Source organism: Hypanus sabinus, chromosome 10 (genome assembly GCF_030144855.1).
Source record: "Hypanus sabinus isolate sHypSab1 chromosome 10, sHypSab1.hap1, whole genome shotgun sequence".
Classification (NCBI taxonomy): Eukaryota; Metazoa; Chordata; class Chondrichthyes; order Myliobatiformes; family Dasyatidae; genus Hypanus; species Hypanus sabinus.
The window spans coordinates 4,090,489-4,596,111 of record NC_082715.1 but is presented as its reverse complement, the minus strand read 5'-3'; the positions used below and the strand labels follow the sequence as shown (position 1 = coordinate 4,596,111).

At 44.7% G+C, this 505,623-nt stretch overlaps 1 protein-coding gene across 3 annotated transcripts; it reads right to left on the bottom strand.

Annotated features, from left to right (window-relative positions):
* Positions 1-20,578: 20,578 nt before the first annotated feature.
* mms22l (MMS22-like, DNA repair protein) lies at positions 20,579-288,906 on the bottom strand. 3 transcript variants are annotated; one of them, XM_059981367.1, is made up of 25 exons: positions 288,838-288,906; positions 276,168-276,347; positions 257,951-258,076; positions 246,456-246,508; positions 241,800-241,887; positions 235,356-235,533; positions 234,372-234,465; positions 225,741-225,871; positions 222,576-222,689; positions 219,304-219,480; positions 207,222-207,284; positions 192,970-193,089; positions 191,045-191,271; positions 187,207-187,716; positions 85,662-85,888; positions 84,333-84,483; positions 70,022-70,152; positions 55,089-55,231; positions 48,243-48,402; positions 35,733-35,902; positions 33,990-34,201; positions 32,141-32,310; positions 24,366-24,462; positions 23,928-24,095; positions 20,579-20,780 (listed from the first exon to the last, which is right to left on the bottom strand). In XM_059981367.1, the coding sequence occupies exons 2-25, from the start codon at positions 276,341-276,343 to the stop codon at positions 20,699-20,701; spliced, it is 3,768 nt and encodes a 1,255-aa protein (XP_059837350.1). In that variant the 5' UTR covers positions 276,344-276,347; positions 288,838-288,906; the 3' UTR covers positions 20,579-20,698. The 3 variants fall into 3 exon arrangements, with proteins under 3 accessions (XP_059837350.1, XP_059837351.1, XP_059837352.1); XM_059981368.1 differs by having other exon boundaries at positions 85,662-85,852; XM_059981369.1 differs by lacking the exon at positions 187,207-187,716 and having other exon boundaries at positions 85,662-85,852.
* Between the last annotated feature and the right edge of the window lie 216,717 nt (positions 288,907-505,623).

Genomic DNA, 505,623 nt, shown 5'->3' with positions numbered 1-505,623 from the left:
CAAACTCTTTCACATCCAATTCTTTCACAGTATGGGAGCCCCAGTCAATATGTAGAAATTTAAAATCACCTTCGATCACAATCTTACGTTTCTTGCAACAGTCTGCAATCTCTCTACAAATTTGCGCCTCTAAATCCAGCAGACTGTTGGGTGGTCCAACATACAGCCCCATTAACATGGTTATACCTTTCTTATTCCTCAGTTCTACCTATAAAGCCTCACTAGACAAGATCTCCAGTTGGTCCTGACTGAACACTGCCGCGACATTTTCCCTGACTAGTAATGCCACTCCTCCTCTTTTAATCCCTCTCGTTCCGTCATATCTAAAACAATGGAACCCCACTAACGTCATAATTTCATCTGTTGATCCATGCCCTGAGCTCATCTGCCTTTCCTACGATACTTCTTGTATTGAAATATACTCAGCTCAGGACACTAGTTGCACCATGTTCAACCTTTCGATTCCTGACTTTGTCTGAGGTCTGACCAACATCTGCCTCCACAGCCTCTCCACCAACTCTTCTGGCTCTCTGGTTGCCAAACCCCTGCGATTTTAGTTTAAATCCCTGCCTCCCACAGCACTAGCAAAGCTTTCCGCTAGGGTATTAGTCCCCTTCCAGTTTAGGTGCAAATTGTCCCTTCTGTACAGGACCCAACTTCCCTGGAAGTAAGTCCAATGATCCAAAAATCTGAAGACCTCCCTCCTACACCAACTCCTTAGCCACATATTGAACTGTATAATCTTCCTATTTCTGGCCTCACTAGCATGTGACATGGGTAACAAACCTGAGATCATGACCCTGAAGCTCTTGTATTTTAGCTTGGCACCTAACACCTTGTACCCACTTAGTCATCACTCCTACCATGTCATTGGTACCAAAGTGGACCACGACCTCTGGATGTTCACCTTCCCATTTAAGAATGCTATGGACTCAATTTGAAATGTCTCTAATCCTGGCACCTGGGCGGCAACAAACCTTCTGGGTATCTTGTTCTTGTCCACAGAACCTCCATTCTGTTCTGTTAACCAATGAATCCCCTGTCACTACACCTTCCCTTTGAGCCAAACTCAGTGTCAGAGACCTGAAAGCTGCAGCTTTCCTCTGCTAGGTCATCCTGCAACAGCCCCCCCACCACAGTATCCATTTTGAGGGGAATGGCCGTATGGGTACACTGCACCGGCAGCCTAACCCCTTTCACTCTCCTCTCAGTCCTACACCTTGGGTGTGACTACCTCCTTGTATTTCCTGACTATCACCCACTCAGCTCCCAAACGATCCGGAATTCATCCATTTCATGCTCCAACTCCTTAACACGGTCTGTTAGAAGCTGTAGCTGGATGCAATTGTAGTCGTCAGGGTCATTGGAAGTCTTCCTGCCTCCCCGTATTCCACAAGAGGAACGTTCAACAATCCTATCTGGCGTCCCCCTGCTCTAAATGTGCAATAAGAAAATAAGAATAAATAAATAATGAAAAAATATATATCTACGGCCTACGTTGAGCCAAAGCCTCAACTGCCCACTCTAACATTGGCGCACTCACGCAATGACTGCTCTGCTTAAAACTAACTTCTTCTTGTTGGACCTTGCCAAGGGCCTAATTATGCACAATTCAAAGTCTCCTCAGGAACAGTGGCCTGCAAAATGTGCAGTCTGCTCCTGCTCTCTTCTTTAAACTTTCTCTCCCTCTATGCAATTGAACGTTTCCTCAGAAGCTGTGGTGTGCAAAATGTCATTTTGCTTTGATATTGTCCCCCCTTTGCTTCCATACATTAGTGTGGAATGATCATAGCAGTGTAACATAGAGTTTTGTACCCACAGAAATTATGTTATTCTTTAAATGTGCATTTAGCAATCCCAATCCTCCTCCTAATTTCAGCATCAGCCCTACTGTCAGATGTTCTCATGCTCCTTAAGTATTTGAAATACTGTTTGTTTAATTGGAAGGCCGAATACAAAAGTATCGATGCCTTTGAACTTGGATGCTGGAGGAAAGTGTTCAGAGTTCGTTGGACAGCAAGAAGATCCAACAAGTCAATACTTGGAGAAGTATAGCCAGACTGCTCAGTGGGAGGCTTGGTTATGAGACAAAAGCTCAGATATTTTGGTCACATCATGATTCCTTGGAGAAGACTTCCATGTTAGGTAAAACAAAAGGTAAAAGAAGGAGAGGACGACAGAGGCTACGATGGACAGATAATATTGCTCAGACAATGCGTATGAATTTGGGGGATCTTAGAGAGGCAATTTCTAACAAGAAGGTTTGGTGTGCAGGAGTCCACAAGGTCACGAAAAGTTGGACTTGACTTAACAACTGAACAACAACAATTAATTGTTTCATTGCCCACTTTCGGTTTGCATTTCTGTATTTCTATCTTCTTTGTGACAACCATCCGATTGGTCTTCTTGCAGTTGATGGTCAATCCTTTCCTTGCACTTTCTTCAACGAGTTCATTGGAGCTTCTCTTTTAAAATAGCTATCAGCACTGAACCATAAATATGAATGTAAATGGCAAAGTTGATCCTTGATCAAGACTCATATATAATTGATATAAATTCACTTTCTTCTCCTTTGAATTGAATGGACTTGCTCTTCCCAGCACAGGTACTACGGGCATGTCTCCTTCAAGACAGCAGTTCCTTCCAATCTGTTATTTTAAAAGTTGACTGGATACGTTACTGAGTACAAAGCAAGATGGTTACCTAAGTTTATAAGTAATTTCTTTTTGAAATCAGCTTGTTATAAAAAGAGACATTTGAGTTATATCATTTGTTTATTAGTTATATCATAAATGGATCTCTTGTACGATACTGAAAAATGAAGCCTTGTAAGGTTGTCTTAGCTGGGGGTGGTGATAGTGGGGATAAGCTCCCACTACTTATTAAATGCTCCCAATGTGTCTCAAGTAGCCTTTGACAACCAAATCCAGCTCCTGGCCTTCATGAGTGGCTTAGCTGCTAAGCCCAGCAGAACCATTTCTAGTGAGAGGAGAAGGGGGAAAAAGTGGGTTTCTGGAGCCATAAAACCAGTCGCTTCAGGCAGATGGGCCTCGTCAACCGTGTTTAGCAACTCCTTTCGGAGAAGGAAAATTGATTTGAAACCTCTGCTGCCTTGTGGCTCTACCCGCTCACAGGAGTAAAGCCTGAGGTAAACTCTGGAGCTGGAGGCCCTAAAGTAAATTCCCTATATTGGATTTAATGTTGACTGGCAACTCCTGTGGCCTGCAAGTGCCAAACCGTATTGGTCTTTGCTGGTCCTTTGGATCCATCTGCCGTGTGGAGAGGGGAAGCTTGCCACATGGGCATACTACTCTGGCTTGCCTATCACAACAGAGACAGGTAGAGTGCAACATCTATGGTTCACCTGGATGAGTAGAGGGCCCAAATGAAGGTTGAAGACGTAAGACAGCAAATCTGGAAGTTAAATCCTGATAGCCAAAGCCCAGAATCTAGGAGTCTACTCGGGAAGTTGCAGGCCTGAAGTCTGTGATTCCACTGGGGGCGTTTCAGGCCCAATGTCTGTGATTCCACTGGAGGTTTCAGGTCCGATGTCTGTAATTCCACTGGAGAAAGCAGCAGGTCCCATGCCTGTAATTCCACTCGAGAAGTTTTAAGTCTGAAGTCTGTGATTCCACTGGAGGCTTCAGGCTCGATGTCTGTAATTCCACTGGAGAAGTTGTAGGCCCGCTGTCTGTGATTCCATTGGTGAAATTGGAAGCTCTATATCCATGATACTACTGGAGAAGTTGTAGTCATGATATTTGGGAATCCATGAGTCCACTGGAGAAGTTTCAGGCCTAATGTCTGTGATTCCACTGGGGAAGTCGCAGGCCCAATGTCTGCAAGTCCGCTAGTAGGGAAGTTTTTCTTCTTTTTTTCAAATGTAGTTTTGCTACTGTTAGAGCCTGTGATCTACCGTATGATGGTATGTTTGGGGGCTGATTGAGCAATCTGGTGCTTTGCTGTGTCCAAGAGGGTTCTGGGAGGCAAGCGGCTTCTTCAAGGCCAGGAAGCTTGGAGACAGGGTGCGAGTCCTTGATTGACTCCAATTCTTGCCTATCGCATCCATTAAAGCATCAAAGAAGATTGAAATTATCAAGGCCAATGCAGAAAACGAGAGTATATTCCATGCCATCTACCAGCTGCTCAGTTACTGCTCCAAGAGAAGGTGTCTGTATGTGATGCTCTCTCTCTCTCTCCCCCTCCCTCTCTTCCTCTCACTCGTACTCCCAAAGGAAGGTCCCTCCATTCAAATGATCTCTCTGCCTTGATGTTGTCAAAGGGTGGAGGTGGAGCAGCGTTTGATCGATGTGGTTTCTGGATTGGACTGTAGTTCACATTATGATGTGTTTTGGTGTCTGGTTACTCTTTTTCCTGCGGCTATTTTTGGGTAACTTTGAACTGGGGGCAGCCTGCAGTTTGTGAACACTGAGCTGAACGCAATATAGACTCTGTTTTTGTGTTTTATGTTCTGTATTTTCCCTTGTTCGTTTTGGTACTGCTTGCACAGTTTGTTTTTTGCACGGGGGGTGGTTGATGTTTTTTTATAAAATGTGTTCCATAGAACACAAAAATTTACAGCACATTACAGGCCCTTCAGCCCACAATGTCGTGCAGACCATGTAACCTACTCTAGAAGCTGCCGCGAATTTCCCTAGCGCATGCCCCTCTATTTTTTTAAGCTCTATGTACCTATCTAAGAGTCTCTTAAAAGACCCTATCGTATCCACTGTCACTGGCAGTTCATTCAACACACCCACCACTCTGTGTGAAAAACTTACCCCAACATCCCCTCATTACCTATTTTCAAGCACCTTAAAACTGTGCCCCCTCGTGTTAGCCATTTCAGCCCTGGGAAAAAGCCTCCTGGTATCCACAATGTCAATGTCCCTCACCTCTTATTAAATATAGTATTCTTTGTTTCGTGTCTGACTGTGGGGGAGACGATTCTCAGGGTCGTATATTGCTTACATACTTTGATAATAAATTATACTTGAATCTTTTATTGCCAGTATGTGAAATGTACCAGAGCTGATTGTGGTTTGGTGCCAAGTATAAAACACAGGACAATACCATAACAGACAACACAATAGCAACCAACAATTTACAAGACAATAGTGCAAACAATCATGAGCAATCAACCATTAGCAGAACAGTTACATCAATAATCAAACATGAATAAATGCAGAGATATGAACAGAGTCAATAATTATCAACAGAACAATGAGAGCAGGAAAGACCATTTAACAGATGTTGTGCAGGGACAGTCAGGGTCTTACACCTGAGCGAGTACTGTTAAGAAGCTGGATATCTACAGGAATGAAGCTTCGGAGATGACGTGCATGTCTGGTGGTGATGGACTTGACGGCAATTTGGTGAATAGGTGATTGCTGGGGTAAGTAGAGTCAGCAGTAATTCTTCCAGCTCTTTTCCTCTCTCTAGTGATGAACTGGTCCTTTACTGTCAGTAGCCGATGATCTTCTTCACTAAGCTGACCACTCACTGCAACCCAGACTGACCGTGAGAAGACGGCGGGAAATGAAAGGGAGGTAGAGGTGGTCACAACACTCGCAACGATGGCTGATCAGGATGTTAAATTTCCTCAGCTGGCATGGGAAAAACAACCTCTGCTGAGCTTTCCTAGTGATGAGTGTGATGTGCTTGTTCCACCTCAATGTATTGGTAATGGTCATCCCCAGGAATTTGAACTTGAATGTTTTGACCACAGACACAGCCTGACTATTCATTTCCAGGGGGTGGTGGTGGGGCAGGTAGGGGGTTGTCAGCAGAAGTTAATCCTCATTTCCACTGTCTTGAAAGCATTAAGCTCCAAGTTGTTACAAGCACACCATGTTGCAATATGGTCTACCTCTCTATGACAACAGGTCACACCATTATTAGAAATGACACCAACTACAGTCATGACATCTATGAACTTTGGGATTTTTATGGATTTATCTGTGGAGGTATAGAAAGTGAAATATGAGGGGTGAATGAACACAGCCCTGGAGAGAGCCTGTACTAATAGACATTGGATCAGACAAGTCGAAGCCCAGCCTTACCTACCACACCCTTCCAGTCAGGAAGCTCAAAATCCACTGACAGGTACCGTTAGCTGGGTGAGCTTGCTGTGGAGCAACTCCGGGACAATAGTGTTGGATGTGAAGCTAAAATCCACAAGCAAGATCCTCACATATATGTCGTCAGTTATTTTTATTGCACAATTTATCTTCCTTCGTATATTAGTTCTTTGTCAATCTTTATGTATAGTTTTCATAAAGTTTAAATGAGGAAATCTGCAGATGCTCAGTCCGCCAGAAAAAGCAGGATCTCCCAGTGGCCACACATTTTAATTCCACGTCCCATTCCCATTCTGATATGTCTATCAATGGCTTCCTCTACTGTCAAAATGAATCCACACTCAGGTTGGAGGAACAACACCTTATATACTGGCTGGGTAGCCTCCAACCTGATGGCATGAACATTGACTTCTCTAACTTCCGTTAATGCCCCTCCTCCCCTTCTTACCCCATCCCTGATATATTTAGTTTTCTCTCCCCTCCTCCTTTTTTTCTCTCTTTCTGCCCATCACTCTGCCTGTTCTCCATCTCCCTCTGGTGCTCCCCTCCCCCTTTCTTTCTCCCAAGGCCTCCCGTCCCATGATCCTTTCCCTTCTCCCTTTTGCCAATCACCTTTCCAGCTCTCAGCTTCTTGCATTCCACCCCCCCCCCGCCCAACTTTCAAATCTCTTACTATCTTTCCTTTCAGTTAGTCCTGACGAAGGGTCTCAGCCCGAAACGTCGACAGCGCTTCTCCCTATAGATGCTGCCTGGCCTGCTGTGTTCCACCAGCATTTTGTGAGTGTTGCTTTCATAAAGTTTATTCTGTTTCTTTTTTTCCCTGTGAATGTCTGCAGGAAAATGACTCTCAAGGTACTTTGATGATAAATTGCACTTACTTGCTTAGTTAGGTCCAGGAGCCTTCACTGAAAACTGACCTGTCAAGTGCTTTTAGTGTTTTCTGTTTTGTTTACAATTTCCAACACCTGATTTATTTGGTCCAATTGTGTCTACAGATTGCTTTTCAGTTATGTCTGTGGAAGAATGTTGTTGACTCATTCCAGGCCACACTGAAGATTGGTGCAGTCTCTGCAAGTGCTCGGGTGGATATAGACCATGGTATAGGGTACTTCTGCCACTGGCCGGGGGTGGAGTCGAGGCACTCCTTCCCTTCACTAGCCTGCAGTCTGCCTCAAGCTTAGAACCTCCCACCCCCACACCACCCAATCTGGGTCAGGTGAAGCCAGGGGAGCAGGTGGTGGATGGTCGTATGAGCAGCTGGTCCATATCACAAGTCCTGGTTATGTGACCACTGACACCAGGCAGACAATCTCTGATAATGGCTGGGCTCACCTATCTTGTAAAGACACTGCCCAGAAGAGGGCAATGGCAAGCTACCTCTGGAAAAATTTGACCAGGAAGAACAATTATAGTCATGGAAAGACCATGATTGTCGATATCATATGACACGGCACGTAGCAATGACGACGAATGCAACAGCACTGTAAGCATTGACTACGAATGTAACAATAAAAAAATCATTGCACAGTTCCTTCTTGTAAAGATTTTTTAAAGTTTGAATAAAATTTAAGTCGATATGTAAAAAAATACTTTTGAGTTTGTGAACCAGTCTGTGTTTCATTTGTGCTCAGTTTAACCGAGCAACAAAGAACATTTCAAGATGTAATCAGATAACTAATTTTTGATAATGTTAAAATGCAAATGCAAATTTAAGTCATTCAACCAGATAATTATATTTTTTGGCCCCCTGCTGTTTGCTAAAATTTCACAGAATACAAATCTCAGTATAATTAGAATACAAATTTCAGTATAATTATCAGTTTGGTTCAGTTTGCAACATTACCTCATAATCAGTACCTCTTCAGTCGGAATTTACGTGTGGGAAGGATGCCCCTTCAATAACCCCGGCTCTTCATTGTGCTGTAAGCACCTTACTGCCCAGGAGAAGTTAGTTAGGGAGGACAGAAAAATATTCACAGTGTGTTGCACTTTGGGAGGGCAAACCAGGGTGGTCTTACAGAGTGAATGGAAGGGTACTGACAGATGAGGTAGTACAGCGGGATCTGTGAATACAGGTACATAACTCTTTGAAAGTAGATAGATAGAGTCATAAAGAGAGCTTTTGGCATAAAGGACCATAAATCAAAGTGTTGAGTAGAGGAGTTGGGACTTTACATTGAAGCTGCACTAGAAGCTTCATTTGAAGTGTTGGTTGCCAGGACTTGAGGACTGGAGTTCAAGGGAAAGGATGAACAGGTGAGGACCTATTGGGGACCTAAAAGGAACCTGAGAGAATTTTTTTTTCCCCACACAGAATATGGTGGTTTATGGAACGAGTTATCGGGAAAGGTGTGGAGGCAGGTACAATTACAACTTTTCAGGAGCATCTAGACAGGTACATGTAACTAGCTGAACACAGGTAGATTGGAATATCCTGTATGGGCATCTTGGTGACATGGATGTGTGGGGCAGAATGGCCTGTCCAGTTCTCTCTCTTTACTGCCCATCATACCACTGGTGTTTAGGGCAGTAATGAAGGTCCTCCATCTCCGGTGGTGTTCAGGACTTCCCTCCTGATGCCAGTGGCTTCCCCTTGGTTTTCACTACTGTCAGTCATGCAAGTCCTGTGTGGAGACCATTGCACTCGGATGTAGAAAGTTTCTTCATTGTTATTGCTATAACGGTTTTATTAACAGTCAGGATTGTTAGCCCTGAGCAGACCCCCGAACCTAGAGGACTGGTGGACCACTCTTAGTCTGGCCTCTACCCTTTGACCTGTTTGGCATGGATGACCCTACCAAGAACCAAACCCTAAAGCCCTGACTCCAGCCAACATAGTTGACTAGATTACTGAAGCTCGCAATCCTCCAGACTCAACGATAAAGCTGAGGTTCTCTTGGAGGTGTTCAACTCTATAGCCAACATTTCTCTTGCAAACAGCACCACTGCTCATTCACTTGCTGGCTCTTTGTGACATTGGGTAGTTGGATTGGATGCTGTGTGTATTGATTTCTTAGTGCAGACCAAGAGGAGTTAAGGTAGATCTAGGTAAAACAATAACAGAATGCAGAAAAAAGTGTAATAGTTACAGAGAAAGTGCAGTGCAGGCAGACAATAAGGTGCAAAGTCATAATGAGGTAGATTGTGAGGTCAACAGTTCATCTTATCATACTAGGGAATCAACAGTGGGATAGAAGGAGGCCTGGTGAGACGTGCTTCTACCAGATGAAAGGGGGAGAAGAGAGAATGTCCGGGATGTGAGGGGTCTTTGATTATATTGGCTGCTTTACTGAGGCAGTTTCTGAGGGAGCTGGTTCCTGTGATGTGCTGAAATGAATCCACAATGTGACTGCAGTTTCCAGTGGTTATGGGTAGAGGAGTTGCCATACCAAGCATGAAGTATGATGAATAGACAATAGACAGTAGGTGCAGACGTAGACCATTCAGCCCTTCGAGCCTGCACCGCCATTCTGAGATCATGGCTGATCATCTACTATCAACACCCGGTTCCTGTCTTGTCCCCATATTCCTCGATTCCCCTATCCATAAGATACCTATCTAGCTCCTTCTTGAAAGCATCCAGAGAATTGGCCTCCACTGCCTTCTGAGGCAGTGCATTCCAGATCCCCACAACTCTCTGGGAGAAGAAGTTTTTCCTTAACTCTGTCCTAAATGACCTACCCCTTATTCTTAAACCATGCCCTCTGGTACTGGATTCTCCCAGCATCTGGAACATATTTCCTGTCTCTGTCTTGTCCAACCCCTTAATAATCTTATATGTTGCAATCAGATCCCCTCTCAATCTCCTTAATTCCAGCGTGTACAAGCCCAGTCTCTCTAACCTCTCTGCGTAAGACAGTCCGGACATCCCAGGAATTAACCTTGTGAATCTATGCTGCATTTCCTCTAAAGCCAGGATGTCCTTCCTTAACCCTGGAGACCAAAACTGTACACAATACTTCAGGCAACAACACACACAAAATGCTGGTGGAACACAGCAGGCCAGGCAGCATCTATAAGGAGAAGCGCTGTCGACGTTTCGGGCCGAGACCCTTCGTCAGGACAATCCACAATACTCCAGGTGTGGTCTCACCAGGGCCCTGTACAAATACAAGAGGATTTCCTTGCTCTTGTACTCAATTCCATTTGTAATAAAGGCCAACATTCCATTAGCCTTCTTCACTGCCTGCTGCACTTGCTCATTCACCTTCAGTGACTGATGAACAAGGACTCTGAGATCTCTTTGTATTTCTTCCTTACCTAACTCTACACCGTTCAGATAATAATCTGCCTTCCTGTTCTTACTCCCAAAGTAGATAATCTCACACTTATTCACATTAAGCGCCATCTACCAAGTATCTGCCCACTCACCCAGCCTATCCAAGTCACCCTGAATTCTCCTAACATCCTCATCACATGTCACACTGCCACCCAGCTTGGTATCATCAGCAAACTTGCTGATGTTATTCTCAATGCCTTCATCTAAATCGTTGATGTAAATGATAAACAGTTGTGGTCCCAATACCGAGCCCTGTGGCATCCCACTAGTCACCATCTGCCATTCCGAGAAACACCCATTCACCGTTACCCTTTGCTTTCTATCTGCCAACCAGTTTTCTATCCATGTCAATATCTCCCCCCCCCCCAATACCATGAGCTCTGATTTTACCCACCGATCTCCTATGTGGGACCTTATCAAATGCCTTCTGAAAATCGAGGTACACTACATCCACTGGACCTCCCTTGTCTAACTTCCTGGTTACATCCTCGAAAAACTCCAATAGATTAGTCAAGCATGATTTACCCTTGGTAAATCCATGCTGGCTTGGCCCAGTCCTATCACTGCTATCTAGATATGCCACCATTTCATCTTTAATAATGGACTCCAGCATCTTCCCCACTACTGATGTTAGCCTGACAGGATGATAGTTCTCTGTTTTCTCCCTCCCTCCTTTCTTAAAAAGTGGGATAACATTAGCCATTCTCCAATCCTCAGGAACTGATCTTGAATCTAAGGAACATTGGAAAATGATTAGCAATGCATCTGCAATTTCCAGAGCCACCTCCTTTAGTACCCTAGGATGCAGACCATCTGGACCTGGGGATTTGTCAGCCTTCAGTCCCATCAGTCTACTCATCACCATTTCCTTCCTAATGTCAATCTGTTTCATTTCCTTTGTTACCCTATGTCCTTGGCCCATCCATACATCTGGGAGATTGCTTGTGTCTTCCCTAGTGAAGACAGATCTAAAGTACTTATTAAATTCTTCTGCCATTTCTCTGTTTCCCATAACAATTTCACCCAATTCATTCTTCAAAGGCCCAACATTGTTCTTAACTAGCTTCTTTCTCTTCACATACCTAAAAAAGCTTTTGCTATCCTCCTTTATATTCCTGGCTAGCTTGCGTTCGTACCTAATTTTTTCTCCCCGTATTGCGTTTTTAGTTCTGTTGTTCCTTAAAAATTTCCCAATCATCTGTCCTCCCACTCACCTTAGCTCTGTCATACTTCCTTTTTTTTTAATGCTATGCAATCTCTGACTTCTTTTGTCAACCACTGTGGCCCCTTTTCCTCCCTTTGAATCCTTCCTTCTCCGGGGGATGAACTGATTTTGCACCTTATGCATTATTCCCAAGAATACCTGCCATTGCTGTTCCACTGTCTTTTCTGCTAGGATATCCATCCAGTTAACTTTGGCCAGCTCCTCCCTCATGGCTCCATAGTCTCCTTTGTTCAACTGCAGCACTGACACCTCCGATCTGCCCTTATCCTTCTCAAATTGCAGATAAAAATTGCAGGATGCCTTCTGTAGAGCATCGACAGAAATTGACAATGGCTGACAGAGACATGTGAAATTTCTTTAACCTGAAGAAGTAGAGGCATTGGCCATGGCACCTATTTGTTAGGACCACCGCTAGTCAACACAACAGTCCGGTTGAAGAGCTAGTAAGTCCTCCTTTGATCAGGGTTGATGATACATCCTAGCTGTCTACATAAGCCAGGTCAATATAATATGGAGAGCAAGCTGCTATCTATTTAGCAGGCTCCCCCTCTGCATGCAGACAATGAATCCAAAGAATGGCAGACACCAATACAGTTTGGTACGAGCGGCATCGCAGGACTTTCCAGTCAGCATTGAACTCAACGTAGGACTGCCGTAAGGACTCCAGCAGTGTTCACTCACAAAGACCACCCATGAGCGGGTAGAGCCACAAAGCAGTGGAGGTTTGAGATCAGAGTTTTGCTTCTCCTAAGTGAGCTTCCAACCTCAGCTGAAAAGCCCCATCTGCCTGAAGTGACTCATTTTAAGACGTTGGTAACCCACTTTTACCCCTTCTCCTGTCAGTAGAAACTGTTCTGCCGGGCCGAGTAACTAATTCATATGCGAAGACCAGGAGCTGGACTTGGTTGTCAGAGGCTATTTGAGACGCACATCATCGCGAGCATTTAATAGTTAGTGGGTGCTGATGCCCACAACCCACCCTGTCCCCCAATATATAACCAGTATGAAGGGTTATTGATCATATTCAGCAGAAGAGATTTACAATAGTTCATTTTGGTTTTGTGTTTGGTGCTGACATCATGGGCTGAAGGGCTTGATTGTCCTGTCCTATTCCACAGAGATGTGCCTGTCAGCAGAAAGCTTTGTTCCAAGTTCAGATCAGCTCGTTTCAACTTTGCTTTTTTGTGCAAACTGGTGGTACTCAAGGACAGTTAGCTACACTGTCATGGTAATGATCAAGTCCTGTTGGTATGAGTTCTGTGCAAGTCCATTCTTATTTTGCTCATTATTGGTGAAGAGTGCAGCAATGTCCACGTCACAGATCCCTCACCGTTGCTGTGCAAGTTGATAGGATGGTTAAGAAGGCGCATGGTGCCTTCTTAGTCGTGGATTGAGTTCAAGAGCTGTGAGGTGCTGTTGCAGCTCTACAAAAACCCTGGTTGGACCATACTTGAAGTATTGTGTTCAGTTCTGGTCACCTCATTATAGGACAGATGTGGAAAGTTTAGAGAGGGTGCACAGCAGAATTAGCAGGATGTTGCCTGGATTAGAGAGCATATCTTCCGAGGAGAGGTTGATCGAACTCAGTCTTTTGTCTTTGGGGTGAAGGAGGATGAGATGTGACTTGATAGAGGCATAGATAGTGGGGACAGCCAGAGACTTTTTATCCAGGTTGAAATTAGTTGATATGAGAGGAGATAATTTTGAGGAAATTGTGAGAAAGCTTTGGGGGATGTATTGGAAGTAGGATTTTTCCAGAAAGAGGGGCGGGTGTATGGAACACACTGCCAGGGTGGTTGTCGAGCCACATTGGGAGCATTTAAGAATCTCTTGGATAGGCAAGTGGATAATAAAAATATGAAGGGCTGTGTTGGAGGGAAGGGCTAGGTGGGTCTTAGAGTAGGTTAAAGGTCAGGACAAAACCATGGGCTGTAGCACCTGTAATGTTTATTTATTGAGATACAGCGTGGAACAGACCCTTCATTCCACCCAGCAACCCAGATTCTAGCCTCATCGCAGAGCAACTTACAATAACCAATTAACTTACCAACTGGTACATCTTTGGACGTGGGAAGAAACCGGAGCATCCAGAGGAAACCCAAGCTGTCACAGAGAACACATACAAACTCCTCACAGGCAGCGGTGGGAATTGAACCCAGGTGGCAGGTACTGTAAAGCGTTGTGCTAACCATTATGTGCTGCCGTGCTGCTCCTTATGCTACCGTTCTGAGGGGGAGTAATTTTAAAGTGATTGGAGAGAAGTATGGAGGAGGGGATATTATAGGTAGTTTTTTTTACACAGAGATTCTTACAGTAGAAATTAAACTCCACTTTTAAAACGAAACTGTCATAAAATCAAATACGCAGCAGAATGGAGTCACTGACGACTTAAACCATGGACTGACCTGTGTCACAGGGATGCGTGCTCCCTTTATACCCTGTTGAAAAAAAACCATCGCATGACCTCTCACTGGTGGGAAAATTACATCACTCCACCATCACAAGACCAGCAGAGCCTCAATTACATCATGGTCATGTGACAGTCACAGGATGCCCACGGGTACGTAACACTAGACCTTTCAATATTCGGTCAGTTTCAATGAGACCCTCCTCATTCTTTTAAACCTCAGCAAGTACAGGCACAAAAGCATCAAAAGTTCTGAATACATTAACTCTTTCATTCTCAGAACCATTTTCATGAACCTCTTCTCGATCCTAACAGTCACTGGACCCTTGGGCCGACTCTGCTTTCAGAAATCTGGCTGAATCCCGAATCCTGCAGGTACTGAAATAGGCAGCACCATCAGGTTCTCTTTCAGTATTTTACCAGACAAATGCGGTTGGAATGAAGAAGGTATACAGTTTAGGCATTTCAGGTGTATGCTCAGCTTGGGCTGTTTCCCAGGTTGGCGATTCCTAATGATGTGCCCATACCAGGCTGTGGTGTAACCTGTTAGGATGCTTTTCATCTATCGAATGGAACAGAATGAAATGAGATTTCAAATATTTGGTATTTCAAGGCTTGGCCTTCACAGGAGCCCGACGCAACAAATTCCACACTTCAACCGCTCTCTGGTTAAAGTAATTCCTCCTCATCTGTGTTGTAACAGGACACCTCTCTATTCTAAGGCTAAGTCCTCTGGTCTTAGACTCTTCCTTCACAGGAAACTTCCGCTCCACATCCACCCTATCAAGACCATTCACCATTTGATAGGTTTCAATGAGATCAGCCCTCATTCTTCTGAATTCTGGTGAATACTGGCCCAGAGCCATCAAACGTTCTTCATAAGACAAGTCATTCAAACCTGGAATCAGTTTTGTGAACCTTGTTTGAACAGCCTCCAGATTCAGCACATCCTTTCTAAGATAAAGGGCCCAAACCTGCTCACAATACTCCAAGTGAGGCTTCACCAGTGCTTTATAAAGTCTCAACATTATATCCTTGCTTTTATCTTCCAGTCCTCTTGAAATGAACGCTAACGTTGCATTTGGGTTTCTCACTACACACTCAACCTGCAAGTTCAACTTTGGAGAATCCTGCAGAGAAACCTTTGCACCTCCGTTTTCTGTATTTAGAAAATAGTCAATCCTTTCATTTCTTCTACCTGTAACCCTCACAAGGTTTCACTGCTAATGTGATGGTCTTTCTGTAGCAGCAGTGTTTGGGTTATGACTAGAGATAACGGAGATTTTGGGATGTGCACCGTCCAATGAGGGGAGTGCATTTTCTTGTTGTGTACCCGAGGCCAAGGTGATCTGGGTCTTTTGTTCAGTGGAAGCTGGGGAGAGAAGATGCCGGAAAGGAGAGGTCATAGACACCAGAAAGGAGCGGATTTGGGGTGGGGCTGAGAGTTGATGAAGCCCAGGGAAATCGATGGAGGACCAGCGGGAGGGGATACCGTGATCTCCAACTTGTGCACATTGGACTGTTTCATTAAAATGGGCTCTTTTTTTTTGTTTTACTTTACTGACCCTTTAGACAAATGCAGAATTATAAAGCTAAATCATTTAGCATGTGGTGTACTGTCTGTTATTTCATTATACTGATTTGTAACAGGGGAACACATCACACAGCATCCACACCAACAGGAGGCTTTGCACCTCAATCTTCAGACTTACACAGACAACAGAACCCGAGGGGTACATACCAAAGTGTATGTTCATACACTTCTGAACACTGCATTCAATTTGCCATTTCTTTACCTATTCCCCTAATCTCTCTAAATTCTTCTGTAGTCTGTCTACTTCTGAAAACTATCGGCCCCTCCACCTATCTTCATATTATTTGCAAACTTTCAAATTTCATCATCCAAATCATTGATATATAAACATAACAGGAATCGGTTCTGACATAGAAACACCACTAGTCACCAGCAGCCAATCAGAAAAGACCCCCTTTATTCCTCCTCTTTTCCTCCTGCCAATCAGCCACTGTACCCCTACTAGAATCATTCCTGTAATACAAGGGAACATGCTATCTTGGATCTGGTCCTGTGCAATGAGAAAGGTAAAATTAGCAATTCTGTAGTTAGGAATCCTCTTGGAAAGAGTGATCACAGTATGATTGAGTTTCTCATACAACTGGATGATGTAATAGTTCGATCTACAACTGATGTATTATGCCTAAACAAGGAAGACTACAGTGGGATAGGGTAGACTGGGAACGCAGGCTATATGGTGGGACAGTTGAGGAACAGTGGAAGACTGTCAGAGATTTTTCATGGTGCTCAACAGAAGTACATTCCAGTTAAAAACAAGGACAATAAGGGTGGGGAGAGCCAGCCATGGATAACTAAGGAAACAAAGGAAGGCATCAAACTAAAAGCTCGTGCGTACAAAAATGCCAAGAGTAGTGGGAGACTGGAAGGAAAAACTTTAAAAAGCAAAAAAGTCCCACTAAGTGAGCAATAAAGAAAGGGAAATAGATTATGAAAATAAACTAGCTCAAAATGTAAATACAGATAGGAAAATGTTTTTAATTATATAAAGCAAAAAAAGGTGGACAAAGTGAACATAGGTCCCATGGAGGACTAGAAGGGGGAATTGATATTGGATAATGAGGAAAGGGCTGCAGCTTTGAATGGTTATTTTGTGTGGGTCTTCAGGGTGGAGGACACATCTAACATGCCAAAGAGAGATGTTATGGATGTGATGGGTGGCGAGGATCTCAATACACTAGCTATCACTAAAGAGGAAGCGCTGAGTAAACTTGTCCTAAAGATAGATAAGTCCCCTGGTCCTGATGGAATGCATCCCAGGGTACTGAAGGAAACAGCAGAGGTTATAGTTGAGGCTTTGGTGATAATTTATCAAAATTCTCTGGACTTTGGGCAAGTCCCAACAGATTGGAAGAAGGCAAATGTCATGCCACTGTTCAGAAAAGAATGTCAGCAAAAGGCAGGTAACTATAGGCCAGTTAGTTTAACATCTGTAGTTGGGAAGACGTTTGAAGCTATCATTAAAGAAGAAATAGTGAGGCATATGGAAAGAAATGGATTTGGCAAATGCAGGTCTCGTTTGACAAACTTACTGAAGTTCTTTGAGAATATAACAAGTGCAGTGGATAGAGGGGAACAGATGGACGTTATTTACTTGAATTTCCAGAAGGCGTACAATAAGGTGCCACATAAAATACTTATCTGTAAGATAAGGATGCATAGATTTGGGGCTGATGTATTAATATGGATAGAGGACTGGTTAACTAATAGAAAGCAGAGAGCTGGGAAATATGGGTGTTACTCTGGTTGGCAATCAGTGGTGAGTGGTGTGCCACAGGGGTTGGTCTGGGCCCACTACTCTTTATGATATACATTAACAATCTGGAAGAGGGGACCAAGAGTAGTGTATCCAGATCGAAGAAATAGATGATAATTAACAACAGAACCAGCACTGACCCCTGCAGCTCACCAGTAATCACAGATTTCCAGTCAAAGAGGCAACCATTACAACCACTCGCTGTAAATCCAATTACTACCTCACCTTGAAAGCCAAGCAATTGTACCTTCCTGTCCAACCACCTGTGCAGACCTTGCTAAAGTCCATGTAGACAACACCTACTACCTCGCCTTCTTCAACTTTCCTGGTAACCTCCTCTCAAATCTTTATGAGATTGTTTTGACATGACATATCACACAAAGCCATGTTGACTATCCAGGACTATCCCCAATCAGTCTCTGTCTATCCAAATACTTAAATACCTGGTTCCTTAGAATACCTTCCAATAACTTTCCCACAACTGTTGTCAGACTCATTAGTCTATAATTTCCTGACTTACTCTTAGTACCTTTCTTAAAGATGGCGTTTGAGCTGTGTTTATGCAGACATGAATGTAGAGAGTAGACTAGTGAGCTAAGTTGTGTCGGTGTTGATTGTCTACGAGGACGGATGTTACTTCTGATCTGCGCTGTCTGTGGTCTCCCGGTGAGGAAGTCAAAGATCCAAGGAGATAGAAAGATCCAGGTTGTGAAGCTCGACGATTAATACTTTGTAATAGTTTTGCTGGAGTCTCCATGGAAGTGAAGGCTGACCTTGCTCATGAGATTGTTCATCCCACAGAGGTTACCAGAACAGCCTAGAACGACAAATTGGGCATTTGGGGCAGCTTCATAAACCACTTGAATGGGGTTTACTTAAGAGCCTTGTTCATAGTCTGCACAGTGGCATTTAGCCACATATCCAAAATCTTTACTTAGACCATAGAATGTAAGACATAAGAGTAGAATTAGGCCATTTGGCCCATCAAGTCTGCTCTGCCATTCCATTATGGCTGATTTATTATCTATCTCAACCCCATTCTCCTGCCTTCTCACCGACTACCTGAATTGAATTGACTTTATTATTTACATCCTTCATATACATTAGGAGTAAAAATCTTTACGTTATGTCTCTGTCTGAATGTGCAATTTATAGTCATTGATAATAAATAGTATGTACAACAAGACAGTCAATATAACATAGATATACAGTTGTGTCAGTATGAATTAAGCAGTTTGATGGCCTGGTGGAAGAGGCTGTCCCAGAACCTGTTTTATGCTTAGTACCATTTCCCAGATGATAGCAGCTGGAACAGTTTGTGGTTGGGGTGACTCAGGTCCCCAACGATCCTTTGGGCCCTTTTTACACACCTGTCTTTGTAAATTCTCTGAATTAACTTCGGGGTGATTACCTCCCTGTAGCTCCAGTCAAACCTCACAGAGTATGCAAGGAGCTGTAGCTGTATGCACTTTATGCAGATGCAGTTATCAGGGAGACTGGAGTTCTCCCAGAATTCCCACATTTCACATGAAGGGCAGATCACTGATCCTGAACTCATTCTCACTGCACCTGCTATGTACCAATAAACTTGCCAGAATCTTACCTTAGCCTTTGTTTCTTCCCAAGCCTGAAACTAACCACTCTAACACTGTCCTCCTCCACTTAAACTTAACTTCCTGTTATTGGCCTTTGCCAATTGCTTAATAGATCACAATGATTGAAATCTGCCTGAAAGACCCTAAGCTCTTATTAAATCTTGTATCGTCTCACTAACAAGCAACCACTTGTAATGATTGAAACCTGCTGTGAAGTTCAAAAGGCCCCAGGGTTTACTTTGACTTGTGGAGTTGATCTGAATTCAGATCAACTCCAGACCAACAATTCCTTTTCTATTAGGTGTCTCTGCTGGTACAGCCACTGCCTTGCAGTGCCAGGAGCCCAGGTTTAATCATAGCTTTGGGTGCTGTCTGTGTGGAATTTGTATGTTCTCCGTGATCCTGTGCGCCTCCTCCATGCCCTCTCACATCCCAAAGACCATGAGGGTTCGGGATTGGTTACTGTGAATTGACCCTGATGCATCGGTGAGTAGCAAAATCCTGATGGTAATGTGGAAGTGAGGGAGGGGGAGATGGAAGTACAAGTATTGCTATTAATGTAAGATTAATGGAGAGTGGGGACATTTGGCTGAGGAATCTCCTGCTCTTAATAAAGAGACCAGCCCAAGGTCTTCTGCTGCTGTAGCCCATCCACTTCATGGATCGACATGTTGTGCATTCAGAGATGCTCTTCTGCACATCACTGTAGTAACACATGGTTATTTGAGTTACTGTTACCTTTCACCAGTCTGGCCATTCTCTTCTGACTTCTCTTCATTAACAAGGCATTTTTTGCCCACAGAGCTGCCACTCACTGGATGCTTTTTTTTTGCTTTTCACACCATTTTCTGTAAACTCTAGAGACTATTGTGCATGAAAATCCCAGATCAACAGTTTCTGAGATACTCAAACCACCCTGTCTGGCACCAACAATCATTCCACAGTCAAAGTCACTTAGATCACATTTCTTCCCCATTGTGATGTTTGGTCTGAACACCAGCTGAACCTCTTGACTGTGTATGTATGCTTTTATGCATTGAGTTGCTGCCACATAATTGGCTGATTAGATATTTGCATTAACAAGGTGTATAGGTGTTCCTAATAAAACGGCCACTGTGTGTAAATCTCTGTGGTTCTGTGAATGAATTAATGTTATATACAATATCAATGTGTATGCAATTCGATAACATACAGTAGTGAGCAGTTAACATAATGCTATTACAGTATCAATGATCCAGGTTCAATCTCGCCGCTGACTGTAAAGAGTTTGTATTTTCTCCGCGTAACCGCATGGGAGTTTCCTCCCACATTCCAAAGATGTACTGGTTAGTAGGTTAATCCTGAGTACAAAGAATATAAAGGGCAGCACATCAGTGTAGCAGTTAGCATAACACTAACAGAGCATCAGCAAGGTGGGTTCAATTCTCACCACTGCCTAGTAAGCTAATGGTAACTGGCGAGCACAGGCTCCTTGGACCGGACGGGCATGTTGCCCTGCTCTATCTCCAAAGCAACCAATGGCACTGATCAGTCTGAATTATCCAACTTCCATTTATTTCCGTCTACCTCACTTCCTCTTTGTTAGATAAAAAGCCACCTTACCAAGTGGAGTTCTATGACAAAAGTAGATTTCAAAACATTTACTTAAAACCTTTATTTGCCACAATTAACTACAATATATTTATAAAAAGTACCGTACAATTTTTTACAACATGGTATTCAAGTATCACTCAGATACTTGCTGGTACAAACTTCTCTGATGAATTTAGTCGTTACTGTTCTCTAACTTGGCAATTTCAGCTTGTCCTTCCTCCCCGAGCCGGATCAATAGTCTTCTGTAGGACGCTCTGTAAAGAATTCAAGAATATACTTTCAGAAAGAGATGAAAGAACCAGGTGACATATGTACTTAGTGGCCACTTTATTAGGACAACTTCATTAAAGCAAATATCTAATCAGTCAATTATCCAGCAGTAACTCGATGCATAAAACCATGCAGACACAATCAAGAGGTTCAGTTGTTGTTCAGATCAAGTATCAGAATGGGGAAGAAATGTGATCTGAGTGACTTTGACCATGGAATGATTGTTGGTGCCAGACAGGGTGGTTTGAGAATCTCAGAATTTGCTGATCTCCTGGGTTTTCACATACAATTTTCTCTAGAGTTTACATAGAATGGTGTGGAAAACAAGAATACATCCAGTGAGTGGCAATTCTGTAGGCAAAAATGCCTTGTTAATGGTAGAGGTCAGAGGAGAATGGCCAGACTGGTTCAAGCTGACAGGAAGGTGACAGTAACTCAAATGACAACATGTTCCTACGTTGATGTGCAGAAAAGCATCTCTGAATGCACAACCCATTAAACACTGAAGTAGATGAACTGCAGCAGCAGAAAACCACATTGGGTTCCTCAGATACCTAATAAAGTGGCACTGAGCATATTTTTCATAAACGCAAAGGTTCTTGACCCAGAACTTTGAACTGTTTATTCACCTCCATACATACTGCCTAACCTGCTGAGTTCCTTAAGCATTTTATGTGTGTTCACACATTTTTCAAACAGATACATAACATCTGACTGCAATGGTATAGTTCACAAACAAGAGAAAATCTGCAGATGCTGGAAATCCAAGCAATCTACACACAATGCTGGAGGAACTTAGCAGGCCAGGCAGCATCTATGGAAAAAGGTACTGTTGACTTTCAGGCTGAGACGATTCAGCTGGACTGATGAAGGGTCTCGGCCCAAAACGTCGACTGTACTTTTTTCCATAGATGCTGCCTGGCCTGCTGAGTTCCTGCCGCATTTTGTATGTGTTGCGTGGTATAGTTCAGTTTTTTTTAAAGCAGACAATATATTAGATTTAATTACTACAAGCTTTTGTGCTCAAGATTTCAGGCTCCAACTCCACTTTATCATTTAGGGATTGTACAATCACTTTTCAACCAACCGAAAGGCACCTCAAAGGCCTTATATTAGGTTAAGATATATCAGTGAATTATTGATGAATGCTGCATTTGTGTAATATTTAAATACCTTCCTTTACAAATCAATTAACTTGTTTACCTCCAGTTTGTTTCTATTTCTGGAACTGTGGCCTTTTCCCATTTATTAAAAGAAACACCCGTGTTCAATCTGGGGAATTCTTTGCCACAGGTGGGTGTGGAGACCAAGTCTTCATGTATATTTAAGGAAGAGTTAATAAATCCTTGATTGGTCAGGGCATGAAGGGATACAGTGAGAAGGCAGAAGATTGGGGCTGAGAGATTGGATCAGCTATAATGAAATGGCAGAGAATACTCGATAGGTCAAATGGCCTAATTCTGCTCCTATATAATACCATATTTAGTGACCACTGGTGAGCTTCAGGGATCTGTTCTGGGATCCCTTCTCTTCGTGATTTTTATAAATGACCTGGATGAGGAAGTGGAGGGATGGGTCAGTAAATTAGCTGATAATGCAAAGCTTGGAGCTGTTGTGGATAGTGTGGAGGGTTTTCAGAGGTTACAGCAGTACATTGATAGGATATAAAACTGGGCTGAGAAGTGGCAAATGGAGTTCAACCCTGATAAGTGTGGGGGGGGGGGGTTCATCTTGGTAGGTCAAATATAATGGCAGAATATAGTATTAATGGACTCTTAGCAGTGTGGAGGATCAGAGGGATCTTGAGGTCCAAGTCCATAGAACGCTCAAAGCAGCTGTGCAGGTTGACTGTGTGTTTAAGAAGGCATATGGTGCATTGGCTTCTTCAACCGTGGGACTGAGTCTAAGACCCGAGAAGTGATGTTACAGCTATATAGGAATCTGGTCAGACCCCAGTTGGAGTACTGTGCTCAGTTCTGGTCACCTCACTACAGGAAGAATGTGGAAACCATAGAAAGGATGCAGAGGAGATATACAAGGATGTTGCCTGGATTGGGGAGCATGCCTTATGAGAATAGGTTGAGTGAACTTGGCCTTTTCTCCTTGGAGTGATGGAGGATGAGAGGTGACCTGATAGAGGTGTACAAGATGATGAGAGGCATTGATCGTGTGGATAATCAGAGGCTTTTTCCCAGGGCTGAAATGGCTAACATGAGAGGGCACAGTTTCTAAGGTGCTTGGAAGTAGGTACAAAGGAGATGTCAGGGGTAAGTTTTTTATGCAGGAAATGGGCTGCCGGCAACAGTGGTGGAGGAGGATGCAATAGGGTCTTCTAAGAGACTTTTAGATAGGTACATGGAGCTTAGAAAAATAGAGGGCTATGGGTAACCCTAGGTAATTTCTAAGGTAGGGACATGTTCAGCACAACACTGTAGTCTAAAGGGCCTGTCTTGTGCTGTAGGTTTTCTAGGTTTCTATGTTTCTATATGGTCTTAACCAGAATTAGGCCATTTGGCCCATCAGGTCTGCTCCGAAATTTCGTGGCTGATTTATCCTTTTCAACCCAATGCTCCTACCTTCTCCCCATCGACTTGGAGGCTCTGACTAATCAAGAACCTATCAACTTATACTTTAAATATACCCAGTTACTTGACCTGCACAACTGTCTGTGACAATGAATTCCAGATTTACTACCAACTGGCTAAAGTAGTTCCTCCTCACCTCTGTTCTAAATGGATGTCCTCCAATTCTTAGGCTGTGCCAGTGACCCAGATAAATTGCTGCTGCTATGCTTAAGGAGTCTGCACATTCTCCCTGTGACAGTGTGGTTTCCTCCCACTTTCCAAAGACGTATGGGCTAGAAGGTTAATTGGTCACACGGGTGTAATCAGGTGCTGTGGGCTTACTGGGCCAGAAGGGGCTGTTACTAAGCTATAACTCTAAGTAAAACAAAATGGCTGGTGTAAATTATCCTTTAATGCAGATAGCTTTTGGCCATCTACTCTGGCACCTCCCTGTGCAGACCAGAGTAATTGTTGTTTAGTGATGTTCCTGTAAAGTATCTTGCAACTCTTGGGATAAACTGAGAAACAATGCTTCTGAAATGATAGCAGACTAAGAACAGGACCTACCTTTGTAAACTGTTTCTTCCCAGTCCTTGTTTATGTTCTGTGTCCTTCAGAGTTTGACTTAGTGTGGGAATGAGACCGACAACCAAACCTTGATTCAGCACAGCTACCATTTCTAGGATATTGAAGACCTGGTGGTCGTAGATCCCAAAATTCTCCTGAATGAACTGCCTGGAAAAAGTTCCATTCATACAGTTGTAACTTCAGAACAGCAAACAGAAGTTCAAAATTCAAAATAAATTTATTATCTCATTTGTTCCATAAACAACACTGAAATTCCCTTTCTTTCGGGCAGTTTCCGTGCTGTAATTTTTATATGGTTATATTATACCCTCAGCTAATGAGATCACAGGAGCTACAGGTGAAGAAGAGAAGTCACAAATACACAAAATTATAGTGCAGTATTCGATCAAGAAAGGGAAGGACTCAGACAGTACCTACCTTAGAACAGAGGACAAGTGTGGGCAAGCTTGACATGGAGTTAGCAACTGACAATTTTCAATTATACATTCCATGACATCAGTGGCCAACTTCTTCACTAAAGAGAAAAATGGAATTGACAAAGAATAATTATAAAAGAATGAATATTTTTTAAAGGGCAGTTATTTTCATACCCAACTGAATGAAATTCCTTCAAAATGCTTCTAAATGTATTTCTGAGACCCTTCATTCCAAAACATTCACTCTTTATCCCTCTCCGTAGATGTTGCCTAACCTGCTGAGTTCCTCCAGCATTTTGTCTGTATTGCTCTGAATTTCCAGCATTTGCAAAATCTTGAGTTTAAAATCGTCTCCGTCTGCCTGTACAGATGGGTGGACCAGATCTGATGGCATGCCCTAAAGAAAAGTTCTTCCACTGTTTTAGCTGCGAGTGATTCTTAAAGCAGTGTTATTAAAATATATCACCAGGTGTATGTTTTGGTATTTTTGGACATTGCTGCATGGAAATTTGCTGGCATATCTCCAGTTCAAAAACATTTAATTAACTGTGAATCCCACTGCATCCAGCTCAAGGTCATGATTGTGTTCTTTTACTTGTGTCGCAGCAGAGTTGCACTCACTGTTCCCTCTAAGCTGCGAGGGTGCAGGGCTGTGCAGTAACTGCAATGCTCCTGCGCACACAGCCGTTGTTCCTATGCAGCTAGAAAAAGTTTCTGAAACATTGAAGATTTTCTTTGTATTTCATTATTCCCTTCAATTAATAAATGAAATCAGAAGTATGTGATGTTTCAATTTTCATTCTATTTGTTCATAGTTTGCATATTACAAAAATATTTGAAGGGCTGCACTGCTGAAAAAAATATAGAGGGAACAATGAACAACACACACCCAGGAACTCATTTCAACTTTTACTTTTAAAGAAACTGAGACTTGATCGCATCATTTATTATAAAATTCAGTAGAGCAAAACTCAAGAGCTTGAAGACTGAATGATAAAAGCAACATCAGAACAGAAAATCAATTTGACCAAATCTACCACAGAATACTTGCGGACATTAAGTTAAGGCTCACTGACTGTAAGCTATGACAGAACTTTATTTCTCTCTCCCCCAAGTGTTTTGAAATAAGTGTTCGTGATATGGATGCCAATGCACTGTGACACTGTGTATACCCACTCTTTGTGACATTTACCAGGAATCTTGTATACGAAGGGCCCAAAGTGTTGTTGAGGATCCCTACCACCGATCCCACAATCTCTTTGACCCACTACCATCAGGACTAGGACTGCCAGACTGAGAAACAGCTTCTTTCCACAATCTGTGAGACTAATGAAAGCCCAGCCATCAGCGAGGTCTCGACATTAGGTCAGCGAGCTGTTTACTGATCATCTGTGCTGCGCACTACATGCATTTTAAATTATAATTTTATCAACTTATTTGTGGTAATGTTTTGTTTTATCTGTGCTATGTATGATATCTGTTTTGTGGGTGCAGCATGGTCTGGGGGAACATTGTTTCATTTGGTTGTATATAGTCAGATGACAATATAAGCCAGATCAAACAAGCACAAATAATGTCACCTAAAACTGTTTGCACAGAAAGTACATTTAAAAAGACCATAATGGTACTCTGGTCTTGTGATCTTAAGACTTCAAAGTAACTTCATTAATTAACACTCTTTTCTGCATCATGATTTCATGGCATTGCTTGACTATTTAACTTTATGTTCAGTTTGAAGTTTAAAACAATAGGCACTAAACGTGCAGTCCAGTAAAACCAGTTCAGGTAAGGGATAATACCATACACAATGCAGAATCAGATTTATTATCATTGATAGATGGCATGATATTTCTTGTTTCATAGCAGTGCAAGACATGACAAAATTACGATAAGTTACAATAGTAAATCAATAAATAAACCTTGCAAAAGCTACCATGCACCTCATTGATAATTAATTCATTAGGAGTTTGAAGAGATTTGGTATGCCACCAAAGACTATCAAATTCTCCAAATCTACCACAGAGAGCATTCTGACTGGCTGCCTCATTGCTTGGTACGGAGTTGCCACTGCAGAGGATCACAAACTCAGCCAGCTCCATCATGGGCATTAGCCTCCCCACCATCAAGGACATCTTCAAAAGGTGATGCCTGAAGAAAGCAGCATCCATCATTAAGGACCACCATCACCCAGAGCATGTCCCCTTCTCATTAAATAATACTTTATTGACAAATAGTCCTGTTGAAGGGTCTGGCCCGTGTGTGGACTTTTTATTCCTCTCCATTGATGCTGCCTGACCTGCTCAGTTCCTTCAGCATTTTGTGCCAATTAATTAATGTTTTATTTATCAATATCCTATCAATATCACAGATCCCTTTGTTCTACCGCATTCCTCAGTGCCCGACCTTTCACTGTGTAAGATCATAACACCTTAAGACATAGGAGCAGAATTAGGCCATTCAGCCCATTGAGTCTGCACTGCCATTCCATCATGGCTGATTCCAGATCCCACTCAACCCTATACATCTGCTTTCTCACCATAATCCTTTGATGCCCTGACCCATCAGGAAATAATCAACTTCCACCCAAAATATACCTATGGACTTGGCCTCCACCACAGACTACTCTCTGGCTAAAAAAATTCTTTCTTACCTCTGTTCTAAAAGGTCTTCCCTCAATTCTGAGGCTGTGCTCTCCAGTTCTGGATACCCCCACCATAGGAAACATCCTCTCCACAGCCAACTTATCTCGTCCTTTCAACATTCAGTAGGTTTCAATGAGATCCCCCCCACATTCTTCTAAGTTCCAGTAAGTACAGGCCCAAAGCTACCAAACACTCCTCGTATATTAATCCCTTCATTCCCAGAATCATCCTTGTGAACCTCCTCTGGACACCCTCCAATGACAACACATCCTTTCTGAGATATGGGGCCCAAAAATGTTGACAATACTCTAAGTGTGGCCTGACTAATGTTTTATAAAGACTCAACATAAAGACACACCCAGGCTGGTCCTACTGAAGTGCAAAACCTCACACTTGCTTGCCTTAAGCTGACTTATCAGCTTTTTTGAACAATGCTCCTTAACTGTGGAACTCAATACCTAAAACTATAAAGGATACAGACTCTTTTAAAGAGCAGCTCAACACCTATTTATTTAACCTTGCTTTTAACTACCGTCTTTTTGTCTATTATTTTCATGTTTATTTTGTCTTTTATTTTTTCGTTTACACTTTATCCCATTGTAAAGCACTTCGAACAACATTGTATGAAAAATGCTCCATAAATAAGTTATTATTATTATTTTGATCTGTTTAGAATGCGTGAAGGGATTAGCACTGGCTGTCTTGTCTATAGTTAATTCAGATGTTCATGTGGCTTCTGAGAATGCCATGAAGTGACAGATACACAGGCGTCATTTTAAATAGCTCTGCGCCTCAAATGTTATGTTTTAATAATAACTCAGGCGCATTTTTGCCTCCTGAGGATAATGTTTATTTAAGTTAAAACAGAAGCCAGTTGTAACAGAAGTAGGCCAACACACCCCAAATCAGGCGACTTCCCCAGGGTGATGTGGGCCCATCATATTTGTTACTGTACAACAGCTTTCGAGCTTAGAAAGAAATGGGAAAAGGTCAGTTCAGTACCGCTGTGGCTTCTCGAACGTGCACAAAGTAAACATTAATTTGCCAACAGGTGCAATCGCCTGTCACATAAATTGAAAACATTAATTTCTCAACTGGACGTGTTCGATATATCATGGCAGCAGAGAATCGCAGCTTGGGAGATGAAAGAGCAACACAAAATATAAAATCTGACACAAGGCAAGTTTAACCTACAGCTATATGTAACACACCACCTATTAACGAGAGGAGTCGACAGCTCACTGAATCTAATGTAGCTGATCGTGGATTCTTTTCATGGAAACAGTTTCATGGCTGAGATCTGACAAGACAAATTTTGGTTACTTCAAGCCTATTAAAGACAGGAAGCCCCTGAAATTTCCACTGCAGATTTTTTTTGAAATTGGGGAAAAAAGTGCAAAATATTAGGGTCATGACATCAAAAGTTTTTGGGATTTCTAACAAAAATTAGCTTTATTTGTCACATGTACCTTGAAATATAGGGTGGTGGGGTGGAGATCTGTCTTTACCAAAGGAGGTGTAATGCGCCCCTTCCCTTCGCAAACCTGCAGGTCCCCCTTGGGCAAGGTATAGCACCCTCCCCTCCCCTCCCCTCACTCGATCAGTGTCACCTGAAGCCATGGGAGCAGCTGGTGCGTATCACAAGTCCTGGTTATGTGATTGTTGACGCAAGGCAGACAATCTCTGAAGAGTATTGATAATGGCTGGGGTCACCCATCTTGTAAAGACACTGCCCAGAAGGCGATAAACCACCTTCATCAAAAAATTTGCCAAGAACTATCAAGGTCATGGAAAGACCATGATCACTTATGTCATATGACAGGCACATAATGAATGAATGAACATTGAAACATCCAGTAAAAGGTGAGATTTGTGTCAATGACCAACACAATCTGTGGTTATTCTGTGGGCAAGTGTTACCAAGCTTTCAGCACCAAGATAGCATACCCACAGCTCACTAACCCGAACTGTGGGAGATCCCGGAGGAAACCCATGCAGTCATGGGAAAAGCATACAACCTACTTAGATATGGTGGCAGGAATTGAACCCGTGTCACAGGAACTGTAAAGCATTACACTAACTGTTACCCTGCCAAGCTGCCCCAGCTGTATCCACACGGTGCCAAATAAACTAGTCACAAAAAAGCGAGTTTCATTTATTGCATTGTTCTGATCAAACAGCATGCATAGATTCACTGATGACATCACTATTGTTGGCAGAATCTCAGATGGCGAGGAGGCAAACGGGAGTGAGACAGATCAGCTGATTGAGTGTTGTCGCAACAACAACCTCATACACAACGTCAGCAGGACCAGGGAATTTAATGTGGCAGGGGAGGCCGGGGAAACATCAACAGTCCTCACTGAGGCGTCGCAGCATCAAGTTCCTGAGCATCAGCATCTCAAAAGACTTATCCTGGACCCAACATATCGACACAATTACAAAGACAACATGTCAGCGTCTACACTTCATCACAAATTTGATAAGATTTGCTGTGTCACCAAAGATGACTGCAAATTTTAACAGATGTACTGTGGAGAGTATTCTGACAGGTTGTATGCGTTACTGCCTCCTAAGCAGGCTCCAATACACAGGATTGAACGAAGGTGTAGACTCAGCCAGCTCCTTCTCCACTGTTGACAGAATATTTAAATGATGATGCCTGAAGAAGGTGACATCCATTATTAAACATAGAAACCCACAGCACAATACAGGCCCTTCGGCCCACAAAGTTGTGTCAAACATGTCCCTACCTTAGAAATTACTAGCCTTACGCATAGCCCTCTATTTTTCTAAGCTGCATGTACCTATCCAAAAGTCTCTTAAAAGACCCTATCGTATCTGCCTCCACCACCATTGCCGACAGCCCATTCCATGCACTCACCACTCTCCAAGTAAAAAAACCTTACCTCTGACATCTCCTCTGCACCTACTCCCCAGCACATTAAACCTGTGTCCTCTTGTGGCAACCATTTCACATGATCAATGCCTCTCATCATCTTATACACCTTTATCAGGAGAAAAGGCTCACTACACAGAGAAAAGGCTGAGTTCACTCAACCTATTCTCATAAGGCATGCTCCTCAATCCAGGCAACATCCTTGTAAATCTCCTCTGTACCCTTTCTAAGGTTTCCACATTCTTCCTGTAGTGAGGCGACCAGAACTGAGCACAGTACTCCAAGTGGGATCTGACCAGGGTCCTATATAGCTCCAACATTAGATCCTCACCACCCGGGGCTTGCCCTCTACTCATTACAACCAACAGGGACAAGGTACAGGGGCATGTAGACTCATAGTCAATCTCTTCCCCTTTGCAATCAGATCTTGGAATGCTCCATGAACTTTCCCTTGTATACCTCTTTTGCAGCAGTTATTTGAATTTTTTTTGTAACTTACAGTAATAGGACAGTATGGTGGTGTAGTGTTAGCACAGTGTTTTACATTAACAGCGAACTGGGCTCATTTCCCATGGCTGATTGTAAAGAATCTGTACATTCTCCTAGTGCAATGCATCAGTCTCCTCCAGCAGCTCCAGTTTCCTCCCCCAGTCTAATGACATACCAGGAGGTTAATTAATCATTGTGAATTGTCCCATGATTAAGCTAGGATTAAAATTGGGGGATTGCACATTCGTGACTCCTCAGGTAGGGAAACAGTTCATATTCAAATGCAGCAGGACATGGACAATATCCAGGCTTGGGCTAAGTAACATTTGAGCCAAGCAAGTGCCAGGCATTGACCATTGATCATGATCAGCCATGATCACAGTGAATGGTGGTGCTGGCTAGAAGGGCCGAATGGCCGACTCCTGCCCCTACTGTCTATTGCCTATTATGTCCAACAAGAGAGGCTCTAACCATCATCCCCTTGACATTCAGTGGCATCACCATCACGGAATCCCCAGTGGGCAGCCCATGTGATTGGTACCCCTTCCACAAGCATCCAATCCCTCCACCATCGATGAACAGTTGCAGCTGTGTGTACTATCTACAAGATGCACTGCAACAACGCACCAAAGTTCCTAAGGCAGCTCCTCTCAGACCCACGACCACTACCATCTAGAAGGATGAGAACACCAGATACCTGGGAGCACCACCACTTGGAAATCCCCTCCAAGTGACTCACCACCCTCATTTGGAAACATATCACCGGTCCTTCATTGCCGCTGGGTCAAAATCACGGAATTCCCTCCCTAACAGCATTGTAGGTGTACCTACACCTCGGGGATTCCAGCAGTTCAAGAAGGGTGCTCATCACCACCTTCTCAAGGGCAAATAGGGATGGGAAATAAATGCTGGCTTGGCAGGCAATGCCAAATCCCTTAAATAAATGAAAAAGGGCTGAGAGGACCTATTCCACATTATATCCTAATTAATAAGTAAATAAACAAGCAAATAAAGTTTTTCCAATCTTGGCAATTTACTTGCAAATGTTTCATCATCATGTGAGGAGACATCTTCAATGCGCTGTTGAATGTGGTGTGTCCTCTGAATGCTTGGCCTTTAAATACTTTTCAATCAAATGACTGGACATCATTTCATAAAGACAATGTGTGGAGGAAATTTCATCACTGATTGGCAGTGTGGCAAACATTGTGTATGCTGGTCTAGAATTTTGCCTGCATCGGCTCATAAATAGGATTGAGGTCTAGTGTTTGTTGACTGAATTGTTCTCAAAGGACCCTGCCTCTAGGAATTCTCTTGCATGCCGCGAATTCTCTTGTGCCACGACTTTCACTGATGCCCAGTCGAACTTGGTCCCCTCTCAGCCTCCACGGTTAGAGACTCGGGAAAGTTGGTCATGTGGCCTTACAGCCAGTTGATATTCATTGATCCTTGAAAAGTACATTAAGGACAAGCATTCAGAGGACACAGCACAATCAACAACACACTGATGACGTCTCCTCATATGGTGACGAAACACTTGCAAGTAAATTGCCAAGATCGGAAAACAACTCAACCCAACCATCAACCACCTGATCTACACATCTTCTGAATTATTTCCAAAATAATTTTCAAAATTTTGCACTGCATTGCTGCCACAAAGTCTTAAATGCCTTATTAGGAGATAAATAAACAAGCAAACAGAAATTTTATATTTTTCAACCACAAGGAAGTAATGAGGAGACTCACCTTGTGGTTCGTTAACCAACATTAGACATTTCAGCACTGTAGGCAGGAGCAGCTGAGCCTCACTGGCTGTGTCACTGTTTTGGTTTCTTTGTAAAAGATCAAGAAGGAACGACAAGACTGCTGCTAAGCGAGGAGGAGGAGCATGACTTCTGAACTGCATGTAGCTTTCACTGGAGGGAGAGTAATTGGTGAGAATAAGTTCAGAAGCTGCAGAAACCATTCAAATGCACTATAAGTAGCAACACTGTAAACTTGTGTAATCTGTAAATAGTTACATAGAGCAGAATTAGATAGTGACAATGGTGAATATTTATTAAAGCTCCGCTATAGCCTGCAGAACACAAATTGTCAAGGAAAAAAGGTGGTTTATCAAATTAATGTTAATCTTTGAAGCAGATACCTGCATTTCAAAGTTCAAAGTACACTTATTATCAAAGTACATATACGGCACCATATACAACCATGAAACTCATTTACTTGTATGCATTCACAGTAATTACAAAGAAACACAATAAAATCAATGAAAAACCAGCCACAACAAAGATGGACAATCAATATGCAAAAGAGACCAAACTGCAAACACATAAGAGAAAAATAAAATAGAATCGCAATAATAAGTAAATAGGCAATAGATATCGAGAACTAGATGAAGAGTCCTTGAAAGCACATCCATGGGTTGTGGGAACAGTTTAGTGATGGGGCAAGTGAAATTGAGTGATGTTATCCCCTCTGATTCAGAGCCTGATGGTTGAGGGGTAATAACTGTTCCTGAGCCTGTTGCTGGTGGGTCCTGAGGATCCTATATCTACTTCCTGATGGCAGCAGTGAGAAACGAGCATGGTCTATACTTAAAAACAAGAGATTCTGCAGACGCAGGAAATCCGGAGCAACAGACACAAAACGCTAGTCTCAGCCCAAAATTCTGACTGTTAATTCATTATCACAGACGCTGCCTGACCTACTGAGGTCCTCTAGCACTTCGCATACGAAGCTCTACACTTGAAATTCCCATATGTGATATCAGCTGTTTGTCTCGTAAATTTGCATTGAATAATTAAAAACAACTTTCCCAAGGGACAGAATCCTTGGAACAGCAGCTCATGTGCTTTCAAATCCAAAATGAACATCAAAACTAGTTGTGGCAGAAGTATTCTGGTGCATGAAATTTGTGATGCATTTCACAGATTCTATTGATAATAAATGCATTTAGAACCACAGAAAACCTACAGCACAATACAGGCCCTTCGGCTCACAATGCTGTGCCGAACATGTACTTACTTTAGAAATGACCAAGGGTTCCCCGTAGCCCTCTATTTTTCTAAGTTGCATGTATCTGTCTAGGAGTCTCTTAAAAGACCCTGTTGTATCCGCCCCCACCACTGTCGTTGGCAGCCTATTCCACACACTCACCACTCTCTGCATAAAAAACTTACCCCTGACATCTCCTCTGTACTTACTTCCAAGCACCTTAAAACTGTGCCCTCTCGTGTTAGCCATTTCAGCCCTGGGAAAAAGCCTTTGACTGCACACACGATCAATACCTCTCATCATCTTATACCCCTCCCTCTGCTACTTCTCAGCCCAGTTTTGCATCGACAACTGTCCATGGCAATGAATTTCACAGATTCACTGCCCTCTGGCTAAATAAATTCCTTGTCATCTCTGTTCTAAATGGATGCCTTTCAATTCTAAGGCTGTGCCCTGTTCCAGGAATCTATTGAGGCCATCTGTTCTTAGACTCACCACTATAGGAAACATCATCTTCATATCCACTCTTTCAAGGTGTGCAACATTCAATAAGTTTTAAAGAGATCTTCCCATAAGTCCTTGAGGCCCAAGAATCTCTTACCTTATGACCAGAACAACAGCTTTCCGCAGCAACAGTTGTTGAGCTACTGGGGTTGACTCACGAAGTGCTATTAATAACGGGTGACTGACGACACCTGACCCAGTAGTAGACGGTGGAAGGAAGCGATCAAAGTACTTGAGAATTATACTTCGGAGTTGCTGCTTAACATATGCAACCTGAACTGTTGTGTGTCCAACTATAGCTGCTAAACCCTGAAACAGGAAAAAAATGTCACTCAAAATGTCACTAGTTATTGAGGGCATCTCCAAGATCAAAATCAAAGTAAATTTATTATCAAGGCACATGTACAGTATGTTACCATACACTGCATACACTGAGATTTGTTTTCTTGCAGGCATTTATAGGAAAATTAAAAAATACAATAGAATTTATGAGAAACTACAGATAGACAGACTATAAAAACCCAGATTCATTATCACTGACTTGTATAATGTGAAACCGTTCTGCGGCAGAGTACAGTGCAAAGGCATAAAATTGCCATAAATTAGAAAAATGGGCAAATAATGCTAAAAAAGAGAGAGCGTGCAGAGGAGATTCACCAGGATGATGCCTGGATTAGAAAGTATTACTTATAGGTTCAGAGAGGCTGTGCTTTTCTCTTTGGGGTGAAGGAAGATGAGAGGTAACTTGACAGAGGTGTACAAGATGATAAGAGGCATGGATGGTGCAGAAAAGTCTAATACAAGAGGGTGCATAATTTTAAGGTGACTAGAGGAAACTGGAGGTAAGTATTGGGGGAAGGGGAGGGATGTCAGAGATAAGTTTGTTTTACACATATAGTGATGGGTTTTGGAACACATAGTGATGATGGGCAGATACATTAGAAACATTTTGGAGATGGAATGACACATGGATGAAAGGAAAATGGTGGGTTATGTAGGGAGGAAGAGTGAGATTGATTTTGGAGTAGGTTAAAAGGTCAGCACAACCTTATGGGCTAAAGGACCTGATTTCTGCTGTAATGTTCAACAACAAGCAGTGTCTCAAGAAGGCAGCGCCCATCAATCCATCATGACGGAACCTCAGCATCTGGGACATGCCCTCTTCTCATTACTACAGGAGCCAAGAGTCTCTATGATTTAGGAACAGCTTCTTCCTCTCCATTGTCAGTTTTCTAAATGGGTCATGAACCCATCAACACTACCTTACCTCCCTGAATCAGTGAGTGCGTGCTTCAGGCTCTTGTTCCTCCTCCCTAATGGCAGCAATGAGAAGAGGGTATGTCCGGTGCGATGGGGGTCCTTGATGATGGATGATGTTAACTACTTTATTTCATTATTTATTTATTTTTCATACTATTTCACTTTTTTAATCGATGGTAACTTTATGCCTTCACAGTGACTCAAATCAAGAAAGAATGAAGCCAAGGTCAGAGTTGGAAGTCTGGCTGGAGATGAGAACAGAAAATGGGAATTAACATTTGGAAAACAAGCTGTTTAACCAAAGCACCAGTTCCACTTCCCCCAATCCTTGCCCCACACTGAAGAAACACTGGTTCTATTTTTAGGAAAAGGAGGAACACCCCATTGTTTGGACTCTGTCCATCCTGACCTGGCACCACAATTCTGACAAATTCACAGCACAAAGGAGATTCTAAGATTTTTAAAGAAAACCATGAGCACTCAGAATGCCATCAACATAATTAAACGGAATATGAAAAGGGCATCTGTTGAAAAAGCTCTCAGGACATCCTGAAGATAACTGTGGTGTGATGGTCCTTACTTGTAGATATAATGGCAAGTTATCTCGAATGGCAGATAGCAGTGCTGGGGGCAGTTCTGTTCCCTGCTGAAACAGCGTATGTGGCAATAACAGACGATCAATAATCCGGAACAAGAATGGTTGAGACTTTGAAGTGGCCAATATCAGAGCCCAGTGCTTGACAATGCAGCCTGCAAAGAAAAAAATCAAGATTTAAGTTTGCTTTTTTGTTGTTCTTCAGTACACAACTGTAAAGGAGAACAAAACGATTGTTACTGTAGATCCGATGTAGCATAAAAAACACAATAAGCATAAAGTACACAATAAAGACACAATAAATATAAATATAAAAACAATCCTATTAAACACAATATACACGTAACTGTGATATACACAGTCTGACTGTATCTACATAAAATTTCGTTAGGTGATGCGGCTGTAGCGGGATTATTTCATCTCCTTTGAAAATTGCTAAGACATTTCAGAGAATTTTATTAAAGACTATTTATTAACTTATCAGAAATCTGGTTCAGTGACAGTTCTGTACATTGTTTGAACTCCACTTTACAACCTAATTGCATTCTTCGTATTGCCTCTGCTGCTGGTTTGGAACGGTATTACATATTTGGATACCCAGTTTTTTGAACAAGAGTTCTCATTTCAGGTTAGTCGTACAACAATCTCTGATGAGTGAGGATTACTCAGGCTTAGGGTTTCTCAAACAGATACAGTACTGTGCAAACGTCTTTTGCTAGGGTGTAGGGGGCTGGAGATACATCTCTATCAAAGGAGGTGTAAAGTGCTCCTTTCTTCCACTAGTCTGCAGGTCACCCACAGGCATCTACTTGACCCCTGATCACGGTCATGTGAAACTATGGGAGCAGGTGGTGGATGGTCGTAAGAGCAGCCGGTGCGTAGCACAAGTCCTGGTTATGTGACCACTGACGCCAGGCAGACAATCTCTGAAAAGCATCGATCATTGCAGGGGTCATCCATATTGTAAAAAAATCTGTAGAACAATTGCCAAATGAGACCATGATCGCCCACATCATACAACATGGCACAGAATGATAATGATGATATAGCTAGGGAGCCTGAGACTTTTGCACAGTACTGTAGTAAGTTTATGTATTGTGCTGTCCTGCTGCTGTTAAAAAAAAAATCATGACAAGTGTGAGTGATGATAAACCTGATTCTGATATTGGTCTCTATTGAGGACTGAGATTGGGAAGGGGATTGGGAGAGGGGAATCCTGGTTGGGAAAAGGGGATGGGAGAGTGGAGGGAGAGGGAAGCACCAGAGAGACGTTGGTTGGGAATCAGATGATCTTGCCTGGTATCTCAGGTCTGGCTGTGTCTACACCGATGTCAGCTCTCCTGCCCCAGCACTCCCTCTCTGCCACCTGTTGCAAACCTCTCCCACGGCGCTCCACCCTTGTCATTCCCAGCATCCTTTGCTCCTGCCAGATTAACAAACTAGCTCTCTGCTCCGCATTGGCAAATAGGGTATTATGCAAAAGTCTAAGGTACCCTAGCTATATAAATGTGGCTAAGACTTTTGCACTGCAAAAGCCTGCTTGACGTGAGCTGTTCGTGTTCATCACTGGCAACACCACCATGTCTAAACCTCAGAAATAACATCTGGGCAGATGTTGCTTGTCTTTGGATAATACATATCTCCACGCTTCACTATATTTTTGCATTAGCGCACAGAAGATCCAGAAAATAAACAAACAACGTTGAATTAAATGCTCAATATTTAAATCGCATGGCAGACAAAAATCTGTTGCCAAAGGGGATGGCTAAAGGGGTACTCTGCACTGGCTCCTTAATGCCTTTCTCCTTCCTGACTGTCACCCTGTTTCCTTTGTTTTGCACCTTGGGTGTAACTACCTCCCTAATTGTCCTATCTATCACCCCCTCAGCCTCCCAAATGATTTGGAGTTCATCTAGTTCCAGCTCCAACTCCTTAATACTCTTTGTTAGAAGCTACAACTGGATGTAGTGGTCAGGAACACTGGAGGCCTCCAAGCCTTCCCACATCCCACAGAGGAGCGGTCCACTATATTGCCTGGCATCTCTACTGACCTAACTGACCAGACAGAAAGAACAGATGGAAAAAACTTAACCTTGATCTTTTCTTTGCTTTCTCTAGAAACAAAGAAAATCTACAGCACAATACAGGCCCTTTGGTCCACAAGCTGTGCCGAACATGTACTTATCTTAGAACTACTTTAGGCTTACCCATAGCCCTCTATTTTTCTAAGCTCCATGTACCTGTCCATGAGTCTCTTAAAAGACCCTATCATTTCCGCCTCCACCACCGCCACTGGCAGCCCATTGCATGCATTCACCACTCGCTGCGTAAGAAACTTACCCCGCCATCTCCTCTGGACCTACTTTCAAGCACCTTAAAACTATGCCCTCTCATGCTAGCCATTTCAGCCCTGGGAAAAAGCCTCTGACTATCCACATGATCAATGCCTCTCATCATCTTCTACACCTCCATTAGGTCACCTCTCATCCTCCTTCGCTCCAAGGAGAAAAGGCCAACTTCACTCAACCTATTCTCTTATGGCTCCCCAATCCAAGCAACATCCTTGTAAATCTCCTCTGCACCCTTTCTATAGTTTCCACATCATTCCTATAGTAAGGCGACCAGAATTGAGCACAGTAATCCGTGGGGTCTGACCAGATTCCTACATAGCTGTAACATTATGTCTCGGCTCTTAAACTCAATCCCACGTTTGATGAAGACCAATGCACCGTATGCCTTTTTAACCACAGAATCAACCTGCGCAGCAGCTTTGAGTGTCCTATGGACTCGGACCCCAAGATCCCTACGATCCTTCACACTGCCAAGAGTCTTACCATTAATACTATATTCTGCCATCATATTTGACCTACCAAATTGAACCACCTCACACTTAACTGGGTTGAACTCCATCTGCCACTTCTCAGCCTAGTTTTGCATCCTATTGATGCCCTGCTGTAACCTCTGACAACCCTCCACACTATCCACAACACCCCCAACCTTTGCGTCATCAGCAAATTTACTAACCCATCCCTCCACTTCCTCATCCAGGTCATTTATAAAAATCACAAAGAGTAAAAGTCTCAGAACAGATCCCAGAGGCACTTCATACCAGTGACTGACCTCCATGCAGAATATGACCCATCTACAACCACTCTTTGCTTTCTGTGGGCAAGGCAATTCTGTATCCACAAAGCAATGTCCCCTTGGATCCCATGCTTCCTTACTTTCTCTAACTGAACTTTCTCTTACTTTTCTCCTTGCAGCGATGAAGGATGGAAGGTGACCTGACAAAGGTGTACAAGATAATGAGAGGCATTGATTGTCCTCTAACTGAAGCCTTGAAGATCTAAAGACTCAAGATCACCATTCTGAATCTGTCCACTCAGACAATGGACACTGCATTTGCCCTGCCCTCCTTTAATTTGCTTTTGCTAATCAATTCGAAATGCACATTGGTTGCTGGTCAAAGCTCAATTATGCTGCCACGAGATCATATTAAGGTTTGGGGCAGTTAGAGGTCATAATTGAGTTCAGGGACAGGGATGTAGGGGAGTTTGAAGTCAGGTTACTGCTCTGCACTCGTAGGCCAGTGACGATGATGTGTAATGAGCGGACATTTGGAGTCCAAGCCTCCATTCCAGTGACGTGGACATGGTGATGATGGTCAAGTGGAGTCCAGGCCTCCGTTCCAGTGATGTGGACATGGAGATAACGGTCAATTGGAGTTCAGGCATCTGTTCCAGTGATGTGGACATGGAGAGAACGGTTAATTGGAGTTCAGGCATCTGTTCCAGTGATGTGGACATGGAGAGAACGGTTAATTGGAGTTCAGGCATCTGTTCCAGTGATGTGGACATGGAGACAAATCATCTGGAGTCCAGGCCTCTGTTCCAGTGACGTGGACACGGAGACAAAGGATATCCGGACTCCAGGCCTCTGCTTCACGCTCAGTAAGGAAGGACATACGCAGATATTGGGCTGCGCTAGATCAGTCAGTCTGAGGATCAGATGTGCATGTAAATAGGAGTTAGGAGGAGGCATAGGGGCCGGTCAGTTGGTGTGAATGGGTTCAAACCTGGAGTTTGGTATCCCGTCATTGGCTAGTCGGGGTTCGATACTGATGATCCAAGGATCAACTGGAAGTCTGGAACTTGGAACCTGGACACTGGAGTTGGACGACTGCCTTTGTGCGTGAGGGGGTTGGAGAGTATCGGGGAATGTTTTGTCCTGTCCTAAATGTGTTTTCCCGTATCTTGAGTCTAGTTCAAGTCTCACCAGTGAAAACAACTTTTTTGCCTCTGTCTTATTTCCTTCACTATTTTGCAGAATTTCATTAAATCTCCTCTGGTTCCTCTGAATTACAGCAGGTATAGTCCCAAGTGACTCAATCTCTCCTCCTTGGCTAACCTCCTCATTTGTTCATTATCATTCTGAATAGATTGACATGTATTCATCTGCAGTAACCAATTATATATTTTGTGTGTGAAGATTTAATTACTGTGTAATTAAAGAAGTTTAGTTGCTTTCTTCCTGGTGTTACTTGCCACTCAGTTGTGCACTTATGCTGGTCAGATTCAGTTTGCCCTTCCTCGGTAACCATGCCCACTAAGTCGTGTAGCTCAATTCCAATTTTCAATTAAACCTCTAATTGTATGTCAAGGCTTGAAAGGACCAGGAGACGTGAGCATTTACAGTTAAATACTGTCAATGGCCCTCTAACATTGAACAATCTCGCAGTGTGTCAATTACCGTAACTCCAAAGATGTTCATTCGTGCTTCACCAGTAAAATCGATAATACAAAAACATTTCTTAAATCTATTAGTTTAAAAATAACACAATTATCCCGTCAACCTACTTACAAATAAGGGAGAACATATTAAACTGAAAGGAAATGGGTTGGGTCATGCAAAGTCCAAGGTAAATTAGGCCATTTTGCTTTCTTTGTAGAAAGGAAAATTTTCTTTATCTTTGGAAAATATCCTTTTGTTGCACTGGCACTTTAGCCTCCACCAGCCTGACGGAAACCTGAATTGGAAGCTCTCATATTGAGATGGAAGTCTCATCCCGCAACAAAGCGGTGTTAATGATTGAAGATCAAAGTGAAATGTTGTCTTAAGATGACAGTCATTTCATTAGCACAGTGCAGCATCTCCAACAAAGTCATTAATATTAGCTGATATGATCTGTGTACCAAAGTGAAATGATCTCTGTTCAACCATTTACAATAGCCTGCAGTGGCAATTTGTAACTGCAGGAGAATGCTTCTGATTATTCTAAATAGTACCTTCAAACTAATGAATACTTGTTTAGGACAGTAATGGCACCATCACACTCATCTGAACCTTCCTCACAAAGGCAGTTACCCAGTTTCCTGCTAAACTAAGGTGGTTACACCTGCCTATCATCTCCCCTGGTGCCCCTTCTCCTTTCCTTTGCCACTCTCCTATCAGATTCCTTCTTCTTCAGACTTTTACCATTTCTACCTATCACTTCCCAGTTTCTTACTTCATGCCTCCCCCACCCACCTGGTTTCATCTATCACCTCCTAGCTTGTCTTCCTTCCCCTCCCCCACCTTTTTGCTCTGGTATCTTCCCCCTTCCTTTCCAGTCCTGAAGAAGAATCTCAGCCCAAAATGTTGACTGTTTATTATTCACTTCCATAGACTCTGCCTGACCTGCTGAGTTCCTCTCGCATTTTGTGTGTGTTAGCTGTTGGAGAATTCTTGAATCCATTATAAATAATGGGATAATGACTTATTTAGTCCACACAATTCACAGGTTGATAAGGTGGTTAAGAAGGCTTATGGAATGCTTGCTTTTATTAATCGAGGCACTGAATTCTGAAGTCAAGAGGTTATGCTCCAACTTCATAAAATTCTGACTAGGCCACATCTGGAATATTGCCTAACTATAGTCCTGCTGAAGGGTCTCAGCCCAAAATGTCAGCTGTATTCTTTTCCATAGATGCTGCCTGACTTGTTGAGTTCCTCCAGCATTTTGTGTGTGTTGCTTGGGTTTCCAGCATCTGCAGATTTTCTCTTCCTTGTGATTGGTTTACCAGGATGCTGCATGGTTTAGATGTCGAGTGCTATCATGAGAGGATGGATAAACTTGGGTATTTTTCTCTGGTGCGCTGGAGGCTGAGTGGAGATCTGATAGAGGTTTATAAGATAATGAGAGGCATAGATAGAGTAGACTGGGAGTATCTGTTTCCCAAGGTTGAAGTGTCTTATACCAGTGGGCATGAAATGAAGATGAGAGGGGGTGGGTTCAAGGTGATTCGAGGAGTACGTTTTTACTCCGAGTGGTGGATGCCTAGAATACGCTGCCTTGTATGGCCATAGAGGCAAATACATTAGAGGCTTTTAAGAGACGTTTGGTAGGAGGGATTAGTTCTTGGGTGTTTTTGGCTTGCTTTTTAGCTGGTTTGGCACAACAGCATAGACCAAAAGGCCTGTTCCTGGGCTGTACTGTTTTTATTCTATGTTGTTCAAATGGCCAACTAAACTAATCCTTTCTGCCTACACAATGGTTACAGGGAGAAGGCAGGAGACTGGGGTTGAGAGGGAAATGGATCAACCATGATGAAATGACAAAGCAGACTCGATGGGCCAAATGGCCTAGTTCTGCTCCTATATCTTATGGACTTATGGTCAATGTCCATATCATTCCATTTTCCTTAATTTATGTGCCTATTTAAACATCTCTTAAAAATCCCTAATGCATCTGCCTCTACACTACCCTAGGCAGTATGCTCAAGGCACCCACCACTCTGTGTAAGAAGCAATCCCCGCACAGCTCCTTCTCACCTTCAATGCATTTCCTCTGGTATTAGACATATTAACCCTGGGAAAAAGAGAACGTCTGTCTACTCTATCTGGCCACCAATAAACTGATAAACCTCTATCAGATCTCCTCTCAGCTTCCAGCACTCTAGAGAAAACAACCCCAAGTTTGTCTACCTTTTATTATAGCACATGACCTCTAATTCAGGCAACATCCTGGTAAACCTCTTCTGCACCCTCTCCAAAGCCTCAACATCCTTCCTATAGTAGGGTGACCTGTACCGTATTCAATACTCCAGATATGGCCTAACTAGAGCTTTGTAAAGGTGCAACATAACTTCCATAATGTATTATCAAACGTTAAGGTTAAAAGGTGAGTACAATGTCATGGGTCTGAGTGCCTGTATTATGTAAGTTCAAACAGGTACCACACAAAAGTCACTACATAAGTTGAAAGGGTTGTGTGTAAAAATTTAGATCCAAACACAATTGCATTTGACCCACACATCAGTTGTGATATGGTGAGTATCCTAGGGTTAGACCCTAGGACTCACAGACCCTCACTAGGCCCTAGCTGTCTTCTGAGAAATTTCAGTGAATGTCTGTGAGTCTGCTTGGGAAGTCAGGGCTGAGTGTCTGAAAAGCTGCAGGCTGAAAATGGCCTGCCCTAGAGTTAGAGGACTGTGTATGTACATGGGGAGGGAGAAATGGGGCTAGTTTTGCTGTTATCATTGTTGCTAGTATCGTTCTGCTGAACATTGTTGGCATGCTATGTTGGTGCCCAAATGTGTGCTAACACTTGTGGGCTGCCCCAGCAGACTATCAGTGTGTTGGTTGTTATTGCAAAAAGACACATTTCACAAAATGCTGGAGGTACACAGCAGGTCAGGAGAGGAATAAAGAGTTGATGCTTTGGGTTGAGACCTTACCTCAGGATATCCAACATCTGTAGAATCTCTTGTTTATGACCCATTTATATGATAAATAAATCTGAATAAATAAATTTATAACAGAATCTCTTTTGTTTTATAATCCTGCTCAAACTCAGTTGTTCTTCAGCAGGTCTCTTAAATTTAAACAATCTCCCTCAAAAGATAATTGACAGGTCAGCTTTTCTGAATGAAGCTCCTAAACTGTGGAACTTTGTAACTTATGCTCTTTACATAAGCATAAAGAAGAATTACTAACGTTATAACATTTTCCTTAATTTTTAAGAACAGTCTCACTTTGTAAAATATTTTCAACATTTGAACTCTTTAAAATTCTAATGGAAGTCAGGATCAACTTCCTGAATATTCCAGCAAAGTGAGATGATTATTCTGCCTCTTTGTTCACTTGCCCTAAGCTATTAGACAGTGGAATTCATCTCTGTGGTGGGACGGATAAATGCCATGATCTGGTATAGGTTCCAGGGAGTGTTGGAGTGGAGGGAGATTCTTGAACAGGTGCGTCCATCTCAAGTAAGTGGTCCTCATCATAAGCATCAGGCTGCTCTATTTCTCTACCTTCTGTGGACTTCGAAGCTGCACAAGTGCACACCTGTTCCACTTGATTTCACCTTGTGATGTTCTGATCACATATGGACAGAGAGTAGGGCATCACTCCTGGCCTCAGTTGATAAGGTTCTTTCAGTACTTCCGGGTCTGTAAACAACTCTGGGTACTTCTGCCACTGAACTTAATTTAGCGAATCCAACCTTGCAATGAGTTTCAGCTTCTTGGTGGCTGTCATCCCAGCAGTAGTGAGAAGAGATCCTGAACCAAACAGACATCCGCTTTTAACTGTTCCTCATTTCTGCAGATGGAAACATTCCCTTTACACTGAGCCTACTGTATGTTTCCCTAGCCACACTTTTTTTGTTGCCAAAACCAATGTAATGTCTATTTTCTTCACCAGATTTGTGAACAGAAATTCAGGGATGGCTCTGACATCTGTCCCAGTGTCCATTTTCAACATCACTGCCTCATTTTGTAATGGAACCATAATAGCTGTCTAGTGTGAGATTTGCCTACAACTGAAGTCTCTCTGACAATTCGGTGCCTAGTAGCCCAACAACAATCCTGTCTCTAATGAGCTCATCTCTCAGATTTCCACATCCACAGTTGTCTGACAGGGCATACAGTGCTATGATGAAGTCATTTACTTTTTTAGTTGACTCCTGTTTTCTGAAGTTTAAATTTGCCCTCTCATATATGAGGGCATATCCTGCACAGTTTTGTATTCCTTTTCCTGAGCATCTGTGAGTTCTAACCCACCCATGATGTCATCTGCTTTGTCACCCATGCTTACTTGATGTTCTGAAGCCTGAGTGAGATTGCTTGCGACCCTAAATCACTCAAAGCATCTGAGCCTTCTCTCAAAATCCCTAGTTTAGAAAAACGTGGGGGTTTATTAGGTAAGTAGGTGTAGGTACTGCAGGTATTTGCTCCATTTTCCTGTTTGTTTGTTTGTTTAGTATTATATTTATTTGTACAACAAAAGTCTTCTTTACTCTCCCTGAGTCTCACCAACTTCTCTGGTTGTGTCTGTGTCTCTGCACTTCTCCAGGCTAGTGGCTCACAATATTATCCACTTCCGTGTGTAACTAGAAGGCATTGCCTAGCGACCCTGGCCCTTTCTCAGCACAGCCTCATGGTGAATACAATTAGCAACTTACACAGGCAGATCTGTTGATAAGTCTCTTGATATTTTTCATAGAGATATGTGAACAAGAACACTCTTACTGTCAGACTGTTATAGCACAGCATTTTAATATCATCATTCCCACAATCCTGATTAAGAAGTTGCAGAACTTGGGTACCTACCTCTGCAACTGGATCCTCGACTTCCTAACCAGAAGACCACAATCTGTGTGGATTGGTGACAACATATACTCTTCGCTGACGATCATCACTGGTGCATCTCAGGGGTGTGTGCTTAGCCCACTGCTCAACTCTCTATTTATACATGACTGTGTGGCTAGACATAGCTCAAATACCATCTATAAATTTGCTGATGATACAATCATTGTTAGTAGAATCTCAGATGATGACGAGAGGGTGTACAGGAGTGAGATATGCAAAGTAGTAGAGTGGTGCCGCAGCAACAACCTGGTACTCAATGTCAATAAGATGAAAGAGCTGATTGTGGACTTCAGGAAGGGTAAGGCGAAGGAACACATACCAATCCTCATAGAGGGATCAGAAGTGGAGAGAGTGAGCAGTTTCAAGTTCCTGGGTGTCAAGATCTCTGAGGATCTAACCTGGTCCCAACATATTGATGCAGTTATAAAGAAGGCAAGACAGTGGCTATACTTCATTAGAAGTTTGAAGAGATTTGGCATGTTAAAAAATACTCTCAAAAACTTCTACAAGGGGTGATTGATAAGTTAAGGTAGAAGGAAACAATTTTAGAAAACCTAGCACATTTATTTTCCCTACATTTACACACTTAGTCCAGTGGTCGTGGAGCATACAGATCCCTTCTTCGTAGAAGTTGGCGTCTTGGACCTCCAGAAGTGGTCCACAGCGTGGGGTGATTGATAAGTCCGTGGCCGAAGGTAGAAGATGAGTTATTAACTTCAAACTTTCTGCATTTTCAAAGAGTTAAACAGCACGTGCATGTAACAAGAGCTGTATAACTCAACTCCTTCTACCTTAGGCCACGAACTTATCAATATCCCCTGCTGTGGACCACTTCTACAAAGAAGGGATCCGTATGCTCCATGACTGCTGGACTAAGTGTGTACATGCAGGAGGGGACTATGTATAGATGTGTTAGGTTCTCTAAAATTGACTCCTTCTACCTTAGACCACAAACTTATCAATCACCCCTTGTATATTTGTACCGTGGACAGCATTCTGACAGGCTGCATCACGGTCTGGTATGGAGGGGTTACTGCATTCTGACAGGCTGCATCACGGTCTGGTATGGAGGGGTTACTGCATTCTGTCAGGCTGCAACACGGTCTGGTATGGAGGGGTTACTGCATTCTGACAGGCTGCATCACGGTCTGGTATGGAGGGGTTACTGCATTCTGACAGGCTGCATCACTGTCTGGTATGGAGGGGTTACTGCATTCTGACAGGCTGCATCACGGTCTGGTATGGAGGGGTTACTGCATTCTGACAGGCTGCATCACTGTCTGGTATGGAGGGGTTACTGCATTCTGACAGGCTGCATCACGGTCTGGTATGGAGGGGTTACTGCATTCTGACAGGCTGCATCACGGTCTGGTATGGAGGGGTTACTGCATTCTGTCAGGCTGCAACACGGTCTGGTATGGAGGGGTTACTGCATTCTGACAGGCTGCATCACTGTCTGGTATGGAGGGGTTACTGCATTCTGACAGGCTGCATCACTGCCTGGTATGGAGGGGCTACTGCATTCTGACAGGCTGCATCACTGTCAGGTATGGAGGGGTTACTGCATTCTGACAGGCTGCATCACGGTCTGGTATGGAAGGGTTACTGCATTCTGACAGGCTGCATCACGGTCTGGTATGGAGGGGTTACTGCATTCTGACAGGCTGCATCACGGTCTGGTATGAAGGGGTTACTGCATTCTGACAGGCTGCATCACTGCCTGGAATGGAGGGGTTACTGCATTCTGACAGGCTGCATCACTGTCTGGTATGGAGGGGTTACTGCATTCTGACAGGCTGCATCACTGTCTGGTATGGAGGGGCTACTGCATTCTGACAGGCTGCATCACGGTCTGGTATGGAGGGGTTACTGCATTCTGACAGGATGCATCACTGCCTGGTATGGAGGGGCTACTGCACAACCGAAAGAAGTTTCAGAGGGTTGTAAATCTAGTCAGTTCCATCTTGGGTACTAGCCTACAAAGTACCCAGGACATCTTCAGGGAGCAGTGTCTCAGAAAGGCAGTGTCCATTATTAAAGACTTCCAGCACCCAGGGCATGCCCTTTTCTCACTGTTACTATCAGGTAGGAGGTACAGAAGCCTGAAGGCACACACTCAGTGATTCAGGAACAGCTTCTTCCCCTCTGCCATCCAATTCCTAAATGTACATTGAAGCTTTGGACACTACCTCACTTCTTTAATATACATTATTTCTGTTTTTTGCATGTTTTTTAAATCTATTCAATATGCGTATACTGTAATTGATTTACTTCTTTATTTAGTATTATTATTTTTTAATTTCTAGAATTTTATTTTCTCCTCTAGATTATGAATTGCATTGAACTGCTGCTGCTAAGTTAACAAATCTCACATCACATGCCGGTGATAATAAACCTGTGTTTCTGATAAATCCTTTCTTGTTGGGGATCTCACTTGGTCTCTAGCACAAATTCATTGATAATCAGCCACTTCTGACACCAAGCTGCGTTCGAAATTGAGGGATAGTGCAGAGCACACCAGGGCACCAACATGCAAGATATTCAACTGAACTTTATTGATAACACTGCTTGTACAGTATGTGAACTCTTCCCATGTGGAATGGCTAACCGAACAGCATAGGATGAACACTATAAACTACCACAAGATTTAGTTCTCATTACCAGAAATTATTAGCCTCACTGGTAGCTGCCACATTGATCTGCCTTAGGTCCTCATTCCACTCGTCCAATTCCAGTTGCCTTCTTCCACCCTGAGCTGGATTACACTTAAGGGTTCAGGCAAAATATCTTGTTTCTTAAAAGCAAAATAGATAAATCTGAAAGGGCAGTCACACTTAAAGATTAGACGCGCTGTAAAGGCACTTACCGACAGCCCAGTATAACAGCTGCAGGCCCTCACTTGGTCCCTTGTTCACTAAATATGGCTTGGTATACTTCAGAATGTCACCTGCATACTCCAAGGCCTTCGAGGCGAAAGAAGATTTGTCTCCTAGGGTTTGTAATTTACTGTAAGTTTTCCCAACAGCCTGCCGGAAGATTGTGAATAAGTACAAGTCAGAACTAACTACATACCCGGCTCATTGGGCACATTGGCCTTTATAAATCAAAGTATAGAGTACAGGAATTGGGATGTTGTGTTGAAGTTGAATAAGATGTTGGTGAGGCCTAATTTGGAATTTTGTGTGTGGTTCTGGTCACCTTCCTACAGAAAAGATATAAATAAGGTTGAGAGAGTACAGATAAAATTTACAAGGATGTTGCAGGGACTCGCAGACCGGAGTTATAGGGAAAGGTTGAATAGGTTAGGACTTCATTCCCTGGAGTGCAGGAGAATGAACAGAGATTTGATATAGGTAAATGCAAGCAGGCTTCTTTCCACTGAGGTTGAGTGAGACTAGAACTAGAGATCATAATTGAAAGGTGAAAGGTGAAATGCTTAAGGGAATATGAGGGGGAACTTTAAGCTGTTCATCCAAGTGGTGGATGCAGGTTTGATTTTGTCATTTAAGAGAAGTGTGGATAAGTACATGTATGGGAGGGATGTGGAGAGCTATGGTCCCGGATAGGGTCAATGGGAATAGGCAAAATGACAGTTCAGCATGGACGAAATGGGCCGAAAGGTCTTTTCTGTACAGTATTGCTTTGTGAATCTAAACCCAGTTCTTAATGAAACACAGCAGGATGAACTATGACAAGTTGCTTCTACAGATTGTGCTTCATTTAATGAAGAATTCAATTAATGTTATTTTACCTCTTCGACTACAGCAGGAAAAAAGTACAGAATAAGCAATAAACAAAACTGAACAGTAGATGCAAAGTAATGTGGTATCAATAAATAAAGAAACCAGGTACAGCATCTACGATTCCAACCACTGTCACCAAACTCATAGTTCCCTTATCCCACACAGTTCACATCTACCTCCAAATGCATTTCATTTGGCTTTGTATCTGTGCTCAACACGACAACAACAAACTTGAATCTAATCTAATCTACCCAAGATCCACACACCAGACCATCTGGGTAGGCTATTGTCTCTGCCTACTCTTCCCTATTGAACTTGTGTCATCATATCTCGACTGCATTCTATTTCCCTTGACTCAGTCCCTTCCTACCTACATCTGCGACACTTCTCAGGCCCTCGTTCTTCTACATAGAACTTAGAACAGTACAGCACATTACAGACCCTTCGGCCCACAATGTTGTGCCGACCTTCAAACCCTGCCTCCCATATAACCCCCCACCTTAAATTCCTCCATATACCTGTCTAGTAGTCTCTTAAACTTCACTAGTGTACCTGCCTCCACCACTGACTCAGGCAGTGCATTCCACACACCAACCACTCTCTGAGTGAAAAGCCTTCCTCTAATATCCCCCTTGAACTTCTCTCCCCTTACCTTAAAGCCATGTCCTCTTGTACTGAGCAGTGGTGCCCTGGGGAAGAGACGCTGGCTGTCCACTCTGTTATTCCTCTTAATATCTTGTACACCACTATCATGTCTCCTCTCATCCTCCTTCTCTCCAAAGAGTAAAGCCCTAGCTCCTTTAATCTCTGATCATAATCCATACTCTCTAAACCAGGCAGCATCCTGGTAAATCTCCTCTGTACCCTTTCCAATGCTTCCACATCCTTCCTATAGTGAGGCGACCAGAACTAGACAAAGTACTCCAAGTGTGACCTAACCAGAGTTTTATACAGCTGCATCATTATATCGCGGCTCTTAAACTCTATCCCTCGACTTATGAAAGCTAATAAGCTTATAAGCTTTCTTAACTACCCCATCTACCTGTGAGGCAACTTTCAGGGATCTGTGGACATGTACCCCCAGATCCCTCTGCTCCTCCACACTACCAAGTATCCTGCCATTTACTTTGTACTCTGCCTTGGAATTTGTCCTTCCAAAGTGTACCACCTCACACTTCTCCGGGTTGAACTCCATCTGCCACTTCTCAGCCCACTTCCGCATCCTATCAATGTCTCTCTGCAATCTTTGACAATCCTCTACACTATCTACAACACCACCAACCTTTGTGTCGTCTGCAAACTTGCCAACCCACCCTTCTACCCCTACATCAAGATCGTTAATAAAAATCACAAAAAGTAGAGGTCTCAGAACCTTGTGGGATACCACTAGTCACAACCCTCCAATCTGAATGTACTCCCTCCACCACGACCCTCTGCCTTCTGCAGGCAAGCCAATTCTGAATCCACCTGGCCAAACTGCCCTGGATCCCATGTCTTCTGACTTTCTGAACAAGCCTACCGTGTGGAACCTTGTCAAGTGCCTTACTAAAATCCATATAGGTCACATCCACTGCACCACCCTCATCTATATGCCTGGTCACCTCCTCAAAGAACTCTATCAGGCTTGTTAGGCACGATCTGCCCTTCACAAAACCGTGCTGACTGTCCCTGATCAGACTATGATTCTCTAAATGCCCATAGATCCTATCTCTAAGAATCTTTTCCAATAGCTTTCCCACCACAGTCGTAAGGCTCATTGGTCTGTAATTACCTGGACTATCCCTACTACCTTTTTTGAACAAGGGGACAACATTCGCCTCCCTCCAATCCTCCGGTACCATTCCCGTGGACAATGAGGACATAAAGATCCTAGCCAGAGGTTCAGCAATCTCTTCCCTCGCCTCGTGGAGCAGCCTGGGGCATATTCCGTCGGGCCCCGGGGACTTATCTGTCCTAATGTATTTTAACAACTCCAGCACCTCCTCTCCGTTCATATCAACATGCTCCAGAACATCAACCTCACTCATATTGTCCTCACCGTCATCAAGTTCCCTCTCAATGTTGAATACCGAAGAGAAGTATTCATTGAGGACCTCGCTCACTTCCACAGCCTCCAGGCACATCTTCCCACCTTTATCTCTAATCAGTCCTACCTTTACTCCTGTCATCCTTTTGTTCTTTACATAATTGAAGAATGCCTTGGGGTTTTCCTTTACCCTACTCGCCAAGGCCTTCTCATGCCCCCTTCTTGCTCTTCTCAGCCCCTTCTTAAGCTCCTTTCTTGCTACCCTATATTCCTCAATAGACCCATCTGATCCTTGCTTCCTAAACCTCATGTATGCTGCCTTCTACCACCTGACTAGATTTTCCACTTCACTTGTCACCTATGGTTCCTTCACCCTACCATTCTTTATCTTCCTCACCGGGACAAATTTATCCCTAACATCCTGCAAGAGATCCTTAGACATCAACCACATTTCCATAGTACATTTCCCTGAAAAAACATCATCCCAATTCACACCCGCAAGTTCTAGCCTTACAGCCTCATAATTTGCCCTTCCCCAATTAATAATTTTCCTGTCCTCTCTGATTCTATCTTTCTCCATGATAATGCTAAAGGTCAGGGAGTGGTGATCACTGTCCCCCAGATGCTCACCCACTGACAGATCTGTGACCTGACCCGGTTCGTTACCTAATACTAGATCTAGTCTGGCATTTCCCCCAGTTGGCCTGTCAACATACTGTGACAGGAATCCATCCTGGACACACTTAACAAACTCTGCCCCATCTAAACCCTTGGAACTAATCAAGTGCCAATCAATATTAGGGAAGTTAAATTCATCCATGATAATAACCCTGTTATTTTTGCACCTTTCCAAAATCTGCCTCCCAATCTGCTCCTCGGTATCTCTGCTGCTACCAGGGGGCCTATAGAATACCCCAGTAGAGTAACTGCTCCCTTCTTGTTCCTGACTTCCACCCATACTGACTCAAAAGAGGATCCTGCAACATTACACGACCTTTCTGCAGCTGTAATAGTATCCCTGACCAGTAATGCCACCCCTCCTCCCTTCCCCCCCCCCCCCATCCCTGTTAAAGCACTGAAATCCTGGAATATTGAGAATCCATTCCTGCCCTGGTGCCAGCCAAGTCTCTGTAATGGCCACTACATCATAATTCCATGTATGTATCCAAGCTCTCAGTTCATCACCTTTGTTCCTGTTGCTTCTTGCATTTAAGTACACACACTTTAGCCCTTCTACCTTACTACCTTTACACCCTTTATTCTGCAGCTCTTTCCTCAAAGCCTCTCTATGTATTAGATCTGTAACTTTCAATTCCCTGGCCTTGACCACTTCATCTTCATAATGCATGTTCAGTTCCTACCCACTCCTATTTCCATCAAGAAGGTCTCAAAGCTCTCTGCTTCTTCCTTCACAAAAGAACCACCCAAACCCCCTCCACCTCCACCCTCCTCTGTCTGGCAGAACTGGCCCTTACCCCAAACAATTTTTTTCAGTTATCCTACTATCTCCAAACTTAAGGGGTAGCCATCAGCACTCACATAGGCCCACGCTATGCCTGCCTTTTTGTTGGTTATGTAGTACAGTCTACTTTCAAAACTTCCCTGGTAATGCTCCCTAACTCTTCCTATGCTACACTGATGAGCTTGCCGATTTTATCAACTTTTCCTCCAACTTTCATCCTGCCCTAAATTCACTTGGTCCATTTCCAACACCTTCCTCCCCTTTGCTGATTTCTCAGTCTCCATTTCTGGAGACAAACTGTCAACCGACATCTTTGACAAACCTACCGATTCCCAGGGTACCTCTTCTTACACTATCTCCTGTAAAAAGGCTATTCCTTTTTCTCATGGAACCTGATAGGAGAGCTCAACAGACCGTAGAAGAAGGGGAAGGGGAAAGAGAACCAGAGGAAGGTGATGGGCAGGTAAGAAGAGAAGGTGTGAGAGAGAAAGAAAAATGGGGAATGATAAAGGAAAAGGGGCTCATACCACCAGGTTGGAGGCTACTCAGACAGAATATAAGGTGTTGCTCATTTAGCCTGAGGGTGGCCTTATCGTGGCACTCGAGGAGGCCAAGGATTAACATGCTGGAATAGGAATGGAAAGCAGAATTGAAATGGGTGGCCACCATGAAATCCTGCTTGTGGTGGACAGAGCCAACATGCTTGATGAAGTGATCTCCCAATCTACAGTACGACTCACCGATATACAGTACAGGAGGCCACACTGGGAGCACCCGATACAGTGGATGACCCCAAGTGTCGCCTCACCTAGAAGGACTGTTTGGGGCCCAGAATGGTGGTGAGGGAGGAGGTGTAGGAGCAGGTGTGGCACTTGTTCTACTTGCAAGGATAAGTACCAGGAGGGAGATTAGTGGGAAGATAGAAGTGGACAAGGGAGTTGTGCAGGGAGTGATCGTTGTGCAAAGCGGAAACTAGAGGGGAGGGAAAGATGTTCTTGTGGTGCGATCCTGTTGGAGATAGTGGGAATTACAGAGAATTGTGTGTTGAATACGGAGGCTTGTGACATGGTAGGTGAGGACAACAGGAACCCTATCCTTGGTGTAGCAGCAGGAGGATGGGGTGAGGGCAGACATGTGCAAAATGGAAGAGATGCCGATAAGTAGAGTGTTGTTGATGCAGGAAGGAAAGCTCCTTTCTTTGTAGGAGGACATCTCAGTTGTTTTGAAATGAAAAGCCTCATCCTGAGAGCAAATGCAGTGGGGCCAGAGGAATGGCGTTTTTACAAGTGACAGGTTGTGAAGAGGTATAGTCCAGGTGGCTGTGAGAATCAGTGAGTTTTTAAAACATATCAGTATCTCCAGAGATAGAGACAGAGAGATGGAGAAAGGAGAGAGAGGTGTCAGAAATGGACCAAGTAAATTTGCGGGTCGGGTGGAAGTTGGAGGTCATGAAGTGGACAAGCTCAGCATGAGTGCAAGAAGCAGCTCAAATGTGTCATCAATATAGCGTAGGAAGATTTGGGAAGCAATGCTCATATAGGTTTGGAACATAGACTGTTCCACGCTGCCGACAAAAAGGCAAGCAAAGCTGGGACCCATGCGAATGTCCATGGCTACACATTGGGTCTAAAGGAAGTGGGAGGAGCCAAAGGAGAAATTGTTGAGGCGAAGACAAGTTCCACCAGACAGAGGATGGTGGTGGTGAAGGGGAACTGGTTAGGTCTGTTGTCCAGAAAGAAGTGGCGAGCTTTAAGGCTCTCTGATGTGGGATAAGTGACACAGTCTGTATATCCAATTGTTCAGTGTGTTCCCCAGTGGTTACAGTATGCATGATTCTGGAAAGCTCTAGAAGCTTTTCTTGGTATTGCATTATTTGAATAGGGGCTTTCTCATTGGTTAACTCTTATCTATGAATTTAAATTTTTCTTATTTATGTTGTATATAAAGAACTGACTGTATAGAGGCGCCATCTCCTTTTTCCTTTTTCCTCTCTATTCTGCTACTGCTCTCTGCTCCTGCTACTGTTCCACACACACACACCACTCTCTGCATAAACTCTAACAACCACCCCCCCCCCCCATATTTTCCTTCAATCACCTTAAAATTATGCACACAAAATGCTTAATGAACTCCTTGGGTCAGGCACTGTCTATTGAAATGAACAGTTGATATTTCCAGGCTGAAACCCTTCTTCAGGACTGGAAAAGCAGGCAGAAGATGCCAGAATAAAAATGTGGGGGAAGGGAAGATGGCTGGACCGAAGGTGAGAGGTGATGCCTTAAAATTATGCCTCCCTATGTTAGCCATTTTCGTCTTGGGAAAAAGTATCTGGCTATCCACTCAATCTATAATGTCTTATACACCTTGTAGTTCAGCAGCCAAAAAATGTAGGTAAAATTAGTTTACAGATACAGTGTGAACCCATGTGTAAACGACACTTCAGCCCACGTTTGTCTGCTGCTATTTCTGAATGGACTTTACCTTAATGAATGTGAGTAGAGCAGATCTTGGCTCCAGCTTAGTGGCTGTCTGATCAAGTTGAGACTGGTTGAGCAAGTTTTCCATCTCCGGCAGCTTGAATACTATCCTAGTCAATCCTGCCAATTGTTCCATGCTTCCATTTCCTTTTTTTTAAAAAAAAATGGTAATATAATCACTTTAAGGTCAGGTTTAAGAATGAATTAAACAGAACTAAATGTTGCTGATAAATTCAACCGTTATCACATCCACTTAAGATGAGATTAGATTTGTCACAAGTACATTGAAACACAGCCACAAGTGTCACCACACTTCCAGTGCCAACACAGCATGCCAAGGCATACTAACCCTAATTTTGTGCATCTTTGGAATGTGGGAGGAAACCAGAGCACCCAGAGGAAATCCACATGGTCATGGGGAGACTGTACAAACTCCTTACAGACATTAGTAAGAATCAAACCCTGATCAGTGTTTACTGGTGCTACAAAACGATTGCACTAACTGTATGTGATTGCATCACCCCCGAGACTTGGTCTAAAGATTACATTATTGTCATAATTCTAACCAACATGTAATCTGTACTTATTAATCAAATGCTCCAGACATCTACAATATATAGTTAATATGAGGGACTCCAAGATTTGGAGAAAAATGAAAGAAGCTATTTAAAATTATATATTCACTTCAATGATTTTTAAACCTTTGAACGTTTTTTAAACATTTAAGACATTCTTCTCACAAATACACACTCCCTTCTCATTCCTCATAAAGAAAGTTAATTTTATTGACATGATTACGCTTGAACTTTGCAATTTGGATCTGAATGACCTACATCATACTAACAGAACTTTAGAGATCACAGTAATCTTTCAAACAAACCAGGTAAAAGAATCAGTTTTGATTATAAAGTAGTTGAAAGTCTAGATTTTCCTGAATGATTCTTAAGAGTGAATATCTTATTTCTTATTTATAGCATATTTCTTCCCATTAAAATTTAGTTGAGGGAAGTCGCTGGTCTAACATCCTTTGATTAGCCTGGACAGATTTCTGAAAAATCAAAAAATATATATATTATGGTCCTGATAAGTAAGTAAGAGAAAAATGCAGATTTTTACCCATCTGCATCCAGTGTTTCATGTCTTGTTTCAGTAAGACATGATTTTAACTTCACTTCAAGTGAGGTAAAGCTGGGTAAGCTCCTTTAATTAATCTAATTAGATTAGGAGTAGGTAATGGGGCAGCAGTTAGGGCAGTCGAGTGCTCCGTTTGCAGTATGTGGGAAGTCAGGGTGAGCACTATTGTCCCCGATGACTACACCTGCAAAAGTTGCATCCAGCTGCAGCTCCTGACAAACCGTGTTAGGGAACTGGAGCTGGAGCTGGATGAACTTTGGATCATTCGGGAGGCAGAGGCAGAAATAAACAGGAGTTACAGGGAGATGGTCACCCCTAGGAGTCAGGAGACAGGTAGCTGGGTGACTGTCAGGTGAGGGAAGGGGATTAGACAGAATAAGCAGAGCACCCCTGTGGCCGTTCCCATCAATAATAAGTATACCATTTTGGATACTGTTGGTGGGGATGACCTACCAGAGACAAGATTCAGTAGTTGCGTCTCTGGCACCTAGATGGGACCCTCAGCTCAGAAGGGAAGGAGGGAAAAGAGGAGAGCAGCAGTGACAGGGGATTCGATAGATAAGAGGTTCTGTGGAAGAGATCGAGAATCCCGGATGGTTTGTTGCCTCCCTGGTGCCAGGGTCTCCGATATCTCGGATCGAGTTCTCAGTATTCTCAAGAGGGAGGGTGAGCAGCCGGATGTCGTGGTCGATGTAGGGACCAATGATGTGGGTAGGAAGAGTGAGGAGGTCCTGAAAGGTGAGTTTAGAGAGCTAGGTGCCAAGTTAAAGGACAGGACCTCCAGGATAGCAATCTCAGGATTGCCACCAGTGCCACGTGCAGGCAGGTTTAGAGATAGTAAGATAGCACAGATCAACACGTGACTGAAGACATGGTGCAGGAGGTGGGGGGGGGGGGGGGGCTTCAGATTTATAGATAATTGGGCAGTTTTCCAGGGAAGGTGGGACCTGTTCCGGCGGGACGGTTTACATCTGAACTGGAGGGGGACAAATAATCTTGCAGGTAGGTTTGCTAGAGAGGCTCCAGTGGATTTAAACTAGATACAAGGGGGGAGGGGAACCAGAGTGTAGGAACAGGTGTATGGAGAAGGAAGAAAAAGATAGTAAAGTTGTTTGCACTGTTAGAGATAAACAGAGAGGAAGAGGTGGAGAATTTCTTAAATGCATTTATTTTAATGCTAGGTGCTAGGTGAATGAGCTTAGAGCATGGATTGATACCTGGCGCTCCAAACCAGTTCAGAAGCAGGTGAAAACCTGGCCAGCAGGAACCATCTCTGCTCTTCAAGACTGCTTTGAGCACACTGACTGGCACATGTTCAGGGAGGCTGCAACCGATGGCGACTCTACCAGCTTAGGGGAGTACACAGCATCAGTGACCAGCTACATCAGCAAGTGCATTGATGATGTTACTCTGTCCAAGACCATCACTATACGTGCCAACCAGAAGCCATGGATGACCACAGAGGTGCGTGTGCTGCTGAGGTCCCACGACTCTGCCTTCAGAGCAGGTGACAAGGCAGCTCTAACAACAGCAAGGGCCAAGCTGTCCCGGGCCATCAGAGGGGCAAAGCGTGTACACGCCCAGCTAATCCACAGCCACTTCCAGGACAGCGGTGACACGTGGTGCATGTGGAAGGGCATCCAGGACATCACCAATTACAGGACAACATCACCTGACTGTGCAGGTGATGCCTCCTTCCCAAATGTGCTGCATAACTTCTACGCCCAGTTTGAGGCAGAAAATGACTTGGCGGCGAGTAAGTCCACCCCTCCTACAAATGACCAGGGACTGTGTCTCTCCGTGGCCGACGTGAGAAGTACCTTGTGCAGGGTCAACCCATGGAAGGCTGCTGGACCAGACAACATCCCTGGTAGAGTGCTCAGAGGATGTGCAGACCAGCTAGCAGATGTTCTCACTGACATTGTCAACATCTCCCTGAGCAGCACCACCATTCCAACCTGCCTAAATGACTACCGTCCCGTTACACTCACATCCATCATCATGAAGTGTTTCGAGAGGCTCGATATGAGGCATATCAAGACCCTGCTGCCGCCCTCACTGGACCCCTGCAGTTTGTATACCGTCCCAACCACTCAACAGATGACGCCATTGCCACCACCCTCCACCTGGCCCTAACCCACCTGGACAAAAAAGACATATGTTCGGATGCTGTTCATAGACTTTAGTTCAGCATACAACACAATCATCCCTCAGAAACTTATTGGAAAGCTGAGCCTACTGGGCCTGAACACCTCCCTCTGCAACTGGATCCTAGACTTCCTGACTGGGAGACCTCGACTTCAGAAGGGCACAGAGCGACCACTCCCCGCTGAACATCAACGGCTCCTCGGTAGAGATCGTTAAGAACACCAAATTTCTTGGTGTTCACCTGATGGAGAATCTCACCTGCTCCCTCAACACCAGCTCCATAGCAAAGAAAGCCCAACAGCGTCTTTACTTTTTGCAAAGGCTGAGGAAAGTTCATCTCCCACCCCCCGCCATCCCCATCACATTCTACAGGGGTTGTACTGAGAGCATCCTGAGCAGTTGCATCACTGCCTGGTTCCGAAATTGTACCATCTCGGATCACAAGACCCTGCAGTGGATAGTGAGGTCAGCTGAGAAGATCATTGGGGTCTCTCTTCCCGCCATCACGGACATTTACACTACATGCTGCATCCGCAAAGGAAACAGCATTATGAAGGAACCCACGCACACCTCATACAAACTCTACTCCCTCCTGCCGTCTGGAAAAAGGCTCCGAAGCATTCGGGCTCTCACGACCAGACTATATAACAGTTTCTTCCCCCAAGCTATCAGACTCCTCAATACCCGAAGCCTGGACTGACACCTTGCCCTACTGTCCTGTTTATTATTTATTATAATGCCTGCACTGTTTTTGTGCACTTTATGCAGTCCAGTGTAGGTCTGTAGTCTAGTGTAGCTTTCTCTGTGTTTTTTTTTATTACGTAGTTCAGTCTAGTTTTTGTACTGTGTCATGTAAACCATGGTCCTGAAAAACGTCTCATTTTTACTATGCACTGTACCAGCAGTTATGGTCGAAATGACAATAAAAGTTGACGACTTGAAATATGATGTTGTAGCTATTAATGAAACATGGTTGCAGGAGGGGTGTGATTGGCAACTAAATATTCCTGGATTTTGCTGCTTCAGGTGTGATAGAATCAGAAGGACAAGAGGGGGAGGTGTTGCATTGCTTGTCAGAGAAAATATTACAGCGGTGCTCTGGCAGGATAGATTAGAGGGCTTATCTAGGGAGACTATTTGGATGGAATTGAGGAATGGAAAAGGTGTAGTAACACTTATAGGGGTGTATTATGGACCACCTAATGGGGAGCGAATTGGAGGAGCAAATTTGTAAGGAAATAGCAGATATTTGTAATAGGCACAGGGTTGTGATTGTGTGGCATTTTAATTTTCCTCAGATAGACCGGGAAGCCAATACTGTAAAAGGGCTGGATGGTTTGGAGTTTGTAAAATGTGTACAGGATAGTTTTACATAGAGGTACATAGTTTTACATAGTAATACATGGAGGTACTGACTAGAGAAGGGGCAGTGTTGGATCTCCTGTTAGGGAATGAGATAGGTCAGGTGACGGAGGTATGTGTTGGGGAGCACTTCGGGTCTAGTGATCACAATGCCATTAGTTTCAATATAATTATGGAGAAGGATAGGACTGGACCCAGGGTTGAGATTTTTGATTGGAGAAAGGCTAACTTTGAGGAGATGTAAAAAGATTTAGAAGGAGTGGATTGGGACAATTTGTTTTATGGGAAGGATGTAATAGAGAAATAGAGGTCATTTAAAGGTGAAATTTTGAGAGTACAGAATCTTTATGTTCCTGTTAAGTTGAAAGGAAAGGTTAAAAGTTTGAGAGAGCCATGGTATTCAAGGGATATTGGAAACATGGTTCAGAAAAAAAGAGATATCTATAATAAATATGGGCAGCATGGAGTAAATGAGGTGCTCGAGGAATATAAAGAATGTAAAAAGAAACTTAAGAAAGAAATTAGAAAAGCTAAAAGAAGATACGAGGTTGCTTTGGCAAGTAAGGTGAAAATAAATCCAAAGGGTTTCTACAGTTATATTAATAGCAAAAGGATAGTGAGGGATAAAATTGGTCCCTTATAGAATCAGAGTGGACAGCTATGTGTGGAACCAAAAGAGATGGGGGAGATTTTGAATGATTTCTTTTCTTCGGTATTCACTAAGGAGAAGGATATTGAATTGTGTAAGGTAAAGGAAACAAGTAGGGAGGTTATGGAAACTATGATGATTATAGGGGAGGAAGTACTGGCGCTTTTAAGGAATATAAAAGTGGATAAATCTCCGGGTCTTGACAGGATACACCCTCGGACCTTGAGGGAAGTTAGTGTAGAAATAGCAGGGGGTCTGACAGAAATATTTCAAATGTCATTAGAAATGGGGATGGTGCCGGAGGATTGGTATATTGCTCATGTAGTTCCATCGTTTAAAAAGGGTTCTAAGAGTAAACCTAGCAATTATAGGCCTGTAAGTTTGATGTCAGTGGTGGGTAAATTAATGGAAAGTATTCTTAGAGATGGTATATATAATTATCTGGATAGACAGGGTCTGATTAGGAACAGTTAACATGGATTTGTGCGTGGAAGATCATGTTTGACAAATCTTATTGAATTTTTTGAGGAGGTTATTAGGAAAGTTGACGAGGGTAAAGCAGTAGATGTTGTCTATATGAACTTCAGTAAGGCCTTTGACAAGGTTCCACACGGAAGGTTAGATAGGAAGGTTCAATTGTTAGGTATTAATACTGAAGTAGTAAAATGGATTCAACAGTGGCAAGATGGAAGATGCCAGAGAGTAGTGGTGGATAACTGTTTGTCAGGTTGGAGGCAATGACTAGTGGTGCGCCTCAGGGATCTGTACTGGGTCCAATGTTGTTTGTCATATACACTAATGATCTGGATGATGGGGTGGTAAATTGGATTAGTAAGTATGCAGATGATACTAAGGTAGGTGGCGTTGTGGATAATGAAGTAGGTTTTCAAAGTTTGTGGAGATTTAGGCCAGTTAGAAGAGTGGGCTGAAAGATGGCAGATGGAGTTTAATGCTGCTAACTGTGAGGTGCTACATTTTGGTAGGACTAATCAAAATAGGACATACATGGTAAATGGTAGGGCATTGAGGAATGCAGTAGAACAGAGTGATCTAGGAATAATGGTGCATAGATCACTGAAGGTGGAATCTCATGTGGATAGGGTGGTGAAGAAAGCTTTTGGTATGCTGACCTTTATAAATCAGAGCATTGAGTATAGGAGTTGGGATGTAAAATTGTACAAGGCATTGGTAAGGCCAAATTTGGAGTATTGTGTACAGTTCTGGTCACCGAATTATAGGAAAGATGTCAACAAAATAGAGAGAGTACAGAGGAGGTTTACTAGAATGTTACCTGGGTTTCAGCACCTAAGTTACAGGGAAATGTTGAACAAGTTATGCCTTTCTTCTTTGGAGTGTGGAAGGTCGAGGGGGGACTTGATAGAGGTATTTAAAATGATGAGGGGGATAGATAGAGTTGACATGGATAGGCTTTTTCCATTGAGAGTATGGGAGATTCAAACGAGGACATGAGTTGAGAGTTAGGGGGCAAAAAGTTCAGGGGTAACACTAGGGGGAACTTCTTAACTCAGAGAGTGGTAGCTGTGTGGAATGAGCTTCCAGTAGAAGTGGTAGAGGCAGGTTCAATATTGTCATTTAAAAAAAAATTGGATAGGTATATGGACAGGAAAGGAATGGAGGGTTATGGGCTGAGTCTGGGCCAGTGGGACTAGGTGAGTGTAAGTATTGGGCACGGACTAGAAGGGCCGAGATGCCCTGTTTCCGTGCTGTAATTGTTATATGGTTAAAGATTAATACCAGGGCGTGATTTTAAATGTTCAAAGTTCAACATAGATTAATTATCAAATTTTATATATATATATGATACTGAGAATAATTTTCTTGCAGGCATACTCAATAAATCCATGATAGAATAATAACGAATAGAATCAATGAAAGACTGCATCAACTGGGCGTTCAACCAGTGTGTAACAAACTCTGCAAATACAAAAAGAAGGAAGTGATAATAGTAATAATTTATATTTCAACTTTAGCGACCAGGAGCAAACCTCACCATTGTAAAATAACTAGCATCAATTTCACTTGAGCTTGGTGTATACTGGGTGGCTGATTTGCTTTCAGTTTTATAGGAAATTTCTCCCATCCACTCCATAATGTACTGGTTAGGCACAGGAGTACATTCAGCCAGAGACTCATTCCACCGAGATGCAACGCTGAGCGTCATAGGAAGTCATTCCTGCCTGTGGCCATCAAACTTTACAACTCCTCCCTCAGAGTGTCAGACACCCTGAGCCAATAGGCTGCTCCTGGACTTATTTCCACTTGGAATAATTTACTTACTATTATTTAATTGTTTATGGTTTTATAATGCTATATTTCTACACTATTCTTAGTTGGTGCGACAGTAATGAAACCCAATTTCCCTCAGGATCAATAAAGTATGTCTGTCTGTCTGTTATAGTGAAAATTAAATTTGTTTGGATAACATCAGGACAGATATCTGCATTCACCGCAGCTCTGCACTGATTCCACAATCTACAGACTCACTTTCAAGGAGTCTACTTCTCAAAGTTTGAAGTAAATTTATTATTAAATCCCAGATCTGTCACACATACTCCTTTGAGATTTATTTCCTTGCAGGCATTCACAGTACAACAAGGAAATGCAATCAGACAGGAGGAGATTTCACTCGGGTCCACTGACCCAGTATGGAAAGCAGCAACTCACTGCAGTTTGTTTGGAGTTCTGACCAGTGACCAGTCGGTGTTTGGGATTGATTAGCATGAACAAATTAAAGGAAGGCAGGGGCACGCACAGCAGCCATCACTGGAGTAGACAAAGTCAGTGGTGACTTTGAGGCTTCAGTGAAGAAAAGCTTCAGTCAGAGGAAGCAAAAAGCAAAAGCTCCAGGCCAAGTTTTTTCCCTCCCTTCTTTGCATTTGCACAGTTAGGACAGTAGAGATGTTAGGCAGGATAGTGAAATGCTCCTCTTATCGGATGTGTGAAGGCAGGGAGACCTCCAGAATCCCTGACCACTACAACAGCAAGAAGTACATCCAGCAGCAGCTTCTAACAATCTGCTTTAGAGAGTTGGAGCTGGAACTGAATGAACTTCAGATCGCTTGGGAGGCTGAGGAGGTGAAAGATAGGACATTTAGAAATGTAGTTACACACAAGGTGCAGGACACAGGAAACTGGGTGGCAGTCAGAAAGCAGAAAGGGGTTAAGGAGCCAGAGCAGAGTACCCCTGTGGACATCCCCCTCAACAACAGGTGTATCACTTTGGATACTGTTGGGGGGTAGGGGGGGGGAATGACCTGACAGAGGAAAGTCACAGTGGGAGAAAAGGCACACTGTGGTGATTGTAGATTCGTTAGTAAATGGAACAGAAAGGAGAACAAGATTTCTGGATGGTATATTGCCTCCCGGGTGACAGGGTCCAGGACATCTCGCATCAAATCCTCAGCATTCTAAAGTGGGAGGGTGAACAGCCAGATGAGGTTTTGTATAGGGAATTAAGGGAGTTAGGTGCTATGCTAAAAGGCAGGACTTCCAGGATTGTATTCTCAGGATTGCTACCTGTGCCACATGTTGATGAGGAATGGACTGATTAAGAATAGTCAGCATGGCTTTGTGCGTGATAAGTTCTGCCTAACCAATCTTTTTGAGTTTTTCAAGGAAGTTACCAGGAAAGTGGATGACAACAAGGCAATGCATGTGGTCTACATGGACCTTAGCAAGGTATTTGACAAGTCTGTCATGGGAGGTTAGTCAAGAAGGTTCAGTTACTTGGCATTCAAGATGAGGTAGTAAATTTGATTAGACTTCGGCTTTGTGGTTGAAGCCAAAGAGTGGTACTAGATGGCTGCCCCTCTGACTGGAGGCCTGTGACTAGTGGTATGCCACAGGGATCGGTGCTGGGTCCGTTGTCGTTTAGTCATCTACATCAAAGATCTGGATGAAAATGTAAAATGAAAATAACTGGATTAGCGAATTTGCAGATGACACTGGGTGGTGTAGTGGACAGTGAGGAAGGCTATCATAGCTTCGAGAGGGATCTGCGACAGCTGGAAAAATGGTCTGAAAAATGGAAGATAGAATTTAATGCAGACAAGTGTGAGGTTTAGCACTTCGGTAGGACCAACCAGGGTGGATTCTACACAGTGAACAGGAGGGCACTGAGAAGTGTGGTAGAACAAAGGGAGCAGAGAATGCAAGTCCATAATTCATTGAAGGGGGGGCACATGCGTACAAGCTTCTGGCACATTGGCCTTCATAAGTCAACGTATTGAGTACAGAAGATGGGATGTTATGTTGAAGTTGTATGTGATGTTGGTGAGGCCTAATTTGGAGTATTGTGTGCAGTTTTGGTCACCTACCCTTAAGAAAGATGTAAACAAGTTTGAAAGAGTTCAGAGAAAGTTTACGATGTTGCTGGGTTTGGAGGATCTGAGTTATGAAGAAAGATTAAGTATATTAGGACTGTATTCTTTAGAACACAGAAGATTGAGAGGAAATTTGATAGAGGTATGCACAAGCCTGCTTGTATTTACCCTATCCATACCCCTGATAAATAGGGTAAATACAAGCAGGCTTTATCCACTGAGGCTGGGTGGGACTACAACCAAAGATCATGGGTCAAGGGTGAAAGGTCAAACATTTAAGGGGAACATGAAGGGAAACTTCTTCACTCAGAGAGTCGTGAAAGTGTGGAATGAGGTGCCAGCATGCAAGCTCAATTTCAAAGTTTAAGAGAAGGTTGGTAGGTACATGGAAGGTAGGGATATGGAGAGCTAAGATCTAGGTGCAGTTAGTTAGGAGTTGGCAGTTTATATGATTTCTGCATGGACAAGATAGGCTGAAGGGCCTGATACTGTGCTGTACATTTCTATGCCTCTATAAGAAGAGAATCAATGAATCTCAGGGTAGTATAAGGTGACACACTGTATATTAGAACTTTGAAGTTCTGACTGACAATCAATGTGCAAAAACAATAAATAAAGAAATAGCACTGGGATTCTCCGTATATTTATTTAGTTATGATTAATTTTAATTTGCACATTGGTTGTTTGTCAGTCTTTGATAATGTATAGTTTTCATAATTTCTGTAGGATTTCTTTATTTTCTTGTAAATGCCTGCACAACAATGAATTTCAGGGTAGTACATGGTGACATTTAGGAACTTTGATAATAAAAGTAATCAAAACCAAATTAAAATCCACTTTCAGGGCCACAGTCCATGTACCATATCAACTGAAGGAAATCACATTCTATGCTTCCAGTAAGTGGGGGCAGAGAATAAATTGGGTGTCAGCATGTTGTAGACCCAAGCACAGTTGGAGTGGTAATTTTTCAAATGGGATACCCTCCAAAGATGCCGCAGAATAGCCAGGCTTACTACAATTTACAAGGAAACTCATTCATTAACTCCATCTAACATTAGCCACCTTTTGTGTAACTAGACCAGCAACCCGTCAAAACCAATCCCTGAACTGCAAGACCATCCAGACCAACAAGGACTGCTCCCGCTACTCCCTGTACCCGAGGACCATTCCAGTTTGGAACTCCCTGCCGCCACACGTTAAATCTGCCGCTGTCAGTAAAACCTCCAAGTCACTGCTCTTAAACACCACAATTTAAATTACAACTGCATGCATGAGGGACTGCACGTCTATAGCCCAGTAGCGGCAGTTGGTGCAGCACGGACAAGACAAGACAAGACAAAGATGTCACTTCCCTGGTGCTTCAGTCTTTAATGACAATGAAATGAAACTTATTTGTAGCTGAGAACTCTGGTGCATCTCTGTCTCAGTGCAAGTGTCATCGCCGACGAACTGGACTCTGACAACTCAGTCTCGTTCCTCAATCACACTTTATTTACTTGTGCACAAGGAGAGCGGTGTGGCCTCTGCCACCAAACTGCTCCGAAGTTTGAACAAAGAGATGCCACTTTTACACAGAAATTGATTCGTTGTATACAAATATTGATTCATTAGATACGTTGTGCACTTCTAAATCTCATTTGGATATTTCAATACTTATAGCGAATACAGTGTTTCAGTTGTTAATAACTAACTAACTACATGTGGTAAAAGCAATAATTCTTGATAATTAGTAAAATAATTAGGCCAATAGTAAGTAATAGAATCATGTACTTGCATCTTTATCTTGTCTGGATATGCCTGGTGTCCTGGGTTCCCAGTATTGAACAGAAAGGCTATACAAGAGCAAGGCTTTCAAGGACATTGTTCAGCCAGGGTAACTGCACAATGTCTGCACACTCTCTCTGTCAGCTTATCATCTTGACTGTTGTTTTATTGAACTTTCACACAGAGAAAGGCTGCCCGGTGCCCGGGTCCAGGATAATTTATCTAACCTGCAGAGGAATTTGCAGTGGGAAGGGAAAGATCCAGTTGGCATGATCTATGTGTGTACCAATAACATGGGTAGAATGAGGAAAGAGGTTCTGCTGAGGGAATTTGAGCAGCTAGGGGCTAAATTAAACAGCAGTTCCAAACAGGTGGTAATCTCTGGATTACTATCTGAGCCATGTGCAATTGGTATAGGGTCAAGAAGATTAGAGAGTTAAGTTGGTGTGGGAGAAGTGGGTTTGAATTCATGTGAAACTGGCACCAGTATTGGGGAAGGAAGGAGCTGTACCAATGGGATGGCTCCACCTGAACCATGATGGGACCTGGATCCTGGTGAATTATAAAACTAGAGCTGTGGATAGGGCTTTAAGCTAAATAGCAGGGGGAGGGTTTAATAGAATGAATGAGTGAATGAATGATCTTTATGGTCATTATACATAGGTACAACAAAACTCTGTCTGGCTTCCTCTCAGGCAATCAAACAAAGCAGTAGATAAAAACAAAACAGTAATAGAAAAACAGTATTAAATAGGTAAGTAGCAGAAAATAAGTTACAGCAGCACCAGAATATCACAGTAATGCACAAAGTGCCATTAGTGCAAATATTTGAGTCCTTGTGTGTGCTCACAGTTTCAGTCATTGTTCTGTGGGAGTGGTATGATGGAGGCCACAGCTCTGGGGTAGAAGCTGTTCCTCAGTCTATTTGTTCTGGCTTTTAGTGTCCTGAACCTTTTGCTGGACAGAAGCGGGTCAAACCGGGAGTGGCCGGGGTGTGTGGTGTCTCTGGTTATGCTGATTGCTTTCCTCCTGAGTCTGCTGGAATAGATTGTGTCCCGTCCTGGGAGCTCCATCCTGACAATTCGCTGGGCTGCCTTCACCACGCGATGCAGGTCTTGTCGTTCAGTGGCTGTGCAGCTAGCATACCATACTGTGGCGCTGTTGGTCAGGATGGTTTCAATTGTGCTGCTGTGGAAGTTAAGCAACAGCTTTTGTGGGAGCTTGTCCTGTTTCAGCTTTCTGAGGAAGAGGACTCTTTGTTGTGTCTGTTTTACAAACAGCGAGGTGTTGGTGGTCCATGTCAGCGAGGTGTTGGTGGTCCATGTCAGCGAGGTGTTGGTGGTCCACGTCAGCGAGGTGTTGGTGGTCCATGTCAGTGAGGTGTTGGTGGTCCATGTCAGCGAGGTGTTGGTGGTCCATGACAGCGAGGTGTTGGTGGTCTATGTCAGCGAGGGGTTGGTGGTCCATGTCAGCGAGGAGTTGGTGGTCCATGTCAGCGAGGTGTTGGTGGTCCATGTCAGCGAGGTGTTGGTGGTCCACGTCAGCGAGGTGTTGGTGGTCCATGTCAGCGAGGTGATGGTGGTCCATGTCAGCGAGGAGTTGGTGGTCCATGTCAGCGAGGTGTTGGTGGTCCATGACAGCGAGGTGTTGCTGGTCCATGTCAGTGAGGTGTTGGTGGTCCATGTCACCGAGGTGTTGGTGGTCCATGTCAGCTACTTTGACAACGTAACTCCATGGAACTTTAGGTGTTCCACACATTCCACTACCTCTCCGTGTATATGGGGGGGGGGGGAGGGTGTTCTCTGTCCTTTGATCTCCTGAAGTCTATGATCATCTCTTTTGTTTTAGAAGTGTTAAGGACCAGGTCGTTGTCCTTACACCACTCCGTCAGAGGATCCACCTCGAGTCTGTAGGCTGTTTCATCCTCATCCGAGATCAGGCCAACCACTGTGGTATCATCCACAAATTTAATTATGGAATTGGAGGTGTAGATGGGGGTGCAGCCATGTGTGAAGAGTGTGTAGAGCATAGGGCTCAGCACACAGCCCTGTGGGGTGCCTGTTTTTAAGATGAGGGTGGTGGAGGTGTGCTTACCAACTCTGACTTGCTGTGGTCGGTCTGTGAGAAAGTCCATGGCCCATGAGCACAGGGAGGAACCAAGGCCAAGAGTGTTCAGTTTGCTGACTAGTTTATGGGGGATGACGGTGTTAAATACAGAACTGATGTCCACAAATAACATCCTCACATAAGTGTTCGGTTCCTTGAAGTGAGTCAGAGCAATATGGAGGGCTGTTGTGATTGCATCCTCTGTGGACCGGTTTGCCCAGTAGGCAAACTGGTGTTTGCCCAGATCAGGTGGGATTATAGCCTTAATGTGTGAGAGCACAAGTCTCTTAAAGCACTTCATGGCTATGGGTGTCAGTGCTACAGGGTGATAAGTCATTCAGGCACTTCACAGCTGATTTTTTGGGCACTGGGATGATGGTGGAGGTTTTAAGGCATGTTGGAACAGCAGCTTGTTGCAGTGAGGGGTGAAATATACTTGTAGACACCTCAGCAAGCTGGTCAGCACGTGCTTTCGGTACCCAGCCGGGCACTCCGTCTGGGCCAGCTGCCTTCCTCGCATTCACTTTCCTCAGGGTGGATCTCCCCCGATGCTGCTTAAGGACCAGTGTGGACTCATCATCAGGTGGGTTGATGAGTGGAGCAGCCTCCTCCCTCTGAGTATCAAAGAGTTCTTTGTCAAAGAACTGGTTTAGGACATCAGGCAGTGTGGTGTCATCATCTGGTAGCAGATTATTGGTTTTGTAGTCTGTCAGCGCCTTGATGCCTTTCCATATACTGTGGGGGTTGTTTTATCAAACTGATTTTCAATGCGCAATTTGTATTTGCGCTTTGTATCCCTGATGCCCCTGCGGAGATTCCCCCGTGCTTCACCGTAGGCTTGTTTGTCTCCTGACCTGAAGGCTGCGGAGTGCCCTCACATTGCTGTTAATCCACGGCTTTTGATTTGGAAACACCTTAACTGTCTTTTTCTGTGCAAAAACTTAATATATCCTATGGAGAAGTACGGATAAAGTAAAAAGGAGAAGTATAGATAAAGATAAAGAAAAAGCAAAAGATAAAAAAGAGTGGAATAAAGAGTGGATAAAAAAGAGTAAAAATGGAGTGAAGAAAAGACAAGTGCAAAAGAGTAAAGATGACAAGATTTTAAAGACACATTATCTGAATGCCTGTAGTATTCTAAACAAGCTCAGTGAACTTGTGGCTCAAATCCGTATAAAGGGGTATGATTTAGTGGCCATTACAGTAGGTGAAGATGAGTTCATGGCCAGATTAGCCATGATCTTACTGAATGGCAGAGCAGGCTCGACAGGCCTACAGGCCCAGATGGCCTCATCCTGCTCCTATTTCTTATAATTTTAAAGATTCTCCGCTCTGTTCAGAGAACACACACTTTAACCCTGAATTTGCTGAAATTTTCACAAAGGGATCACTTTTCCAGTTAATCCTCTCATGCAACAAGTATACACTTACCACTTGTGTTGGCATGCACTTTATCCACAGGCTGACTCAAATACTGCTGTAAAGTGCACCGAAACCAGGAATGGATTATAAACGTTTGGTAGGAACTGCATCCCTGGCTTCTGAGAGCATCTACCACGGAGCTGTGGGAAGAGAAAACCAAAGAGTAATTAGGCATCTGCAATTATTGCTTCGGTCATGATATGCACAAACTGCTTTGCTCAAAATTAGAACAGTTACTGCATATCTAAAAATATTGGCACATCTGCTCTGATCCCAAATTTTAACATGTTCAACCCATTCCTGTACAGATGTAAGCCAAAAAGGTGGTTTGTTTTTAAAATAATCACATTGTGCATTTTTGGTCTCAGTAAATTAGCAACTAAGTCCACGTACTAGATTGTGTGAGTGGGAGTTGGGTGGGGAGGAAGGAATGGGGAGAGCTGTGCATTGTTATTGCTTTATTATTTGAGTTCTGTGTTGTTCTGCAGTGTATTGTGGCCATGCTATGTGTAGCAACAAATGCAGGCTGCCCCCAGTTCAGTTGTAGGTTGTGTGGGTTACTAACAATCCTTTTCACTATATGTTAATATTTATAAATAAATAAATCTGAATCTCAACTGTAAAACTGCAGTAGGAAATCAGTAAAAAATACTTCTGTGAAAAAAAATGTGCCAACAAAGTTAAAACTAATTATGTTGTGAAAATTTGTTCTTCAATCATAAAAGGAAAGAAGAAAGTACAATTTGAAGAAAGAATCAGAATCAGGTTTATTATCACCAGCATGTGACGTCAAATTTGTTAACTTAGCAACAGCAGTTCAATGCAATACATAATACAGAGAGAATAAAAATAATAATAATAAATAAATAATAAGTAAATCAATTACAGTACACGTATATGGAATAGATTTTAAAAAACGTGCAAAAAAACAGAAATACTGTGTAACCCTTGGGTTTGGCCACCATGCATTTGTCTAGGGGAAGACAGTCTCTGGCCCAGCCAGAAATCTTGTCTGTATCGATGCTACGTGATGTGTTGTCCGATTACAAATCTGTACCGCAAAACATTGGATATGCAATTAAACAATTGAAATTTATAAATCTTAATAAAACTGTAAGGTTAGTAAAAAATATAAAAAGAAAAAGGGCCCATTTTAAAGAAACAGTCTAATGTGCATGTTGGAGCTCATGGTTCCGTCCATTCGTTCTCCACCGACTTCCTCTGAGAGTCACTGACACTCGGACCGTTGCTCCAAATCCACACCAACTCTCTCCACTTGCGTCTTCTCTCTTCATCTCTCCCCGACAAAAGACCGCAAAATCCCTTCTCTCAGACCCACAAGAAAGAATAACATGCCCCTCATTGGCTAGCATACATTTCAAAGCCCCCGTTATCTTTAGTCATAACCCAAACATTACTGTTACAGAGAAACCATTACCTTAACAGTGAAACATTACAGAGAAGCCATTACATTAGCAGTGAAACCTTACAGTGCATTACACTGTGAACTCCCTCCCCCACCAAATTTAGTCATGTCTTTATGATGCTGAGATAATTCGCCAACCCTTCCTGCAAAACACAAAGTCCAATCCAGGTGTAAAAAGTAGTGACATAAACGGTAGGGGTCACACTTTGTTCCCCCGGTGCTACATAGGCCAGCCTATCTGGTGGTTTCCTAATTCTCTGAGATCTCTGCACCCCCTCACCTAACTCGTCAGGTTCAGACACTACTGGGGATACTTCTGGTCTACCTGGCGCGTCCTCCCCCGACCTGTCACTCGGGGCCACCTGCAATACTGACCCCTTTGTCCCATGGCCAAGCCTGGCTTCCTCCACTGCAGGGTTTTGCTGCAACCCAGGCTGTCCACAGATAGCGCCCACCCCCCCCCCCCCCACCACTTCACCTGATTCAATGGGAGAAGGGCTGGAAGTCTCTTTCTCAATTAATGGGGAGTTAGCAAAAGGTAGCATGTAATATACATCCAGATCCTCATCCTGAGAATCAGTATCCCTGTCAGGGATGGGGCCCGGCCTAACCTCGCCTGCTGTGGGCCCTGCAGTCACTCCACATTTCCGCAGAGTCCTCTTACTAGGTGTAGTCTTCAAGTCGGGTTCTCGGTCTACCTGCACCTCTTGTCCCGGGGCAGCAGGTGGTTCTGATGGAGAATCTTGACAGGCCCATTCCCATCCTGTGGTTTCACCCAGGAAACTGGTACATTTGGCATCTGACTCTCCACCACATAGGGCGTAGCCATCCAGCAGTCAGCCAACTTATTTTTCCCAGGTAATCCCCAAATTCCCTATGAGGACCTGGTCTCCTGGCAGGAGTTGGGAGAACCTCACCGTCTGATCATACCTCCTCTTATTTCCTTGACTCTGCTTGGCAACTGCAACCCCAGCTAATTCATAAACCCTTCTCAGCTCTCTTCTCATGTCAGACACATACTTCAGATAAGTCTTCAGTGGTAAATTGCCCTCATCAGTCCCAAAACAAAGGTCAATGGGCAACCCTGCCTTGCACCCAAATATCAGATAGCATGGTGAGTACCCAGTAGCTTCATTTCGAGTACAATTGTAACTGTGAACCCATTGTTCAATATATTGACTCCACCTGCTGTTCTTGCTGATATCCAAGGTCCCCAGCATGTATCCACCTGGGAAGGCCATGATAGATGAAATACTCCTCGCATTACACTTTGGCCACCGTGGGCACCCTCTGTCCTTGGTAGGAAAAGCCTGAGCATATCTGGTGTAGTGGTCCATGATGACTAAGACATTCGCCATGTTGCTAGCATCGGGTTGTATTGACAGGAAATCCATGCACACCAGGTCCAGGGGCACCGCACTCTGCAAGAGGGACAAAGGAGCTGCATGCGTAAGCAGTGTCTTCCACCATATGCATTGAATGCACGATTTGCAGGATTCTTCGACCTCTGATTTCATTTGTGGCCAGTAAAACCAGTCTTTGAGCAATCCATTGGTCTTTTCCACCCCCAGATGTCCAGAATCATCCTGGTGACTCCAACGCAATCCTCTGAAACTACTCTGGCAGAACCAGCTGGCAATGCCGAGGTCAGTCTGGGGGTGACGTGACCCGGTATAAGATCTGGTTCCACAACGGCAACCGAGGCCATTCTCTCAATAATATAGGCACCACTGTCTGTTTCATCTTCTCTGCCTGAAACACGTCTCCTTTTTCGACTGCTGACCAAATGATAAGGATGCCCAGGCTGTATCACTGAGCAGCTGCCGCTTCCCCAGAACTCAATTCCGGCAGCTGATTTGTCTTCACAGCAGTCAGGTTACAGTAAACTTGGTGAATGGCCTCATCAGAAGCTTCCAGTTGATCCACTGCTCGATCCTGCCCCTCCTGTCCCTCTGCCCTCACGGTGGTGGCAAACTGACACATGGTCTTCACCCCTGGGGCAGGAACGCTCTCCCACTCCTCGTCCCTGTCCAGTCCCTCATGCACCCATTGGGACAAAGCATCAGTATCAATGTTCCGGTTCCCCAGTTGGTAATTCAGGCTGAAATTACAGGCAGACAACACCGCCAACCACCGATGGTCTGTGGCATCCAGTTTCACCGAGGTCAGGATATAAGTTAGGGGGTTGTTGTCTGTCCTGACGTCAGCAGTTCCTTCAGCAACTGAGAGGCCTCTTCACATTTTGCATCCCACCTCGGTCTAAAGGGCTCCGATAGGCTAAGATACTCTCCACCTTCCTGTCCTTTTGGGACAGGGTTACCCTCCCTTTCTTCCCCAAGGGAGGGTAACCGCACAGAAGCTGATTCAACGGGTGACTCACTTTTGCTTAGCCTTTCACAAACCCCCGATAGTAACCACAGAACCCGAGGAACGAGCGCAGAGTGTTCACAGCCTGGGGTCTATCTTAGCTGGATCGGTAGCTACTCCATCCCGGAGACTATGTGCCCAACATAGCGAACAGACGTTTGGCAGAACTGGCGCTTGTCCCGGGAAAGTTTTAACCCTTCAGCTCTCAGGCAGCCGAGCACCTTCAGCAGCCTCGCTTCATGTTCTTCCAAGGTGGATCCAAACACTATGAGGTCATCCAGTTACACCAACACCTCAAGCAAGTTCATATCCCCCACCGTCTTCTCAATGACCTGCTGGAAGGTTGCAGAGGCTTCCAATATGCCCTGGGGCATCCTTTCGAACTGGAAGAATCCCAGGGCACATATAAATGCCGTCTTCTCTTTGTCAGCCTCGCTCATCGGGATCTGGTCACATCCACTCCTCAAATCTAACACACTAAACCACTTCGCACTACTCAGACAGGCCAGCGCATCTTCGACCCTCGGGACAGTATACTGATCAGGGATGGTGTGCCTGTTCAGAGCCCTATAGTCCACACACATGCATACCTTCCCATTCTTCTTTCGGGCCACTACTGTTGGGGACACATAGGGGCTTGGGGACACATAGGGGCTTCGGGACTCGGCGATAATCCCAGCTTCCTTCAACTTACACAAATGCTGCCGAACGTCCTCCACCTCCGCAGGGGCCAGTCGCCACGACCTCTCGCTAAACAGGTGTCCTTGGTCACCTGGATAGTGTGACGCGTGCTCTTGAAACAACCCACTTCAAACTCATCAGTGGAAAAGGCACCTTCCAGTTTCAACGTCTTCTCTACCAACCTCCTCTTCCAACCCACAGGAACTGGGGGGTCCCCGAAGTTGAATTACTCAGTAGTCAACTTTCCCCCTTTTTCTGATAGTGTGTCCCTGGCTTGTCTCACAGGGACAAAAGACATTACCGTCACCGGGAACAAGTGCACCAGGGGCATCCCCTGCTTGAAGGCGACCTCCCTCGTCATGGTGTTCCTGACAATCACTGCCATCCTGCTCACCTGTACAACTGAGGGCTTCTGCAATTCAGGCCTCACAGTATCCCAGCAAGAAATCCCGACCCCCTTGTGGTCTTCCGGAGCGTCCGCTAAGGGAGCCTCGCCCTCAGGCACTCTGGTAAACTTGGGGGTCCCCATCACACTCGCTACTTCCCCGGGCCGTACTACCATTGGCTTCAACTGGGTGAACCACACAGTCCCTCGTCTAAATTCAGTAACCGGCCCAATGCAGCCACACACTTCCTCAAAAGCAGCTCGAAACACTGGGTGCATGGACAATGTTCGCAGAAAGCTCTCACCAGGCTTCTCCGTGCAGGCCTCCATGAGCCTCCTCACAAGAGGTGTGCTGGTCTCCACCAGAACTGAAATGCCACCTTCTCAACATGGTCCGGACAAACCAGCACTTATGTGTCAAGGACCTCAGCCACTCCCACATCAGCCTCCGAAAACTCCAGTTTCACTGACAAATAACCATCGTGTGGATAATCACCAGCACTAAGACCCCAGATCTCTAGTGCCCGGAATGGTGTCAATGATAAATGCTTCAGATACTGGTTGTAAAACAAACGGTACAACAACGTGACCAGTGACCCATTGTCAAGTATGGCTTTAGCGTAAATGTCCTCTCTCTGTAGCGACACACTGGAACATGGTCCCACTAAACCTTCAGGAAAAGGGCTTTTCGCTTTCGTGGGTTACTTGGTACATTGCTGGAAACGTGTTCCTCCAGAGACAGCAGGCCATTCCCTCACTAGGTCTCCTGTAAGTTTCCCAAAACCCCTCTCTGCTTAAGTACCCAGGGGCTAACTCACCGAGGGGCTTCCTTCCACACACTCCCGCCTGAAGAGTCCCTCTTCACCACAGTTATAACCAACACCAGCCGCACCCCTTCTCGCGGAACCCCGGCCACCCGCAGCCCTCTACATAGTCCGTACCCTTAAGGGACCCCTCTCTCTACCAGTCCTATCCACACCCGCTGTTAGCACCCAGGACATCTCAGACAGCCCAACTCTGCCACAATCTCCTTTACCATGCCCCGGGTAGGGCTAGCCATGGTCACTTCACCACAAGGGGCTACTACCGACGACTGTTCCCCGCTGATGGAGCCCTTCCGTGCCTCCGATGTGTTCTCCTCTTCCCGTACCTCTAATCAGCTCAGCAAAAGAAGGAGGGGGGTGTGTCTTATGAGACTGTCGGAGACCTCAAGCAATCAGGTACTGGGACTGGGCACCCTTCCTCTGCTTCTGCTTGGAACGGCGCAAGCACTGCTGGACGTGCTATTCTGGTCCGTGATCTACCTCAGCTGCCTGAATGACCCCTCTGTGCTGCAAGCCATTTAGCTGCCTCTCTCGCGAAAAAAAATGTAAGCAGAAAGCTTCTTCCCCTTCTCCTGACACTTGTTCTGAAACCCATTGGGCTCCCTGTGGGGCCAAAGGTACTCTTCAATGCACCCAGGCAGTGTTGGCTAGGGGCTGCCACGATTTCAGAGTTTTCATCACATCAGCACCCAAACCCCTCAAACCTTCAACCAACCTCTGTCACTTTACATCACCGCCACTCATGTAACAACTGAGAGGTCTGCTCTGCCCAGGTCTCATATTCCTCTTCCCCTCGGCATGAACGTTATTCCAGAGAATATTCTTAGCTTCCAGTGGGGATGCTCTGCCTGTGCACTGGACCACTTATTTGCCAGAGAGGTAAGGACTGATGCCAACCCAGAACTCTCACTCTTCACTAGGGGACGGGGACTAATCAGACATTTCAAATCCAACCACTCCTCAGAAACGACAGAACCCTGTCTTTGAAGTCTCTGCTCCAAGCAACGGGAAGCTCGACTTGTGACTCATCCCACTCCGCTACACTCCCCTCCTCCCTGACAGTATGGACAGGCCATGGCCCCACCTCACCTGGGGCACCAAGAAGAGTGGACAGTTCCACTGCTGCTAAGTCAACGCTAGTCTGAACTAAAACAAGGTCTGAGCCCACCATTTTTTCAAACCTCTGTGCTACAACCACAACTTTGCTAACAGCTTTAACAGTACTCAAAAATCGAATTAACAATTCATCCAGGGTACGAATAGCCACCTGACTCAGCACGCATGCTCTAGATACCAGTAACCCCATGGAGGCACATCAACACTCCACATCGGCAGCATCCAGACCAGCACAGACTTAAACACACAACCCACTGGTTCAATGCTCAGGGCAGTCACACTGCATCCAAAGGAATCAATCCCGGAATGATACCCCCAAAATTGTAACCCTCAGGTTTGGCCAGCACGTGTTCGTCTAGGGGAAGATGGCCTCTGACCCAGCCAAAATGAGAAACCTCGTTTGTGTGGATGCTGCATGATGAGTTGCCCGGTTATAAATCCGAACCACGAAATATCCGACAGCACACCGGAGGCGATTAAACGAATGAACTTGATAAATCTTAATCCGACTATCAGGTTAGTAAAGAAAATTTTTTTAAAAGGGCCCATTTTAATGAAACAGTCTAATGTGCTCACTGGAGCTCACAGTTTGTCCATTCATTCCCTGTCCACCTCCTCCATGCATTGCTGACCCTCGGACCTTCGCTCCAAATACAATCTGTACAGGGTCTAGCAACTCTCTCCACTCATGTCTTCTCTATTCATCTCTCGCTGACAAAAGATCACAAAATCCCTTCTCTCAGACCCACAAGAAAAACAACAGCCCTCTCATTGGATGGCGGACATTCCAAAGCCTCCGTTTTCTCTAGTCATAACTCAAACATTGCTTCTACAGCGAAACCATTACCTCAATAGTGAAACATTACAGAGAGGCCATTACATTAGCAATGAAACCTCACAGTGCATTACAATTGTATATTAAAAAAAAGTGGAATACTGTCCAAAGGATCAATGTCCATTTATGAATCGGGTGGAAGAGGGGAAGAAGCTGTTCCTGAATTGCTGAGTGTGTCCCTTAAGGCTTCTGTACCTTCTACCTGACAGTAACAGTCAGACAAGGAATGCCCTGGATGCTGGAGGTCCTTAATAATGGAAGCTGCTTTTCTGAGTCACCGCTCTCTGAAGTTGGAGTGTATGGAAACTGTAATGCTTCAATGAGGAAACTGTGGAGATTCAATGTGGAAACTGGAGATTCAATGTGGAAACTGGAGATTCAATGTGGAAACCGAAGATTCAATGTGAAAACTGGAGATTCAAAGCTGAAACTGTGGAGATTCAATGTGAAAACTGTGGAGATTCAGTGTGGAAACTGGAGATTCAATATGGAAACTGGAGATTCAGTGTAGAAACTATGGAGTTTCAATGTGGAAACTGTGGAGATTCAATGTGGAAACTGGAGATTCAAAGCGGAAACTGAAGATTCAAAACAGAAACTGTGGAGATTCAATGTGGAAACTGTGGTGATTTAATGTGGAAACTGTGGAGATTCAATGCTGAAACTGGAGATTCAATGTGGAAACTATGGGGATTTAATGTGGAAACTGTGAAGATTCAATATGGAAACTGTGGTGATTCCATGTGGAAACTGTGGTGATTCAATGTGGATACTCAAGATTCAACGTGGAAACTGGAGATTCAGTGTGAAAGGCCAGGTGATGCAAATTTCAAAGCTTAATAAATACTCTGACTCCTCAAACTTCGTCCCAACAATCAGCAGCCATGGGATCCTCTAAGCAGCTGCCTAGCACTGTGAAAATTAAAATAAATGATGCCCACAAAGCAGGAGAAGGCTATAAGAAGATAGCAATGCGTTTTCAGGTCGCCGTTTCCTCAGTTCGTAATGTAATTAAGAAATGGCAGTTAACAGGAATGGTGGAGGTCAAGTTGAGGTCTGGAAGACCAAGAAAACTTCCCAAGAGAACTGCTCGTAGGATTACTAGAAAGGCAAATCAAAACCCCCGTTTGACTGCAAAAGACCTTCAGGAAGATTTAGCAGACTCTGGAGTGGTGGTGCACTGTTCTACTGTGCAGTGACACCTGCACAAATATGACCTTCATGGAAGAGTCATCAAAAGAAAACCTTCAGCGTCAGAAGTTTGCAAGGGAACATCTAAACAAGCCTGATGCATTTTGGAAATAAGTCCTGTGGACTGATGAAGTTAAAATAGAACTTTTTGGCTGCAATGAACAAAGCTATGTTTGGAGAAAAAAGGTTGCAGAATTTCATGAAAAGAACATCTCTTCAACTGTTAAGCACAGGGTGGTTCAATCATGCTTTGGGCTTGTGTTGCAGCCAGTGGCATGGGGAAAATTTCACTGGTAGAGGGAAGAATGAATTCAATTAAATACCAGCAAATTCTGGAAGCAAACATCACACCATCTGTAAAAAAGCTGAAGATGAAAAGAGGATGGCTTCTACAACAGATAATGATCCTAAACGCACCTCAAAATCCACAATGGACTACCTCAAGAGGTGCAAGTTGAAGGTTTTGCCATGGCCCTCACAGTCCCCCAACCTAAACATCATCGAAAATCTGTGGATAGACCTCAAAAGAGCAGTGCACGTAAGACGGCCTAAGAATCTCACAGAATTAGAAGCCTTTTGCAAGGAAGAATGGGCGAAAATCCTTCAAACAAGAACTTAAAGACTCTTAGCTGGCTGCAAAAAGTGTTTACAAGCTGTGATACTTGCCAAAGGGGGTGTTACTAAGTACTGACCATGCAGGGTGCCCAAACTTTTGCTTCAGGCCCTTTTCCCTTTTTTGCTATTTTGAAACTGTAAAAGATGAAAATAAAAAAGTAATCCTGCTTAAAGTATTAAAGCAATGTGTCATCTTTAATTTTATGTCTTTTGGAAATCAGGTTGTAGCGGTGTGCTACAAACAGCGCTAAAATTACGACACGGAGTCGGTAACTGCAGTCGAAGGAAAAACTTTATTCGAAAACTTCAGCCTCACTTTTAAGCCTCTGTCAACCGGCCCCCCATGGCGAAGAGGCTCCAAAGCTCTGTGCTCGCAAACCCCCGTAGGCTATCTAATTGTGAGTCGGTTCGCATACGCTAGGAAAAGAGCCGCCACATAACCCCCCCCCAGAACCGGCGATACACCCCCCAATGTCCACAGCCTGGGCCAGAACCTGCTTGGGAGGTCGGCCTCTGCGCCGAGGCGCCGGAAACTCGGCCGGTTGCGCCAGGTCCACATGGGCCGGCTTGAGGCGGTCCACCGTGAAAACCTCCTCCTTCCCCCCAACGTCCAGCACGAACGTGGACCCGTTGTTCCGGAGCACCGTAAACGGCCCCTCGTATGGCCGCTGCAGCGGTGGCCGATGCCCGCCCCTTCGTACAAACACAAACTTACAGTTCCGTAGGTCTTTGGGTACGCAGGTCGGGTGCCGCCCATGCTGTGAAGTGGGTATGGGGGCCAGGTTACCGAGCTTCTCGCGAAGTCTGCCCAGGACTGCAGCGGGTTCTTCCTCTTGCCCCCTCGGGGCTGGTAGGAACTCCCCGGGGACGGCCAGGGGCGCGCCGTATACCAACTCGGCCGACGAGGCGTGCAGGTCGTCCTTGGGCGCTGTGCGGATGCCGAGAAGGACCCAGGGAAGCTCGTCCGCCCAGTTGGCTCCTCGCAGGCGGGCCATGAGGGCCGACTTCAGGTGACGGTGGAAACGCTCCACTAGCCCGTTCGACTGTGGGTGGTAGGCAGTGGTGTGGTGCAGCTGAGTCCCCAAAAGGCTGGCCATAGCTGACCACAGGCTGGAGGTGAACTGGGCGCCTCTGTCGGAGGTAATGTGGGCTGGTACACCAAAGCGGGATATCCAGGTGGCGATCAGGGCTCGGGCGCAAGATTCGGAGGTGGTGTCGGTGAGCGGGACCGCCTCTGGCCATCTTGTGAACCGGTCCACGATAGTCAGGAGGTAACGCGCTCCGCGCGACACTGGCAGGGGGCCCACGATATCCACATGAATGTGGTCGAAACGCCGGTGGGCGGGATGGAACTGCTGCGGTGGGGCTTTGGTGTGCCGCTGAACCTTGGCCGTCTGGCAGTGCATGCACGTCCTGGCCCATTCACTGACCTGTTTGCGGAGTCCGTGCCAAACGAACCTGCTGGAAACCATCCGGACAGTTGTCCGGATGGAGGGATGCGCCAAGTTATGAATGGAGTCGAAAACACGTCGCCGCCAGGCTGCGGGGACGACCGGACGGGGCTGGTTGGTGGCGACGTCACAGAGTAGGGTCCTCTCACCTGGGCCCACGGGGAAGTCCTGGAGCTGCAAACCAGAGACTGCAGTCCTGTAACTCGGAATCTCCTCATCCACCTGCTGTGCCTCTGCCAGTGCCTCAAAGTCTACCCCTTGGGAAAGGGCATGAACGGTAGGGCGAGAGAGCGCATCCGCCACGACATTGTCCTTACCCGAGACGTGCCGGACATCCGTTGTGTATTCAGAGATGTAGGACAGGTGGCGTTGCTGGCGGGATGACCAGGGGTCGGATGCTTTCGTAAACGCAAAGGTAAGCGGTTTGTGGTCCGTGAACGCGGTGAAGGGCCGACCTTCTAGGAAGTACCTGAAATGCCGGATTGCCAGGTAGAGCGCCAACAGTTCCCGGTCAAAAGCACTGTACTTGAGCTCGGGTGGCCGCAGGTGTTTGCTGAAAAACGCCAGGGGTTGCCAGCGACCTGCGATGAGCTGCTCCAGCACCCCACCGACTGCCGTGTTTGATGCGTCCACTGTGAGGGCGGTAGGGGTGTCCATTCTGGGATGTACTAGCATTGCGGCGTCAGCCAAAGCTTCCTTCGTTTGAACGAAAGCGGCGGCGGACTCCTCGTCCCAGGTAATGTTCTTGCTCGGACCCGACATCAGGGCGAACAGGGGGCGCATGATCCGGGCAGCTGAAGGGAGGAAGCGGCGGTAGAAATTGACCATACCTACGAATTCCTGAAGGCCTTTGACCGTGGTGGGTCGGGGGAAGTGGCGGACCGCATCTACCTTAGCGGGCAGAGGGGTTGCCCCGTCTTTAGTAATCCTGTGGCCCAGGAAGTCAATGGTATCAAGTCCGAACTGGCATTTGGCAGGGTTAATTGTAAGACCGTACTCACTCAGTCGGGCGCAGAGTTGACGGAGGTGGGACAGATGCTCCTGACGACTGCCGCTGGCTATGAGGATGTCATCCAAATAGATGAACGCGAAGTCCAGGTCCCGTCCCACCGCGTCCATTAACCGCTGGAACGTCTGTGCGGCATTCTTCAGGCCGAACGGCATGCGGAGGAACTCGAAGAGGCCAAACGGGGTGATGAGAGCCGTCTTGGGGACGTCGTCAGGATGCATCGGGATTTGATGGTACCCTCGGACAAGGTCGACCTTGGAGAAGATCCGGGCGCCGTGCAGGTTTGCCGCAAAGTCCTGAATGTGCGGCACAGGGTAGCGGTCCGGTGTGGTAGCCTCGTTCAGCCTGCGGTAGTCGCCGCACGGTCTCCAGCCCCCCGTCGCTTTGGGCACCATGTGCAGGGGGGAAGCCCAGGGGCTGTCGGACCGCCGGATGATCCCCAATTCCTCCATTCTCTGGAACTCCTCCTTCGCCAGTCGGAGCTTGTCCGGGGGAAGCCGCCGAGCACGGGCATGGAGGGGTGGTCCCTGTGTCGGGATGTGGTGCTGTACGCCGTGCCTGGGCATGGCTGCTGTGAACTGCGGTGCCAGAACCGATGGGAACTCCGCCAGGACCCTGGTGAAGTCGTTGTCGGACAGCGTGATGGAGCCGAGGTGAGGGGCTGGCAACTGGGCCGCGCCCAGGGAGAACGTCTGAAAGGTCTCGGCGTGTACCAGTCTCTTCCTGGGCAGGTCAACCAGCAGGCTGTGAGCTCGCAAAAAATCCGCACCCAGAAGCGGTTGGGCTACGGCGGCCAGTGTGAAGTCCCACGTGAACTGGCTGGGGCCGAACTGTAGCTGCACCTGACGGGTGCCATAGGTCCTTACTGTGCTGCCATTCACGGCCCTCAGGGGGGGACCCGGTGCCCTGCTGCGAGTGTCGTAACTTGTCGGAGGTAAAACGCTGACCTCAGCCCCAGTATCGACCAGAAAGCGGCGTCCCGACCTGCTATCCCACACATACAGGAGGCTATCCCGATGGCCAGCCGCCGTAGCCATCAGCGGCGGCTGGCCCTGGCGTTTCCCGGGAACTTGCAGGGCGGGCGGCAACGGCGGGCTTCTGCGCCCCACCGCTGGTGGTAGAAGCACCAGTGGTCATTGGGCCGGGGGTTAGTGGGCTCTGCGGCCGGGCCTGGACTGGTTTGCTGCCGGGAGCGTGGCTGGGAGATCTGTGCGATGGACGCCCCGCTCACCTTTTTGGCGTTCCACAGCAAGTCCGCCCGGGCTGCCACCTTCCGGGGGTCACTGAAATCCGCGTCGGACAGCAGCAGGCGTATGTCCTCGGGCAGCTGCTCCAGGAATGCCTGCTCAAACATGAGGCCTGTGTGTCCCTCGGCCAGAGACAACATCTCGTTCATTAAAGCCGATGGAGGTCTGTCTCCCAAGCCATCCAGGTGCAGTAAACGGGCAGCCCGCTCACGCCGTGAGAGTCCGAAAGTCCTGAGGAGCAGGGCTTTGAATTCCGTGTACTTGCCGTCTGCCGGGGGCGACTGTACGAACTCCGCGACCTGGGCAGCTGTGTCCTGGTCGAGGGAGCCCACCACGTAGTAGTAGCGGGTGTCTTCTGAGGTGATCCGGCGAACGTGGAATTGGGCTTCGGCTTGCTGGAACCATAGGTCCGGGCGCTGTGTCCAGAAACCCGGCAGTTTCAACGAAACCGCATGAACAGAGGCGGCGTCGGTCATTTCTGGTCCAAAAATCGTTTGGACCGTCGGGGTCACCAATTGTAGCGGTGTGCTACAAACAGCGCTAAAATTACGACACGGAGTCGGTAACTGCAGTCGAAGGAAAAACTTTATTCGAAAACTTCAGCCTCACTTTTAAGCCTCTGTCAACCGGCCCCCCATGGCGAAGAGGCTCCAAAGCTCTGTGCTCGCAAACCCCCGTAGGCTATCTAATTGTGAGTCGGTTCGCATACGCTAGGAAAAGAGCCGCCACAAGGTCATCTTTTACTCGCTTAGCTATTCACAGTACCAGAAATTTTGACCATGTGTGTCCAAACTTTTACATGCCACTGTGTGTATGTATGTATGTATATATATATATTTTTTTTTCAGTTTTTAATATTAACTTGCTTTCTACTTTTTTTTCATTTGCTCAACTTGATTCTTGTTTTGTCCAGTTTTCATTGATTCTATTGTGACTCAATGTATGTACTGTGAATGTCCGCAGAAAATGAATCTCTGATAATAAATTTATTTTGAACTTTGATAAATGGATGTAACATACCTGAGTAGGAAAACTCAGACTGTGATATGCGCTCAAAGTCTTGCATTATACCTGTGAGAACAAGGCGCTTCTCTATTGTTGGAGCCTAGTGCTGACCTTTGGCTTACAATAAAATGAGAGAATACAAAGTCAAGAAAAGATTCAATATTTTACCTGTTTTGAATGAGGTGACTGAGATATCGACACACCAGCTGGGGGTGCACCATATTATCCCAGCCAAATATTTGCATCATGCTTATGAGAGGCTGTGGTTGGAGATCTGAAGGTGCGGTGCTTGGCATATCTACTGCTAAGAGCGAAAAACCTGAAATATAGAATATTCCTGTTTTATTAAAACCTATACAAACAATGTTAATCCTCAGATAAAAAACTTTCCTTTGTGCATTGGTCACAGCGCAGTATCAGGTTTTATAATATAGTCATAGAGCACTACAGCATAAAACAAACACTTTGTCCCATCTAGACCGTACTGAGCTATCAATCTGTGCTGTAATGCCCAATGACTCTACCCAGTTTTTGGCTCAAATGATTTTCACAGAATCATTAGTTATAGTTATTAGTCTTATCGTTAATCATTAGTTATTAGTCTTATTCATCTCCATTGATGCTGACTGAACTGCTGAGTTCTTCCAACATTTTGCATGTGCTCCTCAAGATTTCCAGCATCTGCAGATCTCTTTTTGTCTTTGTATACCACATTTGGAAACATTCTCCTGAACAGTAGGAGCAGAATTCATCTCCCTTTGCTGCGTACTGTGTGCTAAACGGTACAGCACAGTATAGGGCCATTGACCCACAATGTTGTGCCAATCTTTTAATCTACTCCATGATCAATTAAACACTTCCTTCGTACAAAGCCCTCCATTTTTCTATCATCCATGTGCTTTTCAGTCTCTTGGGCATCCTTAATATGTCTGCCTCTGCCAGCACCAATGGCAGTGTGTTTTTCATATCTGTGTAAAAAAAAAATACCTCTAACATCTCTCCACACTTTCTTTTAATCCTTTTAGAATTAAGCCTACTTGTATGAACCATTGCCACCCTGGGAAAAAGTCCTTGGCTGTCATTTGTCTATGCTTATCATCTTTTACACCTCTATCGTCACCTCTCATCCTCCTTCACTCCAAACAGAAAAGCTCAAGCTTGCTCAGCCCAGAGATCATCCCAGTATATGTCCTCTGCACCCTCCTTAAAGCTTCCTATAATGAAAGGACCAGAACTGAACACAATATTCCATCCTTTTTTATAGAGCTGTACCACTAAGGCTGTTGTACTCAATCCCCTGATGAATTAAGGCCAACACACCATACACCATAGCACATCCTAACAACCCGATCAGCCTCAGCAGGAACTTTTGAGGGATCTACGCTCACAGACCCCCGAGATCCCTCTGTTTCTCCACAGTGCTAAGAATCCTGTCATTAACCCCGCACTCGGCCTTATTAGGCAGTTTTCAAAGATCTGTAACGGGGAGGTACTGACCTGCAGCCACGTCAGCTGTCTGTGAAGAAGGTGTCTGTGACAGTCTTTGGCTCTTCACGAAGGGGAAGAAATTCTTCCAGAGAGCACAGGCGATCGCTAGGTGGCGCTCTTTGGCAACTAACGGTGCTGGAAGGCTGTGAGAAGGCAGAGGAACCTGCTGAGTGAGCTGGACCAGGCGCTTGTTCACGCTCCTGAGAAAGGCAGACCAAATAAAGATATTGTGAACCCTGTAAGGAGTGTTCAGAACCAGAATCAGATTATTATCATCGTCTTATATAACATAAAAATACAAGAAAATGAAGGCATGCAATAATAGCATTTCCAGTGGATTAGAATATAAAAGCAAGGATGTAAAGTTGAGACTCAAACTACTGGTGCACTGGTGAGGCCTCACTTGGAGTTCTGTGAGCAGTTCTAGAGCCCTTATCTAAGGAAGGATGTGCTGACACTGGAGAAGGTTCAAAGAAGTTCAAGAAAATGATATTGGGATTGATAGGCATCGCATGAGGAGCATTAGATGGCTCTGGGCCTGTACTCACTGGAATTCACAGAATGAGGGGGTTCGCAGTTAAACCTATCGAATGTTAAAGGAGTGAATGTGGAGAGGATGTTTCCTATGGTTTGGGAGTTGACACGGCCTCAGATGTCAGATGTCCATATATAAGGAGGATTTTCTTCATCCAGATGGTGGTGAATCTCTGGAATTCGTTGTTACAGGCAGCTGTGGAGACCAAGTCATGGGGTATATTTAAGGCAGAGGTTGATATGTTTGATTAGTCAGGGCATGAAGGAATATGGGGAGAAGGCAGGAGACTGAGGCTGAGAGGGAAATGGATCAGCCATGATGAAATGGCAGAGCAGATTCAATGGGCCAAATGATCTACTTCTGCTCCTATATCTCATAGTCTTACGAAATGTGTTGCTTGACGGCTGCAGTACGGTGCAAAGTCATAACGTTGCTATAAATCACACAGAATGCCTTACTTAAAGTTTCTACTGCTATTCTGTGAAGTAGTTTATTTTAGCAGTTCTCTGAAAAAGCAGCATGCCCTACTGGTTTCGGCTAAAGGAGCTCTGTCGTTTAACTTAGGAATACTGTGTCAGCCAATCACGGTGGTGGGGTGGGGAGAAGATTCTAGAGACAGATTTCTGATGGCCAGCAGTCGAGTTTGGGGTATTTTGGCAGGAGATGCAGAGAGGAGAGGATTAGGGAAGACGTTTGACAAATAAGACAAATCTTATTGAATTTTTTGAAGAGGTTACCAGGAAAGTTGACACGGGTAAAGCAGTGGATGGTGTCTATATGGACTTCAGTAAAGCCTTTGACAAGGTTCCGCATGGAAGGTTAGTTAGGAAGGTTCAATCGTTAGGTATTAATATTGAAGTAGTAAAATGGATTCAACAGTGGCTGGATGGGAGATGCCAGAGAGTGATGATGGATAACTGTTCGTCAGGTTGGAGGCCAATGACTAGTGGTGTGCCTTAAGGATCTGTACTGGGTCCAATGTTGTTTGTCATATACATTAACAATCTGGATAATGGGGTGGTAAATTGGATTAGTAAGTATGCAGATGATACTAAGATAGGTGGTGTTGTGGATAATGAAGCAGGTTTTCAAAGCTTGCAGAGAGATTTAGGCCAGTTAGAAGAGTGGGCTGAAAGATGGCAGATGGAGTTTAATGCAGGTAAGTGTGAGGTGCTACATTTTGGTAGGAATAATCCAAATAGGACATACATCGTAAATGGTAGGGCATTGAAGAATGCAGTAGAACAGAGTGATCTAGGAATAATGGTGAATAGTTCCCTGAAGGTGGAATCTCATGTGGATAGGGTGGTGAAGAAAGCTTTTGGTATGTTGGCCTTTATAAATCAGAGCATTGAGTATAGGAGTTGGGATGTAATGTTAAAATTGTACAAGCCATTGGTAAGGCCGAATTTGGAGAATTGTATACAGTTCTGGTCACCAAAATATAGGAAAGATGTCAACAATTTACTAGAATATTACCTGGGTTTCAGCACCTAAGTTACAGGGAAAGGCTGAACAAGTTAGGTCTTTATTCTTTGAAGTGTAGAAGATTGAGGGGGTACTTGATAGAGGTATTTAAAATTATGAGGGGGATAGATAGAGTTGATGTGGATAGGCTTTTTCCATTGAGAGTAGGGGAGATTCAAACAAGGGGACATGAGTTGAAAGTTAGGGGGCAAAAGTTTAAGGGTAACACGAGGGGGAATTTCTTTACTCAGAGAGTGGTAGCTGTGTGGATTGAGCTTCCAGTAGAAGTGGTAGAGGCAGGTTCGGTATTGTCATTTAAAGTAAAATTGGATAGGTATATGGACAGGAAAGGAATGGAGGGTTATGGACTGAGTGTGGGCCAGTGGGACTAGGTGAGAGTAAGCATCGGCACGGACTAGAAGGGCCGAGATGGCCTGTTTCCGTGCTATAATTGTTATATGGTTATATGGTCTGGAGGATTCTATCCGAAGGGGAGACTGATTCATGAGTCAAAGGAGTTCCAGCAGGGAAGTTGTACCTGTGAACGGTGATGAGAATTCACCACTGTGAGTAAACGCTACACCATCCACTACAACATTTACATGCATATTGAGATGGATTTCTCTGTAATGGGCCATTTTGTTTCTTTTTCTTATTTTTTCTATTAACTATTCGATAAAGCTGAAATTGATAAATTTAGTCTCTTTATGATTTTATGCTGTATCTGATCTGTTACCAAAGTGGCCTTCTCACTGCTCAGTTACAAGGCTGTCAGCAGGGTTAGCCAATGAGCCAAGTCTGTACATGAGCCCCGGTGAGAGGGTTACACACAAAATAAATAAACTGTGCAAAAAAAAGAATAATGAAGTAGTGTTCATGGACCTTTCAGATGGGAAGAAACTAATCCTGAATCATTGAGTGTGTGTCTTCAAGCGATTTCTATTCTGGGCTGTCCACAGCACAACTTTGCACTGTGTTGGTTGTTGATGCAAACAAGAGACTTCACTGTATGTTTCAACGTACATGTGGCAAAAAAGCTCATCGTTATTCTTTCATCTCAGAGTTATTACATTTTCTAGTGATTGATTATATGACAGATTATTCATTCCCCACGCAATGGTGAGAACTTGTTATGGTAAAGGAGTAGAAATTAATCTCATGCTGCATTATGAGAAATTCCTTTTTGGAATTGGGCAAAGTGGGTTCTTTTCATTTTGAACATCTATAATTATTGCCTTTGCACTGGAGAAGGTGGAACATTGCCCGCACAGAACAGACATTTCACTCTGTGCAGTACATGTTCATTCCTCCACTCGCTGGGTTTCTAATCAGTTTAACATTCCACTTCACTGTACTCTATTCTTTACAACGCTTCCACCCTTCCCCACGCCTTTCATCACACCCCGCCCACCTTGTTACATATTGAATCCAATACTTGATTCACTCAACAGCTCCTCACACTGAGAAGGACAGGTAGTGACAAGAGACAGTAGAGTTTAACCTGAGGGCCACACTCCACAGATTTAGGAGCAATCATCAAATTTGAGAATAGAAAATTATTCCAACTGGACTGAAAAGAGCTGTGTACTAAAGAGTAAAGAGGTTTTTTTTAATCATGCTTGAAAGAATAAATTGCTTAAATGACCAGAATTAAGTACTTTCAGTGGCATCAATTGGATAAAGTTCAACAAAGGTCTAATATCAAATTCCACTGAACTTAACTATATTTAATTTTTTGAAATGAGAAACATTAATATTAAACAATATGATATATTCTTGATTAATCAGAGCATAAAGGAGAGAAGGCAGGAGTTTGGGGCTGAGAGGAAAGCTGGATCAGGCATGATGAAAAGGCGGAGCAGATTCAATGGGCCCAATTGTCTAATTCTGCTCCTCTATCTTATGGTCTTATAAAATGTAACCACATTAAAATCTCTGAAAGCAGTGAAACTACCCACAAAGCTTCATGGCAACCTTTTCATCGCAGCATAGTGGTTCATGTAACGCTTTACAGCACTGGGTGTGAGATGAAGGCTCAATTCCCACTGTTGTTTACAAGGAGTTTATATCTTCTCCCTGTGCTCTGGTATTTTCCCACATTCCAAAGACATAGGGATTAGGGTTACTAATTGATGGACATGCTATTCTGTTTGGAAGCATAGCATCACTTGCAAGTTACCCCCAGCACAATCTTCGGACTGTGTTGCTCATGGACACAAATGCTGTTTGTTTTGATGTTTCAATATACATGTGACAGTAAGTCAAAGTCAAAGACAATTTGTCCTCAAAGTACACATTGTATATGCCACTATATGCCCTGAGATTCATCGAGAATATAAAGAAATACCCCTTGCCCTTTTCCCAACCATGATTCTCCTCTCCCTGCCCGCTTCCCATTCTCAGTCCACAATAGAGACCCATACCAGAATCAGGTTTATCAACATTCCCATATGTCATGAAATGTGTTTTTTTTCTGTAGCAGCAATGCAGGGCAATAAGTAAAATTACTACCGTACTGTGCAAACCTTAGGCAACCTAGCTATAAATATGTGTCTAAACCTTTTTCACAGTACTATATATAATATGATCTGTAGAGTCCTTGAATGGGAATATGTAGTTTGTGGAATCAGTTCAGAGTTGAGTTGTGTGAAGTCATCCTCACTGGTTCAGGATCCTGATGGTTTAAGGGTAATAACTTTAATAACTAGAAGGGGAATAAAGCCAAAATGTAATCTTCGTACCCAACTCTACCAGTCAATTCTAAACCAGTTCTCAGAGCAAGAGTGGAGCTGCTGAAGAGATTTGGTGTGTCAGGCAATGTCTGTAAAATGAAATGGGTATTTTCCCCTCATTTTTTGTACTCAGGACCCAGTATCTGTAGGCTTGTGTCTAATCTTGCTCAGGACTGTTTTTAATAGTTGCTCACTCCAAGCAAGCAGTACAGGTAAATTTCACTCCATATTCTACAAATAATCATGAATCTAAAAGCTGTATTATGTTTTCCAAAATTATAATGTAAAAATTAACTCAGAGAGTGGAATAATAAATTACTGCTTGTTTTTAAGTTAGTTCCTTTACAGTGTAACACCACTAGCTCTCTATGGCTTGACTGTTTCAGACAAAAATCACCTACAATAATACAAGTTAAATATTGTATAACTAAATATCTGAGTAAAGGAAAGGTTGAATAGATTAGGATTTTATTCCCTGGAGCACAGGACATTGAGGGGAGATTTGATAGAGGTATACAGAATTCTGACGGGCACAGATAGGGTAAACACACACATGCTTTTTCCACTGAGAGAGGTTATGGGCTAAAGGTGAGAAGTTTAAGGGGAACTTCTTCACTCAGAGAGTGGTGAGAGTGTGGAACAAGAGCCACAAAAACTGGGGAACACGTAAAGAGACTGCAACATTTAAGAGAAATTTAAATAGGTTAATGGATGGGATGAGCATGAAGGGTGATGGTGCAGGTGCAGGTCAATGGGAGCAGACAGAATAATAGTTCAGCACAAACTCTTTCGATGCTGTAGTGCTGTATGAGTCTAAATAATGCATCAAATATGATCCATTCTTAACAGTGAGAAAGGAATGCAGTTTTAATCTGAACAGTTTTGCATAACGCATAACAAGAAAAATTACAGGATTTCAAAGCAGTTCAGGAGCTGTTTATTCGTGGAGATACAGAAAAGATGCCATCCACCAATCCCCCATTTTAATCCAAGCTCAATCATGGATAAATTTATAATGACCAATTAACCTATTCACCAGTGTGTCTTTGGATGTGGGGGTGAACGTACAAACAGGGACCTTAACCAAGGAGTCACAAGGAGAACGTACAAACTCCTTACAGTTTGCAGCAGCAGGTCGCCTGTACTGTAAAGCATTGTGCTAACCACTACACTACCATGCCACCCTTCAGCTGCTCAGAATCACAGTCAGGTTTACTATCACTGGCACATGTTGTGTAACTTGTTAACTTTGCGGCAGCAGCACAATGCAATTCAGGATAATTTTTTTAAAACTGAATTACTGCAATTATATATATGTATATTAAATAGTTAGAATAAGTACTGCAAAGACAGAAATTTAAAAAAAAGTAGGGAGGTAGTGTTCATGGGTTCAATGTCCTTTTAAAAATTGAATGGCAGAGGGGAAGAAGCTGTTCCTGAATTGCTGAGTGGCCATAAGAACATAGGAGCAGAATTAGGCCATTTGCTCCATCAAGCCTGCTCCATCATTTAATCATGTCTGATCTTCCTTCCCCTCCTCAGCTCCACTCCCTGTAACCTCTAATGCAGTGGCCGATCAAAAACCCATCATGCTCTGCCTTAAATACACCCAATGACCTGGCCTCCACAGCTGCCTGGAGTAATAAATTCCATAAATTCACCAACCTCTGGCTAAAGAAATTTCTCCACATCTCTGTTTTAAATGGACGCCCCTCTATCTTGAGGCTGTGCCCTCTTGTCCTAGACTCCTCCACCATGGGAAACATCCTATCCACGTCAACTCTTTAGGCCTTTCAACATTCGAAAGGTTTCAATGAGATCCCCCCCCCATCCTTCTAAACTCCAGCGGGTACAGACCCAGAGGTATCAAATGTTCCTCATTTGATAACCCTTTCATTTTCGGAATCATCTTGTGAGCTTCCTCTGGACCCTCTCCAATGCCAGCACATCTTTTCTAAGATGAGGAGCACAAAACTGTTCAGAATACTCAAGGTGAGGCCTCACCAGTGCCTTATAAAGCCTTAGCCTCACATCCCTGCTCTTGTATTCTCGACCTCTTGAAATGAATGCTAACATGGCATTTGCCTTCCTCACCACCGACTCGACCTGCAAATTAACCTTTAGGGTGTTCAGCACAAGGACTCCCAAGTCCCTTTGCATCTCAGATTTTTGGATTTTCTCCCCATTTAGAAAATAGTCTGCACATCTATTTCTACTACCAAAGTTGATGACCGTTCATTTTCTAACATTGTATTTAATTTGCCACTTTCTTACCTATTCTCCTAATCTGTCTAAGTCCTTCTGCATCCTACCTGTTTCCTCAACACTACCTGCCCCACCACCAATCTTTGTTTCATCTGCAAACTCGGCAACAAAGCCATCTATTCCATCATCTAAATCATCGATATACAACATAAAAAGCAGTCCCAGCACTGACCCCTACGGAACACCACTAGTCAGAGGTATCCAACCAGACAAGGATCCTTTCAATCCCACTCACTGTCTCCTACCAATCAGCCAATGTACTAACCACGTTAGTAACTTTCCAAGGGATCTTATCTTGCTCAGCAGCCTCATGTGTGATACCTTGTCAAAGGCCTTTTCAAAGTCCAAATATACAACATCTACTGCACTCCCTTTATCTATCCTATGTGTACTCTCCTCAAAGAATTCCAACAGGTTTGTCAGGCAAGATTTTTCCTTAAGGAAACTATGTTGGCTCTGTCCTATATCACCAAGAACTCTATAACCTCATCCTTAACAATAGACTCCAACATTTACCCAATCACTGGTCAGGCTAACAGGTCTATAATTTCCACTCTGCTGCCTTCCTCCTTTCTTAAAGAGTGGAAAAATGCATTTCTTAAAGACATTTGCTCTGGCACCATGCCAGACTCTAATGATTTTTGAAAGATAATTTCTAATGCCCCCACAATTTCTACCGCTACGTCTTTCAGAGCCCTAGGGTGCAGTTCCTCTGGATTGGGTGACTTACGTACCATTAGGTTCAGGTTTCTGAACCTTCTTCCTGATGGTAACAATGAGAAGAGGGCATGTCCTGGGTGCTAGGCATCCTTAAAGATGGACATAATCTTTCTGTGGCATTTTCTCCTGAAGATGTCTTGGAGACTATGGTGCCTACACCCATGATGGACCTGACTAATTTTACAACTTTCTGCAGCTTATTTCAGTCTTGTGCAGTAGCTCCACCCCAAACCAGACAGCGATGCAGCCAGTCAAAATGCTCTCCGTGGTACATCTGTAGAAGTTTTCGAGTACTCAGGTGATAAACCAAATCTCTTCAACCTCCTAATGAAATATAGCTGCTGTCTTGCCTTCTTTGTAGCTGCATCAATACGTGGCAACCAGGTTAAGTCCTCTGAGATACTGATATCCAGAAGCTTGAAACTGCTCACTCTCTCCACATTGATCCCTCTATGAGGATTGGTGTGTGTACCCTCATCTTACCCTTTTTGAAGTCCACAATCAGCTCCTTGATCTTTCTAACTTTGAGTGCAAGGTTGTTGCTATGACACCACTCCATTAGCTAATATATCTCCCTCCTGTATGCCCTTTCGTCATCATCTGAGATTCTAAGGACGTCAGCAAATTTATCGGTGGCATTTGAACTATGCCTAGCTATTCAGTCATGGGTATAGAGAAAGCAGAGCAGAAGGCTAAGCACATTTTCCTGAGGTACACCTGTGCTGATTGTTAGCAAGGTGGAGATGTTATTTCCAATCTGCACAGATTGTGGTCTTATGGTAGGAAATGGAGCAATTAAGAAATTGCTGCAACAATTTTCAAATGAAATCTATTTCTCTGAATGTGAAACTGATTTGCAATAAATGTTTATCTCATCGGAATCACTTTGAATTATTAAAAATAGAGAGATTCAGAAACACGAGAGATTCTGCAGATGCTTTAAATCTAGATGATTCAGGCTGAGACCCTTCATCAGGAATGGAAAGGAAGGGGGAGGATGCCAGAATAAAAAGGCGGGTAGGGGAGGGGAAGGAGTACAAGCTGCCAGGTGGTAGGTGAGACCAGGTGAGGGGAAGGGTGGGTAAATGGGGGAGCAATGAAGTGAGAAGCCGGGAGGTGAACAAACTGGCTACTCCTATCTTGAACATGTCCAGCTGTATGTTAATCTATTTAATAAAATCATAATATTCAAATCTTAAAAAAATTAAAACACATAGAACTAAAACCCAAAAACAAATTAGGTGGGGGAGGAGAAGCTGCAGAATGGAATCAACTGTTCTATTCTCTAGATAAATTACAGTCATGTCCTGATTAAGATTCCCCGAGATACATTTATTTTGAATAATTTTTTCTGTTAAATGCAGGATTCATTGATATTACACCTGGTCCATTGTGTAGAAGCAAACATTTACTTACAGACCCAGCTGCAGGTATGCAGTCTTCTTTGACTGCATTCTGCTTTCCTGATATACACTGGTATGTGATACCATGTGACAGGAGGTGCACACTTCAGAGAAAACTCTCCCAATTACACCGCACAGTTGTTTCACTAGCAGGGGGTTTACTTAATAATCTGGTTCTTAGTCTTTTGCAAAGCAGTAGTACAGGGATATTTCTGCCATTGCTGGCTGCTTTGATGGTTCTCTAATGCTTTAAGCTGTTGTGCCAGAAGACAATTAAAAGCCTTGCAATTTTAACTGGAGCAATTTTAAAATCTAAAAATTACTGGAAAATGATAGAAAAAGTCAGAAATGAAGATAGGTCAAAAAGAAAGTGGCAGAAAAAATGAAGGTTACAAAGTTCAAAGCAAATTTATTATCAAAGTACATTTATGTCACCATATACAACCCTGAGATTCATTCTCTTGCAGGTATTGACGGGAAACAAAGAAATACCATACAATCAATGAAAAACTACACAGAAACAAAGACTGACAAACAACTAATATGTAAATGAAAAAATGTGCAAATGAAAAACAAACAAATAAATAAATAATAGAGAAGATGAGACGATTGGCTTTATGCCTAGACAATAGAATATAAAACATTACAGCAGAGCGTAGGCTCGTCAGTCCAGAATATTGTGCCAACCTTTAACCTATTCTATGTTCAAACTAACCCTCGCTCCTGCATAACCCTCCATTTTTCTCTCATGCATGTGCTTATCCAAATGCATGCAATGTATCTGCCTTTACTACCATCGCTGAAAAGGAGTTCCACACACCCACTAACTAACTCTGACATACCCCCTCTAATTTCCACCAATCACCTTAAAATTTTAAAATTCCAAACACAACAGGAACCACTGAACACAACAGGAACCACTGGACATTCTGAACACAGCAGGAACTGTTGAACAATCTGAACACAACAGGAACCACTCAACAATCCAAACACAATGGAAATTGCTGAACAATTCGCATACAATGGGAAACACTGAACAATCTGAACACAACTGGAACTGCTGAACAATCTGAACACAATGGGAAACACTGAACAATCTGAACACAACTGGAACTGCTGAACAATCTGAACACAATGGGAAACACTGAACAATCTGAACACAACTGGAACTGCTGAACAATCTGAACACAATGGGAACTGCTTAACAATCTGAACACAACAGGAACTGCTGAACAATCTGAACACAATGGGAACTGCTTAACAATCTGAACACAACAGGAACTGCTGAACAATCTGAACACAATGGGAACTGCTTAACAATCTGAACACAACAGGAACTGCTGAACAATCTGAACACAACAGGAACTGTTGAACAATCTGAACACAATGGGAACTGTTGAACAATCTGAACACAACAGGACTGCTGAACAATCGGAACACAACGGGAACTGTTGAACATAACAATCCAACTTGGATAATCCGTATTTCCTTCTCAGTCATGTCAGAATCAGCATCGGGTTTATTATTATTCGCATTTGTCATGAAATGTGACGTTTTGTGGCAGCAGTACTGTGCAATACATTAAAATATTGGACTGTTTGGAAATCTGATGGTTGATGGGAAGAAGATACACTTATACGTTGAACCTGCCCCTTCAGGATCCTGTTCCCCTTCCCTGATGGGAGCAATGAGACAAGGGCATATCTTGGGTGATGGGGGTCCTTAAGGATGGAAGCTGCCTTTTTAAGATGTCACATTTTGATGATAAGACCTTAAGACACAGGAACAGAATTAGGCCATTTGGCCCATCATGTCAGCTCTGCCATTTGATCATGGCTGATCCATTTTCCTTCTCTACTCCATTCTCCTGCCTTATTCCTATAAAGACAGCATAATAATAAGACAGTGTACATGGGTTCATTGTCCATTCAGAAATAGAACACAGAATAGTACAGCACGGTACAGGCCCTTCAGTCCACAATGTTTTGCGGACACTTAAAATCTGCCTCCCATATAACCCCCCCCCCACCTTAAATTCCTCCATATACCTGTCTAGTAGTCTCTTAAATTTCACTAGTGTATCTGCCTCCACCACTGACTCAGTCAGTGCATTCTACGCATCAACCACTCTCTGGGTAAAAAACCTTCCTCTAATATCCCCCTTGAACTTCCCACCTCTTACCTTAAAGCCATGTCCTCTTGTACTGAGCAGTGGTGCCCTGGGGAAGAGGCACAGGCTGTCCACTCTGTCTATTCCTCTTAATATCTTGTATACCGCTTTCATGTCTCCTCTCATCCTCCTTCTCTCCAAACAGTAAAGCCCTAGCTCTCTTAATCTCTGATCATAATGCATACTCCCTAAACTGGATCTCAAGAGAGAGAATTTGTAGAATGTCTATGAGATGGCTTTTTAGAACAGCTTGTTGTTGAGCCGACTAGGGGATCGGATTGGGTATTGTGTAATGAACCAGAGGTGATTAAAGAGATGGAAGTGAAGGAACCCTTAGGAGGCAGTGATCACAACATGATTGAGTTCACCGTGAAATTTGAGAAAGAGAAGCCGAAATCCGATGTGTCGGTATTTCAGTGGAGTAAAGTAAATTACGGTGACATGAGAGAGGAACTGGCCAAGGTTGACTGGAAAGGGACACTAGCGGGAAGGACAGCAGAGCAGCAGTGGCTGGAGTTTAAGTGAGAAGTGAAGAAGATGCAAGACAGATATATTCCAAAGAAGAAGAAATTTTCTTATGGAAAAAGGATGCAACCGTGGCTGACAAGAGAAGTCAAAGCCAAAGTAAAAGCAAAGCAGAGGCCATACAAGGAAGCAAAAATTAGTGGGAAGACACAGGATTGGGAAGTTTTTACAAGCTAACAAAAGGAAACTAAGAAGATCATTAACAGGGAAAAGATGAACTATGAAAGAAAGATAGCAAATAATATCAAAGAGGATACTATAAGCTTTTTCAAGTATATAAAAAGACTGGTGAGAGTAGATATAGAACCCGTTAGAAAATGACGCTGGAGAAATTGTAATGGGAGATAAGGAGATGGTGGAGGAACTGAACGAGTATTTTGCATCAGTCTTCACTGAGGAAGACATCAGCAGTATACTGGACATTCAAGGCTGTCAGGGAAGAGAAATATGCGCAGTCACAATTACGATAGAGAAAGTACTCAGGAAACTGAATAGTCTAAGGGTAGATAAATCTCCTGGACTAGATGGAATGCACCCTCGTGTTCTGAAGGAAGCAGCTGTGGAGATTGCGGAGGCATTAGCAATGATCTTTCAAAAAACGATAGATTCTGGCTTGGTTCCGGAAGACTGGAAGATATCAACTGTCACTCTGCTATTTAAGAAGGGGGCAAGGAAGCAAAAAGGAAATTATAGACCTGTTAGCTTGACATCGGTGTTTGGGAAGTTGTTGGAGTCGATTATCGAGGATGAGGTTACGGAGTACCTGGAGGCATATGACAAGATAGACAGAACTCAGCATGGGTTCCTTAAAGGAAAATCTTGCCTGACAAACCTAGTGCAATTTTTTGAGGAAATTACAAGTAGGCTAGACAAGGGAGATGCAGTGGATGTTGTGTATTTGGATTTTCAGAAGGCCTTTGACAAGGTGTCGTGCATAAGGCTGCTAAACAAGATAACAGCCCATAGAATTATGGGTAAGTTACATACGTGGATAGAGTGTTGGTTGATTGGCAGGAAACAGAGAGTGGGAATAAAGGGATCCCATTCTGGTTGGCTGCCGGTTACCAGTGGTGTTCCACAGAGGTCCATGTAGGGGCCGCTTCTTTTTACGTTTTATATCAACGATTTGGATTATGGAATAGATGGCTTTGTGGCTAAGTTTGCTGATGATACAAAGATAGGTGGAGGGGCCGGTAGTGCTGAGGAAACAGACAGTCTGCAGAGAGACTTGGATAGATTGGGGGAATGGGCAAAGAAGTGGCAAATGAAATACAATGTTGGAAAGTGTACGGTTATGCACTTTGGTAGAAGAAATAAACTGGCAGACTATTATTTAAATGGGGAGAGAATTCAAAGTTCTGAGATGCAATGGGACTTGGGAGTCCTCATGCAGGATACCCTTAAGGTTAACCTCCAGGTTGGTGGTGAAGAAGGCGAATGCAATGTTGGCATTCATTTCTAGAGGAATAGAGTATAGGAGCAGGGATGTGATGTTGAGGCTCTATAAGGCACTGGTAAGACCTCACTTGGAATACTGTGTGCAGTTTTGGGCTCCTTATTTAAGAACGGATGTGCTGACATCGGAGAGGGTTCAGAGAAGATTCACCAGAATGATTCCGGGAATGAGAGGGTTAACATATGAGGAATGTTTGACTGCTCTTGGCCTGTACTCCTTGGAGTATAGAAGAATGAGGGGGGAACTCATAGAAACATTTCAAATGTTGAAAGGCATGGACAGAGTGGATGTGGCAAAGTTGTTTCCCATGGTGGGGGAGTCTAGTACAAGAGGACATGACTTGAGGATTGCAGGGCGTCCATTCAGAACAGAGATGCGAAAAAAATTTTTTAGCCAGAGGGTGGTGAATCTATGGAATTTGTTGCCACGGGTGGCAGTGGAGGCCAAGTCATTGGGTGTATTTAAGGCAGAGATTGATAGGTATCTGAGTAGTCAGGGCATCAAAGGTTATGGTGAGAAGGCGGGGGAATGGGACTAAAGGGGAGATTGGATCAGCTCATGATGAAATGGCGGAGCAGACTCGATGGGCCGAACGGTCAACTTCTGCTCCTTTGTCTTATTGGTGTAAACCAGGCAGTATGCTGGTAAATCTTCTCTGTACCCTTTCCAATGCTTCAACATCCTTCCTATAGTGACGCAACCAGAACTGGACACAGTACTCCAAGTGTGGCCTAACCAGAGTTTTATAGTGCTCCATCAATACCCGCAACTCTATCCCTCAACTTATGAAAGCTAACACCCCATTAGCTTTCTTAACTACCCTATCTACCTGTGAGGCAACTTTCAGGGATCTGTGGACATGTACCCCCAGATCCCTCTGCTCCTCCACACTACCAAGTATCCTGCCATTTACTTTGTACTCTGCCTTGGAGTTTGTCCTTCCAAAGTGTACCACCTCACACTTCTCCAGTTTGAACTCCATCTGCCACTTCTCAGCCCACGTCTGCATCCTATCAGTGTCTCTCTGCAATCTTCGACAATCCTCTACACTATCCACAACACCTTTGTGTTATCTGCAAACTTGCCATCCCACCCTTCTATCCCCACATCCAGGTCGTTAACAAAAATCACAGAAAGTAGAGGTCCCAGAACCAATCCTTGTGGGACACTACTAGTCACAACGCTTCAATCCCAATGAACTCCCTCTACCATGACCCTCTGCTTTTTGCAGGCAAGCCAATTCTGAATCCACCTGGCCAAATGTTCCTGGATCCCATGCCTTCTGACTTGCTGAATAAGCCTACCTTGTGGAATCTGATGGCAGAAGGGAAGAAGCTGTTCCTGAAATGTTAAGTGTATGTCTTCAGGCTGTACTACCTCCTCCTTGATGGTAGCAATGAGAAGAGGACATGTCCTGGGTGATCAGGGTACCTAATGATGGAGGCATGGCCTTTTGAATGTGTCCTCGATGCTGGGAGGCTGGTGCCTGTGATGGAGCTGGCTGAGCTTACAACCCTTTGCAGCATTTTCCAACCCTATGCGGTGGTGCATCCATACCAGACGGTGATGCAACCAGTCAGAATTCTCTGCACAATACTTGTATACAAACTTGTTAGAGACTTCGGTGACGTACCAGATCTTCTGAAACTCCTAATGAAGTACAGCCATCTGTGTGCCTTCTTTGTAATTGCATCTGCGTGTTGGGTCTTGTGTCGCTTTGCTAGGCAGCAAAAGGTCTTAAGCAGCTGAATTTCATATAGACTACTCCTTGATGAAATCAAGGCAAAACGAAAAATCTTATTGGAGTGGAAGATATGTTCTCCAGGGACTTTTAATAAACTCTTAGATTGGCACTTGGGTGGTAGGAAAATGCTGCAGGTTAAAAGATCAGCGCAACATCCTGGGACAAAGGACCTGTACTTATAAGACCATAGGAGAAGAATTTAGCCATTTGCCCCATCGAGTCTGCTCCACCATTTCATCATGGCTGATCTGATTGCCTCTCAGCCCAATCTCCTCATAACCCTTCAGGCCCTGACTAATCAAGGGCCTATCGACTTCTGCCTTAAATATACCCAATTACTCAGCTTTCACAGCTGTCTGTGTCAACGAATTCCTCTGCCTAGAGAAATTCTTCATCTCTGTTCTAAGGAGATTCTAAGCTGTGCCCTCTGGTCCTAGACTCCCCCACGAAAGAAAACATCATCTCCACATCCACTCTATCTGTGCCTTCTGGTCCTAGACTCCCCCACCAAAGAAAACATCCTCGCCGCATCCACTCAACCTGTGTCCTCTGGTTTTAGACTCTACCACCATAGGAAACATCATCTCCACATCCACTCTATCTGTGCCTTCTGGTCCTAGACTCCCCCACCAAAGAAAACATCCTCTCCGCATCCACTCAACCTGTGTCCTCTGGTTTTAGACTCTCTCACCATAAGAAACATGATCTCCACATCCACTCCATCAAGGCCTTTCAACATTTGATAGGTTTCAATTCTTCTGAATTCCAGTGAGGACAGGCCCAGAGCTATCAAATACTCCTCATTTGATAATCCTTTCATTCTGGCAATCATTTTTGTGATTCTCCTCTGAACCCTCTCCAATGTCTGCACATCCTTTGTTAGATAAACAGTGCTTATTATAACCTACAGAATCCTCGCTGACGCACAAAGGAAGACGTGTTGATAATTTGACCAGGAAACTGCTACTCAGATACCAGACAATATTGTATTATACAGAGATTAATCAAGTATCAATGAAAACACTATTCTCTTGAAATGTTTGCCATTATATGTTCATGAAGCAACAATTAAAACAAATTTCACTCAAGATGCTCTCCGTGGTCACTGGCTGCATGTTGTAACACAGACAAAATCCTGGAGGAACCCTGCAGTTCAAGCAGCATCTATGGCAATGAATAAACAGGTGACGTTTCAGGCCGAAACCCTTCATCAAGACAGGAAAAAAAGATGAGTAATCAGAGTAAGACGCAGGGAGGGTAGGAAGAAGTACAAGGTGGTAGGTGATAGGTGAAACCAGGAGAGGGAGAATGGGTGAAGTAAAGAGCTGGAAAAGGGGGAATCTGATAGGAGAGGTTTAGAAGACCATGGAAGAAAGGGAAGGAAAAGCACCCAGGGGGGTGGGGAGTTTGGGCATATAAGGAGATAAGGTGAGAGAGGGAAATGAGAATGGTGGAATGTGGAAGGGGGAATAGTACCGGAAGTTGGAGAAGTTGATGTTCATGCCAACAGGTTGGAGGCTAGCCAGATGGAATATAAGGTGTTGCTCTTCCTACCCGATTGTGGCTTCATCGCAGCAGTAGAGGAGGCTATGGACTGACATGTCGATAGCTGACCTGTATGCTCGTGGTCTGTTGCTGTAGCCCACCCACTTCAAGGATTTTATGTTGTGTGTTCAGAGATGCTCTTTTGCACACCACTGTTCAGATGTGTGGTTTCTTGAGTTACTGTCGCCTTCCGGTCAACTTGAATCAGTTTGGCCATTCTCCTCTAAACTCTCATTAACAAGTCATCTTTGCCTGCAGAACTTCCCTCATTGGATTTTTTTTTGTTTTTCTCATCATTCTCTGTAAACTCTAGAGACTGTTGCATGTTAAAATCTCAAGAGTTCATCAGTTTCTGAAAAACTCAAACCCATATCCCTCTCATCCATGGGCTACGGTCCAGGTGCACATCGATAGTACTAGGAGCATAATAGTTTATCATGGATTAGATGGGCTAAAGAGCCTGTTTCTGTGCTGTGTTGTCCACTCAGTGTCCACTTTATTAGATACACCTGTACATCTGCTCGTTAATGCAAATACCTAATCAGCCAATCATGTGTCAGCAACTCAATGTATAAAAGCATGCAGACAAGGTCAAGCGGTTCAGTTGTTATTCAGACCAAACATCAGAATGGGGAATAAGTGTGATCTAAATGACTTTGACCATGGAATAATTCTTGGTGCCAGATGGGGTGGCTTGAATATCTTAGGAACTGCTGATCTCCTGCAATTTTCGTGCACAAATGTCTCTCGAGTTTAAAGAAAATAGTGCAAGACACAAAAAGCATCCAGTGAGCAGCAATTCTGTGTGTAAAAACATCTTGTTAATGAGAGAGGTCAGAGGAGAATAGCCAGATTGGTTTCAGCTGACGGAAGGTGTCAGTGAATGCACAACATGTTGAATCTTGAAGTAGATGGGCTACAACAGCAAAAGTCTACAAGCATACACTTAGTAACCACTTTATTCAGTACTGGAGGTTTCAGAATGTTGTTTGGTCTGAACACCAACTGAACCTGTTGATCATGCCTGCATGCTTTATGCATTGAGTTGCTGCCGCACAATTGGTTGCTTAAATATTTGCATTAACAAGGTGTACAGGTGTACATAATAAAGTGGCCACTGACTGTATATTGAGATTATATATATTCAATCTTCATGAACATCAAAATATGCTCATGAGGCACAAAACTAAAAGACTAGTGTAAAAAATAAGAAAAACTTCAGTGACATGAAATTCTTTAAAATGCAATAATAAATATAGAGCTGAAGCTCCTGTGTAGGCTGTTCACCAATCAAAGCCAATGAGTATAAACAGCTCTGTTGTCTGTTATAAGGAAACCACGTCTCTATAAAATACTATATCTCATTCTGAGACGATGGGGCATGAATTCAATAACATACTCAATTTTCTCTCTCTTCAGCAGCAGTGTTTCTGCCACTTAATCTAATATTGAAGTTGCAAGTTTCCAAAGGTTTAATACAGATATCTCTGCAGGGAATCAATGTTTCCTTTGCAAAGGAGGCATTAACAAATCTATCTGTAAGTCTAGGGTAGAATGTATTATACAAGTCGGCTGATAAACTAAATAACATGCTTATTAGAAACAACCTGTTGAAATGTGCCACCATTTCTTCGTTCATTTATCATTTGGTCAAGTCAATTGGGAGTCTGTATTAAAGCTCAAACAGTATTATTGTGTTTGCATTATTAAATTGTTGTCGAGATGCAGCTGAGCTATATGAATACAACATAATATGATTTGGTTCTCAATAGGGCGACCTTCCAAACTGCTAAGAACCACTGAGACTCAATGCACTTGGAAAGAAGTAACGTCCCAGCTTGGAAACTTTCTGCTGCACGTTACTGCTGGGACAGAATTCAATCTGGGCTCTGCAGCCTGAGCACCCCAAGTGGGCACATCTTGGCAGCTGAGCTTCCAGAGAGAAAGCTGCCACCCAACACAGACAAATTGACAAACAAGCCCTTATAATTACAAATCGATTGCTTGCAGTCTTGCTTTTACAACCGCCGTATTTCTGATCAATTGTAGATGACAGCTTACGTTCAGACAGATAATGCCATCGGAACAACCGTCATTGTCTAGACTCACAAGAGTGTTATAAAGAAACACAAACAAATGCTGGAGGAACTCAGCAGGTCAGGCACCATCTAAAGAAAAGAGTAAGCAGTCAACGTTTTGGGCCAAGACCCTTCATTGGGACTTTTGGGCACCACTATAAAGAGAGCACCACTTTAAACAGTGATTCTGTGAAACAGTGAAGTCAGTGAGATTGTGCTGTCATTGGATACCACTGTAAACATCAGGCAGACTGTAAGATTGTGCTGTCTCTGGGTACCACTGTAAATGTCAGGAAGTCAGTGAGATTGTGCTGTCATTGGATACCACTGTAAACATCAGGCAGACTGTAAGATTGTGCTGTCTCTGGGTACCACTGTAAATGTCAGGAAGTCAGTGAGATTGTGCTGTCATTGGATACCACTGTAAACATCAGGCAGACTGTAAGATTGTGCTGTCTCTGGGTACCACTGTAAATGTCAGGAAGTCAGTGAGATTGTGCTGTCATTGGATACCACTGTAAACATCAGGCAGACTGTAAGATTGTGCTGTCTTTGAATACCATTGTAAATGTCAGGAAGTCAGTGAGACCGTGCCGTCTTTGAGTACCATTATAAACATGAAGAAGACGATGAGATTGTGCTGTCTTTGGGTACCACAGTAAATGACAGGAGTGATTCAATAATCTCAAGTACAACTGGTGTGCTGTTTAGAAGAAAACCATATTCCAGATATGTTGGCAAAATTGTCCTTGTCGAGTATCCAATCGCTGACATTCAAGAAACTCAAGTGTTTAATGTCATTTCCAGTACACAAGTGTAATGGGGAACAAAATATTTGTTACCCTGAATCTGATAGTGAAGAAATCACAATAAGACAAAGAATAAAAATACATAAGATATACACAGATTAATTGTATGTTCATAAGGCGACACTAGGCACAGGCGTGTCTGTACATAAGGTGACTCTGATTGGAAATGATAACGAAGTGGTGGTAGGTGGTGTGTGGAGGGTTCTAATTAAACTGGATACAATACAGTACTCCAAATGAGTTTGAAACTGTGACTTTCGCTTTGGCTTGTTAAACTTTGAGTCATAAAGTCCCAGACATCTTATGTCATTTCACATAGCTTGATTGACTTACTCACTTCCTTCAAAAGATTTATGTACGGACCAGAACCTGGAAACAAATAATTCCTTTCAACTCTAATTGAAAAACACCAACTGATAATTCCAATAACATTGAACTCTGGAGAAATCAAACAGAGTGAACAATAGTCAATTAACTTTTAATTTATTAAGCAGTTCCCAAGCAAGTTAGGAGAATCTCAGCCATGTAAATGATATTCATTTATGCTAAACAATACTTCAATTCCAAAATATCTTCCACAGCAGGTAGAGTAACATTCTTATCAGATCAGAACATTGAATATTACAACACAGTACAGGCCCTTCATCCCTTGATGTTTTGATGACATTTTATCTACTTTAAGATTAATCAACCCCTTTGCTTCTACATTACCCTCCACTTTTCTATCTCCCATGTGCCTATCTAAGGATTTCTTAAATGCCTCATACGTACTTGCCTCTCTACCACAATTGGCACTGCATTCCAGGCCAGGTGAGAAGTGAAGCTTGTTGGGTGGGATGAATTAAAAAGCTGGGAGGTGATAGGTGGATAGGCTGTAGACGGAGGAATCGGGAAAGAGGGGAGAATGGGAAGGAGGAGGTGATGGCCAGGTGAGAAGAGAAGGAGTGAGGGGAGCCAGAATGGAGAATGAAAAAAGAGTAGTGGGAGGAGAAGAAATTACTGAATTCCGTCTGGCTACACAGACGGAATACGAGACGTTGCTCCTCCAACCTGAGAGTCTCATCCTGGCAGTAGAGGAGGCCCTGGACTAACATGTCGAAATTGGAATGGGAAGTGGAAATGAAATAGGTGAACACCAGGAAATCCTGTTTTTTCTGGTGGAAGGAGCGAAGGTGCTCAATAAAGCGTTCTCCAAACGGATTTCCACTTTGCCGTTAAATCCTGCATTTCTGCTGCAGCCATAATTAAATAAATACATCTTGGAGTCAAATGCCAGGCTATAACTCATCCCCTTAAATTACTTGAATGATTAAAATCAAGCATATTTTGTGAGGAGATGCCTCAGGAATGAGTGAACCTCAGGCTGCCTGAAATGACTGCTTTGCACCACCTCACTCTTGGGTTATTTGAAAGGGAAAGGGTTAAAGTCTCCAATTACTTGGTCTTTCCACATCAAACATAGCTGGGAGTGAATCGATGGCAGGTGCCTCTCCGTTCCTCTGAAGCTGAGAATGGTTTACACTCAGCACAGCTCGGGCAGAAGCCTTTAACTGGATGAGGTTGAAGGAGGGGATTAATGCCTGCCACTGTGAAGGAGAACGATGATACATGATAAAGAGAGTCTGCTGCAAAAACCCTTGGATGAGAAAAGCCACACTAGTTAGCATTAGGCCTGATAAGCTCGCGAACTACCCATAATCTCATTTAGGCCTGAGCTGATCCCCGTCCTTTCATTCATCACGATCAAAGACATCCGCTGTTTTACAGTATTTCTGCCTGTCGGACACTTCAGTAATTTTCTAGCATTAGACTCCTCAGAGCAAGGTTGCACATAATCTATATTGAGCTGGAACTATTGATTATCTCTGAATTCATTAATCTGGGTATTACCACAGAGCGCGGCTTTCACACTCATGGCCATGCAGCAGGAGACTTTTATTAAACACAACTTGAGAAACACTGAAGAGCCAGGCAAAAAAAACGGTTTCTATACAAATGCTAGTGTGTAATGCTAACACGAGCATTCCTAAATCTTTCCTTAAGGAAATGGTCTTCTTCCTAGCAGTCTAAATAATCTTCTGCTGATTTCATTTCTACTAATAATCATAAGTAAATAAGTCTTTCAAGCGCTCTGTGAATAACCGAGTTCACACTCAGTCTGATTGATTGCTTGTCCATCATATCCGATGATGAGACTTAGAATTCTGCAGTGCTTCGATGATGTGGACTGCATGAAGAAACGTGCATGAGAATTTTTAAAGTGGAAAAGCTGTTGTACTGGGGCAGTTTCACCCTTTTGGCCTCAGAGGGTCTGGGTCCAGTGGTATAGGTAGACATCACAATGGTGGTCTCTCTTGGGTACAGTGGGTGCCTGTGACTTCTGGTTAGCAGAATGCTGTTACCGCTTGGGGCGTTTTGAATGGTCCATGAAAACTAACTCACTATATTGCTCAATTTCAGTACCATTCTGTGCATCCTCCCCGTGGAATACGTGGAATATGTACGTCCTCCCCATGGAATAAGTGGAAAATGGACTTCCTTCCCATGAAATATGGGGGTATTCCCTGGGTGATCCAGTTTCCTACCACAGTCCAGAGATATACACGGTAGGTTAAATGTTGGGTGATTAGGTGAGGTTAGGGTTGTGGGGTTGCTGGGGATAATATTCATGGATGGTTCAGAAAACTGATGGCAGAGGGAAAAGAAGCTATTTGTAGAACCCTGAGTATGTGTCTTCCAGCTCCTGTACTTCCTCCCTGATGGTAGCAATAAGAAGAGGGTTTGTAATGATGGAGACACCACCTTTTGAAGATGCCCACAATGGCGGAGTGGCTAACACTCATGACAGAGCTGGCTGAGTCTATATAACAGCCCCTGTAATTCATTAAACACTCTATCAAAATACCGTAGAATAGTAACCAAAATTCCTACCTGAATTTGCCAGAGCTGAAATTATGTGTGACTTTTAGACAATAGACAATAGACAATAGGTGCAGAAGTAGACCATTCGGCCCCTCGAGTCTGCACCGCCATTCTGAGATCATGGCTGATCATTCACTATCAATACCCAGTCCCTGCCTTGTCCCCATATCCCTTGATTCCCCTATCCATCAGATATCTATCCAGCTCCTTCTTGAAGGCATCCAGAGAATTGGCCTCCACCGTCTTCTGAGGCAGTGCATTCCACACCTCCACAACTCTCTGGGAGAAGAAGCTCTTCCTCAACTCTGTTTTAAATAACTGACCTCTTATTCTCAATCCATGCCCTCTGGTACTGGACTCTCCCAACATCTGGAACATATTTCCTGCCTCAATCCTATTAAATCCTTTAATTATCTTAAACGTTTCAATCAGATCCCCTCTCAATCTCCTCAATTCCAGCGTGCACAAGCCCAATCTCTCCAATCTCTCTGCGTAAGACAGCCCTGCCATCCCAGGAATCAACCTAGTGAATCTACGCTGCACTTCCTCAATTGCCAGAATGTCCTTCCTTAAACCTGGAGACCAAAACTGTACACAATATTCCAGGTGTGGTCTCACCAGGGCCCTGTACAAATGCAAAAGAACATCCTTGCTCTTGTATTCAATTCCCCTTGTAACAAAGGCCAACATTCCATTTGCCCTCTTCACTGCCTGTTGCACTGGCTCATTCACTTTCATTGACTGGTGAACTAGGACTCCTAGGTCTCTTTGCATTTCTCCCTTACCTAACTCGACACCGTTCAGACAATACTCTGCCCTCTTGTTCCAGCTTCCAAAGTGGATAACTTCACATTTATTCACATTGAATGACATCTGCCAAGTATCTGCCCACTCACTCAGCCTATCCAAATCTCCCTGTATTCTCCTAACGTCCTCTTCGCATGTCACACTGCCACCCAGTTTAGTATCGTCAGCAAACTTGCTGATATAGTTTTCAATGCCCTCATCTAAATCATTGACATAAATCGTAAAGAGCTGTGGTCCCAATACAGAGCCCTGTGGTACCCCACTAGTCACCTCCAGCCAGTCTGAGAAACACCCATTCACTGCTACCCTTTGCTTTCTATCTGCCAACCAGTTTTCTATCCATGTTGAAACCCTGCCCCCAATGCCATGAGCTCTGATTTTACTCACCAATCTCCTATGTGGCACCTTATCGAATGCCATCTGAAAATCTAGGTACACAACATCTACTGGCTTACCCTCGTCTAACATCCTTGTTACACCCTCAAAAAACTCCAACAGATTAGTCAAGCATGATTTGCCCTTGGTAAATCCATGCTGGCTCGGCCTAATCCTATTTCTGCCATCTAGATGTGCCACTATTTCGTCCTTAATAATGGACTCAAGCATCTTCCCCACGACTGACGTTAGGCTAACAGGGTGATAGTTCTCTGTTTTCTCCTTCCCTCCCTTCTTGAAAAGTGGGACAACATTAGCCACTCTCCAAGCTTCAGGAACTGATCCTGAATCTAAGGAACATTGGAAAATGATTACCAATGCATCCGCAATTTCCTGAGCCACCTCTTTTACAATCCTCGGATGCAGACCATCTGGACCCGGGGATTTATTAGCCTTCAGTCCTACCAGTCTACTCATCACAGTTTCTTTCCTAATGTCAATCTGTCTCAATTCCTCTGATATCTTATGACCCTGGCCCATCCATACATCTGGGAGATTGCTTGTGTCCTCCCTGGTGAAGACAGATCTAAAGTATGCATTAAATTCTGTTGCCATTTCCCTGTTTCCCATAACAATTTCTCCCAATTCATTCTTCAAGGGGCCAACATTGTTCTTAACTATCTTCTTTCTCTTCACATAGCTAAAAAAGCTTTTGCTATCCCCTTTTATATTCCTGGCTAGACTGAGCTCATACCTGATTTTTTCTCTCCGTATTGCTTTTTTAGTTAAGATCTGCTGTTCCTTAAAACTTTCCCAATCATCTGTATTCCCACTCATCTTAGCCCTGTCATACTTCTTTTTCTTTAATGCTATACAATCTCTGACTTCCTTTGTCAACCACTGTGGCCCCTTCCCCCTCTTTGAATCCTTCCTTCTCATTGGAATGAACTGCTTTTGCATCTTTTGTATTATGCCCAAGAATATCTGCCACTGCTGATCCACTGTCTTTCCTGCCAGGGCATCCGCCCATTTAACTTTGGCCAGCTCATCCCTCATGGCTCCGTAGTCTCCTTTATTTAATTGCAACACTGACACCTCTGATCTGCCCTTATCCCTCTCAAATTGTAGATAAAAACTTATCATGTTATGATCACTACTTCCTAATGGCTCCTTTACTTCAAGATCACTTATCAATTCCTGTTCATTACACATCACCAAGTCCAAAATAGTCTCGTTCCTGGTTGGCTCAAGCACAAGCTGTTCCAAAAATACATCCCTTAGGCACTCCACAAACTCCCTATCCTGGGGTCCAGCACCTACCTGATTCTCCCAGTCCACCTGCATGTTGAAATCTCCCATAACGACTTCATTACCTTTAGCACATGCCAATGTTAACTCCCTAATCAACTTGTACCCAATATCCACGCTACTGTTTGGGGGCCTGTACACGACACCCATTAGGGTCTTTTTACCCTTACTGTTCCTCAGCTCAATCCACACAGACTCTACTTCCCCTGTTCCCAAGTCACCTCTTGCTAAGGACTGAATCTCATTCCTCACCAACAGGGACACCCCACCCCCTCTTCCCATATTTCTGTCTCTACGATAGCACGTATACCCTGGTACAGTCAATTCCCAGGCCTGATCCCCTTGCAGCCATGTCTCCGTTATCCCAACAATATCGTAGTTCCCCATTTTCATCTGAGCTTCAAGCTCATCTGTCTTATTTCTGACACTACGCGCATTCAAGTATAGAATTCTTAGCCCATTCCTCCTCTCTTTGCTTAAAACACTGTCTACTGTACCTAACCCAGCTCCTTGTACTTCCATCGGGCAAATTGCACCCTGAATTTTGATGACCTTCTCAAGATCACCCAAACCTTGTACACATTTAACCCCATGCACCTTCTGACCAACCCTCTGGATCTGGATCCCTGCCCCCTGCACATCTAGTTTAAACCCCCCCGAGCAGCACTGGCAAATACTCCTGCAAGAATGTTAGTACCCCTCTGGTTCAGATGTAGACCATCCCTTCGAAACAGATCCCAATGTCCCTGGAACAAATACCAATTATCCAAAAACCTGAACCCTTCCTTCCTGCACCATGCTCTCAGCCTCGTATTAATGTGCATAATCATTCTATTCTTCGCCTCACTCGCACGTGGCACAGGTAGCAATCCCGAGATTGTCACCCTGGAGGTCCTGCCTTTCAGCTTCACTCCTAACTCCCTGAACTCTCTAAGCAGGACCCCCTCACTCACCTTACCTACATCATTGGTCCCTACATGGACCACTACATCTGGGTTCATGCCCTCACTCTCAAGAATAGCCTGCACCCGATCTGAGATGTCCCGGACCCTGGCACCAGGGAGGCAACATACCATCCAAGACTACCGATCTGCCCCACAAAATCTCCTATCTGCCCCCCTAACTATAGAGTCCCCTAAAACTATTGCTCTCTTCTCTTCCCTCCTCCCCTTTCTAGTTGAGGGTTCAACCTCTGTGCCAGAGGCAGGACCACTACAACTCATTCCTGGTAGGTCATCCCCATCAACAGTATCCAGTACGGTATACTTATTGTTAATGGGAATGGCCGCAGGGGTGCTCTGCTCTCTCTGCCTGCTCCCCCTGCCTCTCTGGACCATCATCCATCTGCCTACTTCTTGGTTTTTTGGTGTGACTACCTCCTGATAACTCCTTTCTATCTCTGCCTCCTATCTATCTATCTATCTATCTATCTATCTATCTATCTATCTATATCTCCTATCTATCTCTTTTGTCTCTGGGGAACTGTTACCTGAGCCACCTCCTCCCTGTGTGACCCGCACCAGGAGCACATCACAATTCTGTTACACTCTAAACCAGGGGTGGGCAAACTTTTTGACTTGTGGGCCACAAAGGGTTCTAAAATTTGACAGGGGGGCCAGACCAGGAGCAGATGGACGGAGTGTTTTGGTAATACACCTCATAAGAGAAAATAAAATATCATGGGATATGTAGAAAACATGTGCTTTAATTTCAATTGAAAATGAACAAATACATTACAACAAAATATCTGTCTTTGAAGTCCCATGGTATTTAGCTATTTATTGAAATGACTTTTAAAACACTGAAAATTAAATGAATAAAATACAGCTTTTTTTAATAGTAACAGTTATTATTTTAAAGCACTGAAAATTCTGTTATCCTTCAAGATATTATCATCATCACTCTCCTCCTGTCTTTATTTCAAAAACGGTAGGAGATGCAGGTCTACTTGTCCTGCTCCTTCTTATTCAATTGTCCCCTGTGCCAAAACTCAACAACGACCAGCACAATGACAGAACAGTGACAGCGCGCCAGTATGCGGAGCGCGTTATTGGATCTGGAGCACATTTTTTATTTTGAGAACGTACGTGCACCTGTGCACTACTCATGTCCATCACTTAACAGAAATGACATGTAACATGTAAGGCTTATTGAAAAAAATATTTTCAAATGCATTTTTTACATAACACAATGAAGAAACTTATTTTTAATTTCAGTAGGAACAGTGTTGTCGGTCTCCCTTTTTAGCCAGCGCATCAAAGTCTGGATTTAGTTTTGTTGTGGCGATTCTCAGGATGGATCTGAGGTGTTGGTCAGTTAACTTGGATCTGTGGCTGGCTTTGTTGATGTTCATGACACTGAACGCCTGTTCACACAAATAGGTCGAGCCGAACAAAGAGTAAAGCGCAAATGTGGAGTAATACGCTGCACCTCAACAAAGGTCAATGTATAGCGGTGTGCTACATGCAGCGCTAAAATTACGACACAGAGTTGGTAACTGCAGTCGAAGAAAAAAACTTTATTCGAAATCCCCAGCCTCACTTTTAAGCCTCCCTCAACCTGCCCCCCCGTGGCGCAGAGGCTCCAAAGCTCTGTGCTCGCAAATCCCCGCAGGCTATCTCCCTTAGCCGGAAAGCTGGCTAATTGTGAGCCGGTTCGGATGTGCCAGGAAATGGGTCGCCACAAATGTATATAGAGTGCGTCATCTACTGGGAAAACGCCAGAATTGCGGGGAAAAAACGTTAACAAGGTTTATTAATATAATTTCATCAAGTTCTGCGGGCCGGATTAAAAAGCTTAACGGGCCGCATATGGCCCATGCCCATGCCTGCTCTAAACATATTACTGTCCACTAAGAGATCCAGGCTAATTAACACAAACTAAATGCATTTGGTCACTGGTTTGTACCTGATCATTAAGAATTCCATCTCTCAGGACATTGTTACCTTCTTCTCATTGCTAACAGTAGGGAGGAGGTACAGGAGCCTGAAGACACTCACTGGATGTTTCAGGAACAGGGTCTTGCCCTCCACCATCAGATTTCTGAAAGGACTGAGAAACCATGTACACTACCACATTAATTTTTTTCTTTTTGCACTTCTGAGAAGACTGACTGCGAAATTCAATGGCCGTCCACCAGATCAGACTGTTGCTATACATTGCTCACACTTAAGATATGGCCCATTTGGCCCATCGAGTCTGCTCCACTATGGCTGATCCATTTTCCCTCTGAGCCCAATGAACCACCCTCCCCCATATCCCTTCATGCCCTGACCAATCAAGAATCTATCAATCTCTGCTTTAAATACACATAAACACTTACCTTCCACAGATTGACCACTCTCTAGCTGAAGAAATTCCCCCTCATCTCCATTCTAAAAGCACGTCCCTCTATTCTGAGTCTGTCCTCTGGTCTTAGACTTTTCCACCATAGGAATCATTCTCCCCACATCCAGTTTTGCAATTTTCTAGTCTTCCGGAACCATTCCTGAATCTAGTGATTCTTGAAAGATTATTGCTAATGGCTTGACAATCTCTTCAGCCACCTCTTTCAGAACCCTGTGGTGTACAGCATCTAGTCAGATGACTTATCTACTGTCAGACCTTTCTGTTTCACAAGAAACTTCTCTTTAGTAATGGCAACTTCACACACTTCATGACCCGACACCTGAAACTTCCGCTCCTTCAAACTTATTCTCAAAGGCAATGTCAAGGTAAGACGCATTATCAAAGTAAGATGCATATGCTACCTGTATATCCCTGACATTCATTTTCCTGCAGGCATTCAGAAAAAAATAAAGAAATACAATAGAATTTGAAAAAAAACCTGCACATAAACAAAGACTGACAAACAATTAACATTGAAAAGATGACGAATTCTACCAGTTAAAAAATAACTGTCATTGCATAAGATCATGCTGAATCTAAATTCAAATAATACATTCTACAAGTATGTGAAGAGCAAGATGTTAGGACATAAGAGAATAGGACCAATCAAGTGTGTCAGTTGGCGAAGTGTGTATGGAACTGGAGGAAATAGCAGAAGTACTTAATGAATACTTTGCTTCAGTATTCACTACAGAAAAGGATCTTGGCAATTGTAGGGATGACTTGCAGTGGACTGAAAATCTTCAGCATATAGACATTAAGAAAGAGGATGTGCTGGAGCTTTTGTAAAGCATCAAGTTGGATAGGTCTCCGGGACTGGACCAGACAGGATGTACCCCAGGCTACTGTGGGAAGCGAGGGACAAGATTGCTGAGCCTCTGGCAATGACCTTTGCATCATCAATGAGGACGGGAAAAGTTCCAGAGGATTGGAGGGTTGCAGATGTTGTTCCCGCAAAGGGAGTAGGCGTATTCCAGGAAATTACAGGCTAGTGAGTCTTACTTCAGTGGTTGGTAAGTTGATGGAGAAGATCCTGAGAGGCAGGATTTATGAACATTTGGAGAGGCATAATATGATTAGGAATAGTCAGCATGGCTTTGTCAAAAGCAGGTCGTGCCTTACGAGTCTGATTGAATTTTTTGAGGATGTGACTAAGCACATTGATGAAGGTAGAGCAGTAGATGTAGTGTATATGGATTTCAGCAAGGCATTTGATAAGGTACACCATGCAAGGCTTATTGAGAAAGTAAGGAGGCATGGGATGCAAGGAGGCATTGCTTTGTGGATCCAGAAATGGCTTGCCCACAAAAGGCAAAGAGTGGTTGTACACAGGTCATATTCTGCATGGAGGCCGGTGACCAGTGGTGTGCCTCGGGGATCTGTACTGGAACCCCTACTCTTTGTGATTTTTATAAATGACCTGGATGAGAAAGTGGAGGGCTGGGTTAGTAAATATGCTGATGACACAAAGGTAGGGTGTGTTGTGGATGGTGTGGAGGGCCGTCAGAGGTTACAACAGGACATTTGATAGGATGGAAAACTGGGCTGAGAAGTGGCAGATGGAGTTCAACCCAGATAAGTGTGAGGTGGTTCATTTTGGTAGGTCAAATATGATGGCAGAATTTAGTATTAATGGTAAGACTCTTGGCGGTGTGGAGGATCAGAGGGATCTTGGGGTTCAAGTCCATAGGACACTCAAAGCTGCTACGCAGGTTGACTCTGTGGTTAAGAAGGTGTAGGGTGTATTGGCCTTCATCAATCATGGGATTGAGTTTTACTTTTACTTTACTTTATTGTCACCAAACAATTGATACTAGAGCGTACAATCATTACAGCAATATTTGATTCTGCACTTCGCACTCCCTAAAGTACAAATCGTAGTAAATAAAATAAAAATTTAAATTATGTCATAGTTAGAAAATAGAAAAGGGAAAGTAAGGTATTGCAAGTCAGGTCTGGATATTTGGAAGGTACGGCCCAGATCCGGGTCAGGATCTGTTCAGCAGTCTTATCACAGTTGGAAAGAAGCTGTTCCCAAATCTGGCCGTACGAATCTTCATGCTCCTGAACCTTCTCCCAGAGGGAAGTGGGACAAAAAGTGTGTTAGCTGGGTGGGTCGTGTCCTTGATTATCCTGGCAGCACTGCTCCGACAGTGCGTGGTGTAAAGTGAGTCCAAGGATGGAAGATTGGTTTGTGTGATGTGCTGGGCTATGTTAACAATCTTCTGCAGCTTCTTCCAGTCTTGGACAGGACAACTTCCATACCAGGTTGTGATGCACCCTAGAAGAATGCTTTCTACAGTGCACCTATAAAAATTAGTGAGGGTTTTAGGGGACAGGCCAAATTTCTTCAGCTTTCTCAGGAAGTAAAGGCACTGGTGGGCCTTCTTGGCAGTGGACTCTGCTTGGTTAGACCAAGTCAGGTCATTTGTGATATTCACCCCGAGGAACTTAAAGATTTTGACCTGTTCCACCTGCGCACAACCGATGTAGATGGGGTTGTGCTGTCTGCTACTCCTTCTGAAGTCAACAACCAATTCCTTCGTCTTGCTGACATTGAGGGATAGGTTATTGCCTTCGCACCATGCCACCAGGTTCTTAAATTCCTCTCTGTACTCAGACTCATCATTACCCAAGATACGGCCTACAATTGTGGTGTCATCAGCAAACTTATATATTGAGTTTGATGGAGACTTGGCTACACAATCATGGGTGTACAGTGAGTACAGCAGGGGGCTGAGTACACAGCCTTGTGGGGCACCGGTGCTCAGAGTGATTGTAGAGGAGAGCTTGTCCCCTATTTTTACAGCCTGGGTCCTGTCTGTGAGGAAGTTGAAGAGCGGAGAGGTAATGTTGCAGCTATAGAGGACCCTGGTCAGACCCCACTTGGAGTATTGTGCTCAGTTCTGGTCGCCCCACTATAGGAAGGATGTGGAAACCGTAAAAAGGGTGCAGAGGAGATTTACAAAGATGTTACCTGGATCGGGGTGCATGCCTTATGAGAATTGGTTGAGTGAACTTGGCCTTTTCTCCTTGGAGTGACAGAGGATGCGAGGTGACTTGATAGAGGTATATAAGATAATGAGAGGCATTGATTGTGTGGATAGAACCATAGAACACTACAGCACAGAAAACAGGCCATTCGGCTCTTCTAGTCTGTGCTGAAACTTTACTCTGCTAGTCCCATTGACCTGCACTCAGTCCATAACCCTCCAGACTTCTCCTATCCATGTATCTATCCAATTTATTCTTAAAACTTAAGAGTGAGCCCGCATTTACCACGTCAGATGGCAGCTCGTTCCACACTCCCACCACTCTCTGAGTGAAGAAGTTCCCCCTAATGTTCCCCCTAAACCTTTCCCCTTTCACCCTAAAGCCTTGTCCTCTCGTATTTATCTCTCCTAGTCTAAGTGGAAAGAGCCTACTCACATTTACTCTGTCTATACCCCTCATAATTTTGTAAACCTCTATCAAGTCCCCCCTCATTCTTCTACACACCAAGGAATAAAGTTCTAACCTGTTCAATCTTTCCCTGTAACTCAACTCCTGAAAACCTGGCAACATCCTAGTAAATCTTCTCTGCACTCTTTCAATCTTACTGACATCCTGCTTTCTTCCCATAAACGTTGATGACCTCATGAGCAGGAACCTACCAACCCCCGCTTTAAATATATCCAGTGACTTGGCCTCTACAACTGTCTTGTGTCAATGAATTCCACAGATTCATTACCCTCTGGTTAAAGAAATTCATCCTCATTCCTGTTCGAAAGAGACGCCGCTCTATACTGAGGCTGTGCTCTCTCGTCTCCACTGTATGGAAACATCCTCCCTACATCCACTCTATCCAGATCTTTAATAAGATGGATCCGGTGCTGGGAATGACTATGTTACTGAGTAACACTGATATCCACAACTTTGCAGCCATCTTGAAATACACTGTGAAAACCTATTGTCAGAAAGAAGATTATTTAAATAGATGCTATTTCCTCCATCTGGTAGTGAAGTAATGGGAAGAATGGGTCACAGGGGATGAGGGAAGGCAAAAGGAATTTGAGAATGAAAATTGAAGGGGACTGTTCCTTTGTAGAGGAATAAAATGGGGATAGGGGCACAACTAGGAGATCACCTAGGTCAGTCAGGTTAATGAAATAAAGTCCAAGAACCTGGAATGCACTCATGATGATATTAAGTTCCTAAAATCCTGCATTGTTTCCGACTTCCTTGGGGTTATATGATACGTCCTTTATATTGAAAGGCAGTTAAGAGGATATTAATCTATTCTAATTATTTAATGCAGTTGATGAATTTGAATACCTTAATTCTTCTAATATTTGCAGAATTAGCGACTTCAATGACATCGGTATTACCATGATATTAAAATGTACCACATTTGAATTATATTTTAATCGCGAAGCAAAAATGCATTAACCGAAAATATTCAAGTTATGAGGAAAAAAATGGAAATAATTTAGGAAAAATTAGAGAGTAATTTAGGTCACCGTTGCCACTAAGAACAAGACTGCTTTGGGAATACACCAGTTAATGGCTATTTATGTGCAAATGAGTACCCTCCAACCCGACAAATTTGCGAAGAACAGGTATTCTTAGTAATGAGTTACTTGAGAGTACAATGCCAAGTAAAAATGTGAAACTAATTTCTCTGAATAATTCTGGATTTTAAAGCAACTGTGGAAAATGTTAGACTTTATCTAACCCACATTTGAAAGACCTTAAGACAAAGGAACAGAATTAGGCCATTCGGCCCATTGAGTCTGCTCCACCATTCCATTATGACTGATTTATCATCCCCCTCAACTCCATTCTCCTGCCTTCTCTCCATAACCTTTGACCCCCTGGTTAATCAATGCCTATCAACTTCTGCCTTAAATACACAATGAATTGCACAGATTCATCACTCTCTGGCTAAAGAAGTTCTTTCTCAACTCTGTTCTAAATGGACATTACTCTGAGGCAGTGCCCTCTGGTACAAGACTCACCCACCATAGGAAACATACTCTCCACATCCACTCGATCTAGGCATTTCAGTATTTGATTGGTTTCAATGAGATTCCCCTCATTCTCCTAAACTCCAGTAAGCACAGACCCAGAGCTCTTGATTTTTATCTCTATTATAAATCAAATTTTACTTATTCCAAAAATAATAGAGAAAATGGTGCACTGAATGTGCTTCAATGAAATGTAAATGAACCTAGTCACAACTACTTAAGGTATAAATGGTTTAGCAGGAACTAGATGGGTCAAAGGGCCTGTTTCTGTGCTGCACTTTTCAATGACTATAACTGTAACAAATACTACATTTGTACAGGGAATCCATAGTCTCAAAGATGGCTACAGAAATGAGTATTCTTTGTACAGTGCTGATAAAGGGTCTTGGTCTAAAGCGTCGACTGTTTATTCCACTCCATAGATGCTACCTACTGCTGAGTTCCTTCAGCGTTTTGTGTGTATTACTCTGGATTTCCAACATCTGCAGAATCTCAGGTCAATAAACTTCATTAATTGCTGACACATCAGCTTGCATTGTTCAAGGTCAAGTTTATTGTCATTGAACCGTACACATGTAAACCGCTGAATGAAACAATGTCCCTCTGCACCAACGTGCACAACACAGTACATATAACTCACACACACAACACATAAACTTTATTAAAAATATATTCCAGAAGATTGACATTTAGCATAAGGTGCATTTATGATACAAATTAAAAAATAAACAGAATAACACCACTGGCATTTCATACGTGATGAGACTTGGGTGGTGGCAAGGAGTTCAGTAGACACATGGCCTGGGGAAGAATCTGCTTCCTATCCTAAATGTCCTTGTCCTAATGCTATGGTACTTCTGTGATGGTAAGGGTTCAAAGAGATTGGAAACTGTTTTGTGAAAATTACACTGAAATACCAAAGAAATGCTTCAGTATTTCAGTTCAGTATTGTTAGCTCAGCAAGCTCTTCACTGGAAAGTTATTCTGTAAGTAACACATTTACATCTCTCACCTACAGACTCACTTTCAAGGATTCTTACAACTCATGTTCTCACTATTACTTATTTACCTTCATTAATTAGCACAGCTTGTCTTCTTTTCCACACTGGCTGGTGTCAGTCTTTGCATGTAGCTTTTCACTGATTCTATTGTATTTCTCTGTTCTACATTGAATGCCCACAAGAAAATGAGTCTCAGAGTCGTGTATGGTGACATATATGCACTTTGGTAATATACTTACTCTGAACTTTCAGCTCCATCAACAAACATCTTACTAATATCTTACATATGCCTGTTATCTTGTACATGCTCAGTGTGCTGTGCTTTTCACCTTGGCCCCGGAGTAATGCTATCTCGTTTGGCTGTATTCATGGTTATTCATATACGTTGAATGACAATTAATCTTAATTTTAATTGAATTGGCCAAAAAACCAGCAGAGCCACTTGTGGGAGCTTGTCATGTCTGAATTACATTATGATTCAAAAGTTCAAAGAATATTTTTTTATTTTTAAGGGCATTCACATTAAACAAAAGGAACTCGAAAGAATCAATGAAAAACCACACAACAACAATTCAACAAGTCAACAAACTGTGCAAATACTCTCCCATCGGTGCTGCCCTCTTCTGTTCGAGCTGTGGAATGACAAGCTGGATTGAGTGCATCTGTCCACTGCCGGGAGACAGTACCATTCATTGGTTGACATCGTTGTTTAGGGTCTTGGACCATATATATGATTTTTTTCCAAGTGAATATGCTTCTTTGCTCTGTATTTTGAATTATGTTACTTGCTATTTCTGAATGTTTGCTTGCTATTTTAAATATTTTGCTCGTTGACGCCAATGGAACGCTGTCTTGTTCAGCTGTATCTATGAATGGTTTGAATGATTCGATATTATCCAAAAAAAGAAAAGCACAAAATAATAACACTAAATAAATAATAAACATTAAGAACGTGAGTTGTAGAGTCCTTGAGAGTGGGTCGATAGATTGTGGAATCAGTTCAGAGTAGAGGCGAGTGAAGTTATACACACTGGTTCTGGAGCCCGATGGTACAAGGATAACTTCTCCTGAGCCTGGCAGTGTGGGTCCTCAGGCTCTTGTGCCCTTTTCCTGATCACAGCAGCAGGAAGACCGCATGGCTTGGATGGCAAGGGTCTTTGATGATGGACGCTGCTTTCCTGCAACCCATTGTAGATGTCCTCACTGGTGGGGAGGCCTTTACTTGTGAGGGACTGGACTGTATCCATTACTTTTTGAAGACTACTTTTATGTGATAATCCCTCAAGCACCAATCATCTTTGAACACCATCCAAGGTCCCTGGATTACCAGTCCATTAACAAAACTAACATACTGCCTTTCCTCTTTAATAAAACATAACTCTGAAAGAAACGCACCACAGAATGGCAAATAAAGAACAAGAGTGTGGTTACAATTTCCATCACCAATAGCCTGACCTGGTCCAACCACACTCGTCAACACCTCGACTTCCTCAGGAGGCTAAGGAAATTTGGCATGTTTCCGTCGACCCATTCCAATTTCTGTTGATGCATCACAGACAGCATTTCATCTGGATGTATGATTGCTTCGCATGGCAAATGCTCTGCACATGACGACAAGAAACTGGGGAAAGTTGTGGATGTGAATCAGCAAGAATATGACAGGAAACAGCAGCCCCACTAAGGACTGCGTATCCTTCTTGTTGCCTCAGGAAAGCAGCCAGCATAACCAAGGACCTCACCCACCCTCTTCTCCTCCTCCCATGGGGCAGCGGTTACAAAAGCCAGAAAGAACGTGCCACCAGGCTCAAGGACAGCTTTGATCCTGCTGTTACCACTCTTGTATGATAAGATGGACTCTAAAGCTTGCAATGGACCTCATTATGATCTTGCACTTTCTCTGTGGCTCTTACACTTTCTTCTGCATTGTCGTTGCTTTACTTATATACCTCAACGCACTGTGTAATGATTCGATCTGTATAGAACATAGAACAGTACAGCACAGTACAGGCCCTTCAGCCCACAATGTTGTGCCGACCCTCAAACCCTCCCTCTCATATAACCACCTACCTTAAATTCCTCCATATACCTGTCTAGTAGTCTCTTTAAACTTCACTAGTGTATCTGCCTCCGCCACTGACTCAGGCAGTGCATTCCACGCACCAACCACTCTCTGAGTGAAAAACCTTCCTCTAATATCCCCCTTGAACTTCCCTCCCCTTACCTTAAAGCCATGTCCTCTTGTACTGAGCAATGGTGCCCTGGGGAAGAGGCGCTGGCTGTCCACTCTGTCTATTCTTCTTAATATCTTGTACACCTCTATCATGTCTCCTCTCATCCTCCTTCTCTCCAAAGAGTAAAGCCCTAGCTCCCTTAATCTCTGATCATAATCCATACTCTCTAAACCAGGCAGCATCCTGGTAAATCTCCTCTGTACCCTTTCCAATGCTTCCACATCCTTCTTATAGTGAGGTGACCAGAACTGGACACAGTACTCCAAATGTGGCCTAACTAGTTTTATAGAGCTGCATCATTACATCACGGCTCTTAAACTCTATCCCTCGACTTATGAAAGCTAACACCTCAGAAGCTTTCTTAACTACCCTATCTACCTGTGAGGCAACTTTCAGGGATCTGTGGACATGTACCCCCAGATCCCTCTGCTCCTCCACACTACCAAGTATCCTGCCATTTACTTTGTACTCTGCCTTGGAGTTTGTCCTTCCAAGGAGTACCACCTCACACTTCTCTGGGTTGAACTCCATCTGCCACTTCTCAGCCCACTTCTGCATCCTATCAATGTCTCTCTGCAATCTTTGACAATCCTCTACACTATCTACAACACCACCAACCTTTGTGTCGTCTGCAAACTTGCCAACCAAACCTTCTAACCCCACATCCAGGTCATTAATAAAAATCACAAAACGTAGAGGTCCCAGAACAGATCCTTGTGGTACACCACTAGTCACAACCCTCCAATCTGAATGTACTCCCTCCACCACGGCCCTCTGCCTTCTGCAGGCAAGCCAATTCTGAATCCACCTGGCCAAACTTCCCTGGATCCCATGCCTTCTGACTTTCTGAATCAGCCTACCGTGTGGAACCTTGTCAAGTGCCTTACTAAAATCCATGTAGATCACATCCACTGCACTACCCTCATCTATATGCCTGGTCACCTCCTCAAAGAACTCTATCAGGCTTGTTAGGCACGATTTGCCCTTCACAAAACCATGCTGACTGTCCCTGATCAGACCATGATTCTCTAAATGCCCATAGATCCTATCTCTAAGAATCTTTTCCAACAGCTTTCCCACCACAGACATAAGACGTATGAAGAGTATGCAAGAGAAGGTCTTCACTGTACCTCAAAACATCTGACAATAATAAACCAATTCCAATACCATTTGTCTCTAAGACTGGTATAGTCACTAAAGATAATTTGACGGTATGTGCAAGGTAGACACATTAACTGGGCAAAAATAACAGACCTTTTGATGATAGGAAGCTATGCAGCACTCAGTGATAGGACAACAGAAGTCAGGGAAGGTGTGTAGCAGGATGGAGATGTTGCAGATGCAGATGCAGATGCTGGACATCCAAAGCAACAAACACAAAATGCTGGAGCAACTCAGCAGGTCAGGCAGCATCTATGGAAATGAATAAACAGTTGATATTTCAGGCCAAGACCCTTCATCAGGACTGGAAATGAAGGGGGAAGCCACCAGAAAGGATGGAGATGTGGCTGATATTAACAGTTGTTTGATCTGAGAATTTCAGAATCAGAATCAAGTTTAATATCACTGGCAAATATTGTAAATAAGGAGTGCAAAAGGATAGCAAACAAATATTGAGGAAGCGTAGATGGACTCATTCAGTAATCTGATGGTGGTGGGGAAGGAGCTGTGGTACCTCAACAAGGGTTAGGGCAAGATGCACATGCACACCTCCGCTTCCCCACCCAAAGTGACAACCACCTACTGCACTCCAAAATTCCACTCTTATGATGAGGCATCAAAATATCCCACAACTTCAGTGGGACAAGCATGGAGAATTGGAGTGTTAACAGACTCAAGGCTACATCCCAATCACTAACTACCTTCACTAAGTGACGTATCATATTCAGAGTCACCCAACCTGTACAAAAAGGACAGGTTAGACTTGAACCCAAAGGTGTCCAATATCCTGAAAGGAAAATCCTGCCTGACTAAATTACTGCAACTTTTTGAGGAAATTACAAGCAGTGTAGACAAAGGAGATGTAGTAGATGTGCTGCACTTGGATTTTCAGAAGGCCTTTGACAAGGTGCCACACATGAGGCTGCTTAGCAAGATGAGAGCCCATGGAATTACAGGGAAGCTACTAGCATGGGTGCAGCATTGGCTGATTGGCAGAAAACCGAGAGTGGGAATAATGGAATCCTATTCTGGTTGACTGCCAGTTACCAGTGGAGTTTCACAGGGGTCGGTGTTGTGACCGCTGCTTTTTACGATGTATGTCAATGATTTGGACTATGAGATTTGTGGCTAAATTTGCCGATGATACAAAGATAGGTGGAGGAGCAGGTAGTGTTGAGGAAACAGAGAGCCTGCAGAGAGACTTAGATAGTTTAGGGGAATGGGCAAAGAAGTGGCAAATGAAATACAATGTTGGAAAGTGTATGGTCATGCACTTTGGTGGAAGAAATAAATGGACAGTCTATTATTTAGATAATAAACAATAGACAATAGACAACAGGTGCAGAAGTAGACCATTCGGCCCTTCGAGCCTGCATCGCCATTTTGAGATCATGGCTGATCATCTACTATCAATACCCGGTTCCTGCCTTGTCCCCATATCCCTTGATTCCCCTATCCATAAGATACCTATCTAGCTCCATGGGGAGAAAAATCAAAGTGCAGAGATGCAAAGGGACTTGGGAGTCCTTGTGCATGATATCCTAAAGGTTAACCTTCAGGTTGAGTCGGTGGTGAAGAAGGCGAATGCAATGTTGGCATTCATTACTACAGATATAGAATATAAGAGCAGGGATGTGATGTTGAGGCTCTATAAGGCATTCGTGAGACCACACTTGCAGTATTGTGTGTTGTTTTGGGCTTCTTATTTTAGAAAGGATATACTGACATTGGAGAGGGTTCAGAGGAGATTCATGAGAATGATTCCAGGAATGAAAGGGTTACTGTATGAGGAATGTCTGGAAGCTCTTGGGCTGTATTCCCTGGAGTTCAGGAGAATGGGGGGGGGGGGGGGGGATCTCATAGAAACATTCTGAATGTTAAAAGACCTGAACAGATTAGATATGACAATGTTATTTCCCATGGTAGCAGAGTCTAGGACAAGAGGGCATGACTTCAGGATTGAAGGACGTCCATTTATAACAGAGATGCGGTGAAAATTACTTTAGTCAGAGGATGGTAAATCTGTGGAATTTGTTGCCACGAGCAGGTGTGGAGTCAAGTCATCGGGTGTATTTAAGGCAGAGATGGATAGGTTCTTGATTAACCAGGGCTTCAAAGGGTATGGGGAGAAGGCAGCGGAGTGGGGATGACTGGAAGAATTGGATCAGCCCATGATTGCATGGTGGAGCAGACTTGATAGGCCGAATGGCCTACTTCTGCTCCTATATCTTATGGTCTTATGGCCTTATGAAAAGGAGAATTGATAGAAATAGCAGGAAATGTGTACAGAATTTAGTATGTCCTTCTTAACAACCTTTGCTTCTGCATTGTTAACTAAACTAACCCATGGAGAGATGATTTTCAAAACAGTTCCTTTAAAAATTGGGTCCACCAGGTAAACAAGAACTCATTATAAAAATGCTCCACCGCAGACCTCTGGTACTTTTAAGTAATTCATTACTCAACTATCTTGCCAATATAGCATTGTCGCCTCATTAAATGATTTTCCAAGAAACAATTATCTGAAAGATAGTCAGTGCCACTGATGAGAAAGCAGATCAAATGAAGGTCAATTTGCTGCTACTTGTTATATTGTGCAGCACAGAGGGACAAGGTGGAAACACAGAATTACTTATGAGCTCTGATAAGTAGAACTGCCAGAAGAAATAGCATTCAATTTATGATTTTCATTAGCCAGAATTTTGTTTTGAATATTGACATAACCGGAATGGACAGTTCAAGATCTGTAAGAACATAACACAAAGAAACAGAATGAGGCTATTCAGCCTATCAAGTCAACTCCACCATTCCATCATGGCTGATTTATTATCCTTCTCAACCCCATTCTCCTGCCTTCTCTCCATAACCTTTGACACCCTTACTAATCAAGAACCCTTCTTTTAGAAGGGTCAAAATCAGGGGGCAGAGGTTTACAGCAATTGATTGGATTAGAGGGAGTTGTTTTTTTTCTGAAACTATGCCTAAATTGTCAGAAAGGGTAATGAAGGCAGAAACCCACCAACATGAATGTGTCCTTGAAAAATCGTAAACTGAAGGGTTACAGATGTGGTGCTAGAAGATGTAATTGGGTTGGGTGATCCTTTCTTGATTGTCATGTATGCAATAGGCTTAACCGTCATTTCCTTGGTATGAACTCTAGCAAAGTTCTATAACATCAGAGACATGGTGTCAACTACGATCCTGGTCTTAATCAATATCAGAGGAAGATTAAATCAAAATAGAGATTACATGGATAAAATAAAGCAGCCAGCATAATCAAAGAGCCCACTCAAACTCGACGTGTTCTCTTCTCCCATTGCGGAGAAATTACAACAGCCTGAGTCCCACCAGGCTCAGGCACAGCTTCTAACCCGTTGTTATCAGAAAGTGATCAGACTCCTGAACGGACCTCTTGTACAATAAGATGATTTTTATAAATGACCTGGATGAAGAAATGTCCTGCTGAAGGGTTTCGGCCCAAAAAGTCAATTGTACTTTTTTCCATAGATGCTGCCTGGCCTGCTGAGTTCCTCCAGCCTTTTGTGTGTGTTGTTGGGTGAAGAAGTAGAAGGCTGGGTTAGTAAGTTTGCTGATGACACAAAGGTTGTGAATAGTCTGGAAGGTTGTCAGAGGTTGCACTGGGATGTCAATAGGATACAGAACTGGGCTGAGAAGTGGCAGATGGACTTCAAACCAAGTAAGTATGAAGTGGTTCGTTTTGGTAGGTCAAATTTGAAGATAGAATATGGGATTAATTTTAAGACTCTTGGCAGTGTGGAGGATCAGCCAGATCTTGGGGTCCATGTCCATAGGACACTCAAAGCTGTTGAATATGTTTACAGTATGGTTAAGAGGGCGTATGGTCTGATGACCTTCATCAACCGTGGTATTGAGTTCAAGAGCCAAGAGGTAGTGAGAGAGGATGAGAGGTGACCTGGTAGAGGTATATAAGATGATGAGAGGCATTGATCATGTGGATAGCCAGAGGATTTTTCCCAGGATTGAAATGGCTAACATGAGGGGGCATAGTTTTAAGGTGCTTAGAAGTAAAAAAAAACACATAGAAACATAGAAAATAAGTGCAGGAGCAGGCCATTTGGCTCTTTGAGCCTGCACCGCCATTCAGTATGATCATGGCTGATCATCCAACTCAGAAACGTGTACCTGCTTTCTCTTCATACCCCCTGATCCCTTTAGCCACAAGGGCCATATCTAACTTCCTCTTAACTATAGCCAATGAACCTACCTCAACTGTTTCCTGTGGCAGAGAATTCCACAGATTCACCACTCTCTGTGTGAAGAAGTAGGTACGAGGAGATGTTAGGGGTAAGTTTTTCCACAAAGGGAGTGGTGAACGCGTGGATTGCACCGCCGGTGGCGGTGGTGGAGGCGAATACGATAGGGTCTTTTAAGAGTCTCTTACATAGGTACAAGGAGCTCAGGAAAATAGAGAACTATGCGGTAAGGAAAATCTAGGCAGTTCTACAGTAGGTTAGATGGTCAGCACAACATTGTAGGCCAAAGGGCCTGTAATGTGTTGTAGATTTCTATGTTCTATGTTCTAAAATGGACTCTTGACCACTTCATTATGATCTTTTACTTTATCATTTACCCGCACTGCATTCTTTTACATAGAACATAGAAAGACAGAAAGCCTACAGCACAATACAGGTCCATCAGCCCACAAAACTGTGCTGAACACGTACTTATCTTAGAAATTACATCGGGTTACCCATAGCCCTCTATTTTTCGAAGCTCCATGTACCTATCCAGGAGTCTCTTAAAAGACCCTATCGTATCTGTCTCAACCACCGTTGCTGGCAGCCCATTCCATGCACTCACCACTCTCTGCATAAAAAACTTACCCTTAACATCTCCTCTGTACCTACTCCCCAGCACCTTAAAACTGTGTCCTCTCATGTTAGCCTTTTCAGCCCTGGGAAAAAGCCTCTGACTATCACCACGATCAATGCCTCTCATCATCTTATACACCTCTATCAGGTCACCTCTCATCCTCCTTCACTCCAAGGAGAAAAGGCCAAGTTCACTCAACCTATTCCCATAAGGCATGCTCCCCAATCCAGGCAACATCCTTGTAAATCTCCTCTGCACCATTTCTATAGTTTCCGCATTCTTCCTGTAGTGAGGCAACCAGAACTGAGCACAGTACTCCAAGTGGGGTCTGACCAGGGTCCTATATAGCTGTACCATTACCACTTGGTAACAGTATACAAGATGAACTTTTGGAATGTACATGTGGTAATAATACAAACGCTGAAACAGGCGTTCAGCTCATCCAGCTCATGCCAAACTATCATTATTCTGCCTACCCTTGGACCACAGCCCTCCACCCATTCACGTACTTATCCAAATTTCTCTTGAAAGTTGCGATAGAAATGCATCAACCACCTATGCTGGCTGCTCATTCTATAACTTGCATCTCAAAAAATGTATATTTTTTTATTTTCAAACAACTCCTCTTGAATGATTTTCACTCTCAAACTATTTGCTTGTGATTATGGAAAAGACACTGAGACAAGGGCAGGGTAGCTAACCACGCGAACCTTAAGCCAGTGCTCCCCAAATTCCACCAGCATGTGGACTTTGCAACGGGAGGGGTGAGTGCGTTGGACCTTGTTTACACAAACATCCCTGACATGTACCGGGCAGAGCCCCGCCCCCACCTCGGTTATTCAGACCACATCTCTGTTATGCTAATCCCAGCATACAGACCGCTCGTCAGGCACTCCAGACCAGTTCGGAAGCAGGTGAAAACCTGGCCAGCAGGAGCCATCTCTGCTCTTCAAGACTGCTTTGAACACACTGACTGGCACATGTTCAGGGAGGCTGCAACTGATGGCGACTCTACCAACTTAGAGGAGTACACAGCATCAGTGACCAGCTACATCAGCAAGTGCATCAACAATGTCACTGTGTCCAAGACCATCACTATACGTGCCAACCAGAAGCCATGGATGACAGCGGAGGTGCGTGCGCTGTTGAGGACCCGCGACTCCGCCTTCAGAGCAAGGGACAAGGCAGCCCTAACAACAGCAAAGGCCAAACTGTCCCAAGGCATCAGAAAGGCAAAGTGTGCACACGCCCAGTGAATCCACAGCCACTTCCAGGACAGTGGCGACACCGCATGTGGAAGGGCATTCAGGCGAGGAAGTCCACCCCTCTTACAAATGACCAGGTGCTGTGTCTCACTGTGGCTGATGTGAGAAGAACCCTGTGCAGGGTCAACCCACGGAAGGCTGCTGGACTAGACAACATCCCTGGTAGAGTGCTCAGAGGATGTGCAGACCAGCTAGCAGATGTTCTCACTGACATCTTCAACATCTCCCTGAGCAGTGCCACTGTTCCAATATGCTTCAAGGCCGCCACCATCGTCCCCGTGCCGAAAAAGTCTTCAGTGTCCTGCCTCAATGACTACTGTCCCGTTGCACTCACATCAATCATCATGAAGTGATTCGACAGGCTCGTCATGAGGCACATCAAGACCCTGCTGCCTCTCACTAGAACCCCTGCTGCTTGTGTACTGTCCCAAGCGTTCAACAGCTGATGCCATTGCCACCACCCTCTACCTGGCCCTAACCCACCTGGACAAAAAAGACACATACATTTGAATGCTGTTCATAGGCTTCAGTTCAACATTCAACACAATCATCCCTCTGAAACTGATTGGAAAGCTGAGCCTACTGGGCCTGAACACCTCCCTCTGCAACTGGATCCTAGACTTCCTGACTGGGAGACCTCAGACAGTCTGGATCAGGAGCAACATCTCCAACACCATCACACTGAGCACGGGGCCCCCCAGGGCTGTGTGCTCAGTACACTGCTGTTCACTCTGCTGACCCACAACTGTGCTGCAACACACAGCTTGAACCACATCATCAAGTTTGCCGATGACATGACTGTGGTGGGTCTGCGTTTGTTATGTTATGATTGCACTTGTCCCTGGGAAACGCTGTCTCTTTCTGCCCTGCAGAGCTGATGTATGGTTGGAATGACAATAAAGTTTTTGAATCTTGAAACTCATCAGCAAGAACGACGAGTCAACTTACAGAGAGGAGGTGCAGCGGCTAACGGACTGGTGCAAAGCCAACAACCTGTCTCTTAATGTGAACAAAAGAGATGGTTGTTGACTTCAGGAGGGCACAGAGCGACCACTCCCCACTGAACATCAACGGCTCCTCGGTAGAGATCGTTAAGAGCACCAGATTTCTTGGTGTTCACTTGATGGAGAATCTCACCTGGTCCCTCAACACCAACTCCATAGCAAAGAAAGCCCAGCAGCGTCTCTACTTTCAGCAAAGGCTGAGGAAAGTCCATCTCCCACCCCTCCCCCCCATCCTCATCACATTCTACAAGGGTTGTATTGAGAGCATCCTGAGCAGCTGCATCACTGCCTGGTTTGGAAATTGCACCATCTCGGATTGCAAGACCCTGCCAGCGGATAGTGAGGTCAGCTGAGAAGATCATCGGGGTCTCTCTTCCCGCCATGACAGACATTTACACTACACGCTGCATCCCCAAAGCAAACAGCATTATGAAGGACACCATACACCCCTCATACAAACTCTTCTCCCTCCTGCCATCTGGGAAAAGGCACTGAAGCATTTGGGCTCTCACGACCAGACTATGTAACAGTTTCTTCCCCCAAGCTATCAGACTCAATACCCAGAGCCTGGACTGACACCAACTTACAGCCCTATTGTCTTGTTTATTATTTATTGTAATCCCTGCACAGTTTTGTGCACTTTATGCAGTCCTGGGTAGGTCTGTAGTCTAGCGTAGTTTCTTTTTCTGTGTTGTTTTTACGTAGTTCAGTGTGGTTTTTGCAGTGTTTCATGTAGCACCATGGTTCTGAAAAACGTTGTCTCATTTTACCAGCAGTTATAGTCAAAATGACAATAAAAAGTGACTTGACTTGATGACTTAAAAATCATGATTTGGTGTGCACAGATACAATGGGTTGCCTAGCCGTTAGCATAATGCTACGACAGCTTGAAGCATCAGAGTTCAGAATTCAATTCCGGTGTCCTCTGAAAGTCCATAATACCATAACATAAAGGAGCAGGATTAGGACATTCCGTCCATCGAGTATCCTCCAGCACTCCCTCACGGCTGATTTATTATCCCTCTCAACCCCAGTCTCCTGCCTTCGCCCTGTATCCCTTCATGCCCTGACCAATCAAGAATCTATTAACCTCTGCCTTAAATATACATAAAGACTTGGCCTCCACAGCTGCCTGTAGTAATGATTTCCACAGATTCACCACTCTCTGGCTAAAGAAATTCTTCTTCATTCCTCATATCGTCCCTGTGGAATGCGTGGATTTCTCCAGGTGTTTCAGTTTCCTCCCACAGTCCAAAAACGTACCGGGTAGGTTAACTGGTCACTGGAAATTGCCCTGTGCTTAGGTTAGGGTTAAATCGCAGTTGTGAGCATTGCTGGGGCAGTGCAACTCAAAGGGCCGGAAGGGCCTACTCTGAGCTGTATCACTAAATAAATAATTGAAAAAGTGAAAGCATCACTGAACAAAGCAAAGCCTCTGCTCAACCTTTCCAATTTGGTCACACAATGTCAGCACTAACCTTTTTCAGATGCAGATTAAATCTACCACTCTCTTTCTACAATATGCTTGTCGAGCACCCTCCAGCAAACCTCTCACTGTATTCATGTGAAAGTTTCTGCCTCCACCAGCCACCCTCTGGGTGGTAGGTCAAGTGCTGTAGGTCCTGTTCACAAGAAACTTCTGAACTAATTTCACACAAGACCTTTACAAATGACAGACAAGATCCTCCATGTCATCAGGTTTGGGCTCCATTTATAGTCAGTATCTCACCACATCAAAGACAATTGCATTGAGGTGAGGAAAGAATTAGTGAGTAAATATAGCTCTCATGATCAATCAAGTACTTTTCATATATTCAAAGTAAATTCATTATGAAATAACATATATGCACTGCATGCTACCTTGAGATTCATTTTCTTACAGAAATTCACAATAAAACAAAGAAATACAATAGTCATTGAAATATTACACAAAAGGACTGAGAAACAACCAATGTGCAAAAGAATACAAACTGTGCAAACAGAAACAAACAAATAATACTGAGAACAAGAGATATCCAGTCCTTTAAAGTGAGTCTATAGTTTGTGGAATCATAAAAACAAAGAAACCCTACAGCACAATACAGGCCGTTCGACCACAATGCTGTGCCAAACATGTACTTACATTAGAAATTACCCAGGGTTATCCATAGCCTTCTATTTTTCTAAGCACTATGTACCTATCCAGGAGTCTCTAAAAAGACCCTATCGTATCCATCTCCACCACTGTCGCTGGCAGCCCATTCCATGCACTCACCACTCTCTGCGTAAAAAACTTACCCCTGATATCTCCTCTGTACCTACTCCCAAGCACCTTAAAACTGTGCCCTCTTCTGTTAGCCATTTCAGCCCTGGGAAAAAGCCTCTGACTATCTACACGATCAATGCCTCTCATCATCTTATACATCTGTATCAGGTCACCTCTCATCCTCCATCGCTCCAAGGAGAAAAGGCCGAGTTCACTCAACCCATTCTCATAAGGCATGCTTCCCAATCCAGGCAACATTCTTGTAAATCTCCTTTGCATCCTTTCTATAGTTTCCACATCCTTCCTGTAGTGAGGTGACTAGAAATGAGCACAGAGGTGGGGTCTGACTAGGTTCCTCTATAGCTGTAAAATTACCTCTCGGCTATTAAACTCAATCCCACTGTTGATGAAGGTCAATGCACCATATACCTTCTAAATCACACAGTCAACCTGCGTAGCAGCTTTGAGTGTTCTATGGACTCGGATCCCAAGATCCCTCTGATCCTCCACACTGCCAAGAGTCTTACCATTAATACTATATTCTGTCATCATATTTGACCTACCAAAATGAACCACTTCACACTTATCTGGGTTGAACTCCACCTGCCACTTCTCAGCCCAGTTTTGCATCCTATCAATGTCGCGCCGTAACCTCTGACAGCCCTCCACACTATCCACAACACCTCCAACCTTTGTGTCATCATCAGATTTACTAACCCATCCCACTTCCTCATCCAGGTCGTTTATAAAAATCTGATGTTAGCCACTCACCTCATCACTGAAGGCTGATGGTTGAAGGGTTAAAAATTTTTCCTTAACCTGGTGGCGTGGGACCACAGTAGCAGAGCAGTTAGCATGTGTCAGAGTTCAGAGTTCAATTCTTATGTCCTCTGTAAGGAGTCTGCACGTCTTCCCCATGGAATGTGTGGGTTTCCTCCCACAATTGGAAGACATACTGGTTAGTAGGTTGACAGATAATTGTAAATCCACCTATGATTAGGCTGGGGTGAAATCTGTGGGTTGCTGGGTGTCATGGCTCTTTGGGCTGAATGCCTGTTCCAGGCAATATCTCAATAAATAGATATAACTGTATATTAACTCCCCCACGAGAGGGCAGCATAGCGAAGGTCCTGTCCGTCACCTAGAACTTGCACTTTTTAAATTTTTGTTTCAGGGATAGCTAGTAAAACGCTGACCTGCCCTGGTGGTTTCAAGCTGCACAGTCAAAACCTATCAGTTTTTAAAAGAGTGGTCACTTCTGCAGTACAATGCATAACATGCCAGCCCTTCCATATTCCTTCAGTAGCCACGTAAAAATTAAAGATAAATTTACGTGGGAAAAGGAGCTGCACGGTAAACAAATGTTCAGAAATATCAATAGTGGTTCAATGACGTGGAAATCAAAATTCCTTCAGAGAGAACACAAAAGGTTTGTGGACTAAACAGGGCATAATTCTTCTGATGTAATCTGTTTCTTCTAAGTCCAACTCTGGGGTGGATAAATTTGCAAATTTTGAAATAACAATTTAAATTCTAGCTTCAAACATATCTTGCAGGTGACAGATCTGAAGAAGGGTCTTGGCCCGAAACATCGACTGCTTATTAATTTCCATAGATTTTGCCGGACCTGCTGAGTTCCTCCAGCATTTTGTCTGTGTTTTACCCTGAATATCCAGCATCTGTGTTTACGCTTTGTGTTTACATTTATGCTTTTTTTAAATTTTACTGCTTATTATTATTTATTTAGAGATACAGTGCAGAACAGGCATTTCCTGCTCCCCGAGCTTCACCCCCCCCCCCCGCAACACACCTACTTAACCCTAGCCTAATCACAGGTCAATTTACAATGACCAATTAACCTACTAACTGGTACATTTTTTGGACACTGGCAGGAAACTGGAGCAGCCAGAGGAAACTCATGCACTCAAGGGAAGAAGGTACAAACTTTCTTACAGAGTGCAGAGATTGAACACGGAACTCCTACATCTTAACTGTAATAGCGTCATGCAAACCACGAGCCAGAATTGCAGTTTTGGCTTTGCAGTTAGAAACCAGCAGGGCAGGTCAGCATTTTACTGGCTGTCCCTGAAATAGCAATTAAAAGAAGTACGAGTTCTAGGTGACTGACAGGACCTTCCCTCTGCCGCTGTCTCATGGGGGAGATAATATACAGCTATCAAGGCTATCACCCGTCTTTGCTTTACTTTACTGCTAGGTATACTCTGGAAGTGCTTGGAGAGTTGCCAGGAGCTTCTGCTGATTAAGTTGTTAGTCATGTCCTAGAATTACAGTTAAAAGCCAAAGCTCGACCACAAAAAGGTCATTTGCTTCTCCCTCTTATTGCAGAGAATCTCTCTTTCTTCCCAGCAATGCCTCTCCATTTTTCACTTACATGGCATTCAACCTTTCGCTATTGTCTTGCATCTGTCCAGCTCAAAGCAATCGCAGGCTTCAATCTCCAAAGAAACCCAAGAAGTAATTGCAACTGCGTCCATCGAGCCTTTATTCGGTCTCCTGGATGGTCTCGGTTTTAATTAACCCCCAAACTGCAGATAAGCTAGAATAATTCCTAATTGGGAAGAAAGGAGAAGTGGAGGGGAGAGAAAAAAAAGAATAGAACAGAGAGCTCTTTCAGAAGAACACTACAGATAACACAAAGCTGGAAAGTAAAGCTGTAGACGGGGTTGAGAAAGTGATATAACATAAGGGGCTCTTGTCCGGTGTGCAATTAAATCGATATCCTGTACTCCGCTAATCTGTTGTTGCAACAGTTGAAACACAAGTGGCCTAAAAACCCATCCAGTTAGGACAAAGAGCGGACTCCCACAGAGGACAAAGGCTCAACACGTTTCACAGGCTGAATACTATTTCTGAGCTTCCAATTCAGTAAATGGGGAATGAACAATTTAATTCTGAAAGTGTTAAAGCCTGGTGTAGATTTTAAAAACGAACAAGGCATATTAACAAAGCAGAATGCACAAAGCCTATTCTCTTTAATCAATCATGATCAATAATAAAGTCCTGCTATTAATTAGCACTGAAAAAATTAAAAATCTGACCTAACTCCATTTCAGCCAAGTTTTTTTTTAAATAACGCCTTTGGTGCTGAAAATACAGATGAAACACTATGTTCTACTGACAACTTATTATTTAATTAAAGTTAATGCAAACTACGGTCGTCTTGTTGCTGTCTTATTCTGAGGAAATGGAGTGTACTTCAATTAAAGCAACTCCTTGGGGTGAATTTTCACTTTCGTCGGCAGGTAGAAAACCTGCTGATCACAAGCTCATTTTTCAGTAGAATATAAATTAGCGTGCAAGCAGGCAGAAAACATTGTAAACAAGAAATTCTGCGGGTGCTGGAAATCCAAAGCACAGACGTATAATATAAATGCATTCTATACTTATAAAAATTAAAATTCCTGCAACAGAAAATAGTACAATATTATAATGAATTTTAAAATGTAAACCATTCCACTTTGGCATCTAGGGATCACTATGGCTTTTTCTTACGGTTGTGGCACTCTGTGGGTTACAGACAATACTTTCAAATGTAGTTTTAAATATACCTCTTTCAAATTACCCCTCAGCAATCCGCAGCACGTAATTTCCCTCTAAACAATGCATTCTGAAATCAACTAAATGGTCTAAAGATTTCATGACTGTCTGAAGGTCTTGGTGGATCAGGAAAGAACGGCATCTTTAAGTTCATCACCATGGCTGGAAGTGAGGCACAAGAGAGGGAGTCCAAGCCTGGCTGAAATGCAGAGATGTGGCCCCCTCTGCCCAGCATTTTGTTCGTAGATGTGCAGTCACTGGAGAACAAAACTGAGGACCTGAGGAAAAGTTTGCTGTATCTGAGAGAAATGAGGCACTGGTGGATTCTATGTCTGAGTGAAACTTGGCTGTCTCCCAGCACACCCAACAGTGATCAAACCAGGAGGTTTCTCAATTTAAAGAATGAACTGAACTACTGATTTGGAAACGGCAAAAGGAGGAGATGTGTGTTTCACAATAAACTCTTGGTGGTTCTCTGATGTGACGGTTTTGTCGAACTTGTGTTTTCCCGACCTGGAACACTTAATGATTAGTCCATTCTATATACCTAGAGAGTTCTCCTCCATTATCCTGACTGCAGTTTACATACCCCCAGTGGCTGACTATAATCAACAGTTTGAGATTCTGCACGATGCCTTCTCCAAGCGAGAAACACTACATCTCGATGCATTTCAAATCACAATCAGAGTCTTCAAACAGGCTTACTTGAAGAAAACCCTGCCCAATTACCACCAACATCTAACTTGTAGCACCAGAGGTCCCAACACTTTAGACCAATGTTACACAAAATCATTCAGTGTCCTCCCCAACCAGAAGCCCTGGATGAACCATGAGATCCATAATTTGCTGAGGGCCAGATCAGAGGCATTCGAGTCTGGTCACCAGGAAAGTTACAAGAGGTTCAGATCTCCTTACAGCTATTTCACAAGTGGCAATTCCAGAGTAAATCTGAATCAATGAAGGATGCTCGATAGTTGTGGCAGGGCTTGAATGCTATCACCTCATAAAATTAAATCAAGCAACGTAGGTAACAACAGGGCTTTGCTTCCAGAGGAGCTGAATGCCTGCTATGCTTACTTTGACCATCAAAGCACAGAGGAGCCATCACAAACTCCCACATTCCCCAATGATCCTAAGAGACTGAACTGTGAGCAGTCTTCAGGAGCGGGATTCCATGAAAGGCATCTGGCCTAGATGGGGTAGATGGGTTCAAATGATCACTGAGATGTTTAACCTCTCACATCGGCAGTGTGAGGCACCTCCTGCTTCAAGCAGGTTTCAGTTGTACCAGTGCCTGAGAAGAATGTAGTAACCTGCCTCAAGGACTATCGTCCAGCAGTACTTACATCCATAGCCATGAAGTGCTTTAAGAGGTTGGTGATGAAACATACCACATGCTGCCTGAGAAGCGACTTGGATTCACTCCAGTTTGCCTACCTTAGCAATAGATCTACAGCAGATGCCAATTCATTGGCTCTTCACTCAACCCTCTGTGTTAAGCTGAGATCCAAAGGAATATCTGGAAAGCTGCAGAGCCACCTTCATGGACGGGCCATCAAAGTTGTTATCTCTGGTCAGGCTTCTGATTCTTCAACCATCAATGCATCTGTACCACAGGGCTCAATACTTGGCCCACTTCTGTCTTCCATCTTTATTGATGACTTGGTTGATGCCTGCAGTAACGAGCTATACCTGTACGCTAATGACTCCACACTATTTGCACCAATTACAGCAGGAGAGAGTAATACAGTGGCAGCAGGCCTGACAGGATAAAAGCCTGGGCAGACAACTGGAACGTCACCTTTGAGCCTATTCAGTGCAAGGCGATGGTGATGTCTAGGAAGAGGAATCCATCTACCCCCGGCCTGTATATCAGGAACTGCAAGCTGGATTTAAAGAAGGAGCTAGTAATCCTTGGTGTTAATATTGACAGCAAGTTGGTGTGGGATAAGCACCTTTCTACTATTTCAAACAAAGCTGGACAAAGGCTTGGAGCTCTGTGGAAAGTAGCATCCAAACTATACAAAGAGGGCAGACCCACGGTTTACAAAGCCCAGGTACGAAGTATCATGGAGTATGCCTGCTTATCATGGATGAATGCCTCACAGTGTCCTCAGCCAGCTTGATTCCAATCAAAGAAAGGCTCTCAGGCTTATAGGTGTAGATGAAGCCACAGCTCGTGAGAAGCTAGCCATCAGTAGCTTACGGCACAGACAACAAGTTGCTGCAGCTACTGTGCTATACAAGATGCACACCAGCCACAGCCCTGCAGACCTTTGCGCCATGCTGCCATCATCTTGTGAGAGATGGCGCACCACACAATCAAGTTTACCTATGCCTGCTCATGCTATTTCTATGCCTGACGTGAGAACCTACACACTGGATAGAAGCTTCCTTCACTGTGTTATCAGAATTTGGAACAGCCTTCCAGATGCTGTGGTTGGAAACATCTGTGACGATGGGATCCAAGCCTTCAAGGGTTGAATGCACAAACACCGATCATCTCTGGGAGGGAAGTCACATACTTCTTCATAAGCTATCATGAAGGGGACCAGGATGGCATTGCTTGGCTGTTGGTAGGTAGGGTGTATTTTAGGGTTGCATATGGTGACATATGTGTACTTTAACAATAAATTAATAATAAATAAATTTATAATAAGTAATAAATAAACTTTGAGGGTATTTTCAAGTGGCAATGACTCAAAATGGCGGCATCTGTCATTAAGAATCCTCATCACCCAGGACATGTCCTCTTCTCATTGCTACCATCGGGGTGGAGGTACAGGAGCCTGAGTGCACACTCAGTGATTCAGCAACAGCCTCTTCCCCTCTGCCATCAGATTCCTAAATAGACAATGAACCCATGAACACTACTGCTTTTCTTTTTCCTTTTTATTTGCCATTTTCACTATATATTTTTGTAAATATTTCCTAATGTAGTTTATTGTTTTTATTATATGTATTGCAATGTACTGCCGCCTCAAAACATTGAATTTCATGACATATGCCAGTGATATTAAACCTGATTCTGATTCTGTTAATATCTTCTGAACTTGCCCCCAGTGGTCAGGCCCTCACAAAACCTGGATCATGGACTGGTACATACATAAAATGGGAATTTTTTTTAAAAAACAACAAACAAGAATGTGAGCTGAATCAGGCAGCAGCTGCAGAGTTAATGCTTCGGTCAGCATCCTGACAAGCTGCATCACTGCATGGCACAGAAACTGCACTGTGGCCGACAGGAAGCCTCGAAACTGGGTAATCAAAATTGCCCAATGCATCACTTGCACCAGTCCACCCACAGTCAAGGACATATGTACAGAAAGGTGCCAGTAACATCATGAAGGCTCCCACCCAACCTGCTCATGGACCGTTTGTCCCACTCACATCAGGGTTACCCATAATCCTCTATTTTTCCAAGCTCCATGTAACTATCCAGGAGTCTCTTAAAAGACCCTATTGTATCTGACTCCACAACCGCTGCCGGCAGCCCATTCCACGAACTCACCATCTCCCACCCCCCATCCTCATCACATTCCACAGGGGTTGTATTGAGAGCATCCTGAGCAGCTGCATCACTGCCTGGTTTGGAAAATGCACCATCTCAGATCGCAAGACGTTGCAGTGGTTAGTGAGGTCAGCTGAGAAGATCATCAGGGTCTCTCTTCCCACCATTACGGACATTTACACTACACGCTGCATCAGCAAAGCAAACAGCATTATGAAGGACCCCACACACCCCTCATACAATCTGTTCTCCCTCCTGCCATCTGGGAAAAGGCTCCGAAGCATTCGGGCTCTCACGACCAGACTATGTAACAGTTTCTTCCCCCAAGCCATCAGACTCCTCAATACCCAGAGCCTGGACTGACACCTTACTGCCCTATTGTCTTGTTTATTATTTATTGTAATGCCTGCACTGTTTTGTGCACTTTATGTAGTCCTGGGTAGGTCTGTAGTCTAGTGTAGTTTTTTTTCTGTGTTGTTTTTTACATAGTTCAGTCTATTTTTTGTACTGTGTCATGTAACACCATGGTACTGAAAAACATCGTCTCATTTTTACTATGTACTGTACCTATGGTCGAAATGACAATAAAAGTGACTTGACTTGACTGTCAGGCTTTGGCTCAATGGAGTCTTTGGCTCGAAAGAGGCATTGGCTCTGGATAAGTTCCTGTGAACGTTCCCTTTTTTTCTCTCTTACTGTACCTAACATAATAATGGCCGCTATATGTTCTTCATGCTGGATGTTAGAACTACATCAACACGAAGTGCATCCGGCTGCAGCTCCTTGAAGACTGTTTTAGGGATCAGGAGCAGCAGCTGGATGACCTTTGGCTTGTACGGGAGAGTGAGGAGATAATTGATCAGAATTACAGGGAAGTAGTCACTCTGAAGTTGCAGGAGATGAGTAGCTGGGTGACTTTCCGGAGAAGGAATGGGACAGTGAATATATTGGCAGTTAGCGCAGAGCACCCCTGTGGCCATTCCCCTCAAAAATAAGTATACCATTTTGGATACTGTTATGAGGGATGACATCCCAGGGGAATGCCATGGAGACAGGTTACTGGCACTGGGCATGGGTCCATGGTGCAGAAGGGAAAGAAGGAGAAGGGAGGAGTGGTAGTGATAGGGGACTCGATAGTGAGGAGAACAGACAGGAGATTCTGAGGATGTAGACGTCAGACTCGAATGATATGTTGCCTCCCAGGTGCCAGGGTCAAAGAGGTCTTGGATTGTGTCCACAGCATTTTGGAGAGGGAGAGAGAGCAGCCAGATGTCTTGGTACATTGGTACCAATGACATAGGAAGGAAAAGCAAATAAATCCTGAAAAGAGAATTTAAAAGAGCAAGGAAGAAAGCTGAGAAGTGGGTAGTATTTTCTGGATTGCTGTCTGTGCCATGCACCAGTGAGGACAGAAGCAGGATAAAGCAGATTAACGTGTGGCTGAGAAGCTGGTGCAGGGGGCAGGGCTTCGGGTTCTAGGATCATTGGGATCTCTTCTGGGGAAGGTATGATCTGTACGAAAGTAATGGGTTACACCTGAACCCAAGGGGGCCAAGCTTGCAGGCAGGTTTGTTCAAGCTGGGGGAAGGTTTAAACTAATTTGGCAGGGCAGTGGGAACTGGAATGAAGGGACTCAGGATAAGACAGATGGTAAAAAAGCAAGGGAGTATAAAAAATAAGGTGTAGGATCTTGTTGCACTATTACAGATTGTCAGATATGATGTTGTGACCATCATTGAATTGTGGCTGAAGGATGGTTGTAGTTAAGAGCTGAATATCCAAAGTTACACGTTGTATTGGAGGAATAGGAAGGTAGACAGAGGGCATGGTGTGACTCTGTTGGTAAAGAATGGCATCAAATCGATAGAAAAATGTGACATAGGATCAGAAGTTATTGTATCTTTGTGGGTTGAGTTAAGAAACTGCAAGGGTGAAAGGACCCTGATGGCAGTTAAATACAGGCCTCCCAATGGTGGCTGGGATTTGGACCACAGATTACATCAGGAAGTAGAAAAGACGTATTAAAAGAGCAAAGTTATGATAGTCATGGGAAATTTCAACATGCAGGTCGATTGGGAAAACCAGGTTGGTAATGGATCTCAAGAGAATGAATTTGTTGAATGCCTATGAAGTGGTTTTATAGAGCAGTTTGTCTGGATTGGATGTTATGGAATGAACTGAAAGTGATTAGGAGTTTTAGGGAAAAGAACCCCTAGGAGGCAGTGACCACAATATGATTGAGTACAATTTGAAATTTGATAGGGAGAATCTAATCTGATATAGCAGGTACATAATGGAGTAAAGGAAATTACATTGGTATGAGAGAGGAGTCGACCAAAGTAAGTCTGCTGGCAGGGATAACAGCAGAGCAGTAATGGCATGAGTCTCTGGGAAAAATGAGGAATGAGGAAGGAAGTGGCAAAATATTCCAAACATGGCTCACAAGGGGAGACAAAGCTAATGTAATAGCAAAAAAGATAGCAGACACAAATGCAAAAATTAGTAAGATAGAGGATTGGTAAGCTTTTAAGACCCTACAGAGAATAACTAAAAAGATCCATTTCTGGTTGGCTGCCAGTGACTAGTGGTGTTTCACAGGGGTCAGTGTTGGGACCGCTTCTTTTTATGCTTTATATCAAAAATTGATTTTGATGATGGAAAAAGATGGCTTTGTTGCAGATGATACTAAGATTGGTGGAGGGGCAGGTAATGTTGAGGAAACAGGTGGGCTGCAGAAGCACTTAAGATGGATTAGGAGAATGAGCAACAAAGTGGCAAATGAAATACAACATTGGAAAATGCATGGTCATTTTGGTAGTAGAAATAAATGTGCAGATTATTTTCTAAACTGGGAGAAAATCCAAAAACATGAGATGCAAAGGGACTTATGCAGAACACCCTTTAGGGTTAAGTTGCAAGTTGAGTCGGTGTTGAGGAAGGCAAATGCCATGTTAGCATTCATTTCAAGAGGTCTAGAACACAAGAGCAGGGATGTGACGCTGAGGCTTTATCAGCCACTGGTGAAGCCTGTGAACAGTTTTGGACTCCTCATCTCAGAAAAGATGTGCTGGCGTTGGACAGGGTTCAGAGGACGTTCACAAGGATGATTCTGAGCATGAAAGAGTTATCATACGAGGAACATTTGATAGCTCTGGGTCAGTAGAATTTAGAAAGATGAGGGGGGAATCTCATTGAAACATTTCAAATGTTGAAAGGCCTAGACAGAGTAGATATGGAAAGGATGTTTCCTATGGTGGGGGTAAAGGACAAGAGGGGTACAGCCTCAGTATAGAGAGGAATCCATTTAAAACAGAGATGAGGTGAAATTTCCTTAGCCAGAGGGTGGAGAATTTGTGGAATTTGCTAACACAGGCAGCTGTGAAGGCCAAGTTGTTGAGTGTATTTAAGGCAGAGACTGACAGGTTCTTGATTGGACATGGCATCAAAGATTACACAGAGTAGGCTGGGGAGTGGGGCTGAGTAGATGAAACATGGATCAGCTCTGATTGAATAGTGGAGTAGACTCGATAGGCCAAATGGCCTATTTTTACTCCTATGTCTCATGGTTTCTTACTGACAATACAGATCAATCCACTACAAAGTACCCAGGACATCTTTAGGGAGCGGTGTCTCAGAAAGGCAGTGTCCTTTATTAAGGACCTCCAGCACCCAGGGCATGCCCTTTTCTCACTGTTACCAGCAGGTAGGAGGTACAGAAGCCTGAAGGCACACACTCAGTGATTCAGGAACAGCTTCTTCCCCTCTGCCATCCAATTCCTAAATGGGCATTGGATCTTCGGACACTACCTCACTTTTTTTTTAATATACAGTATTTCTGTTTTTGCATTTTTTAAAATCTATTCAATATAGGTAATTGATTTACTTATTTATTATTATTATTACTACTTTAATTTTACTTATTATTTTTTTCTCTGCTAGACTATATATTGCATTGAACCGCTGCTACTAAGTTAACAAATTTCATTTCATACGCTGGTGATAATAAACCTGTTTCTGATTCTGATTCTGTTCGTAAAATAAAAGAATGCAGAATAAAAGTGTTACAGTGGCAGGAAAAGTGCAGTGCAAGTAAACATTAAGGTGAAAGATTATAAAGAGGCAAACCACCACTATTTCATCATTTCCTGTCAATCACCTTAGGTAAAGATACTCCTGTCACTTTATGGATATACTGTACAATCAATTTATGCTGAGTTACTCCTGTATTTTGTGTGTGTTTGCTTTGGATTTCCAGCATTGGCAGAATGTCTTGAGTTTATGTATATGTATAAGTGTAAGGTTATCCACTTTGGGAGTAAGAACAGGAAGGCAGATTATTATCTGAACGGTGTAGAGTTAGGTAAGGGAGAAATACAAAGAGATCTAGGAGTCCTTGTTCATCAGTCACTGAAGGTGAATGAGCAAGTGCAGCAGGCAGTGAAGAAGGCTAATGGAATGTTGGCCTTTATTACAAAGGGAATTGAGTACAAGAGCAAGGAAATCCTCTTGCATTTGTACAAAGCCCTGGTGAGATCACACCTGGAGTATTGTGTACAGTTTTGGTCTCCAGGGTTAAGGAAGGACATCCTGGCTGTAGAGGAAGTGCAACGTAGATTCACGAGGTTAATTCCTGGGATGTCCTGACTGTCTTACGCAGAGAGGTTAGAGAGACTGGGATTGTACACGCTGGAATTAAGGAGATTGAGAGGGGATCTGATTGCAACATATAAGATTATTAAGGGGTTGGACAAGACAGAGACAGGAAATATGTTCCAGATGCTGGGAGAATCCAGTACCAGAGGGCATGGTTTGAGAATAAGGGATAGGTCATTTAGGACAGAGTTAAGGAAAAATTTCTTCTCCCAGAGAGTTGTGGGGGTCTGGAATGCACTGCCTCGGAAGGTAGTGGAGGCCAATTCTCTGGATGCTTTCAAGAAGGAGCTAGATAGGTATCTTATGGATAGGGGAATCGAGGGATATGGGGACAAGGCAGGAACCGGGTATTGATAGTAGATGATCAGCCATGATCTCAAAATGGCGGTGCAGGGTCTAAGGGCCAAATGGTCTACTTCTGCACCTATTGTCTATTGTATAAGCTATTTTGTGTATTTATATTTATTGCGCTTATTATTCTGTTATTATCTTATTGTGTTTTTTATGTGCTGCACTGGATCAACAGTAACAATTATTTCACTCTCCTTTACAATTGTGTACTGGAAATGTCATTAAGTATTATTGAATCTTGAATTGTGAGGTGGTCAAGGCTCCATAGTAGGGAACCATTTAATTGTCTCAAAGTTCAAAGCAAATTTCATTATCAGTGTTTCTACACTTCACCATATAAAACACTGAGATTCTTTTCCTGCGGGCATACTCAGCAAATCTATAGAACAGTAACTGTAAACAGGATCAGTAAACAACAAACTGCACAAATGCAAATATAATAGCAGTGTAGAAACCATCCCTGAGCCTTGTGGTATGTACTTATTTATTTAGAGATACAGTGTAGAATAGGCCCAATTTAACCCTTACCAAATCACAGGATAATTTAGAATGACCAATTAGCCTCCTAACCAGGATATCTATGGACTGTGAGAGGAAACCCACACATTCCGTACAAACTCCTTACAGAGTACACTGGAATTGAACACTGAACTCCACTGCCCAAGCGGTAGACGCATTGTGCTAACTGCAATGTTACTGTGGCACCCCTAGTAAAATGAGAAGCAGCTAAATAGAAACATTAACATTATGAGGAAATCTATTTATTTTTAAAATACTTTGAATAATAATTGCCTTCTATGTGTTCACAAAGTACACAATTTTAATTATCAATACGCAATCAGGATGTCATGCAAGAGAAGGTTCCTACTTACAATGACGCATTTACTTTAGATTTTTAATCATTTAGTTCCATGTGGCAACATCCGGATGCCTAACTCATGTCTCCCCAAACAAATCCTTTACTCCCAGTTGAAGGAAGGCCAGTGAGCCCCTGGTGGGCAAAGGAAACGTCTGTGAGCTCGATTTCAATTTTTAAAGTAAGTTTGGATAAGTGCATGGATGGTAGTGATACAGAGGGCTATGGTTCCAGTGTAGTCAATAGGACTAGGATAGGGCTAGATGGGCTGAGGGGCCTGTTTCTCTGCTGTATGACTCTATTTAAGAAAACATCAAGTCTGAAGAAATTCGACATTACATCTAAAAACTGGGAAGACGTTTCACTCAACAAATAGATCTGGAGGAAATCTGTTCAAGAGGGAGCTGAGCGACATGAGAACGACCTCCACTGTGCCACAGAGAACAAGCAGCAGCTGTGAAAGGAGAGACCAAACAACCAAAAGACCCAGACACCACCCACAGCCACCACTTACTCTTCCCCACACTGCACCAGCATATGTAGATCCCAGATCGGTCTCTACAGCCACACAAGGACCCACCGATAGACAACCTCTTAGGAAAACATCGTACTCAACTCAAGTGACTGCACAATTGCTGCCATTAGGTTGGGATAGGAAAGACTGACTGAATTGAAGAAGTTTACTGGAATCATGAACGTTCCCAACAGTTTCAAAATAAGTGGGCAACATGTCTACTGCAACCAAACTCTGACTGGTTGCATCCCACCCTGGTACTAATACCCAAGAATGGAAAAGCCTAAGCAGTGGATTTGACCAAGTCCGTCACAGGAGAAGCCCTCCCCACCATTGGGCACACCTACATGGAGCGCTGCCGCAGGAAAGCAGCATCCATCATCAAGGACCGCCACCATCCAGGCCGCACTCTCTTCTCGCTGCTGCCATCAGGAAGGAGGTACAGGAGCCTCAGGTCCCAAACCACCAGGTTCAGGAACAATTATTACCCCTCAACCATCAGGATCCTGATCCAGTGTGGAGAACTTCACTCACCACAACTCCGAACTGATTCCACAACCGATGGACCACTTTCAAGAATTCAACAACTCATGTTCTAAGTATTATTTATTTAGTGTTTATTATTATTGTTAGTATTTGCTTTTTATTTGCTCAGCTTGTCTTTGTTTGCACATTGGTTATTTGTCAGTCATTGTGTGCAGTTCTTTATTGATTCTGTTGTACTTCCTTGTTCTACTGTGAATGCCCACAAGAAATAAAAATGAATCTCAGGGTAGCATATGGTGAAATATTCAAGATTCAAGAAAGTTTAATGTCATTTCCAATACACAAGTGAAAAAGTGAATGAAATAACTCTTACTCCAGATCTGATGCAGCACAAAGAAACACAATGTGATAACAAATACAATAATTAAAAAACATGATAAATACCTAGTGTAGCGTATATACATAGATTGACTGTATGTCCATGAAGTGACACTAGGAACAGGACTGTCTGTACATAAAAGTGACACTAGGCACAGGACTGTCTGTACATAAGGTGACACTAGGCACAGGACTGTCTGTACAGAAAGTGACACTAGGCACAGGACTGTCTGTACATGAAGTGACACTAGGCACAGGACTGTCTGTACATGAAGTGACACTAGGCACAGGACTGTCTGTACATGAAGTGACACTAGGCACAGGACTGTCTGTACATGAAGTGACACTAGGCACAGGACTGTCTGTACAGAAAGTGACACTAGGCACAGGACTGTCTGTACATGAAGTGACACTAGGCACAGGACTGTCTGTACATGAAGTGACACTAGGAACAGGACTGTCTGTACATAAGGTGACACTAGGCACAGGACTGTCTGTACATGAAGTGACACTAGGCACAGGACTGTCTGTACATAAGGTGACACTAGGCACAGGACTGTCTGTACATGAAGTGACACTAGGCACAGGACTGTCTGTACATAAAGTGACACTAGGCACAGGACTGTCTGTACATGAAGTGACACTAGGAACAGGACTGTCTGTACAGAAAGTGACACTAGGCACAGGACTGTCTGTACAGAAAGTGACACTAGGCACAGGACTGTCTGTACATAAAAGTGACACTAGGCACAGGACTGTCTGTACATAAAGTGACACTAGGAACAGGACTGTCTGTACAGAAAGTGACACTAGGCACAGGACTGTCTGTACATGAAGTGACACTAGGCACAGGACTGTCTGTACATAAGGTGACACTAGGCACAGGACTGTCTGTACATAAAGTGACACTAGGCACAGGACTGTCTGTACATGAAGTGACACTAGGCACAGGACTGTCTGTACATGAAGTGACACTAGGAACAGGACTGTCTGTACAGAAAGTGACACTAGGAACAGGACTGTCTGTACATAAGGTGACACTAGGCACAGGACTGTCTGTACAGAAAGTGACACTAGGCACAGGACTGTCTGTACATGAAGTGACACTAGGCACAGGACTGTCTGTACATGAAGTGACACTAGGCACAGGACTGTCTGTACATGAAGTGACACTAGGCACAGGACTGTCTGTACATAAAAGTGACACTAGGCACAGGACTGTCTGTACATGAAGTGACACTAGGCACAGGACTGTCTGTACATGAAGTGACACTAGGAACAGGACTGTCTGTACAGAAAGTGACACTAGGAACAGGACTGTCTGTACAGAAAGTGACACTAGGCACAGGACTGTCTGTACAGAAAGTGACACTAGGCACAGGACTGTCTGTACATGAAGTGACACTAGGCACAGGACTGTCTGTACATGAAGTGACACTAGGCACAGGACTGTCTGTACATAAAAGTGACACTAGGCACAGGACTGTCTGTACAGAAAGTGACACTAGGCACAGGACTGTCTGTACATAAGGTGACACTAGGCACAGGACTGTCTGTACAGAAAGTGACACTAGGCACAGGACTGTCTGTACATGAAGTGACACTAGGCACAGGACTGTCTGTACATAAGGTGACACTAGGCACAGGACTGTCTGTACATGAAGTGACACTAGGCACAGGACTGTCTGTACATAAAAGTGACACTAGGCACAGGACTGTCTGTACATGAAGTGACACTAGGAACAGGACTGTCTGTACATAAGGTGACACTAGGCACAGGACTGTCTGTACATAAGGTGACACTAGGCACAGGACTGTCTGTACATGAAGTGACACTAGGCACAGGACTGTCTGTACAGAAAGTGACACTAGGCACAGGACTGTCTGTACAGAAAGTGACACTAGGCACAGGACTGTCTGTACATGAAGTGACACTAGGAACAGGACTGTCTGTACAGAAAGTGACACTAGGAACAGGACTGTCTGTACAGAAAGTGACACTAGGCACAGGACTGTCTGTACATAAGGTGACACTAGGCACAGGACTGTCTGTACAGAAAGTGACACTAGGCACAGGACTGTCTGTACATGAAGTGACACTAGGCACAGGACTGTCTGTACAGAAAGTGACACTAGGCACAGGACTGTCTGTACATAAAAGTGACACTAGGCACAGGACTGTCTGTACATAAGGTGACACTAGGCACAGGACTGTCTGTACAGAAAGTGACACTAGGCACAGGACTGTCTGTACATAAGGTGACACTAGGCACAGGACTGTCTGTACAGAAAGTGACACTAGGCACAGGACTGTCTGTACATAAAAGTGACACTAGGCACAGGACTGTCTGTACATGAAGTGACACTAGGCACAGGACTGTCTGTACATAAAAGTGACACTAGGCACAGGACTGTCTGTACAGAAAGTGACACTAGGCACAGGACTGTCTGTACATGAAGTGACACTAGGCACAGGACTGTCTGTACATGAAGTGACACTAGGCACAGGACTGTCTGTACATGAAGTGACACTAGGCACAGGACTGTCTGTACAGAAAGTGACACTAGGCACAGGACTGTCTGTACATAAAAGTGACACTAGGCACAGGACTGTCTGTACATGAAGTGACACTAGGCACAGGACTGTCTGTACATAAAAGTGACACTAGGCACAGGACTGTCTGTACATAAAAGTGACACTAGGCACAGGACTGTCTGTACAGAAAGTGACACTAGGCACAGGACTGTCTGTACATGAAGTGACACTAGGCACAGGACTGTCTGTACATAAAAGTGACACTAGGCACAGGACTGTCTGTACATAAGGTGACACTAGGCACAGGACTGTCTGTACATAAAGTGACACTAGGCACAGGACTGTCTGTACATGAAGTGACACTAGGCACAGGACTGTCTGTACATAAAGTAACACTAGGAACAGGACTGTCTGTACATGAAGTGACACTAGGCACAGGACTGTCTGTACATAAAAGTGACACTAGGCACAGGACTGTCTGTACATGAAGTGACACTAGGCACAGGACTGTCTGTACATAAAGTAACACTAGGCACAGGACTGTCTGTACAGAAAGTGACACTAGGAACAGGACTGTCTGTACATAAGGTGACACTAGGCACAGGACTGTCTGTACATAAGGTGACACTAGGCACAGGACTGTCTGTACATGAAGTGACACTAGGCACAGGACTGTCTGTACATAAAGTAACACTAGGAACAGGACTGTCTGTACAGAAAGTGACACTAGGCACAGGACTGTCTGTACATAAGGTGACACTAGGCACAGGACTGTCTGTACATAAAGTGACACTAGGCACAGGACTGTCTGTACATGAAGTGACACTAGGCACAGGACTGTCTGTACATAAAGTAACACTAGGAACAGGACTGTCTGTACAGAAAGTGACACTAGGCACAGGACTGTCTGTACAGAAAGTGACACTAGGCACAGGACTGTCTGTACATAAGGTGACACTAGGCACAGGACTGTCTGTACATAAAGTGACACTAGGCACAGGACTGTCTATACATGAAGTGACACTAGGCACAGGACTGTCTGTACATAAGGTGACACTAGGCACAGGACTGTCTGTACATGAAGTGACACTAGGAACAGGACTGTCTGTACAGAAAGTGACACTAGGCACAGGACTGTCTGTACATAAGGTGACACTAGGCACAGGACTGTCTGTACATAAAAGTGACACTAGGCACAGGACTGTCTGTACATAAAGTAACACTAGGAACAGGACTGTCTGTACAGAAAGTGACACTAGGCACAGGACTGTCTGTACATAAGGTGACACTAGGCACAGGACTGTCTGTACATAAAGTGACACTAGGCACAGGACTGTCTATACATGAAGTGACACTAGGCACAGGACTGTCTGTACATAAGGTGACACTACAGGAAATGATAAAGTAGTATATATGTACTTCGATAGTAAATTTACTTTGAACTTTTAAAGTCTGCTAAAAGCCCTCTGCATCTCGAACTACTAGCAAAGATCTCCTAAATTCCTTTAAAATACAATTAAAAGAATCTTATGACTAAATTGACCTACATGTTAAAATTCTAAAGAAAACTCACACTTTTCAATTGATTTACTCTGCCACCTGCTAAGTAAAATTAAATGCATGCTAAGTTTTATGTGGTAACAATGATGAGTTTGTTGTCTAAAACAGAGAGATACATTTTTGTTGCTACTTCCACTTTTTAGTTTTATTTTATTTAGAGATACAGCTCCTAGCAGCCTAACAAGCCCACGCTGCCCATCTGTACCCATGTGACCAATTAAGCTACTAAACTGTCTGTCCTTGGACTGTGGGGGAACAGGACAACCGAAGGAAACCCACAACAGTCACCGGGAGAGGGTACAAACTCCTCACAGACAGCAGCCAGTTCTGGGAATTAGGAAGGTGGTGATCAAGAAGTAAATGATATAAGAGGTTACATTAACTAATCAATGTTTGTCATAATGAAACAATGGACAAGCCAGTGGAAAAAAAAGATGATTTTATTCACTTGGAAGAACAAACTACCATGCAAGCTCACAAGTGGCATCACTATCTGGCACGGTGAATGTACTGTGGCGGACAGGAAGACTCTACAATGGGTAGTCAAAACTGCCCAATGCATTACTGGCACCAGCCGACCTGTCATCAAGGGGATTGAAACAGAAAGGTGTCAGAAAAAGGCCAGTGACATCATGAAGGATGCCACCCACCCTGCTCATGGACTGTCTGTCCCACTCCCATCAGGAATGAGGCTACGTAGCATCCACGCAGAATCAGAATCAGTTTTAATATGTCGTGAAATTTGTTAACTTTGTGGCAGCAGTACAATACATGATTATTATAGAGCAAAAACTGAATTACAGTAAGTATATATTACATTAAATAGTTATATTAAATAATAAGTGCAAGAAACAAAAATAAAAAAGTAGTGAGGTAGTATTCGTGGGTTCAATGTTCATTCAGAAATCGGATGGCAAAGGGATAGAAGCTGTCCTTCAATTGTTGAGTGAGTTTCTTCAGGCTCCTACACCAGGACCACCAGACTGAAAACAGTTACTTCCCTCAAGCAGTAAAGCTGATCAACACCTCCACCCACTAACCCACCCCTGCACTCCCAACATTTACATTCCCAACCATTTTTATGGTATGGACCCTATCATTAACAAAGTGGTCTGCAGACCCCGGGTTGGGAAACCCTGCTAAGTATATAGATAAACATATAAATATACTGTTTATTTTATTGGCAGCACGAGTGAATCTGCAGATGCTGGAAATAAATAAAAACACAAAATGCTGGCAGAATTCAGCAGGCCAGACAGCATCTACGGGACGAGGTAGTGACGACGTTTCGGGCCAAAATCCTTCATCAGAAGTTTCTGTTTATTTTATTACTGTATTCTTTATAGTGTCATAGAATACTATCACACAGAAACAGGCCCTTCCGCCCATCTAATTTGTGCTGAACTATTAATCTGCCGAATCCCATTAACCTACACCCAGACCACAGCCCTCCATACTTCTGTGGAATTGGAATTCGTTACCATAGGCAGCTGTGGAGGCTGAGTAATTGGGTATATTTAAGGCAGAGGTTTAGATTCTTGACTGGTCAGGACATGAAGGGATATGGGGAGAAATCAGGAGATTGGGGCTGAGAGGGAAAATTGACCAGCCATAGTGAAATGATATTACAGACACATGGGCCAAATGGCCTAATTCTGCTCCTATATATTATGGTCTTACACCCCTCCCATCCATGTGCCTATCCAAACTTCTTTTAAATGTTGAAATCTACCCTGCATCCACCACTTGAGCTGATACTGTGTTTCTGCGCTGCATCGGAGCTGGCGTAACAATTACTTCTTTCCCCTTTACACTGACAATCTTGAATACAAGCTGACAGTAGGAGGCAGCACAGTCTACTCACAAAACTTCAGAAGTGGCAAATTTAAATTCTTTGGAGTAAAGTTAACAATAAAGCTCTAATCCATTCAAAGCTGACAAGTACTATTATACTCCAGTTCCCATATTCCACTTTCCCTATCAAAGCAACAAGAGATTTTTTTTCCCACACACTTATTTTTTTTGCCAAGAGCATTAGCAGTTCCTTTTTTTTCCTTCTAAACTTCAAGTGCGCAAATGCTGCTTTATTACGCCGGGGTGACATCCAGCCTGAATAGTAGGTCGTTCCCTGCTCACTGCACTCATCAACCGCCCCTTCGCTAAGCAATTCAGATACAATCATCCGCTATTTAGCTGAAGAGTAATGAGAAATGTGAGGACACAGGCTTAAGCCTGACCTGGAGGACACCGCTCATCAAACAGGAAAATGTGATCCAAATCATCTACCTCTTCGCCACTGGCAAGAAATCACGCTCACACACATATATTACTTCTCCCGTTGGGGGGCGGGGAGCAGTGGGAAACAGAGCGAACAACCTGAATTTTTATGATATGAACCATTAATTTGCATGGCTGCAAAACTCCCAGTGCAGTCTGTTCCAGGGGGAAGTCACGTCCTCAGAGGGTAAATGGTGTGAAGGATGAAATTGCTCGAATTCTCTTAATAATTTCAGAAAAATTTAAGTTAAATGTGTGTGAGGATATTTTGTGGAAGCTTCAAAGAAGTAAGATAATCATTGTAACACTACTGGAACGGGAAGTATTATTGAGCACTGAGAGGAACAGTTTCATCATGATGAAGACTTACCAAATTACACACAGTGGACATATTATTAGGTACAGGAGGTATCAAATATAATAAAGTGGCCACCGAGTGTAATTGGACTCAGGCCAGGACTGTGGTTGACGTAGTTTAGTTTTGCATGTAAATTTAAGACCACATTGACAGTATTCCATTCACGGTTGACTCAGAAAGAACTAAGCCATAGGGAGTTTATTGTTTAAATCTGCAAAGTTCTTTGCCTTCACAATGGTCTTAAACCTCAGGTTGGTGCAAAATATTGAATGATGAATATTGGAAAAGACCAGAAATAAATTAAGTGTCCGAAATTATTCAGGGAACAGACAGAATATTTTTGTATGGAAAACTAACACAGAACACTACAACACAATACAGGGCCTTTAGTCCACAATGTTGTACCCATCTGACATAGGAGCAGAATTAGGCCATTTGGCCCATCGAATCTGCTACACCATTCCATCATGGCTGATTTATTACCACTTAACACCATTCTCTTACCTTCTCCCCGTAACCTTTGACATCATTAATGAAAGAACCATCAAGCTCCACCTTCAATATACCCAGTGAATGAGTTAGCCTGCGCAGTTGTCTGTGGCAATGAATTCCACAGATTCCTCACTCACTGGCTAAAGAAATCCCTCCTCATCTAAATGGACGTCCCTCCAGTCTGAGTCTGGCCCTGGTCCAAGACTCTCTTATCCTCACCACATCCATTTTATCAAGGCCTTTCAATATTCGATAGGTTTCAATGAGATCACCCCCCCCCCCCCCCCTCATCTAAAGTCCTGCAAGAACATGCCAGAGACGTCAAATGCTCCTCATATGTTAACCCTTGGATTATTCTTGTGAACTTCTTCTGGACCTCCTCCAATACCAGCACAACTTTTCTCAGATAATCAGAATCAGGTTTATCATCAGCAGCATCTGACGTGAAATCTGTTAACTTAGCAGCAGCATTTCAATGCAATACAAAATATAGAAGAAAAATAAATTAAAAAGTAAACCGATTATAGTATATGTACTGTACATTGAATAGACTGAAAATCGTGCAAACCAGAAATAATATATATTAAAAAACTGAGATAGTGTTCAAGGATCCATTTAAGAATCTGATAGTAGAGGGGAAGAAGCTGTTCCTGAATCGCTGAGTGTGTGTCTTCAGGCTTCTGTTCCTCCTGGTAACAGTGAGAAAAGGGCATGCCCTGGGTGCTGGAGGCCCTTAATAATGGATGCTGTCTTTCTGACACATCGTTCCTTGATGATGTCCTGGGTTCTTTGTTGGCTAGTACCCAAGATGGAGCCGACTAAATTTACGACCCTCTGCAGTTTCTTTTGGTCCTTTGCAGTAGACTCCTCCATACCAGACAGTGATGCAGCCTGTCAGAATGCTCTCCACAGTACAACTATAGGAGTTTTTGTTGACATACCAAATCTCTTCAAATTTCTAATTAAGTATTGTCGCTGTCTTGCTTTCTTTATAGCTGCATCGATATTTTGGGACCAGATTAGATCCGCAGAGAAGATGACACCCAGGAACTTGAAACTGCTCACTCTCTCCACTTCTGATTCCTCTATGGTATGTGTTCCTTCGTCTTACCCTTCCTGAAGTCCACAATCAGCTCCTTCATTTTGCTGATGTTGAATGCAAGGTCTTTGCTGTGAAACTACTCCACTATTTTGTATATCCCACTCTTGTACACTCTCTTGTCTCTATGTGGCGACCCACTTTCTACACAGGTGAACCGGCTCACAAAATGGTGCGCACGTCGGCAGAGAGGCCAGCCCTAAAATGGCACTGGGCCTTCTTCTTCATCAGCAAGGGGAGAAAGCCTGCACGTGGGAAGAGACCTTTGTAATGCACCTCTGACGTCATTTCCGCCCAGAGAGGGCATGAACAGAACTGCGTAAAAACCAGTGCCGCGAAGTTTGAATAAACCAATCTCGAGTGCAACATACAGTTTGCATGTCGTTGTTCAGGCACTGTGTGTAGCACATCGCTACATTGGTGACCCCGAAGGTCCAAATGGGATTTGGACCAAAGATGACCGACTCTTCATCTGTTCAATCAATTTCGCAAAACCTGCCAACTTTCTGGATGCTGTGACCATGCATGTGGTTTGACCAAGCAGAAGCCCAGTTCTAGATTCGGCAGATATCTTCTGATTCCACGTGTTACTATTACGGGGTGAGCTCCCTTGATCAGGAGCCAGACGCCCAGGTTGCGGATTTCATACAGTCACCCCCAGAAGAAGGCAAATTTGAAGCATTCAAAGCGCTGCTCATAGGGACCTTTGGCCTCTCACGTCGTGAGTGAGGTGCCCGCTTGCTGCACCTGGATAGTTTGGGAGACAGACCGCCATCAGCATTAATGAATGAGATGCTGACCTTGGCTGATGGACACAAGCCCTGCCTCATGTTTGACCAGGCGTTCCTAGAGCAACTGCCCGAGGACATACATCTGCTGCTGGCCGACGCAGATTTCAGTGACCCCTGGAAGGTGGTGGCCCAGGCAGACGTGCTGTGGAAAGCCAAGAGGGAGAGCAGGGCATCCGTCAGACAGATTACCAAGCCATGCGCCCAACAGCAGGCCAGACCAAGCCCAGCAGCAGAGCGCACACAACCCAGAGGCAGAAGTGAGGAGGCCAATGAACAGTAGTGTTTCTACCACCAGCAGTGGAGCGCAGAAGCCCGCCGTTGTCGCCCACCCTGCAAGTTCCCGGGAAACGCCAGGGCCAGCTGCCGCTAATGGCTATGGCAGCTGGCCACCAGGTCAGCCTCTTGTACGTCTGGGACAAACATTCGGGACACTGCTTCTTGGTCGACACCAGAGCGGAAATCAGCGTCTTACCCCCGACAGGGTATGACACCCGCAAACAGGGGGCTAGAACCCACCCTGAGGGCCGCAAACGGCAGAACGATACGGACCTACGGCACCCGCACAGTGCAGCTGCAGTTCGGCGCCAGCTGGTTCACGTGGGACTTCACACTGGCCGCCGTGGCCCAACCACACCTGGGGGCGGACTTCTTGTGAGCTCACAGCCTGCTGGTCGACTTGCAAGGGAAAAGACTGGTACATGCCGAGACCTTCTAGACATCCTCCCTGGGTGAAGCCAAGTTGCCGGCCCTACACCTGGACTCCATCATGCTGTCTGACAACAAATTCACCAGAATCCTGGTGGACCTTCCATCGGTTCTGGCAGTACACGGCAGCCATGCCCAGAAACAGAGTACAGCACCACATTCCAACCCAGGGACCACCCCTCCATTCCTGCGCACGAAGTTTCCCCCCAGACAAGCTCTGCCTGGTGAAGGAGGACTTCAAGAGGATGGAGGAATTGGGGATCATACGGCCGTCCGACAGTCCATGGGCCTCCCCCCTGCACATGATGCCCAAAGCAGCCGAGGGCTGGAAACCATGTGGCAACTACCGCAGACTGAACGAGGCTACAACTCCAGACCGCTATCCCGTGCCGCAAACACAGGATTTTGCAGCAAACTTGCATGGGGCAAACATCTTTTCCAAAGTAGACCTTGTCCGGGGATACCATCAAATCACGGTACATCCTGAAGACATCCCCAAAACAGCACTCATCACCCCATACGGCCTGTTCAAATTCCTCCAAATGCCGTTCAGCCTGAAGAATGCCACACAGATGTTCCAGCAGCTAATGGATGCGGTGGGACGCGATCTGGACTTTACGTTCATCTATTTGGACGACATCCTCATAGCCAGCAGTAGTCGTCAGGAGCATCTGTCCCACCTCTGCCAGCTCTACTCCCTCTTGAGTGATTTCGGCCTCACGATCAACCCAGCCAAGTGCTAGTTCGAACTTGATACCATCGACTTCCTGGGCCACAGGATTACCAAAGACGGGGCAACACCTCTGCCCGCCAAGGTAGACGCGATCCGCCACTTCGCCCAGCCCAACAGTCAAAGGCCTGCAGGAGTTTGTTGGTATGGTGAAGTTCTACCACCGTTTCCTCCCTTCAGCAGCCTGTGTCATGCACCCTTTGTTCACCCTGATGTTGGGTAAAGGCAAGGACATTACCTGGGACGAAGAGGCCACGGCCGCTTTAGTTAAAGCCAAGGAAGCCTTGGCAGATGCCGTGATGTTGGTGCACCCCAGAATGGACGTTCCAACACAGCAGTCGGTGGGGTGCTGGAGCAACTCATCAAGGGCTGCTGGCAACCCCTGGCGTTCTTCAGCAGGCACATATGGCCACCCGAACTCAAGTACAGTGCCTTCGACCAGGAGCTGTTGGCACTCTATCTGGCAATCCAGCATTTCAGGTACATCTTAGAAGGCGCGCCGTTCACTGCGTTCACGGACCACAAACCATTGACCTTCGTGTAAACGAAGGTGTCCGATCTCTGGTCAGCCTGCCAGCAGTGACATCTGTTCTACATCTCCGAGTACATGATGGACATCCAGCATGTCTCGGGAAAGGACAACGTCGTGGCAGACGCACTCTCCAGACCAGCTGTCCAGGCCCTGTCCCTGGGGGTGGACTATGCAGCACTGGCGGAGGCGCAGCAGGCAGACGACGAGATGCCCAGCTACAGGACCGCAGTCTCGGGTTTGTAGCTGCAAGACTCCCTCGTAGGCCCAGGTGAGAGGACCCTCTTGTGTGACATGGCTACTGGCAAACCTCGCCCCATCGTCCCGGCAGCCCGGCGGTGGCGAGTTTTCAACTCCATACACGGCTTGGTGCACCCATCTATCAGGACAACCATTCAGATGGTCTCCAGCAAGTTCATGTGGCACGGACTTCGCAAACAGGTCAGTGAATGGGCCAAAATGTGCATGCAGTGCCAAACAGCCAAGGTGCAGTGGCACACTAAAGCCCTGCCACAGCAGTTCGAACCCACCCACTGGAGTTTCAACCACATTCACGTGGATATTGTGGGCCCCCTACCAGTGTCCTGAGGAGCACGGTACCTCCTAACTATGGTGGACTGGTTCACGAGATGGCCAGAGGCGGTCCCGCTCACCGACTCCGCCGGAGATTCCTGCGCCCGAGCGCTGATAGCAACCTGGGTAGCACGCTTCGTGATACCGGCCCACATTACCTCCAACAGAGGCGCCCAGTTCACCTCCAGCCTGTGGTCGGCTGTGGTCAGCCTGTTGGGAACACAGCTACACCACACAACTGTCTACCACCCACAGTCGAACGGACTAGTAGAACGCCTCCAACGTCACTTGAAGTCGGCTCTCATGGCCGGCCTGAAAGGGCCTAATTGGGTGGATGAGCTTCCCTGGGTCCTGCTTGGAATATGCACAGCACCCAAAGAGAATCTGCACACCTCGTCGGCTGAGCTGGTGTACAGCGCACCCCTGGTCGTCCCAGGAGAGTTCATACCAGCCCCAAGGGGGCAAGAGGAAGAACCCGCAGCAGTCCTAGACAGACTACGTGAAAGGCTCGGCAACCTGGCCCCCGTACTGACTTCACAGCATGGACAGATTCCAACCTGCATACCCAAAGACCTGCAGACCTGTAAGTTTGTATTTGTACGAAGGGGTGCACACCGGGCACCACTACAGCGGCCGTACGACGAGCCGTTCAAGGTGATCAGGAACAATGGATCCACGTACGTTCTGGACATTGGGGGGAAAGAGAAGGTTATCACAGTGGACCAACTCAAACCAGCCCATGTGGACTTGGCGCAGCCAGTCGAGGTTCAGGCACCGCAGCACAGAGGCAGACCTCCTAAACAGAGACTGATCCAGGCAGTGGACATTAGGGGGGTGTTTCGCCGGTTCTGGGGGGCGGGGGGGCTTATGTGGTGACCCACTTTCTACGCAGGCGAACTGGCTCACAAAATGGTGCGCGCGTCGGCAGAGAGGCCAGCCCCAAAACGGCGTTGGGCCTTCTTCTTCACCAGCAAGGGGAGAAGCCCACGCGCAGGAAGAGACTTTTGTAATGCACCTCTGACGTCATTTCCACCCGGATAGGGCGGGAACGGAACTGCATAAAAGCCAGTGCCGCGAAGTTTGAATAAACTACTCATGAGTGCAACTTACAGACTGCGTGTCGTTATTTCTAGCTCTGTGTGTAGCACATCGTTACAGTATCATCAGCAAATTTATAGATGGTATTTCAGCTATGCCTAGCCACACAGTCACGGGTATAGAGAGAGTAGAGCAGTGGGCTACGCACAGACCCAAGGTGCACTAGTACTGATCGTCAGCGAGGAGGAGATATTATCACCAATCCGTACAGATTGTGGTCTTCTGGTTAGGAAATCACAGATCCAATGGCAGAGGGAGGTATAGAGACCCAGGTTTTGTAACTTATCAATTAGGATTGTGTAACTAAAGGGACTCAAAACTGCTGACAATGCTCCATGCGCAGTTTCATCAATGCTTTATAAAGTTTTGGCATTACATCCTTGCCTTTGTATTCTAGCCCATTCAAAATAAATGTTAACATTGCATTTTTCTTTCTTACCATTGTCTCAAACTGCAAGTTAACCATATAACCATAACAGCACGGAAACAGGCCATCTCAGCCCTTCTAGTCCATGCCGACGCTTACACTCACCTAGTCCCACTGGCCCGCACTCAGCCCATAACCCTCCAATTCCTTTCCTGTCCATATATCTATCCAATTTTACTTTAAATGACAATACCGAACCTGTCTCTACCACTTCTACTGGAAGCTCGTTCCACACAGCTACGACTCTCTAGAGTAAAGAAATTCTCCCTCGTGTTACCCTTAAACTTTTGCCCCCTAACTCTCAACTCATGTCCTCTTGTTTGAATCTCCCCTGCTCTCAATGGAAAAAGCCTATCCATGTCAACTCTATCTATTCCCCTCATAATTTTAAATACCTCTATCAAGTCCCCCTCAACCTTCTACGCTCCAAAGAATAAAAACCCAACTTATTCGACCTTTCCCTGTAACTTAGGCATTGAAACCCAGGTAACATTCTAGTAAATCTTCTCTGTACTCTCTCTATTTTGATGACATCTTTCCTATAATTCGGTGACCAGAACTGTACACAATACTCCAAATTCGGCCTTACCAATGCCTTGTACAATTCTAACATTACCTCCAAATTCCTATACTCAATGCTCTGATTTATAAAGGCCAGCATACCAAAAGCTTCCTTCACCACCCTATCCCCATGAGATTCCACCTTCAGGGAACTATGCACCATTAGTCCTAGATCACTCTGTTCTACTGCATTCTTCAATGCCCTACCATTTACCATGTATGTCCTACTTGGATTATTCCTACCAAAATGTAGCACCTCACACTTATCAGCATTAAATTCCATCTGCCATCGTTCAGCCCACTCTTCTAACTGGCCTAAATCTCTCTGCAAGCTTTGAAAACCTACTTCATTATCCACTACGCCACCTACCTTAGCATCATCTGCATACTTACTAATCCAATTTGCCACACCATCATCCAGATCATTAATGTATATGACAAACAACATTGGACCCAGTACAGATCCCTGAGGCACACCACTAGTCACCGGCCTCCAACCTGACAAACAGTTATCCACCACTACTCTCTGGCATCTCCCATCCAGCCACTGTTGAATCCATTTTACTACTTCAATATTAATACCTAACAATTGAACCTTCCTAACTAACCTTCCGTGCCGAAATTTGTCAAAGGCCTTACTGAAGTCCATGTAGACAACATCCACTGCTTTACCCTCGTCAACTTTCCTCGTAACCTCTTCAAAAAATTCAATAAGATTTGTCAAACATGACCTTTCACACACAAATCCATGCTGACTATTCCTAATTAGACACTGTCTATCCAAATAATTATATATACCAGCTCTAAGAATACTTTCCATTAATTTACCCTCCACTGATGTCAAACTGACAGGCCTATAATTGCTAGGTTTACTCTTAGAACCCTTTTTAAACAATGGAACATGAGCAATACGCCAGTCCTCCGGCATTATCCCTGTTTCTAATGACATTTGAAATATTTCTGTCAGAGCCCCTGCTATTTCTACACCAACTTCCCTCAAGGTCCTAGGGAAGATCCTGTCAGGATCTGGAGATTTATCCACTTTTATATTCTTTAAAAGTGCCAGTACTCCCTCCTGTTTAATTGCCATAGTTTCCATAACTTCCCTACTTGTTTCCCTTACCTTACACAATTCAATATCCTTCTCCTTAGTGAATACCAAAGAAAAGAAATTGTTCAAAATCTCCTCCATCTCCTTCGGCTCCACACATAGCTGTCCACTCTGATTCTCTAAGGGACTAATTTTATCCCTCATCATCCTTTTTCTATTAATATAACTGTAGAAACCCTTCAGATTTATTTTCACCTTACTTGTCAAAGGAACCTCGTATCTTCTTTTAGCTTTTCTAATTTCTTTCAAGATTCTTTTTACATTCTTTATATTCCTCGAGCACCTCACTTACTCCATGCTGCCTATATTTATTGTAGATCTCCCTCTTTTTCCGAACCAAGTTTCCAATATCCCTTGAAAACCATGGCGCTCTCAAACTTTTAATCTTTCCTTTCAACCTAACAGGACAATAAAGATTCTGCACCCTCAAAATTTCACCTTTAAATGACCTCCATTTCTCTATTACATCCTTCCCATAAAACAAATTGTCCCAATCCACTCCTTCTAAGTCCTTTTGCATCTCCGCAGAGTTAGCCTTTCTCCAATCAAAAATCTCAACCCTGGGTCCAGTCCTATCCTTCTCCATAATTATATTGAAACTAATGTTATTGTGATCACTGGACCCGAAGTGCTCCCCAACACATACGTCTGTCACCTGACCTATCTCATTCCCTAACAGGAGATCCAACACTGCCCCTTCTCTAGTCGGTACCTCTATGTACTGCTGCAAAAAACTATCCTGCACACATTTTACAAACTCCAAACCATCCAGCCCTTTTACAGAACCTTCAGGGAACTCAGTCCAAGGACACCAAGTCCATTTGCACGTCTGTTTAATTTTCTCTTCATTTAGAAAATATTGCATGCCTTTATTCCTTCTATCAAAGTGCATGACCATACACTTCCTGACACCATATTCCATCTGTCACTTCATTGCTCATTCTCCCAATCTATTTCATTCCTTCTGCAGTTAGTCTGCTTCCTCAACATTACCTGCCCCTCCGCCTATCTTCATATCATCTGTAAACTTGGCCACAAAGCCATCAATTTCATAATCCAAATTATTGACATATAACATGAAAAGAAGTGATCCCAACACCGACCCCTACGGTACACCATTCATCACCGGAAGCCAGCCAGAAAAGGCCCCCTGTATTTTCCATCCATTATTTCTGTACTGCTGTGGGCTCTTATAGTACCATAAAACCATAGGATATTGGAGCAGAATTAGACCATTTGGCCCAACACATCTGCTCTGCCATTTCATCATGGCTGATCCAATTTTCCTGTCAGCCCCAATCTCTTGCCTTCTCACCGCATCCATTCATGCCCTGACCAATCAAGAATCTGGCAACCTCAGCCATAAATATACATAGAGTCTTCACCTGCATAGCTGCCTGGAGCAAAGAATTCCAGATTCACTACTCTCTGGTTAAAGAAATTCCTCATCTCCGTTCTAAAAGGACGCTCCTCAATTCTGAGGCTGTGTCTGTTGGTCTTAAGACTCTCTCATCGTAGGAAACATCCTCTCCACATCCACTCTATCAAGGCCTTTCATCATTCCATAGATTTCAATGAAGTCACCACTTATTCTTCTGAATTCTAGTGAACACACGCCCAGAGCCATCAAACACTCTTCATAGAGCAAGCCATTCAATCCTGGAATCATTATCATGAACCTCCTTTGAACCCTCTCCAGTCTCAGCACATCCTTCTGAGATAAGGGGCCCAAACCTGCTCACAATACCCCAAGTGAGGCCTCACCAGTTTTAGTTCTTTCTCTCCATGTAAAAATAGTCAACCCTTTCATTTCTTCTATCAAAGTGTATGACCATACACTTCCCAACACCGTATTCCATTTGCCATTTCTTTGCCCATTCTCTTCATCTAAGTGCTTCTGTAGCCTCTCTACTTCCTCAAAACTACCTGCCCTTCCATCTATCTGCATATCATCTGCAAACTTTGCAACAAAGCCATTAATTCCATCATCCAAATCATTGACATATAACATGAAAAGAATCGGTCCCAACACAGACCCATGTGGAACACCATGAGTCACCAGCAGCCAGGCAGAAAAAAGGCTCCCTTCATTCCCATTTTTTGCTTCCTGCCAATCAGCCACCGCTTTATCCATTCTAGAATCTTTCCTGCAATACCATGTTCTTGTTCAGCAGCCTCATGTGTGGCACCTTGTCAAAGGACTTCTGAAAATCCAAATACACAATATCTACTGCCTCACCCCAAAACTTCATCCTTAGTAACAGACTCCAGAATCTTTCAATAGTTACATTTAATGTCAAGAAATGTATACAATATGCATTCTTAAACCACTGGAGTCAGGATAACAGGCTAATGATTCCTTTCATCTGCCTCACTCTCTTCGTAAAGAGTGGAGGGAAATTTACAATTTTCCAGTCTTCCAGAACCTTTCCTGAACCTATTGATTATTGAAAGATAATTTCTAATCCTTTCAGTTACCTCTTTTAGAACCCTGGGGTGTAGCCCATGTTGTCCAGGTGACTTAACTAACTTCAACCTTTTAGCTTCCCAACCACATACCCCTTAGTAATAACAATGACACATTCAAATTTCTGGCATTCTGCTAGTAGCTTCTACAGTGAAGACTGATCGAAAATAATTATTCAGATCGTCACCCATTTCTTTGCCCCCATTACTACCTCTACAGCATCATTTTCCAGCTGTCCGATATTCTCTCGTCTTTATTTTATTACTTTTATATCCGAAAAACATCTTTTATGTTATTGGCTAGCTTAACTTCAAATTTCTTCTTTTCTCCCTTTGTGGCTTTTTTTATTTGCCATCTGTTGATGTTTAAAACCTTCCCAATTCTCTACCTTGGCACTAATTTTTCCTCATTATACACCTTCATTTTTGCATTTAACCTGTCTCTGACTTCCCTTGTCAGCCACAGTTGTCTCAACCTCCCTTTAGAATAGTTCTTCATCTTTGGGATGTATCTATTCTGTGCCTGCCAGAAATTCCAGGCATTGCTGCTCTGCTGTCATCCCTGCTAGTGTCTCTTTCCAATCAATTTTGGCCAGCTTCTCGCTTATGCCTCTGTAATTACCTTTACTCCACTGTGATACTGATGCAGCTGACTTGTGAATCTCCTCGAATTGTAGGGAGAATTCTATTAGGCAAGGATGTAAAGTTTAGGGCTTATCAAACACTGGTGCCTGTCTCACTTGGAGTATTGAAAGTAGTTTTAGGCCCCTTATGGCCTGATATGGATGCGCTGACATTAGAGAGGGTTCAAAGGAATTTCACAAAAGTGACTCCAGGTTTGAAAGGATTACTAAATGAGAAGTGTTTGATGGCTCTGGGCCTGTTCTCACTGGAATTCAGAACAATGAGAGCAGATCTCCTTGAAACATATCGAATGTTGAAAGGCCTCAACAGAGTGGATGTGGTGAGAATGTTTCCTGTGTTGGATGAGTCTAAGACAGGGGTGGGCAAACTTTTTGACTTGTGGGCCACAAAGGGTCCTAAAATTTGACAGGGGGGCCAGACCAGGAGCAGATGGACGGAGTGTTTTGGTAATACACCTCATAAGAGAAAATAAAATATCATGGGATATGTAGAAAACATGTGCTTTAATTTCAATTGAAAATGAACAAATGCATTACAACAAAATGTCTGTCTTTGAAGTCCCATGGTATTTAGCTATTTATTGAAATGACTTTTAAAACACTGAAAATTAAATGAATAAAATAGCTTTTTTTTAATAGTAACAGTTATTAATTTAAAGCACTGAAAATTCTGTTATCCTTCAAGATATTATCATCATCACTCTCCTCCTGCCTGTCTTTATTTCAAAAACGGTAGGAGATGCAGGTCTACTTGTCCTGCTCCTTCTTATTCAATTGTCCCCTGTGCCAAAACTCAACAACGACCAGCACAAGGACAGAACAGTGACAGCGCGCCAGTATGGGGAGCGCGTTATTTGATCTGGAGCGCATTTTTTATTTTGAGAACGTACATGCACCTGTGCACTACTCATGTCCATCACTTAACAGAAATGACATGTAACATGTAAGGCTTATTGAAAAAATATTTTCAAATGCATTTTTACATAACACAACGAAGAAACTTATTTTTAATTTCAGTGGGAACAGTGTTGTCGGTCTCCCTTTTTTAGCCAGCGCATCAAAGTCTGGATTTAGTTTTGTTGTGGTGATTCTCAGGATGGATCTGAAGTGTTGGTCAGTTAACTTGGATCTGTGGCTGGCTTTGTTGATGTTCATGACGCTGAACGCCTGTTCACACAAATAGGTCGAGCCGAACAAAGAGTAAAGCGCAAATGTGGAGTAATACGCTGCACCTCAACAAAGGTCAATGTGTAGCGGTGTGCTACATGCAGCGCTAAAATTACGACACGGAGTCGGTAACTGCAGTCGAAGAAAAAAACTTTATTCGAAATCCCCAGCCTCACTTTTAAGCCTCCCTCAACCTGCCCCCCGTGGCGCAGAGGCTCCAAAGCTCTGTGCTCGCAAATCCCCACAGGCTATCTCCCTTAGCCGGAACGCTGGCTAATTGTGAGCCGGTTCGGATGTGCCAGGAAATGGGTCGCCACAAATGTATATAGAGTGCGTCATCTATTGGGAAAATGCCAGAATTGCGGGGAAAAAACGCTAACAAGGTTTATTAATATAATTTCATCAAGTTCTGCGGGCCGGATTAAAAAGCTTAACAGGCCGCATATGGCCCGCAGGCCGTAGTTTGCCCATGCCTGGTCTAAGAACAGAGGACAATGCCTCAGAAAGCAGGGACATTCATTTAGAATGGAGGTGAGGAGGAATTTCTTTAGCCAGAGATTGAGGCACTGTACTTGGTGAATCAATCTCTCTCTCTCTCTCTTTCTTGCCAATTCATGAGTCAGAGAGCTCGGGGGGGGAGAAAAACCGACTTGGCAGATTTTATCATCACAAATCAAGAAGTTGTTCTCTTATGTCACCCCTCCGCTGTGGAAGGGTGACACCTCTCTATCCCTTTAGAGCCTGTGGTATGTTGAATTATTGGGGTAAATGATTAGTTTTGTTTGTTCTGCAGATTATGGTCTTTCTTGGGGGCTTTGCTGTTGCTTGCTTTAACATCACAATCAGTGGGTTGTTTTGTTTTTATTGGTCTCCCCTCTCACTGTGCGACACCTCTCTATCCCTTTATTATGGAAAGAGAGAGAGTCTGTGTAATGTTGAATTAGAACCATAGAACACTACAGCACAGAAAACAGGCCATTCGGCCCTTCTGGTCTGTGCCGAAACTTTATTCCACTAGTCCCATTGACCTGCACCCAGTCCATAATCTTTCAGATTTCTCCCATCCACGTATCTATACAATTTATTCTTAAAACTTGAGTGAGCCTGTATTTACCACATCAGACGGCAACTTGTTCCACACTCCCACCACTCTCTGAGTGAAGAAGTTCCCCCTAAATCTTTCCCCTTTCACCCTAAAGCCATGTTCTCTCATATCTATTTTTCCTAGTCTAAGTGGAAAGAGCCTACTAGCATTTACTCTGTCTATACCCCTCATAATTTTGTAAACCTCTATCAAATCCACCCTCATTCTTCCATGCTCCAAGGAATAAAGTCCTAACCTGTTCAATCTTTCCCTGTAACTCAACTGCTGAAGACCTGGCAACATCCTAGTAAATCTTCTCTGCACTCTTTCAATCTTACTGATATCCTTCCCATAGTTAGGTGACCAGAAATGCTTACAATACTCCAAATTTAGCCTCACCAATGTCTTATACAACCTCACCATATTTCCTATGCTCAATATTTTGATTTATGAATGCCAGGGTGCCAAAAGCCTTCTTTACCACCATGTCTACCTGTGACACCACTTTCAGGGAATTATGTATCTGAACTCCCAGATCCCTTTGTTCCTCCACACTCCTCAGTGCCCTACCATTTACTGTGTATGTCCTACCTTGATTTGACCTTCCAAAATGCAACACCTCACACTTGTCTGCATTAAATTCCATCTACCATTTTTCCAGTTGGTCCACATCCCTCTGCAAGCTTTGAAAGCCTTCCTCGCTGTCCACAACACCTCCAATCTTAGTGTCATCAGCAAACTTGCTGATCCAATTTACCATATTATCATCTGGATCATTGATATAGACAACAAACAAAAATGATCCCAGGCACACCACTAGTCACGGGCCTCCAGTCTGAGAAGCAACCATCCACTACCACTCTGTTTTCTCCCACACAGCCAATTTCGAATCCAGTTTACAACCACTCCATGGATACCTAGTGTCTGAACCTTCTGAACTAACCTCCCATGTGGGACCTTGTCACTTTCCAATATTTTTATTAACTTACATATAAGAATACAGAATACAAAAAATATATATCAATACATGTATTGATATATATTTTTTCTTGCACTCTGTATTCATATATGTAAATCAATAAAAATATTGGGACCTTGTCAAAGGCCTTACTAAAGTCTACGTAGACAACATCCACAGCCTTTCCTTCATCTACTTTCTTGGCAACTTCCTTGAAAGACTCTACAAGATTCGATAAACACGATCTACCGCACACAAAGCTATGCTGACTATCATTAATCAGCCCTTGGCTGTCCAAACACTTGTATATCCGATCTCTCAGAACTCTTTCCAATAATTTACATACTACTGATGTCAGGCTCACTGGCCTGTAATTAGCTGGTTTACTTTTGGAGCCTTTTTTAAACAACATGAGCTACCCCTCAATCCTCTGTCACTGCACCCATGGCTAAGAACATTTTAAATATTTCTGCCAGGGCCCCTGCAACTTCTGCACGAGTCTCTCTCAAGGTTCGAAGAAATATCATGTCAGGCCCAGGGGATTTATCTACCTTTATTCGCTGTAAGGCAGCAAGCACCTCCTCCTCTTTAATCTTTATATGTTCCATGACACTACTGCTTGTTTCCCTTCCTTCCAAATACACTATGCCAGTTTCCTGAGTAAATGCTGATGCAAAAAAACTGTTTAAAATCTACCCTATCTCGTGAGGCTCCACACATAGGCAACCACGCTTTCTATCCTTCTACTCTTAATATACTTGTAGAACCCCTTCAGGTTTACCTTCACATTATCTGTCAAAGCAATCTGAATTGTCAGACGAATTATTACTTTTTGTTGTACTATATATCATGGGCTTTCTTGGGGGCTTCGTTATTCCATGCTAGGTGGGTGGAGGGTGCTGATGTTTTGTTATTTTCGCTGAAGTGGGGGAGGGGGAGAGTCATTTACTTGTGCAAAGGACAGGGGCTTTGGGATGCTAATGTTTTCACTCACTCATTCTTTGGGGCACTCTTCATGGATGTCGGTGCAGGACAAGAATTTGAGGTTGTATATTGTATATATTTCTCTGATATTAAATGAGATATTGATTTTGCTCATTGTATTTATTAAAAATGAAGCAAACTTAGAAGAAACCTCCTCTTTCTCTCAAATAACACACCACTGCTAGAGTTCGTAACTGTGAAACAAAAGCAGAAGCATTGTACATGATCACTTTTCCAATTTAAGTTACATTTAGTTAGTCCACTTTAATTATTGGACTCATGGGTCATTTCACTGGGTTTTACACATGCTAGGAGTTAGATCAATTCTGATCAACTAAAGTCATTACATAACCACCGATCACTTTCTCTTTAAAGTACAGCTATTTCCCTAGAACAACCTAGAATATAAATAAGTGATTACAATGATAATAAACAGTGGATTTTTTTTATTTAGAGATAGGAACAGGCCCTTCCGGCCCAACGAGCCACACCATCCAGCAACCCACCTACAACCTACTAACCAGTACACCTTTGTGGGCATAAACCGGAGCACCTGGAGAGAACACATCATCTCCTTCAGTTGTCCATCGGAATCCGATGACGACATCCACTCCTTTAACGGTGAGATCTTTGATGACTGTACAGTCCTATCCTGGACCCACAAGTTCTATTGCAGGTGGGACATGTATATGTGGTAGTGGTGGTAGTGACGGCAACAATGGCTGCATCTCTCCTGGCTCTCTTCTGCTGTCTTCTGGTTGTTCTTTCCATCTCCAGAATACGAACCCCGTCCCTACACAGCTGTCGCCAAGTGTTACGATCAGCAGCAACATCCTCCAGGTCCGCAGGTCTGATCTTGCACTTCCTTAAAGCATTCTTCATCTGATCCTTATAGCGCTTCTTCGGCCTTCCAGCTGAGTGTTGACCATGATGTAGTTGGCTGTATAACACTCTGCGGGGTAGCCAACATGGGGGCATCCTTATCATGTGCCCCTCCCACTGCAGCTGAGGCTGGGTGATCATGGCCTCAATACTTCTGCAGTTGGTCTCTACAAGTATTTCAGTGTGAGGCACCCGCTCACACCAAGTAATTCCCAGGATGCGCTGAAGGCAGCTTATGTGGAAGCGCTCCAAGGACTTGATGTGATGGCTATAGGTTACCCAAGCTTCACAGCTATAAAGGAGGGTGGTGACACGTACCGCTTGGTATACAGCGACCTTTGTGGAGGGACGAAAGCTCCTGTTCTGAAAGACTCTACACTGAAGTCTCCCAAAGGCAGCTGATGCCTGTTTAATGCGGCTCTGGATGTCATTGTCAATGCCGCTATCCTCAGAGAGAATGCTCCCAGGTATTTGACAGATGGCACCACTGACAGCTTTTCATCACCAACAGTGAAGGCAGATAGGGTGGGTGGGACACTGGTACTCCATTGGCAAACCACTTCTGTCTTGGGAGTATTGACAGTCAGCCCCATCCTGCATGTACGCTCTCATCGCCACAGCAAGGACAGTCTGAAGATCATCTGGAGTGTGGGCCACAAGAGCACAGTCATCTGCATACTCCAGCTCCAGGACCCATCCTCTATGGAGCTTGGCCATTGCGTGGATCCTCCTGACGTCAAAGAGGATGCCATCTAATCTGACGTCCACTGCCATACCGCTGCTACCCTCAATCTTGTTGTGCAGAAGCTTGGTAACAAGAGGAAGATGTTAAAGAGCACCGCTGCCTCACCCTGTGCATACAAAGAAGGGCTCGGATTCTTGTCCTCCTATGGTCACCCGAGCAGTCATCCCATCATGGAACTGGCGGAGGATGTTAACAAATTTAATGAGACAGCCAAACCTGAGGAGGACATCCCATAATAGCTCTCTTTGCACAGTGTTGAATGTTTTGAAGAGATCAACAAAGGCCATAAACAGATCCTGTTGTTGCTCTCAACACCTTTGCTGAAGCTGCCAGGCTGTGAAGATCATGTTGATCGTGCTCCTGTTTTACCTAAATCCACACTGCAATTCAGGCAGCATTCACTTGGTGATGTTGCTGATGAGACTAATGCTGATAAGACAAGGAATACATGTTAGAAATTTGAAAACATAGGAGAAATGTCAAAAATGTAACACAGTGAATGGTGGGTGTGTGGGACACCCTGCCAGGGGTGGAGGTAGAGCCAAATACCTTAGATGCATTTAGGAAACTTCGGATAGCTGCATGGACGAGAGAAAAACTGAGGGCTCTGTAGGAGGAAAGGGTTAGATTAAAAGGCTGGCACACTATCGTGGGCTGAAGGGCCTGTACCGTGCTGTAGTGTTGTATGTTCTTCAAAGACCCATGAGCAGTCTCGTACAACAGCTGACAGCAATTTTGTAAATAGCTGCACATTGAGCCAATCCACCACTTTCCTTTGTTTGCCTGTATAACATGCATTTCAGGATCTATAAAAAATAATTACACAACACCTCTCATTCCCATACATCTCACTTAGCACACAGGTTTAGATGTAGTTGATCTCGTGGGACTGAAAACTGATTTCAACTAAAAGATCTTTGCACATTACAACCATTTCAAATTTCAGTATTTCATTGTAAAATGTCACAATCTCTTCAAGTAATATTTGGAAGAAGTTGATTTACTTTTATTTTCTACTAAACATCAAATGTAAACACAAGCCAAAACACAGCTTCATGTATTTTCCTTCATCAATGTAAAACAGATAATGCATGTTTGTATGAGTGGATCAAAAAGATGTATTGGGCTAATGGATCAAAATATTCTGTATATAGAGTATAATCTGTGCCCCTTGTACCTCACCGAGATGACCACCGAGTGTATGCTTGTGGTCTTTGGCTGCTGTAGCCCATCCAGTATAAGGTATGATGAGTTGTGTGTTCAGAGATGCTTTTCTGCACACTATTACATTCCTGTCAGCTCCAACCCAGTCTGGCCATTCTCCTTTGACCTCTCTCATTAACGAGGCATTTCCACACACAGAACTGCCACTCACAAGATGCTTTTTTGTTTTTTTACACCATTCTCTGTAAACTCTTGAGATAATTGTGCATGAAAATCCCAGGAGATCAGCAGTTTCTGAGATACTCAACCATCCTGTCTTGCACCATAAATCACATTTCTTCCCTATTCTGATGTTTGGTGTGAACCACAAGTGAACCTCTTGAGCATGTCTGCATGCTTTTATGCACTGAGTTGCTGCAACATGATTGGCTGATTAGATATTTGCATTAACAGACAGGTGTACAGGTGTGCTTAATAAAGTGACCACTGAGTAGATTTTCCTGGTTGACACAGGAAGATTATAGCAGCAATACTTAACTCTGCAACAACACCATGAAAGTATTGTGGTATTTAAATTATTGTGATAACTTGAAATATTTTTTCTAAGAGATAACATCAACTGACTGGTTGTTAGGTTTAATTTTTGTACAACAATCAAATGACATTCTGAAATAAAAATAACAAATGCTGAAATTACTCAGTAAGTCATGCAGCATTACTAGTAGAGATGAAATGTTAAGTCTGTTTGCTCCCCCCCTCACTCTCCATCTCGTTCCCTCTCTCCCTCCCCCACATCCTCTCCATCCTTGTTCCCTGTCTCCTCTCACTCCCTCTTTCTCTGCTTGCTTCCTCTCTCCCTCTCCAAGATACTGTCTGACCTGGTAGTAATTCTAGAATGGTCCATTTTTACTTTAATTATTGCATTAATTAATTAATGCATTATTTTATTTCTTCTTCAGACAGTATGATTTTCCTACTTTTGCTAACTGCATTAATTAATGCATTATTTTATTTCTTCTTCAGACAGTATTATTTTCCTACTTTTGCTAACTACATTGACCAAAGACGAACAAATACATTTAAAACTGGCATGCTTTTCATAGCTTGCATTAAATTTGAAGGCAGTGTGACACAAAGTCAATCACTTTCATTTTAATTTGAAGAGCGATTCATCACATTGTGGCACACAAGTGGTACTCTCAGTGCGGTGTTGATAACAGAAAGTGTGAAACTAAGCCTCCTATCATGGAGTTAAATCAGAAACATGGGATAAGATAAATGCTACGAACAGAAGATAATCAAAATGTGATTGGACTACATGAGTAGAACTCAACATAAACCAAGTGAAAATACTAGGTTTCTCAAGCAGGATTTCAAGTTCCCTAATATAAACTGGGATCTTCTGAGTGTAAGGGGTTTAGATGGGGCAGAATTTGTTATGTGTATCCAGGAAGGCTTATTAAATCAATATGAGGACAGTCCAAATAGAGGAGGGTTCTTACTGGACCTAGTGTTGGGTCATAAGCCTTACCAGGTGACTGACCTTTCAGTGGGTGAACGATTAGGGATCAGTGCCCACAACTCCTCTTTCAAGATAGTTGTAGATAAGGAGATAAGGTCCTTACTGGAATAGAGCAGATTATGAGGACATTTGGCAGGAACTAAGAAATGTTAATTGGGAACTCCTTTTCTCTGGCAAGTCCACATCAGACACATGGAGGGTGTTTAAAGACCAATTGCACAGAGTACAGGAAAGGTACGTTTCTGTTAGAAGGGAGGACGAGGATGGAAAGACTGGATGGAGACAGAGAACCTTGGATGTCCAGAAGTGATGAATATAGTTAAGAAGAAAAAGGAAAAGTACATAAAGCTTTGGAAGTCAGGATAAAACGAAACATATGAAGATTATAAAGAAGCCAGAAAAGAACTAAAGAAGGGAATTAGGAAAGCCAGGAGGGGCCATGAAAATTGTTTGGCAAGTAGGATTAAGGTGAATCCCAAGGCATTCTCTACAAACATCAAGCGCAAGATAACTAAAGAGAGGATGGGACCACTCAAGGATGGGGGGAGGGGGGCATTTGCTTGGATGCAGAGAATGTGAGTGAGGTACTTAATGAGTACTTTGCTTCAGTATTTACCAAAAAAAGGACATGGAGGATCAGGAGATCAGTACTGAGTTTATAAACATGTTAGGCTGTTTAGAGGTCAAGGAGGAGGAAGAGTTGGGCTGCCTAATGAGTCTTAAGGTGGATGTCCGCAGGGCTTGGTCGAATTTACCTCAGATTATTAAAGGAGGCAAAGGACGAGATTGCTGGGACCTTGACCAATATCTTCATGTCCTCTCTGGCCATAGTCAAGGTCCCAGAAAACTGGCGAGTGGCTAATGCTCTACTAAAGAAGGGAAGAAGAGAAAATCCTGGGAACTATAGACCGTTGAGTCTCATGTCTTTTGTAGGGAAGTTGCTGAAGAATATTCTTTGAGATAGGATATATGAGCATTTGGAAACCATGACTCAATTGGGGAGAGACAACACATCTTTGTGCATGGCAGGTCATGCCTTACTAGGTTATGAGAGCAATTGATGAGGGTAGGGCAGAGGATGTTGTCTACATGTATTCCAGTAAGGTGTTTGGCAAAGTCCCTCATGGGAGGCAAATCCACAAGATTAGGATGCATGAGGTCTGTGGAAAATTGGCATTTGTATTCTGAACTGGCTAGCATTCTGAAGATGGGGGGGTAGTGTTTGAAGGGACTTATTCAGGCTGGAGGTCTGTCATTAGAGGTGTTCTATAGGTGTTCTATGCTGGAACCTCTGCTGTTTGTGATGTGTATAAATGACCTGAATGAAAATGTGGATGGAAGGATACGTAAGTTTGCATATTATACCAAGATTGGTGGAGTTTTGGATAAGACTGGCAAAGAATACAGCACAATATAGATGAGATGCAGATATGGGCAGAGAAATAGAGAAATGGCAGATGGAGTTTAATCCAGATGTGAGGTGTTGCACCTCGGTACGGTAAATGCAAAGAGACAGTACACTGTTAAAGCAAGGTCCTTGACAGTGTTGCTGAGCAAAGATCTTGCGATCCAAGTTCGTAGTTCCTTAAAAGTGGCTACACCATTCGATAATGTGGTTAAGAAGGCGTATGGAATGCTTGCTTTTATTAGTCGAGGCATTGAGTTCAAATGTCAGGAGGTTATGTTGCAGCTTTATAAAATGATGGTCAGGCCACATCTGGAGTATTGCATATAGTTCTGGTCACCATACTATAGGAAGGATGTTGAAGCTTTGGAGAGGGTGCAGAAGAGGCTCACAACAATGCTGCCTGGTTTAGAGGGCATGTGCTATTACTGGAGGCTGGATAAACTTGGGCTGTTTTCTCTAGAGTGCCAGATGCTGAGGTTTACAAGATTATGAGTGGACAGAGAGTATCTGTTTCCCAGAGTTGAAAAGTCTAATAGCAGAAACCATGCACTGAAGGTGAGGGGGGTAGGTTCAAAGGGGATGTGAGGGCGAAGTGTTTTACTCAGACAGTGGTGGATGTCTGGAATGTGCTGCCTGGATGATGGTAGAGGCAAATACTTTTGAGACTGCAAGTCGAGCTTTTCACTGTATCTCAGTACATATGACAAAAATAGAGCAACTCCAATTCTTTCATTATATCCATAGCATTGTTGGTGTTGGAGTGTGTGTCAATGTTTGCGGGCTACCTGCATCCTTGGGTATGTTGACTAACACAATGACTCATTCCACAGTATGTTTCGATGTACACATGATAAATAAATCTGAATTTCATGCAAAAAAGAGAACACATTGTTTACAAACATCTGTAGTTTATTTCCCTCCTTTCAATCTCTCCATTTTAACATACCTTCCCACACTAGGGGATTTAATAATTGTTATGGAAATGAATTTAACACCAAGTTTCTCAGTTATAACCTCGTCTCATATCAAAGGTAATGCACTTACAGGGAGAGGGGGTAACTTGAAAGGAGAGGTGAAGGTTTTTTTTACACACAGAATGGTGGGTGCGTGGAAACCGTGAAGAACGCAGTACGGAAGATGCTGTACTTAGATGCACTTAGCATTTGGCTTAAGGTGGACAAACTCGTTGCATAATTAGAGATTGGTTGATATGACATAGTGGGCATCACAGAGTCGTGGCTGAAGGAAGGCCATAGTTGGGAGCTTAACATCAAAGGATATACTTTGTATTGAAAGGACAGGCAGGAAGGCACAAGCGGTGGTGTGGCTCTGTCAGAAGAGATAGAATTACATCTCTAGAAAGAGGTGACAGAGGGTCAGAGAATTTTGAATCTCTGTGGGTGAATTAAGGAGTAGTAAGAGTAAACGGAACATTACGGGGAATCTTATACAGGCCTCCAAATAGTCGCCAACATGTGGGGTTGAGATTGCAAAGGAAGGTGGAAAAGGCATGCAGTAACAGTAATGTCACAACTGTACAGGAGAACATCAATATGCAAGGGGATTTGGTGTCAGATCGCAAGAGAAGGAATTTGTTGAATGCCTATGATTTTTTAGTGCAGATTGTGCTTGAGTTTACGTGGGGGGAGGCTATCTTAGATTGGGTGTTGTGTAATAACTCAGAACTTATAAGGGAGCTTAACAAACAGGAACTCTTAGGAGATAGTGATCATAATATTCTTGAATTCATACAGTAATTTGAGAGGGAGAAGCACAAGTCACATGTATCAGTATCACAATGGGATAAAGGGAATTCCAGAGGCATGAGAGAGGAACTTGCCCAAGTGGATTGGAAGAGAATACCGTGGGGGATAACAGCAGAGCAGAGATAGCTAAAGTTTCTGGGAAGAGTTCACAAGGCGCACGACAGATATATCCCACAGAAGTTGTTCTCAAATGGCAGGGCTAGGCAAATCAGAATCAGAATCAGACTTTAATCGCCAAGTACCTGTGCACATACAAGGAATTTACTTCCGGCAGATGTTGTCTCTCTGCTCATAACAATAATAATGATAAATATAAATGAAAATATAGATTATACATACAGGTAGTGCAATCCAAGTAATAGTTAGCCGACAGTTAACCGGCAGTTAACTGTTCAGCAAAGTGACCGCAGTAGGGAAAAAACTTCTCCAGTGCCTATTAGTTTTAGTCTGGAGGGATCTTAAATGCCTACCAGATGGAAGCAGTTCAAACAGTCCATGCGCAGGATGGAAGGAGTCCTTTATGATGTTCCCCGCCCTCTTCTTCAACCTGGAAGAGTACAGGTCCACAATAGAGGGCAGGGAGGCTCCAATGATGCGCTCGGCAGTCCTCACTGTGCGCTGTAGTCTGGTTCTATCCTGCTTGGTGGCGGCTCCAAACCACACAGTGATGGAGGTGCACAGGACAGACTCAATGACTGCAGTATAGAACTGTAGCAGCAATTCCTGAGGCAGACCATATTTCCTCAAGAGCCGCAGGAAGTACATCTGCTGCTGGGCCTTCTTCAGGATGGAGCTGATGTTCTGCTCCCACTTCAGATCCTGAGAGATGGTGGTTCCCAGGAACCTGAAGTTCTCCACGGTGGACACAGGGGCTGCTGAGGACTGTGAGGGGGGACATAATGGGGGGATGTCTCCTGAAATCCACTATCATCTCCTTTGTCTTGAGCGTGTTCAGCTCCAGATTGTTCCGACTGCACCAGAGTGCCAGTTGGTCCACCTGCTGTCAATATGCAGACTCATCACTGTTCTGGATGAGTCCGATGACGGTGGTGTCGTCTGCAAACTTCAAAAGCTTCACATAGGGGTTGGAGGAGGTGCAGTCATTGGTGTAGAGGGAGAACAGCAGTGGAGAGAGGACACACCCCTGGGGGGCGCCGATGTTGGTGATTCGAGTATCCGAGGTGACCTGTCCCATCCTTACCTGCTGACTTCTGTTGGTCAGGAAGCTGTAAATCCAATCGCAGAGGTCAGGTGGCACAGTGAGGTGAGACAATTTGGAGCAGAAGGTATTAGGGACGATGGTGTTAAACGCCGAACTGAAATCCACAAACAGCATCAGAGCATAGGTCCCAGGACGATCCAGATGTTGCAGGATATAGTGCAGTCCCAGGTTGACTGCATCGTCTACTGACCTATTTGCCCGGTAGGCAAACTGCAGGGGATCCAGCCGGCTGCTGGTGAGGGTCTTCAGGTGGTTCAACACCAAGCGTTCAAAGGATTTCATGACCACAGATGTCAATGCGACAGGTCTGTAGTTGTTCAGTCCTGTGTTGGTGGGTTTCTTGGGGACCGGGATGATGGTAGAGCGATTGAAGCAAGTCGGAACCTCACTCAGCTCCAGAGATCTATTAAAGAGCTGAGTGAAGATGGGAGCCAGCTGATCAGCACAGGCTCGTAGACAGGAGGGGGAGACCCCATCTGAGCCTGGAGATTTTCGGGTCTTAAGTCGCTGGAACAGTCGACATACTTCTCCTTCGCTGATTCTAAGCTGTGATCTGGGGGGGCTGGGCAGAGATGGTGGGCAAAGGAAGTTAAGGACCGCATAAAAGCCAATGAAAGGGCACAGACAGTAGCAAAAGTTGGATAAATGGAAAGCTTTTAAAATTCAACAAAAGGCAACTAAAAAAGCTATAAGAAGGGAAATGATGAAATAACAGAGCAAACTAGCTAATAATATAAAGCTGGATACTGAAAGTTATGGAAAGCGTAAAAGAGAGGTGAGAGATAATATTGGATCACTGAAAAATGATGCTGGTGAGCTGGTAATAGGGGACAAATAAATGACAGGTGAACTTAATGCGTACTTTGCATCTGCCTTCACTGTGGAAGACACCAGCTGTGCTAGAGGTCTGTGAATGTGCGGGAACAGGGGTGAGTGCCATTACTGTTACAAAAGAAAAATTGCTAGGCAAGCTTAAAGGTCTTAAGGAGGATATGTCACCTGAACTAGGTTGACTGCAGCCCAGGATCCTGAGAGAGGGTGCTAAAAAGATAATGTATGCATTTGTCATGATCTCTCAAGAATCATTTGACTCTGGCATTACCTAGGCTTTACACATAGCCCTCTATTTTTCTAAGCTCCATGTACCTATCCAGGAGTCTCTTAAAAGACTCTATTGTATCCACCTCCACCACCGCTGCCGGCAGCCCATTCCATGCACTCACCACTCTCTGTGTAAAAAACTTACCTGACATCTCCTCTGTACCTACTTCCAAGCAACTAATAACATTTCCATTTAGCCATTTCAGCCCTGGGAAAAAGCCTGAGTACCCACACGATCAATGCCTCTCATTATGTTGTACACCTCTATCAGGTCACCTCTCAACCTCCGTCAAAAAAAGGAAAAAGGCCGAGTTCACTCAACCTATACTCATAAGGCATGCTCCCCAATTCAGGCAACATCCTGGTACATCTCCTCTGCACCCTTTCTATATTTTCCACGTCCTTCCTATAGTGAGGCGACCAGAACTGAGCACAGTATTCCAAGTGGGATTGACTAGGGTCCTATATAGCTGCAACATTACCTCTTGACTCTTACTAAGGATAAGGTTTCAGGGTACTTAGTGACTAATGATAAAATAAGTCAAATACAGCAGAGTTTCTGAAAGGGAAATCTTGCCTGATAAATCTGTTAAGAGTTCTTTAGGAAGTAACAACCAGGGTGGACAAAGGAGATGTCATTTACTTGGATTTTCATAAAGGCATTTGATGAGGTGCCACACAGGAGGTTACTTAACAAGATAAAATCCTATGACGTTCCAGGAAATATCTTGGCATGGATAGATGAAAAACTGACAGGCAGGAGGCAGCATGTGGGAATAAAAGGGGCTTTTTCTGGTTGGCTACCAGTGACTAGTGGTGTTACTCACAGGTCAGTATTGGGACCACTACTTTTCACATTGTTTGTCAATGATTTAGATAATGGAATTAATGGATTTGTTGCAAAGTTTGGGGATGATACGAAGATAGGTGGAGGAATAAGTAGTGATGAGGAAGCATTGCAATTGCAGCAGGAGAATTGGCAAAAAAGTGGCAAATGGAATACACCGTTGAGAAATGTATATTAATGCATTTGGTAAAAGGAACAGTCGTGCAGACAATTATCTAAATGGGGAGAAGCTTCAAACATCAGAGATGCAGAGGGACTTGGGAGTCACATGCAAGACTCCCAGAAGGTTAAATTAATTTACAAATTGAATCTGTGGTAAGGAAGACAAATCCTATGTTGGCATTTATTTTAAGGAGATAATGTTGAGGCTTTATAAGACTCTTGTCAGGCCACACTTAGAGTATTGTCAACAGCTTTTGGGCCCCATATCTCAGATATGTTATTGAAGAGAATCCAGAGGAGGTTCACAAGGATGATTCTGGGAATGAAAAGGTTAACATATGAGGAGCATCTGGAAAAATCCAGGGGGATCTCATTGATCCGTACCGAATGTTGAAAGGACTAGATAAGGTGGATGTGGAGAGGATGTTTCCTATGGTGGGGGTATCCAGAACTGGAGAGCACAGCCTCAAAATTGAGGGAAGACCTTTTAGAACAGAGGTAAGGAAGTGTTTTTTTAGCCAGAGAGTACTGAATCTGTGGAATGCACTGTCGTGGAATGCAGTGAGGCCAAGTCCAGGTATATTTAAAGCTGAAGTTGATCATTTCCTGATTGGTCGGGGCATCAAAGGATATGGTAAAAAGGCAGGTGTATGGAATTGACTGGGATCTGAGATCAGCCATGAGGGAATGGTGGAGCAGACTTGATGGGCTGAATTCTACTTCTATGTCTTATGATCTTATGAATGGTGGTAGAGGCAGATATATTAAGGATTTTTAAACAGATGTTTCGATCGGCATGAATGTGAGGAAAATGGAAGGATATGGACATTGAATTGGGAGAAAAAAACATTTGTTTACTGATTTAATTGGATTCAGCCAAAGGGCCTGTTCCTGTACTGTACTGTTGCCGGTACTATATCAGGGGTGGCATGGTGGTTAGCACAACAGTTACAGCACAGGGGACCCGAGCTCATCTTCTGCCACTGTTTGTAAAGAGTTTGTATGTTTTCCCTGAGGCTGTGTGAGTTTCCTCTGGGTGCTCCAGTTTCCCCCCACAGTCCAAAGGCACACTGGTTGGTAGGTTATTTGGTCATTATGGATTGCCCCGTGATTAGGCTGGGGTAAAATTGGGGGTTGGTGGGCAGCACAGCTCGAAGGGCCGAAAGGACCTATTCTGTGCTGTTTCTCAATCAATCAATCAATCAATAAATAAATAAATAAATAGATAGATAAATAACTAACTAACTACATCAATTACAAGCTTCTTTGTAAGATTCTGGCTTTGGGTGTTGAATTTCAGAGATTTAGTTTTACCAATAAATAAATGTTACATTTCACAATTATGGTCAATTATGAAGGTCTGTGTATTGCATTTGTAGTTTGTTCTTCGCAGACTGGGGCTGACTTTAGAATTTAATTTGTCCATTATCCTAGTGCTGCCGGTTACCTTTTCTATATGGAATACTTAGCTGACAGCCTCATCTCTCACTGCAACCCCACTTCTCATTACGCTGTCATTGGCAAATATATTCTTGAGAAAATGATTCCATTATATGTCCAGACATAGCAATTAAACTGGAGTTATAAATAAAAAGTGGCTATGCTTTCATCTGAGTTAGAAGGTCACAAGTTCAAGCCCCACTCCGGGACTCAAGCATATAATGTAGATTATTGTTTGTTAAAGATAGCATCATTTGAATGAGAGGTTAAAATGGAAACCCTCATCTGCTGGCTCAGATGAAGAGAAAAAGTTACAATGCTATTCAAAAAACTTTCTTTCTTATTTAGAGATACAGCATGCAACAGTTTGGCTTTATGTCTGGGGTCACTGGTTTGCTAGAAAACTATACCTCTCCCAAGTCACAGTTCTCTTGCAGACTGCATCAGATTTTCCTCCAGGATTTCCATGTATTTTGCTGCATTCATTTTACCCTCCACCTTCACCACCCTTCCAGGACCTGCTGCAGTGAAGCATCACCACGGCATGATGCAGCCACCACCGTGCTTCACGGTAGGGATAATGTGTTTTTGATGGTGTGTGGTGTTTGGCTTTTACCAAAGATAACATTTAGTCTAATGGCCAAAAAAGCTCAATTTTAGTTTCATCAGACCATAGAACCTCCTTCCAGCTGACTTCAAAACCTCCAGGCAAACTCTAGCCGAGATCTCATGTGAGTTTTTTTCAACAAGGGCTTTCTCTTTGTCACTCTCCCATAAAGCTGTGACTGGTGAAGCGCCCGGGCAACAGTTATGATTTGCAGTCTCTCCCATCTCAGCCACTGAGGCTTGTAACTCCTCCAGAGTTGTCATAGGTATCTTGGAGGCCTCCCTCACTAGTCCCCTTCTTGCATGGTCACATTAAAAGGGGTGAATTAATGATTTTGTGTTTCATATTTGTAATTAATTTAGATCAATTTGTAGAGATCTGTTTTCACTTTGACACGAAAATCTTTCTATTGATCAGTATCAAAAAAATTGTTCAGTAAATTCTCCAGCAATTGCAGTACAGTTGTTTCTGTATTTTTCTAGAAGCTTCTTCGTCTTCAGTAGCAGGCAACATGCCCTTTGAATCTGGTTATTTTAAAGATTAATTGTTATCAGTGGAATTTTACCTCTAGTCTGATATGTCAGATGGTGAGGCAGAGATATGTCTCTACCAAAGGAGGTGTAATTTGCTACCTTCCTCTGCCAGCCATCTTTGGGTATCCAGAGAACCTGCTTAGCCTCCCCCAATCAGGATCATGTGAAGCCACGGGAGCAGGTGGTGGATGGTCGTACAAGCAGCTGGTGCATATCACAAATCCTGGTTATGTGACCACTGACACCAAGCAGAACATTTCTGAAGACCATTGACAATTGCTGGGGTCACCCGTCTTGTAAAGACACTGTCCAGAAGAAGGCAATAGTAAACGACTTCTGCAGAAAAACTTGCCAGGAGCAATCGTGATCATGAGACCATGATTGCCCACATCATACAACACACGAATGAATGACTCACATATGAGACAACCACGGCTGCTTTTTCCTTTTTCATTCCCTGAATCTTCTTTGTTCTTGCAACTCATATTAAAATGGCCATGAGCAACTTGTCATGGTCCAGATCGGTTTCCATTGAAATTTAGTTAAATTGCGTTATGATCCGGACCATTGACTTCTTGTTCCCTTCTAATTCTGTTTCACGTTTCCCTTGAGCTTGGCCATTTAAGGTAATCTACTCTCGACCCGAACCGGCAGCTTACAAGCCCCTGGCTTTAGCCGTTTGGCGTGAGAGTGTTAGGAAGCATTAGCAAGTCGCCGTCGCTACCACAATCCAGAGTTATCTAGCCTGCATTGGAGTGCCGGCAATTCACCTTCCTTTGCCAGAGTGGGTCCGGGCAAGGTCAAACTGCCAGGGGTGAGTTGAAGGTGGAGTCCTGGCTCGATGTTCATGCCCAGTGTCCGTGTCTATCCCTTGAAGAAGAGTCCTGGCTCGGTGACTGAGTTGAAGGCGGAGTCCTGGCTCGATGTTCATGCCCAGTGTCTGTGTCTATCCCTTGAAGAAGAGTCCTGGCTCGGTGACTGAGTTGAAGGTGGAGTCCTGGCTCGACGTTCATGCCCAGTGTCCGTGTCTATCTCTTGAAGAAGAGTCCCGGCTTGGTGCCTGAGTTGAAGGTGGAGTCCTGGCTCAACGTTCGTGTCTTGTGTTTGAGGGTCCACGATGCGAGGCGATTCAAGGTCCTAGTCCACGATGATCCAAGTTCCCAATGTCCAAGGTCTGCAGTGGTCCATGTTCCCAGTGTCTAAGTCTTGGCCGCGGCGATCCAAGTTCCCAGTTTCTAAGTCCAAGGTCCACGGCGATCCAAGTCCCTAGTCTCCTAGTCCGAGGTTCGTGCTCCTCGTTGTCCTCCATGATTTCCCAGTTCTCTATGTAGCGAGTAATAAATGCTATTTTATTGAACCTAAGAAAGACGTGTTTGTGTCCTGCTTGTGGGTCCTCTCCCAGCACCCTTGCCCCCACCTTGTGACACAACTAGTCTGATGCCACATTCTTGACTTCCAAAGAACCTTTTTGGATGACAAAAGCATGAAGATCCAACATGTGTCAGCCATCACTCTGCTCTTCTAGCAGCAGAATTAATGACGTTGGTGAAGCCACAATCATTAGCATACTTAGTAAATGGTGGTCTCCAAGATTTTGATTGGAGAGCCTCAGTAACAGTTAATATCCGGCTAAGGAGAATGGAGCTTTGCTTCTTCAAGATGGTCATTATCTCACACATACTGTACACAGTACAGAAGAGGCATAAATCTACAGATAAAGCTGAAGGTATATAGGGTCTCCGCAGTCTGTAAAGTATTTGTATGTTCCTTCTTGTGTGTGTGTGTGTTTCCTCTGGGTGCTCTGGTTTTCTCCCACACTCCAAAGATGTATCACTTGGCCGGTTAATTGGTCATTGTAAATTGCCCAATAATTAGGCTAGGGTTAAATTGGGCATTGCCAAGTGACATAGCTTGAAAGGCCTTCTCCGCTATGTATTTCAACAAATAAAAAATAAAATACTTCGTACTCATACACGCTTGCAAAACATGGACAGTGTACCACTGGCATGCCAAGAAACTGAACCCCTCAGAAAGCTCCTCAGAATTCCTGACACTGAGTAACTTACCAAGGTGGGCCTGCCCAGTGTCTGAACCATCCTGATGCAGTACCAGTTACACACAGCTCATATGCCGGACCATTGGCTGCCTAAGAGACTGTTTCATGACAAATTGCTGAAAGGAAAGTATCCCCATGGAGGTCTAAGGAAATGCTCTAAAGAGGTCCTAAAAACTTCACTAAAATTCAACCCAGACAAATGGAACATATCACCCTGGATCGAGTTAAGTGGTGCTCCTACCTCTATAAGGGTGCACTATTACAAGACAGAAAGAACAATTGCCACAGAGACACACAGGGTGGGCAGGAAAGCCTGAGCCAGCTAACCCCAACCCAATATGGCTGTCATCTTTTGTCCAATTTGCCAAAGAACATTTCAAGTGTGGATTAGCCTCTCCAGCCAACTGCATACCCATGAACACTACATAACTACTTTTCTTTATTTCTTTTTTTGCACTACTTATTTAACTATTTTATATATATTTATATATTTAATGTAATTCAGTTTTCTTTCTCTAGTATTATGTATTGCATTGTACTGCTGCAGCAAAGTCAACAAATCTCCCGACATTGTCTGGCAATATTAAACACGCTTCTAATTTTGACCAGTCCAGCCCCTACAAATCCCAGATTACTAGAATGGTTCTCATCATTGTACGATGGACAACCACACAGTACATTTGGAGTATCATCACCTTGGCGAATGGAGATGCTTGTGAGTTCCTGAAATCCTGAGAGAGATGTTGTCTGGAGCTTAGCTCCTAGGTCACACATGGTGGTAAGCTCAAAGGGGAGGTTCCAGACAAAAGATGATCCAATCAAGACGTCAACAGTGGAGCTGGTGGACGGTGATGACATATCACAATGGAGTGATGGTGGGGGAAGGCTGCAGCAGTGAAGGGTCCCCAGTCATCTTGTATTCCATGCCACTGGACCCTGACCCCAATCTGATGCCTGTGCATCTGCCTCCCCACATGTACAGACGTTCACTGTGAAGGGAAATCCTCCTTACATCACCATTATGTGGATCCCGGACCAGCCTCTACAGCCACCTGAAGACCCGCAAATAGACAACCCCTTAAAAAACATCATACCGCGACTCGAGTGACTGCACGACTATAACTGTGCAGTTGTTAGTGAAAGGTTGGGTCTAACGCAGGTTTTCATGACTGCTTTGTTAGCGCAGAAAGCTCTGAATGAATTTGAGCACCACAGAGTTGTTTGTGACTGGACTTATATTATACTTTAAAGTGGAGAGGATGAAGTGGACCAGATACAGGAGAGGAAATGGTTTTGAGATCGCTGGTAATGGAATACAAGGCCCCAATTTGGACCATAGGAGCAGAATTAGGCCATTTGGCCAATTGTGTCTGCTCCATCATTCCATCATGACTTTTTTATTACCCTCCAACCCCATATCCTTTGACGCCCTGAAAAATCAAGAGCTACCACTCCCAAAAGTAAACCAGTCCCTCTCTCACAACTCAGGAAAATGTAGGAAGCTGTATCAAAACATTCACAACTTCAGTGTCATATCTGGTTCTAAACTTAACATCTAAGCAGGCATCTACAACATCAACACAATAAGGTCACTAAGACAGAGGGGCAGAATTAGGCCATTCAGCCCATTGAGTTAGCTCTGTCATTCTATCATGGTTGATTTATTAGCCTTCTCAATCCTACTTTCCTGCCTTTACCCCATAACCTATGATCCCCTGAATAATCAAGAACTTTTCTCCCCACCCCCAGTTAAACAAGTCCTTCTCCCACAACTCCATCCCGGAAAAATGTAAGCAGTTGCACCTGAACATTCACAACTTCTGTGTCAGGTCTGATTCTAAATTTAACATCTAAGCACATATCCACAACATCAACACCATAAGACACTGAAAGAGGTCATTCAGCCCATTGAGTCTGCTCTCATTCCATCCTGGTTGATTTATTTTCACACTCAACCTCATTCTCTTCACTTCCCCCCATAACCTTTGACACCCTTATTAATCAAGAAACTATCAACCTCCACATTCAATATACTCAATGACTTGGCCTCCACAGCCACGTGTGGAAATCAATTCCATCAATTCTTCCTCATCTCTGTTCTAAAAGGACACCCTTGTATCTTGAGGCTCACTAAAGGAAACATCCTCTCCACATCCACTCTATCTAGGCCTTTCAACGTTTGATAGGTTTTGATGAGATTGCACTCCTGCCCCCAATTCTTCTAAACTCCAATGAGTACAGGCCCAAGGCCATCAAAGCCTCTTCATATGTCAGTCCTTTGATACCCAAGATCATCGTTGTGAACCTGCTCTTGACCCACTCCAATGCCAGACAATCTTTTTGACAGTGCCAAGGAAGCCTCGTTCTTTGCTACCACACTGCTAGATCATAAGCATCCCAACTCCAAAATGATTAGAAATATCAACACACCCTTGGCCACTGGCTATTTACCATGCAGTTTCAAATTATTGGGACCCAGCAATCAGAGAAAGTCCTTCAGGCCAAAGGCTTCTGATCAATACCACCACTAATGGGATGCACAGTATTGGTATTTGTTTTTGAAAATCTACAACAGAAGTAGAGATTAAACTTTAGCAGTGCTCAGAAGTCTGCAAACAGGTACTCACCTCAAGCGAGCCAGAACAACTTGTAGAAATGTAAGTGCTGCATTTAGTTCAACTTCCCTGCAGGCACGGCACAGCAAATCAAACCCTCCAGTTAACAGCTTCTCCTCCGAAAGGTGCAGAAAGGAACTGGTCTCAAATACTTCCTGCACGGATTCCATATACGTCAATAACAATGGCCAAAGGGTCGCTTTCCGGGTGTGGTCCGTGGTCTTCAGGTAGAATTCCTTGGCTACATTCTCAAAATTTGCTGACAGCTTTGTGGCAAGGAAGCTGACATCGACATTTTTCTCTTCGTACATCAGAAGAAATGCAAAGTAACCCTTCCAAATCAAGCATTGCTGGGCAGTGGAGAGCAGACTGGGCTTTAAAAGGTCGAGAAGGTCGGACACGCGACTCACAACATCCTCCAGACCAGCCACTTCCGCGAGGACTAGGAAAAGGCTAAGAAAGTTCTGAAGGCCTAGCTCCTTGAGTTCTTGCATTTTTCGTTGATGAAACTTGGAATAAATCCTGTAAGATTAATAGTTGGTTAGCTTGATTCAGCAAAAACTCAAAACAGGTAAAAGATTTCAATTGACTGTAATGTAATAGGCTTACAAGACCATTTGATAGTGGTTGATTTATTATCTCTCTCAAACCCATTCTCCTGCCTTCTCCCCATGACCTTTGATGCCCTTACTAATCAGGAACCATCAGCCTCCACTTTAAGTATACCCAATGATGTGACCTCAACAATCATCTGCGGTATTGAATTCCACATATTCACAGGATTCTCTCTGGAACTTGGTTCTAAACAGATGTCTTTCTACTCTGAGGCTGTGTCATCTCATCCTAGGCTCTCCCATTACAGGAAGTATCCTCTCCATGTCCACTCTCTATTTAGGCTTTGCAATATTCAATAGATTTCAATGAGATCCTCTTTCATTCTTCAACTGTGTAGGTAAACACAGCACCAATGTCATCTTCAAGTCTGTTGATGACTCCACTGTCATAGGCCTGGGTGTTGATCAAAGAGCTGAAAATTGACTTCAGGAGGAGGAAACCAAAGGTCCATGAGCCAGTCCTCATTGGAGGGTCAGAGGTGGAGAGGATCAGCAACTTTAAACTCCTCAGTGTAATTATTTCGGAAAACCTATCCTGGGCCCAGTATGTAAGTGCAATTATGTAGGGCAGCATTTCGAACCCTAACCCTAAAGCCAGTTTGTGAAGATTCGCCATGATACTTAAAACTTTATCAAACTTCTATAGATGTATAATGGAAAGTATATTGACTAGCTGCATCACAGCCAAGTATGGAAACACCAAGCCTTTGAACAGAAAATCTTACAAAAAGTGGTGGATGTGGCCCAGTCCATTACAGGTATCACCACTGAGATCAACTACACGAAGCAGGAAAGCAGCTTCCATCATCCAGGAACTCTCCACCCGGGCCATGCTCTCTTCTTGCTGCTGCCATTGGGAAATAGATACAGGACTCACACAACCAGGTTCAGGGACAGTTATTACCCCTCAATCATCAGGCTCTTGAAGCAAAGGGATAACTTAACTTTACTCACTCCTTCACTGAAATATTCCCACAACCTATGCACTCACATTGAAGGACATTTCATCTCATCTTAATATTTATTGCTTAATTACTTATTATTATTATTTCTTTCTTTTTCTACTTGCATAGCTTGTTGTCTTTTGCACACTGGTTGAACACCCAAGTTGGTGCGGTCTTCCATTGATTCTGCTATGGTTATTATTCTATTATAGATTTATTGAATATGCCTGCAAGAAAATGAATCTCAGGATTTTATTTGGTGACATATATGTAATTTGATAATAAAATTTACTTTGTACTTCGAAAACTTCAGTGAGTACAGGCCCAGAGCCATCAAACACTCCCCACACATTAACACTTTCAATTCTTGTGACCCTCCTCTGGACCCTCTTTTACCTGCTAGAAACTTACTGGAAAAGCATTAAAATATTCACTAAACCAATTTTCCAAAAAACCTGTCCATTTATTTTATTTTACTGAGGAAAAATCAAAAGTGAAATCAGCGCCATGTTTCAGAAAGTAACAACAACACACACAAAATACTGAAAGAACAGCACTTCAGGCAAGATCTATGGAAATATAGTCAACATTTTAAGCTGAGACCCTTCATCAGAACTGGAAAGGAAGAGGCAAAAAGCCAGAATAAGATGTTGGGGAGTGGGGGGGAAAGAGTACAAGCTGGATGACACAGTCAGAGCACCACCTCATATTGTCTAGGTAGCCTCTGGCCTGATGGCACGAACATTGATTTCTCCTTCTGGTATTTTCTCCTCTTCTTTTTTTTCTTTTCCCCTCCTCCTTCCCTCTTTTATTCCCCACTCTGGCCTCCTCTCATGCCCATCACCGCTCCCTGGTGTCTCTCCCCCTTCCCTTTCTCCCATGGTCCACTATCCTCACCCATCAGATTCCTTCCTTTTCAGCCCTCTACCTTCCCCCCACCCCCAACCTGGCTTCACCTATCACCTCCTTTCCTTCTGCCCATCTTTTCGTACGGGTGTCTTTCCCCTTCCTTCCTTTCTAGTCCTGATGAATGGTCTCGCCAGAAACATTGACTGTTCAATTCGATAGATGCTGCCAGACTTGCTGAGTTCCTCCAGCATTTTGCATGTGCTGCTCTGGATTTCCAACAGCCACAGAATCTCGTTTTTATGGCACGTCAAGGATGCTATTTATTCGGATAAACACACACAAAATGCTAGAGAAACTCAGCAGGTCAGGCAGCATCCATGGAAGTTAATCAACAGTCAACATTTTGAGCCAAGACTGTTCATCAGAATTGTTTTATTCAGATGCTTGAGATGGCGGCAGAGGGCAGCTGTGCTGCCGTAACCCTGAAGTGCTTGCTACAAGGATAGGCCTAAAGCTAGTTTTAAGACTGCCCTGTCAAATGGGACCATACCAAGAGAGAGTTTAGTTTAACAACATATCACTAAATATTGGGAAAGAGAATATTTTTACTTATTCCAAAAGGACTAGAGTGTTTATTTATTGGCATGCAGTGCAGAACAGGCCCTTTGAGCCATGCCACCCAGCGACCCGAGCCTAATCGCAGGACAATTTACAATGACCAGTTGACCTACTAACCAGTGCGTCTTAGAGATGTGGCAGGAAACTGGAGCCCCCAAGGGAAATCCACACAGTCACTTGGAGAACGTGCAAAGTCCTTACAGAATTGTACCTGGGTTCCCGTGCTGCACTGTGCTTACCACTATGCTACCGTGCCAAGGATATATCGCTGAGACTTTATAAGGCATTGGTCCCACCACACTTCGATTATTATGAGCAGTTTTTGGCCCCATATCTAAGAAGGGATGTGTTGGTATTGGTGAGGGTCCAGAGGAAATCTATGACAATGGCTCTGTGCTTGTATTTGCTGGAGTTTAGAAGAATGAAGGGGGAATCTCATTGAAACCAATCTAATACTGAAAGGCCGAGGTAGAGTGGTTGTGGAGAGAATCTTTCGATATTAGGAGAGTCTAGGACCAGAAGGTACAGTCTCAGAATAGAAGGATGCCTGTTTATAACAGAGATGAGGAGGAAGTTCCTTAGCTAGAGAGTAGTGAATCTGTGGAATTCATTGACAGACAGCTGTGGAGTCCAGGTCACTGGATGTATTTAAAGCAGAAGTTGATAGGTTCTTGATTATTAGGGGTGTCAAAGATTACAGGGAGAAGGCAGGAGAATGGGGTTGAGAGGGATAATAAATCAGCCATGATAGAATGGCAGAGCAGACTCATTGGGCCACATATCCTAATTCAGCTCCGATGTACGTTTAATCTTATTTTTAATTACCTTCCTTTTAGCTGTTTCCATGGGTGTGTTCCACTTGCTTCCTGTCCTTTTGTAATTTGCAGGGCTAAAATTCTGAGGAAAAACTGAAAGCTATTCTGTGACTCGTACAAGTTGGAGCTTTGGTCACCGCTGCAGCAGGTCCTCGTCATTTCGAGCATTGCGAAAGGCGATTTGATCACGTTGGCCAGCCCTTGTAGGCCAAGCCACGGAATATTGAAGGGGCTATTCTGTAACAACAAACAGACACATGCCTTGTAGTCAGCAATAATCCAGGCATCCACAAAATAATCCATAACAGTAACATGAAATAAATAAATCAATCTCAGGGTAGGATTTGGTGACATATATGTATTTTGATAATAAATTTATTTTGAACATGATCTTGCAATCTACAATAGTTCAAATGCATACATTTTCCTTTTTGACATTCCCTTATTTAAATTTTATTCCTAACGAGAGAAAATTGCTTACCAGACTTACACACACAAATTACTGGACTGAATAAGGGTCTCAGCCCAAAACATCGACTGTTAATTTCACTCCATAAACACTACCTGATCTGCTAAGTTTCTCCAGCATTTTGTGTGCGTTGCTCTGAATTTCCAGCCTCTGCAGAATCTCTTGTACAATCATCTCCTAGTAGTTATTTCACTAAGCAACTTAGGCAAATTGCACCCAGCAGTCAATTCAGGACATAAAACTTAACAAAACTGGATTAAAAATAGGCTCAAGAGATTCTACAGATGCTGGAAATCCAGAACAACACACATAAAATGCTGGAGGAACTCAGCAGATCAGGCAGCATCTATGAAGAGGAAAAAAGAGCCGTCTTTTCAGGCCGTTATTCTTTATCAGCCCGATGATGGTCCAAGTCCGAATGAGGAATTTCGGCCCAAATGTTGGCTCAACATTCCTTATCATGCATGCTGCCTGACCTGCTGAGTTCTTCCAGCATTTTGTGTGTGTTACTCCAGATTTCGAGCATCTGCAGAATCTCGTGTTTTTAATTTAGCAAACTAATCTTTTAAAAAGCCTGGAATCGAAATTTTCCTGAGCATGTAAAATTTACTAGGGATTTCTAATCATGTGAATAAAGGACAAACGACTCAAACAAAAAAACTGTAGTTCCTTAAATCTGTACTTTAAAATGTTATGAGAATTACATTATTCCATAAAACAATAAGACATAGGACCAGAATTTGGCCATTCAGCCCTTCAACTCTGCTCTGCCATTCAAATTCCTGCCATTTGTAAACCAGAGGGACAGCCTCAAAATAGAGGGATGTTCATTTAGAATAGCAATGAAGGAGAACTCCTTTAACCAGAGAGCGTTGACTATGTGGAATTCATTTGATGGACGGCTGTTGCGTATATTTAAGGTGAAAGTTGATCAGTTCATGATTGGTAAGGCTGTCAAATGTTATGGGAAGACGTCAGGAGAAAGGGATTGAGAGAGATAATAAATCAGTCATGATAAAATGGTGTTGGAGACTCAATGGGACAAGTGATCTAATTCTGCTGCTATGTCTAATGCATCACTTCCCATTCTTTTGGACTCCAAAGAGTTGTGGCTCAAGATGAGAGGCCCAATCTCATTAATCTTCTGACATTAAACAAGTCCCTCATCTGGAAGCTAAGCAGATGACTCACATTTATGCTCCCTCCAAAACAGATGTACCTTTCCTTAAATCATGAAGTGACCAGGCTTCTGATTACTTCATGTAGCTCTAATTTATGTTTGTTAAATGGCTACTCTCACCCACAGTGTCAGTCTGGCCTCTCCCCACAATGTTCCCACCACCGACGTTAGGTGTTAAACAAATATTATTCTATTTCACTATGCCACTTGTCCTAAGAGATTATATTACTCTCATCAACCAACCATGAGCTTTCAGAACATCTAATTGTGCAAACATTGTACTTACCAGGAATTTACTGTAATATTCCCACAATATAGTAACTGTATTGAGATTGGTACACCACAGGTCACAAAGTTTCAAGCAACATTGAAGGTGCATCCGTAAATGTTCTTCCAAAATGCCATTCTAAAGAGATCCATACAAAATACTGGATGAAACAATAATTACAATCGTCATATTTATGGAATAATCAAGGCTCTTGTTCATCATTGAGATGCACGACTGGAAGGGCATCATTGAGTGCAGCACCATTACTTTCTTACAATTCAAAGTGGCTTCCCCACTGCATCAACCACTGTCAGAAAATAATCTGTTTCATGATGCACAGGGACTATTTAATGGAAGTGTTTATTTTTAAATTTTATTTAAGAGATAGTGTTGTAGTTAGCACGATATTATTATAGCTTGGGGCTTTGGAGTTCAAAGTTCAATTCTGGTGTCACCTGTAAGGATTTTGTACATTCTCCCCATGACCGCATGCGTTTCCTCAGAGTGGTCCGGTTTCCTTCTACAGTCCAAAGTCATACCAGTTAGTAGGTTAATTGGTCATTTTAAATTGTCCTCTATAAGGATAGAGTTAAATAGATAGGTTGCTGGGTCATGTAGCTCATTCAGCTGGAAGGGACTGTTCAGCACTCTATTTGTTAATCAATTAATAAATAAATAAATAAATAGATAAATAGATGATGGATAGATGGATGGATGGATGGATGGACGGACAAGTGGATAAATCAATACAGTGCATTCTGGTTAATTGGGCCATTGGGAATCGGGTCAGCCGCTTATTTCAGACAATTCTTAAAGAGCAAAGATTAATGAAGAGAATAGCCAGGATTCCCTTTGGTTGTCTGGGACACGATGCCAGGAGGCTGTCGCTGAACACTTCAAACCAGTGTCCAATGTGTGCACTTAGTGTATTCACAGTCAACAGTTTTCAAACAGCATCAGTTCAATGTGCTTGCATTCAAAAAGCAGTGATTTTTGTCACTATATTTGGCAGGAAGTAAGTAGTAAGACAATTCAGAACTGTTTTGCTCACCATGATTTCAAGCACTGACGCTTCAGAATGCTAGAAACAGCCCAGGGTGAAAATGAAACAATTTCACAACTTCAATCAGTTAGGCACTACGAAGAATTTGAACTTATCGACAATCATCTTGAATGTTACAATAAAGATGAAGATATGGTGGATGCAATCATTGATAGTTTGCATGAAGGCAGTCCATTATCTGTACTCTGTGTCTGTGTTGATTTTGTTCATTTAGTTAATCAAAAGAACATGGCACAAAGTGGAGAGGTGGAGCTAAGTAGTTATGGTGCCCAACAGTGACTCCTTTGCTTGCATCTTCAAAAACCGTCCTATTTCCATCTTTAATATCTCTATGTTTCCCTTTCAGAGTTCTTTTGAAGACCCTGATCTGGAGTTACATGCTGACTACGGTTCTTTGCCGGAATGGGACCCGCTCTCGGGGTCCCACAATCAGCCGCTATTCAGCATGCCAAAGTCTCGGCTTAAGATTTTGTCACAGTTTCAGAAGCCTAGGATCTTGAGACAGGCAAATCAAGGGTCGATGTCACCACAGGAGACCCGTGTGTCGTTGGGGGAGTCGGAACATCTGCTGTGTGCCTGGGGACCCAGGATCTTGGCGATCTTCAGGCACAGAGCGAAAAAAAAAATGATGTAATGGACTTTTAACATTGTGTTATGTCTCCCCGCTCATTGGAAAATGGAATGGAGTCACCTCTTTCTCCCTTATTAGGAGAGAGAGAGAGCCTGCAGCATGTCAAATAATCAGGTGAACAATGTAGTCTTTGGGGTAACTGCGTCTTTGCTATTGCTTTGCTCACACTTGAGTGCTGGTAGTGGGTGAGCTTTATTTTTGCCGTTGGGGGAGGGGGATTGTTGCTCGCTGCCGCTTACGTACGGGAGGGAGGGGAGCGGGGGGACTTTGGGGTTCTAACGTTTAACTGTGATTCATTCTTTGGGGCACTCCTCTGTTTTTGTAGAAGGTTGCAAAGAAAAAGCATTTCAGGATGTATATTGTATAAATTTCTCTGACATTAAGACAGGGATGTCAGCAGAACAGCAAAGGTGTGTGATTCTGGGAAAAATGAGGAAGGTGCAGGACATGTGTTTTCCAAAAATGAAGAAATACTCAAATGGTAAAATAGTACAACCATGGCTGACCAGGGAAGTCAAAGCTATTGTAAAAGCAAAAGAAAGGGCATACAACAAAGCAAAAGTTAGTGGGAAGATAGAGGATTGGGACTTTTTAAAAACCTACAGAATACAACTAAAAAAAATCATGAGAAGGGAAAAGATGAAATATGAAAGTAAGCTAGCAAATAATATCAAAGTGGATAGTAAAAGTTTTTTTTCAAGTATGTTAAAAATAAAAGAGAAATGAGAGTAGATATAGGATCGTTAGAAAATAAGGAGAAATAATAACGAGGGACAAGGAGATGGCAGATAAAATATTTTGCATCTATTTTCACTGTGGAAGACACTAGTACTATGCCTGATGTTGTAGTGTGTGAAGAGAAGTTGGTGCAGTTACTATTACAAGGGAGAAGGTGCTCAAAAAGCAAAAAGACCTAAAAGTACACCCAGACCAGGTGAACTGCACTCTAGGATTCTGAAGGAGGTAGCATTAGAGATTGTGGTGGCATTAGAAATGATCTTTCAAAAATCTTTGAGCTCTGGCATGGTGCCAAGGACTGGAAATTGCAAATGGTACTCCACTCTTTAAGAAAGAAGGAAGGCAGCAGATGGGAAATTATAGACCAGTTAGCCTGTTCTCAGTGGTTTGGAAGATGTTAAGAGTCAATTGTTAAGGATGAGGTTACGGAGTATTTGGTGACACAGGACAAGATAGTGCAAAGTCAGCATGGTTTCCTTCAGGGAAAATTCTGCCTGACAAACCTGTTGGAATTCTTTGAGGAGATAACAAGTAGGATAGATAAAGGGGATACAGTGGATGTTGTATATTTGGACTTTCAGAAGGCCTTTGACAAGGTGCCACACATGAGACTGTTTACCAAATTAAGAGCCAAATTGGTATTACAGGAAAGTTACCAGCATGGTTAGAGCATTGGCTGATTGGCAGGAAGCATCAAGTGGGAATAAAAAGATCCTTTTTCTGGTTGGCTGCCAGCGACTAGTGGTGCTCCACAGGAGTCAGTGTTGGGGCTGCTTCTTTTTATGTTGTATATAAATGATTTAGATGGCTTTGTTGCCAAGGTTGGAGATGATGCGAAGATTGGAGGAGGGGCAGATAGTGTTGAGGAAACAGGTAGGATGCATAAGAACTTAGACAGATTCAAATAGGCAAGAAAATGGGAAATGAAATACAATGTTGGAAAATGCATGGTCATGCACTTTGGTAGTAGAAATAAATGTGCGGACTATTTTCTAGTATGGGAAGAAAATACAGGAATCTGAAATACAGAGAGACTTGGGAGTTCTTGTGCAGAATACCCTGAAGGTTAACTTGCAGGTTGAGTCAGTAGTGAGGAAGGCAAATGCCATGTTAGCATTCATTTCAAGAGGTCTAGAATACAAGAGCAAGGATGTGATGATGAGGCTTTAAAAGGCACTGGTGAGCCTCACCTTGAGTATTGTGTACAGTTTTGGGCCCCACATCTTAGAAAGGATGTTCTGGCATTGGAAAGTGTCCAGAGGAGGTTCACAAGGATGATTCAGGAATGAAAAGGTTATCATATGAGGAATGTTTGATGGCTCTGGGTCCATACTCGCTGGAATTCTGAAGGATGAGAGGGGAATCTCATTGAAACCTTTTGAATGCTGAAAGGCCTAGACAAAAGTAGATGTGGAAAGGATTTTTCCCATGGTGGGAGAATCTAGGACAAGAGGGCACCTTGTCCAAAACAGAGATACAGTGAAATTCCTTTAGCCAAAGGTTGGTGAATTTGTAGAATTCATTGCCACATGCAGCTGCGGAGGCCAGGTTGTTGGGTGTATTTAAGGCAGAGATTGATAGGTTCTTGATTGGACGTGGCATCAAAAGTTCTGGAGAAAAGGCTGGGACCTAGGGTTGACGAGGAGATAGAAAAAAAGTATCAGCCATGATTGCATGGTAGAGCAGACTCAATGGGCCAGATGACCTAATTCTACTCCTATGTCTTCTGGTCCAACACATAAAATCTGAAAATGGATGGGCTACAGCAGTCGAAGACCATGAACATACACTCAGTGGTCACTTTATTAGGAACAGGAGGCTTTTTATAAAGTGGCCATTGAGTGTACGTTGCAAAAATCAAGGTTCTGCATACTGAACTCTGTTTAACCACAATGCTATCAGTCTTCCCCTCCATCTACGTCTACCTCTTTGTCACTGAGCCAATTTTTAATCCTTTTTATTACTCTCCTTTGAATCCTGTGGTCTTCTACTCTCTAAATAAGCTTCTACGTTGGACCCCATAAAAAGCTTTCCTGAAACCATGTAAATTATATCAAATGAGCTGAATTTATTAACCCGCCTTGTGTCTCCTCTAAAAATTCAATGTTAATCTTTCACAGTATATTCAAGGTCCTTGATTAATTTGTACCTTTCTGAATAGCTTGTATCATTCCTGGGCATTGATTCAAATAACTCACCCAGTAATGGTTAAACTAACTTGCCTGTAATTGCTCTGTTTATCCACTTCTCCATTTTCAAACAATGGTGAAAAATTAACAACCCTCCAGTTTTCTGGCACAATTCCCACATCAAGAGGGACTGGAAATGATTATCAGAACCTTCACAATTTCCTCTGTTGTGCTTTTTTTAAGCAGACAGTGACAATACTTCATCCAGACGTGGCAATGCTATAGGCTCTTAATATTTCCTCATTTACCATGCTTATTCAATTCAATATTTCAAACTAGCTCTTTTATTCTTTACAATTTCAATATCATTCAGTATCGTCTCCCCCCCCCCCCACCCAAGAGGACTAGAATATAAAAGCAAGGATGTAATGCTGAGACTTTATAGGGCAATGGTGAGGACTCACTTGGAGCATATTGTGCAGTTTTGGGTCCCTTATCTAAGGAAAGATGTGCTGACATTGAAGACGGTTCAGAGAATATTAGGAATGAAAGATTTACCATTGGAGTGCTTAATGGCTCCAGGCCAGTACTTGCTGGAGTTTAGAAGAATTGGGAGGGGGAGCAGGGTGCAGGCAGGTAGATCTCATTGAAAACTATCAAATATTGAAAGGCCTAGACAGAGTGGACATGGAGAACATGTTTCCTATGTGGGATTGTCAAGGACCAGGAGGCACAGCCTCAGGATAAAGGGACGTCCAGCTAGAACGGAGATGAGGAGGAACTTCTTTAGCCAGAAGGTGGTGAATTTATGGAATTCATTGCCACAGATGGCTCTGGAGGCAGGCCATTGGGTATATTAAGACAGAGATCGACAGGTTCTTGATTAGTCAGGGCATAAAAGATTACAGGAAGAATGGGATTAAGAGGGAAATCGATCAGCCTTGACGAAATGGCAAAGCAGAATCGATGGGCTGAATGGTCTAATTCTTCTCCAATGTCTTATGGCCTTTCTGTAGGACAATTGCTATATACCTACATTCTGCAACTCCATACATGGGTTATCTTCTTGGGCTCTAATTTATTTCTTTATTTATGATTTTTAAATTTATTGTTACTATTTGGTTTTCCTTTTCATATTTCCACAACTTGGTGCTTTTTGAAGACTGGTTGTTTGTCCGTCTTTGTTTATGTGCAGTTTTTTTATTGTTGTGATTGTCTTTCTTTGTACCCACAAGAAAAAGAATCTCAGGGTAGTATATGGAGACATGCATGGTATTGGACAATAAATTGACTTTGAAATGGAAATAATAACCTATACTTTATCATTAATAAATTTTTGTATTTTTTGAAGAAAGATAGAGATTAGTGAAATATTTAGCCTACATCAGGGATGTGCCAAGCAGTGCTATGCTTCCAGTGAAAACACTGCATGCCCACAACATACTAACTTAATAACCCTAACCCATACGTCTTTGAATGTGGAAGGAAGCCGGTGCATCTGGTGGAAAGTCACATGGTCACGGGGAAAATGTACAAACTCATATAGTCAGTGGAGGGGATCGAATCCTGATTGGTGATTACTGGCGCGGTCAAGCGATTGCACCAACATGTATCCTACTGTGATATATAAAACAACTGTGCCTGGTCTCTGATATTATTTGTCACATAGAAATAAAAGACAAAAGATTTTTTTAAATCACCCCTCAGTTATGTTGGTGGTTAATACAAATGACACATTTCAATGTACCTGTGGTAAATATAATGATTCTGAGCCCGAATCTGAGATAACGATTAGCTTTATTGGTCAAATCCACATCGAAACATACAATGAAATGCAGCATTTGCATCAACGACCAACAAAGTCATGGATTTGCTGGGCAGCTCGCAACTCCCACCACGCTTCTGCCCCAGTGTAACAAGCCCACAACTCAATCTGCTTTACAAACCTGTACTTCTCTGGCAGAAACAGGAGCACCCAGACAAAGCCCACGTGGTCACAGGGAGAATGTACAAACTCTTTACAGACAGTAGCAAGGACTGAACCCAGATCACTAGTGGTGTAAATCATTATTCCAACTACTATGCCACCCACATTCCAAAGGCAGACAGATTAGGATCGATCAGTTGTGGGCAAGCGAAGTTGGTGCCGGAAGAATGATGACAATTGTGGGCTGCCCAGCACAATCCTCGCTGATTTGATCTGAGGCAAACTATGTCAAAAACCAACTGTATTTTTTGATGTCCTTTTTCCATCTTCACCAACTGCTCCCCTTTTCTCAGCAACATTTCCATGTCACTGTGGAAGATGCACATGGAATTGTTTGGGGGTGAGAACCGAACTGAAGAGACTGGGAAAGAGGAGGTTGGCTCACAAATAGAGAAAACTTGTTGACAGTGTGAGAGGGAGGATAGACAGGAAACAGAGAAGGGATGGGCTCAGACTGAAGGTTTGTGATGTGTCTATTTTAACGCAAGGAGTGTTCTGAATGGAGCGGATGAGCTAGAACATGGACCAGTACTTGGATATGATGTGGTGGCCATTATAGAGACTTGGATGGCTCAGGGACAGGGAATGGTTATTTCAAGTGCCGGATTTTAGATGTTTCAAAAAGGACAGGGAGGGAGGCAAAAGAGGTGGGGACATGGCACTGTTAATCAGAGATAGTGTCAAGGCTGCAGAAAAGATGGACACCATGGAGGGATTGTCTACGGAGTCTCTGTGGGTGGAGGTTAGGAACAGGAAGGGGTCAATAACTTTACTGGGTGTTTTTTATAGGCCGCCCAATAGTAACAGGGATATCAAGGAGCAGATAGGGAAACAGATCCTGGAAAGGTGTAATAATAAGAGTTGTCGTGATGGGAGATTTTAATTTCCCAAATATTGATTGGCATCTCCCTAGAGCAAGGGGTTTAGATGGGATGGAGTTTGTTAGGTGTGTTCAGGAAGGTTTCTTGACACAATATGTAGATAAGCCTACAAGAGGAGAGGCTGTACTTGATTTGGTATTGGGAAATGAACCTGGTCAGGTGTCAGATCTCTCAGTGGGAAAGCATTTTGGAGACAATGATCATAATTCTATCTCCTTTACAATAGCATTGGAGAGAGATAGGAACAGACAAGTTAGAAAAGCGTTCAATCGGAGTAAGGGGAATTATGAGGCTATCAGACAGGAAATTGGAAGCTTAAATTGGAAACAGATGTTCTCAGGGTAAAGTACCGATGAAATGTGGCAAATGTTCAGGGGATATTTGTGTGGAGTTCTGCTTTGGTATGTTCCAATGAGACAGGGAAGTTATGGTAGGGTATAGGAACCGTGAGGTAAAAAGGCAGTAATAAATCTAGTCGACAAGAAAAGCTTACAGAAGGTTCAGAGAGCTGGGTAATGTTAGAGATGTAGAAGATTATAAGGCTTACAGGAAGGAGCTTAAAAGGGAAATTAGGAGAGCCAGAAGGGGCCATGAGGAGGCCTTGGCGGGCATGACTAAGCAAAACACCAAGGCATTCTACAAGTATGTGAAGAGCAAGAGGATAACACGTGAAAGAATAGGACCTATCAAATGTGTCAGTGTGAAAGTGTGTATGGAACCGGAGGAAATAGCAGAGGTACTCAATGAATACTTTACTTCAGTATTCACTATGGAAAAGGATCTTGGTGATTGTAGTGATGATTTGCAGCAGAGTGAAAAGCTTGAGCAATTAGATATTAAGAAAGAGGATGTGCTGGAGCTTTTGGAAAACATCAAGTTGGATAAGTTGCCAGGACTGGACAAAATGTACCCAGGCTACTGTGGGAGGCGAGGGAAGAGATTGCTGAACTTCTGGCGATGATCTTTGCATCATCAATGGGGATAGGAGAGGTTCTGGAGGATTGTGGATGTTGTTCCTTTATTTAACAAAGGGAGTAGAGATAGCCCAGGAAATTATAGACCAGTAGTTCTTATCTCAGTGGTTGGTAAGTTGATGGAGAAGATCCTGGGAGGCAGGATTTATGAACATTTGGAGAGATATAATATGATTAGGAATAGTCAGCATGGCTTTGTCAAGGGCAGGTCGTGCCTTACGAGCCTGATTGAACTTTTTGAGAAAGTGACTAAACACATTGATGAAGGAAGAGCAGTAGATGTAGTGTATATGGATTTCAGCAAGGCATTTGATAAGGTGCTCCATGCAAGGTTTATTGAGAGTAAGGAGGCATGGGATCCAAGGGGATATTGCTTTGTGGATCCGCAACTGTCTTGCCCACAGAAGGCAAAGAGTGGTTGTAGATGGGTCATATTCTGCATGGAGGTCAGTGACCAGTGGTGTGCCTCAGGGATCAGTTCTGGGGCCCTTACTCTTTGTGATTTTTATAAATGACCTGGATGAAAAAGTGGAGGGATGGGTTAGTAAGTTTGCTGATGACACAAAGGTTGGAGGTGTTGTGGATAGTGTGGAGGGCTGTCAGAGGTTACAGTGGGACGTTGCTGGGATGCAAAACTGGGCTAAGAAGTGGCAGATGGACTTCAACCCAGGTAAGTGTGAAGTAGTTCATTTTGGTAGGTCAAATATGATGGCAAAATATAGTATTAACGGTAAGACTCTTGGCAGTGTAGAGGATCAGAGGGATCTTGGGGTCCAAGTCCATAGGACACTCAAAGCAGCTGCGCAGGTTGACTCTGTGGTTAAGAAGGCATACGGTGTATTGGCCTTCATCAATCGTAGGATTGAGTTTAAGAGCCGAGAGGTAATGTTGCAGCTATATAGAACCCTAGTCAGACCCCACTTGGAGTACTGTGCTCAGTTCTGGTCACCTCACTACAGGAAGGATGTAGAAGCCATAGAAAGGGTGCAGAGGAGATTTACAAGGATGTTGCCTGGATTGGAGAGCATGCCTTATGAGAATCGGTTGAGTGAACTTGGCCTTTTCTCTTTGGAGTGACGAAGGATGAGAGGTGACCTAATAGAGGTGTATAAGATGATGAGAGGCATAGATGGTGTGGATAGCCAGAGGCTTTTTCCCTGGGCTGAAATGGTTGCCACAGGAGGACACAGGTTTAAGGTGCTAAGGAGTATGTACAGAAGAGATGTCAGGGTTAAGTTTTTTACTCAGTGGTGAGTGCGTAGAATGGGCTGCTGGCAATGGTGGTGGAGGCAGATATGATAGGGTCTTTTAAGAGACTTGGAGGGGGATGTCATGTGATGACATAGGATCGAGACGTGGAAATCTAGCTCTCCCGTAAAAAAACAGTAAAATAAGGTTTAAGTGAAGAAAAGTTAGTAAATACTTTTTAAAAATTACTTATAAACTACTCAGGATTGTCTTAAGATATGCCTCATAAACAGAAGCAGAAGAAAACTACACTTTGAAGACAACACAAGCTGGAAAAGAATCAAGGCCGGCTGCCATGAAAGAGCCCCGGGCTCAAGTGCACTTTACCTCCAGCGACACAGAACAGGAAACTGCGGTAACATCAACCGTTTCCAAAAAAAAAAGAGCAACAGGAATTGCACATGCATGAAGGAAGGGGCATGCGCAAATACAAGCAACCCAAACTATAAATCCCAGCTACGATCAGAACTGAAAGTGAAAGTGAATATGAGGTGGAATCAGATTCTCTGGATAAATCAGACGAAGATGAAGAGACGAATAAAGAAGAGCAACAGTAAGAGGATGGAGGTGATATTGGAAACATAAAAAAAAACTTCGGTGCAAATAATGCATGAATTAAAAGCATTAAAAGTAATAAAAAAAGATATTAAAAATATGATTATGTTTGATAAAATGATGAAAAGACAGGATAAAATGGACAAGAAAATTAAAAACTTGGAAGAAACAATGGGAGACACCATTGATAAGAGTGAATAAAATGGAAGATAATATTTCTGCCTGGACATCAGAAAGAAAATAGTTGTTGGAAAAAGTAGATGTACTTGAAAATTTTAACAGACGAAATAATATTAAGATTGTTGGACTTAAAGAAGGTAGAGAGGGAGAGGATTCAATACATTTTTTTCAAAAAAGGATTCCGGAAATATTGGAAATGGAAGAAGGAACCCAGTTAATTGAAATTGAAAGGGCTCACTGAGCCTTAAGACCAAGACCTCAAGTTGATCAAAACCCACAATCAATCTTGATAAAATGCTTAAGATATCAAGATAAAGAAAAGACCCTGAAGGCAGCTGCCCAACGTGCCAGAAAGAAAAATGGGCCATTGATGATAGAAGGGAAAACAGTTCTTTTCTATCCTGATATAAGTTATGACCTTTTGAAGAGAAAGAAGGAATTTAGCCCAGCGAAAAAAGCTTTATGGGAAAAGGGTTATAAATTTATATTGCGCCATTCAGCAACCCTGATAATTTTTTTGACTGACGGAAAAAGACGATTTTTTACTGATTGTCCGGATGCGGAAGAATTTGCACAAGAACTCCCAAATATTCGCTAATCACAGCCAAAGATTTAAAAGCAAAATGGATTAAAGATGAAGGCAGGGACAGTGAATAGAGTTGATGGATGTCAAGGACAGAAGAATATTTAAGTATATTCGTAATTATATGATACAGGGGGAGAAAGGTAAAAATTTGAGAAATATTAATCGAGAGTAGTGATATTATTTTTTCTACTCATATATACTTTTTTATGTTACGGGGGAGCTGGGGGATCTTCGGATTGATTGCTACAGGATTCACGTGTGTAATCATGGCGATTGCCATGAACTGTACAACGGAGGGGGGTAATGTGTTTTTTTTATTCACAACATTAGTAGGGGGCTATTTTGTTATTTTTTTTATATAATCTATTTTTCTTTTATCTTTCTTTCTTTGCCTGGACAATCAAAGGGGGGTAGGGGGGGGGAAGAGACACATAGCAACATGGAGAATTTTAAAAAGATTCCCCAAGGTACTACGAAAGCTGAAAGGTTAGGTATTATTATAGATTGGAGTAACACTGTTAAAAATAATGACTAATTTACTGAATTTTTAAAGTTTTAATGTTAATGGGCTTAATGGATCGGTGAAAAGAAAAAGAATTTTAACATACATTAAGAAAATGAAAATAGATATAGCTTTTTTTACAAGAAACACACTTAACAGAGATAGAACATCAGAAATTAAAGAGAGATTGGGTTGGAAATGTTATTGCAGCTTCATTTAATTCAAATGCAAGGGGAGTTGCAATTTTGGTTAATAAAATTTTACCAATTAAAATACAAACTGTATTAATTGATTCTGCAGGGAGATATGTAATTATACATTGTCAAATATTTTCAGAACTATGGACTCATGAATATTTATGCACCAAATGAAAATGATGTAAAATTTATACAAGAGGCCTTTTTGAATTTGGCTGACGCACATGACAAAATATTAACAGGTGGAGATTTTAATTTTTTTCTGGACCCAGTTTTAGATAGATCAACAAAGGTTGTTACAAAATCAAAAGTAGCAAAATTAACTTTATCATTGATGAAAGATTTAAATTTGATTGATATATGGAGAAGAATTAATCCAAAAGAAAAATATTACTCATTTTATTCAAATAGACAATATATTCCCTAGATTACAATATTTATTCCAAACACTACCAATATAATTACCACAGAAGTTTTTTCAAGAGTTAAATAAATGTGTGAGGAAATTCCTTTGGAAAGGTAAGTTGTCAAGGATATCGTTGGAAAAATTGACATGGAAATTTGACCTAGGAGGGTTACAACTTCCAAACTTTAAGAATTATTATAAAGCATATCAACTTAGATTTATTGCATCTTTTTTTGATGAAGATAAATCGGCATGGTTTAGAATAGAACTAGACAAAATAGGAGAAAATATACCAGATTTTATATGTAAGTGGGACCCTAAATGGATACGGGAAAAGAAAGAACCTTCTATATTAAAACATTTGATTGATTTATGGGATAAGATAAATGTTGATGAGATAAAGAAATCTTTATTAATAAAGAGACCTTTAATTCAAAATAAACTTATTCCTTTTACAATGGATAACCAACTTTTATACAATTGGTTTCAAAAAGGGATTAGATATATAGGAGATTGTTTGGAAGGAGGTATATTAACGTCTTTTGATCAATTAAAGAATAAATAAAATATCAAACAACACTCTTTTTTTGTTATTTCTAATTAAAGGCTGATTTAAGAGATAAGTTGGGTCAAACAATGTTATGCCGAAACCTAATGAAATAGAAACTTTAATTCAAAAAGGAAAAATTTAAAAAATTATTTCCTGTATGTATAGTTTGATTCAAAAACAGGCAATTAAACAAGGAATTCATAAGTCAAGACAAAAATGGGAAACTGATTTGAATATTAAAATTGAAGAAACAAGTTGGTCAAGACTATGTCTTGACAGTATGACAAATACAACAAATGTCTGGTTAAGATTAGTGCAATATAATTTTTTACATCAATTATATATTACACCACAAAAAATAAATAAATTAAACCCAAATTTATCTGGTCAATGTTTCCGATGTAATCAAGAAATTGGTACTTTTTTACACTCTACTTGGTCTTGTTTTAAAATTCAACCTTTTTGGATTTCCCCAGTTATCTGGAGAAAGAAATAAATACACATATTAAAGCTATTATGAACTCCATGGAGCATGTTGGGATCTTCCTATATCCAGGCATTCTTTCTTTCTTTCTTTTTTCTTTCATTCTTTCTTTATTGACTGGGTCACTGGGACCTCACTGTATACAAGTTAGTGACAGGGTCTATGGGACCTTATGATGTACAAGTTAGTGACGGGGTCTGCTGTTTAACAATTGGCCTTTCACTTTATCAATGGGTCAATGTTCAAGATTTGCTTTTGAGCATTTCTGAAAGATTCAGAAGAGCACAAATGTTAATTAAAAACAGAAGAGATTCTGCAGATGCTGTAAATCTTGAGTAACACAGAGAAAATGCTGGAAAAACTCAGCAGATCAGGCAGCATCTATGGATAGGATCAATGTTTCAGGATGAGACCATTCTTGACCAGAACCATCAACAATGACACGAGGGGTGGAGGGGTGGAGATGCATCTCTACCAATGTAAAACTCTTGGCAGTGTGGACAGTCAGGGGGATCTTGAGGTCTGTGTCCATAGGTCACTCAAAGCTGCTGCGCAGGTTGACTGTGTAATTAAGAAGGCATATGGTGCATTGGCCTTCATCAACTGTGAGATTGAGTTCAAGATTCGAGAAGTAATGTCACAGCTATATAAGATCCTGGTCAGACCCCACTTGGAGTACTGTGCTCAGTTCTGGTCACCTCACTACAGGAATGATGTGGAAACTATAGAAAGGGTGCAGAGGAGATTTACAAGGATATTACCTGAATTGGGGAACATGGCTTACAAGAATAGGTTGGGTGAACTTGGCCATTTCTCCTTGGCATGAAGGAGGATGACAGGTGACCTGATAGAGGTGTATAAGATGATGTGGGGCATTGATCATGTGGATAGTCAGAGGCTTTTTCCCCAGGGTTAAAATGGCTAACACGAGAGGGCACAGTTTTAAGGTGTTTGGAAGTAGGTTCAGAGGGGATGTCAGGGGTAAGTTTTTTTTACGCAGAGAGTGGTGAGTATGTGGAATGGGCTGCCAGTAACAATGGTGGAGGCAGATACAATAGGGTGTTTTAAGAGACTCCTGGACCTTGCACAAAGTTACAACAATAAATCAAGGAGACTGCGGCTAGTTTAGGCCTTATAAACAAATAATGCAATTACGTACCTGAGCATTCACAGAAAGTTTCAGAAGCTCCTCTGCCAAACTCCAGTTACTTTCAATCAGCTTCTGTGTTGCAGAAATACATTAAAATATTGTAGCAGCTTCAGTAAACTCATATTCGTATTTCTTTGTTTTTAAATAATTATTAATTCTTTATAATTGTTAAATGTTGCTCTTTTTTGTTGTATGTCATGTCCTGGCCAACACAGCAAATTTCGAATACATGTAAATTGTATTTGCCAAATAAAGTTCATCCTTGATCTCATCATCATGGGCAATTCACGAGTTAAATTTAAACTACATTCTTTTTTCACTGCAGTAACTGTGATCTGTTTTATCTCGCCACAAACGAAGAGTGCCTGCGTGTTACTTGCAGATCAAAAAACTTCTTAGGGGCAAGTAAGTAAAATGTTACACAGTCATAAGTTTAATATATGTATTTTTGCATGTTTTATTTCATATCCACATAGCAAACACTATTTTTATGAGACCATAAGATAAAAGAACAGATCAAGGCCATTTGGCCCACTGAGTCCGCTCACCATTTCATCATGGCTGATCCAATTTTCCTTTCAGCCTCATCTCCTGCCCTTCCTCATAACCCTGACCAATCAATAATCTATCAACCTCTGCCTTAAATATACTCAAAGACCACAGCCGTCTGTAGCAATGAATTCCACAGATTCACCACTCTCCGGATAAAGAAATTCCTCCTCATCATTTTTTAATCTGTAAAGTTATTAAATGTTGCTGTTTTTGGTTGTATCATATCAACACACCACAGTAAATTCCTAATACATGTAAATACATATGGCGAATAAAGTTGAAAAGATATATTTTTAATATGAACATAGATCTAAACTTTTATTTGCAATCTTATTTCTGTAGATTATCAGAACAAAACTGTTGAAATTGTTGCCAAACTAATAGCACACGAACAGTTGGATGTGATACACACACTGGATGGTAAGTAGTATACAACTCCTGCTGAAGTTGCTAAAGAGATGAGCTGTACGTTCATGGAGGCAAATGTATCTGGCAGATTGTGGAAAACTCAGAGGATGCAGCAAGCAGCAGAATCAGTTGTCGGCCATTTCTTTGCATATGTGTAAATTGCCAGGCACCTGGTCCTGCTGCAGATGAGTGATGCCTTCTTGCTTGTCAGAGCTGAGGAAACAGGTGCGGAAGCTGCACACTCTTAGGAAGATAGGGCAAGAGATGCCTTGAAGGACAGGCAAGTAAGCAGCTCACCAGTTTATTGTCATCTCATGGTACATATATTAGACCATAATATATAGGAGCAAAATGAGCCCATTTGGTCCATCGTCTGCTCTGACTTATCAACAATCTATCAAACTCTGCCTTAAATATGCATAAAGACTTGGCTTCCACAGCTGCTTGTGGCAAAGGATTCACAGATTCACCACTCTCTGGCTAAAGAAATTACTCTTCATCTCCGTCCTAAAAGGATGCCCCTCTATTCTAAGGCTGTGGCCTCTGGTCTTGGATTCTCACATCACAGGAAACATCCTCTCCACATCCACTCCATCAAGGTATTTCACCATTTGCCCCTCATTCTTCTGAATTCTAATGCATACAAGCCCAGAGCCATTAGGGACTCTACATATGACAAGCTGTTCAATCCTGGAATCATTTTCGTGAACCTTCTTCAAACCCACTTTAGTTTTAACACATCCTTTCTAAGATAAGGGGCCCAAAACAGCTCATAATATTCTAAATAAGACCTCACCAGTGCTTCATAAAGTCTCAAATTTACATCCTTGTTTTTATATTCTAGTCCTCTTGAAATGAATGCTAACATCACATTTGTCTTCCTCACTACAAGCTTAACCTGCAAATTAACCTTTAAGGAATCTTGCACAAGGAATCACAAGTCCCTTTACACCTCAGATTTTTGTATTTTCTCCCCATTTGGAAAATATCAACCCTTTCATTTCTTCTACCGAAGTATGTAAACATACACTCCCAACATGGTATTCCATCTCACAAACAAGAGAAAATCTGCAGATGCTGGAAATCCAAGCAACACATAAAAATTGCTGGAGGAACTCAGCAGGCCAGGCAGTATCTATGGAAAAAAGTACAGTTGACATTTTGAGCCAAAATCCTTTGGCCCTTCAGTCCTGCTGAGGGGTTTCGGCCCAAAACGTCAACTGAACTTTCTTCCATAGATGCTGCCTGGCCTGCTAAGTTCCTCCAGCATTTTGTGTGTGTTGAACTGTATTCCATCTGCCGCTTTTTCACCCATTCTCCTAATCTAAGTCCTTCTGTAGCCGCCCTACTTCCTCAAAACTACCTACCTCGCCATCTATCTTCATATTGTCTGCCATATTATCGAGGGAAATGGACACAGGCGTACTCTCCACTGACTGTGCATTTCCCCTTCTCCTCTGGAGATTTACCCAGTTACCTGTCTCCTGCAACTTCAGGGTGACTTGCCTCCCTGTAGCTCCTATCTATTCTCCTGTATGAGTCGAAAGTCATCGAGTTGCAGCTGCAACACGTTCTCTCAGGAGCTGCACTTGGTGCATATCTGCTCATTTGGGACTGGAGGTCTCCCAGACTTCCCACATCCCACACAGAGTACAAAACACTAGCCCAGAGCCATTCTCACTAAACAACTATGCCCCTACAGATGAGGAATAAACAAATAAGAACAGAGAGAGAGTAACTTGCAAGATACTTTACCTGGCCCAAGGCTGATCTCCCCTAAGCCTGATGAGCAAGACCCACTCTGAAATCTGGCACACTCAAAAGAATGGCCACTCTGCTTACACCCGAGATATTTTTCATAGCCCTTTCTAATGAATCCTTCGTGCTGTCTGGTTGCGCCTCAACTCAGAGAAACTGTCACAAAGGTCTGCTTTTAAAATTCTGATCACCATCTGATTAAAAGGTAGCTCTTCTAACGCAGCCCTGACATGGATTGTCCAACCCAGAGAAAACTGCTATGAAGCTCTGCTTTTTAATTCTTTAACATGGACCTGAGTGAAAGGTAGCTCTTTTGAGCACTGCCTGTTGCTAATTGGTCCCTCTCAACTCAGAGAAACTGCCACAAAGCTCGATCACCATCCTGATTTAAAGGTAGCTCTTTTTATGCAGCCTTGAAGTTGATCGCCCATTGGATATATGACCAAACAAAACAGCATTACTCTGAATTATAGTGCACCTGTATCACAAATATCACACACAGCACATAAAACAAAGTATTACCATAAGTCAATAAAATATAATTCAAAATACATATAGTGTGCAGCAGAGGTAAACAGTAAGTACAGTGAATAGTTCACTGTCCTAGTGATATGACCTCAGTGGTCACGGGGCATCCCTTAGTCTCACAGCCTGAGGGAAGATGTTACCCAGTCTGGCTGTCCTAGTCCTGACGCCCCTGTACCTCCTTCCTGACAGTAGTGGGTCAAAGAGATTGTGGATGGGTGGTGGGGATCCTCAACAATGCTTCAGGCCCTTTGTCACAAATAGGGGGGTGGGCGGATGCAGGGAGATCCTCTCTACTGTTGCTCGCAATGCAAGGGTTCTAGTTTCATTATGGCAGCTCAAATGTCTTTTCTACATGTACAGTGGATACGAGCCAGAAATACCCAGATGCTGTCTGACCTGCACAGGCCCTCCAGCATTTTGCTCTTGCCAAGATGGCATCTGCCTCAATTAACAGAAAAAGTGTTTGTCATCCAATTATATCAAAGTTTGTTAACGTCTTGTGATGCCTAAGTGATATTTTATTCATTTGCTCCTGTCATGTCACTAAATGTACATACAATGTATTGTATCCCTGGAGAACAATATGTTCCATGGTTGAAAAAATTGTTTAAATAATGAATTCGCAATCTTGGGCATGTCGACAGTGTGGAATTTAGGCCTTTCTCCAGGGATAATTCAAACTAACATCAACTTACAAAAGCAGCAATGAATAACCTGACTGTGCTCAAAAATTTAATACTTCTGATTCTGGTTATGTTTCCAAGGAATTCAAAACACGGTAGCTTAGTGATCAGCACAACACTATTACAGCTCAGGACATCGGAGTTTGGAGTTCAGTTCTGGCATCATCTGTTAGAAGTTCATATAATTCATCGTAAGAAAGTTTGTACGTCCTTCCCATGACTGCATGGATTTTCTCCAAGTGCTCCGGTCTCCTCCCACAGTGCAAAGACATACGAGTTTGTAAGTTATTAATCACTGTAAATTGTCCTGTGATTAGGTGGGAGTTAGTAGGTAGTTGCTGGGTGTCATTGAACCAGAAGGGCCTATTTTCCACATTGTACCTCTAAACAAATAAACAGAGTCACTTGGCTTTTAAATCTCATATAATTGAAAATCACTTTGTTGCAGGAAAGCAGCATCCATCATTAAGGACCCCCATCATCCAAGCCATGCTCTCTTCTCACTGCTGTCATTGGGAAGGAGGTTTCACACCACCAGGTTCAGAAACAGTTATTAATCATCAGGCTCTTGAACCAGAGGGGATAACTTCACTCACTCTAACTGATTCCACAACCTATCATGGATTCTACAACTCATATTCTCAACATCTCTTATTTATTTAATTTATTATTATTTTGTGTTTTTTTAATCTTCTGCATTTGCACAATTTGTTGTCATTTGCACATTGGCTGTTGGTCCGTATTTTTCGTCTGCAGTCCTTCATTAATTCTACTGCATTTCTCTATATTTACTGTGAATGCCCACAAGAAAATGACATGTATGTATAAAGTGACATTTACATACTTTGATAATAAATTTACTTTGACATATAGACAGCAACATTAATGGGTCATTTCGTCTCAGAAATGACTGTCCTAACACCATTTAACACTCAACACTCTGACTCCCACATCACATAATCTTCAGAACTCCCACTCTGCTGAAAATTATACAGGGATATCAAAAGAGGCATCCCATCACTTACCCCAACACCAGAACAGATCCCAGGTGAACTGTTAAGCCTGATCCTATGCCTCCTCTCCAATCCTTGGCCATAGCTCTCTCTCCACAGATGTCAAGCCCTCACCTTCAAACTTTTCCACAGAATCTATGCAAGGTCTGATGCCTTCCTTTCTTTCCTCCTCTCTGACCAAATGTTCACATGAGTGATCCCAAGAATGAAAGGATTAATGTGTGAAGAGTATTTGATGGTTCCGGGCCTGTGCTCACTGGAGTTTAAAAGAATGAGGGGTATTGTCATTGAAAAATATGAATATTGAAAGGCCTAAATAGAGTGGATATGGAAAGGATGTTTCCTACAGTGGGGAGTCTAGGACCAGAGGGCACAGCCTCAGAATAGAAAGATTGTGGCGACCCATTTCCTGGCACATCCGAACCAGCTCACAATTAGCCAGCGTTCCAGCTAAGGGAGATAGCCTACGGGGGTTTGTGAGTACGTGTCTTTTGGAGCATCTGCGCCCCATGGAGGGCAGGTTGAGGGAGGCTTAAAAGCAAGGCTGTGTAGTTCGAATAAAGTTTTCTTTGACTGCAGTTTACCGACTCTGTGTCGTTATTTTAGCGCTGCGTGTAGCACACTGCTACAATTGGTGACCCCGACGGTCCAAATGATTTTTGGACCAGAGATGACCGACGCCGCCTCTGTTCATGCGGTTTCGTTGAAACTGCCTGGTTTCTGGATGCCGCGACCACACCTGTGGTTCCAGCAGGCAGATAATCTCAGAGGACACCCGTTACTACTACATGGTGAGCTCCCTCGACCAGGACACAGCGGCCCAGGTCGCGAAGTTCGTACAGTCGCCCCCGGCAGATGGCAAGTACATGGAATTCAAAGCCCTGCTCCTCTGGACTTTCGGACTCTCACGGCGCGAGCGGGCTGCCCATTTACTGCACCTGGATGGCTTGGGCGACAGACCTCCATCGGCTTTAATGAATGAGATGTTGTCTCTGGCCGACGGACACACACCCTGCCTCATGTTTGAGCAGGCATTCCTAGAGCAGCTGCCCGAGGACATACGCCTGCTGCTGTCCGACGCGGATTTCAGTGACCCTCGGAAGATGGCAGCCCGGGCAGACTTGCTGTGGAACGCCAAGAAGGTGAGTGGAGCGTCCATCGCACAGATCACCCGGCCACGCTCCCAGCAGCAAACCAGTCCAGGCCTGGCCGCAGAGCCCGCTAACCCCAGGGCAGGGGTGCGGAGCCCAACGAACAATGGTGCTTCTACCACCAATGGTGGGGCGCAGAAGCCCGCCGTTGTCGCCCGCCCTGCAAGTTCCCGGGAAACGCCAGGGCCAGCCGCCGCTGATGGCTACGGCGGCTGGCCATCGGGATAGCCTCCTGTATGTGTGGGACAAGCGGTCAGTACGCCGCTTTTTGGTCGACACCGGTGCTGAGATCAGCGTCTTACCTCCGACGAGTTACGACACCCACAGCAGGGCACCGGGTCCCCCCCGAGGGCCGTGAATGGCAGCACAGTAAGGACCTATGGCACCCGTCAGGTGCAGCTACAGTTCGGCTCCAGCCAGTTCACGTGGGACTTTACACTGGCCGCCATAGCCCAACCGCTTCTGGGTGCGGATTTTTTGCGGGCTCACAGCCTACTGGTCGACCTGCCCAGGAAGAGACTGGCCCACGCCGAGACCTTTCAGACGTTCTCCCTGGGTGCAGCCCAGTTGCCAGCCCCTCACCTCGGCTCCATCATGCTGTCCGACAACGACTTCACCAGGGTCCTGGCAGATTTTCCTTCGGTTCTGGCACTGCAGTTCACAGCGGCCATGCCCCGACACGGCGTACAGCACCACATTCCGACCCAGGGACCACCCCTCCACGCCCGTGCTCGGCGGCTTCCCCCGGACAAGCTCCGGCTGGCAAAGGAGGAGTTCAAGAGGATGGAGGAATTGGGGATCATCCAGTGGTCCGACAGCCCATGGGCCTTCCCCCTGCACATGGTGCCCAAAGCGACGGGAGGCTGGAGACCGTGCGGCGACTACCGCAGGCTGAACGAGGCTACCACACCGGACCGCTACCCTGTGCCGCACATTCAGGACTTTGCAGCAAACTTGCACTGCGCACGGATCTTCTCCAAGGTAGACCTCGTCCGAGGGTACCATCAAATCCCGATGCATCCGGACGACGTCCCCAAAACGGCTCTCATCACCCCGTTTGGCCTTTTCGAGTTCCTCCGCATGCCGTTCGGCCTGAAGAATGCCACACAGACGTTCCAGCGGTTAATGGACGCGGTGGGACGCGACCTGGACTTCATCTATTTGGACTATATCCTCATAGCCAGCAGCAGTCGTCAGGAGCATCTGTCCCACCTCCGTCAACTCTACGCACGACTGAGTGAGTACGGTCTAACAATCAACCTGGCCAAATGCCAGTTCGGGCTCGACACCATTGACTTCCTGGACCACAGGATTACTAAAGACGGGACATCCCTCTGCCCGCTAAGGTAGATGCGGTCCGCCATTTCCCCCGATCCACCACGATCAAAGGTCTTCAGGAATTCATAGGTATGGTCAATTTCTACCACCACTTCCTCCCTTCAGCTGCCCGGATCATGCTCCCCCTGTTCGCCCTGCTGTCCGTTCCGGGCAAGGACATTACCTGGGACGAGGAGTCCACCGCCGCTTTCAATCAAACGAAGGAAGCTTTGGCGAACGCCGCAATGCTAGTGCACCCCAGAATGGACGTCCCTACTGCCCTCACAGTGGACGCATCTAACACGGCAGTTGGTGGAGTGTTGGAGCAGCTCATCGCAGGTCGCTGGCAACCCCTGGCGTTTTTCAGCAAACACCTGCGGCCACCCGAGCTCAAGTAGTGCTTTCGACCGGGAACTGTTGGCGCTCTACCTGGCAATCCGGCATTTCAGGTACTTCCTAGAAGATCGGCCCTTCACCGCGTTCACGGACCACAAACAGCTTACCTTTGCATCTACGAAAGCGTCCGACCCTTGGTCGTCCCGCCAGCAGCGCCATCTGTCCTACATCTCTGAATACACAACGGATGTCCGGCATGTCTCGGGTAAGGACAATGTCGTGGCGGATGCGCTCTCTCGCCCTACCATTCATGTCCTTTCCCAAGGGGTGGACTTTGAGGCGCTGGCAGAGGCACAGCAAGCAGATGAGGAGCTCCCGAGTTACAGAACCGCAGTCTCCGGTTTACAGCTCTGGGACCTCCCCGTAGGCCCAGGTGAGAGGACCCTACTCTGTGATGTCGCCACCGGCCAGCCCCGTCCCATTGTCCCGGCCCCTTGACGGCGGCGCGTTTTCGACTCCATTCATAACTTGGCGCACGCCTCCATCAGGACAACTGTCCAGATGGTCTCCAGCAGGTTTGTTTGGCACGGACTCTGCAAACAGGTCAGTGAATGGGCCAAAACGTGCATGCACTGCCAGACGGCCAAGGTGCAGCGGCACACCAAAGCTCTGCCGCAGCAGTCCCACCCCACCCACCAGCATTTCGATCACATTCATGTGGATATCGTGGGCCCCCTGCCAGTGTCGCGAGGAGCACGGCACCTCCTGACTATCGTGGACCGGTTCACAAGATTGCCAGAGGCGATCTCGCTCACCGACACCACCTCCGAATCTTGCGCCCGGGCCCTGATCGCCACCTGGATATCTCGCTTTGGTGTACCGGCCCACATTACCTCCGACAGAGGCGCCCAGTTCACCTCCAGCCTGTGGTCAGCTATGGCCAGCCTTTTGGGGACTCAGCTGCACCACACCACTGCCTACCACCCACAGTCAAACGGGCTAGTGGAGCGTTTCTACCGTCACCTGAAGTCAGCCCTCATGGCCCGCCTGCGAGGAGCTAACTGGGCGGACGAGCTTCCCTAGGTCCTACTCGGCATCCGCACGGCGCCCAAAGACGATCTGCACGCCTCGTCGGCCGAGTTGGTGTACGGCGCACCCCTGGTCGTCCCCGGGGAGTTCATACCAGCCCCAAGGGGGCAAGAGGAAGAACCCGCAGCAGTCCTGGGCAGACTACGCGAGAGGCTCGGTAACCTGGCCCCCTTACCCACTTCGCAGCATGGGCAGAACCCGACCTGCGTACCCAAAGACCTGCAGAACTGTAAGTTTGTGTTTGTACGAAGGGGCGGGCATCGGCCACCACTGCAACGGCCCTACGAGGGGCCGTTTATGGTGCTCCGGAACAACAGGTCCACGTTCGTGCTGGACGTTGGGGGGAGAGAGGAGGTTTTCACGGTGGACTGGCTCAAACCGGCCCATGTGGACCTGGCGCAACCGGTCGAGTTTCCGGCACCGCGGCGCAGAGGCCAATCTCCCAAACAGGTTACGGCCCAGACTGTGGACATTGGGGGGTGTATCGCCGGTTCTGGGGGTGGGGGGGGGGGTTATGTGGCGACCCATTTCCTGACACATCCGAACCGGCTCACAATTAGCCAGCGTTCCGGCTAAGGGAGATAGCCTACGGGGGTTTGTGAGTACGTGTCTTTTGGAGCATCTGCGCCCAACGGGGGGGGGCAGGTTGAGGGAGGCTTAAAAGTAAGGCTGTGTAGTTCGAATAAAGTTTTCTTTGACTGCAGTTTACCGACTCCGTGTCGTTATTTTAGCGCTGCGTGTAGCACACCGCTACAAGATGTTCCTTTAGAACAGAGATGAAGAGAAATTTCTTTCATCAGAGGGTGGTGAATCTGTGGAATACGTTGCCACAGGTGGCTATGGGGGCCAAGTCATTGGGTATATTTAAAGTGGAGGTTGATAGGTTCTTGATTAATCAGGGTGTCAATGGTTACAGGGAGAAGGCAAAGCAATGGAGTTAAGGGGAAAAATGCAGCCATGATGCAATGAGGCAGCAGACTCGATGGGCTGAATGGCATAATTTGCCCCAGTGTTCTATGGTCCGATTGGACGTCTCCTTCACTACCAACCTTCCTAACTCTCCACTTCTCACCAAATGACCAGAGATCTGGACTTGACTGGCTCCCTTGACACCCTCACCCACCCATTCAGCCAAATCCTGCCTAATGGAGGGCACTTTTAATCCAAGTAAACTGCAGTCCACATTCAGCTGTGCTCAAGCAATACACTACAATGTGCCTTTTGGATTTGATGACAGCTATCTCCAGGCTTTAGATTTCAACCCACTAAAACATGAGATGAAAATCTCCTCAAAACTGAATCAGAATCAGGTTTAATACCAGTGGCATATACATGAAATTTGGTGCTTGGGATTCCCACACAGTTCCTGATTGGAAAGTTACCTGAACTCCCCAAGAGTTAAAAGACTTCACATGAGAAATGGACAAATTAATACTGAATAAGTGAAAGTTGTTCTTAAGGAATTAAAATCAATTTTCTTCACATTTATGGGCACTGATGATGAATCAACGTAGTGAGAGCCATAGAACACTACAGTACAGAAAAAGGGCCCAACCAGTCCATGCAATTTGGCCTAATCCCATGGTTTCACAACTGGACCAAATCCTTCTGTACCCTCCTATCCGTGTACCAAGCCAAACTCTCTTAAATGCTGCAATCCACATCCACAATTCCCACTGTCAACTCATTCCCATTCACACCACTCTCTGAGTGGAGACACTTCCCCTCAATTTCCCCTTAAACAGTTCACCTTTTACCCTTAACCCATAACCTCCAGTTGTAGTCTCACTCAACCTCAGTGGCAAAAGCCTGTTTGCATTTATTCTATCTATACTCCTCATAACTGTGCATATCTCTATCAAAACTCTCCACATTCTCCGACACTCCCGGGGAAAAAGTCCTAATCAATTGAACAGATCCCTATAATTCAGGTCACCAATTCCTGGCAACATCCTTGTAAATTCTCTCTCTTCATACCTGTCCTGCAGGTAGGTAAAACAACACATAATACTCCAAATTTAGCCTCACCAGTTTTATACAATCGCAACTCTTTTATTCAGTACTCTGATTATGAAGGCCGAAGCACCAAAACCTTACTTTAACACCCTCTCTCGTGGCTAATGTGCTAAAAGCTCTCTTTAACACCCATATACCTGTCTATATGGAAAAAGCTCTCTTTAACACCCTACCTATGTGGCAAAAATTCTCCTTACGACCTTTTCTATCTGCCAAGTGGCCAAATGCTCTCCTGATGGCCCTGTCTTAGTAGCTAAGCCATACGTGAAGGCCAGGAGCTGGACTTGGATGTCGAAGGCTATTTGAGTCACACTCCATTGGGAGCATTTAACAGGCAGTGGAAGCTTGTCCCCATTGCCATGACCGGCTCTAACAACTTTAAGGAACAACCTCAGGGGTTGTAATAGGGTTCGTATGTATATATACATACTTAAATGTACTTTGAACTTTGAATTCCTTTCTAATCCCTCCTCCTATGCTCCTAATTTTGTTGCTGACTTCTGTTCCCCAGACAATGTGATGAGCTTTTACCCGACTTAGTGGAGGATGAAGGAGAAACACATCATTTGAGAAAAGGCCAACCTTCATTGCTAACGACAGGCCTGAGTTTGGAAATTCACCTGTGTTTCTGAATACAGTGCATCATAAGCTTGATTAGCTATGCACTCTCAATAATAAATCAATAAGCTAACATTATTTATCACAAGACATGTGTACATTAGCAAATTCTGCAGATGCCAGAAATCCAGAGCAACACACAAAAATTCTCACAGCACTTAACAGATCAACTAGCCTCAGTGGAGAGGAATAAGCAGTCAACATTTTGGACCAAGACCCTTCATCAGTACTGAAAAGAAAGGGTGAAGAAACCAGATTACGAAGGTGGGGGTAGGGGAAGGAGGATGGCAGATGATAGAAGAGACCAGGTGAGGGGGAAGGTGGGTGGGTGGGACAACAGAGATGAAATAAGAAGCTGGGAGGTGATAGGTGAAAGAGGTAGAAGGCTGAAGAATGAATCTGATAGGAGTGGAAAGTGGACCATGGGAAATGGACAGATGAGGAGAAGGGGTAAAAGGGGAACAAGAATGGGGGGGAGGGAGGAGAAATTACCAGAACTTTGAGAAATCACTGCTGTGTTTAGATGACAAATAAATGGTCAACCCAGGTACAATTTTGCAGAATTTAAATAAAAGTTTTACTGAAATCTAAAAAGAACAATTCATACATATTCCATCTCTACCTTGTCTTGAGTGGTTCCATTTTTGTCCACTGTGTAAAGAACTGCAAGGTGGGTAACCAGCCACCAAGTGAAACCACAAGGATCCTTGCAGGTGTTGGAAACACAAAGACGAACTCCTGTACTTGTCTTCTCTTGCAAGAGATCTCTGAGATGACTGTTCAAGCAGTTCCAGAAACTCTGCAGGATGCAGACAGAAGTTATTCACTCTCTAATGGCCTATAGAACAGCATCTACAGAAAGTAAATCTTCATTCGACATGCCATCTAAATCTTCTATAGACATACATACTGCATTAAGGTCCAGTATGGAAAGAACAATGCCCAAGAATGGAAAAAGCCCATAAAAATTGGTAGATAAAGTCTAGATCATCACAGGTAAAGCCCTCCCCACCAGTGAGTACATCTACAAAAAATGCTGCAACAAGAAAGCAGCGTCCATCGTCAAAGACCCACACCATCCAGGCCATGCTCTCTTCTCAATGCAGCCATTGGGAAGGAGGTACAGAAGCCTCAGGTTCAGGAACAGCCACACATGAAGGCCAGAAGCTGGACTTGGTTGTCAAGGGCTATTTGAGACACACACCATTGGGAGCTTTTAATAGATAGTGGGAGCTTATCCCCACTATACACCCCAGCTATGACAACCTTAAAGAACCCTTCAGTACTGGCTGGTTTGAAATTGCCAGGCTTGGTTTCTTCTCATTTTTTAATCCAGAATTAATATCCAGTGACTTTTAATGGAAATTACTGCTCAGTTATTGGAAGATTAAAGTCATCATCTCTAAATTTTCGAGCCTTACTTCTGCGAGAAAGTAGACACACAGGGTAGTCTTTCATTGATTATATTACAGTTATTATGGATTTATTGAAAATGAATCAGGGTTGTATATGGTGACATATATGTACTGTACATCTGTACAGTGGTCAAATAGTGTCATTTTCCCAGAGTTAAAATGTCGTATACAGAACAGTGTACATTGAAGGTGAGACATTCAGGCAAGTTCTTTATGGGGAGTGACAGGTGCATGGATGGAGTGACAGGTGCATGGATGCACTGCCAGGGATGGCGTTGGAGGCAAACATGACAGGGCATTCAAGAAGCTCTTAGATAGACACATGAATGTGAGGAAAATGGAAGAATATGGACATTGTGTAGATTGAAGGGATTAGCTTGACTGGGTATTTGATTACTCATTTAGTTAGTTCAGTTCAACATTGCAAACCAAAGGGCTTGTTCCTGTTTTATGTTCTGTTTTATTTTCAAAGAAACAGTCATATCGTGCTCATGGCTCATTCTTGCCCATAATCCAATTAACTTATTTGAATGCTTCTTTGAATCAAAACTAAAGCAAAATGATTACCGTTTATAAATTGCATTCACCTCTATGACTGCTTGTGGGGATAAATATTTCCCAAGAAATCCTCACAGAACACTCTCCAACTGTTAGACTTTTCCCTCAGCGACTCAATCCAGCAGCCCCTCCGAGGGCAGTGGCTTGAACTAACTTAATCATCTTGAGTTGTTCTGGTACCTCTTCTTTATCCCCATCTAAACCATGACTTCCTAATAACCTCAGTACCCCAGTCTAGCAATGCCAGCTTCCTTTACAGATACAAGAAGTTCTTATGATACTCAAAATCTACAGCAACACACACAAGGTGCTGGAGGAGCTCTACAGTCAGGATGGGAATAATCAATCAACGTTTCAGGCCAAGACCCTTCATCAGAACTGCATCTTCCTTTATAATTGGCTGTCCGTCGTGTCTGACGATGACAGGAAATGTGCAGGAGAGTTTTTAAAGTGGCAAAGCCACTGCACTGGGTCAGTTCCACTCTCTCGATCCGGTCCAGTGGTACAAACAAGCATCACAAACTGGAGTCTTCCTTGGTTCAATCAACGATCATGACTTCGTCTGTGCCTCGTCATACCCTTCGCTCTCCACGAAGCATTGCAGTACCACTTCTCACTGTCGATATTATCCGCCCAGTCTGCCAGAGTTCACTTCACATGCTTGGACAGGCATGTCCTAATTTCACAGGGATATGAGGCCCACCGGCTACCCTCCCCGGTTTAGCCCACCTGTCGAAGCGGTATAATGGGCATGGCAGCTGTCGTATGTAAACAGCTACTTGAAGCCACAGGTGGGAGCTCAGTGTCCTGTGGGCACCAAATGGAGTGAGCTGCTCCAGAATTAAGACAATAACCCCCTTCACTGCATAAGCCATCCCTGTTTGGACACCCCATACACCATCCTCCTTTATGAACACCAGTTCGAAGTTCTACCTTCTGTGCCCACCAATAAAATTTTCACTAGCATTTCTGTAATCCTTATACTTCTGGTAAAAATATCGCTACCAAACGTGTGCAACATTTTCTGGTAATTAAAAAGTTGAGAAAGCCAACTGGAAATATCACTAAAAATCCATCTTCTGAGGTAATCAAGTACAGGGGATGAGCCGAGATGGCGTGATGCAGATTCGTTGCAGATGGAGTCTGATGCCTGTACAACTGGCCTGAGACTGACGCTGGATTGTTCTGGCACTCAGCAGAGAAGACAGGGTCTGGCAGAGATTTGATGCCCAGACAACTGGCCCAGGAGCGAGATTGGATCACTCTGGGCATCAAGCAGAAAAACCAGAGCCTAGCAGAGGAGATTTGATGCCCAGACAACTAGCCCAGGAGCGAGATTGGATCACTCTGGGCATCAAGCAGAAAAACCAGAGCCTAGCTGAGGAGATTTGATGCCCAGACAACTGGCCCAGGAGCGAGATTGGATCACTCTGGGCATCAAGCAGAAAAACCAGAGCCTAGCTGAGGAGATTTGATGCCCAGACAACTGGCCCAGGAGCGAGATTGGATCACTCTGGGCATCAAGCAGAAAAACCAGAGCCTAGCTGAGGAGATTTGATGCCCAGACAACTGGCCCAGGAGCGAGATTGGATCACTCTGGGCACCAAGCAGAAAAGCCAGATCCTGGTAGAGGAGATTTAACGCCCTCACAACTGGGCCGAGTGCGAGGTTAGATCGCTCTGGGCACCGAGCAGAGAAGCTGGGGTCTGGGCAGAGATCTGATGCCCATACAACCGGCCCAGATGCGAGGTTAGATCGCTCTGGTTACTGAGCTGATTTGAAGAATTTGAGATCAGTTTTGTGCTGGGCAGCAAAATCTGGGCCTAGAGCAGGTCACTGGGCAGCATGGTCTAATTAAGGTATTTGATACTTGATTCTTGATTTTCAGTTAGAAGACCCAAGCAAATTGAAGCAACATTACCTCGGTTTGAGAAGTTTTATTCCGGTGATCAAGTAGGTGGATGAGCAGCAACCACAGTTCCTTCACACAGCTGCACTGGTAATGACAAACGTTAAGTGCATCGGTTGGTCTAACCTAGAAGCAGAAGGTAACGTTCACAAAACCAAGTGAAATTAGCAACTAAAAGAATCAACCAGGTGACAATTATACTATTAACTGTATGTACTCCCCAGATTTCTGAACAGACAACGAATCCACGAACACCTCACTACTTTTTTCACGCATATTCCATATAATTTACAGCACATTTTATGTATTGCACTGCACTGCTGCTGCAAAACAAAACAATTCATTATATACACTCAGTGGCTAATTTATAAGGCATGTTTATACCTAATAAAGTGGCCACTGAGTGTAAGCTTGTGACCTTCTGCTGCTGTAGCCTACCCACTTCATGGTTCTATATTGTGTGTTCAGTTGCTCTTCTGCACACCACTGTTATTTGAGTTACTGTCGTCTTCCTGTCAGCTTGACCCAGACTGGACATTCTCCTCCGACCTCTCTCATTAACAAGGTATTTTCACCCACAATTGCCACTCACTGAATTTTTCTTTTTTTTTAAACACACCATTCTCTGTAAACTCTAGAAAACTCTAGAAAAGTATGTGAAAGTCCCAGGAGATCAGCAGTTTCTGAGATACTTAAATCACTCCGTCTGGCACCAACAATCATTCCACAGTCAAAGTCAGTTAGATCACATTTCTTCCCCATTCTGATGTTTGGTCTGAACAGCAATTGAATCTCTTGACCATGTCTGCATGCTTTTATGCATTGAGTTGCTGCTGCATGATTGGCTGATTAGATACTTACATTAACAAGCAGGTGTACAGATGTACCTAATTAAGTGGTCAATGAGTGTATATTAGTGATACTAAACTTGATTCTACACTTTGTACTTTATTTTGGTATTTATTCACCGAGGGGGTGGGGGGGAACTGAGCTTTGGTTGTCAGCATGATGTGCTGTAGCCACTTTGTGGCCATTTGGTTTCATTGACAATGTTAATAGCCCCATCACTGCACCAGGTAAACCAGCTCCTGCCCCCCAAACACAGCCCCATATCCAAATGCTCCAATACCCTTTCCTCCCATCACCAGCCCACTCCCAGATCAATGCTTCTCCCCCCTCCAAATAGCTTTGATCTCCCATCCTATGATTTATGAGGCAGAGTATCTGAAAATTTAAATATAACATGGAAAAAGTAGAGATCCATATTTTAACAAGTAGAGTAAGAGAGATGCCAGGGGGCGATGGTAGGACTCATTGCCATCCTAATACTCTCTTGCCTGAATATTAGCCTGTCACATATGTGTCACAGAGTCATAGATCACTAAGTCACAGAGACAAGCCCATCTAATCTATGCCAAACTGTTATCTGCCCTCCATGCATGTCCCAAACATGTACCTATCCCCATGCCTTTAAAATGTTGAAATAACCCATATCCTCACTTATGCTGGCAGCTCATTCCAAACTCTCACAACCCTCTGAGTAAAGAAGTTTCCCCTCATATTCCTTAAGCTTTTCACATTTCACCTTCACCCATGACCTCTGGTTGTAGTCTCACCTAACCTCAGTGGAAAATGTTTGCTTGTACTTTATCTATACTTCTCATAATGTGGGGAGAATAAATGCAGGGTTAGTGGAAATGGGGGCTTGATAGTCAGCATGGATTCAATGCAGGGTTAGTGGAAAAGGGGGCTTGATTGTCAGCATGGACTCAATGCAGGGTTAGTGGAAATGGGGGCTTGATAGTCAGCATGGACTCAATGCAGGGTTAGTGGAAATGGGGGCTAGATAGCATGGATTCAATGCAGGGTTAGTGGAAATGGGAGCTTGATAGTCAGCATGGACTCAATGCAGGGTTAGTGGAAAAGGGGGCTTGATTGTCAGCATGGACTCAATGCAGGGTTAGTGGAAATGGGGGCTTGATAGTCAGCATGGACTCAATGCAGGGTTAGTGGAAATGGGGGCTTGATAGTCAGCATGGATTCAATGCAGGGTTAGTGGAAATGGGAGCTTGATAGTCAGCATGGATTCAATGCAGGGTTAGTGGAAATGGGGGCTTGATTGTCAGCATGGACTCAATGCAGGGTTAGTGGAAATGGGGGCTTGATAGTCAGCATGGATTCAATGCAGGGTTAGTGGAAATGGGGGCTTGATTGTCAGCATTATTGTCACTGGTCAAAGGGCCTCTTTCCAGGCTGTAACTCTCCACGGTAAAGCCTATCCTGATCTTGGAGGACAGTCTACGTGCATCAGGGAAGAAGCTAGGCAACATCCAGACCAGGACCACCAGACTCAAAAAACAGTTACTTTCCCCAAGTAGTAAGGCTGATCAATACCTCCAATCACTAACCCACCTCTCCACACACCCGTCTACATACTCACTTCCTTTTGTCACTTCATATACATACAATTAGTCTATATTTTAGTTACGTGTACATTGTGCTTTATGGGATTGCTTTTATATTTATACTTAGTGTTTTTATTGCATTCTTTATGCCTATTGTGTTTTTTTAATGCTGTATCACATCCAGAGTAACAATCATTACATTCTCCTGTACTGAAGAATGACAATCCTCAAACTTGAAGTGAGGGCATTAAAATCCATTCTCAATGCTTTGTGGAAGCAGTCACTAATTTCTAGGAATTTAAAACTTGGCAATGTAAATAAGCCCTGATGGCTTTTTTTTTAATTAAAGCTGTAAGTTTGGGTATTTGTATATGAAAGGAATGTCCAAAATTTCAAGTGCTTTTTTCATATTGAAGTGGAATTAATTTAGAATATTCTATACATTTTTATGCTGTGACAGAAGATTATATTTAAGCTGTTTTAGTAAAAAATATTAATTATAATAAATGTAATCTATTTTACAAAATTATTAACATAAGAGATTCTGCAGATGCTTGGAAATCCAGAGCAACACATTCAAAGTATTGTAGGAACTCAGCAGGTCAGGCAGCGGCTATGAAGCAACTATTGACAAGGGTGGCAAACCATATAGTTTTTATTTCCATCTCTGTTTACTGACTGTGACATTATATCATATCTTGTTCCTGGTAAAAACAATTAAGGAACAAGAGGAATGCATTATAGATCAAAGGTCAGGAGAAACAGTCCCTACCTTGGTATACTTGTTGACCGCTAAAACAATCAGGTCACGCAAAAGATTATTACAATGATCTTCAAACAGGCTGACATTAGTCAAGTTTTGACCCGTCAAATTCATAAACTGCTGTGCATAGATTACTTGTCCTAAAATAACAACAAACAGGAAAGTCATGAGGATGTTAAAAGTGGAAATTACCGAGGAACACAGGCAGACAGATTAATTATTTACCCAATGCAAAGGTCACGCACATTTATGTGGTTTCACAAAACCATAAGGGAACGAGTTTAATTAAATCTACATTGGGTGAAAGTTAAGAAGTTGTCAAAATATGTTATTTAAAATTAACTTTACATTGATTTTTTTTTACAATAGAGCTAAGCTGCCAATTAAGCTTGAATTCAGAATCTTGAAAATGCACATTATCAAGTTTTTTCCTGCTTTCTGTACCTCCATGATCAATTTTTAATCAACCTGCAAATATCAACCATAATTCTTGAGCGATCAACATACATTTAATTCCACCAGCTGGTCCCCACCAAAAATAACCCCCAAGAAATCAACTCCCCTGAGTGATCAATATACATCTAATTCCACTAGCTGGACCCACAATAAATAGCTCCAAATTCCCTTGATCAGATCTTCAATTCTTCCATATTTCAGGCACCATGACTTGAAATTCATCCCAGGTGAGTAGCTCTATATGAAGGTAGGTTGAATGAGCTGGGGTTTTTCTCTCTGGAGCAAAGGAGGGTGACAATCCAACTGATTAGGTGTACAAGATGAGAACAGGTATAGGTCAAGTGGACAGAGTCAGACATTTTTTCCCCAGAGTGGAAATGGCCAAAATTTAAGGTGATTGGATGATGTCAGAGTTAAGTTTTTTCACAAGTAGAGTGGTGAGTGTGTGGAATTTGCTGCTGGAGTGCTGGTAAAGACAGCTATATTAGGGGCAGAGAAGAAACTCTTAGATAAGCACATGGATGATCCAAAAATTGAGGGCTATGTACAAGGGAAGGGTTAGATTTTTTTTTAATCCGTTTAGAAATTAGGATTTCTTTAGCCATAGGGTGATGAATCCAAGGAATTCGTTGCCACAGACTGTTGTAGAGGCCAAGTCACTAGGTATAGTTAAAGCGGAGCTTGATATGTTCTTCATTAATCAGGGTGTGAAAGGTTAAGGGGAGAAGGCAGGAGAATGGGGTTGAGAGAGAAAATAAGTCAGACAAGATTGAATGATGGAGCAGACTCGATGAGCCAAAGGACCTAATTCTGCTCCTATGTATTAAGGTCTTCTAGGTTAACCTTCGGGAAGGTGGAAAGGTCAGCACAGCATCGTTGACCCAAGGGACTGTACCACGCAGTACTGCTCTACCGTAGATCAGAGGCTGTTGTAAATCTAGTAAAGAAAAAAAGAAAAGCTTACGAAAGTTTCAAAGAACTAGGTAATGATAGAGATCTAGAAGATAATAAGGCTAGCAGGAAGGAGCTTAAGAAGAAATTAGGAGAGCCAGAAGGGGCCATGAGAAGGCCTTGGTGGGCAGGATTAAGGAAAACCCCAAGACATTCTACAAGTATGTGAAGAGTAAGAGGATAAGACGTGAGCGATGTGGGGTGGTAAATTGGATTAGTAAGTATGCAGATGATACTAAGGTGGGTGGCGTTATGGATAATGAAGCAAGTTTTCAAAGCTTGCAGAGAGATTTAGGCCAGTTAGAAGAGTGGGCTGAACGATGGCAGATGGAGTTTAATGCTGATAAGTGTGAGGTACTACATTTTGGTAGGAATAATCCAAATAGGACATACATAGTAAATGGTAGGGTATTGAGGAATGCAGTAGAACAGAGTGATCTAGGAATAATGGTGCATAGTTCCCTAAAGGTGGAATCTCATGTGGATAGGGTGGAGAAGAAAGCTTTTGGTATGTTGACCCTTATAAATCAGAGCATTGAGTATAGGAGTTGGGAGGTAACAATAAAATTGTACAAGGCATTGGTAAGACCGAATTTGGAGTATTGTGTACGGTTCTGGTCACCGAATTATAGGTAAGATGTCAACAAAATAGAGAGAGTACAGAGGAGATTTAGTAGAATGATGCCTGGGTTTCAGTACCTAAGTTACAGAGAAAGGTTGAACAAGTTAGGTCTTTATTCTTTAGAGCATAGAAGGTTAAGGGGGGACTTGATAGAGGTATTTAAAATTATGAGGGGAATAGATAGAGTTGACATGGATAGGCTTTTTCCATTGAGAGTAGGGGAGATTCAAACAAGAGGACATGAGTTGAGAGTTCGGGGGCAAAAGTTTAAGGGTAACACGAGGGGGAATTTCTTTACTCAGAGAGTGGTAGCTGTGTGGAACAAGCTTCCAATAGAAGTGGTAGAGGCAGGTTCAGTATTGTCATTTAAAGTAAAATTGGATAGGTATATGGACAGGCAAGGAATGGAGGGTTATGGGCTGAGTGTGGGCCAGTGGGACTAGGTGAGTATAAGCGTCGGCAAGTACTAGAAGGGCCGAGATGGCCTGTTTCTGTGCTGTAATTGTTATATGGTTATAGAATAGGACTAAACAAGTGTGACAGTGGAAAAGTGTGCATGGAACTGGAGGAAATAGCAGAGATACTTAATGAATTCACTACGGAAAAGGATCTTGGCGATTGTAGGGATGACTTACAGCGGACTGAAAAGTTTGAGCAAGTAGATATTAATAAAGAGGATGCGCTGAAGCTTTTGGAAAGCATCAAGTTGGATAAGTCACCAGGACCAGACAAAATGTACCCCAGGCTACTATGAGAGGTGAGGGAGCAGACTGCTGAGCCTCTGGCGATGATCTTTGCATCATCAATGGGGACAGGAGAGGTTCCGGAGGATTGAAGGGTTGAAGATGTTGTTCCCTTATTTAAGAAAAGGAGTAGAGATAGCCCAGGAAATTATAGACCACTGAGTCTTACTTCAGTGGTTGGTAAGTTGATGGAGAAGATCCTAAGAGGCAGGATTTATGAACATTTGGAGAGGTATAATATGATTAGGAATAGTCAGCATGGCTCTGTCAAAGGTAGGTCGTGCCTTACCAGCCTGATTTAATTTTTTAAGGATGTGACTAAACATATTGATGAAGGAAGAGCAGTAGATGTAGTGTATATGGATTTCAGCAAGGCATTTGATAAGGTACCAAATACAAGACTTATTGAGAAAGTAAGGAGGCATGGAATCCAAGAAGACATTGCTTTGTGGATCCAGAACTGGCTTGCCCACAGAAGGCAAAGAGTGATTGTAGACGGGTCATATTCTGCATGGAGGTTGGTCACCAGTGGAGTGCCTCAGGGATCTGTTCAGGGACCCCTACTCTTCGTGACTTTTATAAATGACGTGGATCAGGAAGTGGAGAGATGGGTCTGTAAATTTGCTGATGACACAAAGGTTGGGGGTGTTGTGGATAGTATGGTGGGCTGTCAGAGGTTACAGCAGGACATTGATAGGATGTAAAACTGGGCTGAGATGTGGCAGATGGAGTTCAATCCAGATAAGTGTGAAGAGGTTCATTCTGGTAGGTCAAATATGTTGGCAGAACTTAGTATCAATGGTATGACTCTTGGCAGTGTGGAGGATCAGAGGGATCTTGGGGTTCGAGTCCATTGGGACACTCAAGGTTGCTGCGTAGGTTGACTCCGTGGTTAAGAAGGCGTATGGTGCATTGGCCTTCATCAATCGTGGAATTGAGTTTAGGAACTAAGAGGTAAAGTTGCAGCTATATAGGACCCTGGTCAGAACTGTGCTCAGTTCTGGTTGCCTCATTACAGGATGTGGAAATGATAGAAAGGGTGCAGAGGAGATTTACAAGGATGTTGCCTGGATTGGGAAGCATGCCTTATGAGAATAGGTTGAGTGAACTGGGCCTTTTCTCTTTGGAGCGACAAAGGATGAGAGGTGACCTGATAGAGGTGTATAAGATGATGAGAGGCATTGATCGTGTGGATAGTCAGAGGCTTTTTCCCAGGGCTGAAATGGCTAGTATGAGAGGGCACAGTTTTAAGGTGCTTGGAAGTAGGTACAGAGAAAATGTGAGGGGTAAGATTTTTTTTTTATGCAGAAAGTGGTGAGTACGTGGAATGGGCTCCCAGCAACTGTGGTGGAGGCGGATATGATAGGGTCTTTTAAGAGACTCCTGGATAGGTACATGGAGCTTAGAAATATAGAGGATTACGGGTTATCCTTGGTAATTTCTAAGGTAAGGGCATGTTCAGCACAGCTTTGTAGGCCAAAGGGCCTGTATTGTGCTGTAGGTTTTTCTATGTTTCTATGTTCTATATATTCAAATCAACACCATGCATTCTGCCAATGAAATGTATTCTATTGATTCCACTGGAAGAGAAACTGAGAGACACAGTACAACATGAAACATGGCAGTGTTAACTGGGATGGTTTTCCATCCTACTTGGGAATCTACTCCATGAAATTTGCTCTTGTACCTACCACTTTCAGCTAACACCAACCTATTACAGGTTTTGTGGCAATCATATGCAAATTCACAAACACACACAAAGTGCTGGAGGAACTCAGCAGGTCAGCCAGTATCTATGGGAGTGAATAAACAGTCAATGTTTTGGGCTAAGACCCTTCATTAGGACTGGAAAGGAAAGGGGAAGAAGCCACAATAAGGAGAAGGAGGACAAGCTAGATGATGACAGGTGAAACGAGCTTGGGGGGAGGGGGGAGAGGTGAAGTAAGAAGCTGATCACCTCGATTGGTGGAAGAGGTAAAGGGTTGCGGAAGGAATGTGATAGGAGGGGAGAGTGGATCATGGGGGAAAGAGAAAACAGAGAGGCACAAGAAGGAAGTGATAGGCAGGTGAGGAGAAGGGGTAAGGGATAGCTATAGTGGGGAATGGAAAATGAGAGGGGTGAAGAAATTACTGCAAGTTAGAATAAACCGACATATTCCCATGGTTTAAATTTATCTAGTTCCTTAAAAATGTTCAACACTCGATGAAGAAATTGTCTCCCATCTACCCGAACTCTCAAACCTGCAGAGTAAATAACCCCAGGCTTTTGTTTGAAGTACATATAAAACTGAATAACATTTCTTGTAGTTTATTTGCCAAGTCAGCATGGCGTATACAATTATAAGGATGAAGGACATCATTACCAGGACCGGTAACTACAAACCACTCAACCAAATAGTGCAGCTGCTGATTAAATTGCAATTCACACAATTTGCAACCACTCACCAAATTCACAAGCAACTGCAAAATAGAGTGATTAATAGCAGAAAAATTACTTTACACTCACTATATTAAACAAAATATCCTCTACTAATTTTACACATTTTATGTAGGAGCAAACTGAAAGACCAACAGAGTTGACATTTGAAATAATCTGCAATTTATTAAAAAGTGAAGTGCACCAGGAGACCAGTCCAATCTGATATACCTGAGCATGAATTCATAAACAAAAGAGATTCTGCAGATGCTGGAACTGTACAGCAACACAGACAAAGTGTTGGAAAAACTCAGCAGGGCAGGCAGAATCTACGTAAAGTAATATACCGTCGACGTTTAGGACTGAGACCACCTTCTGGACTGGAGAGGAAGGGGGAAGATGCCAGAATAAAAAGGGGCAGAGAGGGGAAGGAGGATAGCTAGCAGGTGACAGGTGAAGCCAGGTGGGTGGGAAAGGTAAAAAGCTGGAGAAGAAGGAATCTGATAGGAGAGGAAACTGGACCATAGGAGAAAGAGAACCCATGGGAGATGATAGGCAGATGAGAGGAGTTAAAAGGCTAGAGTGGCGAATAGATGAAGAGGGGAGGAGGAAGGAATTCTTTTAACTGGAAGGAAAAATCAATATTCATGAATTTGGTACAGCTTTTATTTTCTCAGTTGATGAGATTACCAGTAAAACTACATTTTGATAACAGAATGGTGGTGACAGGAAGACTTAATTAAGTAATGGACTAGGTCCTGATTATAGAATAAAATGATTATCCGCAGCTCTAACAGTAAATCCAATATTCTATCTCAAAACGGTAACATAATGAGAGAAGTTCCTGAAGCTTGGGTGTCATTGCTGCTGCATTCCTGTGTCTGCAGCTCCCTGTTAACACAGTAGCACAATTTTCTAGTTACTAGCCCTTACTATTCTTTCCCCTTCAACACCCTGTATCCCCACCTCTTTGAATCTGTTTTCACACCTGAAACCCATTGCACAGAATGTCTGAAGTTGCAATAGTGGAGAGCAATAGATCTCTCCCTCATCCCAGTAACTTTTGACACCCTTACTAATATCAATCCCTGCTTTAAATACGTCCAGAGTCTCCACAGCTGTGTGTGGCAATGAATTCCACAGATTCACCACCTCTTCATCTCTGTTCTAAAGAGACATCCTCTATTCTGAGGCTGTGCCCACTGGTCCAAGACTCCCCCACTGCAGGAAACATTGTCTCCACATCCACTCTATCCACGTCTTTCTCCTCACATTCTTCTAAATTCCAGTGAGTCCAGGCCAAAAGTCATCACTCTTTTCATAAGTTTATTTTATTTATTTGAGATGGAGCTCAGAGTAGACCCTTCCGGCCATTCAAGCCATGCCACCAGCAATCCCCCAAATTAGCCTAATCACAGGACAATTTACAACAATCAATTAACATACCAACCATAAGACTTTGGACTGCGAAAGGACACCAGTGCACTCGGAGAAATCCCATGCAGTCACGGGGAGAACATACAAACGCTTTACAGGCAACAGCAGTAATTGAACCCAGGTCGCCAGTACCGTACAGAGTTGTGCCACCATGTCACTTCAGATATGTTGCCCTTTCATTCCCGAATCATTCTCATGAACCTCCTCTGGCCTCTCTCCAATGCAAGTACATATTTTCTTAGATTAAAGGCCCAAAACTGCTCACAATACTCCAAATGCAACCTGACCAACACCTCATAAAGCCTCAGCATCACATCCTTGCTTTTGTATTCTAGTTCTCTCAAAATGAATGCTAACACTGCATTTGCCTTCCTTACCACCAATTATGGATTCCTGCATGAGAACTCGAGTCCCTTTGCATTTCTGATTTTTGAATTTTCTCCGTTTAGAAAATAGTCTGTGCTTTCATTCCTTCTGCCAAAGTGCATCACCATACACTTCCCTAGACTATGTTCCATTTACTCCCAGAATATCAGGATTGCTGATGAGGCGACATTTACTGCCCCTCTTTTAACTGAGTGGCTGGCTGCAGTACAGCCAGGCAAAAGCTGCAGGCCACAAACACAGATGTTTGGAAATCTTAAGATGAACTTTTTGTCACATGTACATCAAAACATCGAAGCACACAGTGAAATGCGTGGTTTTCTGTCAGTGACTAACACAGTCTGAGATGTCCTGGAGGCAGGTGTTGCCATACCTACACAGTTTACTAACCCTGAGCTGTAAATCTTTGGAATAGGGGAGGAAACATGTGGTCTCATAAGGAGAGCATACAGATTCCTCACCAATAATGATGGGAATCGAACCCTGATCAGTGATCGCTGGCAAATTGTTGCACTGGAAAGGGTACAGAGGAGATTTACCAGGATGCTGCCTGGTTTAGAGAGTATGGATTATGATCAGAGATTAAGGGAGCTAAGGCTTTACTCTTTGGAGAGAAGGAGGATGAGAGAAGACATGATAGAGGTGTACAAGATATTAAGAGGAATAGACAGAGTGGACAGCCAGTGCCTCTTCCCCAGGGCACCACTGCTCAGTACAAGAGGACATGGCTTTAAGGTAAGGGGAGGGAAGTTCAAGGGGGATATTAGAGGAAGGTTTTACACTCAGAGAGTGGTTGGTGCGTGGAATGCACTGCCTGAGTCAGTGGTGGAGGCAGATACACTAGTGAAATATAAGAGACTACTAGACAGGTATATGGAGGAATTTAAGGTGGGGGGTTATATGGGAGGCAGGGTTTGAGGATCGGCACAACATTGTGGGCCGAAGGGCCTGTGATGTGCTGTACTATTCTATGTTCTATGTTCTAACTACTTCACTACCTTGCCACCATGAGTGTGCTTAAACAACACACACAAAACCCTGGAGGAACTCAATAGATTGGGCAGGATTTGGGCCGAGACCCTTCATCAGTATGGGAAAAAAAGGGGGCAGGTCAGAATTAGAAGGTGCAGGGGAGGGGGAAGGAGTACAAGCTGGCAGGTGATAGGTGAGACCAGATGAGGGGAGAGATGGGTGGGTGGGGGAGAGAGGATCAAAGTGTCACCTGTCAACTGCCAGCTTGTACTCCTTCCCCTCCCCTACCCACCTTCCTTTCCAGTCCTGATGAAGGGTCTCGTCCTGAAACTTCATCTGTTTATTCTCCATTGATAAAGATCACAGACTTCATTTTCTTCAAGAGCATAACTGAATCAAGCAGTTTTCTGTCAAAGTATGGTCATTTTGTGATTAATAAAAGGAACCTTTATATAATTAACTGCATTCGAGTTCCTTGGCCGTTGCAACGGGATTTGAAACTTGTCCCAGGTCTACGCAATTCCTTTTGTTACCAATATGGCAAAACGTAGCTCAGTATAGGGACACTTGTCCATTTAAAGTGTCTGGCATAATTCAATGATCCACTCCATTTTAAACTTCTCATTCACTGACATGATCCTGATTGATAAAAATCTTACCCAACATTTTCTCACTGAGTATATGTAAAATCTCAAGCATTGACCACTGAATGTCCAAATGCAAATGTACCAAATGCCAGGATGGTGGAAAGACCTAAAAGGAAAGTGAGTAAAGATTTTATCACATTCTAACACCATGCAATACCACACCATTATCTTAGCAGTATGTGTTTCACTTATTCGGAGTTGATTTGTAATTGAGTGATTTGCATATTGCACATAGGAAGATCCCACAAAATGGCAGAAAGATGAGTTAACCAATAAAAATAAAAGACCAAAACCTGGACCTGTGATTACAAAATGCACATACTCTTTATATTAGCACAAGGAAATAGAGAATGAACTTTTGTTTTTAGGAGAGGAATGACCACCTTTGTTTCATTTTAAGCCACTTCAAAAACTCAAGAACATTTACGTGCATCAGTCGCAATTCTCACATCAGATGTGCATCATATTAAAAAGATTAAAAGATTAGCTTTGATTTGTCACTTGTACTTCAAAACATACAGTGAAAGGCATTGTTTTGCATCAATGACCAACACAGTACAAGGACATATTTAAACATAGATCAGTACAGCATAGGAACAGGCCCTTTGGCCCTTAATGTCGTGCTGAACCAATTAAATTAGTAATCAAATGACCAACTAAACTAAAACCTTCTGCCAACACACTGTCCATATTCTTCCATTTTCCTCACATTTAAGCATCCTATTTAAACATCTCATAAACACCCCCGATGTATCTGCTTTTACCCCCACCCCAGGCAGCACATCTCAGACACCCATCACCCTCTGTGTAACAAACTTGCCCCTCACATCTGCTCTCAAATTACCCCCTTTCATTTTAAATCATGTCCTCTGGTATTTGACATTTCAACTCTGGGAGAAAGGTAACGTCTGTCTAAAAAGATACCATCTATCTAATTCAGAAATCTTATTGAGAAAATTTACTTCAAATAAATATTTCTGCAAATTTGACACAAACCTTGCCTTGGTTGCTTATAGAGAGGTTGGATAGGATAATACTGGGCCGTTCACGGAGATGGCCAATGAACAGAGCAAGTGCATGCAATTCCTCCACTAATACTGAAGGCAGCTGGATTTCCAGTTCTTCGTACGGATGGGTAGGTTTATCACTCAGTTCTCTGGAAGGTTCCAAATATCTGGGAAGCAAAAGAAAAATAGCCTTTTCTAAATTACTACTTCTATATGAATCTTTGCTCAAGTTTAATTATCATTCAACCATACACATGTTTACTAACTGCACTGTTTGCTGTTACTGTTGATGGTGAGGACTTACAAATACGCGGGGGTGCACCTGAATGACAGACTCGAGTGGAGCACCAACACAGAGGGCCAGAGTTAAAAACATAGAAAACTTACAGCACAATACAGGCCCTTCAGCTCACAAAGTTGTGCCAAATATGTCCTTAACTTAGAACTACCTAGGCTTACCCATAATCCACAAGCACCTTAAACCTGTGTCCTCTTGTGGCAACCATTTCAGCCCTGGGAAAAAGCCTCTGACTATCCACACGATCAATGCCTCTCATCACCTTAAACCCCTCTATCAGGTCACCTCTCATCCTCTGTTGCTCCAAGGAGAAACGGCCGAGTTCATTCAATCTATTCTCATAAGGCATGCTCCCCAATCCAGGCAACATCCTTGTAGATCTCCTCTGCACCCTTTCTATGGTTTCCACATCCTTCCTGTAGTGAGGTGACCAGAACTGAGCACAGTACTCCAAGTGGGGTCTGCCCAGGGTTCTATATAGCTACAACATTACCCCTCGGCTCTTAAACTCAATCCCACGATTGATGAAGGCCAATGCACCATATGTCTTCTTAACCACAGAGTCAACCTGCGTAGCAGCTTTGAGTGTCCTATAGACTCGGACCCCAAGATCCCTCTGATCCTCCACACTGCCAAGAGTCTTACCATTAATACTATATTCTGCCATCATATTTGATCAACCAAAATGAACCACCTCACACTTACCTGGGTTGAACTCCATCTGCCACATCTCAGCCCAGTTTTACATCCTATCAATGTCCTGCTGTAACCTCTGACAGCCCACCATACTATCCACAACACCCCCAACCTTTGCGTCATCAGCAAATTTATTAACCCATCCCTCCACTTCTTCATCCAGGTCATTTATAAAAATCATGAAGAGAAGAGGTCACAGAACAGATCCCTGAGAAACACCACTGGTCACTGAGCCCCATGCAGAACATGACTCATCTACAACCACTCTTTGCTGTCTGTGGGCAAGCCAGTTCTGGATCCACAAAGCAACGTCCCCTTGGATCCCATGCCTCCTTAGTTTCTCAATAAGCCTTGCATGGGGTACTTTATCAAATGCTTTGCTTAAATCCATATGCACTACATCTACGACTCTACCTTCATCGATGTGTTTAGTCAAGTCCTCAAAAAATTCAATCAGGTCTTGGCTAAGATGTTTCATAGAAACATAGAAAACCTACAGCACAATACAGGCCCTTCGGCCCACAAAGCTGTGCCGAACATGTCCTTACCTTAGTTGTCTCTACTTCCTGAGGAGACTGAGGTTTTACAGAGTATGCAGGCTTCTCCTTCACATGTTCTACCAGCCTGTTGTCACCAGTACAATCTTCTGTGTAGTGGTGTGCTGGGGGAATGTTATCAACATGGGTGATGCCAAGAGGCTCAATAAACTGAGTAAAAAGAAAAGGCTGCCTCTGATGTCGGAATGAAACTGGGGGCTGTGGTAGAACAAAGGACCCTCTGGAAAATCCTGGCAATTCCGGACAATGTTTCTCACCTTCTTCATGCCACCTTGGCTGAACAGAGTACTTTCAGTAATAAACTAAGATGACAGCACTGCTCCAAAGAGTGCTATATGAGGTCATTCTTACCCAGAGCCATTGGGCTCTATAATGAGTCAACCTATAGCCAGGGATGAGGTGACCCCTTCCTGTTAGACTGTTTGTAGTAACTTACTTTTTATTCTTTCTACTTCTCTTCTAATATTTATATCTGTGCACTTGTAATTTCCTTCAGGATCAATAAAGTATCCATCTCTACACAGCTAAAGGAAACATCATTCCTCTAGGTGAAAGTGCAAAACACAGCACATACAGTCACACACAGCACAGATAGTCACCATCCAGCACAATCACAAAATAATAATAGCACAAGTCCCTGAAGATTGATGGTGGATGGGAGGTTGTTTGGAGCCACTTTTCTGTATGAACAAGCACACAGTAATTCCTCACCTCTGGCTGGGTCAGTCACAGACTAAAGCAATCCAGATCGTCTTCCAGGGGGCAAACATGGCAAGGCAGCACCAGTGGGAGAGTTGGCCTGCAGGGGCCAGCCCCCAACCCAGCGTGCCCACCGTGCCTCTGAAAAGATACTATTGCCAAATCGCAATTCTGCTTTACCAGTTGAATTTTTACTGGATCAGAACTTTACATCCCAACCACTTTCCAAGTTGCAGTGTGAAATGCTCCGACACACAACCTTTGCTGCCGCGCAGCTGGACTTTCATGTGTTTTCAGGTTGTGTAAAAATTCCCTGCTCAGAGGTCCGCACTGTTGTAAAAAACAATTACAGAGAACGTTGATCGCACACTCTGCGCCCATTCCACATCGAAATATAGGCTGATATTTGAATCCAAATGGACACAATGCTTCCACAATACTAGAAATGCATGTATTCATTTCTATTAAAAATCCCCTGACCATTCTTGGTAATTTTGTCAGAAATAATACAGTCCTACAAGAGTTATTGAGATTATACAGAAAATTAAGGCATACATTTATACAGTAGGCTTCCATAAGAAAGCAGCGCCTATCATCAAGGACCCTCACCATCCACATCATGCTCTCCTACCGCTACTACCATTGTACAGGAGGTACAGGTAGCTAAGGCACCACACGACCAGGTTCAGGAACAATTCTTACCCTACAAACATCAGGCTCCTGAACCAGTGTAGATAACTTCACTCACCTCACTCTCAAGGTTTTACAACTCATGTTCAGTATTTTTTTTTAATTTGAAAAACTTCTAGGACCAGAGGGCACAACCTCAGAACTGAGGGTCGTCCATACAGAATGGAGATGAGGAGGAGTATCTTTAGCCAGAGGGTGGTGAGTATGTGGAACTCATTACCACAAGTGGCTGTGGAACCCAGGTCATTGAGTGTATTTAAGGAGGAGGTTAATAGATTCTTGATAAGTCAGGGTGTAAAAGGTTATGGGGAAAAGGCAGGAAAATGGTGTTTAGAGGAAAACAAATCAAATGGCAGAGCAGACTTAGTGAGCTGAATGCCCTCATTCCGCTCCAAGGTCTTACAGTCTAACTTGTCTTCTTTTGCACATTGGATGTTTGTCAGTTCTTGTTAATGTATAGTTTTTCACAAATTCTATTGTATTTCTTTATATTCCTGTAAATCTCTGCAGGAAAATGAATACCAAGGTACATATAGGTATTTCGATAATCAATTTTTCTTTGCATTTACATTAGAAGAGTTACATGGATTATACCAAAAATTAAGGTCTACATTATTACACCAGGCTTAGAAAGATAACAGCAAGAGGTATAGAACAAAATAATTAAAGTCTAAAGGCAGTATGAACCGTTTGAAGCCAAGGTTTACAAATGATGGAATACTGTTTCCACTGATCAGAAGCACAGGATAGCAATTGGTTTTCAAAAGTGCTCCTTCCTCAGGATTTTTTTGTGGTTATGATAAGACTGCTTGAAGCCAAACACAAATATAATTTCAGTCTACATGTAGTGCATAGGAACTTGGAGAAACAAAGAAACTAACTTTTATTTAATGTATTGCATTTAACAGTGCAGAACGCTTTGCAATATCTCCACAAAGCTAAAAGTGTTTCGTTGATGATTTTCATTTGTATTCAGTATCTGAGGCTTCTTGCTTAAGTGTCAAACAATAATCAGCCAGCATTGATGGAATCCAGTTTCTCCATGACTGCAAAGTCCTGGAGAAACCTTTGACCATGCTCGCTACAGATAATGCCAAGATTTGCAGGGAGGAAGTGTAAATGAGAATGCAGAAAATGAATCTTTAGACATGCTGCACTCCATGGTTTTGTGTGCTTGAAGCACGTTGTCAGCTGGCTGCAGTAGTTCGGTGCTCTATATTTACCAAGAAAATTTTCTACAACATGCCTGAATGGCTTCCATGTGATTTTCTCTGGTTCCACTGGAGGTTCTTCAGATTGCCTGCCATTGATGACCTGTTTGATTTGTGAACCAAGAAAAATGTCTTCCTAAGCCTTGACATTAGTTATTCTGGGAAACATCTGACTCAAATATCAAAATCCTTCTTGGAAATTTTGTGCTTGGTGACAGCAGAATCCATCCTTGCAGGTAATTCCGCTTTTGCCTTTAACAAACCCAAGTCTCTGACCAGGCCATTTAACTCATTTGACATAAAGGGTTAAATATCTGTATCATTATCAGTGTCGTTTTCCATTCCTGGCTCGTGTATCATGGCATCTTTGTCTGTCTCCTCTAGAGTCCATGTCTCTGGTGGTTCCAGGACTGGAAAACTATTGTCATGCGGTACAGGTCTCCTGGCTGAAGGGAGATTGGGGTATTCAAAGGATTTCTTGTTTTTAACAAAGAAACCAGACACGCTGGTCAGACAGTAGTAGCAGTCTGTCACTTGATCCTTCTGCTCTCACCATATCATTGGGACAGCAAACGGCATTGACTTCCGAGTACCTCAGATTCAAGCTCGAAGATCGGTGCAACAAATGTGAACAGCCCAGGCTTTGTCTCAGTCACCAATTTTGCATCAAAAGCAGAGCTCATAGACTTTCTTAAAAAGAGGTGTCATGCTCCATCTTTGAGATTTAAGCATATACTCACCACAATATAGTATCATGTCTGTTGCAACATTGCCAAGTCATTTTGCTACCGCAAATACTCTTGAAAATACTTCTTGTAACAAGTACATACAATATGCTATGCGCGTAAAGCATATGCATAAACATGATCATAAATTGATATAAATGTAAACGCAATGTGTGCCATGTTTTTATAGCCTTTCTAAAATCAGTCCTGCCACACAGTATATGCCCTGTCTAAGCATGCCTGGACAAGATAGAATCTTTTCCGCTTAGATTGTGGGCAACATTTTAATGACTTGATTATGCCTTGAGATAGCAAATATAGGTGATTTTTAAAAAGTGGTGCTTTATATGGAAATTTCATGGTGGGGAGTACAATGAAACAAACACAGTAGATTCTGCAGATGCTGGAAATCCAGAGCAGCACACACAAAATACTAGAGCAACTCAGCGGGTCAGGCAGCATCAATGGAGGGGAATTAACAGTCAACATTTCAGGCTGAGACCCTTCATCAGGACTGGAAAAGAAGGGGGAAGAAGCGAGAATAAGAAAGTGGATAAGGGAAAGGAGTACAAGCTGGCAGGTGATAGGGGAGACCAGGTGAGGGAAGAGGGGAATGAAGCGAGAAGCAGCAAGGTGATAGGTGGAAGAGGTAAAGGACTGCAGGAAAAAGAATCTGATAGGAGAGGACACTGGGCCAAGGGAGAAAGAGAAGGAGGAGAACCAGAGAGAGGTGATAGGCAGGTGAGGAGAAGGGGTAAGAGGGTAACCAGAAAGGGTAATGTTAAAAGAAAGGGTAGGGGGAGAAATTACCAGAAGTACAAGTTGGAACTGGTCTGATTCAGAAAGATGAATTTGAAACTGCTTTAAGAGTACTTCTGCAGCAAATTCCTATGATTCAACAACCAATGCTTCTTATTTAAAAGTAAGTTTATTACCAAAGTATGTATGTCACCTTATACTAGTCTGAGATTCATTTTCTTGTGGACATTCACAGTAGATACAAAGAAACACAATAAAATCAATGAAAAACTACACACAAAGAAGGACAAACAACCAATGAGCATTAGAAGACATAGAAATGTAGATCTAAGTCTGTGCAATTACAAATAATAATAACAACAGTATTTAATACTGAGAATATGAGTTGTATAGAGTCCTTGAAAGTGAGTCCGTAGGTTATGGAATCAGTTTTGTGTTGAGGTGAGTGAAGTTATTCAAACTAGTTCAGGAACCTGGGGGTTAAACGGTAATATCTGTTCCTGACTCTGATGGTGTGTAACTTGATGCTCCTGTACCTCTTTTCTGGCAGTAGAAGCAAAAAAAGATGGCCTGGATGGTGGGGGCTCTTTGATGATGGATGCTACTTTCTGGTGACATCCCTAAGGCTTCCGTACCTCCTTCTTGGTAGCAGAAGCATGACAAAGCGAAATTTGACAGGCGAGACATTTCAAGCTCCAGCATTTCATAAGCAAAATTTATTTTCTGGATTGCATTAGTGGCTTTTTAATTATAATCTATGAAACTATGATCAATATCACAAGGCAATTGAAATATTACCTGAAAATAAATACTTTGATATATTGGAGTAAGTTAACACATTGTTGTCTGATGTCATCTGCTTCACCACAAATGCTGGTAATGTTTCCTGTTTTAAATGCAATGTCAAGACAAACAAATATTTAGATTTATTTATCATTATTATTTATTTAGAAATATAACGTGTAACAGGCCCTACCAGCCTAATAAGCCACATCGCCCAGCAACCCACCTATTTAACCCCAGCGTAATCACAGGACAATCTACAATGACCAATTAACCTACAAACCCGTACGCGTTTGGACTGTGTGAGGAAACTGGAGCACCCAGAGGAAAGCCATGCGGAGAACGTACAAACTTACAGATGGTGCTGCAAATTGAACTGCAGACTGCTGTAATAATGTGGCGCTAACCACTATACAAGCGTTTATCACATGTACATGTACATCACTTATCATATGTACATCAGAGCACACCGTGAAATATGCTGTTTTGCCCTAACAAACAACATATGTAAGGATATACTGGGGCAGTTAGAAAATTTTACCACACATTCCAGCACCAACATAGGGTACCCAATATAATATGAGGCTACATTCAAATCATTAGAATATAGTCAGATTTTCTTGATTTATGAGCCAGATTTTTGAGATTACAGTTCTCTATTCACAAATAGGGGGAAAACCTCAAAATAATGTAAGGTCTGGGATATCTCGAATCAAATCCTCAGCATTCTTAAGTGGGAGGATGAACAGCCAGGTTATTATCAATATAGATATCAATGACGTGGGTAGGACAAGTGACAAGGATCTGCACCTGATTTCAGGGAGTTAGGTGCTAAGTTAAAGGCAGGACCTCCAGATTGTGATCTCAGAATTGCTACCCATGTAATGTACAAGTGAGGCCAAAACTAGGACAATTATAGAGTTTCATATGTGGCTAAGGAGGGAGGGCATAAGACTTTTGGATCCGGTGGGCTCTCTTCCAGGGAAGGTGGGACCTGCACTTGAACTGGAGGGGGGCTAACATCCAAGCAGAAAGGTTTGTTAATGCTGCTCGGTGGGGTTTAAACTAGAGTTGCAGGGGAATGGGAACCAGAGTGGAGGCAGATGTTGGTAAAACCTCAGACAAAGTTAGGAATCAAAAGGTTGATGTGATTAGTTTCCTGAGCTGCCTGTATTTCAAGGTAAGGAAAGGCGGACAATAGTGCTGAAGATGAGGTGGCTGGTTTCCAAATAGAGGTAATACCTTGTGAGGAGAGGCTACTGATAGGACAAAATTGTAGTCAACAGTATGATTTGCAAAGTAAAAGGTGGACCAAATGAAAATGATGAATACAGGACTGAAGTTGCTATATTAGAATGCACACGGTATACGGAATAAAGTAGATGGACTTGCAGCACAGCTGCAGAGTGGCATCTATGATGTTGTAAGCATCACTGAATCATGGCTGAAAGGTTATATCTCGGAGCTTAATATCCAAGGATACACATTGTATCAAAAGGTCAGGCAGGAAGGCAGAAGCGTTAGCTTTGCTCTGTTGGTAAAAAAACGAAATCAAATCATTAGAAAGAGGTGACATAGGGTCGGAAGGTATTGAAGCATTGTGGATAGAACTAAGGAAATGCAAGGGTAAAAGGAGCCTTATGGGAGTTGTATACAGACCCACAAACAGTAGCTCAGATGTGGTCTACAAATTACAACGGAAGGTAGAAAATGCATGCCAAAAGGGCAATATTACAATAGTCATGGGGATTTCAATATGCAGGTAGATTGGAAAAATCAGTGCTATATTCCAGGAGACGAATTTTAGTACCTACGGGATGGTTGTTTAGAGCAGCTTACGGTTGAGCCCACTAGGGGATCAGTTATTCTGAATTGGGTGTTGTGCAATGAACCAGAATTGATTAGGGAGCTTAAGGAAAAACAACTCTTAGGGACAACTAACATGTAACATGATTGAATTCACCCTTAAATTTGAGAAGGAGAAGCTAAAGTCAGATGTATCAGTATTACAGTGGAGGGAAGGGAATTACAAAGGCACAAGAGAGGATTTGATTAGGAAAGAAGACTGGCAGGGGATAACGGCAGAGCAGCAATGGCTGGAATTTCTGTAAGCAGTTCAGAAGGCAGCAGATATATAGATCACAAGTGGAAAAGGCACTCCAAATGCCAGAAGACACAACTGTGACTAACAAGAGAAATCTAGAACCATAGAAATCTACCAAGAGAAATCTAGAACCATAGAAATCTAACAAGAGAAATCAAAGCCAACATAAAAGCCAAAGAGAAAGGATACTATAGAATAAATTTTGTTCGAAGTTAAAGCTAGCCAGTAATATTAAAGAAGATATCAATAGTTTCTTCAGACATAAAGTGTAAACAAGAAGCAAGAGTGGATATCGGACCGCTTGAAAATGATGCTGGAGAAGTAGTAACGGGGGACAAGGAAATGGTGGATAAGCTGAATAAGTATTTTGCATCAGTCTTCACTGTGGAAGACACAGTAGTATGGTGGAAATTCCAGGTGCTAGGGGGCATAAAGCATGTGAAGCTACTATTACTAGAGAAAGTTCATGGGAAACTTAAAGGTCTGAAGGTAGACCAGTCACTTGGACCAAACGGTGTACAACCCAGGGTTTTGAAAGAGGTGGCTGAAGAAACTGTGGAGGCATTAGTAATGATCTTTCAAGAATCACCAGATTCTGGAATGGTTCTGGAAGACTAGAAAATTGCAAATGTCACTCCACTCTTCAAGAAGGGAGAGAGGCAGAAGAAAGGAAACTATAGGCCAGTTAGACTGACCCAGCGGTTGGGAAGATGTTGAAGTTGGTTATTAAGGATGAGGTCTCAGGGTAATTGGAGGCACATGATAAAATGGGTTGTAGGCAGCATGGCTTCCTGAAGGGAAAAACTTGCCTCACAAATCTCTTGGAATTCCTTGAAGAAATGACAAGTAGGATAGGCAATGGAGAATCAGTCAATGTCATGTACTTGGATTTTCAGAAGGCCTTTGACAAGGTGCCACACAATAAGCTACATGAGCCAATGGTATTACAGGAAAGATTCTAGCATAGAGAAAGCAGTGGCTGATTGACAGGAGGCAAAGAGTGGGAATAAAGGAAGCCTTCTCCAGTTGACTGCCGGTGACTAGTGGTGTTTGTGTTGGGACTGATTCTTTTTATGTGATGTGTGATGTGTCATTGATTTTGGAAGATGGAGTTGAAGGCTTTATTGCAAAGACTGCAGACCATCTGAAGATAGGTGGTGAGGCAGGTAGTTTTGAGGAAGTAAATAGGCTACAGAAGGACTTAAACAGATTCAGAGAATGGGCAAAGAAATGGCAGATGGAATACAGTGTCGAGAAGCATATGGTCATGCACTTTGGTAGAAGAAATAAAAGTGTTGACTATTTTCTAAATGGAGAGAAAACTGAGGTACAAAGGTACTTGGGAGTCTTTTGCAATATTCCCTAAAGGTTAATTTGCAGGTTGAGTCATTGGTGAGGAAGGCAAATGCAACATTAGCATTCATTTCAAGAGGTGGTGGTGGCATCTGTCGGTCTCGAGAGACCATGGATGTGCGCCTGGAGTTTCCAGGGTGCAGGCCTGGGCAGGGTTGTATGGGAGACCGGCAGTTGCCCAAGCTGCAGGCCTTCCCCTCTCCACGCCACCGATGTTGTCCAAGGGAAGGGCACTAGGACCCATGCAGCTTGGCACCAGTGACGTTGCAGAGCAATGTGTTGTTAAGGGCCTTGCTCAAGGACACAAACACGCTGCCTCAGCTGAGGCTCGAACCAGTGACCTTCAGGTTACTAGCCTGATGCCTTGCCCACTAGGCCACGTGCCAACACAAGGACTAGAGGACTTGGAGAGTTCAAAAGGACTAGAATATAATAGCAAGGATGTAATGTTGAGACTTTATAAAGCACTAGTGAAGTGACTTGGAGTATTGTGAGTAGTTTTGGGCCCCTTATCTTAGAAAGGATGTGCTGAAACTGGAGAGGATACAAAGGAAGTTCATGAAAATGATTCCAGGTTTGAAAATCTTGTCATTTGAAGCATTTGATGTCTCTGGGCCTGTATTCACTAGAATTTAGAAGAATAAAGGGTGACCTCATTGAAAAATATCAAATGGTGAAAAGCCTTGATAGAGTGGATATGGAGAGGATGTTTCCTGTGTGAGAGAGTCTAAGACCAGAGGACACAGCCTCAGAATAGAGGGGCGTCCTTTTAGAATGGGGACGAGGAGGAATTTCTTTAGTCAGAGAGTGGTGAATCTGTGGAATTCCTTGTTAAAGGCAGACCAAGTCTATATGTATATTTAAGGCAGAGGTTGACAGATGATTAGTCCTGGCATGAAGGGATACGGGGAGAAAGCAGAAGACTGGGGTTGAGAGGAATATTGTATCAGCCATGATGAAATGGAGGAGCAGACTTAATGGGCCAAATAGCCTAATTCTGCTCCTATAGCTTATGGTGTTATGGGCTTAATAAAATGATATGAAGCAAAAAGGTTTGTGCCTCTTTCTTGACTTCAAAAAGAACCTTGGATCAAAAACATCAGAATCCAACACATACTTCTTTTCCAACCTGCTGTTGTCTCCAATGTCTTCTGTTTCTATAAGCCAGTCCTCAAACTAATTAGCAAAAGGAATCATTAAAGCTTTGTACTTGCCAAAATCACAGGAATTAGTCTGTGCCAAATCTTCTAAACGACTGATCTGTTGTCTGCAAAGTAAATTTAAATTGTTTAAAAAAAATGTTAAGTGTATTTGCGCATTTCAAAATTCAATGCATGTGTAGAAATATCAGCAAGCCAGGCAGCATCTAGGAAAAGAGTACAGTCAACGTTTTGGGTTTTGGCCCAAAGCGACAACTGTACACTTTTCCTAGATACTGCCTGGTCTGCTGAGTTCCTCCAGCATTTTGTGTGTGTTGCTCCGATTTCCAGCATCTGCAGATTTTCTCCTGATTGTGATGCATAGGAATATATTTATTAGAAAAAGAATATAACGATGTATGTGTACACTGATAAGAGCAAAGTATAGCAAAGATAAGGTTCCAATAATGTTTGGGCAAAGTCCACTATCATATTAAATTGTTCTGGAATATCACTTCTAAGTGTACCAAAACTACAGTGAAAAGCTTGACACATGCCGTTCATACAAATCAAATCATTACACACATAGAGGGAGAGTAACATAGGGGAACCATCTCTGCAGGACAGGCAACATCTATGGAACGAGTGAAGATTGACGTATAGAGGAGGATTGACATATCCAAAGGGGAACAGAAAGTGGATTTAAAATGGGTGGTTATTAGGAGATCACGCTTGTTCTGATGGACAGAGCGCATGGCCTCCTCTACTGTCGCAATGAGGCCACACTCAGCTTGGAGTAACAACACCTTATATTCTGTCTGGGTAGCCTCCAACCTGATGGCATGAACATTGAATCTCCAAGTTTCAGTAATGCCCCCAACCATACCTCATTCCCATTTCCCTCTCGCCTTATCCCCTTGCCTGCCTGTGCCTCCCCTCTGGTGCTCCTCCCCCCTTTTCTTTATATCGTGGCCTTCTGTTCTTTCCAGCGGACTCACCCTTCTACAGCCTGTATCTCTTTCACCAAACAACTTCCCTGCTCACAGTTTCACCTCTCACCTTCGCTTTCTCCATCCTCTCCCCCCACCTTTTAAATCTATTCTTCATCAGCTTTCTCCAGTCCTGCTGAAGGGTCTCGGCCTGAAACGTCGACTGTACTCTTTCCCATAGATGCTGCCTGACCTGCCGAGTTCCTGCAGCATTTTGTGTGTGTTGCTCTGGATTTCCAGCACCTGCAGAATTCCTCTTGTTTGAGCTTCTCTATCCTGGTTGATGAGTCAACAGATTTCACCAATAAATGTCATGTAGCATTTGTAAGATTTGTAAATGATGGTGAAATTCAAGAAAACTTTTTCTGTTGCAAAGCCCTGCCCAAAACAAGCAAGGACCAAGATATATTTAATGTTTTGTCTTCCTATCTGGAAACAAAGGGTGTGTCTTGGTGGAATTGTGTCGATTGGAGAACTGTGCAGATGCAACAGGAGTGTTCCCATACAGATCCAACAAAGCTTGAAAAAGCAGCAAGTTTTTCAACATGTGTCGTTGACAGGAGTGTTCCTGCGCAGATCCAACAAAGAGCTTTTAATACCCAGTCTCAATAAGAGAGAGGTTCCGCCTACCAGAGCAGCCATCATAGGAGCAGTTGTCGTCAGAGTAGTCTTGAGTCAGAGTGGAAAGGCTCTGGCTCAACAGGACTTCGGTGAGAGCAGGCAGAGGCAAGACAAGTTCATCCCTTATTTAACTTCAGTGGGTATACATACAGAGCCAGCGTTCCGCTCTGGGTGTCAGTTCTGGAATTTCCGGGAGTCTTCCAGCCTCCCCAATGGCCACACCTGACCAGGTGTGTCGAGATGAAGCTCCTCAGAGACCATGTTAGGGAATTGGAAATGCAGCTCGATGACCTTCGGCTTGTTAATTAAAGTGAGGCAGTGATATAGACTGGAGCTACAGGGAGGTAGTCATCCCAAGGCTACAGGAGACAGATAAATAGATGACTGTCTGGAGAGGAAGGTAGAACGTCAGAAGTGGAGAGCATCCCGGTGGCCGTCCCCCTCAACAGATTGAAACATATAAGATTATTAAGGGATTGGACATGCTGGAGGCAGGAAGCATGTTCCCGCTGATGGGTGAGTCCAGAACTAGAGGCCACAGGTTAAGAATAAGGGGTAGGCCATTTAGAACAGAGATGCGGAAAAACTTTTTCACCCAGAGAGTGGTGGATATGTGGAATGCTCTGCCCCAGAAGGCAGTGGAGGCCAAGTCTCTGGATGCATTCTAGAGAGAGTTAGATAGAGCTCTTACAGATAACGGGGTCAAAGGATATGGGGAGAGGGCAGGAACGGGGTACTGATTGTGTATGATCAGCCATGATCACAATAAATGGCGGTGCTGGCTAGAAGGGCCGAATGGCCTACTCCTGCACCTACTGTCTATTGTCTATAACAGTAAGTACTCCATTTTGAGTACTGTTGGGGGGTGATGACTTACATGGGGGAAGCAACATCGGCCACACCTCTGGCACTGAGTCTGACCCTGTGGCTCAGAATGGTAGGGAACAGAAGAGGATGGCAGCAGTAGTAGGGGACTCTGTAGTCAGGGGAACAGCTAGGTGATTCTGTGGGCACCAAAAGGAAATACAGATGGTAGTTTGCCTCCCAGGTGCCAGGGTCTGAGATGTTTCTGGACACATCCACAATATCCTGAAAAGGGAGGGTGAGCAGCCAGAAGTCACTGAATATATTGATACCAATGACATAGGAAGAAAAAGAGGAGGTCCTGAAAACAGAACACAGGGAGTTAGGGAAGAAGCTGAGAAGTAGAACTTCAAAGGTAGTAATCTCAGGATTGTTGTATATGCCACGCGGCAGTGAGGATAGGAATAGAATGAGGTGGCAGACAAATGTATGGCTGAAGAATTGGAGCAAGGGGCAGGGATTCAGATTTCTGCAAATTTGGGACCTCACCTGGGGTAGGTGTGACCTATAAAAAAGAGATGGGTTGTACTTGAATCCAGTTCAGTTCAGTTCAGGTGCCTTGCCCGTTCGGCATGGGTAATCATGCCTCTCTATCCATCACGGTCCCTGACCCTCCAATGTTAGTTGTTGCCTCCCCATTTCTAACCATGATGTTAATCTACCTATCATTTTCACTCTCTGTCTGCCTCTGCTTCTTTTTCCTTCCAGCTTTCCAGTTGTAACTAAATGTTCTAATGTCTCTCTTCACATGTCCAAAGAATTTTGATTGCTGTTTTCTGATTTTTTTAAGTAATGTACGTTTTGTTTTCGTTCTCTGTAGAATTTCTTCGTGGGTTATCCTGTCCATATATGATATGCATAGCATTCTTCTGAGGAATCACATCTCTGCTGCATTGATTTTTTTTCCCATTGCATTTGTGATGGTCCATGACTCGCGACCATATTTCAATATAGGAAGAATGTAGCAGCTGAGAGTTCTAAGGTGGATGTCAATTGCTATTTTCTTGTTCGTTAGGATGTTTCTCATTTCTGTAAATGCTGCTCTTGCCATTGCATTTCTTGCTTTTATGTCTGTTTTGCATTTGCCATCAGATGTTACCCATGATCCAAGGTACTTGAAGTTGTGAACTTGTTTTAGGATTTTATTTCATGATATGATCCTACAGTTTGGGATATCAGGTTTCTTTGATATTACCATTACTTCAGTTTTCTTTTTATTTAAGGTTAGGCCAAGTCTTTCGCTCTCTGTGTTGATGGTAGATACTGGTTTCTGTAAATTTACTTCACTGTTTGCTGTCAGTACTGTATCATCCACATAACGAAGGTTGTTGATAGCATATCCTCCTGTACTTATTCCAGGTAGGTCTTGTAAGGTCCTCATGATGTTTTCACTATGCAGGGAGAACAGATCTGGTGATAGAACACAACCCTGTCTGACTCCTTGCTTTATTTGCCGATACTCACCTATCCATATGGCTGCACCTTGTTGCCAGTAGAGATTCCTGATTATTCTTAGACCTTTTCTGTCGATATTAATATCTTTAAGCATTTTCATGATGACCTGGTGTTTCACTGTGTCAAAGGCTTTTGTGTAGTCAATGAAACAGAAGTACAGGTCTTGTTGTACTTCTGTTGACCTTTCGATAATACTCCTGAGAATATAAGTTGCGTTTGATGTTTCCTTGCCTTCGACAAGGCCGTGCTGTTCTTCACTGATCTCTGGTTTAATTTTGTTTCTTATTCTGAGCATGATGATTCTAAGTAGAATTTTTGCAAGGTGGCTCATTAAACTAATTGTTCTGTGTTGTCCACTCCGTTGCACCTGGCTTCTTTAGCAGTGCAGTGAATACTGACTTTAAAAGATCTTCTGGTACTTTGCCACTTTACCTTTACTGTATATGCAAGTCAAGTCAAGTCGCTTTTATTGTCATTTCAACCATAATTGCTGGTACCGTACACAGTAAAAACAAAACAACGTTCCTCCAAGACTATGGTGCTACATGAAACAACACAAAACTACACTAGACCACCTGAAACAACACAAAACTACATTAGACTTCAGACCTACACAGGACTACATAAAGTGCACAAAACAGTGCAAGACAGTACAATAATTAATAAACAAGACAATAGGTACAGTAAAGGGCAAATTACATAATAATAATAAATGATGTAAATGTAAACAATGTTTCAGCAGGAATTGAGAAAGAAATGAGCAAAAATTGCAAAGAGAGTGGAGTGGTGTTGAGTGTGTGTGTGCGCGTGTGCATGTGCTTGTGTGTGTGTAAACTGGTGTCAGACTAGACTCTGAGAATTGAGGAGTCTAATGGCTTGGGGGAAGAAACTGTTACACAGTCTGGTTGTGAGAGCCCGAATGCTTTGGTACCTATTCAGTAAGATTGTTAATTTCTCTACACCAAAATCTTCTAGTGCTTCATACAGTTCAACCGGAATGTTATCTGGTCCTGATGATTTCCTCTTTCGCAATTTCTTCATAGCATGTTCCACTTCTTCTTTCGGTATTGCTGGGCCCTCATTGTTGTTGCCAATATCAAAGCTGTCCTCTCGTTCTTTGTCGTCGTATAGATCTTTGATGTATTCTGACCATCTTTTCATTATTTTTCCTTTTTCCATAATTGTAGATTCGTCTTTTGCTTTTATACATCCTGTTGTTGCCTCGCTCTTCTTCTGATTTGTGACCTCTTTGACCTTGTCGTGCATACGTTTGCTGTTGTTGGTCTTCTACAATTGTTCTATTAACTCACATTTGTCTTTAAGCCACTTTTCTTTTGCTTCCTTGCACTCGGTTGTTATCTGTGCACGCAAGGATACGTAGGCTTCTTTGTTTCCCTTACATTTTCTTCTTTGTTACATAAGATTCAGAATTTCTTCTGTCATCCATTTCTTTTTAGCTTTTTTCTGTTGTTTGGGAATCACCTCTTGTGCTGCTTGTGTTCTGCCGTCTCTGAGGTTTTCCCATTGCTGTTCTATAGTAGTGATGTTTTGTAGACCCTCAAATTTGTTATTGGGAATTCATTTTTGATGTCACCGTTTTTTCTCAAAAGTCCCAAATTCAGCTTTGGCTCTACTCTTGGTCTTTTAAGCTTTCTGAGTCTCGGGTACATCACGCTGACTATTGGTACGTGATCACTGTAGCAGTCTGCACCCAGATACGTTTTGCATGATTTCAGAGCACTTCTATACCTTCTCCTTATAAGGACGTAATCAATCTGGTTTCTGGTGTTATCCCCTGGGCTCGAACATGCCCATAGTTTTCTTGGGTGTTGCTTGAAGATGGTACTCCCCATTATATAATCTTTTTCTGTGACCCATGCAGCTAGTCGTTCATCTCTCTCATTTCTCTCACCTGAATCCAAGGGGGACAAATATTCTTGCAGGCAGATTTATTATAACTGTTGGGATTGGTTTAAACTAATATGGCAAGGTGATGGGAACCAGTATAATAGAGCTGAGGATGAGCCAGCAGGTTTACAAGTAGATGATGGGTGTAACATGAATGTAAGGAAGGACAAGCCAATGATTGGATACAAATGCAGACTGAGCAACAAGTTAAATTGTACCACAGGGGCAAAATTCAAAAGGGCGAAGAATGCAGGCCTGAAGGTGCTGTTTTAAATGCACATAGCATTCTGAATAAGGTGGACGAATTTGCGGCGCAGTTAGAGATTTGTCAGTATGACACCATAGGCATCACTAAATCGTGGCTAAAAGGACATAGTTGAGAGCTTAACATCAAAGGATACACTTTGTATTGAAAGGACAGACAGGAAGGCATAGGCGGTGGTGTGGCTCTGTTGGTAAGAGATGGAATTACATCTTTAGAAAGAGATAACATAGGGTCAGAGAATATTGACTGTGGGTGAAGTTAAGAAATTGCTAGGGTAAAAAAAAATCATTATGGGAATCATATTTTGTCCTCCAAATAGTAGCCAAGATGTGGGCTTGAAATTGCAAAGGGAGCTGGAAAAGGCATGTAATAAGGGTAATGACACAATTGTAACGGGGAACTTCAATATGCAAGGGGATTGGGAAAATCACATTGGTATCAGCTCGCAAGAGAGAGAATTTGTTTAATGCCTACGAGATAGCTTTTTAGAGCAGATTGTGCTTGAGCCTACTTGGGGAAAGACCATCTTAGATTGGGTGTTGTGCAATAACCCAGATCTTATTAGGGAGCGTAATGCAATAGAACACTTAGGAGGCAGTGATCATAATATGATTGAATTCATTTTGTGAGGGAGAAGCATAACCCACGTGTATCAGTATCACAATGGAATAAGGGGAATTACAGAGGCATGAGAGGGGAGTTTGCCCAGGTGGATTGGAGGAGATTTCTGGTGGGGATGACGGCGGAGCAAATATGGCTGAAGCTTCTGGGAATAGTTCACAAGGTGCAAGACAAATGTGTCCCACGGAAGTTGTTTTCAAATGGCAGGGGTAGGCAACTGTGGCTGAGAAAGGAAGTTCAGGACCGCATAAAAGCCAAGGAAAGGGCATATAAAGTAGCAAAAAATGAGTGGGAAGTTGGATCATTGGGAAACTTTTAAAATCCAACAAAAGGCAACTAAACATGCTATAAAAAGGAAAATAAATGAAATATGAGGGCAAACTAGGCAATAATATAAAAGAGAATACCAAAAGTTTTTTCAGTTATATAAAGAGTAAAATGGAGGCGAGAGCTGATATTGGACCACTGGAAAATAACGTTGGTGATATAGTATTGGGGGACAAAGAAATGGCAGATGAACCTATGGGTACTTTGCAACTATCTCCACTATGGAAGACTTTAGCAGTGTGCCAGAGGGTCGTGAGTGTCAGGGAGCAGGAGTGAGTGCCATTGCTATTACAAAGGAAAAAGTGCTAGGCAAACTCAAAGGTCTTAAGGTAGATAAGTCACCTGGACCAGATGAACTATATTCCAGAGGCCTAAGAGAGTTTGCTGAAGATATATCAGGTGCTTTGATCATGATCTTTCAAGATTCACTTGATTCAGGCATGGGCTGGAAAATTGCAAATGTCACTCCACTCTTAAAGAAAAGCGAAGACAAAAGAAAGAAATTACAGGCCGATTAGCCTAAAATCAGTGGTTTGGAAAGTGTTGGAGTCTATTATGAAGAATGGAGGTTTTGAGGTACTTGGAGACTAATGATAAAATAAGTCAAAATTAGCACGGTTTCTTTGAAGGGAAATCCTGCCTGACAAATTTGTTAAGTTCTTTGAGGAAGTAACAAGCAGGGTGGACAAAGGAGAGGCAGTGGATGTCATTTACTTGGATTTAAAAAGGCATTTGATAAGGTGCCACACATGAGGCTACTTAACAAAGCAAAATCCTATGGTGTTACAGGAAAGATACTGACATAGAGAGCGGAATGGCTGACCAGCAGGAGGCAGCGACTGGGAATAAAAGGGGCCTTTTCTGGTTGGCTGCCGGTGACTAGTATATCACTGGAATCCATATCAGGGCTGCTACTTGTCAGTGATTTAGATAATGGAATTGATAGCTTTGTGGCAAAGTTTGCAGATGACACAAAGATAGGTGGAGAGGTCTATAGTACAGAGGAAGCAATGCGATTGCAGCAAGACTTTGACAAATTGGAAGAATGGGCAAAAATGTGGCAGATGGAATACAGTGTTGGGGAGTGTATGATCATTCATTTTGGTAAAAGGACAATAGTGCAGATTAATATTTAAATAGGGGAGAATGTTCAAACATTGGAGGTGCAAAGGGACTTAGCAAGACTCCCAGAAGGTTAATTTACAGGTTGAGTCTGTAGAAAAGAAGGCAAATGTAACGTCAGCATTTATTTCAAGTGGAATAGAATATAAAAGCAAGGAGATACTGCTGAGTCTTTATAAGACACTAATCAGGCTGCATGGAGTATCGTCAACAGTCTTGGGCCTCATTTCCCAGAAAGGATGTGTTGTCATTGAAGAGAGTCCAGAGGAAGTTCACGAGGATGATTCCGGGAACATATGAGGAGCATTTGGCAGCTTTGGGCCTGTAATCACTGGAATTTAGAAGGATGCGGGGGGGATCTCATTGAAACCTACAGAATGTTGAAAGGAGTAGATAGGGTGGATGTGGAGAGGATGTTTCCTATGGTGGGGGTACCCAGAATTAGAGAGCACAAAATCAAAATTGAGGGATGGCCTTTTTGAACAGAGGTAGGGTGGAAATCTTTTAGCCAGAAAGTAGTGAACCTATTGAATGCTGTGCTAGATTGCAGTGGAGGCCAAGTCCATGGGTATATATAAGACGGAAGTTTGTCATTTCCTGATCGGTCGGGGCATCAAAGGATATGGCGAGAAGGCAGGTATATGGGCTGTGGGAGCGGGATCAGCCACGTTGGAATAGCGGAGTAGACTCGAAGGGATGACTGGCCTTAATTCTGCTCCTATGTCTCATTGCATCTGTGCTGGTGGTGCCCCAGCAATGATTGGCGCCATGAGAGGCTTCGTTTCTCTTGTGAAAAAATAAAATCACAACACACTGCTTTCTTCACAGAGAGGTGCTGATGTCAAAAACTCTTGGAGATGTTGAAAACTCTTGAAAAAAGTTCTGGACGATGTGACAAAAGTGGTTAAGTTTATTAAACAAAGACCAATTCACTTGAGAATGTTTAAGAACTGTGTGAAAACCTGGACAAAGAGCACACCAATCTCCTGCTACACACAGAAATCCGGCGGCTTAGCAGAGGAAGAGTTCTCGACAGGGTGCTCGAGCTGAAAGGTGAATTGCAGGAGTACTTTCAAGAAAAGTCGGCCAGATTTTGCTGAGTGCTTTGAGGATGAAGAATGGCTGCAGAAACTAGCCTACTTAACAGACATTTTTCATCACATGAACCGTTGAACAAGTCTCTGCAAGGCCATGGAGAAAATGTTTTGACTTCAAGTTACAGGATTCTTGGATGTAAAAGGAAACTGAATCTTTGGAAAATTCATGTTGCAAAAGGAAATACTGAAAATGTTTCCTCTGCTTCTTGGGCTTGACAGTGAGGAAGAATATCAGAAAGTCTGGAGTCGTATTGACAACCACCTGGAAGAACTGCAGAACAAAATTGAATAGCATTTTTCCTCTCTTTCAACACAAGTGTATGACTGGGTGAGGGACACTTTCTCTGAATTTTCTGCTCAGCCTGAGAACTTGACTTTGAGAGAATAGAAACAACTTTGTGATTTGCAGTCTGATCATGTACTCAAGATGAGATTTAATGACATGCTCCCTGGACAAGCTCTGGATTTCTATTAAAGAAGAGTATCTTGTCATTCATAGGAAAGCAAACAACATTTTGTTGCAGTTTTCAACTTCTTTCATGTGTGGGCAAGCTTTCTCTTGTTTAACAAGCATCAAGAGTATGGATAGAAATTGTCTCATTTCAGTTGAAGGTGAAATCGGTGTGCGCTTATCTCAAGTTTGACCCATAACTGAGTATTTGTGCAGCAAAAAATATAAGCACAGGTTTCACATGATAAGCAGCCGTTGATCCCAGGGGATCATGGGTTTGCGCCTCTGGGTGGAGGGTGCAAACCTGGGCAGGAAGATTTGAAGAACCGGTTGTTGCCCATGCAGCAGGTTCTGCCTCTCCACATCACTGATGTAGTCTGAAGGAAGGGCGAGTGCCCATACAGCTTGGCATCAATGTCGTCGCAAAGGTTGCTAGGGTGAAGTTGTAAACAACATCAAATTGCCTAAGGGACACCGGCTCCAGATTTCTTCCTTGGGGTTTACTCCCGAAGCCTTTCCCGTGAGTGGGTGTGGCCGCAAGGCAGCGGAGGTTTAAAATACACGTAGTAGGAAAATGTTTTTTCAAAGTTTTGTATAAAATTTTGTGTTAGGCTAAATTTTTACTCATATTGCTTTGGCTTAGTTTTTTTGTAACTTTACTATTCAACATTGTCAATAAATTTTCATGTTGTAAATATAATTAATAAAATCAATTTCTAACCTTTATCTAAATTAAATCTACCGAGCCTATCTTTAAAAAAATTGAATCCCATTTTGGCTTAAGCCAGTTACTTAACAGAGATTTGCTGTTTACCTTATGAGTTTTTAAAATTTATGAAAGGGAAAGAAAGTGTTTAATTTCAAGAAAGGTAAGCTAAGCTTAACTACCTGTACTTTTCAAGAAAGGTTGACTAAATATTCATTTTCTAATCAAAAGGCATCGACAATTATTTTTGGATTATTAAATCTACTGATCACACTAATGTACTGTGAGCTCTTGAGATAATAATTCTTACGCAGGGACTTTCCCAGAGACTTGAAAATTATTTCAAGGGTTCCTCCAGGGTTCCATAAAGAACACAATAAAAAACACAAAAATACAAATATAAAAGCAATCTTAGAAAAAACAATGTACAAGTAACTGTATGTTTATAAAGTTAAGCTAGGTAATGTGTATGTCGTGCTGGTTAAGGACAGTTAAAACTCCTTTTTAACATGTTAAATGCACTCATTAAAATTAGCTTCAAGTTATTTTTCTACATTAAAAATTACTAGTGTAATCAGTTCTGCAGTGTTACTAATGCTTAAATAACAGAACCCACAATAATACCTACAATATTGCATACAATAATACAACACAAGCCATCCTGCAGATGCTGGAAATCCCAGAACAACACACAAAATGCTGGAAGAACTCAGCATGTCAGACAGCAACTATGGAAATGAATAGAGTCGAGGTTTCAGCTTGAGCTCTGCATCGGGACTGGAAAGGAAGGGGGAAGAACGCAGCATGGGGAAGGGGGTGGTGGGGGAATGAGTACAAGCCAGAAGGTGATAGGTGAGGGGAATATGGGTGAGTGGGGCAGGGAGGTGGGAACATGTGGAGCTGGGAGGTGATAGATGGAAAAGGTAAAGTGCTGAAGAAGGAATCTGATAGGAGAGAGTGAATCATAGGAGAAAGGGATGGAGAGTGACACCCGAGGAAGGTGAAAGGCTGGTGAAGAGAAGAGAAAAGAGGGGAACAATAAAACAATCCGACATTCAGAATGTTTTTGGTAATATAATAGATTCTACACAGTCTTTCAAGTCATATGAAGATTTAATCAGTCCTGTATTTCAAGCACATATACCTCAGTAAGCCAAACAGAAGATGTGGTGATTCGACAAGCGCCATTTCAGTCACCCACTGAAAGCCAAATATATCCACTGTGTCAGCTCCAAAGCCCATAGGGGAAGGATCCAATCTTAGAAGCAACCTTAAAAGAACATATGGTATTAATTTTAACAACCAGCAGATTAGTAAAAATATATTTGGAGTATCAAATCATGATCATGTTTCAGAAACGCGACAGCAAAACCGATTTAGTAACTGTCAAACAGGTTTCCTTGAAAGTTCAAAGCCACTCTGGTAATTAAAATGCACTTTCCTGCAGTGAATAATTAGAATAAATCTTTATGATACTTAAACAGGGACATGGGAACAGTCATCACTGGCCAGTAATCCATTGGACAAAATTGCCTGTCTCTTTCTAAACACAGCCGTTCTCTTTTCATCATCTTAACTTCAGTTCAGACAGATTCCACAATGGGAAGCTGTCATGTTTCGAACTGACTTATTCCAAAAAAACAGCAGCATTATTTTACTCAATGTTTTCGACTGAGGCCCTTCATTAGGAGGGCCTGAAACCTCCAATGCACAGCATTGCAAGAGGCTGCTCAGGGTTGTAGACTCAAAGTTCGAAGTGTGTAGACCTTATATAATCATCAAGAGATTCATCTTCATGCAGGCAGCCACAAAACAAACAAACACAACAGAATCCATGGAAAACACAAAGGCAGCAGGCAGACATCAAATGTGTGATAAACATTTGTACCAATATGCTCTTCCTGCAAACATTGCCTCAAACTGTCACCTTGATAGAGTCAGACCAGGGCTCAGCAGATGTACCACAATTTCCTCATACCTGTCTTTCGACAGAGGTTAGTCAAGAAGGAAAATGCAATGTTGTCCTTCATTGCTAGCCAGATTGAATTTATGAGCAGGGAGGTTATTCGGAAATCTACTGCAGTACTCTGTGCAGTCTGGTCTCCTGACTTCAGGAAAGATATACTATCATAAGAACATAAGAAATAGGAGCAGGAGTAGGCCATTGAGCCTGCCCCGCCGTTCAATATGATCACGGCTGATCTGTCCGTAAACTCAGCTCCCTTTACCTGCCTTTTCTCCATCATCCTCAATTCCCCTACTATGTAAAACTCTACCTAACGGTATCTTAAATATATTTAGTAAAGAAGCCTCAACTGCTTCCCTTGGCAAAGAATTCCACAGATTCACCACTCACTGAGAAAAACAGTTTCTCCTCATATCTGTCCAAAAACTTTTCCCCTGAATCTTGAGGCAATGTCCCCTTGTTCTAGTCTCACCTACCAATGGAAACTTTCCTACTTCTACCTTATCTATCCTTTTCAAAATTTTGTATGTTTCTATAAGATCCCCTCTCATTTTTCTGAATTCTAGAGACTATAGTCCCAGGCGACTCAATCTCTCCTCACAGGTTAACCCCTTCATCTCTGGAATCAACCCGGTGAACCTCCTCTGCACTGCCTCCAAAGCCAGTATATCCTTCCTCAAGTATGGAGACCAGAACTCTACACAGTACCCCAGGTGTGGCCTCACCAGTACCCTGTATAGTTGCAGCATGACCTCCCTGCTCTTGAATTCAATCCCTCTAGCAACGAAGGCCAACATTCTGTTAGCCTTCTTAAAAACCTGTTGTACCTGCAAGCCAACTTTTTTGTGATTCATGTACAAGCACTCCCAAGTCCCTCTGTACAACAGCATGCTGCAATCTTTCACTATTTAAATAATAATCTGCTCTTCTATTATTCCTTCCAAAGTGGATGATCTCTCATTTACCAACGTTGTATTCCATCTGCCAGACCTTGGCCCACTCACTTAACCTATCTATATCCCTCTGCAGACTCTCCACATCCTCTGTACAATTTGCTTTTCCACTCAGTCTAGTGTCATCAACAAATTTTACTACGCCACACTCAGTCCTCTCTTCCAAATCATCAATGTAACTGGTAAACAACTGCAGACCCAGCACCAACCCCTGCAGCACCCTACTCACCACAGTCTGCCAACCAGAGAAACACCTATTTATACCAACTCTCTCTCTGCCTTCAATCAGTTAACCAAACCACTATCCATGCCAATACACTTCCTCCGACTCCATGCATCCATATCTTACTTATAAGTCTCTTGTGCAGCACCTTATCGAACGCCTTCTGGAAATCCAAGTATATGACATCCACCTGTTCTTCTCTGTCCACTTCACTCATTATATCCTCAAAGAACTCCAGTAAGTTTATCAAACAGGACCTGCTCTTTCTGAATCCATGCTGAGTCTGTTGAATGGAACCACTCCTTTCGAAATGCTTCGCTATTTCTTCCTTAATTACAGCTTCAAGCATTTTCCTGTTGGAGGTGCTGCAGAGGAGGTTCACCAGACTGATTCCAGAAATAAAGGGGTTAAGCTATGAGGATAGATTGAGTCGCCTGGGATTGTACTTGCTGGAATTCAGAATAAGAGGGGTTCTCAGAATCAGAACCAGGTTTACTATCACTGGCATGTTGCGAAATTTCTCATTATGTGGCAGCAGAACAATACAAAACATGATAATAGAAACTGTGAATTACGGTAAAAGTATGAAACCCTCTAACCAGGGCCCGTACACCAACTTGGCTTCTTAGCTGAATTTGCTAACAGCCATGTGACTCAACAGTCAGAAGACCTCCTTTCATAAGCAATACACACCGAGGGGGTCGGTATGATTTTGGAATGTTCCAATTAGATTGAGCGAATGCTGTGTAAATACTGTCCATACAGTTATTGGTAACACAGAACTGACAGACACCAGTATAAAATTATAAAAAAGTATATTTACCAGATTTTCAACTTTACCAAACACTTGATCAATTGCACTTGCCAAAAGCATCTTCCAGAGCTTGCAGGTAATTAGTTGACATGGCTAACAAATTTTCTGCCTGGAGGAACCTCACTGTACCAGCTGCCGGGCCTTTCGGTTCTTCATTGGACGGGGAGAAGGCCACGGAGTGGGGTTGACCATATAACATAAAACCATATAACAATCACAGCACGGAAACAGGCCATCTCGGCCCTCCTAGTCCGTGCCGAACTCTTAATCTCACCTAGTCCCACCTACCCGCCCTCAGCCCATAACCCTCCACTCCTTTCCTGTCCATATACCTATCCAATTTTACCTTAAATGACACAACTGAACTGGCCTCTACTACTTCTACAGGAAGCTCATTCCACACAGCTATCACTCTTTAAGTAAAGAAATACCCCCCTCGTGTTTCCCTTAAACTTCTGCCCCCTAACTCTCAAATCATGTCCTCACGTTTGAATCTCCCCTACTCTCAATGGAAACAGCCTGTTCACGTCAACTCTATCTATCCCTCTCAAAATTTTAAATACCTCGATCAAGTCCCCCTTCAACCTTCTACGTTCCAATGAATAGAGACCTAACTTGTTCAACCTTTCTCTGTAACTTAATTGCTGAAACCCAGGTAACATCCTAGTAAATCGTCTCTGCACTCTCTCTAATTTATTGATATCTTTCCTATAATTCGGAGACCAGAACTGCACACAATATTCCAAATTTGGCCTTACCAATGCATTGTACAACTTTAGCATTACATCCCAACTTCTGTACTCAATGCTTTGATTTATAAAGGCCAGCGTTCCAAAAGTCCTCTTCACCACCCTATCTACATGAGATTCCACTTTCAGGGAACTATGCACAGTTATTCCTAGATCTCTCTGTTCCTCTGCATTCCTCAATGCCCTACCATTTACTCTGTATGTTCTATTTGGATTATTCCTGCCAAAATGCAGAACCTCACACTTCTCAGCATTAAACTCCATCTGCCAACGTTCAGCCCATTCTTCTAACCGGCATAAATCTCCCTGCAAGCTTTGAAAATCCACCTCATTATCCACAACACCTCCTACCTTAGTATCATCGGCATACTTACTAATCCAATTTACCACCCCATCATCCAGATCATTTATGTATATTACAAACAACATTGGGCCCAAAACAGATCCCTGAGGCACCCCGCTAGTCACTGGCCTCCATCCCGATAAACAATTATCCACCACTACTCTCTGGCATCTCCCATCTAGCCACTGTTGAATCCATTTTATTACTCCAGCATTAATACCTAACGACTGAACCTTCTTAACTAACCTTCCATGTGGAGCTTTGTCAAAGGCTTTGCTGAAGTCCATATAGACTACATCCATTGCCTTACCCTCGTCAACATTCCTCGTAACTTCTTCAAAAAATTCAATAAGGTTTGTCAAACATGACCTTCCACGCACAAATCCATGCTGGCTACTACTAATCAGATCCCATCTATCCAGATAATTATAAATACTATCTCTAAGAATACTTTCCATTAATTTACCCACCACTGATGTCAAACTGACAGGTCTATAATTGCTAGGCTTCCTTCTAGAACCCTTTTTAAACAATGGAACCACATGAGCAATACGCCAATCCTCCGGCACAATCCCCGTTTCTAATGACATCTTAAAAGATCTCTGTCAGAGCTCCTGCTATTTCTACACAAACTTCCCTCAAGGTCCTGGGGAATATCCTGTCAGGACCCGGAGATTTATCCACTTTTAAATTTCTTAAAAGCGCCAGTACCTCCACCTCTTTAATTGTCATAGGTTCCATAACTTCCTTACTTGTTTCCCGCACCTTAGACAATTCAATATCCTTCTCCTTAGTGAATACCGAAGAGAAGAAATCATTCAAAATCTCTCCCATCTCCTTCGGTTCCACACATAGCTGACCACTCTGATTCTCTAAGGGGCCAATTTTATCCCTCACTATCCTCTTGCTTTTAATATAACTGTAGAAACCTTTCGGATTTACTTTCACCTTATTTGCCAAACCAACCTCGTATCTTCTTTTAGCTTTTCTAATCTCTTTCTTAAGATTCCTTTTACATTCTTTATATTCCTCGAGCAATTCCTTTACTCCATGCTGCCTATATCTATTGTAGACATCCCTCTTTTTCTGAACCAAATTTCTAATATCCCTTGAAAACCATGATGCTCTCAAACCTTTAACCTTTCCTTTCACCCTAACAGGAACATAAAGATTCTGTACCCTCATAATTTCACCCTTAAATGACCTCCATTTCTCTATTACATCCTTCCCATAAAACAACTTGACCCAATCCACTCTCTCTAAATCCCTTCGCATCCCCTCAAAGTTAGCCTTTCTCCAATCAAAAATCTCAACTCTAGGTCCAGTCCTGTCCTTCTCCATAATTATATTGAAGCTAATGCTATTGTGATCACTGGACCCGAAGTGCTCCCCAACACATACATCTGTCAGCTGACCTATCGCATTCCCTAACAGGAGATCCAACACTGCCCCATCTCTAGTCGGTACTTCTATGTATTATTGCAAAAAACTATCCTGCACATATTTCACAAATTCTAAACCATCCAGCCCCTTTACAGAATGAGCTTCCCAGTCTACGTGTGGAAAATTAAAATCTCACCACCTTGTGTTTACTACTAATATCTGCTATCTCCTTACACATTTGCTCTTCCAACTCACGCGCCCCATTAGGTGGCCTATAATACACTCCTATCAGTGTTACTGCACCTTTCCCATTCTTCAATTCCACCCAAATGGCCTCCCTAGAGGAGCTCTCTAATCTATCCTTCCAAAGCACCGCCATAAGATTTTCTCGGACAAGCAATGCAACACCTCCTCCTCTGGCCCCTCCTACTCTATCACACCTGAAGCAACTAAATCCAGGAATATTTAGTTGCCAATCACACCCTTCCTGCAACCATGTTTCACTAATAGCTACAACATCATAATTCCAGGTATCAATCCACGCTTTAAGCTCATCCACCTTTCTTACAATGCTCCTAGCATTAAAATAGATACATTTAAGATACTCTCCATCTCCTCCTCTCTTTCCATCCCTAACAATGCATTCAAATTTATTATCCTTTTCTTTCTTCTCCCCTACATCTTCGGGCTGAGCGCATCCCTTCTCCATCACCTGCCTTTCCTCCCTCACACACTGTCTATTTACTTGCTCCACTGGTGAACTAACCTCCTCTCCCATAGTCTCCTCAAATAGTCTCCCGCCCCCCCCCCCTTCTTATTAGTTTAAAGTCCGCCCTGTAGCCCTAGCAAACCTCCCCGCTAGGATATTGGTCCCTCCACGATTCAAGTGTAACCCGTCCTTCTTGAACAGGTCACTCCTGCCCCAGAAGAGGTCCCAATGATCCAGAAACTTGAATCCCTGCCCCCTGCTCCAATCCCACAGCCACGCATTCATCCTCCACCTAATTCTATTCCTACTCTCACTGTCACGTGGCACAGGCAGTAATCCCGAGATTACTACCTTTGCGGTCCTTCTTCTTAACTGCCTTCCTAACTCCCTATACTCTCGTTTCAGGACCTCTTCCCCTTTCCTTCCTATGTCATTGGTACCTACATGTACCACGACCTCTGGCTCTTCACCCTCCCACTTCAGGATATCTTGGACGCGATCAGAAACGTCCCAAACCCTGGCACCAGGGAGGCAAATTACCATCCGGGACTCCCGGTCACCTCCACAGAAACGCCTGTCTGAGCCCCTGACTATTGAGTCCCCTATTACTATGGACCTCTTTCTTCTAACCCTACCCTTCTGAGCTACAGGGCCGTCCTCTGTGCCGGGGGCTCGGCCACTGTCACTCCCACCAGGTAGGCTGTCCCCCCCAACAGTACTCAAACATGAGTACTTATTGTCAAGGGGTACAGCCACTGGGGTACTCTCTAGTACCTGCCTCTTCCCCTTCCTGACTGTAACCCACCTATCTGCCTCCCGTGGCCCCGGAGTAGCCACCTGCCTGTAACTCCTCTCAATCACCTCCTCACTCTCCCTGGCCAGGAGAAGGTCATCGAGCTGCAGCTCCAGTTCCCTAACTCGGTCCCTCAGGAGCTGCAGTTCGGCGCACCTGGCGCAGATGTGCACGTCCGGGAGGCTCGGAGACTCCAGGATCTCCCACATCCGACACCGAGAACAACAAGCTGCCCTCACACTCATACCTCCCAAATAACTGAAAATACAAGAACTAAAAGATAAGCCTACTGTGCCCTCTTCAGCCTAAGCCCTCTGAGCCCAAGCCCTACACTCTGCGCCCGGCACACTCCGCTGCCCGCAAACGAAGCTGCCCGCTTCTTAAGGCGGCGTTCTTTATATATCTTCCCTCCTTCCCGGGCCTCCTTCACGCGCCTGCGCAGTCCCGCCTCTCAGAACTCCAATCTGAGAAGCAATTGGACAATTTGAAAATGGCTGCCGCCGCACTTCCTCTCAAGCCTCACTGTCCTCTTCCAAAAGAGAACTACCTCACTCAGTATCTCCTTTATATATCTTCCCTCCTTCCCGGGCCTCCTTCACGCGCCTGCGCAGTTGAGGGGTAAAAAGGATCAGGCATGTTTGAATTGCGGAGCAGACCTCATGGGCCAAATGGCCTAATTCTGCTACTATGCCTTATGGTCTTAAGCTCTCTATCAGTCTATACTTTTCTCATATTACCTCAGCACTGCCATTCATCTTGTAACTGAGATGTCCGCTCAGCCCAGGCCTTATATTCTTCTTCCCCATCGGGTGCGGGCTTAACCCCAGTAACACTCCCAGCCTACAATAACTTTGGCTCTCTGCAGATATACTTCTGCACTTATCAGCCAGTGACGTAATAGACAAAACAAGCTCAGACTTTAAATCAACCAACGAAGGACTCACTAAACCTTTCACATCAGACAACTCTGCAGAAATGAGAGCAACTGGTCTTTAAAGTCTCTGCCCTCAGCGACGGGAAACTCGACTTCCAATTTGGCACCCTTGGCTACACTCCTTTCTTCTCTGAAAGTATGGATGGCCCGAGGCCACACCTCTCCGGGGACTCCAAGCAGATCCACTGCCATCACATTCTCTCTAGTCTCTACTAGAGATATTGTGGCGCCCCATTTCCTAGCGTATCCGAACCGACTCACAATTAGATAGCCTACGGGGGTTTGCGAGCACAGAGCTTTGGAGCCTCTGCGCCATGGGGGGCCGGTTGACAGAGGCTTAAAAGTGAGGCTGAAGTTTTCGAATAAAGTTTTTTCCTTCGACTGCAGTTACCGACTCCATGTCGTAATTTTAGCGCTGCGTGTAGCACACCACTACAATTGGTGACCCCGACGGTCCAAACGATTTTTGGACCAGAAATGACCGATGCCGCCTCTGTTCATGCGGTTTCGTTGAAACTGCCAGGTTTCTGGACACAGCGCCCGGACCTATGGTTCCAGCAAGCCGAAGCCCAATTCCACGTTCGCCAGATCACCTCAGAAGTCACCCGCTACTACTACTTGGTGAGCTCCCTCGACCAGGACACAGCGGCCCAGGTCGCCGAGTTCGTACAGTCGCCCCCGGCAGATGGCAAGTATACGGAATTCAAAGCCCTGCTCCTCAGGACTTTCGGACTCTCACGGCGCGAGCGGGCTGCCCGTTTACTGCACCTGGATGGCTTGGGCGACAGACCTCCATCGGCTTTAATGAATGAGATGTTGTCTCTAGCCGACGGACACACACCCTGCCTCATGTTTGAGCAGGCATTCCTGGAGCAGCTGCCCGAGGACATACGCCTGCTGCTGTCCGACGCGGATTTCAGTGACCCCCGGAAGGTGGCAGCCCGGGCAGACTTGCTGTGGAACGCCAAAAAGGTGAGCGGGGCGTCCATCGCACGGATCTCCCAGCCCCGCTCCCGGCAGCAAACCAGTCCAGGCCCGGCCGCAGAGCCCGCCAACCCCTGGCCCAAGGAACACTGGTGCTTCTACCACCAGCGGTGGGGTGCAGAAGCCCGCCGTTGTCGCCCGCCCTGGGAGTTCCCGGGAAACGCCAGGGCCAGCCGCCGCTGATGGCTACGGCGGCTGGCCATCGGGATAGCCTCCTGTATGTGTGGGATAGAAGGTCGGGACGCCGGTTTTTGGTCGATACTGGGGCTGAGATCAGCGTTTTACCCCCGACGAGTTACGACACCCGCAGCAGGGCACCGGGTCCCCCCCCTGAGGGCCGTGAATGGCAGCACCGTAAGGACCTATGGCACCCGTCAGGTGCAGCTACAGTTCGGCTCCAGCTAGTTCACGTGCGACTTCACACTGGCTGCCTTTAGCCCAACCACCTCTGGGTGCGGATTTTTTGCGGGCTCACAGCCTGCTGGTCGACCTGCCCAGGAAGAGACTGGTACACGCCGAGACCTTTCAGACGTTCTCCCTGGGTGCAGCCCAGTTGCCGGCCCCTCACCTCGGCTCCATCACGCTGTCCGACAACGACTTCACCAGGGTCCTGGCGGAGTTCCCATCGGTTCTGGCACCGCAGTTCACAGCAGCCATGCCCAGGCACGGCGTACAGCACCACATCCCGACCCAGGGACCACCCCTCCATGCCCGTGCTCGGCGGCTTCCCCCGGACAAGCTCCGACTGGCGAAGGAGGAGTTCCAGAGGATGGAGGAATTGGGGATCATCCGGCGGTCCGACAGCCCATGGGCTTCCCCCCTGCACATGGTGCCCAAAGCGACGGGGGGCTGGAGACCGTGCGGCGACTACCGCAGGCTGAACGAGGCTACCACACCGGACCGCTACCCTGTGCCGCACATTCAGGACTTTGCGGCAAACCTGCACGGCGCACGGATCTTCTCCAAGGTAGATCTCGTCTGGGGATACCATCAAATCCCGATGCATCCTGACGACGTCCCCAAAACGGCTCTCATCACCCCATTCGGCCTTTTCGAGTTCCTCCGCATGCCGTTCGGCCTGAAGAATGCCGCACAGACGTTCCAGCGGTTAATGGACGCGGTGGGACGGGACCTGGACTTCGCGTTCATCTATTTGGATGACATCCTCATAGACAGCGGCAGTCGTCAGGAGCATCTGTCCCACCTCCGTCAACTCTGCGCCCGACTGAGTGAGTACGGTCTTACAATCAACCCTGCCAAATGCCAGTTCGGACTCGATACCATTGACTTCCTGGGCCACAGAATTACTAAAGACGGGGCAACCCCTCTGCCCGCTAAGGTAGATGCGGTCCGCCACTTCCCCCGACCCACCATGATCAAAGGCCTTCAGGAATTTGTAGGTATGGTCAATTTCTACCACTGCTTCCTCCCTTCAGCTGCCTGGATCATGCGCCCCCTGTCCGCCCTGATGTCGGGTCCGAGCAAGGACATTACCTGGGACGAGGAGTCCGCCGCCGCTTTCGTTCAAACGAAGGAAGCTTTGGCGGACGCCGCAATGCTAGTACATCCCAGAATGGACACCCCTACCGCCCTCACAGTGGACGCATCCAACACGGCAGTCGGTGGGGTGCTGGAGCAACTCATCGCAGGTCGCTGGCAACCCCTGGCGTTTTTCAGCAAACACCTGCGACCACCCGAGCTTAAGTACAGTGCTTTCAACCGGGAACTGTTGGCGCTCTACCTGGCAATCCGGCATTTCAGGTACTTCCTAAAAGGTCGGCCCTTCACCGCGTTCACGGACCACAAACCGCTTACCTTTGCGTTTACGAAAGCATCCGACCCCTGGTCATCCCGCCAGCAACGCCACCTGTCCTACATCTCTGAATACACGACGGATGTCTGGCACGTTTCGGGTAAGGACAATGTCGTGGCGGATGCGCTCTCTCGCCCTACCGTTCATGCCCTTTCCCAAGGGGTAGACTTTGAGGCGCTGGCAGAGGCACAGCAGGCGGATGAGGAGATTCCGAGTTACCGGACCGCAGTCTCCGGTCTGCAGCTCCAGGACCTCCCCGTGGGCCCAGGTGAGAGGACCCTACTCTGTGACGTCGCCACCGGCCAGCCCCGTCCGGTCGTCCCGACAGCATGGCGGCACCGCGTTTTCGACTCCATTCATAACTTGGCGCATCCCTCCATCCGGACAACTGTCCGGATGGTTTCCAGCAGGTTCGTTTGGCACGGACTCCGCAAACAGGTCAGTGAATGGGCCAGAACGTGCATGCACTGCCAGACGGCCAAGGTGCAGTGGCACACCAAAGCCCCACCGCAGCAGTTCCATCCCGCCCACCGGCGTTTCGACCACATTCATGTGGATATCGTGGGCCCCCTGCCAGTGTCGCGAGGAGCGCGGCACCTCCTGACTATCGTGGACCGGTTCACAAGATGGCCAGAGGCGGTCCCGCTCACCGACACCACCTCCGAATCTTGCGCCCAAGCCCTGATCGCCACCTGGATATCTCGCTTTGGTGTACCAGCCCACATTACCTCCGACAGAAGCGCCCAGTTCACCTCCAGCCTGTGGTCAGCTATGGCCAGCCTTTTGGGGACTCAGCTGCACCACACAACTGCCTACCACCTACAGTCGAACGGGCTAGTGGAGCGTTTCCACCGTCACCTGAAGTCGGCCCTCATGGCCCGCCTGCGAGGAGCCAACTGGGCGGACGAGCTTCCCTGGGTCCTACTCGGCATCCGCACAGCGCCCAAGGACGACCTGCACGCCTCGTCGGCCGAGTTGGTATACGGTGCGCCCCTGGTCGTCCCCGGGGAGTTCCTACCAGCCCCAAGGGGGCAAGAGGAAGAACCCGCAGCAGTCCTGGGCAGACTTCGCGAGAAGCTCGGTAACCTGGCCCCAATACCCACTTCACAGCATGGGCGGCACCCGACCTGCGTACCCAAAGACCTACAGAACTGTAAGTTTGTGTTTGTACGAAGGGGCGGGCATCGGCCACCGCTGCAGCGGCCATACGAGGGGCCGTTTATGGTGCTCCGGAACAACGGGTCCACGTTCGTGCTGGACGTTGGGGGGAAGGAGGAGGTTTTCACGGTGGACCGCCTCAAGCCGGCCCATGTGGACCTGGCGCAACCGGCCGAGTTTCCGGCGCCTCAGCGCAGAGGCCGACCTCCCAAGCAGGTTCTGGCCCAGACTGTGGACATTGGGGGGTGTATCGCCGGTTCTGGGGGGGGGGGGTTATGTGGCGCCCCATTTCCTAGCGTATCCGAACCGACTCACAATTAGATAGCCTACAGGGGTTTGCGAGCACAGAGCTTTGGAGCCTCTGCGCCATGGGGGGCCGGTTGACAGAGGCTTAAAAGTGAGGCTGAAGTTTTCAAATAAAGTTTTTTCCTTCGACTGCAGTTACCGACTCCGTGTCGTAATTTTAGCGCTGCGTGTAGCACACCGCTACAATATCTCTACTAAAACAACATCTTTGCCGCCACTTGGTCAAACTGCTGTTCCATGATCGTAATTTGCCCTACTATTTCAATAATACTTAAAACCCTAACCAAGAGTTCAGATGGGCTGTAGATATCCACCCTGCTCAGAACACAAGCATTAGTTACGAGTAATCTATTTGAATCGCACCAATGCTTAATCCCTGCAGCATCCATAACCATGTATCTTAATCACTAACACCGGCTTAAACACAAAGCCACTTATTCAATTCTTAGAGCAATTACACAGAATTCAACAAATTCCATCCGGGATATTAATCCCCACCGTGAAACCCCTTTTAATGGGCAACTTTAGAGATGCAGCTCATTAGCCCCTTGCAAACAGCAGTGAGAAAATCACCTTTCTCAAACTCCTTTTATCTCGGATAAATATGACTTGGGTCCTGCCAAACCCGTGAGGTGGTGATGTTTCACCCACCCAAACCTGGCTTGTGTGAATACTGTGTAAATATTGCCCCCATTCAACTGTTCATCTGCAAGAAAAACAGCTCATACACTGCTCATATAAAGAAAGTATATTTTACAACTGGCAACTTTATTGAACAGTTAGTAAGAAAAAGAAACAGTGAGGAGTGGTGTTCCGCAGGGATCTGTTCTGGAGCCACTCCTCTTTCTGATTTTTATAAATGACCTGGATAAGGAAGTAGAAGGGGGCGGAGGGTTAGTAAGTTTTCTGATGACACAAAGTTTGAGGGTGTCATGAATAGTCTGGAAGGTTGTCAGAGTTTACAATCAATAGGACACAGAACTGGGCTAAGAAGTGGCAGATGGAGTTCAGCCAAGATAAATGTGAAGTGGTTCATTTCGGTAGGTCAAATTTGAAGACAAAATATAGTATTAAGACTCTGGGCAGTGTGGAGGATCAGAAAGATCTTGGGGTCTGTGTCCATAGGACACTCAAAGCTGCTGTGCAGGTTGACAGTGTTGTTAAGAAGGTGTATGGTGTAATGGCATTCATCAACAGTGGGTACTAGCCTACAAAGTACCCAGGACACCTTCGGGGAGCAATGTCTCAGAAAGGCAGTGTTCATTATTAAGGACCTCCAGCACCCAGGGCATGCCCTTTTCTCACTGTTACCATCAGGTAGGAGGTACAGAAGCCTTAAGGCACACACTCAGCGATTCAGGGACAGCTTCTTCCCCTCTGTCATCCAATTTGTAAATGGGCATTGAATCCTTGGACACGACCTCACTTTTTTTTAAATATACAGTATTTCAAGTCAAATCAAGTCAAGTCACTTTTTCTTGTCATTTCAACCATAACTGCTGGTACTATACACAGCAAAAAGAGATAACGTTTCTCAGGACCACAATGCTACATAAAACAGTACAAAAACTACATTGAATTACATAAAAACAACACAGAAAAAACTACACTAGACTACAGACCAACACAGGACTGCGTAAACAGTGCAGGCATTACAATAAATAGTAAACAAGACAATAGGGCAGTAAGTTGGTGTCAGTCCAGTCTCTGGGTAATGAGGAGTCTGATAGCTTGGGGGAAGAAACTGTTACATAGTTTGGACGTGAGAGCCCGATTGCTCCGGTGCCTTTTCCCAGATGGCAGGAGGGAGAAGAGTTTGTATGAGGGGTGCGTGGGGTCCTTCATAATGCTGTTTGCTTTGCAGATGCAGCGTGTAGTGTAAATGTCTGTAATGGCGGGAAGACAGACCCTGATGATCTTCTCAGCTGACCTCACTATCCGCTGCAGGGTCTTGCGATCGTTCTGATTTTTGCACATTTTTAAATCTATTCAATAAACGTATACTGTAATTGATTTATTTATTATTATTTTTAGAAACATAGAAAACCGACAGCACAGTACAGGCCCTTCGGCCCACAAAGCTGTGCTGAACATGCCCTTATCTGAGAAATTGCCTCTATTTTTCTGTGCTTCATATACCTATCAAGAGTCTCTTATAAGACCCTATCATATCCACCTCCACCACTGTCACCAGCAGCCCGTTCCACGCACTCAACACTCTCTGCGTAAAAAAACTTACCCGACATTTCCTCTGTACCATTTTATTTCATTTTATTTCTCTTCTATATTATGTACTGCATTGAACTGCTGCTGTTAAGTTAACAAATTTCACGTCACATGCCGGTGATAATAAACCTGATTCTGATTGAGTTCAGGAGCCATGAGGTAACGTTAGAGCTATACAAGATGTTGGTCAGATCCAACTTGCAGTACTGTGTTCAGTTCTCCTCACTACAGGAAGGATGTGAATACTATAGAGAGTGCAGAGATTTACAAGGATGGTGCCTGGATTGGGGAGCATGCCTTATGACAATAGGCTGAGTGAACTTGGCCTTTTCTCCTAGGAGTGTCGGAAGATGAAAGGTGTATAAAGAAATGAGAGGCATTGATCGTGTGGATAGCCAGAGGCTTTTTCCCAAGGCTGAAATGGTTAACATGAGAGGGCATAGTTTTAAGGTGCTTGGAAGTAGATATAGAGGGGATGTCAGGGTTAAGATTTTGACATGCAGAGTGGTTGACGTGTGGAATGCACTGCCGACGACGGTGGTAGAGGTGGACACAATAGGGTCTTTTAAGAGACTCTTAATAGGTGCATGGAGCCTAGAAAAATACAAGGCTGGGTAGAAGGGAAATTCTAAGCAGTTTCTAGAGTAAGTTACATGGTCGGCACAACATTGTGGGCTGAAGGGCCTGTGATGTGCTGTAGATTTCTATGTTTTATGTTCCATAAAGGGAAAAATGAAAAGGGTCCATCACAGTTAACCCAGTCCAAATATGTGCATAAGCTGGACATCTTTAACCCACACGCTGGACCCACAGTCTAAGTGAAAACCCACACCACGTTTCGAATGTCACTCAAAATCCACCTGGAACACCAAGGAGTATTGGTCCTTTCGCCTCGAAGCCATTCATCTGCACAAAGCACCTTGTGCAACAGGGATGGATCCTCAGCCAACCTCCTTCTGTCTTCTCCCAGCTTCAACTCACACCAGTGTTCCGTCACAAAAACCCAGCGTTCTCTAGAACCTTCTCCCAACTCCACCATCCTGACTGGCTGACACAACATTCTTGTTGAACAACAAAGCCCCTTTTCTTAGCTCAAACCCCAACAGAATGAGAGCAGAACAGAATGCTCCTACAGAGGTGCTGAAATGAAATACCTACAGCATTGCAGTAAAAATCTTAACCAGGCGTTATGGCAGTAATGAAAAGAAGTTATAACCTAGGTGATGGTGGTCTTTAATGATAGATGCTGCCTTTTTGAGACATCGTTCCTTGAAGATGTCCAAGATGCTGGGGAGACTATTTACCATGATGGAGCTGACAGTATGTACAACTTTCTACAGCTTATTTCGATCCTGTGCAATGCCCCCCCTTCCCACACCAGACGTGACGCAGCCAGTGATGCAACCATGTTTTCCATGGTGCATCTGTAGAAATTTGTAAGTGTCTTTGGCAACATATTGAACCTTTTCAAACTCCTAATGAAATACAGCCACTGCTAATTCTTCATAGCTGGATCGATATGTTGGGTCTAAAATAGATCCTCAGAGATCTTGACACCCAAGAACTTGAAATTGAGCACCCTTTCCATTTCTGATCCCTCTATGAGGACTGGTGTGTGTTCCCTTGTCCTATCCTTTCTGAAGTCCACAACCAGCTCTTTGGTCTTAATGGCATTGAGTGCAAGGTTGTTACTGTGACATCACTCAACTAGCTGATCTACCTCACTCCTGTACACTTCCTTGTCACCATCTGAAATTCTGCCAACAACAGTTGCATCATCAGCAAATTTACAGACAGCATTTGAGTTGTGCCTAGCCACACAGTCATGGAGATGGAGAAAGTAGAGCACTGGGCTAAGCACTCATCCTTGAAGTACATCAGTGTCTGCGATCTGCACAGATTGTGGTCTTCTGTTTAGGAAGTCAATAATCCACTTGTAGATGGAGGTAGAGGACCAGGTTTTGAAGCTTTTTCATCAGAACTGCAGGAAGGATTGTGTTAAACACTGAGCTGTTGTCAATGATCAGCAGCCTGATGTAAGTATTAGTAGTGTCCAGGTGATTTAAGAAGCACCAGTGAAATTGCATCCACTGCAAACCTATTGTGGTGATAGGCAAGTTGCAGTGGGTCCAGGTCCGTGGTCAGAAAGGAGTTAATTCTAGCCATAACCAACCTCTCAAAGCATTTCAACATGTACTTGCTACCGGATGATAGTTGATAAGGCAGCTCACCCTGCTCTTCTTGGGCATTGGTATGATTGCTGCCCTTTTGAAGCAAGTGGGAACTTCTGACTGTAGCCATAAGTGATTGAAAATGCCTTTGAACACACTGCCAGTTGGTTGGCACAGGTTTTCAGAGCCCTGTCAGGTGCACCATAGGGGCCCGTCACCTTGAGAGGGTTCATCTTCTTGAAAAACATTCTGATGTCGGAGTCTGAGACAGGGGCCACAGGGCCTCCTGATACTGCGAAGATCCTCATAGCTGTAGCTTATCGAAAAATATAAAATTATGAAGCATCGAAAAGACAGAGGCAGGCAGGTTGTTTCCACTGGTAGTGAAACCAAAACGAGGGGATATAACATCAAGATACAGGAGAGTACAAGAGGTTTACAACAGCGATTAGAAGAAACTGCTTTTCCCAGCGAGTAGTGAATCTGTGGAATTCTCTACCCAGGAAAGCAGTAGAGGTTCCTCAGTAAATATACTTAAGACAAAGTTAGGTAGATAGACTTTTGCATATCAGGGGAATTAATGGTGCTGGGGAAATGGCTGAGCTGAGTTCATGGCTAGATCAGCTGTGATCTTATTGAATAGTGTAGATGACCAACCCCTGCTCTTACTTCTCATAAGACCATAAGATATAGGAGCAGAATTAGGCCATTCAGTACATTGAGTCTCCTTCACCACTCGATCGAGGCTGATCCATTTCCCTTTCAACACCAATCTCCTGACTTCTCCCCGCAATATAACTGTCATGGTCTTTGTTTGTGACATTATTAGAAAACCATTGGGCAAAAGAGCAGAAATAGGCCATTCAGCCCATTGAATCTACTCTGCTTTTCCCCTTCCCAACCCCACTCTCTTGTCTTCTGCCTGTAACTTTTGATGCCCTGACTAATCAAGAACATATCAAACTCCACTTTAAATATCCCCAAAGACCTGTCTTCCATAGTCGCCTATGGCAACAAATTCCACAGATTCACCAGCCTCTGGCCATAGAAATTCTTTATCTCCATTCTAAATGGACACTCATCCATTCTGAAGCTATGCCCTGTGGTCCTAGACTCCTCCACTATAGGAAACATCTTCTCCATATCCACTGTCTAGGTTTTTCAACATTTCCCCCCCCCCCTCCATTTTACTAAACTCCAGTGAGTACAGGCCCAGAGCCATCAAACGCTCCTCATATCATAACCCTTTCAATCCCAGAATCATTGTTGTGAACCTCCTCTGAAGCTTCTCCAACGTCAGCACAAGACAAGTGACCCAAAGCTGTTCACAATACTCCAAGCAAGGCCTCAGCATCACAGTATACAAACCCTCTCAAAAGGAATGCCAGCCGTGCATTTGCCTTCCTTACCATGACTCAACATGCAAACTAACCTGCAGAGAATCCTGCACGTGGACTCCCAAGTCCCTTTACACCACAGATTTTTGAATTTTCTCCCCATTTAGAAAATAGTCTGTGTTTTTGTTCCTTCTACTAAAGTGCATGACCATGCACTTCCCAACACTATATTCCATCTGCCACTTTGCTGCCCATTCTCATGTTCTTCTTATGTCAAATCAGTCACATGGTTGCTGATTACTCCTGTTCTCTGGGCTTTAGTGAATACTCATGAAGTGATAACTCAAAGAAAACTCATCAGATGATACCGCAGGAAATATGGTCTAATCAAGATGAATAAATAAGGCTATTGTTATGTAATTATCCACAATTTGAGAACCTTCATCCAGCAGAAATGTAACAATACTAGCTGTACAATACCAGTTTCGATAATACGTACCGGTTCAGTGATCCACTTGCCAGATAGCCTTGAGGAGAAAAGAGTTTCACTGCATCGCATTGTCCCAAGGTACAGGAGAAGCAGGGGGGTCTGCAGCACTGCATGTCTGTCTCCATTCCCTCCATTTCGCAAGGAGAGACAGGAGGGGTCAGAGATCCTCCAAATTCATCATCCATTTTCCTGGAAAACACACAGCCGTGAATTGTTTCAGCCACAGGTTCATACAACTGTTTTTTAAAGTCATAAACCGTATCTAAGAAAAGATGTGCTGGCACTGGAGAAGGTCCAGAGGAGGTTCACATGAATGAAAGAGTTATTGTAAGAAGAGCATTTGATGGTTCTGGAGTTTGGAAGAATAAGGTAGAATCTCATGGAAAACTATTAAAGTGAGCATGGAGAGGATGTTTCCAATAACTGGGGAGTCTAGGACAGAGGGTGCAGCCTCAGAATAGAGGGACATCCATTTAGAATGGAGACGAGGAGGAATTTCTTTAGCCAGAGGGTGGTGAATCTGTGGAGTTTGCTGCCACAGATGTCTGCGCAGGCCAGGTCATGGGTATACTTAAAGCAGAAGTTGATATGCTCTTGATGAGTCAGGGTGTCAAAGGTTACAGGTAAAAGACAAGAAAATGGGGTTGAAAGGGAAAATAAATCAACCATGATTGAATAGCGGAGAAGACTCGATGGCTGAATGGCCTAATTCTGCTCCTATGCCTGATGGACTTCTAATGACACAAACATAGACTAATAACGATAAACAAACCTGCAAAATTAGCAGATATGAAAATGAGAAAATATTCACAAAAAATGTTGGTTGCTTTCCACAGCATACTTACTGATACTAAAGTTCTGATCAGTGAATATGCTCAAAATACTCTAGCCTACAGTTTCAGTACTGTACTCTAGAGAACTAAGGTACAGTACTGATAGACAAAAACAGGCAAGTGCCTCAATAACATCACCTTCGCCATAAAAACAAATCAGACCTATCTTTAAATCTTATGCATATTATGGTGCATGTTATCCATAATACATGTATGTCACCCATGACCAACCCCCCCCCCCCACCTTTAGCTGCCCTTCATAAATATTCATATTAATTTCCTGTCTCTCTATCAACTCTGGCACCAACAAACTATCGCTCTACTACATAAGTCCAGCGATCATACACAGGATATATATCCCTGCCCTAGTATAAAACCATGCCTTGATGGGATATGTGCTCTTGCTTTAGAACTGATTGCATGAGTGCCAAGATAGTACTGCAGCACAACACTTTACAGGGCCAGCAACCCGAGTTCAATTCCTCTGCTGTCTGTAAGAAGTTAGAAAATTCTTCCCAAGACATGTACTTTCTCCAGGTGCTTCGGTTTCCTCCCATATTCCAGAGGTAAGGGTTAGTAAGTTCCAGGAAATCTGCAGATGCTGGAAATTCAAGCAACACACACAAAATGCTGGTGGAACACAGCAGGCCAGGCAGCATCTATAAGGAGAAGCACTGTTGACGTTTCGGGCCAAGACCCTTCGTCAGGACTAACTGAAAGAAAAGATAGTGAGAGATTTGAATGTAGGAAGGGAGGGGGAAATGCAAAATGATAGAAGACAGGAACGGGAGGGATGAAGCTAAGAGCTGGAAAGGTGATTGGCAAAAGGAATAAACAGCGGAGAAGGGAAAGGATCATGGGACGGGAGGCCGAGGGAGAAAAAAAGGTGGAGGGGAGCACCGGAGGGGGACAGAGAACAGGCAAGGAGTGATTGTGAGAGGGGCAGAGAGAAAAAAAAAAGGGGGGGAATAAATGAATAAATAAGGGATGGGGTAAGAAGGGGAGGGGAGGCATTAACAGAAGTTAGAGAAATCAAAGTTCATGCCATCAGGTTGGAGGCTACCCAGACAGAATAGAAGGTGTTGTTCCTCCAACCTGAGTGTGGCTTCGTCTTGACAATAGAGGAGGCCATGGATTGATATATCAGAATGGGAATGGGACACCAAATTAAAATGTGTGGCCACTGGGAGATCCTACTTTCTCTGGCGGACAGAGCGTAGGTGTTCAGCGAAATGGTCTCCCCATCTGCGTCAGGTCTCACCAATATATAGAAGGTTGCACCGGGAGCACTGGACGCAGTATCAGCCAACTCACAGGTGAAGTAGGACACAAGCTACGCCTGCCAGTGTTTTTGTTGACTTTGTGGAACAGTCCATGTTCCAAGCCTGTACGGGTATCTGTCCCCCACTTTTCCTTCACTACATCGACAACTGCATTGGAGCTGCCTCCTGCACACATGCTGAGCTCGTCGACTTCATTAACTTTGCCTCCAACTTTCACCCTACCCTCAAATTTACCTGGTCCATTTCCGACACCTTCCTCCCCTTCCTTGATCTTTCTGTCTCCATCTCTGGAGACGGCCTATCTACTGATATCTACTATAAGCCGACAGACTCTCACAGTTACCTGGACTATTCCTCTACCCAGCCTGTCTCTTGCAAAAATGCTATCCCCTTCTCACAATTCCTCCGTCTCTGCCACATCTGCTCTCAGGATGAGGCTTTTTATTCCAGGATGAAGGAGATGTTTTTCTTTTTTAAAGAAAGGGGCTTCCCTTCCTCCACCATCAACTCTGCTCTCAAACGCATCTATCCCAATTCACACACGTCTGCCCTCACCCCATCTGCCCACCACGCCACTCGGATAGGGTTCCCCTTGTCCTCACCTACCACCCCACCAGCCTCCGGGTCCAACATATAATTCTCCGTAACTTCCACCACCTCCAACAGGATCTCAATACCAAGCACATCTTTCTCTCCCCCCGCTTTCTGCTTTCCGCAGGGATCGCTCCCTACGTCAGTGGTCCCCAACCACCGGGCCGCAAAGCATGTGCGACCGGGCCACGAGGAAACAATATGATTTGGCGATATGAAATGATATGTCATCTGCAACTTTCCTCATTCCCTGTCACACCCACTGTTGAACTTGAATGCATGTGAGGTCATTACACACACGAAGTCATTACCCACGCGAGGTCATCCGTGCCTAACGCCACGGATCACTGGTTGGCCTAGGCTTTGCAGAGGACGTTTACCAGGATGCTGCCTGGTTTAGGGGGCTGTGCTATCATGAGAGGCTGAATAAACTTGGATTGTTTTCTCTGAAGCAACGGAGGCTGACGGGAGATCTGACAGAGGTTTACAAGATTATGAGGCATAGATAGAGTAGACAGGGAATATCTGTTCCCCAGATACCAGAGGACATGAACTTAGTTTCAAGGGGGATGTGAGATGCAAGTTTTTTTATTCAGAGTGTCGTGAATATCTGGAACACGCTGCCTGGTGTGGTGGTAGAGGCAAATACATTGGAGGCTTTTAAGAGATGTTTGGATAGGCACTTAGATGTAAGGAAGATGGAGGGATATGGACATGGTGTAAATAGGAGGGATTAGCGTTGGAGTGTTTTTGATTTGCTTTTTAGCTGGTTTGGCACAACAGTGAGGGCCAAATGGCCTGCTCCTGGATTGTAACTATCCTCAAATATCAGGGTTTAAGAACAGCTTCTTCCCCTCTGTTATTAGACTTCTGAAAGGTTTACCAACCCATGTTACTCCCTTCTTTGCACAATTCACTAATTTAAACTAATTTTACACCTTTGCACTGTACTCACGCCACTAAACAAATATTATGATATACAGAGCAAACAGGAGGAAATCTGCAGATGCTGGAAATTCAAACAACACACATAAAATGCTGGTGGAACACAGCAGGCCAGGCAGCATCAAAAAGGAGAAGCACTGTTGACATTTCGGGCTGAGACGTCGACAGTGTTCCTGCTGTGTTCCACCAGCATTTTGTGTGTGTGTTACTGTATTTGACAACATGGAGCAGAGAGCAAGTTTGTAAATCTGGTGGGAGCAAAGGATGTTGGGAATGGTGATCGTGGAGGGGTGTGGGAAAGGTGGCAGAGGAATGCCAGGGGCGACACAAGTGCAGACACACCCAGCCCTCAGACACCAGGCAAGATCATTTCATTCCAAACAATTGGTTTATTGATCAGTACAGAATGTCTCTGGATTTCCCCCTCCCTTCCTTTCCCAACCATCTCCCTGCCCCTTTCCCACTCTCATCCCACAATAGAGACCAATATCAAAATCAAATTTGTCACCATTACATGAAATCTAATTTTGTTTTGAACGTAGAATAGTACAGCACATTACAGGCCCTTTGGCCCACAATGTTGTGCCAACCCTTAAACCCTGCCTCCCAAATAACCCCTCCACCTTAAATTCCTCCATATATTTGTCTTGTAGTCTCTTAAACTTCACTAATGTGTCTGCCTCCACCACTGACTCAGGCAGTGCATTCCACGCACCAACCACTCTCTGAGTGAAAAACCTTCCTCTAATATCCCCCTTGAACTTCCCTTCCCTTACCTTTAAAGCCATGTCCTCTTGTACTGATCAGTGGTCCCCTGGTGAAGAGGCGTTGTCTGTCCACTCTGTCTATTCTTCTTAATATCTTGTACACCTCTATCATGTCTCCTCTCATCCTCCTTCTCTCCAAAGAGTAAAGCCCTAGCTCCCTTAATCTCTGATCATAATCCATACTCTCTAAACCTGGTAAATCTCCTCTGTACCCTTTCCAATGTTTCCACATCCTTCCTATAGTGGGGCGACCAGAACTGGACACAGTACTCCAAGTGTGGCCAACCTAGAGTTTTATACAGCTGCATTACATCGCATCTCTTAAACTCTATCCCTCGACTTATGAAAGCTAACACCCCATAAGCTTTCTTAACTACCCTATCTACCTGTGAGGCAACTTTCAGGGATCTGTGGACATGTACCCCCAGATCCCTCTGCTCCTCCACACTACCAAGTATTCTGCCATTTACTTTGTACTCTGCCTTGGAGTTTGTCCTTCCAAGGAGTACCACCTCACACTTCTCTGGGTTGAACTCCATCTGCCACTTCTCAGCCCACTTCTGCATCCTATCAATGTCTCTCTGCAATCTTTGACAATCCTCTACACTATCTACAACACCACTAACTTTGTGTCATCTGCAAACTTGCCAACCCACCCTTCTACCCCCACATCCAGGTCGTTAATAAAAATCACGAAAAGTAGAGGTTCCAGAACAGATCCTTATGGGACACCACTAGTCACAACCCTCCAATCTAAATGTACTCTCTCCACCACAACCCTCTGCCTTCTGCAGGCAAGCCAATTCTGAATCCACCTGGCCAAATTTCCCTGGATCCCATGCCTTCTGACTTTCTGAATAAGCCTACCCTGTGGAACCTTGTCAAATGCCTTACTAAAATCCATGTAGATCACATCCACTGCACTAGCCTCATCTATATACCTGGTCACCTCCTCAAAGAACTCTATCAGGCTTGTTAGGCATGATCTGCCGTTCACAAAGCCATGCTGACTGTCCCTGATCAGACCATGATTCTCTAAATGCCCATAGATCCTATCTCTAAGAATCTTTTCCAACAGCTTTCCCACCACAGACGTAAGGCTCACTGGCCTATAATTACCCTGACTATCCCTACTACCTTTTTTGAACAAGGGGACAACATTCACCACCGTCCAATCCTCCGGTACCATTCCTGTGGACAATGAGGACATAAAGATCCTAGCCAGAGGCTCAGCAATCTCTTCCCTCGCCTCATGGAGCAGCCTGGGGAATATTCCGTAAGGCCCCGGGGACTTATCCGTCCTAATGTATTTTAACAACTCCAACACCTCCTCTCCCTTAATATCAACATGTTCCAGAACATCAACCTCACTCATATTGTCCTCACCATCATCAAGTTCCCTCTCATTGGTGAATACCGAAGAGAAGTATTCATTGAGGACCTCGCTCATTTCCACAGCCTCCAGGCACATCTTCCCACCTTTATCTCTAATCGGTCTTACCTCTACTCCTGTCATCCTTTTGTTCTTCACATAATTGAAGAATGCCTTGGGGTTTTCCTTTACCCTACTCGCCAAGGCCTTCTCATGACCCCTTCTTGCTCTTCTCAGCCCCTTCTTAAGCTCCTTTCTTGCTACCCTATATTCCTCAATCGACCCATCTGATCCTTGCTTCCTAAACCTCATGTATGCTGCCTTCTACCACCTGACTAGATTTTCCACTTCACTTTTCACCCATGGTTCCTTCACCCTACCATTCTTTATCTTCCTCACAGGGACAAATTTATCCCTAACATCCTGCAAGAGATCCTTAAACATCGGCCACATGTCCATAGTACATTTCCTTACAAAAACATCATCCCAATTCACACCCGCAAGTTCTAGCCTTACAACCTCATAATTTGTCCTTTCCCAATTAAAAATTTTCCTGTCCTCTCTGATTCTATCCTTTTCCATGATAATGCTAAAGGGCAGGGAGTGGTGATCACTGTCCCCCAGATGCTCACCCACTGACAGATCTGTGACCTGACCAGGTTCATTACCTAATACTAGATCTAGTATGGCATTCCCCCTAATCGGCCTGTCAACATACTGTGACAGGAATCCATCCTAGACACACTTAGGGGGGACAGCCTATCTGGTGGGAGTAACAGTGGCCGAGCCTCCGGCACAGAGGACGGCCCTGCAGCTCAGAAGGGTAGGGTTAGAAGAAAGAGGTCCATAGTAATAGGGGACTCAATAGTCAGGGGCTCAGACAGGCGTTTCTGTGGAGGTGACCGGGAGTCCCGGATGGTAATTTGCCTCCCTGGTGCCAGGGCTCGGGACGTTTCTGATCACATCCAAGATATCCTGAAGTGGGAGGGTGAAGAGCCAGAGGTCGTGGTACATGTAGGTACCAATGACATAGGAAGGAAAGGGGAAGAGGTCCTGAAACGAGAGTATAGGGAGTTAGGAAGGCAGTTAAGAAGAAGGACCGCAAAGGTAGTAATCTCGGGATTACTGCCTGTGCCACGCGACAGTGAGAGTAGGAATAGAATTAGGTGGAGGATGAATGCGTGGCTGTGGGATTGGAGCAGGGGGCAGGGATTCAAGTTTCTGGATCATTGGGACCTCTTCTGGGGCAGGAGTGACCTGTTCAAGAAGGACGGGTTACACTTGAATCGTGGGGGGACCAATATCCTAGCGGGGAGGTTTGCTAGGGCTACAGGGCGGACTTTAAACTAGTAAGACGGGGGGAGGCGGGAGACTATTTGAGGAGACTATGGGAGAGGAAGTTAGTTCACCAGTGGAGCAAGTAAATAGACAGTGTGTGAGGGAGGAAAGGCAGGTGATGGAGAAGGGATGCGCTCAGCCCGAAGATGTAGGGGAGAAGAAAGAAAAGGATAATCAATTTGAATGCATTGTTAGGGATGGAAAGAGAGGAGGAGATGGAGAGTATCTTAAATGTATCTATTTTAATGCTAGGAGCATTGTAAGAAAGGTGGATGAGCTTAAAGCGTGGATTGATACCTGGAATTATGATGTTGTCGCTATTAGTGAAACATGGTTGCAGGAAGGGTGTGATTGGCAACTAAATATTCCTGGATTTAGTTGCTTCAGGTGTGATAGAGTAGGAGGGGCCAGAGGAGGAGGTGTTGCATTGCTTGTCCGAGAAAATCTTATGGCGGTGCTTTGGAAGGATAGATTAGAGAGCTCCTCTAGGGAGGCCATTTGGGTGGAATTGAAGAATGGGAAAGGTGCAGTAACACTGATAGGAGTGTATTATAGGCCACCTAATGGGGCGCGTGAGTTGGAAGAGCAAATGTGTAAGGAGATAGCAGATATTTGTAGTAAACACAAGGTGGTGATTGTGGGAGATTTTAATTTTCCACACGTAGACTGGGAAGCTCATTCTGTAAAAGGGCTGGATGGTTTAGAGTTTGTGAAATGTGTGCAGGATAGTTTTTTGCAACAATACATAGAAGTACCGACTAGAGATGGGGCAGTGTTGGATCTCCTGTTAGGGAATGCGATAGGTCAGCTGACAGATGTATGTGTTGGGGAGCACTTCGGGTCCAGTGATCACAATAGCATTAGCTTCAATATAATTATGGAGAAGGACAGGACTGGACCTAGAGTTGAGATTTTTGATTGGAGAAAGGCTAACTTTGAGGGGATGCGAAGGGATTTAGAGAGAGTGGATTGGGTCAAGTTGTTTTATGGGAAGGATGTAATAGAGAAATGGAGGTCATTTAAGGGTGAAATTATGAGGGTACAGAATCTTTATGTTCCTGTTAGGGTGAAAGGAAAGGTTAAAGGTTTGAGAGCATCATGGTTTTCAAGGGATATTAGAAATTTGGTTCAGAAAAAGAGGGATGTCTACAATAGATATAGGCAGCATGGAGTAAAGGAATTGCTCGAGGAATATAAAGAATGTAAAAGGAATCTTAAGAAAGAGATTAGAAAAGCTAAAAGAAGATACGAGGTTGGTTTGGCAAATAAGGTGAAAGTAAATCCGAAAGGTTTCTACAGTTATATTAAAAGCAAGAGGATAGTGAGGGATAAAATTGGCCCCTTAGAGAATCAGAGTGGTCAGCTATGTGTGGAACCGAAGGAGATGGGAGAGATTTTGAATGATTTCTTCTCTTCGGTATTCACTAAGGAGAAGGATATTGAATTGTCTAAGGTGCGGGAAACAAGTAAGGAAGTTATGGAACCTATGACAATTAAAGAGGTGGAGGTACTGGCGCTTTTAAGAAATTTAAAAGTGGATAAATCTCCGGGTCCTGACAGGATATTCCCCAGGACCTTGAGGGAAGTTTGTGTAGAAATAGCAGGAGCTCTGACAGAGATCTTTTAAGATGTCATTAGAAACGGGGATTGTGCCGGAGGATTGGCGTATTGCTCATGTAGTTCCATTGTTTAAAAAGGGTTCTGGAAGGAAGCCTAGCAATTATAGACCTGTCAGTTTGACATCAGTGGTGGGTAAATTAATGGAAAGTATTCTTAGAGATAGTATTTATAATTATCTGGATAGACGGGATCTGATTAGAAGTAGCCAGCATGGATTTGTGCGTGGAAGGTCATGTTTGACAAACCTTATTGAATTTTTTGAAGAAGTTACGAGGAATGTTGACGAGGGTAAGGCAGTGGATGTAGTCTATATGGACTTCAGCAAAGCCTTTGACAAAGTTCCACATGGAAGGTTCGTTAAGAAGGTTCAGTCGTTAGGTATTAATGCTGGAGTAATAAAATGGATTCAACAGTGGCTAGATGGGAGATGCCAGAGAGTAGTGGTGGATAATTGTTTATCGGGATGGAGGCCGGTGACTAGCGGGGTGCCTCAGGGATCTGTTTTGGGCCCAATGTTGTTTGTAATATACATAAATGATCTGGATGATGGGGTGGTAAATTGGATTAGTAAGTATGCCGATGATACTAAGGTAGGAGGTGTTGTGGATAATGAGGTGGATTTTCAAAGCTTGCAGGGAGATTTATGCCGGTTAGAAGAATGGGCTGAACATTGGCAGATGGAGTTTAATGCTGAGAAGTGTGAGGTTCTACATTTTGGCAGGAATAATCCAAATAGAACATACAGAGTAAATGGTAGGGCATTGAGGAATGCAGAGGAACAGAGAGATCTAGGAATAACTGCGCATAGTTCCCTGAAAGTGGAGTCTCATGTAGATAGGGTGGTGAAGAGGGCTTTTGGAATGCTGGCCTTTATAAATCAAAGCATTGAGTACAGAAGTTGGGATGTAATGCTAAAGTTATACAAGGCATTGGTAAGGCCAAATTTGGAATATTGTGTGCAGTTCTGGTCACCGAATTATAGGAAAGATATCAATAAATTAGAGAGAGTGCAGAGACGATTTACTAGGATGTTACCTGGGTTTCAGCAATTAAGTTACAGAGAAAGGTTGAACAAGTTAGGTCTCTATTCATTGGAGCGTAGAAGGTTGAGGGGGGATTTGATCGAGGTATTTAAAATTTTGAGAGGGATAGATAGAGTTGACGTGAACAGGCTGTTTCCATTGAGAGTAGGGGAGATTCAAACTAGAGGACATGATTTGAGAGTTAGGGGGCAAAAGTTTAAGGGAAACACGAGGGGGTATTTCTTTACTCAAAGAGTGATAGCTGTGTGGAATGAGCTTCCTGTAGAAGTAGTAGAGGCCAGTTCAGTTGTGTCATTTAAGGTAAAATTGGATAGGAAAGGAGTGGAGGGTTATGGGCTGAGGGCGGGTAGGTGGGACTAGGTGAGATTAAGGGTTCGGCACGGACTAGGAGGGCCAAGATGGCCTGTTTCCGTGCTGTGATTGTTATATGGTTTTATGGTTATATGGTTAACAAATTCTGCCCCATCTAAACCCTTGGAACTAATCAAGTGTCAATCAATATTAGGGAAGTTCAAGTCACCCATGATAACAACCCTGTTGTTGCACCTTTCCAAAATCTGCCTCCCAATCTGCTCCTCAGTATCTCTGCTGCTACCAGGGGGCCTATAGAATACCCCTAGTAGAGTAACTGCTCCCTTCCTGTTCCTGACTTCCACCCATACTGACTCAAAAGAGGATCCTGCTACATTACCCACTCTTTCTGCAGCTATAATAGTATCCCTGACCAGTAATGCCACACCTCCTCCCCTTCCCCCCCCCCCCCCACCTCTATCCCTTTTAAAGCACCGAAATCCAGGAATATTGAGAATCAATTCCTGCCCTGGTGCCAGCCAAGTCTCTGTAATGGCCACTACATCATAAATCCATGTATGTATCCAAGCTCTCAGTTCATCACCTTTGTTCCTGATGCTTCTTGCATTGAAGTACAAGCACTTTAGCCCTTCTACCTTACTACCTTTACACCCTCTATTCTGCTGCTCTTTCCTCAAAGCCTCTCTATATGTTAGATCTGGCTTTACTCCATGCACTTCTTTCACAACTCTATTGCTCCGGGTCCCATCCCCCTTGCAAATTAGTTTAAACCCTCCCAAACCATGCTAGCAAACCTACCAGCAAGGATATTGCTCCCCTTCGAGTTCAGGTACAACCCATCCAATCTGTACAGGTCTCACCTTCCCCAGAAGAGATACCAATGGTCCAAAAATCTAAAACCCTGCCCCCTGCACCAACTCCTCAGCCATGCATTCAACTGCCATCTCCTCCAATTCTTACCATCACTATCACGTAGTACTGGCAGCAATCCTGAGAACGCCACCCTTGAGGACCTGTTCTTCAGCCTTCTGCCTAGTTCCCGAAACTCACACTTCAGGACCTCATCCCTCTTCCTGCCTATGTGGTTGGTACCAACATGTATCACGACTTCTGGTTGCTTTCCCTCTCGTACCAGGACGTCATGCACCCGGTCAGAGACATCCTAGATCCTGACACCCGGGAGGCAACAAATCATGTGGGTGTCCTTCTCACATCCACAAAATCTCCTGTCTGCTCCCCTATAGAGTCTCCAATGACGACAGCTCTCCTCTTCTCCGTCCCATCCTTCTGCACCTCAGGGTCAGACTCAGTGCCAGAGGCCCTGCCACCATGGCTCACACCTGGTCGGTCATCCTCACCAACAGTATCCAGGACGGTAAACTTATTATTCAGGGGAATGGCTACAGGGGTGCTCTGCACTACTTGTCTACTCACCTTCGCTTTCTCCCCTCTGACTGTCACCCAACGACCTGCTTCCGGCAGCCTAGGTGTGACTACCTCCCTGTAGCTCTCATCTATGACTGCCTCATTCTCCCTTATGAGTCGAAGGTCATCCAGCTGCTGCTCCAGATTCCTCACATGGTCTTCCAGATCGCCCAGCCGCAAGCACTTCTGGCAGATGTGACTCTGCGGGAGAGGGGAGTTCCCTCAAGACTGCCACATCTCACAGGAGAGGCACATCACCGTCTCAGGAGGCATTATAAAGCCTAACTGGGAACAAACTCGTCCTCCACCTCTTCCTGTCGAAGCCTCTCGAGTCAAAGCCTCAAATCTCCACTTCTTCACTGGCCCACTCACTCACTGGCCGCTTTCCACATGTGGAACAGTACAGTGCAATAAATAACATGAGTACAGTACTGTGCATTGTAGTTTCTGGATTCTGGAACAGCTTCTTCCCCTCTGCCATCTGATTCCTAAATGGACATTGAACCCATGAACACTACCTCACTTTGTTAATATATATTATTTCTGTTATTGCACTATTTTTAATCTATTCCATATATGTATACTGCAATTGATTTACTTATTTTTTCTTCTATATTATATATTGTATTGAACTGCTGCTGCTAAGTTAATAAATTCCACGACAGATGCCGGTGATAATTCTGATTTTACATGTCAATGATAATAAACAGAATTCTAACCCTCACCATGTGGGATATGTTCTCTTATTATTACAATAAAGTACAGAAGCCTGAACATCCACACTCAATAATTCAGGAACAGCTTAGTGTCTGTTTACTGCCTGACCTGCTGAATTCCTCCAGCATTTTGTGTGTTACTGTGTTAATGATCCCTGTTATTGTTAGTTTTTGCACTATTTTGTAATTTATAGTATTTTTATGCCTTTGCACTGTACCGTTACTACTAAATGTATGTCAGTGATAATAAATCTGTCCATCTGGCCTCATCTCACCCAGTACGCTTCTCCTCTTTACTCAGTACTCAGTACTACTTCCCCTCTCCAGCAGCCAGTCACTTCATGATGCCCATCTTTGTCCTTCAAGTCCGTCTCTCTATGACAACATCGGCGACCACTGCCTGTACCAGCAGCCCGAGTCTGCACCGTGATTACCTCCGGACTGTGGATCTTCTCTTTGGACTCTCTGCGACTTTCTTTCCCTGCTTCGCGCCTTTCAGTGCCTCCGAATCCGCATGCGCACTCCCGTCGTTAGCCGTCCGGCTCCGACCGCTGATTGGTCAACGAATACCAACCGCTTTGTGATTGGCTTGAACTTTCCTCGCTGCATTCTCCCCTCCACGACGTGCTCCTTCCAATTAGGGACCGTCAGCAATGACCCAATCTTTCCACAAACGAAAATCATAATATATCAGAAAAGGATACAGAAGTACAGATGTGTTCGGATATGTCTTTTTGTTATTGAAACGCTCTATTAAAAGTTAAATAGTTTCATTTTGCTACTTCAAAATTAACCATTCCTTAAAGTGCTTGCGTCTTCATATACTTGATTTTGTGGCATCATCCCTTACTGGAAAACACCTAAAGGACTTCGCAGCCAAACTCAGTGAAGTGAGTTTTTACACCTTTTCATGAAATGACATCTACTTTCTACTTCGGAAAGCATCATAAACTGGCCTTCCTCGTATATACAGCTCTTCTTTAAAAAACAAAGTGTGTGCATGTCAAGCTTGGAAGTGTATCTTGTCATGTGGAGTGAAGCCCTTTGCATCAGACGCCCCAAAGTAAATTAATTTCCGCTTGATCTGTAATTAAGACCAACTGGTCAACCAAAAGTACATATCTTTTGTTCTTGATTTTTAAAAAATCAGTTATAATTAGGAATGTAATTGAATGGCTCATTGTATCAAAAATAAAAGCATTTAAAATGATTTAATGAATATAATTATTATTAATACTAAACTAAATATTTTATATTTTACATATTCTGTTAAATGGTTTATTAAAGTGAATCCTGTTAAATGAAACTAGACTCAAAGAAGCTAAACTTTTATTGTGCCACTGTTCAGTTACTTATGTTTTCAGAAACAGTGATGCTGAACAATACTGCCGGGTTATGAAGACTGTCTGTCCAGAAGAATTTCCAAAATTAGTATTATTTTATCTTTGAAAACTAAAAACAAAATGCGGAAATGAGATGCAAATGAAGTATGTTTAGATCTGGGGGCTCCGCCTGAGATGAAGCCCTTTGCTGTTTCTTGCTGGGGATGTGTGTGTGTGTGTGTGTGTGTGTGTGTGTGTGTGTGTGTGTGTGTGTGTGTGTGTGTGTGTGTGTGTGTGTGTGTGTGTGTGTGTGTGTGTGTGTGTGTGTTCTTGTCTAATTAAAAAACAGTACATCACAGTTAAATAAAATTGCACCCAGGATAACCCGTATTTCCATATGCAGATTTATCGGCACTGACAACCCACTCTTCCCTCTCTCTTATTGTGTCTGCATTCCCCTTCTTATATATTCTTTTAAAAAATGAGAAACAGAGAAAGAGAAATCTGATGCAGCTTTCTTCATTCCACAGTGAAAGAGTCCTTCACCTTTTTTTCTATAATGTCTACAATGTGTTTTCCCCCAGATGTCCTGTCAGCCAGTGATTTGAGGAAATCAGCCGGGACTGTTTCAGATTTACAGTGAGCAACATCCCGTGTTTTTCCCCGTTCATGTCGCCGAAGGAAATGGCACAAAGATTTGAGACAGAGGGAATGAGAAAAGGAAAGAGAGTTCTCCAGAGGGGGATATATTTTTTGTTAGTATTGATAATATTTTATATGACAGCTGGGAACATTTGGTGAAGATGCTGTTATGTGCGGTCAAGTGGACTCTGTCCCTGTCTCTGGGCTTTAGAGAAAATCCGCAGAAATAAATCTCAACATTGTGTGAAACTGAGGTAAGAGGTTCTGTATGACCTAAAATATATTTAAGGCCTTTTTTTTAGATTTGTTATGATTGATTTTTTTCTCTCTGTACATATATGTAAAGCCTTGGGGAGCAGGGTCGTTAGGTGATGTTTTTTTTGCCAACAACCACCCTAGAAAAATATAAACGTTTATTTCTTATTGTGTAAAATAACTATATATGTTGATTTAGAAAAGGTTTAATGCTATGTCATTTATTGTTAATGTGATCCTTTATATACATTTTATACATTATGTAACATTATCTCAAAATACATCTATTGTTTACATTCTACTATCATTTGTCTGATTATGGTAAATTGATTCATTACGTTATGCAAAGTAGTACAGGTATTATTTTGATAACCATTGTTGACAACTGTATATTATTTAAAAGGATAAGTTAATTGCAATAAGAATGGAACCTACAAAGAAATTGAATGGACATCCTTGGAAAAAAGACAATTATGTTTAATTTTTACAATGTATCTTAAAATTGTTCTTTGTGTCAACTGAGTGAGAAAATTGCAGCACCCATTAGAATTTCTAATTTCACAACACAACACTGACAAGTAAGCTCATTCGGTGAATTATTCCCATCTTTAATTTCCTCACTTAATGACAGTGTTCTGTAATCAGTGTGCAGAGGCTGTTCGACATGCATTATGTATGATGCCTGATACTTAATGCAGGACATTATGGAGCTCTTAGTGATTCAGTAATTAGTTTTCCATAAGGCAGTACTTGGATGTTAAACTGCTGGAACACATATTTCAAACACAGTATATGGTGTAACTAATGAAATTGCATCTTCTTGGATGGTCCATTGAGACTCCTAGTAAGCCTGTGCCTTTTCAAAAACATTATTAGTTTGTAGTTGTTTCATCTGAAATTGCAGAAAATTCGAGTGTCTTATTATGCAGTTTAATGCTGCTTTACCAAATAAATTACATGCATCTTGTGAATATGCATTGTCCTAAGGTTCCAACTCGATTGTCTGCGCTTAATGTGATTGCTGTAAATTTGTTTTCCTGCTGTTCATAATCAATTTTTTATGGCATGGAACTCAGACTTGTTATTTACCTCTCCTGCAAATGAAAGAATATCATCTTACAGAATTTAATCAACAGCATGACATCAATTGTATTACATGCTGCTCTTGCAAAGACTTTGCTCTTAAGCATTCTGCACTTTCCAATGTGTTGCTTGCACTGAGCCACAGCTGTTTAAATAATATTCACAAACATACTTGTGGACAATATAAAGTCACTGCTTAGCTTCCACTGATCTTCAACATCATTATATTTTCATAATGATACATAGTTTTCATATTTTCGCAAGTTTCACCTAAGTTACGGGAGCCTCAGGTCTCACATTACCACGTTCAGGATTATTTATTACCCTTCGGTCAACACCTGAACTAGTGTTGATAACTTTACTCACCACAACACTGAACACAATCTATTGGCGCACTTTCAAGGACTCTACAACTCATGTTCTCAGTATTACTTATTAATTTAGTTGTTATTATTATTATTACATCATGCTTCTTTTTCACAGAGGCTGTTTGTCACACTTTGTGTGTGTTTTATTGATTCTATTGTATTTCTTTGTTCTACTGTGAATGCCTGCAAGAAAATGAATCTGGCTAGAATGTGGTGACATATACTATATGTACTTTGATAATAAATTTACTTTGAACTTCAAAGTTAAATTGAGCAAAACTTATACAAACTTCAAAGATTGACCGAGAATGCCATCAGGCCGGAAATAAAGTTTAGAAAACAAGTTTTAACTTATTTTAAATTGTCATTTTCGTTTGACACTCCCATTAAAAGAGAAAGAACAAAATTAATAAACTTCTTCTTCACTATTTATCATTAAGACTTATTGCAAGGAAGCTTGTAGAAAGGATCGCAAATTTTAGACAACAGATATTCTCATTCTTTCACTTTTAGCATGACATTGGGTTCAAACATCAAACGACAAAATAGTTCATTCGTAACATGCTGTGCCATATGACGTGGGCAGTCATGGTCTTTCCATAACCGTGATTGTTCTTGGCAAATTTTTCTACAGAAGTGGCTTACCATTCCCTTCTTCTGAGCAGTGTCTTTACAAGACAGGTGACCCAGCCATTATCTCTTCAGAGATTGTCTGCCTGGTGTCAGTGGTCACATAACCAGGACTTGTGATATGTACCAGTTGCTCATACGACCATTCACCACCTGCTCTCATGGCTTTATGTGACCCTGACTGGGGACTAAACAGGTGTTGTACCTTGCCCAAGGGTGACCTGCAGGTTAACAAAGAGAAACGGTGCCTTACATCTCATTAGGAAGAGACATATCTTCATCCCGCCACAGATAATACTACAACATCAGTTTTATGGAGACACAAAAAAGAGCTGAAGATGCTGGAAATCTGGAGCAACAATAAAAAAAACCTAAGAAACTCTGGGCCAGGCAGCACCTATGGAGCAAATATGAACATATCCTCTTCTCACTGCTAACACCAAGGCAGAGGTTTTAAGAACAGCTTCTTACCCTCCACCATCAGATTTCTGAATGGCCCGTGAATCTATGAACACTACCTCACCACCTTTGTCTCTCTTTTTGCACTATTTATTTAGACAATAGACAATAGGTGCAGAAGTAGACCATTCGGCCCCTCGAGTCTGCACCACCATTCTGAGATCATGGCTGATCATTCACTATCAATACCCAGTCCCTGCCTTGTCCCCATATCCCTTGATTCCCCTATCCATCAGATATCTATCCAGCTCCCTCTTGAAAGCATCCAGAGAATTGGCCTCCACCGTCTTCCGAGGCAGTGCATTCCACACCCCCACAACTCTCTGGGAGAAGAAGCTCTTCCTCAACTCTGTTTTAAATAACTGACCTCTTATTCTCAATCCATGCCCTCTGGTACTGGACTCTCCCAACATCTGGAACATATTTTCTGCCTCAATCCTATCAAATCCTTTAATTATCTTAAACATTTCAATCAGATCCCCTCTCAATCTCCTCAATTCCAGCATGTACAAGCCCAATCTCTCCAATCTCTCTGCGTAAGACAGCCCTGCCATCCCAGGAATCAAGCTAGTGAATCTACGCTGCACTTCCTCAATTGCCAGAATGTCCTTCCTTAAACCTGGAGACCAAAACTGTACACAATATTCCAGGTGTGGTCTCACCAGGGCCCTGTACAAATGCAAAAGAACATCCTTGCTCTTGTATTCAATTCCCCTTGTAACAAAGGCCAACATTCCATTTGCCCTCTTCACTGCCTGTTGCACTTGCTCATTCACCTTCATTGACTGGTGAACTAGGACTCCTAGGTCTCTTTGCATTTCTCCCTTACCTAACTCGACACCGTTCAGACAATACTCTGCCCTCTTGTTCCAGCTTCCAAAGTGGATAACTTCACATTTATTCACATTGAATGACATCTGCCAAGTATCTGCCCACTCACTCAGCCTATCGAAGTCTCCCTGTATTCTCCTAACGTCCTCTTCGCATGTCACACTGCCACCCAGTTTAGTATCGTCAGCAAACTTGCTGATATAGTTTTCAATGCCCTCATCTAAATCATTGACATAAATCGTAAAGAGCTGTGGTCCCAATACAGAGCCCTGTGGTACCCCACTAGTCACCTCCAGCCAGTCTGAGAAACACCCATTCACTGCTACCCTTTGCTTTCTATCTGCCAACCAGTTTTCTATCCATGTTGAAACCCTGCCCCCAATGCCATGAGCTCTGATTTTACTCACCAATCTCCTATGTGGCACCTTATCAAATGCCTTCTGAAAATCTAGGTACACAACATCTACTGGCTTACCCTCGTCTAACATCCTTGTTACACCCTCAAAAAACTCCAACAGACTAGTCAAGCATGATTTGCCCTTGGTAAATCCATGCTGGCTCGGCCTAATCCTATTCCTGCCATCTAGATGTGCCACTATTTCGTCCTTAATAATGGACTCAAGCATCTTCCCCACGACTGACGTTAGGCTAACAGGGCGATAGTTCTCCGTTTTCTCCTTCCTTCCCTTCTTGAAAAGTGGGACAACATTAGCCACTCTCCAATCTTCAGGAACTGATCCTGAATCTAAGGAACATTGGAAAATGATTATCAATGCATCCGCAATTTCCTGAGCCACCTCTTTTAGAACCCTCGGATGCAGACCATCTGGACCCAGGGATTTATTAGCCTTCAGTCCTACCAGTCTACTCATCACAGTTTCTTTCCTAATGTCAATCTGTCTCAATTCCTCTGATATCTTATGACCCTGGCCCATCCATACATCTGGGAGATTGCTTGTGTCCTCCCTGGTGAAGACAGATCTAAAGTATGCATTAAATTCTGTTGCCATTTCCCTATTTCCCATAACAATTTCTCCCAATTCATTCTTCAAGGGGCCAACATTGTTCTTAACTATCTTCTTTCTCTTCACATAGCTAAAAAAGCTTTTGCTATCCCCTTTTATATTCCTGGCTAGACTGAGCTCATACCTGATTTTTTCTCTCCGTATTGCTTTTTTAGTTAAGATCTGCTGTTCCTTAAAACTTTCCCAATCATCTGTATTCCCACTCATCTTAGCCCTGTCATACTTCTTTTTCTTTAATGCTATACAATCTCTGACTTCCTTTGTCAACCACTGTGGCCCCTTCCCACTCTTTGAATCCTTCCTTCTCATTGGAATGAACTGCATTTGCATCTTTTGTATTATGCCCAAGAATATCTGCCACTGCTGATCCACTGTCTTTCCTGCCAGGGCATCCGCCCATTTAACTTTGGCCAGCTCTTCCCTCATGGCTCCGTAGTCTCCTTTATTTAATTGCAACACTGACACCTCTGATCTGCCCTTATCCCTCTCAAATTGTAGATAAAAACTTATCATGTTATGATCACTACTTCCTAATGGCTCCTTTACTTCAAGATCACATCAATTCCTGTGCATTGCACATCACCAAGTCCAAAATAGCCTCGTTCCTGGTTGGCTCAAGCACAAGCTGTTCCAAAAATACATCCCTTAGACACTCCACAAACTCCCTATCCTGGGGTCCAGCACCTACCTGATTCTCCCAGTCCACCTGCATGTTGAAATCTCCCATAACGACTGCATTACCTTTAGCACATGCCAATGTTAACTCCCTAATCAACTTGTACCCAATATCCACGCTACTGTTTGGGGGCCTGTACACAACACCCATTAGGGTCTTTTTACCCTTACTGTTCCTCAGCTCAATCCACACAGACTCTACTTCCCCTGTTCCCAAGTCACCTCTTGCTAAGGACTGAATCTCATTCCTCACCAACAGGGCCACCCCACCCCTCTTCCCATATTTCTGTCTCTACGATAGCACGTATACCCTGGTACACTCAATTCCCAGGCCTGATCCCCTTGCAGCCATGTCTCCATTATCCCAACAATATCGTAGTTCCCCATTTTCATCTGAGCTTCAAGCTCATCTGTCTTATTTCTGACACTACGCGCATTCAAGTATAGAATTCTTAGCCCATTCCTCCTCTCTTTGCTTAAAACACTGTCTACTGTACCTAACCCAGCTCCTTGAACTTCCATCGGGCAAATTGCACCCTGAATTTTGATGACCTTCTCAAGATCACCCAAACCTTCTACATATTTAACCCCATGCACCTTCTGACCAACCCTCTGGATCTGGATCCCTGCCCCTTGCACATCTAGTTTAAACCCCCCCCCCCCCCCCCCCCGAGCAGCACTGGCAAATACTCCTGCAAGAATGTTAGTACCCCTCCGGTTCAGATGTAGACCATCCCTTCAAAACAGATCCCAATGTCCCTGGAACAAATACCAATTATCCAAAAACCTGAACCCTTCCTTCCTGCACCATGCTCTCAGCCTCGTATTAATGTGCATAATCATTCTATTCTTCGCCTCACTCGCACGTGGCACAGGTAGCAATCCCGAGATTGTCACCCTGGAGGTCCTGCCTTTCAGCTTCACTCCTAACTCCCTGAACTCTCTAAGCAGGACCCCCTCACTCACCTTAGCTACATCATTGGTCCCTACATGGACCACTACATCTGGGTTCATGCCCTCACTCTCAAGAATAGCCTGCACCCGATCTGAGATGTCCCGGACCCTGGCACCAGGGAGGCAACATACCATCCGAGACTCCCGATCTGCCCCACAAAATCTCCTATCTGCCCCCCTAACTATAGAGTCCCCTAAAACTATTGCTCTCTTCTCTTCCCTCCTCCCCTTTCTAGTTGAGGGTTCAACCTCTGTGCCAGAGGCAGGACCACTACAACTCATTCCTGGTAGGTCATCCCCATCAACAGTATCCAGTACGGTATACTTATTGTTAATGGGAATGGCCGCAGGGGTGCTCTGCTCTCTCTGCCTGCTCCCCCTGCCTCTCTGGACCGTCACCCATCTGCCTACTTCTTGGTTTTTTGGTGTGACTACCTCCTGATAACTCCTATCTATCTCTGCCTCCACCTCCCGAATGATCCGTAGTTCATCCAGCTCCTGCTCCAACTCCCTAACTCGGTCTGATAGGAGCTGCAGCTGGACGCACCTTTTGCAGGTGTGGTCATCAGGGACAACTGTGTTGACCCTGATCTCCCACATACTGCATACGGAGCACACCACTGCTCTGACTGTCTCCCCCATACCTGAACTGGATTAATAGAATGTCTAAAAAGCACCTAGCGACCTTACCTTCTTCCCCTCAGCGAGCAATCACACAAGCTTACCGAAGTCCCCTTACGCTGAAGCCCACTTAGCCAAAGCCCAGGACTCTGCTTCCACGGATTTAATTTATATATATACAAGTGGGAAGTTGAGGATTGGGATGCTTTTAACAGAAGACAATTAAAAAAGTCAAAAAGATGTAAAGATTGAATAAGAAAGTAAGCTAGCCAGTAATATTAAAGAAGATACCAAAAGTTTCTTCAGATAAGTAAAGTGTGAAAGAGAGGCGAGAGTGGATATCAGACTGCTGGAAAATGATGCTGGAGAGATAGTAATGGGAGACAAGGGACACCAGCAATGTGGTGGCAGTTCCAGGTGTCACGATCATGAAGTGTGTGAAATTGCCACTACTAGGGAGAAAGTTCTTGGGAAACTGAAAGGTCTGAAGGTAGGAAGGTCATCTGGATGAGATAGTGTACACACAAAAGTCCTGACAGAGGTGACTGAACAGATCATGGAGGCATGAGTCATGACCTTTCAAGAATCTCTCGATTCTGGAATGGTTACCGGAAGACCGGAAAATTGCAAATGTCAGTTCGCTCCTCAAGAAAGGGAATTGTAGGCCAGTTAGTCCGACCTCACTGGTTGGGAAGATGTTGGAGTCAGTTATTAAGGATGAGATCTCAGGATACTAAGAGGGTCGTGAGAGTGGGGAATGAGTTGCCAGCACATGTGGTGCATGCGAGCTCGATTTCAATGTTTTAAGAGAAGTTTGGATAGATACGTCGATAGTACGGGATATGGAGGGCTGTGGTCCTGGTGCTGGTCAATGGGAGTAGGCAGTTTAAATGGTTTCAGCATGGACTAGATGGGCTGTGGGCTGGTTTCTGTGCTGTACTTTCCTATGACTCTAAATATTGCAATACATTATACTCCTGCCGCTAAATAACACATTTCATTACATATGACGGTGATATTAAACCTGATTCTGACTCTGACATTTCAGATCGAAACACTTCATCAATCCTGGTGAAGGGTCTCATCGCAAAACGTTGATTATTCATTTGCCTCAGTAGATGCTTGCTGACCTGCTGACTTCCTCCGGCTTTCTTTATGTAAAATCCAATTTTGTACCAGTTTTACATTGTTCTGCAGTGTTTTCTGGCAATTTGTGAGCTGAGGAGTGAAGTATGCTAAAACTTTTCCTCACATTTCTGTGAATGAATCGAATGGATATTGTGGTATAACACCGCCTGGTGCTGTAGTGGCATCCATACCAGACTTGGAGATAAGTGGTCCCAGGTTTAAATCTAGTCAACTCCTTGCACAATTTGCATCTGTGCTGGGCTTTATAAAAAACAGCCAAAAATGCTAAAGAAGTGGCCAGGTAGCTGCCCGATGTGCCACGAGGCATGAAGAGGAACAACAACAACAATGTAGAATAACTCATGATTTAAATTAACAGCAGTTGAGAAAAAAAATCCTGGTCCATATCCCAATAAACACAAGACATTCTGCAAAAGCTGTAAATCCAGAATAACACACACAAAATGCTGGAAGAACTCAGCAGTTCAGGCAGCATCTATGGAGAGGAACAAACAAAGTTTCTGGAGACAGCCCAAGTCCCATCGAAGGGTCTCTACCCAAAACATTGACCGTATATTTCTGTAAATGCTGCCAGACTTGCTGAGTTTTGTGTATGTTGTTCTCAGTTTCTTAATAATAGTTTGTAAACTTCACCTGAAAATAAGAAAGGTCTGCTAAAGAATAATTTGATACTTTTGCAGTATCAGAGATGTTAAATGCTTAATATAAGAAAAAAAGTATATTGTTAAATTCTGTGTCATTTTGAATATACTATGAGAAAGTACAATAAAAATAATATTTTCATTGCAAATACTTCTGTACTGTGTGATTATATAATTCAATTATTTCTGTATAATTGTTCAATACCTGCTCTGCATGGACATCCAGACTGAAAAACAGCTTCTTTTTTCCCCAGGGCTGTCATACAACTGAACTAGGCCCCATTTTAGAGTCTGTTTTTAGTTTACAATACCAAAAGTTGGTGCAGTCTTCCATTGGTTCTCTTTTGGTTATTATTCTATAGTGGATTTATTGAGAATGAATTTCAGGTAGTATGTAGGACCTCAAACCAGAAGACATAGGAGCAGAATTAGCCCATATGGCCTGTTGAGTCTGCTCCACTATTCAATCATGGCGGATCCTCCTTTCCCCTCCTCAGCCCCACACCTCAACCTTCTCTCTGTAACCTTTGATGCCTTGTCCAATCAAGAATCTATCAAGCTCTGCCTTAAATACACACAACATCATGACCTCTACAGCTGCCTGTGGTAACAAATTCCACAAATTTACCACCCTCTGGCAAAAGAAATTTCTCCACATCTGTTTTAAATGGATGCCCCCCTATCGTGAGGCTGTGCCCTCTTGTCCTAGGCTCTCCCACCATGGGAAACATCCTTTCCACATTTACTCTGTCCAGGCCTCTCAACATTCGAAAGGTTTCAGTGAGATTCCCCCCTCATCCTTCTAAACTCCAGCGAGTACAGGTCCAGAGCCATCAAACGTTCCTCATGTAATAAGCCTTTCATTCCTGGAATCATCCTTGTGAACCTCCTCTCCATGCTCTCCGATGCCAGCACATCTTTTCTTAGATGAGGAGCACAAAACAGTTTCCAATACTCAAAGTGAGGCCTCACCAGTGCCTTATAAAACCTTAGCATCACATCCTTGCTCTTGTATTCTAGACCTCTCGAAACGAATGCTAACCTGGCATTTGCCTTCCTCACCACTGACTCAACCTACAAGTTAACCTTTAAGGCGTTCTGCACAAGGACTCCCAAGTCCTTCTGCATCTCAGATTTTTGAATTTTCTCCGTGTTTTGAAAATAGTCCGCACATTTATTTCTACCACCAATGTGAATGACCATGCATTTTCCAACATTGTATTTCATTTGCCATTTTCTTGCCCATTCTCCTAATCTCCCTCAGTCCTTCTGCAGCCTATCTGTTTCCTCATCACTACATGCTCCTCCAACAACTATTTTTATCATCTACAACTTGGCAACAATGCCATCTATTCCATCATCTAAATCATTCATATACAACATACATAGTCCATCTGGTCCAGGTGACCCTTGGGTCTTTCAGCTTTTTGAGCACCTTCTCCCTTGTAATAGTAACTGCATTGATTTCTCTTCCCTCACACCCTTCCACATCCGGCACACTGCTAGTGTCTTCCACAGTGAAGAATGATGCAAAATACTCATTTAGTTCATCTACCAACTCCTTGCCCCTTGTTATTATTTTTCTGACCTCATTTTCTAGCCACTCAATCCCACTTTTATTTTTTCCGTACTTGAAATAGCTTTTGCTGTCCACTGTGATGTTGTTTGCTAGATTGCTTTTATATTTCATCATCCCTCCTAATGATTCTTTTATTTGCTCTCTGTAGATTTTTTTTAAACTTCATAATCTTCTATCTTCCCTCTAATTTTTGCTTTGCTGTAGGTCCTCTCTTTTTGCTTTTACATTAACTTTGACTTCCCCTGTCAGCCGCGGCTTACTATTTTGCCATTTGAGTATTTCTTTGTTTTTGGATTATATCCATGCTGCACCTTCCTCATTTCCCCCTGAAACGCATGCCATTGCTACTCTGCTGACATTCCTGACAGTATCTCCTTCCAATTTTCTTTGGACAACTCCTCTCTCATACCACTGTAATTTCCTTTACTCCACTGAAATACTGTTACACCAGACTTTACTTTCTCTCTATCAAAATTCAAGTTGAATTCAATCATATTGTGATCATTGGCTCCTAAGGGTTCCTATACCTTAAGCTTTCAAATGGCATCTGGTTCATTACATAACACTCAATCCAGTATACCTGATCTCCTAGTGAGCTCACAACAAACTGCTCTAAAAAGCGATTTTGTAGGCATTCAGCAAACTCACTCTCTTGGGATCCATTACCAACCTAATTTTCCCTATTGACCTGTATATTAAAACCTCCCATGATGACCGTAACATTGCCCTTTGACACGACTTTTCTATTTCCCATTGTAATCTGTAGTCCACATCCCAGTTACTGTTTGGAGGTCTCTATATAACTGCCACCAGGGTCCTTTTACCCTTGCAGTTATTGAACTCAACCCACAAGGATTCAACATCTTCCGATTCTATGCCACTTTTTTCTATTGAGTTGATGCCATTCATTACCAGCAGAACGACGCCACCTCTGTTGGTTGCCTTCCTATCCCTCCCAATGTGATATGTAACCTTGGACATTCAACTCCCAACTAAAACCATATTTCAGCCACGATTCAGTGATGGCCACAACATCATACCTGACGATCTGTAACAGTGCAATTAAAACATCCACCTAATTTCTTATAATCCATGCATGTAGATATAACACTTTGAGTGCTGTATCTGCTACCCTTTTTGATTCTGCATCTCTAATGCACTGACACTCACCCTGCTGGCTGCAATTTTGTCCTATCATCTGCCTGCCCTTCTTGATGATCTGATTGCATGCTATCTTTGCTTTTTTTTTTAACCATCCATCCTATCCTGAGTCCCTTCGTTCCAGATCCCCCACCCCGCCAAATTAGTTTAACCCTTGCCAACAGCTCTAACATATATAGTGCCATATATGTATTTTGATAATAAATTTACTTTGAATGTTTGAACTTTGAACTTTAGTTGGAACTTTGATGTCATTCTAAATAAATCAGGCGTTATTTTTAGTAACTGAATTGCCAGTGTACTGCTTTACACTGAATGGAGCAATGCAACAATCTGGTTGTTTACAACAATGACAATGAAGCTCAACCTAACTATATTGTGCTTATCATCCACTTGTTTACTGTCTCTGAAAGATTTTGAAGTGATTGAGATGGATCCCAGAGATTCTGTTGAAATGACACTGGATAAGGGTCACTAAATATTGGTGAACAAGTGTGTGCCAGTGCTAAGAACTGTCACTCAGCCACTGACCTCAAAATCGAAGCAATTATCATTTGGTTCAGCCCAACACAATTTTACCTCAAGTTTATATTTGTTGTCATTCAACCATGTATACCACCAAAGGAAATAATGTTCCTCCAGACCAAGGTGCACAACACAACATGGAATGTAGAACTCACTTACAGAACACATAAATTAATATTACCACAAATAAATTAACAAGTTAAAAAATAAACAGTATAACACATACAACACGCTGGAGGAACTCAGCAGGTCGGGCAGCATCCGTGGAAACGAGCAGTCAATGTTTCGGGCTGAGACCCTTTGTCAGGACTGAAGAGGCAGGGGCCCTATAAAGAAGGTGGGGGGAGGGTGGAAGGTGCCACGTGAAAAACCAGTAAGGGGAAAGATCAAGGGGTGGGGCAGACGAAGCAGGGAGGGGATAGGTAGGAAAGGTGAAGAAGGAATGTAGGGGGAAAGCACTATGGGTAGTAGAAGGAGGCAGAACCATTAAGGAGGTGATAGGCAGCTGGAGGAGGAGGTAGTGTGAAACTGGGTTGGGGGAAGAGAGGGGAGGAGATTACCAGAAGTTGGAGAATTCGATGTTCATACCAAGGGGCTGGAGACTACCCACGGTATATGAGGTGTTGATCCTCCAACCTGAGTTTGGCCTCATCATGGCAGTAGAGGAGGCCATGTATGGACATATCTGAATGGGAACGTGAAGCAGAGTTGAAGTTGGTGGCAACCAGGAGATCCTTTCTGTTGTGGTGGATGGAGCGTAGGTGCTCAACAAAGCGATCCCCCAATCTGCGTCGGGTCTCGCCGATGTAGAGGAGGCCGCACCGGGAGCACCAGATGCAACAGATGACCCCAGCAGACTCACAAGTGAAATGTTGCCTCACCTGGAAGGTCTGTTTGGGGCCCTGAATGATGGTAAGAGAGGAGGTGCAGGGACAGGTGTAGTCAGGTGGGAGAATGTGGTTAGGATCTTTGATGCTGCTGGTTGTTTTACTGAGGTAGCAAGACATGTAGAAAGAGTCCTTTGGGAGAAGGCTGGTTTTCATGATCTGCTAAGGCGTGTCCACAACTTACTGCAATTTCTTGTGGTCACAGGCAGAGTGGTTGCCACATGAAGCTGGTACACACCCAGACAGAATAGAATCACTTAGTGTGCATGCACCTGTATCATGTCTTGGGCACCAATGTTTCCTGAGGAGATCTGGTTTAGGGCTGAGTTACTGAATACCTAGTGACAGTGAGGATGGGACTGTAGTGTTGTCTGTAAGGAGTTTGTGCTTTTCTCCTGTGATTGTGTGGATTTCCTCTAGTTTCCTTCCACACTCCATGGATTCACCAGTTCCTGTGCCTAGACCAAACCTCTCCACACCCCTCCCATCAATGTACTGATCCAAATCTCTCTTAAATGTTGAAATTGAACTCCATCCACCAGTTACGCTCTCATCACCCTCTGGCTGAAAATATTCTCCCTCATGTTCCCCTTAAACAGTTCGCCTTTCAACCTGATTTGATAAGCTACCCCATGAAAGGCGTATTGAGAAAGTAAGGATCGAAGGGGACAGTGCTTTGTGGATCCATTCTGCATGGAGGTCGGTCACCACTGGTGTGCCTCAGGGATCTGTTTTGTGACTCCTACTCTTCGTGATTTTTATAAGTGACCTGGATGAGGAAGTGAAGGGTTGGGTTAGTAAATTTGCTGATGACACAAAGGTTGGGGGTGTTGTGGATAGTGTGGAGGGCTGTCAGAGGTTACAGCAAGACATTGATAGGATGCAAAACTGGATGGAGGAGTGGCAGATGGACTTCAACCTAGTTAAGTGTGAAGTGGGTCATTTTGGTAGGTTAAATATGATAACAGAATATAGCATTAAAGTTAAGATTTTTGGCAGTGTGGAGCATCAGAGGGATCTTGGGGTCTGAGTCCAAAGGACACTCAAAGCTGCTGTGCAGGTTGACTCTTTGGTTAAGAAGGCATACGGTGCATTAGCCTTCATTAACCATGGGATTGAATTTAGGAGCTGAGAGGTAATGTTGCAGCTATATAGGACCCTGGTCAGACCCCACTTGGAGTACTGTGCTCAGTTCTGATCACCTCACTACAGGAAGGATGTGGCAACCATAGAAAGGGTGCAGAGGAGATTTACAAGGATGTTGCCTGGATTGGGGAGCATGCCTTATGAGAATAAGTTGAGTGAACTCAGCTTTTCCTCTTTGGAGTGACGGAGGATGAAAGGTGACCTGATAGAGGTGTATAAGATGATTCATTCACCCAATCACTGAACTGTTCCCACAACCAATGGACTCACTTTCAAGAACTCTTCCTCTCATGTTCTTGATATTTATTGCTTATTATTATTTCTTTCTTTTTGTATTTGCACAGTTTGTTGTCTTTTGCACACTGGTTGAATGCGGTCTTTCATTGATGCCATTATGCTTCTTGGACTTACTGTGAATGCCTGCAAGAAAATGACTCTCAGGGTTGTACATGATGACATGCATGTACTTTCATAATACTTTGAACTTTAAACTCTCCTACTGAGTGGAAATCTAGCAGACAATCAGAAGCAGAATCAGGTTTATAATCACTGACATGCGACGTGAAATTTGTTAATTTAGCAGCAGCAGTTCAATGCAATACATAATATAGATGCAATAATAAATAAATAAATAAATCAAACAATCAATTACAGTATTTGTGTATTGAATAGGTTAAAATTTGTGCAAAAAAACAAATAGTCCCCTGGGCAAGATGTACTTCATTCCAGGGTCCTGAGAGAGTTTGCTGAAGAGATAACAGATGCATTGGTCATGGTCTTTCAAGGATCAGAAAATTCCCGCATGGTGCCAGAGGACTGGCAGATTGCAAATGTCACTCCACTCTTTAAGAAGGGAGGAAGGCAAAAGAAAGGAAATTCTAGGCCAGTCAGTGGTTGAGAAGGTAATGAAGTCTATCATTAAGGATGAGGTTTTGGGGTATTTGACTAATGATAAAATAGAGTGCCTATAGAAAGTGTTTCCCCCATTTGGAAGTTTGTTTATTTTATTGCTTTACAATACAGAATCACAGTTGATTTAATTTTTTTTAAGCACAGATCAATAGAAAAAGATTTATTTCATGTCAAAGTGAAAACAGATCTTTACAGTGATCTAAATTAATTACTATTAGAAAACACAAAATAATTCATTGCATAAGTATTCCTCCACCACCCCCCCCCCCCTTAACATGACACACCAAAATCATCACTGGTGCAGCCAGTTGCTTTTTGAAGTCACTTAATTAGTTAAATGGAGATCACCTGTGTGCAGTCACGGCATTTCAATTGATTGTGGTAAAAATACACCTGTATATGGGAGGTCTAACTGCTGCTGAGTCAGTATCCTGGCAAAACTACATCATGGAAACAAAATGAACACTCCAAGTAACTCTGCAAAAAGGTTATTGAAAAGCACAATGCAGGAAATGCATACAAGAAGACTTCCAAGTCACTGAATGTACCTTGGAGAACAGTTAAGTCAATCATCAAGAAATGGAAAGAATATGGTACAGCTGTAAATCCACCTTGAGCAGACTGTTTTCAAAAACTGAGTGACTGTGCAAGAAGGGGACTAATGAGGGAGGCTACCAAGAGACCTATAACAACCCTGAAGAGGTTACAAGCTTCAGTGGCTGAGATGGGAGAGACTGAGCATAAAACAGCTGTTGCCCGGATGTTTATCAAGCTCTGCTTTAAATATGTGACAATGAATTCCACAGATTTGCTACCCTCTGGCTTAAGAAATTCCTCTTCATCTCGATTCTAATGAATTTCCTTCTGTTCTGAGGCTGTGTCATCTGGTCATTGGAGGATGGCAAAGAGAAAGCCGCTGTTTAAAAAAAACTCACATGAAAACTTGCCTAGAGTTTGCTAGAAGGCATGTGGGAGACTCTGAAATCAGCTGGAAGAAGGTTCTATGGTCTGATGAAACCAAAATTGAACTTTTTGGCCATCAGACTAAATGCTATGTTTGGTGTAAACCAAACACTGCACATTATCAAAAACGCACCATCTCTAACGTGAAGCATGATGGTGGCAGCACCGTGCTGTTGGGTGCTTCCAGGAATGGCCCTGGAAGGCTTGTGAAGGTAAAATGAATGCAGTAAAATACAGGAAAATCTGATGTGGTCTGTCAGAGAACTATGTCTTGGGAGATTTGTTTTCCAGCAAGACAGTGACCCCAAGCGTAAAACCAAAACTACCCAGGAATGGCTTAAAAGCAAGAAAGTTAATGTCCTGGAGTGGCCAAGTCAGAGTCCAGACCTCAATCCAATAGAGAATTTGAGGCTGGACTTGAAAAGGGCTCTTTACTCATGATCCCCACGCAATCTGACAGAGCTTGAGCAGTTTTGTAAAGAAGAATGGGGGAAAATTGCAGTGTCCAGATGTGCAAAGCTGATAGAGACCTATTCACACAGACTCAAGGCCGTAATTGCTGCCAAAGGTACATCTACTAAATACTGACCTGAAGGAGGTGAATACTTATGCAATCAAATATTTTGTTTTATATTTGTAATTAATTTAGATTACTTTATAGAGATTTGTTTTCAGCAGCCTGGGCAGCATCTATGGAGAAGAAGTACAGTCGACATTTTGGGCCGAAACCTGAGTCTCGGCCTGAAACGTTGACTACTTTTTTTCCATATATGCTGTCTGGGCTGCTGAGTTCCTCCAGCATTTTGTATGTGTTGCTTGGATTTCCAGCATTTGCAGATTTTCTCTTGTTTGTGATAAAAGTGGGCTTTTCTGGTTGGATGCCATTGACCAGTGGTGTTCTTCAGGGGTCAGTATTGGGAATGCTTCCTTTCACATTGTCAATGATTTAGATCGTGGCTTTGTGGCAAGGTTTGCGGATGATACAAAGATAGGTGGAGGGGAAGGTAGTGCTGAGGAAGGAATATGATTGCAGCAGGACTTGGACAAATTGGAAGAATGGGCAAAAAATTGGCAGGTGGAATACAGTGTTGGGAAATGTATGATAATTCATTTTGGTAAAAGGAACAGAAGTGCAGACTATTATCTAAATGGGGAGAAAATTCAAACTTCAGAGGTGCAGAGGGACTTAGGAGTCCTTGTGCAAGACTCCCAGAAGGTTAATTTACAGGTTGAATCTGTGGTAAAGAAGGCAAATGTAATGTTGGCATTTATTTCAAGGGGAATGGAAGATAAAAGCAAGGAGTTGATGCTGGGCATAAGACACTAGTCAGGTCGCATTTGGATTATTGCAAACAGTTTTGGGCCCCTTATCTCAGAAAGGATGTATTGTCATTGGAGAAAGTCCAGAGAAGATTTATGAGGATGATTCTGGGAATGAAGTGGTTAACGTATAGGAAGTATTTGGCATCTTTGGGCCTGTACTCACTGGAATTTAAAGAATGCGTGGGGATCTCCTTTAAGCTCACTGAATGTTGAAAGGACTAGAGAAGGTGGATGTGGAGAAGATGTTTCCTATGGTGGGGGTATCCAGAACTAGAGGACACAGCCTCAAAATTGAGTGGTGACAGTTTAGAACAGAGCTAAGCAGGAATATTTTTAGAGAGAGCATGATGAACCTGTGGAATGCACTGCCACAGACTGTGGTGGAAGCCAGGTCCATGGGTATATTTAAGGCACAAGTTGATAGTTTCCTGATGCGTCAGGGCATCAATGGATAAGGCAAGAGGGCAGGTGAATGGAGTTGAGTGGGATTCTGGATCAACCATAATGGAATGGTGGTGCAGAATCAATGGGGTAAATATAACCATATAACAATTACAGAACGGAAATAGGCAATCTCGGCCCTTCTAGTCCATGCCAAACGCTTACTCTCACCTAGTCCCACCAACCTGCACTCAGCCCATAACCCTCCATTCCTTTCCTGTCCATTTTTTTTTATCTTTCAGCCCACTCTTCTAACTGGCCTAAATCTCTCTGCAAGCTTTGAAAACCTATTTCTTTATCCAGAACACCACCTATCTTAGTATCATCTGCATACTTACTATTCCAATTTACCACCCCATCATCCAGATCATTAACGTATATGACAAACAACATTGGACCCAGTACAGAACCCTAAGGCTCACCACCAGTCACCAGCCTCCAACCTGACAAACAGTTATCCACCACTACTCTCTGGCATCTCCATTCCAGCCACTGTAGAATCCATTTTACTACTTCAATATTAATACCTAACGATTGAACCTTTCTAACTAACCTTCTGTGCAGAACCTTGTCAAAGGCCTTACTGAAGTCCATATAGACAACATCCACTGCTTTACCCTCATCAACTTTTCTATTAACCTCCAAAAAATTCAATAAGATTTGTCAAACATGACCTTCCACGCACAAATCCATATTGACTGTTCCTAATCAGACCCTGTCTATCCAGATGATTATATATACCATCTCTAAGAATACTTTCCATTAATTTACCCACCACTGACATCAAACTTACAGGCTGATAATTGCTAGGTTTACTCTTAGAACCCTTTTTAAACAATGGAACAACATGAGCAATATGCCAATCCTCCAGCACCATTCCCATTTCTAATGACATTTGAAATATTTTTGTCAGAGCCCCTGCTATTTCTACACTAACTTCCCTCAAGGTCCTAGGGAGTATCCTGTCAGGACTTGGAGATTTATCCACTTTTATATTCTTTAAAAGCGCCAGTACTTCCTCTTCTTTAATCAGCATAGTTTCCATAACTTCCCTATTTGTTTCCCTTACCTTACACAATTCAATATCCTTCTCCTTAGTGAATACCGAAGAAAAGAAATTGTTCAAAATCTCCCCCATCTCTTTTGGTTCCACACATAGCTGTCCACTTTGATTTTCTAAGGGACCAATTTTATCCCTCACTATCCTTTTGCTATTAATATAACTGGAGAAACCCTTTGGATTTATTTTCACCTTATTTGCAAAAGCAACCTCATATCTTCTTTTAGCTTTTCTAATTTCTTTCTTAAGATTCTTTTTACATTCTTTATATTCCTTGAGCACATCATTTACTCCATGCTGCCCTATATTTATTATAGATCTCCCTCTTTTTCCGAACCAAGTTTCCAATATCCCTTGAAAACCATGGCTCACTCAAACCTTTAACCTTTCCTTTCAGCCTAACAGGAACATGAAGATTCTGTACCCTCAAAATTTCACCTTTAAATGACCACAATTTCTCTATTACATCCTTCCTATAAAACAAATTGTCCCAATCCACTCCTTCTAAATCCATTTGCATCTCCTCAAAGTTAGCCTTTCTCCAATCAAAAATCTCAACCCTGGGTCCAGACCTATCCTTCTCCATAATTATATTGAAACTAATGGTATTGCGATCACTGGACCCGAAGTGTTAACCAACACATACCTCCGTCACCTGACCTATCTCATTTCCTAACAGGAGATCCAACACTGCCCCTTCTCTAGTTGGTACCTCTATGTATTGCTGCAAAAAACCTATAATACACTCCTATAAGTGTTAGTACAGCTTTCCCACTCCTTAATTCCACCCAAATAGTCTCCCTAGATGAGCCCTCTAACCTATCCTGCAAGAGCACAGCTATAATATTTTCTCTGACAAGAAATGCAACACCTCCACCTCTTGTCCCTCTGATTCTATCACACCTGAATCAATGAAATCCAGGAATATTTAGTTGCTAATCACACCCCTCCTGCAACCATGTTTTGCTAATAGCTACAACATTAGGCAGAATGGTCTAATTCTGTCCCTGTGTCTTATGGTCTTATAGTCTTCTACCATATCTGCTCATCTGTACTCAAGTCAATCGTAGCCTGTCTTCAGGCTTATTGGCCACAATCAGTCTGGAAGTGTGTCTGCCTTTTTCTTTCTCTATTAGACCCATATGTTTGACCAAACAGTTCATCACACTAGTGGCCCACCAACAGACACCTTCACTTACTGAATTATACATACAGCACTGTGCAAAGTCTTAGACGCATATATATAGCTAGGTTGCCTAAGACTTTTGCACACTACTGTATTTGTAAACATGGAGCAGAAAACAAGTTTATAAAGCTAGCTGGAGCAAAGGAAGTTGGGAATGGTGAGGGTGGAGTCGTGCAGAAGGGGTGTGGGACAGGTGGCAGAGGAGTGTCAGGGGTGGGGATAGCGTGGCTGCAGGAACACCCAGCTCTGAGACACTGGGCAAGGTCATTTGATTCCAAACAATTGGTTTATTGATCATTATAGAATGTCTGTCTGGTGCTTCCTGCTCCCTCCCCTCTCTCTTCCCCTTTTCCCAACCATGATTCCCCTCTCCCTGTACCCTTCCCACTCTCAGACTGATGGTGTCTTAGCCCAAACCATCGACTCTTTTCCATAATTGATGACTGGTCTGCTGAGTTCCTCCGCATTTTGTGTGTGTCACCTAGTGTTTTAGGAACAGCTTCTTTCTCACCACCATCAGATTTCTGAATGGTCCATGAACTGCTGCTGCAAAACAACAAATTTCACAACAGATGCCCACAATAACAAACATGATTCTGATTCTCATTTCCTTCGTGCACTCAGTAACAATTCACTTTCCCTTTGACCCTATCTGTGTTCACTTGCCATTGAATCTTACACTGAACTGTTTGCCGTCTCATTTTGCCAGCTGTCTCAACGATCACTTGGTCACCTGACCCCAATCCTCCCCTCCATAAGTATTCACGCAAACCTTCTCTTCCTTGAACTACATCATTTCCAACTTACACACACAAATGGTGGAGGAACTCAGCAGGCCAGGCAGCATCTATGGGAAAAAAAAGTACAGTCAACATTTTGGGCTGAAACCCTTTGGCAGGACAGGAGTAAAAAAATACTCCCTGGCTTTTTTTTCTGCAGTCCTGCCCAAGTGTTTCGGCCCAAAATGTCGACTGTACTCTTTCCATAGATGCTGCCTGGATTGCTGAGCTCCTCCAGCATTTTGCGTGTGTTGCACGGATTTCCAGCATCTACAGATTTTCTCTTGTTTGTGATCATTTCCAACTTAATAGTTTTTATCCTTGTTTTGAAGATTTTTCTAACATGATTCTACTTATTTGAGCCCCACAACAAACTCTTATAAATTCCATAAGCTCTTGTGTGTGACAGCATCAATGCTGGTCTTTCAGCCCTGTGCTGGTTCCAAACTAAATGTGCTATTTAAGAAGGGTCAAGTGACATGGGAGAGTGGCACACTGCGACAACAGGTGGTGTGTTTGCTAATTGCTGATTGCCGTCAGTGGAAGACCCTGTACTCGAGCGGTCTCCCTCCCCATGATGGAGGATGAGAACCTATCGGTCCTTGAGACAAGGGCCTTGCTGAAGCGACGTACAAGGTTGTGCCATCGGAATAGAGAGTTGCTGGTCTTCTGCTCTCGTTGTTGCAGCGGCGACATCTCTCTCCCTTGATGGGATGAGGGGCCTGTCCGCGAGCTGGTTTGGGGACTGTTGTTTAGATCCAGGGCTCTTTGGGGCTCCAGCTCCTGCTTGCATGGTGAGTGGTGGTGCTTCTGCTGGTGTGGGGTCAATGGTTTCTACAAGTGGGGGCTTTGGGGCTTTAATGCTTCTCTCGTTCTGAGCTTTATTTGTTTTGTGGATATCTGTGAAAAGGATGAATTTCAGGCGGTGTACTGTTTACATACTCTGATATTAAATGTATCTTTGAACCTTTAGGATCAAAATCAGGTTTACTATCACTGACATGTGTCATGGCAGAAGTCAGTGCAATACATAAAGTATACTATAATAGACAGTAAAAGACGACCATTTAGAACAGAGGTAAGGAGGAATTTCTCTAGCCAGAGGGTGGTGAATCTGCAGAATTTGTTGCCACAGGCTGCAGTGGAGGCCAGGTCATTGGGTGTATTTAAGGTTGAGGTTGATATGTTCTTGACTAATCAGGACTCAAAGGGGAGAAGGTGGGAAGATGGGGTTCAGATGAAAAATGGATCAGCCATAATGGAATAGCAGAGCAGACTGGATTGGACCGAATGGCCTAATTCTGCTCCTATGTCTTATGGTCTTGTGTGAGTATGTATATGTGTATCTTACACACATACATATACATACTCATACTAGACCATAAGACATAAGACAGAGGGGAAGAAGCTGTTCCCAGAACATTGAATGTGTATCTTCAGGCTCCTGTACCTCCCCTGCTTGGCAGCTCAAGATTTCCTCCACATTTTGTGTGTGTGTTGATTAAAACTTATTTCTCTGTCATTACTTTTACTGAGTTTTGGCTGATTGCATTTCCACAAAGCACTTTTAGATGATTTCATATGTTAACGATGCTGTATATAGACAAGTTGCTCATTAACTTAATTTCCCATTATTACTATGCATGGATTGACTTGTTCCTACACATGAAACAACTTGTTACAAAACTAACTTCATTGTCATTGTAACACAATGTGCAGCAATTAATGCCCAAGTTTAATGTTCCTGACAGATTCGATTTGTTGAAATTTTACAATCAGCAGAAGCTTAATAATAGAATTGTGCGGTAACACAAAGGTATAGGTCTTTAGGTTATTAAGATCCTTTGATTTTAAAAAAATCTATATAATTGGCTATAGAGTCATAGAACACTCCAGCACAGAAACGGCCCCATTGGCCTGTCGCTGTTAATCAGCCTAGTCTGATAAATCCATAGCCCTACAGACCCTCCCATCCATATGTCTATCCAAACTTCTCTTCAATGTTGATCTCAAACCCACACCCACAACTTTCACTGGCAGTCTCTTCCACACACTCACCACCCTCTGGGTGAAGATGTTCCCCCTTAAATATTGGAGGGTTGAAAATGTTGTTCCCTTATTCAAGAAAGGGAGTGGAGATAGGCCAGTGAGTCTTACTTCGGTGGTTGGTAAGTTATAGACAATAGACAATAGGTGCAGAAGTAGACCATTCGGCCCTTCGAGCCTGCACCGCCATTCTGAGATCATGGTTGATCATCTACTATCAACACCCGGTTCCTGCCTTGTCCCCATATCCCTTGATTCCCCTATCCATAAGATACCTATCTAGCTCCTTCTTGAAAGCATCCAGAGAATTGGCCTCCACTGCCTTCTGAGGCAGTGCATTCCAGACCTCCACAACTCTCTGGGAGAAGTAGTTTTTCCTTAACTCTGTCCTAAATGACCTACCCCTTATTCTCAAACCATGCACTCTGGTACTGGACTCTCCCAGCAGCTGGAACATATTTCCTGCCTCTATCTTGTCCAATCCCTTAATAATCTTATATGTTGCAATCAGATCCCCTCTCAATCTCCTTAATTCCTGCGTGTACAAGCCCAGTCTCTCCAATCTCTCTGCGTAAGACAGTCCGGACATCCCAGGAATTAACCTCGTGAATCTATGCTGCATTTCCTCTAAAGCCAGGATGTCCTTCCTTAACCCTGGAGACCAAAACTGGACACAATACTCCAGGCAACAACACACACAAAATGCTGGTGGAACACAGCAGGCTAGGCAGCATCTATAGGGAGAAGCGTTGTCGACGTTTCGGGCTGAGACCCTTCATCAGGACAATCCACAATACTCCAGGTGAGGTCTCACCAGGGCCCTGTACAAATGCAAAAGGACATCCTTGCTCTTGTACTCAATTCCCTTTGTAATAAAGGCCAACATTCCATTAGCTGCCTTCACTGCCTGCTGCACTTGCTCATTCACCTTCAGTGACTGATGAACAAGGACTCCTAGATCTTTGTATTTCTTCCTTACCTAACTCTACACCGTTCAGATAATAATCTGCCTTCCTGTTCTTACTCCCAAAGTGGATAATCTCACACTTATTCACATTAAACGTCATCTGCCAAGTATCTGCCCACTCACCCAGCCTATCCAAGTCACCCTGAATTCTCCTAACATCCTCATCACATGTCACACTGCCACCCAGCTTAGTATCATCAGCAAACTTGCTGATGTTATTCTCAATGCCTTCATCTAAATCGTTGATGTAAATCGTAAACAGCTGTGGTCCCAATACTGAGCCCTGTGGCACCCCACTAGTCACCACCTGCCATTCTGAGAAACACCCATTCACCGTTACCCTTTGCTTTCTACCTGCCAACCAGTTTTCTATCCATGTCAATATCCCCCCCCCCCCCAATGCCATGAGCTCTGATTTTACCCACCAGTCTCCTATGTGGGACCTTATCAAATGTCTTCTGAAAATCGAGATACACAACATCCACTGGACCTCCATTGTCTAACTTCCTGGTTACATCCTCGAAAAACTCCAATAGATTAGTCAAGCATGATTTGTCCTTGGTAAATCCATGCTGGCTCGGCCCAATCCTATCACTGCTATCTAGATATGCCACCATTTCATCTGTAATAATGGACTCTAGCATCTTCCCCACTATTGACGTTAGGCTGACAGGGTGATAGTTCTCTGTTTTCTCCCTCCCTCCTTTCTTAAAAAGTGGGATAACATTAGCCATTCTCCAATCCTCTGGAACTGATCTTGAATCTAAGGAACATTGGAAAATGATTACCAATGCATCTGCAATTTCCAGAGCCACCTCCTTTAGTACCCTAGGATGCAGACCATCTGGACCTGGGGATTTGTCAGCCTTCAGTCCCATCAGTCTACTCATCACCATTTCCTTCCTAATGTCAATCTGTTTCATTTCCTTTGTTACCCTATGTCCTTGGCCCATCCATACATCTGGGAGATTGCTTGTGTCTTCCCTAGTGAAGACAGATCTAAAGTACTTATTAAATTCTTCTGCCATTTCTCTGTTTCCCATAACAATTTCACACAATTCATTCTTCAAAGGCCCAACATTGTTCTTAACTATCTTCTTTTTCTTCACATACCTAAAAAAGCTTTTGCTATCCTCCTTTATATTCCTGGCTAGCTTGCGTTCATACCTAATTTTTTTCCCCCGTATTGCCTTTTTAGTTAAGTTCTGTTGTTCCTTAAAAATTTCCCAATCATCTGTCCTCCCATTCACTTTAGCTCTGTCATACTTTTTTTAAATGCTATGCAATCTCTGACTTCCTTTGTCAACCACTGTGGCCCCTTTTCCTCCCTTTGAATCCTTCCTTCTCTGGGGGATGAACTGATTTTGCACCTTGTGCATTATTCCCAAGAATACCTGCCATTGCTGTTCCACTGTCTTTTCTGCAAGGATATCCGTCCAGTTAACTTTGGCCAGATCCTCCCTCATGACTCCATAGTCTCCTTTGTTCAACTGCAACACTGACACCTCCGATCTGCCCTTATCCTTCTCAAATTGCAGATAAAATCTTATCATATTATGATCACTACCTCCTAATGGCTCCTTTACTTCAAGATCGCTTATCAAATCCTGATCATTACACAACACTAAATCCAGAATAGCCTTGTCCCTGGTCGGCTCCCGTACAAGCTGTTCCAAGAATGCATCCTTTAGGCACTCTACAAACTCCCTATCCTGGAGTCCAGCACCAACCTGATTCTCCCAGTTTACATGCATGTTGAAATCCCCCATAACTACTGCGACATTACCTTTGCCACATGCCAATGTTAACTCCCTATTCAACTTGCACCCAATATCCATGCTACTGTTTGGTGGCCTGTAGACAACACCCATTTGGGTCTTTTTGCCCTTACTGTTCCTCAGTTCTATCCACACAGACTCTACTTCTCCTGATCCTATGTCCCCCCTTGCAAAGGACTGAATCTCATTCCTCACCAACAGGGCCACCCCACCCCCTCTGCCCACATTTCTGTCCCTATGATAGCACGTATACCCTTGTACATTCATTTCCCAGGTCTGATCTCCCTGCAGCCATGTCTCCATTATCCCAACAACATCACAGTTACCCATTCGCACCTGAGCTTCAAGCTCATCTACCTTATTTCTGACACTTCGTGCATTCAGATATAGAATTTTTAGCCCATTTCTCCTCTCTCTGTTTAAATTGCACCTATTGTGCTTAACCCAGCTCCCCAAACTCCCATCGGGCTATATGCCCCTTGAATTTTGTTGTCCTTCCTAAATTTACTTATTCTTTCTGCACATTTAACTCCATGTTCTGTCAGACCATCCCCCTGTACATGTGTCCTCCTTATCACTTGTTCTGCCTCACCTTTCTCTACTACACACTTAATATTCCAGAAACAGTGTAGTCCCCACCTGTCCTTTATTCTTCATCTCTCACATTCTGGATCCCTGCCCCTGCAAATTTAGTTTAACCCCCCCCCCCACCCGCAAGAAGCACTAGCAAACTTTCCTGCAAGAATGTTAGTACCGCTCCAGTTCAGGTGTAAACCGTCTCGTCGGAACAGATCCCACCTTCCCTGTGTTACGAATGAAGAGCAACACCGATGGGCAGAAGGGTACAGAATCGCCAATGCCTGCCCCCCCCCCCCTTTTGAGAATCGCAAGATTGCTATTATTTCAGGTCTGATACCCAGGAAATGAGAGAGATACACAGCATGTCAGTAATGAGAGAGAGACAACGTCAGAATACACAAGGTGGAATGTCTCCTATTGACAAAGAGAGAGATTACTGCTATTGTCTCTTGAAGGAGGAATTGTGTATTGAGTACTGTACTATTCATTGAAACCCCTCAGGGGGGCAACCAGAGTGGTCTGGTTGAGGGATTGCATCATCCCAACCTGATTGACACCTGAGACCCGTGAGTGGGGATAACAGTAGAGTCTGGGGAAACAGCCTTCAGACGCACCAGGAGAGATGCTACGAGACTGGTGAGGGCTTGTGTGTGTGGTCCACCCTTGCCTGGGTGACGAGTCCTCCATGGAACGGTCCTAGCTAAAGGACGGATACGGATCAAGATCGTACAAGGAAAAGTCGGCCTCTCTCCCCCCCTCTCTCCCCCCCTCTCTCCCCCCCTCTCTCCCCCCCTCTCTCCCCCCCCTCTCTCCCCCCCTCTCTCCCCCCCTCTCTCCCCCCCTCTCTCCCCCCCTCTCTCCCCCCCCTCTCTCCCCCCCTCTCTCCCCCCCTCTCCCCCCTCCCCCCCCCCCCCTCCCCCCCCCCCCCTCTCCCCCCCTCTCCCCCCCTCTCCCCCCCCTCCTCTCCCCCCTCTCTCCCCCCTCTCTCCCCCCTCTCTCCCCCCCTCTCTCCCCCCCTCTCTCCCCCCCTCTCTCCCCCCCCTCTCTCCCCCCCTCTCTCCCCCCCTCTCTCCCCCCCTCTCTCCCCCCCTCTCTCCCCCCCTCTCTCCCCCCCTCTCTCCCCCCCCCTCTCCACAGTGATCAACAACGACTGCAGCCTGTATGAACTGAACTGAACTTTATATTTCCATCGGACAATTCACTATCCCCTAGACAATGATAGAGCTTATTTCTTATTGATTATTATTATACCCACACTTTTTGGTTTAGTATTGATGATGTATATTATCTGTATATTTGCATTGGTATTTTTTGTGTATTTTTACTGATAAATACTGTTAAAAATAGTATCATCAGACTTCAACGGACCTTCTCTATCTTTGCTGGTAAGGACACCCAGTTATGGGGTTCATTACACCTGGAACAAAGCCCAATTATCTACAAACCTGAAGCCCTCCCTCCTGCACCATCCTCTCAGCCACGTATTAATCTTTATAATCTTTCTGTTCCTTGCCTCACTCGCACGTGGCACAGGTAGCAATCCTGAGATTGTTACCCTGGAGGTCCTGCCCTTCAGCTTTGCACCTACCTCCCTGAAGTCACTACGCCAGGATCCCCTCACTCATCCTACCCACATCGTTGGTCCCTACATGGACCACAATAGCTGAGTTCTTGCCCTCCCTCTCAAGAATATCCTGCACCCGATCTGAGATGTCTTGGACCCCGGCTCCAGGGAGGCAACATACCATCCGAGACTCCCGATCTTCCCCACAAAATCTCCTATCTGCCCCCTTGACTATAGAATCCCCTATCACTACCGCTCTCTTCTCTTCCCTCCTCCCCTTCCTAGTCAAGGGTCCAACCTCAGTGCCAGAGACAGGACCACTGCAACTTGTTCCTGGTAGGTCATCCCCACCAACAGTATCCAAAACGGTATACTTATTGTTGATGGGAACGGCCACAGGGGTGCTCTGCTCTCTCTGTCTGCTCCCCCTGCCTCTCTTGACTGTCACCCATTTGCCTACCTCCTGTCTTTTCGGTGTGACTACCTCCCGATAACTCTTATCTATCTCTTCCTCTGCCTCCCGAATGATCCGTAGTTCATCCAGCTCCCGCTCCAATTCCCTAACTCGGTCTGATAGGAGCTGCAGCTGGATGCACCTTTTGCAGGTGTGGTCATCAGGGACAACTGTGTTGACCCTGACCTCCCACATACGGAGCGGAGCACACCACTGCTCTAACTGTCTCCCCCATTACCTGATCACAGATTAGTCAGAATAAATTATAAAAGTACCTACCGTCCTTACTATTGGCAGGATTTACGAACATTTGGAGAGGCATAACATGATTAGGAATAGCTGGCATGGCTTTGTCAAAGGCAGGTCATGCCTTACGAGCCTGATTGAATTTTTTGAGGATGTGACTAAGCATATTGATGAAGGTAGAGCAATAGATGTAGTGCATATGGATTTTAGCAAGGCATTTGACAAGTACCTCATGCAAGGCTTATTGAGAAAGTAAGGAGGCATGGGATCCAAGGGGACATTGCTTTGTGCATCCAGTACTGGTTTGTCCGCAGAAGGCAAAGCATGGTTGTTCAAGGGTCATATTCTGCATGGAGGTCAGTCACCAGTGGAGTGCCTCAGGGATCTGTTCTGGGACCCCTATTCTTCGTGATTTTTATAAATGACCTGGATGAGGAAGTAGAGGGATGGGTTAGTAAATTTGCTGATAACACAAAAGTTGGGTATGTTGTGGATAGTGTGGAGGGCTGTCAGAGGTTACAACGGGACATTGATAAGATGCAAAAATGGGCTGAGAAGTGGCAGGCGGAGTTTAACCCAGATATGTGTGAGGTGGTTCAGTTTGGTAGGTCAAATATGATGGCAGAATATAGTAGTAATGGATAGACTCTTGGTCGCATGGAGGATCAGAGGGATCTTGGGTTCAGAGTCCAAAGGATACTCAAAGCTGCTACACAGGTTGACTCTGTGGTTAAGAAGGCATATGGTGCATTGGCCTTCATCAATCACAGGATTGAGTTTAAGAGCCGAGAGGTAACATTGCAGCTATATAGGACCCTGGTCATACCCCACTATTTTAGTTATTAAAGAGGAGTTATTAATGGGGGAGTCATTGAGTATAGAACATCAAACAGTCTTGCAGAGGAACAGGGCCTTCAGTCTGCATTGTCTGTGCCAAACAGGATGCAGATGTAAACCTAATCCTGCATCAGGTCTATATAGCTACATTATTCCTCACCAAACCTTTACCTTTCCCACTCACCTGGCTTCACCTATCACCTTCTAGCTAGCCCCCTTCCCCTTCCTCCATATTCTGGCATCTTCCCCTGTCTTTTCCAGTCCCAATGAAGGATTTCAGACCAAAATGTTGATTGTTTATTCCTCTATATAGATGCTGCCTGACCAGCAGAGTTCCTCTTGCATTTTTGTGCGTGTTGTTCGGGACTTCCAGCATCAGCAAAATATCTTGTGCATGTGGTACCTACACTATCTGCCTGTCTGTGTAAATGCCTCTGAAATGTTATCATATTTGCTTCCACTACTCCCCCGGCAGCATTTTCAGGTACCTGAACACTCAGTATAAGCCTTAAAACTTTCTTCAACTTTACCCTTAAACCTATAACCTTTAATATTCAACAATTCCACCTGGGGAAAAAGAATCTGATTGTCTTCCTATACCTTGCATAAATGTATATACTTCTGTCAGGTCTCCTGTTCACCTCCAACAGTCCAGAGAAAACAATCCAACTTTGTCCAAGATCTCCTTCTAGCCAATACTCTCTAACTCTCCTACGTTTTCCCCATAACCCTTCACGCACTGATAAATCAACAGCCTATCAAACTCCACTTCAAATGTACTCAATGACTTGGCCTCTACAGCCATCTATGGCAATGAATTCCACAGATCCAGCACCCATTCGCTGAATAATTCCTTCTTCATCTCCATTCTAAATGGATGTCCTTCTATTCTAAGGCTATGCCCTCTGAGAATCCCCCACCATAGAAAACAACCTCTTCACATCCACTCAATCTAGACCTTTCAGTTTTCGATAGGTTTCCATGAGATCTCCCCTCATTCTTCTAAACTCAGTGATAACAAGCCCAGAGCCATCAAACTCTCCTCATACATGAAGCCTTTCATTCCCAGGATCAATCTCGTCAACATCCTTTGGATTTTCTCCAATACCAGTACATCATCTCTCAGATAAGACCATAAGACCTTGGAGCAGAATTAAGCCATTTGGCCCATGGCTGATCCTCTTTTTTTATGACTCCTCAACCCCATTCTCCGCAGTCTCCCCATAACCTTTGATACCATGTCCAATCAAGAACCTATCCATTTCTGTCTTAAATACACCTACTGACTTGGCCTCCACTGCTGCGTTTGGTAACAAATTCCACAAATTCACCACCCCCTGGCTAACAAAATGTCTCTGCATCTCTGTTTCAAATGCATACCCCTCTATCCTGAGGCTGAGCACTCTTGTCCTGGACTCCCCCACTGTGGGAAGCATCCTTTTCCACAGCTACTCTGTCCAGGCCTTTCAACATTCAAAAGGTTTCATTGAGATTCCCCGCACACCGCCCCCCCCCCCCATCCTTTGAAATTCCAGTGAGTACAGACCCAGAGCTAGCAAATGTTCCTCATATAATAACCCTTTCAATCCCGGAATCAGCCTTGTAAGCCACCACTGGACCCTCTCCAATAGCAGCATATCTTTTCTTAGATAAGGAGCCCAAAACTGTTCACAATACTCAAGGTGAGGCTCACCAGTGGCTTATAAAGCCTCAGCTTTACATCCCTGCTCTTGTATTCTAGACCTCTTGAAATGAATGCTGACATTGCATTTGCCTTCCTCACCACTGACTCAGCCTGCAAGTTAACCTTCAGGGTGTTCTGTACAAGGACTCCCAAGTCCCTTTGCATCTCAGATTTTTGGATTTTCTTGCTGTTTAGAAAATAGTCTGCACATTTATTTCTACCACCAATGTGAATGACCATGCATTTTCCAACATTGTATTTCATTTACCACTTCCTTGCCTGTTCTTCCAATCTGTCTATGTTCTTCTGCAGCCTACCTATTCCCTCAAGGCTACCGGCCCCTCCACCAATCTTTGTATCATCAGCAAATTTCGTAACAAAGCCATCTATTCTATCATCTAAGTTATTGATATACAACGTAAAAAGAAGTAGTCTGAACTCTGACCCCTGTGGAACACCACAAGTCACTGGCAACCAACCAGGCAAGGACCCATTTTACTCCCTCTCACTGCATCCTACTAATCAGCCAATGATTTAAACTTGTTAGCAACTTCCCTGTAATACAATGAGCTCTTAACTTGGTAAGCAGCCTCATGTGTGGCTCCTTGTCAAAGGCCTTGTGAAAGTCCAAATATACAACATCCACTGTATCCCCTTTATCTATCCTACTTGTAATCTCAGATTTCCAACAGGTTCATCAGGTTTTGGGTCTTTCAGCTTTATGAGCACGTTCTCCCTTGTAATAGTAACTGCACTCATTTCTCTTCCTTCACACACTACAACATAAGACTATAAGACAAAGGAGCAGAAATCAGCCATTCGGCCCATTGAGTCTGCTCTGCCATTTCATCATGAGCTGATCCATTCTCCCATTTAGTCCCACTCCCCCGCCTTCTCACCATAACCTTCGATGCCCCGGCTACTCAGATACTTATCAATCCCAATGACTAGACCTCCACTGCTGCCCGTGGCAACAAATTCCATAGATTCACCAGCCTCTGGCTAAAAAAATATTTTTTGCATCAAGGTTGAGTGTGGTGATAACAACAACCTCTCACGCAATGTCAATAAGACCAAGGAACTGAGTGTAGCCTTCAGGAAAGGGAAACCAGTCCATGAGCCAGTATATTTTGGAGGGTCAGAGCTGCAGAAAGTCAGTAATTTTCAGTTCCTGGGTGTCACTATCTCAGAGGACCTGTCCTGGACCCATCATATAAATGAATTGAATTGACTTGACTTTATTTATTACATCCTTCACGTACATGAGGAGTAAGAATCTTTGTATTATGTCTCCATCTAAATGTGCAATCATAGTAATTTATAATAAATAAAACAATCTACGTAACATAGAAATACACTCAAATCAGCGTGAGTTCATTAGTCTGATGGCCTGGTGGAAAAAGCTGTCCCAGAGCCTGCTGGTCCTGGTTTCTATGCTGTGGTACCATTTCCTGGATGGTAGCAACTGGAACAGATTGTGGTTGGGGGACTCAGGTCCCCAATGATCCTTCGGGCCTTTTTTACACACCTGTCTTCGTAAATGTCCTGAATCATTGGAAGTTCACAACTGTAGATGTGCTGGGCTGTCCACACCACTCTCTGCAGAGTCCTGCGATTGAGGGAGGTACAGTTCCCATACGTGGCAGTCATGCAGCCAGTCAGGATGCTCTCAATTGTGCCCCTATAGAAAGGATTTGGGGGCCCATACCAAACTCCCTCAACTGTCTTAGACCATACGACAAAGTCGCAGAAGTCGGCCATTTGGCCCAACGAGTTTGCTCCGCCATTTCATCATGAGCTGATCCAATCTCCCCTTTCATCCCACTCCCCCGCCTTCTCACCATAACCTCGGATGCCCTGACTATTCAGATACCTATCAATCTCTGCCTTAAATACACCCAATGACTTGGCCTCCACTGCCGCCCGTGGCAACAAATTCCATAGATTCACCACGCTCTGGCTAAAAAAATTACTTTGTATCTCTGTTCTGAATGGGCGCCCTGCAATCCTTAATTCATGTTCTCTCATATTAGACTCGCCCACCATGGGAAACAACTTTGCCACATCCACTCTGTCCATGCTTCTCAACATCTGAAATGTTTCTATGAGGTCCCCCCTCATTCTTCTAAACTCCAAGGAGTACAGTCCATGAGCGGACAAACATTCCTCATATGTTAACCCTCTCATTCCCGGAATCATTCTAGTGAATCTTCTCTGAACCCTCTCCAACATCAGCACATCCTTTCTTAAATAAGGAGCCCAAAACTGCACACAATATTGCAAGTGAGGTCTTACCAGTGCCTTATAGAGCCTCAACATCACATCCCTGCTCCTATACTCCATTCCTCTAGAAATGAATGCCAACATTGCATTCGCCTTCTTCACCACCAACCTGGAGGTTAACCTTAAGGGTGTCCTGCATGAGGACTCACAAGTCCCGTTGCATATTCAGAACTTTGAATTCTCTCCCCATTTAAATAATAGTCTGCCCGTTTATTTCTCTTACCAAAGTGCATGACCATACACTTTCCAACATTGTAATTCATTTGCCACTTCTTTGCCCATTCCACCAATCTATCCAAGTCTCTCTGCAGACTCTCTGTTTCCTCAGCACTACCGGCTCTTCCACCTATCTTTGTATCATCAGCAAACTTAGCCACAAAGCCATCTATTCCATAATCCAAATCGTTGATATACAACGTAAAAAGAAGCGGTTCCAACATGGACCTCTGTGGAACACCACTGGTAACCGGCAGCCAACCAGAATGGAATCCCTTTATTCCCACTCTCTGTTTCCTGCCAATCAGCCAACGCTCTATCCACGTATGTAACTTCCCTGTAATTCCATGGGCTCTTATCTTGTTTAGCAGCCTCATGTGTGGCACCTTGTCAAAGGCCTTCTGAAAATCCAAATACACAACATCCACTGCATCTCCCTTGTCTAGCCTATTTGTAATTTCCTCAAAAAATTGCACTGTTTGTCAGGCAAGATTTTCCTTTAAGGAAACCATGCTGAGTTCTGCCTATCTTGTCATATGCCTCCAGGTACTCCGTAACCTCATCCTTGACAATCAACTCCAACAACTTCCCAACCACCAATGTCAAGCTAACAGGTCTATAATTTCATTTTTGCTTCTTTGCCCTCTTAAATAGTGGAGTGACATTTGCAATCTTCCAGTTCTCCGGAACCAGGCCAGAATCTATAGACTTTTGAAAGATCATTGCTAACGCCTCTGCAATCTCCACTGCTGCTTCCTTCAGAACACGAGGGTGCATTCCATCTGGTCCGGGAGATTTATCTACCCTTAGACTATTCAGCTTCCTGAGTACTTTCTCTGTCGGAATTGTGACTGTGCACACTTCTCTTCCCTGACACTCTTGAGTGTCCGGTATACTGCTGATGTCTTCCTCAGTAAAGACTGATGCAAAATACTTGTTCAGTTCCTCCACCATCTCCTAATCTCCCATTACAATTTCTCCAGCATCATTTTCTATCAGTCCTATATCTACTCTCACCTGTCTTTTGCTCTTTATACACTTGGAAAAGCTTTTAGTATCCTCTTTGATATTATTTGCTAGCTTTCTTTCATATTTCATCTTTTCCCTCTTAATGACCTTCTTAGTTTCCTTTTGTTAGCTTGTAAAAACTTCCCAATCATGTGTCTTCCCACCAATTTTTGCTTCCTTGTATGGCCTCTTGTTTGCTTTTACTTTGACTTCTCTTGTCAGCCACAGTTGCATCCTTTTTCCATTCGAAAATTTCTTTTTTGGAATATATCTGTCTTGCACTTGCACCTTCCTCACATCTCACATAAACTCCAGCCACGGCTGCTCTGCCATCTCATGTCCCTTTCCAGTCAACCTTGGCCAGTTCCTCTCCCATGCCACTGTAATTTCCTTTACTCCACTGAAATACCGACACATCGGATTTCGGCTTCTCTTTCTCAAATTTCACAGTGAACTCAATCATGTTGTGATCACTGCTTCCTAAGGGTTCCTTCACTTCCATCTCTCTAATCATCTCTGATTCATTACACAATACCCAGTCCAGTACAGCCGATCCCCTAGTGGGCTCAACAACAAGCTGTTCTAAAAAGCCATCTCGTAGACATTCTACAAATTCTCTCTCTTGAGATCCATTGCCGACCTGATTTTCCCAATCCACTCGCATGTTAAAATCCCCCACAATTATCATAACACTGCCCTTCTGGCAAGCCTTTTCTATTTCCTGTTGTAATTTGTAGTCCACATCACTGCAGCTGTTAGGAGGCCTGTAGATAACTGCCATCAGGGTCCTTTTACCCCTGCGATTTCTTAGCTCAACCCATAAAGATTCTGTACCTTCCGATCCTCCGTCAACTCTTTCTAATGATTTAATATAATTTCTTACCAATAAAGCCATGCCAACCCCTCTGCCTACCCTTCCGATACACCGTGTATCCTTGGACGTTCAGCTCCCAGAGACATGCATCATTTAGCCACGTCTCAGCGATGGCCACAACATCATACCTGCCAATCTGTATCTGTACAACAAGATCATCCACCTTATTCCTTAGGCTGCGTGCATTTAAGTATAACACCGTAAGTCCAGTATTTGGTACTTTTTGCTTTGATTGCACTGCAACTTTATTACACTGCAACTCATCCCAATGGCTGCAAATTTGCCCCATCACCTTCCTGCCCTTCCTGACATCATTACTGTTCACCATCTTAGATTTATTTCTGTTTTCCCCCTCCTCCGCTCTATCATTCCAGTTCCCTTCCCCCTGCCAAATTAGTTTAAAGCCTCCCTAACAGCTCTATTAAACCTTCCCGCCAGGATATTGGTTCCCTTCAGCTTCAGGTGTAACCTGTACTTTTTGAACAGGTCATACTTCCCCCAGAAGAGATCCCAATGATCCAAGAATCTGAAGCCCTCCCCCCTGCACCAGTCTCTCAGCCACACATTCATCTGCCTGATCCTTCTATTCTTGCCCTCGCTAGCACGTGACACAGGTAACAATCCTGAGATTGCTATCCTGGAGGTCCTGCTTCTCAGCTTCCTTCCTAACTCCCGGAAATCTCTCTTCAGGACCTCCTCCCTTTTCCTATCTATGTCATTGGTACCAACATGTACCAAGACAGCTGGCTGCTCATCCTCTCCCTTCAGAATATTCTGGACCCGATCCACGACATCCCGTACCCTGGCACCTGGGAGGCAACACACCATGAGGGTATCTCTACCAGGCTCACAGAATCTCCGGTCTGTTCCCCTGACTATGGAATCCCCTGTGACTACCGCATTCCTCTTCTCCCTCCTTCTCCCCTGCACAACAGCGCCAGGCTCAGTGCCAGAGACCCGGTCACCGTGGCCGTCCCCTGTCAGGTCATCCCCCTCAACAGCATCCGAAACGATATACTTGTTGCTGAGGGGGGCAGCCACAGGGGTGCTCTCCACTATCTGGGCATTTCCCTTCCCTCTCCTGACTGTCACCCAGTTTTCTGACCCCTGTAGCCTAGGGAGGACTACCTCCTTGTAGCTCCTATCATCTCTTCACTTTCCCTAATAGGCAGTAGGCCATCAAGCTGCAGCTCCAGATCCCTAACACGGTCTCCAAGGAGCTGAATCTCAGTGCACCTGGCACAGATGTGGCCATCAGGGAGGCTGGAGATCTCCCAGGATTCACACATCTGACACCCTGAACAAAGCACTAACCCTGCAGACATGCTACCTAACTTTACAGGAATGAAACAAGGAAAAATAAGTCTACTCACCCACTTACCTTGCCAAACACACAAACTTTTTAAACCATTAGCTTGTACCGTTAGCTGTGTGAGCCCTGCTGTTCCTCCGTCTGTCCGGGCCGATTTGCCAAGGGGTAAAAAAGAGTCTGTGCCTCGCTGTCACCTCTTTCCATTACGGCCTAAGGCCATTGAGCCAAAGCCCTACACTCTGCTGCCCGCTGTATAGGATGGTCTTCTTTTTAAACTCTTCACGCTGTCCTGTCTATGTCACGTGCCTGCGTAGTCTCGCCCTTCTTGTACACGAAGAAGTTTTTTTAAAAAACTGCCTTCCTTCAGAATTTAGCTCTCATGCCGCCCTTCTTGGCCCGATCCAAAATACTGGCACATTGCTAGTGTCTTCAGCTCATTTAGTTCACCTGCCGTCTCCTTGTCCCCCATTATTATTTTTCTGGCCTTATTTTCTAGCTGTCCTATATCCACTCTCATCTTTCTTTTATCTTTTCAGAATCAGAATGTAAAATTTGTTAACTTAGCTGCAGCAGTTCAAGACAATATGTAATCTAGCAGAGAAAAATAATAAATAAGCAAGTAAATCAATTGCCTATACTGAATAGATTTTAAAAAGTGCAAAACCAGAAATACTGTATATTTTTTTTAAAAAGTGAGGTAGTGTCCAAAGCTTCAATGTCCATTTGGAATCAGACAGCAGAAGGAAAGAAACTGTTCCTGAATCACTGAGTGTGTGCCTTCAGGCTTCTGTGCCTCCTACCTGATCGTAACAGAGAAGTTTACATAACTTGGAAAAAGCTTTTACTATCCACTTTGATATTGTTTGCTAGCTTGTTTTCATATTTTATTCCTTCCCTCCTAATGATTATTTTAGTTGCTCTCTGTAGGGTTTTAAAAGCTTCCCAATCCTCTCTCTTCCCACTAATTTTTGCTTTGTTGTATGTCCTCTCATTTGCTTTGTCTTTAGCTTTGTCTTCCTTTGTCACCCATGTTTGTACTATACTGCTATTTGAGTATTCATTTGTTTTTGGAATACATCCATCCTGCACCTTCCTCTTATTTCTCAAAAACGCACACAATTACTGCTCTGCCATAATCCCTGCCAGCAACTCCTTCCAAATTACTTTGGCCAACTCCTCTCTCATACCACGCTAATTTCCCTTACTTCACTGAAATACTGCTATGTCAGACTTTACTTTCTCCCTATCAAATGTCAAGTTGAACTCAATCATATTGTGATCACTGACTCTTTAGGGCTCTTTTACCTTAAGCTCCCTAATCACCTCTGGTTCATTATAAAACACCCATTCCAGCCTACTCCCAATTCCCCTAGTAGGCTCAATGACAAACTGCTCTAAAAAGCTATCTCTTAGGCATTCAACAAAATCACTCTCTTGAGATCCATTACCAACCTAATTTTCCTAATCGACCTGCATGTTAAAGCCTCCCATGACTATCATAACATTGCCCTTTCGACATGCCGTTTCTACTTCCCATTATAATCTGTGGTTCACATCCCAACTACTGTTTGAAGGCCTGTATATAACTGCCATTAGGATCGTTTTACTCCTGCAGTTTTTACTCGACCCACAAGGATTCAATATTTTCCAATCATATGTCACACCTATCTGTAGATTTGATGCCATTCTTTACCAGCCCAGCCATGCCAATCCCTCTGCCTACTTTCTTATCCCTCCAATACAACATGTAATCTTGGGCATTCAGCTCCCAACTACAACCATCCTTCAGCCATGATTCAGTGATGGGCACAAATCATACCTGAAAATCTGTAATAGTGCCACAAGATCATCCACCTTATTTATTTATACTCCGTGCATTGAGATATAACACTTTGAGTACTGTATTTGCTACACTTTTTGATTTTGCATCCCTGATGCACTGACCCTCTCCCTACTGGCTGCAATTTTGTCCTATCATTTGTCGGCTCTTCCTGACAGTCTGACTGCATTCTGTCTTTGCATTTTTACCATCCATTCTATCCTGAGTCCCTTCATTCCAGTTCTCAACCCACCTGCCAAATTAGTTTAAAATCTCCCCAACAGCTCTAACAAATCTGCCCACGAGAATATGAGTCTCCCTCAGGTTCAAATGCAATCTGCCCCTTTTGTACAGGTCCCACCTCCCGCAGAAGAGATCCCAATGATCCAAGAACCTGAAGACCTGTACCTTGCACCAGCTTCTCAGCCACACATTCATTTGCCAAATCGTCCTGTGTCTATCTTCACTAACACGTGACACAGATAGCAATCCAGGAATTACTACCCAGGAGGTCCTGCTTCTCAGCTTTCTGCCCAGTTTTCTAAAATCTCTCTTCAGAAGAATTGAAGAGTCCAAATCAGCTCACAGCACTCCAAGTGGCATCTGACCCAATACCTTATAAAGTCTTAGCAATACATCCTTGCTTCCATATTCTAATTCTCTCAAAATGAATGCCAACATTGCAATTGTCTTTAATAAATAAATAAGCCATGATGGAATGGACATGGCACATAATGGTGATGATAATGAAATGACAGAGCAGATTCGAAGGGCTGAATGGTCTAATTCTGCTCTTATACCTTTTGGTCTAATCCAGGTAGCATCCTAGTGAACCTCTTTACATCCTCTCCAAAACCTCCTTATCATTCCTATGATGGCATCCGACAGTCTCGTGAGACCATAGACCTGTGCCTGGAAAGTCTTGAGTGTTCTCTCCAGGGGACAGGCCTGGGCAAAGTTGTATGGAAGACCGGCAGTTGCCATCATTCCTATGATGTTGATATTATTAGATTAACTTTATTTGTCATGTACATTGAAACATTGACTCACTCAGTGAAATGCATCATTTGCATCCATGGACAACCCAGTCAGAAGATGTTCATGGGGCAGCCCACAGGTGTGGCTACGCTTTCAGCACCAACATATCATGCCCACAACTCACAAACCGGAGCACCTGGAGGAAACCCACTTTGTCATGAGGAGAACATACAAACTGTGAATGTGGCTGGCTGGCTGTTAGGGAGGAATGGGGGAACAGGAATCCAGTCCTGGTGAAGGTTCTCGACATGAATCTTTGACTCTTTAGTCATTTCCATAGGTGCTGCCTGACCTGCTGGGTTCCTCTGTGTGTTGTTTTGCTGTTGTTGTGTTCTGTGTTGGTCTGCTGAGCTTTGTGGCACTGGAAAGTGTGGAGACACTTGTGGGCTGTCCCCAGTACTTCCTTGGGTATGTTGGTTGTTAATACAAAAGACACCTTTCAGTGTATGTTTTCAAGTTCAGTTCAATTTATTGTCATCTGACTGTCCATATATACAACCAAATGCATCAACGTTCCTTTGGACCACAGTGCACCCACAAAACGTATATCACACAGCACATAAAACAAAATAAGTTAATATAATTCAAGATGCATGTGTAGTGTGCAACACAGGTGAACGGTTTGCTGCCCTAGTGCTGAGACCTCGGCGGATGCAGGGTATTCATTAGTCTCTCAGCCTATGGGAAGAAGCTGTTACACAGTCTGGTAGTCCCAGTCCTGATGTCCCTGTTCCTCCTTCCTGTTGGTAGTGGGTCAAAGGGATGGGTGGTAGGGATCTTCAACAATCCTTTGTCTGAGCGCTGCTGGTAAATGTCACAAATGGGGGGAGGGAGATCCTCTCAGCAGGTTTTACCATCTGATACCCTGCAGTTCTGTGCCACGATGATGTCGATGTGATACATAAATCTGAGTCTAATCTCAAACCTTGAACTGATGCATTGTCTCTGATTCACAGTATTTTATGCCTCCAACAATGGCAACGTAAATTATTGCATTGAGAAGTAACAAGAAAACTCTGAAAATGAGTATGAAAAGTGCTTCTGAAATGATGTATTTGTGTTAAGTGGACTGCTGTGACAACAGGCAGACATTGATGGAAACTCAGGGTTCACCTTTGAAAACAAAACAAGAGGCCTCCTGGGAAGCTGATGTGATGGTGTCTCTCTCTTTCCACCCACTAGTTGTCATATTGTTTGATATTATTGGAGTCTCATTAGAATAAACACAGGCATTAGATTCCCAACTATTTGTGTGGTGTCTAAACACATTTTTTTTTCTTTCAAGCTTGAAAATTCAGCAATAATTTAAAGGTATAATCTGGTCTGGTGAATTATATTGAAGGATTGTTACTCGGTACAGTGTGCATATGATGATGCTGTTTTAGCATCATCAGTTATCTGACAGCATCATTACACAAAGATTCCTGCCAGCTTGGTTTTGTTGACAGGTTTATTGTCTATAACAGATTAGAGTTCCTTTAATCTTAAAGATTAGCTTTATTTGTCACATGTACATAGAAACATTGGAGAGGATTCGATAGAGGTGTATAAAATTATGAGGGGTATAGATACGGTAAATGGAAGCATACTTTTTCCACTGGAGTTGGGCGTGACTACAACTATATGTCATGGGTTAAAGGTAAAAGGTGAAAATTTAAGGGGAACATGAGGGGAAACTTCTTCACTCTGAGGGTGGACAAGCTGCCAGTGCATGTGATGGGTTAGGAGGGCTATGGATGGCTATGGACCTGGTGCAGTTTGATGAGACGAGGCAGTTTAAATGGTTCAGCATGGACTGGATGGGCCAAAGGACGTGTTTATAGACAATAGGTGCAGAAGTAGACCATTCAGCCCCTCGAGTCTGCACTGCCATTCTGAGATCATGGCTGATCATTCACTATCAATACCCAGTCCCTGCCTTGTCCCGATATCCCTTGATTCCCCTATCCATCAGATATCTATCTAGCTCCTTCTTGAAAGCATCCAGAGAATTGGCCTCCACCGTCTTCCGAGGCAGTGCATTCCACACCCCCACAACTCTCTGGGAGAAGAAGCTCTTCCTCAACTCTGTTTTAAATAACTGACCTCTTATTCTCAATCCATGCCCTCTGGTACTGGACTCTCCCAACATCTGGAACATATTTCCTGCCTCAATCCTATCAAACCCTTAATTACCTTAAATGTTTCAATCAGATCCCCTCTCAATCTCCTCAATTCCAGTGTGTACAAGCCCAATCTCTCCAATCTCTCTGCGTAAGACAGCCCTGCCGTCCCAGGAATCAACCTAGTGCATCTACGCTGCACTTCCTCAATTGCCAGAATGTCCTTCCTTAAACCTGGAGACCAAAACTGTACACAATATTCCAGGTGTGGTCTCACCAGGGCCCTGTACAAATGCAAAAGGACATCCTTGCTCTTGTACTCAATTCCCCTTGTAATAAAGGCCAACATTCCATTTGCCCTCTTCACTGCCTGTTGCACTTGCTCATCCACCTTCATTGACTGATGAACTAGGACTCCTAGGTCTCTTTGCATTTCTCCCTTACCTAACTCGACACCGTTCAGACAATACTCTGCCCTCTTGTTCCTGCTTCCAAAGTGGATAACTTCACATTTATTCACATTGAATGACATCTGCCAAGTATCTGCCCACTCACCCAGCCTATCCAAGTCTCCCTGTATTCTCCTAACGTCCTCTTCGCATGTCACAATGCCACCCAGTTTAGTATCGTCAGCAAACTCGCTCATATAGTTTTCAATGCCCTCATCTACATCGTTGACATAAATCGTAAAGAGCTGTGGTCCCAATACAGAGCCCTGTGGTACCCCACTAGTCACCTCCAGCCAGTCCGAGAAACACCCATTCACTGCTACCCTTTGCTTTCTATCTGCCAACCAGTTTTCTATCCATGTTGAAACCCTGCCCCCAATGCCATGAGCTCTGATTTTACTCACCAATCTCCTATGTGGCACCTTATCGAATGCCTTCTGAAAATCTAGGTACACAACATCCACTGGCTTACCCTCGTCTAACACCCTTGTTACACCCTCAAAAAACTCCAACAGATTAGTCAAGCATGATTTGCCCTTGGTAAATCCATGCTGGCTCGGCCTAATCCTATTACTGCCATCAAGATATGCCACTATTTCGTCCTTAATAATGGACTCAAGCATCTTCCCCACGACTGACGTTAGGCTAACAGGGCGATAGTTCTCCGTTTTCTCCTTCCCTCCCTTCTTGAAAAGTGTTTCTGTGCTGTCGTGTCTATGACTCTATGAAATGTGTCATTTGCATCAAATCAAATGAGCAAGGATTATGCTGGGCAGCTCACAAGTGTTGCCCTGCTTCCAGAGCCAACATATCATGCCCACAACTCCTTGTGTTGTAAAGGATTAATCATTGTGCTTGTCAAATGTCTCACCACCACTGTGGCCTTGGATGTAGCAGAACTTTGATTGCTGTGGGAATACAACCACGAGAAAGCAATATTACTGTGGGAACAACATGGGTGCGGATTGTGAAGCCAAAAGACAAGTGATGATTGCTTCTCAGACAGTGTTGTGTATTGGTCCATTTCCTCCAGCATTTCCTAACAGTGGAAAGGGTGTCAAACTGAGTTGTCAGTGGTCTTAGAGCTAGTTCTTTAAGGCCTCAACGATGGGCTGGTTGTGAATAGCACAACGGATTGAGTTGGAGGTGTGCTGCAGTGAGAGGGCCCAGTCATACCTAATTTAGTATTATAATGCTTGATTTTCTGTCCTAATTAATGAAGTTTGGAAGTTCTATGTGGAGATGGAATTGGTGTCTTGCTGCCTTTTCAAGCCAGGATCTAAACCTGACCCGTATGTCTTTGGAATAGTTAGATGCTTTATTGATCCCAAAGGAAATTACAGTGTCACAGTAACATTACAAGTGCACAGATATAAATATTAGAAGAGAAGTAGAAAGAATAAAAAGTAAGTTACCACAAACAGTCTAACAGGAGTGGTCATCATATCCCCGTCTATAGGTTGACTCATTATAGAGCCTGCTGGCCAAGGGTAGTATAGTGCTCTTTGGTCTATTAGAACCATATAACACTACAGCACAGAAAACAGGCCATTTGGCCCTTCTAGTCTGTGCCGAAACTTTATTCCGCTGGTCACATTGACCTGCACCCAGCCCATAACCCTCCAGGCCTCTCCCATCCATGTATCTATCCAATTTATTCTTAAAACTTAAGAGTGAGCCCACATTTACCATGTCAGATGGCAGCTCGTTCCACACTCCCACCACACTGAGTGAAGAAGTTCCCCCTAATGTTCCCCCTAAAGCTTTCCCTTTTCACCCTAAAGCCATGTCCTCTCGTATTTATCTCTCCTAATCTGTGGAAAGAACCTACTCACATTTACTCTGTCTATACCCCTCATAATTTTGTAAAGCTCTATCAAATCCCCCCTCATTCTTCTACGCTCCAAGGAATAAAGTCCTAACCTGTTCAATCTTTCCCTGTAGCTCAACTCCTGAAGACCTGGCAACATCCTAGTAAATCTTCTCTGCACTCTATCAATCTTACTGATATCCTTCCTATAGTTAAGTGACCAGAACTGCCCACAATATTCCAAATTTGGCCTCACCAATGTCTTATACAAACTCACCACAGCCAACATCCCAACTCCTATTCTCAATACTTTGATTTGTGAATGCCAGGATGCCAAAAGCCTTCTTTACAACCCTATCTACCTGTGATGCCACTTTCAGGGAATTATGTATCTGAACTCCCAGATCCCTTTGTTCCTCCGCACTCCTCAGTGCCCTACCATTTACTGTGTATGTCCTACCTTGATTTGTCCTTCCAAAATGCAAAACCTCACACTTGTCTGCATTAAATTCCATCTGCCATTTTCTGGCCCATTTTTCCAGTTGGTCCGGATTCCTCTACAAGCTTTGAAAGCCTTCCTCACTGTCCACTACACTTCATCAGCAAACTTGCTGATCCAATTTACCACATTATCATCTAGATGATTGATATTGACAACAAACAACAATGGTCCCAGCACAAATCCCTGAGGCACACCACTAGTCACAGGCCTCCAGTCAGAGAAACAACCATCCACTACCTGTCTCTGTCTTCTCCCACACAGCCAATTTCGAATCCAGTTTACAACCTCTCCATGGATAGCTAGCGTCTCAACCTTCTGAACTAACCTCCCAAGTGGGAGCTTGTCAAAGTCCTTACTAAAGTCCACGTAGACAACATCCACAGCTGAGAGTGCTCCTCTGTTCAGCCAAGGTGGTATGCAGAGGGAGAGAAACATTGTCCAGAATTGCCAGGATTTTCCAGAGGGTTCTTTGTTCTACCAGTGTGTCCTGTTTGACTTCTATAACAGAGCATGTCTTTTTAATCAGTTTATTAAGCCTGCTAGCATCACCCATGTTGATGCTATTTCCCCAGCACACTACCACTTAAAAGATTGTACTGGCGAAAACAGACTGGTACAATGTGTGAAGGAGAGGCCTGCATACTCCAAAGGGCCTCAGTCTCCTCAGGAAATAGGGGTGATTCTGGCCCTTCTTGTAAACAGCCTCCGTGTTTTTGCTCCACTCAAGTCTGTCATTCAGGTGCACTCCCAGGTACTTGTAGCTCCTCACCACATCCACGTCCTCACCACCAATGTAACAGGGGGCAGTGCAGGCTTAGTCTCCCTAAAGTCCATCACCATCTCCTTTGTCTTACTGATGTTGAGCTGCAGATGATTCAGCTTGCACCATTTGACAAAGTCCTGCACCAGGGCCCTGTATTCATCCTCCTGTCCTCCCTTTATACACCCAACCATTGCTGTAGTCATCAGAGAATTTCTGCAGTTGACATGACTCAGTATTGTATCTAAAGTCCAAGGTATAGAGGGTAAACTGGAAGGGAGCCAGTACAGTCCCCTGTTGGGATGAGTGCTGCTTTTAGCCATGTCTGACACACAGCTCTGAAGCTGCACAAACTGTGGTCTGCCAGTCAGGTAGCCCATTATCCAAGACACAATGGAAGTGCCCACCTGCATTGAATGGAGCTTTCCCCCAACAATGAGAGCTGTATAGTACTGAAGGCACTTGTGAAATCAAAAAAACATGCTCCTCACAGTGCTGTCCTGCTTATCCAAATGGGAGTAGGCTCTGTTCAGCAGGCAGATGTCCACATCGACTACTTCACCGTGCTCCTGGTAGGCAAACCGTGGGGGATCGAGGGCTGATCTGACCAGAGGTCGGAAGTGAGTCAGGACCAGCCTCTGTAGGGTCTTCATGATGTGTGAGGTCAGGACTACTGGACAGTACACATTCAAGACTTGGTTGATCTTTGTTGGGTACTGGGAGCACACATGATGTTTTCGACATAGTTGGGACCCTTTCCAGGCTGAGAATCTGATTGAAAGTGTGCTGGAGAACTCCACACAACTGCTCAGCACACTCCTCCAGGACCCTGGGGTTCAAACTATCTGGCCACAATGCTTTGCCATGTCTGAGCCCAGTGGTTGTCGCAGTCCAGCACAACAGTGTTGTTGGATTCCTGAATTTAAAATATCAGGTACTTTTGGAAATCAAGAAAGAGGAACAAAACTTGTTGCTTCACAATTGTTTTATTAGGCGCTAATGAAGAGAATTAGAAATGGGCAGTAGCAGTGGTCCAGTAGGGGAAGAGAAAACAAGAATCAAAGACTAAAAGCACAAGGTGGTAAGAATATGGAACCAGCTGCCAGTGTAAGTGTTAGATGCAACTTTAATTTCAACTGTTAAGGAAAGTTTGGATAGGTAAATGGATGGGAGAGGTATGGATGGCTATGGTCTGCTTGCAGGTCAATGGGACTAGTCAGTTTAAATAGTTCTGCATGGACAGGATGAACCAAGGGGCCTTTATCTGTGCTGTAGTTATTTTTATGACTCCGTGACTTTAAAGATAAGACCAGAAGATGATAAGATGCAGGAGCAGAATTAAGTCATTCAGCCCATCCAGTCTACACTACCATGCACAAGGATTCTTAAGTCCCTCTACACCTGTTGTTTGAATTTTTTCCCCATTTAGATAATAGTCTGCACTATTGTTCCTTTTACCAAAATGCATTATCATACATTTCCCAACACGATATTCCATCTGCCACTTTTTTGCCGGTGCTTCCTATTTGTCTAAGTCCTGTTGTAATTGCAATGCTTCATCCACACTACCTACACCTTCACCTATTTTCATATCATCTGCAAGCTTGGCCACAAAGCCATCAATTCCATTATCCAAATCATTGAAAAGCAATGTGAAAATTAGAGATCCCAAAATTGACCCCTGAGGAACATCACTAGTCACTGGCAGCCAACCAAAAAAGTCCCCTTTTATCCCCACTTGCTGCCTCCTGTCTGTCAGCCATTCCTTCAACTATGCCAGTATATTTTCTGTAACACCATAGGAATGTATTTTGTTAAGCTGTCTCATGTGTGGCACCTTATCCTTCAGAAAATCTAAGTAAGGTACATACATTGCCTCTCCTTTGTCCACCCTGGTTGTTACTTCCTTGAAGACTTCAACCAGATTGTCAGGCAAGATTTCCCTTGACAGAAACCACACTGATTTTGACTTACTTTATCATGAGTTACCAAGTACCCTGAAACCTTGTCCTTAATAATGAACTCCAACACTTCCCCAACCGCTGAGGTTAGGCTAACTGGCCTATCATTTTCTCACTTTAACTTTCCTCCCTTCTTAAAGAGTGGGGTGACATTTGCAATCTTCCAGTCCTTCAGGACCATGCCAGAATCAAGTGATTCTTGAAAGATCATGTCCAATGCGTCAGTTATCTTTTCAGCAGCCTCTCTCAGGACTCTGAAATGTTGTCCATCTGGTCCAGGTGACTTATCCACCTTAGGACCTTTTAGTCAGTCTAGCATTGTTTCCTTTAACAGCAATGGCACTCATTCCTGCTCTCTGACACTCACAGAGCTGGCATGCAGCTAGTGTCTTCCACAGTAAAGTACTTGTTAAGATTATCTGCTATTTTCTCGTCTTCCATTGCTACCTCACCAGCATCATTTTCCAGTCGTCCAATGTCAGCTCTCACCTCCCTTTTACTCTTTATATAACTGAAAAATTACTTGGTCAGAGTTAACCAATCAGATTGCTCCTATTCATATAATGTGATACCAAGAGAAGCTTCCAGGATCTTACAAATGTAACCACCAGGAGACACACTGAACAGTTGCATATGCATACTGTGACCACTAGGAAACTTATTGAATAGTTATATGACAATAGTGTCCTATTAATTGTTAAACTCTAAAGAAAATAACAATGATACAGCCTAACCATAGAACTATAGAACAATACAGCACAGAAAGGGCATTTTGGCCCTTCTTGGCTGTACTGAACCATTTTTCTGCCTCGTCCCACTGACCTGCACCTGGAACATATCCCTCCATACACCTCTCATCCACGGACATTTAAGTTTCTCTTAAATGTTAAAAGTGAACCCACATTTACCACTTCATCTGGCAGCTCATTCCACACTCCCACCACTCTCTGTGTGAAGAAGCCCCCCCTAATTTTCCTTTTAAACTTTCCCCCTTCACACTTAACCCATGACCTCTGGTTTTTTTCTCCCCTAGCCTCAGCAGAAAAAGCCTGCTTGCATTCACTCTATCTATACCCATCATAATTTTATACCCCTCTATCAAGTCTCCCTTCATTCTTATAACAATTACAGCACAGAAACAGGCCATCTCGGCCCTTCTAGTCAGTGCCGACGCTTACACTCACCTAGTCCCACTGGCCTGCACTCAGCCCATAACCCTTCATTCCTTTCCTGTCCATATACCTATCCAATTTTACTTTAAATGACAATACTGAACCTGCCTCTACCACTTCTACTGGAAGCTCATTCCACACAGCTACCACTCTCTGAGTAAAGAAATTCCCCCTTGTGTTACCCTTAAACTTTTGCCCCCAACTCTCAAATCATATCCTCTTGTTTGAATCTCCCGTACTCTCAATGGAAAGAGCCTATCCACATCAACTCTATCTATCCCCCTCATTATTTTAAATTCCTTTATCAAGTTCCCCTTCAATCTTCTATGCTCCAAAGAATAAAGGCCTAACTTTTTCTACGCTCTGGGGAATCAAGTCCTAACCTATTCAACCTTTCTCTGTAACTCAGTTTCTGAAGTCCCAGTAACATTCATTGTAAGCCTTCTCTACACTCTTTCAACCTTATTAATATCATTCCTGTAATTCGGTGACCAAAACTGCTCACAATACTTCAAATTCGGCCTCACCGATGCCCAAACAGTCAGAAGAGTATCAATTCCCAGGAGTGAGAAACACCTGTGGTGTGGTCCCACATTTGTCTGCAGTATTCCAAAAGGAACATCACTCGTGGAATAAAAACTTACATGTTTCCTGTTGGAGTAATTGTGCCAGGTACACAAAGGAGTCTCATACATGGGAATGCCCTGTTGAATATCTGGACTAAATGGAAATGACCTTGACATTGTCATAAGAACACTAGCATAAAGCTGAAAAATTGCTAAAAAACTCATGAGAACTCAGACGAGCCCTCATTGGAAAGGGTGAGCAGCTTCAAGTTCCCGAGCATCAACATCTCAGAGGATTGATCCTGGGACCAACACATTGATGCAATCATTATGCAAGTGACTGTTTCATTGGGAGTTTGAATTGAAACCATCGGAAGGAGTTTGTTTGCGCTCCCTGTACAGTGTAATGATTCCGCCAGGTACTCCAATTTCCTCCCACAATCCAAAGATGTACGGGTAATGGTTAGTAACTTGTTGACATGATCTGTTGGTACCGGAGGTGTGAAGACATTTGTGCGCTGCCTCCAGCACAATGCTATATTGATTGTTGACACAAACTGATGTTTTTCACTGTTTGTTTTGATGTTCATACGACAAAACTAAAGTTACAATAAGAAATACACTCAGTGGCCGCTTTATTAGGTATTCCTGAACACCTGCTCATTAATGCAAACATCTAGTCAGCCAATCATGCAGCAGCAATTCAATGCATAAAAGCATGCAGTCATGGTCCAGAGGTTCAGTTGTTGTTCAGACCAAACATCAGAATAGGAGGAAGAAATGTGATCGAAGTGACTTTGACCGTTGGTGCCAGACTGGGTGGTCTGAGTATCTCAGAGACTGCTGAACTCCTGGGATTTTCTAGAGTTTACAGAGAATGGTGCAAAAACATACAATGAGCTGCAGTTCTGTGAAAATGTTTCATTAATGAGAGAGGTCAGAAGAGAATGGCCAGACTGGTTCAAGCTGATTGGAACTCAAATAACCACACATTATAACTGTGGTGTGCAGAAGATCTTCTCTGAATACACAGCACATCGAAGCTTGAAGTGGATGGGCTACAATGGCAGAAAAGCACGAGCATACACTCAGTGCCACTTTATCAGGTACAGGAGACAGCCAATAAATTATAGCCAATAAAGATAGTCAAAAATTTATATACACTGAATGTATATAAAATGTAGTGCAAAAAAGTGAGGTAGTGTTCATGAACCATTCAGAAATCTGATGGCAGAGGGGAAGAAGCTGTTCCTAAAACATTAGGCGTGTCTTCCTGCTCCTGTACCTCTTTGATGGTAGTAATGAGAAGAGAGTCTGTCCTAGTTGGTGTGGGGCCCTGATGATGGATGCTGCCTTCTTAAGGCACTGTGTTTTGAAGGTGTCCTCGATGGTGGAGAGGTTGGTGCCCAAGATGGATTGGCTGAATTTGAAACTTTTTGTAGCTTTTTACGATCCTGTGCATTGGTCCCTCCGTATCAGACAGTGATGCAGCCAGGATGCACTCCACAGTACATTTGTTAAGTTCAAGTTATCAAGTAATGTAAAATTTTTAAGAATTTTTAAAAAGGGTGCCGCAGTAGCATAGCAGTTATCATGATACTATTCCAGCTTGGGGCATCGGAGTTCAGGGTTAATTTCCAACATGGTCTGTGAGAGTCTCTGTACGTCCTCTCCATGACTGCAAGGCTTTCCTCTGGGTGCTGCAGTTTCCTCCCACAGACCAAAGATGCGTGGGCTAGTAGGTTAATCGGTTGTTGTAAACTGTCCTGTGATTTGTATTCTGCTCCTTTGCAAGAGTCTTGCAACTGGTGAGGAGGCGACCACGCATTCCTCACTGAAGCAGGGATATTATTTCAGATTTGAAGCATCACTGGTTATTATCTACTTCACTCCCAATTCTCAACAGGATTTGCCCAATTCCACAGGAATTCCATTTGTCTCTGCAACACTTTTCACTGTCGTTTTTTGTGTTTTGTTCCTTCTCCTTTTATTCTCCCCATGGTATCTGAATTTCCTCTGGGTGCTCCGCTTTCCTCCCACATTCCAAAGATGTACTAGTTAATAGATTATTGGTCTTTGTAAATTGTCCTGTGATTAGGCTGGGGTTAAATAGGTGGGATGCTGGGAGGTGCAGCTCTTTGGGCTGGAAGAGGCTGTGCTCTATCTTTAAATAAATACAAATAAATAATTTGTGGTGGTAACGAAGAAACTACATGATTGACGTTAAAGCCAATCTTCTTCACAATTGTTCCCCAGTGAAGAAAATCTCTTGTAAATATGACTCCAGATCCAACCATGCAATTAACTGCTTCTTCAGTCCTGGGTCATTTGGGGATGTACAATAAATGCTGACATTGGCAGCAAACCTACATCCCTCAGGGTAAATTAAACTGAAAAATGTGGAGTTCTGGAATTCTATCTATGAACATAATCAAAATAAGATAGAAGGTCTTTCAGTTGATTTGCAGTTTGTCAGACCCAGCTGTGTTTAATGTGATTGGCACTTTGTCTACACAACAAAAATGGCTAGATATTTTTCAGTTCCTCATAAAACACTTAAAGATTCAAGATTGTTTAATGTCATTTCCAATACACAAGTGTAAAGGAGAACGAAATAATTGTTGCTCCAGATCTGATGCTGCACAAATAAACACAATAAGATAAAGAACACAATTAAAACACAATATACATAAAATAGCTTGTATACATAGATAGTTTGTCCACAAAATGATGCTAGGCCCTGGAGTGTCTGTACATAAGGTGACTGACAGGAAATAATGAAGTAGTTCTGGTTGGTGGTGAGGGGGGGTGGGGGACTGAGTCAGTGGGTGGAGGTGTTGATCAGCCTCACTGCTTGGGGAAAGTGACTGTTTCTGAGTCTGGGAGTGGAGGGGTGGGTCAGTGGGTGGAGGTGTTGATCAGTCTCACTGCTTGGGGAAAGTGACTGTTTCTGAGTCTGGGAGTGGAGGGGTGGGTCAGTGGGTGGAGGTGTTGAACAGCCTCACTGCTTGGGGAAAGTGACTGTTTCTGAGTCTGGGAGTGGAGGGGAGGGTCAGTTGGTGGAGGTGTTGATCAGCCTCACTGCTTGGGGAAAGTGACTGTTTCTGAGTCTGGGAGTGGAGGGGTGGGTCAGTGGGTGGAGGTGTTGATCAGTCACACTACTTGGGGAAAGTGACTGTTTCTGAGTCTGGGAGTGGAGGGGTGGGTCAGTGGGTGGAGGTGTTGATCAGCCTCACTGCTTGGGGAAAGTGACTGTTTCTGAGTCTGGGAGTGGAGGGGTGGGTCAGTGGGTGGAGGTGTTGATCAGCCTCACTGCTTGGGGAAAGTGACTGTTTCTGAGTCTGGGAGTGGAGGGGTGGGTCAGTGGGTGGAGGTGTTGATCAGTCTCACTGCTTGGGGAAAGTGACTGTTTCTGAGTCTGGGAGTGGAGGGCTGGGTCAGTGGGTGGAGGTGTTGATCAGCCTCACTGCTTGGGGAAAGTGATTGTTTCTGAGTCTGGGAGTGGAGGGGTGGGTCAGTGGGTGGAGGTGTTGATCAGCCTCACTGCTTGGGGAAAGTGACTGTTTCTGAGTCTGGGAGTGGAGGGGTGGGTCAGTGGGTGGAGGTGCTGATCAGACTCACTGCTTGGGGAAAGTGACTGTTTCTGAGTCTGGGAGTGGAGGGGTGGGTCAGTGGGTGGAGGTGTTGATCAGCCTCACTGCTTGGGGAAAGTAACTGTTTTTCAGTCTGGTGGTCTTGGTGTGGATGCTATGTAACCTCCTCCCTGAGGGGAGTGGGTCAAACAGTCCAAGACCAGGGTGGGTGAGATCCTTCACAATGTTGCTGGTTCTCTTTTCAACACATTTCTGTATATGAAATGCTCTGGTTCCATTGGCTGTGTAAGTCTAGGACAGACAATCTCTGGCCCCGCCAAACATGAGAGATTGAGGTGTGAGCCCACCCCAAAACCCCTGTTTGTGTGGACGCTGTTACAAATAAGTGCTACGAAGTAACAGGCAGTATACCGCATACAATTAAATGATTTAGCTTTATAATTCTTAATTTGACTGAAGGGTTAGTAAAGACAAAACAGATAAAGGGCCCATTTTACTGAAACAGTCTAAGTGCTCATGGTTTCCCCTTCACCAACCCTCCTTCCATCTCCCCCAGCCTTTGTTGGATTATGGACCTGCTCCGGGTCGAGTCCTATGATCTCTTCTCCCCGGCATCTTCTCCCTTCATCTCCTGCCAAACAAAAGACCCAGCTCACACAACACGGAAACCCTCCCTTCATCGGATGGCTCACATTCCATGTTACCTCTAATCGTAACCCAAACACTGCTTCTACGGAAAGGCCATTACGTTGACAGTGAACCCTTCCCCAGGGTGTTACATGTTCTTGGTGGTGGGTAGGCTGGTTCTGCTGATGCACTGGGCAGTTTTGCCTACTTGTTGTAGAGCCTGTCGGTCCATTTGACTCTTGTTGTAGAGCCTCTCAGTCCATTTCCATTTCACGGTTTCCACACTAGCTGGTGATGCAGCATGTTCAGATACTCTGTAGAATGATGTGAGTACAGTTGTATGTAGTCCAGCTCTCTTCAGCCTCTCAGAAAGTAGAGACGTTGAGCTTCCCTGATTGTGACAGTCTGTGGATGATTGTGCACCGTAAAATCTAATGATACATTTCAAAAATCCAGTTAAAGATTAAAAAAAAGTACATTCCCTAAATGTGCAACGAAGCCATACTGATCACAGAGAGCAAGCAGACAGACTTAAAACTGAGCTGAGAACAGAATCTTTCTGTTGGCTTCACAAGTGCATCTCTGGCAGAACATTCCCCAAACTATTTTACAGATCTCAAATGCGAATCCCTGTGGCAGATCACATTATTAAATCAAAACAGTTTGGTTTACTGCCGAACCTAATTTACTGAAAGGTGTCACAAATAAAGACAGTAGAATATGCTTCAATGGCAAAAAAATCCAAAGGACTGCAGATGCTGGAAGCCTGAAATAGAAAGCAAATGTTGGAACCATATTCAGGTAGCATCTGTGGGAATAATTGCACTTGTAAAGCACAGCACAGTGCGAGAGGAACGTTGTCAAATGAATCAGCAGCTTCACATTGTTCAGATACTTGCCTGACATGCTAATCTCCTGAAATAAACATGAACACCTTAGACCATAAGATATGGGAGTAGAATTGGGCTATTTAGCCCATTGAGTCTGCTCTGCCATTTCATCATAGTTGATCCAATTTTCCTCTCAGCCCAATCTCCTGCCTTCTCCCCGTATCCCTTCATGTCCTGTCCAATCAAGAATCTGTTGATCTTTTATGTTCTGAAGTCTGTTGTGTCCAGGGGCTTCCAACCTTTTCTATAATATGGATCAATACCATTAAGCAATTAGTCCATAGATCTGAGGTTGGGAAATCCTGATAGTTGCTTATTATAAGTGGAGTGAAACCTTAACACAAGAACGGAAGAAATAGGAGCAGGGATCAGCTATCAGGCGCATCGAGCCTGCTCTGCCATTCAATAAGATCATGGCTGATCTGGCCATGGACTCATCTCCACCTACCTGCCTTTTCCCCATAACCCTTAGTTTCCCTACTATGCAAAAATCTATCCAATCCTGTCTTAAATGTATTTACTGAGGCAGCCTCCACTGCTTCATTGGGCAGAGAATTCCTCAGATTCACCACTCTCTGGGAAAAGCAGTTCCTCCACATCTCCATCAGAAGTCTACTCCCTGAATCTTGAGGCTATATCCCCTAGTTCTAGTTTCACCTACTAGTAGAAAGAACTTCCCTGCCTCTAACTTATTTACCCCTTTCATAATTTTATATGTTTCTATAAAATCTCCTCTCATTCTTCTTACTTTCAGCAAGTACAGTCCCAGGTGACTCATAGTCCAATCCCCTCATCTCTGGAATCAACCTGGTGAATCTCCTCCACACCACACCACCTCCAAATCTAGTTCATCCTTACTCAAGTAAGGAGACCAGAAAAGCTCGCAGTACTCCAGGTGCAGCCTCACCGGTATCCTGTACAGTTACAGCATAACCTCTCTGCTCTTAAATTCAATCCCTCTAGCAATGAAGGTCAACATCCCATTTGCCTTCTCGATAGCCTGCTGTACCTGCAAACCAACCTTTTGTGATTCATGCACACGCACTCCCAAGTCCCTCCGCAGAGCGGCATGCTGTAATTTTTTACCATTTCAATAATAAGCTGCTCTTTCATTTTTCCTTCCAAAGTGGATGACCTTTTCAGCATGATCTTTCTTCTTTTTGAGTAAAATCATTTTAGGAATAGCGTCTTCTCCCTGTATCAGGTTTCTAAATGGTTCATAAACCCATCAGCACTACTTCACTATATAGCTCTGTTTTTGCACTGTTTGAAGTACATATCTCTTTAATTCATGTTCATTTTAATGTATTGTATTGTACTCCTGCCACATAACAACAAATTTCATGCTAAATCGAAGTGATTCTGTTAAAAGTCTGGATTGAAAGCCTGAGTGTATATTTATAATCATTTCAATTTATAATATGCTGTCTTTACACTGAAATCAGTGATGCGGAACTTAAGTCATAATTCTGCAACACAATCTTTATGAGACAAAGGGGATAACTTCACTCACTCGATCACTGAAATATTCCCACAATCTATGGACTCACTTTCAATGACTCTTCACCTCATACTCTCAATATCTAAAACTTATTTATTATTATTACTTCGCTTTGTATTTGCAAACTTTGTTGTCTGCTGCACTCTGGTTGAATGTCCTAGTTGGGTGTCTTTCATTGATTTGTTTACAGTTATTATTTTATAGATTTATTGAGTATGCCCACAAGAAACTGATTCTCAGGATTGTATATGGTGACATATATGTACTTTGATATTAAAGTTCACTTTGTACTATGTAAGCTTTATGTAAGACAAGCTTTTCAATTTATCTTGGTACATGTGACAATAATGTGGGAGGGAGAGGAGTGGGGGGGGGTACTTTGGGTTCTAACATTTAACTGTCATTCATTCCTTGAGGGCTCTGCTCTCTTTTTCCTCTCTTTTGGTCGATGGTTACTGATGAACCATCAATAACTCTCGGAGACGGGAAGTGAACGATAGGCTTTTATTAACAGCGAAAAGGGAGCACGACATCTCGAAGACTGAGGGAGGAGCAGTGCCTCAATTGCCTTTATACAGGGGTCTGTGGCAGGAGCCACAGGAGCAGTCAGCGGGGGGACATGTCCAGACAGGTAATATGTAGTTCACCACAGTTACCCAGAAAAAGCATTTCAGGCTGTATATTGTATACATTTTTCTGAGATTAAGTGTACCTTTTGAATAGATTAATTCCAATGCCAATTCTAATCTCAGTGTCTACATCTGTGGATGATATTCACTGTAGAAACTTTGTAATGGTGATGTATTCAAGAAAAAAGATAAATTCCACAGATATAGTCACAGAGGGTTTCCCTGTCATCCATCACAAGGAAAGTGGTCATTGGTTTCCAGAAGTCAAAGATCTGCACTGCACTTTCTCTGTCACTGTTGTACTTCATTTCACATCTCTTACCTTGTGTAGCTCAATGCATTGTGTAACAATTTGATCTGTGTGCACAGTGTGCAAGACGAGCCTTTCAGTGCCAGTAGGGTGAGTTGATTGTGTTGGACCAGCTCTTAGAATATAGAAGAACTACATCAACGACAATTTGTTATTAACCTTCTCTGTCGTCACTTGTAAAGCAGTGGTCTTCAATTCCCTGGGCAATACGTCCACCAAGATATCCTGTCTGAAAATTCGGCTATAATGCCCAGCAAGTCAACTAATCGTATATGGTCAAGGCCCAGGGTGAGGTAGACTGGAAGAGGATTGCTTCATCATCTAAGTTGTCCCAGCAGTCACAACAGGACTGAATTGGTTTAACTTGATTATATTAGCAACTGTAATGATGTTCATACGTCCATTTCTCTCATCTGTCTGTGAGCTCTGATGTATCAAAATCTGACATTTTCTCCACCCCTTTCCACTCAACAGTGTAACCAACTGGTAACACAATGTTACAGCAGACCCTTTGCGTGTTCAAGAAACTTGTGATTTCAGGGGTTTAAGTCCATTATCGGAGATCCTTACCACCCCGGCCATGCTCTTCTCTTGCTGCTGCCATCAGGTAGAAGGTACAAGAGCCTCAGGACTTGCATCACCAGGTTCAAGAACATTTACTATCCCTCAGCCATCAGGCTCCTGAACAGAGGGGTGAACTACACTCACTTGCCCATCCATTGAAATGATCTCATAACCAACAATCTCACTTTAAGGACTCTTTATCTTGTTGTCTCATGCTCCCATGATTTATCTCTACGTTATTTATTTATATTTGCATTTGCACTGTTTCTCGTCTTCTGCACTCTGGTTGATCGTCCATTGATCCTGTTCCAGTTACTATTCTATAGATTTGCTGAAATGCCAACAGGAAAATGAATCTCAGGATTTTGTATGATGACATACATGCACTTTGAAAATAAAATTCACTTCAAACTTTGAAAAAGAGATCTTGATGACAAAAAAGTCATCTAAGTTCTAAATCCAGCCTTCACATAACACAGAACATGAAGCTGCATGAGACATTAGTGAGACCTAATCTTGAATACTTTTTTGTGTACATTTTTGGTCAATTACCAACAGGAAAGACACCAATAAGATTGAAAGAGTGCAAAGAAAATTTACAAGGATGTTGCCAGGACTTCAAAGTTTAAAGTTCAAAGTAAATGTATTATCAAAATACATGTACATCACCATAGTACTACCCTGAGATTCATTTTCTTGCAGGCATTCACAATAAATACAAAGAAACACAATAGAATCAATTAAAAACTGCACCCAACAAGACGAACAAACAACCAATCTGCAAATGACAACAAACATGTGGAATACAAAAGGAAAAATAATAATGAAGAAGTATCCAGTGCTTTCCCAGTGGATATGATGAATAAACTCTCTTGGGCTTCCAGCCAGGTACAGGTATCATTTCAATGACAAACTCTGTCATCTTTATCCCTGAGTCTGTCATCAAAATGTCAGTCATAATTGATACCTGTACCTGGCTGGAAGCACAAGAAGAGTTTATTCATAAAGTAATATGGTAATGATAAATAAATAAACAATAAATATCAAAAACAAGAGGTGAAGAGGCCTTCAAAGTGAATCCGTAGTTTGTAGGGACAGTTCAGTAATAGGGCGAGTGAAGTTATCCCTGATGGTTGAGGGGTAATAACTGTTCCTGAACCTGGTGGTGTGACTCCTGAGGCTCTCCCTGATGGAGCAGCGAGAGGAGAGAATGACCTGAGTGATGGGGGTCCTTGAGGTTGGATGCTGCTTTCCTGCGACAACGCTCCATGTAGGTGTGCTCAATAACGGGAAGGGCTTTAGCCCTGGGGGACCGGGCCATATCAACTACTTTTTTTAAGATTTTCTGTTCAGGGGAATTGGCTGTAATGCAACCAGTCAATATACTCTCCACCACACATCTACAGAAGTTTGACAAAGTTTTAGATGACATGCCGAATCTTAGCAAATTTCTAAGAAAGTAGAGGTGCTGCTGTGCTTTCTTTTTAATAGCACTTACATGTGGGACCCAGGACAGATCATCTGAGGTGATATTATAGTCAGCCCTCCTTATCCATGGGTTCTGCATGCGCGGATTCAACCAACCGCGGATCGGGAAAACCCAGAAGTTCTCTCTCCAGCACTCGTTGCTTGAGCATGTACAGACTTTTTTTTCTTATCATTATTCCCTAAACAATACAGTATAAAAACTATTTACATGGCACTTACATTGTATTAGGTATTATAAGTAATCTAGAAATCATTTAAAGTACAAGCAGAATTTAAGTCGGATTTGTATGCAAGTCGGAACAGGTATATCCGGTATTGTTTAGTGTCAGTTAGTCAAACATTTGTCTTAGTATATAATGCATATTTTACCTCTCTATGCATATAAAACACTTAAGAAATGTATGTATTTCAATAAATTAAACCACTGTGTTGTTTAGTAATAATTGTAGCTTTCATCGGGGCAGGGCCTTTCACTTTATCTTTTTAAATTGTTCCAATCGTTGACCGACTGTAGCCTAACGCTTTTCCAATGACCGATAGCATTTCACCTCTTTCCGATCGCTTTATCATTTCCACTTTATTTTCAATCACGATCGTTTTCCGTCAACGGAACAGAAACATTGTGGATTCAGCAGTAGCCATGGGCAGTGGGTCTGGAGTTCCCCCGGGTCCTAAAGTCCACCTGCACTGAGACAGGTTATATAAATGACTTGAGCCTCCACATTTTTTGGTATCGGGGGGGGGGGGGGTCCAGGAGCCAATCCACCGCGGATAAGGAGGGCTGACTGTACTGAGGAATTTAAAGCTGCTGGCTCTCTCCACCTGAGATCTCCCAAAGGCTCATGGATCACTGACTCCATCTCCTGTAGTCAATAACCAGCTCCTTGGTCTTGCTGGCATTGAGTAAGAGGTTGTTGTTGTGGTACCACTCAACTATATTTTCCATCTCCTTCCTATATGCTGATTCATCACCACCTTTGATTCAGTCTGCATCAGTGGTGTGTTTAGCAAACTTGAATATGACATTGGAGCTGTGCTTAGCGACGCAGTGTAAAATTAGTAGAATGGGGAGCTAAGCAGACAGCTTTCAGGTGCACCTGTGCTAATGGAAATTGTGGAGGAGAGGCTGTTGCCAATCTGAATTGTCTGGTGTCTGTAAATGAGGAAATGAGGATCTAATTGCACAAGAAGGTATTGAGGCCAAGGTCTTGATGCTTATTGATTAGTTTTGCAGGGATGATGGCATTGTTGTCAATGAAGAGCATGCTGATGTATGCATCTTCACTGTCCAACTGTTCCAGCATTGAGTGAAGAGCCAATGAAATGACATCTGCTGTTGACCTATAGAAGGCAAATCGGAATGGATCCAAATTGCTTCTCAGGCAGAAGTTGATATGTTTCATCACCAATCTCTCAAAACACTGTGGATCAAAATCACTGTGGATGTAAGTGCTACTGGGTGAAAGTCTTTGAGGCAGGTTACCAAGTTCTTCCTGGGCACCAGTTCAATTGAAGCTTGCTTGGGCACCTCATAGTGCCAAAGTGAGAGGTTAAAGATCTTAGTGAACACCCCAGGCAGTTGATTAGTACAGGTTTTTTGTATTTGGCCAGGTATCCCATCTGGGCTGAATGCTTTCACAGGTTCATCCTGCTGAAGGATGCCCTCGTGTTTTCCTCGGAGACTAAAATTACACGGCCATCAGGGACTGTGGAGTTCATGATGGTTCCTCCATGTTTTGACAACCAAAGTGAGCATAAAAGGCATTCAGCTCATGTAGGAGTGAATCTTTGTTGTCAATTGTAGGGACCTGAGTTATAGGGAAAGGTTGAATAGGTTAGGGCTTTATTTCTTATAGTGCAAGTAGAAGGGGGATATTTGATAAAGACCATAAGATGTGGGAGCAGAATTAGGCCATCTGGGCCATCAAGTCTACTCCACCATTCAATCATGGCTGATTCTTTTTTATCTCCTCTTCAACCCCAGTTCCCGAAGTTCTCCCCGTAACCTTTGATACCCTGTCCAAACAAGAACATATCAAACTCTGCCTTAAATACACCCAACGACCTGACCTCCACAGCTGCATGTGGCAACAAATTTCACAAATTCACCACCCTTTGGCTAAAGAAATTTCTCTGCATCTCTGTTTTGAAATACGCCCCTTTATCCTGAGGCTGTGCCACTTGTCCTAGGCTCTCCCACCATAGCGAACATCTTTTCTCCATCGACTAGGCGTTTCAACATCTGAAAGCTTTCAATGAGATCCTCCTCGTCCTTCTGAGTTCCAGAGAGTACAGACCCAGACCCATCAAACGTTCCTCGTGATAACCCTTTCAATCTTGGAGTCGTGGAATAAAGGTTTGCAAAAGTGTAAATGCAAGCTGGCTTTTTCCACAGAGTTTGGGTGGGAATAGAGTTTGAGGTCATGGTTAAGAGTGAAAGGTGAAATATTTAAGGAGAACATGAGGGGAAACTTCTTCACTCAGAGAGAGTTGAGAATATGGAACAAGCTGCCAACAGAAGTGGCGGATGCTGGTTCGCTTTCAATATGAAAATGAATTTGGATAAGTACATGAATGGACGGGGTATGGTGGGTAATGATACAAGAGCAGGTCAATGAGACTGGGCAGATTAATAGCCCAGCAAGGACTAGATGGGCCAAAGAGACTGTTTCTGTGCTGTACTGTTCTATGTCTCTACAGACCCATTGGCCCACAATGTTGTGCCAATCTTTTAACCTACTCTAAAATCAATCTAATCCTTCCCTCTCACATACCCCTCCATTTTGCTACTTTAATCCATGTACCTATCTAAGAGTGTCTGAAATTCCCCTAATGTACCTGCCTGGCAGGGCACTCCACACCCCCCCCCCCCCATGTAAAGTGCTTACCTCTGTCATCCCCCTATACTTGCCCAACTATTAGCCATTCTGTCCTGTGAAAAAGTCTCCTTTATTAATGCCTCATACCACCTTGTACACCTCTATCAAGTCACCTCTCATTCTCTTTCACTCCAAAAAAGAAAAACCCTAGCTTACTCAACCCATGATCATAAGACACATCTCTAGTCCAGATAGCATCCTGGTAAATCTCCTCTGCATCCTCTCTAATCCAGGCAGCATCCTGGTGAATCTCCTCTGCACCCTCTCTAATCCAGGCAGCATCCTGGTGAATCTCCTCTGCACCCTCTCTAATCCAGACAGTGTCCTGGTAAATCTCCTCTGCACCCTCACTAATCCAGATAGCATCCTGGTAAATCTCCTCTGCATCCTCCCTGATCCAGGCAGCATCCTGGTAAATCTCCTCTGCAGCCTCTCTAATCCAGGCAGCATCCTGGTGAATCTCCTCTGCACCCTCTCTAATCCAGACAGTGTCCTGGTAAATCTCCTCTGCACCCTCACTAATCCAGATAGCATCCTGGTAAATCTCCTCTGCATCCTCTCTAATCCAGGCAGCATCCTGGTGAATCTCCTCTGCACCCTCTCTAATCCAGGCAGCATCCTGGTGAATCTCCTCTGCACCCTCTCTAATCCAGACAGTGTCCTGGTAAATCTCCTCTGCACCCTCACTAATCCAGATAGCATCCTGGTAAATCTCCTCTGCATCCTCCCTGATCCAGGCAGCATCCTGGTAAATCTCCTCTGCACCCTCTCTAATCCAGGCAGCATCCTGGTGAATCTCCTCTGCACCCTCTCTAATCCAGACAGTGTCCTGGTAAATCTCCTCTGCATCCTCCCTGAAGTTTCCACACCCTTCTACACGGAATGCCGTTGCAGGAAGCAGCCTCCATCATCAAGGACCCCGATTCTGATGATTAGTCTGAACATGAACCTCTTGACCATGTCTGCATGCTTGTAATCATTGAGTTGCTGCCACATGATTGACTGGTTAGATATTTGTATTATTGAGCAGGCATACGGGTGTACCTAATAATGTGGCCACTGCGTATGTTCATTTTGGAGTACAGTACATTTACTATGAAAGCATGTATGTAGCATACAAATCTGAAATTTGTATTCTCCACAGACAGCCCCGAAACAAAAAAACCCATGGAACCAAACTGTTCAAAGAGAAACATCAAACCCCTCCTCCCCTCCACATGCAAAAGAAGTTGTGCAAATCGGAGTACAGAACACAAAATCAGGAAGGCATATTTCAGTTCAGATCAGTGTTCATTATCTGCAAGCTGCCCCGATTCAAAAATTGCCCCAAAGTAGCAACAAAAAAAGCTATGAGAACTATAACACATGATAAATCCAAATCTACAAACTGTGACGATTAAACCTTGCTCTGGCACCACCCTCCCTCAGCATGGAAGGAGAGAGCGATCACTCAAATGCAAAGGCCTTCCCGTGAGAGCAGTGAGTGAGAGGACGAGAGAGAGCCAACCACACGCAGATACCCTTCTCTGGCTGCAGCGAGTGAGAGTGAGCGACTGAACACTTTCTTGCCCTCCACACCCGGCTGGATGATTTCAATCTTCTTCGGCATTTTCATCAGTGAGAGTGGTGAGAGATATTGATCGTGGCCTCGTGCTCCGTCTCCAGGCCTCCAACCTTGTGGAACCCTCTCGGAGACCACAAAGAGCCAGATTGCCCGATCCGCCCTAAAACACACCGCCTGAAATGTAGATCACAGGCTCCAACAGTAGCACAACCACATCTGAAATAAAAAGACATAAAAGAAATGAGAGGAGTTGCTTTATGAACTGTCATGAGGGTGCCTCTTCAGCAGTGTTGTTTGCTGGCACCATCTTCTTTCAGATTGCTGTCATTTTTGACTGGGGGAAATATGTGAAATATGAAAATAGAACAGATCTCTGTTCAACTTATGATCTACTGCACCTAATTTCATTAAAAAAAATTATTTAGAGATACAGGGCAGAACAGGCCCTGCCAACCCAACTCAGCAACACACCTTCTGTATATTTAACCCTTGCCTAATCAGAGGACACTTTACAATGAACAATTGACCTTCTAATCGGTACGTTTTTGGACGATGAGAGGAAACGAGAGCTCCCAGGGGAAAGCCATATGGTTCTCAGAGAGAATGTACAAGCGCTGGAAATGAACTCTGAACTTCAGAACAGCTAGTGTCACACTAACTGTTACACTACCATGGTGTAACATTTTCAATTATCTTTATGCCACCTGTTATTGAACATTGGATTCCTTTCTTTAAATCATTTTACTTTGGCTCTGAAACCATGAAATCCAGAAAAATATGGTAATTTATCTAGTCCTGGCAGCTGTTCAGACTTAGAAAGAATACTCACTAGGGAGAGCTCTGCCAGGTCAGTGCCAGATGTTTCATAAAAGTCTTAAATATTTCACACAATTTCTATCATGATGTTATGACATAACTGTTACAACAGCCATTTTTAAACCTGAGTGTTATCCGAGGCATGTCCAATTAGCCTCAGATCACTCAGAGATTTGTACACCCATTGCATAAAACACACAGAGGAAGTTGTACATACCAAAGAAAGATAGCTGCAGGGAGGGTCAATTAATTTTAAATGTAAGTGCAAGACTACATACAGAATTAAACTTTATACAGTAGATTTTGTGATTACTCAAGGCAAGTAGCTCCATCATCAACTGTCCCATGTGATTTGAGTCCAGGAATGAATGCAACACAATTTATAATGGAAATTTTTATACTAAAACCCCTTCATAGGAAGGATGTGGAAACTTTTGAAAGAGTGCAGAGGATACTTACGAGGATGCTGCCTGCATCAGGGAGCATGTCTTTTAAGGATAGGTTGAGTGCATTAGGTGTTACTCTTTGGTGAGAGATGACTTGACAGAGGTGCACCAGATGATAAAAGGCACGATTGAGCAGATAAGCAGCACTTTTTTTCCCAGGGTGGAAATGGCAAATACAAGAGGGCATAATTTTGAGGTGATTGGGGGAGGTGTCAGAAGTAAGTTAACTTATACAGGAAGTAGTGCATGCATGGAACACCCTGCCAGGGTTGTGGTAGAGGCAAATACATTAGGGATATTTGAGAGAAATGGGAGGTTATGTGGTAAGGGGGGGTTTTGATTGATCTTGGAATAGGTTAAAAAGTTGGCTCGGCATTGTGGATTGAAGGGCCTGTACCGTGCTGTAAACTTCAATGTTCCATTAAAATTAACTTTGAATACTTTGGTGAAATCTTGCTTGCATACTGTCCTTACAAAGTTCAAAATAAATTATTTTCAAAGTACATAGGTGTCACCATACACAATTCATCCTTCTGCAGGCACTGAAGTAAATACAAGGAACACAATAGAATCGGTGAAAAAGCACACACAGCAAGACAGACAGACACCAATACACAAAAAACAACATGCTGTGCAATTACAAAAAGAAAGAATAAAAATAAATAAATAAATAAGAAATATCCAGAACGTGAGATGAAGTGTCCTTGAAAGTGAGTCCACAGGTTGTAAGAACAGTTCAGTGATGGGGCAAGGGAAGCCGTGAATCACTTCATCACAATGGTGCACCAAGTCAGTACCAGTTAAAACAATAACAGACAGACAGGCATACTTTATTGATCCCGAGGGAAATTGGGTTTCATTACAGTCGCACCAACCAAGAATAGTGAAGAAATATAGCAATATAAAACCATAAATAATTAAATAATAATAAGTAAACTATTCCAAGTGGAAATAAATCCAGGACCAGCCTATTGGCTCAGGGTGTCTGACACTCTGAGGGAGGAGTTGTAAAGTTTGATGGCCACAGGTAGGAATGACTTCCTATGACGCTCAGTGTTGCATCTCGGTGGAATGAGTCTCTGGCTGAATGTACTCCTGTGCCTAACCTGTACATTATGGAGTGGATGGGAGACATTGTCCAAGATGGCATGCAACTTGGACAGCATCCTCCTTTCAGACACCACCATCAGAGAGTCCAGTTCCACCCCCACAACATCACGGGCCTTACGAATGAGTTTGTTGATTCTGTTGGTGTCTGCTACCCTCAGCCTGCTGCCCCAGCACACAACAGCAAACATGATAGCACTGGCCACCACAGACTCGTAGAACATTGTCAGCATCGTCCGGCAGATGTTAAAGGACCTCAGGAAGTAGAGATGGCTCTGACCCTTCTTGTAGACAGCCTCAGTGTACTTTGACCAGTCCAGTTTATTGTCAATTTGTATCCCCAGGTACTTGTAATCCTCCACCATGTCCACACTGACCCCTTGGATGGAAACAGGGGTCACCGGTGCCTTAGCCCTCCTCAGGTCCACCACCAGCTCCTTAGTCTTTTTCACGTTAAGCTGCAGATGATTCTGCTCACACCATATGATAAAGTTTCCCACCATAGCCCTGTACTCCGCCTCATCTCCCTCGCTGATGCATCCAACTATGGCCGAGTCATCAGAAAACTTCTGAAGATGGCAAGACTCTGTGCAGTAGTTGAAGTCCAAGGTGTAGATGGTGAAGTGAAGGGGAGACAGGACAGTCCCCTGTGGAGCCCCAGTGCTGCTGACCACTCTGTCTGACACACAGTGTTGTAAGCACATGTACTGTGGTAAAGTGTTACAGTTACAGAGAAAGAGTAGTGCAGGTACTTCACTTCCAGAAGTCTAACTTGGACACAGATTCATGTTGAAGTAGTTCGCCATTCCAGTTTGGATGTTATGATATACAAGTCTTGCCCTAGTACATCTCTGCAAAAGTTCCTCAGGGTAGAGTCCAGAGGCAGCCAGCTACAGCAGTGTTGTCGGCTACACTTCCAACCACAAGTATAGATACTCGTTGATGAATGCATAACGTTTGGATCCATTTATGATAACTGATAAAATCCTTGCCTTCGTGTAGCAATACCTTGATGGCATGTTAACATGGGCAATTAGAATTAGTAGAGCTACTGGGACTTCATGTTCCAATCCCAATGATAAAGTCGGCATTCTCGATGTTGGCAGTAGGCTTGGAGTGGTGACGAGGAGGGTAGCTACGTCGTCAGGATAATCAGGTGGGCACCCGCCTTTTTTGATGTTTCGTTGATAAGCCCACGACGTCTCCAGAGGGCTCAACGGTGCTACCCAGCGTCCCAGATACACCTCCCTCAGTTCGGTATCCTCCTATCTTCATCTTGCAGCCCAGTTATTGTCTTTCCTTTTAATCCAAATCCAATTGCTGCTTTCCTCTGCTGCATTTGACAAGGACTTGATTGCTTGTTGGAGGGAGACACCCCTCACCCCCACCTTCTTCAATAGACCGGTTGTAGATGGAGCAATGAATCCCCTGCATCCCACTTCTACAGGGAAAATCTTGGTCTTCCAGCCATTCTGAGCAGCTTCAGTTGCCAGTTCAGAGTACTTGGTCTTTTTCCTCTCATAAGCTTCTTCAACGCCATCTTCCCATAATACTGTCAATTCCACAACGTATGCCAGCTTGGCTGTTGTGGACCACAGGACTATGTCTGGCTGGAGTGTTGTAGCCGCAATTTCTGGGGGAAAGACAAAGTTCTTCTCCAAGTCCATGTCCATTTTCCAATCCTGAGCAACATGCAGAATGCTTATATCCTTTGATGTTACTTGGTGCTCTGGAGGTTGGCCTGCTGGTACAAATTGTGTAATGTGGATATTTCTTGCTGATGTTTGTGGGAGAGCATTTACGGTGGTTTGCCTCTGTTCCAAGATTGTTGCCAGCTGTTATGCCACCAAGTATACCACCCCTGGCTGAGGCTCATGGTGCATCCTGTTAAAATGTGCCTTAGTGATTCAGGTGCTTGACAAAGAGAGCAAATGGGGTCTTCTCCCCACCACTGGTTCAGGTTTTGAGGTGTTGGTAGGAGGTCATAAGTAGCTCTGATGACAAAACTTAGCCGAGATCCCTCCATCTCCCAGATGTCACGCCAACTGAGTTTCCTCTTTTCCAGGCTCTCCCGATTAGTCCATTGGTCCTGCTTGGCCATTGAAACGGCTCTGGCGTGTCGCTCTGCCTCCTCCTGTCTCCTCACCTCCTCCATCACAAGCCATCTCTTCTGCACTGATGTTGCCTTGTGCCATTGAGGAGCCTTTTTGATCTTTTTTTATTAATTTACAGATACAACACAGCATCAGGCCCTTCTGGCCCAATGAGCCTGCACCACCCAATTACATCCATGTGACCAATTAACCAATTAACTCGTACGTCTTTGGACAATGGGCAGAAACCGGAGCACCCAGAGGAAACATGGGGAGAACGTACAGACTCTTTACACATAACAGTGTTATTGAACCCGGATCACTGCCTCTGTAATACCGTCATTCTAATCAGTACGTTACCATGGTGCCTCCTTCATAACTGTAACAACTGTTTGAACCCTTGCTAATCAGGAACCTGTCAACCTCCACTTGGTCCATTTGAGTTCCTGGTCAAAGGTGAATTCTCAGCATGCCATTTGTCAAGGACCCAGTGATGGCAGTGACACTTAATATCATGGGTATGCAGCTAAACTTTTTCTTATTACATACATCCTGGCTCTTTTGTGGCTCAAGTATTGTCTTTTTAGTTTGTTTTTTATTATTATTAATGCTTTGATTTGTGTGAACGGTATGCAAGACAAGCGTTTTACTTGTTGCAGGATACTCTGAAGATGCTGGAAGAGTGTTGATTGAAGAGTCTTTGCCAGAAATGTCAACTCTCCATTCCTTTCCATAGACACTGACTGACCTGCTGAGTTTCTCCAGCATTTTGTGTGAGTTTCTCCAGAAATAATTGCCTTGCCTGTGATGCCCAGATCTCAACTAAAAGCCAGATAGGTAAATAGAGAGAGAGGCAGAGAGATAGACAGATATATGACTGCGTTTACAGTAGATTGTGATTTTATTGGGTAACTGAGTCGCATGTGTAGCTGTACATGCTTTTATTGCGACAGTTCCTCTAGCATTCAATACGTGGCAAGATTTCAAACAAGAGAAAATCTGCAGATGCTGGAAATCTGAGCAACACACGCAAAATGCTGAAGGAGCTCAGCAGGCCAGGCAGCATAGATCTTGATCACTCAGTATTTAGTTCATGCACTGTCTTGTAAATAAGCCTTTACCACTTTGGATGTATGCTACATATTATTTTTTAAATTTCGAGATACAGTATGGTCCAGTGAACCCACGTTGTGCAATGCAGTCACATGACGATGAGAGGAAACCTTCTCGAGTTATTGAAGGATTAGTAATTTGAAGAAATTAATTAAAATAAATGCTATGAGGCTACCTAGTGGGAGATTGCTTAGAAATCATATTGTTCTGATCTCGAATGTGTTCCCAGAGTGGGTGGTGGAAATGGCCATATACGCTCTCAGTGGCCACTTTATTAGGTACACTTGTACATCTGCTCATTAATGCAAATATCTAATCAGCCAATTATGTGCCAGCAACTCAATGCATAAAAGCATGCAGACATGGTCAAGAGGTTCAGTTGTTATTCAGAACAAACATCAGTCTGGGGAAGAAATGTGATCTGACTTTGACTGTGGAATGATTGTTGGTGCCAGATGGGGTGGTTTGAGTATCTCAGAAACTGCTGATCTCCTGTGATGTTCACACACAACAATCACCAGAGTTTATAGAGAATGGTGTGAAAAACAAAAAAAAACATCCAGTGAGCAGCAGTTCTGTGGGTGAAAATGCTGACAGAAAGGTGACAGTAACTCAAATAACCACACTAACAACAGTGGTGTGCAGACACAGTACAGGTGGATGGGCTACAGTTGTAGAAAACCACAGACAAACACTCAGTGGCTACTCTATTAGGTAAAGGAGATATGTATTAATGTGGTGACTGAGTGCATAGTTAAATGAAGAATGGGGTTAATTGGAGGCCCAGATCAGAAATGGGCTTCATTTCTATGTAATGTTACATAGAAGTTTCTATGTAACTTCGTAATTCTCTGAAGGAGTTATCCACTTAACGCTAGCAAAAAGAAGGTGGTTAATACGTACTGTAGCCTTTAATTGCACAGTGGTTGTAAATGTCAGTCCAAGTGACATGTTTGTAGAAATGTCTGAAATCTAAATAGTTTCAGGTCAATTATTTAATTTGATGTAGTCTCACGAGATTGACCTCCAGTCGATTTTCATTTAAACAAATTGCACTTGTACCTCAAGCAATGTTGTCTTGTGAAAGTATCTCTTTATAAGGAAGATATAGAGCAACAAGGTGTGTTTCTGTTTCTGTTCCTCTGTGGCCTGGTGTATAATTTAATGATTGGGTGTCACGGTAATGTAGTGTTAGCATGGCTCTGATACAGATGAACCGTGACACAGGCCTTGCACCTCTCTCCACACCCTCTTCACAAAGCCACAGCTCACAATGAGTTGAGTGACTGTCTCGTCCCTCTACAGTGTTCTTACGGATAACATGCAGTGGGAATGTGTTCCAGGCACGGTAGGATCTGACTGAGAGGCCCCTCTCACTATTTGCCAAGCAAGTCTTGCTGCCTGTTGGTGAGACCTGGCAGAGTTACCCTGCCAGATGGCCTGGACAGTCTGCTTAGGGAACCTGTCTTTCAGAGATTTATTTATTTATTTATTTATTTATTGAGATACAGAGTGGAATCGGCCTTTCTGGCCCTTCGAACCGTGTTGATTTAACCCTAATCTAATTACAGGACGATTTACAATTTACAATATACATCTTTGGACTGTGGAAGAAAGCCAGAGCACACAGATGAAACCCACACGGTCACTGGAAATTCCTTCCAGACAGTGGTGGGAACTGAGCCCCGGTCACTGACTGGTACTGTGAAGTTTTATGCTAACCACTACGCTACACCTCAAGCACTCTGTGCAATCTGCCTCCTGCACACAGTTTGTGTTGTCCTCCGTCAGTCCAACTGACCTGAATCACAGAAGTGGCCAAGTTTGGAATGCCGGATGAGTACATTCTGTGCAGGTCGGGTCAGTTCTATGCTACGGTTAGTGTGGACAGACAGCATTTCAGTGCTGTTGTGTTTTCTACAGATTTATTACATCTTTTTCGAATATCCCTCAAACTAACCTTGTCCCCTTTCACATTATCCTTAACATAAGCCAAATCCAAAAAAACAATAAAAACTATTTTATGAAAACTGCCAACAATTTTGAAATAAAATACTTGAGGATAATGATCTTTTAAAAAATTATGGTTCCTTCAATTAAAAAAAGCTAAATAAATATCACAGGAAAGAGAAAATGCTGGAAATCCAAGCAACACACACAAAATGCTGGAGGAACTCAGCAGGCCAGGCAGCATCTAAGGAAAAGAATAAACAGTTGACGTTTCAGGCCGAGACCCTTTGGCAGGGCTCAATTCCTCTAGCATTTTGTGTGGGTTGCTTAAATATCACAGGAGGAATTCTCCAAAATTCTCCAGAAAGAAAGCATTCTGTATGCAAATTAGTTTAATTGATCATTCTGATACCTCACCCACCATCGTAATCATAGGATTGCACGTTTCTATCATTTGTGGTTTTCAAAATGTAAATAAACACTAATTTTCTAATTAACTAATTATCATATGTAAATTAGATCTAATTAGAAGAACTATTACCTTGTTTTGTCTATAACTAAAGTAATTATATTTTATGAATCTCATGAAAATAATTTTTTGGGAAAAGTGATTTTCAAATCTCCTTAATTTACATATGTAAATTTAATTTAATCAGTGTGAATTACCGGCATTTTATTCCTAATAGCATAGTGTAATACCCTTTGTGCTTCTTAATGCGGGATGTGTGGTTTTTGAGTTATTAGTAAAGATGTGAACCTGGGATTCTAGCTGTTGCCCATGGCGGAACGGGGAATACGCGGGGGATTTGAAGAAAGGTAAGAATTGCAGTGAATTTACTAATACAGTAGATTCAGGCTAACTGAGCTATTGATTATCTGGGGCTGCTGCTGTTTTGGGACAACTCATTTAGAACAGAAATTAATTATGAAAATATTCAGGATTCCCTTTGTTTACTTGGGGCAGAGGACTGTTGCCAACAGTTTCTAAGTAGTGGCAAACATGTGTGTCCATTAGTTGCTACACTAAGCTAAAAGCAAACAGTTTTAAAATAGCATCAGTTGCGTATGCTTGTGTTCAAAAAGCTGTGATTTTTGTCACCGATACATGGAAAGAAATCAGCATTAAAGATAATTCAGAACTGTTTTTCTCACTGCAATGTCAAGCATTCAGGCATGGAGATTCAACAAAAGCCGGGTGTGAAAATGAAACAATTTCATTGATTCAACCAGTTAGGAATTAAGAAGGTATCAACAATCACCTTCAATTTTACAATGAAAATAAAGATTTGGAAGATGCAATTGTCGAAGGCATTGTATTAAGGTAATACATTATTGACACGAGGTGTATGCATTGATTTTGTCCATTTACAGTCAATCAAAAGAACGTGTCGTTCTACACTGGATGAATTTCTCTATCAATAACAATTAGGAACTAATACACAGTTTTATAGTACTGGTAGTAGTATTGATAGTGTTTGAACTTGTTCTGTATTTCATTTACTACATTTTGTTTACTCGGTTAAGCAGTAGTTTGTCCTTTTTATATCTTTTTAACTATTTCAAAGGTTCAAAGATACATTTATAAGTGAGATATGTATGCAGTGTGTTGGCGCGTGGCCAAGTGGTTAAGGCATTCGTCTAGTTATCTGAAGGTCGCTAGTTCGAGCCTTGGCTGAGGCTGTGTGTGTCCTTAACCACACATTGCTGTGCGACGACACTGGTGCCAAGCTGTATGGGTCCTAATGCCCTTCCCTTGGACAACATCGGTGGTGTGGAGAGGGGAGACTTGCAGCATGGGCATAAAAAAACCTGGAAACTTTCCAAGGTGCAAATCCATGGTCTATCGAGACTAACGGACCGACCACACACACACACACACACACACACACACACACACACACACACACACACACACACACACACACACACACACACACACACACACACACACACACACCAACTCAGGTATTTCCATGCAGCAATTTCAGCTGATTAAGGTAGTCGCTTAATTCCCAACCAGAATCTACAGTATTTGCAAGATATTCACAACAACAACCTTGCAATCAAAGTCAGTAAGAAGTTAATTGTGGATTTAAGCAAGAGTAAATTGAGGGAACACACACCAATCCCCATCAAAGGGTCAGCAATGGTAAGAGTGACCAGTTTCAAGTTTTGGTGTCAGCATCTCTGAATAGACACCAAGAATATTCCCCAACATATTCAAAGTTCAAAAATTCCAAGCAAAGTTTGTCATCGAAGTACAAACTATATATGTCTATATATACAAACTATATATATATATATATGTGTGTGTGTGTGTGTGTGTGTGACCTTATACTTAGATGTCACCTTAGATTTATTTTCCTCTGAGCATATTCCAGCAAATCTATAGAGTAGTCACTATTACAGGATCAATGAAAGATCAACCAGAGTGGTGCAGAAGACAACAAACTGCAAATGCAAATATAAATAAATAGCAATAAATAACGAGAACATGAAATAATGAGATTTTCAAGTAAGATCATTCGTTGTGGGAGCATTTCTGTGATGGGGCAAGTAGGTCTAATCATCCCCTTTTATTCAAGAGCCTGATGGTTGATGGATAGTAACTGTTCTTGAACCTGGTGGAGCAAGCCCTGAGGCTCTTGTACCTTCTAGCTGAAGGGAACAGCAAGAAAAGAGCATGGCCTGGAATCTCTGATGATGGACAGTGTTTCATGTAGATGTACTCAAGGGTGGGAGTCTTTACCAGTGATGTACTGGGCCAAATCCACTACCTTTTGTGGGATTTTCCATTCAAAGTCATTGCTGTTTACACACCAGGCCATGTTGATAATTAATATCAATTGAAACATATTGATGCAATCAGGAAGAGGGCAAACTAGCAGATTTATCTGTATATTTCATTAGGAGATTTGGTATGTCACCAAAGACTCACACTGATTGCTAAAGATGTGCCATGGAGAGCATTTTGACTGGTTGCATCACCCTCTTATACGCAAAGGCCACCGTATAAGATCGGAAAGAGGGTTGCATCTTGGCCAGCTCCATCATGGACACCAAATTCCTCAGCATTGAGGGCACCTTCAAAAGTCCATGCCTCAAGAAGCTGGCCTCCATCATTATAGAGCACCCTCCTCATTACAGCCTTCAGAGAGGAGGAACAGGAGCCTGAAGGCACACACTCGGTGCTTCAGGATCTGCTTTTTCCCCTCCGCCATCAGATTTCTGACCAGCCATGAACCCACTAGCAGACCTCAATATTTTTGTATTAATCTATCTATATATCAATTTATATTTTAATATAGATAGTCTGCTTTATAATTGAATGGGCAATGAACCCATGAACACTACCTTACTGTTTTTCCTTCTCTTTTTGCACTATTTATTTAATTTAATTTATTTTTATTTATCTGCTTTTTATTATAGTTCATATATTTTTCATTATTGTGTATTGCAGTGTACTGCTGCAAAACAACAAATTTCACAACATATGCCAGAGATATTAAGCCTGATTCTGATTCTGGAGTGACTTGGGAAAAGGTCGTCCTGTGCTGCCCACTGCTGCTGTTTTCCTCACATTATTAAGTAGTTCCCTGGTGAGAGAAGAAGGACTCGACCTCACAGTCTACGTCATTATGATCTTGCACCTTATTATTTGCCTGCATCACACTTTGTCTGCGGCTGGTACACTTTATTCTATATTCTGTCAGAGTCATAGAACACTACAGCACAGAAACAGGCCCTTTGGCCCCTCTAGTCCATGCTGAACCATTACACTGCCGAAGTCCCATCGAACTGCATAACCCACCATACCCCTCCTATCTGGGTACTTATCCAAACCTTCCTTAAATGCTGAGATCAAACTCACATCCACTGTTCCCACTGGCAGCTCATTCCACACTCGAATGAAGATTGTTTCCCCTCATGTTCCCCTTAAATATTCGAACTTTCACCCTTAACCTATGACCATTGTTCTGCTGTGTAACTTATGCAAGAAAAGGTTTTCATTGTATCTTGGTACATGTGACAAAAATAAATCAATTCTAATTCCAAATCACAAATGGACCCCCCCCCCCCCACCCCCGGTCCTGTAGATCCTTTAAAACACAAGAGTGTTAGTGCCTCTCTCCACTTCACACTCACTTAAACACTCCAGAGGAGAGCTGGAAAGTCAGATTGGATTTTCTCATGAATAAAGGGTGATCACTATTAAAGAAAGTCACACATTCAGAACTTCAGTGAGCACGTAGCATGGGTCAGGTTCCACAGGAACAATAACTTTCTGATCTTTGGCAATTCTTAATCCAAATGAACAGTCAAAATTCAAAGTACATTTATTATTGAAATCAGCCCAGTATTCTATATACAACTTTGAAATTCGTCTTCTTGCAGACAGCCACAAAACCAAAGAAACACAATAGAACTCATTTAAAAAGACCATCAAACACTCAGTAAAGTCACAGAGTCATAGAGTCATAAAGTCATGGAAAAGTACAGCACTGAAATTGGCCCTTCAACTCATCTAGTCTATGCTGAGACCATTTAAATTGCCGCCTTGCATTGTCCTGAACTGGGACCAGAGCCCTCCCTACCCCTACCATCCATGTGACTATCCAAACTTCACTTAAACATTGAAATCGAGCTCACATTCTCCACTTCTGCTGGCAAATCATTCCACACTCTCACAATCATATGAGTGAAGAAGTTTCCCCTCATGTTCCCCTTAAACTTTTCACCCTTCACCCTTAACCCATGACCTCTGGCGGTAGTCCCACCCAACCTCAGTGGTAAAAGCTTGCTTGCATTTACCCTATCTATACCCACCATAATTTTCATGAGACAAGACAAACTCACAAGACAAAGGAGCAGAAGTAGGCCATTAAGCCCATCGAGTTTGCTCCACTCCTCTGCCACTCCACCATGAGCTAAACTATTCTCCCATCTATTTCAATTTCTGTTTTTTCCCCATATCCCTTGATACCCTGACTAATTAGATACCTATCAATCTCCTCCTTAAACACCCTCAATGATCGGGCTTCCACAGCTGCATGTGGCAATGAATTCCATAAATCCACAACCCTCTGGCTAAAAAAAGATTCTCCTCATCTCTGTTTTAAATGGGTACCCTCTAATTCTAAGACTGTGGCCTTTTGTCCTAGACTCACCCACCAAAGGAAACAGCCTTTCCACATCTTTTCTGTCCAACCCTTTCAACATTCAAAATGTTTCTGTGAGATCCCCTCTCATACTTCTATACTCTAATGAATACAGTCCAAGAGCCTACCAACGCTCCTCGTATGTTAGCCCCTGCATTCCGGGAATCATCCTTGTAAATCTCCTTTGAACTCTCTCCAACATCAATACATCCCTTCTAAGATTTTGTATATCTCTATCAGAACTCCTCTCACTATTCTACATTGCAAGGAATAAAATCCTAACCTATTCATCATTCCATTATCTCAGGTCCTTCAGTCCTGGCAACATGCTTGTAAATTTTCTCTTTCAGTCTTATTTAAATCTTTCTTATAAGCAGGTGACCAAAGCTGCACACAATAATGTGCAGGGGTGAAAAAAAAAACATATCATTCAAACCATAAAAAGTAAACAAATAACATTCAGAACTAAAGTTCACAAAAGCGAGTCAACAGCCTTGAAACCAGTTGATGTGCAGCAATGAACTGGTAAGAAGCATGTCTGGATTCAGAGGCATGCTGGGATCTGAATGGATGTAATTCACCTTGGGCCACAGATTAGGGTTGACGGGGTGGAAGTTATTTACCAAATTTATTTTTCTTCGGACTGTGAATTTAGCATTAATTTTAAATTTCACAATGACAAAATTTTAATGCCTACATGTAAACTTTATATTAAATACTGCAGCAGCGTGTTAAAGACTAGAGATGCTGGAAATCCAGAGTAACACACAAAATACTGGAGGAACTCAGCAGGTCAGGCAGCAACTATGGAGAGGAATAAACCTGAGATTTTGGGTGGAGACTCTTCGTCAGGATTGGAAAGGAAGAGGGCAGAAGCCAGAATAAGAAGTTGGGGATGGAATGGAAGGAGTACAAGCTCATGGGTGATAGATTAGACTAGATAAGGTGGAAGGTGGGTAGTTGGGGAGAGAGATGAAATGAGAAGCTGACAGGTAATAGATGAGACCAGGTAAGGTGGAAGGTGGGTGGTTGGGGAGAGAGATGAAATGAGAAGCTGACAGGTAATAGATGAGACCAGGTAAGGTGGAAGGTGGGTGGTTGGGGAGAGGGATGAAATGAGAAGCTGACAGGTGTTAGATGAGGCCAGGTGAGGGGGAAGGTTGGTGGGTGGGAAGAGGAGTAAAGTGAGAGTTGGGAGGCTATAGGTGAGACCAGGTGGGCGAGGAAAGAGGGAAATCCAGGGAGACGATAGGTAAAGGGCTGAAGACGAAGGAATTTGTTAGGAGAGGAGAATGGGCCATATTTTGGTAACAGTATTTTGAACTTTTCTTTATGATTTCATTTTCTTCAATTCAATTTTCTTTCTTAAAGGAATAGTTTACTTTGTTACGTACCCAGTACCTGGGTTTACAGACCAGCAGAAATAGAAGAATCCGTTGGAGTCTGGTGGTACCGAAAACTAAAGGTGTTTATTAGTAAACTACACAATACAGTATCAAAAATGCAAATATACATATAAAACAGGTTAGCAATAATGAACATAAAAGGGTAGGAATAATAATAAGCAATAATATACAAGCTCTATCAATGTCTAGGGGGAAATGAATTGTCATAAGAGAATATAGAGTTCAGTTCAGTTCATGAGTGCTGAGGTAGTTGTGGTTGTTCTATTGTAATTCGTTGGAGAGAGAGAGAGAGAGCGAGCAAGAGATTAGGCAGCTTCAGCAGGCAAAGCCTTCTGTTGCTTTCTTATTCCATCGTACTGTGTGGTCATTCAGCTATGACCCCTCTGTTCTTCATCTAGACCGTTCTTCTGTGGTGGACTCGTCACTCTGGCATGAGTGGACACACACACAAGTCCCCACCGGCCCTGCCGTCACACTGTGAGCTTTATTGACCGATCTCCTGAATCGGTCCTCGAAGCCCCCACCTTCCTGTGGGTGCACAACACTCGGTCAGTGTTCACTGGTGTGGCTCAGGGGTATCTCCCCATACCTGTCTTTTATCCCCTCTGACGGGGTATCAGCCATCCATCAACTCAAAATGACCATGTCCATCAAACTAGGTCACTCCTGCTGTCTCCTCAGGAATGTTAACGAGCAAATGACCTTGTAGTGAAAGGTAAACAATCAGTGAAGAAGCCATAATACATAAATCAAATGTCTCTCTCTCTCTCATATGTAGCAGATGTCCCTGCCTCTGTGCTTCATCTCTCTCTCTCAGTAGCAGCATAGTTCATAGATCTTGGGGGGTGGGGGAATGCTTAACTCTTTACCCCATTTCCTTCAGGTCTGTTCAGCACACATAACAACTTGAAATAATTAACTGTATACAAACAGTGAGACCCAGACATTGCATCAAGAATTATGAAGCACATTTCTCTAATGATATTGCAAATGTTACTCCACTCTTTGAGAAAGGAGGAAGGCAACAGAAAGGAAATTATAGACCAATCAGCCTGACCTGGTTGGGAAGATGTTAAGTATGAGGTGATGGAGTACTTGCTGACACTGGACAAGATAGTACAAAGTCAACATGGTTTCCTTCAGGGAAAATTCTGCCTGACAAACCTGTTGGAATTCTTTGAGGAGGTTACAAATAGGATAGATAAAGGGGATGCAGTTATATTTGGACTTTCAGAAGGCTTTTGATATAGTGCCACACATGAGGCTGCTTGTCAAGTTAAGAGCCCATGATATTACAGGAACGTTACTGGCATGGTTAGAGCTTTGGGTAGGAGGCAGCGAGTGGGAATGAAAGGATCCTTTCATTCTAGTGATGTTCCGCAGGGGTCGGTGTTGGGACCACTTCTTTTTATGCTGCATATAAATGATTTAGACAATGGAATAGATGGCTTTGTTGCTAAGTTTGTAGATGATACAAAGATTGGCGGAGGGGCAGGTAGTGTTGAGGAAACAGGTAGGATGCAGAAGGACAGATAGATTAGGAAAATGGGTAAGAAGGTGGCAAAATGGATTACAATGTTGGAAAATGCATGGTCATGCACTTTGGAAGTAGATAGAAATGTATGGGCTATCTTCTAAACGGGGAGAAAATCAAGGATGCAAAGGGCCTTGGGAGTCCTTGTGCAGACCACTCTGAAGGTTAACTTGCAGGTTGGGTTGGTGGTGAGGAAAGCAAATGCCATGTTAGCATTCATTTCAAGAGGTCTAGAATACAAGAGCAGGGATGTGATGCTGAGGCTTTATCAGGCACTGGTGAGCCTCACCTTAAGGATGAGGGGGATCTCTTTGAAACCATTCAAATGTTGAAAGGCCTAGACAGAGTAGAGTGGAAGGGATGTTTCTTATGGTGGGAGAGGCTAGGACAAAAGGGAACAGCATCAGGATAATGGAGTGTCCATTTAAAACAGAGATGTGGAGAAATTTCTTTAGCCAGAGGATGGTGAATTTGTGGAATTTGTTGCTATGTGCAGCAGTGGAGGCCAGGTCGTTGGGTGTATTTATGGCAGAGTTTGATAGGTTCTTGATTTGACATGGCATCAAAGGTTATGGAGAAAAGGCCGGGAACTGGAGTTGAGGAGGAGATAAAAAAACAAGGATCACCCATGATTGAATGGCAGAGCCAGAACAGACTTGATGGGCCAGATGGCCTAATTCTGGACATTGGTGTATCTACCTGCCTCTGACAAAGTCTTCATGATTCTCACATATTCTTTCTGGTTTAATCAATTGCATATGGTGCTTGTCTGACATACCATCTGTACAAATTAATTCATTACAATGGTGCATTGATGTAGTAGTTCAAAGTTCAAGAGCACCTTCTTCCTTGGAATAGTAACTGCACTCACTTCCCTTCCTTTACACACAACAACATTTGGCACACTACCAGTGCCATCAACAGTGTAGACTGATGCAAAATATTCATTTGGTTTACCTGCCATCTCTTTGTTCCTGTTATTATTTCTCTGGCTTCATTTTCCAGCAGTCCAATATCCACTCATCTCTCTTTTATTTTTTATGTACTTGTAGAAGTGTTTACTATCCACTTTAAATTGTTTGCTAGCTTGCTTTCATATTTCATCTTTTCCCTCTTAGTGATTCTTTTAGTTGCTCTTTGTAGGGTTTTAAAAACTTCCCAACCCTCTGTCTTCCCAATAATTATTGCTTTGTTCTATGCTCTCTCTTTTGCTTTCATATTAGTTTTGACTTCCCTCTTTAGCCACAGTTGTGCTCTTTTGCCATTTTTGTAATACTTCTATCCTGCACCTTCCTCAATTTTCCCAGAAACTCACAACATTGCGGCTCTGCTGTCATCCCTGCCAGCATCTTCTTCCAATTGACTTTGGCCAACTCCTCTCTCATACCACTCTTACTTCTTTTACTCCACTGAACTACCGCTATGTCAGACTTTACTTTCCCCTCTGAAATTTCAAGTTGAACTCAATCATATCGTGATCACTAAGGGTTCTTTTACCTTAAGCTCCTTAATCACCTCCATTTAATTACATAAAATCCAATCCAGTATATCTTGATTATATTTCAATGGGGGACTGTTATATTTTGTAACTCCAAAATACCCATATACACTACTTCCCCTGGCATTATACACTGTCACCACTGTCTGATTGAAAAAGTTTCCCCCTCTTGTCACCCTTAAGCATCTCACCTTTTACTACTAACCCATAATCTTTAGTTCTAGTGTCACCCAACACTAGTGCAAAAATCCTGCTTGCATTTACTCTGTCTATACTTCTGTCATAATTTTGTATACATCTATCAAATCTCCCGTCATTCTCCTACACTCCTACTCTCTAATCCAGTCAATATTCTGGTAAACCTCACCAAAGCCTCCGGTCTTGATGAAAGGTCTCAGGCCAAAACATCGGCTGTTCACCCTTTTCCATCGATGCTTCCTGGCCTGCTGAGTTCCTCCAGCATTTTGTGTGTGTTCCAAATCTTTTCTGTAATGTGTAACCATAATTGTATTAAATACTTCATTGTGGACTAACCAAACCTTTATATGATTACAATGAGAGACAGGATTTATGAACATTTGGATGAGGTATAATATGATTAGGAATAGTCAGCATGACTTTGTCAAGGGCAGGTCGTGCCTTACAAGCCTGATTGAATTTTTTGAGGATGTGACTAAACACATTGATGAAGGTAGAGCATTAAATGTAGTGTATATGGATTTCAGCAAGGCAGTTGACAAAATGCCCCATGCAAGGCTTATTGAGAAGGTAAGGAGTCATGGGATCCAAGGGGACATTGCTTTGTGGATGCAGAACTGGCTTGCCCACAGAAGGCAAAGAGTGGTTGTAGACGGGTCATATTCTGCATGGAGGTCGGTCACCAGTGGAGTGCCTCAGGGATCTGTTCAGGGATCCTTACTCTTTGTGATTTTTATAAGTGACTTGGATGAGGAAGTGGAGGGATGGGTTAGTAAATTTGCTGTTGACACAAAGGTTGGGGGTATGGTGGATAGTGTGGAGGGCTGTCAGAGGTTACAGCAGGACATTGATAGGTTGCAAAACTGGGCTGAGAAGTGGCAGATGGAGTCAACCCAGATAAGTGTGAGGTGGTTCATTTTGGTAGGTCAAATATGATGGCAGAATATAGTATTAATGGTAAGACTCTTGGCAGTGTGGAGGATCAGAGGGATCTTGGGGTCCGAGTCTATAGGACACTGAAAACTGCTACACAGGTTGACTCTGTGGTTAAGACGGCATATGGTATATTGGCCTTCATCAATCACGGGATTGAATTTAGGAGCCGAGAGGTAATATTGCAGCTATATAGGACCCTGGTCAGACCCCACTTGGAGTACTGTGCTCAGTTCTGGTCGCCTCACTACAGGAAGGATGTGGAAGCCATAGAAAGGATGCAGAGGAGATTTACAAGGATGTTGCCTGGATTGGGGAGCATGCCTTATGAGAATAGGTTGAGTGAACTTGGCCTTTTCTCATTGAAGTGACAGAGGATGAGAGGTGACCTGATAGAGGTGTATAAGAAGATAAGAGGCATTGATCGTGTGGATAGACTGAAGCTTTTTCCCAGGGCTGAAATTGCTAGCATGAGAAGGCACAGTTTTAAGGTGCTTGGAAGAAGGTACAGAGGAGATGTCAGAGGTAAATTTTTTACCCTGAGAATGGTGAGTGCATGGAATGGGCTGCTGGCAAAGGTGGTGGAGGCAGATATGATATGGTCTTTTAAGAGACTCCTGGACAGGTACATGGAGCTCAGAAAAATAGAGGGCTGTGGGTAACCTTAGGAAATTTCTACGATAAGGACATGTTTGGCACAGCTTTTTGGGCCGAAGGGCCTGTATTGTGCTGTAGGTTTTCTATGTTCTATGTGATTTCCTTAAATTTAAATTCAATGCCCTAACTGACAAAGGCAGCCCTTCTTTGCCACTCTATTTACTGGTGTTGCAGTTTTCAGCGAGTTATGGACTTGTTCGCTAAGATCCCTTCATACACCAATGCTCCCCAGAGTCCTGCTATTTACTATATGCTTTCCTCTCTCATTTGGGCTCCCGAAATGCACAACTGCACGCTTGTCAGGGTAAGAATAGCATTACATTTTCCACTGGTTTGTATAACCTCTTGCCATCTTCACTGACAGAATTGTGCTGCCATCTGTTTATAGTATTTACACAGACATTGAGTGACAACTTCTGTAAACAGTATTGAAATCATCTCAATTAATACGCAGTATCCTGCTCAGATCTTGTCAGTGTTACGCTGTGTTTGAAGACTGAATGTATGGTGAATTCAGATATGTTTTTTTTTACTAGGAATTAAATCATTTCATCCAAATGCATCTTATGCATCTTTACTATTTGCTGTACTCAAAGACTGTAATACCTCAAGAAGGCAGCGTCCATCATTAGGGACCCCTGACACCCAAGACTTGCCCTCTTCTTGTTGCTACTGTCCGGACAGGGGTACAGGAGACTGAGGATGCACTCTCAATGTTTTAGGAACAGCATCTTTCCCTCAGTCATCAGATTTCTGAACGGACAATTAATCCATGTACACAACTTCAGCATGTATTCTTTACTCTCTTTTTGCACTAATTTAATTTGATTATAGATATTTCCTATTGTAATTTATAGTTCTTTTTTAAATGATGTATTGCACTGTATTGCTGTTGCAAACAACAAATTTCGTGACATGGGAAATTCTGCAGATGCTGAAAATCCAGAGCAACACACACAAAATGCTGGAGGAACTCAGCAGGTCAAGCAGCATCTACAGAGAGGAATAAACAGTCAATGTTTTGGGCTGAGACCCTTCATTAGGACTCACAACACACAAAATACTGGGGGAACAGCAGGTCAGACAGCATCTATGGAGAGGAGTAAACATCTGGCATTTCAGGACTGAAAATCTCATGTCATATACTACTGATATAAACCTGATTCTGCTTCTGAGAGTCGTTTTGCATATGAAAAATTCTAAATTTTCTTTTGATAGAATCACTAATTTCTCAGCTGTGTGAAGGTTATTACAGAAGTTCCTTCAGCACATGTAACATTTTACTCTTTTTGGCAAAGCAAGTGCCTTGAGGATCTGGAAACAGAGTGCAAGATCTCTTTGAAGATTGAATTTCAAATGTTTACTCTCCATTCAGAAAGGTTTAAGAGCAGCAGATAGTGCAGCAGTTAGCGCGACACTATTACAGCTTGTAGCATTCAGAGTTCTATTCCAGCACCATCTGCAAGGAGTTTGTATGTTCTCCCTGTGACGCTGTGGCTTTCCTTTGGGTGCTCCAGTTTCCTCCCACAGTCCATAGACATAGGTTGACTGGTCATTGTAAATTGTCCTGTGATTAGGCTAGTGTTAAATAGATGGGTAGCTGGGGCTTGTTGGGCTGGAATGACTTGTTCCCCACTGTGTCTCTAAATAAATTAAAATACATTTAAAAAGAAACAGGATAATTTTCAAAGGTTCAAAGTCCAATTTACTGTCAGAGAAATGTATACAATATACATCCTGAAATGCTTTTTCTTCACAAAAGATCCACGAAAACAGATAAGTGCTCCAAGAATGAATGACAGTTAAACGTGAGAATCCCAAAGTCCCCCCAGCTCCCCCCTCCTGTGTGTAAGTGACAGCAAGGTGACGATACGCCCCTCCCCCAGCAAAAAAAGTTCACTCATTACCAAACACAAGTGTGAGCTAGGCGATAGTAAAGGCACAGGCCTTGTAGTTACCTCAAAGACTATCGTATTTCACCCGGCATCCGACAAACCACAGGCTCTCTCCCTCCTTAATAAGGGAGAGGGAGGTGTCCCCCATTTTCACAGTGAACAGGAGACATAACAACAACCCACTGGTTTACGATGTTAAAAAGTCTGTTCTGTTGCTTTTTACGAGCTCTTTGCCTGACAGTCGCAAAGATCTCAAGTCTTTGGGCCCACAACAAAAGATTTTCCAGCCTCCCTGACGACACACGAGTCTCCAGCTGTGACATTGCCCCTCGATCCACCCATCTCCAGAGCCCTGAGATCTTAGGCCTCCAAACACGAGCGAAACCCTTGGCGTGCCGAACACCAACGGCTAGTCCTGAAATCCCGATAATGGGTTTTATTCCCACTAAGAACCGAAGTCAGTGTGTAACTCCAGGTCAGGGTCATCAAAAGAACTCTGAAAGGGAAAAATAAAGATATTAAAGATGGAAATAGAGCTGTTTCCAAAGATGCAAACAAAGGAGTCACCATTTAGCGCCATCTTAACTCCGCCTCCAACAATTTTTCCTATGATATCAACATTTAACAGACAATATTACTTGCACCAAAACTTTCAAGGGCAAGGAAGTGTGCTGGCAATTTCAGAACCCAAGTGCAGTGGAATAACAGACTCCGATGTGGAGACAGCGACCAGAGTTTATTCATGAGATGTCCCGGCTGAGTGATACCGTGAGATGAAATATTTTCAAAATTAGGACCCTGTGATTAGCAATAATACAGGTAGCATGGAATCCACAAGACAATCAAAGTAAACCTAACAAGCTTAAATAGAGAGCATCAGGAGACCGCTTTACAAAGAGCAAGTTGCTCGAGAAAAACACAAGGAATGCTAGATGATTAACTGTGGTGAACTATGTGCCTGTCGGGACACGCCCCTGCTGACTGCTCCTGTGGCTCCTCCCACAGGCCCCTGTATAAAGGAGACCTGCGGCCTGAAGATCGGCCTCAGTCTCCAGGACCTTGTATGATAGACACTCACTCCTGGTTCCTTCTTCCAGTCAATAAAAGCCGATATCTCGCCTACGTCTCAGTGTGAGTTATTGATGGTGCATCAATTTTATTGACTGGAAGTTTTAAAACATGGAACCCGTTTTGCGTCCGGACCGGTTGGATTTGGACCCTCAAGACCCTGACGCAGCTCTCGCTTTTGAACACTGGCTTGCATGCTTCCAATCGTACTTGGCGGAGCTTCGTGCGACTGAACCCGCCGTTATGCACAGAATCCTACTCTCGAGGGTCTCCTCCAAAGTTTACTCCTTTATCCGGGACCTGCCGACCTACGAAGGGGCACTGGACGCCCTCAAACGACAGTACCTGCGGCCGGTGAACACCGTCTACGCAAGACATCGCTTAGCTACCCGGCAACAGCGGCCTGGCGAATCGTGCGCTGAGTTTCTCCGAGCACTACAGACACTCGTCCGAGCTTGCGACTGCAAGACGCTCACGGCAGAACAGCATGCGGAGCTGCTGGTGCGAGACGCCTTTGTGACGGGACTGAGGTCAGTGTACATGCGCCAGCGGCTGCTGGAGAACTCGGATCTTACCTTAAGCTCGGCGATAGAGAAGGCCAACGCTCTAGAAGCTGCGCGGCATAACGCCGACGCTGTCCAGTCGCGCGATTCCCCGCCGGTTTCGTGGACGCCTCAGACCCCGCCACCGCCGGCTCCCGGGAGCGAATTCGCCAACGCCGCCGCCAGTCGCCATTCCACGAGCTCCCCGACCCAGACCACGGCTGTGGCCCGTAAGAAACTCGTGCTTTGTTATTTCTGTGGCCAAAAGAAACATCCTCGACAACGCTGTCCAGCGCGAGAAGCGACCTGCTCCAGCTGCGGAAAGCGGGGCCACTTCGCCAAGGTCTGTAAGTCTCAACCTCGAGCGGAGTGCAGCGCTGCGGGTGAAACGTGGGGGCCGCCATCTTGCATGCCGGGATGTGGGCGGCCATCTTTGTCGACGTCAGCACGCCCCGCCCCCGATCCTCGGATGCTGACCGGGTACCCCGGATGTGAGCGGCCATCTTTGTCGGCGTCAGCATGCCGCGCCCCCGACCCTCCGATGCTGACCGGGTACCCCGACGGCGATCCAACTCTGGCCACTGTGACTCTCGACCAAAGCACCCCACACCAGCTTGCAAGATCCATGATGGACATCCAGGTGGAGGGGCATTGGACTGGATGCCTGTTTGACACGGGCAGCACTGGGAGTTTTATTCACCCGGACACAGTGCAACGCTGCGGACTTGCAACGCGGCCGGTCAGTCGGAGGTTCCATTTGGCCTCTGGGTCGCAGTCCGCAGACATCCGGGCGGGTTGTGTAGCGACTTTGGTGGTGCAAGGCACAGTATATCGGGACTTTGAACTGCTGGTCATGCCTAATCTGTGTGCACCTGTGCTATTGGGGCTGGACTTCCAGAGCCATCTCGAAAGTGTGACTATGGTATACGACGGGCCCCTCCCACCACTCACTGTCAAGAATCCTCAGTTTTGTGGGACTTCTTCACATACCCCGCTACTGACCACACACACACACGGACACACACATCCCATCCAGAACCAGGCCAACAGCTGCGCTACCGACACTTGCAGCCTCTCCACTCTCAAGATCCCTCCCCCACCGCTGTTCGCCAACCTGACCCCCGACTGTAAACCTGTGGCAACCAAAAGCAGGAGGTACAGCGCGGGGGACCGGGCCTTCATTCAGTCGGAGGTGCAGCGGCTGCTCAGGGAGGGGATCATTGAGCCGAGCACAAGCCCTTGGAGGGCCCAGGTGGTTGTTGTTCGGACTGGGCAGAAAAATAGGATGGTGGTGGACTATAGTCAAACCATCAATAGGTTTACGCAGCTTGACGCATACCCCCTACCCCGCATCGCGGATATGGTCAACCAGATTGCTCAGTATAAGGTGTACTCGACAATAGATCTGAAATCCGCTTATCACCAGCTCCCCATCTGCCCAGAGGACCGCCCCTACACCGCCTTCGAGGCGGGCGGCCGGCTCTATCACTTCCTGCGCGTCCCTTTCGGTGTCACGAATGGTGTCTCTGTCTTCCAGAGGGAAATGGACCGGTTGGTGGACCAGTACCAACTGCAGGCCACATTTCCCTATCTGGATAACATCACCATCTGTGGTCATGACAGGCCAGATCACGACGCCAACCTCCAACGATTTCTCCAAGTGGCCGCAGCTCTGAACCTTACTTATAACAGGGACAAGTGTGTTTTTGGTACCACCCGCCTTGCTATACTTGGGTATGTCGTGGAAAACGGGGTTATTGGGCCTGATCCCGAACGTATGCGCCCCCTGTTAGAGCTCCCTCTTCCCACCACTCTCAAGGCCCTCAGACGGTGCCTGGGGTTTTTTTCCTATTACGCCCAATGGGTCCCCCATTACGCAGACAAGGCTCGCCCCCTGGTCAAGTCTACCTCGTTTCCCCTCTCTGCTGAGGCCTGCGCGGCCTTCAACTGCATTAAAGCGGACATTGCCAAAGCTATGATGCATGCAGTGGACGAGACCGCTCCCTTCCAAGTGGAGTGTGATGCCTCCGATTTCGCTCTGGCTGCTACCCTTAATCAGGAAGGCAGACCAGTAGCATTCTTTTCTCGCACCCTCCAAGGCTCTGAAATTCGGCACTCCGCGGTGGAGAAAGAAGCCCAGGCCATAGTGGAGGCTGTTAGGCACTGGAGGCACTATCTTGCTGGCAAAAGATTCACTGTGCTGACCGACCAGCGCTCGGTTGCGTTCCTGTTCAGCAACCAACAGCAGGGCAAGATCAAAAATGATAAGATTTTGCGGTGGAGGATAGAACTCTCCACCTACACCTATGATATCCTGTACCGGCCTGGCAGACTCAATGAGCCCCCTGATGCCCTATCCCGGGGAACATGTGCTAGCACACAGCTCGACCAGCTGTACGCCCTTCATGCACAACTTTGCCATCCGGGGGTCACCCGATTTTACCATTTTGTGAAAGCTCGGAACCTGCCGTACTCCCTGGAGGACATCAGGACGATGACCAGGGACTGCCAAATTTGTGCCGAGTGCAAACCGCACTTCTACTGTCCTGACACGGCACAACTTGTCAAGGCCACCCGCCCTTTTGAACGCCTGAGTGTTGACTTTAAGGGCCCCCTTCCCTCCACTGACCGCAATGTCTATTTTCTCAGTGTTATTGACGAGTTCTCACGGTTCCCCTTTGCCATCCCCTGCCCCGACACCACTGCCACGTTCGTCATAAAAGCCCTGCGCCAGCTCTTCACTCTGTTCGGGTATCCCTGCTATATCCACAGTGATAGAGGGTCCTCCTTTATGAGTGAGGAGCTGCGCTAGTACTTGCTAGCTAGGGGCATTGCTACCAGTCGGACCACGAGTTATAATCCCCGGGGTAATGGCCAGGTAGAGCGGGAGAATGCCACAGTGTGGAAGGCCACACTTTTAGCCCTTAAGTCCAAAGGGTTGCCGGTCTCTCGATGGCAGGAGGTCCTCCCTGAGGCACTGCACTCTATCCGCTCTCTGTTATGTACGTCCACCAATGCCACCCCTCACGAACGCCTATTCTCTTTTCCCAGGAAGTCTGTCACTGGGACCACCCTACCAGTTTGGCTGACGTCCCCGGGGCCAGTGCTGCTCCGGAAACATGTGAGGAGCAATAAATACTCCCCGCTGGTGGAGAGGGTTCACCTTCTCCATGCGAACCCCCAGTATGCTTACGTGGTCTTGCCTGATGGGCGGGAGGACACGGTCTCCATCCGCGACCTGGCACCCGCAGGTGCAGCAGACCACTACCCTGAAGGCTCTCCAGTAACTGTGAACCCTGCACCAGAGGTGACACCGTACTCACCAGGCCCTACACAGACTCCTCACGACACTTGTATACCGGGCGTTTCGTACGCATTTATACCAGGCGCCTCGCACATGCATGAGGGATCACCGGCGCCTAGTGGGCAAGAACACGCGCAACCCCCGTCCCCTGTGCAATCGCCAATGTTGCCGGCACCTATGCGGTCACAGCCGGTGCTACGTAGATCGCAGCGACAGATTCGACCGCCTGATCGGCTTGACTTGTAAGAACCTTCGCTACATGAGGACTTTTTCAAACGAAGGGGGGGTGAATGTGGTGAACTATGTGCCTGTCGGGACACGCCCCTGCTGACTGCTCCTGTGGCTCCTCCCACAGGCCCCTGTATAAAGGAGACCTGCGGCCTGAAGATCGGCCTCAGTCTCCAGGACCTTGTATGATAGACACTCACTCCTGGTTCCTTCTTCCAGTCAATAAAAGCCGATATCTCGCCTACGTCTCAGTGTGAGTTATTGATGGTGCATCATTAACATCTCTCGTTAAACAGCAATTAACCAATACAGGTGCTCTAAAAACCTTGGAGGCCTATGCTCTCTGGCACCCCACACAGGTTGGAAGAACTCATTACAGAAAGTATCTCAAGAAACTGAATACATAAAGTGAATCAGTTACTCTTGAAGGAATTGAAATTAGAATCACATTTATTATCACAAACAGTATGTCACCAACTGCGTTGTTTTGTGGCATTAGTAAGGTGTAAGACAGAAAAAATACAACGTTACAACAAATAAATCATGCAAAATTAGAATATCAAATCTCTTTCCCTTTCTCCCATGGCTTCTCCTGTCAGATTCCCTCTTCTTCAGCCATTTACTCTTCCACCTATCACCTGCCAGCTTCTGACTTCAACCTCCTACCCCACCCACCCATTTACCCCATTCAGAAATCTGATGGTGGAGGGAAAGAAACTGCTCCTGAACTGTTGAGTAAGGGACTGAGGCTCCTGCATCTCCTCCTGATGGGAGGAGTGAGAAGATTGTCTGGCTCATGTAAACATCAGTAAAGTAAGCTGGGATATTTGTCTTTTCACAGCAAATGGAATGAAAATTAGATCCTCTTTTGTGTGGGGTATTCTCCACTTTCCAGTTGCATCTCTTAAGTGCAGAGATGTTAAAAATGAAAACAACTCACTTTGCCCATTTCCGTTTTAGTAGGAGACAATTCCATGATGGAGCAAGAAGTTAATATTGACAGGGTACTTCTTCACCATAGGAAGTTCTCACCATCGCATGGAGAATGAATAATTTATCACGTAATCAATCACTGGAAAATTTATTAACTCTGGATGCTGAGGTGATAGATTTAAAGGTTAGTTTTATTTGTCACAGCTACATTGAAAAATACAGAGACACAGTCACTGACGCAACACATCCAGTTTCCTCCCACAGTTCAAAGATGCGCGGATTAGTGGGTAAATTAGTCACATGGGTGTAATTGGGTGCTGCAGCTCATTGGGCCAGAAGCTTCTGTTAACATGTTGTATCTTGAAATAAATAAATAAGCATTTCATATTTCAAAATCTTTACTTAAAGTCAATAGACAATAGGTGCAGAAGTAGACCATTCGGCCCTTCGAGCCTGCACCGCCATTCTGAGATCATGGCTGATCATCTACTATCAATACCCGGTTCCTGCCTTGTCCCCATATCCCTTGATTCCCCTATCCATAAGATACCTATCTAGCTCCTTCTTGAAAGCATCCAGAGAATTGGCCTCCACTACCTTCCGAGGCAGTGCATTCCAGACCCCCACAACTCTCTGGGAGAAGAAGCTCTTCCTCAACTCTGTTTTAAATAACCGACCTCTTATTCTCAATCCATGCCCTCTGGTACTGGACTCTCCCAGCATCTGGAACATATTTCCTGCCTCTATCTTGTCCAATCCCTTAATAATCTTATATGTTGCAATCAGATCCCCTCACAATCTCCTTAATTCCAGCATGTACAAGCCCAGTCTCTCTAACCTCTCTGCGTAAAACAGTCCGGACATCCCAGGAATTAACCTCGTGAATCTACGCTGCACTTCCTCTACAGCCAGGATGTCCTTCCTTAACCCTGGAGACCAAAACTGTACACAATACTCTAGGATGTCCTTCCTTAACCCTCTCAAACTTCTCGCATGACCACCATAACTGATATCATATCAACATAACAACATACCATCGGCATCTGTCGTGATGGTGCCAGATTTCCTCTTAAATTACATTACTTTTGCTGCACTCTGCAGCATGTAATTTTTCTCTTAACAATGGATTTTGAAATCAGATCAGTGATTTTCAGATCTCACAAATGATGAAAGAAGATGGAGCAGTCAAGCGTGGCACCTTCAAGGGTCATCGCTGTGTGGGTGGAAGTGCGCAGGAGAGGGTGCATGCAGCATCCTGTTGTGAACGTGAAGCCACTGGGAAATAAAACTGACAACATGTATCAGAAGCAGATGATCCAGATCTCCGTTATCTGCTGTACCGAGGTTTGGGTATCTGTGGACACGTTGGACACAGCAGTCAGACCGGAAGGTTTTAGGATTTTCGGGATGGAGACTCTGGTAAGGAAAAGGGTGGTGGTGCGTGCTTTTTGCTCAGTTCTCTTTGCTGATCTGACATGGCAGTTATTCATGTCCTCCTGACTTGGGACACCAATCGATCAAATGCAGACCATTCTGTTTGCTCCAGGAATTTCATCTGTGATCCTGACCACAGTTTATATACCACCAGCGGCCAACTATAAACAAGCACTTGTGACACTGCTTGATGTCATTTGTAGACAAGAAACAGCCCATCCTGATGCATTTCAAATTATAGTCAGAGACTTCAAATAACCTTCTGAAAAACCAAAGCAGGGGAGATCTCAGTGAAGATGGCAGCATGTATGAACTTTTCTTTTTAAAATGTGTTTTTTATGTTCATAAGACTACACTGGACTCCAAGAGCAATGGATACAGCAGGTCTACCACATCAGTGATGTCTTGTTTGGAACGCCGGTCGGGATGTCGAGGGAGCCAGAGAGGTTTCGGAGGGGCTGACCTGGGTGCAAACTGTGTTGCTGCCTAATACTCCATGGCATCGGAACTGGTGCGTGAAAGCAGGGGGCAGTGTAACCGTGAGTGACTGTCTTGGACATTTCTCTTGCAAGACCCTGTTGGACATGGATAATGTGAGATGCTGCAGGCCTGGTTGTGAGACAGGTGACAAAGCAGCAGCTTGGCCTCGGTTGTAATGAGGACTAGGCCTCACAGCGGGCTTGCCTGCTGCTGCAGTCCGAGTGAGACGACGATGGAGGTGGCGTAGCGTGAAGTCTGTGCTCATTTGGGAGCTGGCCTCTCCTGTCAGTGCTGCCCTCTAGTGTTCAGTCGGTGAAATGTCACACTAGATTGCTGAGAGCTGTACCATCAATTCGCATGTCTCTCAGGGACTATAAGTATGTTTTCTTGTGTAACGATGTGTGTTTTTCTCTCTCTCTCTCTCTCACTATTTTGAAAGTATGTTATGCACCTTGGCCCCAGAGGAATGCTGTTTCATTCAACTGTATTTGTGTATAGTTTGAATGATAATTAAACTTGATTTGATTTGAATTGATTTGACTCAACCAGGCCTGTGTGAAGAAAACCCTGCCCATTTATCACTAGCGTATAACCTGTAGCATCAGAGGTCCCAACACACCAGACCACTGCTACACTACGATAAGGAAATCCTGTTGTTCTTTCCCGAGACCACATTTTGGTAAATTGGACCATCTGGCTGATTCCTACTATCAGCATATAGACAAAGCCTAAAAAGCAAGGCTCCGGAGATCAAGACAGCTAAGTGATGGTCACAGTAGACAGAGGAATGATTGCAGGATGGCTTTAAGTCAGTGGACTGGGTCATATTCAAACATTCATCTGAGGATCTGAATGATTTCACCAGGGTCATTACAGACTTTATTAAAACAACTGTAGATGAGTGTGTCCCTACAAAATCGGTCAACATCCCCCCCCCCCAGTCAAAAGCCCATGAAATGACCCATGAAATCCAAAATTTGCATATCAGAGGCATTCAAGTCCAGAGATCAAGAATGTTGAAAGGACTGCAGCAATGCTCTCCAGAAAGCCATCGCACAAGTGAAGTGGAGATTCTGGACTAAATTGGACTAAGTGTTGGCACGGGCTAGAAGGGCCAAGGTGGCCTGTTTCCGTGCTGTAATTGTTATGTGGTTACATAGTTAAACTGGAATCAACGAGGGTTACTTGACAGCTGTGGCAGGGTTTGAATGGTGCAACCTCCTACGAAGTTAAATCAAGTGACATGGGGGACAGTAGGGCTTCGCTTCCAGATGAGCTCATTCCGTTCTGTGCTCGCTTTGACCACCGGCACAGGGAGGAAGCATTGCAAAGCCCCCACATCTCCTGATCCGCAGGCGATGTGCGGCTATCTGCAGGATCCAAGGAAAGCATCTCATCTGAATGGAGGACCTGGTTAAGTACTAAAGACCTGTGCTGACCAACTGGCAGGTGTATTCTTGGATATATTCAGCCTCCTGCTTCGGCAGTATGTGGTACCCAATCATACCAGTGCCCAAGAAGAGCGTGGCAACCTGCCTCAGTGACTTGCATCCACAATGAAGAAGTGCTTTGAGAGGATGTCTGAGTAGTGACTTAGATCCACTCCAATTTACCTACTGTAGCAACATGTCCACAGCAGATGCCTTCTCTTTGGCTCTTCACGCAAGGCTGGAACATCTGGACAGCAAAGATGCATAAATCAGATTGGATCAATTGGATCTCAGCATTTAATACCATCATCCCCAAAAACTAATCAGTGAACTCTAGAACCTGAACTTCAATAACCCCTTGTGCAATTCGATCCTGGATTTTCTCACTTGCAGACCCCAGTAAGTTCGGATTGGCAACAACATCCTCTCTACGATCTGCACAGATGCACGACAGGCCCTCTGCTCTACTCACTTTACACTTATGACTGTGGCTAAGTACAGCTCCAACATCATATACAAATTTGCTGATGACACCACTGTTGTGGACCACAACAAAGGTGGTGATGAATTAGCTTGCAGGAGGGAGATTGAAAATTTGGCTGAGTGGTGTCAATGTCAGCAAGACCAAGGAACTGATTGTAGACATCAGGAGAGGGAAACCAAAGGTTCATGAGCCAGTCCTCTTCGGAGCATCAGTAACTTTAAATTCCTGGGTGTCACTATCTCAGAAGAACTGTATTGGACCCATCATATAAATATAATTGCAAAGTAAGCACAACAGCACCATACTTTCTGCGAAGGCTGAGGAAAGTCCATCTCGCACCCCCCGTCCTCATCACATTCTGCAGGGGTTGTATTGAGAGCATCCTGAGCAGCTGCATCACTGCCTGGTTCGGAAATTGCACCATCTCAGATCGCAAGACCCTGCAGCGGATAGTGAGGTAACTGAGAAGATCATCGGGGTCTCTCTTCCTGCCATCACGGACATTTACACTACATGCTGCATCCGCAAGGCAAACAGCATTATGCAGGACCCCATGCACCCTTCATACAATCTCTTCTCCCTCCTGCATCTGGGAAAAGGCTCCGAAGCATTTGGGCTCTCACGACCAGACTATGTAACAGTTTCTTCCCCCAAGCTATCAGACTCCTCAATACCCAGAGCCTGGACTGACACCTTACTGCCCTATTGTCCTGTTTATTATTTATTGTAATGCCTGCACTGTTTTGTGGACTTTATGCAGTGCTGGGTAGGTCTGTAGTCTAGTGTAGCTTTTTTCTGTGTTGTTTTTACGTAGTTCAGTCTAGTTTTTGTATTGTTTCATGTAGCACCATGGTCCTGAAAAACGTCTCGTTTTTACTGTGCACTGTACCAGCAACTATGGTCGAAATGACAATAAAAAGTGACTTGACTTGACTTGACTTCCTTGGGAGACTGCAGACATTCATCATGACATCAAAAACTTTGACGTACTTCTCCAGATGTGTAGTGAAGAGTGCATTGACTGTCTGCATGGTGGCCAGGTATGTGAACATCAATGCCTTTGAATGGAAAATCCAACATAAGATTATATATTTGGTCCAGCATATCACTGGTAAAGCGCTTCTGACCATTGAACACATCAACATGAAATACTGTTGTAGAAAGTCAGCATCCATCATCAAAGATGCTCACCACCCAGAGCATGGTCTTTTCTTGCCACTGTCATTAGGTAACAGGTACAAGAGTCTCAGGACTCGCACCACCAGGTTCATGGAAATCATTAAAAAGGTATAAAAAAAGACAAACTGAGTAATAAATTATATATTTTTAAAGAAATACAGAACAATTTAGAACACTACCAATCCTATTAGAGTACTATAAAACTGTGTTATAGTTCCTAATCGTTATCGATGGAGGAACTCATCCAGTGTACTCTGCCGTGTTCTTTTGATTGACTGTCAATGAACAAAATCAGCGCAGACACCGAGTGTAGATATTGGAATGCCTTCATGCAATGCTTTTGATGATAGCATCTTCCAGATCTTCATTCTCATTGTAACATTCAAGATAAGAGCATTAGACATATGAGCAGAATTAGGCCACTTGGCCCGTTAAGTCTGCTCCCGCATTCAATCATGGCTGATCCTTTTTTTTAACTGCTCCTCAACCCCAGCTCCTGGTCTTCTTCCTGTAACCTTTGATGCCATTTCTAGTCAGGAATCTGTCAATCTCTGCCTTAAGTACACCCATTGACCTGGCCTCCACAGCTGTATGTGGCAACAAATTCCAAAAATGCCTAAAGAAATTTCTCCGCATCTGTTTGAAAGGACACCCAATATCCTGAAGCTGTGCCCTCTTGTCCTAGACTCCCCCACCATGGGAAACATTCTTTCCACATCTACTCTGTCCAGGCCTTTCAACATTCAAAAGGTTTCAATGAGATTCCCCCTAATCCTTCTGAATTCCTGTGAGTACAGACCCAGAGCCATCAAACGTTTCTCATATTATAGCACTTTCATTCCTGAAGTCATCCTTGTGAACCTCCTCTGCACCCTCTCCAATGCTTTTCCAAAATGAGGGGCCCAAAATTGTTCACAATATTTAAGGTGAGGCCTCAGCAGTGCCTTATAAAGCCAAAGCATCACATCCTTGTTTTTGTATTCCAGATCTCTTTTTTTTAATAAATTTTTTTATTGAATTTTCAAATGGTTACAGAAGGAAAAAAAATTATCAACCCTTCATCCCTCCCCCCTAACATATCCCTGTAGAAAGAGAGAAAAAAGGGAGAAGAAAAAAGAAAGAAAGAAAGAAAGAAAAAGTGCCTGGATATCGGAAGATCCCCACATGCTCCATGGAGTTCATAATAGCTTTAGTATATATATTTATTTATTTCCCCAAATAATCAATAATTTTATCTTCGGAGCACCTATATATTTAATCCTATCTTTTGTAAATAAGGGAGCCAAATTTTCAGAACTATTTCATATTTATCTCTTAAGTTATAAGTAATTTTTTCAAGTGGAATGCAGCTAAAAATTTCATTCTTCCAACGATCTATATTTAAATATGAATCCGATTTCCAAGTAACTGCAACAGCCTTTTTGGCTACTGCCAATGCAATTTTTATGAATTCTTTCTGATATTTATTCACTTTAGATTTCGGTTTTATCCCTTCAATATTGCCTAGTAAAAATAACGTTGGATTATGTGGAAGTTGTGTTCCAATAATTTGTTCCAATAAAACTCTTAAATTTGTCCAAAAAGGTTGAATTTTAAAACAAGACCAAGTAGAGTGTAAAAAAGTGCCAATTTCTTGATTACATTGGAAACATTGATAAATTTGGGTTTAATTTATTTATTTTTTTGTGGTGTAATATATAATTGATGTAAAAATTATATTGCACTAATCTTAACTGGACATTTGTTGTATTTGTCATACTGTCAAGACATAGTCTTGACCAACTTGTTTCTTCAATTTTAATATTCAAATAACTTTCCCATTTTTGTCTTGACTTATGAATTCTTTGTTTAATTGCCTGTTTTTGAATCAAACTATACATACAAGATATTCTAGACCTCTTGAAGTGAATGCTAACATGGCATTTGCCTTCCTCACCACCGACTCAACCTGTAAGTTAACCTTCAGGGTGTTCAGCACAATGACTCCCAAGTCCCTTTGCTTCTCTGAATTTTGGATTTTCTCCCCATTTAGAAAATAGTCCGCACATTTATTTCTACTTCCAAAGTGCCTGACCATGCACTTTCCAACATTGTATTTCATTTGCCATTTTCTTGCCCATTCTCCTAATCTGTCTAAGTCCTTCTGCAGCCTACCTGTTTCCTCAACGCTACCTGCCCCTCCACCAATCTTCGTATCATCTGCAAACTTGACAACAAAGCCATCTATTCCATCATCTAAATCATTTATATACAGCATAAAAAGAAGTGGTCTCAACACCGACCCCTGCGGAACACCACTACTCACTGGCAGCCAACCAGAAAAGGATCCTTTTATTCCCACTTGCTGCCCCTTACCAATCAGCCAATGCTCTAATCACATTAGTAACTTTACTGTAATACTATTGGCTCTTAACTGGGTAAGCAGCCTCATGTGTGGCACCTTGTCAAAGGCCTTCTGAAAGTCCAAATCTGAAACATCCACTGCATCCCCTTTATCAATCCCACTTGTAATCTCCTCAAAGAATTCCAACAGGTTCATCAGGCAGGATTTTCCCTGAAGGAAACTATGCTGACTCTGTCCTATCTTGTCCTGTGTCACCAAGTACTCCATCACCTTATCCTTTACAATTGACACTAACGTCTTCCCAACCACTGAGGTCAGGCTAACTAGTCTATAATTTTCTTTCTGCTGCTTTCCTCCTTTCTTAAAGACTGGAGTGACATCTGCAATTTTCCAGTCCTCTGGTAGCTTGCCAGAGTCCAATTAATTCTGAAAGATCATTTCTAGTTCCACCACACTCTCTAACGCTACCTCTTTCAGAACCCTAGGGTGCAGTTCCTCTGGTCCGGGTGACTTCTGTACCTTTAGGTTTTTCAGCTTTTTGAGCTCCTTCTCTCTTCTAATAGTAATTGCACCCACTTCTCTTCCTTCACTCACTACAGCACACTGCTAGTGTCTTCCACAGTGAAGACCGGCGCAAAATACTCATTTAGCTCATTTGCCATCTCCTTGTCCCCAGTTATTATCTCTCCTGCCTCATTTTCTGGTGGTCCTATATTCACTCTCATCTCTCTTTTGTTTTTATACTTGAAAAAACTTTTACTATCCACTTGATTTTATTGGTTAGCTTGCTTTCATATTTCATCTTTTCCCTTCGAATGATTTTTCTAATTGCACCCTGTAGGTTTTTAAAAACTTCCCAATCCTCTATCTTCCCACTAATTTTTGCTTTGTTGTATGCCCTTTCTTTTGCTTTTACAATGGCTTTGACTTCCCTTGTCAGCGATGGTTGTACTATTCTACTATGATGATTGTAGATACCTTTCAATTCTTTATAGTTCCTAACGTGAAATAATTTCATTTTCAGTCCCGGCTGTTTCTGGCATCTCCAAGCCTGAATACTTGAACCCGCAGTGAGCAAAACAGTTCTGACTTGTCTTACCGCTTACTTCTCGCCAACTATCAGTGACAAAAATCACGTAACTGAAGCTATTTAAAAATGGTTTGCTTGAAGCATGATGTTGTGTCTAACAGCCAAGCAAGGGCATGAGACTGACGCTAGTTAGAAACCGTTTGGCAACAGTCTCCTGACCCAATTAAATGGTATAGTGTCCCAAATAAAGAAAGGGATTCCTGCTATGTTCTCAATTAGTGTTTGTTCCTTAAGAGTTGTCCCAAATAAGCGGCTGCCCGATTAGCTGATGGCCCAATAAATCGAATTCCACTGTACATTTATTATCTAAATATGCATCTGTCACCATACACAAACCCTGAGATTCATTTTTGTGCAGACATTCACTGTAGAAGAAAGAAATACAATGGAATCAATGAAAAACTGCACAGAAAGACTGACGAACAACCAATGTGGAAAAGAAGACAAACTATGTAAATTACAAACAATTACAAACAAACAAATATGAGCACATGAGGTTTAGAATTCTTAAAAGCAGCTCCGTAGGTTATGGAAACGTGGTGATGTTGTGGTGAGTGCAATTGTCCACTTTGGTTCAGGAGTCTGATGGTTGAGGGGTGTTAATTGTTCCTGAACTTGGTAGTGTGGGATGTCAGGCTCCTATTCCTCCTTCCCGTTGGCCGCTGCAAGAGGAGAGCGTGGCCTGGATGGTGAAGGCTGCTTTCCTGCGGCAGTGCTCCATGTAGTTGTGCTCAATGGTGGGGAGAGCTTTCCCTGTAACGGACTGGGCTGTATCCACCACTTGCTGTGGGATAATATTTTTGGATTATGTGCTGTGTGTGGTCTGGAGGAATGTTGTTTCATTTGGCCGTATATAGGGACAGTCAGATAATGATAAAGCTGAACTTGAGCTTGGACTTACCATCTACCAGGGAACTTCTTCACCCAGAGGGTGGTGAGAGTGTGGAACGAGCTGCCAGTCGAAGTAGTGGATGGAGGTTCAATTTCAACATTTAAGGAAGATTTAGATAAATACATGGATGGGAGGAATATTGAGTGTTATGGTCCAAATACAGGCTGATGGGATGAGGCAAATTAATAGTTTGGCATGGACTAGATGGGCCAAAGTACTTGCTTCTTTGTGTAGTGTTCCACAAGCTTTGGCTAAAGAAATTCCTCCTCATCATTCTAAATGGATGCCCCTCTATTCTGAGGCTGCACCCTCTGGTCCTAGACTCCCCCACCATTGGAAACATTATTTCCACAACCACTCTACCTAGACTTTTCAATATTCAATAGGTTTCAATGATACCTTACCTCATTTTTCTAAATTCCAGTGTGTAAAAGTCTAGAGCCTTCAAACGCTCCTCATATGATAGGCCTTTCATTCCCAACATAATTTTTGCAAACCTCCTGTGAAACCACACCCTTCCTTAGGTCAGGGCCCCAGAACTCCTAGTGAGGTCTCAACATTACATCCTTGTTTTTATACTCTAGCCCTCGCAAAATGAATGCTAACATCATATTGCCTTTCTCACCACTGACTGAACGTGCACCAGGACTCCCAAGTCACATTGCACCTCTGATTTTTTTTCTGCATTTATAAAATAGCCTACACTTCTTTTTCTTCTACCAAAGTGCATGACCATACCCTTCCCTACAACTGTATTCCATTTGCCACTTCTTTGCCCATCCTCCCAATCTGTCCAAGTCCTTCCGCAGACTCCCTGCTTCCTCAACACGACCTGTCACCCAAATCATTGACATGCAATGTAAAATGGATCCCCGTGGAACACCACTAGTCACCAGCAGCCAATCAGAAAAAGCTCCTTTATTCCCATGCTTTGCCTCCTGCCAGTCAGCCAATACTCTATCCACACAAACATCCTTCCTGGGACATACTGGGCTCTTATTAAGAAGCTTCATGTGTGGCACCTTATCAAAGGTCTTCTGAAAATCCAAGTAGACAACATCCACGGTTTCCTTTGTCTATCCTGCTTGTTATTTCCTCAAGCATTCCAACAGATTTGTCAGGCACCATTTCCCCAAAACTGCTCACAATACTCCGTACGAGGCTTTATAAAGCCTTGGCATTACGTCCTTGCTTCTCCAGCTAACGTTTAGTTTCTCTGCACATCTGCATCTCTCAGCATTCAGAATGTGTTTAAACTTACAACCTGTAGGGGCACCTTCCTTATCATGATACCTCTGTGCCAGAGCTTTTCAAAGATGACAGCACATAAAAGTGTCTCCTGTTTCACAAAGGAATTAGTTTGCATATTTTTTGATTGAAATCAGGCTGATTAAATTTGCATTTAAAGTAGTAATGTTTAAAATTACCCCCCCCCCCCCCCCGTGCCTCCAGTTGTTAACAGTTGGCTTCGAAGTTTATTGTGTCTGTTCTGAAAACTTGCCTGCACAATAAGAAGGGTAAGAAAATGTCCATACCTCTTTTATTCTGTTTTTAGCATGTTTTCTCTCTCTCTTTTGACTTTGCATCCATTATTCTTGATTGGTAACAAATGATTTTCTTCATCTAATAAGATAGGAAATTTAACAGTCGTAGTTCAAAACAGATACAGTATATCAAGTATATATATAATATATACAGTATAATAATGTATAATATTTACAACATATATATAATATTGTGTATTTGCTGAGGTCTCCGTTGGTCAGGGTTGATCATTGGTATTGCATCTCAGCTGTTTAGATTGGCAAGTCAGGGCAGTGCGATATGGAGATCCAGCTGTTGCTCCTGTAACGGGCTTCCCCTCTTCCTGCAGCTGATGACCCGAAGGAACAGCAGAGACTGACTGGCATCTCCTGTGATGGTGATACAGTTTGGGAGCAGTAGTGTCGCAGGAGTTGCCAGTCACTGTTGAACTCAACGTAGGACTGCCTTAGGGACTCCAGCTCTGGATCTTTCCCTCAGGGCTTACCGCAAAGCGATCCCAGTGAACGGTTACAGCTCCAAGGCAGCGGAGGCTTCAGATCAGTCTTTCTTCTCCTAGATGAGCCCTACGTGCCCAAAGCAACTGGTTTTAAGGTACCAGGAACCTGTCTCTGCCATTTCTCCTGTCAGTAGAAACAGTTCCAGCTGGCTTTTTAGCTAAGCGGCACGTGAAGGCCAGGAGCTGGGCTTCATTGTCAGAGGCTGCTTGAGGCAAACACCATTGGGAGCTTTTAATAGGTAATGGGAGCCTATCCCCTTTACCACCCCCAGCTATAACAACCTTAAGGAACTGGTCAATGAAGAAGTGAAATTAACTAGAATTTCAATGACTTGCATTGCAATAAAGTAGGGTTTGTTTTGCTGCAAATAAAGGCACATCTAAATGCAAGTTTCACAGATAAAACTGCCACAGAAACCCAACGTACAGAGCCTAATACTTAAATGACAAGCCCAAAGTTAAACTGTCTGATGTCCAACTCTCTGCCATCATGTTAAAGCCAGCAGTTGTGGGAAAATCTGTCTAGATCTGTTAACGTTAGATATCTAGAGAATCAGCAGAGGAACTTGTTCTTCCAGCTCAGTGAGCTCACTCACATTGCCCAAATATACCAACCTGTACGTCAAAGGAAACCCACGCAGTCCAGGGAAGACTCGTTATAGACAGTGGCAGGAATTGACCCAGGTCACTGGCACTGTGATGTGTTATGCCACTGTGCCACCCAGAAACAGAAGGCAGAGTGATTCTGTACAAGCAATAGCTCCTGTGTCTGTGGACATGCTGAGAATTTTCTTAGTAACTCAGAAATTTAATTAAAAAATGGTGCTTAAGAATTTTCCAGCCTTTGGTCAGGAAATTGAAGAGATTGAAGGGTTGTGAGATGACTCAGGAAAATGGAGTTAAGTCCAATGATCAGTTCTGTCCTGAGCTTATTGAATGGCAGAGCAGGTATGCGAGGATGGTTGCTTACTGCTTTTCCAGTGATCTGGTCCTGGTTTATGGTTGATTGAAGGTTCTTACTCTTTCATTTCTGTTTGCTGTTTTGTATGTAAATATTAAATGACCAGATATTATTTCAGACTCTTCTCCCGCCTCCCCAATGGTGTCCTGATGAAGGATCTTAGCCTGCAATGTTGACTCTTTATTCCTGTCGAAAGGTGCTGCCTGACCAGCTGAGTTCCATAACAACATAAGAAATGGGAGCAGGAGTAGGCCATCCGGCTCATTGAGCCTGCCCCGCCAGTCAGTAAGATCATGGGTGATCTGTCCGTAAACAAAGCTCTATCTACCTGCCTTTCCCGATAACCTTTAATTCCCTTATTATGTAAAAACCTATCTAACTGTATTTTAAATATATTTAGTGAGGAAGCCTCAACTGCTTCCCTGGGCAGAGAATTCCACAGATTCACCACCCTCTGGGAAAAACTGTTTCTCCTCATCTCCGTCCTAAATCTTCTCCCCTGAATCTTGAGGCAATGTCCCCTAGTTCTAGTCTTACCTACCAATGGAAACAACTTTCCTACTTCTATCTTATCTTTCCCTTTCAAAATTTTGTATATTTCTATAAGATCCCCTCTCATTCTTCTGAATTCCAGAGAGTATAGTACCAGGTGATTCAATCTCTCCTCATAGATTAACCCCTTCATCCCAGGAATCAACCTGGTGAACCTCCTCTGCACTGCCTCCAAAGCCAGTATATCCTTCCTCAAGTATGGAGACCAGAACTCTACACAGTACTCCAGGTGTGGCCTCACCAGTACCCTGGATAGTTGCAGCATGACCTCCCTGCTCTTGAATTCAATCCCTCTAGCAATGAAGGCCAACAAAGTTACTCCAGCATTTTGTGTGTGTGTTGCTCTGGATTACCAGCATCTGCAGAATCTCTGTTATGGTCAGTAACAGGAAATTGTTATCCAACCTGACCAACACTTCACAAGTTTTGGGATTGTTGGATCTCTGCAATTGACACTCATGCCACAGTGTGAAGTAATGTTGTTATTCAGTAGATATTCACAAAGCACATAAGGAAATATTAGAACTTGCATTCTGAGTGTAAGTAAACTTTTGACAGCAATTAGTCACAGATATTCCCAAGTGACCTCCCTAACCCTAAAAATAAACTTTCAACACCCCCCTTCAAATTTTACCTCTGGATAACAGTATTCCCTTCACACATCCTGCAGCTTGCCAGGAAAAATGTGGAATGGTGGCATAACAGTTCCATAGTGGCAAACTGCACCAGTGATCCTGGTTCAATTACCGCCACTATCTGTAAGCTATTTGGACGGTGTGTGTGTGTGTAAGTAAGTAGGTGTAACATCAATTTAGAATGAAGTTGGCAATGGCAGGTACACCACTGGAATAAAATAAATCAATCACATCACACACACACAAAATGCTGGAGGAACTCAGGATTGATGAAGGGTCTCGGCCCAATGCACTAACTTTTTCCACTTGGTCTGTTTAAAGGGCCCTGATCCCTTATGGAGACACAATAATATCTGGGTACAGTCACTTGGTCTGTTTAGAGGGGCCCTGATCTGTTATGGGTACAGTCACTCATTACAGAGGGGAAGAACTGGTCAGCTTGACCTAGTCTAGCCATTCTCCTCTGACATCTCTCATTAATAAGACATTTACATTGCACAGAACTGCCTCTCACTTTTTTTTTGTTTTTCACAACATTCTCTGTAATCACTAGAGATTACTGTGTGTGAAAGCCCCAGGGCATCATTAGTTTCCAAGGCACCAACATTTATTCCACAGTCAAAGTCACTTCGATCTCATTTCTTCCACATTCTGATGTTTGGTCTGAACAACAATTGAACTTCTTGACCATGCTTTTATGTACTGAGTTGCTGCCACGTGATTGGCTGATTCTATGCAGGTTGAGCAACCCTGATCCAGTATGCTCGAAGCAGGAAGTGTTTCAGATTTTTTTCAGTTTCTGGAATATTTACATCTATATAATGAGATACCATGGGGATGGGACCCAAATCTGAACACAAAATCTATTTACATTACATGTGCAACTTAAACATGTGGCCTGTAGGAAGGTTTATACAATATTTTAAATAATTTTCTGCATGAATCAATAATGTGTATATTGAACCATCAGAAAGGTAAGCTATCTGTACCTTGGCTGACCAGGTGGACAGTCACTGGCCATTTGGCATTAAAGGGATTTCCAGCTCTGAGTTGATGTGCTACAGTAGGCAGTCTTTGTCTTACACTTGTTCATCTCATATCTGTACTGATGCAGCCGTTCGGTGTGCTGGATTTCCATCAGAGACGATCTTGGCAAACTCATCAGTAAATTTCTCTGCTGCTTTGTGATTAGCAGACACTTTATCACCACAAATCTTTTTAAATTTATTGCCGTGCTTTTTCTTAAATTTCTACAACCATCATGCTAAATATTCACAATTACCTTCATTTTTCAGTTCATTGTGATAGATCTTTGCTTGTTTCATGATCAGCACACTGTGAAGCAACATGTATTCAGTCTGATGCTGATGAATCCAATCTTTCAATACACAATCAAGATAATTTTTTGCTTTATAACAATTACAGCACGGAAACAGGCCATCTCGGCCCTTCTAGTCCGTGCCGAACGCTTATTCTCACCTAGTCCCACCAACCCACACTCAGCCCATAACCCTCCATTCCTTTCCTGTCCATATACCTATCCAATTTTTTTTAAATGACAAAATCGAACCTGCCTCTACCACTTCTACTGGAAGCTCGTTCCACACAGCCACTGTTCTCTGAGTAAAGAAGTTCCTCCTCGTGTTACCCCTAAACTTTTGCCCCCAACTCTCAACTCAAGTTCTCTTGTTTGAATCTCCTCTACTCTCAATGGAAAAAGCCTATCCACGTCAACTCTATCTATCCCCCTCATAATTTTAAATACCTCTATCAAGTCCCCCCTCAACCTTCTACCTCCAAAGAAGAAAGACCTAACTTGTTCAACCTTTCCCTGTAACTTAGGCGCTGAAACCTAGGTAACATTCTAGTAAATCTCCTCTGTACTCTCTCTATTTTGTTGACATCTTTCTTATAATTCGGTGACCAGAACTGTACACAATACTCCAAATTCGGTCTTACCAATGCCTTGTACAATTTTAACATTACATCCCAACTCCTATACTCAATGCTCTGATTTATAAAGGCCAGCATACCAAAAGCTTTCTTCACCACCCTATCCACATGAGATTCCACCTTCAGGGAACTATGCACCATTATCCCTAGATCACTCTGTTCTACTGCATTCTTCAATGCCCTACCATTTACCATGTATGTCCTATTTGGATTATTCCTACCAAAATGTAACACCTCACACTTATCAGCATTAAACTCCATCTGCCATCGCTCAGCCCACAATTCTAACTGGCCTAAATCTCTCCGCAAGCTTTGAAAACCTACTTCATTATCCACAACGCCACCTATCTTAGTGGCGTGTTTTTCTATTTTTCAATAACTTTGTTCGTTGGATATGTAGGATCACTTCTCAGAACAGTCTAAAGTGTGCAGAGACCTGTACCCCTCCTGGAAACCTTCCCGGTGCCTTGTGGAATTCTCCATTTGTGAACACTCTAAAAAATTTCGGATTTTGGAGATTTTCAGATTTTGGAATTTCATATAAGCAGTGCTCAACATGCATTTGCATTAATGAGCAGCTGTACATAACTACCCAATAAAGTGGCCACTAAAGTGTAGGGTATAAGCCTGTGAACAGATAGGAAATCAATTGCCACACATGTCCTTTGCAGAAATCGCTTCTGTAAAATGCAGTGTCAAATAACTTCCAAGTTGCTGTGCAATGTTGTCTACCACCTCCGGTCATTCCACAGAGTCCTTTTACTGTCTGTTTCAATTTCCCAGTTAAAGTGCAACAATAGAGAGGAAGTGACAATAATAGGTCTTCAGATTAATATGAGTCAGTTTCTCCCACAGGACAGAAATGTTCTGAAGAAAACAAGGAGGGATTACAGTGGTGTAGACTTACTGAGCTACGGTGCAATCTCTTTGCAGTAAATGTGAATTCGGTGTTGTTTAAATTCCATTTCCATTGGAACAGTGCTCTGACACTTCTATTATTGACTGGAAATTAATGTGGGCAGTGGAAAGGGGAAAGGGGTTTAATTCTTCAAACCAAAGTGAGTTATATATTCTGTTCAAGGACTACAGAAATCTCGTGCTTTGGTTTCTAAAAATTTACATTTAAGTATAAAAACTGGGCATAAAGGAATGTTTGATGGTTTATTTTTATTGATTTGTTTAGAGATATAAAGTGGAACAGGCCCTTCCTGCCCAATGAGCTGTGCTGGCCGGCGATCCGCCTATTTAACACAAGCCTAATCACAGGGCAATTAACAATGACCAGTGAACAAACCAGCTGGTTTTTGGTCTGTGGGAGGAAACTGGAGCACCCAGAGGAATTCCACACGGTCATGGGGAGAAAGTACAAACTCCTTACAAACAGTGTTGAGCCCTGGAACGCCTTGAGCTGTAACAGCATCGTACTAACTGCTATGCTTCCGTAGAGCTCCAAGCTCATTTAAGAATGCAATTGCTTGGAAAACAGCAAAAAGAGTGGCAAATCTCAGAGAAATTATTCTCAAAGAGCTACTTAAAATGTTATGTTGCCAATATTCTCTGCCACATAATTTTATGTTTTACCCTCAGTTTTAATACCTTCCCCGAGACACTCTGGTAAAGCTAGAGAATGTGCTGGTGAGGTCCCCTTATTTGTGCATGACATTCTTTGATTTACATCTTGTGGAGATGTGTCATATAAAGTCAAATGCTTCATAAGTGTCTTACTACAAACAGTGTTCATGCAGAGTGAACCCAGTCAAGGTACCACATGCCTTTTCAAAATCAATGTCACAATTCAATGTAAAATGTATTATCAAAGTACCTATTTGGTTCCACTTACTACCTTGAAATATATATATACAAAGACTGACAAGTAACCAATATGCAAAAGAAGACAAATAAATATGAAAGTAATATTTAGAACATGAGTTGTAGAGCTCTTGAAAGTGAGTGTGCAGGTTGTGGATTCAGCATAGAGTTGAGGTGAATGAATTGTCCACTCTAGTTTAGGAGCCTGATGGTTGGAGAGTGATAACTGTTTCTGAACCTGGTGGTGTGGGAGCTGAGGCTCCTGTACCTCCTGCCTGATGACAGCAGCGGGAAGAGAAGAGAGCGTGGCCTGGAAAGTGGGAGTCCTTGATGATGGATGCAGCTTGTGTAAATGTGCTCAACAGTGGAAAGGCCTTTCCCTGTGAATTAGGCGGCTCTGTACCTGACAGCATTGTGAGAGGATTCTGACCATTTGAGTATCAACAGTTTCAAAGGTGGGCCTCAACAGCTCCAAGGACAATAGAGGCTTGATTAAACATAGAAACATAGAAAATAGGTGCCAGAGTTGGCCATTCGGCCCTTCGAGCCTGCACCGCCATTCAGTATGATCATGGCTGATCATCCAACTCTGAACCCTGTACCTGCTTTCTCTCCATACCCCCTGATCCCTTTAGCCACAAGGGCCATATCTAACTTCCTCTTAAATATAGTCAATGAACCAGCTTCAACTGTTTCCTGGGGCAGAGAATTCCACAGATTCACCACTCTCTGCGTGAAGAAGTTTTTCCTCATCTCAGTCCTAAAAGGCTTCCCCTTTATCCTTAAACTGTGACCCCTCGTTCTGGACTTTCCCAACATCAGAAACAATCTTCCTGCATCTAGCCTGTCCAATTCCTTTAGAATTTTATACGTTTCAATAAGATCCCCCCTCAATCTTCTAAATTCCAGTGAGTATAAGCCTAGTCAATCCAGTCTTTCTTCATATGAAAGTCCTGCCATCCCAGGAATCAATCTGGTGAACCTTCTCTGTACTCCCTCTATGGCAAGAATGTCTTTCCTCAGATTAGGGGACCAAAACTGGACACAATACTCTAGGTGCGATCTCACCAAGGCCTTGTACGACTGCAGTAGAACCTCCCTGCTCCTGTACTCAAATCCTTTTGCTACGAATGCCAACATACCATTTGCCTTTTTCACCGCCTGCTGTACCTGCATGCCCACCTTCAATGACTGGTGTACAATGACACCCAGGTCTCGTTGCACCTCCCCTTTTCCTAATTGGCCACCGTTCAGATAATAATCTGTTTTCCTGTTCTTGCAACCAAAGTGGATAACCCCACATTTATCCACATTAAATTGCATCTGCCATGAATTTGCCCACTCACCTAACCTATCCAAGTCACCCTGCATCCTCTTAGCATCCTCCTCACAGCTAACACCGCTGCCCAGCTTTGTGTCATCCGCAAACTTGGAGATGCTGCATTTAATTCCCTCATCTAAATCATTAATATATATTGTAAACAACTGGGGTCCGAGCACTGAGCCTTGCAGTACCCCACTAGTCACTGCCTGCCATTCTGAAAAGGTCCCGTTTACTCCCACTCTTTGCTTCCTGTCTGCCAACCAATTCTCTATCCACAACAATACCATACTCCCAATACCATGTGCTTTAAGTTTGCACACTAATCTCCTGTGTGGGACCTTGTCAAAAGCCTTTTGAAAATATAAATATACCACATCCACTGGCTCTCCCCTATCCACTCTACTAGTTACATCTTCAAAAAATTCTATAAGATTTGTCAGACATGATTTCCCTTTCACAAATTCATGCTGACTTTGTCCGATGATTTCACCTCTTTCCAAATGTCTTTGATAAACATCTTTGATAACCGACTCTAGCATTTTCCCCAACACCGATGTCAGACTAACCGGTCTATAATTCCCCAGTTTTTCTCTCCCTCCTTTTTTAAAAAGTGGGGTTACATTAGCCACCCTCCAATCCTCAGGAACTAATCCAGAATCTAAGGAGTTTTGAAAAATTATCAATAATGCATCCACTATTTCTTGGGCTACTTCCTTAAGCACTCTGGGATGCAGACCATCTGGCCCTGGGAATTTATCTGCCTTTAATCCCTTCAATTTATCTAACACCACTTCCCTAGTAACATGTATTTCCCTCAGTTCCTCCATCTCACTAGACCCTCAGTCCCTTACTATTTCCGGAAGATTATTTATGTCCTCCTTAGTGAAGACAGAACTGAAGTAGTTTTTCAATTGGTCTGCCATGTCTTTGTTCCCTATGATCAATTCACCTGTTTCTGACTGTAAGGGACCTACATTTGTCTTGACCAATCTTTTTCTTTTCACATATCTATAAAAGCTTTTACAGTCAGTTTTTATGTTCCCTGCTAGCTTTCTCTCATAATCTTTTTTCCCTTTCCTAATTAAGCCCTTTGTCCTCCTCTGCTGGTCTCCGAATTTCTCCCAGTCCTCAGGTGTGCCGCTTTTTTTTTTGCTAATTTATACGTTTCTTCTTTGGACTTGATACTATCTCTAATTTCCCTTGTCAGCCACGGGTGCACTACCTTCCCTGGTTTATTCTTTTGCCAAACTGGGATGAACAATTGTTGTAGTTCATCCATGCGATCTTTAAATGCTTGCCATTGCATATCCACCGTCAACCCTTGAAGTATCATTTGCCAGTCTATCTTAGCTAATTCACGCCTCATACCTTCAAAGTTACCCTTCTTTAAGTTCAGAACCTTTGTTTCTGAATTAACTATGTTACTCTCCATCTTAGTGAAGAATTCCACCATATTGTGGTCACTCTTACCCAAGGGGCCTCACATGACAAGATTGCTAACTAACCCTTTTGCTAACTAACAGCATTAGCAAATGCTCCCCCTAGGACATTGGTTCCAGTCCAGCCCAGGAGCAGACCGTCCTGTTTATACTGGCCCCACCTCCCCCAGAACTGGTTCCAATGCCCCAGAAATTTGAATCCCTTCCCCTTGCACCATTTTTCAAGCCACGTATTCAACTGAAATATCCTCCTATTTCTACTCTGACTAGCACGTGGCACTGGTAGTAAACCAGAGGTTATTACCTTTGTGGTCCTACTTTTTAGTTTATCTCCTAACTCCCTAAATTCACCTTGTAGGACCTCATCCCGTTTTTTACCTATATCGTTGGTACCTATGTGCACCACGACCACTGGCTGTTCACCCTCCCATTCCAGAATGTCCTGCAGCCGCTCAGAGACATCCTTGGCCCTTGCACCAGGGAGGCAACATACCATCCTGGAGTCTCGTTTGCGGCTGCAGAAATGCTTATCTATTCCCCTTACAATTGAATCCCCTATCACTATAGCTCTCCCACTCCTTTTCCTTCCCTCCTGTGCTGCCGAGCCACACGTGGTGCAATGAACTCAGCTGCTGCTGCCTTCCCCTGATGAGACATCTCCCCCAACAGTATCCAAAACAGTATATCTGTTTAGGAGGGAAATGACCTCAGGGGACTCCTGCACTACCTGCTTACTGCTACGCTGTCTAGTGGCCACCCCTTCCCTTTCTGCCTGTGTAGCCCTTACCCGTGGTGTGACCAACTCATTGAACGTGCTATTCACGACTTTCTCAGCATCGTGGATGCTCCAGTATGAATCCAATCGCAGCTCCAGTCGCTCAGTGAGGTCTGCCAGAAGCTGCAGCTGGACACACTTCTTGCACACATAGTCGTCAGGGACACTGGAAGTATCCCTGATTCCCCACATGCTGTAGGATGAACAAACCACAGGGCTATCTCAGCTGCCATGACCTACCCAATACTTGCCTCAACTTTTGAAACTTTCTCCTTTTAAAGGAACTTACCTGGAGTGAAGCTTGTCCTTGGCCTCTGCTCACTGAAGCCTCTCAAGACAAAGCCTTCCTACTCTGTCCCCCTCTACTCCGTCATCCACTACAATGTTGCCCGTTCTGTCTACTGTTCTCTTTAAATACTCCCGCTGCCTCACGGTCCGAGTTACATGCGCTTGCGCAGTCGTGTCCCCGTTAAACTGCCAAAGAAACAGGAGCTTTGTCTGTGATGTCCACATCCCAAACATCTGTAACTAAAGCTCAGCAGTCAGTTGCAGGTCTTGTGGCAAACTGCTGAGTAGCATTTGAAACACAAACTGAGGCCTTTCACTGTTCTTCCAGTGCCAGAACATAGATCATTACAGCACAGTACAGGCCCTTTATCACATAACGTTATGCCAACCTTTTAACCTTCTCCAACATCAGTCTAACCCTTTCCTCTAACATAGCCCTTCAGTTTTCAATCATCCATGTGTCTGTCAAGGAGTTTCTAAATGTTCCTAATGTATCTGCCTCTACCAGCGTTCCATGCATTCCACGCACCCACACTCTGTGTGAAAAACATAACTCTAACATATACCTTATTATGAGCCCATAAGACCTAGGAGCTGAATTAGGCCATTTGGCCCATCAATTGTGCTCTGTTATTTCATCATGGCTGATTTATTATCTCTTTCAACCCCATTCTCCTGCCCTCTCCTCATAACCTTTGATGCTCTGATTAATCAAGAACCTATCAATCTTTGCCTTAAATACTGACAGTGATGTGGCCTGCACAGATGCCTGTGGCAATGAATTCCACAGATACATCCCCCCTCACTGAAAAAATTCCTCCTCATCTCTGTTCCAAATGGATGTGCCAAATACTCTAACAAATCACCAGCACATCCAACTTTGATGCTTAAGTAATGTACTATGTTGTTCAAAAATCTAAAGATGAAAGATTAGCTTTACTTGTTGCATATATATTGAAACATCAAGTGAATTGCATTGTTTTGCGTCACAGACCAACACAGTTCTGTGAGGAGTTTGTACGTTCTCCCTGACTGTGTGGGTTTCCTCCGGGTGCTCAAGCTTCCTCCCACATCCAAAGACGTACAGACTAGTAGGTCATTGAAAGTTGTTCCGTGATGAGGCGAGGGTTAAATCTGTGGGTTGCTGGGCAGCCAGGCTCAATGAGCTGGAAGGGCCTGTCCCATACTGTGTCCAAATAAACAAACAAACAAACAAATAAATAAAAGTTCAAGAGCAGCCTACAAGAGACCCACTTTTGGTGCTGCACAGCATGCCTACAACTTGCTACTAATTCCTAACCAGCTCGTCTTTGGGATGTGGGAGAAAACTGGAGCTCCTGGAGGAAACCCACGCGGTCATGGGTAGAATGTGCCGAGTCTTTACAGGCAGCGGTGATAATTAAACTCAGGCCTCGCAGCTGGCATTATGAAGCATTGCAATAACTTCCACTCCCATCATCCTGTCACCTTCACTAAATCCCTTTATCCTAAACCTATATTTAACAACAATTTTGAAAGAGGAAAGCAAAGTTCAAACAATTCAGCTTGAAATACTTACTGAGACTGCATAAGACCACATGACCATAAGTTATAGGGGCAGAATTAGGCCACTTGGCCAATCGAGTCTGCTCTGCCAGTTCATCATGGCTGATCCATTTTCCCTCTCAGCCTGAGTCTCCTGCATTATCCCTTCATGCCCTGGCCATTCAAGAACCCATCAACCTCTGCTTTAAATATACATAAAGGCTTGACCTCCACAGCTGCCTGTGGTAAAGAACTCCACATACTAAAGAAATTCCTTCTCATCTCCATTCTGAAAGGATGCCTCTCTTTTCTGAGGCTATGCCATCAAGGCCTTTCACCATTCAAGAGGTTACAATGAGGTCACCGCTCATTCTTGTGAATTCGAGTGAATACAGGCCTGGAGCCATCAAACGATAAGCCATTCAATCCTGGAATCATTTTTGTGAACCTCCTTTGAACCTTCTCCAGTTTCAGCACATCCTTTCTAAGGGGCCAAAAACTGCTCACAATATTCCAAGAGAGGGATCACCAGTGCCTTATAAAGTCTCAACTTTACATCCTTGCTTTTATATCCTAGTCCTATTGAAATGAATGATAACATTGCATTAACCTTCCTCATATTCTTGCAGCTGGATCCCATTCAATCCCATATACCTGACCTCTCACCCTGATGCCCCAACCAGTCAGGATTCTATCAACTTCTGCTTTGAATATACCCATGGACTTGGCCTCCACTGCAGTTTGTGGTATTCCACAGATTCACCATTCTTTACTTCTGTCCTAAAAGATCACCCCTCAATTTCGAGGCTGTGCCTTCTAGTTCTGGATAGCCCCACCATAGGAAACGTCCTCTCCACATCCACTTTATCTAGTCCTTTCAACATTTGGTAGGTTTCAATGAGATCCCCACTGCATTCTTCTAAATGCCAGTGAGTGCAAGCCCAAAGCTGCATAAAACTCCTCATATGTTAACCTCTACTTCCTCAAAACTACCTGCTGCTCAACATACCTGCAAGTGAACGGCGAAAGGGTTTCCGGAACGAAGGCATTTTTACTACTCGGGGTAAAAAGAGGCAAGACTGTGCAGGGGTGTGATATCAGCCAGTAGAGCAGGAAAAGTTTAAAAGGAAGACCTTCATATCCAGCAGGCAGCTTTCGGAGTGGGCAGTGGAGTGAGAGGTAGCAGAGTAATTGGGCTTTGGCTCAACAGGCTTAGGTGGTAATGAGGCGAGGTAGGTCCCCCTGTGTGAATTGCGGGAAGGAAGTAGTATGTGTCTGAGCAGCACACACAAAATGCTGGTGGAACGCAGCAGGCCAGGGAGCATCTATGGAGAAGCGCTGTTGACATTTCGGGCCGAGACCCTTCATCAGGACTAACTTCCTTTCAGTCAACAGCGCGTCTTCCTATAGATGCTGCCTGGCCGGCTGCATTCCACTAGCATTTTGTGTGTGTTGCTTGAATTTCCAGCATCTGCAGATCTCCTCGACTATGTGTCTGAGGCCGGTTTTCTGTGCCCGGTGTCAGATGTGGGAGGTCCTGGAGTCTCCCAGCCTCCCAGTCGGCCACATCTGCACCTGGTGTGTCGAGCTGCAGCTCCTGTAGGTCTGTGTTAGGGAATTGGAGCTGCAGCTTGATGACCTTCACCTGATCAGGGAGCATGAGGAGGTGATAGAGAGGAGTTATAGGCAGGCGGTCACACCAGGGCCAAGGGAGACAGACAAGTAGGTAACAGTCAGGAGGGGGAAGGGGCAGAGTCAGAGTACTGATGTGACTGTACCCCTTGACAATAATACTCCTGTTTGAGTATTGTAGGGGGGGGGAAGTGACTGTGGCCGTGCCTCTGGCACAGTGTCTGACCCTGTGGCTCAGCAGGGTAGGGAAGAGAAAGGCAGTAGTGATAGGGGACTCTATAGTTAGGGGGTCACACAGGCAATTCTGTGGATGCAGGAAAGAAACTCAGATGGTAGTTTGCCTCCCAGGTGCCAGGATCCGGGATGTTTCAGATCGTGTCCAAGATATCCTGCAGTGGGAGGGAGAACAGCCAGAGGTCGTGGTACATATTGGTACCAATAACATAGGTGGGAAAAGGATAGAGGTCCTGAGAAAAAACAGGGAGTTAGGAAGGAAGTCAAGAAGCAGGACCACAAAGGTAGTAATCTCGGGATTACTGCCTGTGCCACACGACAGTGAGAATAGGAATAGAGTGAGGTGGAGGATAAATGTGTGGCTGAGGGAATGGAGCAGGGGATGGGATTCAGATTTATGGATCATTGGGACCTCTTTTGGGGTGGGTGTGACCTGTACAAAAAGGATGGGTTGCACTTGAATCCCAGGGGGACCAATATCCTGGTGGGGAGGTTTGCAAAGGCTACTGGGGAGAGTTTAAACTAGGATTGTTGTGGGGTGGGAACCGAACTGAAGAGACTGGGGAAGAGGAGGTTGGCTCACAAATAGAGAAAGCTTGTAGTCAGGGTGAGAGGGAGGATAGACAGGTGATAGAGAATGGACATGCCCAGACTGACGGTTTGAGATATTTCTACTTTAACGCAAGGAGTATTGTGAACAAAGCGGATGAGCTTAGAGCATGGATCAGTGCTTTGGAGATATGATGTGGTGGCCATTACAGAAACTTGTATGGCTCAGGGACAGGAATGGTTACTTCGAGTGCCAGGTTTTAGATGTTTCAGAAAGGACAGGGAGGGAGGCAAAAGAGGTGGGGGCGTGGCACTGTTGATCAGAGATAGTGTCACGGCTGCAGAAAAGGTGGATGTCATGGAGGGATTGTCTACGGAGTCTCTGTGGGTGGAAGCTCGGAACAGGAAGGGGTCAATAACTTTACTGGGTGTTTTTTATAGACCGCCCAATAGTAACAGGGATATCGAGGAGCAGATAAGGAAAAAGATCCTGGAAAGGTGTAATAATAACAGAGTTGTCATGATAGGAGATTTTAATTTCCCAAATATCAATTAGCATCTCCCTAGAGCAAGGGGTTTAGAAGGGGTCGAGTTTGTTAGGTGTGTTTAGGAAGGTTTCTTGATACAATATGTAGGTATGATACAATATGTAGATCTCTCAGTGGGAGAGCATTTTGGAGATAGTGATCATAATTCTATCTCCTTTACCATAGCATTGGAGAGGGATGGGAACAGACAAGTTAGAAAAGTATTTAATTGGAGTAAGGGGAATTATGAGGTTATCAGGGAGGAAATTGGAGGCTTAAATTGGGAACAGATGTTCTCAGCAAAAAGTACAGAAGAAATGTGGCAAATGTTCAGGGGATATCTGTGTAGAGTTCTGTATAGGTATGTTCCAATGAGACAGGGAAGTTATGTTAGGGTACAGGAACCGTGGTGTACAAAGGCTGTAATAAATCTAGTCAAGAAGAAAAGCAAAGCTTACAAAGGGTTCAGAGAGCTAGGTAACGTTAGAGATCTAGAAGATTATAAGGCTAATAGGAAGGAGCTTAAGAAGAAAATTAGGAGAACCAGAATGGGCCATGAGAAGGCCTTGGTGGGCAGGATTAAGGAAAACACCAAGGCATTCTACAAGTATGTGACTAACAAGAGGATAAGACGTGAAAGAATAGGACCTATCTGTATATCTGTATATCTTATAGAACCCAGCCTGTATTGTGCTGTAGGTTTTCTGTGTTTCTATGTTTCAATAATCTGCAGACTTTATCAATTCCATCAGCCAGGTCATCAATGTATAACATAAAAAGAATCGCTTCCAACACAGCCCCCTGTGGTACACCAACATTCACCGGCAGCCAGTCAGAAAAGGATTCCTTTATTCCCACTCTTTGCCTCTTGCCAGTCAGTCATTGCTTTATTCATACTGAAATCTATCCTGTAAGACCATGGGCTTGCAGCTTCTTAATCAGCTTCACGTGTGGCACCTTGTCAAATCCAAGTACACAACATCAAACAGTTCTCCTTTGTCTATCTTGTTTGTTATTTCTTCAAAGAATTCCAACAAATTTATCAGGCAAGGTTTTCCCTCCAGGAAACCATGCTGACTATAATCTATTTTATCATGAGCCTTCAAGTATCCTGAGACCTCAACCTTAATCATCGGCACTAACATCTTTCTAACCACTGAGGTCAGGTTAACTGGCCTAAAACTTTCTTTCTTCTCTCTCTCCCTTCTTGAAGAGTGAAGTGACATTTGCAAGTTTCTATTCTTCCAGAACTTCTCAGAATCTTGTGATTCTTGAATGATCAGTGCTCATGTCTCCAGAATCTCTTCAGCCACCTCTCTCAGCACTCTGGGGTGTACACCATCTGGTCCAGGTGACTTATCTACCTTCAGTCCTTCATTTTCCCAAGATTCTTCTCTCTACTTCACACACTTCAAGACCCCTGACTCCTAGAATTTCCACTGTACAGCTAGTGTCTTTCACAGCAAAGACTGACACAAAATTCAGTTCATCCACCATTTTGTTGCCCCCGATTACTACCTCTCCAACATCGTTTCCTTTTACTCCACTGTAATACTGATACACCTCACTTTAGCTTCTCCTTCTCAATCTTCAGGGTGAATTCAATCATGTTATGATCACTTGTCTCTAAGGGTTCTTTTACCTTAAGCTCTCAAGTCATTTCTGGTTCATTATACAACATCCAATCCAGAACAGCCGAAACCCTAGTGGCTGAACCACGAGCTGCACTAAAAAAGCCATCTCATAGGCACACTAGAAACTTTCCCTCCTGAAATCCAGCACAAACCTGATTTTCCCAATCTACTGGCAAATTGAAAAATCCCCCATGACTATCGCAACATTGCCCTTTTGGCATGCATTTTCTATCTTTTTTGCAATTTGTAGACCACAGCCTTACTACTGTTTGGGGGTCTGTATACAACTCCCATCAGGGTACTCATACACTGGCAGTTTCTTAGCTCTATCCACTATGACTCTACACCTTCTGACCCTACGTCACCTCTTTCTATTGATTTGATTTCATTTATTACCATCAGAGAAATGTCACCCCTCTGCCTTCCTGCCTTTCCTTTCAATACAATGTGTATCCTTGAACATTAAGCTCTCAGCTGTAATCTTCTTTCAGTCATGATTCAGTGATGCCGACAATATCAAACCTGCCAATCTGCCTTATATCTGCCTTATTGTATCATTCAGATACAATACATTCAGTCCCTTTTGATATTGTCTGCATTTTACATTGCAACTAATCTTATTTTTGGCTTTTCCTGATTGAAGCCTCTCATCACGGAAGCCTCGAAGATCTAAGGCCTCAAGGTCACCCTGACTCTGTCCACTCAGACGATGGCACTGCACTTACCCTGCCCTCCTTTAATTTGTTCTTGCTAATCAATCCCAAGTGCCGACTGGTCACTGGAAAAAGCTGCTTTTCATTGTAACGACCTGCTGCAGCCTCTTGTACTCAGGCAGTGGACCTGTTTGAAGTCCCCTCCTCTCAAATTCCCATCGTCCAGATTGACCGCCAGTCAAAGCTCTTTTTCAGAATGGTAACTGTGCCATGTCATAATTTCGTGTCAATCCATGCTAGAATTATCAACAGAATGATTCACCAATCTACACAATGTAATCACCTCCTTAGAAAAGAGCCCTTTATTAAGAGTCATGTGGAAAGAGACAAGATTTTGGAAACCGTTTGGACTATCTCACAATGGATGATTAGATGGGAATAAATGTGTTCACTTTGCATTGAGGTTTTATCTCAGGAAATGAGAGTTCACAGAGCCCATGAAGATAAGCAAATCATTGAGATACCATTCAAAGCAAAATGGGAGAGAATGGGGAGCACCTGTGCCACCTCCTGATCCTGGGAATTCTTCTCTGCTACCCTCCTCGTGGCGCTTCACTTTCGCCATTCCGGACGTCCTTTGCTCCCTCCAGATTTACAAATTTGCTTTCCCGCTCCACATTGACAATTACAGTACTGTGCAAAAGTCTTTGGCACATATATGTATACTGTATGTAAGTAAGATGCCATGATCTTACTGAATGACAATAGGTTCAAAGGTTGTGAGGCTTGGTCCTTCCTTATGATTCAGGATTCAAGATTGTTTTATGTCACTCTCAGTACACAAGTGCAAAGGAGAACAAAATAGTTGTTGTTCTGGATCCGATGCAACACAAAACCAAATACAATAAGATAAGGAACACAATAAATATGAATGCATAAGGTAGCTTATATACATTGATTGATTGTAAGTCCATAAAGTGATGCTAGGCACAGGAGAGTCTGTACATAAGGTGACTGACAGGAATGATAAAGTAGTGGTGGTCAGTGGTGTGGAGGGGTGCGTTAGTTGATCAGCTTGACGTTTTAATGAGTCAGGTGGTCCTGGCATAGATGGTACATAGCCTGCTCCCTGACTGAAGATGGACAAACTGCCCAGGAACAGGGTGGATGTGATCCATGATGTTATTAGCTCTTTTCCAGAACCCGGCAGGTAGACTAGTGCTGGTGATGTGTTGGGTAGTTTTTATGGCCCGTTATTTTCTTTCTTCAGTAACTATAGAGCACTCAGGGAGAACCTGAGGAAGTGAATGAAAGTTCTTTCAGCCTTTGATGAATCTATCATTAACCGTGTTTTTCTATTATAGTTTTGAAAATCAATTCAACCTGGTGGTATTTCCTGCATTCATCCATTCACTCATACAACTGGCTCATTTTTCTTGCTTGGCCCACTCACTATTGCCATGTTTAAAAAATTATTATTTAAAATAATTTAAAAAGCTATAGATTACAATAACATAGTTATATATATATATGAGTTAAATTAAATAAGAAGTGCAAAAAGGGAGCAGCAAGGAACAGTGAGGAAGTGTACATGGATTAATTGTCCATTCAGAATCTGATGACTGAGGGGAAGAACTGTTCCAGAAATCTTCAGGCTCCTGTACATCCTCCTTGATGCGAGCTGTAACAAATTTCACTTGGTTTTATTATCCATAGTTACCTGTTACTGACAATAAACTATCAGATTAGCTCAGTGAATCATGAAATGTTTTCAAGAATTGAGGAGAGATGGCCTGAGTCTCGAACCAGGGACCACAGCCTCAGAATTAGGTGTAACCATGGTTGGACTGTAGGACTGAAAGGAAGATGTGCTGATGTTGTAAACGATGATGGTGTTGATTGGGGAAGCATGCACAGTGAGACAAATGGTGAACTGTTCCTGTGACTTCTTGTTCAGACAAGTTTAAGCTCACTTTATTGTCATTTAACCGTACACATGCGCACTGCAAAACGAAACAATGTTCCTCTGGACCAAGATGCACAACATATATCTCACACACAACACACAAAGTAATATTCTCACAAATACATTAACAAATAATAAGATGCACTTATCACATAAGTTAAAAAATAACCAGTATGATGCTACTAGTGCATCATAGGTGATGAGCCCCAAGTGGTAGAAGGGAGTCCAATAGTCTCATGACCTGGGGGAAGAAGCTGTTTCCCATCCAACAGCTCTTGTCCTCATGCTACGATTCCTCCTGCTTGATGGTCGGGGGTCTAAGAAATTGCTGGACAGATGGGAGAGATCATTAAAAATGTTAACAACCTTGCGCATGCAATGCCTTGTATAAATATCTCTGATGAGTGGAAACGAGACCCTGATGATACTCTCAGCAATCCTTGCAATACATTGTGGGGTACTGTGGTCGAGTGCCTTGCAAATCCTGTATTGGACAGTGATCCAGCTGGTCAGGATACTCTCAATGCTACACCTGTAAAAATTAGTTAGACTGGGGGGAACTGGGGCCTCACTCGACTCAATCTCCTCAGGAAGTGGAGTGTTTTGTTGACCAATGAGGTGGTTTTGAAGGATTAAGTGAAATTGTTCATTATGTGAACTCCCAGAAACTTGGTTTTCCTAACTCACTCCATGGAGATGTTAGGAGTGGTCAGCCTTCATCTCCCTAAAGTCCATGTGCTTTGGGTAAAATAACTCCTAGCACCTGTTTCAAAGGTGGATTTTGTAGTGCGATCACTTGAGTTGAATATGATATTCTCCCAAGGGTTGTTCTCTAAATGGCGAAGGCCTGTGCATGTCTTGTTTAACATGATGCACGGGCAGCCACCACACTGTTCTTGACAGATCGGGGTCAGGGTCCAGTGAATGTAAGACAGGAATGTAAGACAACTGAGGATTCTTCACTGCTGCAGCCTTCCTCCACCTCCACTGCTGTTGTGATGTGTCCTCAGCTTCTGCCAGCTCCACCGTTGAGGACTTGGTTGGATCACCCTTTGTCTGGAACCTCTGCCTTGAACTTACAGCCATGGGTAACCCTACTAGGAGCTAAGCTCCAGATGGCATCACTCCTGATTTCTCAGTTTTAATTTATTTATTTTTTGACATACAGCACAGAATAGCACAGAATAGCTGCACAGCCAAGCAACCTTCGATTTAACCCTGGTCCAATCACAGGACAACTACCTACCAACTGGTACATCTTTGGACTATGGGTGGAAACTGGAGCACACAGTCACGGGGAGAATGTACAGTCTCCTTACTGACACTGGCGGGAATTCACAAGCCTCTCCACTATGATAAGGTGATGATCCTAGGAGAAGAGTTGGATGTTATGCCACCTTGATTATGGATGGCCAATGCCCATTCTGTCCCTGCTGATTAAATAGATCAATAAACTGTTCATTTACTTTAGTACCTAGCTTTAATCCAGCCAACAATCTCTTTTTTTGCAGTCACAGTTACTCCACCTTGAAGTTTTATTGTCTAATTTGTAAATTGAAATGACATTTCTGTCACCTCTGCCCAGAACAAAATGGGTGCAAATTGACACTAACCTTAATTAAAAAGGACATTTGACTCATCAGATGATGTGATCTTCAAAACGTCCTGCTGATATTGGGAGTCCAAAGCAAATTAGTAGATTGGCAAGTAGGACAGTAAAAATCACGGAGATGATCACTGGAGTGTCCTTTTCCCCCATTTGTGACGTTTACTGGAGTGTTGTATACAAAGGGCCTGAATCATTGTGAGGACCCCTATCACCCATCCCACAATCTCTTTGACCCACTATCATCAGGAAGGAGCTACAGGAGCATTAGGGCTAGGACAGCTTCTTCCCTCAGGCTGTGAGAGAAATGAACACTCTGTCACAACTGAGGTCTCATCACCAGGACAGTGACCTGTTTACTGAGGGGCTTACTGTTTACCTGTGCTACATGTATTTAAAATAACATCATTAACTTATTTATGGTAATATTTTGTTTATGTTCTGTGTGTGTTACACGTTTTGTAGGTGCATTGTGGTCCGGAGGAACGTTGTTTCATTTGGTTGTGTATATGTACAGTCAGATGACAATAAAATTTAACTTGATTGGTACTTCAGTTCTGGGGTTGAATTGAATGTCGGAAGTTAATTGCCACGTCATGTTCAGACTGTTTAGGAGAAAAACGTTTTTGTGAGTTTCCATATGGCAGTTTTCAATTTAACCCTCATTGTGCTCCAATTATGCAAAGCGTAGATATGAACAAATTCTTCGTAACTTTCACCACCCAATTTACATAATAACTATTACTGAAAATTCTATTAACCTGAACTACATAGTTGGATAAAAACTTTTCTCACTAGCACAAGTATGTTTTTTATTTGTTCGGTACTGCAATCACAGAGATGTGATTTTATACTTCGGTGAATGAAAATTACAGCAATAGAGTACCAATAGAGTAACTTTCAAAGTACAATGTTCAACATAAATTTATTATCAAAGTACACCTTGTTGGCATTCAACACAAATACAAGAATCACAATGGAGTCAATGAAAGACTCCAAAAAAATGGCCTTTCGGGAAGCGGCCTGGTCGAGGGGAGTGCCAGGTGTGAAAAGTGCTAGTCTTTGGCTCAAGAGTCTTCAGCAAGGAGACTACAGTAGGCACAATTGGAGAGGGTGAAGACATGACTGCTAAGCTGATTCAGTGTGCTACGTGCATGATGTGGGAGGTCAGGGACACTGATGGTGCCCCCGGCTGCTACAGCTGTGGAAAGTGTGTCCAGATTCAGCTTCTGAAGGAGCATGTTGCAGCACTGAAGAAAGAACTGGATGGCCTCAGGTTTATCCGCGAAAACGAGAGTTTTCTGGACAGGACCTACAGTGAGGTTGTTACACCGAGGATACCGGAAGAGAGAAAGGGGGCAATGATGAGGAAGGAAAGGATGCTTGAAGTACAGGACACCCCAGGGGATGTACCTCTCGTAAACAGGTTCACCCTCTTGGAAGCTATCAGGACAGAAGATACTGCCAGTCTGAGAGGCAGACAGGTCTGCGAACCAAAAATTGGTGCAGAAGCAGAGCCGAGGAGTCAGACATCAGGAAGAGCCGCGGTAGTAGGGGACTCCATCGTAAGAGGTACGGAAAGGGGTTCCTGTGGCAACAGGTGAGATTTAAGGATGATGTGTTGCCTCCCTGGTGCTAGGATCCAGGATGTCACAGACCGACTGCAAAGAATCCTTAAGGGTGAAGGTGAACTGCCGGAAGTGGTAGTGCATGTCGGCACAAATGACATCGGGAAGAAGAGGAAGGACATTCTGCAGCGGAACCAGAGAACTCGGAAGAAGGCTAAAAAGCAGGACTTCCAGGGTGGTTATCTCTGCTTTGCTTCCAGTTCCTCGTGCTGGAGAGGGCAGGAACAGGGAGATAATAGATCTGAATGTGTGGCTGAGGAACTGGTGCAGGAAGCAAGGATTTACATTCTTGGACCACTGGGATCTGTTTTGGGGTAGGGATGAATTGTACAAAAGGGATGGGTTACACCTTAATAGGCGGGGGACCAGCATTCTGGCAGACAGGTTTGCCACTGCAACACGGATGTGTTTAAACTAAGTAGTGGGGGGGGGGGGGGGGGAGGGGATGAATTGGAAATATAAGGATGGAGTTAAAGGGAAAGTGAAAATAAGAAAAGTTAAAAAGGACAACAGAATCAATGGAGTAGAAAGTTCAAGAAGAGATCATACAGTATGGCCCAATGAAATAGGAATTGATATGAAAGGAGAGGGGAGTAACAAATTAAAAGTATTATATATGAACGCACGAAGTATAAGGAATAAAGTAGATGAGCTTAAGGCTCAGTTGGAAATTGGCAAGTACGATGTTGTGGGAATAACAGAGACATGGCCTGGGAAATGAATATTCAAGGATATACACCTTATCGAAAGGGCAGACTGACTGGCAGAGGGGGTGGGGTGGCTCTGATGATGAGGAATGATATTCAGTCCCTTGCGAGGGGGGGGACATAGAAACAGGGGATGTAGAGTCAGTGTGGATAGAACTGAGAAATTCTAAGGGTAGAAAGACCCTAATGGGAGTTAGCAACAGGCCCCCAAACAACAGCCTGGATGTAGGGTGTAAGTTGAATGAAGAGTTAAAATTGGCATGTCACAAAGGTAATGATACAGTTGTCATGGGGGATTTCAACATGCAGGTAGACTGGGAGAATCAGAGTGGTACTGGACCCCAAGAAAGGAAGTTTGTGGAGTGCCTCCGAGATGGATTCTTAGAACAGCTTGTACTGGAGCCTACCAGGGAGAAGGCAATTCTAGATTTAGTGTTGTGCAATGAACCGGATTTGATCAGGGACCTCGAGGTAAAGGAACCATTAGGAGGTAGTGACCATAATATGATATGTTTTAACCTACAATTTGAGAAGGAGAAGGGTGTCAGTATTACAGTTGAACAAAGGGAACTATTGAGCTATGAGGGAGCTGGCCAAAGTTCAATGGAACAATACCCTAGCAGGGAAGACAGTGGAACAACAATGGCAGGAATTTCTGGAAATAATGCAGAAGGTGCAGGATCGGTTCATTCCAAAGAGGAAGAAAGATCCTAAGGGGAGTAAGGGGGGGGGGCATGGCTGACGAGGGAAGTAAAGGGCGGTATAAAAATTAAAGAGAAGAAGTATAACATAGCAAAGATGAGCAGGAAACCAGAGGACTGGGAAGCTTTTGAAGAGCAACAGAAGATAACAAAAAAGGCAATAAGCCAAGAAAAAATGAGGTACGAAGATAAAATAGCTAAGAATGTAAAGGAGGATAGTAAAAGCTTCTTTAGGTATGTGAATAGCAACAAAATAGTTAAGACCAAAATTGGACCATTGAAGACAGAAATGGGTGAATTTATTATGGGGAACAAGGAAATGGCACATGAGTTGAACAGGTACTTTGAATCTGTCTTCACTAGGGAAGACACAAACAATCTCCCAGATGTAATAGTGGCCAAAGGAACTAGGGTAAAGGATGAAATGAAGGAAATTTATATTAGACAAGAAACGGTGTTGGATAGACTGTTGAGTCTGAAGGCTGATAAGTCCCCGGGACCTGATGGACTGCATCCCAGGGTACTTAAAGAGGTGGCTCTGGAAATCGTGGACGCATTGGTAATCATTTTCCAATGTTCAATAGATTCAGGAACAGTTCCTTCTGATTGGAGGGTGGCTAATGTTGTCCCACTTTTCAAGAAAGGAGGGAGAGAGAAACAGGGAATTATAGACCGGTTAGCCTGACATCAGTGGTGGGAAAGATGCTGGAGTCAATTATAAAAGAGGAAATTATGACACATTTGGATAGCAGTAGAAGGATCAGTCCAAGTCAGCATGGAAGGGAAAATCATGCTTGACTAATCTTCTGGAGTTTTTTGAGGATGTAACTATGAAAATGGACAAGGGAGAGCCAGTGGATGTAGTGTACCTGGACTTCCAGAAAGCTTTTGATAAAGTCCCACATAAGCGATTAGTGGGCAAAATTAGGGCACATGGTATTGGGGGCAAAGTACTGACGTGGATTGACAATTGGCTGGCTGGCAGGAAATAAAGAGTAGTGGTTAACCGGTCCCTTTCGGAATGGCAGGCTGTGACCAGTGGGGTACCGCAAGGTTCGGTGCTGGGAGCGCAGCTGTTTACAATATACATTAATGATTTAGATGAAGGGATTAAAAGTAACATTAGCAAATTTGCCGATGAAGCAAAGCTGGGTGGCAGTGTGAAATGTCAGGAGGATGTTATGAGAATGCAGGGTGACTTGGACAGGTTGTGCAAGTGGGCAAATGTATGGCAGATGCAGTTTAATGTGGATAAATGTGAGGTTATCCACTTTGGTGGCAAGAACAGGAAGGCAGATTACTATCTAAATGGAGTCATGTTAGGAAAAGGGGAAGCACAATGAGATCTAGGTGTTCTTGTACATCAGTCAATGAAAGCAAGCATGCAGGTACAGCAGGCAGTGAAGAAAGCTAATGACATGCTGGCCTTTATAACAAGAGGAATTGAGTATAGGAGTAAAGAGGTCCTTCTGCAGCTGTACAAGGCCCTGGTGAGACCTCACCTGGAGTATTGTGTGCAGTTTTGGTCTCCAAATTTGAGGAAGGACATTCTTGCTATTGAGGGAGTGCAGCGTAGGTTCACAAGGTTAATTCCTGGAATGGCGGGACTGTCATATGTTGAAAGATTGGAGTGACTGGGCTTGTATACACTGGAATTTAGAGGGATGAGAGGGGATCTGATTGAAACATATAAGATTATTAAGGGATTGGACACGCTGGTGGCAGGAAGCATGTTCCCGCTGATGGGTGAGTCCAGAACTAGAGACCACAGTTTAAGAATAAGGGGTAGGCCATTTAGAACAGAGATGTGGAAAAACTTTTTCACCCAGAGAGTGGTGGATATGTGGAATGCTCTGCCCCAGAATGCAGTGGAGACCAAGTCTCTGGATGCATTCAAGAGAGAGTTAGATAGAACTCTTATAGATAGCGGGGTCAAGGGATATGGGGAGAGGGCAGGAACGGGGTACTGATTGTGTATGATCAGTGAATGGCGGTGCTGGCTAGAAGGGCTGAATGGCCTACTCCTGCACCTTCTGTCTATTGTCTATTGTCTATTGAAAGACTGCACCCAACAGGACAAGAATATAGGACCAGAAGAAACAGCAGCAGAATTAGACCATTTGGCCCATCGAGTCTGCTCCTCCATTCCATCATGGCTAATTTGATATCCCTCTCAACACCATTCTCCCACCTACCTTCATATCCTTTGACACCCTGACTAATTAAGAACCTTTCATCTCCACTTTAAATATACCCGGTGACTTAACCTCCGAGCTGTCTGTGCCAATGAAATCCACAGATTGACCAAAGAAATTCCTTTTCTGTTCTAACTGGATGCCCCTGTGGTCTGAGCCTGTGCTCCTTGGTTGTAGAGTCACCCACTATCAGAAACATCTTCCCCACATCCACTCTATTCAGACCTTTCAATATTCGATAGATTTCAATGAGTTCTCCCCCTCATTCTTCTAAACTCCAGTGACTGCAGGTTCAGGGCAATCAAACACTCCTCTTAATTTAACCCTTTAATTATTTGATTAATTCTCATGAATCTCCTCTAAACCCTCTCCAATGCCAGCACTTCTTTTCTCAAATACTGTTCACAATACTACAAGTGTGGTCTGGCCAATTCCTTAAAAAGCTTCAGCATTACATCCTTGCTCTTATATTCTCATCCTCTCGAAATGAATGATAGCAATGCATTTGCCTTCCTCATCACTGTCTCAACTTGTAAGTTACCTTCAGGAAATCCTGCACAAGGACACACAAGTCCCTTTGCACCTCTCATGTTGGAGTATTTGCCTTGTTTAGAAAATAGACTTTGCTTTTATTTCTTCTTCCAAAGTGCATGACCATACACTTCCCTACACTATGTTCCATATTCCGCTCCTTTCCCCATTCTCCTAATCTATCTGTCCTTCTGCAATCTCCCTGCTTCCTCAGCACTACTTGTCCCTCCACCTATCTTTGTAGCATCCGTAAACTTAGCCACAAAGCCATCAACTCCATCATTCAAATCATCAACATGTCATGTAAAAAGAAGTGGCCCCAAGACCAATCCCTGTGGAACATCTCTAGTCACCAGAAGCCAACCTTTATTCCCACTCTTGCCACCTGCCATTCAGCCAATCTTCTATCCATGCTAGTATCGTTCCTGTAAAATCGTGTGCTCTTATCTTGTTAAGCAGCCTTCTGAAAATTCAAGTACACATCAAACCGATTCTCCTTTGCCTATTCTACCCGATATATCTTCAAAGAATTCCGACAAAATTGTCAGGCAAGATTTTCCCTTTAAGTAAACCATGCTGAATTTGGCCTGCATTATCATGTGCCTCCAAATAACCTGAAAATTCATCCTTAATAATGGACTCCAACATTGACTTCATAACCACTGAAGTCAAGCTAACTGGCCTATAATTAACAAACAACCAATGTGCAAAAGATAACAAACTGTGCAAATACAAAAAGAAAGAAAGAAAGAATAATAATAATATTAAATAAATAAGCAATAAATATTGAGAACATGAGATGAAGAGCATTAAAAGGGAGTCCATAGGTTGTGAGAACAGTTTAGTGATGGGGCAAATGAAATGAGTCAAGTTATCCCCTCTGGTTCAGCAGCTTGATGGTTGCGGGGTAATAATGGTTTCTGAACTTGATGGTTGGGTTCCTGATGGCAGCAGCAAGAAGAGAAGATTGCCTGGATGGTGGGGGTCCCTGATGCTTTCTTGTGACAGCACTCCTTGTAGATGTGCTCAGTGGTGGGTGGGCTTTCCCTGTGATGGACTGAGCTACACTACTTTTGAAGGTTTTTCCATTCAAGTTGAGCTACACTATTTTGAAGGTGTTTCTATACCGGGCCATGATGCAACCAGTCAATATACACTCCTGCACACATCTATAAAAGTTTGTCAATGCTTTAGATGTCATGCCAAATCTAAATAGTGTTGACTATTAACCAATCAGTCTTTCTACATTTCCCCAAGGTTCTGTAGATTTTCTTGTCAAATATTTATCTAATTCCTTATTGAACGTTGCTGTTGAATTAGTTCCAACACTCTTTCAGGAAGAATCATGTAAAATAAGATAAAATAAACATAAAATTCATTTTCATCATCCTGTATTTCTTTACAATAAGCTTTGTAAGTAATGTTCCCATGCAATTTCAAAACTTGAAGCAAATATATTGTAAGAGTCATGGTTAAAAACAAGGCCTTGCAGCTTCTTATTTACTGTAATTGGAAACATTGGTCACACTGTTTAGTTTACAGTATTGCTAAAAACATAACTGATTTCCAGCTTGTCCAAACTCAAACTGGTGTAAAACCGCTGTCAATGAAGTAAGAATTATCATACACAATCCACTTAGATCTGAGCTGCCGGCACTGCCAGTCGTCAGATGAAATGATCTGCGAAAACCAGGGGTTCCCAAACTTATGCCACGGATCCCCTACCATCAACCAGGTGTCCTGGGAGCCCAGGCCAGGAACCTCTGGGTGAAGTGAACAAGAGTGAATCTGGAAATGTAGGGATTAATGTTATGAGGAGCATTTGATGGCTCTAGGCCTGTACTCTGGAGTTTCGAAGAAGGAGTTCAGATCTCATTGAAACTTATCAAACATTGAAAGGCCTAGATAGCGTGGACATGGAGATGATGTTTCCTATGATGGGGCAGTCTAGAGAACACAGACTCAGAATAGAGAGATGTCTATTGAGAACAGAATTTTTGAAACATTTCTTTCTGGGGTGAATCTGTGGAATTCATTGCTACAGGCGGCTGTGGAGGCCAAGTCATCGGGCATATTTAATGTAGAAGTTGATGGGTTCTGATTAGTCAATGATTTTGTGCAAAATGCAGGAGAATAGGGTTGAAAGTGATAATAAATCAGCCATGATGGATTGGTGGAGCAGACTTGATGGGCCGAGTGGCCTAATTCTGCTCCTATATCTTATGGAAATCTCTCAGTAATCAATGCCACTGATGGCACCAAATGTTGCAGCAGGTTTTTCACATATTGGTAGCAGGCCAACTTTTCCAAAGACATTTTCTTATAGAATTCACTATATCCCAAACACAAATCAGCAGGTGAATTTTATGTGTGGCTTGATTCATTTGGGCACAACCTTGCCGTTTCTGTCATCTGTAGCCAGATGAAATCTCATTCACTTCTCTTCTTGCCCAAGAACAACAAGGTAAGCTTTACTAGTGAGTCTTATCCAATGGAACTCACATCCATGATAATGAAGTGTTTTGACAGGTTGGTTATCAATAGAATTAACTCCTATCTCTGGAAAGACCTGGACCCACTGCAATTTGCCTTTCCCCACAATAGGTTGACAGCTTATGTGATCTCATTGGCTCTTTACGAGGCCTTGAATCACGTAGAGAATACATATATCAGGCTGCTGTTTATTGATTAGTTCTCAGCATTTTACACAGTTCTGATTGAAAAGCTCCAAAACTTTGCCCTCTGTATCTTTGTCTGCAACTGGATCCTCAACTTTCTCACTAGAAGACAATAGTCTTTGTGGATCGGAAATAACATCTCCACCTCGCTGACAATCAGCACTGGTGCACCTCAAGGATGTGGGCTTAGCCCACTGTTTTACTCGCTCTGCACCCATGACTGTGTGGCAAGGCATAGCTCAAATGCCACAACTATCGTAGGCAGAATTTCAGATGGTGACAAGAAGCTGGTTGAGTGGGGTTGTAGTAACAATTTTGCACTCAACGTCAGAAAGGGTCAGGCGAAGGAATACAGATGAGGGATCAGTGGTGGAAAGGCTGAGCAATTTTAAGTTACTGTGTGACAACATCTCTGAGGATCTATCCTGGGGCCAACATAGTGATGGAGTTACCAAGAAGGCATGATGGTGACTATATTTCATTAGGAGTTTGAGGAGATTTGGAATGTCACAAGGCCACTCCCAAATTTCTACAGGTATGCCATGGAGAGCATTCTAACTGGTTGCATTACTGTCTGGTATGGGGGAGGGGGGTGCGGTAGGGTGAGGCACCGCACAGGATCGGAAATAAGCTGCATGAGGTTGTGAACTCAGCTATCTTCATCGTAGGCACTAGCCTCCCCAGTTTCCAGGACATCTTCAAGGAGCGATGCCCCATTAAGGACCTCCATCACCCAGGGCATGCCCTCCTCTCACTGTTACCATCAGGTAGGAGCTGCAGAAGCCTGAAGGCACACACACAGTGATTCAGGAACAGCTTCTTCCCCTCTGCCATCCAATTCCTAAATGGACATTGAACTCATGAACACTACTTTATTTTTCTCTTTTTGCACTATTTATTTAATTCAGTTTATTTATTTATTGAGACAGAGTGCGGAGGAGGCCCTTCCAGCCTGCTGGGTCACACCACCCAGCAACCACTTGATTTTAATCCTAGTCTAATCACAGGACAATTTACAAGACCAATTAACCTACCAACCAGTACATCTTTGGACTGTGGAAGGAAAATACATTATAAATATATATATACATATATATCTGCTATAATTTAGTTTTTTTGCTATTATGTATTACAATGTATTGCTGCAGTAAAACAACATTTCATGACATAGGCCAGTGATATTAAATCTGATTGATTCTGAGGAGCTTTAATTACATTTTGGCCTCTTGTAGCAAAGGTTTTGTTTGAGAGGTGGGGCATATCAGCTTTACATTTCCAGAGCAGTTGGTTCTGCTGCTACACACGTCTGATATGCTATGGTGAGCGTGCGAGCTGGTTGCATTACTGTCTGGTTCCAGGACTTCTCAAATGTCCTCTTTCTTTCAGGATCGTGGTTTCCCTTCTGGTGTATTCAAAGATGCCCTCACCTGCATCTCCTCCATCTCCCGCACTTCAGCCCTTAACCCATTCTCCCATCACCACAACAGGGACAGGGTTCCCCTTGTCCTCACCTACCACCCCACCAGCCTCCGGATCCAACACGTTAACCTCCGCAACTTCCGCCACCTTCAACAGGACCCCACCACCCAGCACATCTTTCCCTCCCTACCCCTCTCAGCTTTTTGCAGGGATCATTCCCTCTGCGACTACCTGGATCACACGTCCCTCCCCACAGAACTCCCACCTGGCACTTATCCCTGCAAGTGCAAATGCTACTCCTGTCCCCACACCTCCCCCCTTACCACCATTCCGGGCCCCAGACAGTCCTTCCAGGTGAGGCAACACTTCACCTGCGAGTCTGCTGGAGTTGTCTATTGCATCCGGTGCTCCCGGTGCGGCCTCATCTACATCGGCAAGACCCGACACAGATTGGGGGACCGCTTCGTCAAGCATCTCTGCTCCATCCGCCACAATAGACAGGACCTCCCGGTTGCCACCCACTTCAATTGTACCTCTCATTCCCATCTAGATATGTCCATACATGGCCTCCTCTACTACCATGATGAGGCCAAACTCAGGCTGGAGGAGAAACACCTCATCTACCGTCTGGGTAGCCTCCAGCCTGGTGGTATGAACATTGAATTCTCCAATTTCTGGTAATTCCCTCCCCCTCCCACTTCCACTATCCCAGGTCCCTCTCTGCCTCTCTCCCCTTTCAACTTTCTGCTTCTTTATCTTTCATGTTTATCCCCTCCCCCTCCCCCCTTTATCTTTCCTCCGATTGGTTTTACACCTGGCGCCTCTAGGCCCTACCCCCTCCCCTATCTCTATTACTGGGCTTCGGCCCTCTCTTCTCCCACCCCATTCCTGATGAAGGGTCTCGGCCCGAAACGTTGGCTACTCTTTTCTCACGGATGCTGCCTGACCTTCCAGCGCTGTGTACGTATGCTTTGATCCACAGCATCTGCCGTTGTATTTCTGTGTTTTGAAATAGTGAGGCAGTATTCATGGGTTCATGGCCCATTCTGAAATCTGATGGTAGAGGGATAAGCTGTTCCTGAAATGCAGATTTTCAGACTCTTGTACCTCCTCCCTGGTGCTTGTAAAGAGAAGAAAGCAAGTTGTGGATGCTGAGGGTCCTTAGCGATGGATACTGCCTTCTTGAGACCTCGCCTCTTGAATCTGTCCATGATGGTGGGGAGCATTGTGCCCCTGGTGGAACTGGCTGAATCTACAGTCCTCTGCCGCCTCTTTCAATCCTGTGCATTGAATCCGCAGCAGCAGATAATGTCCCTTGCCTGTCCACCAGCTAAAATAGTCAGTGATACCATGTTAAAAATTGTCCTTTCCCAAGAAACTGCATTTGCATTCCAGATATGCTCATAAATTTAAATGATTAGAAGCATAAGGCATTGTATTAACTGAGTTTGGAATTTGCAAATTGTGAGTCATTACTGTAAGAGTAATTCCCAGTTTAAAAATTATAATATCACTTGTGGAATACAACAGGCTAAAAAGAGGATTGTGTCGGAATATTTCCTTTCAGTGCTCTGTTAGTGGTTGGTACTCATGATCACATCCAGGTGAAATTGCACCAGTTACTTTGGAAACTGTATTGTGTGCTAGTTAGACCATAAGACCATAAGACATAGGAGCAGAATTAGGACTTTTGGACCATTGAATCTGCTCTGCCATTCCAACAAACTGATTTATTATCTCTCTCAACCCCATTCTCCTGCCTTTTCCCCGTAGCTGTTAGATATTTATCCAGAGTGCTGCATATACAGGGCCCTTAGCATTGTCAATAATCCCTCCCAATCCATCCAACAGTCTCTTTAACCCTCTACCATCAGGCACGAGGTACAGCAGCACTACAACAAGAACTGTTAGGGTTGAAAACAGCTTCTTCCCCTGAAGCTGTGAGACTACTGAACTCCCTGTAACCACACAGGCCTCATCATGTATGAAACACCAGTAGCGTTACACTGTTTACTTTTTAACTTGTACCATAAATGCACTTTATTATATGTTAATTTATTTCTGATAGTATTACTTTATGTGTTATGGGTGGGTTATATGTGCTGCACTATGCACCTTGGCCCGGAGAAATGTTGTTTTGTTTGGAGATATGCGGTTTAATGTCAACAAACTGAACTCGAAGATGTTGGATTAGCTGTGCAGACTGCATAGTCACCTCCCTCGTGTTGTATGACCTTACCAGCTAAAACGACTAGCCACTGTCAGAGAATGGTGGCCAACGAGCCCCAGATCTCAGGTCCATGAGATGGAACCCGGTGAAGAGTGGAAACAAGAAGAAAAGGGGATGTAGGTGGTTGCCTTTACTCAGCCTCCATGGCCTCAACAGCTGAGTAGGAGAGGTAGACACATGAACGTAAAACATAGGTGTTCTGGGCTGGTACCCTTCATCAGGAATGGAAAAGAAGCGGGAAGGAACCAGAATAAAAAGGTGGGGTGGGGGTGGAGTGAAAGGGTTCCAAATAGCAGATGATAGGAGAAACCAGGTGGGCACGGTAGGTGGTATGAAGTGAGAAGCTGGGAGGTGACAGGTAGAAGAGGTAAAGGGCTGAAGAATGAATCTATTAGAACAGGAGAGTGGACCATGGAGAAGGGAAGGAGGAGGGGCACTATTGAAACATTGAAAGAGCGAGCGGCTGTTCTCTGAGTGATTTCTCTGTCCCTCACTAACGAGAGAGAGCCTGTCCTGAGATACTGGTGTTGGGATGGACCGTAGTTTTTGGTGGTCTCTTTGAGGGCTTTGTTGTCGCTTGCATGATCAGATGGGGGGTGGGTCTTTAGGGTTCTGATGTTTGATCATTCATTCTATGGGGTTTCAATGAAGAGTAAGAATTTCAGGTTGTATACTGTTAAGTTGAACCATTCAGCCATTGAACCACAGCAGCAGAAACCCTCATCTCCCAGGACATGCACACTTTGCATTACTACCATCAGGGATGAGGTACAGGGGACTGAAGGCACACTCTCAATGATTCAAAGTCCAAAGTAATTGTCTTATCAAGTGTGTAACATCCAAGATGGTGCTGCTTACAGCAGTTGTGTTGCGAGCTCCATTCCAAATCTATAGTATACTTCTAATTTCTTAGCATTTTCTGTTCAAGTAGCTGATAGTCACATCAGATACGATAGACTGACCCTTCTGAACATCAGAAAGATGGCATTTACCCACTACGCGCTGCCTTTCCTACACTGGGATCCCCTGCTTGTGTGATCCATCGGAGAATCATCTCTTACACCACCATTACCTCGGAAGAAGCGCCAGAGGCGAGGGAGAAGGGCTGGCATCTTGGTGAGGCTGAGACGGCGTGCAAATCGACTGCCGTGTGCAAATGACGTCGACTGGAATGTCTTCCATGATGAAGATGTCTCCAAATTCACTGATGGAGTCACGTGCTTCATCTGGAAGTGTATCGACGATATTCTCCCCAGAAGTCGGTCAGGGTCTTCCTGAACCAGAAACCCTGGGTCAATAGTTCGTGCGAGCAGCACTTACAGCACGACATCGAGCTTACATCGCTGGAGATCAAACAGAGCTCAGGAAAGCAGCTATGATCTGTGCAAAGCTATCAAGGCTGAGAAACAACATATAAGGAGAAGATTGACTCAATATTCACAACGAATAGCACACGTGACTTGTGGCGAGGGCTGCATACCATCACAGACTTCAAAGCCAAACATGGTGCCACCAACATCATGGCCTCTCTCCCAGATGAGCTCAATTCCTTTTACACTCGGTTCGATGTCGCTAACTCTGAGCCTCCGAGGGAAGCCACCACTACAACCTGCAAACTGGTCATCTCTGAGGCTGAGGTACGCAGATGTTTCCAGTGAGTGGACGGTCGCAAGGCTGCGGGACCGGACAGCATCCCAGGGCGAGTACTTAGGATGTGTGCAGCACAACTGACAGGTGTGTTTACAGATATTTTTAATCTCTCCCTCTCCCAATGTAGAGTGCCCTCCTGCTTCAAATTATCCACCATTGTCCCTGTACCAAAAAAGACCAAGTTAACATGCCTGAATGACTGGCGTCCTCTTGCACTCACCTCAATAATAAACAAATGCTTTGAGAGGCTGGTCAAGGATTACATCTGCAGCTTGCTACCACCCAGACTGGACCCTCTACAACTCACTTACTGATATAACCAATCGACAGATGATACAATAGCCACTGCTCTACATACCATCCTTACACATCTGGAGAAGAAGGATGCTTAAGTGAGAATGCTGTTCTTGGACTACAATTCACTGTTCAAACCCTAATTCCATCCAGGCTTGACAAGATGTTCAGAGACCTCGGCCTTCACCCAACATGGTGCAGCTGGATCCTGGACTTCCTGTTAGATCACCAGCAGGTTGTAAGAGTGGGCTCCTTCACCTCCACCCCTCTGACTCTCAACACAGGAGCCCCTCAGAGCTGTGTACTGAGGCCCCTCCTTTTCTCGCTGCATACCCATGACTGTATCGCCACCCACAGCTCCAAACTGCTAATTAAATTTGCTGATGACACTACATTGATTGGCCTTACTTCAAACAATAACAAGGTGGTCTACAGGGAAGAAATCATCTCTCTGTCACAGTGGTGTCAAGAAAACAACCTCTCCCTCAATGTCACATAAACAAAGAAGCTGGTTGTGGATTACAGGAGAATGGAGACAGGCTAACCCCTATTGTCATCAATGGATCTGGGGTTGAGAGGGTAAACAGCTTTAAGTTCCTTGGCACCCAGATCACTGAGGATCTCACGTGGTCTGTACACACCAGCTGTGTGGTGAAAAAGGCACAACAGCACCTCTTTCACCTCAGACGGTTGAGGAAGTTTGGTATGGGCTCCCAAATCCTTTCTACAGGGGCACAATTGAGAGCATCCTGACTGGCTTCATCACTGCCTGGTATGGGAACTGTACCTCCTTTGATCGCAGGACTCTGCAGAGAGTGGTGCAGACAGCCCAGTGCATCTGTAGATGTGAATTTCCGACTACTCAGGACATTTACAAGTACAGGTGTGTAAACAGGGCCCATAGGATCATTAGGGACCCGAGTTACCCCAACTATAATCTATTCCAGCTGCTACCATCTGGGAAATGGTACTGCAGCATAAAAGCAGGAGCAACAGGCTCCAGGACAGCTTCTTCCACCAGGCCATCAGACTGATGAATTCACGCTGACTTGAGTGTACTCTATATTACATTGACTGTTCTATTTATTATAAATTACTATGATTGCATATTATGCATTTAGATGGAGATGTAACATAGTGATCTTTACTCTTCATATACGATGGGGTGATTGATAAGTTCGTGGCCTGGGAAAGAAGGAGATGAGTTATTAACTTCAAACTTTCTGCATTATCACTCAAAGTGTTGACGTGCATGTACATGTAACGAGAGCTGTATAACTCATCTCCTTCTACCTTAGGCCACAAACTTATCAATCACCCATCTGTGGACACTTTCTGGAGGTCCAAGATCCGTACGCTCCATGACCGTTGGACTAAGTGTGTAAGTGTAGGAAGGGACTATGTTGAAAAATAAATAAATAGGTTTTCTAAAATTGACTCCTTCTACCTTCGGCCACAAACTTATCAATCCCCCCCGTATGTGAAGGATGTAAGAAATAAAGTCAATTCAATTCAATTCAAATATGTCACCATATGTAATGCAAAGATCAATTTTCTTGTGGGACACAATAAATCCATAATATAATAATAACAACTGTAATCACTACAAGACCACACCAACTTGGCCACTCAACCAGTGGGTAAAAGACAACAAACTGCAAACACAAAAAGAGAGAACTATGAATAAATAAATAGGCAACAAATATCAAGAATGTGAGATGCTGAGTCATTGACAGTAAGTCCATTGGATGTAGGAACTTTTCAATAATGGGGCAAGTGAAGTTGACTGAAGTTATCCCCTTCTAGAACCTGGTGGTTAAGGGGAAGAGTAACTGTTCCAGAACCTGGTGGTGTGAGTCCTGAGGCTCCTGTACCTCCTGCCTGATGGCAGCAGTTTGCTTCCCTGTGCCACTACATTTCCGAATGGTCCATGAACCTATGAACATTACCTCATTATTTTTGCTCTTTATACATTACTTATATTTTTTATATACTGTATTTCTTAGTGTAACCTGTGGACATTATCAATGTATTATTGATTGTAATAATTATGGTAATTATAGATATATTGCACTGTACTGCTGCCACAAAACAGTAAATCTCACAACAATCTGACTCTGATCTCACTATGGTAAATGGTTTGCTACAATATTTATTTATTTCCAAATGGCTGGCGCTTTGTTTAGACCACAATGGTCTCTGTATAAATGCACTTTCTATGGGTCAGATCTTCTTTGTAATCAAACTACCAGCCAAGGTCTTGAAACTTAGGGCTGGTGGCTAATTAGCACTATATTCACGGCAGCTGGGAGTAACATAATCATGGCTCGATTAGACGCTATCATCAGGCTCTCTGTTGCCTCGGGTTGACCATGGATGTTGTGTCCTAATAACAAGTTCAAGTCACTTTTTATTGCCATTTTGACCGTTACTGCTGGTACAGTACGCAGTAAAAACGAGACAACGTTTTTCAGGGCCATGGTGCTACATGAAAGAATACAAAAACTACTGAACTATGTAAAACAACACAAAAAACTACACTAGACTACAGACCTACCCAGGACTGCATAAAGTGCACAAAACAGTGCGGGCATTACAATAAATAATAAACAAGACAATAGGTGCAGTAAGATGGTGTCAAACCAGACTCTGGGTATTGAGGAGTCTGATAGCTTGGGGGAAGAAACTGTTACATAGTCTGGTAGTGAGAGCCCGATTGCTCCGGTGCCTTTTCCCAGATGGCAGGAGGGAGAAGAGATTGTATGAGGGATGTGTGAGGTCCTTCATAATGCTGTTTGCTTTGAGGATGCAACATGTAGTGTAAATGTCTGTAATGGCAGGAAGAGAGACCCTGATGATCTTCTCAGCTGACCTCACTATCCGCTGCAGGGACTTGCAATCCGAGATGGTACAATTTCCGAACCAGGCAGTGATGCAGCTGCTCAGGATGCTCTCAGTACAACCCCTGTAGAATGTGATGAGGATGGGGGTGGGAGATGGTCCTTCCTCAGCCTTCGCAGAAAGTAGAGATGCTGCTGGACTTTTGTTGCTATGGAGCTGGTGTTGAGGGACCAGGTGAGATTCTCTGCCAGGTGAACACCAAGAAATTTGGTGTTCTTAACGATCTCTATCGAGGAGCTGTCGATGTTCAGCGGGGAGTGGTCGCTCCGTGCCCTCCTGAAGTCAACAACCATCTATTTTGTCTTGTTCACATTCAGAGACAGGTTGTTGGCTCTGCAACAGTCTGTTAGCCACTGCACCTCCTCTCTGTAAGCTGACTCGTCATTCCTGCTGATGAGCAAACGGCCGTGTCATCGCGAACTTGATGATGTGGTTCGAGCTGTGTGTTGCAGCACAGTCGTGGGTCAGCAGAGTGAACAGCAGTGGACTGAGCACACAGCCCTGAGGAGCCCCCGTGCTCAGTGTGATGGTGTTGGAGATGCTGCTCTCGATCCGGACTGACTGAGGTCTCCCAGTCAGGAAGTCTAGGATCCAGCTGCAGAGGGAGGTGTTCAGGCCCAGTAGGCTCAGCTTTCCAATCAGTTTCTGAGGGATGATTGTGTTGAATGCTGAACTAAAGTCTATGAACAACATTCAAACGTACGTGTCTTTTTTGTCCAGGTGGGTTAGGGCCAGGTGGAGGGTGATGACAATGGCGTCATCTGTTGAGCGGTTGGGACAGCACACGAACTGCAGGGGGTCCAGTGAGGGGGGCAGCAGGGTCTTGATGTGCCTCATGTCAAGCCTCTCTAAACACTTCATGATGATGGATGTGAGTGCAACGGGACGGTAGTCATTGAGGCAGGACACTGAAGACTTCTTCGGCACGGGGACGATGGTGGCGGCCTTGAAGCACGTTGGAATGGTGGCGCTGCTCAGGGAGATGTTGAAGATGTCAGTGAGAACATCTGCCAGCTGGTCTGCACATCCCCTGAGCACTCTGCCAGGAACATTGTCTGGTCCAGCAGCCTTACGTGGGTTGACCCTACAAAGGGTTCTCCTCACATCGGCCACGGTGAGACACAGCATCTGGTCATTTGTAGGAGGGGTGGACTTCCTCACCGCCATGTCATTTTCCACCTCAAAATGAGCATAGAAGTTGTTCAGTGCATCAGGGAGGGAGGCATCACCCGCACAGTCATGTGATGTTGTCCTGTAATTGGTGATGTCCTTGATGCCCTTCCACATGTGCCACATGTCGCCGCTGTCCTGGAAGTGGCTGTGGATTAGCTGGGCACATGCACGCTTTGCCCCTCTGATGGCCCAGGACAGTTCGGCCCTTGCTGTTGTTGGGCTGCCTTGTCACCTGCTCTGAAGGTGGAGTCACGGGTCCTCAGCAGCGCACGCACCTCCGCTGTCATCCATGGCTTCTGTTTAGAGCGTGTAGTGCTGTTCTTGGACAAAGTGGCGTCAACGATGCATTTGCTGATATGCAAGCCAGTACATAAGCTGGGGCAGTATGGAATGGAGAGCAAGCTGTTGCCCATATTGCAAGCTCCCCCTCTTCATGCAGCTGATGAATCCGAAGGGACAGCAGAGACCAATACAGCTCAGTACCTGTGACATCGCTGGAGTTGCCAGTCAGTGTTGAACTCAACATAGGACTGCCTTAGGGACTCCAGCTCTGAATTTCCCCTGGAGTTTACTCCCAAAGCCTTCCCATGAGTGTGTATAACCACAGGCAGTGAAAGTTTGAGATCAGAGTTTTCCTTCTCCTAAATGAGCCACCAAACATGGCTGACAAGCCCCATCTGCCCAAAGCCATGATATCTGTGTCACTTTTGGCTCGCGAGGATCTCCTCAAGCCTGGAGAGAAAATTCAGATGCAGTGAATTGTAGCTGGGAATTGGACAGGTCATGCTTTAGTGCTTCATTTTTGGTATATTCCTCCCCCCCCCCCCAACAACCCACAGTTTCATAGAATAAGGAACATAGAACATTTCAGAACAGGGCAGGCTCTTCAACCCAAGATGATGTGCCCACATTTTAGCTACTACAAGATCAATCAAACTCTTCTACCCCATGTAGCCCTCTACTTCTCTATCATGCAGTCACAGAAAACTACAGCACAGAAGTAGGCCATTCGGTTGAAGCATTTAAACTGCCTACTCCCAGCAACTTGTACCAGGACTATTGCTCTCCATACCCCTATCTATCAACCGTGTTCCTCTCTAAAAGTCTTTGAAAAGTCCCTAATATACCTCCCTCTACCAGCATCCCTGGTAGGACGTTCCATGCACCCACCACACTTACCCAATCACCTTAATACCATGATCCCTTGTATTAGCCATTTCTGCCCTGTCTGTCCAGAATATCAATGCCTCTTATTATCTCATACATCTCTATCAGGTCAACTCTCATTCTCACTTAACTGAGAAATTTCAGAGGGACCCAATTTGATACTCATGCAAATACATTAATATTTTAGTATATTGAAATTAGATGAAATTTAATTTCCAAGAGAAAATTATTTTTAACCGTTAAACAAATTATTAGGTCAGATTTGGCTAACATTTATTCCCATCTAAAATTGTGATTAGATTGTGAATCTGTGGGGTTAAAAAAACCTCAGTAAAGATCATCGACGTGTTCTATCCGTAATCTGCAATAGTTTCTAGATAATGCAAATCACATAGTTCAGATTACGTTAAAAGACTAACATGCTTGAGGAGTTCAGATGACCTCATAAACCACTTGAGTAAAGCTCCCCTAGCTTATGAAGGCTCACTGTGCCTTATACATTGACCAGCCTTCCATTCATTTTAATTTACTGTGCATTGTCTGAACTGTGCTCGTCAGGTTTTGGCTTTCAGGAATTTGCATCTTCCATATTGTTGCCAATTTTTCTGTCATGTCTCTGGGCCTGTACTCACTAGGGCCTAACCTGGATGCAACATAGAAAAGGCAAGATGGTGGCAAAATGTCATTGAGAGTTTGAGGAGGTTTGGTTTGTCAACTAAAACATTCGAAAGCTTCTACACATGTACAGTGGAGAGCACCTGGACTGGATGCATCGTCATCTGCTATAAGGGGCTACTGCACAAATTGAAATAAGCTGAAAAAACTTGTAAAATTAGTCAGCTCTATCATCAGTACTCCTCCGTAGTATCCAAGACATTTTCAAGGAATGGAGCCTTAGGAAGGCGTTGTCCATCATTAAGGACCCCAGCACCCAGGGCATGCCCTCTCCTCATTGCAAGGAGGTACAGGGCCTGAAGGCACACTCTCAGTGATTCAGGAACAGCTTATTTCCCTCTGCCATGAACACTACCTCACTACTTCTTTATTTCAGCATTTTTTGCACAACTTATTTTAACTTAACTATTTAATAGACATATATAAACTTAAGGTAACTCAGGTTTTTTCCTCTATATTTGCTTATCCCATATTTCATTGTATTGCTGCCATAAAGTTAACAAATACCCGTGATATTAAACCTGATTCTGATCACATTGAAACCAAATGAATTTTGAAAGGCCTGGATAGTGGACATGGAGAGAATGTTTCCAATAGTGACAGGATCTAGAATCTGAGGATGAATCCTCAGTATAGAAGGATGTCCCTTTAGAAAACAAATGAGTATGAATTTCTTCAGCCAGAGGATGGTGAATGCTGGAAATGCACATAGAACAGTACAGGCCCTTTGGCCCACGACGTGACAATCTTTTAACTGCCTCTAAAATTAATTTAATCCTGTTCTCCTTCAAAGCCCTCCATTTTACTTTCATCCAGCTGTCTACTCACGGGTAAAATTTGTTTAATCTAAAAGTGTCTTAAATGTCCCTATTGATACCGAAGTACAAAGTAAGTTTATATTTGAAGTTTGTATATGACCCCATTTTCCTGTGGAACAAAGAAACACGATGGAATCAATGAAACACTACACAGAAAAAAACTGACAACCAACAAATGTGCAAGTGCAAAAAATGACAAATAATAATAACAATAAATAATCAGACCTTAAGACAGAGGAGCAGAATTTGGCCATTTGGCCCATTGAGTCTGCCCTACCATTCCATCAAGGCTGATTTATTACCCCTCTCAACCCCATTCTCCTGTCTTCTCCCCATAATCTTTGATACCCTGACTAATCAAAAACTTATCAATCTCTGCTTTAAATACAGCCAGTGACATGGCCTCCACAGCCACCTGTGGTGACAAATTTTCAAGGAATCTCCCTTCAACCATCAGGGTTCTGAATGAGCGTGGATAGCTTTACACACTTTCAAGGACTCTGCAGCTCATGTTCTCAATATTTTGTGTCAGGTATTCACTATGGAAGACATTAGCCATATGCCAGGAAATTGAGAATATCACAGGGCGGAAGGGAGTGGAATTGCTGTACTAAGGAGAAGGTATAACTTTTCCTGAACTGATAGCAGCAGTAAGAAGTCAGTCTGACCTCAATGGTGGGGCATCTTTGATGATAGATGCTGTTTTCTTCTAGCAGTGCTGATTTCTTGAGTTACCTCTCTCTGTGTAAAAATAATCCACCTCTGATATAGCAACACAGAAAACCCACAGCACAATACGAGCCCTTCAGTCCACAAAGTTGTGCCGAACATGTCCCTACCTTAGAAATTACTAGGCTACATAGTAATTACATAGCCCTCTTTTTTTTACTAAGCTCCATGTACCTATCTAAAAGTCTCTTAAAAGACCCTATCGTATCCACCTCTACCACTGTTGCTGGCAGCCCATTCCATGCACTCACCACTCTCTGAGTAAAAAACTTACCCCTGACATCTCCTCTGTACCTACTCCCCAGCACCTTAAACCTGTGTCCTCTTGTGGCAACCATTTCAGCCCTGGGAAAAAAACCTCTGACTCCACACGATCAATGCCTCTCATCATCTTATACACCTCTATCAGGTCACCTCTCATCCTCCATCACTCCAAGGAGAAAAGGCTGAGTTCACTCAACCTATTCTCATAAGGCATGCTCCCCAATCCAGGCAATGTATCTTTCTTCCAATCATCTTAAAATTGTCCCTTATCAGATTAGCCTTTTCCACCCCGGCTGTCCACTCGATCTATTCATCTTATCATTTTGAGCATTTCTATCATCACCTGTCATCCTATACGCTCCAAAGAAAAAAGCCCAAGCTTGCTCAACCTATCTTCACGGGACATGCTCTTTAATCCAGATAGCATCCTGTTAAACTCTCCTCTGCACCTTCTCTAAAGCTTCCACATCCTTCCTAACCAGAACTGAACACAATACTCCAAGGACATGGACAGTGGGTTTTCAGATGTAGCCCTGTATGAAATGCTGTCGATGGATTTTGCAAAGCAATATGAAATTATAATACCCAACTGAAAGGGTAGACAGCATCAAGTCTAAAACCTTTAAAAAAATTTTTTGTGTAGAAGTCAGACAAATGAACCAGTGAAACATGGGCAAAATAATGAAACTTATGATTTACATTGCCTAATTTTTTGTCATGTGTAAAGTTAAATCATCCTTTTTACAGTATGTCAAAGTTAAATCTTTATAAGACTATTCCATTAAAATGTTGATCCAAATGTAAAGAGCACATTCAAACTGAAAATTCAGCAGTTTCCTGCCTCTTGCTGTCAGAACCAAAGCCTCAGTGACCTCGAAGATTCTAAACCATCAGGATTTTAGAACTACCTTTTGAACTTGTTACACCAGCTACATAAAACAGAAGTTTCCAATCAACTGCATGCACTGGACACATTCAGCATTAAGTAGGTGAATTCTGGGCATTAACCTCCCCACCGAGGACATCTTCAATAACCAGTGCCTCACAAAGGCAGCATCCATCATTAAAGACGCTTGCCATCTGGGATGTGCCCTCTTCTCATTACTACCAACAGGAAGGAGGTGCAGGAGCCTGAAGATGCACACTCAATATTTCAAGATCAGTTTCTTCCCCGAACAGTCTATGAACCTGTGAACACTACCTCACACTTTTGTTCTTTTTACACCTTTCATTAAATTTTAATATTTCATATTGTTTATCGGTATATATATACACACACATATACATGTATTTATTGTGTGGAGTTTTGGTCACCAAGGGTTGAAAGAGTGCAGAGAAGGTTTACAAGGATGTTGCCGGGACTTGAGAAACTGAGTTACAGAGAAAGGTTGAATAGGTTAGGACTTTATTCCCTGGAGCATAGAAGAATGAGGGGAGACTTGAGAATGAGAGGTGTATAAAATTATGACGGGTATAGATAGAGTGAATGCAAGCAGGCTTTTTCCACTGAGGCCAGGGGAAAAAGAAACCGGAGGACATGGGTTAAGGGTGAAGGGGAAAAAGTCTAAAGGGAACATTAGGGGGGCTTCTTCACATTCAGAGAGTGGTGGGACTGTGGAATGAGCTGCCAGATGAAGTTGTAAATGCGGGCTCACTTTTAACATTTAAGAAAAACTTGGACGGGTACATGGATGAGAGGTGTATTGAGCGGTATGGGCTGGGTGCAGGTCAGTGGGACTAGGCAGAAAAACGGTTCAGCACAGCCAAGAAGGGCCAAAAGGTCTGTTTCTGTGCTGTAATCTTCTATGGTTCTATGTTGTATGGTTCTATATTAAGAGACAGCACACAGTAGCCCCTTCTAGCCCTTCAAGCTGTGCTGTCCAGCAGCCTCCGATTTAATCCCTAGTCTAATGGTGGGACAATTTACAATGACCAATGAACCCCCTGATTGGTACGTCTTTGGACTGTGGGAGGAAACCGGAGCACCCGGAGGAAACAAACGCAGTCACAGGGAGGATGTATAAAATATCAGAATTGAACTCTGACGCCACAAGTTGTAATCACACTGCACTAGCTGCAACATAACTGTGGAGTCTGTAACTTGTAATACTTTTACATTGTTTTAGTATATTTTTACCTCAAGCAAAGTAACGAATTTCGCGACACATCAGTGCAAATAAAAACAGATTCTGATTCTGAATCACAGCAAATATGACTGTTTATTCATGTACATAGCTGCCTGACCTGCTGAGTTTCTTCAGCATTTTGTATGCATTGCTCTGGATTTGCAGCATCTGCGGAATCTCTTGCGTTAACAAATTTAATGTTGATTTCTCATTTCAGCAGAAATACTTTGATTCATGCCCTTGTTTTATCGTTGCAGTGAAATGCAGATATGGCTGTTGCCGATAATCGTTCTGTTGCAGCGATGCCTGCATGTGTCCACCAGAGAGCAGGGCAGCACTGCGCCCGATGCCTATTATGCTGTGGAAATTATGGGAGACAGTAATGCAGCCATGGCTTTGGCGAAACGACATGGAGTAGACTTCATTGGAAAGGTCTGTGAATATTTACACTGGATTATACAACCTCTGTCCTGCTCTCTACTTATCATGTATATTTTCCCTTTCACCCACTCTTTTCCAGAGAACATTTGGAGTTTGACCCACACACAGAGTGATTAAAGTGCTAATTCCCATTTTCATTTGAGAACATAAAATATTTCAAATTTAAGAGAAAGCCATCTGGAATATTTTGCATGACTCTAATTTAATCCCTAATTTAGCTGTTGAAGAGTTTCTCAGTCCTTGGTACCCTCAGTGGCCACTTTATTAGGTACACCTGCAAACCTGCCTATTAATGCAAATATCTAATCAGCCAGGCAAGTGGCAGCAACTCAAAGCATAAAAGCATGCAGACATGGTCAAGAGGTTCAGACCAAACATTAGAATGAAGAAGAAATGTGATCTAGCAGACTTTGAATGATTGCTGGTGCCAGACAGGGTGGTTTGAGTATCTCAGAAACTGCTGACCTCCTGGGATTTTCACACACACCAGTTTCTACAGTTTACAGAGAATGGTACAAAAAAACAAAAAAAATAAACGTCCAGTGAGCAGCAGTTCTGTGGGCAAAAACACCTTGTTAATGAGAGAGGTCAGAGGAGAATGGCCAGACTGGTTGAAGCTGACAGGAAGGCGACAGTAACTCAAATAACCACACATTACAACAGTGGTGTGCAGGAGAGCATCTCTGAATGGACAACATATCAACACTTGAAGTGGATGGACTACAACAGCAGAAGACCATGAACATACACTCAGTGGCCACTCTATTTATGTCAAAGTTCCAAGTTCAAAGTATATCTTTCAAAGAACATATAAATTATACCACCTTAAGATTTGTCTGCTTACAAGAAACCGGAAAATACCCAATTTAAAAAAAGACCAACACCCAATGCGCAGAGTAAGAGAAAAAAGCGGAAATCATGCAAGCAATAAAAAGAGCAACAGCTTTGAGAAAGAAACTGAGTCCATAGACACGAATCCCAGAGCAGGGGGGCAGGTCCACAGCCTCAGTTCATCGCACAGTGGGGCAAATCAGAGTGGAGCTCGCAGACCCGAAGCCCTGAGAAGGGGGGCAGGCCCACAGCCTCAGTTCATCACACCGTGGGGCAAATCAGAGTGGAGCTCGCAGACCCGAAGCCCTGAGAAGGGGGGCAGGCCCACAGCCTCAGTTCATCACACAGCGGGGCAAATCAGAGTGGAGCTCGCAGACCCGAAGCCCTGAGAAGGGGGGGCAGGCCCACAGCCTCAGTTCATCACACAGTGGGGCAAATCAGAGTGGAGCTCGCAGACCCAAAGCTCTGAGAAGGGGGGCAGGCCCACAGCCTCAGTTCATCACACAGCGGGGCAAATCAGAGTGGAGCTCGCAGACCCGAAGCCCTGAGAAGGGGGGCAGGCCCACAGCCTCAGTTCATCACACAGCGGGGCAAATCAGAGTGGAGCTCGCAGACCCGAAGCCCTGAGAAGGGGGGCAGGCCCACAGCCTCAGTTCATCACACAGTGGGGCAAATCAGAGTGGAGCTCACAGACACCAATCCCAGAGCAGGGGGACATGCCCACAGCCTCAGTGCCGCAGAGAGCAGAGTAAAAGTTGCAGAGCATTGAGCAGAACCACTCGATCCTTGCCTCCGGTTCCGACATCCCGTCTTTTCGGTTCATCTGTCCCGGCATTTAGATTGTCCAAACACCGTGTCATGGCCTGTACTAGGACCCGGGCCCTGTTGTATCGATACTCTCTGAGACTGGTCCCTGTCGCCACGTTCTGGCCCATACCCAACCTTTCCAAATCAGCCCGGTGCTTAGACTGATCTGACCTCGCTCTCCGTTTAGGTGGCGTGAGACTCCTCGGTCTGACTTTTCTCCGCTTCTTGTGCCCTGACTCCATCTCGACTTTGCTCTGACCACTTCTCCTTGACTCACTCTGACTTTGTAACACATCCGCACGGCTCAACCCTTGGGTCAGCCTCGCTTGCTCATCGCCTCTTCTCTGTTTGCAGTCATTGTTTACCACAACAACTTAAATTGCATTTCTTGCTTTATGAATCAACAGTAAGCTGTCGTCCACCCTCAGTTAGCACCATCTTAAAGTGGTACAGGGGGTAACTAATAAAGTGGCCATTGAGAGCATGTCTTCCTTTCATAAAGCTTAACAAAGGAATAAAATACGAGCAGTAACATTATTTGTGGGAGGAAGTTTACAATACAAGGCATTCTGTATAAAACAGAACAATAACCGGTTGTACTATAATGCTATATACTATATGCTATATAATGCTATGTACTATAAAGTGTGATCACTTGAGTCGATTAGATGCTCTCCTAAGGGGTTGCATGCTCACGTAGCGGTAGAGGCCAATCCGGGCTGCACACGTTCTGGTGCAGTGTGGGGAAGAGTAGGTAGCGGCTGTGGTTAGTGGTCGGGTCTTTTGGTTGTTCGGTCTCTCCTTTCTCAGCTGCCGCTTGTTCACTGCGGCACAGCAAAAGATTGTTTTCATGTAGCGCAGCTCCCTCTGGTACAGATCTCTTTCAGGTGCATCAGTTGAGTGCAATGTCTTCCCCCGGGTTTTAGCTGGGGTGTTGAATCTCTTCAGGCTGATTTTGATGTCTTTTTTGAAACGTTCCCTTTGCCTACCCGGGGCTCGTTGAATTGTCCTCCGTCCAGGAGTGACTGATCTGTTTGGAGAGACGTGAGTTACACAGCTGGATGACATGACCCATCCATCTGTTTGCATTGGCTCCCCCAGTACACCGATGTTAGTGCGTCTGGCTTTCCAGGTGATGTGCAGAATTGTTTAACTATAATATGAGAAGGAATGGAGTTGATAAATGCAAAGTTTTTGATGAATCCACTGATGAAAGATTCCCAATACTCGAAGAGAGGCCAAATGGTAGTGTAATGGTATTAGTCAATGTCCTGACCTGTGTGAGCTGCATCAAAACCATCTGAGATTCAGACCTGTGAAAGGTTAACCCTACTCTCCCCCCGGTCTGTTTCAGGTACATTCTGAATTTTACCTTCGTTAGTTGGTTAGTTAAGCCCATCATCCCAAATGGAGCGCAGAGCCACCAACATTACCTTGCCAGAGTCTCCTGCCCTGGACTGACTGTTCATTGGTCCTGCACCTCCTGCTTTCACCACAACCTCATACCTCTCTTAGGTGAAAGTCCTTCCCTCACAGGGATGAGGTCTTTGGAGTTTCTGTAGCTCCAGGTTTTTACAGTCCATGGTTTCTAGCCCTAGGAAGGGGGCAGAAGCTAGAATAAGAAGTGGGGGGAGGGGTAGGGGATGGAGCACAAGATAGCAGTTGATAGGTAAAACCTGGTGAGGGGGGGGGAGTGTGAAAATGGAGGGCTGCACTAAGAGTGAGCTGATCAAAAATTTAAAGACGTTCCAGTGGAGTTTGGGGGTGAATGACCTGTTCTGCTTTGTTTCCTATGTAAAATTGACACTTGCACATAGTTAGTTGAGCACTGGGTGGCCTCTGATACCTAGAAGTACGTTATGTCAGTCACACTCCAAGGTTGCATTTTGATTCTGTTCGAGCTGAGAATCTTAATTTGGACTGAAGAAGGGAGAAGAAGTCAGGCAAATTCCATATTTTGTTACGTACAGGAAGACATAGTGTACCCCACTTCTTTTTCCAACAGTGAGGGTGTGCAAAATGTTGTTTGAAAGAAGACACAGTAGTGTAGTGGTTTGCTCAGGCATGGTAGTTCACACTGGGGTGGTACAGTAACATAGGAGTTGGCACAATGCCAGTGTGCCAGGTTCATTTCCCGCTGCTGTCTGTTATGAGTTTGTATGTTCTCTCTGTGATCGCGTGGGTTTCCTCCGCATGCCCCCGTTTCCTCCCACAGTCCAAAGACCTACTGGTTGGTAGGTTAATCGGTCATTGTAAATTGTCCTGTTTCAGCTGGTGGTTAATAGGTGAGTCGCTGCGTAATGCAGGTCATTGTAAATTGTCCTGTTTCAGCTGGTGGTTAATAGGTGAGTCGCTGCGTAATGCAGGTCATTGTAAATTGTCCTGTTTCAGCTGGTGGTTAATAGGTGAGTTGCTTGGTGACACAGGTCATTGTAAATTTTCCTGTGTGTTGGCTGGTGTTAGATCAGTGAGATGCTGGGCGACGCAGGTTGTTGGGCCAGAAAGGCCGGTTCCATGCTCTATCAATAAGAATAAACCAGGCAAATTCCATATTTTGTTAAATACAGGAAGGTATTGTAGTATTGCCAAAAAAACTAGTGTCGGTCAATCTTTTTCTTCTGTCAGCGTGTGTGAAATGTTGTTTGAAAGTAATTAAATGTAGGTTAAGTCATTTTCATAAGACAAGTCTCAGGCAAGCTGTGAAACATGGAGAGTCTGGGCAGGGTTCCATCATTCAGAACAGTTTTGTCTTTTGATTCACACTTGTGAAACCGTGTACAAGTTACAAGTACTACTGGGTCCAATTTAATTTTGTAATCAATGCTGCTGAAACAGTGTTAATTGTAGCTTTCTACGTACTAGTGCAATATCTGAATTTCAATCTAAAAATGTGTTTATGTAAATGGTATGCTTCTGAAACCCTTCTACGCTGAGTTGCCTTGCCTAAGATGGGTGACCAACCATGAGCCCTGAGGTAATATTCAAATGTTACATAATATTGGATTGAAGTTCTGGTCTGTCTAAGGAGTTTTACTGTACTCACTTTGAGAAGATTTGCTGAGAAGGATCGGGAAAGGATTTCAGAGATTTGCTCAGAAGTTTAGATTCACACGAGATCTGGAGTACCAATTATTTTGCTCTCCTCTACCCTTGAAGACTCACAATGAAAAACCTTGAGTCCCTATAGATGTTGCCTGACCTGCTGAGTTCCTCCAGCATTTTGAGTGTGTGTTGCTGAGAAACATACAATAGATTGGACCTCATGAAAGTCCAGAATTTCAAATTGAGTGCAAGGAACAAATTCTGTGTTCTGTTTGCAGTCATATTTTGGAGTGTGAAGGTGATGTCACACTGACACACTGTCTCAGTGAATGCAAGTGATCGCTTGGCATTACTTTATTGAACACTATAGCATGGAGTAAGCCCTTTGAGCTGTACCACCCTGCACACCGACAAGCCTGATTTAACCCTCACCTAAACGTGGGGCAATTTACAATGAACAATTAACCTTTGAACTGTGGGAGGAAACTGGAGCACCCTAAGAAAGCCCATGGGGAGGATCTATAGAGGATGCCTGAATTGAATTCTGAATGCTGACACCCCGAGATGTATAGCGCTGTGCTACCATTCTGTTGCACCCATTATCTTGGAGAAGTCAGGAGTTGTTCTAGTCCAAAATTTACTCCCTAAGCAATTTACTTACTTTAAAAAATGATAGATGATCTTGTCATTGTAATTTACTTGTTTGTGAGATCTTGCATTGTGATTGGAACTGTCACAATACCAGTAATTCACACCATATCTGGCAAAGCCCCAAGGCCATGGAAGGTTCAGAGTAATTTGTGCTATATTTGACAGGACAGGCTATACTAGTTGAGTTGTTGTATCATGATGGTAATTGGTTATAACATGTGATCATGGCCAACTCATTTCTTCAGACAGGTTCATACGGGCAGTGTTGCTGGTCCGTAGTTGCAGCGGTGGAGATGACCCGTCCAGTTGGACCCATCCAACATATTTGGTTTGTTATTAGTGATGCTCAGCCTATGGTATTTGCCTGTAATATCGGATGATGACAGGAAATTTGTACAGGTACTCCTGATGAAGGGTTTCGGCCCGAAACGTCGTCACTACCTCCTCCCATAGATGCTGTCTGGCCTGTTGACTTCTGCCAGCATTTTGTGTTTTTTAACGTACAGGAGAGCTTCTAAAGTGGACGAGCTGTTGCACTGGGCGGTTCCACGCTCTCAGCCTCAGAAGTCTGGCTCCAGTGGTGTGGGGTCTTGGTTGCGGAAGATGGCCGTGATTTCTCCTGTGCCTCGCCATGTCCTTCGCACTCCAGAGAGATGCAGAGCCCCCTTCCTGGCTGGTGGATTTCACCACAGATCTCATCCGCCCAGTCCGTTGGACGTCTCACCAGGAACACTGCTTTGGCAGGTGGGGGTGGCCGGCCCAGTCTCTAACACACGCACTAAACATTCACATAATGTTATCAATACAGAGACTGGGACAGTGTTGGACTTTTAAAGGAAACCTCTATGGTCATGGGGAGAATGTACAAACTCCTTATGGACGACAGTGGGAATCCCCACCGATGATCGCTGGGGGGAGGGTGGTTAAACGATGCCACTGTGCCACCCTACACTATTTTATTGGCAGTATTACAACATCCTCCTATCGATACAGTAGAATGGTTACTTACTGACTGTTACACGACTGGCGTATAGGGCACCAACAAAGCTCCTCCATCCTTGTCTGTCCTTGGCTACTCAGATGTCGACGGATTCTCCATTGCTGTTTCCGTGACAGTTTTGCTTGACCATTGAAGGTTGTGAGCTCTGAGCTGAGCTCCTGAACCCGGAGGATCAGCGGATCACTCTTTGTCTGGTCTCGACAATCTGGCACGGGTGACCTTCTCAAGAGCCAGAGCATAAAGCCCTGATTCCAGCCAACACAGCTCTGCTGGTCAATGGGGCATGCAAGCCTCCCCACCATGACAAGGCTGTGGTCTTCTCGAGGGAGAGCAGCGGTTAGTGCAATACTATTACAGCTCAGGGCATCAGAGTTCACAATTCTCATTCAACCATACGTAAATACTGCCAAACTAAACAGCAATACTCCTGGACAAGCTGAAAAACACAGTACCAACAGTCACACACAGCACACGTCACTTATAGACAGCAGTAAATATACAGTGACAACAATACTGTACGTTCTCCCCGTGACCATGTGGGTTTCCTCCGGGTGCTCCCGTCTCCACCCTCAACCCAAAGACGTGCCAGTGAGTAGGCTAATTGTCCTGTGATTAAAGTGCTAAATGGGTGGTTGCTGGGCGGTGCGGTTCGTCAGGCAGAAGGGTTGTTCCTAGTTGCATCTTTAAAGTAAAAGTATAAGAAAAACAAAGTATGGAATTTACCATTGACAAAGTCACTCAAAAGAAACAGGAGTAAATTTTCATTCTAATGAATGGACATAAAACTGGCCTTTGGCTCAAAGTAAAAGTGTCCAAACTGGTTTCAATAAAACCCTTGTTTTCTTTATCTGAACGAAGATAATGGAATGTATATAGTGTTAGCTGAAATTGTGGTTAGGAATCTGATTAGTTCCCATTTCCTGCTGAATAATGAGTAACAGAGGTGGTACAGATCATACAAGACAATATTTGTGACTGGAAAACTTCACTCACCAAAGATTCTGCAACCTAAGCACTTACTTTCAAGGACTGTTTACAGCTCATGTTCTCAGGAATTTTTAAACTTTTTATTTATTTGCACAATTTGTCTTCTTTTACACATTGGCTATTTGTCAGTCTTTGTGTATAGTTTTTTGTAAAATTCTATTGTAAAATTAATCACATATGGTAGTATTTCCTTACTTTTGTATTAAATTTGACTTTGACCCTATCCAAATAAAGCATAATTTTTAAATAATTTAGTGGTAGTCTCACGGGAGAATACACTTGGCTACAACCATCAGGCTCCTGAACCGGTGCAGATAACTTCACTCACCTCAACAATGCACAGATTTCACAACCTACAAGCTCACTTTCAAGTCATGTTTTCAGTATTAATTTACTTATTTGCACAGTTTGAAATGAAACATTTAACACCAGAAGGCGTGCATTTCAATTGTAAGTTCAAAGGAAATGTGAGGGGTAGGTTTTTCACACTGAGCGTTCCTGGAATGTGCTGGTAGAGGCAGAAACATTCAGCACTTTTAAGCGATGTATAGATAGGCACATGAATTGAAGAAAGTGGAAGGATATGGACATTGTTTAGGCATAAGGAATTAGTAGTTGGCCATTTGATTTCTAATTTGTTTGGTTCCACACAGCATTGTGGGCTGGAGAGCCTCTTCCTGTGTTTACTCTGAAGGTTTGAGATACGTTTTGTGCTGTAGGTTTTCTGTAGGCTTACTCTTCTATGTTCTATATTCTAATTTGTCTTCTCTTACACTTTTTTTATTTGTCAGTCTTTTTTATATACTTTTTTTTGTAAATTCTATTGTATTTATTTATTTTTCTGTAAATGCCTGAAAGAAAATGAATCTCAAGGTAGTTCATGGTGACATATATGTGCTTTAATAATACATTTTACCTTGACTTCTACTCTGGTCTTTGTGACATGCAATCTTGGCTGAAGATGTCTGCTTCACTGACTGGCTCACTTAGCTAAAACAAATAATGATAAATCTTTATTTCATCAAGGTAAGTCCCTATTTACATGTAATGTATAATATTGAAGCCACTTTGGACGTACCTGTATGTCAAATTACAAAACACTTGTTCTCAAATATAACCCGAATATTAAATCTATGGCATCTTTCACTCATTTATATTTGTTGAACCTTTTCATTTGCTGCAGAATGTAAACACGAGATTCTGCAGATGCTGGCAATCCAGAGCAACACACACAACAGACTGGAGGAATTCAGCAGGTCAGGCAGCATCTCTGGAAAAGAGTAAACAGTCGACATTTCAGGCCGAGAATCCTGAAACGTGGACTAATTATTCTTCTCCATAGATACAGTCTGACCTGCTGAGTTCCTGCAGCATTTCTGCAGAATGTTGTGAAATTTCAAGTTCAAGTTTATTGTCATCCAACTGTACACACGTATACAAATGAATCATTGTTTCTCCATACCAAGGTGCACAACACAGCGCATATAACTCACACACACAACATGTGAAATAATATTACCACAAATAAATTAACAAACAATAAGGTGCATTTACAATACAAGTCAAAAAGTAAACAGTATAATACAGCTGGGGGTTGGTACATGATGAGACCTGGGTGGTGGCAGGGAGTGCAGTAGTCTCACGACTGGGGGAGAAAGCTGTTTGCCATCCGAGCAGTTCTTGTCCCACTGCTACAGACCTCCTGCCCGATGGTGGGGGGCGGGGGGTCAAAGTGGTTGTGGGACAGATGGGGGGGGGGGGGAAACAATGCTAAGAGCTCTCCTGATAAAAATCTCAGATGTGTGAAAGAGAGACTGTTGATCCTCTCAGCAGCCTGACAATTCTTTGTAGATCTTGCAGTCAGGTGCCTTGCAATTCCCATACTTGTTCGAAATATAACCTGGATGACACTTTACAGTACCAGTGGCTGTGGATCAATTCCCACCTGTGCCTGTAAAGAACTTGTATGTTCTCCCCAAGACCACGTGGGTTTCCTCCAGGAGCCCTGGTTTCCTCCCACAGTCCAAAGGTGTACTGGTTGTTCTGTTAATTGGTCATTGTAAATTGTCCTGTGATTAGGCTAGGGTTAACCCGTGGACTGTTGGGTGGTCCGGCTCGAAGGCTGGAAGGGCTATTCCACACTGCCTCATTAAATAATACAATTAAAAATATTAAATATCTGGCATTTTTCACTCATTTATATTTGTTGAAACTTTTCAGTCGCTGTAGGGTGTTCTGAAACTTTGTAGATATATCATAAAGCATATCTGTGTTTCACATGTAAGTCATATTGTCATGCAGGTTTTAATGTATAATATGTCTCAGGATTCTGTGAAGTAAAGCAAAATAAGTGACAAATCTATTTTATTGAAATAACTACAACCTGATATAACTAATACTAAACTTAGGTTCAAATAATGGGAGAGGCATTTACCGTGAAAAGACACTAACTATAACCGAGACCATATGGTGCATATGAAGCAGCTATGAACAAAATACCAGTTTTCACTGAGTATATTGAATCCTGATTCTGCAGAAAGAATATGTGGCAGTGTCTAGGGTATAGAATTGTCTGTGGATTATTCGGTATAAAAACGAATGCATTGTACACTGAGTTTGTGCTTTCACATTCAACTGCAATAGTGTTCCCTCTGTTTCTGCTCTTTGGCTCTTTGTGTTACAGGACGTTCTATGGAACTGAGGGGTGGGCTTGTGTAATAAAAACGAAGTACTCTGCAATTTTTTATAACAAAGCTATTTGCTTCATCAGCTAGAATGTTGTTCAGATCGTGTCAAAACAATATTGCCCCCCTATTGCTGTAATATATTTATGTGTCCATCCACATCCTGATAAAAATTGTGCAGTATAATATCAATTATCAGATATTTCCTTCATTATCCTGTGTGTGTGTATGAGAGAGAGGCAGAGAGAGAGAGAGAGAGAGAGAGAGAGAGAGAGAGAGAGAGAGAGAGGGGGGAAGGGGAGAGAGAGAGAGGGGAGAGAGAGAGGGGGAGAGAGAGAGGGGGAGGGGAAGGAGAGAGAGGGGGGGAGAGAGAGGGAGAGAGAGAGGAGAGAGAGGGGGAGGGGAGAGAGAGGGAGAGAGAGGGGGTGGGAGGGGGAGAGAGGGGGACGAAGAGAGAGGGGAGGAAGAGAGAGAGAGGGGGAGAGAGGGAGGAAGAGAGGGGGAGAGAGAGAGGGGAGGAAGAGAGAAAGGGATGGGAGGGAGAGAGAGCAAGAGGTGGAGAGAGAGAGGGGGGAGGGAGCAACAGAGAGAGGGGAGGAGAGAGAGAGGGAGAGAGAGAGGAAGAAGGTGAGTGAGAGAGAGAAAGGGAGGGAGGGAGAGGGAGAGAGAACAAAAGAGAGAAAGAGAAAGAGATGGAGGGAAAGAGAGAAAGAGAAGGTGAGGGAAACAGAGAGAAAGAAAAAGAGAGAGAAAGATAGACAGAAAGAGAAGGTGAGGGAGAGAGAGAGAGAAAGGGAAGGAGAGAGAAAGTGAGAGAAAGAGAAGGTGAGGGAGAGAGAATGAGAGAGTGGGAGAGAAAGAAAGAAAAAATGCCTGATCATGTCTTGGCATTAGTTGTAAAAAATTACGGAATACTGACCAATTAAAACAAAGATTTGCTGTTTTCCTCTACCAAAGGAAAAAGGATCTTGCATAATTTAACGGGTTTATTCGTGTTGTAAGCTTTAGATCTATTAACGTGCTGGCAACTCATTATTTGCGCATTGTTCAGCATCAGCCCGATGACACGAAACTTATCACTTTGTAGAACCTTTCTATTCTCGTTTAACATTTCAATTGTGTCTTACAGAGGTGTTAATGGGTGCGTTACCATCGATATACCTAGCAAATTATTTCAAACATTAGTAACACTTTGGGTAAAGAAATTATTCCCAAAATGTTTTAAAGCTAATTTTAGGAATCTACCTTAGAATTACTCTCCTGATCTCACCTCCTGATTTTAATTGAAGGAATATTTTGGCACATACATTAGGGACTTTTAAGAGATGTTTAGAATGTGAGGAAACTGGAAGGAATGGAGGGGATGAGTTATGCTGGCGATTCGATTACCAAATTGGATTGTGGGCTGAAGAGGCTGTTCCCGTATGTTCTGTGTTCTGTAATGAATAAAGTATATCCGTTTTCCAGTGGGTAACTAAAAGGGAAATAATTCCTCTTTAGTAAAAAAGATACAAAACGTTTTAAAGATGATTTAAACGATCTTTTTAGCAATAGAATCCAGAAGAAGGGTCTCGGCCGGAAGCATTGACTGTTCCTTTCCATGGACACTGCCTGACCTGCTGAGTTTCTCCAGCATTTCGCGTGTGTTATTTGGGATTTCCAGCATCTGGAGAATTTCTTCTAGTAGCAATTCGATCTTCTGATCTTACCTTCCTGATTTTAATTGAAGCAATATTTTGGACAATGAGAGATGAAAAAAAAAGCCGATTAGTTTTCCAGTGGGGAGGAAAAAGGAAAGACCGCTCCTTTTCAGTCAAAAAGATGTAAAATGCCTTCGGGAGTAATTAGGTCTGATCTACCCAGAAGTCGGGTGCAGACAAAATTCCGCAAAATATTAACGGCGACAATAAGGCCGGATCAGAGATCCTGCCAGAACCTGTGTTGTGCATGCAATTAAATCCCAAGGTCAAACGATTTACAGACAATTACTTTTCTAACATCTTTAGAAATGGCTGCTTACGCATCTTTAATTTTAAATGATACTGATATTCGAATTCTCCCCAAAGGTTAATACTGACTAAACCCAGCTGTGACCTGACATGATGCGGCAGCGCGGGGCTTAATTATCCTCAGGATAGTCATTTACTTGGGACCATTAAAGAAACACACTGTAGAGAAGATTTGGGAGGGGAAAAGAAGTGCCAGTTTATCTACAACCTCTTTAATCTGATGTCGAGAGAAGTGTGGTGGGGGTGTGGGGGTTGGCGAGTGGTGTTCGGAAGAAAGAGACATTTTATTTAAGAAAAATGTGATGTTAGCTATCTAGTTTAATGACAGAAAATTGTTCACCCCACTGTTTTTTTTAGCAGATTAAATTACAATCTAGTTCATTTTACCCGTTGCCTAGGGGGTGACGTTAAATGTCAATGGCAAATTTTATACTTGTCAAAAGGATGAATTAATGTATGTATAAAAATAGTGCACATTTTGAAGCAAGGGATTCGTTTAAAAATGGCTGTTCTTTTCGAAAGCCGTCATTTCAATGAAGGGTCTCCCTGCATTCTAGACGTAGACAGGTAGTACTTTAAGGTACTTTAGAATCCACCCCCAGTACTTTGCCAGACAAGCCCTTTACATACGGAGCAGCTTTGTCATTTTTTATAAGGCTTGATTATTCTCTTCAAAAAGTCAGCAATAATAACGTTGCCATAAAGAGAGCTCTTCTCAAATCCATTAGTTATAAATACAGTCTGCCGTGAAGTCTTATCATTCACTTTCAAAAAAAATCTCTTCCTTATCATCCCAGAGTACTGGTTTTCTTTGTATTAAACAGAATTTGTTTATTCCTAAACACAAGAGATTCTGCTGATGCTAGAAATCCGGAGTTACACCCAGTCCCAAGGAAGGGTCCCCACCAGAAACATCCACTCTTTATTCCTTTCCATAGATGTTGAGTTCCTTCAGCTTTTTAAGGATCAAGTTTACTCACCATCGACACTAAGTGGCCACTTTATGAGGTACACCCTGTTCCTAATAAAGTGGCCACTGAGTGCATGTTCATTATCTTTTGCTGCTGTAGCCCATCCACTTCAAAGTTGGACATGTGGTGTTCAGACAGCTTGAACCAGTCCGGCCATTCTCATCTGACCTCTGTCATTAACAAGGCGTTTTCACCCACAGAACTGCCGCTCACTGGATGCTTTTTGTTTTTCACAACAGTCTCTGTGATCTCTAGAGACTGTTGTGCGTGAAAATCCCAGGAGATCCCAAAAGTTTCTGAGATACTCAAAGCACCCTGTCTGGTACGAACAATCTGGTATGAACGTGGTCAAAGTTGCTTCAATCACATATCTTCCCTATTCTGATGTTTGGTCTGAACAACAACTGAATCTCTTGACCATACCTACATGCTTTTATGCATTGAAATACTGCTACATGATTGGCTGATTAGATATTTGCCTTAACGAGCAGGTGTACCTAATAGAGTGGCCACAGAGTGCACATGTCCATGCATGAGGAATTTGCTGTGCTGCGTTGCTCAGGATGTACGGTGCAACAGAAATCAACGACATTCAACAATTATAAAGAATGAAGAACTCCATAAAAATAAGTTAGCATTTAAAATGTGAATATGGAATAAAATGTGCATAAATTCACAAGTACCAGCACGCATTTACAATACAAACAGTATTATAAATCATGGTTTGCAGTGCTTCCAGAGCAATGCAGTGACTGAGGTAACAGAGGGGCGTGGGGGGCTAACTAGAATGGTTAATCAGATTAACTACCCATGGTAAGAAACTTTTAAGATGGTGTGAATAGCCCTATAAGGCTTTCCAGAAGGGAGCTTTTAGAAAATGCAGTTTGAAGGGAGGGGAGGTGAGTGAACATAATGATTTTTACTGCCTGATTCTTTGCCCTGGACACATACAGGTCATGCAGTGATGGTTGACTGCAGCCGATGACCTTTTCTGCTGACCTGATAGTTCACTGTAGTTTTTTTAAATATCCAGATAATGCAGAGGCTCATTATAAGGTTTATCAGGAAGGTTATCAGGAAGTTTTGTAAGCAAGAGATGTGAATTTGTAGCTCGTGAAGAGGAACATGCAGAAGTCAATAAAGTTAACTGGCAAGTGTGCACACTCATCTGTAACTATTCTTTTTAAGATATTATTTGTAGCATTACCTCCAACATGTGAATGTCCTATTCTCAGCCTCCATAAAGCAGCTTTCCATATAAAGCTACTTCTCTAGGATGATGGTGAATAGTGGTAGCTCAGGGTGAGATGTTTGCCGAGCTTGGCAATTATCTTTCAAAAGCTTCATCACCAGTCAACGCGATGTCCTCAGTGCACAAATGTTGGTGTTTCTCTCTGGGAGTGCTCGCATTTATATAGCCCCTCATTTGCTTGCTGCGATCCTGATTGGCTACTCCTTCAGTTGCCCTTTGAATTCTATTGGCTCACATTTCTTTTATCCTTAGGGGTTCGCAGATGGCATCCATTTCGATAAGTTTGTTTATGGAGTTATCAGAAGAGAATCATGCTTCTAAAAATTCTCCTGCCTGTTTCATGTTTGCCTGTGCCAGAACCTCAGCAGTGCCTGTCATTACTGAGAACACAAAACGAAGAACAGAGGCAAACAGGAACAGGCCCCTCAACCCATGATGTTGCACTGAACTGATTAAATTAGCAATCAAATAGCCAACTAATCTAATTCATTTTGCCTACACAGTGTTCATATTCATCCACTTCCCTCACATTCATGTAGCTAAAAGTCTCTTAAAAATCCTTGATCTTTCTGGAAATTTTATACTGTGTGAAAACATGGAACTAGAAGAAGTTCACCAAGATGCTGCTTTAGCCAACTCTTTCAAAATCCGATTGTATAAGCTTTGTTCCTGGGAGCTTCTAATACCATGGTTCTGAGGGACCTTGACCACTCTAGGTGGTGGGACAGATTGGAGAGATTGAGGATTGAGTATTACAAGAGCAAGGATGTCCTTTTGCATTTGTACAGGGCCCTGGTGAGACCTCACCTGGAATATTGTGTACAGTTTTGGTCTCCAGGTTTAAGGAAGGACATTCTGGCAATTGAGGAAGTGCAGCGTAGATTCACTAGGTTGATTCCTGGGATGGCAGGGCTGTCTTACGCAGAGAGATTGGAGAGATTGGGCTTGTACACACTGGAATTGAGGAGATTGAGAGGGGATCTGATTGAAACGTTTAAGATAATTAAAGGATTTGATAGGATTGAGGCAGGAAATATGTTCCAGATGTTGGGAGAGTCCAGTACCAGAGGGCATGGATTGAGAATAAGAGGTCAGTTATTTAAAACAGAGTTGAGGAAAAACTTCTTCTCCCAGAGAGTTGTGGAGGTGTGGAATGCACTACCTCGGAAGACGGTGGAGGCCAATTCTCTGGATGCTTTCAAGAAGGAGCTAGATAGATATCTGATGGATAGCGGAATCAAGGGATATGGGGACAAGGCAGGGGCTGGGTATTGATAGTGAATGATCAGCCATGATCTCAGAATGGCGGTGCAGACTCGAGGGGCCGAATGGTCTACTTCTGCACCTATTGTCTATTGACTATTGTCTATTGTGTGGTTCTGAGGGAGGTGGAGGGGCAGATCAGAGTGATTATTGAATGTGTGGTTTGGAGGGAGGTGGTGGGACAGATTGGAGAGATTGAGTATTGAGTTTGTGGTTCTGAGGGAGGTGGTGGGGCAGATCAGAGTGATTATTGAGTGTGTGGTTCTGAGGGAGGTGGTGGGGCAGATCAGAGTGATTATTGAGTGTGTGGTTCTGAGGGAGGTGGTGGGGCAGATCAGAGTGATTATTGAATGTGTGGTTTGGAGGGAGGTGGTGGGACAGATTGGAGAGATTGAGTATTGAGTTTGTGGTTCTGAGGGAGGTGGTGGGGCAGATCAGTGATTATTGAGTGTGTGGTTCTGAGGGAGGTGGTGGGGCAGATCAGAGTGATTATTGAGTGTGTGGTTCTGAGGGAGGTGGTGGGGCAGATCAGAGTGATTATTGAGTGTGTGGTTCTGAGGGAGGTGGTGGGGCAGATCAGAGTGATTATTGAGTGTGTGGTTCTGAGGGAGGTGGTGGGGCAGATCAGAGTGATTATTGAGTGTGTGGTTCTGAGGGAGGTGGTGGGGCAGATCAGAGTGATTATTGAGTGTGTGGTTCTGAGGGAGGTGGTGGGGCAGATCAGAGTGATTATTGAGTGTGTGGTTCTGAGGGAGGTGGTGGGGCAGATCAGAGTGATTATTGAGTGTGTGGTTCTGAGGGAGGTGGTGGGGCAGATCAGAGTGATTATTGAGTGTGTGGTTCGGAGGGAGGTGGGGCAGATCAGAGTGATTGTTGAGTGTGTGGTTTGGAGGGAGGTGGTGGGGCAGATCAGAGTGATTATTGAGTGTGTGGTTCAGAGGGAGGTGGGGCAGATCAGAGTGATTGTTGAGTGTGTGGTTTGGAGGGAGGTGGTGGGGCAGATCAGAGTGATTATTGAGTGTGTGGTTCAGAGGGAGGTGGTGGGGTAGATCAGAGTGATTATTGAGTGTGTGGTTCGGAGGGAGGTGGGGCAGATCAGAGTGATTGTTGAGTGTGTGGTTTGGAGGGAGGTGGTGGGGCAGATCAGAGTGATTATTGAGTGTGTGGTTCTGAGGGAGGTGGTGGGGTAGATCAGAGTGATTATTGAGTGTGTGGTTCGGAGGGAGGTGGGGCAGATCAGAGTGATTGTTGAGTGTGTGGTTTGGAGGGAGGTGGTGGGGCAGATCAGAGTGATTATTGAGTGTGTGGTTCTGAGGGAGGTGGTGGGGCAGATCAGAGTGATTGTTGAGTGTGTGGTTCTGAGGGAGGTGGTGGGGCAGATCAGAGTGATTATTGAGTGTGTGGTTCGGAGGGAGGTGGGGCAGATCAGAGTGATTGTTCAGTGTGTGGTTCTGAGGGAGGTGGTGGGGCAGATCAGAGTGATCATTGAGTGTGTGGTTCTGAGGGAGGTGGTGGGGCAGATCACAGTGATTGTTGAGTGTGTGGTTCTGAGGGAGGTGGTGGGGCAGATCAGAGTGATTATTGAGTGTGTGGTTTGGAGGGAGGTGGGGCAGATCAGAGTGATTGTTGAGTGTGTGGTTCTGAGGGAGGTGGTGGGGCAGATCAGAGTGATTATTGAGTGTGTGGTTCTGAGGGAGGTGGTGGGGCAGATCAGAGTGATTATTGAGTGTGTGGTTTGGAGGGAGGTGGTGGGGCAGATCAGAGTGATTATTGAGTGTGTGGTTCTGAGGGAGGTGGTGGGGCAGATCAGAGTGATTATTGAGTGTGTGGTTTGGAGGGAGGTGGTGGGGCAGATCAGAGTGATTATTGAGTGTGTGGTTTGGAGGGAGGTGGTGGGACAGATTGGAGAGATTGAGTATTGAGTTTGTGGTTCTGAGGGAGGTGGTGGGGCAGATCAGAGTGATTATTGAGTGTGTGGTTCTGAGGGAGGTGGTGGGGCAGATCAGAGTGATTATTGAGTGTGTGGTTCTGAGGGAGGTGGTGGGGTAGATCAGAGTGATTATTGAGTGTGTGGTTCGGAGGGAGGTGGGGCAGATCAGAGTGATTGTTGAGTGTGTGGTTTGGAGGGAGGTGGTGGGGCAGATCAGAGTGATTATTGAGTGTGTGGTTCTGAGGGAGGTGGTGGGGCAGATCAGAGTGATTGTTGAGTGTGTGGTTCTGAGGGAGGTGGTGGGGTAGATCAGAGTGATTATTGAGTGTGTGGTTCAGAGGGAGGTGGGGCAGATCAGAGTGATTGTTGAGTGTGTGGTTTGGAGGGAGGTGGTGGGGCAGATCAGAGTGATTGTTGAGTGTGTGGTTCTGAGGGAGGTGGTGGGGTAGATCAGAGTGATTATTGAGTGTGTGGTTCGGAGGGAGGTGGGGCAGATCAGAGTGATTGTTGAGTGTGTGGTTTGGAGGGAGGTGGTGGGGCAGATCAGAGTGATTATTGAGTGTGTGGTTTGGAGGGAGGTGGTGGGACAGATTGGAGAGATTGAGTATTGAGTTTGTGGTTCTGAGGGAGGTGGTGGGGCAGATCAGAGTGATTATTGAGTGTGTGGTTCTGAGGGAGGTGGTGGGGCAGATCAGAGTGATTATTGAGTGTGTGGTTCTGAGGGAGGTGGTGGGGCAGATCAGAGTGATTATTGAGTGTGTGGTTCGGAGGGAGGTGGTGGGGCAGATCAGAGTGATTATTGAGTGTGTGGTTCTGAGGGAGGTGGGGTAGATCAGAGTGATTATTGAGTGTTATAGAATTGGATTGACAGAGCTATCAAAGACTCAGTGGGCCAATGGGCCATTTCCATGAGAAAATATCAAATGAGATAAAAAAAACCTCTAATCTACAGTATGAGTGAACATTGGATGGCTGTATTCAATCTTCAGTGGATCCATATCTGTAGCTTAGATAAGGATAGGCCCCTTAATTTGCAAACAATCTGTTCTTCCCAGGAGCTGGTGGCTATCTCCAACAAATAAATGGAGTTTTTGAACATACAACATGAACCACTACAGCACAGCACAGGACAAGCCAGGCCCTTTGGTCAACAATGTTGTTTTGACTTTTTAACCTACTCTAAAATCAATCTAGCCCTTCATTTCCTATCATCCATGTGCCTATCTAAGAGTTTCTTAATCACCCCCAATGTACCTGCATAGGGCAGTGCCCTGCAATAAGTTTTTCAGTTTGTACATGGACTTCCCACCCACATGCCACTTCTGCGGGCTGGAGGAGACCGTGTACCACATGTACATGGAGTGTGTGAGGCTGCAGCCTCTTTTTGCATATTTGCGTGGGCTGCTTCTCTCCTTCTGGCTGCATTTTAGTCCCACCCTGTTTATATATGGTCATCCAGTAAGGAAGGGGGCATGGAGGGATGAGGATGTCCTAGTCAACTTGCTCCTGGGGCTGGCGAAATCCGCCATCCGTGGGTCTTGGAAACGGGTGGCGGGAGGATTTCCCCGGGCAGACTGCCTGGCAATGTTTAGGGGGTAAGTTCGTGCCCGGGTAACTATTGAAAAAGAACACGCGCAGTCCACAGCGGCCTTGGAGGAGTTTCGAGACCGTTGGGCTCCGCGGGGTGTAAATGCCATCATGGATGGGGATGGCAACATTCTGGTGTAATGTCTATTGTCTATTTGTAGTGCAGTAATTGTGTTTGCCACTGTTTTGCATTTATTATATAGCACCGATATTTGTAATAAAGGATTTTGTAATAATAAAAAAAAATGTACCTGGCTCGACCACCACCCCTGGCAGCATGTTTCATGCACCCACCTCTCTCTCTGTGTAAAAACAGACTTCTGACATTTCCCCTATACTTTCTTCCATTCTTAAAACCATGCCCCCTCGTATGAGGCATTTTCACCTTGGGAAAAACTCTCTGGATGTCCTGTTAATCCGTGCCTCTTATCATCTTGCACACCTCTGTCAATTCACCTTGCAGTCTCCTTTGTTCCAAAGGGAAAGGTCAAAGATCGCTCAGCCTATCCTCACAAGATATGCAAAGATTTGTGGCTAAAATAGAGACATCTGGGGTGGGGTGTCACTTACTTTGTCCTGGAAGTCACTTATTCCCCACTTCTCAAAGAAAATAGGAAGCTTACCTTAAACCATCAGCATTTGAGAAGTCAGAGCTGCTGGAGCTGCTGCTGGAGCTGGTCCAGCATCTCCAAGTCAGATTCTTTCATTAATCGTATTTACACAGAAACGTAAAATCAAATACTGTCTTTGCATTAACCAGCACAACGTAAGGATGTGCTGGGGCAGCCACCAAGTGACAGGAGTCACGATTCAAGTTTATTTGACATGCGTATATCAAAACATACAGTGAAATGTGTCCTGCCGAAGGGTCTCAGCCCAAATCATCGACTGTGCTTTTTTCCATAGCTGCTGCCTGGCCTGCCGAGTTCCTCCAGCATTCTGTGTGTGTTGCTTGGATTTCCAGCATCTGCAGATTTCCCCTTGTTAGTGATATGCATTGTCTGTGTAAATAACCAGCAGAACCCAAGGTTGTGCTGGGTGTGTCACCACACATTCCAGTGCCAACAAAGCATGCCCACAATGTTCAGCAGAACAACACCTAACCTCCAGTGTCGCCTTGTGGGGTTGGCAGGTTCTCTGTGACCCCAGATACTCTGGTTCCCTGCCACATTCCAAAGGTGTGCTGGTTGTTAGGATTTGCTCACAGTAAATTACCTCGAGCAAATGATCACAGCAAATTGACCAGTCAATTCTTCACCCTCCTGCAAAGCTAGATTTTGGTATTGGTTTATTATTGTCACACATGAAAAGCTTGTTTTGCACACATTTTATACAGATCAATTCATTATAGGGAGCATTATAAACACAAGAGATTCTGCAGATAGTAGAAAAATCCAGAGGAACGTACACAAAATGCTGGAGCAACTCAGCAGGCTAGGCAGCATGGATGGACATGAATAAACAGTCAGGATAGGAAAGAAAGGGAGAGGAAACCATGATAAGGAGGTGGGGCAGGGGAGGAAGGCACGCTGGACACACTTCACTGTAGATTTCAATGTTCATGTCAAGTAGAACTGATCTCAGAATCAGAATCAGGTTTAAGATCACTGGTATATACTTTGAAATTTGTTGTTTTGCAGCAGCGGTCCAGCGTAATACATAATAATACAAAACTACAAATTACAATGAGAAAAAAATATATAAAAAATAAATTAAATATGTAGTGCAAAAAAAGCAAAAACAAAAGAAAAAATGGTGAGGTTCTTTGCCCATTCAGAAATCTGATGGCAGAGGGGAAGAAACTGTTCTTGAAATGTTGAGTGTGTGTCTTCAGGCTCCTGTACCCCCTCCCTGATGGCAGAGGGGAAGAAGCTGTTCCTGAATCGCTGAGTGTGTGTCTTCAGGCTCCTGTACCTCCTCCCTGATGGCAGAGGGGAAGAAGCTGTTCCTGAATCGTTGAGTGTGTGTCTTCAGGCTCCTGTACCTCCTCCCTGATGGCAGAGGGGAAGAAGCTGTTCCTGAATCGCTGAGTGTGTGTCTTCAGGCTCCTGTACCTCCTCCCTGATGGTAGCAATGAGAAGAGGGGTCTTCAGGCTCCTGTACCTCGTCCCTGATGATAGCAATAAGAGGGGTCTTCAGGCTCCTGTACCTCCTCCCTGATGATAGCAATGAGAAGAGGGGTCTTCAGGCTCCTGTACCTCCTCCCTGATGATAGCAATGAGAAGAGGGGTCTTCAGGCTCCTGTACCTCCTCCCTGATGATAGCAATGAGAAGAGGGGTCTTCAGGCTCCTGTACCTCCCTGATGATAGCAATGAGAAGAGGGGTCTTCAGGCTCCTGTACCTCCTCCCCTGATGATAGCAATGAGAAGAGGGGTCTTCAGGCTCCTGTACCTCCTCCTTGATGGCAGAGGGGAAGAAGCTGTTCCTGAATCGCTGAGTGTGTGTCTTCAGGCTCCTGTAGCTCCTCCCTGATGATAGCAATGAGAAGAGGGGTCTTCAGGCTCCTGTACCTCCTCCTTGATGGCAGAGGGGAAGAAGCTGTTCCTGAATCGCTGAGTGTGTGTCTTCAGGCTCCTGTAGCTCCTCCCTGATGATAGCAATGAGAAGAGGGGTCTTCAGGCTCCTGTAGCTCCTCCCTGATGATAGCAATGAGAAGAGGGGTCTTCAGGCTCCTGTACCTCCTCCCTGATGATAGCAATGAGAAGAGGGGTCTTCAGGCTCCTGTACCTCCTCCCTGATGATAGCAATGAGAAGAGGGGTCTTCAGGCTCCTGTACCTCCTCCCTGATGATAGCAATGAGAAGAGGGGTCTTCAGGCTCCAGTAGCTCCTCCTTGATGATAGCAATGAGAAGAGGGGTCTTCAGGCTCCTGTACCTCCTCCCTGATGATAGCAATGAGAAGAGGGGTCTTCAGGCTCCTGTACCTCCTCCTTGATGGCAGAGGGGAAGAAGCTGTTCCTGAATCGCTGAGTGTGTGTCTTCAGGCTCCTGTAGCTCCTCCCTGATGATAGCAATGAGAAGAGGGGTCTTCAGGCTCCTGTAGCTCCTCCCTGATGATAGCAATGAGAAGAGGGGTCTTCAGGCTCCTGTACCTCCTCCCTGATGATAGCAATGAGAAGAGGTGTCTTCAGGCTCCAGTAGCTCCTCCCTGATGATAGCAATGAGAAGAGGGGTCTTCAGGCTCCTGTACCTCCTCCCTGATGGTAGTAATGAGAAGAGGGGTCTTCAGTCTCCTGTACCTCCTCCCTGATGATAGCAATGAGAAAAGGGCTTGTCCTGGGTTTTAGGTGTCTTCTATGATGGATGCCACCTTTTTGAGGCATTGCCTTTTGAAGGTGACCTCGATTCTGGGGAGGTTAGTGCCCGTGATGGAGCTGGCTGAGTTTATAACTTTCTGCAGCTTTTTCCTGTGTAGTGGCCCCTCCACGCCAGACAGTGATGCAACCAGTCAGAACCCTACAAACGTACATCTGGTACATCAGTAACATACCAAATCTCTACAAAGTCCTATAGCTGTTGTCGTGCCTCCTTTGTAATTGCATCAGTATTTTGGGACCAGGATAGATTCTCAGAGATGCTGACACCCAGAAACTCGAAACTATTCACCCTCTCCACTGCTGTTCCCTCAATGAGGACTGGTGTGAGTTCCCTCGACTTCCCCTTCCTGAAGTCCACAATCAATCTCTTGGTCTCACTGACGTTGAGTGCAAGGTTGTTGTTGTGACCCCACTCAGCCAGACTTTCTATTTCTGAAAGGGCTCTGCCACGCTGAAAGCCTTTGCCTATGTGGGCAGTGGTACCCATACAGTAGAAAGACGTCCCCCCCACCGCCCTGATCAACTAGAATGTGAATGTCCATGCTCACAGTGGACCCCTGACTCTCTCAGAATGGGGACTGCCACTGACAAATTACAAACTGCATCGAAGTTGAAATCCTGCCAGCTCTCACCCGTCCGCTTCAAAAGTGGCCGTGAGTGACTCTGTTTCATTTTCCTCCTCTGTTGTTTCAGACCCTCTCCCCTATCCCCTACCCCTGGATTATCAGGTTGGACAAATTACACACTCCTTATTTTTTGGCAACCCTGGAAGTTTATCAATTAGAACGTTTTGTCACAGAGGGAAAAACAAAAGGTGCCTGTCAATTGTAAAAATCAGGGCTCCCAAACCCTTAGGCTCATGAATAATGCGAGAGCCAAGTGCTTGCTGTGTATCTTAATAAACTCTCTGTACTTGACACGGAGCGTGGGCTCCAGTAGGCTGGACTGCTTTCAGATTTCCCTGGGTTTGTGATCCATGCCGAGTCGAGGCAGATTCAGGGAAGTCAAATGTCCATCTCGGTGCCAAGTGAACTTTCCTGGAACGAAAGGGAAAATAAACTCTGTTGTGGTGTCTGGACTTTAGAAGATTAGATTTATTTGTCACATGGACGTCGAAACGTACAGTGAAACGAGCGGCTGACATCAAATCAAATCAATAAGGGTTGTGGTGAGCAGAGTTCACAAGACTCACCATTGCCAATGTAACATGCCCACAACTCACTAACCCTACCGGGACATCTTTGGAATGTGGGGGGAAACCGGAGCACCCGGAGGAAATTCACGTGGTCACAGGGATAAACGTACAAACTCCTTACAGACAGTGATGGGAAACAAGCCCTGATTACAGCTGTAACTTACCGCTGGGGTTTAGAGCAGCAATGAAGTTCCTCCATCTCTGTCTGTATAGAAAGCTCCTTCACTGCTAACGATTGGTTTTTGACCAGTCAGGGTTGTTGGCCCTGAGCTGAACCCCTGACCCTGGGGTACTGGCGGACCACTCTTAGTCTGGCCTCTACACTTTGACCCGTTGGGCTGTGCCAAAAGTCGAAGCACGAAGCCTTGACTCCAGCCGACAGTTCTCCGGGTCACTGAGAAAACCCTGTGACAAGCTCATGGTCCTCTTGGAGGTTACAGCTGCAAAGATGCTGGTATTTTTTTACAGAATCCCTGGAACACAACTCAACAGCATTCCTGATTGCTTCTTTTTCTGCTGATACTCTGCCAAATATGTTTTGACCACTTTTGACAGATTAAACTACATCTCAGAGAAATTACCGTGAGCCAGTCATCGCCATGCCTAAACCTTTAATAAATTCCTCGGTGATATCAAATCACAGAGCAGTGTAAGGTATGAAATGCATGGTAATCCGTAAGTGAGGCAGTGGCCAATTCATCATACGGTAGCCAGCTTTAGTTCTGTTACACTCTGGATCTTTATTTGCCGTGCACTTGTTAATTCTGGAAGTCATAAAGAAACCTATTTGCTTTTGGATTCCAGTGCTGATTAAAAACAGGCTGCACCGATCCAAATGAGACTGTGTGATTTTGTTTACACCATCGGATGCTAGCTTTTTTTTTGCATTCCTGGGTGGTCTGCTTTTGCACCCCTCGTGTGCAAAGATATTCTTTAAATAAATAAGTCAGCAGGTGACGTGGGGCCGGGGTGTTGATGGTTGGACTTGGATGAAGGTATTCCACAGAGTTGCTGGCTGCCAGTGAATTGACTGACTGACTGCTCAGCTCCAAGCTCAAGGCAGCGAACGCTCCTGTAAACCTGCCTCTAGGTGGCGCTGTCTGTCTGGAGCATCCGCACCAACACTCGCAGCTTACAACTTTAACACTATCCTAACCGCTGGTCCTTATCTGTACCGAGACCCGTGATTAAAGGCTTGCTTGGGAAAAAGAAACAAGTCAATTTTCACTGAAGTTCAAGGTGCCCTAAGCATTTTTAAACTCCAGGTACTGAAGATGAATGATGAGATATTTCACTTTAAGATGGAGTGAAAACAAACAGATGAGAGGAAATTTGCGATGAATTTTTTGCCCATATGAATATTCCCCAAATTTCCCTGTTGGCTGAGAAGGTGACACGTTTTTGGTTTTTCCATTGTCATTGAAAACCCATCAGAAGTGATCAGGACCTGAAGAAAGGGCTTGGCCTGAAACGTCGACTGTTTATTCATTCCTATAAATGCTGAGTTCCTTCAGCATTTTGTGTGTGTTGCCCTGCAGAATCTCTTGTGTTTATGATAATATACCCAATTCTGATTCTGCGCAGTTAACATTTGGTATGGGGAAAAGAAGGGAAAATTCCTCTCGGAACACAAAGAAAGCAAGTGAGAATATAAGAGTCCAGGCCTGATTAAAACTTCTTAAATGAAAATTGTGCTGTGGTTTTCAGTTCCATTGCCAGAACGAGGTGTGGCTAATTAGTGAGGCTAATTCCCTGTAAACTTCACGTTGCCTCAGCTGGATTGGATTGTTCAAATTTAATCAAAGCATAATTTCGGGGCACAAATTGGCACTAATCCCTCGTCTACACCTGACGATCCTTCCTTCTCTGCCCCAAGGAAGGCTCTTTCGCTTCAGCACGAGGCACCCTGCCCAGTGCTCCAGCTGGGCGAGGAGCCAGACGACTTCACGTGAGGTTGGAGGATTTTACGTGCGAGACGGCATGGGGATCTCGGGACCACAGGGGTGTGAAGTGAATACTCTGACTGCTGTGTGTTGACTTGTATTATCTAGTTCGCTCTGCCATGCCAAAATAGACCCACAAAGCAGCCGTCATCTAATTCCCTCAGGTAACAATCAGACGGGTTTCAAACAGTAATTAAATGCTTACATTTTTGAAAGCAAATATAAGTAATTCCCAGCACTGCATTTCTGTAAAATACTTCTTTCTTAATGTAAGATATTTTGACATAATTTAATTACCATCAGCAACAGAAACTTGGTCTGTTTGAGTCAATGAGTGGGAAATTTTAGAGGATTTTCGACTGGTTCATCTCTTTGAGGAAATAACTGGCAGGATAGACAAAAGAGCCTCAGTGGATGTTGTTTACTTGGATTTTCACAAGGCCTTTGACAAGATATGGTTCATGAGGCTGCTGAACAAATTCATCCTCATCTCTTTTCTGAAGGTTGAATTGCTGTTAAGAAAGGCAGATTAAATGTTAGCATTTATTTACATGATGGAGTTCAGAAGAATGAGGGGAAGACCTCACTGAAATTTATCAATATTGAAAGGCCTAGCTAGAGTGGACGTGGAGAGGATGTTTCCTATAGTGGGGGTGTCTAGGAACAGAAGACACAGCTGCAGAATACAAGGACCTCTGTTTAGAACAGAGATGAGAAGGAATTTCTTTAGCCAGAGGGAGGTGAATCTGGAATTCTCTGCATCAGATGGCTGTGGAAACCAAGTCGTTGGGTATATTTAAATTGGAGGTAGATAGGTTCTTGAACAATGAGAGCTTAAAAATAAATCTTGCATAGAGAAGGGCATTTGATTCCTGGTGTCACGTATCTGCTTAAATTCTCCATCTGTTTTTTGGAATATAGACTTGCGATCACAATATCTTAAGCGCATGGTCATTTTTCAGTTTTCTCATGTCACAGAATGAAGCTATTCAGCCCATTGATTCCATGTAACACACACAAATTGCTGGAGGAACTCAGCAGCATCTATGGAAATGAATAAACAGCTGATGTTTTGACACTTCTATATTCTCAGAGCAATCCATTTCCTCACTTCATTCCCCGAAGCCACTCTCACATGCCCATTTATGCTGTCCTAATTATCAATCAATTAATCTGGCAACCGGTATACTTTTTATAAAGAGTGTTACCAAAAGAAAGCAGCATCCATCATTAAAGACCCCCACTATTCAGGACATGCTCTCTTCTTGCAGAAGGTACAGGAGCCACTGGTTATCACCCCTCAGCCACCAGGACAATCACAACACTCAGCTGGTCATTGAATACAACCTATGGACTCACTTTAAAAGATTCTATGATTCGTGTTCTCAGAAGTATTTATTATTTTTATTTGTTTTTTTTATCTGCATGGTTTGCCTTCTTTTGCTCCATGGTTGTTAGCTTTGTTTCTGTGTGGTTTTTCAGTGATTCTGTTGTATTTCTTTGTTCTTCTGTGAATGCCTGCAAGAAAATGAATTTCAGGGTAGTCTATGGTGAAATTGAGTATAAAGGAACGTTGAACTTTGTGAGGTGGGAGGTAGCATTGATCAGGGTTGAATCCAGGTGGCTAGAGGAGCGAGGACGACAAACGCTGGAACCTGGAGCTCAGGTACATCGACAATTCCTTACCTCTCACAGGTGTTGTTGGAATATTACAATTCATTTATTATTTAGAGATACAGTGCAGAAAAGCCCTTCCTGCTCAACAAGTCATGCTGCCCAACGACCCACCTAGTTAACCCTTAATCACAGGCCAATGGTTAATGGCCAGTTAACCTACTAACTGGAAAGCCTTTGGGATGTAGAGGAAACAGGATTACCCAAGGGAGACCCACATGTTCACAGGGAGGAATGTAGAAGCTCCTTAGATAACATCAGAAATGCACTCTGAACTCTAATACTAATTCCAATTTTAAGGTGATTCCTCTTTAAGTCATCACCCCTCCTGGGGTACAGGCTTCTAAGAGCAGCTCACCAGGGTCTTCGTTCCTGGGCTGATAGAAGGTTGATCAGTCCTGTGGCTTCCACTTTCACCACTTGACTTTGTATGTCCTCGAGGCCAAGATCCTCCTCCTCCCAGAGGTGAGGTTGTTGGAGCTTTCTGTAGCTCTGGGCTTTTATGTGATGGGGTTGCAAGCCTCATGACCAACCCTCCTCCTTTCAAAGCCGGGTATGGGACTGTCTATGGTGGGAAAGTATAGAGGGGGTTGTGAGAGATAAGTTCTTTACACAGAGTTTGATGAGTGCATGAAAGTTGCTGCTTGGGTTGAGGCATTGAAGAGTCTCTTGGATAGGCACCTGGATTATTCGGAGGGTAGGGTTAGAAGGCTGGTACAACACCTTGGGCTGAAGGGCCTGTACGGTGCTGTAATGTTCTATTTTCTATGAATCCTGGTGGCTGGGAACACAAGGGACTTTAAATACTGGACTCCAGAGAGACAGAGCATCTGCTGGAGCCGAGACCCAGGGTCTTGACCTGAAACCTGGACAATTCTGTTCCTCTCACAGATTCCTCTCTACCCATTTTCCTGGCAGACTATTTGTGTTCAGTAAGCTGGAGTAGTGAGTTAGTAGCTTTACCGGCTCAGCTGCTGGACAGCCTGTTTTCAGTGAGATTCGGCTTTCCGTGTTTTAAAGCAATGAGATTCTGTCCTCTGGGCTGTTTTGAGCTGAACGAGGCCATTTTGCTGCACGTGCTTTCTTTGGATGCCAAGAATACAGGTAGACTTGAAAGGAGAAATGGAGGAAAATGCAAATTGTACAATGCATGAAATAGAAACATTACGGATGACTTTCGGGAGCAGAGGGGGGAGTTAAAGGTCAGTTTAAGGTTAATGGACAGTGTTGTGGGGGAGTTGGAGGTCAGGCCAGAGTCTAGACCTCTGATCCATTCTTGGCATTTCATGCTCAGAGATGTGGACAAAGGTCATCCATGGTCAGATGTTGGACCAGCAGATAAGCAAGGATGAGGACTGGTGTTTCCTTTCACCTCCCACCAGGTCTGCGAGTCGTTAGGGGGTTCCCGGACTGGAATTCTGTGCAGGCAGGAGAAAGGAGGCTGGCGATCCCCTACGCAAATGAGTTACATCTACATGGAGCACTGTCACAGGAAAGCAGCATCCATCATCAGGAGCCCCACCACCCAGGACATGCTCTCTTCTCACTGCTGCCATCAGGAAAAAGATGCAGGAGCCTCATGACCCACACTCCCAGGTTCAGGAACAGTTATTATCCCTCAACCATCAGGCTCCTGAACCGGTGAGGATAACGTACTCAACTTCACTCACCCCATCACTGAACAGTTCCCACAACCTATGGACTCAATTTCAATGACTCGTCATCTCATGTTCTCGATATTTATTGATAATTTGTTTATTATAATTATTTCTGTTTTTATTCCTTTTGTATTTGCCTAGTTTGTTGTTTTCTCGCACTGGTTGTCACCTTGTTGGTGTGGTCTTTCATTAGAACATAAGAAATAGGAGCAGGGGTAGGCCATCTGGCCCATCGAGCCTGCCCCGCCAGTCAGTAAGATCATGCTGATCTGTCTGAAACTCGGCTCCATCTGCCTGCCTTTTCCCCATAATTCCCTTAATTCACTGATTCTTTTATTGAGAATACCCGCAAGAAAATAAGTCACATTGTATTACGTACTTTGATGATAAATTTACATTAAACTCTGAATATTATTCCGAGTAGAATGTTTAAAGGCAATCAGATGTACCTGTGAATAAGAGAACAATTTAAACTATTCACAATAGGTTTATGGTTTTTTTCAAGCAAAACTTATCAAGGGTGACAGAACCAAATGTGCTGAATGCCTATGAACATGCCTGAAATCAGTTCCTTTTTCAGCTGTCCTCTACTTCCAGAAAAAATCAGTCTGGTGTGCACCAGATTTCAAAGTTCAAAATAAATTTATTATCGAACTACATTTTGAAGAAAAGTCCTTGAAAGTAAGTTGATAGGTTGTGGAATCAGTTCAGTGATGGGGCAAGTGGAGTTCAGTGAATTTTTCCCCTCTGGTTCAAGAGCCAGGGAGAGGAGTAATAGCTGTTCCTGATGGAAGATTAATTTGTTACATGACCAGAGTTAAAAAAGGATCTAGTGATGAATAAACACTTCTAGGGCTTTCCGCCAGTTACAGGTATTGGCTTTAACCAACATTTCAATCACAAACTCTGCCATCTTAATCAGGAATGATGTCTGGGAGTATACCCCTGTAGTCCAACCCTCCTGAATGGTGAGTCATCATTCAATCAGGATTCTGCTGTCCCACCTTGTTTACAATTGAATTCCAGTTCTCGCTTAGAGTGAGACCTCTGTCCTTGTTAAAATTATTTTCCTCTGGTTTTATTTCAATGGCTTCCTTTACCAGCCATTGGTGTGGCATTGAAGACAATCCCATGGCCATTGCGAATGCAATGTTCTGCTACTGCTGGTTTCTCTGGATTACCCAAACGGATGCAGCTCCCGTGCTCCTTGATGCGGGTTTCCACTGTGTGCCCCGTCTAGTGGATATGCATTGCTCCACATTCACAGGGAATCCTGTAAACACCAGCCACCCTGACTCCCAGGTCTCGCTCTAAGTAAGAACTAGAATTCAACTGGAATCAGGATGGGACAGCAGAATCCTGATTGGAGGAGGACTAACCAGTCAGGAGGGATGGATGACAGGGGTATAAATGCCACCGGACTAGACATGCCCAGGCATCATCCCTGATGAAGATGGTAGACTTTGTTATTGTAACGTCGGTTAAAATCAATACGTACTCAGTTGGAAGCCCAAGAAAAGTTTATTCACGAAGGGAGTTCCTATTAGATGTTGGGGCCTTGGAAAATGTGATTGTTATGTAAATGGCGTGCAGTAACTTTCAGTCAGATGAAAAGGAAAATAGCACTTCTCCATAATCTGCACTTGTTTCTGGTTGTGGAGTCGAACTACACTTCACTTTCTCTCCCCTGCCCACATCATCTCCTTCTAGTTCCCTACATCCTACCCTTTATTTCATCTGTCCTCTCTTCTCGCAGTCATGCTTTATTAATGCTGGATTATGTGGCGATGATTGAGGGCTAGCCTCAGCACATCCTGAGGCTGGGTTGGTTGTTAAGACAATCGATGCATTCACTTTGATGTACATGTGATCAATAAATGTATTTCAATCTGCCCTTTACTTTTTCCACCTAGCCCCTCCCAGCTGGTTATCTTATTCCCCCTCTGCCCCCCATCAGCTTCCTCCTCACCTGCTCCCACCTATCACCTGCCAGCTTGTACTCCTTCCCATCCCTCTACCTACTTATTCTGGCTATGTCCTCCAACTTTATCAGTCCTGATGATGGGTCTGGTCTGAAACATCGACTGTTCAATTATTTCCACAGACGCTGCCTGACCTGCTGAGTTCCTACAACATTTTGTGTGTGTTGCTCAGCAGGTCGAGTTTCTCCAGCAGGCTGCGCGTTGCTCCAGTATCCGGTGTCCGGTGTCTGTGGTCGGAATGTTGGTCAACAGGTCGAGTTTCTCCAGCAGCCTGCGTGTTGCTCCAGTATCCGGTGTCTGTGTTCGGAATGTTGCTCAGCAGGTCGAGTTTCTCCTGCAGGCTGCGTGTTGCTCCAGTATCCGGTGTCTGGTGTCTGTGGTCGGAATGTTGCTCAGCAGGTCGAGTTGCTCCGGCAGGCTGCGTGTTGCTCCAGTATCCGGTGTCCGGTGTATGTGGTCGGAATGTTGCTCAGCAGGCTGAGTTTCTCCAGTAGGTTGCGTGTTGCTCCAGTGTCCGGTGTCTGTGGTCGGAATGTTGCTCAGCAGGCTGAGTTTCTCCAGTAGGTTGCGTGTTGCTCCAGTGTCCGGTGTCTGTGGTCGGAATGTTGCTCAGCAGGTCGAGTTACTCCAGCAGCCTGTGTGTTGCTCCAGTGTCCGGTGTCTGTGTTCGGAATGTTGCTCAGCAGGTCGAGTTTCTCCAGCAGCCTGCGTGTTGCTCCAGTATCCGGTGTCCGGTGTCTGTGGTCGGAATGTTGCTCAGCAGGTCGAGTTTCTCCAGCAGGCTGCGTGTTGCTCCAGTATCCGGTGTCCGGTGTCTGTGGTCGGAATGTTGCTCAGCAGGCTGAGTTTCTCCAGCAGGCTGCGTGTTGCTCCAGTATCCGGTGTCTGTGGTTGGAATGTTGCTCAGCTTGTCGAGTTTCTCCAGCAGGCTGCATGTTGCTCCAGTATCCGGTGTCCGGTGTCTGTGGTCCGAATGTTGCTCAGCAGGTCGAGTTTCTCCAGCAGGCTGCGTGTTGCTCCAGTATCCGGTGTCTGTGTTCGGAATGTTGCTCAGCAGGTCGAGTTTCTCCTGCAGGCTGCGTGTTGCTCCAGTATCCGGTGTCCGGTGTCTGTGGTCGGAATGTTGCTCAGCAGGCTGAGTTTCTCCAGTAGGTTGCGTGTTGCTCCAGTGTCCGGTGTCTGTGGTCGGAATGTTGCTCAGCAGGTCGAGTTTCTCCAGCAGGCTGCGTGTTGCTCCAGTATCCGGTGTCCGGTGTCTGTGGTCGGAATGTTGCTCAGCAGGCTGAGTTTCTCCAGCAGGCTGTGTGTTGCTCCAGTATCCGGTGTCTGTGTTCGGAATGTTGCTGAGCAGGTCGAGTTTCTCCAGCAGGCTGCGTGTTGCTCCAGTATCCGGTGTCCGGTGTCTGTGGTCGGAATGTTGCTCAGCAGGTCGAGTTTCTCCAGCAGGCTGCGTGTTGCTCCAGTATCCGGTGTCCGGTGTCTGTGGTCCGAATGTTGCTCAGCAGGTCGAGTTTCTCCAGCAGGCTGCGTGTTGCTCCAGTATCCGGTGTCTGTGTTCGGAATGTTGCTCAGCAGGTCGAGTTTCTCCAGCAGGCTGTGTGTTGCTCCAGTATCCAGCATCCGGTGTCTGTGGTCGGAATGTTGCTCAGCAGGTCGAGTTTCTCCAGCAGGCTGTGTGTTGCTCCAGTATCCGGTGTCCGGTGTCTGTGGTGGGAATGTTGCTCAGCAGGTCGAGTTACTCCAGCAGGCTGCGTGTTGCTCCAGTATCCAGTATCCGGTGTCCGGAGTCCGTGGTCGGAATGTTGCTCAGCAGGTCGAGTTGCTCCGGCAGGCTGCGTGTTGCTCCAGTATCTGGTGTCCGGTGTCTGTGGTCGGAATGTTGCTCAGCAGGTCGAGTTTCTCCAGCAGGCTGCGTGTTGCTCCAGTGTCCGGTGTCTGTGTTCGGAATGTTGCTCAGCAGGTCGAGTTTCTCCAGCAGGCTGTGTGTTGCTCCAGTATCCGGTGTCCGGTGTCTGTGGTCGGAATGTTGCTCAGCAGGTCGAGTTTCTCCAGCAGGCTGCGTGTTGCTCCAGTGTCCGGTGTCCGGTGTCTGTGGTCGGAATGTTGCTCAGCAGGCTGAGTTTCTCCAGTAGGTTGCGTGTTGCTCCAGTGTCCGGTGTCCGGTGTCTGTGGTCGGAATGTTGCTCAGAAGGTGGAGTTTCTCCAGCAGGCTGCGTGTTGCTCCAGTATCCAGTGTCCGGTGTCTGTGGTCGGAATGTTGCTCAGCAGGTCGAGTTACTCCAGCAGCCTGTGTGTTGCTCCAGTGTCCGGTGTCTGTGTTCGGAATGTTGCTCAGCAGGTCGAGTTTCTCCAGCAGGCTGCGTGTTGCTCCAGTATCCGGTGTCCGGTGCCTGTGGTCGGAATGTTGCTCAGCAGGTCGAGTTACTCCAGCAGGCTGCGTGTTGCTCCAGTATCCAGTGTCCGGTGTCTGTGTTCGGAATGTTGCTCAGCAGGTCGAGTTTCTCCAGCAGCCTGCGTGTTGCTCCAGTGTCCGGTGTCTGTGTTCGGAATGTTGCTCAGCAGGTCGAGTTTCTCCAGCAGGCTGCGTGTTGCTCCAGTATCCGGTGTCCGGTGTCTGTGGTCGGAATGTTGCTCAGCAGGTCGAGTTTCTCCAGCAGCCTGCGTGTTGCTCCAGTATCCGGTGTCTGTGGTCGGAATGTTGCTCAGCAGGTCGAGTTACTCCAGCAGGCTGTGTGTTGCTCCAGTGTCCGGTGTCTGTGTTCGGAATGTTGCTCAGCAGGTCGAGTTTCTCCAGCAGCCTGCGTGTTGCTCCAGTATCCGGTGTCCGGTGTCTGTGGTCGGAATGTTGCTCAGCAGGTCGAGTTTCTCCAGCAGCCTGCGTGTTGCTCCAGTATCCGGTGTCTGTGGTCGGAATGTTGCTCAGCAGGTCGAGTTTCTCCAGCAGGCTGCGTGTTGCTCCAGTATCCGGTGTCCGGTGTCTGTGGTCGGAATGTTGCTCAGCAGGTCGAGTTTCTCCAGCAGGCTGCGTGTTGCTCCAGTATCCGGTGTCCGGTGTCTGTGTTCGGAATGTTGCTCAGCAGGTTGAGTTTCTCAAGCAGGCTGCGTGTTGCTCCAGTATCCGGTGTCCGGTGTCTGTGTTCGGAATGTTGCTCAGCAGGTCGAGTTACTCCAGCAGCCTGCGTGTTGCTCCAGTATCCGGTGTCCGGTGTCTGTGGTCGGAATGTTGCTCAGCAGGTCGAGTTTCTCCAGCAGGCTGCGTGTTGCTCCAGTATCCGGTGTCCGGTGTCTGTGTTCGGAATGTTGCTCAGCAGGTCGAGTTACTCCAGCAGCCTGCGTGTTGCTCCAGTATCCGGTGTCCGGTGTCTGTGTTCGGAATGTTGCTCAGCAGGCTGAGTTTCTCCACAAGGCTGCGTGTTGCTCCAGTGTCCGGTGTCTGTGGTCGGAATGTTGCTCAGCAGGTCGAGTTTCTCCAGTAGGTTGCGTGTTGCTCCAGTGTCCGGTGTCTGTGTTCGGAATGTTGCTCAGCAGGTCGAGTTACTCCAGCAGCCTGCGTGTTGCTCCAGTATCCGGTGTCCGGTGTCTGTGGTCGGAATGTTGCTCAGCAGGTCGAGTTACTCCAGCAGGCTGCGTGTTGCTCCAGTATCCAGTATCCGGTGTCTGTGGTGGGAATGTTGCTCAGCAGGTCGAGTTACTCCAGCAGGCTGCGTGTTGCTCCAGTATCCAGCATCCGGTGTCTGTGGTCGGAATGTTGCTCAGCAGGTCGAGTTTCTCCAGCAGGCTGCGTGTTGCTCCAGTATCCGGTGTCCGGTGTCTGTGTTCGGAATGTTGCTCAGCAGGACGAGTTTCTCCAGCAGGCTGCGTGTTGCTCCAGTGTCCGGTGTCTGTGGTCGGAATGTTGCTCAGCAGGTCGAGTTTCTCCAGTAGGTTGCGTGTTGCTCTAGTATCCGGTGTCCGGTGTCTGTGGTCGGAATGTTGCTCAGCAGGTCGAGTTTCTCCAGCAGCCTGCGTGTTGCTCCAGTATCCGGTGTCCGGTGTCTGTGGTCGGAATGTTGCTCAGCAGGTCGAGTTTCTCCAGCAGGCTGCGTGTTGCTCCAGTATCCGGTGTCCGGTGTATGTGTTCGGAATGTTGCTCAGGAGGTCGAGTTTCTCCAGCAGGCTGCGTGTTGCTCCAGTATCCGGTGTCCGGTGTCTGTGGTCCGAATGTTGCTCAGCAGGTCGAGTTTCTCCAGCAGGCTGCGTGTTGCTCCAGTATCCGGTGTCTGTGTTCGGAATGTTGCTCAGCAGGTCGAGTTTCTCCAGCAGGCTGTGTGTTGCTCCAGTATCCAGCATCCGGTGTCTGTGGTCGGAATGTTGCTCAGCAGGTCGAGTTACTCCAGCAGGCTGCGTGTTGCTCCAGTATCCAGCATCCGGTGTCTGTGGTCGGAATGTTGCTCAGCAGGTCGAGTTTCTCCAGCAGGCTGTGTGTTGCTCCAGTATCCGGTGTCCGGTGTCTGTGGTCGGAATGTTGCTCAGCAGGTCGAGTTACTCCAGCAGGCTGCGTGTTGCTCCAGTATCCAGTATCCGGTGTCCGGAGTCCGTGGTCGGAATGTTGCTCAGCAGGTTGAGTTACTCCAGCAGGCTGCGTGTTGCTCCAGTATCCGGTGTCCGGTGTCTGTGGTCGGAATGTTGCTCAGCAGGTCGAGTTTCTCCAGCAGGCTGTGTGTTGCTCCAGTATCCGGTGTCCGGTGTCTGTGGTCGGAATGTTGCTCAGCAGGTCGAGTTTCTCCAGCAGGCTGTGTGTTGCTCCAGTATCCGGTGTCCGGTGTCTGTGTTCGGAATGTTGCTCAGCAGGTCGAGTTTCTCCAGCAGGCTGCGTGTTGCTCCAGTGTCCGGTGTCCGGTGTCTGTGGTCGGAATGTTGCTCAGCAGGCTGAGTTTCTCCAGCAGGCTGCGTGTTGCTCCAGCATCCGGTGTCCGGTGTCTGTGGTCGGAATGTTGCTCAGCAGGTCGAGTTACTCCAGCAGCCTGTGTGTTGCTCCAGTGTCCGGTGTCTGTGTTCGGAATGTTGCTCAGCAGGTCGAGTTTCTCCAGCAGCCTGCGTGTTGCTCCAGTATCCGGTGTCCGGAGTCTGTGGTCGGAATGTTGCTCAGCAGGTCGAGTTTCTCCAGCAGGCTGCGTGTTGCTCCAGTATCCGGTGTCCGGTGTCTGTGGTCGGAATGTTGCTCAGCAGGTCGAGTTTCTCCAGCAGGCTGCGTGTTGCTCCAGTATCCAGCATCCGGTGCCTGTGGTCGGAATGTTGCTCAGCAGGTCGAGTTACTCCAGCAGGCTGCGTGTTGCTCCAGTATCCAGTGTCCGGTGTCTGTGTTCGGAATGTTGCTCAGCAGGTCGAGTTTCTCCAGCAGCCTGCGTGTTGCTCCAGTGTCCGGTGTCTGTGTTCGGAATGTTGCTCAGCAGGTCGAGTTTCTCCAGCAGCCTGCGTGTTGCTCCAGTATCCGGTGTCCGGTGTCTGTGGTCGGAATGTTGCTCAGCAGGTCGAGTTTCTCCAGCAGTCTGCGTGTTGCTCCAGTATCCGGTGTCCGGTGTCTGTGGTCGGAATGTTGCTCAGCAGGTCGAGTTTCTCCAGCAGCCTGTGTGTTGCTCCAGTATCCGGTGTCTGTGGTCGGAATGTTGCTCAGCAGGTCGAGTTACTCCAGCAGGCTGTGTGTTGCTCCAGTGTCCGGTGTCTGTGTTCGGAATGTTGCTCAGCAGGTCGAGTTTCTCCAGCAGCCTGCGTGTTGCTCCAGTGTCCGGTGTCTGTGGTCGGAATGTTGCTCAGCAGGTCGAGTTACTCCAGCAGGCTGCGTGTTGCTCCAGTATCCGGTGTCCGGTGTCTGTGGTCGGAATGTTGCTCAGCAGGTCGAGTTTCTCCAGCAGCCTGCGTGTTGCTCCAGTATCCGGTGTCTGTGGTCGGAATGTTGCTCAGCAGGTCGAGTTTCTCCAGCAGGCTGCGTGTTGCTCCAGTATCCGGTGTCCGGTGTCTGTGGTCGGAATGTTGCTCAGCAGGTCGAGTTTCTCCAGCAGGCTGCGTGTTGCTCCAGTATCCGGTGTCCGGTGTCTGTGTTCGGAATGTTGCTCAGCAGGTCGAGTTACTCCAGCAGCCTGCGTGTTGCTCCAGTATCCGGTGTCCGGTGTCTGTGTTCGGAATGTTGCTCAGCAGGCGGTGTTTCTCCACAAGGCTGCGTGTTGCTCCAGTGTCCGGTGTCTGTGGTCGGAATGTTGCTCAGCAGGTCGAGTTTCTCCAGTAGGTTGCGTGTTGCTCCAGTGTCCGGTGTCTGTGTTCGGAATGTTGCTCAGCAGGTCGAGTTACTCCAGCAGCCTGCGTGTTGCTCCAGTATCCGGTGTCCGGTGTCTGTGGTCGGAATGTTGCTCAGCAGGTCGAGTTACTCCAGCAGGCTGCGTGTTGCTCCAGTATCCAGTATCCGGTGTCTGTGGTGGGAATGTTGCTCAGCAGGTCGAGTTACTCCAGCAGGCTGCGTGTTGATCCAGTATCCAGCATCCGGTGTCTGTGGTCGGAATGTTGCTCAGCAGGACGAGTTTCTCCAGCAGGCTGCGTGTTGCTCCAGTATCCGGTGTCTGTGGTCGGAATGTTGCTCAGCAGGCTGAGTTTCTCCAGCAGGCTGCGTGTTGCTCCAGTATCCGGTGTCTGTGGTCGGAATGTTGCTCAGCAGGTCGAGTTTCTCCAGTAGGTTGCGTGTTGCTCCAGTATCCGGTGTCCGGTGTCTGTGGTCGGAATGTTGCTCAGCAGGTCGAGTTTCTCCAGCAGCCTGCGTGTTGCTCCAGTATCCGGTGTCCGGTGTCTGTGTTCGGAATGTTGCTCAGCAGGTCGAGTTACTCCAGCAGCCTGCGTATTGCTCCAGTATCCGGTGTCCGGTGTCTGTGGTCGGAATGTTGCTCAGCAGGTCGAGTTACTCCAGCAGCCTGTGTGTTGCTCCAGTATCCGGTGTCTGGTGTCTGTGGTCGGAATGTTGCTCAGCAGGTCGAGTTACTCCAGCAGCCTGTGTGTTGCTCCAGTATCCGGTGTCCGGTGTCTGTGTTCGGAATGTTGCTCAGCAGGCTGAGTTTCTCCAGCAGGCTGCGAGTTGCTCCAGTATCCTGTGTCCGGTGTCTGTGGTCGGAATGTTGCTCAGCAGGTCGAGTTTCTCCAGTAGGTTGCGTGTTGCTCCAGTGTCCGGTGTCTGTGTTCGGAATGTTGCTCAGCAGGTCGAGTTACTCCAGCAGCCTGCGTGTTGCTCCAGTATCCGGTGTCCGGTGTCTGTGGTCGGAATGTTGCTCAGCAGGTCGAGTTACTCCAGCAGCCTGCGTGTTGCTCCAGTATCCAGTGTCCGGTGTCTGTGGTGGGAATGTTGCTCAGCAGGTCGAGTTACTCCAGCAGGCTGCGTGTTGCTCCAGTATCCAGCATCCGGTGTCTGTGGTCGGAATGTTGCTCAGCAGGACGAGTTTCTCCAGCAGGCTGCGTGTTGCTCCAGTATCCGGTGTCTGTGGTCAGAATGTTGCTCAGCAGGCTGAGTTTCTCCAGCAGGCCGTGTGTTGCTCCAGTGTCCGGTGTCTGTGGTCGGAATGTTGCTCAGCAGGTCGAGTTTCTCCAGTAGGTTGCGTGTTGCTCTAGTATCCGGTGTCCGGTGTCTGTGGTCGGAATGTTGCTCAGCAGGTCGAGTTTCTCCAGCAGCCTGCATGTTGCTCCAGTATCCGGTGTCCGGTGTCTGTGTTCGGAATGTTGCTCAGCAGGTCTAGTTACTCCAGCAGCCTGCGTATTGCTCCAGTATCCGGTGTCCGGTGTCTGTGGTCGGAATGTTGCTCAGCAGGTCGAGTTAATCCAGCAGCCTGTGTGTTGCTCCAGTATCCGGTGTCCGGTGTCTGTGGTCGGAATGTTGCTCAGCAGGTCGAGTTACTCCAGCAGCCTGTGTGTTGCTCCAGTATCCGGTGTCCGGTGTCTGTGGTCGGAATGTTGCTCAGCAGGCTGAGTTTCTCCAGCAGGCTGCGTGTTGCTCCAGTATCCGGTGTCTGGTGTCTGTGGTCGGAATGTTGCTCAGCAGGTCGAGTTACTCCAGCAGCCTGTGTGTTGCTCCAGTATCCGGTGTCCGGTGTCTGTGGTCGGAATGTTGCTCAGCAGGCTGAGTTTCTCCAGCAGGCTGCGTGTTGCTCCAGCATCCGGTGCCTGTGGTCGGAATGTTGCTCAGCAGGTCGAGTTACTCCAGCAGGCTGTGTGTTGCTCCAGTGTCCGGTGTCTGTGTTCGGAATGTTGCTCAGCAGGTCGAGTTACTCCAGCAGACTGCGTGTTGCTCCAGTATCCGGTGTCCGGTGTCTGTGGTCGGAATGTTGCTCAGCAGGTCGAGTTACTCCAGCAGTCTGCGTGTTGCTCCAGTGTCCGGTGTCTGTGTTCGGAATGTTGCTCAGCAGGTCGAGTTACTCCAGCAGTCTGCGTGTTGCTCCAGTATCCGGTGTCCGGTGTCTGTGGTCGGAATGTTGCTCAGCAGTTCGAGTTTCTCCAGCAGGCTGTGTGTTGCTCCAGTATCCGGTGTCCGGTGTCTGTGGTCAGAATGTTGCTCAGCAGGCTGAGTTTCTCCAGCAGGCTGCGTGTTGCTCCAGTGTCCGGTGTCTGTGGTCGGAATGTTGCTCAGCAGGTCGAGTTTCTCCAGTAGGTTGCGTGTTGCTCCAGTGTCCGGTGTCTTTGTTCGGAATGTTGCTCAGCAGGTCGAGTTTCTCCAGCAGGCTGCGTGTTGCTCCAGTGTCCGGTGTCTGTGTTCGGAATGTTGCTCAGCAGGTCGAGTTACTCCAGCAGCCTGCGTGTTGCTCCAGTATCCGGTGTCCGGTGTCTGTGGTCGGAATGTTGCTCAGCAGGTCGAGTTTCTCCAGCAGGCTGCGTGTTGCTCCAGTATCCGGTGTCCGGTGTCTGTGGTCGGAATGTTGCTCAGCAGGCTGAGTTTCTCCAGCAGGCTGCGTGTTGCTCCAGCATCCGGTGCCTGTGGTCGGAATGTTGCTCAGCAGGTCGAGTTTCTCCAGCAGCCTGCGTGCTGCTCCAGTGTCCGGTGTCTGTGTTCGGAATGTTGCTCAGCAGGTCGAGTTACTCCAGCAGGCTGTGTGTTGCTCCAGTATCCGGTGTCTGTGGTCGGAATGTTGCTCAGCAGGTCGAGTTACTCCAGCAGCCTGCGTGTTGCTCCAGTATCCGGTGTCCGGTGTCTGTGGTCGGAATGTTGCTCAGCAGGTCGAGTTTCTCCAGCAGGCTGCGTGTTGCTCCAGTATCCGGTGTCCGGTGTCTGTGGTCGGAATGTTGCTCAGCAGGTCGAGTTTCTCCAGCGGGCTGCGTGTTGCTCCAGTATCCGGTGTCCGGTGTCTGTGGTCGGAATGTTGCTCAGCAGGTCGAGTTACTCCAGCAGGCTGCGTTTTGCTCCAGTATCCGGTGTACGGTGTCTGTGGTCCGAATGTTGCTCAGCAGGTCGAGTTACTCCAGCAGGCTGCGTGTTGCTCCAGTGTCCGGTGTCTGTGGTCGGAATGTTGCTCAGCAGGTCGAGTTACTCCAGCAGGCTGGGTGTTGCTCCAGTGTCCGGTGTTGTGGTCGGAATGTTGCTCAGCAGGTCGAGTTACTCCAGCAGGCTGCGTGTTGCTCCAGTATCCGGTGTCCGGTGTCTGTGTTCGGAATGTTGCTCAGCAGGTCGAGTTACTCCAGCAGGCTGTGTGTTGCTCCAGTGTCCGGTGTCTGTGGTCGGAATGTTGCTCAGCAGGTCGAGTTTCTCCAGTAGGTTGCGTGTTGCTCCAGTGTCCGGTGTCTGTGTTCGGAATGTTGCTCAGCAGGTCGAGTTACTCCAGCAGCCTGCGTGTTGCTCCAGTATCCGGTGTCCGGTGTCTGTGTTCGGAATGTTGCTCAGCAGGTCGAGTTACTCCAGCAGCCTGTGTGTTGCTCCAGTATCCGGTGTCCGGTGTCTGTGGTCGGAATGTTGCTCAGCAGGTCGAGTTACTCCAGCAGGCTGCGTGTTGCTCCAGTATCCAGTATCCGGTGTCTGTGGTGGGAATGTTGCTCAGCAGGTCGAGTTACTCCAGCAGGCTGCGTGTTGCTCCAGTATCCGGTGTCCGGTGTCTGTATTCGGAATGTTGCTCAGCAGGTCAAGTTACTCCAGCAGTCTGCGTGTTGCTCCAGTGTCCGGTGTCTGTGTTCGGAATGTTGCTCAGCAGGTCGAGTTTCTCCAGCAGCCTGCGTGTTGCTCCAGTGTCCGGTGTCTGTGTTCGGAATGTTGCTCAGCAGGCCGAGTTACTCCAGCAGCCTGCGTGTTGCTCCAGTGTCCGGTGTCTGTGTTCGGAATGTTGCTCAGCAGGTCGAGTTTCTCCAGCAGGCTGCGTGTTGCTCCAGTATCCAGTATCCGGTGTCTGTGGTGGGAATGTTGCTCAGCAGGTCGAGTTACTCCAGCAGGCTGCGTGTTGCTCCAGTATCCGGTGTCCGGTGTCTGTATTCGGAATGTTGCTCAGCAGGTCAAGTTACTCCAGCAGTCTGCGTGTTGCTCCAGTGTCCGGTGTCTGTGTTCGGAATGTTGCTCAGCAGGTCGAGTTTCTCCAGCAGCCTGCGTGTTGCTCCAGTGTCCGGTGTCTGTGTTCGGAATGTTGCTCAGCAGGCCGAGTTACTCCAGCAGCCTGCGTGTTGCTCCAGTGTCCGGTGTCTGTGTTCGGAATGTTGCTCAGCAGGTCGAGTTTCTCCAGCAGGCTGCGTGTTGCTCCAGTATCCAGCATCCGGTGTCTGTGTTCGGAATGTTGCTCAGCAGGTCGAGTTACTCCAGCAGGCTGCGTGTTCCTCCAGTATCCGGTGTCCGGTGTCTGTGGTCGGAATGTTGCTCAGCAGGTCGAGTTTCTCCAGCAGGCTGCGTGTTGCTTCAGTATCCAGCATCCGGTGCCTGTGGTCGGAATGTTGCTCAGCAGTTCGAGTTTCTCCAGTAGGCTGTGTGTTGCTCCAGTATCCGGTTTCCGGTGTCTGTGGTCCGAATGTTGCTCAGCAGGTCGAGTTTCTCCAGTAGGTTGCGTGTTGCTCCAGTGTCCGGTGTCTGTGTTCGGAATGTTGCTCAGCAGGTCGAGTTTCTCCAGCAGCCTGTGTGTTGCTCCAGTGTCCGGTGTCTGTGTTCGGAATGTTGCTCAGCAGGTCGAGTTACTCCAGCAGCCTGCGTGTTGCTCCAGTATCCGGTGTCTGTGTTCGGAATGTTGCTCAGCAGGAAGAATTTCTCCAGCAGGCTGCGTGTTGCTCCAGTATCCAGCATCCGGTGTCTGTGGTCGGAATGTTGCTCAGCAGGTCGAGTTTCTCCAGCAGGCTGCGTGTTGCTCCAGTATCCAGCATCCGGTGTCTGTGGTCGGAATGTTGCTCAGCAGGTCGAGTTTCTCCAGCAGGCTGTGTGTTGCTCCAGTATCCGGTGTCCGGTGTCTGTGGTCGGAATGTTGCTCAGCAGGTCGAGTTACTCCAGCAGGCTGCGTGTTGCTCCAGTATCCAGTATCCGGTGTCCGGAGTCCGTGGTCGGAATGTTGCTCAGCAGGTTGAGTTACTCCAGCAGGCTGCGTGTTGCTCCAGTATCCGGTGTCCGGTGTCTGTGTTCGGAATGTTGCTCAGCAGGTCGAGTTGCTCCGGCAGGCTGCGTGTTGCTCCAGTATCTGGTGTCCGGTGTCTGTGGTCGGAATGTTGCTCAGCAGGTCGAGTTTCTCCAACAGGCTGCGTGTTGCTCCAGTATCCGGTGTCTGTGTTCGGAATGTTGCTCAGCAGGTCGAGTTTCTCCAGCAGGCTGTGTGTTGCTCCAGTATCCGGTGTCCGGTGTCTGTGGTCGGAATGTTGCTCAGCAGGTCGAGTTTCTCCAGCAGGCTGTGTGTTGCTCCAGTATCCGGTGTCCGGTGTCTGTGGTCCGAATGTTGCTCAGCAGGTCGAGTTACTCCAGCAGGAGGCGTGTTGCTCCAGTATCCGGTGTCCGGTGTCTGTGGTCGGAATGTTGCTCAGCAGGATGAGTTTCTCCAGTAGGTTGCGTGTTGCTCCAGTGTCCGGTGTCTGTGGTCGGAATGTTGCTCAGCAGGTCGAGTTACTCCAGCAGCCTGTGTGTTGCTCCAGTGTCCGGTGTCTGTGTTCGGAATGTTGCTCAGCAGGTCGAGTTTCTCCAGCAGCCTGCGTGTTGCTCCAGTATCCGGTGTCCGGTGTCTGTGGTCGGAATGTTGCTCAGCAGGTCGAGTTTCTCCAGCAGGCTGCGTGTTGCTCCAGTATCCGGTGTCCGGTGTCTGTGGTCGGAATGTTGCTCAGCAGGTCGAGTTTCTCCAGCAGCCTGCGTGTTGCTCCAGTATCCGGTGTCCGGTGTCTGTGTTCGGAATGTTGCTCAGCAGGTCGAGTTTCTCCAGCAGCCTGCGTGTTGCTCCAGTGTCCGGTGTCTGTGTTCGGAATGTTGCTCAGCAGGTCGAGTTTCTCCAGCAGCCTGCGTGTTGCTCCAGTATCCGGTGTCCGGTGTCTGTGGTCGGAATGTTGCTCAGCAGGTCGAGTTTCTCCAGCAGCCTGCGTGTTGCTCCAGTATCCGGTGTCTGTGGTCGGAATGTTGCTCAGCAGGTCGAGTTACTCCAGCAGGCTGTGTGTTGCTCCAGTGTCCGGTGTCCGGTGTCTGTGGTCGGAATGTTGCTCAGCAGGTCGAGTTACTCCAGCAGCCTGCGTGTTGCTCCAGTATCCGGTGTCCGGTGTCTGTGGTCGGAATGTTGCTCAGCAGGTCGAGTTTCTCCAGCAGGCTGCGTGTTGCTCCAGTATCCGGTGTCTGTGGTCGGAATGTTGCTCAGCAGGTCGAGTTTCTCCAGCAGCCTGCGTGTTGCTCCAGTATCCGGTGTCCGGTGTCTGTGGTCGGAATGTTGCTCAGCAGGTCGAGTTACTCCTGCAGGCTGTGTGTTGCTCCAGTGTCCGGTGTCCGTGTTCGGAATGTTGCTCAGCAGGTCGAGTTTCTCCAGCAGCCTGCGTGTTGCTCCAGTATCCGGTGTCCGGTGTCTGTGTTCGGAATGTTGCTCAGCAGGCTGAGTTTCTCCACAAGGCTGCGTGTTGCTCCAGTATCTGGTGTCTGTGTTCGGAATGTTGCTCAGCAGGTCGAGTTACTCCAGCAGCCTGCGTGTTGCTCCAGTATCCGGTGTCCGGTGTCTGTGTTCGGAATGTTGCTCAGCAGGCTGAGTTTCTCCACAAGGCTGCGTGTTGCTCCAGTGTCCGGTGTCTGTGGTCGGAATGTTGCTCAGCAGGTCGAGTTTCTCCAGTAGGTTGCGTGTTGCTCCAGTGTCCGGTGTCTGTGTTCGGAATGTTGCTCAGCAGGTCGAGTTACTCCAGCAGCCTGCGTGTTGCTCCAGTATCCGGTGTCCGGTGTCTGTGGTCGGAATGTTGCTCAGCAGGTCGAGTTACTCCAGCAGGCTGCGTGTTGCTCCAGTATCCAGTATCCGGTGTCTGTGGTGGGAATGTTGCTCAGCAGGTCGAGTTACTCCAGCAGGCTGCGTGTTGCTCCAGCATCCGGTGTCTGTGGTCGGAATGTTGCTCAGCAGGACGAGTTTCTCCAGCAGGCTGTGTGTTGCTCCAGTATCCGGTGTCTGTGGTCGGAATGTTGCTCAGCAGGCTGAGTTTCTCCAGCAGGCTGCGTGTTGCTCCAGTGTCCGGTGTCTGTGGTCGGAATGTTGCTCAGCAGGTCGAGTTTCTCCATCAGGCTGCGTGTTGCTCCAGTATCCGGTGTCCGGTGTCTGTGGTCGGAATGTTGCTCAGCAGGTCGAGTTTCTCCAGTAGGTTGCGTGTTGCTCTAGTATCCGGTGTCCGGTGTCTGTGGTCGGAATGTTGCTCAGCAGGTCGAGTTTCTCCAGCAGCCTGCGTGTTGCTCCAGTATCCGGTGTCCGGTGTCTGTGTTCGGAATGTTGCTCAGCAGGTCGAGTTACTCCAGCAGCCTGCGTATTGCTCCAGTATCCGGTGTCCGGTGTCTGTGGTCGGAATGTTGCTCAGCAGGTCGAGTTACTCCAGCAGCCTGTGTGTTGCTCCAGTATCCGGTGTCCGGTGTCTGTGGTCGGAATGTTGCTCAGCAGGTGGAGTTACTCCAGCAGCCTGCGTATTGCTCCAGTATCCAGTGTCCGGTGTCTGTGTTCGGAATGTTGCTCAGCAGGTCGAGTTTCTCCAGCAGCCTGCGTGTTGCTCCAGTATCCGGTGTCCGGTGTCTGTGGTCGGAATGTTGCTCAGCAGGTCGAGTTTCTCCAGCAGCCTGCGTGTTGCTCCAGTATCCGGTGTCTGTGGTCGGAATGTTGCTCAGCAGGTCGAGTTACTCCAGCAGGCTGTGTGTTGCTCCAGTGTCCGGTGTCCGGTGTCTGTGGTCGGAATGTTGCTCAGCAGGTCGAGTTACTCCAGCAGCCTGCGTGTTGCTCCAGTATCCGGTGTCCGGTGTCTGTGGTCGGAATGTTGCTCAGCAGGTCGAGTTTCTCCAGCAGGCTGCGTGTTGCTCCAGTATCCGGTGTCTGTGGTCGGAATGTTGCTCAGCAGGTCGAGTTTCTCCAGCAGCCTGCGTGTTGCTCCAGTATCCGGTGTCCGGTGTCTGTGGTCGGAATGTTGCTCAGCAGGTCGAGTTACTCCTGCAGGCTGTGTGTTGCTCCAGTGTCCGGTGTCCGTGTTCGGAATGTTGCTCAGCAGGTCGAGTTTCTCCAGCAGCCTGCGTGTTGCTCCAGTATCCGGTGTCCGGTGTCTGTGTTCCGAATGTTGCTCAGCAGGCTGAGTTTCTCCACAAGGCTGCGTGTTGCTCCAGTATCTGGTGTTTGTGTTCGGAATGTTGCTCAGCAGGTCGAGTTACTCCAGCAGCCTGCGTGTTGCTCCAGTATCCGGTGTCCGGTGTCTGTGTTCGGAATGTTGCTCAGCAGGCTGAGTTTCTCCACAAGGCTGCGTGTTGCTCCAGTGTCCGGTGTCTGTGGTCGGAATGTTGCTCAGCAGGTCGAGTTTCTCCAGTAGGTTGCGTGTTGCTCCAGTGTCCGGTGTCTGTGTTCGGAATGTTGCTCAGCAGGTCGAGTTACTCCAGCAGCCTGCGTGTTGCTCCAGTATCCGGTGTCCGGTGTCTGTGGTCGGAATGTTGCTCAGCAGGTCGAGTTACTCCAGCAGGCTGCGTGTTGCTCCAGTATCCAGTATCCGGTGTCTGTGGTGGGAATGTTGCTCAGCAGGTCGAGTTACTCCAGCAGGCTGCGTGTTGCTCCAGTATCCAGCATCCGGTGTCTGTGGTCGGCATGTTGCTCAGCAGGACGAGTTTCTCCAGCAGGCTGTGTGTTGCTCCAGTATCCGGTGTCTGTGGTCGGAATGTTGCTCAGCAGGCTGAGTTTCTCCAGCAGGCTGCGTGTTGCTCCAGTGTCCGGTGTCTGTGGTCGGAATGTTGCTCAGCAGGTCGAGTTTCTCCATCAGGCTGCGTGTTGCTCCAGTATCCGGTGTCCGGTGTCTGTGGTAGGAATGTTGCTCAGCAGGTCGAGTTTCTCCAGTAGGTTGCGTGTTGCTCTAGTATCCGGTGTCCGGTGTCTGTGGTCGGAATGTTGCTCAGCAGGTCGAGTTTCTCCAGCAGCCTGCGTGTTGCTCCAGTATCCGGTGTCCGGTGTCTGTGTTCGGAATGTTGCTCAGCAGGTCGAGTTACTCCAGCAGCCTGCGTATTGCTCCAGTATCCGGTGTCCGGTGTCTGTGGTCGGAATGTTGCTCAGCAGGTCGAGTTACTCCAGCAGCCTGTGTGTTGCTCCAGTATCCGGTGTCCGGTGTCTGTGGTCGGAATGTTGCTCAGCAGGTGGAGTTACTCCAGCAGCCTGTGTGTTGTTCCAGTATCCGGTGTCCGGTGTCTGTGGTCGGAATGTTGCTCAGCAGGCTGTGTTTCTCCAGCAGGCTGCGTGTTGCTCCAGTATCCGGTGTCTGGTGTCTGTGGTCGGAATGTTGCTCAGCAGGTCGAGTTACTCCAGCAGCCTGTGTGTTGCTCCAGTATCCGGTGTCCGGTGTCTGTGGTCGGAATGTTGCTCAGCAGGCTGAGTTTCTCCAGCAGGCTGCGTGTTGCTCCAGCATCCGGTGCCTGTGGTCGGAATGTTGCTCAGCAGGTCGAGTTACTCCAGCAGGCTGTGTGTTGCTCCAGTGTCCGGTGTCTGTGTTCGGAATGTTGCTCAGCAGGTCGAGTTACTCCAGCAGACTGCGTGTTGCTCCAGTATCCGGTGTCCGGTGTCTGTGGTCGGAATGTTGCTCAGCAGGTCGAGTTACTCCAGCAGTCTGCGTGTTGCTCCAGTGTCCGGTGTCTGTGTTCGGAATGTTGCTCAGCAGGCCGAGTTACTCCAGCAGCCTGCGTGTTGCTCCAGTATCCGGTGTCCGGAGTCTGTGGTCGGAATGTTGCTCAGCAGGTCGAGTTTCTCCAGCAGTCTGCGTGTTGCTCCAGTATCCGGTGTCCGGTGTCTGTGGTCGGAATGTTGCTCAGCAGTTCGAGTTTCTCCAGCAGGCTGTGTGTTGCTCCAGTATCCGGTGTCCGGTGTCTGTGGTCAGAATGTTGTTCAGCAGGCTGAGTTACTCCAGCAGCCTGCGTGTTGCTCCAGTATCCGGTGTCCGGTGTCTGTGTTCGGAATGTTGCTCAGCAGGTCGAGTTTCTCCAGCAGGCTGCATGTTGCTCCAGTATCCGGTGTCTGTGTTCGGAATGTTGCTCAGCAGGTCGAGTTACTCCAGCAGCCTGCGTGTTGCTCCAGTATCCGGTGTCCGGTGTCTGTGGTCGGAATGTTGCTCAGCAGGTCGAGTTTCTCCAGCAGCCTGCGTGCTGCTCCAGTGTCCGGTGTCTGTGTTCGGAATGTTGCTCAGCAGGTCGAGTTACTCCAGCAGGCTGTGTGTTGCTCCAGTATCCGGTGTCTGTGGTCGGAATGTTGCTCAGCAGGTCGAGTTACTCCAGCAGCCTGCGTGTTGCTCCAGTATCCGGTGTCCGGTGTCTGTGGTCGGAATGTTGCTCAGCAGGTCGAGTTTCTCCAGCAGGCTGTGTGTTGCTCCAGTATCCGGTGTCCGGTGTCTGTGGTCGGAATGTTGCTCAGCAGGTCGAGTTTCTCCAGCAGGCTGCGTGTTGCTCCAGTGTCCGGTGTACGGTGTCTGTGGTCAGAATGTTGCTCAGCAGGTCGAGTTTCTCCAGTAGGTTGCGTGTTGCTCCAGTATCTGGTGTCCGGTGTCTGTGGTCGGAATGTTGCTCAGCAGGTCGAGTTACTCCAGCAGGCTGCGTTTTGCTCCAGTATCCGGTGTCCGGTGTCTGTGTTCGGAATGTTGCTCAGCAGGTGGAGTTACTCCAGCAGGCTGCGTGTTGCTCCAGTATCCGGTGCCTGTGGTCGGAATGTTGCTCAGCAGGTCGAGTTTCTCCAGTAGGTTGCGTGTTGTTCCAGTGTCCGGTGTCTGTGTTCGGAATGTTGCTCAGCAGGTCGAGTTACTCCAGCAGCCTGCGTGTTGCTCCAGTATCCGGTGTCCGGTGTCTGTGGTCGGAATGTTGCTCAGCAGGTCGAGTTTCTCCAGTAGGTTGCGTGTTGCTCCAGTGTCCGGTGTCTGTGTTCGGAATGCTGCTCAGCAGGTCGAGTTACTCCAGCAGCCTGCGTGTTGCTCCAGTATCCGGTGTCCGGTGTCTGTGTTCGGAATGTTGCTCAGCAGGTCGAGTTACTCCAGCAGCCTGTGTGTTGCTCCAGTATCCAGTATCCTGTGTCTGTGGTGGGAATGTTGCTCAGCAGGTCGAGTTACTCCAGCAGGCTGCGTGTTGCTCCAGTATCCAGTATCCGGTGTCTGTGGTGGGAATGTTGCTCAGCAGGTCGAGTTACTCCAGCAGGCTGCGTGTTGCTCCAGTATCCGGTGTCCGGTGTCTGTGTTCGGAATGTTGCTCAGCAGGTCGAGTTACTCCAGCAGGCTGTGTGTTGCTCCAGTGTCCGGTGTCTGTATTCGGAATGTTGCTCAGCAGGTCAAGTTACTCCAGCAGTCTGCGTGTTGCTCCAGTGTCCGGTGTCTGTGTTCGGAATGTTGCTCAGCAGGTCGAGTTTCTCCAGCAGCCTGCGTGTTGCTCCAGTGTCCGGGGTCTGTGTTCGGAATGTTGCTCAGCAGGCCGAGTTACTCCAGCAGCTTGCGTGTTGCTCCAGTATCCGGTGTCCGGTGTCTGTGGTCGGAATGTTGCTCAGCAGGTCGAGTTTCTCCAGCAGGCTGCGTGTTGCTTCAGTATCCAGCATCCGGTGCCTGTGGTCGGAATGTTGCTCAGCAGTTCGAGTTTCTCCAGTAGGCTGTGTGTTGCTCCAGTATCCGGTTTCCGGTGTATGTGGTCCGAATGTTGCTCAGCAGGTCGAGTTTCTCCAGTAGGTTGCGTGTTGCTCCAGTGTCCGGTGTCTGTGGTCGGAATGTTGCTCAGCAGGTCGAGTTTCTCCAGCAGGCTGCGTGTTGCTCCAGTATCCGGTGTCCGGTGTCTGTGGTCGGAATGTTGCTCAGCAGGTCGAGTTACTCCAGCAGGCTGCGTGTTGCTCCAGTGTCCGGTGTCTGTGTTCGGAATGTTGCTCAGCAGGTCGAGTTTCTCCAGCAGCCTGTGTGTTGCTCCAGTGTCCGGTGTCCGGTGTCTGTGGTCGGAATGTTGCTCAGCAGGTCGAGTTACTCCAGCAGCCTGCGTGTTGCTCCAGTATCTGGTGTCCGGTGTCTGTGGTCGGAATGTTGCTCAGCAGGTCGAGTTTCTCCAGCAGGCTGCGTGTTGCTCCAGTATCCGGTGTCCGGTGTCTGTGGTCGGAATGTTGCTCAGCAGGTCGAGTTTCTCCAGCAGGCTGAGTGTTGCTCCAGTATCCGGTGTCCGGTGTCTGTGTTCGGAATGTTGCTCAGCAGGTCGAGTTACTCCAGCAGGCTGCGTGTTGCTCCAGTATCCGGTGTCCGGTGTCTGTGGTCGGAATGTTGCTCAGCAGGTCGAGTTTCTCCAGCAGGCTGCGTGTTGCTCCAGTATCCGGTGTCCGGTGTCTGTGTTCGGAATGTTGCTCAGCAGGCTGAGTTTCTCCAGCAGTCTGCGTGTTGCTCCAGTGTCCGGTGTCTGTGTTCGGAATGTTGCTCAGCAGGTCGAGTTACTCCAGCAGCCTGCGTGTTGCTCCAGTATCCGGTGTCCGGTGTCTGTGTTCGGAATGTTGCTCAGCAGGTCGAGTTACTCCAGCAGGAGGCGTGTTGCTCCAGTATCCGGTGTCCGGTGTCTGTGGTCGGAATGTTGCTCAGCAGGTCGAGTTACTCCAGCAGGCTGCGTGTTGCTCCAGTGTCCGGTGTCTGTGTTCGGAATGTTGCTTAGCAGGTCGAGTTTCTCCAGCAGGCTGCGTGTTGCTCCAGTGTCCGGTGTCTGTGTTCGGAATGTTGCTCAGCAGGTCGAGTTTCTCCAGCAGCCTGCGTGTTGCTCCAGTATCCGGTGTCCGGTGTCTGTGTTCGGAATGTTGCTCAGCAGGTCGAGTTTCTCCAGCAGGCTGCGTGTTGCTCCAGTGTCCGGTGTCTGTGTTCGGAATGTTGCTCAGCAGGTCGAGTTTCTCCAGCAGGCTGTGTGTTGCTCCAGTGTCCGGTGTCTGTGTTCGGAATGTTGCTCAGCAGGTCGAGTTTCTCCAGCAGCCTGCGTGTTGCTCCAGTATCCGGTGTCTGTGTTCGGAATGTTGCTCAGCAGGCTGAGTTTCTCCAGCAGGCTGCGTGTTGCTCCAGTGTCCGGTGTCTGTGGTCGGAATGTTGCTCAGCAGGCTGAGTTTCTCCAGCAGGCTGCGTGTTGCTCCAGTATCCGGTGTCCGGTGTCTGTGGTCGGAATGTTGCTCAGCAGGTCGAGTTTCTCCAGCAGGCTGCGTGTTTCTCCAGTATCCGGTGTCCGGTGTCTGTGGTCGGAATGTTGCTCAGCAGGTCGAGTTTCTCCAGCAGGCTGCTTGTTTCTCCAGTATCCGGTGTCCGGTGTCTGTGGTCGGAATGTTGCTCAGCAGGTCGAGTTTCTCCAGTAGGTTGCGTGTTGCTCCAGTGTCCGGTGTCTGTTTTCGGAATGTTGCTCAGCAGGTCGAGTTACTCCAGCAGGCTGCGTGTTGCTCCAGTATCCGGTGTCTGGAGTCTGTGGTCAGAATGTTGCTCAGCAGGTCGAGTTTCTCCAGCAGGCTGCGTGTTGCTCCAGTATCCGGTGTCCGGTGTCTGTGGTCGGAATGTTGCTCAGCAGGTCGAGTTACTCCAGCAGTCTGCGTGTTGCTCCAGTGTCCGGTGTCTGTGTTCGGAATGTTGCTCAGCAGGTCGAGTTTCTCCAGCAGCCTGCGTGTTGCTCCAGTATCCGGTGTCCGGTGTCTGTGGTCGGAATGTTGCTCAGCAGGTCGGGTTTCTCCAGCAGGCTGCGTGTTGCTCCAGTGTCCGGTGTCTGTGGTCGGAATGTTGCTCAGTAGGCTGAGTTTCTCCAGCAGGCTGCGTGTTGCTCCAGTATCCGGTGTCCGGTGTCTGTGGTCGGAATGTTGCTCAGCAGGTCGAGTTTCTCCAGCAGGCTGCGTGTTTCTCCAGTATCCGGTGTCCGGTGTCTGTGGTCGGAATGTTGCTCAGCAGGCTGAGTTTCTCCAGCAGGCTGCGTGTTGCTCCAGTATCCGGTGTCTGTGGTCGGAATGTTGCTCAGCAGGCTGAGTTTCTCCAGCAGGCTGCGTGTTGCTCCAGTGTCCGGTGTCTGTGGTCGGAATGTTGCTCAGCAGGTCGAGTTTCTCCAGTAGGTTGCGTGTTGCTCCAGTATCCGGTGTCTGTGGTCGGAATGTTGCTCAGCAGGCTGAGTTTCTCCAGCAGGCTGCGTGTTGCTCCAGTGTCCGGTGCCTGTGGTCGGAATGTTGCTCAGCAGGTCGAGTTACTCCAGCAGGCTGCGTGTTGCTCCAGTATCCGGTGTCTGGAGTCTGTGGTCGGAATGTTGCTCAGCAGGTCGAGTTTCTCCAGCAGGCTGCGTGTTGCTCCAGTATCCGGTGTCTGTGGTCGGAATGTTGCTCAGCAGGCTGAGTTTCTCCAGCAGGCTGCGTGTTGCACCAGTATCCGGTGTCTGTGGTCGGAATGTTGCTCAGCAGGCTGAGTTTCTCCAGCAGGCTGCGTGTTGCTCCAGTGTCCGGTGTCTGTGTTCGGAATGTTGCTCAGCAGGCTGAGTTTCTCCAGCAGGCTGCGTGTTGCTCCAGTGTCCGGTGTCTGTGGTCGGAATGTTGCTCAGCAGGCTGAGTTTCTCCAGCAGGCTGCGTGTTGCTCCAGTGTCCGGTGTCTGTGGTCGGAATGTTGCTCAGCAGGTCGAGTTTCTCCAGTAGGTTGCGTGTTGCTCCAGTGTCCGGTGTCTGTTTTCGGAATGTTGCTCAGCAGGTCGAGTTTCTCCAGCAGGCTGCGTGTTGCTCCAGTATCCGGTGTCTGGAGTCTGTGGTCGGAATGTTGCTCAGCAGGTCGAGTTTCTCCAGCAGCCTGTGTGTTGCTCCAGTGTCCGGTGTCCGGTGTCTGTGGTCGGAATGTTGCTCAGCAGGTCGAGTTACTCCAGCAGCCTGCGTGTTGCTCCAGTATCTGGTGTCCGGTGTCTGTGGTCGGAATGTTGCTCAGCAGGTCGAGTTTCTCCAGCAGGCTGCGTGTTGCTCCAGTATCCGGTGTCCGGTGTCTGTGGTCGGAATGTTGCTCAGCAGGTCGAGTTTCTCCAGCAGGCTGAGTGTTGCTCCAGTATCCGGTGTCCGGTGTCTGTGTTCGGAATGTTGCTCAGCAGGTCGAGTTACTCCAGCAGGCTGCGTGTTGCTCCAGTATCCGGTGTCCGGTGTCTGTGGTCGGAATGTTGCTCAGCAGGTCGAGTTTCTCCAGCAGGCTGCGTGTTGCTCCAGTATCCGGTGTCCGGTGTCTGTGTTCGGAATGTTGCTCAGCAGGCTGAGTTTCTCCAGCAGTCTGCGTGTTGCTCCAGTGTCCGGTGTCTGTGTTCGGAATGTTGCTCAGCAGGTCGAGTTACTCCAGCAGCCTGCGTGTTGCTCCAGTATCCGGTGTCCGGTGTCTGTGTTCGGAATGTTGCTCAGCAGGTCGAGTTACTCCAGCAGGAGGCGTGTTGCTCCAGTATCCGGTGTCCGGTGTCTGTGGTCGGAATGTTGCTCAGCAGGTCGAGTTACTCCAGCAGGCTGCGTGTTGCTCCAGTGTCCGGTGTCTGTGTTCGGAATGTTGCTCAGCAGGTCGAGTTTCTCCAGCAGCCTGCGTGTTGCTCCAGTGTCCGGTGTCTGTGTTCGGAATGTTGCTCAGCAGGTCGAGTTTCTCCAGCAGCCTGCGTGTTGCTCCAGTATCCGGTGTCCGGTGTCTGTTTTCGGAATGTTGCTCAGCAGGTCGAGTTTCTCCAGCAGGCTGCGTGTTGCTCCAGTGTCCGGTGTCTGTGTTCGGAATGTTGCTCAGCAGGTCGAGTTTCTCCAGCAGGCTGCGTGTTGCTCCAGTGTCCGGTGTCTGTGTTCGGAATGTTGCTCAGCAGGTCGAGTTTCTCCAGCAGCCTGCGTGTTGCTCCAGTATCCGGTGTCCGGTGTCTGTTGTCGGAATGTTGCTCAGCAGGTCGAGTTTCTCCAGCAGGCTGCGTGTTTCTCCAGTATCCGGTGTCCGGTGTCTGTGGTCGGAATGTTGCTCAGCAGGTCGAGTTTCTCCAGTAGGTTGCGTGTTGCTCCAGTATCCGGTGTCCGGTGTCTGTGGTCGGAATGTTGCTCAGCAGGTCGAGTTTCTCCAGCAGGCTGCGTGTTTCTCCAGTATCCGGTGTCCGGTGTCTGTGGTCGGAATGTTGCTCAGCAGGTCGAGTTTCTCCAGTAGTTTGCGTGTTGCTCCAGTGTCCGGTGTCTGTTTTCGGAATGTTGCTCAGCAGGTCGAGTTACTCCAGCAGGCTGCGTGTTGCTCCAGTATCCGGTGTCTGGAGTCTGTGGTCAGAATGTTGCTCAGCAGGTCGAGTTTCTCCAGCAGGCTGCGTGTTGCTCCAGTATCCGGTGTCCGGTGTCTGTGGTCGGAATGTTGCTCAGCAGGTCGAGTTACTCCAGCAGTCTGCGTGTTGCTCCAGTGTCCGGTGTCTGTGTTCGGAATGTTGCTCAGCAGGTCGAGTTTCTCCAGCAGCCTGCGTGTTGCTCCAGTATCCGGTGTCCGGTGTCTGTGGTCGGAATGTTGCTCAGCAGGTCGGGTTTCTCCAGCAGGCTGCGTGTTGCTCCAGTGTCCGGTGTCTGTGGTCGGAATGTTGCTCAGCAGGCTGAGTTTCTCCAGCAGGCTGCGTGTTGCTCCAGTGTCCGGTGTCCGTGTTCGGAATGTTGCTCAGCAGGTCGAGTTTCTCCAGCAGGCTGCGTGTTGCTCCAGTATCCGGTGTCTGTGGTCGGAATGTTGCTCAGCAGGCTGAGTTTCTCCAGCAGGCTGCGTGTTGCACCAGTGTCCGGTGTCTGTGGTCGGAATGTTGCTCAGCAGGTCGAGTTTCTCCAGTAGGTTGCGTGTTGCTCCAGTGTCCGGTGTCTGTTTTCGGAATGTTGCTCAGCAGGTCGAGTTTCTCCAGCAGGCTGCGTGTTGCTCCAGTATCCGGTGTCTGGAGTCTGTGGTCGGAATGTTGCTCAGCAGGTCGAGTTTCTCCAGCAGGCTGTGTGTTGCTCCAGTATCCGGTGTCCGGTGTCTGTGGTCGGAATGTTGCTCAGCAGGTCGAGTTTCTCCAGTAGGTTGCGTGTTGCTCCAGTGTCCGGTGTCTGTTTTCGGAATGTTGCTCAGCAGGTCGAGTTTCTCCAGCAGGCTGCGTGTTGCTCCAGTATCCGGTGTCTGGAGTCTGTGGTCGGAATGTTGCTCAGCAGGTCGAGTTTCTCCAGCAGGCTGTGTGTTGCTCCAGTATCCGGTGTCCGGTGTCTGTGGTCGGAATGTTGCTCAGCAGGTCGAGTTTCTCCAGCAGGCTGCGTGTTGCTCCAGTGTCCGGTGTCTGGAGTCTGTGGTCGGAATGTTGCTCAGCAGGTCGAGTTTCTCCAGCAGGCTGCGTGTTGCTCCAGTGTCCGGTGTCTGGAGTCTGTGGTCGGAATGTTGCTCAGCAGGTCGAGTTACTCCAGCAGGCTGCGTGTTGCTCCAGTATCCGGTGTCCGGTGTCTGTGTTCGGAATGTTGCTCAGCAGGTCGAGTTACTCCGGCAGGCTGCGTGTTGCTCCAGTATCCGGTGTCCGGTGTCTGTGTTCGGAATGTTGCTCAGCAGGTCGAGTTACTCCAGCAGTCTGCGTGTTGCTCCAGTGTCCGGTGTCTGTGGTCATAATGTCGCTCAGCAGGCCGAGTTACTCCAGCAGTCTGCGTGTTGCTCCAGTGTCCGGTGTCTGTGTTCGGAATGTTGCTCAGCAGGTCGAGTTTCTCCAGCAGCCTGCGTGTTGCTCCAGTGTCTGGTGTCTGTGTTCGGAATGTTGCTCAGCAGGCTGAGTTTCTCCAGCAGGCTGCGTGTTGCTCCAGTATCCGGTGTCTGTGGTTGGAATGTTGCTCAGCAGGTCGAGTTACTCCAGCAGGCTGCGTTTTGCTCCAGTATCCGGTGTCCGGTGTCTGTGTTCGGAATGTTGCTCAGCAGGTCGAGTTTCTCCAGCAGGCTGTGTGTTGCTCCAGTATCCGGTGTCCGGTGCCTGTGGTCGGAATGTTGCTCAGCAGGCTGAGTTACTCCAGCAGCCTGCGTGTTGCTCCAGTATCCAGCATCCGGTGCCTGTGGTCGGAATGTTGCTCAGCAGATCGAGTTTCTCCAGCAGGCTGTGTGTTGCTCCAGCATCCGGTGTCTGTGGTCGGAATGTTGCTCAGCAGGTCGAGTTACTCCAGCAGGCTGCGTGTTGCTCCAGTATCCGGTGTCCGGTGTCTGTGTTCGGAATGTTGCTCAGCAGGTCGAGTTACTCCAGCAGGAGGCGTGTTGCTCCAGTATCCGGTGTCCGGTGTCTGTGGTCGGAATGTTGCTCAGCAGGTCGAGTTACTCCAGCAGTCTGCGTGTTGCTCCAGTGTCCGGTGTCTGTGTTCGGAATGTTGCTCAGCAGGTCGAGTTTCTCCAGCAGCCTGCGTGCTGCTCCAGGGTCCGGTGTCTGTGGTCGGAATGTTGCTCAGCAGGTCGAGTTTCTCCAGCAGGCTGCGTGTTGCTCCAGTATTCGGTGTCCAGTGTCTGTGGTCGGAATGATGCTCAGCAGGTCGAGTTTCTCCAGCAGGCTGCGTGTTGCTTCAGTATCCAGTATCCGGTGTCTGTGTTTGGAATGTTTCTCAGCAGGCTGAGTTTCTCCAGCAGGCTGCATGTTGATCCAGTATCCGGTGTCCGGTGTCTGTGGTCAGAATGTTGCTCAGAAGGTGGAGTTTCTCCAGCAGGCTGCGTGTTGCTCCAGTATTCGGTGTCTGTGGTGTGAATGTTTCTCAGCAGGCTGAGTTTCTCCAGCAGGCTGCATGTTGATCCAGTATCCGGTGTCCGGTGTCTGTGGTCAGAATGTTGCTCAGAAGGTCGAGTTACTCCAGCAGGCTGCGTGTTGCTCCAGTATCCGCTGTCCGGTGTCTGTGTTCGGAATGTTGCTCAGCAGGTCGAGTTACTCCAGCAGCCTGCGTGTTGCTCCAGTATCCGGTGTCCGGTGTCTGTGGTCGGAATGTTGCTCAGCAGGCTGAGTTTCTCCAGCAGGCTGCGTGTTGCTCCAGTATCCGGTGTCTGTGTTCGGAATGTTGCTCAGCAGGCTGAGTTTCTCCAGCAGGCTGAGTTTCTCCAGCAGGCTGCGTGTTGTTCCAGTATTCGGTGTCCGGTGTCTGTAGTCGGTATGTTGCTCAGTAGGTCGAGTTACTCCCGCAGGCTGCGTGTTGCTCCAGTATCCGGTGTCCGGTGTCTGTGGTCGGAATGTTGCTCAGCAGGCCGGGTTTCTCCAGCAGGCTGCGTGTTGCTCCAGTATCCGGTGTCCGGTGTCTGTGGTCGGAATGTTGCTCAGGAGGTCGAGTTTCTCCAGCAGGCTGCGTGTTGCTCCAGTATTCGGTGTCCGGTGTCTGTGGTCGAAATGTTGCTCAGCAGGTCGAGTTACTCCAGCAGGCTGCGTGTTGCTTCAGTATCCAGTATCCGGTGTATGTGTTTGGAATGTTGCTCAGCAGGCTGAGTTTCTCCAGCAGGCTGCGTGTTGCTCCAGTATTCGGTGTCCGGTGTCTGTGGTGGGAATGTTGCACAGCAGGTCGAGTTTCTCCAGTAGGCTGCGTGTTGCTGCAGTATCCGGCGACCGGTTTCTGTGTTCGGAATGTTGCTCAGCAGGTCGAGTTTCTCTAGCAGGCTGCGTGTTGCTGCAGTATCCGGCGTCCGGTTTCTGTGTTCGGAATGTTGCTCAGCAGGTCGAGTTACTCCAGCAGGTCGAGTTTCTCCAGCAGGCTGCGTGTTGCTCCAGTATCCGGTGCCCGGTGTCTGTGGTCGGAATGTTGCTCAGAAGGTCGAGTTTCTCCAGCAGGCTGCGTGTTGCTCCAGTATCCGGAGTCTGTGTTCGGAATGTTGCTCAGAAGGTCGAGTTTCTCTAGCAGGCTGCGTGTTGCTCCAGTATCCGGTGCCCGGTGTCTGTGGCCGGAATGTTGCTCAGCAGGCTGAGTTTCTCCAGCAGGCTGTGTGTTGCTCCAGTATCCGGTGTCTGTGGTCGGAATGTTGCTCAGCAGGTCGAGTTACTCCAGCAGGCTGTGTGTTGCTCCATTATCCGGTGTCCGGTGTCTGTGGTCGGAATGTTGTTCAGAAGGTCGAGTTTCTGCAGCAGGCTGCGTGTTGCTCCAGTATCCGGTGTCTGTGTTCGGAATGTTGCTCAGCAGGCTGAGTTTCTCCAGCAGGCTGAGTTTCTCCAGCAGGCTGCGTGTTGCTCCATTATCCGGTGTCCGGTGTCTGTGTTCGGAATGTTGCTCAGTAGGTCGAGTTACTCCCGCAGGCTGCGTGTTGCTCCTGCATTCGGTGTCTGTGGTCGGAATGTTGCTCAGCAGGTCGAGTTTCTCCAGCAGGCTGCGTGTTGCTTCAGTATCCAGTGTCCGGTGTCTGTGGTCGGAATGTTGCTCAGCAGGCTGAGATTCTCCAGCAGGCTGCGTGTTGCTCCAGTATTCGGTGTCCTGTGTCTGTGGTCGGAATGTTGCTCAGCAGGTCAAGTTACTCCAGCAGGCTGCGTGTTGCTCCAGTGTCCGGTTTCCGGTGTCTGTGTTCGGAATGTTGCTCAGCAGGTCGAGTTTCTCCAGCAGGCTGCGTGTTGCTCCTGTATCCGGCATCCGGTGTCTGTGTTCGGAATGTTGCTCAGCAGGTCGAGTTTCTCCAGCAGGCTGCGTCTTGCTCCAGTATCCGGTGTCCTGTGTCTGTGGTGGGAATGTTGCACAGCAGGTCGAGTTACTCCAGCAGGTCGAGTTTCTCCAGCAGGCTGCGTGTTGCTCCAGTATCCGGTGCCCGGTGTCTGTGGTCGGAATGTTGCTCAGAAGGTCGAGTTTCTCCAGCAGGCTGCGTGTTGCTCCAGTATCCGGTGTCCGGTGTATGTGGTCGGAATGTTGCTCAGCAGGCTGAGTTTCTCCAGCAGGCTGCGTGTTTCTCCAGTATCCGGTGTCTGTGGTCGGAATGTTGCTCAGCATGTCGAGTTTCTCCAGCAGGCTGCGTGTTTCTCCAGTATCCGGTGTCCGGTGTCTGTGGCCGGAATGTTGCTCAGCAGGTCGAGTTACTCCAGCAGGCTGCGTGTTGCTCCAGTATCCGGTGTCTGTGGTCGGAATGTTGCTCAGCAGGTCGAGTTGCTCCGGCAGGCTGTGTGTTGCTCCAGTATCCGCTGTCCGGAGTCTGTGGTCGGAATGTTGCTCAGCAGGTCGAGTTACTCCAGCAGGCTGCGTGTTGCTCCAGTATCCGGTGTCCGGTGTCTGTGGTCGGAATGTTGCTCAGCAGGTCAAGTTACTCCAGCAGGCTGCGTGTTGCTCCAGTGTCCGGTTTCCGGTGTCTGTGTTCGGAATGTTGCTCAGCAGGTCGAGTTTCTCCAGCAGGCTGCGTGTTGCTCCTGTATCCGGCATCCGGTGTCTGTGTTCGGAATGTTGCTCAGCAGGTCGAGTTTCTCCAGCAGGCTGCGTCTTGCTCCAGTATCCGGTGTCCGGTGTCTGTGGTGGGAATGTTGCTCAGCATGTCGAGTTTCTACAGCAGGCTGCGTGTTGCTCCAGTATCCGGTGTCCGGTGTCTGTGGTCGGAATGTTGCTCAGCAGGTCGAGTTTCTCCAGCAGGCTGCGTGTTGCTCCAGTGTCCGGTGTCTGGAGTCTGTGGTCGGAATGTTGCTCAGCAGGTCGAGTTTCTCCAGCAGGCTGCGTGTTGCTCCAGTGTCCGGTGTCTGGAGTCTGTGGTCGGAATGTTGCTCAGCAGGTCGAGTTACTCCAGCAGGCTGCGTGTTGCTCCAGTATCCGGTGTCCGGTGTCTGTGTTCGGAATGTTGCTCAGCAGGTCGAGTTACTCCGGCAGGCTGCGTGTTGCTCCAGTATCCGGTGTCCGGTGTCTGTGTTCGGAATGTTGCTCAGCAGGTCGAGTTACTCCAGCAGTCTGCGTGTTGCTCCAGTGTCCGGTGTCTGTGGTCATAATGTCGCTCAGCAGGCCGAGTTACTCCAGCAGTCTGCGTGTTGCTCCAGTGTCCGGTGTCTGTGTTCGGAATGTTGCTCAGCAGGTCGAGTTTCTCCAGCAGCCTGCGTGTTGCTCCAGTGTCTGGTGTCTGTGTTCGGAATGTTGCTCAGCAGGCTGAGTTTCTCCAGCAGGCTGCGTGTTGCTCCAGTATCCGGTGTCTGTGGTTGGAATGTTGCTCAGCAGGTCGAGTTACTCCAGCAGGCTGCGTTTTGCTCCAGTATCCGGTGTCCGGTGTCTGTGTTCGGAATGTTGCTCAGCAGGTCGAGTTTCTCCAGCAGGCTGTGTGTTGCTCCAGTATCCGGTGTCCGGTGCCTGTGGTCGGAATGTTGCTCAGCAGGCTGAGTTACTCCAGCAGCCTGCGTGTTGCTCCAGTATCCAGCATCCGGTGCCTGTGGTCGGAATGTTGCTCAGCAGATCGAGTTTCTCCAGCAGGCTGTGTGTTGCTCCAGCATCCGGTGTCTGTGGTCGGAATGTTGCTCAGCAGGTCGAGTTACTCCAGCAGGCTGCGTGTTGCTCCAGTATCCGGTGTCCGGTGTCTGTGTTCGGAATGTTGCTCAGCAGGTCGAGTTACTCCAGCAGGAGGCGTGTTGCTCCAGTATCCGGTGTCCGGTGTCTGTGGTCGGAATGTTGCTCAGCAGGTCGAGTTACTCCAGCAGTCTGCGTGTTGCTCCAGTGTCCGGTGTCTGTGTTCGGAATGTTGCTCAGCAGGTCGAGTTTCTCCAGCAGCCTGCGTGCTGCTCCAGGGTCCGGTGTCTGTGGTCGGAATGTTGCTCAGCAGGTCGAGTTTCTCCAGCAGGCTGCGTGTTGCTCCAGTATTCGGTGTCCAGTGTCTGTGGTCGGAATGATGCTCAGCAGGTCGAGTTTCTCCAGCAGGCTGCGTGTTGCTTCAGTATCCAGTATCCGGTGTCTGTGTTTGGAATGTTTCTCAGCAGGCTGAGTTTCTCCAGCAGGCTGCATGTTGATCCAGTATCCGGTGTCCGGTGTCTGTGGTCAGAATGTTGCTCAGAAGGTGGAGTTTCTCCAGCAGGCTGCGTGTTGCTCCAGTATTCGGTGTCTGTGGTGTGAATGTTTCTCAGCAGGCTGAGTTTCTCCAGCAGGCTGCATGTTGATCCAGTATCCGGTGTCCGGTGTCTGTGGTCAGAATGTTGCTCAGAAGGTCGAGTTACTCCAGCAGGCTGCGTGTTGCTCCAGTATCCGCTGTCCGGTGTCTGTGTTCGGAATGTTGCTCAGCAGGTCGAGTTACTCCAGCAGCCTGCGTGTTGCTCCAGTATCCGGTGTCCGGTGTCTGTGGTCGGAATGTTGCTCAGCAGGCTGAGTTTCTCCAGCAGGCTGCGTGTTGCTCCAGTATCCGGTGTCTGTGTTCGGAATGTTGCTCAGCAGGCTGAGTTTCTCCAGCAGGCTGAGTTTCTCCAGCAGGCTGCGTGTTGTTCCAGTATTCGGTGTCCGGTGTCTGTAGTCGGTATGTTGCTCAGTAGGTCGAGTTACTCCCGCAGGCTGCGTGTTGCTCCAGTATTCGGTGTCCGGTGTCTGTAGTCGGTATGTTGCTCAGTAGGTCGAGTTACTCCCGCAGGCTGCGTGTTGCTCCAGTATCCAGCATCCGGTGTCTGTGGTCGGAATGTTGCTCAGGAGGTCGAGTTTCTCCAGCAGGCTGCGTGTTGCTCCAGTATTCGGTGTCCGGTGTCTGTGGTCGAAATGTTGCTCAGCAGGTCGAGTTACTCCAGCAGGCTGCGTGTTGCTTCAGTATCCAGTATCCGGTGTATGTGTTTGGAATGTTGCTCAGCAGGCTGAGTTTCTCCAGCAGGCTGCGTGTTGCTCCAGTATTCGGTGTCCGGTGTCTGTGGTGGGAATGTTGCACAGCAGGTCGAGTTTCTCCAGTAGGCTGCGTGTTGCTGCAGTATCCGGCGACCGGTTTCTGTGTTCGGAATGTTGCTCAGCAGGTCGAGTTTCTCTAGCAGGCTGCGTGTTGCTGCAGTATCCGGCGTCCGGTTTCTGTGTTCGGAATGTTGCTCAGCAGGTCGAGTTACTCCAGCAGGTCGAGTTTCTCCAGCAGGCTGCGTGTTGCTCCAGTATCCGGTGCCCGGTGTCTGTGGTCGGAATGTTGCTCAGAAGGTCGAGTTTCTCCAGCAGGCTGCGTGTTGCTCCAGTATCCGGAGTCTGTGTTCGGAATGTTGCTCAGAAGGTCGAGTTTCTCTAGCAGGCTGCGTGTTGCTCCAGTATCCGGTGCCCGGTGTCTGTGGCCGGAATGTTGCTCAGCAGGCTGAGTTTCTCCAGCAGGCTGTGTGTTGCTCCAGTATCCGGTGTCTGTGGTCGGAATGTTGCTCAGCAGGTCGAGTTACTCCAGCAGGCTGTGTGTTGCTCCATTATCCGGTGTCCGGTGTCTGTGGTCGGAATGTTGTTCAGAAGGTCGAGTTTCTGCAGCAGGCTGCGTGTTGCTCCAGTATCCGGTGTCTGTGTTCGGAATGTTGCTCAGCAGGCTGAGTTTCTCCAGCAGGCTGAGTTTCTCCAGCAGGCTGCGTGTTGCTCCATTATCCGGTGTCCGGTGTCTGTGTTCGGAATGTTGCTCAGTAGGTCGAGTTACTCCCGCAGGCTGCGTGTTGCTCCTGCATTCGGTGTCTGTGGTCGGAATGTTGCTCAGCAGGTCGAGTTTCTCCAGCAGGCTGCGTGTTGCTTCAGTATCCAGTGTCCGGTGTCTGTGGTCGGAATGTTGCTCAGCAGGCTGAGATTCTCCAGCAGGCTGCGTGTTGCTCCAGTATTCGGTGTCCTGTGTCTGTGGTGGGAATGTTGCACAGCAGGTCGAGTTACTCCAGCAGGTCGAGTTTCTCCAGCAGGCTGCGTGTTGCTCCAGTATCCGGTGCCCGGTGTCTGTGGTCGGAATGTTGCTCAGAAGGTCGAGTTTCTCCAGCAGGCTGCGTGTTGCTCCAGTATCCGGTGCCCGGTGTCTGTGGTCGGAATGTTGCTCAGAAGGTCGAGTTTCTTCAGCAGGCTGCGTGTTGCTCCAGTATCCGGAGTCTGTGGTCGGAATGTTGCTCAGCAGGTCGAGTTTCTCCAGCAGGCTGCGTGTTGCTCCAGTATCCGGTGTCTGTGGTCGGAATGTTGCTCAGCATGTCGAGTTTCTCCAGCAGGCTGCGTGTTTCTCCAGTATCCGGTGTCCGGTGTCTGTGGCCGGAATGTTGCTCAGCAGGTCGAGTTACTCCAGCAGGCTGCGTGTTGCTCCAGTATCCGGTGTCTGTGGTCGGAATGTTGCTCAGCAGGTCGAGTTGCTCCGGCAGGCTGTGTGTTGCTCCAGTATCCGCTGTCCGGAGTCTGTGGTCGGAATGTTGCTCAGCAGGTCGAGTTACTCCAGCAGGCTGCGTGTTGCTCCAGTATCCGGTGTCCGGTGTCTGTGGTCGGAATGTTGCTCAGCAGGTCAAGTTACTCCAGCAGGCTGCGTGTTGCTCCAGTGTCCGGTTTCCGGTGTCTGTGTTCGGAATGTTGCTCAGCAGGTCGAGTTTCTCCAGCAGGCTGCGTGTTGCTCCTGTATCCGGCATCCGGTGTCTGTGTTCGGAATGTTGCTCAGCAGGTCGAGTTTCTCCAGCAGGCTGCGTCTTGCTCCAGTATCCGGTGTCCGGTGTCTGTGGTGGGAATGTTGCTCAGCATGTCGAGTTTCTACAGCAGGCTGCGTGTTGCTCCAGTATCCGGTATCCGGTGTCTGTGGCCGGAATGTTGCTCAGCAGGCTGAGTTACTCCAGCAGGCTGCGTGTTGCTCCAGTATCCGGTGTCCGGTGTCTGTGGTCAGAATGTTGCTCAGAAGGTGGAGTTTCTCCAGCAGGCTGCGTGTTGCTCCAGTATTCGGTGTCCGGTGTCTGTGTTCGGAATGTTGCTCAGCAGGTCGAGTTTCTCCAGCAGGCTGCGTGTTGCTCCAGTATCTGGTGTCCGGTGTCTGTGGTCAGAATGTTGCTCAGAAGGTGGAGTTTCTCCAGCAGGCTGCGTGTTGCTCCAGTATTCGGTGTCCAGTGTCTGTGGTCAGAATGTTGCTCAGAAGGTCGAGTTTCTCCAGCAGGCTGCGTGTTGCTCCAGTATCCGGTGTCCGGTGTCTGTGTTCGGAATGTTGCTCAGCAGGTCGAGTTTCTCCAGCAGGCTGCGTGTTGCTCCAGTATCCGGTATCCGGTGTCTGTGGCCGGAATGTTGCTCAGCAGGCTGAGTTTCTCCAGCAGGCTGAGTTTCTCCAGCAGGCTGCGTGTTGTTCCAGTATTCGGTGTCAGGTGTCTGTAGTCGGTATGTTGCTCAGTAGGTCGAGTTACTCCCGCAGGCTGCGTGTTGCTCCTGCATTCGGTGTCTGTGGTCGGAATGTTGCTCAGCAGGTCGAGTTTCTCCAGCAGGCTGCGTGTTGCTTCAGTATCCAGTGTCCGGTGTCTGTGGTCGGAATGTTGCTCAGCAGGCTGAGATTCTCCAGCAGGCTGCGTGTTGCTCCAGTATTCGGTGTCCTGTGTCTGTGGTGGGAATGTTGCACAGCAGGTCGAGTTACTCCAGCAGGTCGAGTTTCTCCAGCAGGCTGCGTGTTGCTCCAGTATCCGGTGCCAGGTGTCTGTGGTCGGAATGTTGCTCAGAAGGTCGAGTTTCTCCAGCAGGCTGCGTGTTGCTCCAGTATCCGGTGTCCGGTGTCTGTGGTTGGAATGTTGCTCAGCAGGTCGAGTTTCTCCAGCAGGCTGCGTGTTGCTCCAGTATCCTGTGCCCGGTGTCTGTGGTCGGAATGTTGCTCAGAAGGTCGAGTTTCTCCAGCAGGCTGCGTGTTGCTCCAGTATCCGGAGTCTGTGTTCGGAATGTTGCTCAGCAGGTCGAGTTTCTCTAGCAGGCTGCGTGTTGCTCCAGTATCCGGTGTCTGTGGTCGGAATGTTGCTCAGCATGTCGAGTTTCTCCAGCAGGCTGCGTGTTTCTCCAGTATCCGGTGTCCGGTGTCTGTGGCCGGAATGTTGCTCAGCAGGTCGGGTTTCTCCAGCAGGCTGCGTGTTGCTCCAGTATCCGGTGTCCGGTGTCTGTGGTCGGAATGTTGCTCAGCATGTCGAGTTTCTACAGCAGGCTGCGTGTTGCTCCAGCATCCGGTGTCTGTGGCCGGAATGTTGCTCAGCAGGTCGAGTTTCTCCAGCAGGCTGCGTGTTGCTCCTGTATCCGGCGTCCGGTGTCTGTGTTCGGAATGTTGCTCAGCAGGTCGAGTTTCTCCAGCAGGCTGCGTGTTGCTCCAGTATCCGGTGTCCGGTGTCTGTGGTGGGAATGTTGCTCAGCATGTCGAGTTTCTACAGCAGGCTGCGTGTTGCTCCAGTATTCGGTGTCCAGTGTCTGTGGTCAGAATGTTGCTCAGAAGGTGGAGTTTCTCCAGCAGGCTGCGTGTTGCTCCAGTATCCGGTGTCCGGTGTCTGTGGTCAGAATGTTGCTCAGAAGGTGGAGTTTCTCCAGCAGGCTGCGTGTTGCTCCAGTATCCGGTGTCTGTGGTCGGAATGTTGCTCAGCAGGTCGAGTTTCTCCAGCAGGCTGCGTGTTTCTCCAGTATCCGGTGTCCGGTGTCTGTGGCCGGAATGTTGCTCAGCAGGTCGAGTTACTCCAGCAGGCTGCGTGTTGCTCCAGTATCCGGTGTCTGTGGTCGGAATGTTGCTCAGTAGGTCGAGTTGCTCCGGCAGGCTGTGTGTTGCTCCAGTATCCGGTGTCTGTGGTCGGAATGTTGCTCAGCGGGCCGAGTTTCTCCAGCAGGCTGCGTGTTGCTCCAGTATCCGGTGTCTGTGGTCGGAATGTTGCTCAGCAGGTCGAGTTGCTCCGGCAGGCTGCGTGTTGCTCCAGTATTCGGTGTCTGTGGTCGGAATGTTGCTCAGCAGGTCGAGTTGCTCCGGCAGGCTGCGTGTTGCTCCAGTATCCGCTGTCCGGAGTCTGTGGTCGGAATGTTGCTCAGCAGGTTGAGTTACTCCAGCAGGCTGCGTGTTGCTCCAGTATCCGGTGTCCGGTGTCTGTGTTCGGAATGTTGCTCAGCAGGTCGAGTTTCTCCAGCAGGCTGCGTGTTGCTTCAGTATCCGGTGTCCGGTGTCTGTGGTGGGAATGTTGCTCAGCATGTCGAGTTTCTACAGCAGGCTGCGTGTTGCTCCAGTATCCGGTATCCGGTGTCTGTGGTCGGAATGTTGCTCAGCAGGCTGAGTTACTCCAGCAGGCTGCGTGTTGCTCTAGTATTCGGTGTCCAGTGTCTGTGGTCAGAATGTTGCTCAGAAGGTGGAGTTTCTCCAGCAGGCTGCGTGTTGCTCCAGTATCCGGTGTCCGGTGTCTGTGGTCAGAATGTTGCTCAGAAGGTGGAGTTTCTCCAGCAGGCTGCGTGTTGCTCCTGTATCCGGCGTCTGTGGTCGGAATGTTGCTCAGCATGTCGAGTTTCTCCAGTTGGCTGCGTGTTTCTCCAGTATCCGGTGTCTGTGGCCGGAATGTCGCTCAGCACGTCGAGTTTCTCCAGCAGGCTGCGAGTTGCTCCAGTATCCGGTGTCTGTGTTCGGAATGTTGCTCAGCAGGTCGAGTTTCTCCAGCAGGCTGCGTGTTGCTCCAGTGTCCGATGTCCGGTGTCTGTGGTCGGAATGTTGCTCAGCAGGTCGAGTTGCTCCGGCAGGCTGTGTGTTGCTCCAGTATCCGCTGTCCGGAGTCTGTGGTCGGAATGTTGCTCAGCAGGTCGAGTTTCTCCATCAGGCTGCGTGTTGCTCCAGTATCCGGTGTCCGGTGTCTGTGGTCGGAATGTTGCTCAGCAGGTCGAGTTTCTCCAGCAGGCTGCGTGTTGCTCCAGTATTCGGTGTCTGTGGTCGGAATGTTGCTCAGCAGGTCGAGTTTCTCCAGCAGGCTGCGTGTTGCTCCAGTATCCGGTGTCCGGTGTCTGTGGTCGGAATGTTGCTCAGCAGGCTGAGTTTCTCCAGCAGGCTGCGTGTTGCTCCAGTATTCGGTGTCTGTGGTCGGAATGTTGCTCAGCAGGCTGAGTTTCTCCAGCAGGCTGTGTGTTGCTCCAGTATCCAGTATCCGGTGTCTGTGTTCGGAATGTCGCTCAGCAGGCCGAGTTACTACAGCAGGCTGCGTGTTGCTCCAGTCTCCGGTGTCTGTGTTCGGAATGTTGCTCAGCAGGTAGAATTTCTCCAGCAGGCTGCGTGTTGCTCCAGTATCCTGTGTCCGGTGTCTGTGTTCGGAATGTCGCTCAGCAGGCCGAGTTACTCCAGCAGGCTGCGTGTTGCTCCAGTATCCGGTGTCTGTGTTCGGAATGTTGCTTATCAGGCCGAGTTACTCCAGCAGGCTGCGTGTTGCTCCAGTATCCGGTGTCCGGTGTCTGTGGTCGGAATGTTGCTCAGCCGGTTGAGTTTCTCCCGCAGGCTGCGTGTTGCTCTGGTATCCGGTGTCCGGTGTCTGTGGTCGGAATGTTGCTCAGCAGGTCGAGTTTCTCCAGCAGGCTGCATGTTGCTTCAGTATCCGGTGTCTGGTTTTGTTTGAATTTCCACTGCACAGGTTTAACACGGGAAATAAGGTTTCATCTGATTTGCTGATCTGCCAGACTAAATGCTGTTCTTTGATATTATGGAAATTTTACCTTCACCTGATGAAATCGGTATCAGTTAGAATAGACATGATCTGTTTAACATTTCATCCAAATGACTGCATTTGTGTAGCATATGCCTGACCCTGCATGGTAACGTCCCCAGAACATGTGTCCACAGGTTCCTTTTCTGGGACTGTAAGTTGAAGTTTATTGTCATCTGACTTCATGTGCACAACCGAACAAAACAATGTTTCTCTGGACCACTGTGCACCCACTAAGCATATATCAGACAGCACATAAAACAAAAGTTTATCACAAATAAGTTAATAAAATATATTTCAATGCACATGTAGTGCACAGCAGAGAAAACAGGAAACAGTAAATATCTTGCTGTCCAAGTGACGAGACCTTTGTGGTAGCAGAGTATTCATTAATTTCACAGACTGAGGGAAGACGCTGTTTCCCTGTCTGTTTTCCTATTCCTGATGCTCCTGTATCTTTTTCCTGATTGTTGTGAGTCAAAGAGATTGTGGGATGGGTGGCAGGGCTCCTCAGCAATGTGCCGGGCCCTTTGCCTACAACTCTCCTTATCCACTGAACTCCCATTTCTCTCAGACTGAGCCACAATGGATGATTAAGGACTACCGTGAGGTCCAGTGCAGAGCAGAGGAGAATGCTTTTATACCAGGTATTGCCAAGGATAAGAAATCTAGAAAAGATAACACCTGCACTTTGAAATAGGGAAATCGTTTGGTGTGGGTCCTGAACTGTAAAGATGTATGGGTTAGGGTTAGTAAATTGTTGCTATGTTGATGTCGGAAGCACGGCGATTCTTGCGGGCTGCCCCCAGCGCACCCACGGATTGTGTTAATCATTGATACATATGACACATGTATGTTTCAATGTAGAAGTGACAAATAAAGCAAATCTTTCACTCCATTGTTTTTGCAAGCAGATACACACACTTAGGTTACGTAAGAAAAGCAAGAATATGATTTGTGTCCATCATGAAGGTCTCGCATCACCCAGGACATTTCCTCATCACTACCATTGGGGAAGAAGTAGAGAAACCTGAAGACACACCCCACATCTTTGGAACATGTTCTTTCCCCCTGCCATTGGATTTCTGAGAAGACAATGAAGCCAAGTACACTACCTCACTATTTTCATGCTCTTTGTGCACTACCTAGTTAATCATACAAACAAAATTATTTGTTCATGTAGGAGAAGGAAAATTCTGATATCAGACCTCTACTGCCTTCCCCATTCATGGGGAAGGCTTTGGGAGTAAACAGTGAGGAAAAATTCGGAGTTGGAGTCCCTATGTTGAGTTCAATGCCGACTGACAACTCCCGCAATGCTGCTGGTGCCAAACTTTATTGGTCTCTGCTGTTCCATTGGATTCATCAGCTGCAGGGAGAGGGGGAGGTTGCTGGATGTGTAACAGATTAGATTGCTCTCCATATTGTACTGCCCAGGCTTGCATATCACCTGGACAGCAGGGACACAACATCAGTGGTCGACCTTGATGAATGGAGGCTTCTTTTTAAATATATATACTGTGCTACGTTGTAGACACTGTGGCTATATATACATGTGCCTAAGATTTTTGCACAGTATGGACATTTAGTATTACCATTTATGGTATATTTTATATGTTACACTGTACTGCTGCTGCAAAACAACAAATTTTATGATGTGTCAATGATAGTAAACCTGATTCTGATTATGAGTCAGGGTAACTTTTGAGCTAAATGTGAACGAGTCTGGAGTTCTGGTGAGGATCTGGTATTGTTCAGCAAAGCAGCTTCTCTGGCACGTTGAGGTGGCGTTGACCTATTGAACAGGGTCCCATTAGGGCTGTAAGGCACATCATTTCATTAGAACAGGATTTCAGAGCAGAGTCTCTGGGGTGTGGGAGGGGGAGGGGAGAGGAGAATTGCTTTATGATGGACTGATTACCCTTGTGGGTCAATCCGCTTCCAGTTTTCCTCAGCTGATGGAGAGATTATAAGTAAACACCCGGACAAGACTTTGAAAATAATCTGCAAGCCGTGTGTCATGTTTTCAGTTGCCGAAGATTTCCACTGTAGAAATAATTCACAGTGTGTTACAAGAGAGTGATAAGTTTCGTGTCATCGGGCTGATGCTGAACAATGTGCAAATAATGAGTTGCCAGCACGTTAATAGATCTAAAGCTTACAACACGAATAAACCCAAGTTAAATTATGCAAGATCCTTTTTCTTTTTGGTAGGTGAAACCAGGCACTCTTTGTTTTAAATAGTCAGTGTAACAGAAATTTTTAGAAATAATGTCAAGACATTATTAAACATTTAGTACCTCTCTCTCTTTTTCTCTTTCTCTCCCTCTCTCTCCCCCCTCCTCTCTCTCTCCTCTCTCCTACCCTTCCACCCCTCTCCAACACATTTCTCCAACTGCAGTTTACTTGTAACACTTCGGGAGGTGAAAAGAAACATCCGTGGGATGGATGAGGATTAAATCAAAAAGTTCGTATCTCTCTGTTTCTGTCTCCCTCTTTCTCCCTAACCATCTCTCACTCCATCTCTCAATCACACTCTGTCTGTCTCTTTCCCAACTCCCTTTCTGTCTCTATCTGTCTGTCTCTCTCCCCTTTCCCCTCTGTGGCTCTTTCTCTTCCACCCACTCCCTCTCTATCTCTTTCTGTCTCTGCTTCTCTCTCCTTCCTTCTCCCATCGGTCTTTTTCTGTCTGTCTCTCTGTCTTTCTCCCATCTCTGCCTGTCTTTTTCACTCCATCTCTCTGTCTGACTCTTTGTCTCCCTGTCTTTCTGTCTACCCATCTGTCTATCTGTCTTCTTACCTCCCTCTCTCTCTCTCCCTCTCTCTCTGTTCTTCTCCCAGTCTTTCTCTCCTTCTCCCTCTCTGTCTCTCTCTTTCTCTTACACATACACTTGTGCACATGTGTGAGCATTACAGTCTTTATGACATGGTGCTCAGGTCCTTTTGAGGCGGTCTCCACTGGATCAATTCAATATTGTGTCCTCACTGAAGAATGAGCTCCAGGATTGTATTTAAAACCTCCCCATTGGAACGGACACA

Coding starts and splice junctions, on each gene's coding strand:
- mms22l (XM_059981367.1), bottom strand. CDS start 276,343: ATGGATGATGAATTTGGAGGATCTCTGACCCCTCCTGTCTCTCCTTGC. Junction 225,872..234,371: donor ACTCAGTGAGAAAATGTTGG/GTAAGATTTTTA, acceptor TTGTTATTTTAG/GACAAGTAATCTATGCACAG. Junction 207,285..219,303: donor ATGGAACCACTCAAGACAAG/GTAGAGATGGAA, acceptor TCTGCAACACAG/AAGCTGATTGAAAGTAACTG.